At 43.1% G+C, this 431033-nt stretch overlaps 1 protein-coding gene and 1 long non-coding RNA gene across 6 annotated transcripts; one reads left to right on the top strand and one right to left on the bottom strand.

Annotated features, from left to right (window-relative positions):
- Positions 1-63171: 63171 nt before the first annotated feature.
- On the bottom strand, positions 63172-307800 carry cadm1a (cell adhesion molecule 1a). Of its 5 annotated transcripts, XM_028984672.1 has the most exons (12): positions 307680-307800; positions 139987-140004; positions 127322-127468; positions 119959-120111; positions 116794-116931; positions 111637-111795; positions 105353-105449; positions 102286-102458; positions 93155-93229; positions 85082-85114; positions 65533-65661; positions 63172-63326 (listed from the first exon to the last, which is right to left on the bottom strand). In XM_028984672.1, the coding sequence occupies exons 1-12, from the start codon at positions 307750-307752 to the stop codon at positions 63208-63210; spliced, it is 1314 nt and encodes a 437-aa protein (XP_028840505.1). In that variant the 5' UTR covers positions 307753-307800; the 3' UTR covers positions 63172-63207. The 5 variants fall into 5 exon arrangements, with proteins under 5 accessions (XP_028840505.1, XP_028840509.1, XP_028840507.1 ...); XM_028984676.1 differs by lacking the exon at positions 93155-93229; XM_028984674.1 differs by lacking the exon at positions 85082-85114.
- Positions 239945-249931, top strand: LOC114793058 (uncharacterized). The gene is made up of 4 exons (XR_003750189.1): positions 239945-240055; positions 246634-246826; positions 246977-247111; positions 249842-249931. It is a non-coding gene; the product is annotated as an uncharacterized LOC114793058 (long non-coding RNA).
- Positions 307801-431033: the final 123233 nt, after the last annotated feature.

Consider the following 431033-nt stretch of genomic DNA (forward strand, 5'->3'; position numbering starts at 1 on the left):
CCCTTTCAGCTGATTCACTCATTACAATACAAGTATGACTGGGCATATAGTATATACATGTCGCATCCAGCAGAACCAAACTTGAAAGATCATGGGGAGCCCTAAGACTCTGGGCGGTAAAATCTGGGCTATAAAACTGTACGTATCAAAAAGCACAAGTGGTTGCCACTCAGATGTCTGACTCACTGACCGTGGGCACGAAGAGTGGCCAGAAGGTGGACACATCCCTCCCCACTTCGTGACTAATCCCCATCTTTATAAGCCAAGGAGATGGCGTCCACAATGCAGTGTGACAGATGTTGAGGCATTCCCTCTTCTGGCCTTGTGAAACAGACGAACAGCTGCTTGCTTAGAGGAAATCGTCTCACATAGACCCATAACGCCCACAGATAATGCTGCAAATGCTGCAAAAATAAAGGTTTTTTTGGTCAACTGACATAAAATGTGGAGGAGAAAGTGAGTGTAAGTCAAAGGCTAGGATGTCAGGAGGATGCCAGCATGACCTATATGACATATATGCTGGAGGGGTGAAGTATCCTTAACATCACCGGGTGCATACCGCATTCAGAAAGAGCCTGAAGGTTGCCCACTCGCCTGGCCAAGGCCAACTCTAGTAGTTTTCACATTTCACAAGTTTAATTTTCACACACAGATAGAAATGCAACATAACGAAATGCCGTCTAGAAGATCTGTGAGGTGCAGGCCTGCTGACAGATCGTATCATTTGCACACCTCTCAGGAGTGACGTAGTGGGTGAGCCACAGGCGACCGGCGCTGAAATGTTTATTTTGGAAGGACACCGTGTCTCTTGTTGAGGAGTTGTGGGTAAATGCATAGACAAGAGTGTTTGAGTATACGTGTGCCAGAGTGTCCACATAGAAAGGAACATCATAATCTGTTGGAGCGCAAAACAGAGGCCACTGTATGTTTTCTCTTGATGCAGCGAGATCTATATTTTCCCTCCCAGTCTGACACCATCTTGGCCTCTGTTGCCTCACATGGGGATCTTGCCCCCCTGTCCATACAACCTGGAACATGCTCTCAGGTACAGCAGATGACGAGCAGAAATGTCCCAGTGCCCCTCAGTCTCTGGTGATGTTTTTTTCAAAATTGTTTACACCAGCCATAAAACTATTCCACGGCGAGAAAACGGAGAACCACATCATGAGAACAGCAGAGGTTCTTATAAAGAACAATCCATATAGATGTAAATTGTGGCGGTTCACATGCTGGGGACGCTTGCTGGAGTCTCAAAAGACTCCACTTGTTTACACACGAGCACCATAATTCAGACTCAACTGTCTTGCTCATGTGAACATTGTGATTTACACGCTGTTTGCTGTTTTCTTTTGGTGCTTGCTCAGCAACGAAAAGGATTCTGAGCTGTATGCCTCACGCCCCCCTCAGCATCACTAATGACGTAACTGTATTTGGGACTTACATAAGGCGGGAAAATCCAGGACCATGATCATTTATCATTTAGACCCCCTACTTTATCTCCAAATTGTCTCCTCCCTGTCACGAACAAGGGCATGGTATGAATTATGGATGAATTACATTACATGAATTACGGGGGTTTACTGTACAAAAATTTGGACACCTCTAATGTGGACCATACCATTTGAACCACCTGGGTGGTAGGAGCATCATTCATTTTCTTCGAGTGACTTGTTCACTGTGTTCATCTGTCATGGTACTGTTTGCGGTGCATTGGTAAATGTCAGTAACCAGCAGAAGTCTAACCTGTTGAAATTTGTGAAAATTTTACAGTCTTTTAAGTGTTTCACCTACTATTGCAAGCTGACATCTTTAAAGGTTGAATTACTCACCATTGTCTTTCTGAGGTCAGGTGCAGTCAATGTTAGTTACGTTAACACCAGGCTTCTGAAATTAACTCACCACTTTGCTCTGAAACAACAATACTATGAGTGAAACCTATGTGCCTTAACACTGCCTTCGAACTGTTGTAAAGGCAGTACCCCCAATTATGGAGGGGACATTTGCACCCCAGACAAAATAGTAGTAGTAACCTAGTGGGTAACACACTCGTCTATGACCCAGAAGACAAGAAGTCACAGTTTCAAACCCCACTTACTACCACTGTGTCCCTCAGCAAGACACTTGTCTCCAGGGGGGACTGTCCCTGTTGCTGCTGATTGTCACCCTGGAGTCACCCTGGAAATAGGTGCCTGCTATATATTTCCATGTAACTGCAACAGTTATCTATCTGTGTTAATAAATGAGAAAGTATTCATTCCTCTAACTTATACTGTGCCATGTCTTGGTAACATTAGAACACGTGAAAATGCATGGATGATCATTAATTAAGTCAGATTAACAAGGTCAATGCAATCTCTGATGTCCACCCTGTCCACCATTCATTGACAAGTTGGATTCTGTTGTCGAGCTGACAGGCAGGCTTTTTAACACTAGCAATTAATTCAATTTCTGAATGACAACGTCGAACAAAAAAAAAAAACATATATATGTGTTTTTTTTCCATTCTGTGTGATTAATTAGATTAATTTCTAGGCCAGTTCTATCCCATCCTGTCCTTTCCCTCCATCTCTCGCCATCCCTCTTCTACCACACGCATACAGGTTTTGCTTGCCCAGAGTGGACAGAGTTCAAAGAACCGAAACACACTGAGCTTCCCGAAGGCTCTCTTCATCTGCCCAGCTGCACTCTCCCGCTAGAAACGTACTATTTATCCATCCAAATGAGTCCTTCTTTTCACCATGATCAAAATGCTCGCTGGGAAGTAAGTTTGTGAAATTAATCATCTCTGCAATGCACCATTCTACAAATCATGCAAGTCAAGTCCAGTGTGCATGGGCCAGGCGCCTTGCCACAGAATTTGCTTTATATCCTCTGCGCTTTTAATGAACTGGTGTGCTGGAGTTCCTCCATCTGCCTCTGCTTGCCACTGTCTGTTCTCAAGCCCACATGCTCGGCCGGCTCCAGCGCTTCCAGGCACCAACGTCTCTGCAGTGGCAATGGGCATCTTGCTGTGTGCACAGAGAGAAATATTGACAAAGTGTCTGGTGGTGAGGAAACCCATCTTATTATCTACAGGATGGCAGGGGTGGAACAGCACCTGGTGGCTTGAGAGAAGCCGGCATGTCTGTGCTCACAAATATGGGTAGCCTGTTTGAGGAAGATTCGGCAAGCGCCACTATTGTCCATCTCACTTGTTTGGTTGCTTCTGATAGAGGAATTGTGGCCGCCTTGTGTGTGTAGATGGAATCATGGCTGAATTTGCTCCTGTCAGTAAACCAACAGGGTGAAACGTAATGGATTTGGACTTCAATGTGTTTCAATACACTTCTAAACTCAATTATATCCAATGGATTCACTTCCCAGGCTTCGATCTTCAGATACAGATATCTGAGATATCTTGCGATATCACCATAAACATTTCGGTTTTTAGTTGTCCCTTGCAGAGACATTTTTTATCTGTTTATAACCCATCCTAATCATTACTTTAACTGTGACAAAACTAAAGACAAATACATAGTAATTAGGTAAATACCAGATAAACACATCATGTAAGTTTATGTTTCTATACAGTGACGTCCAGAGGCTGAACACTCATAGTCGGCACTCATGCTCCTGATTAGCAGGTCTCAATTGGAGCACCAGCAATCAGGACGTGTTAAAAAAACGAGTCAAGGCTGCAACATTGACGTGTAGACTGGTCTCTTACTGGTGGTTGAGGTCTTTAGATCCTGGCTTTTGGGTTAGTTTTAATTTATTCCTTTTCTGTTCTTCTTGGCCCTCTTGCCAGTTTGTGTTGTGAAATAAATCCCTGTTGTCCCTTCTTGCCACAACCCCAAGACGTGACAACAACCAGTGGGTTAGACATTCACATATGAACGAGAAGACCACAAAGTCACAGGTTCACACCCAACTTACAGCCATTGAATCCCTTTTAAGTCGATTTGGATAAATGTTCAAAATGTAACTTCTTCTGGACTCTTTGCACAAATCAATTTGCACAAAAGCTTTTTTCTCTTTGCATCTCAGCTCTTTTTACTTTTTTTTCTTTTTTTTAATCTTAAACATTGTCTTTCACTCATCTGCACACCTTCACCCTACCTGTTACACATATTTTATGTGAAAGACATAAAAGTATAATATTTGGTTATGTTTGCAATATTTGCATATTGTTCTTCATTGTATACTTGCAACATTTGCAATACTGTGGTCTGTAGCAGTCGCAAAAAGCATTTCACTGCATATCATACCCTGTATGATGTATGTGACAAATAAAATTTGAATTTGAATTTGAAATATCTGTTATTTGTCCCTGATACATTTTTAAGACAAAAGGTTGCTATAATTGGAAACTATGACAAAATCAAGTGTGGGAAAGAGGCTCCGATAGAGAGTGACAGGGAGACAACACCATGCAGACACTCTGACAGTTAATTAATGGGAAATAATTTTATTGTAGATTACTGTGTTTTTCTCAATAGTTCAGCTGCCCAACTAAAGGGATGATTTGCCCAAAAAATACCATGTGAACCCATCACATGGTATTGTGTGCTTTTAAATATTTTCATCTGGTTGTACCTGATTTTCCACTCTGTCAGACCCCAAAACGCATCACTATAAATTGTATTTGTTTATTGTAACACATTAAACTGTTCAAATTAATTCTACAATGCTAATTTTGTATGTTTTAATGGACTGTCCAAAGGATTCTTCTTCTAAGCTGTATTTGGTGGATGTAGATACCAATTTGTGAAGTGAAGTTGACTTTATTGTCATTTCAGCTATATACATGTTAGACAGTACATAGTGAAACGAAATAACGTTTCTCCATACATGCTACATGTAACATATTGAACAATTGAACAAAGTTACACACTGACATAAAGTGCACGTGTGTCACACAGAAAAACTGGGCTACATAAAGTGCAAACAGGGGACACAGGCAGTGCAAGAACAACATTTAACAAAAAAAAACTGACAACAATGAGACAGACAGCGCTAAACAGGTGAAATGAATAATAAATGTGCAAAGTAAAATAGTGCAAATACTGCTGTGCAAAATGGAACGGTGCATTAATAGATAATATTGAAGATAGATAACATTACTCAGTATAACAGGGGTATTGTGTGTGTGTGTGTGTGTGTCAGACAAGAGTGGAAAGTTCCTGAGTGTTCAGTTGTCTGATGGCCTGTGGAAAGAAGCTATTGCACAGTCTGGTAGTGAGGGCTCGAATGCTATTAGTATTTGCTACTATTAGTACCTTTTTCTGGATTGTAGGGGGGTGTAGACTGCATGTGAGGGGTATGTAGAGTCCTTCACAATTCTGGTGGCTTTCCAAATGCAAGGAAATCAAGACATATTGACCTGGTTGAGCAATCACTATATAAATGAATAACTGAATTATTGATTCTTTCTTAAAAATGATTCAACAAGATAAGGTCATGCAAAGTGCTGAATGAAAATGAAGGGATTTTATAACAGGAAAAAAAGTCACCCAAAATGCTTGAATAAATAAAATGTGTGTTAAATGTCTCTCGCGGTTGTACAATGAAACGTGACGAAAAAAACACAAACACTACAGCACAGGGTTCCTGTGTTGGTGTATCAGTGCAAGGGTGGAAGAAACGACAGCGTACGATTAATCATGATGTTCACACAACATACACCCACTTTCCGCTCACCTGAGAAGGCTGGCTGAATGACAAAGCAGGGGAGAAGAAAAGGATTTATTTAGTGATCTGCAGAACAAAGTCATTCCATACTGACAACTTTAAAGAAGATCAAAGTGTGCGGTGTTGGGAGCCGGTGAGAAATATTAAATAACTTTAGCGGTGTAGAGCTTGTACTGCCTAAACATGGAGGCAGAGACAAAGTAAACGGCATGGATTGTTTTACTGCGATTCATTAAAATGTGTGGCGGGTATAAATATTTCGCATCTCGCGTCTCTGTGAAACCGATCCCAGTCACTTGACAACAAAAATCAGATCACAAAGGCGCTTCAAAGATCATCCGACAAAGACGTTTCCGGCTGAAGGCAAATTGCTGCATCCTCACACTCGTCTCGCCATCTGCAGAGGACCGTGTGCGCGTATGTGTGTGTGCGTTTGAAGTCTTGCTGCAATCATGCATGCCGACTTGCAAACAGGAAAAGGGTTTAAGAGGAGCAGTTAACATCGTGGTAGACGTGTGGCGGAGCGCTCCATTAATGTCAAGTGAAGGAGAGGCGCCCATTTGGTCATGCCTGAATTCCAGTAATGACAGCAGGTGCCTCCATATCGCGCCGCACATGAATGTGTGTGTATTTTGCAGCCTGTCACACGAGCCAGGGCAGTGATTACACTTAAATCAACCTCCTATTCCAACACACACACACACACACACACACACACACACACACACACACACACACACACACACACATCCATCTCCTTTCCACTCGACAGGCCACGCGATCAGATAGGAAGAAGCTCTGTCGGAAATTCGCCCAGCATCATTACGCGCTGAGATGTTATGCCTCTCATGCTTTTCAGCCTGACGTTTGCCTCTGGTTTGCATCCAGCAGCGGCCTTCCCATAGTGAATCAATTCATCCAAACCAGGACTCGGCATCATCCCTAAAAAAAAAATCAGTTCGCATTCAGAATTGCTTTAAAACGTTTTTTTTTTTTATTCTTCACATGATTGAAAATGTCCTTAACCTGTGGGAATAACCTCTGTTTTGATCTTCATTCACCGTGCCTCCTGAGTGACTCTTCTTTTCTCTGATTGTTCTGAATGTTTGCCCTGGCTGGTTCAAGAGTTTACTGTCTTAATATGCAAGAATACAATAACAGCACAAATTACGATTTTCAGAGGTCTCCGGAGCTCTTTGGCAAAGCAGATTTCCTTGAACCAAAGCTCAGATTCGTCTGTGCAAGTGTCTGGTGAAATGTGCCGTGCACTGCTTTGCGGCTTGGTGGAGGCCTGTGAAATGTCTGTTGAGTGAAGAAGGCCGTCGGAAGAAGTTGTTCAGAACCCAGCTTTGGCTTTTCTGTGAACATGAAGTCTCGGCAAAAGGCCTTCATTAAAAAGGCAGGTTAAGCCTCCAGGCAGATGAAATGATATCTATGGAAAAATAGTGCAGTATTAACATTGAAAATACATGGCTTCACTAGATGGAAAAATTACTTTGGAGAGAATGAGTGTGTGGATAAAAGCGTCTGCTAAATAAAGTAAAGTAAAGTAAAGAGTGTGTGTGTGTGTGTGTGTGTGTGTGTGTGCTGTCTGAAACTAGTAACAGGTAAAAATGACTTCAAGCTTCAGAAATCAAGCATCAGTTTCCATGTATGTAAAAAATAGTTGAATAGTTAAATATAGTGATAATCCACATTTGCTGATGCAGCATATACTCAGCTGGTGTGAAGAGGTGATCTGAGATCAATACAACTGGGTTTTAGAAAAATCGATGGAACTTTCAAAGTGCCCGACTTGCATTAGTCTTCACACAGCCGTCTAATTAAACTAAGTGTTCATCTCTACATGTATGCAGATATTGTATTATTATCAGTCATTTACAACATGGACAGTCTGGACAGTTTTTGTATTTGATTTTTAGACATAACTGTACAAAGACATTTGTAAATGGCAATACTGTAACAGTAGGAAATATTGAAATCACAGATATTTATTTGCAGATAGAAATACTTTCACTCCACGCACCTTCATATCCAGGTCATCCAGGTCTCTTGTATTCCTCGGGTGAAACCCTATATACTTCTAAAGCCAAATTACACAGCAACAAATCTGTTTGAAGACTAGACCGGCTCCTCTGTACTGCCAAGATCACACAGATGGTTATTGTTTTAAATAGACTGGCCAAACCAGTATTAGTTTTAAGGTGTCTAAGTAAATTTAGACCAGGATAAGGTGCTGATGCTGAAATCAGAAAGCTTGCTGTTGAAATACATGTATGACACATCAAATGACATATTGTGTATTGTGCCATTTTGTTTGCCCTCCGCACACATTTGAATCTCTAACTTCTCTGGCCCATGCCATAAATATCCGTTGTGCACGGATAGATGAATGACAGACAGGTACCGAGTGCGGTTGTAGAATTACGCCTCAGACACAATTTTCTTCCAGGTGCCCAGGTATTACTATTTGTTAATCACAAAATGCCCTATTTGCATAGTTTTGCCACATGATTTTTTTTGACAATATTTGTTGACGACTGCAGATCAGTGTATGTTTTCATAGAAGCTTTAAATTCCTCACACCGGAATCTCTCAGAGACTGAATCCTCTGCAATGATGGCAGCAATTTGCTCTTGAGTGTGTTCTGATTCTCCCGGATCTGCCGTGTGTCATCAGCGCAGCATTATCTCATCTTAACACCAGTGGTTATTGGAAAAGAAGCCGTTCACACCCTCAAACTCCCACCTTAATTGGCTCTCAGAGAGTCTACAATTTAATATGTTGCTGTGCTGTAATCTGGGCCCTGTGACATCTTCGGTGCTTGGCCATCAATGTTGGGTAATTTTGGTGTGTGCAGAGCAAACGCACTGAGATGCGAGGGGTTAAGGCTCCTCTCTCGCTGAAGATACACTACTGTCAGGTCATGAAGATCAAATGGTGTCTCCTTTTATGTGTTCATGAAGAAGCCTGGGCTCCTTTTTAGGAATTTAGAGGTTCAGCTGTAGTGTAGGGTAATGTGGCAACAAATCATCTTTTCCTTGCATCAGGATATCTAAGATGGAGATAAATTTCATGCAAAGTGCTGCCAAATGTATGAATGCATTCATAAAACGGCATTCCAGACTGCACCAAATCAGCTATTTCCTCATCATTTGTGAAACAGCTGGCATTCGTGCCCAAAGCCATCATGGCCAAAGGTCGAGCTGTGCAATGTTTTATATTTTGAATGGGTGTACAGTTGCATGAAAGGATGAGGTAAATTCTGGCCCTGGATTTCACTTGATACCTCATTTTTTCATGACAACACGTTTCCATGTTAATCACTCTGGACTGAAAAGCTTTGCTCAATTCAACAGATTGCAGCACCTTTTTTTTCTAAGTAACTCCACAAAAAGTGTCTTCAAGCTTGTCCTACAGGCAAATGCCATACACCTCTTTAGATATGACTGTTGTCTGTCTGTTAGATCATAAACATTTTCATACTGCACAAAGTTGGACAGGGATCATTACTGCAGAGTGATCCTTATTAATTCAGTTAGAATACATTACCATCAATTGCCAGCAGGGCTCAATGGCATTCAGCACAGGAACAGATTGGCTTAATTGGGCCCACAGACATTTAAGTAGATTGGACAGGGTTACTGTAACATGGTGGCCCAGGGTCATTTTCAAATTGTCCAGAACTGGCAACACCTGTCCCACACCTCTGAGATACCCAACTATGCAGTAAAATGTATTGTTAGAATAACAATACAATAAAAATGTGTAGGGTTGCTAATCCGTACCTCTCCTTCCAACTGTTATCATTGTTTTTTGGCCAAAATACATGCAGTTTTGGAACATTAATGATTCTCTTCATACATTTAACACTGACTGCCCCATTCTAAATTGAGTATATAGTCCACCGCTGGATCTACAGTTCCAGCATGGTAACACCTTATATTTCACAACCAATGAGACCAATTGAAGTGAAGTGATTGTCATTGTGATACACAGCGCAGCACATGGTGACACAACGAAATACATTCTCTGCTTTTAACCCATCAACCTTAGTGACCAGCGGGCAGCCATGACAGGTGCCCAGGGAGCAGTGTGTGGGGACGGTGCTTTGCTCAGTGGCACTTCGGTGGCACCTTGGTGGATCAGAATTCGAACCGGCAACCTTCTGATTACGGGGTCTCTTCCTTAACCGCTAGGCCACCACTTCCCCCTGTCTAATGCACTTTCCATTAAATTCCCAATCCACCGTGCACTGTGGGAGTTGGGGGAGCTGCCAAGACCACCTGATGGTAGGAGCCAAAGCAGTAATTAACAATGGAAAAAAGTCTCATTTGCACTTTGCCAAATTCTGTGGCTTCATCTTGCATTCAGATCATAATCATGATAAGAGAGCTTATTCACCACACTTTTGATCACCTTTCCACTTTATTCTTCATCAAATTATGGAGAATGGACTGTAATCATTAAACACATAGAAATAGCAATGACTCACACAAAACTGTGTGAATTAATTGATTTCTGATTAAATAAGGGTCAAGTCTGATGCCAGCAGTGACTTTTTATTTTATTTGGGTTGAACTGACAGCCCAATAGCTCTCACTTTGAATCCATCTGAGCCACCAGTAACAATCCCTGGAAATTCAATCGCTTGAGAAGAGGTACGTCTACTTTCTGGAGTGTAAGTGGCCAATCCAGGTGATAGTGAACATGAGAGGATGTCAGCTGCAACAAACACAGGGTCTCCTCCAGAGAAGGAGAGAAGCTCTCAGAAAATGACGCTGGATTTCTAAAAGACGAGTTCTTAAACAGACATAAATGGAAAATATCACACACACACACACACACACACATACACACACACACACACACACACACACACACACAGTGAACAGAGATCAGTATTGAGAAATAATAAAGTCTGAATAGTCCATAATACATTTAGAGTTCACACATATCTAGAATATTGATAATTGGACACACAATATTTATACACTGACTAAACATGTCTGACAGGTAGAAGATTAGGGATACAAGCACGCCACCTACAGACATTGCTGCCTAGAAATCCTGGATGTTTTAACATCTGCCAAAGCAAAATATGTGGGGTTGTGTTTCACAAAGATTTCTCACTTCTGACTTAAGTCAAGTCAACTGTACAAGCATAAAAGGACATACAAGTATACATAATAGCTTTAAACCATTAAAAATCAGGGAGTTCAGAAGAAAACAATACATGGAGAGTAAAAAGTCTGAGGAAGCTACATAGAACAGATAAGTTTTAAGCCTGGATTTAAAAGCAGAGGTTGAAGGAGCAAATGTAATGTCAAGTAGTAGCTGGTTCCACGGTCGGGGTGCACAAATTGCGAAGGCTCTGTCACCCAAGGCAAGATCGGGGCGGTGGAAGAGGGCGTTGCCCTTAGATCTCATGGATCTAAGAGTTGACTGAATGTATGTTTGTCTGTTATGTATTTTGGGGCATGTCCATTTATGGCCTTAAAAACCATCGATAAAATTTTGAACTGAATTCTAAAATGGAGCTGCAACCAGTGCAGTGCAGCAAGAAGTGGTGTAATGTCTTGACTCTTTTTAGTACCCGTCACCAGCATTCTGGACCAACTGAAGCCGTGAAAACAGTGACTGTGAGAGACAAAATAGAGAGGATTGCAGTAGTCAAGCTGTGATGTAATAAACATATGTATGGCCTTCTCAAAATCATTGAAACGGAAAAAATTTTACATTATAACTTAACAAAGCAACAGTCATGACTTCTATTTCAAATGAACATAGGCAAATGGGACATCAGGTTTTGTGGAACACCCTGTGATTACACTATTTATTTATTTATTTAGTTGTTTATAGTGCCATGTGTAGTTTTCTGTCCCCCGAAGAGATGGGAAGTAGGAAATAAATAGATGTCTATACTAAAAACCATGGTGCATGAATAGGGGCAATGATCATTGTGATGGCAACTTTCATTCAGACCTTCCATAATCCCAGTATCATTTCCCTGTGCTGATACATCCTCAGTAATGGTTTCCAGCTCAGCAGAGTATGGCAGCGTGCTGAAAAGCATTTATACGAATTCTCATTAAAAACAACATCCTCCACAAACAACTGCATTATTGCCTAGATTCTCTGGATGATCGTGAAATACATTTCCTGCACTCTTAGAAATTACTTACTATGAAAGTATGCAATTTTATAAAGCCGGTAAGCCCATCCCATCATTTAGTGCGGTTAAGCAAAGGGCGTTCTTAATTAAGGGGCAGTGGTGGCCTAGTGGTTAAGGAAGAGGGTCCGTAATCAGAAGGTTGCCGGTTCGAATCCTGATCCGCCAAGGTACCACTGAGGTGCCACTGAGCAAAGCACCATCCCCACACACTGCTCCCCGGGCTGCCCACTGCTCATGGCTGCCCACTGCTCACTCAGGGTGATGGGTTAAATGCAGAGGACAAATTTCACTGTGTGCACAGTGTGCTGTGCTGCTGTGTATCACATGTGACAATCACTTCACTTTAACTTAAACTTAATTAACAGTAAATTCCTATTTTAACATCTGCAAAGTACATCTGCATGATGCAAAACATGCCCTCTGTGGTTGAAATGGAAATAATCAAATAATCAAGCCACAAGTTTGACTATTAATATTAAAGCAAAATGATACAAAAACATTAATATTTATGACTGATAGTGAATATATGTAAAAAAAAAAAAACCTAAATAATTTTTGTGGCATGTCCACGTTCACTTTATCCCACGTCTCAGAATCTAGTCAAACGCTCTTCAGGCTCAATATCTCTGGTTGCTGTTCTCTGCTCCTGCAACACACTCACATCATGAACACTTAATCTGAAGAATCCTTTACTCTGGGTCAACAAATTCACGTTGGGCAAACGAAAACAAGTGTTCCAAAATGAATATTCTATGTCCAATGAGACCATCATAGCAAATAATGGGCACATCGATTCTCGTAATATCGTATTTGAAATAGTAATTCTCCTAGTCTTACTTTCAGTTTTTTCCTGTTTCATTACTGTGCATGAGCTCACCCTGAGACAATAGATTTGGATTAGACGCTCAGAACAGCCAGAGGCACCCATGGCCTGCTCTGCCCCGGCTGTCTCCCTGTCTGTTCCTCCCGCTCGCAGTCACAGCAGGGAAGGTCTGAAGTCAGCAATGTTACCCAGTATTTATATTTAATGACTGTTACAAAAGTCATCAGAACTTTGCCACTTAATTGCTCAGGCGGCACCGGAAAGAATTTAATTGCATGGTTTTACAGGAGCACATTTAAATAAAAGTCACTTTAGTTGCTTTTACATCTTTGAATGCAATCATTTAGGAAGTACTAACATGACTCTTCTTAATCTGAGCAAGCAATGGTAAAAATGTTCTAAAATCTCATTGGTTAAGCCTTGTTCAGATGACCTGTTCAATATAATCAATAACTGTGCACCTAATAAGGCATATCACTTAAATGATTAAACATAAAAATAAAAAATAAAACCATAGCAATTTACACAATTTCTTATTTCTGTTGTATTTACCGTCACCCTGAATGACCAATGTGAGTGTCTTTCCCACACTTACCTTTTCAATGTGCATTACAGCAAATTTCAACAATTCATTAATTGAAAGAATTGCAATTAATGTATTGCAAAATGTGTGAATTTGTATTTGTCGCCATCTCTCCCAGGATTCCCTTTTTTGGGCCAGACCCTGAATGTAAGATAACACCACTTTCAGAACTATTTAGTGACGCTTATATTTGGGTAAGTATGTGTATTAATGCATGTTTAAGAATACTATAACTATAATAATGTGTGGTGACGGTGCTTTGCTCAGTGGCACCTCAGTGGCACCTTGGCAGATCGGGATTTGAACCAGCAACCTTCTGATTACGGGGGTCCTTCCTTAACCGCTAGGCCACCACTGCCTACTGAACAACTTATTGATGTCACTGATTAATCGATGCCACACCTGTGCACCACTAGTCGGTCTCTCTACATAGCGAATACCTGATTGGTGTCTCCAGTCCTTGCCGGTCATCTGTTGTGTTAACCCCCCAGTGAGGAGATGAGTAGTGTTACTGGTTCGTGTGCCATCCTTCTCTTATGATGTGAAAAAAAGAAAGTTTAAGTTGTGCACTTGTCCTTCGGGCCCTTGCGATATTACAATTGAATTGTAGGTTAATTAAGTAACTGATTTGAACAGTAATCCACCACTGTGATGGCTACCAAAGTCCCTAGGCCATGATGAAGTTGTTTTATAACCTTTTAGATCTTTAAATGTGTGTTACACATCTGTACACATCTGTACTAGCCCAACACCTTGTTTCACCTTTCAGAAGAGACGCAGCGGTAGGCCGGTGAAGCAACGGCCCTCAACAGGAGGCGGGAACAGAGGGTCAAACCCGCGCTGCTGCTATTTGTCGAGCCGCCTCTCCTGTCATGTTCTGCCTAAGCAGCATCGATTTCCCCGAGATCAATTTACTGTCTCATGCCTCCGGAGAGGCGGCCCCTTCACTTTTTCATGTCATCAGTAAATGAGACAGACAGTGACTCCTGCCTTCTCTCACTCCACTGAGATGAAACAGTATCCCTTAAATGAAACAACTTGCCTCCTCTACCCCCTCGTCCCCGTCTGCAGTAGATGCTGGACCCTATTAGCGGGTTTGAAGAACTGTCCGGGGCTTTTAACAACCAGCCATTCTGGAGGGTGAGGAGCTGGCAGTGATGCAAGGCTCTCAACCTCTGGTGTAATCACCAGGCTTGCTGGAGGGCCCAGCGCGGCGCTGCTCCTCGCTTTTCCACCTTTTTCATGTTGCTGGAAGAAGCATTATGCGGCGCCCGCCGGATGTCCCACAGCAGAAAAGGCCTCGCATCTGCAGCCCGGGCCGAATCGGCCTCTCTCAGATCTGCAGGTTTAAATTAGAATCACCTTCTCCCCCCGTGTCAAAAGCGCTTCGCGGCGCTCGGGTCGCCGGGTTCTGAAGAGAGGAGGAGGGTTGCGCGGCGGCGATACGCGTGTACCCTGAAGGGGGCAATGGGCTGCAAAAGCGCACATGCATATTCATGGCGGCCACTTCTGGAGCTTTGTCGGACCACTTATCTTCCAGGAGAAGGAGGTTCTGTCAGCCCGCTCCACACCCCTCTACTCATCACCTGTTGTGCACCGCGCTGACTTTTTATTCCCCGGCAGTCTGCGAACGCCGGCAGACGTCGGGCCTGAGCCAAACCCGGGACTGAAGCTCTGCCACTGAAACAGCAAACGGGTTTTGGCAGAGATGAATAGAGGTGAATACCAACCAAAACGCGCTCGAACCGGAGACGCGCGCCTCCGATTCTTGATAAAGGAGCAGGAGTACCTTTTTCAGCCGGGTTTTGTTTGACTATAAGAGCTCCGAGGGCAAACGACGAGTCTCTTCATTTTTTCCCTCCTAGTTGGAGTCCTGCCCGCTGCGGTGTGAAGTACGGTAAAGCAGTCGTTGTCTTTGAATCTAAAAAAGGGTCTGTTTTTTTTTTTTTACCTTTTATCAAGTGGTGTCAGAATCAGCGTGGTTCTGGATGGGTTGGGCTGAGTCACAGTGACGTGCACATGATGCACAAGAACACCAGACACCACAGCATAACCGGAGGACGACACAGCGACGGGAAAGATTGGTTTTCCTTCCGTTTTCTGATGTTGTTTGTGGCGAATCTCTCGGCAGGACCCGCGATGAGTATTGGCCTATTTTACCTTCCCCTCCGTCTTCTCCTCCCTCCTCCCTTCTGTCTGTGTCTGGCAGGCTCCTGGTTTAGGTGACAGGAGCTCCGGAGAACATCTGAGCTCAGGCCCTTGTGACAAAGCTGTGTTCCCAGGCAGGCAGGCATCTCTGCCTCCCATTTCATCAGCCACACGAGTGCCACATGTTCAGGCATCCGGCGTCAGCGCGGAGCCACCTTCTTATTTGTGGCATGGCGATGAAACAGATCTCACTCAGCGTGCCATGTCAGGTTTCAAAGCCGCCCGGTCTCCTTGGTTTTAGCAAACATGTGCTACTTGTAAGAAATGTATTCTTAAAGCACTGAGCAAATTCTTTTTTTGTCTGAAACTCACATTGTTGCCGTCTGTGTGATATCACGTGGTGGAAGGCTTGTCAGGCGGCAAATAAGATGAGCTGTATGCTGGTGGTTCTGAGGATAACAAACCAAGACAGACGGACAGACAGACAGACAGTAAATAACGAAATAAAAGTGACGAGAAAAGAGGGTTTCGCCCTCCGCACCGCAGTAGCTTTATTGTCCGTGTCATTTTAATAACTCACACGGCCCACTTTCCACAAGCCGATCTGCAGGAACCCGAGTGATTTAACACCAGGCTATAAACAGGCAACATTCGTGTTTCCAGGTTCGATCTATCTGGGGTGTCTGCGGGGCAGTTCCTCCCGGCAGAGGGCTGAGGAGGCTTAAGGCCGGAGAGCAGCATGTTAGACTCGACCGTGTCTTGTTAATTATTTCCATTTTGTAATGTGTGTGTGTCGTCGTTGTTCGTTACTCTTTGTGTGCCAGTTGCTCTTGGCCGAGGTGCTATAAATGTTTCCCTTGTCCCCTTCTTGTGGTTTTTGTTTGGATGTGCGTGTGTGCGCTTTAGAGTCAAGTAAACTTTTTTTTCCAAATTGAATTGGGTTTTGTTTAGCTGTTCCAAGTCTCGGACTTTAGGAAATAACCCTTAGATCTATTTTTGTCAACCAAGAACTCCTATGTTCTCTGACTGACTATTTGATCCCCAACAATAAGCAACTGCCGAATCCCGAACTGGGCTGCTGCTTCTGGGATCCCCGGGAGCCGATCCCGGGATATTGGACAGGAAGGAGTGCCAGTCCATCGCAGGGCACACAAACATCGCTCATGCACACACTCACGCCGAACGCCAATTTAGAGTCATCAGTCCACCGCCTTTGGGCTGCAGGAGGAAACCTGAGAACCCAGAGAACACCTGCGCCGACACGGGGAGAGCAAGTAAACTCCGTACAAAGTCGGAATCCAGATTTGAGATGTGGAACACAAGGTCTAGGGACACATAAAAGGACACAGGTGAAATCAATGACAATAAAAATAATACATACTCTGTTCATTTATCTCATAGCGGCCCCGAGTTGCCCAATCCTGCAAGGGCGGTGATGTGACAGCTAGACTGCACACGCGAAGAGGTTGAAACAAGAGGAAAATTACACCAATACAGTTACCAATGTCAATTACCTTGTCAATACTAAATACATAATTTATTTAGTCTCCCTCTCCTCATTCTCACCTTCTCTCTGTGTCTGGCAGGCTCCTGGTTTAGGTGACAGGAGCTCCGGAGAACATCTGAGCTCAGGCCCTTGTGACAAAGCTGTGTTCCCAGGCAGGCAGGCATCTCTGCCTCCCATTTCATCAGCCACACGAGTGCCACATGTTCAGGCATCTGGCGTCAACATGGAGGCACCTTTTTATTTGTGGCATGGCGATGAAACAGATCTCACTCAGCGTGCGATGTCAGGTTTCAAAGCCGCCCGGTCTCCTTGGTTTGAACAAACGTGCTACTTGTTTATTCTTAAAAACATTGCAGTAACAAGATAAAACTAAGAAAAAAACGTCAGTACTAACTGCATTACTAACTAGCAAGCCGCAAATATACCGTTCCAATTAAATATGTTCTACAAGGGCCCATACCACTGATAAAAGCCATTTTTAGGAAATGAAAGTATCATTAAACTTATTATTGATTGTCAGGATATTGTCTGGTTATGAGGTCAAATGTCAAATCTCCCATTGCTGCTATTTAATCACGTTCAACCAGTTAAGGACCCGGAGAGAAATACAAACTTAGCCAAGCACATGGTTAGGAGATACATGTGATCATATCATCAGTTCATACTTTGCCTGCAAACATGATTTATATCATATGCATTATTCATCACTCTCCATACTTCTATCTCTTTTTTTGTGATCCCTATGTGCCTGATTTAAAATGTGACACTGCCAAAGACGTTACGAAACACTGTGGAGTGTCCCGGCATTTGAGGGGTTAAATCATTACATTCAGAAGCCATTTGATCTTATCGTCTAGAATTTCAGGCTGGAATTCGTGGGCACATTTCCCTTATTTCTGATGATTCATTTTGAAGAAAGATGGCTTTCTGAGGAGGCCAGGAAATTGGAACTTTTTCCTAGGTCTCCTCTCACATTAAAAATGGATAGAGGAAGCACATAATGGAGTTGATATTTGAGTGGAAGGTGTATGCGGGTGATAATTGACTATCGAGTACGGTCCCAGTCTAGCGATATCAGATGGTTCCCAGAGCGCTGGCACTCGGTCCAACTACAGTATGTAGAGCAAGCGATATTTTTTACAGCCAACGTCTACAGAAAGACAAAAACATAATACAACACATGCTTTTGTCCTCAATACCATGTCTCCTTATGCAGATATAGTGTTTTCTTTACAAGGAAAGGAGGTGGCAGGGGATGGAGAGAAATACATGCAGCCAATACAATCAGATGGGGAGGACGGATTAGCTGGAAAAGATCGGAAACAGAGAGATCACATGAGACATCTGAAGGAAGAGGGCCAACAATCTATGATTTCTGCCTGTGAGTGCATTTGATGATCTGCCAAAGTCAAAGCAAACTGACTCATCTCCTGCAGATCTCTGGCTTCCAGGCAGCTCTCTCTGAGTCAGAAATCAACAAACCTTGAACCCATGCGGGCCCTTACACGGACGGGAGCTGCATAAAGACACGCTGGTTGAGGCATGACATGGCTTCCAACTACATCGGGACTTGAGGGGCAGCTGACCAAGCTTGGCGAGCAAGGGGAACCAAGGCTGAAGCACTTCACTCCAACCATGGAATGGAAATAAAGGGGAGGCTGGGCTTCAGGGAACAGACTGGTGGAAAGACGGCAACACATCGACTCCCAAAACTGCTCCTTCGATAACGAGGCCAATCCTAACTACACATGCAAGTGTACAACAAAATAAACACATCAAGCTCATTAAAAGATGAACCTGGCAATATTCCCCAACTATTGCAAAGAGTAAATAACTTTCATAATTTACAAATCTTACAAATTAGGGTGCCTACAAAAAAACACTGTTCAAGGTGATGCTAATTAGGAGCAAAGTGTCAGTGCAGATGAGGGTATGGAACACAATTAATTCATACAGGTTGGAGGTTGTGACACATAAATGGCACCTGGCACAATGATGAGCTCCACAAATCGAATGTTTGTGGGAGAAAAATCATTTTTCTAATAATTTGTCATAAATGCTATTTACATAATGTCCAGTTGCAGGTCACCAATGATAAGTCAGAAAAAGCTTTTAAAAAGTCCCCAACTCTATAAAGGGAAGTACAGTTCTGCAGGCGTGTGTGATGTACAGTATATGTGGCATAAAGTGTGTACAGGGTGCAGAGTATGATGATGTGACCACAGATGAGATCAGCAATTGTCGGTACGTTTTTACTAACTGGTGGTATTTCATTGTTATGTAATTCACAAGCATTCAATATTTCAGCTTGTTTGTTATCTTGTGGGATATGTGCACCGAAATGCTATATTAAGGGTAATGGGCTGCAGAATATAGGAGCTGTAATTAGATGTTAATTGTTGTGCATCTCCCCCATGGCATCTGTCTTAAAAAAAAATTATACTTAATAATGTTTTATGCTTAAGAATATAATGACATGAAAGTGTATTTTAATTATTTCTAATGCAATTTTTCTTATAAACAACTGCCCACATCATTGCTGTCCGAATTAGGGTGAATGGTGAGAGCCAAATAAAAAAAACAGGCTTGCCACACTCATGAAAAGATTTCAATAAGACAAACATGAAACATATGGAATAAGATTTTATCTATAAAGCTAGGCTACCACACATGGTGTCCTTCACAAGAGCTCTGAAGAGTGCTGTACGTCCAGAGAGCCTCTCTTGCAGTGACTATGATTTACTACAATGGCGACAGAAGCCAAGGACTTCTACACGCCAACAGGTGGCACACTCTCTTCACCGCCTCTGGGCCTGTCTGTCCAGGCAGCCATGTTTGATTTATGGGCATGTTTTCGCACTCCATCTCGTTTCCTTCTGGAATATGCACCGGGATGTTTCTATCACAGAAAACGTACGGATTTTTCCGCCCTCCCCCCTACCAAAATCCTGTAAGAGATCTCACAAGTATTTGTTTTATTCTGCTTTGTAGGATATAAATTATTCAAATCTTAACAGATCAAAGGGAGGTATAAACATCTTCCCGACCAATTGTTCATGACAACTTGCTGTGTGAGGTTACATAACCATCGTGACAGACTGATATTACAACACCCCCCACCACACCACCATATTCTGTCTACATGATGATGAAATTTCTGAGAGCGCCTCGGAATATTCCACATCCAACATTCCTGTGAAATGCCAGAAGTCGGTTTGCATATATACCACAAGCCTGGCTTTTTGTTATGTCTACCAGGGACGGCTTTCAAGTAGAAATAAGTAAATCTCTTCTGTTGGTTTTTCCATTTGCCTGAAATGTGAGCTGCTGGGCGAATGCTGTGTAACCTGAAATGCCTTTTGTTTTTTTTTTTTGCTGTTTGGCCTGCTGGGTGAGTGTATGTAGTATTCTCCATAGTCTCCTATTTCCATCCTCTGCCATAAGGTTATTATTCTTTCTTCTTCCTCCCATCATTTTTTTCACTGTTTGTTTTGCTCAAACATGACAGTGTTTTAGGACAGTGTATCATAAAGAGCTGCAAGGCTGATAAGCCCATGCCTATCGATGTATGTATCTTATTCTCTTTTCAGACGGTCCATGGAGAGGAGAGCATCACCTCTATATCCAAACATTCAGTGGCGCTGACACTGCAAATAAAAACGTGTTTATGTGGTTTTTTTGCCTTCAGCAAAGAAGGTATGAGCATGGCCTTCAAAATCAGGTTCATGCAATGTTTTAGAGACAGAAAGTGATTGCTTTTGCATTGTGATACAAAGCAAGTACAGCACGTTGTGCACACAACCAAATGTGTCCTCTGCTTTAAATCCATCACCCTTAGTGAGCAGCTCAGGGGACAGTGTGTGGGGACGGATTAGAACCTGCAACCCTTACCCGCTAGGCGACCACTGTCCTCAACTGTCTTCTTCATGATAAACACATTGTGGTCTCTTTGAAAAAGATGAAAAAGATCATTTTCAGCTTTCATCCTCAGCCTTCATTTGCCAATGCACATGCAGGAAACAAGGCAAGCTGCTAACAACCCTCCAGTAACGTGTGGGATGACTGTGATCACGTCCTGTGTTCAGGATACATACAAATATTTGAAATGCAAGATTTAAACAGCTTTGCTATTTCACTATTTGTTTATTCCTGGGTGATGCATTCACCAATTAGTTTTTCTGTCAAAAATCTGTCCATATCCACTGAAAATTGGATATGGCAACAAATAGCGGATGTAGTCTGTCTCATCCCAACCATACATATGCTCTAGGCCAGACGTTTGGGCCCACCCTGGGATTTAAATAATAAACAATATCCTGCTATTTTAAAATTCAAATCATTAGTTATTTTAAACCGTTTCATGAGACATCTGGTCTTAACAGCAGTCCTATCATTTTTCAATTATTCTTGAATAAATATTTATTTCCCATTGGTCCTGGGGGTTTGTTTTGTTCACCCCTTACCGTTCATAATCAAGACACTGAAGAAAAAGATGTAGGCAGTCAGCTACTTAGATTTAAGTTTAGGTAACAACTGGTAAAAACTGGGCAAAGGGAGTGGACATCAGCAAGTCCTGCGAGAAAAAGTCACATTTCGGGGTCCGTCTGAGTTAAAGGTGCTGCTTCACAAGCTAATTACCATCTTTTCCGACCTCAAATGAAACCGCACTTGCTATGCCATGGGATGGATTTACAAGAGGGTGTCTAAGCAATAATGGCGTGGTGTAGAAACACAATAGCCATGGCTGACATGTTCATTATAAAACCCAAGCGCAAATTATTTCACTTGGCATCATAGGAATAATATGAAAACCATCAATTACAGTTTACAGTTACACCTCCCCACCGGATCCTTGAATAGCTCTGTATGTTGTTCATCGGTTACATCGGTGGCCAGAACGATTGTCACAACTGCATGTGGACAAATCTCATAAAAAGCTCCCATATCCAGTAAGGATCGTCTGTTTGTTGTTTTGAAACTTAAAATGCGGCAGGAAGGTTTTTTAACAAATCCATGGACACAAACAGTATTGGGAAATCTCTTGGATGTTAAGGATAGGTCATGGATGGCACGCTGACATTTGGCACAGATAAATGCCCTGACATTTTACAAGATGATCGCTCTTTAAACGCTTTGAATGTATCAAATTAGCCATCTCAACATTATCACCAGGCTCCAGATTCCTGAAGAAAGACGTCTGCTCTCCTCTCGCAGCGGGTTCGTTTTCGAGGTGGACGATCACTGGAAAGCAGGCCAGCCTCTGCGTTGCCTTCATCAGGGATTCTAGCACCATATTTCATCTTTGTTTGATTTCCCAAGCATCCAGTCTCCACGATCACAGGCGAGAGCGTTGTAAACACCTTTGTTCTGTCCTTTCTAATCATTCCATCTCTTGTTTTTTCACCCATTAAAATGGGTGACAGTGGAGGCTGTGATTTAGTTTCCGAACATCCCACACTCTTGTGTGAAATATTACGAAGAAAAACCCCCCCAGCAAAATATCGAAAGTGGCAGAAAACCCACACAGATATTTACCTAATTTTACCTCTGCATGCATGCAACAAATGCGTCCTCTTTGGTAGAACTCTACATAAAATATTAACACTAACCTGCAGCACAGAAGACCCACAATTCTGATGCTCTAACCCAGTCATGCAGCAGAACAATTTGGACTTTCTCAGAGTCTCCTTTCCCATAAGCTTTACGAAACAACTTTGGTCAATGCTTAAAACCATGTTAATGCTGATCACTTTCCCTGCCAGTGGTTTTAATGTCCTGGCTGATCTGTGTATTTCAGTGTACAGATTATAAAAAAATGATATGACGCTAACATCTTCATATTTAAGTGAAAGTGATTATCATTGTGAAACGCTGCAGCACAACACACGGTGACACAACTAAATGTGTTGTCTGCTTTTAACCATCACCCTGAGTGAGCAGTGGGCAGCCATGACAGGTGCCTGGGGAGCAGTGTGTGGGGACGGTGCTTTGCTGAGTGGCACCTCAGTGGCACCTTGGCGGGTCGGGATTCGAACCAGCAACCTTCTCATTATGACCACCTGCTAGGCCACCATTGGCCCACCACATATTCACTACTTAATGTCACCGTTCGTCAAATATGCCCTAAGAATTGATTGACTCTGATATACAGGATTACAGTGGATTAAAATCTTTAAACACACGTCATTGTCACACCACACATCCCTTGGTCACAGTGTGCATTGATGGTAGGGTCCCTCCATGGCAAAGTGGCAAAGACTGACATGCTAAGAGAAGTCACCTATTCTCTGTCGACTGTATGTTAGTGTTGCAGGTAGAAGGCGTTCGGTACGCCATTATCAGAAATGTATACGAAAACATGAACACTTCAATACACTGCAGCGCTGCAGTCGTCCATCTGAGACCAGCAGTGTAGTGACGATGGACTGTTTTACTTCAGGGGGCAGTGGAGGTTGGGAAGGTTAAGGAAGCGGACCCATAATCAGAAGGTTGCCGGTTCGAATCCCGATCCGCCAAGGTGCCTGATGTGACACACTGCCTGCCATGGCTGCCCACTACTTACCAAGGACGATGGTTAAAAGCAGAGGACACATTTCATTGCGTCACCATGTACTGGGCTGCAGCGTTTCACAATGACAATCACTTCACTTTCACTTCACACCATACTGTTTTTGAGTGCTGGTGAAAATGCGTAACACTCAGCATTTTAAATTGGCTTCATGTTCAGAACTGCTACACTTTAAAAAAAAGATGTAGAGGTGTAGACTGATTCTAAACTCCAGGGGGTTCGTTTAATCAGATCATTGTGACACCAGATATAGTGGTAAAGGACGTGGACATTTTGTGAATATTTGCCACGGTGACAGAATTACATTAAGTCACAATATATTTCAGCTTTAAGCGACTGCACATTTTTACCAGCAAATCAGCCCGGACTGCATAATAATGGGTCTCTTTTAACCATCTTTGATAGGTCTTATTTAATTTTGTTAACAGGAATAAATGCCATGCATCTCGGCTAATTTAATAACTCACAGTTGACTAATGGAACAAGAAGCTAATAAGAGTTTGGGCTTTGTTGAAACATGCGGTTGCCATAGAGGAACTCTGCTACCCTCATCACTAATAATGCAGCGCCATTCTCCCTCGTTAAATTAATAGGGCTGGCTATTAAAATGGACAAGATTAATTAAACAGACATAAATTGAAGCATTATGAATCCATCAAATAAAAGCAACGGCGTATAATTAACCCCGGAACTTCGACTGCATCTCATTGCAATGAATTGTGTTGGCAGGGATACAGAGGTTAACATGCTTGTTTGAAATTTAGCACATCTGCAGCAGCCTCTCTCTCTCTCTCTCTTTCTTGCTCTCATTCTCTCTCACTCTCTTCTCTTGCCAACCCTTTTCTCCACCACACTGGGTTCTAAGCTTTCTGCCACAAATCAAACACTGGAGGCTGTCTGGTTCTGATTAATTCAACGTTTTTTTTTTTTTTTTCTTCCCCGTTTTGCATGTTTGCGACTCAGAAGCTGGAAACAAATGAGATGTGTGGCCTCGTCAGAAAACGGAGCAAATAAATCAAGTCATCTGCGTCGCCCATTGCTTTTTATAATAGCAGGATGAGGTTTTACTGGACAGCCGTGAGCACTCGCGCAATACAACGTGAGAAATTTATCCTGAAAAATCACTTTAATTACATCTTATAAAAGCATTTTATCATCTGCAGCTACCTTGACAGCTTTGTTGCATTTGCTAAACACGCCTGGTCAGGGGCGCAGCGTCTTACAGAAGTGAGTCAGACTGCCTCATTTCTGAAGCACTGAAATGTACAGTGTGACTGACAGACGGCCTGTTTGGCTTTGATGGTCTGTGCAGTAATTAAAAATAAAAATTCTTTTAGCCATTCTCTCAGAAGAGCCTTTGCTGAGTACAGATGTGAAGTGGGGCCTGGCTCTTTTTTTTGTATCGCATCAAAAGGGAACACGTTCCTATTTCCAATGATTTGTTCTTTTACATAAAAGAGATAAATTAGCGCTCTGAAGAGGGTTTTCAATGCAGCCCATTTCAAGCTGCATGATCTGCAGCTCTAAAGGCCGATGAAAGATGAGCGCAGAAAGGCACAGATGAAGTTCCCATTTGTTCAGTGACATACATTCATTCTGAATGCTGCACTTTCACAAGAAAGAAAAGGGAAAGTGTGTCAGTGTCTCTCATGTTTTTCACAGCTTTTGTTTCATGCATTCACATGTATGCTGTCTAATTTAGAGACACTGTAGAAACTCTGCTTTTTGCTCTGTCTTCTGCCTGTTCATTCCTGCTTTAGCGGATAGCTGTGCTCTAATGTGTCTGAGTGCACATGATACTTATTGAAGGAGGCGTGGATGAGTTGTGATTTGCACTGTGTTCCAAATAAAAAAACATTTATATAAAAATTTGCCTGTTATTTTATTCAGTTTAGAAAATGGACGGACCATCCATTAGTGAAATCATATTCATATTTTTGCTATTGTTCAAAAACTGTAAGCAACCTAAAACCAATCAAGTGACTCAGTTATAGTTTACGGCAGGACACAAAGCTAAAAACCTTAACAGTAGCGTCAGATGGGAAATTCCAGGCTGTTGTATCTTTGTCAAGCTGCAGCCTTCTCCAAGCAAGCAGGAGGTGTCACCAGACCGCCAAAAGGCCAACAAATAGCCTGAGGTGCCATAACGGGAAAGACTTGTTGGGGGTGGATGACCACTATGATTGGGATTCAAATGCCGGGTATAACAGTCTCTTCTATTCCACCTCCTTCAGGGGATCGGGGCTTCTTCCCCAGCTTCTGGACCTTTGGGCCTTTCACTCCCCCCCTTTTTCTCCAGGTCCAGGCTGCCTCTCTGAAGCTTGGCACCCTGCTTTCTCTCTCTTCCTCTTTTCTTTTCATTTGGCTTTTTCTGTGACATTGGTATTTACATACAGGATTTACACGTAACTGCAATAGTAATCTACCTGAGTTCATATATTAGAAACTGTTCGTTCTTGCAGCTTCTATTGTTCCATGCCTCTGTATATCCAGGGAACATCAGATGAGTTTAAATACATTGTGAATAATTAACGGATCAGATAAACAAGTTCAACACAGTTCTCTGATGTCCTCCCTTCATCCCTGGAATTCCAGTATTCTGATGTGTATTTTACAAATGGAGTCCCCCGGCGTGATATCCTGTATGGCTGTGGATCTGTGACTGTAAGTCTTTTTAATTAGAATTTTAGTGCATATTGAGAAATGGAATCTCCATGCGATATATCCGTAGAAAACCGTAGAAACTGAAGCATTTCTAAATCTAGATTCACTCCGACAAGGTATAAAATGAACATGGACTAAAGACTGTTTCACTTACAATGTGGCATTTACAGTGGGGGCGGAAAGTATTCATTCCCCCTTCAATTTTTCACTCTTTGTTACATTGCAGCTATTTGCTAAAATAGTGTAAGTTTATTTATTTTATTCATTGATGTACACACAGCACCCCATATTGACAGAAAAACACAGAATTGATTAACACAGAAAAGCTGAAAAATCACATTTAAACTCATTTCTCACCATCTTGGATTAGATGAACTCACAGACCAAACTGTAACTGAAAAAAGCAGAACAGCTTACATTACGGTACTACATTGAACACCATAAACCATGTAAACTTATGTTCATGGCTGCTGTAATGATCTTGCTTTGTAATAGGCAGCTACAATAAATAACCGATCAGGAATTGGAAATTGCACGGTTCAAACTATATACCTTCAGTTTATATTTATTATGAGCATATAACATATTTATGATCACAGATGTAAATGGAATGTCTGTTGTCCTCTACAGAGGGTTCAAAGCTTGCAGGTTATTTGTGGGAAGCAGGGAGTATATGGCTGACGGTCAATAAAACATGCATTGGTCAGCGGCAGATGGTTTTAAATGAAGCATCGGATTGGTCCGTGGAAACCTTTTTGGGAGGCAAATGCAGAGTATAAAAGAGTTTCTCTTGAAGGCTGCGGCCTCTTCTTTTCCTCCTCCATCGGGGGCTCGGGGGTTCTCCTCCAGCTTCTGGGCCTTTCTCCCCCCACCCCCCTGTTTCTCCAGGGCCAGGCTGCATCTCTGAAGCTTGGCACTCTGCTTTCTCTCTCTTCCTCTTTACTTTTAATTTGGGTTTTTCTGTAACATTGGTACCATTTTACAAACATTATTTACATGTAACTGCAAGAGTAATCTACCTGTGTTAATAAATTAGGTGGTGGTAGTAGGCTAGTGTGTAACACACTCGCCTATGAACCAGAAGACCCAGGTTCAAATCCCACCTACTACCATTGTGTCCCTGAGCAAGACACTTAACCCTAAGTTGCTCCAGGGGGGGACCGTCCCTGTAAATACTGATGGTAAGTCATTCTGATTGTAAGTCATTGTAAGGGCGTCTGATAAATGCCGTAAATGTAAATGTAGATTAGAAACTGTTAGATATTCTAACTTTTATTATGCCTCTGTATGTCCAGGTAACATCAGATGAGTTTAAATACATTGCTAATAATTAATGGAGACAGATAAACAAGGTTAACGCAATTCTTTGATGTCTTCCTTCCGTTGCTGGATTTCGTTGTTCCAGTGTTGTAGTAATGATAGACAGGTATCCGAACACACTGTTAATGGGGTTACGTACCCAGTATGACAGAAAAGATAAAGTCAAAAGATAGTCAATGGAAGAAGGCGGCGTTGTTTGACAGGGAAACATCTTGGCAGACCACACGTAAACCTGCATTAATTGTAAAGGAACATGGACCGTTACACACTGAAAAAAAGAGTTCAGCAATGGATCACGTAATATGACAAACGAGACAAGGTGTTTACTTGTTCTCCATAGTCTCCAAAAAAACTAAAGGAAAACCATGGGAAGGAGTAAGACAGAAAGGGAACCCATTCCAGGGTCAGAGCAGGGATGGGGTCACAACAGGGTAAATGCAGGAGGTACAAGTGCACAACAAATTAAAGTTAAATGGTGATAAACAGAAAGCAGAACGCTACTTAACATAAACAGTGAGTAAACTTTTAGTGTTATCTACACTGTCTGAACAGCACAAGACAAAGCAGACGAGTGACAATGGTGTGAGAATGGAGTGAGGGAAGGCAAGGCATATATTAGAAACACTAATTACATGAGAATGGAAACACAATTAAGGGAGGCAATACAGTGAAATGTTACTGAATACTGGTATTAAGGTCCTGGACAATGCAGAGTTGGTTTCAGCTAGACCAGTGTCATGGACATACAGTGTATGTCCATTTTGGTGATATTTGTCCCCCTAGATCACCCTAGCTACAGCAGTTATGGTGTTGGTGTTTGGGGAGACCCTCTGGTACCAACTCAAAACTGACTCTGTTATATAAAAAAAAAACTTTGTGCCTCTGTAGAATAACACAATTCTGGCCACACACAGATATCTAATCTCTGTCAGAAAGACGCCAGTTTAACACAATGTTGGGAACCAAAATGTTGTTAAGGATTCTCATACGAAAGAAAAATTATGTATCAACAGCAGTTGTTTTCCTCAATATGTTCTCACTGCGAATGAGGTTGCAGTTAGAAAAATCAGCACCTGATTACAAACTACCTTGATCAAAAAAAAAAAATCCAAAAAAACACTGATTTTTGAATGTTGGTTTTTGAAAATTACACGTCTTTCTTCATTCACTCAAAACCTCTTCTGAGCTGAATGTCTCAGTTTGCCTCAAAAGTTTAATTATGGGCCGGCCTGTGCGTCACATTGCCCTTGCATAATATTGCTCATGCAACGTAGCATTACTGGAAAGATAGATCCACAGTTTAAAAAATACATATTTTAAACAAGGTGATTTTTCCACTTTTGAGTTTGAGAAGAGAAAGTCTTATTAATTAGTCTTATTTGTGCAAGATCTCAGTGATGCCAATGTACAAATCAATAATGTTGCTCATAATAACTATTCATAACAATACTTCTTCATTACTGTCACCGAGTTTTGCACTGAAACAGATTTGAACTAAAAAAGGACAATCTTGGTAAGATGGAAGGTGGTGGTCGGTAGAGTAGAAAGCCTGTTACTCGGGGCCTAATGATGAACAATTTAAGGCGTTTCGGCGGGGGATACATATACATGAAAGTGAACTGTGTCAAATTAAAATAAAATGAGAGATGATACATATATCACACAGCGATCCTGCTGACATAACCGATAAATGGAAAGCTCTGTACCAACGTGTCTGAACCAACCTCGGCAGCATGTAGGCTTCTGATTACGAGTTCGAAGAACACTGCGATGCTGCCATGCTGGGCAGCCTTCAAATCAAAGCACCGCGTCAACGGCCAAGAGAAAAATGTCACTAATTTGACCCTGAGGAACTCGATGCAGTCATATGGAAATGCAACAGTAGGCCGCCTATGACACGGGTAAAGGGGTTGGTTGTCGTTGTGCCAGTTCAAACATTCTCATTGGCGCGTTCATATTATACAAAAAGAAAAAGAAAAATTTTGTCTGTGCAGTTGCCACTTCTTGCATGGTGAAAGTAAATGACTCCTACACTTATGTGTATACTCTTTACAATACTGAAGTTATTAGCCCAAGTCAGAGCCTCTTGCTTTGAATCATTAACTAACAGAAGGGTGTTTGAAGATTCTCAATTTAATGATCCCTGGCAACTTAGGGAGTTCAAAGTAAATTGGCCAGGGATATAAAGTGCATCATCTCTAGGTTTTCACTGATCAAAATAGAGAAATCACTGAGCTATGTTAAATAGAATTTTCATCACTGCTCAACCAGTGCCACAAATAGGTTATCTTGGATAATTACTGTGGGGGTTCATTACCTCCTTATCAAATTAGATTTCTCTTTCTCTTCAAGCTACTTTTGAGGCTGATTACACATTTAACCACAAGCCCCACAAAAGGCACTAAAATGGAAAATTATTTTTAACTAAAGGGAGAAATAGGCCTGTTCCCCCCACTGTTGCACTATATTTGTGGCTTCAAGAGCACAACTAGCAAACATGCAAGTGCCTCATGCCTCCATGTGTTTGAAAACCGGCCTGTAATTTGCTTCCACGTCTAATAACCTTACAAGCCTGTTGTAGGCAGCTATATGCCACTTCCTACAAAGAGGTAATGGGGCCGCTCTGGAAAGTCTCAACTGAAAAGAGTTGGAAATTTGAAATCACTGGAATAACAAGAAGATGAACTGAACACCCACTGAGTCTGTATGCCCAGTCTGATATGTATGTCATGAAAAATGACTAAGTACGGTGGCCCTGAAGTGCATGTATCCTCTGTAAGAATTACTTTAAGTGCATCAACTCAGTATTCCAAGTAGCTACTTTGGTTTTTGTCATGGGACGGAGCTCTTGAAGAGTTAAGATGATACTTTATTAGTCACACAAGTGTTGCACTGAACCAAATTATTCCTTTTGGATATAATTAACAACAATTTTACAACTGACTGAAGCATTGACACCGACTATTTAATGAAGGGTGCAGGATTCAAGAACAGTTATTACCTGCATATTTATTTGACTTATTTCCTGCAAGTCAACATGAGGTTAGGACTATTCAGCTGATCTTGGTCAAAAGTTTTTTACCTTAATAAGTTTTCATTACAAAGCTGTGCAAAACGAATCTTTCAGAAGGCCCATGTTTACAGTTTTCAAGGTCAAAGGTGGAAAAATAAGCTTGGATTTCATTTTGATTATTATAAATCTTCTGATAAGCTTTTTGTACACTTCTGTGTTCAATGCTAATGTTTTCTAGACAATGAGAGCAATGCTAATACCTGTAGTGCATCCAAAAAGTTTTCACAGCACATCATTTTTGACACATTTTGTTATTTTACAGCCTAATTCTACTCATCCCATAATGACAATGTGAAAAAAAGTTTACTTGAGGTTTTGGTAAATTTATTAACAACAAAAAACCTTTGGCATGACTGTCATAACTGAGATGGAACAGATGGACACTGTGGAGTAATAGTTCATTTTTTAACAAAAAAACAATCCAACATACAGTCTTTGATGGTCTTGCAACCTAGACTCATGTCCCATTGCCTTCTTTCCCCTTTCTCCTGGACAACGCCTGGGAGAAGCTCACTCAGATATGTCCACGGAGACTGCCTGACAACTGGCGCTAGGAGGGCTCTGCTGTTCTAGTCACAGTACTGCAGCGTTGAGGACATGTGTTGCAAAGGCATATCAGAGAAGACATCCCCATCCATGCCGATCCCCATCCATTCCGAAGGGACCTAGGAAGGAATGTCCACCTGGAAGTGCGAGATCAGTAACCCCAAGTACACACCAGGAGATTTTAAATGGAGTCCACAACAGTTGTTTGAACATGATTTGGAAAGGCACACACCTGTCTGTATAAGGTCCCACAGTTGACAGTTCATGTCAGAGCACAAAACAAACAAGAAGTCAAAGGAATCGTCTATAGACCTCAGAGACCGGAGCTCCAGAGGTCCTCTGTGGACCTCTGGAGTGGACCGGCCTGTATGGTAGAGTGGCCAGTCAAAACCATTATTTAAAGGCACATGGTTTGCAAAAATGCACCTACAGGACTCTCAGACCATGAGGAACAAAATTCTCTGATCTGATGAGACAAATATTGAACTCTTTGGTGTGAATGGCAGGTGTGATGTTTGGAGGAAACCAGGCACCACCAGGAATGGGCAAAACTGGCCAAGGACAGGTGTGGCAGGCTTGAGGCTGGAATTGAGGCTAAAGGTGCATCAATGAAGTATTAAGCAAAGGCTGTGAATACTTATGTACATGTGATTTTTTTTTATTCACATTTTTTAAAATAATATAAATTAAATATTATATATATTAAGGGGCCTAGCAGAGGTGGCCTAGCAGTTAAGGAAGCGGAAGGTTGCCGGTTTGAGGCCAGGTCTCCACTTTTTGTTAAGTACATAACTCCACATGTGTTCATTCATAGTTTTGATGCCTTCAGTGAGAATCTACCAATGTAAATGGTCATGAAAATAAAGACAACACATTGAATGAGAAGGTGTGTCCAAACTTTTGGCCTGTACTGCATATAAAACAATAATTCTGTAGCACAGACAATGGTAGTAGGTTGATTTATTTTTGTTGTTATAAAAAAACACGCATATCTGTCAATGTTTTTTTTATTTTGGTCCCCTTTGATGGGGTGGGGAAAAATAATCTACGCTGGTCAGATCCCTGCGGCAGACAGTAGTGTTTACATAGTAGTGTTTACCCAGGGTGACCTGATGTACTCTTTTCCCTGGATATGTCCTCTTTTTGCTAACTAAAAATTTTGTCCGGCTGGGTTCTTAGAATTGTCCAGGTTTTTAAGCTTATTAACCATCTGTCACTTAATAGGAATCCAATTCACTTCCACTCGCAGGGGTGGATCGGTTACCCACCCGTTCATGGATGGCTGGGAGGAATTACTGGAAGGGGTTGCTCGCACCACTACATCTTTAGGTGTTCAACCACCTTCTTTCATGGAGCAAATAATTAAAAAGCGACATAGGAAGCAAAAATTACTTTAGGGGGCGTTGACTTGTGCCTCTGACGTTGACATGGCAACAAACCAGCTTTTAAGTTAAGGTCCTAATATAAATGCATCCTTGCCGAGTCTTGTCCTTGTTCTGTCATTTGTCACACTTTGTTTCGTGTGTTCATGTCACATGTTTGTGTGAGGGCCCTTGTTTCCTGATTAATTTATTAAAGTACCCTGTTTGTGAGTCATGACTTTGTGTCCTTCCTAATTTTCCCTACCATGTGTTTTTAATGAATACAAATAATTCATTAATTAATCACATATTTTGTGTTTTCATTTTTAAAACTATGATTGTGTCAGGTGTGGAAAAAGACTCAGACAGGGAGTGAATTCATTAACAGTACAGTTGGAAATCAAAATTTCTGCCTAAGGACTGATTAAAAGTCTGCGATCTGTGATATTCCATACTGTATGTATTATTTTGTGTTATCTTGTTTTGTCCAGAATTTTCTTGCATCTATGTTTGAGTGGCTCAAATTTACATGCGCATATAAAATATGCAACATCTGAATCACCCCCAAAACTCCTTTATTGTCCATCATCATCTTTATGTAGGGATTGAATTTTGTATTGTTGTCATAGGTCAGACCCACACAGGAAGTAAACAAAACAGCTGTGTTACATGCATTATAATATAATTTACATTATTATTAATAAATTAAACACAAGTAAAAGTGATCAGTTGTCACATGTGACACACCACAGCACAGCACCAAGTGCACACAGTGAAATGAGGGTGATGGTTTAAATGCAGAGGGTGTATTTCATTGTATCCACACGTGCTGCGCAGCAGTGATTCACAATCAGGTTACTTTCACTTTCATTATACATCTAAATCAGTTGACACATTCATGCAAGGTTGTTGATTTAATTTAAAGATGAATGCTCTGGCCTGTCTTGATATTTTATGATTATCAAAAAATGTACAATTCATGTTGCAGAGGGTGGAGCTTGCATATTTGCATGCGGGAGGAGATTTAAAATTTTCATGTTTATCTCATGACCCGACCTCTTTCTGTGGAGTTTGCATCGTTTCAAGTGAAGCAATGATCTACTGGAAAGTTTTCCTTTCATGCAAACAAATAATATTAGGAAAGGTTTCAGATTCTCTCAATGAATTCGGCTTATGCCAAATGCTTTACAAAAAAGACTTCATTGCTCATAGCAGTCAGCCTGCAAACACAGAATTTAACAGCTCAACCTAGCCAAGTGCATATATCAGCCCCATCTCTAAAATGGTCTTCTCTTTGGCATCTTCCTGTAATAAGCCAGCTGAATGAGAAGCCAGTCATGCTGCTTTGATCTGTCCTAATCGTTTTGTCTCAGCAATCTCAAAGCCAAGGAGAAAGGCATGTTGTTTAGAGCAGCCGACTAAATGTTGGGTCATCAAAAGTTCAGCGGATGCACCAGCAACTTCACTTAAGTTGATGGAGCTTCCGGCTCTCTGCTGAAATAGCTGAACTGATTGGTCCACAATAGAATATCACCAGCCAATTAAAATAGGCTGTGAGCATCAATTACCTGCAAAGCCGTGATTAACAACCATTGGGCTAACAATAGACACTTCCTCTTCCTCCATTTGATTAATTGGGCGGAAGGTACAGAAGAAGGTACTTTGGGTGTGCAGTTTAAGGTCAGTATTTTTCTAGCAGAGGATTTTTTTTTGTATACACAGTGAAATACTTAGTGTGCAAAGATAAGCCTTCCTGCGTCTTAACCTTGGTTTCATTATAAAGGCTACAGCAATAGTCCTTCAGCTCATCTGTGGAACTCTGGAACTTGGGAACTCTGACTTTGTACAGAGAGCTATTTGTAGTGGCAAGCCCAGCACGGTTGTGATGCAGTATGAAAAGCTACTAGCAGGAATACTGTAAAATGAATATGATTTAATATTTACAATATGAAACATTATTGCTATAGAAATGCAGCTATTCACTGCACTACAATGGCACTGTCACCTTTTATTTCATGTCAGGTCAAGTTATAAGAAATGGCAGCTGAAAGGTGAGGACTCAAGCAACTTGTGTCATTGACTTGCTCTGAAATTCGAATGAAAAAACTACAACAGACAAATTGTTGTTATTCATTGGCATTTTGCATCTCTCCGTAAATCTTGCCGAGCTGATATGTCAGTTGTATGCTGATACTGAGACTCCTTTTATTAACCCTCAAATTGTACAAAGCGAAACCATTATGACTGTAGAACCAACCTAACTAAATGTGTAACTATGGGTTTAAACTGTGTCTGTTTTCTTAGTCTAGTCTATATGAAACGTGACATGGGTGTGGAACGGAGGGGGTTCTGGTACAGACCCATCCAAACACAATGTACAACCAGTGCTTTTATTTACAGTGAGGATAATAAAGATTCCCTGACAAAAAGTCTTGTCGCTTATCTATTTTGTAGTAACACCTGCTATTAACCTGACTTTTAATTGATAAATTGGTGTTAGAAATAGCTCATATGAAAAGGTAAAATCCTTCCAAATGAATGCATTAAATGTTTAATGCATTGAAATGAATTAGTGAAAAAAGTTTTATCATTTAATCAAGACAGGTCAAATTTTGGCAATATTTTTTGCAATATATATTTTTGCTATATATTTGCAATAAAATATAGCAATATATCGCCTATACAGAAATTGAACAAATTTACTGCAAATACAGAAATGTCAGCAAATGAAGTAGTGGTGCTGCGAGATCCAAATTTAATATCTTGTATGACTTCCATGAGCTTGAAGGTTTCGTCTTCCATGTTTCCTCTTTCATACTAACCCACACATGCTCAATGATGTTCATGTCTGGTGACTGGGCTGGCCAATCCTGGAGCATCTTGATCTTCTTCGCCTTGAGCATCTTTGATGTGGAGATGGAAGTATGTGATGGAGCACCATTCTGCTGCAGAATTTGGCCTCTTTTAAGGTTGGGAATATAAAAGGTAGATAAGATTTCTTGGTATTTCAGATTATTGATGTTACCTTCCACCCTGCAGATCTCTCGCACACCCCCACACTGGATGTAACCCCAGACCATGATTTTTCCACCACCAAACTTCACTGTTTTCTGGGTGAATCTCAGACCAATACGGGCTCCAGTAGGTCTCCTGCAATATTTGCTGTGATTGTGGTGTAATTCAACAGAAGATTCATCTAAAAAATCCACCTTCTGCCACTTTTCCAGCGACCATCCTTTTAGCAGGCTGTGGGCCGTTGCAAATGCCAGACAATTTTTCAATTGTTTTTTTGTTTAGTGCTGGCTTCTGGGCACTGATTCGATGATGGAGGCCATTACGAGACAGAATCTGACAAACTGTTCTGGTTGACACAGGGACTTCAGGTGACCAGGTCTCGTGGAGCTCTGCTGCAGTGGAAAATGGGCTGGCCTTGGATTTTTGAGCCAACAAACGGTCCTCTCGAGCAGTTGTCTTGCGGGGTCTGCCTGACCTGGGCTTGTCAGAACCTGGGGTTCTTTTATACACCTGACACCTAATTGATCCATTATTAGTCACAGGTGAAGCTCATATGACAAGGCGACAACACTTAGGTCTTTGCAAAAATGGACTCAATGGGCTTTACAAACTTTGAATATTAGAATAGTTTCATTTTGCACTGAAACATTATTACAAAAGCTGTTGGGAATAAAATGAGCCGTTTCTTGTAAAAAAAAAATCTTGATTAGAAATATATTTTAGCGGCACTTGAGGTCAATTTGTACACAAGCGACAAGACTTTTGTCAGGGACTGTACTTAATAAGGCATCAGAATCATCAGAAATGTTTAGCGCAGCTAAACAGCGTAAGAATACCCTAAAGGAAGGGGAAGTTCAGAGGGGATAACACAAGCGTCTAGGGAACATGCACAAAAGTTAACAAAAGTGCACATAACAAACACACACACCAAAGTTACCATGTTTACACAGTATACAAATTAGGCCCCCAATTGTCACAAAACGTTTTAAAATGCATTTTATCAATTTTTGAATGAGGTTGTAATATAACAACATACAATTTGTTGTTGAAATACAACTCATCTGTTTCCCTTTATATGTTACTATAGTGATTCACCTCATCCATCACAAATGTTCTTTAGTTTCTAATATGATAATATAATTATATGATATATTATGTGATATATTACTTACATAGTATTACTTACATAATTATATTGGAGTTTAACTATATAGCATTGAAACAGTTACAATTCCAGTAACACACCATTTTATAGCAGATTTGCTTATAAGGCATTAGAAAAAAAATTTAAAAAATGCAATAAGGATCAACATAAAGAGCATCACTTTCAGTGCAGTTTGTCACACCAGTTGGTCAGTCTGGATGAATGACAGCTTGTTTGACAGCTTGTAAGAGACTGTAAAATTGAGAGAATAGATGTTTACAGCCTCATTTGCCAATCACAAGGAAGAAAAACGTTAATTCATGTCTTTTTGTTTAGGTAGATTTGTTCTTTTGTATTTTATGTTCAATCCATTTCATGGATAGGTGACATGTATACGTTCTATGTGTAATGAGCCCCGGGACTGCGAGCTTTCAGGTTCAAGGTTGAGCATTTATGTGATTGGTCAGGATATTGTTAATTCTTTCTGCATCTAACAAAAATATATAAGAAAAACCTTCCCTACCAGCATCATTCTTTTTTCACACCTTGATAAAACATCTTTTCTGTCCACTGCTAACAAGAATAAGTATGGTTTACTGATGAGATGCTGAGATGAGATGCGAAACATCAGCGGTTCTTTTTCATGTGCCAAAAGGGCTAAAGAAAAGTCTTTTGAATGCCTCATATAAGAGCCTTTATTACCTCTCAGAAATGTGCATAAAGGGCTAGAATCTAAACTCCACACATACAGGAAGGGAGTTGTGTTTTCATGCAGACTTGAAGAGTGGCATCCTGCTGGGTTCACTTGGAATCAGTCTTGGCCACTGGGGAGAGTTACTCAAGGTGCATTACAGAATCGGAACTTTTAAATACTCTGTAATGAACCTGCCCACGTTTAGTCTGAACCGCTGATTGCAAAGTTCTTTCATTACACTTTTGACTGACGTGCATGCACACACACACACACACACGCACACACACAGTTTTGCTGTATAATTCTCAGGCATCATTTCATTTCTAAATGCTCAGTAGTACAAACTCCAAATGGAATCAGCGTGAACGTCACCTTTCACCAAACCTGACACATTGTGACCTTTGGCAGACCAAGACCAACGCATTTTGTTTGTTTAAAGTCAGAATAAAAAAGTTTTATTATTAATCGTTAAAATTGCTACGAGCGTGATGATTACTGACCGAACAGCGGACGTAATGTTTTTTCTTTCACCGTGCGGCGAGATGCTGCTGGTATTTGGTAAGCAAGTCATCTAATGGGCTTTGACCCAGGAATGAGTGCGGCGTGTCCGACCTTGTCATCGACAACACACTCATCATCGCCTCAGACCAACCATTACGATTCCGAAAAGAGAAACACGATAATTACCAGCTTGTGGGAGGAGAAATATGTCATAACCTGCCTAATCATTGTTTTATAGCCTCACCTTGACAGTAAAAATTTTAACAACAGAGAACAGAGCTTAAAAACACGCTACCATCTAGTGTCAGTTCCCGTGTCAGAGCAGGAAAAACACTGAAATTTAAATCATTGTGTGGGCTAAATACTGTACCCTATAGAGACAGACCAATTACTTCTTTCTCCACACTTTGTTTTATCTGTTCTCTTATACATCAAAGCAATAACGTCTTCAAAAAAGGCCAGCTCAGGCAAGCTCTCTGTAGCCCTGCATTATGGAGCAGCTTTGGGAGACTCTGTCAAGGCACATTATCTTAGTGAATTAATAAGGGAAAAAAATACGCCGCCAGGCGCTGCCGACTGCGGGCATATTTAGGCTCGGAGAGAAAGCCTGACGCACAAAGGGTGGCATTTTCAGCGACGTCACCGTGGTGCGGTAGGCTTTAATAGCGTCTGGGGACAACAGGGTGAGCTTTTAAATGACAAAGCCTCCCACTGAAGGGTCTTTATGTCACTGTGCAGCAGAGAAAAGAAAAAGGTGTCTCGCCCAAGAGCTGCTTTTTACTTTCATTCAAGAAGATCCCAACTGGTCTCTGCTGTACCTGCATTCCCGTTATTTATGATCTAATTAGCACGTGATTCCAGCGCCTGATTAAACCCTGAGAGCTCCATTAACAAAGTGAGGAATGGCAGGACGTCCCCGTCGGAAGTGACAGGGAGAACGTATTTACATTTGAAGAGGGGAACACTGCGTGCAGCAGAATAGACAAACAGCAATTAATAAGAAGGGCGCGGGCGATGCGGAAATTAAAGATGGCGAGGCGACAGTCCTGACAAAGAAGTGACGCTGGTTTCCGGAGATTTCCCGAAAGGAAGCGCCACCGGCGCACCCTCCGTGCACCTCTCGCCCGAGATGCTGTCAGCAGGACCTTGCTGTTTGGGGTGATTGGTGGCTGGGGACTCTGACAGCTTCTCATTTCGCCAAAGCATTTCTGTCAGTGGCCCCTGCTAACAGCCGGCAAAAATAATTCCCCTTGTTTCGCGTTTGAAGGTTTCTCGTGTACGGCCCCTTCTCGCCGTTTTGTTGTGTTTTTAAGGACAAGAGGGCTTGGCGCTCGGACCAACATGCTGTGATTGGCGGTCACGTTTGGAGAGGCCGAACAAACCCGTGATCCGGGTTTCGGCATGCTTGACAAGTGATTTGAGGCCGCGGACCATTAGCGTAATTGCCTGAGCATCTTTTGGTGGACAAGTGTGAGGGTTTTACTGCAGCGTTGTCCTTGACTGCCTCGGCTCCGCTACATAAACACAATGCATCATGGGTATCGCACCGAATCACCCCGAATTATCGTGACACGCGCTCTCCATATCCACAACTAATGCGCTACCCAATTTGGCACATGAATACAGGGGTCACCACAACAGGTGGAACCAGAGTCATTCTTTACTGTTATTGATTGGCTACTGTCTCACCCGCTTGAGTAATGGAGGCGATTAGGCCCCTATTTTCTTGATGACACAGACATTAAGGATACCAGAGGGAAGGGCTATGCGGCAACAGATGTGTACAGACTATGCGCCTCTGCTGATGCAGCTATCATTCTCTCTCTCTCTCTTTCTCCCTCTCACTTTCTTTCTATCCGTTGGTTTGAAAGGCCATTGGTTCCACAACTGGCAAAGCTTTAATCTGACATGGTCTTGGACCAAAGCTTTGAGAAGCTTAAATCCACATGAAACAAAAAGCCTCCACAGTTGCTCTTAAAAAACACATAATGATCTTGGACGTCGTCTGAAGCCATGCCCAGAAATGTGTCAGCTATCGCTATGCAAATTTACAAAATGGGTTTCCTAATTAGCCTAAATATATTCAACAATTAATCTCTCAATTGTCTCGCACTAAAAAATTAGGTGTGGCTATTTGAGTGTTATGCAGACATATACGTCATAACAATAATTTTTTTACTAAATTCCAGCTTATAGAATTGTTTGTCTTGCCTAAGATTTGTTCAGAATTCAAATTATCTGTCTGGCAACATTTTGTGTTTTATTACTGCAGAAAGTCTTGACTGCGGCGTTTCTGCTTGTGGTGGCGGTTAACACTGAAAAAGGACAAGCGCAAAGTGCACTGTGTTCATCTGAGGCCACAATGCTCAAACATACTGGCTTCTGCTGATGCATCTATACCATTAGCACCAGCACAACCCATAGTGGTTCCCCAAGTTCAGCACTTGAACAGTGGTGCTTCGGAACCATTTCCCAAAGTTCTTCAAAAAAAATGAACCAAAAATATCATCAAGGCCACACAACAGATAAAGAGAAACCAAAGAGACAAAAGAGACAAAAATATCAAGCTGTCCAATTTCACAAATCTTTGAAATAAAAAAGGGAAAGGTGAATGGCACTGTTAACTATTGGCCCTTTTCAGATATTCCCGTACTCCCTGCAAAACTGTTCAAACCCAATCACACTCTCCAAGTCACTCTACCAGTTTTCAGTCATAGTAGAGTCAGGACTCTATTTATCTTTCAACCACTTCCCCCTTCCACTGTGAGCTTGGTCATGCTGAAGGGTACACTACCATCTCAATTTCACCATTCTTTTAAAGGGCAGGAGGTGTTCTTCACGAATTGGCCTGTTTTGAGCACCGTCCAACTCGTTCTCTGTTCTCGTGAGGAAGCCTGACACTTCCTTAACAGGACGCTGCTGCCTCATCCAGTTTGGATGGGGTGACCTGATCTTGGGCCTGATCTCAATTCGCTTTTTTCTTCCGGCTCTCTGCCGTGTTTCAGGCCTTTCATATCCTCTGTTGATCTGTGCCAGCCCTCAGTTGCATTCCAAAGGCACTCATGCCTCATGGACATTTAATTCTCTTCTTTGAAAAGCACTAGTAAAGATTGTTCACCACATTTCAGGCTTAATGCTCTTCAGAAATAAATGTATTGCATTTGCCCTGCACAATTCTTCAGGTTGTTAAGACATGGTTTCTGAGAGAAGGTACTTTTAACCTTGGTGGCGATTTACTTCATGATACAGAACAATTTACATAAATAATAATGTTTTATAAAACAAATGGTAAAATAAATGTTTCTAATCCATTCTGGAAACATCTGATGTAGTTCAAATATCCAAAAGAGTAAGATAAAACAGTCAATTTCTTAATGAAAATGTAAGTTACTGTTAACTACATGCATATTTACACAATGGCTCTTCTCCTGTTATTACAGATTTATTCTGCACCTTCCAATAGCCATATTAGAGGAGCTTTATAAGTTATATACTGCGGATTTGGCCTAAGAGTTGACACCAGCCTAAAGAATTCTATTAATTCCCACACTTCCCACACTCACAATTAAACTGTCACATGATTCCATCCACGTGACTGGGAGCAACACAGAGATGAGGTAAAGTGACATCCATAAATTGGAAAGATGGCCACTGCAAGCTACTCAGTCATCGATTGGCTTTTGTCAGTTCAACTCGGCTCTCAATCACCCTGTTCTATGTAAGATCTCTCCTGTTTTGTCTCCTATCGCCTTTGCTTATCACCCTGTCCATTCCCAGATCCTGCCCTAATGCAAACATCAACACCAGCGGGGTGTTGCGCCTCACATCGACACACGTTCACATATTAAACTGGAGGAAAATTACCCGCCTCCTTGCGTCCAATTGCACTGTGGTTCCTTGTTTCTTCCAACACGTTCTGGTCCTGCGCTGGTACCGTGACATAAACATAATTAGACTCCACGTAACGGCATTAATCAATTAATTTGAAAAAATCCCAATAATGTAGAGTAATACATTTCACTGGGAGCATTTAAAAAATATAGGACATACAGTACAGGCCAAAGGTTTGGACACATGTGGAATTATGTACTTAACAGTGGAGACCTGGCATCCACAGGCAAACCAATCGAGATGGTTTGGGGTGAGCTGGACCGCAGAGTGAAGGCAAAGGGGCCAACAAGTGCTAAACACCTCTGGGAACTCCTTCACGACTGTTGGAAATCCATTTCAGGTGACGACCTCTTGAAGCTCATCAAGAGAATGCCAAGAGTGTGCAAAGCAGTAATCAGAGCAAAGAAACTAGAATATAAAACATGTTTTCAGTTATTTCACCTTTTTTTGTTAAGTACATAACTCCACATGTGTTCATTCATAGTTTTGATGCCTTCAGAGAGAATCTACCAACGTAAATGGTCATGAAAATAAAGAAAACACATTGAATGAGAAGGTGTGTTCAAACATTTGGCCTTTACTGTCTTTTACATATGCAGGTCTTTGTTGCTGTTTTATGACCATTTACACAAGCTAACAATTTTTTTGACAAGGTTTTGACACCAGCAATTGATGTAATAAAGAGAATGATCCTTCTATGGAACACGTCTATGGATTTTTTAAAAAACACACACAATGATGAATGCCAGACTGATGTCACCATGGTCCTCAGATTATGACAGATGATGCTTGACAAATCATTGTGTAACATAACAAAAACCTCATCTGTATAAAATTATACTCCTCAGAATTATACTCCCCAGATCAGCAGCAGCAGCAGTAAGGCTGAGGTTTCCTCTCTGGTACCTGCAGTAAACTGAGGCCACAGAAGGTACTTAGACATCCATCAGTTATCCAGGAACTGATTTGAAACTGGGCTAGACATTTGACTTTTTTTTCTGTAGAGAAATACCGGTTGGTCTGAAGACCCAGCCACGTTGTTTTTGTAAATATGCAAATTATTCTGATATAAGAGAAGGCTGGCAGGACGGAGGGATAAGTGGGGATGAGAAGGATTTGTATTCCATTCTAAACCTACAAGATTGATCAAATCAGTCTCGTCTTCACTAGTCTTCAACAGGCATGTAAAAGCATTCGCTTCAGACTTCATCCTGGGCTGATGAGTCACATTCATTTTCATTGGCCCAGTCTAGTTATTGAGATGTACTGCATGGATTAGCCACACATCAAAGAGATCAGGGTTTGATTCTCAACCAGGGTGCGCTCAGAGAGGAGTTTGCATGTTCTCCACGTGTTCCTGTGCATCTCCTCCCACAGTTGGAGAAGCTTAATTAGTGTCTCTGTCTGTTCATCCTGGAATGGCTCCAGGGCTTTTCTACCTTGTGCCTAAAGACACTGTAGCTGGAAGAGGCTCCCTGCAACCCAGACCCCGAACAGCAGGTTTATGGATTGATTGACTATCTTCTACCCCAGGGGCCTGGGGTTATTAGGAAGATCTTGATATATTGCTGACCCTGTACATGTATGGTAGGAGTGTCCATGTGCACATGAACTCTGTCATAATTTATAAAATTCTATTTCATGCAACATTTCTCCAAGCATTAAACTGCATAAACTGCACCAAAAATAAGGTCACAAAATGTTTCAAAATTTTGCCACATTTCCCTCAATACCATGAGCCTTGGGGTAACAGTGACTGACAATTTTATGTCAAAAAAGTTGGTGATGTTAGTAAATCAGACCACCCTTCATGGCTTCATATTAAAAACTTTTCTTTCCTGCTGGCACTGCAGTGACATTAAATCAGCCCCCTAAATTCTGCCTATTAAAAATGTTGATGGAATCTGCATCCGTGATGAGCTATTCATCTTCGCTTTTCAAGGTATCTCTGGAATCCTTGTGCTGCTGCCATGCACGTCAGGGCTTTCAGAGCCATGAAAAACTTTTTCAGAAAGGTTCAGTGTGCTGCCCACTCCCAAGGTTCCTTGAGTGGTCCCTCATGTCACATTTTCCGGCTGTCTTGTGTACAGTAATAGCCCTACCTGTGGCCCAGCAATGGCAGCGTCCTTCATTTAGTAGCCACAGGCAGCGCCACACCACGCTGAACCTTTGAAGCCGATTCTCTCTTTTTAGGTGAGATGATGAAGGTGGTTCAGCATGGAGTCCGGCCGGGTGAGCTCATTAAAGGCAGCCTTCACTCCGGACCCCCCTCGCGCCCGGCTATATAAATAAATAAGGCAACAACAACAAAGCCAGGCAGGGTTGATGATGAATACAAATAACCGGCGAGGCCGAGCAGTGGATTTTGAGAGCAGGGAGAGTCAGAGGGACTTGGATGGGTTTCAAACTCCCACCATTTCATCTTCGTGCCAGACACTTAACCAGATGTCCAGCAACATGCTGCCGAGTGCCCGCCGCCTTTGTGTTGCCTGCCAGTGGCTGTGGGAATAATTGAAAAATAGCCCTGGTCTTTCTGGCTGGGGCAGGCCTTGTCCCTGGTGAGCCTCGCAGCGTCTCGGCCATGAAGAGTCAGAGGGATTCGTGATTCACCGTGTGGCATTGCCTCGCCGTGACACGCACCCTTTACTCACCAGATTCTCCTCTGTGCTCGGACAAGGAGTTGCTCTGCTTGACCTGTGACCATTCCGACTTAAAGATTGTCCCAAACATCGATGCTGAAGAGGAACTTCTGATGAGTGCTGTGTGTCAGGATGCTAATTGTTCGCCCACGGCTGTTTAGGGACGTTAAACAGGAAGCACCTAAATTGGGATGGATGGATCATGCTCCTCTTTATCTAGCAGACTATTATTCTTGTTCTACTGTTGTGGACGATGCAGAGCTCGCCATTAATCAAGACGCAAAAAGAATGTCAGTGGCCTTATAAAAAGCAGAGAAGTGGGTTTGGGGGGGGGGGGGGGGGGGGTTTTACACAGCAACACTATAAGAAAGAAGAAAGAAAGAAGAAATAGTGGCAAAAAGTTCCAAGCTGGGGTGATTAATTGGCTTGATTCTTAATGACATGTTTAATTGCAACGTCCATTAACTTGCATTTAGGCCATTTGCATGGTACATTGTTCTAGGTGTCAATATAACAGCCTCAAACCTCTCACTGTTTATCTGCTTTCTATCGCTTTGCTTTCACTGGAGTAAAGATGGAACACAACGGGATTTTTGAAGTCATTGTGATGTAAATTTGAGAACAAATTGTGACAGACACTCCCAGAAAAGCACAGCACATGCTGACAAACAGACTGATTGATGAATGGGCAAAGGCAAGAAAACGTCAGTGTTGCACCATGAGGATAGACATTACTCCAACATTTTGGATTCTCCTTGAGGTGGAGAGTAACGGGTTGTGAAATCATCAAACAATTACAGCCAACAACCACAGCAACAAAAAGCACTTCAGATGTTCCATTTTGCCCAAAAAGGAAAAACCTTCTACTTTTTCTTTGTGTGTGTGTGTGTTTTTTTTTTGTTTTTTTTTTACACTGTTCAAGGCTGAATGTGAATTATTCTGTGAGGCAGGTTCTGTTTAGCGATGTGGTATTTTGGTCAAGTTTTCAACTGGTCACAACTGCTTCATTAATAGCAACCCTCAGCATTTAAAACAGAATCTCTTGTCTGGGTTGAAATCTTTATGTCTGTACTTACGGATACCGGAAGAAGCATTATTAGGCATGCAGAAATGAAGGCACTTCTGCATGTAATGACGCTGACAAGATCTAAATGAAAGAGCTGGAATAGCCCTGCAAAGTACTGATTCCCCCAGTGCCTTCCTCTGCGTTTCTCCCAGCAGCCATTTACCAAGGCAACTCAACAAGCGCTGTGATAATATGCTCAGTTGCGAGACTTTTAATGAAGAGGCTTGCCAACTGCCTGCGCCTCGGCGCTGCAGCACTGGGTAAGTGAAGGATCGGCTTTCATCACGGAAAAACCTTTCACCATCGCTACGTGCTTCTCGCCCTGCACCACCACAAAAAAAACATCACAGTGGGTCCCACCGAGCATTTCACACGTTCCCAGATAATCCCAGCGATTCCACTAATGAAGGCATTCTTAGGTGTGTTCTGATGGGAATATGGAGCATAATCATGTGATGTGACTCAGCAAGAGGCGTGAGCTGCGGAGTTGTGAAAGAGTTGATCTACAAACCAAATCGAGAACAGAAATGCATTTTGTACTCAAGCAAAGATATTCAACCATACATCTGTGTGGATTTGGAGCTTAGTGCACTATTTTTAGTAAAGCAAGTTAATTGACCAAACTCTAATCCTGCTCTTCTTGGCTACTGTTGCTATGCCTGTCAAGAGCAGACACTCAGAATATGGTTTTACGGCATCTACCTTGACATCAAGGGAGATCTTTTCAACTTTTGGGAATTAAATTTTTCAGAAAACTTTTAGAAAGGAATACAATATGGATTTTTGGGATTCATTTGAAAATGTGATGCATGGTGAATAATTCAGAAACAGCAGACACAGCACCCAAGTCAATGTCTTGCTTTATGTAGGAACAATTCCCAACTGTTATCATTATCCATAATTACCAAGGTGTCATGATGCAAATCCTTGAGGTGCCTCCACCACCACAATACCGTCGGATGTGCACGGTAATTATCATTCTGTCACGCTGACTGTAAGATCCCATGAGATCAGTGAGATCATCGCTTGAAGTGAAATCCTAAATCCGTGTTTCTTTGACAAAACCTGACAGTTGAAGGCTATCATTCTTTAATACTATTTATCCCATCGTGAACAAAGACTAAATGATCTTTTATGAAAATATGCATAAGAAAGGGATGCTCATATCTTCAGTAAAATATATCATATGTTTCAATTTTGAATATAGTCAGACTTGCAGGTACCATATGCATCCCTTTTCACTTTTTTTGAAAGCTTGAGATCTCCCACTCCATCTAACAGTTGTTCTGGACATGTGGACTGATTTTGGGGAGCGACCCCTTATTATCCAACAGTAAAATCTAAACCTACGTGGGCTGGAGGCAGAAGCTCCGGTTAGACGGGAGTGCCTGTATCCCCACTGTCCACTAGGAGTAGCTCCAGTTCTGGTCTGAAATCAGCCTCTCCCAGGCAGAGGTGGATGAGGCTATCAGGGGAATAAAAAAAAAACAACTGAGGGGAAAAAGCCTTCTACCTCTTCAGTGTTTGCACAGTAAAATCTCTCCAAAATGCACCGGAATATGAAGAGAGGGAAAAACCAAGTCCTCGCTGAACCTCGTGCAGCGCGCCAAGTCTGAACAATTAAATAGCGCCAAATGGTGCACAAAATGTCCCCGCCTGCTGAGTCTTACACATATGAGCTCTCATTATTGGACTACATTGGGTGCGCGGTAAAATGCTGCGGTCTGTATCAACCGTTCGTTTTGAAATGCAAATACGCGTCCCTTGCTTTGCCGGAGAGCAAAGAGCCGGTCAACGTGTATCTCCCTTCGCGCCACACCCACACCTACATGTATAGGTGAGTGAATTACTGCACTGCATTTCATATTCTTATGTAGGGTCAAACTGTTGGCCCCGGACCGTCCTGATGGCCCCTGCAGAGGGTGCGGAGTTTATTTTCTGCCGCGGCGAGATAAGTCACGAAACATCCGCCCTCACACTGCGCTGTGTCAGCTCATTACCTTCATGTGAAGGCGAGGAAACTCTCTCGGCCCTCTTTCGGGTCCTCTGGGTGGGTGGGGTTTAGATTTATACAGGACCAGAGGTAAAGGGGGCTGCGGTGGGGGGGTGGTCTTGCCTGATAATGTCTTCGCGCTGCTTTCCAGCCCATCACCGCTGGCTGATTTATCACTCTGATTAAAATGGAGGAGAGCCGGGGGAATCAGCCAGGATGGACCTTTGATGTGCTGCTTGCCAGCTCCACATATTACAGGGCCTGAGGGTCTGCATGGCCCAGGGCGGGACGTGACCCCCCTCCGCTCTGCCCTGGCAGATGTGTAATAGTCCTCTTGCTACCTCCACTTCCAAAACGTGAGAAACGCAAGATGAAAAATATTACTGAAGCATAAGAAAAGAAACAGTCTGAAGCCCCCACACTCAAACAAAAAGCAGTAGAAATTAGTCATTTCTCCTTCTGGCATCTCTGGGCTCACTGCTGCTTCCCCAGAATGCATTTCTGTATGTTCACGGGAGAAGGTTTCCTGGGATCAGCGGACTCCGGAAAAAAAGAAAACCCAGATCAGTGAATTAATATTCAACTATACTTTTAATAACTATTAGGAATGGATGGCATCTGGTAGTCATACTCCAGTCGGCTGGCAATCGGTGAAAATTACCGCTGGGACGAAAAACGATAAAATCGCAGGGAAGCCGCAGGACAGCTCTGCGCAGGAGCTGCTTCACATTCATTACAGATTCTGCTTCTCCTGGACCACAGGAAACTAGATGGCACCTGCTGCGCTTCTCCTTTAGATCATATGGAAATTCTGTGCGGCATGTTTACATATCTGTTGATGTGCAATGATTGACCTTGTTGTGAATACCTTGAACTGACCATCATTGGACAGCTCTATGAATGTCAAATGTCCAAGTCAGATGCAGAGGTGCTCTATAGCCAGTTCTGCACTCTGATATCAGGCTGGAGCACCTTTAGCTTTGATTACAGCACTGACATGCCGCTATTGTGATAAACATGCAATTCATTTTTGTTGTATTCATTTTTCACCACGATTATGTGTTGAAGATGGGCGAGTGAAGTTTGTTTTACAATTTAATTCCAATTAATGAAATCATTGTTCAATTTCCATTGAGACACAAAATAATTTGATGAAAAAACGTCATTCAGCAGGTATTCATGCGGCTGATCCCAGACCTGACCAACTGGAATAAATCCCAGATCAAAAGTAAACTTTATTTCTCACATACACAGTCATACACAGTGTGATATGCAGTGAAATGCTTTTGCGCCTGATATAGACCTCAATATTGCAAATATTGCAAGTATACAAGTAAAACTAATATGCAAATATTGCAAACATAATTTATCAATTAATGACTTTTTTTTTCTGTCAGGGCATGACTGCAAATTGAGGTTTTTACATGCCCTTTAACTGTAATAAAACCGCTGTAATTTATGGCCTTTAGTTGTTTGGGATTTTAATATTTTTATATTATATTCAGTCAGTAACTGAAGCTTAACTTCTAACTTTATTTTCATACTTTTTGCTTAACTTCTAACTTTATTTTCATACTTTTTGAATAATATTATTCAAAAGTATGAAAATAAAGTTAGAAGTTAAGCTTCAGTTACTGACTGAAAGCAGTGAAGCACCGTTTTTTCAGTGTTAACGTTGGAATACCTCACTATAAAGTACACAATTAAAAAATAAAATAAATAAATATTGACACTAATTGCAGTTACTGTGGGGGGCTACACTGTTAAAAGTATTCTACTTTTCATCACCATCATTACTATTATTATTGGGTTGGCTCTGTTTATCCTTGTATTTTCCCCCATTCACCCTTCATGTTCGCAAAAAAAAGGGAAGCAAACAAACAAAAACAGAAAGCCCATCAACATTTCACTCCATTAAGCGGAAAAGTGGTTTCGCCCCAAAACACCACCACTGTGTGGGGCAGAAAAGCTAAAGCTCACAACGAACTAATTGCTCAATGAATTCAGTATGGAAGACTGAACATGTAATTGCATAGGCGTCTAAAGCGACACTAAAATAGTTGCTCTAACTTAAAAAAAAAAAAAAGAAAAACAGCTCATTAAAATTGTGTGAAGCTTTTGCAAACTTTTTTCCTCAGGTTTTGTATTCTACTGTAGATCTGTTTTTGTACTCGTACTCAGACGGTACGCTTTGGAATGGGACTGACAAAGTAAGCCAAATACCAAATTAGATCAATAATTTTTCCTATTGTGATGGACTAGCCAGGTGCTGCCCATTCACATGTGTGCTGGGTTCTAATCACCCACAGGTAATGCCTGTTAGGTGGGGTATTTAGAACCCTTTACGTGCTTTGCTCAGTGGCACCTCTGAGGGGTTCGAACCAGCAACCTTCTGATTACGTGGCCGCTTCCTCAACCGTTAGGCCACCACTGCTCCATAATATCGAGAATTTGCACCTGCTTTTTGCTCCAAGGCATGACAGCTATGGTTGTTGGACATATAAAGACTGATTTAATACTGGCCACACAATGGTGTTGCTGTTATCGTTTGACTTGACAATCCAGGTTGTGGCTTTTGTGTGGAGTTTGCATTCTTCGCACTGCATGAAGGCATGCATGCTGTGTTGGCTGCTGACTCGAAAGTGATTGTGGTTGTGAGTGTGAGTGGTTGAGGGTTGAATGGAGTGCAAGCACTGTGATGGGCTCTCTCCTGCACCAAAAGTCCTGGTATGGACTGTGGCACCCAAAAACCCAGATATGGATGGTTATGAAGTGGTTTTGGATAGCAAGTTTAAGTTTAACTGAGAACAAGCCATGTGACTTGCATTGACGTAATTATAGTTTGATGTCAATATTTTTACGCTGACCCCATATAACATCTTTCCTGGGTGCCATGCCACTTGCCATACAATCTAATCTTCACAGGAGAACAGGAGTAGCCTGAAAGGAGTAGCCTGTCCATGTATCATGCAAATTACAAAAAAATTTAAAACACTCATTATGATGGTTTCAGTGCTCAAATTCATTACCCGATTGCACTGGGTCAGATGGGTTTCTAAAAAATGACTGCCTACCAAGATTTGATTTTGGCCTGTGGTATGTCATAAATATTCTAACATTTTGCACAGTTGAAATTGAGTTTAAACATTTAGTTACTTTAAATTGGACTTAAAGGTTCTTATTTCATGTTGTCCTTTTGTGGAATTTTGCATCGGCATTAATAATCTCTTGAAACTATTCAGTGTCAGATATGAAAAAGATTTTGCTTGAATAGAGTTCTTGTGCATTTTACTCTGGACTGTATTTCTAATAAATAATAATAACTGAGTTCTGGTAAGATCCAGCAAGACTCCACCTGTGTAGTAGAACAGGTGTTGCGAGATGTTCGTATTTTAAAAGTAGTATATGGAAAATAAAACGTTACATGCAGCAAACCCCAATCATTTCTATAAGCAAAACAAAAAAAAAAACGAATTCTTCCTGGAACTGGAGCGCAGCCTGAACTCACAGCACTACACCAGAGAGTAGACGACAACAGACACGCAGACGGAGCTGGGGAGAAGGGGGTTGGGGAATACACTTTAGTAGTTTTGTGAAATCTATACCAAATTGCCCAAAGGGCAGAAGCTATCACACTCCTTCAAACTCACACAAACACACTTGCACTATAATTACAGTTTCTGCAGAGACGGTTAATAGCACTGACATAGCTGAGGTAGATCGTGAACTCTGTATGATAAACAGCATCATGCTACAGATAATTATTGGTCTCAAGTGTCAGTAACGGCTAAAAGACCATCAGTGGATTTAATTTCTGCATTCACCACCACTACTGCTACTTGTAATAATAAAAAATATATATTGTCAGGTGAAAATGCATGTGTTAACAGTCACACTTTGCTAATAAATAATGCATTAAAATAAATTAACACACCGCTGTTTTAATGCAAAATACATTGACAATCCCTACATTAAAATGGACAGTGACTAAGTTGCAGGCCTGATTCAGATGATGCATCTTGTTTGTACAAATTTTATATAAGTATTATAAATTAAAATAGTATTATATTCTAAATATAAAAAATATTTTTTAATGATTTATGTCTGCATTAAGACACTAGATTGTCTCCTCTGAGCTTCTTCTGTTTGAACTCCCTCTTGTCTCTCTAATAGTCTTACATTTGAAAGTGTTAGCCTTAAAAATTAATTAAATGTTTTTAATCAATCAATCGAGTGCTTATAATACTACAGTAACACTACAGTTCCCTTTTCCAACTGATATGGGGGAAATGTGTGTAGTGTACAGTGGAGTATTCAGCAGTCTTTAGTGCAAACATCTGTGGCATTTACTCGTGAGAAAAGGGCAGGTCGCTGTGTCAGAATGTTGCCACGTTGGCATCCATCTTCCGATTTTGCCCTCCCTGTCACTGAGTCACTTTATTACCGTGTACTGTAAACAGTCCTTCAGCAGCAAATGTCACTTCAATTACTGTACATTACACAACAGTCAACTTTCATAAAATGCAAAGAACATATGACAGGTAAGATGTTATATTGTTTTTTTTTTCAGAATCCACCACATAAAAATACATCCTGAATAACTCACAGGACCAGCAGCTCATGGGATGGTCAGTCCAGTCAGAGGAAACCCAGGCACTTTTCCAGCCATACTGAATCCCACCCAGACCTCTGGTCCCTGTGCAATTTCATTCTGAAACTGACTGCCGAGCAATCTGATTGGCCTCCATTGCCATGCTTGGAAAGTGTAAGGGATTGGTGCCTGGTGTCCATCGGAGGAATCTCTCAATTTCTGGACATCTTATGGCTGAACAACATCCTCATTCTGAACCTGTACATTTTACTTCTGCCATGCACAGCGAGCTGGAAAAATTTCAATTTCAAAAGGATCTTAACACTGAGGAGTGATGGTAAGTAGAACATGATGGTGTAGCATTTTGAGTAGGATTTCTATCCTGGGGTCCTGGGGTTTGACTAATCTGTAAAATGTTCCCAGTGATTAGATTATTTTTGAACAAATGTCTCTGAACTAGAACTTTCAGAGCACATAAATGTAATCAGAGGCATTCTAATTACAGAGATGCTGGAGTCTTATATAACTTAACTATTAAATATAACTTAATATTTTTATGGGCCTGTTTTCATGGCTCAATAGCAGTGTTTGTTACTGTCACTGCATTTATGTCTGTAGGATGTAAAAAAAAGTAAACATGAAATGCTTTCTAGGTACTAAGTATCTTGGAGAGGAGGAATTAATATCTCAGCACCACTTTCACTACCAGTACATAAATTCAAGAAATCTGATTTGCAAATGGGATATTTATGAACACTTCCAAATTCAGTATTTCTTATTTACAGCTTTGGTATTCTGAAATATTCTGGAATATAGCAAATGAGAGAACAACCATTAATTATCCTTACTGGCTCAATATATAAGTACTGGCATGCCAAATTGTGACAAACAGCAGAGTTATACAGGAGTCATAAAATATTATTTGTGTTAGCAGGCCATTTTTCAAGAAATTCAACAATGAGATTTTCAAGAGCACTGAACAGATCTGCAACAGAACCTGTCAAAAAGAGCATTCTATTGTACATCATGAATGGCTGCTGAACCCCGGGAAAGGCATGTTGAAAATCAGTGCTCTTCACAGTCCCATCAAGGTGACCCCTTCCACCACTGTGCTTTTATCAGCCATGTTTGTCTTCCCCAGCACAAAGAAGCTCCTAATCTGATCCATCAGTCTCAAAAATGATGTTCCTTTCAGCTGCGGGAGGCGCCCTGGATTCTAAAGATATCGTCTCCTGGTCACTGTTGTGCTGCCTCCCTCCAGAGAAGAAAGAGGGTATGTGCACAAGTTCAATTTTGGCATAGTGGTCGCTGCATCAAGGCAGCACCGAAGTGAATTATCGGGTGTCTCCATGACTGTTTCCTGTGTGGATCATGTGGCAATTTGTCAGAGTTTAAATGTTATGCTTAATAATGTCAGAATGGAGACCAATGAACTGATCAGTTGGCTATAGCACGTCTACATATTCCATGTGGGTGTAGAAGGGTCATAAATTCAGGGCTCCATCTTGAAGGAACTCTCCTTTTGCCACCTCCTCGAAGTGCTTCTGCTGATGACCTGTGTGACACTTTCCTGGGATGGCCCTTTTGATGCTGTTTTAACACGCACATCGGTGGCAATCAGGTGTGTGTGTGTGTGTGTGTGTGCGTGTGTGTGTGTGTGTGCGCTGCACAGCTTTGATGAAGGGAAATGGAAAAAAAAAAAACGAAGCTCCTCACCTTCTTCCCTTCACAGAAGTACATTCATATGCAGGAGCCTTATTGCATCATCCAGCCGGGCCAGTGCTGCCTCCTCCTCAGCTGTCAGTAACCGCTTCTCTTATTATACTTTTTACATGTATTCCACAAATGTTTTGCAGCAGTGACACTGAAATTTTGTCCCCACCCTTTCAGTCACGCATACTTGTCCTTAATCCAGTGACATTTTCTGCCAGAGAACAAGTCTGCCATTCACACTATTGTCACTTGCAGTGAACGTCTGCAGCGCTCCATGCACTGCCACGAACTTGAAGATTCCTCTTATTGACATGGAAGTTGCTTTTGGATTTACACATTTTTACTGATTAGGCCCCGTTATTTGTATATATGGGCAATATTGTGTTAAAATGAACAGCGCCTTTTAAATGAACTGTTTAAATGAAATATTAATCTGTAGGAATGTTCTATGAAAAAAAGCCATCTTTGAGTTAAAAGCCTACCTTCTCCATAACACACAAAAAACAGCCTTTTTTCCTTCAGGAGGAACAAGGCTGAAGTTATTCAGTATTTTGATGAATAACCTGTTTATCTAGTAATTTCGCTGCTGTCATTTCTCTCTCTTGCTCAGGGAGTTGAGTCATTGACCACACTATTTAGACGCCAGCATTTCAGATGTTCATTCAGAGCCAGGTTTTGCTTGGTTAGCTCAAGGAAATTGTTTTGCGGTGCAAATCGCAGTGATTGCTATTGATATTCTTTCTTCTGCTGCTTTGTACCTGAGCGGAGCAGGAGAATTCTGGCGACAGGTAGCAGGTCTTGTTGTTAGTTGCGGATTGTTTTGAGTGACTTGCTTTCATGCGGGTCTTGTTACTGTGCCAACAGGGGTCCCAGCTCAGCCTTTTCTGCTCCATTCCCACTGCGGGAAGTCTATGCAAACCGTAAAGGTCGTTTTCGGAACAAAGACGCAGGAAAGACGCGGCGAGATAATGAAAGATCTGTCGTCAGGACCGCACTGTGGTTTTTTGAAGATGGCTGTGAATAGGTGCCACGTGGCACCACCAACCCGTGACTGGGCATTCACTGTGGCCTCCACCAGAGCTGCTACGGCATTTATAAAAAGAAATAGTTTAACGTTCATAAAACTAGTTCAACTGCTTAGACAAACTGGCTTTAGCAGCGCATATGCTGGACATAAAACTGGTGAGAAAAAGTGAGTAGATCCCATTTACGAAAGAAAAAAAAGTTCATCAACATCACTGGTTTTAAATTGTTCTTCTATTCTATAAGCAACTTTATGTCACTATGCTTTCCAAACTCGTGACTGTATCAAAGTCGTTCACAGCGATAGCAGCATGTTATTTATAGTTTGCAATAACAGTAGCTTAGCGACCAGAAAGTTAAAGTTTTACATGGAACTGTTAGTTAGAGACAAAATTTGTAATTATAGATAATTACTGATTAATTACATTTAGTACAAACAGGATTACTAACAGAGTTTATTTTAAAAGGAAATACAGAATGTACATTAATGCATTCTTTTATACTTCAGGTGAATGTGTCGATTCATGGAGAAAATCCTTCAGAAAATGCATTTGGTGACTGGCTGTCACAGTTGGGAATGTCCTTTCTATGCTGCCCAAAAGGACTCATGGAATTCTTTGTGGTTCATCTTATCCCATGAATCATTGCACAGATTTTTCCAGAACATGACTGCTTTCGAGGAAAGGACAAGGAAAATGATTTTAAATGGCATGTTCCTTCAGAGAAAGGGGATAAAAAATTAAACAGACTACCAGTTATGGGCAACACTTCCTGATACAAAACCATGTTATTTATTAAAATGTGTCCCCTGAAGCAAAAAAATTTTCATATCATGGGCTTCAAAATGTTGTTTTTTTCAGGGTGGAAATTTTCAGCTAATCAGCTTTTTCACCCTCTGACCCCAGTCTTGGACAAGCATGTAGCAGCACCATTATGTCTCTCTGTTGTTGGTCGGAATTATTTCCCCTTTCTCAAGGCTGACCATCAATGGCTCAATTTTGACCCTGAAAGGGTAGCCGTGCCTCTATTTTATGAAAATAATGAAAGTGATGGAGTTTTACCAGGGCTATTCAATGTGATGTGCCACACCTCATCAGACTCTCTTCTGCTCTTCCTCTTGTTTTTCTTCCCAGCTGTAATACTGCTGCTGTGCGGTGAAATCTTCGAGTAAAATATTCACTCTGAAACAACAGAGAGATCCAACCTGAAGTAACAAGGCTAATCCATAGTTTCAAAGACAGAGTTTTAATGGAGCTTGGCTCTGAAAGAAGCCAGAGTCTCGATTCAGCTCTTGAAAACCAAGACCTGAATACCAAAGCAGGAAACGAGGGTCCGCTGTGTGAAGCCCTTCAGCAGAGAAGAAGAAGAAGGGAAAAAAAAGACAAGAAATATAAAACTCGTCAGCTTTCGTGAAAACATGGCATCACCTGCCGGTGCTACAGAACCCTGACGGGGCTCCCGGTGTGATATGTGCCCTTTCCTCCCCGCGCCTCTCTCGGAATCTGTCGCTCCCTGGACAGGAGATGATGCCACATGACATCTGCACGCCGCGATGCCGGCTACCCTGAGATCCGTTCTGCCCTTGGTGCAAGGTGACTTTCAGCTCTGGCAGTGTGACAACCTGATGCACGAGTCTTATACAGGCAACGCACATGCAGACCAAGGTCAAAATCAGCAATGTCTTTCCACAAAGATTGCTACTGAGCAGGAAGGTGAGCATGGAGGGACATAGGCAGGGAGGCCATGGGGGATTTGTGGGCAAATGTTCTGCCCAGGACTCTGTGGTGATTGTCTTGTCTTTAGAATGGGGAGAGTGGTCACAGCACAGGGAATACCAGGCCAAGGCGAGAGCAGATATGCCTCTGCTTGAGACCTTGAACTCATCAGCAGGGCGGAAGTAAATGAATGACAGTGGGAAGCCATTCTGTCACTTTGAAGGAGGCCAATTTGGATTTTATGTCTCCAGTGTGTTTTATGAAAAAAAAAAACTCACACTGCAGCTTTACATCGTCTCAAGGCCTGAGCTCCATTATTGTGCACTGAGGGGTGACATGGAAAATATAAATCAGTCTTCTTTCACTTTAGGATGGACTTGTTTGCACCAATGGAAATGAATTAATTGTTACAGCAGAAAACTGCTCCTCAACCAGCACACACTGTGGCATTCAAGTATTGAATTCACCAGCATTTATAAAATGTCATTCAGAGCTACAGATGGAAGAGGCAAAGGGACTAGCAGTGCTAGATGGCTGAAATGTGACCACAATGATCAGACGATTTCCATCACATTGAAATGAAAATGATGAAAATTACATCACTCAAATACCTGCAATATGTAAATAATGCTCATAATTCTTTCTGATGCTGTAATGGAATTGATATAATGGGTTTGCATGACCACTAGCGCATGACTTCACCATTTAAGGCCTTAAAAAGTCTTTAAATGCAGGGGACAATATTTTGGTGGCACAAAATTCTCTCATGCCACAGTGTGTGCTGGTCTGGATGTAGAAAACTGTAAGTACCAACAAGACCAAGTAGGAATTGACTGAAATATAAATGCTCCACCCACCTAACAAGAGAACACTGAGTTCATGCCACGACCCCTTATAACTATAAAAGGGTTCCTGAACCAGTGTTCTGGGTACCGGTGTTCCGGGTCTGGTATTGAACCGAACCACACGAGCGAATGGAGACCTGTGGTGACCTGTGCCTGCGTCCTCCCCTTCCTGTGTTGTGACAATAAACTTTACAAACTGCTCTCACAGGTTATTGAGGTCCACACCATTCATGAGGGAGAAGAAGACAGCAGAACAGTTTCTTCAAGCATGTATCTCAATTTAAATAAGGTATATTAATCGAATAGACGTTATTTAGCAACTTTTAAATAGCTGATTTTAGTTTTAGCTTGACATTTGGACTTTACAATTCTCCAATTTTCCTTTCAAATGCTTTCCATTTTTAACATAGTGGGCATGGAATAGTTCTTAAATTGAACTGAGAATGGTCTTAAAAAGGCCTTCAAAAGGAACTTGCAGTAACCCTGGTTGATTATCTCACTGCAATAATCCTGCAAAGCCTTAATATTAATATCATAACAACATGATGTCTGTTTTATATCCTGCACTTCCTGGATGAGCTCTTTTACTTGATGCAGACCAATTAACTGTGGTCTGCAGTGTGGGGACAGCTTGAGAAGTGCCGTAGTAAGCAGTGATGGTAAATATCACTGTTCTTTCTTTCCTCATCTTCCCTCAAGGGCTGACATTTTTAAAAATTGATCATCTGAAAGGTTCTGACCAGACTGACCACATTCAAGGGCTTCATCCTTTGCAACTCAACCTCTCCCATCAATCATTGGCTGGCTGGCAGCTGGAGACACCAACAGGAAATTAGCCCCGGGCCAGACCTTCCCGTTTAACAAGGCTCAGGGGCTGCAGCCCTTGAAGGACACAGTCCACAAAGGCCACGTCCTCGTAGATGTGTCCTTCAAAGGCTGCAGCCCCTGTAGTTGGTTTTGATGGTTACTTAAGTGTAAGTTTCACCAACAATAAACTACTCATAAAAAATCATATAGTGTCTGAGCGCCTATGAAGAAAATGTCAAAGCATTAATATTTTTTTCTTTACTTGAAATATGACTTTTGAGGTCAAAGCAGCTGTCAGCGAGCACAAATGAAACAACGTCTATCATCTACAGATGCAACGGCAAGACTTGCGTCAATCTAAGCAAAATGCACAGCGGGAAATGAGTGTCTGACAAGAAGGAACCCAAACTGCACATTCAGTTCAGCACTTCAACGTCCCACCTACACAAGGACCCAATAGCAGTTTGACAGCACCACTCCAGAACTGTCAATCTGACTCAGCGCAAAAACAAGAAAAATCCTGAGCGACCGTGGCAGTAAATCTGACGGAGTTTTAGCTGTATATATTAAAAATAAAAAATGTGACAACACGTCAGATGTGAAATATGCATATTTCACCTAAAGGCCTGAGTAAATGAGCGGAGAAACTCATTTTAGGATCTGAGCCAAAGTGCAGTGAAGTGAAGATAAATGAGCCTAAGGTCGGATTTTTAGGTTATGATCACTCAAGATGAAAGTTCATTCACTACCCGTTCATTAAAAAAATTGCTTTTGATGATGTACATCATTCCATCGCATGTAATCCAGATCTGAAAACGGAGATCCGTGCCTAGAGCACCACTGCGGTGTATGGGACGGTGCATCAGACAAGTGGGGTAACAAGTGTCCCCTAACGTGTTCCCAGCTGAAACTATTTTAAGGAAGCAGAGAAGAGGGAACCGTGGGAACGTTATTGACTAAATGAATGATAAACAGCCGGATCGGCTGCACCCTGTGCCACATGGGGATGTGAAAAATTGCTCAAGCCAGCCACGCGCCACGGCTCCGCTGCCTCGTAGAGTGAAGGCCATTTTACAGGTGACATCATGGGGACAAGATTTAAACGGGGCCGGAATAAAATGAGTACAGTCGGTACATTTTGGTATGAAGGGCAGCACGTGCGATACGGAATGACCCATCCTCCCATCCTGCTGCACGATTCACCTGCTGTGAAGGGTCACAGGCAGAAAATAACAAGAAGCATGGCCAGGAAAAGGTACAAGTTAACAATGTGGGCAGATCACTGGACTGTGGACAGTTTGAGCTCTTTGTCTGGTTTCTGGGGGGCTGTTTAATCCTCAAGGTGGCAATTCTTCGGACATGAGAGATTTTGATGCGTGCAAGTCAGAAAAAAAGGAAAGAAAGACACACAAGTACCACTTTGAACATTAACATCTTTTCTTTTTTATTAAGACAAGAACGCTCCATTTTTTTTGTAAAAATGTCTATTATGAACCAATACAAAATGTGTATGGGAATGTGGATATCTTTTTTCTTCATTAATACACAGTAACATTGCCCAGGTACAGCAGAAAGACAAAAATAGTCAACCTAGAAACAATGAGCAATAAACGACCAAGGAACCCAAAACCATCAGGACGACATTTCCCAATACGAGCTGAGCCTGTATGGATGGGCGCTTGGCTACAGCCAGTTCCGACTTTTTAACCCCCCTTCGAACCGAAAACCGAGCATTCTCTTTCTCTGTAAGCTAAACGAAGCAATACTTCACATATCTCGAACAGTGCACCAAAATATTTTAAAAATACATAAAACATGTACAGCTCAAATGGATCTCTCAATAGTATTAGTTTTTCATGGTCTCAATGAGGGATTTTTTTTGTCTATCTTCTTCTTTTTGCGATGCATTTTCAACATGTGGGGCCTAAGACTTCTGCATTCTACCTGAGATGCATTCATACCATTCCATGCACATGATCCTGAGACAGGGCAAAGAACAAATAAAAATCAAATCAAAATAATATTAATAATAATAATAATAAAATAAATGACATTTGTAATACTGTTACACCACATAATTAGGGAAATTAAAGATCTGGTACTTTAATAATAATAAAAAAAGACACTTGACAGAAAAGCAACTAATTCCATACCTCCTGACAAGCAGATCTTTTTTGTTTCTTATCAATCATTCACTTTTCAACCCATTAACAAATATCTGTTTTCATCAGTGTATACTAAACATGAACTTTTGTGATGGTGAAGTCGGAAAAAAAAAAAACACACACACATATCAGTTCTAGAATGATCTGTACCTAAAACATGCCGTAGCAATGCTTTCCATTCAAAACCACATCAGCACATCAAAAATAGGTCTAACATATCAAGTATATCAACATGTACACTGGCCCGGTCCAAGAACAACAAACGGTGTTTCACTTACGTAAAAAGTGGAGCGTTTCTCCTGACGTCCAGCCTGAAAAGGAAGCCGCCAGTCGTTTTTTTGACCAAAAAGCTAAATGATGTTTACTGTCATAAACTAGCTGCACAATCTTGATACTCAGCTGATACTCCGATGCCTGGAAAATCATTCTACTACATCAGGCGTGGTGAAGTTCAGTCCTCAGTTACTGTCATTGGATGCTTGTAAGGACGTATTTGGACCGAAGGTTGCAGCATCCACATGTTGTTAAGCGTGTGTTAAATGAGGCCGCAACTTTGGCGTCATGAACACATTACGATTTCAATGCAATGAATTATGGGAGTGGTCAGTGAATCACTGGAATTTGTAGGACCCTCAAACAACCTTGTTGGGTTTTCAAATGTGTCCTCTGAATAATGTAATCTAACGAAACCCTCTTTGTGGTTCGTAACAAAGGGGGTGTGGCTTAAGGAGAACTGAACTTGCCCATTCCTGTGCTATATCAAACAGAACATTGTATAGTTCCCCCGCGTGAATGTGCGTGCTCTGTAAAGCGGTACATTCAGTCACCTTTTCTTTAAATAGCCATTAAAAAATGCATTCAAACTTTTCGGCCTCACTCTCTGTGCACCGGGGGTTGACGTCAGCAAGCCACACACCATGGATCTCTCTAAATTCACTTGCACAGTCAATGGAGTCGCAGTGAAGAAAAAAAAAAGCCACATGAGAAAATGCAAAGGAATGAAGCTCAGAAAGTCACAATATAGGCTTTGGGTACATTTCCCCACAACAAGCATTCTGCTTCTCAAAAAAAAAAAAAAACCTTGTGCAATCCATCCTGCACCAATGGAAAGACTATAACTGTGTGGTGAAAAGAATAAATAATAATAAAAAAGGCAACTGTAGACTGTAGGGGGTGGATGTTGGGATGGGCTGGGCAGTTCCACGCCCAGCCTGTCCTTCACATTACAGTATTAGAATTTTCATCCTCCATCATATCACCCCATAGAGTAAAAGAGAGAGAAATGAAAGTGTGAGGAATGGTGAGGGGTGTGTTACGATCACACACAGTTGCCTTAAGTAGTGTGGGAAATCCGTTCATTAACAGGAGACACAGTGTTCATGACCCTGGTGCTGGGATAAGAAGTTCTCGTCGTGCTCAAAAGTAGCCGACTTATCGAAGAAAAAAAAAAAGGTTCCGATCTAAATTCTAGCAAAAACAGTCACACTGTAGGAGAACTAGGAAGTTGTTATTTTTACAGCAAGGAATTATTTTTATTTACTCACAAACCACACATTTGCTGATTCTTTTTATAGCTTTTTTTTTTTTTTTTTACATCGGAGTGACATCCTAAAGTACTGCAGGTAACACACATGATCCGCGATGAACATATACAGTAAAATGTGTTTCGGCCGCCCGAGATGGATCTCAAGGTAGTACTGGTATTCGTGATTCTCCCATCATCCCCCTCTGCAAGTGTCAAGTATTCGATAGATTTAAAAAAAATCAACAGGCTGAACTTTTTTTTCACGGTTTGCAGCTTGAGCTGAGTCCGGTTGAGTTGAGTAGAGTAGAACAGAGTAGTGTATTTCTCAGTCGTTGTGTAGAAATAAAGCCCACTATCATCACTTGGTTGGCTCTGACAATTTTTAGGTAGTTTATTTTTTTGTGTTTTGTCTTTTTTTTGTCTTCTTCTACATGTGCTAGGAGACATCACCACCAGCTCAGTCAGACAGAAAATAAAGAACCGAAGAGGCAAAAAGAATGAAAACATCACCAAGGCAATTGGAAATAAAGACATTTTCTAAAAATATTTCTGAATGGAAGATACTGATGGCGCTTTTGGGATGTTCAATCTTAAACGGGTGAAAGACTGCAGGGCACCTGCACCTCCACCACATCACCCAACTATCACCGGCCCGTCAGAAGAACAAAGTAAGGAGACAGAGGGAAGCACTCTGTGACATCACTGACTTGGCCTGTCGCCGCGGAAACCCAGGTGACTTCACTGCACCACTGCTTTTTATTTACAAGCCAGTCTTTTTTTTGTAGCTTTGCCTGCTTGGGCTTTTCAAAGTGAGCTTCATATAGCCTGAAAAGTTTTACCGTCTGTTCAATTAAAGGAAACGGTAGAACGTGGCTGGGGTTGCTCGTTCCGAATGAGGACGTGGTTTTGGTTTTCAGGAGAAGTTTTGTGTTTTTTTGGCCTTACAAAAAAGGCAACAGCAAACCATTAACAGGTGCATGTGCGTGACTACGGATATGTGTGTGTGGCAGGGCAACAGATCAAAAAGAAATATAGAAATACAAAGACAGAAAGAAGATGATTGCATGGAGGAAAATAATAAACATTTTGAACAAGGCACAGAATTTTTCTGCAAATGGTTAAAACTGAAAGAAAGAAAGAGAATGGAACCAGCAGATTTGAATGATGTGCTGAATGGTGATGCTGTCTACAGTGATTACTGGCAACATTTGGTAGCCCCGCCCCCCTCCCATTTCACCTTAACCACACCTGCTCCAGCTCAGCTGCCCTGATTGGATTACATGGTTCAATCCCCAGGAATAGAAATACAAAAAAAAAACAAAAAACAACAACTGGAAATAAAAAAAAAGAAAGAAAAAAAAGAAATAAAGAAATAAAACCCACCCACACCCTCCCATCTCGACCCCGTACCACTGTCCCACAGACCCCATAGCTCAGTGGACTCAGATATAGTACTCTTTCTTCTCATCCGAGTTGTTGTGGCCGCCCTCAGCGTTGATGATGGCCGTGTCGGCATCCGCGGCGTCGTCCGCGCCTTTAGCTTCGTGTGTAAAGTAGGTGCCTGCAGGAAACACAAGCAGTCCTGTGATTCTCACCCCAAATAAAACAAATACTTGACCTAATGTCAAACAACAATAATAATAACATTTTATATTTTTTTCTATATTTTTTTCTTTTTCTAGTCTATCTTGTCACACTGCTGATCCTAAAATTAATAGACCACCTTTTTAAATTAGACACTCTTGATTTCTCCATGTAAATGACAACAAGTGTTTGTTATTTTGGAAACAAATACTCTATAAATATTTAATTATGATATTTTATTGATACACCGAGTTGAAGCAAGAAAAGGCAAAAATGAGACCTCCAAAATTATTAGCCCCCTGGCCTTTAATAGTCAATAGTGTACATTTGAGCACAGATTCTCAATAGGATTGAGGTCTGGGCTATGTGCAGGACACTCTAGGATCTTGGTTTTAGTTTCCTTGAGGAACTGTTGGAATAATTTTAATGTATGCTTTGGATCATTGCCTTGTTGGAAGACCCAGCAATGACCTCAACCTAGACTTCGAGCAGATTTTTCCATATTCTCCTTCAAAATGTCAACTTTTTTGTCATAATGCATTGCACCTGAATAAGGCTCCCTGTGCCTGAGGCTGCAAAATGGCCCAACAGCATGATGCTCCCACCACCATGTTTAACTGTTGGAATTTTGTTTGCATGTTTGAAGGTCTCTCCCTTTCATATGTCCCATAACCAACATCCATGGGCCCAATCAGTTCAGGTTAGGTGTCATCAGACCAAAGCACAGACTTTCAAATGGGAAAATCTCAGTTGGACTCCTTGCTAACATCGCTGACTATTATCCTCTCCAGAGTCCTGGAAATCTTGCACTTATGGACACGGCCAGGTTTGTTTCTTACAGAATTTGTACTTGGACTTGGCAATAATGCAACATACAGCAGTTCTAGACAAGGAATCGTTTGGAGATGGCAGTGTAGGCTTCCCCCTTAGCATGAGCCTCTACTCTCGTCTTTCTGAGCTCCAGACTGATTTCCTTTGTCTTTGGCATGGTGAGTAACAGACGTCCCTCTCATGTGTTCAAGTGGCCTGTTCCTTGCAGTCTTTTTATGCTGATTGAATGTTGTTAGGAAGCCAATTGACTGCCCAGGAGTGGTTTCAAAGCTGATTGGTTAATTACTGTAGGTGTTGAAAGCAAACATTCACATGGGGCTAATATTGTAATTTCTGACTTGTATTTATAAATGTATTTTATATTATAAAATGTACCAAAAGCTACTAAATAGCACTGGTTAATATTTGACTGTCAATTTTCATCATTGCTGCAAACATTGGGAGAAGTTACAATGCTACTTCATGCCATTTGTATTAAGAGGCTACTCATCAAAAAGGATGGTAGTAGCCTAGTGAGTCAGACACTCAACTACGAACTAGAAGACCGCAAAATCACAGGTTCAAACCCCACTTATTACAATTGTGTCCCAGAGTAACACAGTGTCTCCAGGGGGACTGTCCCTGTAACTACTGATTGTAAGTTGCCCTGGATAAGGGTGTCTGGTAAATGCTGTAAATGTAAAATCTGGACCAAGAGCTATCAGTGTGTCAGAGATGCGCCTGGTACAGGCGTGTATTTGCAACCAATAAGCAGGGAGCACTGGGGAATGCTCCCCCTCACTGGCCATTTCACTAAAACTGTATTTGACAATTAAGTTATGGAAATCAGATCCTTTAATTTCCCCAAATCCGGCCCAACTTAGAGGCTCTCACAGTTCCGATTCAGTTCCACTCACACCTCCGAATTAACCTTGGAGGAGTGTAAGGAGGTGGCGGGAAAAAGCAATCTACTTCAAAGTTCATTTCCGACAGGGATTATTCACCTCCCAACACTCTCCTCTTTGATAATGAAGGCGCCGGTCCAGGCAGAGTGCGGGGAAACATTGCACTCTCTTCGTACGAAAGAAACCACTCCAGCGTCAGGCACTCAAAGGATGCCAAGCTTAATGTGGCCATGACCAACGGGCAAATCTGGGAGGAGGACCACTGAGGCTCACAGTGAAAATTCAGTGGAAATGAGTGGGTGAGTTTCTACATTACCTGCATGCGAGGCTTTCAGCATATTAAAAAAAAAAAGTGCATATTTATCTTCCTCGCTCTGGGAAAGAAGGCCTCCTCGTTTGCCCTTGAGCTTTAGTGTGATTGTAAATGGTGAATTGTGAAAGGGGCAAGGGCAAAAGTAGGAAACTCACCTTTGTGTCTCGCAAAGTACCGACCAAGGACGATGAGCAGGCAGAGCATGGCGAAGACCACTACAGCCACCACACCCCCAATGACCGCGTGGTCCACTGTCCGCGGTGCACCTTCTCCCGCCCGGGAATCTGTGAAATAACACGTAGAGCTCATCAGAGCACCGCTCACACTCACTGTTCGCGTCTGCTTTCTACCACGCTGTTATTAGAACATAGGCCATGTAATAACATTTACAGCCAAAACTCATCAGCCAATGTTATAACAGCATACATGCCATGTTGTAATGCAAAATGAAATTAGTACGTTGCTTATATGTGATGAGGAAAAAGATTTTGACACTTCTATAAAAAGACATTACAACAACGCTACAATAAAAACTTGTTAAAATGTTATAATGCATAAAAGAAAAAGAATAAAATTATGAGATGTCTGAAAAAGTTGTGTCGTCTTACATTCACATACATCAAGATTTTTCATTTGTAGTGAAATGTGCCCTGAATCAGGCCATGACATTAAGGGAAAAAAAAAAAAAAAAAGTATGAATATGTTTTAGAAATATACACATATCAACAAAAAACTGTACAGACTAGAATAAGGAAAGCATTATTCAAATAGAAGAAAATGTGCTGGTTCCGCTCTCTACTAATCCGTAGAATGCGCACTTTTACTCTGTGTCACTCGACAGACTATGACAACTTAATCAAAAGAACACGAAAATGGCACTTTTCCATCAAACAAGGATTCTACACAGAAGCGGCTTACAGACAGCAGGGAGTTCCTAAAGGTGAAGAATCTTGATTTATGAAGTGATAGCCAAAGGTTCTCCACTTCAATCTACGGGAGACGGTCCTGCCATTCGAATAAATCTGCCAACCGCTGCGCTCGCTCTTCGACTCGCGCTTGAGAAACACGTTTTTACCCTCAAGCCTGAAAGTGCGAATCTCAGGCAATTTTTAAAGCAGGATTCATCCTGATTCAGTGGAAGAACAAGCCGCTGCCTCTGAGGGAGCCGGCCGTAATGATATGTGAGCTTTATTGATCAGGTGTAGGGGTCCATGACAACCCAAAGTTAATGGTGGTTCGTGGACTTGATTGGTTCTTCACGGCACAGAAGAAGAGCAAAATTTTTCATCAATATCTCACACTCTGGCCGGAAATTAAAGGGTTTGGAAAGCGAGAAAGATGTAGAGATGAGGTAGGCGGCCGCCGGCGTGCCAGGTGAGCTTTCCTCCACGAGTTGTCTCATTGGCCCACTGGCAACACTGCAGCTGATTACACCTTTTATCACAACAGTGTAAAATAAAAGCCCAATTGTGCACTCCACTACTATTCTATCCACTCTCACCCAACGTTTTACTCAAAGACTTGGACGGTTGATAAAGAAGAAATGTGGACCTCTGGGAAGAACTGGAGATGGTTTTTTTACCAGTCACCCTTCCTGCTCCACTCATATCTCTAGAGCTGAGAGTGGAGAATCTTCAGAGGAAAAATATAAACAGTAGGCTCCAACTAAGCCTAGAGTAGGGTCAATTCCAAATACCACTCACTGGCTCACTATGCACAACCGCCTAATCCACATCCGGTGGGAAAATAAGCAGAGTGTGGTGCCAGCCCACCTGAGTGCCAGCCCACCCACCGTTCACGCATGCAGACTCCACACATGCTTTCAGGGGCAACGCACACGAAGCATTCCGTTCAACGGAGCCATGTGGCTTCCACAATGTGTTTTCACATTGTGGGTGGTAGTAGCCTAGTGGGAAACACACTTGCCTATGGACCAGAAGACCCAGGTTCAAATCCCACTTACTACCATTGTGTCCCTGACACTTAACCCTAAGCATCTCCAGGGAGACTGTCCCTGTAACTACTGATTGTAAGTCGCTCTGGATAAGGGTGTCTGATAAATGCTGTAAATGTAAATGTTTTCAGATAAAAGTACTTTTAAGCCACAGGCACACCCGGTTACGTTTAACAAGGAGCAACCAATCAGCAATCCATGTCAGGCCAGACACTGAACTAAATAACTCTAGCCGCTGGATTATTCTGAAGATTTTACAATTGATTGATCAACACACTTTGATATTTTTTGGGGAGTCTGAAGAGAGATTGTGGAGGATGTACGCCGTTCTCCACTCTACCTGATAATCAACTGAAGGAGCACGAGGAGGAACGTGCCACTGGGTGAGTGTGTGGTTGTGCTATCTGCCAAACTCAGCTAAACATTACTTGATAAACCTAATAGGTTATTTTGGCGTCAAATCCCCCCCCCCAACTCTCCCCTTCCGTGGGAGGCAGATTCAATTAAAGTCTGTGGAAATCCGTCTGACACCTCATTCGCTCTTGTCAACGAGGAGGTAAAGATGTGGTATAACACACTTTCCTATTAAGATGTTAATGCGAAGAGGGTGCTGCGTGCCCTGGGAGAGAAGCGGGGATAAACAGGTGCCGGCGATCTCTTGCCAATGTCATCGTAAGAAGCTCCCGCGCCTCTTTAATGCCGACGCTTCACCGGGACCGAGCTCTGATATTTGACAATAATTCACCTAACGCAAGTAAGGACTGGATAGAAGGAGCGGCCTTATGTTCGCATCTCTTTCCGTCCGGACTGTTGCGGTTTCTTCGTCTTTGGTCTTGCCTTCCCCTGTGCCAACTCACCCGCCTCATTCGTTCTTCACCTGCACATTAATGGGGGGATATAATACCTGTGTGTGTGTGTGTGTGTGTGTGTGTGTGTGTGTGTGTGTGTGTGGGGTGGAGAGCCAGCCACTAGGCAATCGAGGGAGAGAATTTGAGCTCATGATTCTGCAGTATGTGGCAAAGTACAGGTATTCAGACGTGCACTAACTCAATTAAGATCCGTTAATTCAATAAAGCGCCGCAGTGAACTAACAGTTTGGGTAGGTGTAATTCCAGATCCAGATGGTTGGGAAATGAGCAGTTCTCAAACGAGCCAATCTAATCGGGAGCAGCCATTTTGCATCAGGAAGATCCAGCAATTTAGAGAAAGAGCCAAACGTAATGAAACGTCTGAATCTGCTTTCATCTCCGCCGACGAGAATGATTCATTTAATTACGTGCGACACGAGCTCCTCGCAGACCAGCCATTAAGGCAAACTGTGGCCCTGTTTAACATTTACTGCCGCGCAGCGCCAGGACGGAATACCTGATCGCACGTGAGATACTGCGCCAGGGAACTTGACGTGTGGCTGTCTCGCTTTGAAGAAGCAACTTTGCCCGAGGAGCAGAGGAGATGCTGGTTAGCTGACAGCTAGCGCGAGCGCCCGTTAATGCAATGCTGTGCCGTGATTGGCTGCTTTTCTGATAAGCCAGGGAGCCCAAAATTTATGGAGATTGACTGCTGCAGACAGCGGTGTGTCCCTTTTTTTGTTCCACCGGCTGATCTGCAGTGTATTTAAATCCGGACACAATATTCATCGACCGAACTGAGACCAAATGAAAGGAACAGAAAGTGGAAAAAGAAAGCGTGACCTCATCTAAAGAATCATTAAGAACTGTGCCGGAGACCCCTTGTTTGTTCCAGGGTTTTACAATATTGTGGGAAATAATTGTGCATTACTGTGTTAATTGTTTTGTGAAATAAATAATGGTCCAGAAATGTAATTATTTTCTGGGTTGCGGCTTAATAATCAAGGACAAATGAAGGTCTTGAGGCTAGACCAGTTGCTAATCATGTGCGCAAAGGAACAAGAGAACATTTTTGTTCCGCACAATTACTCAAAAACAATGCATTGGGCTTAAACCTGCGAAAGTTTTTTTTTTTTGGTTTTAGAACTAATGAGTAGAAGGCCTGGAGGGAAGGCTGCAAACTCAATCGCGCATCAGCCAATGAATCTCTTCACGAGTTCTTTCCAAGTTTTACACTTTTATCCCCATTGTAATTCTCTAAGTGCAAAACTTGGAGGGAGGGAATAAACATGGATCTTGTTCTTATAATCTCCTGCCAAATCTCCTAATGTGAGAAGAAGGAGAACATCTGTTCAGCGAAAAAAAAACATGTTGCTAAAGCACCTGATTTATCTGGAAAAAAGAAGGATCTTCTAGTTTTTAAATTATGTGTGGGTCAACAAGCACGGCATGGCCTCGTGTTGTGGAGCCTGTGGGGTCAAGCAGAGCCTCGGATAATGAGTGGACGGGGTGCTGGACGATCAGAGGGGAGCCTGTTCTTCTTCTGTGACGTTACGTTTCTTTTCCGCTGAAGCTGCTCAGCCATGGTGCCCAGACTCTGGCAGACCGAGTCGGCTTGCGATGAAAAGGCCGTTCCGTATGCAGAGAACTTGCCCAGAAGTCAATCGGGTGTTTGTGTGCATGTGTTGCTCTCTTCCTCTGGTGGACTGTGGGCCAGAGGTCTTTGTACTTTAATTTATAGCCAAGCACCGGTTCCCTTCCCATGCAGAACAACTTAAAACTTTCAGAGCCAAAAGCAGCTGTGATGAGCATAGTAATGTACTGTTTACTGGGTAAATGTGCACAAACCTACGGTGGGCGTGTTGAATTCACAACCGAATCTAATGCAACTCTTGGAATGATCTTCCTGCATGTAGAAAGTGAAAGTGCTGGTATAAAAAGTCCTCATTTTGATGTGTCAGGATGGAGTAGATTGCTACAAATGCCACCAGGATTCTGTGAGGTGTAGCAGACAGAGCAAACAGGAGCCTGGGCAGTAATCCTCCATCTTGTAAGGACAGGAATAAAAGGCATAAAGACACACTGTGCTGACATTTAATTCCCCGGTTCAAAGTCGAAATGAAGACAGAGGTGAAGCTGGGCGAAAAAGAAAAAGACCAAACAAAGCGCCACAGGAGGCCTGGACCTTGGGGGTGCTGGTGAAATACCAGTGTGAAGTGGAAGAGGAAGAAGAAAGAAGAAATCTACGAGGATGGAGCAAGGAGGTGGGGGCGTGACATGACGGCTACATGGTGAGCCGGCTGTCACACTGGGCGACTGAAGGTACGATTCCCTGATGGAATTCCGTGCCGATGTCCCAAGGAGTCACGGAGCACAATAGGCTCCCGCCGCAAATTGCTGCAGGGTTCCAGAAGGTTGGTGAAGGTCAGTTCCAAAGGGTCGCTGCACCATCCCTGTCGTAGTGTTCCTGACTCACACCACTTCCCCAGATTCACAGCCAAAACAAAGCCTTTAAAATAAGTATTACCACGGTGACAGCCACTGACAATTCTAACAGAAGAGATGCTGCCTTCAGTGAGTGTGTATCTTTATGGGGTGAAGCAAGGGTCCCCCGTTCACATGATTGGATTCCTTCATACCAGAAAAGACCAGAAGAAGTCAATATTTCCTCCCTTTAGTGCTTCTTTTGTTGGACAGGGTGGAAGTCCTTCTCGCTGACCCCCTGGATTGGAGATTTCTGGGCTGAAATTTCGATTGTGATCATTGCATTGTTAGAGTGACACCACAATGGAGCCCAGGTGTGTGTGTGTGTGTGTGTGCGTGTTGCCATCCACTTTCGTCATCAGCAGGCTGGCGGCTACCTCTGATCTTCCTCTCATCCTCAATTTGCCTCAATTCTGGTGGACAGGGTGTGCTGTTGTTTTCACTGCTGTGGGTCTGGGGCTCTCTTGATCCCCGGGTCTAGCGGCCTCCTCAAACGAAGCGTGGGAGCCACTAGGTGCCGTCCTCCGGTGGACAATTACAGCGGTCCGGCCTGTCAGCACTTTTCTACGCCGCGCTGGAGACCCCCAGCCTGATTAACACCAGTAAGAAGCGCCGCGCGCTCTCGCGCAGTTCTACAGACAGGCCTTTTCTTGTCCTCAGGACAAATGTCACGCCGTTGCGTGGCCGACGACTAATGAGGAATTAATAATAATGAAATAAATAAAAATACCCTAGATGTGACAAACATTACAGGCTCGGCACAAGCTTTACATATTAATCGTGAGAAAAAGCTATTGCAATGCATTGCCTAGCGGAGCGATCGCCGTGGCAAAATGGAGGAAGAAGTGGATTTTTATGCATTTTACTCTTTTTTACGGAGCAGACGTGTTCTGAGTGGAAGGTAGGCCAACGTACAGATGAATAAATAATAAAAAAAGAGGTGCAATGTAAAATGTGCAGATGCTGTTACGGTGTGGAGGTACTTGTGATGCTTTGGCTCCACTTGCCTCTAGCTATTAGGCAGCGGTAGTCTAATGTTTATGGAAGAAACCCTGCGTTCGGAGAGTGCCCTTCAGCAAGGTACCATTCCCCAACACTGCTCCCTGAGGCAGTAGAAAGCTGACCACTCTCCCACATCTAGATGTGTTAAGTAAACAGGATACATTGTTCACAATGAACAACAAGGAAACAAATCTTTATCAATAAAGAGTCATTTTTATGGCCATATTATAAAGAAATATTCTGGTCCCATGTTATGTTTCATATGTTGATTTAGTGCATGAATGCATGGTTAGTATAACGTATCAGGAGATTTGAGAAAGAAGTCTTAGGCAGCGTATAAAAGAGAATCCTGGAGGACACCAGCCCTGCACAGCTTAGTTCTTTCTGGGTTCCACCACAGCCAGTTGATTCGACCTGGATGGTGACAAGAATGGAAGTTGAATCAGGTGTGTTTGGTGAGAGAAAAACACAAACATTCAGGACGAGGGTTCACTCATGTGTCCAGTCGATAAACAGAAATTAGAAATAGGACCTCAGACCACGCAATGGAGCTGTGAAGCTCTTGAGTCATATCATAGATGTTCCAGAAATATCCTATGCTATCAGCGCAAAAAGCGAGGGATGAACTGAAATCCATCTGCTACCCTCAACAGATAAAGGCCATGCAATTCAAGATCCGATGATGACATTATGACTGGATCTGGAAAACTCCTCGAACATTAAGACCGCCTACCATTCTCACCAAATAGATCAAGCACAGGTGCCGTCAACTGACACCCCGCTTCACCTCTTGTAACTCAAACCCATGAAATGTCATTTCTTCCCGCCTTTGACCTTTACCGGGTCTTATGAAATATTCTTAAAGATGTTTTGCATGATGTGTAAAAACTTGTTTTTATTCCTGGTGAATATCCTTTCATATGCTCCCCGCGATTGATGTGCCTCATACGAGCGAATCGCACTCTCTGATCACTGAGTGGGGTGCTGCGGAGAGAAAAATCACCCACATCAGTTACTTACTCCGATGGCATCGCTTTGAAAGGCAGTTTCCCCCTGCCAGGCATATCTGTTTTGACTCTCTGTGCGGAGCGAATGTCTGAAGCAATTTTCTTAATTGTTTTCGCCCTGGTTGGCATTTCCATGATGGATGGAATATTTTTTTTCTATTTATTTCTTCTCCCCTCAAACTGAGCCAAGCTGCGCAGGGCCTCTGCGGCATATTACTTTCACCTTTAAGTATGGTTGTTATGGCAGGAGAGGGATGAAATGAAACAATGGTTTGAAAAAGAACAGTGGATTCCACTCGAAGAATGGCTACGAGACTCGAGAGCTGGGAGAACTTCTTAGGCGCCGAACCGAACGAGCCGAGGTGAGATTGCGTGTGTGTGTGTGTGCGGTTTTGTCTGCCCTTTACTCAGTAATAAAGCGCATCTTCAGAACTGACCCCGGGCAAACAGAGCTCATCGCAGCTACTCACGGGTGATCAATCTGACGAAGCGGCGAGAGATGCCAGCACCTCGGGCGACGGCGGTATCTCATTTCGAAGGGACGGTGCTGATCCGGGAGACAGCCGATCTCTTAATTGGATCTTCTAATCTTTGTAATTAAGGAGTGGCGATTATAAGGCCTCAGCCAAGAGGCCAGGCGTCAGGCAGGGAGGAGAGCGCCCCCGCTGCCGGGCCTGGAGGTGGGAGATTGGTGCGTGGATTAACGCATCGTGTTCCTCTTTCATTTGCCCACTGCTGAGACGCCGGTGTTTGCTCAGTCCCGTGTGTTCCGGAGTCAATGCAATTAAAAATCCCCACTGAAGCGATGAGGCAGCGCAGCGCGAGTCTCTCACCTCCTGGAAGAGGCTCCATTGTTCTGCGCTCAACTTCAATGCATTGCTAATTCCAATCCGGAGACATTCTCGGTCCCACATTTGCCGTTTTGATTAGAACGACTTTGCCTAAGTGGTGATTTTTTTTTTTTTTTCAAAGGGCACTTGAAGAAGAAACGGCTCCAGCGCCCGACGCACTATTTATTATTTCCCAGGCATGTTTTGCGCCATAAACGCCAAACAGCGGCATGACCACATGCACCCACCCTTGTAGAGATGGCGGTGGAGGAGGACGGACGTTCTTGGTTTCATTATGGAAACGTGTTTGTTTTCTCTAAACGCTGTTATTAGCTGCTGTTAAAGATAACGCCTCTCATTTCTCTTCACACAAACCGTGATAATAATTAGCAACTACGCTGAAGCGTGGCCCATTGAAGGCGACAAACACTGGTTCTATTCATTTCAATTTCCACTCAATTTCCTCCATGGAGATCTCAGGGGCCATTCTGAAAGGTTTTCAGTTATACATATTAACATTCTAATTACTTCAAAGGAACTCCGACGAGGCTTCGGCACATAGGGAGGCAGGGGAGGAAGCAAAAACAAAAGCAGAAGTCATCTTCATTTCATTTCAAAAATCATGACCATGAATCATGGATATTGCCATTTCAGATGAATTAGATAAATGAAGTAATAAATATGAATTTGTGATCCCATGACAACAACAAAAGGATGGGCGGAGTGTGTAAAATTGACTTGGGAAATTGTTTTTCTCTTCTTTTTTTCCCCATTTGGAGAAACGGGACACTACCTCACTGCGGCGGTGCTGTATGGAGAGGAAGAGAGGGGTACTCGGGGTATTGAGGCATGTTTTAAAGGCTTTCGGCCCTGCACAAACCGAGACCACTGAGAGCTGAAATTATTTTGGCAAATATGTGGAGGGCTCGAAGTGCAACTAAACATCTGGAGAGTTAAGAGCGCTTTCACACACAAGAGATGGCCTGCCGGCACTGATGACACAAGAGCTTTTGCGGAAAAATATTCCAAATATTCCAGTGTGGGGTGTGGATGCGTCATCATGCTTTTAAAATATCTGATGGTGCAATGTTTCTTACGTTTTTGTAACAGACGACAATAAAATACGCTTCCGGAAGCCTCTAAGTGAAGTGATTGTCACTTGTGATACACAGCAGCACAGCACACGGTGCACACAGTGAAATTTGTCCTCTGCATTTAACCCATCACCCTGAGTGAGCAGTGGGCAGCCATGACAGGCGCCCGGGGAGCAGTGTGCGGGGACGGTGCTTTCCTCTTGGCGGTTCGGGATTCGAACCAGCAACCTCCTGATTACAGGGCCGCTTCCTTAACCGCCAGGCCACCACTGCCCCTGCAGTGGTACTCTGGTACTCTCCTCGATTTTGACACAGGGCCCTGAGTCCTGTGGTGGGTGGTGCCGAGACTTTTTGTTTATCGCCCACTCCATACGATCCCTGCCTCTCGCTGTCACTGTGGCTGCAGCCCGCAATAGCAGAGTGCTAGAGTTCACAGCGATGTATATTTACGGAACCGAGGCGGGCGGGAAGATGTGGGCCAAGGGGGTCAGGTTGAAGGCGAGGAGGGGAAGGAAGATCGGCCGGCCTCTCCAAACTGGTCAAAGCAAATGGATTTTCAGTTTGCGCTGAGCAAACCTCGGAATCCCACAACCTGCATACATCGGCGGAAACAAAGAAATGTCCTACGAGAGGTCAAGTGTTAGCGGCGGATCTAAGACGCCACACAGGACGGCCCAATGTCTCCCTTCGGATGAGTGGGCGGGTGAAGAGGGGCCAGCGGCCAGAGTCGGCTCTCCGAGGGAACACGGCATTATGCAAATCTCCCGACAACACGCCGAGTTTGTCACTCTCAGAGGAGCCAGGGGAAGCAAGGTTTTTTTGTCAGCGCTAATCCAGGATAAGGTGTTCCTTCCAGGGAACGCCGCAAAGCCCGGGGCTAGCCAAGCCCTCTCCTCACACGCTTTCCACATGTTCCCCCGAGCCAAGGGATCACAGCTAATTCCCGCCCACCAGCGGACATGTGTGACAACGCCGCCGCCGCCAATCACAGGAGCTCTCATTCCGCCGCAGCAAAGCCCGGGTGGCCCAGTCTTTACAGGGGGACCCGCTCGTGCCCTTAATGAAAGCCTGCATGCTATGACACTGCAAAATGCCAGCGGCAGACAAAGAATTCTTGCCCCCAAGAAAAGACTGAGATGGGTACAAAGCCAAGAAATGGCACCAGACACCTGGAAAATAAGGAGGAGGGCTGCTTTTTATTTCGCGGTCGCTGCTGGGAACGTGGTTAATGGAAAATGTGTTTACACTGGCAGACTGGCCAACGACCGCCCATGGTGGCAAAAACAAACCATCATCTTGCAGCAGTGGGTGTGAAAGTGGCACGCAGGTGCCTTCATGCACCTCACCTGACATTTGTGCAAAAAAAAAAAAAAAAAAAGGTTCCCTCGCGATGATCGCGCCCGGGGTCGTCTCTCTGTTAATGGTGCCATTAAGAGCCATTTAAAGTGTGATGGGTTCCGGTGGCACCTGCCAGGCAACCCCGGCATTACATTAGCAGCTTCATTCGGAAACGGTTCAGAGGCGAAGCGGAGTGGCTGGAACTCCGTGCCAAGGCGTGAGAGATGGGGGGAGGTGTCTGTGGTGCGGCTTAAAACAGCTGCCTTAATCGCTATGCAAACCACTACTTACTACCCAGCATATTTATAACAGTAGCACACTTTGAAGAAAGCCACATCGGACAAAGACTGTTGAAAGGGGGTGGAAAGTGTAGAGAAGGACAGAGACCGAGAGCAAAAGATTAAGATAGCGATGCGCAAACACACAAAAATGATGAAAAAAGAAACCTGCAACTTCTGTTCTGTGCGGTGACCTTGGTTTGGAGCGAAATTCTCAGAAACACCCACATATATACGCAAGCACTTGGCCAATGAAGTGGCATGGTGCAATGCAGGTTGAGTTCAGGTACGGTAAGGTATTCAACAACTAATCAATGCTGGGAAGCAACCACAAAATAAAACTAAGCAACGTCTTCTGCAATAAAACATGCAAACAAGGACACAATGGCCATAAAGGGCCTCTGTGCTTGATTGCATGCATGTTTTATGCAAATGATCTCCTGCCCAACACTCAGTTTGCCAAATCATGATTTTTAAAACTTTATCTAATATCTTTCTTTCATTTAATTTTTAATTTGTTTTATTTGTTTAAATTATGAACCTTTCAAAATTCTAAATGATCAATTGCCCTTAGGTATTAGGGTGGTAGTAGCCTAGTAGGTAAGACACTTGCCTATGAACAAGTAGACCCAGGTTCAAATCCCACTTACTACCTCTGTGTCCCTGAGCAAGACACTTAACCCTAAGTTGCTCCAGGGGGGGACTGTCCCTGTAACTACTGATTGTAAGTCGCTCTGGATAAGGGTGATAAAGGGTAAATGCCCTAAATATTAATGTAAATGTATAAACATTTGTACAAAATAAATTGGGTTTTATTTCCCTTATGCATAAATGATTGAAAAAGTCACTTGCTGCAATGGTTTAAATGGTTTTTGAACCACAAATCCTTGCCTATAGCAACTGTTTACCTATAGCAATAGTCCTCAAACATTCAACCTACTAATAAAAGGCCAGATACGGGCAGAAATCCAGAAAGGTTAATTAAATACACATATATACACAGATGCAAAAAGAGCAGGAGACAAACAAAAAGTCTCAGGACGTTTGCCCACACCACTGTCCCTTTGGGTGTGTGTGTGTGTGTGTGTGTTGTTCTGATGAAAGGACGGCTGTAATGGCATCCAAACGTGGAGGTTGGTGGGGATATTAAAAGGCGAAAACTCTTCCGCTTCACCTGCCGCAGTCCAGCTGAGAGCAAAGTGCTCATTATCCCGCCCGCATTCTGCTGCGGTGCTCCCCGCGGCACAGACTCGCCTCAATTATCTCCTCCTCCAGAGCCGGTCCTGACAGCCGCGTTGGCAGGTGTGTCCTTTCCATTGCCCGCCGTCTGCTCCTCCTCGCTCAGGATTAACCACGACGGCCGCGGATCGACTGATGCCACCGGCCCGGCCGTGTTGCACCACCGGCGCTGCCCTTTTCTCCCAGCGTGAACAAACACCCTGATAAATATGCAGGGTTAAATGAAGAAAGAAAAAACAAAGGAACCTGTAACCCCCCCTGCAACAGTTTGACGGCTTGACTCTGACCCAGGCAGAAGGAAGGCGGATCAAAACGTGGAGAGGGCAGCGCGCTCGAGCATCCCTCTGGCTGGTAACCACGGAGATGTGTGGCCCCCTTCAGCGAGAAACGGGTGCCGGCTGGTGACAGCACTGCCTCGCCCGATTCGGTCCTCCCGCATGCGCCGCTGACACAGTTGATCTCCGTGTGGCACCCTCATCAAAGGAACATGAGCCACGGCAGAAAACAAGTCGACTTAACACCCACTCACAACGTCCTTGTTAATGTCTTTCGGCACGCACATGCCCTTTCTCGCACGCTTGTCGGCTTTTCTCCCCCCACCACCGTCTCCATTTTTAAAGAAAAACCAAAAAAAAAAAATGTGTTCGATAACGGGGGTTTTCTACGCCACATCAGGCAGGGTCATCACCATGGTGACAGCTTGGCTGATTATGGAGGCGAGGCAGCGAAGGCTGGCACACCGAGCATGTGGAGCAGCATGACATCACTGAGCGCAGGGGGCCGGGGGAGGTTTTTGTGAATAAGGCCGGATTAAACCTTTCACCATAATTTCCACGCGATTGTGAAACCACAGGCCCCTCCCTCGTGTTCTGACCCCTCATTAGCCTCGGCTTCCCTTGATGGCGAGAAGTGCCGCCAAAGTTCATCCATCAACTCCCTGTGATGTGGAACGAGCGCTGGCACGAGGCCAGACAGACACAGTAAATACATTAGGCTCAGTGTACTGGTACGAAAACTGTACAGCTTCATCTACTGGAGCGATGTAGTCCATAGTCCAGAGGTGCATTTCCAAAAATCTTAAGCCTAAGCAGACTGAAAAAAAAAAAATTATCTCCCGAATCGTCTTACATTAGATTTTTACATTGTTAATAATAGTTTAAAAATGCGAGATTAATGTGTGCTCCAGATTTGTCATTAATGGCTAAAAGCTTCTTAGCACATTCTTTTTTCCATTCAATACATGGTGTGCAATTATTTTCTTGGTATAGTTGCTTTAAAGGAACAGATATACATTGTATAATAATAATAGTTGTAACAATAATAATAATAATAATTGCATTTGAATAAAGTGACTGAAGGAGCCTATGTTGTTTTTAAACATCAACATGTATGATAGAAAATAGAATGAACCCACTGGTTCAACAGTGCCTTGCATGACTGAACTAAACATTTTTACATCCAATCACTAAGCAACTGCAATGCTTTGCTCGTTTGGAAGACATGACGGTCGGTGGTGATAATGTTTTATGGGAGGGGTGGGAAATGACGACGTAAGGGGCCAAATTCCATATCCGACCGTCTGAATGGCGAAGCAGAAAATTCCAAAGCACTCTTTATACACATCACCATTTCCAGCCACTGCAGGACCATACGCAGACTTGGGGAACTCGTATTAATGTTAAATAGTCTCACAAAGCAAAATTTTCATGACAGGGGATCTTTAAGCTCTGGTTCTGTGTCTCAACATCCTTTGAGACATTTCTCATTACTTTTGTGCAAAATTCTGTTTAGTCATAATATAGACAGCAAAACAAACCATGTCCTAAACTACCTAAAATTCTGTGAAGATTCCTTCTGCTGTTAATAATGTGTAAACCACTCAGATTCTTCATTACATGGAACAAGTTTTTTTCATTGGCTCAGCAGACCATTCTCATCTCAAATCGATGGCTTGTTCTTATCTTGCATTTCAGAGTTGGGACTTAATATCTCCAATGTCCAATCATAGCACCTGTTTTTTCCTCCTTCCATCCATCAGGACTTTTTAACGGGACGGTGGTTTGATGACTGACTGTGGTGTTGTTCAGAATGATAAAGATCAATAATGTACACACCCTGGACTCTGGGTTTACTTGGACTACTGAGCCGGGTCTGTGTTTCCGCCCTGGCTCATCCTCCCCTGATAGCCCAGATCCAGCTGTCCTGTGTATATATCTACCGCCCTGTTTTCTCCCAGCCTCCCTGTGTCCCCTCCCACGCTCACTGTTAGTTCCTTGTTTTTCTGGCTTTATTGCACATAAAATTATTGCAAATAAAATGTCTGAGGGTTCCAACACAGATTCCCATAAGCATCTGTTAAAATGGTGATAGAACAATGCAGAGGTGCTGTCTATGGTGCTGAATTATCAAATTTGGTTAACTGGTTAACATACTCTCGTTGTTAAAAACATTACAAATTGCCGGCTCCATGCATGGCTTTTTATTATGTTTCATCAACATTAGTTTGTTTATACACATATATGATTTAATTCCTATACATTACAGGCCAAAAGTTTGGACACACCTTCTCATTCAGTGTGTTTTCTTTATTTTCATGACCATTTACATTGCTAGATTCTCACTGAAGGCATCAAAACTATGAATGAACACATGTAGAGTTATGTACTTAACAAAAAAAGGTGAAATAACTGAAAACATGTTTTATATTCTAGTTTCTTTGCTCTGATTACTGCTTTACACACTCTTGGCATTCTCTCGATGAGCTTCAAGACGTCGTCACCTGAAATGGTTTTCCAACAGTCTTGAAGGAGTTCCCAGAGGTGTTTAGCACTTGTTGGTCCCTTTGCCTTTACTCTGCGGTCCAGATCACCCCAAACCATCTCGACTGGGTTCAGGTCCGGTGACTGTGGAGACCAGGTCTCCACTTTTTGTTAAGTACATAACTCCACATGTGTGTGAGAAGGTATGTCCAAACTTTTGGCGTGTACTGTACACACAGCTAAACATATTTTAGATATATGCATTCATGAAGAATGCATTCCTTTGGGATGTATTGTATCAAAACAAATGTTTTTGAATAACTGACGGCACGTTGACTTGAAAAATACAAATCCCCCAAAAGCGAGAGTAAACGCCACTCGTGTTCGTGCATAGCAATCATAGTGTGCAAAGCTGGATATGTCTTTTCGGCATGGGCTGGCTAAAGAATACTGGCTGACAGGCACGTGGCGGAGTCCGCTTTGCGTGATGCGATGTGGAGCACCTGGACGTTATTTTACGCGTGGCTTCACACAGACACTAGCGCTGGAGACGCTCACTTAAGCCACATCATCAAGTCCACCTGCTCCCTCCCAACTCCCACAAATTCCAGCCGCATGTTTGCAGAGGCTGCCGCTTACAAGCCCGGGCGCTGAACAAAGGCTTGATGAAATGACAAAAAGAAGTGAAGTGCGCCTGCTCATCCTCTGTGGAAATGAGCAGCCAGTGTGCGGCACGCCTGACTGCGTCCAACCAGCCTGAAGTCTTCAGCCCACCACACCACAGATCGCCAGATACCTTAAATAAATAATAGTAAAAAAAAATGTACAGGGCCCACTTCACTCTAATACAGTCAGACAAAGCGAAAGATCAGGGAAACAAAAAGTATCGGCAACGTTAATAATAAAAAAAAGCGCTATGACGGCTTATTGATTCATCTGTGCGGGACGCCACAGCGAAGGCTTGCGTGGGGTTGGGCAGCAGAACCCACATTAAGGTGGGTGCCGGCGTGTGCTGATAGCTGTTCGCTTTGACAGGGATGTTGACACCCTGATAAGAATTTGATCTGTTTCTTCCCGCCGCTGTGTGATTCATATTGCTTTTGCAACACTCGCGCATTGTGGGGTGTCGTGCGGTTTAATTGCACACATGCATGACAAATGCCGTTCAGGCTAAAACCTTAAAAAATTCTAGGAGCGTCAGATGGCCCCGGCATAGATCCCATACTGCAGTGCTTGCACGTCATGTCCTGTCAGAAATATTGGAATTACGAATTCCAAAAAAACGAGTAGAAGTTTTCTATGATACCTGATATGACAACATAGACACATTGCGTAGGGCAGGAAAGTAATATGTGGCAGTTTTTTACATTGCTTCAATGTTGCATGTCAAGACACATGCCCACAAACAGATACGATTGTTGAACCACTCTTCAAACTTATTTGGTGATGATTTACCATCATTTGCATCAGCATTGTTCACTTGCTTTGCGTGAATTTCTGTTTAAGAAATAATGTCTCCAGAAAGCCATTTCTATTTTTATTAAAACTACAGTGACTAGCTTGAGGTTCATCAATTCTTCAATCAAAGTATGAAAGCGACTTGCTTTTAACATGTACATTTCTCACCCGAGGGACTAATAAAAAACCATCTTGTCTTATCTTAAACAACACAACACAACTTATAATCTACTGACATCTGGTCATGCACCATTTTCTACATTACAATTTGGCAAATTAGCTTTTCATTCAAAAACTGTTTGGAGTGACCAATCTGAACTGGTAATTACGATGTTTCTGATAGCACAAGAAGGCAGCAGAGAGGGTGAAAACAACTGAAAACCAACTCTCTTTCTCATCTGATGGGATAAAAAAAAAGGAGAGGGTGGTGAAAAACACACACACACACACACACACACACGCACCGAAACAGGGGGCTACTTTTCTTGTGGTAATGTACCAGTTACTCTCTGCTGCTTCCTGTTGCACGGTATAATCTCTCTGCCCCTCCACCGCCAAGAAACACTCTGACTCCTCCATCTGCTTGTTGCTAGGCTACACTCAGGAGGACGAAAAAGACTGTTATCAGATCGCAAGAAAAAAAAAATCCAAAACGGAGCAAAGTATCGCGCTCGGGAAAGAAGACAGTAAACACGCAATGTGCTTGAACTACAAAAGAGCGGCGCAATAAAATACACCGCGTAAGAACGGGATGCAAATGAGCGCCGCTGCTATTCACGCGAACCTGAGAAGAGAAGAGCTTTGGAAAGTTCCAGAGCAGTCAGGATTTCTGTCAGAAAAACAACACACACACACAAAAAGAGCAAAAGAGTTTTAAACCAGCTTTGTGAGCAAATTGCGGCGGCGTCTCCCCACATCCGCCCGAGTATGAAATGGGATTTCTGAACACCGCGTGGAAGGGGTGAGATGTGTGTGTGTGTGTGTGTGTGTGTGCAACAGGTCAAGACATGAATTCAACAGCCAGGTAAACAAACAAACGGCATGTTTCACATTCTCTTAATGAGGGGACTATGCGATGGAAAACACACACACACACAATGTGAGACCCCATCTTTTCAATCATTTCAACTGAATACAACGAACCCTCGTTTGACCCCCTGAGCTTCGCTGTAAAGGAGGCACCCCAACGTGGAAATAAACATGTTCGTTGTGTCCTTGAAACATAAATCCACGTGGTGTGTTAAAAGCGGGCCTAACACAGCCCTAGTGACACGGTATTTAGAAGAGCAGTGAATTGTGGGAAGGCTCAGTTGCAGCGGTGCCACGGGTTTGGCGCTGGCCGCGTTCCCTTCTCTGGTAGGCTGATGCCTCTGCATCGCAGGGTCCTGCTAACGTTTGTTTAAAGCCTTAAAAAAAAAATGAAAAGATGAATAAATAAAAACACGAGTGTGAGCATACATCAATGTGGCCTCCTGCTTTGTCCAGGAAGCGACAGCTCCCCACCTCAGGCTAGCGCAGAATTGGATGCTGTCGGTGCCTGATTCAGCAAACCTTTAAAAATGATGGAGGGCCGCAGCTAAAAAAGGCAACGGGATAGGGGTCTAGGTAAACGCTGTAAAATATGAGCCCCTTAATTGAATCTTACGGGGGTTTATGGAGCAGAAAGATGACATGATTACAATGCGGCCTTAGAATGAAGGCTGCTATTACCATTTCATTAAAATTCCTCTACACTTGTAGTGTTACATTCATAACCGTGAGTTGGCTTACTCAACACCCTTCCCCACCCCGACCTTTTCATGTGCATTTGGGAAATATTAGAAACTGACTACTGAAACCATGTGCGAAATGTGAAATGTGAAGCGTCACCTCCTGTTTTTTTTTTTAGGTCGATGAAACCATGAAACACTATTAACATTAACATGAGTGGTTCACAATCGCATGTTATTAGACCTACTATTACATAAGACAGGGTAATATCTAGCCATGTTAGTTAGTGTATTTTTCCCAGGATGACAGAAATTACACTATAGCTCGGTGTCCTGGTTTATTTATGAAGGGATTCATAGTCATTAATACATTTTGCAAAAAAAGTGAGAAAGTATTGGTGTTTCTGTTGAAGAATGTCGGGTAACTCCTTGTCCTCTGGTCCCGAACTGCATTTCAACTCTGGACGTTCAAACATACATCCTGCTTCATTTTTGGGTTCTTAGTGGCGACACAGTCTGTACCGGCATTCAAAATTTAATGCCACCCAGTTCCTACAGCAATGAGACCTTGTCTCTTATTCCAAACAAAAACCAGCCATTTCCATGCCATTTATATTCATGTGGGTGGGGGGAAGGAAAAAAACACTTGATGGCAGATCCGGTATCAAATTTGGGAGCGACAGGGCTCATGTTCATCCATGCATCGAAATGAAGGTCTCACTACACAGTGCTACACAACGCTAAAGCCTTCATACAGGGCACACATCAACAGAGGAAATGACAGCCGCTCTCAGAGCTCAAGCCACCCAGACGAATTTGAATCCAATTCTGAATTTATTACTGAATATGTAAAACTCAGCAAGCCCACACATGTTCAAGCACTCAGTGACAAAAGGTATTTCATTCAATTCTTGTAAATGGCATTTATTTGTTGTTGTATTAATTTGCTTTTTAATTTTGATGCTCATTTAATATCCTATCAACTTCAATGCTGAAATCTGATCTTATGCTGACTGCTCCTTTTCAGAAAAAGCCCCAAAACACACGGAGAACACATTTCAAATTGATGCTAAATGTGGAGGATGATCCACACAGACAAGTGCACCCGTCACATTGGCGCAGATCACTGCAGATATGTATGGCGCATTGTGGGGAGTGTTCATGAGTGTCGGATTCTCTAGTTCGCCACTGCTTGAATTAAAAGCACTCACCATCTGCCTGCGTGTGTGTTTTGGTGGTGGGAGGAGAGAGGTGTGAAAATGTGGACCTGCAGTGTGTTCCTGAGACGTAACGAAGCCGTAGATGAGCAGGTTGATGTGTGTTACGATTCATGGAGCTTTGCAGTGAAACCGATCCGCAACATTCAGGCAGAGATATACACACACAGTCAGCACAACTCAGACCTGGATTAAAGACGGTAAAGAGTTCTCAGAGCATTTGATTGAGCCTGTGCTCACTGCCAAGTGGGCGGGGCTTGTGTTTGTGGAGCAACTCCACTTGTTCCACTTTTGGCAATGTAGCTCAATCAAGCACCGAGAATCACTAGCACACATTAACCCAGGTCTAGATTGAGAGTTAATTGTGCCCCCTGGAGGCCTCGGTCGGCTACATCTGGAGGCGCGGGTGGTGCCAAGCTAAGTGGGCAGAGGCCGTGCAGAGCCTGGCATGCTAAGATAGCAGAAGGAGGACGGATCAGGTACCAACCGTGAGCCGCTGGTTCAGAGCTGGGCGCAGGGTCTGGGGGCACGCGGAGGAGGTGCGGAGCAGTGAAGGAGGAGGTGGAGAACGAGGGAAGTACACAGGAGGAACGGCATGCAAAAAAAGGAGAAATGGGAAGGGGGGAACAAAAACAAATGGAACCGATAAGCAGGCATTCAGAGACAGTTACATCACCAAGACTTCAGACCAAAGCTGGAGGAAAATAAACACATTGAGATCAGACAAGGCACACAATAAAATGAATAAATACAGAAACATTCATTCAAACACACATCATACATTAAACAGAACACAACATTTGATCTGTGGTTGTAGATGTTTGGTGTGTTTGTGTGTGTGTTCGGTAAAAACATGTCCGGTTTCATTAACAAAAGCTAGACCAACGTAGTTGCATTCTTAATCAATACAACACAACTTTAAGGAATCTCAATAAATAAATAAGAACAGCTCCGATGACCTTTCAGAAATGCTGACTGAACAACCCTGCTGTGAATGGCTGAAGTGGTTTAGGTGAGACTCTTTAATAGAACAGGCATAAAATATTTATTTTTACCCTGGCTGGAAAAAAACAACTACATATAATACAAGTGTGTGTGTGTGTGTGTGTGTGTGTATACACACACACAGGGATGTATGTATGTTTGTATATATGTTTGTGTGTGTGGGTGTGTGTGTATATACACACACAGGGATGTATGTATTTTTGATTGCATGTATGTATGTTTGTATATATGTTTGTGTGTGTGGGTGTGTGTGTATATACACACACAGGGATGTATGTATTTTTGTTTGCATGTATGTATGTTTGTATGTATGTGTGTGTGTGTGTATAATATAAACACAGTATTATGTACACAAAACAAGGGCGTCAACCCCTGAATAGGCTGAGCACTTAAATTCATTTTGAATATTAGCGAGATAATAAAAAAACAAGAGCTCAGTACACAATGTACCATATTGGCCTAAATATATATATTTTTAAATATGTCTGAAAAAGTAGTTTCATCTAGACATAAAAACACAATTCCATTCATGGCAGGGGGATTTCACCCCTGCAGAAGAGAGATGGCTTTAGGGCAGGAAAAATCACGTAGACAACATATTTAAGGTGTCAAACTGTGTCTGAGCAGAAGGGCTTTCTTTTTTTGGGGGGGGGAATGGAGGGCTCTGATCATTCTGGAATCTGACCAGGGCCTTTCATCTCTCGGCCTGAGCAAAACATCTGAGACAATGACGCTGCCACTATGTGGGGTTGACTAGATGCTTCTTCTGTAGCTGCTGAGGACAACTCAAAGAAGAAAGGCATCAAATTAACTGTTCTCTTTAGTGGGAAAGGTCGCTGCAAGGCAATACTAGGTTGTCGCGAGTGATAATTTACAATAAAACATCTTTATCCTGATGGGACTGGTGTCTACTAAGGTGACAAGGCCCCTGTTCACAAGCTACAGGCTACGGTTGATTGATTGATTGATATATGTTAGAAATCAGATCCCAAACCAATTCATTTATTCAAGTCACCAACTTGTAGTCCACTTCTCCACTAAAGGAAACGAGACTGGAGATGGTGACGTTTGGCCTGTGGTGACGTGAGGAATGTCAGATGCAGTTGTTTTGTGCCATTAATTCATGAGCACAGCTGCAATATTCCCGACGTGTTATTTCAAATCGCTGGCAGAGATGAATGCCGCCATCTGCATAATGCGCAAATCAACATACACCTTGGGAGCTGAGAGCGGAGCGAGCAATAAAGGAAAAGAAAAAGACGGGAGCTCACCGTGCCCTCGCTTTCTTTTTTCCAGCCTGATCTCAGGTTGCGCGAAGCAGCCTGAGCTGGCGCGAGCTGGCAGACAGCTGGGACCCGGGAAAAGGCGTTTTGCAGGCCTACCCCCCCAGCTTTGCCCTGGATCAGGGAAGTGGTGAGCGATCACCAGAGACACGCTCGGATCAAGACGTCCCGTCAGGGTGGGGCTTCACACTCTAAACAGCCCTCACTTCAACAGACACGTGAGTGGGAAGTTCTTTAGTGCTAATCGCTGAAGGAGCTTGCCGGGACTTCCCCTAGACACCGGCGCGCCCCGCTGAACTCTTTAAAATTGATTTCGGGCCTAAGAAATGAGAATCATGAGAAAAAAAAAAAAAAAAAAAAAAAACCTCATGGGGGGGAACTTTTACTCTGGAGTAAGATCCCGCGCTGGAGTACAGCTTACCCTCCTTAACCATCAGACTGAGATTACCTCACTCCGGCAGGGAGAACGGGAGAGTTATCAAAGACGAGCAGCTAAAGCCTTCAAAAAGAGGAGTGGAGACACTTGACGATTGTGGTTCAAGGGCATGGAGTGTTTAAATGAGCATGAACGACAGAAGTGGAGGAGTGATTTCCCTTCTTCTTCTCACGAAACAGGTACAGCACATCTATGCCAAGCACAGCACGTGCTCCATTAGGACAGATGGCTTTAAATAATGAAATAAAAGAGCATAAAATCCTCTTCTTCTGAGGGAGTGGGAGTGGGTGGAGGCGACACTGAGGGAATCTGCCCTGGTTATTTACTGCCGCAGAGGGATGGGAGAAATATGGAGGCCCGGGACCCAGATAAGTATTACAATCCACCGGCTGTCCCACGGCTCTCCATCATCGGAGGCCCACTGGACACGACTAACCCCATTACCGAGCACCAGTGGCTGTTGCGGGGGCGTTCGTCTCCACACTGATGAGCGATCGGCCTGGTTCTGCAGCCATCCTTTAAGACCCATGGCCCCCGGAAAGATCACCGGAGACGCTGTCCTTGCTGGCATCAGCAACATACCACAATGCGCAAAGGATTCATGGGTAATTGTGGGGGCTGCGCTTACCACAGGAGGCCTTGGCGGGATTTCGGCTTGCAAGCTGGAGAACAAAGAGCGGCTAAAACGGGGGAAGAATTGTCATGATGAATAAGGTTCTCACCGGAGAAGGACCTTACTGCTTTTAGCCACAAGCTTAAACAGTGGTAAAAATGTATGGTTTTCTAAGTGCTTCTACTTACAGGGTATGTAACAGTTCACAAAATTTGGTAGGACACTGTGTCATAGGGTCATGGAGTGCCCCCAAAAATATGCCTCACATTTCAGTTTAAAATGCATAATACATAATGGTGGTTCTAGGAGTGCAGCGGACCTCTCCCGAGAACTAATTTCCCCCGGGGTCATTTTTCTAGAGGCAGTAGGGACTGTGAAGTGACGTAAGCTGGATTACAGTCATTTAGCAACACTAAGAGTAGGAGCTGCCATGTTGTGTCTATTGTGTGGGTTCATAAAACAGAACGAATGGGGATGCAAAATGGTGCATAGCATGTGTTCAGCGCCCAAAAACTACTGTGGTGAAAACATCCCAGAAAAGGGGAATCTTTAGCTATAGGACTGTGAAACAGTTCCTCCTGTGCAAAGAGGCCTCTAGAGAATTTAGAAATTATGAACCTTATAGGTGTGATATGATTGATATGTGTGATATGGTTGCATAATTACTTCTCACCCCCAATAGCATATGGGCTACTTCCAAGATGATGGAGGTGGAAGGATTATTATAGTGTTAATTCATCTGCTTTAATGATATATTAATACTATATATCAGTTGGCAGTGGCAGCCTATCAGGCTAAAAACCAGCCACAAAATAATTTCCCAAAAAGAATGTTAATCTTTTAATGGCCAAGCCTTTGGCATGAATCAGCTACACACTGGAAACGTAGATTGTGCCGGAAGGTGAGGTCGGGTCCGGTTCACTGATTACTCCCGGCGCCCCCACAGCCTTATGGCTTTCATTTTTGCAGCGCCATCACCGAGCAATCAGGACACCAATAACCGTATACCTCTACATAAAAAAGAGCGATTGGGAGCGCCGCAGTGTTTGCATGCTGCTGGGTGGAGTAAATTCGGCGCGGCCGGCTCTCCGGGCCGTGTATCACACAAGCGCAGTTGTTGTTTTCCCTGTGGTAATGCAATTGACCTTTAGTGAATTAGCCCTTGCTTCTCCCGACTCTCATCTCTCTCTTTCTGCTGCTTATTCGGCTGTAGGTATCAGACAGCCAGACGAATGGACTTCTAGCGCGTGCACAAGTGCTTCTGCGGGGGCAATTCATTTGTTCAATTCGGAAATCAGTTTACCAGATGGTGTTTATGCAATTTAAGCCCTGACGAAATGGGATGGTATTTTTTATTTTTTTTGTTGTTGTTGGCGGGATGAAATGAATTGGTTGCCAACTCGGTTTATGTTTTTTTTCATCAATTAAAAAAAGGGCAGCGGTGCCTCAGCCCCTTAATTCAGAAATGTTTTATTAGCGGGAAGGCATTTAATTAATGTTTTTTTATTTTATTTTTTTATTTGGTACTCTTACCCATTGAGAGTATTGAATTTTCAGGAATGCGGTTTCAGAGCGCGCCGCTTGTCAGTCCGGTGGCAGCGGAACATGGAGCCTCCATCCATCAGACCCTGTGGTGAACCGGCGAGGGCCGGGCGGGGCTGTCTCCGTTTGTCAGAGGAGCATAACCTGATTCTGCCCGCCGCAGTGCTACTGAATTAGAAAATATAGGCAGTAATAACCGGCCATGCTCCTACTACAGAAGAAAGGGGACAATGGCAGAAAAAAAGAAAAAGAGGCCATTCTCTGGGCTAGACAAAACTGCCAGAGTGTCGGGAATAAATTCTCTGCCGTCCTCGATGGCCGAGAGGAGAAAGGCGCATAAAGAGCGTAGAGGGGAGCGATAGAGATAAATAGGGAGGTAGATGGGGAGAGACCGAGAGAGCGAGTGCAGAGGATACGATGGAGAGAGGAAAGACACGGTGATGAAAGGCATCGGGGTCTGGCTGTAAGACGGGGAATGGAAGCGAAGATTGAAAGGGGGAGTCAGGGAGCAAGTGAGAGCGAGGAAAAAGGGGGTACGAGAAGAAAAGAGCCAAAGCCAGGTCTTTTCATCAAGTTTGCCTAGGCCTTTGTGGAAAGAGGGGGAAAGGGGTGTCCCTCAAATCTGATAAAGCGCAGCTTATGCTGTATTAAGCCAAGAGAAAATAAACTAAATACAAACAGAAACTGCTGACAGCTGTCCCTACCGAGGATAGCGGTGATAGCCACCTTTCCACTTAGCCACTTTTTTTCTTCTTACTTCTCAGTGTAAATGGCAATTTAGTCATCTCTAAATGTCACCCCCCAAAGCTGCCTGGCACTTTAGGCCCAGCGTCAAGCTTTAATAGATTTCTTAAAAAGTGCAGTGTATCCTATTCCATTTCTCTTATAGCCAGTTTATCAAAAATGTATTAAATTTCTAAGTGGCCTGCCCATGTGTGTGCAGATAAACTCATTTGGCACTTCAGATCTATACGGGCATGTGAACTCAGCCAGGGGAGAACATTATGGCTTCGCGGCAGCCGCGCTTTGCATCGAAATACGTTGCTATAATGGGATGTACTTATGGGTAAAGGCAGGAGAGAGGGCGGTAATGGATTTTACCCAAGCAAGTGTTGGCTAAGGTGGACCTATTTGGACCCACTGGTTGATTCATTTACTTCTAGACAAAGTGTCTGACTGTAACTATAAAAGTTCAAATCACTGATACAGGGGACAAAAACATTGCAAATTGTTTGTCAGTACATATTGAAATGACAATCTGGGACACTAAACTAGACTAAAAACTAAAATCCAGTTAATGAGAAGCCCCAAACAGATCACCCCACAAAGTTCAATAAATTTAGTTGCAGGGGCTTGAGGTGAGGCAGGCCTACTTTTGGTTTTCCTTTTAGACATGTACACACATTCAGCTGAAGAGAAAATGTAACTCATTCTTTGATTTTTGACAAACAGATCCCCGCCTGTTACAGCAGGACTATCCTGGGAAGCCGTTCGGATTAAAGAGTCACCTAAATGATTCTGATGAAAGGATGTCTGTTATTTGCCCTGTAAATACAATATACATAAATAGCTGCTGAGTGTTGATGCAATAGCTCTCTATTTAACAGAAGCAAACAATGAAAGATATAGCCGGGGTAGAAAATGTATATATAGTTTTAAGGTTCTCTTAACAAGCATTGGCCATTTGTCCATATGCCATCCATTGACTAAAGAAGTGACCTTTTCCCCACCTATTCCAATTATTTGTTTAATCTGCATAAGGTCAGAGTAAAGATAAATCAGACCTTTTCGAAGAAAGCTTGACTAGATGCAACTATTTATTTGACATGTTAAAAAGGCGTGTCCAATCAAATGACGTCACTGGCCTGTTTATTTGAACACAATCATATAGGCTAATCAAGGCCAATTCATTTGTCAGCCTTCAGAGGTCTATTCAAATGATGGCCCGATCAGACAGGCGAGGACCTTGATTACGTTTCTGGCTTAGGGCCGCTGTGCTGAGAAGTGCACAATACTCATGCTTTGTGCGCACATCTCAAATTATCTTTGTTAGTCGAAACTGGAGAACAGTTTTTTTTCCCCCCAAATGCACCCTGTAATAATCAAAAGAAATTGAAGTGCTGTTGTGACTGCAGCTTGTTAATTTCAGAAGTGTCTGGCAGACCTCGGGTCAACACGACCCTGATGCAAAGGCACCGAGCTCAAATGATTTTATTCCTCTCCTTCCTTTTTTTATGGAAATGTGCACTGACCCTGTACTTGCACTGGAAAGCAACAGGGAAAAAATGCAGGAAAAGAGGCTGTCAACAGTTTCTAAAGCCTGGCCATGACAAGCTTCACAGTACCGAGGCAGGATGGCGACGAAAAAGGTCAAATCGCGAAGCCTGCATACAAAATCCCCCACTGCATTTTTGCGCTGTTTGTGCTTGACCCATCCGAAACAGCGATTGCTACATCGAGTGATGAATCAGCTAGTTCGCAAACCCAGCTTTCAAACTGCGGCCTGAACCCCGCAAGCCGGAGCCTGCCAGTTCTCAGTGTGGAGTCTTCAGAGCTAATTGTTCTAATCAGCACCACACACGTTAGATCCATACCACTGCTTTCAAGTTCATTTTGAAAGTTTGCCCAGAACCGCGGTGCCAGTTCGTTTTTTTATCATATTTTTGTGCTGATGTGTTTTTTTTTTATACTTTCTATACAATTTATTTGAACTGTACAGGAGTTAGGTAGTTCTGAGAAACACTGACCCTGAATGTGAATGAACATCAACATTGCGATATTAAATAAACCATATTTTCAGGATCGGGCCTGGCAGGGGCCATTCCGGGTCCAGAGTTTCATGTTGGTCCTGATTGTTTTCACCTGTGTCTGACTGCATAAGGCTGCCCAGTTCATGTCTGTTCGCCGTCAGGTTGTTGTTTGGTGATGTTTCCCCTGTCGTGTGATCATGTATTAAACCCTTCTCATGACATCATGCTTATGCGTCCTTCTTCCTTGCCGTGTCTATATAACATAGTGTTTTTTAATATGATGTTTTTAACTTTAGTCCTATTATTCACTATAAGAAAGAAGTTGTTCTCTACATTCAGGGTCATTTCCAATTGAAATAGGTTTGAAATATAGACCTTTTTCTTATAATATACCTCTGTTTTTATGTATTATTATTCACACAGCGCACTATGTGAGAACAATCCACCATCCAAAAGAGCAAAAGGATTTGTGCTTGAAGAGCGAGGCTACACAAGCCTGTAAATATCTGCAGAGATTATCGCAATCAGCGCGCACGTTAACAGCTCTACTTACCGGTCGAAAGCCCCACACACAAGCATGCGCTGACCTTTCAAGAGACATTAAAGTGTGTTTCTACCTGTACTAACACGACTCTAATGAGATGCCACGCTCATCCTGAACACCTAAATATACCCATCAGCATAGTACCTACCTATTCTCTGTGGTATAAATATGTATTTGCTCTCTTGGCTGCTTTCTATCCACAGCTCTCTTTAAAAGTCTGTCCTGAACCTTTTACCTGTTACACTGCCACATATCGGAGAGTCACATACACACATAAATATGTGCGCACACACACATACACACACACATTTCATCATGTCCATTCCCACACGTACACATAGATTGACAGACAGCTATCTTGCAGGCTTGCAGCGGGCTATACCATACCTTGGAAGCTGTCTGGGGCGGAGGTGGCGATGGTGGTTGTGGTAACTGTGGTGGGGGAAGGGGTGGTGGGGGCATCTGGATGAGAAAACAAACAGAAAAAATACCAAACGGAGAAATAAAGAGATGGAACACAAAACAAAAATAAAAATCAACACAATGAAGTGACAGGAGTGATGGCTCCATAATAAATACTGAAAATAACATAACATACAGGCAACAGTGTGTGTGTGTGTGTGTGTAAATTAGCTATTCAAACCCTGTTTATTATTTATACAATAATCTACTGTAAATCAACAGTTGTATTAATGGTGAGAAATAACTTAAGAAGATAAAACAAGATAAAAATTAAGCTTTGTATGGTTGGAGAGAAAAGAGGAGCTGTTCCCAGTTCATTAGTGACTAAATACTGATACCCACCCACCCTCGAAAGTGCCAGGCACAGTGATGCATTTCTAAGACTTCACTTAAACAAAAACAAAACAAAAAATCAAAGCATTAGGCTGTTTCTGGTGAACGTGTGAGATCTGCAATCTTTAATCCCTGGAAGACAGGAGAGAACAAACAGGCGAACGTTAACGAAAACCGATTTGGAGGGACGAGTGTGTCGGGGCCTGGGGAGTGCTGCGCAGTGTTTGCAGTGATAACAGGCGTGGAAAGTGATGCTGGCCGGCCCAGTGTTTGCCCACCACGCCAGGCAGATACCACTGTGTTAACATCTGTGGCTAAGGAAAATTGGCCGACGGTCACCCTCCCTCCTTTGCTGTCCCCCTCTCCATCAGAACATCTCTGTGGGAGTCCACAAACACTTCCCTCAGCTAATGACAAAAACATCCAGCGGGGTCTCTCTAGAGAAGAGAGAGCAAATGAGAGAAAAGGGAATGAAAGAGGGAGAGAGGGAGAGAGTCGTTTGTGGAGCCATAGTCACAAATAGGATTGACAGCTGCCTACTGGAGGAGGCCAGACGCATGCTGGGGACCAGCCAGCTCATTTTACGACAGCCTTGTGGTGAGGCATAGTCACAGAGGGAGGTTGGGGGGACAACAAGTGAAATCTGGAAGTGCAACAGGCCGGCTTGGACAGAGTTTGTTACAAATGCAAATGCAGGAACCTCCACATTTGCATTTTTATTGCACATCTGATTTGCTTGCTAGCGGCTGAGAAAGCCTGGTTAAAACTGTTCTTGGCCCCACTATACACTGTCTGCATTCCCTCAGATAGCTGGGCCTGGGAGCAGAGCTCGGGTGTGATTTGTGCCCGGGCGGGATGGGTGCTTGGGTGTGATTTGTATGTTTGGCATGCCAATAAACAACCTTTATGGATCATGGCATGTCACAGGGAAAGTTGTAACCTGTCCCAAACAAGCGTGATTCACAGTGTGTGCCTTGTCAGGCCAATCTTTTTCAGCCCGCGCTACATTTCTCAGAACTGTCCCTCCAGGTTGATTACTTTTGCCAAAGGGAAGAGGAGTTTGCCCGCTGTTGAGCTGTAGCTGCGAGGCCTATCTCCACTCTGTAGAGCGCTTCTCTGAAGGCTAAAACTGCTGCCTTCATAGGAAAAAGCAAAAACGGCGTATCAATTCCGTATCTTTCTGACACCTACTGTCTGAATGCAGTGGATTAATAATAATAAAAAAAAAAGGACAGCAGAATGAGTGATTTTTGCAGGGCTGCGCTATGTAATGTGCTGTAGCGCTAGGGCTGTCAAGATTACAGCATCATTAAGGCCAAACTGTGCTTCTCTGCTAATTTCCCCAGGGGACGATAAGTGAATGGATAGTTAGACAGACAATGAGTGGATAAATGCATACACAAGTACACATGTGTTCCACTGATGTGGTGCAAATGGGCACAGCAAACGCAGACGAGAACGTCGTTATTAATGAGCTGCTCGGTGTTAGCTGGCCAGCGGACGCTGCACTTGGAGCACTGACAGCTCTTCTTATAACGGCCGCGAGGCACAGACGAACAATTAAAACGGTAGTTTTGCTTACTTTCTGTAATTCTGTTATTTCTGTTATGCAGAAGATATTCGGTTATATATCAGTACACAATCCCCAACAAATCCACCTCTCAGCATCCTCACCAACTGCATTACTGATCTTCAGCACTGGATTCAGCTCAATGCTAATAAAACTGAAGTATTAAGGCATCCAATCTTTACATTAATATTTATGGTACACGTCTCAAACTCACATCTGTTGTCAGGAATCTTCGGGTTCTGTTGCTTATCTTTGACTTACACATCAGATCACGCTCCAAAAATGTTATCATCTCTCCAACGTCGGCCACCTCCATTTTATGTAAATAAAACAATGCTCAATTCATAGTTTCATAATGTCTCGTGTAGATTACTTTATCTCTCTCCTCATTGGCCTCCCTGCAAAATCTACTCAGAAGCTTCAGTACTGCAGCCAGAGTTCTTTCCCAACTTCACTGGTTACCAGTCCAATATAGGATTCATTTTAAGATGATGCTTCTCACCTTCAAATGGCCACATAACCTTAGTTTCATAAACTGAGTCACTAGTCTACTGTCTTAACCCAGCTTTATCATCTTAAGATTTCTGCAGGGATTGCATTTAAATATTCCTACTTATTATGCCTTTTAATGCAATGTCACAATTTTAATTTTTACTGGTGGCCAGAAACATGCAAGAGCAATAAATGCGAATCTGATTCTAATGGCAAGTTGTGTTTGGGTAAGTTCTTGTTAGTATTCAGCAATCATTAATAAACATATATAAATATATTTCTCCACCTCACAGTATTTACAACACATATTGTAACACAAAACACAACACAAAACTTTCCCATAACTAGTTATGTATCATGACTGACATCTTCTGACTCAGCAGATTTTCCATCGCAGTGGTGGCATTACTGCTGGTAGATGCCTGCGATCTCCAGCTCGGTGGTGGTGCAATTTAATTGGCTTTGCCCCATTATGAACTGTGAATGCCTAGCAGATGTTTGAGATCAACAGTGTCAATAGCTCATTAAAATCTTGGCAATGCTAATACGCCATCTATACTTCACAGCTTTCCTGATCACAGCCTTCCACGTTCACATAAAAAGTGCTTTTTTTCTTATGAAAAAAAGGCATTATGGTACACTAAAAAGATGATCTTTTTATTGACTTTCCAATTGCCCAGAGTTCCTGGCGTGTGCTTTTGTACACAAACTGCTGCAAATTATGACTCATGGCTGGGGTCGGAGGCTCGTACAGACGGCTCATTAACGGCGGGCTTGTGAACCCTGCAGAAGCCCAAACCCTGCGCTAAAACTTGACGATGCAGAGATGCTGACAGGATCATGAGGGATCATGGGTCGTTTGGCTTCTTCGGCTCTGGGGAAAGGGCGCAGTCTGTCTCTTAGACTCCAGTGGCTAGTGGAAACATGCACATAGTTTGCTGGAATAAAACAGGTTTTTTTTTTTTTTAAGAGCACTTTAATCAGCATGGAATTCTCAGAAAAAGGAAAAGTGGAGAAAGTCTGAAATGGACAAAATGCTTATCCAGAGGCAACACGGGAGGAAAAGACATCAGAGTAAACAAATAAATCCCAACCCGTCACTAATAAAGTGCTTTAGTGGGGAACGGGTTTGCGTTGGAGTGCCTGGCAGGTTGGTTCAGGCTACTGGCTGATGGTGCCAGGAACCAGGAGGGGTAGATGGGGTATATAATCCAGCTCAATAGGTTGTCATTTCTATTCTCTATAGCCCTAGGAGGGGACACAGAAGGAAAGTTGAAATTGTTCCCATTTAGCTGCTACCTTCATCCAAAAAAAAAAAAAAAAATTAAATCATGAGGTGTTTTCTTTTTTCTTTCTCCCAGAGAGATTTATTTTGGATTTAAGCAGAGTGGCTGGGTGATGGAGGCATATTTGCACTAATTCCATCCATTTGCATACCAAGATAAAAAAAAAAACTGAATGAGAGACATTGCAAAGATAAGTGAAGAAGAGTGTCAAAAAAAACAAAAAGGAAAAGCCATGCGTCTGATGGCCAAAAAAATAAAAACAGCAAAATAAAAGTCACATTGGCACTTCTCTCCGACTCCAATTATTTTCTTGATGAAGAGAACAGCGGTGCCCCCCCATTAAATGCTCCAGTGGGTAGCGGTGCAGGCCTTTTGACCGAGCCGATGTGTGCTTGGCGAGTTCTGGAACCTCCGTCACCCCTACACTCAACGCTGCCAGCTGCACATTACGACAAACAAGTGTTATCAAGACCCCCCCTGCCAATTAAAACCGAGCTAACAGCCGCTTGACAGCTCTGACGATGGCAGCGGGGGGAGGAAAAGGGGACACCTGCACCGACTGGCTGTCCTAAGAAGCCATCGGATTCAGCACATTTGTGATTTGCCAGAATCCCTTTCCGCACTAGATAACATTTATGGTGTATATGCACATAAGCAAATGTTGGGAATTAATATCTGACCCCCTCCTACATCCGTTTCAGTGTTTTCGTGTTTTTCGCTTGACACAACACAGTCGGTTTAATACCCTGACTCCGCTCCAATTAGCATGGTAATCCGGTGCAATGTCCTTTCCGGTGCAACGTGACTAAATGCCATTCACTTCACCCACAGATTTGGGGGAGAAAAATGTGCATAAATTAGGCAGGGCCCCGCATGCGACACATACAAAATCAGCATGTTTGCCTTTACAGTCGGCCGACTCGCTGAAGAAACCCTCGTCGGCCCGCCGGCAAAAAAAAAAAAAAAAAATGTTACCGGCATAATCCGACTGAGATGGAATGTGTCAGGCTCGCCCGGGCAAACGGAGGCAGTAACGAGGCTTCGCAAACAGCCAGACTTTACCGCTTCAGTAGAATGGCGGGATGGACTCGGCTGCCGGGAGGGACTGGCGGCCCTAGTTCCACGGCAGATGCTGCGCTCGGCCCCGTTAGGCCTGGGAGGTCCTGTCCACGATGACATCGCAGCGTGCCGTCGCGTCCTTCTTCTCCACCGAATCGAATGCACGCTCCAGGTCGATGATTAAGACGTCCTGTAAACCCGGTCCAGGTGAACAGCGCCGGCCGCTGCTAACCATCGATTTACGCGAGGGAGAGGCCGTGTGCCGTACAATGCCGGGGGGGAAGCTCTCGTGTTTGTGCGAGTTTATGGAAGTTTGTGTGTGTGTGCGCGCAGGGAGGAAATGTCGGAGGGAGTGTTACGGAGCTGAAATTGGAGCCGGGTTGACGGGTGGAAAAAGAGTGTGCAATAAAAAGCAGCACATCGGCGGCAGAGCCGGCGTTTATCAGGTTAGGTGCGCCCGGTAAACTTGTTAGACCCCTGTGTGCTAGATCTCCAGCTCCTGTAGGGGTCTGCACGGTTCGGAAGGCGGGGGGAGAGATCTTTCTCAGAGAATGGCATTTCCACCATGTAACCTGTTTAGCGCGTGGCACCCGGGTAGCGTTCTCCATCACTCATGGTGTCTGGCCAACACAAATACATTACGGGGAAATCTTTAGTGGCCCACAGAGCACCACGTCCGGAACACATGAGTGGGCTGGAAGGGGTCTTCTTGTCTTAAACTCTTTATTTTACTTTGTGTAGTGGATGCAGAACCAACAACAGTCAGGAGGAGAAGTCATTTTTTTTGTTTTTGCACAATATATTCCAGTTTAAATGTCGTGTGGCAGAGATGAAAAACTCAATGGGCCGTAATTCATTCATTTTTAATAACGGGGCTGCAGCGCAACACTAAACACATTAATCACTTTTTTTGTGTGTTTGTTTCATTATATGGTGAATAAAATCAATAAAGCCCACGAGCCGTATTTTCATGATGTTACGTAAGATGTGGCATATTTGTTAAAGTTCAGTAGTTTGCCAATCGTAAGTTATGAATTAAAGTGCACATAGTCTATCTGCATCTTGGTCCCAAGATTACTTTTACAGAGATCGTGTTGGTGATGTCTGCTGAAGGGCCTGGTCATGAGAGGTATTATGAATAAAGAAAACTGAGGGAAACAGGAAGTAGGGTGCATGACAACTGTCAATCAAACCTTCCAAAAAAAATAAACCAAAAAAACATCATTAAAACATCTTCTGGGTGTCAGAAATAATTGCAGACCTACAAAAAAAAAAAAAAAAAGTCTGGGTCCAAAAAACAGGTAACTATTAAGCAGTCCTTTGATGCATCTGTTCATTTCTATAAATCCTGACGACATTGACGCTGTTACATGCTATTTGTCAGAAGTGCGTCATGTTGGTCTGTTAACATCTTGAAGCCCAGGTGCAGGAAGGAGACTGTGTGTGTGTGTGTGTGTGTATGTGCGTGCATGAGTGTGTGTGTCAGAGTAACACGATGCCAGATTAAACTTCACCAGGCTCCGTCTTTGAATTAGCAATTATAATGTGCTGCACAATTCGCAGCAGAATTGCGGTCAATATTAAACCGCAAGGTACGGCGCATCGCAGGTGCCAGAACGCTACAATTATGCCATTTAATAAGAGGAAGATCCTGCTGCTGTCTCTCCCAGCGTCGACTGGCATATTGTCTCTCTCTTCTGTCTCCGAGCGCTTGCTGTCTTTATCTCGCTTGCTCTCAGTCTTTTTTTTTTTTGTCAACTGAATCTTCCAGAGAAAAGCAACTGCCAGCCTCTCAGGAGGAGAAGGAGACTTGTAAAAAGCCTGTCACGATTACCCCTGGATTTGCACTTCGTGCTCGGGCGAGGTTTTTAAGAAACCAAACTCTCTTTAAAAAGACCCTGAAATCTCAAGGCTGATAAAAACGATGAAGTACAGTGGATTTTCATTATATTTTTACAAATGCGTTGCATGGAATAACAACATGAGTCCCACTCACTGATGTGGTCATATGAAATGTCTTATGAAGAGCATTTCATAATGGCACAGTGCCGTGACCCAGTGAGGTGTCCTTATCTTTTAGTAGTTCTTAAAAAGATGACGCTTGCCAGGCGTCGGCAAATTATATGGAGTCATTGAAGATGTCATGAAAAGCCGGTGACGTGCAGGACTTCTGTGTACATGGATACTTGTTGAACTATGCCAACCTTGGCGGTTTAATGGTATAGCCAATGTTAAACTGTTTAATAAGAAGGTTATACAGGCAATCTTGTACAATTTCCTCTAGTTAGTGTTTAGTTTTTTTCACATTGACCAAAATAATTCAAAACAATAATCAAACAGTTAAACTAGTAGGAAAAAATGTATCATGCTGTGCAGAGGAGGGGGATTATATAGCACCTAATCTACTTTTGGGTTACATTTACAATTACAACATTTATCAGATGCCCTTATCCAGAGCGACTTACAATCAGTAGTTACAGAGACAGTCCCCCCCTGAAGCAACTTAGGGTTAAGTGTCTTGCTCAGGGACACAATGGTAGTAAGTGGGATTTGAACCTGGGTCTTCTGGTTCATAGGCAAGTGTGTTACCCACTAGGCTACTACCACCCTCATGCTACTACACCCTCACCCATATTCAGGGTTAATCAAACATACATGAGTCTGAATGGCATGGGTTGGTTTTCTGGGTAAGTTAAGGTCAGTTTATGTGTTACATTAGGGAGACACTTCTCTCTGTACTCTGTGTTAATTTCATACATATGTGTGCATGTTTTTGGACTGAGTAACATTGGAAAACCTGGGGCAGTATACTCAATAGTTACTGGCTGGTATGTTCAGAAAGCAGAAGAAATGGTGCCAGTTTTGAAATGAATTCTGAGAGGTCTCACGGTCTCCAATTTGCTCCTTCCTGAATAAATGTGTCATCACCACCTCCTCCCAACATTTGGCATGTTTGATATTGAAAAATTGGAAATTTGGGATTCTCCACTGCTTTCTCGTTGGCAAGGCAATACAAATGCCATAAAGACAGACGTTGCTAGTTGAAACTTATTTTGAGCATGTAAAGGGAGTTTAAATGGGCCTTCAACCCATCATTGAGAATTTCATTATGGTACAATTTCATACATGTTATGAAAATTGTTAGTTCTACATGACATTTTTTCTTGAATGTCATGTAAACATAGTGACTGATGGTGTGAATGCCTTGTACAATACTATCTGTAGATATGTAGAAGGAAAGTGAGTCTACAGAACCTTCATCATCTCTGGCAAGACATTTCCTGAGGCCTTCAGACTGTCCAGTGGGTAGTGACTCTGTCTGTTTCTGACCATATTCAGTACAATACAGGAACAAAGCAAGCTTCAGATGCAGCAGCAGAACAATGAGTGGAAATGTACGCATGATGGGATTTATAATATGTAAAAAGCAATTGGTCAGTAGATGTTGGAACAGGTAGTTTTTTTTTTTATTGCTGACTGATGCTGAGGTCTTGCTAGATGATGAACGGTTGGATTCCGTAATTATTGGCTTCTGCTTGTTCATTTACTCTGCAGCAGTGTTCAGTCAAACTCTAAATTACGAGCGGGAGAGTGCAGCGTAATGCCATTCTTCAGCTATATATATTTAAAAAAAAACATCCCCCCTGACTGACATTCGTAGGAAAACTATTTAAATCTCATCTGTGCTGCACTCCTCCCTATTTTTACCCAGTGTCCAGTCCTGTTTTACATGCGTCTTAGTCTGGGTTTATTAGTCCTGTTTCATGGTTTGTTAATTGTATTTTCTCTGCTGTCGCTTGTTAGGAACAGCGTGTAATAAAACCGAGTCGATATCTAACCCATCCTCCACGTTTATGTGTTCGTAATCTACCATCCCATAACCTGGAACAGTGTGTACCATGTGCCAAAGGCCACTAGCTGCTGGATCACACGCTGTGCAGCGTACATCGTGTGATGTATAGCACGGACACACACACAGATTACATATTACAATGGAACATTTAACTAGACACATAAAGAAAACAGACAGACATATGCACAGACCCATACATACAAACGTGCACAAAAAGCACATTGCCCACCCACACAATGAGTCACTTATGTGTATTCTACTGAACGTTATTTGCCTAGATACTCTTCACCCATCACCACAACCCAAATCTCCCCTTTTATGCCCATTTCTTCTCTGTGAAAGTGAAAAAGACCACACACAGCACACTGGAGGAAAGCAGCCAGATTAGATTAGGTCTCTGCGTAACGTTGGGAAAAAGAGATGTTTGTCTGTCTGTCTGGATGGTCGATGCTCTTGAACCTACCGTACACATATAGTATGTAGTCATCGTAGGACTCCCCTACAGCGTTGGATGCCACACATCGATACGTTCCATTGTAAGACTTGTTCAGGTTCTCGATGAACAGATCCGTGCCGGTGATGACGGCGTGTGACGGGACGTCATCGTCCACCTTCACCCAGTTTACTTGATGGGGCCTGGAGGACATGTATATTGTCAAACACTCTGGAAATTCTCTCAGTATGTCAAAATATCTGGAAAGTAATACATCACGAGGCTGTGGGTTACCATTATTTTATACGTGTTTAATTAAACGTATCTTGACATTTGACAGGCAATGAGTTGGTATTATTGCATTACATTTTATTTTATAACAATTATTATTATTGGCTTTTATGGATGTTCTTATTCATTTAATGTCTTATCTCTTTTATTTTTTTACTTTATGTCTCTTTGTGAGCTTGGCTATGTCTTTTATCCATTGTCTTTTTTTGTAGTTTTCTGGTATAGCACTTTGGTTCAGTGTGTTGGATTGGTAGGAAATATGTTAATCATGCCAAGCATTGTAAAAATGCATTGTATTCCTTGATAATTTAAGTTTTGGTTCTTTTCAAGGTTTTTTTTCTTCTAAGGATTGATTGGTAGACTGGCTGTAAAATCCTAGAAAGTTATATTATGTTAAATATTATTGCCATTTTAATACCTATTTATTTTTCTTTAATTTTTTTTATAAAGACTTGCGGATGAGAATTATCCAAGTTATCCAATAGTTAGCTATAAAATTTGAGACCTTGTATTTTCTCAAACTATATCTGAAGAATTTACTTTCTCTTACATTTCCAATCTAGACAAAACACAATACCAACATATGGTATAAAATGCAATATTTCTTGAGGGTCTGTGACCCTCATCTGAACAAGCCACTGTTACTACTACAATTGCTAGCACTATTACTAGTAACTATTACTATACCATTTCATTCCGACAGTAGCTGACCAAGCATGCTGCAACCTTGAAGAAAATAGAAAATCCAAATGTAAAAAGATGTCAATTAAAACACCTCTTAGGAACTAATTGTGGTAAAATAAAATTATTGCTATTAGCATCCTCATCCTTGTCCAGTCCAGTCCTGTTGCGTTTGTCTGGGTATCACTGGGTGTTCTACTGACCCATCGTCTGTTACATAAACATTACAAAAGCTATATGCATTAAACCAGTGACTGAGATCCTTTCAGGCCACTTCTTTGGAAGTTATTACAGATAAACACAAAAGACTTCTGCTGCCTGCATCTTTAAAGGGGTTACCCCCCTCGGCGGGCTGTTATCTCTGAGTGATGAGATAGAGAATCCTAACCATTTCCTTCCAAGTCAGGAGCCTTTCTAACCATCCCGGCTCTGGATGGGGGGGGGAAGCCACAGCCGGGATTCAAGCCTGTGATCCTGCCTGTGGGGCGTACCTGAGCAGACGGTGCTTTACCTGAGAATGCCACTTGGGCGCCCCGCAAAGACACAGTTTGACACCCCGCCGTGTCTAGGCCACACCACGGACTCTCAGAACCCGAAATGGCTCCATCTTCATCACAAAAGCTTTCATCTTGCCAAATCGGCGGGCATTTCGAGCGTTCACTGCGCCGGACGACACAGGGAAGCCTCGGGGTGCTTTTTCCTGTCTCCTCTCATCGCATTTATCCGGAGAGAAGCCCTTTTGTTGTTCTCTCTAAAATACCTAAACAGGAAGTGTCCTCTTTTCAGGTCCCTAGTTTCGGCAAATCCACTGCAGAGGAGGATGGACTTTATAAAGTCCATTCGGCTCCCGCAACTTTTATTGCCACCAAGAGTGTCTGCCTGGAGTGGCTACCCGGGGGTGGGGGGATGTTTGTGTTTAAACTTTATCTATTTCAAAAGACTTAAGGGAGAGAGCGAGAGAAAAAACCCACGAGTAAAGGAAGGAATAAAGGAGTCTGGGCTTTCAAAAACAAAAGAAGTGTTTTGTGTGTGTGTGTGTGTGTGTGTGTGTGTGTGTTGGGCGATGGCGTTTGATGGTGGTCGAGGAGTGGGAAACAGAGGTTAAATACACATTTGTGGAGTGAAGGCGGTAAACTCCACACATGCAGGGAAAGAGAAATGACCCAGAAAAAAACAGGCGGGTTTATTCAGAGGAAGGAATCGAGGGAAAAATATGCGGCATACAGAGAGGAGGGGATAGACAGAATGTGATGGAGGGACAGAGAGAGAGAGAGAGAGAGAGAAAACGGCAGAAACGCTGGCGTGTGAAACTGCATACCAATGTATGTGTGTGTGTGTGTGTGTGTGTGTGTGTGTAAGAGACGTGGTGGTCTGTGCCATGACAGTAATGACTACAGGCTTCTCGCTGCTCTAATGAAAATGACTTCCAATTTTCTGCTCACTGTATTGATTGTATTTTCATCTTTAGTAAATGAATTTGGGTGATGCCGAACTCCCTGCTGAATAGGAGTTGGGCAAACATGATTTTTGTGAGATTCGGGGTTATTTATAAACATGGGAAGAATGAATGGGGTCTCCCATGGCGCTTTTTAAAAAAAATATTCCGGATTTTTATTTTTTTTTTTTTGTGTATTTTTCTGTGCTGGTTACAAACAGCTCGAGTTTTGGAGAGAGGTATGCTGTATAGATCTGTTTTATGGCTGCCATCCCAATGTCTCCAAGACACACTCCCGGTGGGAGTGCCAGCCTTGCCACGCCCTCTTGAGCTGGCACCGCCCCCCCCACCCGCCCCAACTCAGGGGCTTAACTGTGATTGAGTAACTGACTGTGTCAGCCTGAGCTTGCCCTTGTCCGCCTTCAAAGTTCTGACTTCCCTCTCTTTGTGAGGATATTTGCTCCACACTATTATATAAATAGAACCAACGCACACACACTCTTGCACCCTCTCAGGGTCTTCTCACATTTACTGATTAGCATACAATAATTACCCAACTGCTGCCTGTAGCAGACGCCACCAAAACAGCCGGTTGTTAAAATATGAGTGCATAATTGAGTAAGAAAAGATTTGTAACTCCACACTGGTCCGAGGAGAGGGCCTGTACTGTGAGGAGCACAGGTTGCTTACTGGGGTTTGCCTTTTGCCCGACAGGTCAGTTCCAGGTTCTCGCCTTCCCTGGTCAGACCCTCTGGAAACTCCACCACGATCTTCACTTCTGGTTTATCTGTAGAAGGAGACGAGTGGAGAGAATGGGGGGTGAGATACGTAACATGATGAAACAAGAATTCTGGTGCCAGGCCTGGTTGCATTGTGCCTTGACCTTTACACTCTGTCAGCATGACCTTTTGCTCATCCAGTGAAACTCACACAATATCCCTCTGACAGATGCATTGAAAGACCAGGAAATCACTGCAGTTGGTGTTATCTGCAATATATGTTTTTGTTTTAGCCATTTAGGCTATTTTAATTTTTTTTTTCTTGAATATGTGTTTCATTCTATGGCATTCTACAGAGGGGAGTCTCCAGTAAGAATTCCGTCTGTGAGATAAAAGCTTCAAATACAATTCACATTAAAAAGTTGTACAGGCAACTTCTGCTCTGTGGGAACCCTATAGATGCACAGATAATTGAAAAGATTGTGTTTTCTTTCAAAGACATGCAATTCCATTGATTTTAATAGGTAAATATGAATAATTTAGTTCCAAATATAAACAAACGTCCAAAATTATAATGTATTGTGATTCCCAAAATAAATATATATTTCCTCATTCTACTGCAAACACAAGTTATAATGAGGAATCTCTGGCTCCGAGCGCAGTTAAGACTCCATCACAGCTTCTCACATAAACCTGCCACTCCAGGTATCTGGGGTGTCTCAAAACAGATTGCATGGTCATAAATATTTGATAAAGCTGCCGTTTCATTCCGTGCAAGCAGCGAGCCATCATGTCAGCTAAGTGGTTAATCGGGTCTACCTCCCTACCACGCGCTGGAGTCTTTAAATTGGATTGCGTGGGGTTATGAGCAGCTACACTGCTAACACTATAATTGCAACGCTCGGAAATCTGCATATCGCTGAATACATTGTTGCTCAGTCACAAGCCCTGAGTGATAAAGCCTGCTGATAAAAATGCACTGACATGGTGCGCTGCATCCATTCAAATAAAATCCTTCGGAGTGGGGAATAAACAAACACAAGGTGTGCTTACAGATCCGCCACGTCATTAAAACCACCTGCCTAAGATTCAATGGCCCATTGAGGCTTGGATTTAACAAGACTTCACATGATGCTTTCAAATGTCGGAGTTAAGGTCTCGTCCACGTCTGCATCGCGATTCATTTCCTCGCCCCCTAGTCAGCACCAGTGCCCCATAGACAGCAAGTGTGAGGTGACATCAATCCATCATAACCTACAGTTTTGATGGACCAGACAGGCTTGCCTTCACACCCAAAGGACATGAATGAGTCACCAGTAGTCCCTTGGTCCACTTTTGCACCCCAACAACATGCCACAACAACTTAAGATTGTGCATGTGTAGCTTAGGAAAAAAAATCTGACATCCTTTGTCTGTTTGCACACAGGTTGTGGGGCAAGTGTCTCGCAAGTGGGTCATGTACGGTATGAAGTATGGTACTGATGTGTGGTATGACCTGTCATTAGCTGGGTTTTGAAGGACATTAATACAAAGAAGACCCTAATACAAATCCTAAAAGGATTTGTAAAATAAAATATATTCCTCACCAGGGTGAGCATCTCTATAAGCACGTTACCATGGTAACCTTTAGCTAGCACTACCTGTGGTTTTACTGGCCAGTCAGAAATTACTCTTTTGACCACACAGGCTTGCCATATTACATTGTGTTAGATTTGGCCTTATACCAATAGTCCTTCTCCAGCCCTCCCAGTCAGGTGTGGCGTGTGGGCGAGGGTGGTGTGGTGTGCTAGAAAGCAAATGAAGACATCATTAATGAGATCACAGAGTAAGAAAAGAAAATTCCTGAAACCCCTCAGCTCTTTCATTCAGTAAACAGCCCTGGCCACAGTGGCTGCCCGCGCCATGGTGAATAAACAAGGTTGCGCACGTAGGGCAGCGGAGTGGCGATAATGATGAAGATGGCAGACGCTTTAACATTAAAAACGGGGAGGGCGCTCCAGGCGGTGGCTGGGTGGTGCCGGGTGACCGCCATGCACGGTGCGTGTCATCCCAACCTTGGGCTACAGGCAACAGACTGCTAAACGCTACTGACGTGTCCTTCGAGAGGAAAGGGGGGGAAAAAAAAAATAATCTCCATCCCTGCCATCTCCTTGGAGATGTTTATCTACACACAGCCACTGTTTCTAATGGTAGACAGCGCACACACACAAACACAGGCCTGTTTCCAGCCTCACGCCTCCTCAGAGGACTCCAAATCTAATACCCTTCCAGTAATTGAGCTTGAAGTGGCGTGCCGCATATGGCAGTGCTGCAGAGACATCACACACCAGCTTCTCCCGGCAACGTCAGGCCGGAGCCGGCACCGTGTCAGAAGTAGCCTGTGACGGGGCGGGTTAACATGGCGAGGAGGCAGGAGCGATGTGATGTCGGCAGGCGCGTGGCATTTCAGGGGAAGCGGCGCATCTCCGGGAGATGGGCAGTTAGTCACACGAGCGGCGCCCGCATGAGATAATCTGTTTAAACGCTCTGCTGTTCGGAGACAGGAAAACTCTGCACTGGCCCAGAACCCCAGAGGAAGTGGTGTCGTCTTACATTTGGGCGGATGGTATGATTTTTTTTTGTAACAAATGCCTTTAATAAACCTTGAAAAGTGCAGTTGTGCTATACTGTGCCCATACGATAAATACATTTCAAATCAACGTTTGTTAAATAAGAGCAGAGAGTGGGTCGGAGAATTCGCAAGATCTGACAAGATTATTATTACTATAAAAAATCCGCTTTTACAACATCAGCAGGCATCGGCGTGTTTTTGTTCCTTTACTTCTGCCTGTGTGCTTGTGCTCCAGTTCTTCCATCTTGTCATCTTCAAAAAAGGCTGGCATGAAAGGTGCAGAATAAAAGTTTCGTGCTTTTGATGGCTCCCCTTCCGAGGACGCTTCCCGGCCTGGAGGATGGAGAGGCCGGACTCCAGGGAGCGCTCTGCTGCCCCTGGACGCTGCAGTGCGGCTGGGCAGTGATGCAGGGCGCATGGGAAACCATCCACGAACCCGCACAGTTCAAACCCATCCCAGCAACCTTCTTCTAGACTCGCTTGTTGACCCACATTTATTGTGCTGTGGGTGCGATAAATGCTAGTAATGATTGAACTTTTCTGACGGTTGTATTTATTTTATGTACGGACTAAAAGGCACGCCCAGGCGCATCATGGACACGCGTTTCAGTGCCTTGGCAGCCATGTCTCCATTTAAAAATAATGTAAATGTACATCATCTAATGTACATAATGTACATCACTGTCCTTCACCACCTTCATGTAGAGATTGTCTCTGGCCAGGATGAATTTCACATCCATGTCAAAGGTCAGATAACAAATAATAAGCAAAGAAAACACAGCTGTTATTTAATTAAAATAAAAAAAATGTTTATGAATGAATACTAGTGATTTACACATTAATCTTGACATAACACTTTTATTGATTTATTTATTTTTATAAGTGAAAGTGAAATGATTGTCATTGTGAAACACTTTTACACACAACGAAATGTGTCCTCTGCTTTTAACCATCACCCTTGGTAAGCAGTGGGCAGCCATGACAGGCGTCATGGATTGTGTGTGAATTGTTTGGATTAGCAATGATGTATTGGGTGGTAGTAGCCTAGTGGGTAACACACTCGCCTATGAACCAGAAGACCCGGGTTCGAATCCCACTTACTACCATTGTGTCCCTGAGCAAGACACTTAACCCTAAATTGTTCCAGGGAGACTGTACCTGTAACTACTGATTGTAAGTCGCTCTGGATAAGGGCGTCTGATAAATGCTGTAAATGTAAATGTAAAATGTATTAAAACATGTGTATCTCTTGCCGTGACCAGGAAGAGCTTTTTAAGACACACAGCTATCTGTATCTGGGGTTTATTTGATATAAACCCCAAAAATGTTCTAGGCTGTGCCGGAATAAAAAAAGTTGCATGGATCCTGTCGTCCCTCAGTGATTTTTCCGTTTGATTGCTTTGTCTGTCCCAGCAGCGGTGGAGTTTTAGTGGTGGGACGACTGTTGTTCGAACCCTCCCGAGAGTGAGCCGGAAAGCGCTACAAAACCTCCACCACGGCGGCACTCGATCCGCAGCAGAAAGAAACGCTTTATTTTATTTATTTATTTTGCTTTCTCCACCCCCCCACATCATATTTTATCTGCTTTAATCCAAGTCCACCTAAATGTCAAGCGCTTGCAGATGAGACTATCTCTCCTGTCTTTACTGGCAGAAAGGTCACGGTGTAACGTCCAGCAGCCGGCAGGCGAACAGACAGTGCCCGGGTTAACCCTCACTTGGCATGCCGCGCTCGGAAAGGACGAAGACGCCGTGGAAGCAAATAAACAAATAAAACATTTCTTCCCTTTTGAAGTCGCTCCAATTATGCTTACAGCTAAGCTTCTGTGTGAGTGCAGAGGCTTTTTTTCTATGTGTATGTTTATGTGTGTGTGTGAGAGAGAGAGAGAGAGAAGGAAAGCGAGAGAGAGAGAGAGAGAGAGAGAGAGAGGGAGAGCTGGAAGCAGAGGCAAAGGCCAATCCGCCTTCACGGAGAGAAGCAGCTCTGCATGACAAGTCCCGCGCAACGGAATAATTGCAGCCAGCGAATGAATGGCTGTGATATGGGGCTGAGATTTCTCTCTCTCTCCGCCGCCGGCTGGACTGGGGTCATGGAACACGACCCCACTAACATACGTAAACTGCAGATGTCACAATCTCTGCCCTGCTAACACCACAGTCATTGTGCTGTGTCTAAACAAGGTGACTGAGGAGCTCCACACAAGCAACGGTTAAATATAACTTGCAGGGAGTACATATACACTACCAGTTTTTAAAAGTCAAACTGAAGTGATTGTCATTGTGAAACACTGCAGCACAGAACAGGGTGAAACAACGGAATGTTTAACCATCACCCTTAGTGGGCAGCCATGACAGGCACTCAGTGGCACATTTGAGGGTTGGGATTTGAACCGGCAACCTTCTGATTATGGGGCCACTTCCTTAACCGCTTCCTTATCCCGCCCTGCAGCTACTCATTAAAATGTCTTTTCCAGAACATTTTTACATTGAAGGTTCTAAAATATAAACAAACACACATACGGTTATGTGACATGAAAACAAGAAGCATTTAAGCATTTCACAATCTTGATTAACCTCAAACACCTAAAGTTAGACAATGGGGATGGTTTTTTAACAGGCCCAAAAGATTCCCTATGTTGAGGACTTGTTGGATGCTTTTCATTCACTCCTGTTAACAGTCCTCTTGTGAAGCAGCTTATGACAATGACAACAGTGTGAGAAGCAGCAAAGAAAGTGACCAATCTAATTCATCAAACATCCTTTGTAGGACATTCTGAGAGATTCATAGTCTACATGTCCTCCAAGGAGGTCCAAACATTTGCCTAGTACTGTATTATTACCAATACGTGAACTGCCTATCTATCAGAAGATTCTGTTCAGTGTCCCATCAGTGTTCTCTTGGTTTGGTTTCTTCATGGAACTCTTCTCACAAAACTCACATACCTTTGACCTTATGATGCATTGCAGTCCCCACAAGGAGAAGTAACACAATTAAGCAGGATTACAATAACATGCCGGTATCCCAGTCTTTTTGAGGACCTGGTGTCATACTGAGGTGACATACTGAGACACCAATGATCAGAAATAATTTTTGATGTTATTTGAGCCACTCATTACTTACACCCCTCTCACACAAAGGCCTGTATCGTATACATTCCACTCCTCTAATACAGAACACACACACACACACTGATAACCTTGTGAGAATGTGTCCCCACAAGTAGAATAATACATGTGCAGACACAGACAATAGTTCAGCCTATTGTGGGTAGAGTTTTTAATGATTCATCACTGCTGTTAGGGGCTCACAAGAACCAGAGGGCAAAGAAAGGCCACAGTGGCCTCCGACTACACCCCAGCTTCCTCTGTACACGGTACCATGAGCTCTGCTGAACCTCCTCTTTGATTTCTCCTTCACACCGCTGCTCGTATTAATTCTTAATGCCCCCCAGTTTCCTCCGAAAAGACAACAAAAAACAAACATGGGAAATAACAGCCGCCGCAGCTGCAGTACAAAGTCAGCGGCGACACCTGCACAGCGGGGGAAAGACGATTCCAGGCACATTTCCTTTTGTTCCAGTGAGGGCACTATGGGGTGCGGTGTTTCTTTTGTTTTAGAGAGTGGGAGTCTTGAGGAATACTCACATTGTACTTCCAGATACTTCTGGGCCTGGAAGTCTTTGACGGCCGGATGGTCTACGATGCACACCACCGGGACGCCGTCGTCCTCTTTCGTCACGGTGAACCTCAGCCAGCTGGTGACCGTGAACATCTTGTCAAATGTCTGGTCCACTTTGAACTTTCCTGAAGGTGAGAGAGAGAACAAAATGTTGCAGACTCTGGGCTTGCAGGGGCGTCACTAAAGTGTGGCTAGAGTGTAAGGAACAGGAACAGCTTGAGAACCGAGCGAGAAGGCTCTTTATTAGAAAACCCAGTGAGCTGTGATGTAACTAATAGACAACTAAAGCAACGTTCCTAAACAAACAAGACACTTAGCTCGAGCAGAAAAGGGAACGGGCCAAGAATCGAACGTGTAGAAAAAAGGTAGAAGAAAATAAAGAACGAACAAAGAAAGAAAATTCTTTTAAAGTGAAGTGATTGTCACATGTGATACACAGCAGCACAGCACACGGTGCACACAGTGAAATTTGTCCTCTGCATTTAACCCATCACCCTGAGTGAGCTGTGGGCAGCCATGACAGGGGAGCCCGGGGAGCAGTGTGCGGGGACTAGAGGTGTGAACCTTCACTGGTCTCACGATTCGATTCGATTACGATTAGCAGTGCCTCGATATCGATGCATCCCAGACATTTTCTTGGTATGTTTCCAAATACCAGAGTTACGGTCTCGTGTGCCTGTGTGGATGCTCTGATTTGCTCCAGAGCATAAAAACTTGTTACGTCCGCACTCACCTTGTAATAGTTATATATACTGGTAGTTCTCCTTTAAATGCACATGACACTATGTTGTGGGCGGAGTTAATCTTCTGCCCCGGTCCTGATGCAGATCGACATCTCCACCAAGCAGAGGAACCGAGGTCCTTGTATTATTTCATTTTGTATTACATAAAAGCAGTAATATTTGGTACATGTAATGTCCAAATTGGTCACGTGAAAATACGTGCAGCGTAAAACTTCCCAGATCAGGCTGAAATTGAATGCCACGTCATCATGATATTATTGATTATGTTCATCAATGCAAAATCGTCCACGTCTGCATCTCGATGCATCGATTATAAGATTAATTTTAACACCCCTACGATGCAATATCGCCCACGTCTGCATCGCGATGCATCGATTATAAGATTAATTTTAACACCCCTACGATGCAATATCGCCCACGTCTGCATCGCGATGCCTCGATTATACGATTAATTTCAACACCCCTAGCGGGGATGGTGCTTTGCTCAGTGGCACCTCAGTGGCACCTTGGCGGATCGGGATTCGAACCGCTTCCTTAACCGCTAGGCCAACATCCTGTGATTATTCAGATAATCACAGGATGTAAAAAACAAAGAAAAGATATTGGGAGGTTGATGGATTGGGAACATTTATGTTTCCTTGGTGTAAAAAAAATAAGGACGTCCTTCTCAACAGGCACTGCTTACATTTACACAGAGATTATGACCTTCCGACAGGAAGGAACAAGATATATTTCATCTTTCCATACTTCACCCGACTAATACACATAAAATACCTCTACCTGCGCCTGGCCGTGGTGACATCACATTGCTCGGGGTTAGCTAACCTGGTCCACTACCCTTCCAGAACCCCTAATATAGGTGTTTGCATAGATCCTACCATCTCACACAACCTCTCGATGAAAAGTTTCACCATTTCTACTTTGTGACACTCTAAAACTACCGTCTACCCCAGGTTCGTTTTTAAGACTGAGCGTCTCAAGTCAAAACCAAAACAAATGTGAGAGAAAGACACCAAATAAACCAATCAGCTACCGAATTAACTAATGAACATGTTCCATTTTGTTTTCATGATCCGGTCCGGCAGGGGCTAATCGGACCTGAGTTTCATGTTCGTCCTGTGTTAATGTTTCCTGATTGTTTTCACCTGTGTATGATTGCGTCCTTGTTCCTCGCCATGTCCAGCCGACGTGACAATTGTGCTAAAACATGTACAGTATACCTAAATATATGTCGATAACAAAAGATGTACAAATAATTTATGACCAAAAGTGACAAAGAATTCATATCATTTCAATCATTCTGTAATCCTGCTAATAAAAGCTCATGGAACCTCCACCATGCTGACCCAGAGCTGTCATTTACTACTGTCATTAGTAAGGTGATGGAGGACAATGGCTGACGCCGGAGTTTTAATTGCAATAATTCACACAGTCACAGCCTACCATGGGGCTTATGGCATTCGGTGTCCAGCCTTGAGCCTACAACAACTGTAATATTTTACAATAAAGCACAGCCTTGAGTGTGTTCAATAAAGCGCTACAGAATGTTTTTGTTGTTTATATAAGTGTCACGCGACCCCTAAGAAGAAGTTATTTATGAAGACGGCACGTGGCTGCACTCAGGGACCAGAGTTGCATGCGTCCCTAATTCCTACACAAACAAAAGCAAATGCAGTTACTCAAGGCCGACTCGGTGGATGGAAATGAGTAAAGAATATCAACAGAGCGTTGAGCGTGAACGGCGCTGAGTGTGGCGCCGGAGAGTGGAGAGCGCCCCGTGACCTTGAGTGCGAGGAGAAAGCGGCTCCTGAGCAGTCAAGAGAGGCGGAGGTCTCACCCAAATCACAACCTCTCCCCGGTGGGTGATTGAAAGATGCTCACTGGCTCTGAGGGGTTATTTGTGTTTTTTCGGAATTGAGACGTGGTGCTTCGACCAGAAACACACACACACACACACACATACACACACATACATACAATCAGTGAGCATGTGCAAAACAAAGGAGTCTGATGAGTCATGAATTACCCATAAGGCACTTGTGCTCAGGAGCATCACCTCTCTTAATCACTACACTGCTCTTGAGGATGGAGCAAAGAGGAGAAAGAAGGAGAGAGACTATCTTGTTGTTGTGTTGTGTTTGTCACTTTTTAAATAAAAAAAGAGAGTAGGAGTAGGGAGAAAGAGAAATTTTGGTATATAATAATGTTTTTACACACATACTTTGGTATGTGTGGTCTATTTATAGTAATGAACTATATGTCGTAAGCTAAAAATGCACATTTTTAAGAGTGCGGAACAAATGAACACACAGACATAAAAACACAGAGGCACTTCAGTGATTAAATGCTTAAACCTAAGCTATCGGTAATCAAAACCAGATCAGCAGTGGCATCCGACCAAAAACGCCAAAGGTACCCTAAATCCTAATCAGGCTTGTTCTGATCTGCCCCTGCTCTTCCGTACTCTTCATTATCGCCGACTATTAGCTTAGCCGCCCGGTCACGGTGTCATCACCTGGCCATGGCCCTGAATCGATCTCGTGCAAAAACAGCGATAAGTTGTCACATGTGACACACCACAGCACGGCACCCAGTGAAATGTGGTCTTTCAGCCACATCTGAGGAAGCAGAGGGTAGCCATGACGGTTCACCATGGTGGCACCTTGCCGGTTCAGGAGACGAACTTCAGATTATGGGTCTGTTTCTTTACCCGCTAGGCCAACATACCGGTCAGAATGACAGGGGATGCATGACCAGACATGTGTTGTCACATTACACAACATGGGTGCTGCCTGGATAGTGACTTACTAGCTGGGAAACTTTGCATTTGTGGGATTTATTTGAATGACCCTCCAAATTGAGTCAGCCTTACTGGGACACTTATAACACTTCAAGTCATCGTCAACTTCAATGTGTTCTGGGAAAGACTCCGCCCCCACAAATTGAGCCATACCCTTGTGTCAGATTTTGTGGTGGAATCCTATATGATATGGCGTTACACAGTAAGCGTGTTTCCTCATTTCCTCTCTGGTGTGTGGATTCTTGAAGGTGTGTCAACATCTTCCTGCTTTCTGTATTAATTAATCGTGCAAGTTAGAATAAAAATGTATGCCTGAAGAATCTCTGTTCGACTCGACAACGTTCAGGGTGCAGCTCAGCTCTAAATACTACAGGGCTGCAGTCATACACTCTAAAGCTCTAAAGAAAAGACTCAATTTGCTCATGACTAAAATGGGTGGGTGAGATAATTGAAATCATCGTCGGTTTTTGTAATATGATTATTGTAAAGACAGAGGGGCTAATGACGGACCGTGGCCCAGTCCGTCAACTCTTCCCCACGCCCTCCCCCGGCTCCTGTCTCTCATCTCCGAGAAGAAGGAGATTAAATAACGTGAGCTGCTTTAACACCATTGTTCCTTGACTTTCATTTAACTTGTCTGGTAAGAGCTGTGGGATATCAGAGAAAGACAGGGAGAAGGGAAAGTGAAAAATTAAAACATGGGAGAGGAGGGGAAAAAATAAGGAGGGATAAGGGAGGACAGATAATGGAGGGAACAGGGAGGCTTTGCATAGGAGGCCGGCTGGGTTTACATTGCTGGGCTGGATGGGTGTAACCTTTAAATGATATTTAAAAAAGCCTGATTATCCTGGAGGTAATTAGGCCGAATGATGAGGACATTTAATTAAAAATAAATCCACCAGGCTTCCAGGCCAAAAGCAATTTCCAGCCGGCGAGCGTGGCGACGTGGCTGAGGCGTGGCGGAGAGACAGCACTCTCATTCTCTGGCCCTTCTTCTTCTGCATCGCTACCCCGCTGCTCCCTGAACCTTGTCTGGCGTCCTCACCACCCCCCCACCCGCCTTCTATCGTCTCCTCTGCTCTCCACCTCATTCTCTGCTCTATGCACATTCGGCTGCACACACTGTTCTGTTCGGAGCTGAAAGCCTTCTGCCCGACAGTCCCTCTAGCAGGCCAGGGGAGACAAACAGACGAGTCCACAACTTAAAATTAGCTCTGAAAAACAGAAGAAATGCAGAACATGATCTATATTTCAATCTATCTACCTACATGTCAGCTGCATACACATAACCCAGTATAGCACTGCATGAACAAGAGAAATGAATGAATTTTAAAAAAGAAAAGAATGTCTGGGAGACAAATCTGAAGTGTTTGGACCCGCTCTGGGCAAAATGTCTTTTTAAACTAAACCGTATGAATAAAACATGCTGGCAACTGCTCACAATTCAAATTTCACGTCGCATGCAGAGCAGCGTTTTAGCTTGATGTGACTGACACACACACACACAAAAGAAACTCCTCATCGTTTCCACTGTACGCCGAGCGTGGTTTTGGGTGGTGTACTTCTCACTCTGCACCCACCTTTCAGCTCCTGATCTCCCTTCATCCACCGGATGGAGGCAGCCGGTTTGCTGCCCGTGGCCGTGCAGGTCATTTCCGTCTCGTTCCCCTCACTCACCACCTCCTCACGCGACTCGATGATCGGGTTTCCTGGTGGGACTGAAGGGAGGACATGTACACACAGACTGGTTAAGAAGATCTAAAAGCATCGCAGAGGTGTGTGTGTGTGTATAAATGACACTGCTAGACACATTCATATCCAATAATACCTATTCACACCCAAATATGCAGTATTATTAATACAAATCAGTTCTGATTTGTGAACAAATCAGTAGACATAAATACATTAAATAAAGCTGAACATTAATAAAGAACAAATAAAGTAAGCTTGATAAAATGTTTCCATGTTTGTTTTTAATGGTGCTTAATAACATTATATCATCATATTGATGCCATTTAGTGCCTCGGTGCATTTAGTGGCACGAGTTCCCATGAACCATTTCTATTCTGCCTTTAACGTCTGAGTTCTTTTTTTTCTTACGGCTATGTCCTTGTATGCCTACGCAAAACCTGCACAAGTATAATTTTAATTTATTTGCCAGCTGCCTGCCTGCAAATTGCACTTTCAAGGAGGAATAATAACTTCTGAGAGCATTCATTCTGAACCACGAAAAACACTACATATGGAAGAGAGGCATTTAGCCATTTTAGGGCCAAGTCGCCTGTATTTTTCATTACAAAGTGGTGTAAGAAAAAAACAAGAACCTGTAAGGTCATCTACTCCAGCAGGCACGCTGTGGCACATGAAGTGCACACTGTGGTCACAATTTTCCTAATGTTATAATTGATGTGTCATTATTTAGAGTGGTCACTAATGTCACATGAAGATAAGAAATCATGTGTTAGTATGTTATCTGTAGATGACTATCTGTAGACAGGAACAACAATCCACTTGGTCTGTTCACTACGTGTTGTGGCCCCTACGGTTAAGCAAGGGATAGAATTGAAGTACAACCTGTAAGTACAGCAAGCCAGCAAGTGGCTTCTTAATGTCCCCTTGTATTCATGTTGCCGCAGAACTTATTTGCGCCTCTCTTAGCACGTTTAATACAGAGCCCAACAATGAGGCGAGTGTTAAGTAGGCTTCCTTTGGGGCATAAAACGAAGCCCTGCTGCCCGGCGTCTCTGAGAGAGAGCTCTTACTCCAGATTGTAGAGGGGCTGTGGAGAATCGGCAAATTGCACTTTCAACAAGGAATAATCACTCCTGAGTGAGTTTTTTCCCCCCCGTACCGCGAATAACACGTACGGAAGATACGTGTCGGGTTTAACAGGTCGCCCCATCTCAACAGGTTGCAGGTGAAACATGGTGGTGATGCCGCCACCGCAATTCACTGTACAAATGCAGCTTTCTGCCCGGAGCTGAGCTACTTTATTTATTTATTTAGATCGTTTTAACTGCTGTTGGAGGTGCTAGTCACACTCCATCACAAACCATTTCCCTGTCAAAGGATACAATTTTGTGGTTGTATAAGACCAATGCGGGGCTTTTAAGACAAAATTCAAAGCACTCAGTGCCTGCAGCAAAGCAGATGTAGGAAGAAAGCAGCCGTCCGCTGGCGGTGACGTCACCACGCTTCTGGGCGTCCTTTTTAAGACACAAGGCGCACAAGGCTGGACCAAAATATAAAGAAGTGGCTGCAGTCTGTGCCGAAGCCCGGGAGACAGTTCATGTTTTAACGAGCCACTCGTCCCTAAGCAAGGCTCAAGCGATGCAGCAAAAGGTTTCAGAAGAGAAGAGTTGGTAGAAGTTCAGAACATGGTGCCTGCAAGAGTAGCCAGAATTAAGGGGGCACTTTTCAGGTACTGTCAGAAATCTGTTTTAAGTTATGTGTATTCCAACATTCATAGCTGCAGTCTCAACATTCATTTAATTTCTCGGATATATATACATATATAATTTTATTTTACTTGTAATAGCTACCCCGTTGCCTCCCAAATTAAACTGAGATCAATTATTCTCTTGTAGGTCCTCACCCATCAAGCTCAACTCAATTATAAAGGTCTGTAATCCACTTAGACCACCATTTTCCTCCACGAAGCATCAGCTGGTATTGCCGACCCTACGCACAAGGTGAATCCCCCTCTAGGCTGAACTCTGCAGATCCCTGGTGGTGGATGATAACCACAATTAGATCAGCTCCCTCCTTCTCTAGACCTCCTCTACTAACTCATAACACCCCTATAGCATGGACCTACACTACACACTTTGGATCAAAGTAACTGTAAAGTTGAAATAATGGCACAATAAACCAGTACAATACAGTACCAGTACAATACAAGGTACATTCACACATTATCTGGCCTATTAAGTTACTGATGTTTCTCAAGTTTAAAAAAAAGTGTCCCTTTTGGGCATTTCAATTTAATTCATATTTGGTTAAAAAAAATATTTTTGAAAAGTGAAGAAGTACAATAATCACACAAGGTTCAATGTTCAGTCTGCTTCCTCTGTGTTATGTCCTTCAAAGTCACCTTGAAGCAACCACAACACGAGCATCTGTGCTGCATTTGTCTTGATTTTGGATGGAAATTTCAATAAGAGCACAGGGACCTTTTTAAACATCGACGGTTCTCCATCTCTCTACTGCACTTTCTCTTTCACAGGCATCCTTTCTGTTTTGTGCTCCTTGCTCTTTTTTCTTTTCAGTCTCCCCTCTCTCTCTTTTTCTTTTTCCTCTCTGGCCTCATCTTTTTTTCCCTTCTCCATCACTTGGACCCACAGCCCTGTGAAACGTGCTCCTCTTCTCTCCATCTCTTTCTTCTTCGCTCCCTCTGCCCCTCTCACATCCACACAAACCAGATGCTCTTCTATTGTTCTGCTGAAGGCTTCTGTGGAGCCGGAGCTGCTTAATGTGACGCTACACACACCCAGCCTGGCTGCTATGCACACATTCAAGCACTCACAACGTAGACAATGAATACTTGTTACAGAGTTGTCACACGCTGTGTATGTATGTGTATGTGTGAATTTATTATGTGATTTGTTAGTATGGGAGTGTTTGTGGTGTTGTGATACTGCATTAGTGTGTGGTTACGGCTGTGTGACGCTGCTAAGGACTACCTTTTTTGTTTGTGTGTGACTGTGTGTGAGGGTATGTTGGTAGGTGCAGATCGTGTATCATACTCAGCACAGTGATTTCGGCGTAGGCCTCCTGCGGTGGGTCGGTGTAGAGTTGACACACGTATCTCCCCTCGTCAGACAGCGACACGTTGGACAGCGCCACACGCAGCTCGTTGTCAGAGAAGTTGACCAGCTGAAAACGGGCATCTTTCAGGGCTATAAAAAAGCACACACACACACACACACTTAATTCATCAGTCCACAGATCTGGTCTAGAAAATCAGTAGGGGTGTGTTCATTAGCTGGAGCTGTTATTCAAATTACAGCAGCGGGCAACATGTGCTCATTATGTGTGTGTTCTTCTATATTGAGCATCTGTATAAATGTCATCACTTCTGTGTGGAAGTGATGCCATTTATCTGTTTCTTGAAGTTAAGCACCAGGATTTCATGTTTCCGGATTGTGTGCACATGTTGTGATGAGTATAGAGGTATCCTAGTCATGTCCCGTCCTCAGTCGGTCATTCATCTTTTGCCCTGTTTTTGTGCATTTATGTGTGGGTCCCCTATGCTGTTAATATATGATTAAATCCCGGAATTTAAGAGTCGTTTGCATCCTTTTCCTTTCCTCGTGCCCTTGACAATATCACATTCTTTACATAGTTATTACCCTGTAAACATGTTACCACCCAAATGGAACTCATATAAATATGACTACATGTATTATGTTATAATTGTGTGTATGTTTCATTCTATTTAATCTAAAACGTTCCCCTTATTTCAACACTAATTCTCCATATCTCCTCAATGTTCCATATGTCTTAATGGTGATCCACACACCTAATTTGCACACTTGAAAATACACACAGATATAGAAAGGTGTTGATTCCAACTTTCAGGTTTAGTTCAGGGTCTCTCTTTTAATTAAAAGTGTGAAAAAAGTCTTCCATCCTTGCCCCAAAGTATAACGAGGAGTCCATTAAACCCTGCTCTGCTGGTGTGAGACTGTGTCTGTGTGTGTGTGGGTGATGAAAGCTTCTTTCGCTCACTCATCTTCTCTCTCCCTCTCTCTCTTTCACACACACACATACACACACAAACACACACAGATAAATTCCATCCTGATCAGCGCGCCACTTACGCCACAGAGAGCTTTCCTGAGTGTGTTTGTTCTCACCCGCGCTGGCTCAAAAGAATGTATGAGACAGACACAGGGAGGAAGAAAATGGTGAAGGAGAAGAAGAAGAGAGAGAAACAGAGGTACAGAAGGAGGGGCATTAATTAATATGTAATAAATGAATAAACTACAAGACAGTAGGACAAAGGCAGCTACGCAGAGAGAATATAAGAAAGATAGAGAGAAAGGTTTAGTATGTGTGTGTAAGTGTTTGTGTGAGAGAGAAAAAGAAAGGGGGGAGAGAGGCAGAGAGAGAGAGAGAGAGAGAGAGAGAGATGGGGAAAAAGGGCATAAATAAAGAAATAATCTGCATCATTAGAGATTTTGGAGATGTGAGGGGTTGATTGTTCTGGGTTCCAGCTGGTTAACCATGTTCTCCAGCTTTCATGTCAGACATACACAGACAGACAGAGAGAGACAGAGAGGGAGAGAGAGTGAGATGGGCACATGAGTGTCAAAAAGGAAGCGAGGGAAACAGAAAAAAGATGGGCTAGAAGTTTTTTATGTGTTGAAAGGGAATGAGGCCATTGTTGTGGTCTGAAAGGGTCCATCGCAAATTCCACTAAAACCCCTCCATTCGGCCTCACATTAGCACCCCAACACACACACAGACAAACACACAGACAATTATTTTGTATCATTTAAGTAATATGTTATGTAATATTACATAACTATAATGATTAAAATTATATAACGTAATGCATTATAAATGTGCAGCCAATTAGCTGTACAGACTTCTGAGGTGTGCTCAGCCTGGAAAGACACCAGTGCATGTGAAATAAATGCAGTCTAATTGATTGAAGACTTGTAAAATCAGGCCGCACTGTCCCCTTATCGCGATGATGATGGTGGTGGTGGTGGTTTTTGTTGTTGTTGTGTTTCCGTGTGCGTTCCTACTGCACCCCTGCCGTAATGAGGGACTCATTAAAAAGCAGTGGCTTGTGCTGACGGGGCAGCGAAGAGCTAATTATTTAATTTGGCTTATTGATTGGGGGAATATGCAGGTAGTAACTCTAACTGATAATAAGCGCAGCATCATTAAAGTGCTGCGACAGACTGAGAGTCAGGTGGACAGCGGCAGGAGAATAAACATCCTCAGCTGATGATGAAGTGCAGGCACACACTGGGGTGTACAGAGGAAGGTGCAGGGACTGGGGGAAAAGATGAACCCATCACCGGCGGGCTGTGACGGAGATATTTAGGGAGTTTAAGCATATTGAGCAGCGTTGAAGCTGAAAAGTGTGTCAGTGTAGGGACTGAAACTGTGAATGAATATTTCAGCAGGTACTGCAGTAGATGTTGAACATGTAAAGGTAAGAAATATGTAAAAAAAAATACAGCATTGTCAGTCATTTCTTCATTTGTATAAAACACAAATGCTTAGATGACCATGACAAATGCTGATTTTTGAACAGCACCAAGTAAACAACCTTTAAACCTATACAGTAGTTTTACAGGAGCCAAGTAATTTTGATGTTGTGTGAATGAGGGTTGCCAGTACTAGGACCAGTACTTGACCCGAAGGTGAGATTGGGTGTAGGTACCAGAAGTGAGGCTTACAACAACAACAACAACAAAAATGCCGATTGCCACTAAGCTAATTTTTTATTTATTTTTTTGGGTGTGTGATGTAACCGGGCAACTGGTAAAAAGAGTGAAAACACTGTCATAGCAACACTGGGCATACATTGGACTAAATTTGCAGAATTTAGGTGCCGTTATACAGAGCGACTCACAATCAGTAGTTACAGGGACTGTCCTCCAGGGTTAAGTGTCTTGCTCAGGGACACAATGGTAATAAGTGGGGTTTGAACCTGGTTGTGTTACCCACTAGGTTACTACCTCACCACTATAACCACAGCTTGACAGAACATTGCATGGAAATGAAACCTGCCGAAAAAGTGCTGGGAACATCAGTGGTTGACAAAGTCGTTGACATGAATATAAAATCGGCTGAAAATAAAGATGCAATTTTTAATATTTATGTTCCCTCTCAAGTGTCAGACCTGCAGGGCTGCGGCCTGAAAAAGGTCAAATGCAAATCACTGTTTATCTCTCAAAACAAACTAAAAAAAAAAAAAAAAAAAAAAAGCTTCAAAGGCCCGCGACCATCTCATTTACCGTTCTAGTGGATGGCGGAAGCGCTCTCCCTACGTGGGCGAAAGAAAATAGCTGAAAGAGGAGATGTAACCTCAGAGCAGAGGCTATCATTTACAAGGCTATTGGCTCTTCTGAAAAGGCCGGGTCAATGATTTTTGAAGTACAGAGTTGAAAAGAGGGAGCGAGATAGAGATAGAGAGAGAAAGATAGAGAGAGGGAGGGGAAAACAACAGCAGCATAAAAGAAGAGGCGACACTTGCGACCAATAACAGCGCCTCCGACAGTGAACATGCCCTTTTGCTGTTGTTTCTGGACACAGGCTTGTATGCCCGCGAGGGCCCAGGATGCCGTAGGAGGCTGTCCCCCCATGACGGGAAACAACGGTTGCTGCCAGCGACAGCGAGCTCTGTGTGGGAGGGGGAAGAATAAGGCTCAGCGTGTCCCACAATCGATCACGCTGCCCAATGAGCCTTCGCCCAGCGGAACCCTCCCGAGCTTATCACCCCAGACGACAGAACAACAAATACCTCCGGCTTCCTCCTTTCTCTTTCTATACAGTTTTTTTTTTTTATACATATTTATATTTTTTTTGGTCAAGGCTAATTATTGAAATCAGAGCTGACCTTAATGGAGTCATTAATGGAATGGATTTTCAAAATCATCAAAAATCACTAGTGGTGCAACGACAGCAGAAATCCTGTACCAGAATTCAAAATGCAGCTTTTAATTTACTAATTTCTCCATTTTGGAGAGTAAAAGTAAATATGCACATTCCATGTATTCACAATCGGAATACCCATCTGAAGGCAGAATTCCACTAGGCCAAATGACAAGTGACACAAAATCAGTTATTAACATTTAGTATTCTCAATAGATGGCGAAAATACAGTACAACAGGAAAACCACTATTGACTCCTGATTTGTGAAATGTGTGACAGCATGTACAGAAAGAGACAGAGAGAGGGGAAATGAAGGGAAAAGAGGACAAAGAGACAATGTGAGACAGTCCAGTTTCACAGCAGGCACAGCAACGTTCAGACAGAATAATAGATATGGATGGTGAGGGGGAAAAAAAAGCTGGCCAGCCAGGCCTGCAGATGGATGATTTCCTTTGCTGTAACGTCAAAGCTGCAGCACGAGGCATTTCACCACGCCGTGCCACTCTCCTTTGATGCCAAGCAAGGAAGGCGACTCCCCCAGACCACCTTCCCCTCATTTTTTAAAGAAGAAAAATGGCCGACAGAAAGACAGAATCATAATTGGCGTTGAAAAATGACTACGGGGAGGATCCAAGAACAATAACTCAGTGGAAGGAGTTTAAGGAATTCAGACATGATTCAGGATGCGTACTCTTACTACTCGTGACACTGGGTAGGGGGTCCCACTGAAAATCCACGGCCGTCATCTCCTACTGCTCCGACTTCAGATTTCCCCCAGCAGCTCTTTTCTATGCTCGTTTTTCATTTGGCCCTTTAAATGCACATAAATCCTGCTCCAAAATGATATTTCAGCTCCTATTGCTGGTTATGAGTTTTGCAAAACCGCTTCTCGGTTCAACGTGATTCATCGACTGTAAAAAGCCTATTGCTTCTACATTTGAGCTGATAATGGAATTTTCACATCTGATTATTGCAGCATAAAATATCAAATAAAATCTAATTAGATGAGCTCTAGCTTGTATTTTTGGGGCATTCTGTGAAATGTGTCGTTTACAGGCCACAGATTCTAATAAAAGGCTTTCCAGTACAAGGTAATCTGCAACCAGGAACCTGTTGAATTCATCAGATTGATGAAATAGAGGTTGATAATCGAGACAAGCTATATCGAAGGCATCTTGAGAGCTTCCCTATCACTACAAAATTATTTAAACAGAATTACAATAATACCAACAGCCTGGGAGAATTACTAAATAAACGGAGGTCCACACAATTTTCTATGAGAAATTATGAACTGGAAAACAGTTTATATCTGGTTAAAGTGATATTGAATCAAGATCAGTGGCTAAATTAAGACCAGACTCTTTTGCCAAGTGGAAAATCAATACAATAAAGTTTCAAAAGTGGGTTGAATAGCATAATTGCTATTTCACAACCCTTCTCCAGCTTTCACATTTTGGCATTATTAAGTTTATTCAAAAATGGCCTTCAGACATTTTATAAATAAAGAAAATCCCATAAACCCGCGTGTGAATATGAACCAAATATGCATTTCAAAACAGCGATTTATTGCTTAATTTACCAAGGTCAATGCAATGGCATTTGATTTAGCATCATTTCATTTCAAAACACTTGACTAGCCTAAAGACATGTTGAATATACATTGCTTATTTTTATTTTATCAAGCCTAGACAAAGGTCCTTCGCGCACCCATTGAGAGTGGGGGGTGGCCTGCAATCACTGGTGCACTCAGGGGTGAGGTAGGGTTGGCCACCAACCCCCCTGGTGCGGCCACAGTTGAAAAAGCATCACTGAAGTGCCCTCAATTTAAAAAAAAAAAAGCACCCCATAGACCGCCATTCAGATGAAAAAAAAACTGCTGAGTTTCCTCTGAGGTTTCTTAATAAGTGGCCTTTCAGTGAGAAGACGTGATGTGTTGCCAAATAAAGAAGCCCTTACAGAAGTGTAAAACTAATATTCCCTATGGATGCCCATACAATGGAACAGGGTGCTGTTAGGGGGTGCCCTATATGCCACCCTGACATGATTACATGATGAAAATATGAAAAACGGCTGATAATAGAATGCAGTGACATTTTTTGGTAAAAAAGTGTCCAGATATGTGCCCCCCCAGGGAAGACGTGTTCCACCAATGCATCATATATCATGATGTGCTTCATACGAGAAAGTGGGTTGTCCCTCTAGAGTAAGAAATGCAGTGTAACAGCACATAAGGTTAAAAATGTATGTCATTTCCCTGTGTAGTTTATCACAGAAGCGTAGATTATATTTTTAATCCGAACGGCTGATGACGATTGCCTCACTTTACATCATACATGTACCATATATTTCTGTACGATGGTGGAAGGAACTGCTTTTTTTAACTTGTTCACAAAGAGCTTTCAATAATTGATACACATAACTTTGGTTGCTGTCCACAGCTCCCCCTTGATATTAGGCTACCGAAACACAATGGAGAAGATACAAGGTGGAGGAAATAAATGAGAATAACATCAGACATAGGAATGAAAAAAAAGATGCCTTTGTTTGTATGTCCCAGTGATCAGTAACCCTCATGCTCACTCTCATTTCCTTTTGTCTGCTCCCCTTCCGCGTCTCATTTGTATTGTTTTCCGTGGTTTAATCCAGGAGGCTCCGGGGGACATGCGCTTTCTCCTAAATGGCAGCAATCAATTTTGATTATCGGGCAAGGCTACTTCGAGAGCAGCCTATCAAAGTTTTATTAAGGAGACGGGGGATAATTACGGCCCTTACACAGACCCAAAACGCTGTGCCTGGACTCCTCTAATGGTACAGAGTTCAAAGACAAAATGATGAGTTAGGAGAAGCCCCGTAAGAAAAAAAACCTCCGTGATTTAAAAGAGAATGTAGAAAAAAAGACAAATTTGATGAGAATGTGTTACCCTACGCTGCCCTCTACCTGGCCTTCAATAGCTGCCCAATCAGGCTTTGAAAAAGCCAGACTGACGGGAGGTAAGATCCTCTCGCTTCATTATTCGGCTAACTTGGTGGTCATTTGGAAGCCAGAAGCTGAAAGGGCTTTGGGGAGCCTGGGTCAGATCTGTTCTCTGCAGGAGTTACCGAGCCAACCTGAGCCCGGGGCGGCCTAGAACTGGAAAGCCTCCTAATGACAACCGAGAACAAACATTTCTCTACGATCGGACAACAAAATAAGATAAAAAGAAAATACACAAAAAAATGTATGAAATGGAAGGACGGGACAGTTATGTGAACAGGACAGACAAACAAATCAAATGTCAAGGCATTTCCCTCCGGTTTGGATTCTCAGTTTCATTCAGAACTCGAATCTGAGGATTCAACTCGAATTGGTTGGCATGCTGGCAACATGGAGCGAGTTTTCTCAAGAACCTCCGAGTGGCACAGAACATCAAGATGACCCCCCGGCCGCCAGCATGGCCTTTTTTCTGCTGTGCAGGAGTGTGCGTGAGTGTGTGAGATGGAGGGACACTCACGTCTGAACTCTCTGAAGTAGATGGTTTGTCTGTTGGGGTTGAGTAGCTGGATAACTGAATCGTCATTGTTTTTGATTCGACAGCTGATCGTGGCCGTCTCTCCTTCCACCACCGACACGTTGTCCGTCACCAGGTTCTGACTTTGGACTGGATTGGGGAAAGATTGGTAGGTGAGAAAAAGAGGAGAAGAGATGTTAAGTCAAAACCGCACACTGTAGTAAAAACCCTACCATTAGCACCATGGTCAGATCCTCCAAACAATTCATTGCAAATGATTAGATGTCATTTGCCAAACATGGGAGCATTTTGAAATCAAATAGTCTTTTTGTAACAATTTTTATCATTTGTAACAATTTATTGTCACAAATGACTTTCATCATAAACGCAGCAATTGTTCAACAGCAACGCTTATGTGTTATTACATATCAAATGAACAGTATTTCTAACAAAACTCATTGTATCATGAAGGTTTCATTAAATGATCATGATAAGGTGATACAGATACAATCAAGTAAAACCACTGTAAATAAATAAAAATTATATGCAGTAAATTGTATATTTAGCAGAGCATAAGCAATACTCAATTAATGGCAAAATCACACTATTAATAAGAATGTTGTAATAACGTTATTGTCTTGTCCTGTTACAGACCCTGCCTTTGTCCTTGTCTTTAAGGTCTTTTTTCAGGCCTGTGTGTTACTGAGTTTGAATATAAATCCCGCTGTATAGCCAGTCCCAGCATGATATAGGTTTCTGGTCAAGAGTAACCCTCCAGCATCCTCAATCCTCCTGAGGTTTTTTTTTTTTCTTTAGGCCACACAGCGCTCTTCTCTATGCTGATAACAAACACAGCACAGTAGACACCATGTTTGTGTCCTCTTCCCATCTCAATGTCACCTGAGTCTAAACAAGACAGCTTCTTTGTGTTCTCCATTTAAAAAGGGGGATGGGGGGTCCTTTCTATCTTATTTCTTTTCTTGCAGAAAATATTAAATAAATGACAGCATCAATTCACCCTGACACACACACACACACTCCTATATTTACCCCAAGTCCCCCGAGAACTAATGAGAAGATTGTGAATAGGCCAGTAAGATTTTCATATCCAAAAAAAACAAAAAAAAAAAACAGATCAGACTGTCATTTGCATTCCTCAGTTGTCAGCCTCGTCATTTAAGGAGGAAGTGGAGAAAGCAATCAGTTTCTCGTACGCTGACGGTTTGGTGCCGCCACTTTAACAAAACTGATTTAAATCAGCCAACGACTGGAGAGGCACTAGGACAGAGAGCGAGAGAGAGAGAGAGAGAGAGAGAGAGAGAGAGAGAATAAAAGGAACTCGTGAGATAGAGAGAGAGCAGTACTGACAACTCGTCAAAAGGGGCGCCGGTCTCCCTGACCGCTCAAAATAATGCTAATGCAGACCTCCACCCCACCTTTCCTGCGAGGTTACCAAAGGAGGCGGCACATAAACAGCGCCGGTGGTGCAGCGGTTGTCACGGTGACGCGTTCGCGTGTAGCCTCCCTGCAATCTGTGGGTGGGGATCACTCTGACACTAAATAATGGGAGACGTGGCCACAGGCTGAGCGCACTTTTTTTTCTCTTCACGCCGACATATCAGAGGCGGCCATCTCCCAGCCTGCCTTGCTCCCACGTTTGGCATATTTTCCACATGTTTAGTGAGACGCCGGGTCAACTGGTGACCCTGCTGTTTTTCTGCCTTTGTTTGAGGTCTCAGATTTCTTTTTTTATTCTCTTTAAAGCGACACCTCGTTTAATGATGAGGAAACCTCATCAATCACGCGCGGTTAACAGGCCGATGTCAGTCGGCGCTAATTAAACGCAGACATGGTGCAGGTCATCCATCACGCTGTTGTGATTATTACAGCACAGTCATGTGACAGGAGGGCCGGATGTAAATTGATAACTGGGGTAGTCTATTTTTAGCTGTTTACACGGCAGAACATTTACCATTTACCATCGGTGGCGCAGGTTAAAATGATAATGAGAGACGAAATGATCAAACAGTCCAAGACGATGACCTGAACATGGTGGGAATCATATGACCTTCAGAAAAACAAGATCTCACGGCCATGACCTCCTGGAGACCTCCTCAAGATGAAGATGAAGTGGGTATATAATAGAAACCCTGACCCTAAACATAACTGATGCAATCTGTACTAAAACTAGGGATAAATCTGCCAGGTGCCCTTGTATACAGCACAGGTGAGGGCATCCACTTTCAAACTTCTCAATTAGGAGATTTGATCGATCTATGTATAAGACCCTTTCATTTACTCTGTTATTTATTACTATTATTTGAAAAAAAAAAAAAAAATCCTGACTGTCCACAGGTATAAATCCCAAGCTGAGTCCCAGACAGATTTAGAAATGCCATTGCAGTTTTATTAGTGAGCTTATTAGACCCTGCTCTTCTGCCATACTCAGCAGAGCATTTCACCTGCTGGGCAAAGATTCTGACCTCACGTTTACCTCAAATTTTTAGGACATTGTCTGCCTAAATGCCACCTGCCTATGCTGTAATGCCGAATATGGGATAGGCTTTTGACAGCATGCTGATAAGGTTTAACAATGTAACTCTCCCTCCAAAGCCGTCACTGTCTGGGCGCTGACCTATTCAGGAAATGTGCAGTGGAGAAGACACTTTCTGCATCAAGGTAAACTGTCTGAAGCCTGCAGTCACAAACCAAATGGAGCAGGTTGCAGGTTGTTTATGTAACGGTCAGGTGACAAGGTCAGTCTAGAGCCCAGTAACATTATATGTGTTACTACAACGTCACTCAAAAATCATATGAATGTCTATCGAGTATTCGCAGTGCTTGACTTTTTGCATTTTCTTATATCGCAGCCTTGCTCGGAAATGGATTAAACTGGATCAAGTCATTTTTTACCATAAAGTTCAACACACAATGGCCTATAGTTTGTTAAATAAATGGCATGAAAATGTATATAACATGTTTTTACAGAGGGTTTTTCTAAATGCTACATTTAACCCTGCAGGAATGCATGCACTCACAACAGCATGTTAAACGGATACAGCACGGGTCGGAATTAAAACATTCTTCTTTTTTACAGAGCTAGTGTAAGAGAACAGTATTTATTTAAAGCAGACAACTGCGTGCACAGGCTGTTTCATGAAAATTAATGAATGCATGTAGGCATGACGTAAGCCAGTTCTATAGCACTTAAACAATTCCCTAAAGAAAAACCGGCCACAGGAAAAAGAGAGTGAGTTTAACAACATAAACTTAAGTGCACTTTAGTGAGTGATGTTTGTGAACAGCTATTGAGGTCATTTAAAAAATGCATATAATGGTAATATGTGTTCCATTTGTTACATTGTAGACATTTATAGAAAGAACCAGTGCTGTTTCTTGGAAACCACTTGGTCCAACTCTATGGAAAATTGCCATTCAAAATCCCTCTCCAGGCTCACACACACACACACGCGCACACACACAAATAAATATATATATATATATATATATATATATATATATACATACAGACAGCAGTTTTCTGGCTATAGACTGAAGAGTAAAAAATTACATTTCTGTTCTTGTACTTGTGTTGTTTTATTTCAGAAAGTGATTAACTAGATTGCCCATTATAACCAAAAGCCGTCAACTAAACAGTAATATCTTCCCACAGTGACTGTGTGAAAGGGACTTCTGAAGTCCTGTGCAGTTTTTGAAAAGCCACACAGCCTCCATCCAATCGAGATGACGTGCAGGACAGAAGTCATCAAGAGAAACCCATTTGCTGTGAATTAGCTATTCGTTCATGCATCAACAACCAAGCGGTCTAGCACAAGCACCACCGCATTTGTATACACTAATTTGCATAACTTGTACAAACAGATCTGCGACATTATCTTTGGATTTAATTACCGCCATTCAAAAGCACTAACACAGAACATTGATCATTTTAGTCTAGATTAAAGCTGTCAGACAAGGACGCTACAAATTCATACACACTGATAAACACACACACACCCACATACCGCTGTGCACACACAAAACATGGCATGATTGTATAATTTACAAAAATTCACCACTTTTTTCAAATACGGTTTCATTCACTGCCTCGGAGGCCAAGCAGCTGAGCAGCGGAGATGACCAACAAACCAAGTATCTCAAAATACAACATACAGTTGTACCACCCACCTAAAGATTGGTGCCAGACAGATCCCTTCCTGACTTTGTCACACTGACATGGTCGGAATGGTTTCAGGACCAAAAAAAAATATTCAGAGGTATTTGCTCATCCACCAAAATTCCTGTACTGGCCCCAGCTCACAGCTTTCAGAACATACAGGGGCAGTGGCCTTGGGGCAGTGGCAGTGTTGGCCTAAGAGCTAAGGAAGCGGACTGGTAACCGAAAGGTTGCGTGTTGAAATCTGGAACCGTCAAGGTTGAGCAAAGTACCACCTCCGGGGCCCGTTCATGGCTGCCCACTGCCCAATGGTGAAGAGTTGAATGCAGAGGACAATTCTTTGGTGGATGCTAGCTGTGAATCACAATGACAAAATAAACACATTCACTAACCCTGTCCATTTTGTGGACTCCATGCCTTGACTGGTCAAAGTAATTCTTACACAATCTATGGCTGGTAGTTTTAATGTAGCACTGATTGTTGCAAGAAATTCTTCTCTGAGAGATCCATGATTTTAAAGTATCTCTTCTTTTACTTCTTCTGCTTTCGTGACATATGTCACTTCTCAAATCTCTTTCTGTTTCCAGGGACAAACTAGATGCTGCAAATGCGTGTGGGTCATGTGTCTCTGCTGGAATGTTGCCTGTGCATTAGTGGTGTCTTGAGGGTTATGTAAGTTCTGAGGAGCTGCTGCAATGGGCATCAGGTAATGGCTGCGTGACACCCACCTCCGCGATGGCACACACGCCTGCATCACGACTGAGCTGATGCAACTCTGCTGAAAAAAGCCTGTGGGAATGTTTTGCCGCTCCGAGTGGTACATCGCCATTACACTCCAGCTTGAACGTTTCAACTGAACTCTGCATGGCACCAGTGTTTTAAACGGTTGCCTCAATGTTGCAAGGACATTGGCAGATGGCAGTGAAGTCAAATCCTCATTACTTTTCTGTGCAATAATACTCCTGATTATGATACCAGTGAATTCAATTAAGAGACCATGCCTGGACATTGGGTGCAGGGTGGGACTCACCCAAGAAGGGGCGCATGCCCACTGCATGGCGCACACACACCATTCACTCCCACGCCCATTCATAAGGCCGAATGATAGTCAACTAGCATACATCCAAAGATTGTTGCCATCATTACAAATGGTCCTTGAACAGGAAGCTACATAAAGCCACCTGAATATATCGACTTAAGACAAACAAAAATTTTAAATGAGGTCTATTGACTGAATCTGGCCTAGAAAGCAAAGCCATACAAAACAAATTATACATTACACATTAGATAATGTCTTGCCATGCTTTTACTGCCCTTCTTCGGCATCAGAAATGGAAGCAGGCAAATGTCACCACATAGCCTATAAAATAAAATAAAAAAATCCCATAAAAATGGTATATGGCCAATATTCATACATACACATAAACCAACATATAAAATAATAATTGCAAGAATTGGATGTTATGTTATTATAATTAAGTTATGCAAGCACAGTCTTGCAATATAACATAATTTCTGGAATATCTGACGGCTTCACTTAATTTTAGTCTTAATTTTATTTTGTATTGTTCCCAATTATCCTGATCGTTTGCAGCTATTTTGTATGTATAAATGTTTGCCACTTGTATCACGTCCTCATCGATTCATGCATGTCCTGTATTAGTTCGTGTTTATGTTCCATGTGTTCAAAACCCCTGTTTGTGACAAGTTCCCTCCAAAATCCCTCCGCCAAGGTATGGCTTCATGTTCAGCAGGGTCCTGGTGAGCATGAACGTTTACTGTGCAGTTGTGGATGATTGCATCACGGTCCCTTGCTGGCGATGTGCAAGGTGAGGAGATTTTGGGGTTTCCAGATGAGGACGGCAGACGGCAGATGAAAGTTGTGCCCGTGGTGCCAAGGGAATTGGCCAAAAAAACAAAAAAAAAAACAAGGCGATCGATTGGCATGGACCCATCGCCACTCTCCTATGGGCTGCCATGGTGCCTATTACAGAGGTAGGCAGAGAGCCGGAGAGGGGCACTCAGACTGAAGATTTGTATTGTTGTTTTAATTTCATCAGTGAAAATAAAGAGATATTTTAGTGCTTTTTAAAATTTGTAAACCATATTTAGTCTCGTTTTTATGAGTTAACAGTAAAACATGATTAATTTCATTATACATTCATATTCATATATATGATATGTTTCATTATATGGGTTCATTGACAAAGATATTTAATTGACAATAAAATTTCATTGAAGAAAACAACACTATTCTGTGATATTGTTTGGAATATCAATACGCATGGAAACACTATTCTCAGATCTGAAATAATCAAGACAGGCCTCTATGTGCCCCATTTGAACTCTACTGGTGAATGATGTTGGTTCTGTAAAAGTGCAGACCAAGAGGTGATGTCATGATTATCCCGTCTGTTGACATTCTGATGACACCGCATCCAGCATGCTGCAATCACCAGCTCATCTTCAATTAGATATAATCTCATCTGTTATTTCCTGTGATCCTGTCGGTTTCCTCCTCAAGAACACGGCACGCTTAATCTATAACACATCCATCCTCTAAGCCATTTCAAACGCAAGGGCTTCTGTCAAGATTAGGCCCTTCTAAATGCCGGAGAAACGTGCTTTTGAGAAATATGCTTTAATTGGAACCGCTAAACCCGGTCTCGTGGTAATGAAGGATAATCATTCACAAATATTATGCAGTTGTACCCTTCAAGGCTGGATGTATCATGTGAACGTACATGCGGACCAGTGGCCCAGTGTACCATGCCGCTGGTATTTTGTGACAAGGCTGTAATCAAAGTGAGGAACTTCAGACCGTTTTTTCCCTTCCTTGGTGCATTCTCTGAACACAACACAACAAGATTAACGAGGTGGTCACTGCCAACAACGTCTCCGACGCTTGTACAAAAAAAAGAAATCCTCTAATTTACCATCATGCATTGCTAATGCGTCCCAGAGAAGACCAGAGGCGGACGTGGCTGCGAAAGAGCAGAAATGGGGTTTAATTAGGGAAAACGATGTCTTGTTGTACATGCTGGTGAAACTTTGTTAATAAGCTGACCCGCTCTGCAGTTGAGGGTAAAATTCTCTTTCCCTCTGTTCTCCAGCAGGCAGCAGGGGGGGCATTAGCTGGGCCATTCAGAATAAACAGTGAAGTAAATAGTGATGATGCAAGCGCTAATGAAGGGTGAAATGGCCATCGTGTGGGAACCAGATACTGGCCAGGAAAGAGCTGACCCCAGTGGAAACATTGTGTGTGTGTGTGTGTGTGGCATGGGTATGGTACATGTATCAGCACGAGAGGTTGAGTGGTGTGTGTGCACTAACGTGGATGTGTGCTCTTGCATGTGGGTGTGTGCATTTGAGCTGTGTGTGTGTGTTTTGTGGTGGTGGAAGCCGGTGATTAATGCATCAGAGGGGCTGCGGTGTCCGGGCACACTACCAGTGGTCTTGCCTTCACGGCTGCTCATTTCCTGCTCTTTCATGCAGCAAAAGAGGGATAGTCTGTGTGTGTGTGTGTGTGTGTGTGTGTGTGTACGTAATAAGATGAAGCTGAGACCTTGCACAAGGCCAGGTGGGGGGTTAACAAAGAGGGATAATGGAGAAATTGGACAAAAGAAAACGAAGAATAGGAAAGAAGGCTGAGAGATAATGATCACAATCCTTATTCTGTGCTAAACATATTGATCAGAATAATGTTTTTCAAGATCTTTTTTCTTTATAAGAAAACAAGTTATTGTATACCAAATCATATATTTTGTTTTATGGGTGACCCAGCGTTAGCCAGCAGTTTTAAGGCATTCGGATAACTAAGGGGTCTGCTGTCTTGTCCTTCCTTTGTGTTGTGGCACTCAATTGACTCAATGAAATTGAATTAGTGCTATTTAAATTCCATAGATAAAATGAATAATAAACCACTGTGCATTTCATTAAACAATGCAAATTGTTAAATTTCAATCAGTCTGGCAAAAAAAAGGCTCAGTTAAAATCATTTACTGGTATTCACCTTTTTTTCTTTTTTTTTGTGCCAATATGACATATTCTGACAAGGATGGAAACATTACAGAAAAACAACAGAAAAAAAATTAAACAGAAAAAGAGACAGTGATCAGTAAATAGGAGAAGGTCACAGAGCTGAAAGGAAGGAGAAGAAGAGCGAAGAAGGGCCAGAATGAACCAGACATAGCAGCAGATATGGAGAGAGTAACATAATCCAAACAAAAGGGGGCAGGAAAAGAGAGCAAGCAATTCATATCTTGATATTCTTTCTGTGTCTTATGCCTGTGCATCCATTCATCTGCCCGTCCATCCACACAATGTTCCCCAAAGCAGTGCCCCCCTGTGTCTAATGTGCTACATTAAACCAGCCTACTGACCCTGACATTAACATCACCCCTGTGCCGAATAACACATTAGATGTGAGCTGTAAACACGCCGTTATTACACAGTCAGGGTCCATTTCATTTTCGCACGATTCATTTGACTAACGTCAAGAGGCAAATCGTAAAAAAAATATATATATATATATATAATAATAATAAAAAAAAACCCACGACAGCTCCTGCTCTGTTCTTGCAGGAGTGAACTGACCCACAGCCTTGTGGCTTTTCACTGGCGTCAAACCAAACAAATAAGCTAAAAATATCAGCACATTTAGGCCAGTGGTGTACACCCCACAGGATTTACTCCTGCCCGAGATGTCCGGCGGCGTCGGTGCGGCGGCGCGTGTAAGAGTGTGTGTCAGGGACGCGTGTGTATCTGTGTGTGTACTGCCCCTTCTCCCAGTGTGGCTTAAAGATTAGCTGCCCTCCTGCAGCCCCCGTCCTCTCAAGTCTTCCTCCATCGATCCTCCAGGTGAGAAGAAAAAAGCACCAAAAGCAATGCACACACACACACACACACACACACACACACACACCATTAAATGAAATCACAGGAAATGGGAGGGCACATCTTTAGCAGTCAACACGTCCCTCCAACAAACAAAAAAAAGTTCTTTTTCTGTCTATTGTTTCCACAGTGATTTCCTTCCTGTGTGTGGGTTAGGTGTGCTAAGTGCTCTCCGTCAGTCATTTTATGAAAGCAACTGTGAAAACAGCATGGATGCATTTCCACAAACTGTCATCGGGAGCCAGCACTTGGACAGCGGCATGTCGAAAGTTCATGTGTGTTCATACAGAGAGGGTGGGATTGTTTCCAATTGGAGGGGGCATGGGGGCGGAGTTATGAGGTTGGAGGCCGACCAGCATCTGAGCGGAGGTGACGTGGGACGTGAAGAGCTGAGAGCATTAACAAGGGTTGGGGGACTTCCAGTCCTCCTGGACTGTCTTCCCCTGGCTCAGCTTTAATTTAAATCTCTACAAACCGCTTGGCAGCGATTATTAATTGGATGAAAAAAAAGCACCTGCAGTTTCTGCAGCCAAGCCTTGTGTCCATTTCTGGACTGACTGTTGCCCTGTGTGAGTGGTGATTGACTGAGTAGAGGAAGGCATTAATTGCCAGCACCGCAGTGTGGATACGTTGATTGGATGTGTGTTTGCCAGGGGGTGGGGGGGTGTCTTAGTGACACACACATGTTTGTTTTGATAGCTCTGTGAGGACCATAGTAATAATAAAGAAAAATAAGGGCAAGTGAAGTGAATGTCATTGTGAAACCTGCAGCACAACACACGGTGACACAACCAAATTTGTCCTCTGCTTTTAACCATCACCCTTGGTTAGCAGTGGGCAGCCATGACAGGCGCCCGGGGAGCAGTGTGTGGGGACGGTGCTTTGCTCAGTGGCACCTTGGCAGATCGGGATTCGAACCTGCAACCTTCTGATTACGGGACCCCCAATAATATACCACCCCATAACAATCTCTATCAGATAAGACTAATACGAACCCTACCCCAACATTAGGAACAGCATGGTGCTGTTGGCCACAAAAATGCCTTGTTGACTGGTAGAGAAAATAATAGAAGAACAAAGTGAACCGAGATGTTTTTGGTATCTTGCCATCAGGTGCAGATTCTTTCTGTCCTGGAGTTTGTGAGGAAGGGTCTCTGTGGCTAGGATGAATCCCACAGCTGCTGCATCAGATCGACATGTAGAGAATTTGGAGGCCAAGATGAAAGCATAAACTCAAACCGTCCCTGAACTGCACATGATCTCGCTGAAAGAGGGCACTGCCATCAGGAGACAATTTCCATGTACTTGGTCTTCAATAATCTTAGTCGGGTGATACGTGTGATTGCAACACCCACATGAATGATTGAATAAAGGTTTCCAAGCATCACAGTGCATCTGCCTGCTTCCCTTCTTTCCTGCTACCATCCTGCTAACTTCTCTTTCCTTCTGCAAAAAAGTGATCAGGCCACCATGGTCCATAATTGACACAAAAAAAAAAACATGTCCAGCGTCTGTGGAGTCTTGCATGGCCATGACCTTCAGGCTGTTTCGTTGTTTTTTCTTTCTTTAACCACCTTTGTAAAGTGAAGTGAAGTGATTGTCACATGTGATACACGGCAGCACAGCACACATTTGTCCTCTGCATTCATCCCATCACCCTGAGTGAGCAGTGGGCAGCCATGACAGGTGCCCGGGGAGCAGTGTGTGGGAACGGTGCTTTGCTCAGTGGCACCTTGGCGGATCGGGATTCGAACCTGCAACCTTCTGATTAGGTTGCCGCTTCCTCAACCGCTAGGCCACCACTGCCCCGTTTGTTAGTGTCTAATGATGATAGACACTGTACCTGACATTTTCAAGATGTTACAAACCAATTGTCCAGTCATTTGTAAGAAGTGACAGAAGATGGGACTCATTTTATTTGCAATGTTAATTTCTGTTTATGAACTGGCGGTTAATTTCACAGCCCCTGACAAGTGGCATTGGCAAGTAGTTTTAAAATTTCTGCCTAATTGTGGTAAACTACAACGCACACTTTTAGCTGCCAAGCCAACCGAGCCAACACTGCCACTTGAGTGAATAAAGCTCACCTCAAATGACAAAGCAGGCAATGACAGAGGACGGTGAGCACGGTCCTTCCAATGTTTTCTGAGGGTGGTGCCCCGCAATTAATCTGTGAATGCTTTCAACATGGCAGCATTACTGACACTCTGAAAGCACTCAGTTTGCTGTAAAACACATTATTTAGTCATAATGGTCACCTGAATACTAAATTGCACCTCACTGCTAAGGTTTCGTGGGCCTATGGAAACAAGGCTGAAAAACGACTTAAGACAAACTGTAAGATCAATGTTTACACAGCCTTGCATATTATTATTTTGCATTTTTTACCTTGAATGTCCCCCAATTATCTGGCTGGTAAGTGTTATTGCTAATTAAATTGGAGTGTCCACTTTAATTAGCTTTTAAAGGTAACTTTAATGACTCGTAAGGTCAGGCGTTTTCACACATTTTGAATTCCAGACTTGATGAGACCACCAGCAGTCTTCAGTTATCACACTGCTAATTGCATTTAAGCCACTAACATAATGGGGTCTTTCATCAATAGGCCTTCACTTAAGTATGAGCACTTCCAATACTGAAATCTTGTTTTAACATAAAAGACATTTTTCCACCACAGAACCACAGTTTTCATAACTTGCTGCCTTTGTCACATACCCAAGTAAAGAAAGCCTATCTAGAGTTTACTTACCTATATAAAAAATCTGACCATATCAGGAGTACACTCTAGCATGAGTGTGACCTGATGTATAAAATCTGCCAGGCTCCAAAAAAATCTGTCTGTAGAATACTCCACTACTAAATGTTAAAATGTTGCACTGATGAAAGTGACTGACGTGTTGAGAAGAGTCATCTTGATGAGATGTCTGATTTGGAAAAGTACAATATGCAATAACTTTCCATTTCCATTATCTCCTCTCTTCTTTAATTTGAAACTGATTGTGATCGCTCCATAAAAACTCCTGCAAGCCAAACATAACCTTCCATTTCTGAGCCCAGAGCATGTTGTTGCCTGAGAAAATGTCATATTCTTGCAAATGACTAGTACACCTAGCATTTCAACATATTTCTACAGTACAGTAGCAGTAACGCATGTGGTGCTGAACTTCTGGATTGGTACTGAACCTGAACTGATCACCTATAATCAGTATTTACAGATACAGTTCCCCTGGAGACACTCAGGGTAAAGTGTCTGGCACAGGTACACAATGGTGGTAAGTGGGGTTTGAACCTGTGGTCTTCTGGTTCATGGGTGAGTGTCTTATCTAATAAGCTACTACTCTACTCTGGTAGCTGGAGATGACTGTTAATAATGGAATATCAGAAAACATGTAAAAAACCTATTCAGCAACAGTCTAATAAGTCTGATTATTTTAAACGTGGTGTGTGTGTATGGCCTCAGCCTGAGAATGGATGAAGTGAAAGATGTGTGACTACAGTATTCATCTGTATGGGATGTAAGAACATGGTGGTTACAAGACTAAGGATGTACACGACATATCGGAATTATACACACAGAAGGTGAAGGTGGGCATACCTGGGTATTGTGCAGCGCCTGTGAGGGGGAAAAGGAGGAGAAGGAGAAGGGAGAAAAAAAGAGAGGGGTGTCAGCATCACAGCCCATTCACCAAATAATAAAGCATAACAAATCACACAGTGGCAGGGAAAAAAATTACAATTCAAGTGAGAGAAAGAGATAGAGAGAGAGCAACAGGGAGGGCAAAGAACAAGGAGAAAGGAGGGAAGGGGCGTAATTGGGATCGGAGGCAAAGGGAGAGAGAAAGAGAGCGAGAGAGAAAGAGTCATTCAGCCACAAATGATCACAGCAAATGCAGTTATCATTACCATGATCGCATGCATGCTACAATCATTTAATTATCATGCAAATCAAAATAATTACATTTCATAAACAGCGAACGAGTACAACAGAAAAGGAAGAAAGAAAAAAAAAGACCAGATTTGCATCTCAAGGTTGAGCAATCAAGGTCCAAGGAGGTTTGTCTTTCTATGTGTGGCCCTGCGATCCGATTCAGCGGCAAGTTTCTGACCCGTAGCAACAGATGGATCCAAGCAGAAAAGCAGTCCTCCGAAGGCCGAGCGCTAATTTACACATCACGCCCATTCGCTCTCTCCTTCGGTGAGGCTACACCAAATTAACTAATGACAGTTGTGTCAGCCACGCCGAGGACTCAAAGTAATTTGGGTGTGTGAGTGTTTGTGTGTACCCTGCCATCCGGCAACCCCTGTCACCACCTCAAAAAGCCACCCGCGTCCCATAATGCACTGCTCCTGGCACATTTTCGAGACACTTCAATTCAGTGTCGGGATTACTCTTTTGAGTTGGCTTCTGATTAGAAAAGCACTTTCCTGTTTTTTTTTTTCGCACTCGCCAAATTCCAATCACGGCTACATAACTAATTATCACCTCCCCCTGAATATGCAGGAGCCGCGAGTCCACGGGAAGCCATGGCAACGGGAGTGTCGGCGTAAACATCAGTGCTGTCAATTTCCATTTCTGCTACGCAGGCATTCATCTGGAGACAAGCTACCCAGCCCAAACTGCATCGCCCGGGTTTGTCACATGCGCCGTTAGAACAACATTGAAGGTTTAGGCTAGAGTGGTTGGTGGCTCTTTAGTATTTATCATGAAATGACAGCAAAAGGAGGCTCTCAGGGGAAGGACAATGGATACGGCCAACCGCGACGATTCATTCACGTGACCGGCACAAGCGTATTAGCTTAGAAACTGTCATAAGTGTCTAACTGCTTGTAACAGGACATAGCAATGTATCTATACATAGCAGGTATCTCATACCATGTCTGTTCAAACTTTCTATTCGACTGTGCGATGCTGGTCAAGGACCAGTTGGTGTCGTGCCACCTGTCGTTCAATTTCATTACAATTATCAATGCACCGATGATTGATGTATCGCAACCCTTTCCATCAACTTTTCTGCATTACATCACATTACATTTTCCGTGAAAAGAGTGTTAAGGCCCCGTCCACACGGAGTTGTGAACCAGGCGTTTTCTGCCGTTCGTGGCGTCAGGTTAGCGCCAACTGAACGCCGACCGTTTACAAATCAGCACCAGCATTCAGTTGGCTGCACGTTCAGATGATGTCAAATAACTGTTATATATCATTTATACCGAATTCCCAACGAATGTTAAACAGTGACAAGTGAAGCGCTAATCGAACGCAGCTACAGATCATCCACATCTGCATTGCGATGCATCGATTATACCATTTATTTTGACACCCCTACTGCTCATTGCGACAACCAATCCTTGTCATGAAGCCACTTAGAGAGCCGAGTTAATTCACAACATTTTTTTGTCGATGTTCCCCCGGTTTCAGTGAGCAGAATGATTGTGCGGCAAACAGCAGGCACCACACTTTCTCATCTGTGCAATGATGATCAGTGATTGGTTCGTTCAGCACCGTCTGTAATTGCTCAGTGCGATACTTTCCTTGGTTGCAGTTGAGCTACAATGGAAGGAACAAAGCAAAGTTGCTGAAATTATTACAGTTTTCAGACAAAGCCCGACTAAGATTTCGTGATCATGCATAAACCCTTTCTCAAAGACAAAGACATGGTGGCTACGTGTCTCAAGCCAAAGTGCTCCGGGTTTTGTTTTGCCCTGTCAAGTGTCCTTCATGCTGACATCTTGCCCTTGTCTTGAGTTGATGGCATCTATTGCTTGTTCTCTTGCCTATTTCGAGCCCTGTGTCTCCCCCATGGTACCTGGTCAATTCTCATTTCTATGGAAGTCTTGTGTATAGCCCCAAACTTTGGGCCTTCGTGCCACCGTCTCCACAATCTTGTTCCTTTCTGTCTGTCAGCCAATAAGAACTGGCTAAACAGACTAACGCATTGCCATATGCGAGGAGGGAGCCAACCAATGGTGCTTCCTTTCCAAGTGGTCCTGATTTACAGCGGCACTGACCCTGGTTGAACCGTGTCACGCTCTGTGCATGAGGTGCCAGTAGCAGTGAAAAAACACAGAACTTCCGACACAAGTCCAGAGGAAAACTGTTAGTCCCGCCGCATTAGGATTCACATCACGGGCCGAAGCAAAGTGGCTAACGACTCCAGGGCCATTTGGGGGGGTGTAGAGGGCCACACAGGAAATCGTGGTCCCTGAACTCAGGCCAGTGGCACAGGGAACGCCATGTTAAGTAAATGGCACAAGTCAAAGGAGAACTCTGTATCACCATTACAGTCCCCTGGAGCCTGTGGAGGGACCAGAGGAATGAGGGAGTGCCGGGGAAGAGAGGTGGAGAGAGAGCGGGTCTCAGAGAAGGGTCCATGTTGCTAGACTGCTCTCCAACCCTGAAGGTGAGGTTAAATACTCCTACCAGACAAATGCATAAAACATGAGCTCCCTTCACACAAGAGGGACTCCCCTCTCCCGCATGATGGGGGCATTAACTTGGGGTCAGAATGCACGAGCTGCCATAATGAGCAACCGCGGCCCTGTCCGGGTTCACAACAGAGGACACTTCACCCCGGCCTCCACTCTCCTGTCTCGCTTTCTCTCCACTGCTCGTCTCCGCTTGTCCATTTCCTCCCTCGCTCGTTTTTGACTGGCCTCCTTCTTGTTCTCTCGCTATTTTCCCTGTGCCCCCTCCAATCTTCTCCCAGTTCCTTTCACCTCTCCTCTCCTTTGTTCAATCTATGTTACAATCTGAAGAATAATTGAGCAAAGTTCCATGGATAACACATGATTTTCTTGGTTTTCAATGTTTGTGAAAGCTTGTGATATTAAGGATTTTAATTTTTAAAATGTTTTTGTCCAGTTGGGCGTCACGGTCTTACCAGAGGGCGTTATGTGCGGTGAGAGATGTTGGCTTGCATATTCCACTGTCCTTGGAGAACAAGAATATGGAGGCATTCTTTATTTTAGATGTTCAGTAATCTCATTTTTCAATGTTTTGTTTTTAATGTAGTCCATATAATATGTATTTTTATGTGTGGGGAGAAATTGTATAATAATACAACTTTATATTCTCTCTTGTATTTTGCTCCCTGTCTTCTCTGACCCACTCCTGCCAATTCTCTCTCCGTGTCTCCTCTTCCTCAATTCTCTTGCCTGGGTCCATTTAATCTTTCTTGTTCCATTTGCTCTCTCTCTTTCTCCCTCCCTCCTCCTCCATCAGTCTCAAAATCAACCACAAGCCATTTTACTTGCAAACAAAACAACAAACCATATCATCATCACCACCATCATCATCATCAACCACCATTCTGTATTATAATCACTGTTCGCCCATAAAAATGGTTGCGGTGTTTATAGGGCTGATGGGGCCGTAAATATCAGTGGGGGAGCAAAAAAAAAAAAAACTACAATAAAAGTGCATTAAAGGAGGTCATTACTTCCCTCAGCGAGGCTGTTATAAAGAGACCTTTTCTTGTGTCGCTTCCTAAAGAAAGTAAAGAAAGGCAGTAAACACATAAATAAATAACTAAATAAATATAACTAGCCCACACACTCAATCACATTTCTTCAGACAGGAAGCTGGGCAGATAGCAGGTTGCTGCCTTTGCCTGGTAATGACCGAGCCTGATGTAATTAGTTGGTCCACTGAGGGCAGGCCCAAGGCTGCCAAACCGCCTTGAGACTCCTCAGCCGCGGGTAGGGGGAGGGGCGAGACGAGCCCCCGCTCACCCCTCGGACCGCCGCCCGCCCAAACACACATCCTAACAACATTAGCAGCGTGATTAAAAATCGCAAATCTGCTGCCCGTGGGGTGTTAAATTAGACATGAAAAGTGTGTCCCATTAAAAAATAATTATCAATGTAATTGGCTGGAGCTCGCACTATAGGAGGACCGCAAAGCGAAAGGAACTGCATTTTTTATGGGAAAACAGAAATCATAAAGACCCTTGGTGCTGTGGGAGGAACATACCACATTTCTACAGACCAAGCCCCCCCCGCAACCTGAAGGTGGGCGTTGCGGCGTTTAAAACCCTTTTAAAAGACAGCAGTAGAGCCGCCCTGGACACCAACACACCATTCCACCAGCCCCTAACAGAGAGACTTGCAGCCACACTCACACACAGGTAGAGACACACCCACTCATACGCATACACACCATTCCACCATCCCCACACAGAGTGTCCCATTCACACACACACGAAAACAGATTTCACAATTAAATTAACAGAGAAACACACTCACTCACATACACTATCATGTCAATTTTCCCAAACAGGTGATCATACATTCACCATAAGCTGAAGCACTAACAGTTGCCAAGTTACGGCTCCATTTTTTTTAATTTTAGGTCCATACAAAGAAAGAAAGGACACACTACATATTGTCAAGTAAAAAGTATTCACTTTTGGGGCCATGGTACACACAAGTGTTTTTTGAGATAAGTTGTATGCGAAAAAGGTTAATTTGTTATTGGGCATGAGAGGGTGAGTTCTACCACCTTCTATAATTCTACAACCTTTTATAATTCCTTCTATTGAGGAATTATAAAAAATATTCTGTTGCATGAACATTCCATATATTAAGTGACCAGTTTTGTGTCTGACATGGAACAATCTTTACATTTACATTTACAGCATTTATCAGACGCCCTTATCCAGAGCGACTTACAATCAGTAGTTACAGGGACAGTCTCCCTGGAGCAACTTAGGGTTAAGTGTCTTGCTCAGGGACACAATGGTAGTAAGTGGGATTTGAACCCGGGTCTTCTGGTTCATAGGCGAGTGTGTTACCCACTAGGCTACTACCACCCCTTTACTAAATAATTTCCCAGATTACCATCAATATAGAAATACATAAATACATAAAAATACAAGAAGACTCCACTTTTTTGACTAATTTCTGAGATAAAAACAATCTACAAATTGGACAAATTATCAACCGAATGAATGCAATTAATACAAAAAGTGTAAAAAATGCTAATTAATGTTATCTAGCAACACTGATGGCCAAAAAACAATCAGAATAAAATATTAGGATTGTTTCACATCTATTATAATTCACTTTCTGTCCAAAGCCCAAATGCAAGACACTAGATGGAGTAACTTTGTATACAAGAGGACACACACAGGGGTCTAATAATTAAATACATAAATACATGTGTTGTTATTTCAATACATCCCTAGCTATTTCTAATTCACTCCAGCATACATTGTGAAATAATACATTTTATGCATTATCATTGTTCTCTGTACTTGATTGTCTTCATATATGACAACAATCACATTTTTACGTTGCCCACAAAAACATAGAATCACATTAATATACAAAAATACCCACATTTTGATACACACACACACACAGACACACACACACACACACACACAGGCCTTTACCTGGGACATAATAGACGCTGGATTTATGTGCTGTCTGCAGCGCTGTGATTAGACACTGCTGGTGCCACTGTGATAAGCGGCACACAGTTGGGAATATTCACAGCGTCCTAGAGTGACCTCATTCACCAGCGAGAGGTCACCTCACCGCCACCAACCCGCCGCCTCTTAATCACTCCTAACCTTTCTTCCTCAACTTCTAAAAATGATCCAGACCTCTGAGCAGTTCAGGTATCGGGACATAATTTGATCAGCCAATCCTCTCACATAACCAGCCTACTCTGAGTTGCTTAGTCTCCAGCAGGTCCCCCTGCTTGGTCATCATCTCCTCTCACTGACCTTATTTAACATTATAACTCATTAAGGAGTGGTTGGGTAAGGAAGTGGGCCCGTAATCGGAACCCCAAACCGCCAAGGTGCCACTGAGGTGCAACTGAGCAAAGCAGTGTCCCCACACACTGCTCCCCGGGCACATGTCATGGCTGCCCACTGCTCACCAAGGGTGATGGTTAAAAGCAGAGGACACATTTCGTTGTGGCACCGTGTGCTGTGTTGCAGTGTTTCACAATGACAATCACTTCACTTTCACTTAACAAATGCAATTAAATCCATGAATATAATTTGGTTGCATGTTTACAGGTCATGAAATAACAGTAAGCCTTTTTAAGCAAGAGTTGAGTCTCATTTATTTATTTCAGCTTGTTCATTTTTATCTGAACAATGCTGATATTTATCGATAATCAAAATTGCCAGATGGTCAGTGCATGAAAAATACATCAATCCCAAGACAAATGCTCATTCATACACCACTGTTCACCAAAGGTGATGGTTAAAAGTAGAGGACCCATTTTGTTGTGTGCACCGTGTGCTGTGCAGCAGTGTTCCACAATGACAATGACATGATATTGGCGTACAATCATAAATGTGCTCTCAAAAATGTGCACACACATTCAACTTGTACATATAAAGACATTCACATTCATGAACGTGCATTGCTCCATGCATTTCATCTTCATAGCCAGGCCCTTCACATCAGAATGAGAATTTAAGCCAAGAATACCTATATATAGCTGTGTGTGTGTTTAGACTTCTGTGTGTGCAGTATCACGGAAAGCCATTAGGGCAGTGGGGAGCAGGAGATCGGATCTGCAGGCCACGACAGGTCCTGCTCGCCTCTCGGGTCCCAGTGGCAAAAGCTCTATTCATTTTGAATGAGAGGAATGGATTTTCAGTAATTGATATCCAATGGCACCAGACAGGACAGCGACTGATCGAGAAACAGAGAGCATCAGCGTCGTGATTGGCCCTCCTCTCTGAAGACTGATGGATTCCCAGTTCGAGATTCACCTTTCATTTTTTAAATTTAGAAAGGCACATTTTTCCCACCAGTACCGTCAGCGCGCCTTGCTGTGAGACATGGTAAACAAAGTAGTTAGTCACACAGCGACTGAGAAGAATACATTTAGTATGCCTCGGGTGGAAAATGTCTGCAGAAAACACAATGTAATGCGATAAAGTAGGGAAAAAAGTGTTAACAATTACTCTCGTGCCCTAAGAAATAGATTTACCTAACCGAGCGGACTAACCCTAGGTGTTTTTTTGTTTTTTTTTAATAAAATGCAAATGAAAATCCTCTCTACTTGTTGACGCCATAAGGTACTCAACATTAAACCTCAAATGAGAATTTACACAGTAACACAGGAAAAGACAAAAAAAAAAAAAAAAAAAAAATTTTTTAGAATTTATGTCTCGTGGTGTGGAGATAAAGTTGGTGTAAGGAATCAGGAGTCAGATGGAAAAACATGGTGACCTCGCTCCAGTATTTTCCTCCCCCTTCTCCCATCTAATACTCATCTACAAGGGCATCTCAGTATGACCTATTAGGAAAAATTAGCACTTTTGAACAACTTAATCCCCAAAATAACCCTGATCTATTAAAAGTTATATACGATTGAAAATGAAAGAGGTCACAGTCACAGAAACACACCAGTGGAAAGCTTAACATGATCATGGCACAGTGCAGAACATCAAAACTGACAAGGTCAAAAATACACAATGCTCATTTCACAATACCCATGTTAATGTATTATGGGTAATTCCGTGAGAATGTACAGTTTCAAGTATTGTCGAGTTAGGGGCGTGCCTATGACAACGATGCTATGTATTAACCAATGGTGAATTAGTGTCCAGGCCATTATTGCATTTTACATTTATAGTCCCCCTGGAGACACTCAGGGTTGAGTGTCTTGCTCAGAAATGCAATGATAATGATAAGTGGGCTTTGTGATTTAGTGTTCTGGTTACCCACTAGGCTACTACCACCCCTACCACTATTAGTACTACCTCACATGCCGTGAACTGTGAGATTAAAAGCAGGAGACAGCATCAGACATGTCTCTCCGAACAGACAGACAGAAGTCAGCAACACAACACTCATCATCAGAAATCGACTCGTCGGGTCTGGTCTCCGTCCTGCCATCCTGTTCTCTGCTGCCTCTTCTCTACCCCCATTCCTCTCCTGTACCCCTGTGCACATACACATCTATAGTTGTGCAGTGTAACAAACTCTGGGGTCTCTTCTCTTCTCTTTATCCTTCACTATCCACTTCACTGTGGATGGTAAATCCTGCCTGGGGAGTTTCCTGGTCCAGAGTGATCACGTGACATTGCCGACCCCCCATGGACTGTCCTATTTCACTCTCTGCTGACCCCATCTTATATTCACCTGCTGTTAATTCCTTATACACAAGTGGACTGCAATAACCTTCATATGCCATCATGAACAGAGGAGAATGGGTTCACCGTGCTTAGTCTAGGTTCCTCTCAAGGTTTTCTTCCTGTTAGAGGGAGTTTTTAATGCCACTGTTGCCTCTGGCTTACTCACCTGGGGCTTTGAGCACTGTTCTATTTGTGACCATGTGCATTGTAAAAAGTGCCTTATAAATAAATAAATATCGATTGATTGATAATTACAGGCACTGAAGTGATATTAGGTTAATCGTGGGAAAACAGGGTAGAAGAGGGTGGGGGGGAAAACTGTTGACCAGCAGGCCACAGCCTCACATGAATTGTTCTCTGCAAAGAACAGCATTTCAATAATCGCCACTTAATTATGAATCATACGCATCTGTAGACGCCCGTTCCACTCGGCATCGGCCCCAAATTACAGCCAATTTATGTTAATGTATGTGCTGAGCTTACGATTGGAAAACAGAGAACGCAATCACTTCTGAAGGAGAAACAATTAGCTAAATGTTGTCACGTGAAAACGCTGAAATAAGAAAAAATCGATGCGGGGCGTGGGGGGGTAAAGAGGTGAAAACTGGATGTAAAAAATCGCAGACACTCCTTTTTCATTCGGCTTAACTCTGGCACACAGAAACGCAAAGATGCACCATAGTGATTAGCAGACTCTGTGTGAGTGTGTGTGTGTGTGTGTAAATGCCGTAAATGTGTAGTTGTGTGTGTTGTGCCTGTCCTTCAAAAAAAAAAAAAAAAAAAAAAAATGAAGGACAGGCTGCACAGAGATTAATTTTGTCAAACTGTCTGATAAAATCGCAGGCGGAATGACCGTTGCCGTGCTGCCGGGGGACAGAAGGCTGTGCTGCACACGTCTTGATGCTCTTTACTTAATTAAATGAACCAAATGGACCTGCATCTACGGCTGTGCTAACTTAAACCACTGAATCAGCAAACACACACACACTCCTTACACACAGTGGAACAGCAGGTCTCCACATCCACCCACATAACATATACCTATACAACCTACAGTATATATACTGTACAGTTCATTACCATATATCCAACACACACACACAATATAAAAATCCATCCATCCTTCAAGCCAAGTTCATTTCAGTGGTTTTTTTAAATAAAAAGTCAAGTCTACAGTTTATTAGCTGATCCACTGAATAGAATGTGTGTGTGTGTGTGTGTGTGTGTGTGTGTTTACATTTACAGGATTTATCAGGCGCCAGAGCGTTTTACAATCTGTAGTTACATGGACAGTCCCCCCTGGAGACACTCAGGGATAGGACCCCTGGTTCATAGGTGAGTGTCTCACCCACTAGGCTGCAACCCTCTGCTATACTATTAATGCCTTAATGTGCTTTTGGAAAAATTGTAATTACGGGTTTTAAGCCATTTTAAGTTAAACACAACGATACTGAAACTGTCCAGATGTGATTTAAGACATCAGTACACTGACATCAGGTCAGTTTTACAACACTATTTCAGGACTGGGAAGGAGGATCTTACAACAGCATACTGAACCTAGTGGTTCCCCAGGACATTGGTGGTCTAGCTGGTAAGGAAGCAGACCCATAAGAAGAAGATTCGAACCCAGAACGGCCAAGGTGCAACTGAGCAAAGCACCGTCCTCACACAATGCTCCCCGGGCGCCTGTCATGGCTGCCCACTGCTCACCAAGGGTGATGGTTAAAAGCAGAGGACACATTTTGTTGTGTCACCGTGTCCTGTGCTGCAGTGTTTCTCTTCAGTTCCATCTGGTCAGGGTGGGACCTCCACTGGACCCCATTACAGCCCGTGGCCCTAATCTACTCCTCCTTGGAGGAAGCTGGGTCTATGGACATCATCGTGCCGCAGGGAACATTTCTTCCGAATCTGCATGGCCGGGGGGCGAACTCCCTGCCCCCTGACTGGTTCTCCCCCCATCTACCCCCTTCCCCTCGCCACCTCGCGCTCATATTTTTTTAACGTGCGCTCAGAGGAGCGTGTAATTAAATCTGAGGAGGATGCATGAGCGGGAACAAGTGATGCGTTCAGACAGAAGCCGGGGCCATTCCTGTACGCCGGGATAAACAGAGGAGTAATGGAAGCAGGAGGGGGAGAGGAAGTTCGCACTGCATCTGACAAGGCGATAGAGACACCCGCGGGTTCCGGCGCTCCCAGGGGTCGGCTTCCATGGCACACTGACAAACGCCAGGGTACGCGCCTTTCCGGAAATAGCCGCGTGGTCGTTAATGGCCCGACAATCCATCCAGTACCCTTCAGAGGCACCTCGTCCACGTCTCCACTTTGTTCCATTTTTGGAGAGCAAGAGGCTAAAAAGAGAAACGCTCTTCACGGATAACGGCGGCCGGAATATTTGATTTTAGGCGCAATCTTGTTTTTTTTTTTTAAACTGCCGGATAAAGGCAGCGCTTGAAATTCGAAGAATCCATTTCAACGGCGGAGTCGCTGTCACAGATGGGACAACATACCGTCCCCCTCGGGAGCGGCGGCTCTTGGCGTTACATAACTTTCGCAATTCACGACTGTGCGAGGAATCAGCAACGGCCTTATTCCGTACTTTCCACTGACGCAGCACTATTTCGGCTGCGGGGTCATAAATAGTTGATGCGAGACAATTACAGGCAGGAGATCGGAGGGGTTAGCGTCTGTTTTTCTCACTGAAGAGGAGGTATTAAACAGCGTAATGAAACTCCAGCATAGGAATTACATTCCGATGACAGAGAATGAATGAATTTCCTTTATTTCATCCCTTTCACCTAATTGCAGCCATTAGAGGAAGGACATTAAGCCTCTGCGCGAGACTTTCATTGCAGCAACGGCTCGGCCATTTGCAATGCACACCTGTTTCATGTCTGAGATCCCGAGACACCCTCCTCAGTGTGTTTAGCTAGAAACGGGGAATGGTCATGACTCAAAAACAACATTCTTATCAGTTAGAATGATTTTTGCCAGTGATGTGCCAGATGCCACATGGTCAAAAAAGCCGCTGTCACGACCACCGCCACTGTGCATAAATGTTTTCTGTAATTGCCAAATAGTTTTACATTTACTTTACTGCGGAGAACATATTTTTGGGTGCTCTGTAACTGCAAATGGGAGAACTAATTAATAAGAAAGCTTATAGCTGATGAGCAATCTTTACTGGTCCTGTTGTGGACTCATTGTGCTGAAACACTCCTCTGTTATACCCGTTCCTTATTTCAAACACATTTATTTCTGTCTTAAAGCATTACACCATACATGTTTTTCTAATTGGTGTCTATCTTACATAGTGATGGCCTAGCGGTTAAGGAAGCGGCCCCGTAATCAGGAGGTTGTCGGTTCGAATCCCGATCCGCCAAGGTGCCACTGAGGTGCCACAGAGCAAAGCACCGTCCCTACACACTGCTCCCCGGGCGCCTGTCATGGCTGCCCACTGCTCACTCAGGGTGATGGGATAAATGCAGAGGACAAATTTCACTGTGTGCACCGTGTGGCACTGTGTGCAAAACTGGCTTTACTTATTCCACCATACTCTCCCAAAACCACCCTCATGCCCTTCATCATCACACTGCGATCAACCCTCACAAACGGACTCAAAGGAACACATCTACCCCAGAGGGGGCAGCAAGGGGTGGCCAAAACATGGAACGCCGAAGAAGGAAGAAGTGCCCACGGCACAACCCTCGCCTGTCTTCCGTCATGAGAGGAGCAACGAGGCGACGGCGGAAATTAATTGTCAGCTGTTGTTTAAACCACCTCCAGTTTAAATTAATCTACTGACATTCAGCTACAAAGGAGCGATTATGCCGAAAAGGTTACAGCAGCACCACTGCTATCAAACACGGATGCAGGCTTCAGCTGCAATGAACTGAGGAAGCCGTGCAAATTAAAAGTGGCACTGGAATCCTTAAAGGGAGGCAGCAAGAAAAATCTAATAAAAAGACAATAAAAGATAACAAAAAAATATCTTGTGACTTTAATACTACTACTACTCCTCATATTACTACTACTAATAAGAAGAATCATTATTATAATAATATTAATTATTATTATTTTACATTCTTAATGTTACAACTCTAAATTAAAATTTTATGGTCACATCATTATTATTTACTGCCACCACAATTCAAAGTTTAGAGTTTAACTACAGAAACCCAATGTTTGTCCACTAAAATGACATAAAATTGATCAGAAATTCATTGAAATTGACATTGTTCATCTGTGTAAATGTAGACAGGCCCATTTTCAGCAGCAATAAGGGCACGGTTTTTGAGCTGGCACGGCTTGTTCACCAATGTATAACGTTCTCATGAACAAACACAATCTCAAAATGACTTTTTTTTGTGTGGTTTGGGCTCCTCCCATTTTAAGCTCTGTTCATGAAAGCATCATCAACATTGAGTTCTGAGAGCAAGAAATAATTTCTCTTTTTCAAGATACAGACGCTAAGAATCCCATAGCCTTACACTAGCAAACATTCCCCATTTCTGAAAGTATTCTTGAAGCTCTTCCTCGTTGGCCAGATTCAGGATAGTTTTAGTTGTGGACATGCTGGTGTTTGGAAAAATCCCGTCAGCTCGGCTGTGTTGAGAATAGCCCCACAGCGTGATGTAAGGAATATGCTGTGCAGGGCATCAACCATTAAACAATGTCTACGGATGGAAGACATCCCTATTAAAATGTCCTGTAAAATACAGCTGGTTCTTCCTAAAGCATGTTGGAAATGTTTCAAATCTCTGCTGGTCTCGCCGGTAATGATGCTTTGTGCTGCACTTCCTTGCCTTCTCACCACTTGTGCTATGGATGCCTTTGGGTAGCTCTACTGGCGTTTGCTGGTTGCTTCATATAAAATTATATCCTGACTATCAACAGCATTATTATTGCACTGCCAAATAAACCACTGAGGTCCACCTCAGATCAGACATCATCTTGTCCTGCTGCAGAGCTGAAGAATCTTCAGAATAGGAAGAACACAGCCAGGAGTAGGACATTGCAGTCCTCACGAGCTTTCTGTTCCTCAACCAAGAATGAGCAGCAGGTGTCTCCATGCCTCCAAAAGAAGGAACAAAAAAAAAGCAGGGCAGGAAGTGGAGTTATAGCAGGTGTGACAGGAAGGCAACGCTGACAGTCAACCCGGAATAACAGGCAGCTGCAGTCCGATAAAACACGTTCTTTAGCCTGGACCTGTCACGAGGATACCTGCTTGAGAAGAGGAGCTGGATGCTGATTAGAACCGAGCAGGTATGGATTGTGTGCTGTAATGGACTGTAGAGTAAGGCCGAACAATGCAGTGATAAATTATTATTATTGAATATGTGACCCATCTTGTTCTCATTTCTATGTTGAGATATTCCGTATACAGCAGTGGCCTCCATTCGTTTTATTCACCACGGACCGGTTTCATCTAAGACCATTTCCCATCGACTGCCACGGCATAATAAAGTGCACAAAATGCACTTAAGAAACAGAAAATACAACTCATCATAACACAAAATGTGTGGCGGCCCTGAGCCGTCCGAGGGCAAGCTCTGGTTATTATGATTGGCCATCAAAGCCATGGGAAACAGAATCAAGATGATCCTAGTTTTTGAAAAATGCAAATGATTATCAATAAAATAGAAATAATAGAAAAACATTAATACAAAATGAAATCCCCACAAGCTGGTACATGGGGAAAAGTCAAGTTAAGGTAATTCTAGAATAGCACAAATCAATCCAAGGACAATTTCAAACTAAGAAAAGTAATAATTAACAATAATAATAAGCAGTGGAGTCTTTTCAAATCACAATAACATGTTTATTTTAATAGACTTTATTAACATTTAATTATTGTTATGATGATTTTATTCATTGTACACCAATATTTTCAGTTCTCTGTACAGATCTATGTTAAAGTGCTTTATAAATAAAGTTGGTATGGTACGGTAAGAAGGGACGGCTGGTTACAGTTTGGTTCCAATATATCTTTTTTTGCATAATGGCGTCACAGAGCACCGCGGTGGATGAATGGCTCTGCATTTGCCCTTTTCATAATAAACACATTAATATTACCTCCTCCACCGCCGCCGCGCTGTTGTCGGAACAACGCACTCTGAACTGCCCACTAGCGGATGTCTAGTTTCTAATGGACCTCCCTGTTGTTCTATGTGTTATAAATCAGCTATTAGACTGTTTATAAGCCAAATCAAGGTAAATGTCCCAGCTCCACATATATTAGAAGATATGAGGTTAGAAGGGCATCAGTGACGCAGTGATCTCATCCCCCTCTCATTCTTCCGTTCCCCAGGGGGGTAAACCCGATGCCGGTAGGTGCAGGACTGTGTCCAGGAGGGTGGTCTTTGGACAGGGGTGGAGGGCGCGGGGGACGGGGGGTGGTTCTGTGTGTGAAATAGTGTTCTATCAAACACCCAGCTCTTTCATTAGGTGCTGGCAGGCCTGAGTGCCAATCACTGATGAGTCACAATGCCAAGACGGGGGGAGGGGGGGTCCGTGCTTCAATTGGAGGGTCTGTTTACCTGGCGGTGGCCCCCGAGACGGTTTGTCCACGTTGTCAAACAAAACGAGACGAGCAGCGGTCCGCCACCCATTCGGGGGCGCATGAGGCTCATACCGAAAAAACAAAATGTCACATGCAGGCGCGACTCCAGTTAGAGGGGGGTCCAAAAGACCAAATCGGCACCCACAGCTGCGACCAATCAGAGCTGTCTGCGCAGACATGGCTGCACACCTGCCGCGCTGGCGCAATACCCACACGCCCTAATTCCATTTACCTCACAATCCCATTTCCACGGCCTGCCACTCTCCTGCCAGCAACAATAGTGGCATTAAACCATACATACCAACACAATAAGTCATAAAAACACGGAGCAGGAGGAAGGAAATGGGACAACGGTGACATCTCAATCACGGGAAGCGCAGTGCGGGCCGGTATCATTGGGAAATGGATTACAATGCCCAGTCAATATTAAACAAACAGCTTGAGATTTAGGGCTCTTACTTACAAAGGTATTAAGATGGCAGGAAGTGATAGAGCGATGCTGCGATGAGGCGGTGAGGAGGACAGGGATTCAGGGAATGGCGGGAAAAGGCTGGCGGACGGAAGTGTTTACGGGATTTGTGCGAACATTTCGCAGAGCCGTATGGATTTTTGCTGTCTGTGTGGTGAGGCCCGGCAATCCCATTGTATTTGTTGGACCGCTTGGGAAGATTGAGGCTTTAAACGTAAAGGTCTGAGGGCTGATGAGGTGTTGGTGTGGAGCCTACCTCAAAGGTGGGCTGGATTTTCATTTCTCCTTTCTCTCTTTTGGAGGCAAAGTCTCTCTCCTGAACGGCCTTATCTTTATTTATTTAGGGGTGGGTCGTTTTTACACGTGCGCCCTCAGTCCACCACCTTCAGCCATCCATCACACTCGCCAGGAATCAATTCAGATGATCAGTCATTGTGCTGATCGTGATCAATGACAAGCCCCTAATGGACATAGCGTTCACACAGTAGTGCCATCTGCTTCTGCAGTAAAGATAAGAGATAATTAACACGCACTCAGGGACAAGGGCATCTAAGGTGACTTAGGGACTTTTAGAGGGGTCTGTACTGTACGGACCAAAATATTTTTCAAATAAAAGACACTAAAACAGGGAACATACAATGACGTCACAAATATGTGGGTCCTGCAGCAACACTATGCTACGTGTGTTACTTACCGGGCCCAAGTCCGCTTCATACCTCACCTCCAGACTGAATCTTATCGTCTAAATCTAAAATATGCTTCAAATAAAAAAAAGTGAAGTGATTGTCATACACTTCAGCACAGCACACGGTGACACAACAAAATGTGTCCTCTGCTTTTAACCATCACCCTTGGTGAGCAGTGGGCAGCCATGACAGCACGGGGAGCAGTGTGTGGGGATGGTACTTTTGCTCAGTGGCACCTCAGTGGCAACTTGGGATTCGAACCGGCAACCTTCTGATTACGGCGCGGCTTCCTTAACCGCCAGGCTACCACTGTCCCTAATATATTCTCCCCTGTTGTGACATTTGATAATGTTTCAGTAGTCAGAGCATTTTTATGTATTATATTTAATTAATAATGTTGCATGCACATGAAATAAAATGTCCATCAGCCCCATTGAAGTGCTATCAGAAATAATTCTTTTGAAATAGTGCCAATGCTACGTGCTCGCTTATCAGTTGCAATGAATGCTTCAAATTTTTAAATAAAAATGGTAAAATAGAGAATAAGTGAGCAAGTCAGCATCTGCAAAGTTCTCAGCCTTGGTTAACCTCGTTTTCAAGCTTTAAACAAGGTGAAGAGGGTCAGTGGATTTTTCCAGATGGACTGCTTGCAGATCATATTTACATGTTATAATACGTGGTCTTCGTGTGCTATGCACCCTTCTCAGTGCAGCATGCTCGCAGCAATGTTCTATAAGAGCTGAAGAGTCAGTACCATCCATCTGTCCATGACTCTGTAAGACGATACCAATCATAAAACTGGGTTCAGATGGCATCAGCAGCTCATTAGACTCTCAAACCCTAGATCTTGGTGGAGTGAGGCCAATGAATCATAAAATTAGAATACAATAGAGCAGAATAGAAGAGAATAAAATAGAATAGAGCAGAATAGAATTTTGGCCACTTGAAATTCCATGAGGGTCACAGTATTATCCCTACTGATATGAATATTGCTATTTTCGTAATATTTTTTCCATAAGTTCATTGGACTTATCAATTTCATTATTGTTAACAGTCCTTTGACTATTTATTGATCTTGTAATATTTATAAATATCATAATACAGAGAATTTTTATTTTTTTGCCACACTTATGGCAACGATTATGACTGACGTCAGTTTTAGGTTTTATAAAAGTTTCTCCAGCCCCCATCTCACCATGCAGAGCACCTGAGCTAAGTTCCAGCCTCCGTCAGCACCATCAGCGTCCCAGGCCACCGACATCCATCTGCACGGACATCCATCACCACAGACGTACAAAACACTTCCACTCCCGTTTGCCATCTCAACATCCCTCTGCGAGGCACCGTCACACACCTGTCACCAACACCTGCTCCCCACGCTGGGGACCGAGTATAAGCGTGGCAGCGTGCTTACCATCAGCATCACGCCGCTAATAGTCTAAAGCCAAAAAAAAAAAAAATTAAAAAGCTTTCTGAGCTGTGTACTATGTTGTCATTCTCTTTCTTTGCAACAAACACACACACACACACACACACACTCTCTCTCACATACAAATCCCAGCAGCACCCCCCAACTGGCACCGTAGCTATCAATCAGTGACTGCTTCTGGCGAGAGAGCACCGCTGGTAAAGGACGGGCTGCATCTGCTGCAAAGCGGCTCCATTTGTTCAGCAGCTCCAGAAAAAAAAAAAAAATCGACGTGGGGGGGACGTGGGGGGGACGACTCGGCTCTCACGTCGGCCCGTTCGGGGCGATTTGCCTTGAATCATTGATATGACCACCAAATGGCCGCGGCTGAGACGACAAGAGCAGCGGCGAGGGCGGGCGATTCGGACAGATTGCGTTGGACATTATAATCTCCGAACGTCTGTTCGCCGCGCTACGCAACGCGTGCCATTCCGGCCTGTGTAAAGGAGGTGAGAGATTGTGTACGCACTCTAGGCTTCAGGGTGCTAATTGGGGCTCTTGAGAAAGGAGTTTTTTCCCCTATTTTTAGCAGGACACTATACCTAATTTAGCAGAAGAGGGATTTTGGGAGGGATGGGGAGGGGTTGGGGGGGATGTCGCATCAATATTTGATGTGTGCTTCTCTGCCTGCAACTGAGATGTCTACACAAACACACTCATACACAGAAATCTGTGTGCCAGAAAAGGGCCAAATGACAAGCTTTGAAGTCAAGGGCATTTGTGGTGCACCCAATGCAACGAGATGGGCTCCGGAACCCCCAACTGTACTCTCGATCTCTGAAGGTTATGGAAAGTTCACATATAAACAAAAAACTTTGATATTCAACATGAAATCAGGGTTTATCATTGTGCCATCAGTTGACAAAAAAAAGGTATCAATTGCACTAATGAAACTGTCACGGGTGGGCTGGACATGGCATGAAGGAGGACGCATTCGCACAATCACAGGACAGGGGTTTAACACAGACTTCACAAGACAGGGGAACATCTACACGCACAATGGCCCGACGGCGAACAGACACGAACAGGATAGTTTTATACAATTATATAAATATACACCAGGTGAACACGATCAGGGAACATTACACAGGACAAACATGAATCTCCGGTCCGGACCCCGGATCAGGAGTCAACCCCTGCCGGTCCGGATCATGACAGAAACTAATAAAGACAGATCTGTAAGATACAGATTTAGTTTCTTATTTTATGCATTTATGTAAATCTTGAGGATGCCTGACCTTATACTAGTGAACAAAGCCCATATAGCACCATGAAGCCAACAGGCTTTATTTGTTTCCGTCCTGCAGAGCATGTGTGGTACCCGGTGCCCCCTATTCACATGAGAGATGGGTCCCGGTCTTTATTCTCGGCTGGTCAGGGCCCTTCAGAAGAGCCCCAGCAGCACACCTCGGTTGCCCTGCATTAGATAGATGATTGCATGTGTTGTAAGCGATGTGCTGTTTTTGAGTTTCATGTCGTTTTTGGCCAGCGCATCTTTTCCTTTTCGTTTAAACCCTCCTTTTGTGCGCCATGATGTAGAGCGTATGCACCTGTCACGGCATTACAGCATCTGCTAATAGAAAGAAGAGAAGATCTCATCTGAGTTTTTGAGGGAATAGCATTCAGAACAGCAAGTTTAATGTTATAAATAAAGTACTAATTTGCATGGCTTGGGCCGGGTTCAAACAGGGCTCTGTTGCTTCTCTCCATGCAGGCACCCTGGCTTCACTCTGGTTCTACAGATTTTACTGGAGTTCATGCTGGTTCTGCAGATGATTTATTCAGAGTTGGAGGAATGGCAAAAAATATTCTGATAAGGAGTCAGGCAGTCAGTCAACTCCCCCCATCCCCATCCGCATAACCCCTTCTGTGTGTTTAACACAAACCCATCGATGCAGCCAGTGACCCAGCATCACAGTGCTCTTCCCTCTTCGGACGTGGAAGTTTTCACAGTTCACATCCTTCATGACATCTGCATACACGCTACCACATTTTTTACCACATGTGAATTAGCTTTGACTGACCCCCTGTTGTGTGACGGTTCCACAGATAAAAGCAGCACAGTGGACATCAGCAGGACTGCAGCGCCCCTGGATTTGGCAAAAAAAAAGAAAGGGATCCCAGAAGATCTAGAGACGGTACGAGCGCAGCTGAACTTTCTCATTCAAATTTTATGCTGGAGTCCTATTAGTCAGAGAGGATTGTGTAACAACACGACAGAAAAAAAGCAGCAGCTCAGTAGCCTCCCACAGGCCCTGTCGATACAGAGCCTAATGAATGCAAATACATTACGTCCAGCTCGCAAACAACTCCTCATGTGGGCCTTGATCACAGTCGACCCAGGGTGAGTGTTACTGACACAGACTTGCTTTAAACAAACCATCATGAGCTTCCCCCCTCCCCTTCCTTTAAATAAAAAACTTCTCGCGGCACATGTTGAGGATTGTTGCTCGGGGTGTAGGAAAATAAAGGCCACGATTTCTCTTTCAAACGCAAAAAAAAAGTTTCAGAAGTTTTTTCTTCAAAAGAACAAACTTTATACCCAAAAGTATTTTTTAAAAGGAAGCTGACCCTCCACCAGCAGGTGGTAAAGTAAAAGAGCCATGGTGCAGTTGTCAGGCGCAGAGTTCAAATGTGCGGCTGGTATTTTCAAAGCACTCAGTCGGATTCACAACTCGCTTTTTTAGTATGCGGCAAGTCATGCGGTGGCCCAGCGAGGGTACGGTGACAGACTTATTCAGCAACGAATAACGAGTTTCTTCGGGGGTCAAAGCGGAGAGGAAGATGTGGTGATGACAAGCAATTCCGAATTAACATTCAAATGGCCACCAAGTCTCCAGTCGCCGTGGTCACGTGTGGGTTTTGTGAAGGTACAAACACATTTTAAAGATTAAAGTTTTAACAAAGGATATAGAAGAAAAATTGTAGAAATAACTACAATAACCACCGCAGGGCGCACACACGCACACCATTCACTCACACAATTCAGAGTTGCCAATTCACCTAGTGCACACATCCAGGGGGAGACCCACACAGGGAGAACATGCAAAATCTGCACACGCAGGAGTTGTGAAGCCATGTCTCCTACCGAGGTCGTAAAATGTTTCAATGGATTTTAATTGTACGCGTTTAGTTCTACTAAATATTCAGTATCTTGACAAAATTTTCCCATCCTGTAGCAAGTGTTTCACCTGTGTTGCCAGATTGATAAAATAAAACATTTGGCATAAAAGAAATGCTGTTACATAATGTTGCCAGGTTAATCTAAAAGATGGAAAATGAAATAGATTTAATGCTTTTCATCTAAACTTTGTGGTACATTTACTAAGTTCTTGCAGTGTCTCTGTCTGTGAGGTAGTTAGTGCATCAGACAACAGGTTGACTCCCAGACACACGAGTAAAGGAGAAAAATCAATCACCAAAATTACACATTATGAAAAGGAAAACAAATGTGCGCAAATGAACAATAAACACCTAGCGGCGCGCTCACGTGCAGCCGCGACAGCAAGATGGATCGTGGGAGAGTTATGCAAAGAAGAGAGCTGGGTATGCCGGCCTGGAGTTATCAATCAGTGGTGACGGGGAAATGCCAGCGTCAGAGCACACACAGATACTGACAGATGAGAGGTGGGGGGTTGCGCCTGACAGAAAAGGAGTGGGAGAAGAGAGGAGTTATGATACCAGCAGAGAACATGGGCACATGGGTGGCGCGGTGATGATTTGACAGTCTTTTTTTTATTTGTACACACACACACACACACACACACACACACACATCAACACACAACACCTCAGTAGGGCCCTGTCAATCTTACCCGGGTTTGGTTATTAGTTTCTGCATTATTGTTCATGACATATTGCACAGTGGAAGGAAAAATAATGAAACGTAATTCATTATTACGTTACCACCACAACCCCCCCACAGCCAGGCTTGGGAGGAGAGGAGAGGAGAGCCGCCCGCTCCTCTCGTCTTCAAAGCAGTGGTCCTGCTCGACTTTCAGGACAGACGCAAAGGGTGCTTAAATATCACCGGGGCTGAGGCGAAATTAGATTCTGCGAATCCCTCAAATAATAAATATCAGACGGGTGAGGAAATAGAGAAAGGGGGGAGAGAGAAGAGAGGGCAAAGGAGTGAAGATATGAAGGAAACCTCCATCACCTCCAGCCTCCATCCTCCAGCCCCCATCACTCGTCTCTCCATAACACCTATTTCCACCCGGCCTGTGGCTGGCGATGGCAGACGGCGTGCTACAGCGGGACGAGCGCTTCATTCACAACACATAATGCAGCCGATTCGTCACGCCTCTCTCCGGCGTGGGAAACTCACTGTGTTGGGAACTGATAGATAGGAAATAATAATAACAGAAAGAATTCGCCAGATACGAATCCATCAGCAATACTGGTTACACTCCAGACCAGGGGTGGGCAAACCGTGGCCCGCGGGACAAATCCGGCCCGCTGAAGATTGGTACAGAATTGCCGAAATAAAGTCATAATTATGACGGCTCTCGTTTGAACTCTTCCTGTAATGCCTGCGGTTCCACCAGGTGGCGCATCAGGCGTAGCTGGAGCTGAAGATGCCACAGATTTTACACGGACGTGTTTTTATTTTTGGTTTTTACACAGACTTGCGCAGTAAATGAGCAGTTTCATCACACAGACGCAGTGGAGGAACGCTGCTAGCTGGCGGATGCTGTTTCAGATGGCTGCGCATAACGCTAGTACTTAATGCCTGTAGAACTGTGCATGCCGCTAGTACGACCGCGACTTGCAGGTTGGACAGTGTGTAGAGTGCCGTATTTCCCTATATGTGATGCGTGTAGATTCCCCCCCACGCGCCAACGCTACCAACCTTTTTTATGATTGGTTGTATAGCCAATTCCCAGGTAGCAATTTGTGCACACAGAGAAGGAAACACAGGCTATTTGTCGACTTCTCTCAGGACTTGTCGACTTGTGCCTCTGATGTTGACGCATCAACAAATTGAAAGCACGTTGTAAGTCGCTCTGGATAAGGGCGTCTGCCAAATGCCGTAAATGTAAAATGTAAATGTAAACAAATTGGCTTTTCTGTTAGTGCTCTTGATCACACACATCATTAGTCGCATGTTATTAATCTATTGGCGTCTGCTTTGTGGTGGTTGTCATGTCTACACTTTTACAGTCACTGTTCTAAAGTGACTGTGATGTTTCCCAAGGTAAAGGCTACTGGTCTAAAAATGCTACACACGATGATACCCAACAAATACTCAGCCCCATTACTCTGATAATATTAATACATTTTATCTTTAAGTCTAATTTAGCATCGAAGTGTCTTGCTGAGGGACACAAGGTAGTAAGTGGGGTTTGAACCTCTCACTATGTGGTCTTTCATAGGTGGTTGTGTTATACACTAGACGACTACCACCCAAAATATCCAAAAACATTACAATAAGGAAAAAGTTAACATTCCTGGTAGAATTTGAGCTCAGAACTTATTTTGAATCTTAAAAATGATGATTTTGGAGTGACATATTTTAATCAATGGTTTATGGGGGAGCCTCATAACTCCTAGGTTGGGAGTTGGCTTCTCGGCGCTCTCCGGTTTTGTCCTGCGGTTCAAAGGTATGAGGCTTGTGCCCTTTGGCAGGCTGGCACAGTGAAAGTGGGTGAGTGAGAGCGGGTAAGGGCTCGTAACAGTTCTTATAAAACAATTCTTTTTTTGTTCTTTTTCTTTCTTTAACATCATTTAAAAAAAATAAAAAATAAAAAGCCATAATTGGCACCCTGAATGCTCCTCCCACAGAGAGCCCTTAAAAAGACGGATAGCCTGCAGATGTGGAATCTCAAAAGTGTCGAAAGGCTGATGATCATGCTGTGGGCGTAGAAGAGATACATTAGCCTCGAACCGATTTAGATCAATTCTTGTCACAGGTAATTTGCCCCCCTGATGTAAGACAGATCAAATGAAATTAAAACTTAATAAAGCGTGTGCTGTAAGGAGTGCATAGCCTAAGAAACTCCCACCGAATCACATACCCCGGCAGAGAATGCACGCTAATCCATAAATAAATGGCGCACTAAACATACGCCACTCTACACGCCACCTTGACACTACCTAACGGCATAATCTTTCAATCCAATTTCTGTTCAGTTCAGCGTCTGCCGCTGGATGAGCATGAATAAATAATGCCAAGCAGTCCTTTCGACTTCAGTCCTTCCATGAAAAAAGCGTTTTTTTTTTTTTTTTTTAAATCCTGTAACAAGCATGCGGTTCCAGTGTGGCCTGAATATCTATCTATTGCTAAAATTCATTTTATGTGACTTCTCTTCACTAACCAGGACTAACACAGTCCGAGCCTGCCCCACTCAGGGACGTAAGGTGGTTCTACAGAATTTACAGGACCCATTTTGGAAGAATAAAGGTAAATTGTCCAAATTCTCGAATTAAATTCTATTTCCAGGGAAATGTTCTTCAGCTTTTCATTTTCATCTTTGGTTTTTTGTTGAAAGTCCTCCAAGGTCACTGAAGGGTGCACACACCATTCACTCACACCACACACAGAGATTCGTACACAGGACCTTGGAGGTGTGAGGCCGTGTCAATGTGTGCTCTATCAAAATATTACTTAATAATATTTTAGTAAAAAAAAAAAAATCATTATTACTATTGTGTCCTGGTATGACCCTGTTTAACATTTATGGAAAATGAGTGAGTGAGAAAGTGAGCCAGGATCTCCACTGCCAAATTAATGCTTACACTGTTGTTCATTTCTCCCTGTGAATCTTCTGTAGGGTTAGGGATAGTGGTCAAACTGTAGCCACTACGCTATTTTGCCCTGACTCTCTAACGAACGGCAACGGCAAATGCAAAAACCAGCGTGTTGGTGGAACTTGATGGGTCGATGGGTTTTGGTGATCATCATGCCACTGCAAGATATATTTAGCAATTATAAATATTCTAATATTACGTATATACCTGCTTACTTCTCTCTTGACAGGTGTGGTGTAACAGGCACCGATCTACAGGTGAGAGCATCTCATTTTGCACAATCAGCTTCACTCCGAGTTGCCCTTTCCTGCAAGGTGCAATTCAAAGAATACGTCCGCGTCGCCTTTTTCCGCACAGATTGTCAGGCTGCGGCAGCTAATGGACATTGTGTGGGACACTGGGCCATGAATGGGTTTCATTATCTGCTCCCAGCGGCACCTCCTGAAGGGTAAATGGCGGAATGTCCACAGTCAAACCACTGTAATCATCATGATACACATTTTTTGGCATCTATTACTGCCCTACCTGGTACCTGGCACTTTTATCCTTTTTATGCTGCTGTTTTTTTTTTCTCTTTCTATATGAAAAAATGAAAGTGAAAGTTGAAAAAAGATTTTGTTTTTGCGATCAAAAATATCAGATCATAACATTAAGCAGCGTTTTTAGCTCGTCGTTAGTCCACACATTTGTGTTACTTGCCACCAGTCTTCAAATCACAAATCACAATTCAACAGCAGGACAACATGCAGGGAAAACCGCCGCAGATCCAATTCAACATCATCATTATTTAAATTCTCCTCTGGCAGAAGCTGCCAGCCACTCTCCACCCCAAACTGAGCCTCTCCAAACGGCTCAAGCATCTGTCTGTCTCCACCGCCGTCACTGTCACGGTTTTGTTTTACGATGTGAAGCAGCGGAGTCTCCTGTCCTTTGTGTTTGATTAAATACCATTCCTAACTTTGCCTGTTCACAAAAAGAAGCTCTTTTGTTGCTTTTTGTTGAACTAACCCCTGTTCTGACTGTTCTGAGTATGTAACAGCTATACACTGTGTTGCAAACACCTCTTTGTGTACTAAATTACCATCAGTAATAATTGCTACTATATAAATATGATTGTTATACACATGAGCATAGTGAATACCTATGTAACCACACCATTCTTTTCCACAAACCTAAACAAAATACCACGTCATTTAAATAAACCCATACCACCCTTTACCCTAAATACATCGACTGGAGGTCCAATCATGTAATCGCTGCTGGTAATGAGCCACGCTACATTTATGCAGGTATTTCCTGTCCTGCAATACAGTCAAAAACAATGATAAATATCTGGACTTGTGTGGTCATGGCCAAAGTGTGTGTGTGTGTGTGTGTGTATTTTGGGGCATAACTGTTTTATTTACTTAACTAAGTGCTGCCCTGCACCATCTGTCTGCCTGCAGCATTGCCATCTGTATGTGCCATCGCTGCTCCTGAGGGACTAGGACACACAGTCAATGTTTCATTTTTGAAGGTACAGTATACCTTACATACTTGCCTTTTGTGTTTAATGCTATTATTTTTATTATTATTATTATTATTAATGATGTATTAGACTTTACTTATGTGGATCTGTGGTGACTGGCAAAAAACTGAACTGCAAAAAGGTCTGAGCATCATTTTCCTGAAGAGGCAGGAAATGCACCCAGAGAGGTTGTTTCATCGTACGCCTTGTAACGCCTTGCATTTTCAGCAGGCCGTGCAGTGGAAAAGTTGATTCCGTTCCCATGGAGCAGGCCAAATGCAGCGTTTGCAGCATGACATCGATCGGCTGGTGGCATTACCTCCCACCGACTCCTGACTGACAACCTCTCATTATCATATCGCTGGAAAATGAGGACGTAAGTAAATTAAGAAATGCATTAAGAAGCACACAAATAATTAAAACGTATCTGAATCAGAGCTCTGCTTTCATATTTGCATGCATTTATTTACTTATAATCTAATCTTGTCTCTCTGCCTGCGTCTCTTTCTAATCTTTATTTCAAATCAAGACAGATCCAGTCTTCCATGCTGATAAACCCCATTGATTTAATTCAGCAAAACAGCAGACAGAAACAGCCTGAACTTGGCAAAAATGGCCCTTTTGCAAGAAGGTTTTGGTGCTTTTCAATGGCACACACCCCTCCCTGGGGGCAAGCAGAATTATGGGAAAACAGATGGCCCCTGATTTAAGGTCACTGTTTTCTTGCAGAAGAACAACAACAAAAAAAACCCACATTTCCCTCTGAGACATAAATCAGTGGGAACGAATGCATATTCATGTCTGCAACACACACATCTCCACATGCGGGAAACCTAAAAACTGATAACCAATCGACACTGTCCATTTCATACACACACACACACACACACACACACCACTGTGCTGCAGGCATCGGGGACTTCCAGCACAATCCACAGTTAACCGATTCCACCTCCGTCTGCGGCACAGCAGACTGCTGAGGCAGCTGGATAGTGTGAGGATTTGTTCGTGTGCATTTCGGGCAGAAAAAACAAAAAAAAAAAAAAACACAATGGTCAATTGTTTTGTCTACAGAGAGACAAAAGGGGAAAAAAAGAGAAAATGTGTCCACAGCCTCTCCAGTGTCCATCTCTGAGCACTGCGGCCACTGCAGACGTGCCTTTCAACACACGCACGCACAGAACCACTGCATCACTATAGATCATGCAAACCACACCCCTAAGCAGTGTTCTTGTACACAAAACCTGCAACAAACACAGTTTATTTGGTTCATTTTTTTTTTTTATCTTTTCCACCCTTCAATTAAAAAAAATCCATATTCCTAATTGGATGACTTCCTAACACTCAGTCTACACAAGTGCAACTCTGATATAGCATACTGTCTATGAGAGCAGTCGACCATGCTGACACACACACACACACACACACACACAGTTCCCTCTCCTGTTCAGGCCAGAGTTTCCATCAGATGCTCTTGACTGAGTCAGTAATATATTACAACTGTCTATATTTACCGACAGCAGTCGCGTATTTACTTCTGCAAAGTAAAATACAGCCCTGCCGCCTGCATTTATTCATCGTGAAGCGTCCCCCACTGTCGCCAACCCCCTTAATGGAGAGCATATTTCTAACAGAACGCAAATTAATATTTAATATTAGTGCACTGCTTCTGCAGTTGGGGCATAATTAATTATTTGTGTATGCTTTACTGAGACAGCCTGGATCGGCTTTAATAGTTTTGATGAATGACGGAGTGGTTTATATTAAAAGGGTAAGAGACGTTGCATCAATCAAATGGAAGTTTTCATGAGCAAGGCCTTGGTCTCATCCCTCATTCCGGCTCTTTCCGAGTCTGGGAATGAGACCCAGACCTGGCTCTAGTCGTTGTGCCTGGCCAAGCAGAGAAGGGAATCTGATTGTCTGGGGGAGGGAGGAGAGAAAAAGACAAAGAAGAAGCTACAAGACGGCTCTGGGCTTGATTTTCCAAATGTGAAGTGGGGCAGCAATTTGAGATTCAGACACAAAGATGTAACCCCCCAATCCCCTTCCTCCGACACAAATAAACTATCTGCATGTTTGACTTGGTAGTAGACATGGTCCAGAGATGACTACCACACAGAGAACAAGTGTTACTAGAAGCAGGATCTTGCGATGTTGCCAGATTGGATGGTTTTAAATAGATTTTTTGTTTAATACTTTTAACTGCAGTAGGCAGTGTTTTGTATTTTGCGGCATTTTAGAATTAGAGTCTGGCAACTCCCATTACTGTGTCACATGATCACAGGACGAGGTGACAGTTGTAAAGAATGAAAATGTATTCTGCATGAGAGATACCAGTCATCCTGATTGGCTCTTCCCCATTTTAAATGTAAAGTTCATCTTCTGGGTGACAGAACTGATCCCTTAGATCCAGATAGCTGACGAGCATCTGTTTATTTCGGTAGGTTTTGACCGGAACGATGCCAGTGATGCAGATTGCCGTCGTGCCCTGTGCACTGGCGCTGTGAACTGTGAGGAGATCCTGAATGGATGGTGCTCCTGGCCGGTTGTTGTTACATATGAAGGCTGTGACTGAATGGATTGCTGCTGGGATGAAAGACTAGCGCCGGTGTACAGTGCTGTCACAAATGGGGACAGGCAGTCCATGATGATGACAATGCGGTACTGCAGCGCTCGATGATTTATGCTTGGTGCACACACAAACAAACACACACACACACATTGCACCGCTATCGGCAAGCCCATCGATAGCCGCCGCTTTGAGAAAAAGTGTGCATGCGGGAGGGGTGGTGTCATCGCTATCTTGCTCTGGGTGGAAGGCGGAGGTGGTCAAGGTGATTTGTACCTTTGATACGTTCCATTATACATTAGATTTCCTCAAAGGGTTGAGCTGAAGGCAGTGGCACCTCTAGCATGGCTTTGGCCTGATAATGAGGGGAATAGAGCCGTTTGTAGTTCTAGTCATTTGCAAACAAGAAAGACATGCAAAGAACAAGAATAAAAAAAAGAAATAAAAAAATGAACCGAAAAAAGCTACAGAGGACATAAAAATAGAGCTTTAACAGAAACCTTTTGGTTTCTTTGATCACACAAGCAGGCGGGTCCCAAATGGCTTTGAAATAACAAAGTAGCATTTTAGTGCACATTCATGGCCTGACACTGACTCAGCAAAGAAGCATAAGGATTCATTCAGCAGGGTGGATGTGTGTGTGTGTGTGTGTGTGTGTGTGTGTGTATGTTTTAAGGGGTTTGCACTAGTCACATTTCATCCTGAATTTAAATTAAACACTACGTGGCTTGCCAGATGTGTGACCTAATGTGGCTTGCCAGATCTGTGGCCTGGGTATGTGTCATGGCAGCACCAGTCAGCCTGGCCGCCGCTGCCACTGATTAGGTGTCCATAATTAGGGGCAGTGGTGGCCTAGCGGTTAAGGAAGCAGCCTCGTAATCAGAAGGTTGCCGGTTCGAATCCCGATCTGCCGAGGTGCCACTGAGGTGCAACTGAGTAAAGCACCGTCCCCACACACTGCTCCCAGGCCGCCTGTCATGGCTGCCCACTGCTCAGTCAGGGTGATGGGTTAAATGCAGAGGACAAATTTCACTGTGTGCATCTTGTGCTGTGCTGCTGTGTATCACATGTGACAATCACTTCACTTTATTATTATTATTATTATTATAATTCACCTAGTTTGTCATATCTACCAAGAAAACCTCTTCAACCGTATATCAATAAAAAATTAACCAAAATTCCTATGCCCCTCTCACACCGTACTGACAGCATAAAGGTGTTCCTAGATAACGCACCTTCCCCATTTCACCTTAAATTTTCCCTCCATTTTTTGTCGGTCTGATCCCTCTTAAGGCTTATAGCCCAGGGACTGAGGGACTGGGCCCGGCTTTGAGCTCATGAATCAGACCCCCTAGACAATAAATGCACTTGCATTGGTGCTCTTTTAAGTAAATGCCAGAGAAATCGGCCCCTTCATATCGTCCACTCTGCAGCGGCTGATAGGACCGCACCTTTTGTGGGGACAGCTGCGCGGGTCCGGCCTGCCTATTCACGCAGCCGCTTCCCCGAGCGCTTACTTAACATTTTGCGCCAGTCGGCTGTGGGGCTGGTGAGCACCGAGGCCATTGATTAAGTGCCATTTTCTCCATGTGCTCCGCATCGCCGGTGGTTCGCGCTGCCCCACGGGGGGGGGGGGACTTTCCCCTGAAATGCCACATCCCATATAATTAACTGTCTCAAAGCCTTTCCTTCCACCGCGCCCACATTCCCGCCCTCGTATGAAACGAGGGGCTTCTAAGACGCGCTGGAAGAGCTCCATCCGGCCACGAGTAGAGGGGCTGTGGGGTTGGGATTCTGCTAATTGGACGGCCGTGTGATTTTCCTTAAAAGAAGCTAATCCCTCGTAATAACAGGCAACAAAGCCAGAGACACACACACACACACACACACACACACTCCACGTCTCTGTCGCTCCCTCCATCTCCCCCGGTGCCAGACCACTAGAACAAACACAGACTGACAAGTGGAATGGCTTAACCCGTGAGCCGGCTACATCCATCAGCCCTCAGGAGCCGCACACCTACTCCTCCTCGGCAGGAGGTGAGATCCTCCACGCAGACAGGTGTGACGGACTGACAGAGGGGTCACCCTCCTCGCCCGGCCACCTTTAACTGCCACATCGCCGTGCGTGGCGCGCGAAGTGATGGAGAGAGCTGTAGAATATGAAGAGCGTGCCGAGCGGAATTATTCAAAGCGTGGTGGGAGGGGAACGGCAATCATATTTCGACCATTTTCAGCTTTCTTTAAAAAAAAAAAAAAAAAACACACCACTGCTTTTTCACATCAAGCCTCCCAGGTCACACCTTCTCGTACCTTTGCTCAACCTCAACTCGATCGCATACATTTCGCTCTGTCAAAGTCGATTGCAAAATTAATATGACGGGGGGAAGCGCGGCGAGCCGCCTGCGCCGCTGTCAGAGTCAATCACGGCGAGGCCGTGGCTAAACCTACGTGCTTTGTTTTGCACGGGTTGTGAATAGGTGAGCTGGCCGCGGAGTTATAAAACCAACGAGGAGCGGCCACAGGAAAAAAAAAAACAAGGCCGCTTCATTTTACAGATGGAGGAATATACGTACACAAAAAATACAGAAAAGAGTACGTTTCTGAAGGTGATTCTGAAGGTGAATACAGGAAGTGGTGTCATGAACATATTATTAGACAAAAGCGAGGTTTCATGCCGCCCGGGAAAGAAGAACACAGCCAGTGCTGCCTCGCTAAGTAAGACGCGCGGCTGACGCCGTATTTTAATAGCTTCGCTTTTTTTTTTTTTTTTTTTTGCACAGTTTTCAGGCTGCAGCTTTGTTTGAACGGCTTCATATAAGCGCTTCTGGGGATGAGCAAATGATCCCGCACAAACTGAGTTGTTCTGCTGTCAAGTACAAGATGTGTTGCCGTGGAGTCAACCTTGCAAAGAAAAAAAAAAAAAAAAACCACTTGATGCTACACATTCAGTGCTGAATTTTGTCTTTGAATGAAAGCTATATTGGAGGTCAACAGAAGCCGATAAGAAGCTTGAAGGTCATTTCTTCATTAATATTTCAGCGTATTGACCCAAACTGATAGAAAACGTAGATGTATGCACTGAATCTGCTTTAAAAACAACAATAATAATAATTTCGACATCTGTGTTATTTCAAATAGACCTTAGTACCCAAAACCCTATCCGTCACCAACGAGATGCACTCCAATTCCCTTGGAGTCACTGCATAATAAACTTGTCCTGACCACCTACGAAACCTTGAACGGCCTCAGACCCCTACAGTCCGCCTCACACCTTCACATCTTCCAGCAGCAATTTGCTCTCCCTCCCACACGCCAGGCATTCTTCAGAGTGCGGCATGCTCGCCTTACGCTAAAACTCCTGTTCTCAATCCCTCTATCTCTCTATCTAGCTGTATGCCAGTTTATCTGTCTGTCTAGATAAACTTCCGAAATGTGCTGCCTCCTCCTCTTTTTTTACTATTCATTTATCATTGATTGGTTTCACATTTGATCCCACTCCACGGTATAAATTAGCCTCCGAATTGGCCATTGATCATCTGTCAGCACTAAAATGTCCGCCAAGAAGTTAACACCATGGGTTCAAGTCTGAGCTGTTCCAGCAGTCAAAATGCATCTCCAAACTCCAAAATGGACAGACCATTGAAAAACAACGCTTAAACAACATGTTACAGGTGGCATGAGCAGCATCCACAGCCCCTGGCCCAATTCAGAACAATGTATACTTCCACGGGAACTTTAAATGACATTACCCTACGTTACGGTGCAATGGCAGAGCCAGGGCCTACTGTACCTCCATCCACATACCTCCACCACGTCTGCGAGTTGCCTGCGGCGCTCAGAACCCAAAGCTGTGAGACGGGCTGACTTTAATATCTCCTCGTGTTACAGTGGGCTGCTGCGGTTGAGAATTTCTCATTGCTGCGCGCTCAGCGGCGGTCCCCGGTGACCTGACCTCCGATCCCGCTGAAATGTTTGATTAACTCCGGATTTACAGCACAATGTCCGACACGGGAGCTGAAGGCATCCCCTGGGTCCATATTTCATTTGCAGGCTCGGCGCTTCCCATTTTAGCCAACTTCATTAACACAAAGCAAGAGCGTGGTGCCAAGGCCAGGGCCACATGGCTCCCGTCCCAGCCAGAGATCTCTCCTGTCCACAATTAGCCAGAAAGAAGGGGAGGGCCAGGAGACTCTTATAAGAGAAAACTCCAGGGTTAAAGAACCATCTACTACTGAGCATCTCCTACTGTGTATTCATGTGTGGGCAAACAAGACCAAAACTTCTTCAAAGAAGCAGAAAAGATCACTGTATTGGCAAGAGTCCAGAGCAGACTGGAAGGTTTTTGGAACTGGAAAACTTTAAATCCGTGTAAAGGCAAAAACGAAAATAAAAATAAGCCAAAAAAAGTACAAAGGGAGGAAAAAAATGTGTGTGTGTCCTGCTGAGAAACCCATAAGTGGTTGGTGAGTGTATCTGAGTAGTGGTCCAGGCCATGGAGGAAACCATACATCCTGGCAAATGAGGAGATGTGTGTGGGAATGAGGAGACGGCGGTGAGATGGAACACAGAGGCCAGACTCGCCCAATCCGAGGAGCTGTGGGCGCCCGGCAACACAAGAAAAACTCATTAGATGCTGAGCTCTACCCACAATGCACTGGGAGAGGAAAGCGAGACAGGCAGACAGCGTTGAGGGGAAGAAGCGATGGATGGACAGAGGGATAAGGGAGTTGACATCCCTCGTGTTCCACCAGGCTCTTGAGGCTTGGAGCGCCGTTCGCCGGTTGGTTGCGTCGCTCGCACGGCGCCGTTGTGGGATTTGTCAGCCTCGGGGCAGGGAGGGGAGGAGGGTTCCCAGATTCGGGAAACTGGAGCAACGCTGACAGAAGCACTGCCTGTGATCCACTGGCTCATGGCACGAGCCAATTAAAACGTAGGGCAGCGCTAAGGTAGGCGCTCATCTCAGCTGTCAGGGAGGACAGAGGAATGCAGGAAGCAGCCCTTTGATCAAGAGGCACCGCGCCCATCTAGGCCTCTGCTCTCATCGTCCCAACCCCAAACTGAAAAGAAGGTGGGGTGCGTTTCTGGCAAATTCTTTTCATGTCACGACTCATCCTTCCAGCACCACTGTCCAAAGTTGACTGTGGTGGGAGGGGACTGGGAGGCCAGTGGGTGTGGCTGAAGTGGAGATAGAAGGGGGGAGTAAGGGCAGGCACCTCAGTGATCCCAGCCCATGGGAGGCGGTACAGGAGCATCCAGACCCACATCAGCAGATTCGCAAGCCGTCTGACATCACATTGTTGGCTGTGCATCTGTGTCATCGAAAGAAATAAATAATCTCTCATATCTCTTCATTTGTTTTTCTCACCTTCTAAGAAGAGAGCACAAACGTGCGAGAGATGAGTGTGATTGGGATGAAGGGCGCACTAAGGTGCAAAAGACATTTAAAGGTGTGAAAAAATACATTTCTAAGGATGAGCCCTCAGTGGACCCATCAACAAATCTTTTGCATACAGTAGGGGAAACTGCTGTTTGTCCGAATTCTACCACTTCCGAAGAATGGAAGGATCTGTAATTTACACTGTAGGTAAACCTCAACTGTGTTTTTTCACATTGTATGATTTTTTAAAATAATTATTTTGCATAAAATGCTAATTTAATTCAATAGAAAAATGTTACTTGTACAGTTACTTGTACCAGGTTCAGGCCAAAGACTGGCTAGGTCACTCCCTGACCTTGATATACCTTTTATGTAGCTGCTCCTCAGTTGCCCTGGCTGTGTGTTTCAGATCCTCGTCATGCTGAAAGACCCAGCCAGGACCCATCTTCAATGCTCTTACTGAGGGAAGGAGGTTATTGGCCAAAATCTCCTGATACATGGCCCCATCGGTCCTCCCCTTAATAAGGTGCAGGCGTCCTGTCCCCTTGATGGTTCCACCCCCATGCTTCATGGTTGGGATGGTGTTATTGGGATTGTACTTAATGTTCTCCCATCAAAGACAACGGGTTTATACCAAACAATTTAATTTAAATCTCATCTGACCACATAACCTTCTCCCATGCCTCCTCTGGATCATCCAGATGGTCAGATTGGCCTGGACATGTGCTGGCTTGAGTAGGGGGACCTTGTAAGCCAAAATTTTGCTGGTTGGAAGGTGAGATACTTATTTCACGTAATAAAATGAGAAAATGCTGGATGCTGTCTCTCACAGTTGACGTGTAAATGCAAGATACATAACAGATCTCTCAATTCTTTGTAAGAGTAAAAACTGCAAACATACCTGACAACGGACACTTGGTGACAACTGTGACCTGATCCATAAGTAACATTCAGAAAGGATCCGGGTTTAGGCATGGATCTTTCCACACATGACATTTGATGTCAGTGGCAAATACCTCATGCTTCCCCTGTTGTGTTTCCATTTAGGCTGTAACATTATGCAAAACGAGACTGAAATCATGATTCAAATGTCAATGATCTCATGTCGTGACACACCCTATCCGACATGCTATCACCCTTACAGGTTCAATCTGCTCTTGCAACCAAATCTAAATCTACAATTTAATTTAATTTAGGTTGTTAAGGCCAACAGCGCATCATCGCATATTTTGGGGATGTACACGATGTAGCGTGTAGGGAACGTCAGAAATGAAAGCAATGATAAAGTGTCTGCATGTAGTGGGCATGGTCCTGAGATGCCACATAGAGATCGCATTTGTGATATCCTCTGACTTGAGCAGCAGTTCCAGAACCGACCTTATTATAGGCAGTGCAGACAGACTGGATTGGTTTTCATGGTCTGATGGGAACTGGTTTAAAGAGAATTAACACAAGAGAGACATTTGAAGAGTATTATAACAATTCTCTGTGGTCTTTGAGTGCTTTGCTCACTTTTAAATTCAATTGCATTTGGTCCAATACACACAAGTTCTTTCAGCATTTTCACAAAATACGTGGTGACATGTTGGGCAAAATTGCCCAACATGTCACCACGTATTTTGTGAAAATGTGAACTGTGAATTCGGGTGCAACCCAAACCATGTCCAGATTAGCAGCACCATATGTGAGCAAGCAGCTACATGGCCTAGCCTTCACAGAAGACAAAAACACACATAAACTCAGCCAGATAAAGTGGATCCTCGTATATCAATTCTCAAAAGAATTTCAAATGGAGGTTGTGACATTTTCATTCTCTTTGAGGGCCTTAAATTGCACTAAATATTCTAATCCTCAAATGGGATTCTCAGTCAATAAAACATTATAATTTTAGACAGTTTATGCAGTATAACACATCTTTATCTACTGGTGCTGTGTTTAGAAATAAAAACACTTTGTTAATTTCTAGTTCTTTCTGCTGTCCCTCATCACCGTCATCGATTCAGACTGAAGCGAGATACAGGCGATAAGTAGTCATGAAAGGCCTACTTAACATGTAGCCTGTCTTTCAGGTTCTGATCCTGTTAGGCTGATTAAAGGTTCCTCCATCACATCCCATCATTCGTGGAGCACCTGGCCCCGGGAAGAGACGTGAGCAGTGCAGACCGTCGTTTGATCCGGTGTCTCTTTGTCTTTAACACGCACATGCAGAGAAAACATCACACAGCGATGTAAGTGGACCTGGCATGCATCTGCCCTCTCTGCCTCCACCACAACCAGAAACTTCTAATTATACCACATGTCTACAAACAAGGTCACTAAAATTTTGAGAAACGTGGCATTCCCAGAATGCAGCAGCCAGTCATCAGATCCAAGGCACACAGAGACACTCCATGCAACATCATTCATGAACTTCTTTTACGCCCTGGATGTGGAGCCATTAAACAACAAACGACATTGCATCTGGAGAGATAGCGCCCTCTTCGTGCCTGGAGTGGAACTGTTACCCACAACAATCGGCATGTCATGTTAAAAAGATAAATTCTTCCGTGGTCAGAATCACTCCATATCAGAACTTAAACCAAGTTCATCATGAACACCCAGGAATCCAGCAGGCTGTTCAGACGTTCCACCAATTTGTCTCTGAACTAGTGTTGTTTTGGTCAATGATCGTTTATGTCGAAATGTCATCTTGACAAAATGTCCCGCATATATCATGCAATATTGTTGACGAATAAAAATAAATATGGTTTACAATATATATATATATATATATATATATATATATATATATATATATATATATATATACATACATACACACACACACACACACACACACACACACACACACACACACACACACACACACACACACACACACACACACACGCACAAATCTCTATTATTTTCATGGACGGAAATTATAATTAATTTGCGGTTTCCTGCATCTCCTATCCGATTGCACAGATGACATCACTTCCGCAATACACGATTGTGGCATTATTCCTGCATTATTTCATCAAATATTTAATTGACAGAAACAACAGTACTCTGCACGTGTAACTGCAGGGTGAAAATGTGTTTGTCTGTGAATGACAGACTGGCACATATATGGTGTGCATGTATATGAGTGTGTGTCTCGGAGGAGATTCAGCTGAGAGACGGAGCATGGAGGCTCCTGAGCCCACAGGGGAGAGGGGTGAGAGGCAGTAGGCTGGTGTTAGCACTTCAGAAAGCACACACACACACACACTGTGCAAGGGCCACTGAGCATCTGAGGATAGGTCATGTGAAGCAGGTGTGTGAAAGCGGGTGTGTCTATATGTGTGTGTTTGTGTGTCTTTCTTAATGACTCATGCATACCCGCCACTGTCCTTTAGACATTACAAGGAGATGAATAGAAGGGGATGTCATGTCTGCCACATGCCAGTGGACAGGCTCTCGTGTGTGTGTGCGAGTGTAGTGGTTTTGATTAGTGAATATCCTGGGGTTACCTTCCAGGATCTGCTGCTAGCAAAGGCCTATGAGAAGAAAACTATGTGAGGAACAAAGGTTTCCCGTTCCGAATGTTGGAGAGCAGGACTGACGCCGTTGCTCCAGCAGCGGCGAGTGAAAAGCTGCGCTCCGCATTTGATCAATACCACTGCATCCACATAAATAAATTTGTCAGCTGCTTCCTTCTCTAATTAAATACGGTGTTGTACAAGTAATCTCCCCTGACTACCACTAACATCTTTCATTCCTGAAAGAAAGAAAGAAAAAAAAACGAGTGCTCAGTATGTGTCACTGCGTGTGTGTGTGTGTGTGTGTGTGTGTGTGTGCTAAATTAAGTATGACAGAGACAAAAGACTAATCACCTTCACAGGCTCGGCCCCCGGCCGCCTCTCTTCGCTGGCTTATGACCCAAGGAGTTGCTATGGCAACAAACAAAGTCTCATTTATCTAGTCAAATTTGCATGATTTTATGGTGTTGACTCTCCACGCTTTTTGCTCACGCGTTTTGACGTGAGTCAAGGCCGACTACCGTAACTACAATATTGCTACCAAAATGACCGAAAATCTGGTTTCCTCTATATCCTATCCTAATGCAACAAGGCAGCACAACAGAACGAAGCACATTAACCAGCACGACAAGAAAAAAAGACACAACAAAAACCTGCTAATACAGGAACAATATGTCCGCTTCAATGCCCGTTTTAACAGTAGATCTCATCTAATCCTGTCTAATCCGTACCAAATCCATGTGTGCAGTAAGTGTAATGCGCTGTGAGTGCGGTAGCCTCTGCAGATGCCAAAATTAATCGTGCTTGCAAGAGGCGCCACCCCTGGTGTGACCGAGGGGTATAGAATTGTGATGCATCTGTATGAGGGTTTGTGTGTGTGTTTGTGTGTGTGTGTAACAGTGATGGATCTTTGTGGGGGTGCCTCATGTGCACCTTCAAAACTCGCTCATAAATCAGACACCCATAGGCTGCGATGCCCTCGGCCTCCGACAGCCACAGATGGATGGGATGAGAGTAAGCTTATTAACACACACACACACACATACACACACAGACAAAATATGACTGCACGGATGCTCACACAGCATACATTTGGACACACAAAAGCTCAGGAGGAGAGTAATTGGTGTATGCAAATCGCTGCTATCTAATAGCTTACTCTGCAGTCCAGGGCCACTCACGCCTGCTCCCACCTTATCAGATCATTCCGGAAGCACGGCCTGGCTTCCTAAAAAAGCCAATCGAATGCACGCCTGTGGCTGCGGTGTCAAAATCCAAAAAAATATTTTCCCCGTATTTCACCGATAAAATCATCCTGAGAGAAGAGGAGCCGGAACAGCAGTGGTTCAAACCCTGAGCTGGGAGGGTGGCTTAGAAGACTGCTTTCGGCAGACTCCCCCACATCGGCCGAGCCAGGGCCGCCGGGTCGATGGAGCATTATCTAAACTGTCAATAATCTGACTAAGGACATTCCCAGTCCCTCTCTTCCTCCTTCCCAGACTGGAGGATGGTGTTTTCCGAGGGCGTTGTGTTCGTGACGGCGCTCAGTTCATCTGTATTTCTCCTTGCGCTCGCCACTCATCTTTATTAGCAGTGAGATTTATTGGTTTCTCAAAAATGACTGCTAGTCGGTGCTAGAGACCTCCTCCGCACTGCAGAGTTTAGCTATTGATTGCTGACGTTGATTCATGTTACAGATGTGCGCTTCGCATTCATAGCATCCCCAATAAGTGGTCAAAGGACACTAATTTCTCCTGCAATGCTGACATAGTAAAATGATGACGTTATCAATGATGTAATCAATAAAAAAAAAAAAAAGAAGGCAGTACTCTATTTATCACATATATAGTCACTTTGTGATTCCTTTCCACTGGAACTGTAAAACTAGTCTTCTGTTGCATCACTTTCAAAGGCTAAATTCGTATCACTTTTAAAAAGGCTGGCCACCCTGGCAGACATTTCTTGTTGGTATTCTGATTGAATGGTCTTCATTTATCCTGAAATCACTTGACCACATAAGATGAGTTCATCATTTCTACCAAAATCTGTTGTTCTTTCCCCCTTTTTCCTTGTGTCTGAAAAAGCGTTGTCTTACATCCGTGGTCTGGACAGCATATGCAACACCGGTAGATGGCGGCAAAGACAATATTTTTTAATAATTGTCTTAATTAGTCTTGAAAAAGGTTACATGGTATGATCGTTTGTACTAAATCTCTGTGCTGCAAGAACAGAACAGTCAGATGGAGAGCCTAAAAAAAGAGCTGTGAGTCTCACTGGCACCAAGGAATTTTCTCATTAAGTGACATGAACATTCAGCACTCGGCAGAGAAACTCAGCCAGACAGGGGACAACGCTGGGTTTTTTTTTTTTTTTTGGATGAACACAAGACGGCTGATCAAAATATCCCCAGCACAACCAACTGCAACCGTAAACACACTTCTCCAGGGCTTTCCACCAGTCTAATGACGCTACATGAAACCATTTCCCTGCTCTGAACTTCAACAGAGCCATTCTTTTTCAGAGTAGGGACAGAAGGGACATCAATTGCTCTGGGTATGAAAGGCATTTTTCCTTCAGAGGGTGTCCTTAATATTGAAGGGCAATCACATCAAAAGACAAAAGTGCACCCCCTCAAGATATTAAATAAACCATTACTTACCCAGACTGTGGCACAATTAACCCTCACCACACACAGTCTGCTCGTTTCAGCACCATTTGCCATGATGAAAGGCGCCCAACAAGCTCCCATGGTTGGAGACACCCTCTCTCCTTCAGTTCCCCGTTTTCATTCCACTCCAGGCTAGGATGTCTTTACATTACGTTCCATCCAGAGAGCCGTGATTGATTGAGGACGCGCTCGATTCAGAAAATGACAGGGGCCGCCCCCCCACCCCTCCCTAAACAGTGTGCTGAGTTTTTATTTTATTTTATTTTATCTTTGTAGCTACGCCGAAGGATATTCTCCACCTCTTCATCTTAGTCACTGTTGTTTTCTGTCACTTTGAGCCGAGTAATTGTCAGTACTGAGCACCTTTCAGAGCTGTCAGTAAACGCAGCCGCTCTGAATGTCTAATGCTCCCACCACCAAAAAAAAAAAGGCTGCGGCTCTGATATCAAGTAGCACCTGCTCCAATAAATACATGAATAAATAAATAAAAATAAACAAACAGAGAATAAAAGTTGCTCCGAAATCCATCAAAAAATTATAAGCGGCACGTCTGAGACTGAAATCGGAAAATTCCCTGGAGGAATTAGCCGCGCTGGAAATGCGCAGCCACTGAAAATGACTGCAGCTTTCTAACTTCCAGGTGAGTGTTTGTGTATTTGCTCAAAAGACTCGACGTGCCCTCCCGAAACTTTGGTGTCTAACTCCTAACGCAAGGTGAACCCTCCCAAACGCATGGAGATCTTGACTGAATCTCCTTTAAGCACCCGCCAGAGAAGGGTTTTACATTTTAAACAGGCCTTGGGTCTCGTCTGACCTTGTTAACGCCGGATCAAAAGACAAAAACAACCGTTCTGAATGGCTGACTGTGAAAGGTGAGAGTGGCGCCTCCTCATCTGGCCGATTTATATCCAAAATTAATACCAAATTTGCCGCTTAGATTAAGGAAATAATTGGAGCCACAGTGGTGCGTTCATGCTTAAGACCAGCGCGCTCTGATGTGGAGTAATTATGGATTATAATGCCCTCAACCCCGGGATCTGATCGGAGACGCCGTTATTTTGCCCAGGTGGAGAAGCGATCTTAGATACACTTCAGTAACACCGCGCCCGATAAAAAGATTTCTGAAGGTCGACGTCACATCGTGAGGGGATGATTCATCAGCCTAAAAAAAAAAAAAAAGACTGTAACCCCGCAGAGCTTCGGACTAAGCGGAGGAAGCAGGACGGACATGGTCAGTAGGAAATGTTTTATGAAAATAGTTCAAAATCAAAACGCGAGCTTATCAAATTCTGTGTATTCTCGTTTTGTATGTATTTTGTGAGCCCTATTTCCAAAGTGCTACGACAGATGTAGTGCATCATGGGGTGGTAGTAGCCTAGTGGGTAACACACTCACCTATGAACCAGAAGACCCGGGTTCAAGTCCCACTTACTACCATTGTGTCCCTGAGCAAGACACTTAATCCTAAATTGTTCCAGGGGGGGACTGTCCCTGTAACTACTGATTGTAAGTCGCTCTGGATAAGGGCGTCTGATAAATGCCATAAATGTAAATGTAAATGTATCATGGGATGAGGTTTAATTATGTTTTTATAAAATGGGAGGAAGCTATAGCAATGACTGACATGCACAATATTTCCTCATTCTGGACCCTCCCATCAATACCCTGTATGCACAAGAGCAGCACAAGCCAGATACATGACCGCATGTCCCACAATCATCCAAAAATGTGGCATAACTGCACACAAACCCGCCAAAACTCAGATAACCGCACATTTCTCAGTTCTTATTCTCGACAAGCAAATTTTACCCGAAACAGTCTCATTCAAACCTACCCTTTCCGGAATTGTTCCTTCTGTATTCCTCTGTGTTTTATGTGTTTCATGTAGTAAATTTGAACACCATCAGCAGACACCACAAACCTCTGCTACAGATATCTCTGGACCATGTCCCTACTAAACCAGGGGCTTTATTCGAGACTACTGGACAAAAGAGGAGCTGTCCATGGTGCCGATTCCTGCAGCTTTAAGGGGTTAAAACTCAAGGCGTGGAAAACGCTGACACTCTCCTGATACACAGCGGCTGCAGATGACAATTAATGACCGCAAATATGTGACACGGCACAGTCCTCCCAGCTGTAGGTAAGAAAGAGAAGACGGAGCGTTCGACCTTTGGTTCAGTTTAGAATCCAAGTTGGCACGCGACTGCGAGCTGTCGGGTCCGGAGTCGTTCCGAATTTATCACCGGAGCGATGGTGTAAGTTTGGCAACTGACTATGGGGGGAAAGGGGAGCGGAAGAAAAAGAACAGACAGAAAGAAAAGGAAAGTCTCCCGGTACGGTAGCGAGGTCAGCGGCAATCCATAAATTATCCCTGAGACAAAGACTGTGCCACTGTGCATTATTCAGAGGAGGATCGATACACTTTTGTGATTCAAACTCTACAACCTATTCTTCTTGCTTATCAGCAAACTCTTGTTGAGGCACTTTCCCGCGGTCAATTATTAAAATCACTTTTGCATTCGGTGGTGCTCGGCAAACACTCCCGAGGTCCGGAGATTTGTCCGGCCCTCCCGTCCCTTATTTTTCATGTGGCTGGCCTCATGCAGTTTCCTATTAAAGCTCATTACTGCAACTTAAGTCGCCATAATAGATAATTCATCAACATCAATTAGATTAGCCTTTAAGTCTATTATTAAATGGTGTTCTGAAAAAAAAAGGAAGGACCTTTTTTGGAGGGTGATCTGATCGTACCGGGTCACCTGGTGGCACAATGTTGCGTGACGTGTGATAGATGACAAGTATGCATATAAAAAAGCACCACACGATGAAACCTCAAATTAAGAGTTCTGAGTACATGAGCAGAAAGTTGACCATCTCCAGCCAAAGGGCCCGTCTGAAGAGCGCGATGATCATCGAAAGTAATGGCGCTTTGATGCAGACGCCAGCGCTTTTAATCACATGTTTTTAATGTCCGTCTAGAACAGATCAAGGGCTGTGGAAAACGTAAGCATTTCCGAGGGATCTTCCTGCCGGCGCTTTCGCCTCTCGCTTTGATTTTTTTTTTTTTGTGGAAACACCTGACTGCAAGGACTCTTCCACAACCCGCCGGGGAGAATTAATAAAGCTCATTGCCATTCTTCCCCCGGACCTGCAACGCACACCGGCTGACAAAGGCGGGAGTCAGATCCCCGGCGTCTGTCTGCGAGCTCTAATCCACTGGAGTAATCCCACTCCCACGCCGCCGCTGGTGCCACAGCCGCCATCCCAGGAAACGGGGCGAAGGCCTTCCTCTTGGTCCCCAGTTCAAGAGTTGACAGCAGGGGGTTTTCAGGACTTTGACACGAGCGGAACTGAATAAATGGTAAGGTTCCCAGTCTAGACAACACACAAAAGAATGCAACACGTATCTGACCATTTCAAGTTTTTTAAAATCAGACTTGAAAGGTGTCACGTCCGCGAGCTGACGGGGGAAGGAAGCGCAGAGGCGGGACATACTGGGAATGGGATTTTATTAATAATAACACAACAAAGGAAAAAACGGCACGAGGCCTGGAAACAGGGGAAAAGGCGGGAGAACAAAAACGAACCCGCAGGCGTGTGAACGGAAAACAACACTTCTCATACGTTGCACGGTCCACATATAAAATGTCGCAGCCCTGAATGGCTGCTCAGCCGCGCCTTATAACCGCCCTGCTGTCACGCAGATTGGTGCCAGGTGACTCTCCAGCGGCACCTTATCGTCTTCTTTTTCAGTCAAGGTTGTTTTGCATTCAGGACATTTTGGAATGTTAAAACCGAATTAGACCAGTGTTCAGCAAATCTTTTTGCTCTGATTGATGAAGCATAGCATGGTGATTAGGAACTGGCCAATCAGCAGAGAGGAAACACAAATGCTTGCATGAAATCCGGATCCAACTCAAATGGTAGTTACCATCACATCCTAGGATTAAAATGTCTATTAAAATGACTGTTTTCCACTTGAGCACTTGTGTTCTTGCTCTGAACCTGCTGATTGGTCAGTCTTTTCTAGTCCATCTTTCAATCAAGGCAACCAACCATTTACATTTACAGCATTTATCAGACGCCCTTATCCAGAGTGTCTTACAATCAGTAGTTACAGGGACAGTCCCCCCTGGAGCAACTAAGGGTTAAGTGTCTTGCTCAGGGACACAATGGTAGTAGGTGGCATTTGAACCTGGGTCTTCTGGTTCATAGGTTCCCACCAGGCTACTACCACCAGTCACACGACAGGGAGAATATGGTTAGTTAGTCAAGCAGTCCTTCAGCTTCTCAGCAGGCCATAAAAACCTGAAGAAGGTCTGATTGTCCTCCCTCACATGTCCAAACCTAAAATGTCTTCCTTGACATGGACTTGGCCTACTGGTACCAGGATGGAAAACTCATTCTCCAAAATATACTGACGCTGATTGTAAATGAATGCAACTGGACTGACTGAGATTAGTTTGTTATCAGTTATCGCCATTCATTTCGAACACATGCTTGAACCTGCAAAAGTCCTTTGGTGACAGTGGAAGGAAACTGAAACTAAGTCAGATCAAAGGCTGGACGGTGCTATTAATCACACTAATATCTCTAATGAACATAGTCAATAGCCCTCATGTCTTATCTCCTCCATATTAAGATTTGCTGTGCCCCATGGCCCAAACGTTCTCCCAGATCGATATTTAACCCAGACCGGGAAGAGGGGTGCTTGATGCTTCCTCCTGCCGGCTGAGCACAGCGGGGGTCCTCAACCGCCTGTCGTTACTGCACTTCCTGCGCTGACAGCTTCATTTTTCACGAGGGTGACGACACACCACCGCAGTGAGGCAATGGCGGAGTCATTCTCACGCAGACGCCGCCGGGCCACCCCGACAGGGGGGCTTCAATCAGTTGTCTGCCTAGCTCAAAAAGGGGCTCCGTTTAGACAGCTCGGCCCCAGAGGGCTCCTCGCGCTGAGAGCAGATGTCGGCGCTTTTTTGCCAGGTGGGCCCTCACACGCGCGAGAGTGGCCCCCTGTGACATCGCAACTATTATATTTTAATGGTCGGATCAAAAAACCCACCCCCCCTTAGTACCACATTCCGTACGCCGTCCACCCCGGCCCCAGGGGGCGGGACGACAGACATGAAAACACACCCCACTGGGGGGTGTGACTGTGGGACGGAGGTAATTAGTGGGCTCAGTAATGGGGCAAGGGCAAGGAAGGATGACACAGATCTGGCCTAATTGCTGAGATCCATGCCAGGCGCGGGTCACACGCGGTAATGGCCCTGCAACGCGCATGTAGGACGCGTCGTTCGACGCGCCATTTAACCGTCGGCTTCCATTAATATTACGGTGAGGTCCGTCAACTCCTCAAGGGCATGACGGCGTTAGAAGAAGCACACGCTTGGGCATCAGCGCATCGTCTCTCTCCTTCTCAAACACACACACACACACACACACCCGGCCAGGGCATTTCGTCTTCACGAGGCCCGAAAAACTACCGGCAGCAGCCGGCGGCTGATCTGCGGCGTGATTCTCGGCTTGGGGTAATCTCCGGCATCCTGCTAACCGTGCTCTGAGGGGGGGGGGGGGGGGCAGCCTTACAGCCGGAATCATCTTTTAGATTCATCTTTTAGAACTTCGCAATGAAGAACTTCGCGTGAGAAGAGCCCCAGGGAGGGCCGGTGTGGAAACAACGGCGAAAACGGAGCGTCACACCTGTGGCGTGTGTTCGCCTGGGCGTCGGATAAGTCCACGGCGTCGGAGAGGAGGGGGGACTTACCTAAAGGGAGAGAGGAAAAAAGAGAGAGAGGGAGTTACACAAGAGCCAAAGCTGACCTGCCCGCGCACGTTCTCCATAGAACCCGTGAGAGGAAGGACGCGGCGCCGCCCCGGTTCCCCCCAGGCCTGTCTGACTGTCCACGCTATACGGATGGGACGGATCCAACGGGAATCTGACCGCGAGGCACGATTAAGTCGGGGGAACTTCTGAACCGCGTGCGAAATTGCAATAAGGCGCCAAACATCCATTTTGGTATTATCTTCTGCATTGCATTAACACACCGGCTGATTAATAATTTACGTTCTTTTTTTTCCCGACAGGATGGCAGAGTGTTTGAAGGATGACGGAAAGGCTGTGACTGCTTAATAACGCAGACACCCCGGAATCGTAATTAAAGGTTAACATAATAATCTGCAACCGTGTTTTATTAGGTGGATGTGAGGGTAATAACTCCACCGCACATCGTTTCCCCCCAACCAGAGACTGAGCTCAACTCGCAGTAAATCAGTAAAAGGGGACAAGTGCCGACGCGACAATCCCCGTTCTCGCCACACGTGGCGTTTCCCAGGAAGGTTATTTAGACAGGGGTCGGGTTACTGAGCGGCGACTGATCAGCCCACAGATTCCAGCTTTCAGAACATTTTCATTTACTTTTACAGCGTTTACCAGACGCCCTTATCCAGAGTGTCTTACTATCAGTAGATACAGGGACAGTCCCCCCCTGGAGACACTCAGGGTTAAGTGTCTTGCTCAGGGACACAATGGTAGTAAGTGGGATTTGAACCTGGGTCTTCTGGCTCATAGGCCACTACCACCCAGAACAGAGCGAGAACATGCCATTCAGGTGCACAGAGAAGGTTCAAAAAGCATCATTTCGTTATGGAGGTGGACATTTGTCATGGCTTCTTACTTCCAGTAGGCCAAAGGCATGTGGCTCATGGCAAATGATATCTTGAAAAAGACACTGATGGGCTATTAGGTGAAGTGGTTAGTGGATGAAATGAATCACAGCGAGCTTCACTGTCTGCCGTTCAACAAGTGTTGTTTCTGCCGTTCGTGGAATTGCTTTGAAAATGATGTTATAATGATGTTATGGATAATCACTCTATTGTCTGACACCAACCAGACTCCCCCCCCCCCATCATGAAATTCAACAAAACGCGCCCGCTGAGAGGAATACAATGATCCGTCCCGGTCCTCTTGATATGAGAACCGACGAAGGTGCAACACGGCCTATTGTCTTCCGATGAAAGGCCTCAAACGCTTCAAAGGCGGCGTTTTCCACGCTGTCTGCTCTGCTCCCGACCGAGCGCTGGGTACGTAGCCACCAGGCGTGGGATGCCGTGACGGAGGAGGGGAGCCGGGCCCGAGACGGCCTACGACGACGGCTTGAATGATCTCCCCCAGCCTGACAGCTTGTTTGTGACTTGATGTGTTTACCTGCTGAAGGCGCCGCTCTCAGTAGAGTGGCGAGGTAGGAATTACTCCCTCTTGGTTTGAGACTGTGCCATCGCACCTACTTCCGCAGGAAGTAAAGACAGTGGCACTGCGTAACATTTTCACTTGCCAGTGCAAATATGACACACGCGCACATCATGCCCATTATCATTTACATATCCATCACTCCATTCCTCAACTGGATATGTCACAGAATATCATCTCATATGCCGATAGCCATAAATGTGCCGAGATATAACAACAAATATTCAACAAATGGTTTTATAAATAATGAAAACATGAAAAGGAATTTTAAATGTAAAGATTTAAACATTAAGTACGGCTTAAGTAAATAAGGCTCACAAAATGAATACATTGAACAAAGAACCAAGTTTGAATTATAGTATCATATGAAAACAAACGTGAAGAAATGCAAATTGCAAATGGGTGCATCTTTCCCCTTTGAAAGCTAATTCCACATGACTGTGATGGATTAAGACCTCTGGTCCACACCTTATTTCCTTTCAACGCTGATTTTTTTCTTCATATTTAAACTATGACATTTAGCAGACCAAACCAAACTAAGATAAGTGCATTACCAAAGTCACCACTGTGCATCTTATACATGCGGCACGCGCCTGTCCTCTAGATTACTGTAGACAGTGTACTTTACAATGACACAAGATTGTGGCAGCATCTTCATTTCATGATACTGGGAGGTTCAAATGGTTTATTTTCTCCATTTTCTCCTTATAAGTTATAAAATCACGAGGACAACAGAGACAAGTCCAAACCAGCGATTTTTCCTGAAGGCTTTATTTTTGCGGTTCAGCCCTTGATTAAGTGGCTATAGAAATCGTACGGCGGGAAGGGTTGTCATAGAAAAGCACGTTTACATTCACCACAAGTCAAACGTTTCGACACACCTTCTCTCAGCTGGAGAGAATTCAGAAAATTGCTTTTATTAATGACTTTTTTTTTAATGAATCAGTAACCTCCCTTTACCTCCATGACCTCTGTGAGCACTACTGGCACCGGCATAAAAAACAAGTGCTCAACATGGACAATCTTTCTGTAATAATTCCCTAAGGTGGCAGAGAGAAGCCAAGAGTCGTTTTATTTGAAAAGCCTAAACTATATGTTTTTGCTCATTTCATAACATTTCGTATATTTCATAGTCCACGATGTAAAAATAGTCTTAAAAAAATGAAACACCCACAAACGAACGGCTATTACTCAGGCTTATATATGCAACGGCGAGAACAAATGATGTTTGCTCGGACCGGAATTTTGCATAATTACAGTGTACCAAGCAGTAGACTTTGCTTAAACAGATTCCGGTGTCCTGCGGTCTCGGCCTCCACCCCCCCCATCCCCGCCGATCCTGCAGGGTCCGAGGCGGGAGCGAAGCGTGCCGTGTTTACTCCGCCATTAAACCCCGCCGCCCCGTCAGGACGTTTTTTTATCCTCCCTCGCACGTCCACGCTTGGCGGGCGCTCGTGGTGCCACCCCCCCGCGAACCAGGCCGCGTAATTAGCATGCAGCGCCGGGAGGCGCGGACTCCTGATTAACTAACAGCGTCAGCCTCCGCACCACCCTTTAAAAGTCACCAGCGCAACATCTGACGGGTCCCTGCTGATCGGCCACCGTCCACTGGCGAATACTAAACGCTCGCATTAACGAGCCTTCATTGCATCGGATTCAATTATTAATGAGCTGTCAGCCGCGAGAAAATTGAAACGTTACGTGTGGGCTCTTACGTCTTCCCGCCGGTTTTCCCCCCTCCTATAAATAAGGCACCTTTCCGAGAGGTGCAGGTCCCAGTGTGTTCAGGCTTAATTGAAAACGCTTTGACGAGGACTCCCCGCACCCCCGTTGGTGCCTTTAGTGGGACCGTCACGGGGACGAAGGCAGAAGGAACGGCCCGGCCCCTCGGTGCCCGCACTTCTGTGCGCGCCGGCGTCGGGGGAGCGCCGCTGGGGCCGAGGAAAAAGTACAGAGCTGGTGACTTTACTCGGGGGCGAATCAAAGCCGAGTGACACGCAGTATAACCCAGATTTGATTCTGCCGGCTCGCTGCGAGGGCAGAACCATTTGATTAGACATATCATCAATTATGAAATGTGTCTAGCGCCGTAACAAAGAAGCGCGCCGCTGCAGAATCCCAATGAAGCAGGGAGGGGGGGGGGGGGGGGCATTTACATGTCCTAGCGGAGCCCTTGTTCCCTCCACACCCCTCCCTCCCTTTCTCTGCCTTTCTGTCACTTGCACAGTGTGCCCATTAAACTGCTTCCAACTATTTGTCCTTCTTTTCCCAGCTCCGTGCTTCAAAGGGAGCAAAATGAAAGCATTGACTTTTTCTGCCATGGTTTTTTTTTTTTATTATTTTTTTTATTATTATAAGCCACAACACAGCCCTGTTTAACCATGTGCATTTTAAGAGCTGTGCTGAGGTTTGGCCTTCGGGATTCTCCATGCTGTCCTGAGAACGCCGCGCGGTTGCGGCGGCAACGCTGAGATTACCGCTGTGGGCAAGACCACTGGCGGTGTCAGTCAGTCATAAGTAAATAAAAAAATAAATACGTAAATCCATAAATAAATAAAGGCCCCGTGTGTCCATCAAAAGCCCCTCGGGCAGCCCGGAGCGGCTCCCTGGCCGGCCTGTGCGCCGGTGTTTCTGGCGGTTAGCGTCGGGGCGTCTGCGGCCTGTTGCTGCCTGGCCAGGGGAGGTGTCGAGGCGGCGCGTGCTTTTCACCAGATCCTCTTTCGGGGGCCATAAAAAACCCTGCTGTGCACCCACACACACACAAAAAGAGAGAGATTCTTCTATTTTTGACCTTTTTGTCTTCTTCTAATATAGTTGATCAAATTTGTCAAATATTCAGCTTTATCGCCTTATTTACATAATAGCTACAGACATACCGTATAGAGATCACTCTTATAATTAGGCATCCGATGACGTTTGACATTTGAGCAGGTTCCTTTCATCTGGTTTTCCAGCCCATGACATCACATCTCTGAATAATTAAAGTTAAGACACTTTTTTTTTTCATTTTATAAATGAATACTGAACATTTACATTTACATTTACGGCATTTATCAGACGCCCTTATCCAGAGCGACTTACAATCAGTAGTTACAGGGGACAGTCTCCCTGTAGCAATTTATGGTGAAGTGTCTTGCTCAAGCACACAATGGGAGTAAGCTGGATTTGAACCTGGGTCTTCTGGTTCACAGGCGAGTGTGTTACCCACTAGGCTACTACCACCCTATAGGCCACTATAGCTGCTATGTTACACAGCACTGTCTATATTCTGCGACTCTGAATATCTATGTCTAAGAAAAATAAATACATTTGTAAGACTAAGTATCAAGGTGAATTTTTTCGTAATGTAAATTATTTTTGGTCCGACAACTAAAATGATCGATCAGCTCAACTGTAGCCCGGTGGTTATTACAAAAGTAAGTGGTAACGTTAACACAAAGCAGGAAACCTCTGGTCACTGCTCTATTCTATCTCTATTCTATTCTACAAGTTGTTTATGGTAAAACTTGCCTTTGGCTACAGCCACTAACTGAATCAACTCTTCCATCCACCTTTTACCCACAATCCATCCCTCCATCCATCCATCCATCCATGAGGCAACACTTTATGCTGATCACGTGGAGCCACTTGCAGCCCGAGGGCGCAGTGAAGACCTCAGCTGTACATCACACACTGACTAGTGGACGGTTGTGCCAAACACATGCAAACCTCCCTGCCGGCCTTTACCCACGCTGCGTAATCAGAGTGTAATCTCTGCCCCGGAACGCCGACGGCCCGCGTGTCAGACGGCCGACCCACTGACCCCTGCAGGATCTGCGCGCCCCTGTCTAAATTCACCTGTCACACTCGTCCCGGACCTGACACCTCGTCGGCCCCGCGCCAGCCGGCGAGATTGACGCGTGGTCGGGAAGACTTATCTCCGACGGGCAGGGTGCAGCGCCTGAGAGGCGGCCGTCAGCCCCACACACATCACAGTGGCTGGCCGGGCCCAATTCCTGCCCGATTACACTCAGCTGAGAGAGGGAGAGAGGAAAATATCCAGATGGACAGAAAATATTCAGATAAAAAGGAGCCAGAATAACCCTGCCGATAGCGGGGAGGAACAGAAAAAAAAGGAGAAGAAGAAATACTCGAAAGAAAAAAGAAACACCCAGATGGATAGGGAATATTCTGACAGAAAAAGTGAGAATGGCAACGCAGTGAATGAAAGACAGACAAAAAGATAGGAAGAAAGAAAACCAGACAAATTGGACATATCAGAATAGCCATTCAGACAGTTATATGGAACATTAATGATGCAGACATGAGAGATGATGACAGACAGGCATACCGAGAGAGCACTAAGACAGCCCTAGTGTATCATTTATTGATACTAGGAAACTGGTGAGAACAGCCATTTAGATACTGATAGGGACAATTACAGAAACAGACAGACAGACATATAAATCTAGATGTGAGGAGGGAAGGATGTACTCCATGTCCCAGCTTCCGTTCAAACCGGGATTTTGGAGTGCATTTTTTTTTGCTTTGTTTGCATGCATAGCATAGGGTGCATAGGGTGGTGAGGCGGTGGTGATTTCAGTTTTGTAAACCAAGAAAATGGTTAATAACAAAAAACTGTTGTTTTAGACAAATGTTTTGAAAAGACTTACTAAGTCTTTGCTAAAGATGTCTCATCACCATGCCCAATACCAAACCATAGGGTGGTAGTGGCCTAGTGGGTTAGACACTCGCCTGTGAACCAGAAGACCCAGGTTCGAATCCCACTTACTACCATTGTGTCCCTGAGCAAGACACTTAACCCTGAGTGTCTCCAGGGGGGGACTGTCCCTGTAACTACTGATTGTAAGTCGCTCTGGATAAGGGCGTCTGATAAATGCTGTAAATGTAAATGTAAATCAAGCATGCAGAGACAATATTCAATGAATCTAGTGGACTCCAACACACAAAAAAAAACGTGCCAACTAAATAGAATAATGTTTTGCAGCTCCAGATGTGTTATAATATTAACTTTGAAATGAAAGATGAGGTTTGCGACATTTGCAACTCTGATTTTGTTCCCAGCCTGCATGTAGTTACAGGCCTAATAACTAACTGCTAGAGAGACGGACAGCCAGACAGACAGGTTGATTAGGGGATATTGGGTCCCAGCAGTGATGTCTCCCCCTCTGTGCCCAGGACATCTGAGCTGATCATTTTTAAAGGCAGAAGTGAAGAAGCGGCTTTGAGCTGACAAGCTGTCAATCAATCATCTCCCTGACAGCCTCCAGGGTTTACTCCACTCCACAACCATTTAACCTGCTCCCCAACACCACCAACAGCCCCCTTAATTCCTATAGAAACGTCTTATGAAAGGGGAAAAGTGGACCTTTCTACAGCGTTCTGCAGAGGAAGGGTGATCCGTAATACACTCCTAACACACCAACAACACCCTGAGAAATAAACGCTCTGTTTTGACACACAATGGCCAGCACTCATGAGTGCAGCACAGAACTGTGGGTAATTCTGGGTGTAAGGTGCAGGAGTATCGCACAGGTTCTGCTAACAGCATTAACAGACGAACACACACACACACATACTGTTGTGGACAATGCAGGCAATGCAGGCATATTAAGGCATAGCAAGAATGATGGGGAGAGAATCGGTGTGACTGTGTGACAGAGAGAGAGAGAGAGAGAGAGAGAGATTCACATAATTCCATTTCTGACAAACATGTTATCTGCAGAATGTGAGTGTGCATGCCAGGGCCGAGCTCTTTGTTGAATTCACAATAGATCACGCTCTCGTCTACACACACACACACACACACACGCCCCTTTTCCCCAACACACACTGTGCGGATCGCTGTGGATAACCACATCAGCCTCTGGATTTACAGATCGCTGGCCGCAGGTTGCCATGGCGGCCCGTGTTGGCTAACGGACGGCTGTACGTGGGCGATAGCGCGATAGCCGTCGCTCTGTTTACTTTACGTCGCTGTGTTTACAAATAAGGCCACGCCCGCAGGCTCGGCGTGGCACGTGGGGAGGAGGCTCGGATTGCCATTCATCCCTTCGGTTCCTGATTTAGCGCCCGGACCCCCCCAGGGACCGCATGCTCACCGTACCACAGAATAACTGGGTTTTAGAAACGGACAGTAAAACGCGAGCGAGCGAGCGAGGGACCAGTGAATATGGCCTCTGTTTTAGACCCTAAGCCTCGACGGGCTCGCAATTCAAGTTGGATTAAGACAGAACGGGCATTTGTCACGTATTAAAAGCAGTACGCCTTCGACATTACTGGAACTGAACACAAGAGAGCAATATGAGGTTGGCAAATGAGCGCCAGGCTAATTTGAATTGTGGCACTAAAAAAGACAGCCCATGGTGTGTGGCAGATTACAAGCAACCCTTTATAAACCTGTAATAAGACCTGATAAATGTCCATGTTACACGCAGTAATACCTTATAAACTCTTTCTAGCACCGACATTATTAAAATGGTGTACAGTAAGAGAAGAGTTATTCAGATCAAGCTGCGGCCATTTTGGCTCTCCCGTAAATATCACTTTCGCCGCTCTTGTTCTGACACCTGTGATGTTTGACGTGCTGATGGGACGCGTCCAAAATGTCTAACATTGGTTCTTGTAGTGCTTTACTCCTGCCGATGGTATCTGTACCGCTCGAGGCAATTCTTCTTTTCTTCAAGAGGACGGAGTATTTTAAAAAGATCAGCTGTCTCTGCGTTGCTGGCAACGTTCCCAACACCAGACGGCCCATGCTGGTTCGGGTCCTGCTGTTCAGCAGAGCCACGCCACGGAATGGAACAAAGTCATCCACAGTCACAGGCTGAATGACCAAAGAGGCGAGAGGTTTTGACAGCACAGATGATGACACTCATCACACTTGGAGAGGGGTAAAAAAAAAAAAAAACAGAGATCCATATTCATTTCTCAACTTCAAAGGAAGTCGGAAGATGTCAGGCAGCAACTGTGTGGTTTTGCAGATCAAATGACATAACACAGACACAGCCTTCCATCTCATCAAAAATCAGGAAAAAAGAGCACTTCCTTTCTCTTCTTTTAATGTGCGGGGTCTCTGTGTGATTAGTCCAGATCGATTTAAGCCTTCTGAAAGATTTTTTATGGCGACCATGAACAAAATTGAAGGTCGATGACAAAAGCCCAATCTGCACGTGTTAAAAGCATTACAAAAAGAGAGCTTTCTGTTTCAAAAATCCTATTATGTTAGCAGAACAAAGTGTTTTATGCACTAATATAAACTTGTTTTCTGCACTGAGCAGTGCTGGATAATACCGGAGTAGCAGCAGAGCAAAGCACTTAGTGACTTTAAGGACAATTGATATGAATTAATACCAGTTCTTATCATCAGAAACTTAATAAAAGATTCAAAAGTACGCTTCCGTTGATGTATAATTCCCTGTAATTCGAAATGTAATTTCTGTATGATTAGAACTAGTCCTTCGGGTGGTCCTCTCCCACGAAGAGCACCTTGTCTTTACAGTACAGAAAGCGAATTCTTTTCTCTGGCGTCTTCAGAGGGACCGAACCCACGTTACTTTGTCAGGATCGGAGAGGGCGGACGCAGGTTTGCAAACAAACATAGTACTTTTAATGATCTACGGACACCCAGGGTGAAATAATTCACGGATGGGCTTCAACGGGGAGGGAGACAGTAGCATATGAACTGACTTGCAATATTATTATAATTTTTTTTTTTTTTTTAACCCCAGACAAATGACAGATTTGACAGGATGGTGCCGGAGTGAATCCAGAGTACAAAGCAATAACCTGCCGTTGCTCTTTCAGCACCATTAACGGAGACACTGAGGGAGAACCTGCCAATCTGTGTCCGTGCCTAATCTAAAGGCATTCACCAAAAAACAGCGTTTTGAACAATGCTCCCCTTTGACACGTCTATTCAGCCATTCAGACGCCCGTCGCTTCTTTTCCGGAAGGCGTGAAGTGAAAATGGCACACCGTACACGTCGTCTTAAGAAAGCCAGATAGTAAAAGTTTTTTTTTTTTTTTGTACAACTCACTCTTTAATTATTTCTGAACGGACGATAAGAGAGAAGGGGGTAAACAATAATAATGAGATGCAACCCCAGCCGTCTTACGTACAAACGTTAGCCTGATACAAATATAGATTCAAATATGAAAATCCTTTGCTGCAAAAAAGTCAAAAAATCTAATGTATCCTGGAGGGATTAGGCTACTTTGCCAGCGCAGCCCACATTCTTCACCTATTTCAGGAATTTCTTCAGGCGAGGAAAAAACAGACTATCATATCTCTCTTTTACTCAACCTTAAACGGATTAGGCACACACACACACACACACACACACACACCAACCCACCCACAAACTCAACTGTCTTGCTCGCCCTCCCCAAAATAAACATGTGTACCCTGATGGCTGCGGCCTACTGTGATTCTGATGAGACGGACGTCAAGGCAACATTTCAAAGGCTCCTCAGAACAGGTTTCGGCACGGCTCCCCGAATCAGCACCCAGCAACCCTGATCTGTCCGAACCGATAACCAAAGAAGCCTCGCGGCAGGCGGAACCCCCCGCCCTGCCCTCTCCCGAAGACGGTTATGTGGGAAGGTGGCGATTGTGCAGGTAAAGGCCATTATTGCGACGGTGTTAAATGTCACCTGCTGTATTAAACATGACTACATATTTAATCACACGTGAGCGGAGCAAAACTATTACATTCGCTGCTAAATATGTACAAGGCTTAGAGGCAATTTCATCAGTGCGTTCATCAGTTGTTACCCAGATATAATATCACTGCGCCAGGCTGCCGCCTTATTCCCTCGCAATTGCAGCGTCGTCGCAGACGACCCCAGCCCTTTCCAACTAAAATAGACCTTAATAAATTGTCATATGAATAATGAAAAATTAAAGAATGCACGCCGATGCGCTCCATTGGAAATGAATTCGTAGGCAACGTTGTGTTCAGTAATCTGAATTAGACTGTGATGAGACTTATTGCTCGTGGTGCATGGTGGTGGTAGTAGCCTAGCGAGTAACACACTATGAACCAGAAGACCCAGGTTCAAATCCCACTTACTACCATTGTGTCCCTGAGCAAGACACTTAACCCCAAGTGTCTCCAGGGAGACTGTCCCTGTAACTACTGATTGTAAGTCGCTCTGGATACGGGCGTCTGATAAATGCTGTAAATGAATGTGGATTGCATTGATGTGCCAAACTGCATGCTACTACTAAGTTCAATTCGTAAGTGTGAATTCACGAGCATAATTTTTTTTTAACACACGCTCAGGAAACAGGTTGCGAAAGGGAGGCGAACAGGGTTTGGGGGGGTGCGTCTAGAAAGCAGCGGCGAGAGAAACGATGGTGCAAACACACTAATGTGAAACAGCTGCTACAATCTTCACTTCGAAACAGTGGCGGTCTGGGGCTGCTATTCTGAGCGGCGGAATCGAGCGACACTCGCAGACAGCTACCGTGCTGCCGGCCCTGCTGAAACATATTATTTCGAGGTGCTTCATCTTTACACGGCTCAAAGGAGACAGGGAAGAAAAACGTAAAAAAAAAAAAAAAAAAAGTGGTTTCCATTGCACAGAATGCATGTTGGTAACACGGTATCAGCCCAGCTGTGGGAGTCTGACAAACATTTTACAGTTTTGAAAAAAGTTAGACATTGTGGGGGTGTTGTTCCTGTTGTTCCCATGTCCAGCCCAATACTTCCTGAATGATATGTTCGCCCTAAATAAGACTTGGGAAAGGACTGGGGAAAGAACACAAATTAAACTCTCACTCTCTGACTATCAGGGCGGCACCACAGTGTTCACACACATACACACACACACACTCTCACACCTACAGTCAATTTGGAGTCACCAATCCACCTAGAATGCATGCCTTTGGAAGCCTACGGCAACATGGGGAGAGCACCCAAACTTCACACACGGAAGGTTCAGACTCACAACATGGGAGGTGTTAATCCACGTCACTAACCTTCACTCCACCATGTGGCCCACCACAAAATTCAACATCCAATAATAAATTCACACACACATACATACAGGTACATTTAAAAAGCAGTTGAAAACCCACTTATTCAAAAAGTATTTCAGACAAATCTAACACTTACACACGCACACACACTGCACAAAATTAAACAAAAATAAAGAAATAAATTTTTTTCTTCGTCTAGCATGTGACAATTTCCGAGCATGTTATTTTTTCTGACAAGTTCGGCCTTATCAGGGCTCTTAGTTTTGAAAACTCAAAATCTATAGAAATCGAACGAGAATTGCTGGTGTCTTCCTCTTGTAAGTCGCTTTGGATGAAAGCGTCTGCAAAATAAAGTAAAGTCAAGTAAAGTAAAGGTACATATGTACGTACATAAGTGAATGAACACATATGCTTTACAAGTGCATATTTATGATTCGTATCAGTGGTATTAGTAGTGGTATGATAGTACAGTGTAGTAAATGACACTGCTGTTGATTTAACCAATTATTGCACCTTACTCCACCACAATACCAACATCACCTCAACATATTTATCTACTTTTCATTTTCACTGTGATCAGGGCGCATTGATGCGTCCCAAGAAGACAAAGGAGAATTCATCAAGCTCCCCCATCAAGGGAAAAACACCCCTTTTACTGGGTCACGTTGTTTTCTGGCTTCGCCAAACTATTCCTAAGACACACACACAGCTGAATCCTTCTGTCTGGTGGGGTTCATGGAAGCGCCCATCTGGGACAGGTAGACGCTTCTCCATGCACCTCAGATGGGAGCAGTGGTGAACTGAGAAACACCTCAGGAGCCGTCTGCCTGTCAGAGGCGCTTTCGCACTCGACTACACTTAGCCAAAGCAGCGAGGCGCAGCGAGACACGCAGAGGGCCCACGCATGGCTGCGTGCACGCCAGGGGCAGGCCGTCTCCAAGGAGCCCTCCCAGAACGCTACCAAACATGGACCACACCAGAGCTCCACGATGAGTGCACTGATTAAAAGCATTAAAGATGGTGATATGTGTTCATGAAGAAGCACCTACAAAAACGAAGACATGAAAACCACTGACACCTGAGCGATTCGGCCTTCAGCTTCAGAAGCCTCTGCTATCTATGTGATGATTAGCAGTCAGTGTTACTGTTATAGTTCACTATAGCATAGATATTACATCATTTCCATGTAAAAGAGCACTTAGGGCTTAATGTGATATAAGCATTCCTGTTCAATAGACCATTCCTCACTTCCTCTATTTCCAACCAAACTGACCAAAAAAAAGTTGACCCAAGATGGAGGCCACACAGAAATGTTGTGACTGGTTGATAATTCTCAGTCAGCACACATTCCTCTCCAAAATGTCTGGAGAAGTTCAGGAAACCATAAATACATTATATTCCATAATTAGTTCAATCAGACAAATGTTGGCTTAGCGTAGAGTGTAGCTGTTTTCTGCACCGGTTTAAGATTGTAATAACTCAACTGCTTTTGAAACATTTGTGGCACTGTTGGCCTAGCGGTTCAACAATTGCACTCCAGCACTTTAAATTTCAATCACTCTGGACTCTTTGCCCAAACTCTCTCTGCAGTTTTTCTCTTTGCACAATCTCAGCTCTTTTTATTTTATTTTTTTTTTATATTATACATTGTCTTTCACTCAAATGCACACCTTCACCCTACCTGTTACACATATTTTATGTTAAAGAAGAAAAAGTGTAATATTTGGTTATGCTTACAATATTTGCATATTGGTCTTCATTGTATTCTTGCAACATTTGCAATACTGTGGTCTGTAGCAGTCGTAAAATGCATTTCACTGCATATCATTCGGTGTTTGACTATGTATGCCATTTCAATGTGCAGTAATGTACAGTCAACTGAATGAATTTTGCAACACACTGTCCTACAACATACAGGGATCTTTGCCTGAATGCATGTCACAGCAATTTTGCTGATTAATTCAATCATGATTAATTACGCACCATGACAGGCCCATATTAGGTTATCATTGTTTCCGTTTGATGGCTGTTAGCTGTTGATTCTACCACTAGCTGAAAGTCTTGACGTGTCAATATGTCAGCATTGATTACTATTCAGGGCCGCATGGTAGCGTGGCAGTTAGCGACATGGCCTCACACCTCCAAGTACGTGAGATTGAATCCCGGCCCAGACCTTGTGTGTGTGTGAATTTTGCATGTTGGTGCAGGTTTCCTATGTTCTCCAGTTTCCTTGCATCATCCAAAGGTGTGTCACTAGTTGAATCAGCGACTCTGGCTGCTGGAGCCCATCGCGTCACACTGTGTACATTGCGGGGACTCACCAAGGGCACACACCATTCCTGAGTAGGACGAAGGTCTAAGTTATGCAATGTGAGTGAGTGAGAGCGAGTCACTGTTGTTTACAAGGTACATGATAAAACATAAAAGAGTTAATTTCTTATAATTGTATCTTTTGTAAATGACAGTTTTCATAGTGGGGACATTTGGTGCCCATTAAGACAGAAGTACATACTGGGTCCACACCTGTAGCTACACCCCACGGAACAAGAACTGATGGATCGGTGAGTACAGCCATTTATAATAGCGGTCTGCAGAGAGACCCGTTTGGTAATTAATCTCACCAAAATGTATTCTCCCTTTTTTAAATGGGTAAAGGTGACTTTCTGCCTCTCAGGACATCCAGTGGACACAACTCGGAGGCATACGGGGAGCTCTAATGGCGGTACCCAACTTTATCCATCACACACTCTTATCTATAAAGTGAAGACAAGGGCATGTGCAGACAGAGACTCCAGCATGTCTGTAGGATGAAAGCACCACTCTGCACCCTGCCAATGTGTCCCACTCTGGGTAAAGGAAATGCATACATCTGCAAGAAACAGTCTAGGAGAAGTCACTCTAAATTGCTGAGTGATGGGGTAAAAAACAGTGCTGGATATTCTGGATATATTTGGGGTATTTTCCCTGTAACTTTACCAACCCAAATGCTTGAAAATCTGTCTGTGTCACTGGTCTGCTGTGTTGTGTTGTTTGCTGAATGCACAGTGTTAACAGCAAATTAAGGGCGACCTTGTGCTCAGTGTTGGCATATTGGCTTGTTTTGAATTAGACATTTTGATTTTTTTTAAGTGAAAGTGAGGTGATTGTCTTTGTGAAACACAGCACAGCACACTGTGACGCAATGAAATTTGTCCTCTGCTTTTAACCATCACCCTTGTTGAGCAGTGGGCAGCCATGACAGGTGACCGGGGAGCAGTGTGTGGGGACGGTGCTTCGAACCAGCAACCTTCTGGTAACTGGTCCACTTCCTTACCCGCTAGGCCACCAATTTTAAGTGATAAATGAAACAACCATGTGACTGGCACCAACACTTGATGAGAAAGGATTCAAATAATCCAAAATGAGTAAGCGCAAGCTGCCAACCATTGTCATGGGCTCCTACCATTTTAAAACCAGTTTATAAAAAAACTGTTCTGGGTGACAGAGATTATGGGATGGTAGTAAGATTCTCCTCTTCAAGGTACAGATAACTAAAAAGCAGTCTGTTCATTTCTGTAAATTCAATCGTGATGTAGCATTAATTAAGAAAGCCGAGCTCTACTGATTGTAAGTCGCTCTGGATAAGGGCGTAAATGATCTACGTCTGTCACAGCCCTTTGAATATAGGCCTCACTATCTACGAATTTCAGGAACAGGATGTATTTTGATTAGCCAATATGAAATTGGCTAATCATTGAAAGGCATTATGAAATTAAAGGGAGAATTTATCACAGCCATTTAATGCATCAAAGATGGTGTGTGGGCAGTTATTATTACACAAATTAAGCCATCTTCATTAGCATAGTTGTATTGTTTTACGCCTGGCCCACACGTTTGGCTGTAAGTTTTCCTTTAGCCTCGCAACTGATGGCAGTTAGGATGGTAGCAGCCTGTCGAAGTGCTAAAAGAAAGTCCGAAGAATGTGCTAAAGCTAAAGCAATGAGAATACAAAACGATATAAACGCTCTGCTCTACCTCACCTTGCAGACAAATCACACATTCCTCAACTCTGGTCAGACTGAAGTTTGATTTAATCATCAGCCAGCTAACAGCCAGCAAACCCAAAACTATGACCCTGTAAGAGATACCCCTGCTGGTTGTTTGAAGAAAAAAAGTACATTTTTAACAGATATGTTTGCATGAAGACCATGATGTCATAAGGTAAACAGATTACTGTACTTGTTACCCTAAAATTGATATTAGAGAATCCAAAGACCCTAATATGTTGTACAAAGCGATATGGCACAATGGTACAAGAGATAGGAAAGAAGCAGTCCTAGACCAGCTTGCATGTTGTTAGTTAATGTCACACAACATGAGCCTGGGCTTTGTGTGCATTCACTGGCAGAAATCAATGGGGGGGCGGTGCTGGACCCACAGCTTTCACATCACAACATGTTCCTGACGCAGGATGAGATGCAAAGGTAACCACGGGACATTTGGCCATCAAAAAAAAAAAAGGCAAGGGCCCCAGCGGGTTAGAGGGTGTCGATGCCAGTCTTATTTTAAAATAGCCGTCCATTGAAGCCATATGGATTGGGTCACAAGTCGATACTGGCAAAAAAGTGAAAGTGAAGTGATTGTCATGGAGAAACACTGCAGCACAGCACATGGTGACACAACAAAATGTGTCCTCTGCTTTTAACCATCACCCTTGGTGAGCAGTGGGCAGCTCGGAGACTCAGGATTCGATTAGATTTTTTTTCTGTTTTCCGAGTCAGATGGTTCGCCAGCGATGACACCCAGGTAGGGTACATGTCCGTAGTCCAGAGCCCGAAGCTTGAAATTATTCACAGCACGATTTCAGAGAGAAAAATAAAGGAAACTCAGCGATACCAAGTGGGAAAGAGAGAGAAACATGTTTGTTCAGTATACTAATTACTCCGACCAAGCGCGACAGGCTTCATTCAGTCCCCGTTCGCGGTATTATTACTCCACAGAAGCCATGAGATTCGCTGGGACAAGCTTCCAAGAGAAAAGCAGAAGAACAATCAAGGCCCTGGCTCCAGATCCACTACCAACCCGCTCTCAAATCAGAAACACACACACACACACACACACACACACACACACACAGAGAGAGAGGGAGCTCTAATGCTCCACTCCCCTGTGACGCATGACTCTGTGCCATCCACCGCTCCACAGATGCATTATGCTACACGCGCCGATCTTTGATGTTGGCCGGGCTCCCTCTCTCTCCCTCCCCCTGTTTACTTAACCTTTCGGAGGTCCTCATTAGCCGGCTCACTCACGGGAGAGCACTGGATTGTCAGGAGAAGGCTAAATTAACAGGGGAGCATTGATGTGACTAATGCCTCGAGCTGGGATCATGTTGGTCAGTACGCTGTGTGTAATTACTTCATCACCATGAAGTAGTTTTCCTAAGTGATTAATCACTTTTTTTTTTTTTTTTGATCAGGCTGAAAGTTTGTTAGCTGGCTCTGTTAGCAGGATGGTGACGGGTTCGGTCGAGGTGTGTGGTGAGATCTGCCGAGAGGTGCTACTGGAAGTCGGCGTTTCAGGCGTCTTCGGCTCACGAATAAATAAATAGGAGACTTTTAAAGAGCGGCCCGGCTTTGGCCACGTTTTTGGACATGGTCTGAAAACGAGACTGTGTAATTTTGGTAAGTAATTAATTAGGCAGAACAGACAGCAGGCCATGCAGCGGAGAGGAGTGGGGGGGGGACTCCGTCGCCCTCGCCTAATCCCCCCCCCCCACACACACACACACACACACACTGGCACAGACTGCAGCGGGCGTGTAGCTGCAGAGCGGGAGGGGACCGCTGTCCGCACAGAGTCCGGTCATGGCATCTAGGGAGGGCCCGCTGGAGCATGAGCGCGGCAGCGAACGCGCATGGCGAGGAGAGAGGAAGAAAGAAAGAAAGTGAAGTGATTGTCACCTGTGATACACAGCAGCACAGCACACGATGCACACAGTGAAATGTGTCCTCTGCATTTAACCATCTCCCTTGGTGAGCAGTGGGCAGCCATGACAGGCACCCAGGGAGCAGTGTGTGGTGACGGTGCTTTGCTCAGTGTCACCTTGGCGGATCGGGATTCGAACCGGCAACCTTCTGATTATGGGGCCGCTTCCTTAACCGCCAGGCCCCCACCGCCCCTGTAATGAAGCGGGGAGGGTCTTCAGGTACGGGGGCTCTGATCTCTGGTTTTTGCCTGTGATGAAGGGCTCATTAGCAGACAGAGAGATGTGAGGCACGGGTAATGAGTCCTAACACACTGTGCATGTGTGTGTCCCGCTGCTGCAGCGTCGCAGCTGGGGAGGGCTGCTTGGAGAGCGCCAGGTTGCTCGGCGAAAGCAAAGCATGCTGGGAAGCTGTGGCCTCCTGAAGATAACTGACAGCTTGTTGCAACAGGTTGCAGCCTTGCCCCGAATGCCGGGGCTGTTCTGAAGGCCGACTGGCATTTGATAATTGGGTGGCGGGTCCGGACGAGCCGTCCCCCGGACACAGAGGCGCACAGTTGGCTGTCTGTACGGAGGGAGTCTGACAGCTGCCTGCGAGATACAAAGTCCAGCAGCCAACCAGACGCGGTCATCAGTCAACGGCGCTAAAAATAAGCCGCCACCGCCGCAGTCTCGCAGCTGGACCCTCTCGCCCTTTTTCAAACAAAGATGACTGCTCAGGTGGGGGGAGGGGGGGGGAGGAAGGAAGCTTGTGTCAGTACAGGATCCGGCGAGATCAAGCGCTGCTGTAATCAAAGGAGAATTTTCATCGGCCTCTAAGCTCCGGCAGGAGCGTCCGGCAACATTTTAAGCGTCTGTAGGTTTCTTCTCCAGGGTTTAGACATTAAACTGTTCAGGTGCTTCCACCCTACAGGCTGCTTTCCTGTGGCCACATAACCTCTTAATTGTTTTAATAAAGATTGTGTATAACTGCCACTCTCCCTGCAGTCTGACAGGAGGGTAAGAAAAAGTCGATATTTCATTATACTGTTTAGATTTTAGAACTTTATGGATGTTTCATTTATGTTTACCTTTTAGGCATAACATTTGTGCACCGCGCGGGGCAGTGGTGGTCTAGTGGTTAAGGAAGTGGACCCGTAATGAGAAGGTTGCTGTTTCGAATTTCGAACCACCAAGGTGCCACTGAGCAAGGCACCGTACCCACACGCTGCTCCCCGGGCGCCTGTCATGGCTGCCCACTGCTCACCAGGGGTGATGGTTAAATACAGAGGACATGATTTGTTGTGTCACCATGTGCTGTGCTGTTTATCACAATGACAATCACTTCACTTTTACATTGTGGTGTTTTATTTATTATTGAATCATTAACCCTGCCTCGTGTTTTATATTGAATTGTCTGATTCTTTATGCTTTATGTGTGAAAAACTTATACATTTTGAAATTGTAGGGGAATTTTGTCTTCTACAGTTGTTCACAAATCATAATCATAGAGAACTGTCCTGTAATGCTTCAAGTATTACAAAATGAGCAATACTGTAACATTGCTGTTCTCCTTTGCAGGATTCTCTGTAATTCCTTTTTCTATATAACAGTGTCATGGCCTGAACCACCTGTTAATATATGCTTGTGTGTGTGTGTGTGTGTGTGTGTGTGTGTGTTTACAACCCTCTCAAACACACTAAAATGATTCTCCTTACGGCGCCAAAAGTCCCCTACTGTGCTAATCGCCGGCAGGATATTTCTGTTGATTCTCTTTACGCTTCCCACCCCCCACCAAACCTTTCTAATCTTGTCACCGAGCGCTTCATTATGCAGATGGGGAGACTTGATTTGATTCTAGGCAGCCCCTACACCATACATTTACAGCCATTTCTTCTCCATCCTTTAACGAGTGGAACTCCCTCTCGTTTCCACTGCAAATGTAAATCAGAGGGGTTGAGCGATGCATATTTCATCCCACTTATAGTAAGGCCGCCCACTCCACCAACAAGGCCGGTCTTTCATTTTCTCAGTGCTCGGTAGCACAAACATCCCTTCTTTCTCGCTCTCACAGACACACACACACACACACACACACACACACACTCACACACCCTCTAGGAGCACACGTTTGCTGAGCAACGAATGCCCCCAGAGTGATTTAGCATTTTCATCCCTCCTCGCCTCTTTCATAACAGCAGAATATGTGATCTGGCTGCACCCTGCTGCTAATGGATTCCAGAGTTTTCCCCTCCTGTTATTCCGTGGCTCACTGCCAAACGCCAGCCGGGGCCTCGGCTGTGAATCCAACCTCACACTTTCCGCTGGAGCCTCTCCCGTTCAGTTCGTAGAAAGAAATAAACCGTCTCCCTGACTGTCGTGTGTGACGAGCCATTGAAAATCCAGGGTGATGGAGATCAGGAGAAGCGGCGAGTAAGGGGGCAGGCTGCATCAAAACTCCTTCTTATAGGTGGAGCTCGTCAACAACACTCAGGCAGCCAGAGATCGGGAGTCCAGCCGTGGCCGCCGCAGTCTTGGTTTTCCGGGGTACACCTCAGGTTGTCACCCCCAAGCGTAGAGCTTGAGCGGACTCAATGAGCTGACAGCTCTCAGTTTGCCCCGGGAACTCCAGAACACTGATTGAGCTGACGGTTCCCCGGCCCTGATTGGCCCATCAGTTAGTTTCATGGCTCGACCACCTCGCCACCTTTCCCGACCAGCATGCCAGAAGCCACTCCGACGGTCCTGCTATTTGTCAAATGTCAAGGGTACCACAAGCCAGCAAATGGGTGCGGGTTCTGCTGGTATCAGCAACATCTCACAGAAACATCAGCAGGATTCTCACCTACCTGAGAAGATGGTTTACACATCGTCTCTGAAAAATGGTAAACCGAGGCCGTACTTTCAAATCCTAATACCCTGCATGCATTCCTGAATGTATATCTTCATTAAAACATCAGAGCTCCTCCATTTTGATGCGAACACAGCTCTCCTTTCCGATAAAAGTTGAGCCGATTCCGTGCCGCTCGCCGTTGCTCTGTGTGCTCCCTTTGAAGGACATTTCAAAAATGTCCGTCACTGTTCGGCGCAGTTGGCTGAATGTACTAAAGCCTTTTATCCTTGGATGTTCAATCAATGTTTCCACGGGTAACACTGATAGAAAGATATGCCAACATGCTTTGCAGAACCGCTTCTTTCTTCTGCCCCTGTCTGCCGGGCCCAATGAAGCCAGATTAATCTATTTGCATGCATTGATACCAACTCCGGGGTAGCGCTTCTATTCAGCAGCACTGAGGGGAAAAATAGCGACGGCTCTCATCCTCTCTCCCCGCCGTATTAATCATTGTGCGCAGATGAATGTGTGGTCTTGTCCGAGGACTGTCAGGAGAAGGATGGAGACCCTCCTACCGACCGCCCTGAGAACACACTCACTAAATAAAATTGTAAAGCCTCTCTTCATTTTCGCCAGATTTGAGCCCAAATTGGTCAAGAGAAGCGAGACATTTCAACACTGTTTCAATTGTAAAAAGCATTTCCGTTTTTTTTTTTTTTTTTTTTGGGTCATTTCAATTAACCCAAAGCTTCCTGTGAGCACATTCCCTTCCACAGATCAGGAAAGGATGAGAGACTTGACAGTTCAAACAAGGAGGCAATTAGGTGGTTAAGGTCATTTGTGCCATGGCAGCAGGGACTCCTCATTTCAAATGGCACCTAGGGAACCTTTCATGACCTCAGGAAACACCTTTGCACAAGAATGTGCTGGGCCAGAGGGATCCATACGGACAACAGGGATAGTGACCAGGAAGAGGAGCCTCACAGTGAAATAATCATAGCATGTTAGACAGTGACAGGGACCTCCATCTCTCTCTCTGTAGAAGTGACGAACTTTACTGTCCATCATTTGGAATTGATCATGCTTGCCTGTTTTTGTCAGTTGTCCGATATTGAAACTCCTTTGTTGATACATGTATGTCATCTAGTTTGTTACAAGTCAAAATGTCTTTGAAGGTTTGCAGACTGAATTGTCCCCTCAATGATATTTCAGCCAATCAAAATACGTTTGACTTGCTTGAGTTTCTGAACCGATGAAGACAATTCATTTACAGCCTTACAGTCAGTAGTTTCAGGGACAGTCCCCCTGGAGACACTCAGGGTTAAGTGTCTTGCTCAGGAATACAATGCTAGGCTACTACCTTCCAATTCACCCTCACTCTAGGTTTAAAAGAAGTGTTTTCAAGGAATAAAAAGTAGAGCCACTTTAAAACCTTCCAGTACCTTGCCACTCAGCTGGTTTCAGACAATAAAAAGGTTAGAAAAAATGATAAATATTCACACTACAGCTGAGCAACAAAAATAATTTACTTATTCTATTTCTTTCGTCGATTTACTACAGCAGATTACTCACATTAACAGACTGATAAAATGAAGACGAAAAAATCATTTCAGACAGTTGATGCACATTTGTGATAGCTCTAACAGTGTAAAATTACATTTTACATGTGTGTCATGCTACTGCAGAGGAAAATCTGTCCTGGCAGATGTATTTCTACTCAATCTAATGCCCTGATTTGATTAGAGTTTAAATATGTTTTAAATCCCTCACCATTCAAAATACAATTAGGTTTTTAAATGGTGAACTGGTGACCCACTTGGTGGATTGATATCCTCTGCCTTATCCTTCTCGATGTTGCTTTGTAATGGTAAAATGGTACTGTAATTATACGGTAAATTGAAACCATAATTGGAAAAGAGCGCTTCGTTGGAGACACCTAAATCAATCTTGTGAGGACATGAACTGCAGTGAAAGGTGCACTTGCCATGGTGAGAAGACCCTGATGCCCATGCCTGGCCACAGGGGGCAGTTAATGGAACCATCATCTTCTAGAGGGTACCACTAAACCTTGTTACTGAGACTTTACACACACACACACACACACACACACACACAGCGGCCTGTGTATGCCCCTCAGAGAGGTTATTAAACACACACACCACAAACCCACACACACGCTGCTCAAGTATAACACTGGCGCTCTCATAATAAACTCCATCTGCATAGGATATTAAAAATTCAAATTAAAATATACAGCTATTCACTGAGGTTAGGATAGAAGTTACATAACAAACTGTTTGTACAGAATGAATAAACATAACCAAATCACAAATACATGATTTTCTGGGGATTTGTTGTACTTGACCAGATTATTGTGTGCGTGTACTTTTAAAATATATTTATTTAAGTATGACATTATGCTAACGGGATAACCAACACATTTAGATGCTTACTACTTTTAGATTCTTACTTATCTTATTGCTCACAAATGTCTTCTCACATTCACCCACACGCCTTGAGGCAAACCGCAGAAGAGACGTTTTTGAATAACACCTTTCATTTATGCCACATTCTCATACAAGGATATAAGATCTATGGACGACCAAGGCTGTTATCCTCATTTGCGGCCCTGAAAAAACAGTACCTGAGGACAGCCTGCTTTCAGCTCAGGGATAATGCATATCCGAACGTATTATTCATAATCTCCTTAGAAATGTTTGTGATAAGTGTCAGTGTCCAATAAAGCAGCAGGTCTGCATGAAAGCATGAATGCAAATGAGACAATGCGGTTCTGACAGAGGCACATTCTGCAAACATTTCCACAGAGAAGCATTAATAAGACAATCTTGAACAAACAATGCAAACAGGGCTTTTAGCAGTTAGGGTGCATGCTTTGAACTGAGGATGTAATGAATAAATGTTATGAATAAAATATCAGATAAGTGATTTCCATAATTACAGTGGATCTATATGTAGACAACCACATTAAAGCGGTTGTACCCTGACAGTGTTATTTAAACTGAATCAGTCCAATTCAAAAACCAATCGATACTTTTCTGCCGTTTAAACCAACACACCATGACAAGAAGCGGTCCACAGAGAGACCTGTACACCACACCCCCCTTTTCCCATGGCTGAGCTCAGTGCAATTAATGGTCAGTCAGTCAACAAACACATGCAAATAAATTCAAATTGTATGTCTTAAGTGACGTGAATCTTTGAAACCTTTCCAAAGCAATTGACCCACTGCACGCTCGACAATCTTCATCATGCACAACACTGTTGGCAAAATCCAACAGTGGCAAAAGAGACTGACAGAAGTGAGTCAGTAGGAAAATAATGGCATCCAACTGTTCAATGGAAGTTGAGTCTTTCTCTGCATATACTTCATAACACTTGTCAATTGACATTCATTAGAACATCATCAGTCAGAAATGTAGAAGTGCCTTGGAGAAAGCTAACCTATACGTAACACTGGTTCCTGAAAGAAGCAAACTAAGCGAATTACCTGCAGAGTAAAGAAGAATGACCTAAGAGTAGAGCAGAATATTCCCAAGACATTGGCAGAATCCACCAATTTAGCCCCTCTTTCGTCTGTGATGTAGTCAAGCATAGGGACTTTGGAGGTGGGTGCACCCTCAAGGTGACACTCAAATGTAGACAGATCATATCTGACATGACACTGTGCTGCGAGTTGAAAATTAGTTAGTTCAACTGATTTCTTCTTATTACTGTTTTGTCCCACTATTAATTGTTCGTTTTACTCGTCAGAACTGCATCAGTCAATTCACATAAGCCTTGAATTTCCCATGAAGTGGACTCCACATTCTCATGTATAAATGCAAAAAAATAAATATATATATGAATAAAGATATATAGATCCACAAATCTTCAGCTTTATGGACGGCCTGTGACACTCCCCTCAGGAATCGTAAAAAATTAAAAAAAATTGAACAGTAAATGAGATTAAAATGAAGAGAATTTTGCTTATTTAGATTGAGCTAGTGTGTGCTTTGAAAGTGAATCAGTGCACTTGCAGTGGGATAAACATAATAAGTTATTTACAATGGCCGATTTCTCAGACCTATATTCCATAGAGAAGAGAAAGCCATGAATGCATTATTTTAAAGACAACAACAAGGACAAGGAATGTCAAAGAGAAATAGGCTGAAGTAACAAAATATTTGGAAGTAAAAAAAAATTAGTATTTGTACCGTTACTACTAGTAAAATAGTACATAAGAAAGAAAGATGAGCCAGCATAGAGGGCAGTAGAGGGCATCTTGGGGCAGTGGTGGCCTAGTGGTTAAGGAAGCGGCCCCGTAATCAGAAGGTTGCTGGTTCGAATCCCGATCTGCCAAGGTACCACTGAGGTGCCACTGAGCAAAGCACCGTCCCCACACACTGCTCCCCGGGCGCTTGTCATGGCTGCCCACTGCTCACTCAGGGTGATGGGTAAAATGCAGAGGACAAATTTCACTGTGTGCTGTGCTGCTGTGTATCACGCATGACAATCACTTCACTTTCACTTTAGAGAGCGGAGGTACAATGGCTTCCACAGGCCATCAGACACCTGAACCCTCAGAGACTGGACTGTCTCTCTCTCTCACACACACACACACACACAACTTGTTCTATGTTTGCATTGTAATGTTTTTGCACTTTTCCATTTTGCACAGCAGTAGCGTTGCACTGTTTTCCCTTGGCACCTTACCTTTACATTACGTTATTTTCACTGGTTAAATCCATTTGTATTCTTTGTTGTCTACATGTTTTGTTTGCCTTAAATGTTATTCTTGCACTGCCTGTCCCACGTTTGCACACATTCGCTCAAGTGCACATTTGTCAATGTCACACATTGACTCACACGTGCACGTTATGTCAGACCGTAACTTTGCCACAACGTTATATGTAGGTTCTGGAGGAGCTTGTTTCACTATGCACTGTCTAACCTGAATGTAGCTGAAATGACAATAAAGCTGACTTGACTTGACTTGACGGGTCCTAGAAGCCTCAGTATTGCTTAGACTTTTGGCTGCTTCTTGTTTTTTTGTTCTTTGACTGTCATCCACAGTCCCACCCACCTGTCTGAAATGAAAAATTTAGTCCAGCCCTTTTTCTATATTACATATTCCATCTAAATAGTATTTCTGTGTATAGTGTGAGATAACCACAGTTCCCTGTGGCAAGATTTGTAAATTGAATGTTCAAACTGTGTGGTTGCACTCGATAATGAGATGATTGACTATCTTAGTTGGACGTGATCAGCTGCAGCATGAGCATCACAGAGAAAATTCTTTAGAATCTTTTTTGAAATGGCGCTGAGTGCTGTGCGAAGCGTGGGGCTTGTTTGCTAGCGTAAGGTCAAGGCGTCCTCAGGAGTTCTATAAATAGTCTTATCGCAGATGTGCCAAGTCCAAATTCACCAAATTGCGTAATTAGCATATAAAAGACGCCAATCACAGGGACAGTGGTGGCCTAGCGGTTAAGGTTGTGGACTTGTGATCGGGAGGTCGCAGGTTTCGAATCCACCAACCGTCAAGGTGCCACTGAGGTACCGTGTGCTGTGTGTCAAAATTACCTAAAATTCCCTTTAAATTTGAAGGTTCCTGAGCACTGAGATTGTAATAAATGCTTGTGGCTCAAGACACAGGTTATGTTACCTGGGCTTACCTATGCTTTAGGTAACATTGTCCCGGCCCCCTACAGGTCCCTGTGCACTTTGTAGGGGGATTGGGAGCAATGGGGGAGCGGTAATTAATCCCTCGTCTCCTCCATGACCCTTTGGGCTTTTTGCGGGCCGCACACGCAGTCACAGCAAGCAGTGGCACGAGGACTCCTGCTTATTAGCTCCACTGAGTGATTTGTTTGTGTCGACTCAAAGGTTATTGTTCTGCTCAAGTCGTTCATTAAATCCAGCGTCACTTAAGACCACCTTAATCCGCTCGCGAATTTAAATGAATCGGAGAGCGAGTAACTCGTCCCTTGTATCTTTCCCTCTCCCTTCCTCCCTCTCTGACCAAAGGTCCGTGAGGAGTGCGGTCATTAGTGGGGCGTGGAGGCTCAGGCGCAGGCGGGAGCAGAGGTGAGGACACCTCTAATGAGCGGCTCCCACAGAAAATCTGTTCGAGAGGGAGCACTCCAAACGAGAAACGAGATCCTTTCATTTCTGGGGAGAAAATTCGCTGAGTGCTGGTTGAAAAAGTGAATGAAAAAAGAAGGGAAAGGAGACTATTAGTTTTGGTCAGAGTGAGGGACAGTCGCCTCAGCCCCCTGAACAGCATAGTTACTGCTAGACAGGCAGAGAACATCAGATTAGCTGTTTCCGATAGATCCAATACGTTCCCTGTCCCACCTGCTCATTTTTGTGACAGAAATCAAGCAGAGTTTACAGCAACATGTGTTTTAGAGGTTTGAATTTCAATTTTTCACAATGATTTCCACCTTAGAAAAAATTAAAACACAGATGCCTACTTAACTAGTCTACTCAGAATGCAATTTTCCTTCAAATATTGACCAATGAAGATAATAACTATATTGAGGAGACCCTGGTAACCCACAAGAGGGAGCCTGGTTACCACATCTTAAGAACCAAGGTTCATACATGCAGGGTGTCAGGAGAATTAAAGCACTGGTAATTAAACTGGAATTTTAAAAAAGGAACATTTATGGAAACTGGACCTTGTACTAAAATCACAAATGTGACAGATTGACAGGACTGGGCATGAGAGTAGTCAATTTTTAATGTTGTTTATAAAAACATCAATAAAATTCATCTTCTGGCAGACAGAAATAATTACATACCAATAAAAAAGGGATTGGTGGGAAGTTCCCCCTCTTCAAGTTATGGATACCCACAGAAATGTTCTCGTTTTTGAAATTCAAATATTAAAAATAATATATAGTGGATGTGACATTAGTGAATCACAACATTATCTCAGTGCCATATTTTAATGTTATATAGTCTGGCCATTAGCCTATATATCTTGTTAAAAATCATCTCAACCCATTTTTATTGTGAGGAATCCCAGGAAATCATAGAAATGAGGAAACTAATAATGATATTTATAAACAAAGCAGATGATATAAGAGTATCCGACAGTACCTTTACTTTTTTACTCTGGTTTACTGTGTTCAGATTCAGCATTTTCTTGTCTGGCACACGTCCCAAGAGATCCATTCGCTAAGCGATGGCAGGCAGTGTTAGGGTCTTGTTTAGGGTCTTGTTGTGGAACCCAGCAGAATAGTTCCATGTGGCAGCCCAGAAAGGCCATAGACATGGCCAGGACATGCGGAGAAATAATAACTTTGGGACCACGGGTCGATCCATTTATCTGTCAATAAGTCCCGTTACCGGGCGCGTGAATTACAGCAGGACGGCCGCCCTTAATGTGCGCCACCTGTGCCATACACCAAAAAGATGGGAAAAAGAAGTACATGATTTCTTCACTCTACACCTCACGAGGCAAAGCTCAAAAATGTCTTCCTTCCAGCTCCCTGAAATGTTCAAAGCCCCGGGCCCATTGCTTTCACCCCCACACATCAACGGTTCGTGAGAATCAGCACTCGGGTTCCAGTTGTAATCACATCCCGGCGGGTTGCAGGAGTCTGAGCTGAGTTTTTTTTTTTTTTCCCCCTTTCTTCATGATATTTTTCGGTGTGCTGGTAATAAGGCTGCTGAGCTGTGAGCTCTGTGTGTGGTGGAGGTGTGGATTTAGGCAGACAGTTGGGGCTCACGGCGTGCCGGCCCCTGCGGGGCTGAGAGCTCCAGCAACAAAGCTTCCAGAAACACCCGAGGCCACATCAGGCCACAGCAGCAGCCTACAAAGCTCCACTGGTGGATGGGTTCTTCGACTATTCTCCCAATTTTCCCCATAAATATCACTCGATCTGCGATGCCGTGTCTGTGGCAAACCCAGCTCATAATTCCAGCTTTGACCAGTAAACAATATTTAGCAGCATGCTTGAAGTGGGCCAAACATAATAAGTAATTTACAATAGCCATCTAAGCCTTCTCTTGTTGGTGAATGTCATGGTGGCCAGAGAGGATGGCGATAAAGGCCAAACAACGACCCGATGGCGAACAGAAATGGACCCGTGGTGTCCCCTTCCGGACCTGATCCTGACAGTGCCCTCTCTCCTAGGCACGACCCCCGCCTGGCCCAAGCACGGCCCATCCATGGGGGCCCCGTCATCCTGTCCACCGTCCACAGGTGCCCACCGCTCCGGTCAGTCCCCAGCACGCCCCGCTGAATGGCCACTTCTCCTTTCCTTGAACGACTCCATACATGGGACCACGGGCTATGTGTCCTCAACCCACCCGGCTCATTGTGACCCTCCAAAACATGAGGCCAACACTGGCCAGGGACAAGGGTCCTCGTGGCGAACCACGTCTCCTTGGATCTCAGAAAATAGAAATTGGATGGTCATTAGCATTTAGCTGACACTTGAACACACTGCCCCATTTCAATAACTGCACCACAGCAAAACCACATCATGTGCGTGTGTGTGTGTGTGTGCGTCAGTGTGTGTGTTGCCCCTTCAAACACACACTACCACCAGGCTTCAGGTCTATGGTCTATTAAATAGTTTAGAGCAAAAATAAAATCGATAAAATCAGAACGTAAGCAATCCAGTAAAGTATGAAAAATGCCTCTCTGAATCCTTTAATACTTTAATAACAAGCAACAAAAGAATCGACTAACAGAGGACCAAAATCTCAAACCAAAACACCCACTGAGCTGTCAAAAGTGACCTCTGACCTGCCAATAAATAAATAATAATCTTTTTTAAAAAGTGTAAACCGTGTCACATTGTGGCACCACACAATGGTTGAGCTTCAGCAGAGCAGAGCAATTTTTGAAGGCTTTGTTGGGCTCCGCACTCGACAGAAAAGAGAAGCCTCTTTCATGGTCACTTTCCTGAAAAGGTGGAAATTCTGAGGTGGAAGAGGTTGATTGTAACATCTCCAACTCAAGGTGGACGCAGCAGAAGTGGCGATGGTGTGACGGTACTTTTTATATAGGCCTCTATAAACTTCTGAGTTGTCTATGATTGTAAGCATGGAGGGCGATTTCCTGCTACAGTTTACTGACTGCACAGATAACTCAAGCCTAAACACATCGATTCTACAAAATCGTTTAAAAAGACAATGATTAAAAATCGTTTAATCGTTTAAAAACGAATTTAAAAAAAAAATGAATTTTAGAGAGGCGGAGGTAACACAAATTGTTGTTCCCCTCTATTTTGCTAAATACAGATACACGTAAATAAACTGATAAATGCAAATGGAATAAAGTTAATGCTCTGTTGACACTTGTTGATCTCCCAACTTTCCTCATAATTTGCAGACCAGGAGCACAGGAGAGGCGTGCAGGGGGAGGCAATTGCAGTGACTGAGAGACATGGAGGTGAGCGCTGTTCTCAGCCTGATGGCGACCACTCTACCCAGGAGACTGGAGAGTGCATCTGTCTTAAGTGCCATACACCCCACTCAGAACAGGAGGGGGAGGGCGGTCAGTTAAACACTCTCCTCTGCAGCGAAACAGAAAGTGCCGGCAATCTGCTACTGTATACCTGTCGGAGATGCACACCCACCCACGTTTTAAAAGGGGAAAAAGTGCTAAGTGCACACACCCCCACACACGTCTGCACGAAACACTTCAGGTTTCCACAGTGGGATTCTTTATTCCGTTGGTAGACCATTATGAGGGAAAAGATCCATTGATTGATCGGCACCTCTCATGTGGCATTGTGCAAAAAGCCCAGGGTCAGAGGTCAGAGTGAGTACTCCTGAAACATCATACGTGATTTGCCAGGTATGGCAAGCATGTGGAAACAATAAAAGACATTATTACCTAACGTGCAAGAAAACAACACATTGCAGTGTCTTCTAAAAAAAAACTGCTGAAATTGCCTTTTTTTCAGGTGGCTGGTGCCACATCCAGCAGATAGAGCTATCATGTGATAAATGCAGCCTTTAACCTGCAACAGAGCCATTTTGCACCTTCAGCAGCCGCGGTTGATGCGGGAGCCATGGTAATTGAACACCTTCCCTATCTATCGTTCTCCACTCTGATTGTGATCTGAGGGTTAAGACATTATCAACCACAGACAATAGGGGCTCATCACAAGTCTAATTTCCCTCCTCTCAGGCCCTCTCATCTGATTGCTGCTCACATTCAGAAACAAAAAAAAAACTGTGTGAGATGGAGTGGGGTTAGAAAAGCTGCACTATGCCCTTCTAATGCAGCCCCCCAAACTCCTGCTTGACATTGAAGACTTCGGGGTCACTAGAGACCCCCCTCAAACACCCCAACCGCTCCTTTCAACCCCCAACCTCTTCACCCAGGCCAGGGCAAAAGCGCTTCTGCTTCTAACCTAGCGTATGCATTATGAATCAATTATTTGCCTTTATGGATTGAGCCCTCTAATCTTTTCCCAACATCCAATTAAATAATGTGACAGCAATATAGTAGGGATCACACCCCCTTTCATGATATTGTGGTAGAGGGGTTTATTAGCTGGTTGCCTTTATATCCCTGCCATCATTTTGAAGTGGGGAGGAGGTTTTGGCAGCTCAGAGTCAGGGTCATGGTATGGCTGTACTGTATTGAAATCGTATTAATAGTTAGCCTGGTTAAGTAGTAACACACACACACACACACACACACACAATGGAGAGAGAGAGAGAGAGAGAGAGAGAGAGAGAGAGAGAGAGAGAGGGAGAGAGAGAGAGAGAGAGAGAGAGGAGAGAGAGAGAGAGAGAGAGAGAGAGAGAGAGAGAGAGAGAGAGAGGAGAGAGAGAGAGAGAGAGAGAGAGAGAGAGAGAGAGAGAGAGAGAGAGAGATATATATATATATATATATGGTCGTAGTTGAATGATATTTCATGTAACCCTGTCCGGTCGTAATGGATGATGGTTTCAAGGCTTAAAATCACCAGTTTAAAAAAACATACACTATCTCTAAAGAAGAGAACATTCTTAATGAAAAAGAGAAAATTAAAAAAAAATTAAATTCTGATATCCATCCATATAAACGCTGTTTTATATCCATTGTATATATCTCTCTTATTGCATTGTCTGGCACCGTTAATGTGTTGTCACTTCCAATTTGCTCCCAGTATGTGTACTTTGCTCGTGATGAATTCTGCTGTTCTCTTGGCGACAGGAAGATGCGGCATTGCTCAAGTGTGTTGCAAACTGTGTTGAAAGGAAAAAAAAAAATCATTTACACATGAAGCACGCTGCAAAAACAGCAATTTCTTTAGGGAACCAGGAGCGGAAGCATTTTTTTCATTTCATACCTCTAAGTGAAGTTTAAGAATAGGGATGTAACGCAGTGTCTCATCTGTGCCTTGTTAACTGCGCAGGGCTTTGTTCTTAACACAGTGATTTGCGCGGCAAGGCGCCGGGGAGGCACTAACGGCACCTTTGGTTGGGCTCGCGCCTTTGCACTTTCTGAGTGTGAATATTCTGCGCACAACGCCCCTTGAGCCCTTCCATCCCTCTCCTGACAGCATCGCTTAGGCTCACACTCTGATGCTTACGCGCATTCTGCATTGGCACAGATGTCCGTGAGTCTATTTTAGAACCTCGGAATCTAGAGATCCCTTACTCTGCACATTTTGAGCCTGAGCGAACGCAAGGAACTTTCCTCTGCTGGCTCCTTTAATTGATACTAATCTACAGTTTGCCCAAAACGCCCGTCAGACTGAGGAAGAAAAAAAAAAATGGACTCGGCCTTGTCAAACACCGGAACCCATCAGCAGCTTCTAATCGGAGATGGCCGTTCTCAGAAGACACAGTGTTCTCTCTGATAACCCACAAGCCCAGACAAATCAGACAAAGAAGCACACTGCAGCAGCACCTAACTGCTGCCTTTAACACGACAGTCAACATCTCTCTGGCTTGTTATTTCATTTATATGCATCTCATTCAATAATTTTTTTTTTATCAATGATCTAGATTAAAATGCTGCACAATACCTTGGTTCTCAAGCTGTGGTCCGGCTCCCTATAGGAATACAGCAGCAGTAGAATTTTATAAAGATTAAATAATAATTTATTAATATATAGACAATCAGAATTTGAGTTTTTGTCTTTTTTATTATATTATATCCTCAATGTAGTACACAAAATAACCTGCTGCTGGAATGATTTAATGCAGTACAGTTCTTAATATTGCCATTGGATGGGTGTTTCAATCAGTTCCAGTTGTGACTGTGGATGACAGTCAACAATGAATGATATTCAAATAAGAAATAAAACTGCTATCCGGGTAAAATATAAATGTAGTTAAACAGGGCCTATGGCTCAGTATCACAAGGTATGTCGTAACAAATATCTTTTGAAGTAGAACTCAATGTGAAAAGTTTGGGAACTACTTTAGGTGTGAATTTGACCTTCAAAAGTTGAATGGTCCATCTGAGGACCACTAACTTGATCTGAAACAGGCTCTAGGAACAACAGGTCTGCTTACATTTACATTTACATTTACGTCATTTGTCAGACACCCTTATCCAGAGCGACTTACAACGTGCTTTCAAGTTACCATGGATGAAGAGATCAATTCCGGTTCACTAGGACCCCAACTATGAATACATCTATTTTATTCACTCTGTTGTAGATTCTGTACACAAGTTCGACAACAAGAAAATTACAATTTAATCTAAATATTCTTTAAAGAGGAAGGTCTTGAGCTGTCGTTTGAAGGTGCTCAGTGACTGAGCTGTTCTGACCTCGAGGGGAAGTTCATTCCACCACCGAGGGGCCAAGACGGAGAACAGTCTAGATGAATGTTTTCCTTTTACCTTCAGAGATGGAGGGACCAAGCAAGCAGTTCACATTAGCAAAGCTAAAGAAAAGCAGTCTGTGAGATATGATAATCAGCAGCATAGTTTCATGTACTGTACAGTAGTGTAGTTCTGTAGTAACGACACTAAAACAGTTACAGCACAGCTAGTCTAATCTCTCTTTTATAGACTAAGCTGATGTGAGTGTAATAATAATTCATGCAAAAAGAGGGTCATATGACCTGTAGACACCTTAACTGCAATCATGAACCAACCATGATAAAGAAAGGATTATGGAGTTAGAAAGGTTGTACATTATTGGTGTCACAGCTGGAATAGTTTTAGAACCATTTTGCCAAAAGAAAAGAGAAAAATTCCTGATATGGGGCCTGCTAATTAAACCAGTCCATCACTGAGCGAAGCCACTACTTCGGATGGTCTCTGCAATGGAGAGGGATGCCAGCGTGATGCAGTCGGCCGCATTGAAAGAGCTGATTGTTTTTTAATCTGGTATTGATGAGCGAGGTCACCGCGGTGATTACACTCGCTCAGCCCATCGCTGCACCGCCTGGCCCCCGTTGGCATGGTGATGAGATGAGGGAAAGTGGGCGGGCCACAATGAAGTGCTGCGGTAGGGTTTAATCCCTGATTTACTGCCCACGCGGATCACCATGGGAGGCGGCAAGGCTGGCGTCAACACTGATCTATGTGACAGGTTCACTTTCACCAAGCTAGCAAAAGATCCATGGAGGGACCATTATACACACGCGCACACACACACCTGCATACACAAACACACACTTAAGCAGACAGATTAATGCAAACGCATGCATGTAGTCTGCCACACAAAAAAAAAAACGCTAGCATAGACAAACACTGGTGTGCACCTTGCACAAACCCCAGAACGGAACATTCTGGAACATGAAAGCAGACAGGTGTGCCAACACCACAACACAGAGCCATAATTAATCACAGATCCGGGCACACACACAGCAGCCCCCGTGCACATGGGTTATGTAAACACACCTCCCACGTGTCTCTGTTGTGCGCCACTCACTCCACGCTTGTAAAAAAAAAACACTATGCAGTGTGTATATATACCTAGTAGATATATTTCTTGACTCAGAACGTCCCAGAAGCCACGCAGCCTAAAAAAAAATAAACCTGCCGACATCGACATGCGCTCTTCCTACAAAAATCTTTGCAAATGTGGCACGGCAACGGCACCCCTGAGAAAAAGCGACGTCCACAAGGCTTCTTCAGATGAATAATTGCTTGCGCGGAATTTGAAATGAACACCCGTTAGGTAGCCGGGGTTTGTTCTACTTGGGAAACGAGAGCCGCGGGCAGCAGGAGGGCTCTGGATGGAGGATGCTAATTGCACAGGCCAGGATGGAGCTCTTCCCATCTTCAATTACCCCTCTCCCAAAGAAGGTGAGGTGCTGCCAATTGTCTCAAGTCAGAGCGAAAAAGCCAACAGTGGAATTACAAGAAGAATTCCGACATGAAAAGCATTCCAAGTACAGTCTGGATGATGGGATTAAATGAAGGAAGGCTGAAATATATATGAATTTTTCCAATTGGGTATAAAATTTGAATATTATTTTTCCCAGACTCTGACATGGAGGGAAGTCTAATGTGTCAGTAAAGATAATGATGAAACTTTAATGACAAATCCTAATTCCACCGGACTGGAAATTGTCACGCTGCTCCGGTGAGATCCGTCTCTATTTTGTTTGGACAACAAAGCGGATTGCCGGCTTCCTGTTTGCTTGGCGGAAATTGGCACTGCTGTAGAATAATCTATAGCAGCAGTTTTGTCTTTAATGTTAGCAAGTTAAAAGCATAAAGGCCACTCACTCTTGGCAAGTGAAGCATCCACGACTAGGTCGGGAACCACACCTGGACCACGCCCCGTTTCTGAACTCCCTGCCACTGCCACCGAGGAATGGGATAGTACGGTCATCCCCTTCCTGTTTGTTGGATCCTGTCAGCCGCGTTTTTATCGGATTCTCAAATTCATGGGAGGTCCAGCACAGCACGGCTGCGAAGTGACTGGGTTTCCGCTGTCATTTCTCCGATGTCCTGAAATGAGGTGGTCCTCATTTGAGCGTCACGTTTTTTTCAAAATGTTCATATTTCCACTGGCCGTAATTTTGATTTGCACAATCAGAGAATTAATGCACAGATCAGCCAGAGTCTAACACACTCTACTATAACTAATACTATTACTATTACTACAATTACACACTTCTACTGACGGAAAAAGATCTCGTGTGGCCACCTCACAAGAACGTGACATTTAATGTTGAATCCTGTTAAAGTTTCATCTGACAAACATTCCAATAATCTCCCAAGATACTAAACAAGAGGCATGAAGTTGCCCCTCTTATCTTCAGTCTCTCAACTTGGTTAACCAGGCTGACTGGCACAGCCGCAAAGGAAAAATGATGGAGATTCATGTTAAAAGTTCAAAGACAATTTGAAGAGTTGTACAGTCATTTAATTTCAACCCATTTTTGTGATATTCAATACAGAAATATTCTGCCTCATGGATATTATTGTTCATTTAACCTTCTTATATTTCTTGCTGAAAGCCCTTTGTTCCTGAACGAATGAGTTGAGCTCTCAGTCCACTGCACCTGGACGACTGTCTGCAGCCCCATCCATCTGCTGCAATGGTGTTTCCATTCCTTTTGGCCTTCTCTTTGTACTGGGTATTTGTGCATCTGGTAGGGGGGACGGGAATAATCTGAGTGTTGCCTCTTCCAGCATCTGGGAGCTTAGCCTGCAGATGGAGACGCTGCAGATTGGGTTGCACTGTTTATGCTGTCAGGCACCGAGACCAAATGGTGCAACTTCTACAGAAGCTAGCGAGCCCAGAGATGTGACATAGGACATTGCTTATGCATTTATTCCCCAGGACGAGGAAGCTGTACAGAGAGAGAAGCACTTGCGTTCTCGCAGTATTCGATCCGATTTGCTGAGGGCCTCCGGGCCTGAAACTGTGGAGAGAGGCTGTTAATTGTGATTTTAGGACTCCAATGCTTAGAGTTGGGATAATTGGGTCAGGTTTCTTCCAGCTTTTAACTCTGCCAAAGTGGTTCCATTAACAAGAGGGACTGTGCTGAGAGTTGCTGCTTTTAAATGATGATGCTGGGTGTACTCTAACTCCTGAACCATCTGGCCAAAGAGCTTAATGAACTAACATCCATTCATCAGCATCGGAGGGTGGGATGGGGGTGGTGGATCTGTCCAGCTCTGCATTGGTCCAGAAACTTAATCCCATCATCCACAGAGAAGTCAAAGCGAACATTGAACTTACAAAGAACTGGCAATGCAAATGGAAAATAAAACAAGCACAAAATATTTTTTTCTGCAAATTACCAAATACTTGTTTCTTTTAGTTTCCATGGCAACTTATTGCTTTGCCACCACTTTCCTCATTCCGCAATCTTAAACAACCAGTGACACAGATCTGGTAAATACAATTTCTATACAATACTCTATAGTGGCACACACACACACACATATGTATGTATGCGTGTGTGTGTGTGTGTGTGTGTGTATGTGCACAGTACTGACCCAGAGTCAATCATCATTAGACACAATCTATTTGAAAATATGAAAACTGCCATTCTGACAGCAGTCAACTTGTAGCTGTCACTTCACGCAATGATCGATAGCGAGCTTGTTGCTGATCAATAGCCAATCAGCGTCCCAATCCATTGTAGTGGTACAACTGTTACCTGTCAATGTTTACTAATGATTAGAGCTGCACTGCAGATAAAACCTCATGCAGATAGGACCATCGGAGGCTCTGGGTAGGAGAACTACCGGTGGGTTTTTTTTGTTCTATTCTGGACAGGTATGGTCTGGTCTCATCATGTGAGACCCTTTTAGACAGTTAGCTGAGACATCGGGAATCGAGTCCAGGGTGACCACCCGGCCATGCGTTGCATCACCATAATCAGCCGTCCTCAGATTTGTCCACACATGACTCGGGGCAACAGGAGCAGCTCAGACGAACCCCCCCCGCCTTGCATCATAACCACACCGCCGGCCCCAGAAACTGCTTACCTAGAGGAGAAAAAAACAAGAGAGACAGAGAGAGAGAGAAAGAGGATTAGGAAAGCTGCAGCTGCATTAGGTTACAGTCAGCAGTCTCTGCGCTCGCCTCCCCAGATTATCCAATCGCTTGGAAACGCCGCAAAGTGCACGAACGGCTCTTTTTACATAGCGACAGTACGGAGATGGCCGCAACAGCCCCTGTGTCCGTGCGCTCGATGGTGGAAAGAAGTCAACCTCTTCCCGGAGCGCAATCAAAAAAAAAAAACCCAGACACGGCATGCCATCAGAGCGCCCCAATTTTCCCACTGATGTTTGTGTTGCTTAAGGGCCTGTGATGGCGCAATCAGAGCTCGCGTTTAACACCGCGTTCAGTGGGAGCGTGCGGTTACCATCACAAGTCAAAAAAAAAAAAACGAGAAGAAGAAGAAGGCAACAAAAATAAAGCCACATGGCAGCAACACGTAAGAGATCTTTTCCGTTCGGGAAACCATGAGCCAGCATTTTGGGAAGCTAAGTTGGGACTTCGGCGGCGTGTAAATATGCTAAGCCTCCATCGGCCGGTGCAATCAAGACACGACATCTGAAATTGCCTGCGAGGAACAGGTACGAGCGCTGAAGATGGAGCGATTGAATTATTTGGCTTCGCTTCCCCCCGCAGGCTCCAGCCTCCGTCTGAGTCGGGAGACGGATGGCACTTTCATTCATCCGCCTTCAAAGGAGCAGCGCGCCGCTACGATCTCTCAAGGCGCTCGCGAGTCCAAATGGGCCGAATTTCAGTAAAGAAGGTGGTAGTACAAGCGCGCCGACAAAAAAATGACCTCATTAGTCCTGCCATGGCTGGAGCTCGGGGTTTTTTTGGCTTGGTGGCCACCGCGCTTGAGGCAAATAGCAGTTTTTTTTTTTTTTTTTTTCGAACAAGGCCTCACGTCAAAAATGTTATAATATACCTCTGAACTAACAGCCAGACTCCACAAAGGACATGAAAATCCAATAGCGAAGCTTCCACTGTTATTCCTCTGTTCCTGTTCCCCAAAAATCCCCTTTAAGCTACCGGTTCATGCCGTTTAAACGCCGCTGTTTATTTACAATCAATCAATCCCCATTCTGCCCGGGTTCCTAGACACTCGCCTCAGGCATCAGGACTTAAAGACCATGCCAACATTTCTGAATGTCTCTTTGGATAAGTCAGGGCAAAGAGACATGGGAACTGTGTCATCCTCTTCACGTCACACGGTTTTGGCTCGCTAATCCACCAAGGCCTTAAGAAAACAACCAATCACATCCCACGGAGACCTGAGTACACCATTCCAATCGATGCAGGGCTGCCCCAACATCCCCACATAACCGAGACAACCTGTCTGCTCTGCAGTGACACCTTCAAAGCGGACGACAGGCATGAAACAGGGAGAATATGAAGAAGAAAGAAATCACCCCCCCCAGCCCCAGCCCCTACTGTAAGCTGAGACGTAGAGCCGAAATCCCAGACAAAGGGAGACAGCTCTCCAAATGCTAATTTGCTGAACAGGCGGCAGATGATGCGGAACAAAGCTTTCACCTACTCCTGCCATACATAATTCATACTATTGACTCGTGAAGCAACGCCACTTTCATGCACTGGGCAGGCAAAGTGGTGCCACTTTCACACATGGGGTAGAGCCAGCGATGCCACACCAACTGTGCAGACGCACAGAGCAGGAGACAGAGCCCGCTACCGAAGGCGACGGGAAGCATTCGGGCGCTTGCATCGCGGGAGAACCCTGGAGGAAGATAAACAGGGGGAGAGCTGGTGGGATTTTGCACAGTCAGAAATGTGGGCGGGAGCAGGAGTTCATTTCTGCTCCCCCGAGGCACAATCTGAACGGAAGTATCTCCTAATGCCTCGGCGCGCCGCAATGTCCCCATGAGTATCCATTTGAAGGCCAAGAGGGCCGTGCATGCTCCGATATTATCTTTCGATGCCAAAATGTTCTACTGCTGCACCGCTCCGCCATAAGCATTTCGCAAGAAAAAAGGTTCAGGCACCAGTACAAACATGGCACTTACATTTCACAATCCACATATGTGTGTTTATTTAAATGCAGAGCCTGGTGCAAACTTGTGTCTGGTTACATGACTCGCCCACGACTAGTTCAATAAATAATAATACTAGATAGAATTACTAGAATTACATAATACTAGAATTTCAGGAACTGTCCGACCTTTTCTGTTCCCTGCATAGCTCTCCTTCCAGTTTTTTTTTTTTCTCTTTTTTAAAATTGAGCAAAAAACATGCAAGTTAAATGCAACAATTTAGTTACAGTTACTAGTTACAGCATTTGTAACTAGTAAATGTAACCACTGTGTATTACAGCTAGGGGTCACATGGCGCAATGGGATCACAGTGAGTTGTGTGCGTTTTTTGGTGCAAATCACCCTGCCTCTATTGCTAAAACGCAAAACGCTGGGAGAGATATAAGGGAGGAGGAACGCCACAGAGCCAGAAATGAATCTCCTGCTGCAACACCTATCCTATTAAATCCTATCCTATTCAATATAAAAAAAAAAACCTTCAAAGCGCCACATCACTCCTCCACATGAAAAACAAATGAATAGCTGCGTTAAGAGAATCCTGCTTCCTGACTATAGTGGTCCGCCGGGGTCTCCCACTCATGAGAAGTAAGAGGAAGGTGAAGTCTGCTCCCTCATGCACGCAGCAGCCTGGATTTCCACGGAACCCACCAGACTTAATACTTCATCATTAACTGAACATAAAAAGCATATTATCGATTGTTTATTGAATTATTTCAAATGTAATTTATTACATTGGGGCAGTGCTGGCCTAGCGGGTAAGGAAACATACAGTCATTCCCCGGGTGACTGTCATCGAGGCCAACTGTTCACCAAGGTGACGGGTGAAATGCAGAGGACAAGTTTCACAATTACAATCACTCCACTTTCACTTCACTTAACTAAGTTAATTAGTAGTTAACATAATGCACATTGGAACATTACATTGCCACGTTTGACCCTTTGAATGTTGTGTTGGTATTTATTCCAACAACGCTATCAAAAAATCTATTATGTTAATGTTAAATTATGTCATTAATATTAATTAGACAATTTACTAAGACTTTTTAGTTTTAGACATTACTCGTGAAATATCCTTCAAAAATAAATAAAGTAACAATTATTCTGTTTCTTATATCATTATTTGAATCCAGTATTGCACAATGTTCTGTTCTGGTTAATAAGATAACTTCATCAAACGAGACGTATTACACGATGAACTCTTCAAACGACACGTTGGCGTTCCTCCGGCTTTGATATCGGTACCCAGCATACTTGATGAGACGGGTTAACATGGCTGCTCAGTATGGGGTCTTTGTACAAACATCTGCGAAGAGGGGCGTGCAGGCAACACAAAAGAGGGAGAAGCAAAAGGGCAAATTCCAACTCCAGATTCTCCATTTTACATGCAAGCATGAAGATCGGCCCTGACGGACACTGATATTCTTTTCTCACGGCTGAAAGGTCATCTGCCTTTAATATTCCTTCATGTGAGCGGCTAGATCTAAACCGACAGGTCATCTTTTATGCTTTGTTTTCACTTCATCTCAGCGTCAACATCTCATTTCAGGTCACATGACGTGTCTGGGCGGTCGGCTGATGGCACCAACTTTTGTCACCGTGACCATTGGTGTCCGGCGCGGTGGGGAGCAGGCGGGGTGGGCGGGGCAGCGGGGGTTATGAATTCATGCGGCATCCCATCTTTCAGCTCCGCCGTGCAGACAAGGTTAATGGAGATTTCAGCAGCTCGTTCGAAAGCAGCGGCCCTCAGAATGATGGCGCAGCCCAGCCATGGAGCGAGCATGTCCACGCCATAACGCCATAAACCATCTTCTCCAGGGACAACTTGGTAATTGCACAGCTCATTAAAGGGAAAACTACTTTAATTATTAATTGGCCATGTCAGAGTTGTCCTCTCCAAGTAAAATTTAATTTCCTCTCGGAGCAGACCGTGGCATTTGGAGACCGGCTTCAACGTTTCTGCCTCAAGAAAGAATTCCGAATCACAAACACACACACACACCTGACATCTCACGGCCGGTCCGGCCCCTTTATCCCTCGCTCTTACAGAAAATCCTGAGATGGGAAGTTGGGAGTTGTAGGCTCGGGGCATAAAAGCTTTCTACCAAGAATCTCAAAATTAATGGAGCCCGTTTTTTTTTTTTTTTTTTTTTTTTTTCGTGCAGGAGGGGCAAAATAAATCAATCAGCTTTTTTTTTTAAATAATGCAGACTGTACACAAACACCAATCCCAGTTGGGTTCTATAGTCAAATGTGCCTCTGCTCTGCTGTGTGTTTTATTTGAACCCTAAAGAGTGATATAAAGCCTCTGTCTGCAGAAATTAATGTGTTTTATTTTTTTACTGTGGTAGAGGCACAGAATGAATAATCATTTCCACATTATTTAATTTTGTTATTCAAATCCTACTTATCACCCGGCGTCAAAAATGACTAATTTTCTGTGCTGACAAAATGTCCATTCCATCTCACACAATAACAGCGATGCCAGCCAGACACAGCATTAATATTGATAACTGTCTAGCAAAAAAAGGCTGAACAAATACACACACAAACCGACAAAAGTACTTAATCAAAGTGCATCAATTACACTAATGCATGGACCATGATCTGGACAACAGAGGCTGAGAGAGGGACGCCTGGGTGGAATCAACAAAAAAATATTCTTTTGAAACATGGCGAGCGGATACAAACAATTTCATTTTTATCTTGACGGACAGCGGCGGGCATGTTACTGCTATCAACAATTATTTTTTACGGCATTTATGAGATGCCCTTATCCAGAGTCCCCTTGGAGACACTCAGGGTTAAGTGTCTTGTTCAGGGGTCTGAACCTGGTTCTTCTGGTTCGTAGGCGGGTACGACCCCTACATGCTGTGAGGTGGGTCATCCGATTTTCACCAAGCTCCCGTCTCACTCAGGTCAAGCGCGGCGTCCAGAACAGACCACCGAATATTCCATCAAGGATGAACTCAGCGCCCAAGCCACGCTTCCAGCTCGTTTTTTGGGGGGTAGAGTTGGGTTTTATTCTGACCAGTCAACGCCCCACAAAAGGGAGGTGTGATAGGGCAGTCGCTGCCTTTGTCAGGTCCCCGATGGTCTTGGGCGTCCGCTAACAGGAAGAGAAGAGCGTTGGATCGATAACAATAACAGCTAAACTGGAAATATGGATTTATGAAGATTACAGCGGCAGCATTCTCAGCGGGACCCGACCGATAAGATAGGAAATCTTTAACACGGACCGCTTCCCTTGAGGGATGGCAAAAACTGAGGAGAAACAGGGAAGAGGAGACTTAAAAAAATAAAAAAAGGATAAAGCAACACCGCAACAACGGTGGAAGATGCCCAGGGGAGGCAGCGAGCACGTGTCAGTCCCCCGCCATCTTCATGACTCTTTGTTCTTTTAAAATGTGTCTTAAGAGAAAACACAGACTCAATTTCCTCTCTCAAAGCCCTTTGTGGCTATTTCTAGAGCAATATGGACAGATGGATTGGTTCCAAAACGAAGCGAGGGAGCGAGAGAGTTGAGTGGAGTACCCAAATATGTGCCAAGAAAAAAGAGGTCCAGCCTCTAATGTGAACTCTCTGAAAAAGGATGATGAAAAAGAAAAAGATTTCTTTTCCATTTATTTCAATTTTAGTTGGTATTCAGAAATACCCTTTCATCCGGTTTGCAGTGAATGGGGTCCCAACGTAAACAAGAGGAGCAAATGCCCTTCAAACTTTATTATCTCCCAGCAGTGCTGAAGAGGAACAATGACATTAAGATGTGACCGTGGTGGCTCTAAAGAATACTGAAGGAAAGCCGGCTCTCGGTCGGCCATAAATGAAAACCTCCATCCAGGCATCAGGGGGGACTGGGTGGTTTGGGGGAGGGTGGGGTGACTGGTTGGGCGGCGCACCATCTGACTGGCATTTACATTAGAATCAGCAGCGTGGTGCCACCGGGACCTGGGGACGCTGCCTCCGCAGAACTGATCAATTCAACCACAGAGTCAATATGCTCTCAATATGCTGATGGCACTTCCACACACTCATGAGGACCCACACACGCACACACACACATGCATACACTACTGTAAGGATCTTTCTCTGGGCGTAAGCTACGTGCAGAGGGAATTCAAAACATTAATTACATTAGTTTTTCTAATGATTATCATTTTGTGATTTGTACAGAATGCACACATACACACACACAATGACGGGGTGGCAGACCTATAATCAGAAGGTTGCTGGTTTGAAAAATTCCGAAGCTGCCTCTGAGCAAAGTACCCTCCGTACACGGCTGCCCACTGCTGACTGAGGTGATGGATTAAATGCAGAGGACACATTCGTGCTGTGATTGGTGTGCATCATTATGACAATCACTTCACTTTCACTTTCAAAATGAACAAAAACGTGATAAAGACCCCTCCTCATACTGGTCAATGGCCATGCTTAAAGGACCAAAGAAACCCAATTCAGACAAGATGGCTGGAATGCAACCCGTGCTGAGGGGCTGAGGGTGCAGATCAGAACACACATACTACAAATAAATACAAATAATACAAATGTTGTGTTTCAGTTCATGGATCCCTTTCTCAATACTAGATGTCATGAGAGTTGGGGACTGAGGAAAGCAGGAGATGAAGCAGCAGCAGGGGGGTTGGAGGGGGGGGGTACGTGTGCAGAACGTGTAGTGTGTACGTGTGCAGGAAATTCTAAAAAATACAGTTTGTAGAGAGGGCGGTAGTAGCCTAGTGTGTAACACACTCGCCTATGAACCAGAAGACCCAGGTTCAAATCCTGCTTACTACCATCGTGTCCCTGAGCAGGACACTTAACCCTAAGTTGCTCCAGGGAGACTGTCCCTGTAACTACTGATTGTAAGTCGCTCTGGATAAGGGTGTCTGATAAATGCTGTAAATGTAAATGTAAATGTAAATGTAAGCATGGTGGCTATTTTTTGAACATTAAATCGCTGCCACTGTCATACTGTCTTCTTGTTCTACAAGCTCTGCAAACAAACAAGGCGAGAAGCTTTCAGTACCTCTTCATGCACCGGAGCTCTCTCGTCTGATTCTACGCGAAAATGGCGAGCATCGGATTTTTCTTCTGACCCTTTGTGTGCCGATGCATGCCGCAGTCTGTAGCTCCGACTCCGACGCACTCTCACACACAAACATGGCGAGAGGACAAGGACGGCTCCCCAGATACGATCAGCACTTTAGGAGTTATCTGCAGCGCGTGTGGTGGCATATACAATTTCCATTACTTCGCATCCTACGTGTGGCAACGTGCCATCTCTGTCAAGGTGCCTCCAACGCGCTGAGAGAGGAGGCAGCCATCTCCCCGTCTCGCAACGTGTTTACTGTCAGGGGCCGTCATTCTTCTCTTTGGGCTGAGGCCCGCCTGTCTCCCTGACAGACTCTCTCGCACTTAAACAACGCGGCGCTCGAGCGAGGCGCGTGGCCGCTCAATAGTGGGAGAAGGTGAGCAGGACTTCCATCCTGCCTTCACTGGTCCTGCTCTAGCCCACCAGTCACAGAAAAGCAACGTCTCCCTCGATGCCTGCAAAGGTCCAGCTAATTAAGACAGAAGATCCAGAAAATTCCTTCAGGGAAATAAACATAGAACATAGTGTTAAAAATATGTCATGGTTTTAAGCAAAAGTTAAAGGTACAAATGTTCCCTCCACCTAATTGTCCCTGTCACCTTCTCTTTCGTGAACGTTCTGTGAAAATCACCTCGTTCCTGACCATCACTGATTAGTATCTGAGACCATCTGTAATTAGTACACACTGCCATTCCTGACACCGTGCCCTCCTGCCAAATAATTTCCAAATCATGAAGGTTCATTGTGATTAAAGCAGTGAAAAATGACAGTTTCACTAGGTGCTGAAAAGGGCTATAAAATATGACGAAGGAATCTGAGTTTACCTGCATCTGAAATGTACTAATACCAGAATTCAGAGGAAAAGATATTTTCAAAATCTGCTTGTATCCGAATCTAGCCAAACACTGGGCCCTGTTTTGGCGACGTGAGGCATGTGTTTAAAACCCACTTTGCGCTTTTTGCCAGATTTCTGAAAGCGAGTTGCTCATTTTCTCAACATGCACCCGGGTCCACTAAATAACAAATGATTACGCGCATATTTCACACTCGAAGGACTACTGTTGTTTAAATATAGTATGGCTGAGTGCACGGTTGGCACGTTGCCCCTTTAAGGCAGCGTCATGACATTTCACCGACAAACGCTTATGTTCTTTGTCCACCATCGAAATACTAAAATGCCCATGATGCACCTCACGTTTTCCACTGAGCACCAAACGGGCAAGAAAGCGAAACGCTGCAGCACAGCACACGGCGACACAACGAAATGTGTCCTCTGCTTTTAACCCTCACCCTGAGTGAGCAGTGGGCAGCCATGACAGGCGCCCGGGAAGCAGTGTGTGGGGACGGTGCTTTGCTCAGTGGCACCTCAGTGGCCTAAAAAAAGAGCCCATTATGTAAAAGGCATCTCATTAAAAAACTGTTCTTTCCGTATTAGTTCCTTCATAGTGAGCCTGCGTGTTATTTGGAGGGTGATGCCTGTATGGCTGTTGGTGCATGTGGGAGATCAGGAGGTGTGTTGCAAGATGGACAAATCATAAGAGAGTGAGAGTGAAAGCGAGAGAGAGACAGAGAGAGAGAGAGAGAGAGAGAGTGTCCTCTTTGCTCCACTCTCAGGAGCTGAAAGAGTGATCCGGATTACATTAGCCAAATCGAGACGCTCTCTCCTGCTTTTGTGCAGATTGTTTTCATTACTCCTTTCCGCCTGCATGCCTCCGCATCCTTCCATTCATTTCGTTGTCCCCCCAGCCCATCTCTCAGGGACAGATGAATACCGGGGCTTTTGGAGCCTCCCCGACCCACCCGACGGGGCATCTTCAGGAGGAGGCTTCTGCCCGCAGGAGGTCGGACGGGAGAAGAAACTGTGTATGTGTGTGTGTGCCAGTGTGTCTGATGCTCCGGGGCCACATTACTTAACAGAGAAATAAAATAGAAAAAAAAAAAATAAAAAAAACAGAAAAGGCAGAATAAAGAAAGTGAAAGGACCCTTCAATCAGCACTAAAACCCTGACGGGCTCCCGCCGCTTTGTGGAGGGAGTTCACACCCGCAGAGGCAGGCCGGGCAGGGCGGCAGAAGATTACTTCAAGCTAATCCTGCGGAAGGACACTGGCGCCGGGTGAATATGCACTTTTTCACTTGAATGGGATGGCGGGTTGATTTCGATCTAAATTGGCCGGCTTAGCCCCCAACACACCTGTAAGCCCAGTGGGCACGGCTTGTGTTGCGAGCAAGGTCACGGGGAGGCGCGCGTCACCTAATCCCCCTCAGCCACAAACGGGGCTAGAGGCGGCTCCACCACTTTGCACCGGGTATTCAACCGCAGCCCCGGGTCATTCAATTAAAAGCAGCCTGGCTGTGACAGGTCCTGAAGGGTGGTCCAGGCCAAGGAGGACACTTGTTGTACAAATACTCGGCTCAGCTGGTCAAGGCCGCGTTTTTATCTTCAGGCCTGGAGTTTACTGGAGACAGTGAGATGATGAGGAGCGCTGGTGACCCTTTGCCCCCTGAGTGAGAGGTACCGTGTTGTAAGGCCCACCTTTCACCCCTCACTTTGATCAGCTCGATTTGTTTCTCTGAATGATCGATGACTGCAATGAATCAAGCTGAAATGGTGTATACAGTGGAGGGTGACCTCTGACCCCTGGAGCAAACAAGATGCAGCTTCCATGGTCTCCTCGCCTCTCAAGACGGGTCTATTAGAAGAGTTTGTTATAATTACATGCTGCATGATATGAAGACAGGCTGAGATTTAAGGTCACAGGAACCTCAGACACTCTCCTTCAGCTAAAACTTCACTGCTTTTTCAAAAGTTGACTTCAAAACTGCGACAGATGAACATATAAGGCAGCGAGCAAGAGGGAGACCATGAAAGGAACCTGTACTCCCTATTCACAGAGGAGTTACATTAGAAAAACCGCAGTTCATGGAAGCTTTGAACAAGATGGACAAAATGACTTTAAAGACTTCCCCTGTTCCCCATGTTCAAAGTGGAACTTCGATCAAAAGGGCCATGTTCCTTCGAATGATGTATACTAACAATGTACAAAAATAACAAATTAATAGTTAACAGGAACATTCTTCAGTGAGGCTGTGGGGAACAACATTAACTATGCGAGATTTATCAAGACGAGGTTTTCATGAACAGTGCTGAGAATAAATTGCCATCATAGGGCCACAGCAGTTCTGATCAGGATTTGTAATCACTGTTGTGAGTGAATATTTGATTCTAATTGGCCGGTAGGTGTATACTAAAACCCCGTTACACTCATGGTAACGCCTTGAAAAAGAGTCTGGAATATATCAACTGGGTTGTCCACTGGTGTGTACGTTTTTACATTTACGTGTCTAACCCACTAGGCTACTACAACCATGTTTTTTCACTTTCTTTCATGCGTTAGTTGTAAAAGTTGTAAAAAATGTATTAGTGGCATTCAATGATGGTGGACCCCTTAAAATATGTGAAAAAACACATAATAAGATTGTGGCTAATCGTAAATACAGTCTGCAGACAGACTGAAAAGGAAGAAGGTACGGTGGAAACTAACGTATGGTCGTGAGTATTATATGGCGTCGTGGTTGGACATGGTGAGGAACTTCGCTGTTTCCTGATTGTTTGTCCCGGTTCCCGCTTGTATATAGCTGGCAAGCTGAAACTGCCTGTTTCGTTCTATGTGTTGTAAATAAATGCCCCTTTTGTGTAAAGTCGTGTGAATCAGTCACACCTCTCATTCTCTGGTGAAGCCTGAGGCGAGGGGTACCGGCGGACTACCGCGGCCAGACCTCGACGGCCTGTGAGGACTACCGCGCGATCGAGGTAACCCCTGGACGGCCCTGGCGATGCTCGAGATCGGAAAATTGGTGGATTGCCAAGCAGACGGCCCAAGTCCATGACAGGATAGGCGTCCTGCTACGAACCAAAGACGCAGCTAGCAGACCCCCATGCCGAGAGTCAAGCCTCAACGGGAGGGTACTGTCATGATTGGACATTGTGGGGTACTCCAAATCCATGTCTGGAATGGAGTTTGTTGTGAATCATCTTCCCCTATGCGTGTTTCATTCTCTGTTTTCGTAAATAAGTCCCCCTTTTGTGTAAAGATTTGCAACTGTGTCTTTGCCAGCGGCAGAACCATGACAAAAAGGGTTAATTAGAGAATCCGGCTGAGAACACCCTGACCAGCAGTCTGCTGCCAACCTGTTACCATGCGTGGCCGTTATGAAAACACAAAACCTGCAATATTACGGGCCAAAACGCTGACATTACAGTGGCCGTGCTCACACGGGAGGTCTTCACGCTATGCCATCATCGCTCTGCTTCATACCAACCCATAATAACAGCGCACAATAAGACCCAGTCATTACAATCAGAACGCTGCCCTTAAAACGGAGCAGGTGCAGAAGATGAAATATGAAAGAACAAAAAAAAAAAAAAGAAAAAGGATGAAATGGCGGCCAAAGCCGAGAATTAATCACACCGCATACTAGGCAGGAAATGAAATAAGGAGTTGGGAAAATAGGCGCCCTTTTGACCCCCCACCCCGTGATATTGAGAGCCGGCACACTTGGCTGTGGGTTCTCATCAATTTATCATTGGCATAAAAGGTAATGGAGCTTCAGAATGCCACTAACAATTGACAGCAGCCTCCCTGCAACACAGATGGAAGGTGTGGCGCGAAGAGCCGGAATAATAAAAGGTGAGGCTGGGCAGCTAATGAGTAATCAGAGCGGCGCGCTGAGGAACAGGCCGCCCGCCAAAAGGCCAGGAGTAATTTGAGGAGCTCGACACAAAGATGACACTAATTGCGGCCGGCAGAACTCCATTGATTCTCGTTTGAGATAAAGTCGGTGCGCCGTGCCGCGTTGACGGCCAGGTGTTGACAGGTGCTGTCCGCTGCTGCGCCAGCAGCCCACAGACCTGGCCTCACGCAGAAGAACCTCCAAATTGGCTGGTTGTCAGGTCAGGTGCGGCCATTCCAGCCGGCACCGCTCCCGACGCTGCTCTGCATTTGCAATTGTTCACCGCACCGCACAGCATTCAAGCTCCACATGGGAGCCAGCTTGACTTCAAGTCATTTTTATAAAAAAAAAATCTTTAAAATACATAAACCGCAATAAAACTAAAAACCCAATACGCCCTTACGGACCATGGGATCAGTGACTGGACATTAACTCGCGAAGAGAGCTGTTGAACTGTACACGTCAACTGGCAGGAGGCCGAGTTAATATCCAATCACCTCTCACACTGCAGCAACTGTGTGAGGCAGAGACAAACCGTGAAGAAAAACACTCTCACGCAGCTCATGCTGGGATTCCCATCTTACTCTTACTCGCCAGGGGCACTGGTGGCCTAGCGGCCCCATAATCAGGAGGTTGCCGGTTCGACTCCTGAACCGCCAATGTGCCACTGAGGTGCTACTGAGGTGCCATCCCCACACACTGCTAGGCATGTTGTCTGCCTTAGGAATGTGTAAGAGTACCACCACGTGATACTGGTACTGGTTCCTAAAAACATCTGTAGACACATCATTTGAATGCAAAATTTATGAACATAGTCTCATTTCCTGGATTTTCTTCATCTTAGATTACGGACGAACCCTGACACATCAGAATTCTAAGTTGGGGGGTTATATAAGTTAGCACTGCCATCCCCCACAAGCTTTTCTAATCATCAGGGACTACCTTGCCATGCCTCTCTCCCAAAGTGTAGGGGAAAGGCATAAGAAGCAGCTATTGAACAAATTGACTGCATGGGCTTGAGGAAGAAGATGGGCTTAATGTGTGGTGCAGTCATCGAGGGCACTCTGCCAGCGCCAACATTTCCTGGTACAGAGTGGCCTCCAGTCGTCAAGAAAGTCTCAGCATGGCCGATTTGGGTATTTCATCATTCCCAGCAGGCCACCAGACAAAAATTATTTTCACCGGGGGCATCAAATCCCCATAAATATGAAAGAACATGGAGTTCCGCAGTCATGGGTCAACGTCTGAAAGGGCCAGAGTCTGGCAGTTGTATTTTTTTCATTAATAAATTCCTGTGGCTGACATGCTCAGGAATTTTTTTCTTTACGTGAAACTACGGAAAAAAAAATAGTAAAGCCATAGACTTAAATGGGCAACAGAGCTGCTCCCGTAGTCGAGTCACAGAGATTTCCTGTGCTGTTGACCCTAACCAGCATATTTCACACAGATGAGACTAAGCCTTCAGTCTCAGATAAGCTCCACTCTTACTGACACAGCAATTCCAACTGCAAGTTCACTAAAATTGAACCAGTACCAATGCACTGACTTGCATTATAACAAACCATTCATCACCAGAGATGTAATTAAATATTGAGATATAATGATGGCTGATAAGCATAAATTATGGGTTGCATTTGTGTGCATCCATTGGTTTGTGCACTGTAAATATATGTACTTTAGTCTTGGGGACTATTGATCAAGCATATGTGTCCTTGGGGCAGTGGTGGCCTATCAGTTAAGGAAGCGTCCCCGTAATCAGAAGGTTGCCAGTTCGAATCCAGATCCGCCAAGATCTTCCTCAGATCCATCTTTCTAAACTCCTCCCCGGGCATCCTGTCATGGCTGCCCACTGCTCACCAAGGGTAATGGGTTAAAAAGCAGAGGACACATTTCATTGTGTCACCGTGTGCTGTGCTGCAGTGTATCACAATGACAATCACTTCACCCAACCCACCGCATGGTGCACATCATTACCTTACATACTCACACCTACGGATCATTGAAAGTTCCCGATTCACCCTAATGACATCATGCAAACTCACAAGGTCTGAGTAGGGATTCAAACCCACAACCTTGTGGGCCACGTTGCTAACAACAGCGCCACTGTGTAGCCCTTTGTCAAAATGAATGCTGACATATTGATAGCCACTGCTGCACAAAAACCAAAGAGTTTAAGCAAATCTCCACGAACAAAACAGTCAGATCTCTGAATTAAACTGATTCAGAGATGTGATTGGTTGGCAGCCACATTGACTGACAGGCTGAAAGAGCAGTAATGAGTGCTTGACTCTGGCACGGAGAAGAAGGTCCATTTGGCATGATACCCTGCTGGGAGAGCCAGGGTGACAGAAGGCATAAGAATGGACCACCCTGTTGAAATCAATATGAAGGCAATGGCAGTTCACAACCAATTAGAGAGACAGAATGAGGAGTGAGAGCAAAAGAGGAAGAGCACCACAGCACTGCAGTGTCTTTGTGCATGAAAAACAGACCCGCTGTAATTAACATGCACACAATGCATTCTGTCAGGCTCACACTGGATCACATCCTCTGTCCGGATGGAGATTGGGTTTCTTCAATTGTGAGCATAACATTTTGATAATAAATACATAACAAACAATGACGAACCATTTTTTTGTATTTTTGTCTATGTGATACGCCTACATGCAAACAGTAGACTCAACTTTTGGGTTCATTTTGCACCAAGCCTCATCAGTACAGGTAGTAAAAGTACATAAATAGAAGTTTAGACACTTCTGTTAAAAGCTAATAAAAGTATTATAATAAATTATAAATAATAAAAGGTGCATCGTTTGAAGATGAACGGGTCTGTTTTACAACAACATTTATATCTTATATAGTCAAAAAATCATGTCTCAATGGGCTCTGACACCCCCCACACACACACTTGAAACTTTCTAATCTTACTATCTGCTTTTCTATGTGTTTCTAGACCACATCCGATTAAGTTGCACAATTATGTTCAATTGCCTAATAATGAAAAACATAATTCAGATAAACAGATGACCAAAAAATGAGGTATATAGTCCATATTGCGATCAATCAATCGAAAAGATAGATAGATAGATCGATCGATCGATCGATAGATAGATAGATAGATAGATAGATAGATAGATAGATAGATAGATAGATAGATAGATAGATAGATAGATAGATAGATAGATAGATAGATAGATAGATTTTGAAAGATAGGTACAGAGTAAAGGTATTTGTTACGTATCTACTGAAGAGGAGCCCTAACCGAAACACTGTTATACTGAATAGAAAATCACCCAAATGGTCTGAGGAACAAGCAGTCAACAGTTTTACATTCCGTCGCTTCAGCGGAAGGCTCACACCATGACCCGTAAAAAACAAAACATCACTCTCCCCTCAAAAAAGGCGGCAAGTGAAGAGGTTAGGCCGGGATAATGTTTACAATCTGTAATAATAAGATGGCGAGCCGCCAGGCTAATCACCTCTGAACTCGGCTCAGCCCGGCCTTATTGCAGTTATTACAGAGGTAATTTGAGCCACTGCTGAGAATCTTTAGGTCTGGTTAAGACGTTCGGGGAGGATGCTGAGCAGTGACAGTGCTCATCCATCTTTCTAAACAGTCCTAATCTTAACGGAGGATCCGTGCCTCCGATTGTGCCGTTGATGGATAGCTCTCGGTTTTTCTGCTGTCTCCTTTTCTTCGTCTCGTTCCTCTTCCTTCCTGCGCTCTTCTCCACCCTCCCAGCCTCCTCTCCTAGTGTCTGCTGGTTTTCCATTAGCAGAAAGAGGATAGCGCGAGGCCAGAAGGGAGTTGGAGAAGGGGGTAGCATTGTACCTTGGAGTAATGCACCTGTCCTTATTCTCCCACTCTCTTCTCTCTCCGGCGGTGCTCCGGCTGTGTACTTCTCTCCAACACAGTCCCCAGAGCCGCACCTTTCCCTCTTCATTTGTATCACTGGTTTAACCGGAGTTCTCCCAGCAACGGCAGAGCCAGGTTCGTGGAGAGCTTTACGTGGAGCTCATTTATACCTGGAAGCAGCGTACTAGATAAGGCCCTGGGGTCTTCACTGAGCGTTTTTATGGGCAATGAAGGAAGCGCCTCTTAATGCTGCCACATCTTCAATGGGTCCCAGAAGAACTGCAAAAACACACAGCGCTGTAAATCCACGCCAACGCAATGTCTGAGGGAGTTGTCTGAGCGCTCTGAGGCAGGTGATCGTGGCTAGTTTGTTTGCAGCAGATGAAGACAGATGGGCTCCAGGCTTAGGCACACAAACACAAACGTTGTGTGCGTCTCAAACAGGCTGAAGCAGACCCTATATTTATTTGCAGTCCTGGATTAAAACCTTAAAAACAACTCTGATGATGAAGAAGAGGAAGAGATAAGCAGAACTCCAATAAGATGTGGTGATGAAGACATAATTCCATATGCTGCCATAGGTGACCAGGGATTAGATCTCATATAATTTGCATTAGTATGACATTAATCACCTATTCAGGGATACTCATGTCCTCAGGGTGGGACCTTTATCATCCTGGAAGACACCCTCAATAAGCAAACAGGTGATATCTATCTTGTGCATTGCACCGTGCTTTAGTGTCCAATACCTGCAATACGGCACAAGATCTGGAAGCAACCCTCCCTTCTAAAAGGGTGACCAATAAAATGACAATAAAATGTCCCCATATATGCGCTTCTTACTTCAAGTGAAGAGGTTAGGCCGGGATAATGTTTACAATCTGTAGTAATAAGACGGCGAGCCGTCAGGCTAATCACCTCTGAACTCGGCTCAGCCCGGCCTTAGTGCAGTTATTACAGAGGTCATTTGAGCCACTGCTGAGAATCTTTAGGTCTGGTTAATAATGAGCACGTATGCTAGAATGAATGATTTTTGCTCAGCCAACATCAAAATCTCACTTGTTAATTTTTCACCCTGAAGTAACACGATATTAAAAAATGAACTTGCAAAAACCAGGGCATTTGAAAATGCAGATGAGAATTCTAGCACATTCTAGCACGAGCCGTGAGTCACCCGTGGCCTGGAAGCCAATGAGGAGAAGTGAGCGTGCCAAGCTGCCAGAAATCCATCCAGACGACGGATCCAGCGTCAGATTATAAGTCAGACTCCAACCGAAAGCAGTCTCCCTATCTCTGTCTCTTTCAGTCTCCACAGTCAACAGATTGCTACTGAACTGGTTTATTGGAAAACGGAATGTGATATCAGCAATCAGGTAATTAAAACATTATAATGGATATGAAAAATATTCATAAAAAAAGGCATGTTAAATAGTATCAGGTTTTTTATTACTTGGAGGAACTGCATTTTATTAGTTGTCATACATTGTAAATATAACAGTAACTACAATTCTTTAATATCTAAAACTGATATTACACAAGACACTACAAAGTATTATATAATATTGTAATGGCAAAGGATATTGGGGGGGGGTTAAAAAACATAACACCAATATGGTTAGCATATCATCTCATCTTTCAGGGGTCACGCAATTACTGGAACGAAGTCAACCCCCTCGGAAAATCACATGACTACAGACGACGCGCTCCAACTTCACAGATGGTAAGTGTATCTCCCAAAAACAAAATGCACTTCATGTAGACTAAGGATCATTCAAAACAAATCTGGGAAGAGGTTCCATCTGGGAAAACAAATCTGGGAAAAGGACCAACTGGGGAACAACATTAGACAATTTGATACCGACTAACATGCAGGGGAACGAATCACAAAACGAAGAAACACAATACGGCGGTGAATCTGAGCCTTCAGAAAATGAGGTATCAACGTAAGGAGTGCCAGAGTCAGGAAGATGGCCATGGGAGGAGTCAGAAAGATGGCCACGGGAGGGGTTCGCGCATGGGACAATGGCCTGGGTGCTTCACAAATTTGGGCTTGTTGTGAGACTGGCAAAACATCCGAGGGGGAGAAAAAAAATGGAATCAAACGGGTTTCAGTTTTGCCAGGAGGCATTTGGACCACCGTCAGACCAAATGGAGGAAGACTGTGTGTTCGGAGAGGCTTTTTTCCCAAATCCAATTGAGAATTGGCTCCTTTGTCTCGGCACTACACTCACGCCTGCATTCACACAGCGTTCAAAATAACTCTGTTGCATCAGTGAACCATTTTATTTGGTTAAAAGGTTCTTAAGAATTTTGTTGTGACCCAAACTGACCGTTATACTTCTCATAAAAGGAACACAAGGTAATAACCCAGACCATAAATGGTTCCCCATTAGCCTTGCACAACCAAAACATAATGGAGAGCGAATTACTGATAGTCCAACTCATACCACTTAGCCAGGATCTGAGCGCACTTCCTGGTGCAAACCAGGACTCGAGGCTCATTGCAGTCATGAAATTACCAACGTCAAGGCTCATGACTCACCACTCAGATGTTATATCTTATCTCCCGATTCATGACAGAGCCAACAGCGCTTTGAAATAGCACAGTTTAAAACAAAAATTCTTTGATTTCATTTATACTAAATACTTTACAACGCAGCAGGGATTTAAAATGCTTGACTCTGAGCTGTACGATTTAATCTTGTGCCTACCTATACGTCTGTGTGTAATGTAATTTTACAGTAACATCGGTCTGCAGTATTCTGAAAAAAACTAAATCAGATACTGGGTTCTAAGTGTGTGTATTAAATCTGTTATTTATGCTGTAAATCGCTAGAGTAGACCAGAGAATATTATTTTGAACGGTCAGGAAACTAGATCTGACTGTAGACAGGTTCTTTCAAGACTGACTTCATAGACCCATGTGATACCTTGACGGTTTTCATTTCAGATTTGCTGAAAACTGTTATGTGTGGAAAGCGTTGCCAAATTGGGCAGCTTGAATTCCACTTTTCAGGGCAGAAGGATTCAAAAACTTTGCGTCAGTCTCAGAGAGTTCTTCTTGAACAGACTGCGCAGCTCTGCTTCGATAGACGAATCGCGGTTCTTCGGGCCGTATAAGAACCGCAGCTGTAGACGCTGCTGAAAGGGGACACTACGGGTATCTCCGCCCAATCTGTTTAGTTTGTTCCAGCACCTGATGGCAGCTGGAAATAGCTTCATAAAAAAAATAAAAAAATAAAAAATTCCATCTCTCCCTCTTCTCTCACACACAACAAACACACCGCGGTTCATACAACGGCGGAGAAGGAGTAAATAAACTCAGCTCGTCGGGTAACCAGCCAATCGATCCTCCCGGATCTGAAGCGGAGCTGGCAACCGTATACATGCCCTCGACAGCGATAAGGGCGAAATCCACGGACTTATCTTCAAACGTGGAAAACGAAAAGCCATATAATTAAACTATATTGGGTTTTCATCAGGCGTGGGATACGGCAAAATGTTGTGTGGGCCTCAGTGATTATCTGTTAAATCCCGTGATTGACCCTCAAAGTAAAAACGATTCATCTTAATTTAATGGACAATCCCAACGCGGCGTCTTGTTTATCACTCCACCTTTATTACGGACCATAACAAGGTGGTAAAAAAAAGAGAAAAAGGAGAGGGGCTTGTGCTTCTCCAGTTTAAGTAAGAACAAAAAAATAAAACAAAATGTCTCCTCTGTCTCTAATATGCACAGCATTTGGGACCCATTTCCCTTATTATCTTTGGCTTATGGCGTCTGCCGGCGGCACGCGGCTGTGGCCCGGCCTCTCTCTTCTTCTGTCAACAACAAAGCGCAGCGCTTTACTGGCTGTGTGGGGTGCGCTCGCTCATTAAACACACCGGCGGAAAGCCGCGGAGCCCAGGGAATTAATAAACGCTTAAAAAAAGAAATAAATGTGTTAATCCATCAGCCATCATCAGAGGCCTCCTGTCAGCGTTCGCCGCGTGCCACACGTCCCCAGCTGTAATTAACTCATTTTGGGACAACATGACAGGAAATTAAAATAAAAAACGAAAAGGGAAATCAAAGATGCGCGTGAAGTTGCCATGGCGATCACGCCTGTGAATTTATTTATAAAAAAAAAAAAAAACAACTTTAAAAGCATGCATAAATAGCTAATTAAATAGTATGTAATTGTTGTTGTTTTTTTAGGATTTCTGAAGAAACCCGCCCACCTGGGTATATACAGCCCCTGTACTAACAGCACCCACCTTGCAAACACTCTGTCTTAGGTGTCTGCTTCATACTAAATTACCATAGTAAATTGTCATGAATAACGCCCATTATATGCTTCTTAGTGGTTGGCTGGTGGGAATCCAGCCACTGACCCAGGCACTGACGGGCAGTTTAGGTAGATTATGCTGTAAATGCTGTAAATGTCTGTTGGTTAGCACCGTGACCTCACGCCTCCAAGGTGGTCACTTCGAATCCCAGCCCGGACCTCGTGTGTGCGAAGTCTGCATGTTCTCCCCATAACGGCGCAGGTTTCCTCTGGGTTCTCCAGGTTCTCTGCACAATAGATGAGTTGGCATCTCTAAATTTTGTGTGTTAACGAATGGTGTGTGTGTGTGTGTGTGTGTGTGTCTCCTTTGGTGGGCTGGCACCCTGCCCTGAATGAGTCCCCATCCTGCGCCCAATGTCCCGGGAGTGGCTCAGGCAGCCGCGACCCTAAGTAACACACTGAAAAAAAAACTTGTAATCACTGGCTAAACACTTGTAAGACTTATAACCACTGGCTAAATGTAATTAATCTTTAATTAATCTAATACTTTAACACTGTCAATGTAATGTAAATGAACCAAACAAATTGTAGTAGAGTAAAAAAAACACTTCACTCATAAACATAAAGTGGACAGCGTAGTTTAAATGAATCCTATCACTAATAAAACCTAATATTTTAGCATTGCCATAATGAAAAGAAGCCAATCAAACCTGCTGTAACCGGTTTTTGTTCACATTACGTCAATGCTATAATATTACGTGTGACAGATTACATCCATTTTTTTCAGTTCAGCCAGTGTTAACTTTTTTCAGCGCAGGACCGTGACACTGACTGTGGCAACCTGGATGAAATCTAGAATCATACTGATCTATGTAGATGGATTCAAATACTACATTCTGTTTAAAGCGATATGCCAAATGTATGCTGGACTGGATCTGATGGAAAATTCCTTTGAAAAAGTACTTGAAGGATTGCTGCACACACACACACACACACACATATATATATATATATATTCAACTTATTAATTTAAGTCCAAATCAAATCAATTTTTACCACGTATCAGTGTTATTGTTAAAGTGTCAGAGTTTATAGGAGTGCGCTATTAGTCTGATTATTCATTCAATATGAGTGTCCATGTGAAAACACATAATGAAATTACATACATTTACAAAACTTGCTGATTAAGCAGATAAATATTGGCCATTGCTGAATTTCATATCTGGCTGATCCATCAGGTCATCGGTGAAGAGAAGAAAAAGTGGGTCCCGTGGTCAATATTTGGTCTATAGTCTGTATGCTGGATTTAAAGTGCGCGTAACAGGTATGTTCCCCGAATCGTGCGGGTTTCCTGTTTGTGACATGCGTACAGGAAACCTCCTCGCCCCTGACACGAGAACATAATCACCAGATCAGGTCCGCGTCGAGCTGCTGGCAATTAAAAACAAGGCGCTTTCATGTCTCCAGCTCGCAGGCAGTTCAGCAGTCAGGTGTAATGAGTTCCGTTCTGCTCCCACATTATCATCCCGTCTGTATCCACCCCCCCTCCGCCCGCCCGCCTCTCCATCGCTCAATCTCTCCTTCACTCCCTGCCCGGGCCGCGTCGCATGCTTAAGTGTCTGCGCCATCAATCATCTTTATGGTCCGTGAGGGAATTCATTTCACCTGCAGACAGTTGCAGATGAGATTCACCCGCTGCAAATTAATGATCGCGGAGGAGAGGAGAAACACTGGCTGCGGGATATTGTGACACGCCGAACGCCGAACGTACACCACAACACTTAATAATCCATCAGCCATGGCTAATAGTGCCTTACAGAGACAACGCACCTGGAGGGAAGTACGCGCCGCCTGTTGCAGGGTTCTTAAAAAGCTCACGCGCGCATATCAAAAAAACAAAAAAAATCCCACAATGCCTTTCCAGCGTCTCCCGGCCCACGGTGCCAGGCGCGTCCGGGTGTCTGCAATCGTTTGGGTTCCGGGTGAAAAATGAGAAGCGGTAAAGACGGCCCTGGCGGTAGTCTGGACGATGCCGTCCCGGAGCGAGGGGACTACCAGCACTGTCAAGGCGGGGTTCTGTCAGACCACGCAGACTTTGCGGAAGACGATGCATCTAACCCCGTCCTCGGAAAAAGGTCAGAAAGGTCTATATTTTTCTCCAAAATGGCCTACATTTGGCCAATTTATGAATCAGAGTGACCGAATAATTTCTATCAATGAACAGAAAAACCCGTCTGAGGGACTCTCACCTTCATATTCCATTCAACGCGCTTTACTACGTACGCTGTGGACCCTGAGGTAACAACTCTGATGCAGGATGCTGTAACGTCTATAAGAACCTGGAGAGTTCCCACGAGCGAAACCCAACACGTTGTTGCTGTTGCTGTACACTATTGCTGTAATCGCTACGGCGATTTGATTTATTTATTTTTTTTCATTAGCATGCGGCAGCTGATAAGACATGTGCTTATGCGGCGCATTTCCTGGCGCGTCCGTTGACAAGTCTCTCCGCCCTCTGACCCGATCAGTGCTGTGACGAGTAAAAAACTCCACCCGCTTCCGCGGCGTTGCTTACCGCATCATTGTAATGATGGCGGTGCTGCAGCTGACGACCGCTGAGCCGGAGCACAAAAGGCCGTACAGTAGGAGGTGAGCGAGTTGGCAGCGCTGCCGACTGATTCTGCGACGGAACTAAATGTGGAAACCACCATCTGCCCGGATCAGAGGGATTCAAGCTCGGTTGCGCATCTCTCGTTCTCTTTCTCTCTCACACAATTCCTATTTATTCTGCTCATCTACGAGACACAAAGGCAAGCATGTAAACCCAAACGCTCCAAAAATAGCTTAGGACAATCATAATTAGCCCTCAATGGCCAAATTGGCGTGTTAAATGAGAACAAAACTAAAGCAAACAGCCAGATAAACAGAAAAGTCTGATGCTTGGTTAGCTCCTTGGTTCCTTGGAAAGGACAGAACCCAAGATGGTGCATCTGATCTTTTTGATCTTTTTTGGAAAACGAAATTCCTAATTCTAATCTGAAACGATCCAAAACGTCAGGAGTAACCAAGCGCAGGGGCCGGGTGACCCCTGTAGCTGCATCGGGGGGCGGCTGCCCCATTGTGCTCCGGAGCCGGGGTGGGCGGGGCTTCCCAATCAGAGACAGGCTGGAGTCTCTGGGGCAAAACGCCTCCACTAATGGGCCTCGCCTGCAGTCAGGGAATCATAATCCTATCAATAATGGAGCAGGCCGCTGCTTCTACAGAAGCGCGTCCAGCGCTCCCGCCTCGCCTCGCCTCGCCCCGCCCCGCCCCGCCAGCCCCCCAACACTCCGCTCACTCTGTCAGCTATTTCTGAGAAGAGCTTTCTTCAGTCGCCCGGACACCTTTGGCCCTCTGTTCCTCTTCAGCATCTCCCCGCTTACGAAACGCTGGTTTGCAATTACCCAGAGCCGAGCGCCGTGTTTTATTTTCCCGCTCCCGCCTGCCTTCTCTTCTGAGACCGTTTCGGGGTAACATGCGTGTCCTCAAAGGCTGCGTTATTGAAATATTTGTTTGGTTTGCAACACTACAGACAGACAGGTTTTTCATCTCTTCCCAACGTACCCATCAAAGACCCTACCTGCCGCCCCCTATAAAAAAAAAAACATTTTGCCCCTTCTTTTCTCCATCTACCTGCACAAAAGATAGGCAATCACAGTTCGCAAGGAATAAACATCCCTCTCGCTCTGTGTGTCTGGAGTTGAAACACACACAGCCCGGGACCAGTACAATGGGAGCCCAATGCAGAAGCTATCAGCAGGGCCATCGGCGGCCCTGCGTCGGTGAACAGCGGGAGTCATTACAGAGCTGCAGGGAGCCCGGCACAATGACTGACAGGTATGAACTTTCATTGAGCTTTGGGGAAGGGGGGGTGGTACCACCCAAAAAAACAAAAAAAAAAAAAAAAAAAACACTGAATTAAAGTGACTACAAAAGCATCTGCTGGATCTTGAAGCTCTTTTAACCCATGGCCTGGTTCCTCTCCAGACAGCCTTCTGGCGGATCATGGTGCTGTGACTCTGCGCCACAGGGAGGAGTGGTCAAGTACGCGTGCGGGGCCTGTGGGCAGCACTAGTTCCCTCCCAGCTGCGTGCACAACAATTTCCCTCCTCAGAACATGTGGTAGGTCAGTGAAAGTCAGATTTACACTTTCTTTTTATTCAGTTTTTTTTATCCAGAGTGGCAGAAGTGTACTGGGTTACACACTCCCATGCTCAAGTTCAAACCTCCACCTCCTGTCCCAAAACCGGACTTACTACAGGACCTGCTTGTATGTCTGCATTTTGCTCCGCATAAGAGCATCAGCTACAAACCACATAATGTAATGTAATGTGAACGAAATCCTGAATTAACAATGGCACTGATTTACGTCCTTAGAACATTGCTGCAACCAATATTTAATCACGTGGCTCCAAACGCATTCAGCTGTAATCAAATGGGAAGGGCTTCCGGAAACATTCCAATCAGGAACATTTTAACCTCATTGCCATCTACAGAACCAACTGACGCTGGTGCTACACAATATGACAATAACTGTAGAATAACAGGAGGAAGAGATGAACATTTTTGATTAACCTTGAATTTGAAATTTAAATGAATAAATACACATATTAATTATATGCTATAGAAGACAGAGAGTACTCCCACCAACACATGTGCTGAGTCAAAATGGTTTTGTGCGAACACTGAACACGCACAGCAAAAGACCCAAGAAGGGAGCCTGGTTGGACATTTTCCTCTTCCTTTAATAGACCACTGTAACCTTTTCATCTGGCAACTCAGACTGCACTTGTCACTCTCACCTTCTGCTCATTTCAATGTTAAGGGGGGCCGCAACGTGACACCGCCACTTCTGATGCCCGATCTCCCAGTGTGACCAGGTTGCCATATGCGACCGCGCAATTAGTAGGAGAGCTCTCGCCGATGCCCGCCCACGCCAGGCCACCACTGATGCATTAGGGACCTTAGGAGCTCCATCTGTGGGTGATGTGTCGGATGGAAGGGGGCAGCGGGGGGGGGGGGGGCAAGTAGGCAGCCACCCAGGGAAGGCTCTGGTGACACTGCGGGGGGCCGGTCCTGTCTAGATCACCCGTTTCTCTGGTAATTTGCACCGCTAACAGTGTCCCCAGACAACCCTGGGCAAAGCCATCTCATAGGCCAGACGCGAGCGCCGCAAGCTGAGCAAATCTGTGGCTGCCCCATTTACTGTTATAGACTGCCATTAAAATAAGGGTGGCTATTTGCCATCTGGGAGGGGCTCGGGCACCGGTGACAGAAAGAAAGTCAGAAAGACTTTCCTAAACACAATATAAGAGAAATGTCAATGTCAAAAATGTCAATTGTCGCTTTGGATAAAAGCGTCTGCTAAATAAAGTAAAGTAAAGTAAAAATGTACAATGTAGAAATGCCACTTTGCTGTTAACCTCTTAACAAATACAGTACTGTACAACAATGCTATGAACACTATATAACTATGAACACTCACTATGACAGAATAAAGACACCTTAACTAACTCCAAATCACAGTTTCTCACCTTTCCAGGCAAAAATAAATAAATAAACTAGCGGACAGGCCATGCATGTGTAGCTTCATAAAATCCAAACTTCTGCATCCCAGATCTTTCACGATAGCACACATACACACAGTCAGCAAAGCGTGTGCCTTAAGTCCCTGGAGCACAGCTCCGCTCAATGACATTATGGAGGTTTAATAAACATTAGCAGGAAGCAGTGGCATGTCCCTGTGGAGGACAGCTAAGTCCGTGAACCAGGAAGCCCGGCATAGGACCTCATATTAAATTTATAGGCCATTACAGGGGCTAATAACAAACAGCGGAAAGCGAGCAACTCCAGGCTGGAGCTGTGAGCAACAAACAGAACCATATATGAACACAGACAATCTCACAGGAGACGTTTCCAGATGAGAGTCCGGCTCCCTGTCATTTATTCAAAGGGGCGAGGCAAAACAAACCAGTACTCCTGTAAATGCATGTACCGCACCGAGGAAATCATCGTATTGGTGCCACATACACAAACACTATTATTCATCCCCCTGAACATGTTGCTGTGGTACAGAAGGTTCTCTCCCAGATATTTGCGTTTACATTTACAGCATTTACCAGTATTGGCAATCAGTAGTAACAGGGACGCTCAGGGTTAAGTGTCTTGCTCAGGGACACAGTGATAGAAAGTGGGGTTAAAAAAGCTTGACAGTAGGGTAGGTGTCAGGCGCAGTGTAGGTTGACTTAGACCTGCTTAAACCTTAAACTTAGAGAAGCCAGTGAGGACATTCTGGTTCTTCACTGGTTAATTCTTTTCACCTGACACTCGAATCCAGAGTGACATTAAATGCACTAATTTAAAAGTCAGTCCCCATGCAAGCAACATCAGGCTACCTGTGCTGCTCAAGAGAACAATGGTAATAAGTTCGGTTGGAACCTATGATGTTCTGGGTCAGTTGGGTGCATTATTCAATAAGCCATGTGGCTTGCAGTGTTTTTTTTTTTACAGTGTCTTGAAAATCAGCAGAGACGCTACTATCGTGCTTCATGTCCAGAATATACAGCTTAAGCTGACAAAACCATCTTAAGACAGTTTAACTTGTCACACCAGCTTTACAAGCTTTTTGTCTCACATATATTCTCTAGTAGGGTTTGTTTTCTCCTTAATTATCTGAAAACCAAGTCACATTTCGCATGATGATAGCACCCAGTGTCATATCACGGCAGGTTCTGGAGGGAGAAACACTCCCAGAAATACATTATAGGTGCTGACATTAAAATGATTTAAGATAGCTATCAACAGAAATGAACTTTTGCATTTGTGTCATTCACTGACGTGTATCATTCACAGATTTCTGAAGCCACCAGACACCCGTTGTTTTCCTCAAGAGTCACATCGACATTGCAAGAATCTAGAGGACACCAACAGAACATAGAGAACACATTTCACCATTCAGTACCCCTGAAAAAAAAACCTGAGTTTTTGTTGTGGTTATAAGAAAAAAAAAATTGCACATCTCATTTTTAAAGTAGCTCCTGGAGCTCCATATAACATATTGACTTTTTTCCCCTTTGTTTGCTCTGCATGTCCAATAAATGTGAATTTTTGCCAGACAAATGCCCCTTGAGGGGGCCATAAAGAGTCCAGTCGATCCATCAGCGGAGGTTAAATTTTGCACAGGAAGACAGAGATTAAGGGGGCTTGAGGGAAATAAATGGAGACAGGAGAAAAGAGGTCACAGCCGACAGGTCAGAAATAGCCACTCTATGCAAGCCGCTAAAAAGGATATCAAAGCAAGAGGTAACTAGATTAATTTATGAGCTTGCAGGTTAAGTTATAAAAATTAACCCACATTGAGGCCATGCTGGCATGCCAAGAACTGCGTGAGACACAAAACATCCCCACACCGCCTCACAATCTGGGCCACACAATCTAAAGTCTGGAGTTTAAAAGGCGGTCAGAACGAAATTAGATCTGGTCTCTGTCCTTGAGGTGTCCACACCAAGTGCCACAATTCTGAACCAAAAAAGTTTCTGTTCTATGCTCCATGACCCTGTTCTACAGTTGATAACTTGTGGCAATAATATTAGCAACAGAAGGTCAGGTAAACACCAGATAAGAATTAATATTAGCAGATCCATTGTGTGTCTTCATGTACAAAAGTCTAGATTAATGTGATGTTAGCTGACCTGACTAAAAGTTATTCCAAGGACTGTATTAATGTTATTCTATGCCAAAAAGAAAGACAAAACTCCATAACTACATAAAACTCATAGCTGTATATTGCTATTTGTGTGATGATTCTGATAAGATGCATAACAAGAAAATCTATAAAAAAAAAACGTCATGAAACCTTTAGATAAAAAACTGCAGGCTGTTCACAAGGCAACGGCAAGACTAATATTACGTTCAGACCACGCAACCTTTTAGAAATCAAGAAAAGCTTTGGCAATGATTTGTTATTCCTGCATGCCCATGCGCTGTGAGATCGCCACCCCTTTCCATCCTCCTGTGTCCTGCACTCTCATCGGCTATGGCTTGTTGCAACCAGACCTTAGCATGCTGGATATCCGCGTCGGTGACGATTCAGCAAGCGTCTTTCTTCACTGCTGATTGGCTGTCAAGTGCCAGTTGGTGCGAGACCACTAGGAAGAAGAACTAAATGAAATTAAACATTTTTTATTAGCTGATCTTGATGTAGTACTTTAGTCCTGAAATCAGTATTTCAGCAAATTTAGCTAAAACTACAACAAGAGGCTGGCAGCGCAAATAAACATTATAGAAAATGAATAAAAAAATACATGGTTGTCAATGACTTGGCTTTCCTCAGTCAGCTGATGCAGCAGGCAGCCTCTGCAGATCTAAAGCTCATCTTTTACGGCATCAAAGACAATCTAACCACCGAGCAAACCACATGAACACCAGACCTCCACTGTAACCAAGGACACAACAGGAAGTCTGGTGGGTATTAAACGAGGACATTGGTCCTGCAATGAAAAAACCGCGAGAGAAATTAATGTGTATTAGCGTCTGACATCAGACAACCTTCAAACTCAACCATCATTTTTTTTTTCTCCCCATCCGTTTTATACCAACAGCGGAAGCCCTTCCTGGAAGCAACAGTAAAGCTGCTGATGACGTACCTTCCACTCGCTCTCGCCCGCCCTGAGTGGCAGCTGAGTGGGTGTTATATAATGACAGGCTCACGCAGGCCGTGAGTCACGCGGAAAAGTGGCGCGGTGACGCGGCTTCTTGGCGGAGAGGCGCTGGCCTGTCACAGGTGGCCGGCGCCGCGGGGGGACGCCTCGGATCTCCATTACTGACCCCTCCGAGCCGTTGGCTGCAGAAGGGCTGCATGGGCATCCGCAATATGGCTGGTTTATTTTCACCTGGCCACACAGCTTGACCCCTGAGAAGGTGTCAGCCCACAGGACGAGCTTAAAAATAATTAAGAGAATATTATACATATGGGACGCTGTACGCCAAGACTGGTTCACCTTTACATAATTAAAGGACAAAGTAGGAAATGGAGTGAAAGAAATATCAAAATCGCACTATTTCACACTCTCAGAAACACAGAGTAATCCAGCACAATGGTGTGCGAGAGCATTATGCATATGTGTGTGTGTGTGTGTGTGTGTGTGTGTGTGTGTGTGTGTTTACTGCATGGCTGGTCACACTACATCGTGTTATCCCTTTCTCAGATGTTCACCCAGTCCAAGCGTGGCTAATGCCACCACCAGGAGTTCTGATCCTGACTGCCAACCAAGGAGACTTTGTGTGCCTGTAAGTCTGTGTGTGTGTGTGTGTGTGTGTGTGTGTGTGTGTTTGTTAGAGAGAGAAAAGGAGAGAAAGAGAAGCAGGAATGGGGTAATCTACACACACAAACACACACACATACCACCCTCTCCCCTGTAGTGTCCAGGTGGCTGAGATTTCTCCTGCCTCCACAGCGAGATAAGGAGCGCAAAATGTCCCCACACTTAAGCCAGCCGGTGTGCGTGTCCCAGGTTCTGCCGTGCGACCTGCAGTCTGTTCAGCACAGGCCGGTGCTAATAAGCGCGGTGAACGGCGTTACAAAAGCCTCTTATGCCACTTTTACTACTCAAATCTGCCATTTTTCTACACCCCAGTGACGTAACAATTGCATAAAACCATGCTTAATCGATGCTTAACCAGTTTTAAGATGCAATTTGGCCAAATTCTTGTCAAACAAAACTTAATTGAAATGTACTTGTACAAAGGCTGTGTTATAACACTACTATATTACTTAAAATGTACTGTATAAGTACAGTGAATAAGGATGTGCACGGCTATGGTGCATCCTTCAAGCCCCTTTTAGAATTCTGTGTGGAAGACTTCTTCTTTTTATGAAATCTTCACATCTGTGTGTGTGCAAGGTCCAAGTGTGATCGTGAGTGTTTTGGGCTCAAGTGGTTTATTTGCACGCTCCCAGACGGTGAGAAAGCTCGCAGAGGCAAAGTAAAACATTTGCTTTTTCTCTTGTTTTAGAGATGCAAAGCCCACCACAAGCGATTAGTCACGTAAATGTATTTTGTGTGTGTGTGTGTGTGTGTGTGTGTGTGATTTTCTGAAACCACTGTAGACGTTTGGCTCTAAACAATGTGCAATTACTTCTGTAAGAACTGCTTCCTGGCATTTGTAAGAGAAATGTTTCCACATTCTGTACAAAAAGAAATGTAATCATGTAATCATGTCAACCTTCACAAATAACAGTATTTAACTTCACTCTTTACCAGCCCCCAGGCAATACCGGCTATACATGGGAGGCATTTTGAGTTTATTTTCCTAAATTGCTTTCCTCTGGTTGAAAAACACAAAAATGAAAACCACTCGACTCCCTTATTGAAAATGAAATGTCATTTTAATCAACACTTTGATCAGAGTCACAAAGGGACCATTGATTTTTTTCGCTTCTTCACCTTCGTGACGACTGTTGTCTGCAATCAATAAAAGGACAATGACTCAGAGCGCCGGCATTTGATCCACTCGAGGATGTTTTGGAACATTAATGTCTGGGAAAACACACAAGACAATCGCTCGGCGTGTATTGGCAGATACTTTACATGTTGTAATGATATGACACCACAGACGTGAATATTCTTATTTATTCAATGACATTTGAGAATCAAATAAAAAGGATCACATGGTGGATTCCACACCCAGGCCTTGAATGCAGTGGATTTTGATCACTCCAGCCTAGTAATCTATTTCTCCAGTTTCTTCTGATTGGTGGGACAGACGCCATTCCTCAATTTGCCATTTCACTTTGGTCCTAACTTTGCGTTAAAATGCATTTAAGTGACATTTCCTTCAAATGGGGACAAAAGGACCCAAATTACATGGTACACCACAAATATTTTTCATTTAATTCAGTCTATATTTAGTCCCTTTGAGCCCACAAACCTCTAGAATGTTTCCAAAGACTCAATCCATTGCTCATTAGAGGTGGGGATAATAAATTGAGACAGCAATTTATTGGGATTCTTCCTCTAGCGATACATTACTGGTATCCAGTAAAGCTTTCTGAATGCTTAAATTGAGTCTGAATTAATAGGAGAAAAACAAAGGGAGGACCTGAAGGCATAATTTTTTTTAACAAAACACTAGTTATGTTAAAACTATTCCATGATGCACTTTTTTTGCACTGCGATTCATGATAAAAATCTAAAGGCTGTTATAGTTCTACTCGCTCACTACTTCTTCAGGTAATATGGCTGTACCCTAGACACTAGAGGTGAGGATTTCTTTGCATTTCACAGTTACATTTGATTACAATTCAGAGGGGTGCAATGCAACAATAAAAAAATTGATGCATATTTTTTTCCAATTTAAAGATAATAACTTTTTGATTCCCTTTCGACTCACCTGCAACCCTTTAGAAGCCAGTTGGACACATATTCTGGTTGAGCATTTATGTCGAAGACCCATGTGCTAAAGCCATGTAGCTGTGTAACTACAACCGATAGCGCCTAGTCCTGTATATCTATGCACACCACAGCCTGTCCGGGCATTGCATTTTGTGCTAAATCAAAGTTTAGAATTTTTTTTTTACATTTTATACACCAGCCTACCTACATATTTGATTATATCTAATATATAGATAAGCAACATATTGTAATGGCATCTTATAGTCTGTAAAACTGTGATTCCCACCCCTATTGCTTGTGACGTTGTACTTTCGATGGCCGGTATGTACCTCACGATGTGAGATATCAAAGCGGTAAAGAGCGTGGTTCCATTCGCGGCATCCACGGTGAGGGCCCGGAGGTAATGAACTGCTGTTCAGGCCCCGCCGAGATCATTTGCCAGCACTTTTCTGAGACAACGGCCATTAAATTCTCCATCACCTGTTCCGGAAAGTGGCAGATAGTAAATACCCTCCGACATGTGCTCTGCGTCGCGGCAGATATTAGAGGCTGAGGAGTTCAAAAGGAAAACAATCGCGTTGCAGGGCCGTTGCATCAGATGCGGCTGGGAGAGATGAGGACTTGCGTTTGGAATTCATCATCCGTGCAGGCAACACCACTTCAGATGTCAGGAAAAACAATGTTCCCAACGCCATTCATCTCCAACGCTTCTCATCCCACCTCTCTGAGGGTGAAAAATGAATAATAAAAAAATAATAATCACACGAGAAAAAAAAAAAGGTGACTTTCTGACAAAATGTCAGAAACTCTCTTCTGGCATCACTGACTTTGCCAAAACGGTTCAGAAGCCTTCACCGCTCATCTTCGGGAGGGTGGATCATTAAAGGAACTCGGCAGAAGCGTATCTGCAAGTGCGCAGGGAGCTCATGCAAAATTGAACGCAATTGCGCGACGTGCTCCCTCGCATCCACCGCGATGACAGTCACAGGTAAGATCTCAATTTCCAAGCCTCCATTTCGCCCACCGATAGTCACCCGTTTAGCTGCAGGCCTGCGATCCACGATGCTCGAGCCTTCGGAGACAATCGTCGGCCGTGGACGCGTACAAAGTCTGTCCACCGGGCCAAAATCTTAATATTTGATGGACAGGGTTTCTGGGCTGCTAAATGGGACGGCCCGAGCCGCCCTACCCAGACAAAATGAGCCTCTGTAGAGGTTTTGCCCCTATAGACGGGGCCGTCAGTTTATCTTCCCCTCCCATTCCTCCCCTCCGATCTCCCGGACCACTCTGTCAAGCTCATCGATACATTTTTCATGCTTTCAGGCCAGCTGAACATTAAAATAACCGATGTGAGCTCACAGCCTCAGAAAAATAATGACGGAGTGAAGGTGTGTGTTTGTGTTTGAATGAGAGAGAGAGCTGAAAGAGCGTAAACAGCAGGGTTAAGAAAGGAAATGATGAAGAATGACTCTTTGTGTGTGCTGGTGTGTTGAGGTATATGTGACAAAGTGGAGAGGACAGGACAGGACAGGACAGGACAGGACAGGACAGGACAGGAGAGGAGAGGAGAGGAGAGGAGAGGAGAGGAGAGGAGAGGAGAGGAGAGGAGAGGAGAGGAGAGGAGAGGAGAGGAGAGGGTATTTTAACCCCCGCCCCATCTTCTCTATCCCTACCAATGAATCAGTTGGCTGGCTGTTTCTTCGGGGCTGTCTGTGGCACAGAAACAAAGAGCCAAACACCATCACTTACCTAGAGACAAAAAGAGAAGGAGAGAGAGAGAGAAACAACGTTAGACGTGATGTTGTCATGTTCTTCAAATCACATTTTAAAGAGTGCAGTGGCTCTGTCTTTCAGAGGGATGCTCTACATATGGCAGCCATATGCTGGCAGGTATATCGCACATTTCGGCTAATCGCTGGCAATTTCCATTTAAAAGGGAAACACGCTTTCAACAGGTCCATGTCAAATCATGAATATATATATATATTTTTAAAAAAATGGCTGAGCTGTCCCTTGAAGTGGTTCGCAACCTGCACGGGCATCTGGGCTGGAGAGCGTGCACAGCCAGGCCAGATTGCATCATAGCGCCTGCTTGGCGTGGGCTGGTGGGGTCGCATTGGCATTGCACACTCTTATATTTTTGGTACCATCTCACATTTTACCCATTCTTATTTTTTTTAAAGCTTCAATGAACCCTTGAACCACCCTCAGAAGAACAGATGTCATAGAACGTGAAGAAACCTCAAGCCCCTGTGCATAAATCTATGTGTATAAGCGTGCGTGTGTGAGTTTCAGGTCCATCAGAATAATTAGTCGTTTGGTGCAGCGGAAAGAAAGCCCTGGGGGCTTAAGACACACAGCGTCACTGGCGCTTTGCAGCTGAAATGAATTCACTTTTCCGCTGCACAACAGCTGCAATGCATTGCGATGTATGCTGCAATGTATAACCGTCACTTTCAAGCCTAGTAGGCTGAATGCTGCTTTTTTCCCCCCATTACCAAGGCTATTGATACAGATAAATGACACCGGATTGCTGACTCTGCCTCATATTGTGTCGCCGCAACATGCATCAATGCCGAACGCCTGAGCAAGACGTTCTCTGAAAGTGAAACGAGCTTGTGAGCGAAGGGTTCACAATGGCGTGGAAAGAAACTAAGCATGGAAGAACATAATACGAAACCAACCCCCCTATCGGTTCTATTAAACACTCCGCAGTGCTGCCTGTTACTTTATCATTAATGCACATTTGAATAAAAGATGGTAAGGCACATAAAGGCTGCATTAAGTCAGCCGGTGCCCGATCTCTATGAATTCAGAAATTTGACTTAATTCATTAGTGACAGTCGTTCCCAGTCAGACATGTGCTTATTATAAGTAATTTTTTCCTGCGTAATAGTCTGCGCTGTAGGACTGAATGCGCATTACTTAAGATTTTATCAGGACTACTTGTCTGATTAATGTCTGCAAGTCAGTCGTGCAAATTTCCAATAAACAATATGCTGGACAACAAACTCGTTTCTTCTATTGTCGCTTCAAGGGCTGAAAAAAATAAGTAAAAACTTGTAAAAAGTATTGTATGCAATAACAGCATCTTTGCGATAAGGAGGCCACGGCAATTCTTCTTTATTGGTGTGGTGCCTGCTTCAGTGTGCTATTTACCACGCGTTCATTCACTGACCCATATACGATTTATTCCGAGTCACCGCATCCGTAGCTACTCCCTCTTCCCTGCCTTTGGACTGTACTCTATGTAGTATGAGTCGAAGTGGGAGTCGAGCAAATAAAAATGAGTATTAATTGGTTGTAGTAAGTCTTTAGTGAGACAATCTGTTTACACTAATTGTCCCTTCGGCTTAATGTCTATGCTGCCGGGCGAGGGGAAACTAGTCTCCTTCCATTGTTTGCTCAGCGTTCTAACTTTAGATCTAATTGAGTTTTACTCAGAAGTGGAATCTATTTAGGAAATGGCCAATTGGTAGTCCAGACGCTTGCTGGCCTTCGCAGCCGTGTGTCAGGATGAGAGTGGAACAACGGGGCTAAATTCCACACGAAAGGGCCGAGAGGTCAGCAGCTCCCTCAGGTCGGCGCTCCTCAAACACGCAGCAAATGAAGCGGAATCCGGTAATACAAATCATATGTGATTTGCACAGAAACCCCTTCAAGAAGCCACACCTCCTGTACACTAGATAGATGGCACGTGTAATAAGCTTAATGCGGGTGGCGTGGGTTATCCAAAAATGGCAGTCTCCCAAAATAACCTTGGGACCTGCACAACTTTGGCTATTGATTAAAACAATATAATAAAAGAGGATTAGCATTGTATTAACATTGTATTAACGTCGCGGAGCATTTGCCATCTGCTAATCAACTGGCCATATGGCCTTGAAAAGTTCTCTATTGCAAATCTAACCACAGAGAAACAGAAAAACTTGAAGAAAAGCCAGGCTAAGTGCAAGACATTCATATTCCACTCCGCAAATCAATCCTTCGCAAACAAGGACAAGGACAAAGTTCCCCTTCGAATCAAAAGGGCAATTATACTAAAAGCAACAGAGGCAGTGTTGGATTTTCATGCGGAAAAAAAAAAAAATCCAAAATGCTTTACCCTTACAGAGAGCACAATTATCAAATGCACACCAGCTGCTTTTTCAGTGTCCGACCCAATTAATTTACCCATTTATTTTTCAGATACTCGCTACTTGCTTACAGCAACATAGAATTAACTGCTAAAACAGACCTTAGAATAATAATTGCTCAATTAAAGCACGTGGCACACTGCCAAAGCCAAGCTAAGGAAGAGATAGGCCTGCAGTTTGCGCGCGAGGCGCCTTATCGGCACCCTTCTGCAAGTTCAGCAACACAATGCGATAAGAAAGGAAGGTTTTGCGGCGTGGAAAGCGGAAGCGCATTCATTTTTAAAAAGCACATTAAAAAAGGGAGCTGGTGATGTTTTGGACGCGCTGTGAAAGCGGGCCGCCGAACGTCACTGTCACGCTCCCCCTCTCGGCCTAAATGAGGACTCTGAGCCAGCGGAAACGTGTGAACTAAGCATTTTATCCCCGACTAGCGCAGAGAAGTGGGCAAGGGAGCAGATCCGAGCATGTAAGTGAATGAGGCCGCATCCCCGGGCTATCTCTGCGCTTCCATTCAGCTGCCGCATTTAAGCAGAAACCCGAGACATGCAAAAAACGCGCATATATACACACACACACACACACACACACACACACTAACATGTCTGTGATATGTGCCGTTGGCAATATGGAGCGTAGCACCTTGCTCCATTCATCTTTCTGGAATGAACATTTTACTGTAAAATGTGAATGTGTGTATGGGCAGTGGGTGCCTAGCGGTTAAGGAAGCGGCCCCGTAATCAGAAGGTTGCTGGTTCGAATCCCGATCTGCCAAGGTGCCACTGAGGTGCCACTGAGTAAAGCACCGTCCCCACACACTGCTCCCCGGGCGCCTGTCATGGCTGCCCACTGCTCACTCAGGGTGATGGGTAAAATGCAGAGGACAAATTTCACTGTGTGCTGTGCTGCTGTGTATCACGTGTGACAATCACTTCACTTTCACTTTTTCCCACATTTATTAGCTGCGTGAATGATTGAGGTAAATATTGCGGCCATTTTGTTCGCTTTATTTGTTGGTTGGGTGGTTCATGTTGCCAGTTACGTGCCCTATTCAGATGATCTGGAGGGCGATATATCGAATACATTCGACGTATCATGGCTTGTTCCACGTGCGTTGCAGTAAATGACTACATCCTGACCATAAAGTATAAATCCTAAGGGTCACATCTCTGCCTCGTCTCCCGCCGCACGACGTTTTATCTCGCGGTGTCGCACTAACACGGTACGGTTGAATTAAATCACTACAATCAACTTATAATCACTGCTGTAATCAATGTAATTGCATGCGGTTGGTCTTGGTGCCCAGTCGAATCTTATTTAAAACATAATCAGACGCAAAGTTGTTACCTCGAATATGCCAGCACACGGTGAGAAAATTGAGCGACACACCAAACGGAGATTATCTCTGATCCGACTCATTTACCTTAACATTACACCGGCTCTATTTAAATACTCTCATTTGCGAAGCCTGATTACGAGAAATTTGGTCATTTTTTATTAAAAATATTTACAAGAAAATCAATTAAGACGATTAACCTTCACTCACTAATTGCATTTTGACTTGATACTTTCTTACTCTCCACCGGTTCCGATGATTCGGTCTACTTTTCGGTTTCTTCTGAAACATCGCATAGTCTACCTTTCCTTGGCCACGGCGAGTGGCCAATTCGAATTTGCACTTTGGCGCTTTGAGCCGTACGGGACTCTTCCGAAATGAAAGTTTCCGTGTCGAGGCTGATCCTGGATTCCTGGTGATCTCCGGCGGCAGCTGCGCTCCGCAGCGGCGGCGCCCGGGTCCCACGCAATCTGCCCAGGTTTCAGCAGGCATTACGGCGCGAAGCGCTCCTCTCTGAGCCCGGCCGACGTCTCCCACTTATTGTGTTCAATCTGTACACATTAGACGATACGCAGCCCCGCGCTTGAGGAGCTGTCAGCCGGTGACGTCCCCCGGATGCAAATGTGGGGCTCTTAATAAATAATACCGGCGAGGTGAGCGCATAAATAATCGAACACCTGGGGGCAGGCTCTGGAAACAGCTGCTCCCTCCCAGCGGAGCCCCCCCCCCCCCACCAGAAAGGCTGAGACGCATTACCGGATCTTCTCTCAGCTCCTTCCTAGGACCCCGAACTGGGAACAGATGGATGACGGCCCCTTGTTAAGGTCTTTAAGTTGCCCCCCTGAACCCCAGCCGCACCCAGGAGGCGAGTGTCCGTCTGGCGACCTCCGGCAGTGTCTCTTTCGGGAGGGTGAAGGGCGAAGGTGGTCGGTCTCTAATGGACATGGCTAAATAACTGCATCAGACGACAAGCTCGGACAAGCTGCCTCAGCTCTCCGCTTATTCCAGCCTGTCAGCCTCTGAAGTAATTAGGCCCGGCAAAGGGAAATGTCAGGGCCTTACGGGGTGGGGGGGGGGGGGGCCTTGTTTTTCCTACACGGCGGGTCTGTCGGAAATGTTGAGTTATGAGCCTCAGCAAAATGTCCACTTAGGGCTGAAATGTTTCAGGATCTGTCAACTACTGGGGGGGTCAAAGTGAGAGACGCGCCGGTAGGACCGTAACACACGTGACAAACGCACAGTTCATGCCTGCCATGTATTTTATAGACCAACTGTAAAAAATATCGGGGGGGGATTTAGGACATGATCAAGGGAATCACACCGATTGATGGATTTAATAATGACATTTTATCTAAACTGTGCACACAAGATAAATAATTGCCTCATCCCTTTCATCAAACACTCAGCTATGAATGTCACCAACGCCGTGGTCTACAGCAGACGGAGGAAGATTTGATTTTAAACGCCTCTGATGTTTGGTTGAATTTTTTCAACTTTTTTACTTTGCAACAAGTTGGCTGTAACTGGAGGACGATTTGAAAATGACCAAAAAAAAGCAGTTCAACCCTCAAAAAAACCTTTATGATTAATGCTTGCTTTGGCTTGTTTAAGACTTGATAAACAGGATGAAGTGCAAGATCTCTGCATTTCCGAGGTTTTGGATTTTGCTTTGGGAGCGTCCGTGTGTCTTCACGTTCCTTTTGGCATCCACATACAGACACAAAAAAAGAGAGAAAAATCTACTTGTCGTTCTGGTTTTAAAGTCCCGCCGCTGTTCCCTCAATCCTTCTAGAAGGAAAAGAAGGAAGCGGCCCCACTTAGTCCAGTGTTAATTATTCCACCCTTTTTGAATTATCTGATTCTGTCCAACGGCTTAGCTGCTTACCACTGGGACAGCCAGAAATAGAGGGCTCCTGCCGAAGCCAGTGTTATGGAAATAAAAAGCGATAGAAATGAGCTGTCCTCGGTCTCCGTGGACAGGCTACGGGCTATTTTTCATGCACAGGTGCACATTAGAAATTAGAAAGGGTGGATTCGCAGCAGCTGTACTCTGGCCCTGCACCCCGTCTCCACCGGAGGGTGGGGGAGCGACGCAAGAACACACCTGGCGAAGGTGGAACGCGTTCCCCCGGAGATAATCGGAGGGGCGCCGGTCTGCATGGAGATGGTTTAGGCTTGAGTGCTGATGTCCGCCGTTATATTTCATGGACTCTATTATGCCCACTGATCTTGTCTTGTACTTTCATATCCAAATTCAAGATATGGCAGTGGTGGCCCAATTCGAATCCCGAGCCGCCAAGGTGCCACTGAGGTGCCACTGAGCAAAGCACCGTCCCCACACACTGCTCCCCGGGCGCCTGTCATGGCTGCCCGCTGTGATGGTTAAAAGCAAAGGACCTTGCTGTGCGTCAAAATGACAATTCACATTCCCTTAACATCCTTTTTTTTATAGTTTTATAGCTTTATTCAATCGAATAAAAACATTATTTGCACATATCCATATAGCTTGTTTTGGACATGAGTTGCCACGTTTTGCAGACAGCGACCATGTTTATTTTGTGTATAACAGGACTACATGGCACTCATTTAACAGTAAATAGAAGTCATAACCTGGCAGCTCAAGACAGTCCATTAAATTTTAATTTCTATTCCATTAGGGAGTCATGTTTGAAGATCTAAACCTGGACAGCAAAGTTTAGATCTTTCCATATTCAACTCAAGAACTAGGTGGCACGAAAGAGAGAGCTTAAACCGGGTGTCATTAAATGAGAAAAAGTTCAATTCTGCAAGGTCAAAAGAGATGAGCCATCTGCGGAGCAGAAATATTCCAACGATTAGACATGTGAACATGAAACCAGCCACAGATGTTCTGTTTCATAATCTGTTTGATAAATTCCACATAAATACCTAAATACTCTCAGATTATTAATATTAAGATCATTTGGAGTTGTTTCTGGGTTGTTTACCTGGAATTATGCATTAAGAAGGGCAGTTTTATTCATGTGACCACCTCCTTCTGAATCAAAGGGCTCCAGAAGAGAAAACAACAAAGGTTTTGGGAATCCCACAAAAGGCACGAAGCGTGAACATATTCCAGGTATTCCCACCGTTTACAGAGTCATCGGGACAAACATGCTCCGGCGTAGCCAATCAATTCCAGTGAGATTGATTGTATAGACCCCAACCTAAAATAAATATGTCAAGGCTGGTTCATTTTCAGCACTGGTTCCAGAGGCAGAAACGGCTGGTTGGGGGTGGGGGGAGGTAGACAAATAAGAGAGTCAGCATGCGACATATCTGGGTCTGTGAAGGTGAAGGGACAGCATGGAGGCGGGAGGGGGCGAAAACCCCTCAATAAAGCGCCACTGCCATCTGCATGGCTTGAAAGTGCACCTCCAAGGTCAGAGCGGAGCAAGAAGAAAAAGGCATGAAAAGGGAGAAGGTAAACGCGCAAAACTCGGGGTTTTTGAGCAACAGAAGGGGTAAATAAAAAAAATGTAAAAAACAAGGTTAATGTATTCAGCGTTCATTATCCCTGCTGGAAGGGACCACTCGTATCGAGTAAAGAGCAGGAAATCAAGCCAGCGAGAAGGGCGGCAGCCAGCCAGCAGTGGCGGCCAGACAACACACACTTTGTTCCTCGCCGCTCTCTCCATCGCCACACCACCAGCAGGGGAAAACAAGTAAAAAAAAATGACATTTATATCTTAAAAAAAAAAAAAAAACGAAGACGCCGCGTCAGACGGGTGCACCCTCAGCAATCTCGGTGAATTAGGACGTATTGACGTGGAGGCACTCGCTGCCAGCCACGTTAAAAATGGCGGGACTCAAGCGGCGCGTCCTGATGCCAGCTTTAATACCGCTCAGCCCGCGGCGCGTTCATCACGTCAGGCGAGGGAAGGGAAGCCAAACGGCACTGTGGAGCGGGGATGTTTATCCCTGTCGCTGCCTTCTCACAACTTGTGTCCTGCTAAGCTTGTTTGTCACTGCGGAAGTGTAATTCCCTCTATAACATCATCTAAGCCTCTGTCATTTGAGGCACTGTTTCTCTCTATATCTCGGTGACAATTCTAGACTGATGCCATGTTTCCGCTTCTGTTGCAAAGTCAAAAAAGTAAACTAAAGTCAAAATCATTGAGCTAAACTCAGTATGAACTGGCGGTCCATACTTATATGATTTACATGTACGGTATTTTATCAGACGCCCTTATCCAGAGCGACTCACAATCAGTAGTTACAGTCAGTTGGAGTCACTCAGGGTTAAGTGTCTTGCTCAGGGACACGATGGTAGTAAGCGGGGTTTGAACCTGTGACTTTGCGGTCTTCTGGTTCATGGGCGGATGTGTTACAGACTAGGCTGCTACCACCTTACCCTACCCTATCGACCTCAATGAAGCATAAAAAAATATATTATTCGATAAAGAGATCAGCCTAAAGTACACATGATACAAGTATAGTATTACTGTGCTCACTACTTTATATGCCCATGTTTTACAACATATTCCATTTTATAGTACAGTCTGTTGCCATGGGTTTTCAATGTACATAAGGTTATTATATTTGAAAGTGAAGTGATTGTCACATGTGATACACAGCAGCACAGCACACGGTGCACACAGTGAAATTTGTCCTCTGCATTTATCACATCACCCTGAGTGAACAGTGGGCAGCCATGACAGGTGCCCGGGGGAGCAGTGTGTGGGGACGGTGCTTTACTCAGTGGCACCTCAGTGGCACCTTGGCGGATCGGGATTTGAACCGGCAACCTCCTGATTATGAGGCCACTTCCTTAACCGCTAGGCCACCACCACTATATTCAGAGATACATATATTTTGTTGCAGTCCACATGCAGACATGTCATGGACGCGCCGTTGCTCCCATGTTTGAGCATGACAGGCGAGTATCTCTATTTGCAAACAATGGAAATGGGAAAAAATGTGTCAAAAAATGTCTAGAAAATCTTTATGCAGTGATTGTCTCTGGCTAGGACGAAGTTTGCATTTGCATCCTCGGTCAGACATCCTCGGTCAGACAAAGGCAGGTTTGTGAATTGAATCTATTTGTTTTTCAAAATGCTTTAAATATGAACAATTAGCACGTCCATTTTGATGGACAAAACCCTCACCTCTCGCCATCTCAGGGCCCCGGGGGGCAGGAAGTGGGCGGCTGGCACACAACCGGAGGTGAGCGGCTCACCGCCGATATGGCCCGAGTGGCAGAGACCGTCTCGAAATCCTCCTGGGTCGGATCTCCCAGCCAGCTCCACTCCTTCAGCCTGACACATAATCACTGAACACGGAGTGCCGGCTGCCCGAACCACACCGATCAATCACACTAATGGGGCCACCCAACGAACGTCCAGAAGAGAGCCCACGTCCCCCGTGAGTTACAGTGCAGGCTAGGATTACCCGCATTTGCTTTGAAGAGCATGGCGGGCGGGCGGGAGGGGAAATAAATAAATAAATAAATAAGCCCGCTCTACGGAGACAGAAGTGTTTGCTTCTAATTTCTCTAAAACCAACGGAAGGAATAAGGACTGGGAGAGGGTGATCTATTTTACCCAGGAATTACCTCAGGTCCATTTAACACGATCTGCACCAATCAGCTAAAGAGCAAACCCCTTCCCTCCCCGCAAACGCCGCAGAAATGATGCCCATTACGCCGTCTCGCCCAAAAGGCCCCTGGCGGGTAAATGCGTCTCGGAAGGAACGCGGCGTGGTGAGAACGGGCCCTCCGTCCCACGCCGCCATTATCAATGGCAATGCAGGACCAGGCTCCTCCACCCAAACTAATTAACAGGAGCACGCTGCCAAACTGGAGTTTGGCCTTGAAGAATTACAAGAGACACGTCATGACGTCCCGAACCATGCAAATTTGCGAATATGAAGTACGCGAACTGTAACGAAACTGTAAGTAAGCGGATACGGCAGCTTGTATTGCAGTTGCTGGCGAGGAGGTTTGAAAAAAGTGAGCGCCTGTCTGCGTGGACTGTAAGGATCTGTGTCGTCGTCAGGCTGGCAGCGCTTTACGTTTCGGATTTATGTCCTGAGGAGGACGGAAGGAAAACACACTTTCATCGGGGGTTCATAACCGTCTCCTGGCTGATTTATGGAGGGACCGTTGGCGTGAGCGTCGCTGTAACAGAGCGTCCCTTCTGCTGTACGCAGCACATAAATACCGCATTCAGTCTCCGCACAGAAGTTAGATGGGGCTGGGGGGGGGGGGGGGAGTTTTGCAGTTCGATGACAGGGAACACGCTGTTGAAGGCCACTTGGGATACACCTCCTGGATGCAGATCCTTGATTGGCGTCTCCAGTGCCCAATTTTTTTCCACTACACTGGTGCCAGTTCCAAATCTGTTTTTCCGAAGGAGTAAAAATAAAAAAATAAAAAAAAACAACATCATCGGCTCAGGATCAGCCGCTACCGTAAATTCCAGGCTACAGAGCACACACACACACACACACACACACACACACACACACACACACACACACACACACACACACACACACACACACACACACACACACACACACACATATATATATATATATATATATATATATATATATACACACATATATATATATATATATATATATATATATATATATATATATATATATATATATATATATAGAGGCCGCACCTACTGGTTCTGTAAGAGAAAAAAAGATATTGAACATAAATAAACCGCACTCGTCTATAATCCGTGGGTATATCCCCGTGGAAACACGAGATATTAATGGGGCAAGATGATACAGGGAAGATTTTTTAAGCTTTTAATTAAATAAATGCCAGTAATATCCATAGCTACAAACATACCACAGAACAGTGCTTTTAACAGAGCTAAAGTTGTTTTTTTCAGTATCGGAATTGGACAGCCTGAAGGTATTACACACTTTCTCTGCAAAAATACAGGAAAAGCAAAAGTCATTGATCATGATCGCCATTGTCCTCCTGTGCAGTCGGGCTTACATGCAGCAGCTCTGTTTGTGAGTGAGTTTGCCGAAACAGTTTCATTGGTCCACTGTGACCTGTTCGGTAACTTCATTGGTCTGATACGACGAGGTTAAATGTGTTGGCGGCAGGAAGCTAGTAATACTATGAAAATTCAGAAATCATCCCCATCGTTGTAAAAGCTGTAGTTCTCATTGAGTGTGAAAAAAAGAGCGCCTTATATGCCAGAATTTACGGTGGTCTGGAAGCCAGGACGGTCCTGGGCAATAGAAATTCCACCAAATTTCCCTTTAATCGTGTGAATCAAGTGTGGTGGACAGATTACGCCGCCGATTGTCCAAATAATTTGTCAAACTCCCCCGAGGAGGAGCGACACAGATGTGGAGTTTGGATATGGGGGCGGTGTTAATATTTCCTCGGTGGGCCGGCCGCTCGGCTCTTTTGTCATGGAAAACCAGCAATTACACACACTGTACTTAACTCAATCTGTTAAAGAGTCGGGGACGAATATTTCAAGAGCTGGCAGGGCATCCCGCCCAGTGGGGGGGGCCGCGTCAAGCCGGAACGGGCGCTCCACTCGGCCGGGATCGGCCGGATCCGCCGTCGCTCTCGGATCCTTCCGCGAGGGGCGCGCGGCCCTCCACCATGAAGTGGTGTCGCATCCTCGCTGTTGGCCCATATGCCAGCATTGCCGGGAGAATCCCACCGATCTCCTCGGTATTAGCACCGTTCGGAACAGAGCAGCATCTGGCGCATGATCACAGCTCACTGCTTACCCTCTCAAATGATTTAATTACAAGCTTCCAGATGAGTACGTATTTTAGGCCGTCATTACCGAGAAGTGCGCACGTGGTTGGAGGTTTGCAAATGTGACAGGTTTACGCCACATAAAAAGCTTAATGACGCCATGCAACAGACCATTCCAGTCCGCCGAAGGGTATTTATCTACAATTCTTCCTTCTGCTTGTCTGTCTCTTGCAAGAACATCTATTAAAATTGATATAGTTTTTTTAAATGCATACGTACCAATGCTATTGTAGTCGGTAATGAGAGTTTCGAAGACAGACACAGGTTGTTGTGAATATTCAAGGTCATGCATTCCGGAAATTCTCTCATTTACTTGACCAACCTTGTGGAGATCCTGAAATCCCCCCTCCCTTTCACCCGCCTTCAATATTATTTTCATATTTTCCCGACCTCAGAAGTTATTACCAAACCATTATGAGCATCTGACTCTCAGGCAAGACTCACAAAGGAATGAATCGCCTCAAGCTGTGAAATTTTGGTGGAAGGAGGACGCTTCTGCTCTCCATGCATGCATCCCGTGGAGCTCAGATGAACGTGGCAACGTTATTTTTTCACATGCCGGAGCCTGGTCGTATTTCAGCCGAGCTGTATCGCTTACTCTGGCACATATGGAGATAGCTCCTGTCACCAGCGGGATGACTCCACCCGTATCGCAGGAGGCACACGCTGATCCTCGCCCTCTGAGATTCTTTGCAGGAGATCGTTGGCGAGTTGAAGATGGGTAATTTCGCAATTTGGGCGAAAACTGAGGCGAAAGAAAGGTGTGGCATCAGCACCGGGTATGACTATGGCTACAGTATCACGTATTCTTTAGGGTCCTTTATTCCGTGCCTCTGACTCTTCCATCGCGGCTCTCGGGAGACTTTACCGTAGAGCCTTCTCTCCGTGTAGGCCGCTACTTCGCTGATGCACTGACCCAAATACTCTCCCAGGGCCTGGAATGGAGTGCCGCGGTGCCTCCCGGAGCCTGTCCATGCATTAATGACGTTCAACAAAGTTTCACACAGCTTCTCGAAAGTCACTTCTGACACATGGACTTGCCTGAGAGCAGCTTGCAGTCCCAGCAGACGCAGTGATCACCGTCACAGGGCATTGCGGTTTAAAAGTTTAAAATGGCTGAATTAAATCAGATGAATGTCAGATACAGTACTGTCACACAACAAAATGCGTCCTCTGCATTTAACCGTCACATCTTGGTGAGCAGTGGGCAGCCGTGACAGGCGCCCAGCAGTGTGGGGGACCTCAGCGGCACCAACGTTCAAAAGAACGTTGTCCCTAACAGCGGCCCACTAACAACAGTGCCAGCACTTATCTACTCCCAATTCCATCTGTTCGATCGCAAAACTCCTGCCCCAGCGCCCAAACCAGGGAAGTGCCGGACACCTGACGGACAGGTGGAATTTCTTAATTAATAATCCCGAGCCAAGTTTTATGGCATGGGGATTGCTGTCCAGAACAATCGCGCCAGCAGCTGGCACCGTTGTGCTGCTCCGTGCCACAGATTGAGAGACAGTAGTGGCATAGTCAACGAAGGATGGCCCAATGGCATCTGCCCTAATATGTGTCTCAATATTTATCACACACACACATATATATAGACACCATCCTGCAGATGCCATGATGTCAGGTGGTTCAGACCCATAATCAGAAGGTTGCGCGTTCAAATCCCGAGCCGAAAAAGGTGCCACTGAGGTCCCCTTGAACAAAGCAACAAGTCCCCACACACTGCTCCCCGGGCGTCTTTCATGGCTGCCCACTGCTCACCAAGGGTGATGGTTAAATGCAGAGGACACATTTAAATAACTTGCTTTTTAAATGATTTTTAATTATGGCTCGATTGACGTGTCCCCATGGCTTCTCCATGATTAATCCAATAATAAATCAGTATTCATGTCAAGATTATATTTCTAAGTTATCATATAGCCCCATTTTCAGATTCGAGAAGCATTTCTTTCTAGGAAATATTATTCATATGTTCCTAGACAGCTGAAGCAGTGGGAGCTTCGTAAAATAAACACGGGCATCGACTTCTGGAAGATGAGAGTGAAAGGAGAACCCAACAGCGAGATTCAAACACAGATACTCACACGCACACACAAACCCCAAAAGCCTGTGAGAAACAAGTGATGGGTGGGTACTCTGCCACAACGTCCAAATTCTGAAAGCCCCACAGCTTCTTTCCCTAATGAGAAACGTCGTGGATGTTCTCTGTCCTCCTAGGTAGGACGAGACCATCTGCCAGCATCTGTTTGGATCGCAGTGTCGCTACCCTGATCAGCGCCGTGTGGGCCAAAACAAGCTGGGAGGCTGCATTTTAATTATTCCTGCCTGGTGAAACACCGGTGGTTTTAACGAAAAACAAAGTCCTGGCTCAGCGGCAAAGCGAGGAAACAAGCCCTCGAATGACTAGCGTTGTGTTCGAGAACGCTCTCCTTCCAAGTGCAGCGGGCCGAGTTCTGGACGCTCTTGTACGTCCGCGCCCGCTCACGCCCTGGGGTGCAGAGCGATGAATCCATTGGATGGTAATTCGGAGGCGCGTGGCCCAACCGCCCCCTTCCAGCTTCATGAGGGCAGGTGTTGCGCCACGTGCAAATACTCCTGGCACCCCGAATCCGCCCGGCAGCCGCTTCATCCGTCTTATCAAACAGCTCGGTGTGACCTCCGTGACCGCGGCACCGCCGGGCTTTTTTTTTTTTAACGCAGAGCAATATCTTCCAAGCGATAGCCGTAGTCCTCGGGATTTACATAAATAAATAGATCGTTTAAAAGAGGAGGAGCCCGTGGTGATGGAATTACGATCTCTCACACTCCCGGCTTCCTCGTTCGGGATAAGGAAGTCCCATCAATACCCGTGTACGAAGTAGAGCAGGCGGTGTCGCCCGACACATTACGGTTTCAGGTTCCACGATTTGGGTTCCACGGCAGCCATATTCAATAAGGATTTTAATCCTTAATGAAGCTTCGTGACTCCTCCCTCCTGCCCTGTTTACTTACGATGTCTGTCCTCATCATGGGACCACGTCCACTGCCAAACCAAATGTCCTTTTAATGAAGACAAACAAGTCAATCTGCGAATCCTAAAAACATCCACGGGATTCAATATTGTCTTGAAAATATACCCCAGAGTCTGAAAAGGACTAATCGATAACTATAAAACATAGAGTAATCTAACTTTGATTAAAATACATTCTTAGGTTCCGCAATGTTTCCTTGCATTAGATAAACAGCAGTTTTCAGGTTAGAGTGCTCGCAGCCACCCTGAATCTGACGAATCAATGGTACTATGGATACAGGCGAAAAAAATGTCCCCAGAAGTGCCCTTGACATTTTTTGCTCTCTTTCAATGTGGCGCCTGCAATAAACCTCCATTTGCAGATTATGCCCCCCCCCCCCTCTCAAAAATGTCCGACCAGAACAAAGCACTCCTTGCACTTTTTGCATTTTTGTCTGAGCACGTCCTCGTAATCGTCTTCGACGTCTGGCCGTACACCTTAGGGGTCGGATTCCGGTTCAGAAGCAAAAGCTCATTCTCAGCCACAGCTTTTCAATTAACACTCAGGAAAAAAGTTCCAATGCATGATAATACTTCCAGACAAGAGTCATTTATTTCTCCCGTGCCCTTGGGATCCAATTAGAAAATAATATTAATAATAATCCATATTCCAGCTGTACTGATGATTTTGACACAGACTGATACCTTCTTTCGCCAACCAACACGTGACCCCTCAAGGGCCATCAGCTTTTACGTGCCTGCAGGAAATGGGAGATTTGACAAATCTCCGCCAAAAGGTGATTAGTGGGCGGGACGGGGAGCGTTGCTCTGGAGATGCACGAGTATCCGAGGACTAACAGGAGTACCTGTTTCATATTGCTGTTTTGGCAGAGGCAAAACTAATATGATCCATTAGCAATTGCAAATTTAATTTCAAAATCTAACAAATGAAATAAATCAAAAGGCAACGTCTAATAGCTGCGAGGGTTATGGAGTCCCAGTGATGGATTGGAGTCCCATTATTCAAGATTTGTTATTCAATAAATCATTGATGTGTTCCATGAATAACCGGAGTGACAGACCTGCAGCGAGGGACAGAGTGGTCCAGAGCTGCTGACACAGCGAATCATACACACACACACACACACACGTGTTCCAGCCCTCAACACACAGTTTGTTTTAAACAGATCCACTAGGTATGATTTATTGCCGGGCCTGGACTTGTGGTGATACGATACATAACCTTAACAATCCTTTTTTTTCGCCGCCTGACGTCGAAGTGACTGCCTCTTGGCCTCCTGCCACGGCAACGAAGCAAAGCGTTGGAAAAACCAACGTGACCTGTGAACAGGACCACAGCACGCTGGGCAAAAGACACGCACGCTTACAATCTTAAACGGGTTTAGAGGACACGACGGCGGGTTTTTTTTAATCACGATGAACCCTCACGCGGCAACTCATGTTGCAACAGCTTCTGGGAAAGAAAAAAAAAAACCTCCCAGCATGAAAACAGAACAGAAGAGAATCTGACATGTTGCCGGATCAAATGGCTCCTCTTGTTCTGGTGACGCGCAGGCTTCGCGATAAACACCATCATTTGTCTGCTACATGCGTTACGGAGTCGGCGCGCCGGTGCTGACAGCGCCACGTGATGCAGAACCGGGGACGGCAGCCGCGCTGTTGTGTCGCCGTGCCGACTACCGGTTGATCAAGGCCTGTTTACCAGTTCTGCACCGCCCCGCCGCTGGGTACACTGATGCATCGCTGTGGGAGTCGGGTCGTCGCCGTGGCAACGCCGGAGAGACAACAGCCCGTGTCAGGATCCATTCCTGTCACTCTGATTTTTTTTTTTCTTTCTTCCCCTCGTTTTCTGCGGCTCAGCCCACCGCAACCTTCCCGGTCGTGTGAAGTGCGACAATGTGGGCTGGTCCATGACACACCACTTCACGCTCACACACACACACACACACAAACACACTTACATTCTAAAGCACTCCACTGGAAGAGGGGTGGAGAGGTTTGCGGGGAGTGGAGATGAGGGCTGAAAAATAAATATAAACACTAAGTGGAGAGGGGGAGAGAGTGACAGTGACTGAGAAAGAGAGAGAGAGAGAGAGAGAGAGAGAGCGGGAAAGGGAGGAAATAAAAAGATTGAGACAGACTGTGAGGGAGTGAAAAGTGAAGCCACCAAATGAACATGGCTGATTACCTTAGAAAGCAATTCGTCAGGAAGGGTCTGTTGAGTGGATTGCTCCATCTGCTCACCAAGGGCCCGGCAGGGAGCCCTACACCCTGCCCGAAGAGACCAATGACCCGTCTCCCTCCCATCCATCCAGCCCTGCAGCCAGGCTCCCCGCCGCCTTCGCCAAATGACATTCCCCGCAGCCGTGTCCCCGCCAAACCCGTCCAAGTGCGGGGCGAGGCAGACACTCCAGCCGCCGCTTCGATGAACATTGTATTATTCAAATGGCGCAATTACTGCAGCCACTTCCTTAAGACGAATTACGGGAAAAAATGATGGCGCTTTCCTTGTAGCCCCCCAACGCGTCGCCTAATCCTTCCCATCATCGGCCGGCAAAAATCTCAAATAATATGCGGTAAATATGTATTAGAGCGTGATAGGGCCCAAGCGAGAAAAGGTGCGATATTTCCTCTCTCATTAATATAAACCGAAAATGGGAAAGCGCTTTGGAGCGCCGACCTGTCCATCAGTCTCATTTGGAGATGACAGGGTCACTTTATCTAGAGAGATTGGCTTTCCCCGAAGGATGAACACGGGTTAAAAACAGCCCCGCTTTTGGCATAATGCAGCAGATCCTTCATTTCCAGCCGATCAGATGAAGCCCTCGGCCTCTCGCCTGCTCTCTGGAGAGGGGCTCTTTCTTTGGACGGGCCCCGTTCTCCGCCCAACTGCTAGCCTTTCCTCCCCATGGCTCAGAGTCCCAGAGAGATAAATGCAACAGGGACGGGCTGAATGCGGTTTTACAAATGATCTGATTCCCATGCCAGCAAACCAATTACCACGGCTAAGATAACAGCCCCCTTCTCCTTCCAACGCCGTACCCTAGACCTCATATTCATCGCTGGAGGCGCGGGGGCCTGAGCCAGATGACACGGGCCTGGCGTCCCCAGCGGTCATTTTTACCCCCCTACCGATCCATGGGGACACATTCCCTGCTCTTCACACCCAGACTGGGAGCTTTACAAATCACCATACGCTACATTTTCACCTTTCAGTCAGGAAACCATTCTCTCCATTCGTCTCAGCCCAACGTTACAGGGCCGAGCGTCTTACAGCCTGGCAACACAGTCAAGTAAATGTACTAACAACAATTGCACATTTCTCAACGTTTTCGGCATTTTCTTTAAGTCCTTCCCGGTGACGAGCGCCCCTTGTCGCGCCGCCAGGCTGCAGCCGTCTCCTTTCATGGTGTTTGATTTATTCTGTCTGCGTTCAATCCACAAACTTTCCAGATTGATGGTCTGTTTGAGGAGCCCGTCTCCGCCCTTAACTCTCATCGGCACAGAATTTAAGACTTGTTTGCAAGACGGTGAAAATTAGCACACTGCTACTCGCCGGGGACTAAATTAACTTGACAGGGAGGGATTTGTATAACGGCTGAACACGCCGGTCCGGAACGCATCGAGATTACCGGAGAGGACGTCCCGTCATCCCAGCCGTGCCTTCTTATTTATATTTGGCAATGAAGTGCAGATGCAGGCGACTTCGATGGATTCCAAATGGAATAGTCGGCCAACAAATCGCTGGTCAAACGCACCGACTAGCGTCCCTTCTGCTGCGAACTCTCCGACGTGACCGCTCGCTACCGTCTAGCCACCGGGAGCTCGTTTTTTCTTCCATTAGAGTAACACTCAAGGTTCACACTCAAGGTTAAGCTCTGTAAGGACCACGGGCCGCGAGCCAGCGCTCGTAGATAAATAACCTGCGGCAGATACGTAAACTCATTCATCTCGCGTCTGTTTGTCCAGCACCGCCGAGCTGATCTGCCATGAGTGGCACGTGTCCAGAGCGTCCACAGCGTCCACAGCGTCCGAGCAGAAAGTCTGCAGGATAAGGCCCTTCTGTTGGGATGTTGCTCCCTCTTGTTCTGCCACCACCACCACCAACCTTCCTCGATTTCCATAAATGCTTAAACCGCCCGCTTGATCTCTCGGGAGCTTCGTCCTCATTAAGTGCATAATGCTCTGCTCTATAGACACAATAACCTTGTATTTGAAGACGGAAGCTACCCCCATGACCGACGCAGAATGAAAATGAGGGGAGCTCTCCGATGGCTGTTCAAACACTGATGGTAATCTCGGAGGCTGCGGGGGGGGAGGGAGGATGCAACTTCCCCGTACCCCCCCCCTCCTCCCCCCCACTGGCTGGGCCCACGCGCCACGCATCTGAGAATACTGCAGTCGGGCTCAGATGCTGCGAAGGCCAGAGGCTGTGGTTAGCGCAGCGCGAATTAATTTCATGTTTTAATTAATTACGTATCCAGAGGAAGGATCAGTAAGTTGTCTAATAAACACGTCTTCCAGGAAGCAGCAAATGTCCTTGTCATTTTCACTGGAACAGAGATTAGATGTGATCAATAAGACAGCAGATCAAGGTTTTTTTTTTTTTTGGAAAATAATTATAGAGCCCAATTAGAACCAAGGTCACACGCAGAGTTTAAAAAGAGAGCATCTGTGGAGCAGCACCGCCAATGAAGTGCACTGGGTTAAAAATCAAGGCCATCAGTGCTTGCTAACATCTAATGAATCCCAGTGTTCCATGGAGAAACTGAGAATAATGAATAGCAATCCAAAAAATCACTGTTCCATACTTCATGGTAACAGATTGAGCAGCCCTGGGAGTTGACAGAAGCAGGCACTTGCATTTTGTTCGTGCTTCTCAGACCCAGGGAGTAATGCCGTCCGCGCAAATGCAGCAGGGTGCTGGTGGTGGTGGTGGTGGTGGTGGTGGTGGTGGTGGTGGTGGGATCAGATTGACATATGCCTGATGGAACTTGCTCGCGGTGATGAACAAAGATAATGGAAAGGCGACGGCATCAAGAGTCAGCGGGCAAGCGACGGGCGGCGTGTTCTTCTTTAATTGAGACTAGCACGTGCATAATGAGGAGACGAACACTGAGCGGCCGTCATGTAGTGCGGCAACCTCCTTCGAAAAAGCGGAGAAAAGCAATGGAGGAGGAACAGCAAGTGAACTCTGGCATCAGCAATGAATCAAACAAAAGGTCTGGAAAACAACTATATATATATATATATATAGAAATCTCCTGACATTTAAATCTCATGAATGCAACCACTGAACCTTGAGAACCAGGTTCACATCTATGCTACTTTTTAAAGTAAATTCCATTATCCACTACGGGATACCAATGTTTGCCCTGCGATGAACTGACAACCTGTCCAATTGCTGCTCGTGTCTTGTGAAATTTAGATAATGTGCTGGACGGATGGGTGGAATATTTATAAATGAAAGAGGTCTGCCTCAGGGAACGTCTTTGGAAGTCGTCAGAAACCATCTGATTGCTCTTTGTGAAGCATGATGCAAGTGGGGTTTAACCAACCAGTAATCCACTTAGGCTATCTGCGTTCTGCTGGACAACAACAATCCAGCGAATCCAGTTAATTGAAGGCCAGTGAGCAAATTCATGCGCGCCCGCGGGACTAAATACTGATTCTCCACAAACGTCTGAGAATGTTATTAATGTTTCATCTACACAAGCCTAGGGAGAAAAAAAGGGAGAGGGCCCGATGGTATCGCACTTCCAAAACCTTTCGTCTTAATACATTTTCGACTGGAGGCAGAAAATCAATTGGCCTGAAGGTTTCTAATTAGATTAACTTTGTCGGGGGACTAGAACCACACAACAAAAACGAATGGGCGTCATAACGTTGCCATCTCAAAAAAAATAAAAAAAAAATCTTTTTCGGTCAAGCCCAATCAGGGGACATTGTCTTTATTCCAAATATTCCGAGTTGCCAGTCACTTTGTACCAACAGCACGAGAAACTGGTACAGGGAGAGAGGAAGAGGGACAGGGATTGGATTTGACATTCAGCGTCACCTATAATGGAAAGTCGCGTGACGCCCCAGACATTATTGATTGCCACTGGCCCTTGTTACTGTAGCTCAACTGCCCGGACCAACAGATCTGGCCGGGAAGGACAATGCTTAGCTGATTGGGTGACGCACGGTGACGCCCGGTCAGAGCTGCCTGCAGCGCTGGTCAGGATCATTAGAATGATGGGCTTTGTTCGTCTGCTAAATGGCCCGCGCGCACCCTGCGCCCCCAAACGACCCCGGGGCTATATGCATCGGGGTGGCTCCTTTATGGGATGGAAACGACGGCCTCCCACCACACAAGAGGAGCATTCATTCAACAGGTTGAGCGGGGAAACGTCATTGGCATTCCCTCCGGCCGCAAGACGTCAATTACGCTCCGAAAAGGCCGCAGTCAAAGTTCGGCTTTAGCTCTTCAGCACGGAACTAAACCCATTACCGCCATCGAGTCGGGAAGATTTTTTATTGAATTAGCATTTCCTCGGGCTTGATTTATAGTTTGTCAGTTTGGAACACAGCGTCGCAGGCAGAGTGAAGGAGGATCCCGCCTCGGGAAGGATGTGATTGAGCAGCTCGCTCTACCTGCGCGTTTCCTCCGTCCAATCAGGCTTGATGACAGTTAAGCAGCGCCTGAGCCCTCGTTTCCTCGTCTTTTCTAATCGGCCATGTGACACTGACATGCTTCGCGCATCTCACAATTACAGCCAAGCGCAACATCACCGGCATGGTTGCCATGGCGAAATAAAAAACGCGCGCCAATCTGGCGGACCCCTGACACTAGCGGCGGCGAGGAGGACGTTCCAGGAGAGGCCGCCGTGTGATGACACGGGCAAGTTTGAGACCTTGGCGAAGGGAGGTGGAGCTCACGCCCACTGTTTTGACAGCAGCGCTGCTGATGCCGTCGTTTCTGGATCGGTCAGCCGCTTCAGCACTTTGTGCCGAGGCTTCCGGGAGTAACGTGGAGGGTAGACTCCCACATGATCAATTATCCCACTTTTCAGCCGCACGACACGGAGCTACTGCTTCTCCCTGGCTGCCCGCTGACCTTCTCTCGTTCTCCTCCTCCTCCTCGCGCTCCCTTCATCCTCTCTGCAGCACATGCTCGCCGGTAAACAGTGACCTGATGATGCTCTCAGGGCTGCCCACATCCTTCACTAGGGTGTGAGGTATGGCAGAGATAGAGCAAGGTTTTGGATTCTCCGGACATGGAATCTCCGAAGACAACAGCTTCTAACAAAGATTTGTTGTTAATAATGATTATTTCTGCTCCTAAATATGCAGAAATTGGCACGCAAAAGACTTTTGCTGTAGCACATATGTGAAGCAGACAATATTCAATTTGACTGACTTATCTACACAGATTCTGGTTGGATGGTTGGTTAGTTGGTTGGTTGGTTAGATTGATAGTAATGGTGTAACCGTACTAATAATGCATGGTTTGTTTCAAACCTCGATTTTTGGGTTGCACCTTTTTTTTTTTTGTTTGCTTTAAACAACCCCAAAAGCGAGCCAACACATCCAGCAGTAAGAAAAAGTTCCCGAATTTTGTTTGCAAGGTAAGCGCAGCAACGGTTGCAGCATCTTTCACAGCTGCAGATGAATCGCAATTTTGTTAAGGCCCTAATGGATGAATGGCTAGAGGGTCCATAACCCCTGAAGATTAAAGCCTGTTTTTTTTCTCAAATCCACTGAAAGTTAAAGTGAAAGAGAAAAAAAAAATTCTGCAAAGCCACTAGATGTGTGACGTGTGTGACGAACGTGATCTGAAATCTCATCTTTCACATGCTCAGGAAACCTGGCACACTTTCAGAAACAGCTGACTCGTATCAGCTGTGTGGTGGTGAGGGGCTGTAGAAAATGTCCCATATCAAGTCACACGGAACTCAAGAAACCAGGAAAATATTGGAAACATGGCCAACGATTCTTTCTTGGCTGCCACCTCAACACTTATGGGCCTTTTCTCTTAAAATTTGAGGAGACAGTCACTGACTGAAATGAACCCTGGCATTTTTAAAAGGCTGCTCTCCAAGGCTAGAGGCATTCGGCTGATTTTCAGACAGACAGATTTTCCAATTTGACGTTAAAGGGATAAGAGCAGCAGAATTCTGGATGTACATCACCATTATAGAGAATCTGACCCACAACAAAATTGCTATTGATCTGTCCCTGCAGTGGTGTTAACAATAAAACCACACTAACTGTGTGTGAGTGAACAGCATGTGTGTGTGTGTGTGTGTGTGTGTTCATGTGTGTACGTGTGTGTGGTCAACAACAGCAAAAAGTGCCTGGCTGTAACTCTGTGGTTTCCACCGGATCAAGATAATGATCACCACATCATCATCAACATTAAACCTCAATCTTTTTCACACATACACACACACACACTCAAACAGCACACATTTCTATTTCAGTGACGCTTTAAAGTGCAGCCTCATTATCCATACTTCTCTAATAGGAAAAAGGAAAATCAAGTGAATGACGAATGCACTTTCACATGATTAATGATGAATGCAGAAGTCTTAAAGCAGTGCTAATTTTGACAACAAACATTGATTTAGATTTAGGCGTGTGCCCTTCTGACTAAATGTCATTTTGGTTTCATGCACATTTCTATTTATATGCATATCTGTGGACTTTCAGTCCCCTAAAAGACAAAGGCCACTAAGCAGCGCTATGCAGGAATTTTGTGCCTTGTTTGCTGGTATAAGGTCAAAGGCATCCTCAAGATTTATGTAATTAAAAGAATGAAGAACACAATATTTAATCATGTTTTCATAAACAAAGATTAAAATCAGAGAATGATTGACAGCTCTCACACCCGTTACTTCCTCATTCTGGAGTTAAACCTGCGCCTATCAATACATGTGCAAACATTAAAGACTCTTCCTTGTGTTATCTATCCATTTATGTAAATCCTGCAGATTGACCCTACAGGAAACAAGCTGCACGCTTAATGTGTAGCACTCCACACACCAGCAGTTTGAAAATAGTCTCCATAGATTTAATTAGCAGGGTAACAAAGATTTGCCATTTACACACTTTAGACAGTAAAGAAAAAACATATGGGTTGACTGAAATTCATATGCATGTTTACAATAATTTTTTAAAACATACCATATCCATTTTCATAACTCTCCGCTTTTTAATGGGCTCAGACACAGTGTTTCTCGAGCCACTGTAACTTGCCATTTCAGGTCTTGACACAAGGACAATTAGCGCCTCTTGTTAAGGTGATTGTTCACCTCTCATTAACGCTTTCTAAAGACTACAAAAAAAATGCACTAGTGGATTCAGGTGACTTGCCTCCACAGTGCAGCTACCCTGTCCAAAACCATTACTGCGCCAGAGACGTCCCTATTACAAACGCCGATCAATAGGCTACCAGTTTGGGGCGAAGTGAAATTATTGCTTAGGTTGCACTTCCTTGACTCGCCTGAAGATGATAAATTTGGGGCCACAGTGGCAGGGTAATTAAGATGGTTAAACTAAACTGGGCTGACAACTGCCATGGTAACCACCTGAGACAAACAACCCCCAAAGACCCCTATTAATGTTGGCCGCGCTGGCCTGCGGAAACGCTCAAAAAGCCCTGAGAGCGTCTTAAATGCTAAACAGGCAGCTCATTCTCCAGGTTTGCGGCCTTTTATTATCCCTCGTCCTCTGGTACAGCGCTTGGCGGGATGGATTGAAACCTCTCCATCAGGGGCAGACGAGAATTGTGTTCATATTAATAGCCTACACGGGTACGAGAGGCCGGACGCAGCTCGGTCACTTCTCCGATAATGAGTATTGTGACCTTTCGACCCCCCTCGTAAATGGAGGCAGGGAGACGGCACCATCTCCCGCTCCTCCGCATCAGCCGAGAGCGGCATATGCTGGCCGGATTTTCCAGAACACACAAATAAAGACGCTCTCATAAAGCCGGCCGCTGGGGAGCGCCGCGATGGCGCACTGACGGCACCGGCGGTGAGCACTTCGTGAGGAATATGATGTGCGATTGGGAGCCGTAGCTTTGGGGGGGGAGGGGACGTGGGCGAAAGCAGGTGACATGAGCAATGACAGGCCACATTACCGTACCCACCACCTCCCCCAATCTCCCCGAAACGGACATGCCGCTCATGGGAGCAGTCCTTTTTTTTTGGCTAAGCGGTAATGTATTTTTCTGTAAAGGGGGGAAAAAATGTAAATAACACAACCTGCCCCTTCGGCTCAGAGGAGCGGAAGCTGCTGGATGGAGTTCAAACGCAGAGCTGACTGGATGCCGAGGTGTGAAGGAGAGCTTTTTTTGGTGCAAAATCGCTAATAATGGCACATCTTGCTAGGAGCCATGGGGCTCGTACCACCAAATTTGGGGTCCCGGAGGGAAGATTCCACAGAAACGTGACATCGCTCGCTTCAAATATTCTCAGGATCCTCAAATACGTAGCCTCCAGTTTTAATGGGGTCGGGTTAGGGAGGCTTTAAATACTATCAGCAGGTCCCAAGAGGAAACACTCCTATTTGCTCTAGCAAGAACTCCCAATACGCCTCCGATGGATGCCCATGAAATATTAATGCCGCAGCTAAGAACTCCAGAGCGCATTGTCCAGAGTCCGTAGACCTTCATTTTACATATCCTTACAAGGCAGCGGATCCCCGCTGTGCCTGTTCAATGTGGGAATTACAAAAAAAAAAAAAAAAAAAAAGGCCAGAGGGACCTTTCCGAAAATATGAAGACGGTTTTTTAAAAGCAACCCCACGCTGGGATTCCCACGCAGGCCGGAAGAGTCCAAACATGATTCAACACGCAACAAATACCTCCCTCTTTAGCCCAAATATTTTCCAGAGGCAAAAGGCTGCACGCAGCGATGAAAGGCGGGACACTCCGCTGGCCGGCCGGACGCTCCGCTCTCGCGCACCACGGAACCTGGGGTGCAAGCACTTTTCTTGCCTCGGGATAATGGTGACAACTGTCTGGTGTCAAACAGAACCAGCGAGCTGACGAACGTCTCCTCGGGCCTTTCGCCGTGATCAGGGCCCTTGATCTGAAAAGTCCCGACCGATTACGTCACCGCTGGCGGTTTGTTGTGACCTCTGGGGAGCTGGCCATTCATTTATTCGCTGTGTGGTAATGCGTTACGGTGACCTCACCAGCCACCGTTCCGAGAAATTTCAAGCGTGATTTAAATGATACGTTGGTTTTTCGACTGGCCACTTCAGTTTTTATTGATGATTAGAATTTTGGCTTCCAATAGTTACAATCAAGATAACCAATTATTTTGCAGTTCCGTTTAACGATGCGGCTGTTTGTCATGTGTTTTAGTTTTATTCACTTTTAGATCTGAAATGATATTTAAAAAAAAAAACACTAGATGTTTCAAAGGCTAATGTGTAATTGTGATTTATCTTTTGGCCAACAATTGTGATTATTGTTTTTGGCCAAAATCGAGCAATCCTAGGCCCTACATTTAGGTTTAAAACCTAAAAAAAAGTTTTACATGACAACTAAGGCAGCTCTGACCAATGTTGCTTTTTTCTTATTATACCACCAATGACATGAATAGTTTTTTCTAAATGACACGTAACCCAGCTTTTCAAATTTCGACGTACAATTTGACGATCAGAGAAGAAAGCGTTGTTAGACATCTCCATATATGGAATCATCAATGTTCTTACTCAGACTAAGGACAGGTTTAATGTTTTGCTCCTATTTTAAATTCCCTTACAATTCCCCGAGGCATTCATTCTCCTTACCTGTCAGGAAACGTACGAGACGCCCCCACTGCCACACAACTATTGGAAATGTAGTGAATAATTATGATATTCTACTGAGTGTGAAAGTTATAGGGATTTAATGAGATCTGTACAAGTCAGTGATAAGACATAAAACCAATCATGCACGATTATCTGAAATACGGTTTAACATAGTTCCCGTTGCTAACGGGATTGAACAGTGGCTGTTTTGCACCAGTTCTCTTCTTCTCGCTGCAGGCTCAAAACCACGATTAGTGGTGTAACTGGTTAAACATGCATTAAGGTGCATAAGATTTTGACATTTTTCCATTTTTATACATTTCGTTTGCCAGGAAGAAACCAACTGCAACAACAATTTTGGATTGGATATTTTTGCAAGCCCAAGAAAGGCACATGAAGCAAAGAAAAAATTAGATGTCTTAACAGAGCGCTGTTCTCCGCCACGCAGCTTAACAGGCCCCCAGGACCGGAGTTCCGCCTGGATAAGGGCCATCTCGTTGCCCTGTTTGGCATGCGGCGCGGGCTGACACAAGCTAAAGAAAAATGTTCACCTTGCATCGAGCCGGGTCACCTGCAGGCGCAAGTGCTCTCCATTTTTCGGCAGGCTCTCGGCCAAGAAAGCCTTTTTGCACCATCCTCGAGCACAGGCGGCCACAACACATTGACTTAACAACATTTACAGCTATTACTACAGCGGGCGAAAAAGCGCTCCAACACACAAATGTGTCAGTTCCATTTTCGCTATATTCCCCTCTTACTCCTTACTGTTCGCCGTTATTGATTTATTAGGTGGGCAGGTGGGGGGGGTACACACTATTCACAGAGAGTCGTTTTGCTTGATGTAGGGCCCACTCTGTAGCCCAGTAATATCCTTCAAAACTCATGACCGCCAGAATTATAACTGAACCAAATGTGCCGGAAAATGGTCCAGTCAGCCCCCCGTTTAAAGTGGCACAGTCCAAGTCGGCGCACTCACCCAAAACGTGTCGTTTCTGCCAGGAACAGCACAGAGGGAGAGTGCTGAGTAAACACACACACACACACACACATCTCAAAACCCTCTCATTACATTATGGAGGGAACAAGGCAGAACTAGGAAAGAATAAAGAGATGGTGGCATTTACGTTCAGCTCAGGCGAAACAGCACCGTCGGAAAAAGGCTGCTCAGCGTGCATACGTAATGCAACGGGCCTACTGACACTTTTATTATAGCATAATGTGGGTCAGAGATGTTTTAATAATTTTTTTAAGCATCTCACAACCCCTCCCTTCACCAAAAACAAAAAAAAAACAGACAAACTAAAGCATCTACTGCATTCTTTTTCACAGGCGGGCATCACGGCATCAGGGCTCAATTATTTCTCCTCCCAACATCGGCGACTGCCATCGCTAGGCGAGCTCCTTCAGACGCCACCATGTGCTCTATTATTCAAAATACACAGCATGCAAAATTCAGAGCCCAGATATTTTTAAGGCTTTCCAGGCAAGATCGGCTTTTGCAAATTATCCTCGACTTGGCAACGCACTTCCGTACTTCCCGTGGCAGGTTCATTTATAATCCGTAAAGGAAAGAGTAACAGGAAGAAAATGTGTTGCGGGAAACAGCAAAACATCACTGACAGCAACAAATCAGGTTACAGATGGGGAGAGCGGAGAAATAAAAACTACACAAAAAAACCGCGGCGGCGGGCGTGAGAATGTGGGCCAGTTTTCATCATTGCTGCAGAACTCTCATATCCGTGCTTACGGCGCAAAGCGTGCCGTCATTTATTCTCCCCCGGCCAGAAGGGTAAAATATGCAGTCATCTGCTAATTACAAAACTCGCTCTCATTCTCACGGACGAGAGGGCACCACCAACCCGGTTTTTCACCCAGAGGGTCAATGGGGCGCTCGGACCGTTTCCCACCCTCTGCTGACCCACCCGTAGAGCATGACATCACCCACACACAATACACCCAGGAAAGTGGGGCGACCAGCGGAACAATGTCATATTCACAGACATGTTCTTCTGGGCTCTCATGAATGGCGCTTTATCCACATTTTGTTTTGAACACGTTTAATACCTCGACCCCCAACCCACTCATAATTATTTTGAATTCATAAGAATTAATAAGAATTTTTAAATGTAATATTAAATTTGATGCCAGTATAATTTTGCAATACCTCATGTATTGCTCATCAGTCCTGAGATGAAACTGGAATGAAGCATCACTCTCTTTTTTGAAAGAAAACTCTGTGTCCTAATTGTAAAAAAAAAAAAAAAAAAAAAAAAGCAGGGTCCTGCAACATCTTGTTACGCAACGTGTTTAAAGCCCAGAGAAAGGGACTCTGTTATTCTCTGAGCATCAATACAATGTTGTTCTCCATCTGTAGATTTTTGCTCGTAGGAGCTCATTCATAAGTTTACAGAAGAAGCATAGTCCATGCAGCACTAGATCTCTAGACAGCGACAGATTTGTCCAAAAATCCAATACAAGGATTGCCACCATTAGTTGTAGTTATAAAAAAACAGGCCAAGCTGCTTAATAGATATAATATTTCTTGTGAAAAGTACTGCAATACCACACCGTGGTATTTTTTACATGCTTTTACAGCTTGATTTCCTGCAGGTGCTCTGCTCCCACCCATGGTCCAGGTTCATGCAGCTTCAGTGACATGGCAGTGTGTTGGAGAGTGAGCGGGTGAGTGTGTGTGTGTGTGTGTGTGTGTGTGACTCCAGCTTCCCCACGACCCTGACCTGGATAAGCAGGTCTAGTAAACAGATGGATGGTATATAGTACCGGCCACGAAACTGTGCGGGAAAACAAGGTTTCCGCCACATCCTGCTCCTGCTCACGCATTCTTCACCTTGTTAGCATGCCACATGGAAGGTAAATAAATTAATAAGTAATAAGGGCCCTCGACACGGCGATACCACTGGCGCTCGGAGCGAACCAGAAAAGGTGTGCAGAGAAGAAACACCACCCACACTACGCCGGCCTAGACTGTCCTCCATTCACCAGCCCAGGCGGGACAGCCATAAGAACCCTTATTCTTGCTTTTTCAGCACTTCTCGTTTTTTTTTTTTCTTCTACTTCGTATAATGAGAATTGGAAATCTTTTGCCGCGCTCTCCAACCATTTCTCGTCCGCTACGGCAAGCCATTAAGAGCAGCCAGTGATGTCACTGGCAGTGGTCCTAATTGGCCTGGTAGGATCTCTGCTGGCCCCGGTGCATTTCGTTCAGTGCACCAGCGGCCTTCCAAGGAAAACATCCTGAAGTGGCTTCCAGGACTCGGGGAGCACAGAGCAGAGCTACTGCCGCGGGATCAATGCCTGTGGGCTGCACCCGCCGCATCCGGGGGATGGGGGAGGAAAAGGGAGGAGGAAGAGGCAACTTCCACTCGAATTAGCAGCCGTCCACGCTCTCCCCTGAGAGCTCCAGAGTCACGGATATGCTGCAGGGATGGGATTGCGGCCAGCGAAGTCAAAGCCAGTCCCTGACAATATGCCTGTGAGGAAACACTGAGGCAATGCTTACGCTCACTCAGAACGAGGGAGGTTACGCAACAAGCCGAGAAAAGACTCCCAATTGGATGCCCTTCACAAAGGTGACGTCATAAGGGCACACAGGTAACAACTTCTTAATAAGTAATTATTAAATCTTGATTTTATAGTAATTACATGTTCTTTCAAACTGAGATCGCAATTTTCTTTTCCGATTTTACTTGTTGTGGAATATATAAAATACAACAGTTAGCTAACACAGACACAATGTGTGTGTATGTATGTATGTGTGTGTGTGTGTGTGATAGGTTAGTGTCAGTTGACCTATTACATAATTGAACAAAACAACAGAACAAAACAGGTACCACAGTGAATAGTGAACCGAATGGCTTTACAGCTCATTTTGTAGGAGCTGCACACTTGACTTGTTTACTTGTATTGCAATTGCGGCGCATGCACAGAGGGTCCAGATCAGTTTTATTTAGTCCAACTGCATGTTAGTCCAGTAATGATAAGTTTGATTTAGACTTCAGATAGACTAATATGACATTCTTATGCATTTTAATAAGATGTATTGTAAGTCTAACTAGCACAAAAACATCCCATACTAAAGCCAGAAAAACATCCCATACTAAAGCCAGAAAACATCCCATACTAAAGAGTATTTGTACACAGTTGCATTGTTAACGTTTGGGCTGACTTACTTGTGTCCGTACTCTGTGTCGTAATTTGTAGTGTATACTCCTTACCACCAGGAGTCAGTGTCAAGGCCAGAAAACCAAATAAATGAATGAATGCCTGTATCTTAAAATCACCATCTGTTGAGTGCAGATCTTGCAACAATGCCACTATAAAATTTCTATATATCCATATCTGTACCGTTCATTTTTGAGTATGTGCACAAAAACCAACGCAAAGATTTCAGCATATGGACCACGGCTGTACGTACATACATAAATACAGTGTTTTCTGTTAACAAACTATTATCAGCTTTATTTAGCTCCGCAAAATGGAAGGTTACATTTAACCACATTGAACATTGAACATGTTATTTTGTTCTAATAGGTAGTCTTCTCCCTGTTCAGTTTGCATGGGAGGAGCCAACAGGGATGACTGACAGCATCAGCATCCTATCCCTTTCTCCTCCAGGTCTCTCTGTTCAATATGCCCATAATCCACACGATCTTCACAGTGGGCATTGGTCACATTGGGGCTATGGTCCCTGCAGAGCTAAACATGCATATTAACGCTGCTTTACCTGAAGCCTTCTGATGGGTGACTACTAAAAACGTGAATTAACTTGAACATGCCATAACTATTTATTGCTCAAAGGATCTGCAAAAAAGTGATTCAGACATGTTGAACTGACATTTTGAAACAAAAAGTGTGTAATAATTTATAATCAATCACCATGGTCCCATTCGTTCAATAGGAATCTTTCGGGCTGCATTTTATTTACAATTTTTTTTTTGCCTTTACAGCATTTCTGCCCCCTTTTTCATAAGAAGAAACTAGAAGAAAGCTCATACAAGCACGTTAATGCAACACTCCATCTCCCAAATAGCACCTCTTTTCCGCGTTGGCATCATACAAGCGCAAGGAGGGGGATGACGGATTTCCTCCAAATGAGAAGGCGTTGGCAGCCAGAGCACTGGAGAGGCTGCTGACAAAACAGAGACCCTGGAAGCCAACGCTTGGTACTTTGCAGATTAGAATATCAGTCTTCCTGCTGCAAGCCCTCTGGAATGAAGTGAGGAAACCCTTTTTTTTTTTTTTGGTTGTCGTAGAAGCCATTTCTGTACCGTCCTACTCCCAGAGCTATGGCTTTCTGCTCGCCTCTCTGAGAGATTCCAAAAAACAGGCTTTGCTGCTGTAATGCAGACTAAAACTCCCATTGCATTTTTGGTCACTCCACCCCCCCAAAAAAAACCTCACAATTATACTACTTTTATTATGCAAATTAATGAGCTAATTTCAAAGCATTAATTACCCTTGTCCCAAGTTTGATTAGTAAATTAGAGTTTTTCGTGTAGCAGGGATTTTTGTTGCCTGGCTGTCACCAGAGCACTGGATGACAGCATATAATAAAGAAACTGATGAAGAAACGCATTAAAACATATGACAAATGTAGCATTTCCCTGTTCGGGGCTGCAGAGAACCTCCCACACATGCCAGAGAACAGGCAACGTTGCTCCATTTCCCTTTTTATTTGCTAACCTCTGCATCTCGCTCCAGAGCAAATGTGCACTCTGCTTTTTTTTTATGCTTCTACTGTTAACATTAAAATGCTGTCCTTGCATTGCTACAGTACAAATTCAACCTTGTTACAAATAGTATGCATTTAAACCCTTAAACCCAACACTGGAGGCCGTATTGGGTACTATTTTTGAGCTAGCGCTAACCGCTAACAGTAGGGCTTGTTCACTAGCATAACGCAACATATCCTCAGAAGTTACATTAATTGAAAAAAATTGTGTCTCGCAGAACATTTCTGTGTGTGTGTAATTGGCCTGTCACCCAGAACGCAATCTTTAACAATGTCATCATTAACTTCATAGGATTGTTGTAATTTTTTTATATACCCATATACAGTATAGGTCGAAAGTTTGGACACACCTTCTCATTCAATGTGTTTTCTTTATTTTCATGACCATTTACATCAAAACTATGAATGAACACATGTGGAGATATGTACTTAACAAAAAGTGGAGACGTGGCCTCCACAGTCACCGGACCTGAACCCAATCGAGATAGTTTGGGGTGAGCTGGACCGCAGAGTGAAGGCCAAGGGGCCAACAAGTGCTAAACACCTCTGGGAACTCTGAAGCTCATCGAGAGAATGCCAAGAGTGTGCAAAGCAGTAATCAGAGCAAAGGGTGTCTATTTTGAAGAAATATAAAAACATATAAAACATATTTCACCTTTTTTTGTTCATAAGTACAAGTACATAACTCCACTTGCGTTCATTCGTAGTTTTAATGCCTTCCGTGAGAATCTACCAATGTAAATGGTCATGAAAATTAAGAAAACACATTGAATGAGAAGATTTGTCCAAATTTTTGGCCTGTACTGTATAAATCCAGAGGAGGTCTTTGACCTTCCACTAGCTAATAAGCCAAATTCTTAGCTATTAGCACCAGTTCCCTCTATACCAGTGTACATTTGTACACTGGTCGTGGGAAAGGCTTGTCCAAAACTGTGGTGACAAATGGTAAAGTTTATAGAATATGAAAATATGTTTGGCTGTTATGTAATGTTGTTATTACATCAATAAGAGCCCATGAACATCTGATCCGTCTGTGTGTCTATCACACAACAATTGTGATGAGCATCTGTACACATTTAAACCTTTGCTGAGCTTGACGCCCGCCCTAAATGTCAGAAATTTTATTTCCAGCAGTCGTACTACAGCAGGCATGGAGGGGATAAAAGATTCAGTGAAGAAGCTCCACGCAGCACAGCTTCCCACTGACCCGCCACAGCGGCAGGTGAAAATGGCCTCTGTGGTTTAGGCCTCAGAGCGAAGCCGGCCATGCTGCGGCGGGCTTGCACTGATGGAGCCCGAGACAAAGGCAGCGCAAATGAGATGCAGGAGACCAAAAAAAAAAAAAAAAAGGCACAATGCGCCACGAGAACGCGCCGCAATAAACTCGGCAGAACAAAAGCAGCGAAAAGGAATGTGCTGAAAGACTCCCAGGATTAGTAGCCGGCGGACGTGGCGCGATTCTGTCGGCTGAATGGGAGCTCTTGACCATATCAAACTCAATCAAACCCAACTCTTGACTTGTAGCTATGCTTACCTCCCAGTAGAAAAAGCCACCATTTAGCGCCGCTCATTATAACCAGAGTGTAGAATTGATGTATAGAACCGCATGCAGCCTCACGGGTGACCATTGAGCCCGCATCAATGCTCCAGAGTGACACCACAATCGCCCACACAGCCGCCGCCCGCGGGACGCAATTACGGGCAGCTTTATTCTAACCCTGATAGATGGACAGTTGTGTGCTAAAGAACATTCATCCCACGCATGTAGGTGTGTGTGAGTTTTGGGGGGTTGCTACCGATTGCTATCATGCCATTAGTTTTATTTCGCCATATCCCTTCCGCCATTGTTATGTGTAATTAATGGCCTGCAACGCTATTCAGAAAATTCCTACTTGAAAGAGGACTAATTTCCGCAGCCATGATCTAAACACTTTCTTCCAGTGAGAGATAAAGGCGGTGTAAGGAAAGCAATTAATGTTGCCTACACTTAAGACCAGGCTTGTGAAAGTGCAAAGAGACAAGAATGACTGTTCCAGTATAATGAGGACATGACTAAGCATATATTTTAGATTTAACTATCAATTTGTGCCGGTTTCAATGGAAACATGTTCATAAATTAGCATGAATGTAATAGGGAAGTGCTTGAGTGTGACAATTTTGCACGAGTCTGGAATACAATCGTACACACAAACACACGCACACCCTGCATCTTCTCTCTCGTCCCTCTACAGTGCGAGAACGAGGCTTCCTGGGAAAATCACCACACACTGAAAGCCTGTATTGCATTCGAAAGCACAGAACCGCACATTATCGGAAAGATTATACATCGGCTTTAATATGCAGGCTGAAAGGAAGAAAAGAAGAATGGGTGTGGGAGCGAGAGGGAAAAAGGATGGAAATCTTTGTGGAGTAACAATGCAGTGAAAATCTTCACAGTGCAAAGTCAGTCCTGGTGAGAATTGTTTCACGAGGTTGTTTAAAGTAAAGAAAGGCAGTCTACTCCCACAATCAGCACTATAGGGCAACGCTCTGGGACCACCGGTTGTTCTCGCCCAGTTCTCAAGTCTCCCTGCACGTCCAGATTTAGGTTTTGGCAAGAGCATTTCTGTGCAACAACGCATGTCAGCATTTTAAAATGAATAGTTACACATAAATACATGAGCTGTTTGGTTTTCAGTGTTGTATAATGATGTGCCAATTGTCTGGGCATCTAGGAACCCAAAGTCCATAACATTATTACAAATTCAACAGGATGAACTGAAAAGCTCCACACATTAGGAGGCTGATGCAAACACTGGCTAAACTGAACACGCCATTGCCTAATAAGCCAAGAGATACAATTCAGATTGATCAAATATTGATACTAATTTATTAATTTGCACTACATTCTATATAATCATCCAGGACTGTACTGTACTTCTCAGTATGTACTGAAAGTTATTGGCAAACGTCTCAATTAATTTGCATAAAAATATAAAAGCCAAGTGCAAAAAAAGCAGATTATAATACTCATGAAGACAACAGGAATGAAATCTTACCTGGCCTTACCGGGCCCTGTTACTGGGACCATAAATCTGAACTTGCGTATACGTATTCCCTACATATTCTGTTAATTCTTCTTCATTAGTGCATTGTAGGTGCTGGGTAAGTGTGTGTGTGTGTGTGTGTGTGTGTGTGTATGCAGGTCTAGGCTCTAGGGAGACATTCTCGGTCTATTTTAGCCGCAGTGCGTGCCTCGTTAAATGTTGAGCGCCTGGGAGACGTAATTGCAGTAATGAGAGAGAATGCCAAACGTCATCAACCAACACAGGCTAAGCACTCTACCCCTCTGTGCCACACAACACACACACACACACACACACACTCACACACGCAAACCGGCTCGCTCGACCACACTCATCACGGCAGCCCGGTTGACAACACAATATTACAATTAGCATGCTGATTAGCACCTCGGCGAATATCAGCCCTCCGCCACTCCACAGCGGCCTCTGCTAAATGGCCGTCCTGGACGCGGGGATCGTACTTGATCCGAACGGGCCCGCGGAAAACAGGCGGTCAATCAAGCGTTGCTTACAGGCACCGGAGGATTTATGGGCTGAGCGGCGAGAAACAACGGTGGCCCCCCGCCCCCACGATGGAAATGCTAAAGCCTGGAGCCGGAAATGTGGAGACCTGACCGCCTGGTGTTGAGGAGGGGCAAAGCGGGCCGGGTGGTGAAGCAATCTGCACCGCGTCTGGACGTCCTAAAGAGGGCTGGCACGTTGCGCGCCGAGTTCTCACTCTCTACTTTTCACTGCGTGCCGCACTGTGACCCCAGACAGCACAGTAAGGCTCCAGGGGTCCATCGTGCAAAAACTGCAGAGGAGAACGTGCAGAATTATTTGTGGATGGGTGATGTTTTTAATAAAAAGATCAGGTACAGAGGGTAAAGCATCGGTTCATCGCTGCACTTCCTGTTTCCAGCAATCAATACAAGGTCAATCTCTTCGAGAGGAAATGTATCGATTGGTTCTAAGGGTCGTGCCTCATGAAAGGTTTGCAGAGCCCCGCCGCACTTCAGACGCGACAGAGGGCGAAGATACAACACCAACGTACGGAAAATCCATTGGACGTCTCTTCCCCTGCAGGCATGTATGGGATGCCTGGGGGCTACTGGTCTTCCCCTGCGGACATGGGGAGAGACGTTCCTTTCCTTCGCCCACCGTGAGTACAGGTCTCCGCAGATTCATAAGCGTCCCGTGTTCGTCAAACTAAATCACCACCGAAGACATGCAAATTTGTTATCCGGCATGCCTGCGTCTCTTCTCTCTCCAAAATTCTGCTTTCCCACGGCTCTGGGTGCCTCGGCGGATCTCTCTGGACTCCCGAGTTGAATAATCCGGGTTGGATTATTTTGAACTTGCTGTTTGACTGCTAAGAGGAAGGCCATTATTTCAGTGCAAGGGAAAGATATAAAGATTTTGTCGGTTAATAGGCTCTTTAGCAGTGTTTTGGACAGGGACATTGAAAGAGCGCAAGGCCATAATGAACATACACTTCCCTCGGTTTGGAAGGAGATGAGAAAAGTAAATTGGGCGCCACTTAACAGCTATTCTTGGCTCGATTGAGTGGTGCTAGAAAAATAGTATCTGAAAAATCTTACTTTGTATTGGCACCAGTCTGATAATACAATACAGGGGTTATGATGACATATTTCATCATATGTTGTGATACTGTAAATAAGACCACATACGTATTATGATAAATCAAATGTAGTACAAATATAGTACATAGAAAACCCCGCTATGTGATTTTAAACAACATACGACCAACTCTAGACTTTCCACTTGTTGCGCTAGTGCACATGACTCTTTATGCAACCGTGCATGTACTAAAAAGATCAAAGTTGTGCTTCATTATTACACAGCTCCAGCGATAAAGGGCGCAAAATAAGATCCCGAGGATCAGGAGTCATGGGACATAAATTTGAAACTGTCAATACAGACGTCACATATATCTTGGAATCCAGCTATAAGGTTCTTACTGAGCCAGTAGATGATTCATTAAAAATCAATAGTGTTTTTGAATTTTGACACCACATCTGATATGTAGTTGTTTTGGTCAAATAAATCATATACTAATCAATCAAATCAATTACAAAAAGGATAAACTAATGAAGGCCCGACAGTCCAAGAATAATCGAACTTCCCTAAGGCAATCCCCGAAAGCCTTAAATAAAGAACATAGGCGCTTTAATTTTATTACGCATACAAGCAAACTAGCTTAACCCAAAGGCGAGGTTAAGGCTCCGAGGGTGTACGCTGTAAACTTACATTTACTGCCCGTTTGGACTCGAGGGGGAGCGTGCCACAAGCGGCCTGCTCTTAATTTGCTCATTATCCAGGTCCCTGCAAATCTATAAAACTCCAATGGATCTACAGAGGTTAATATCCTCCCATCCGTTTCCCCCACTGTTCCATTACCATCTGCCTCGACCACATTAAATAACTGCATTATTTAGCGATTAGAGAAAACCATACTAAGTGGCCAGTGACTTTAATGATCTATAAATCTATTTTTTTACCCCCTTTGGTAGAGTGCACTTGAGAGGAGGCAGAAGCTTTTGGAAAGTAATACTAGGAATAGGGTGTCATAAATGAAACAGTAGTGAGATCTGAAAGGTCAGCAAACAGTAAATCTTGCTCTGTTGTGCCCGTGTAGCCCAAGATGGAGATGAAGTAACGAACTAGTAAGAGAGATGTAATCCTTGTTCTTTCTGGTTCTGTTTTAGAACAAACTGCATAGCATTAAACAGCCTCTTATTATCACTAAACTGTAACGGATTTTTATTTTTCTTTCATATTCTTCCCAGTGTGGTGCACAGGATCGGACCAATCGTCAAAATCAGGAACATATTAAACATGCCAATGGGGCCTGCTGGCCGCAATCAATACACCTTTTATTGGCTGTCATTAGCATCTCTGCTGAGCGCTCTTAGCACCTTGCCTTGTTGCTCCGCTTAACTAATGCTCTGAAATTACAAAGGAAGTCATTATGTTTAATTAGATCAGTCGGATTTGATTTGATGCTGTGTGACCCGGACCAGATAAAAGCTCATCACGGCAACACTTCCAAGCTTTATGTGAAATTTAATGTCATTAGAGGGTGACAATGATAAACTAAGAAGTGTGTGTGTGTGTGTGTGTGTGTGTGTGTGTGTGTGTGTGTGTGTGTGTGTGTGTGTGTGTGTGTGTGTGTATGGCTTCATTGGGAGCCATTGGTCGACCAGCCCTTAACGGACCCCCAGACTTCACACTGCTGCCACCCTCCCCGCATGAGCCTGGCGATTACTCTCGAAAGCCGGACCATGCCGCACCATAAGCCGCTTGTTTCTGAGGGGGGCCGTGATTGTTCCACGGCTCAGGAACCCCGATAACACGAAACTCCAAACGGGCCCGGTGAGCGTTCGCATTGGCGCAAGATTAGGAGCGGAGGGTTGGAATTACAGACCCAGCCGAAAGAGACCCAACTGATGCCTTTTCTGGCATGGGGAACTGACAGGCTGCAGGGTAACGCCGCTTGTGCCAGCTTAAAGCATAACACCTAATAAGCTTTTGCCTCTTAGGCCAATCCATCAATCCATATCTCTCCTTACAAACAGCTTTAATTTGCAGCTTGGTTAAGACATTGTGTCCCTGCAGATTGGGGATTAACTAACATTAGAGCAAATGGGAATGCCTTTATTCAGTAATGAGAAAAATTATTCAAGTGGGGCAAAAAACAAAAAGAAAAAAAAAAACGCCGGGGCTGTTACAAGTGAGGAAGCATGAGACGCAGTGCTGGTGCGATAAATCAATTTTAACAGTGATAAAATCAGATGTGTAAAATTTATATTTTGTGATTCAAGTCAATTTATGGACTAGCTAATGACCTACATCATTGATACACATTTTTAAAACTTCCTGGTGTGCCAAAGTGGCTGCAGAACACTTTGTCTTGAGATTTGGCACATGTGCGCAGATCAAAGTTGACATAGTACCAGCAACATTATGCACCAAACTACTTTTTCAATATCTAGGTTACATATACGAATTGAAAATCTGTATAGTTATTTCTTATAAAAAAGTCAAGTGGTTATAAGATATATAAAAACCCTCCCCTACAAACATGATTGTATAAAATATTTGCTGTGACTGTGCTCAGCAGAAGTACTCAGTACTTGTCAGTGAGCTCTTACCCATTTTAAAATACCCGGTACTGGTGCATCTCTTGGAAAAATGACCTCCGGTTGCCAGATGCTGAGCCAATCTAAACTGACTTCTGAAATCTCAGAGACAAAATGTCGAGAAATGGAAACTGAAGGATAGTGGTGTACCCTGAACGTGGCTGCTGGGGCCACAAGTCTGTCCTGAAAAGGGCTTCGGCCCCAGAATAAGCTGACAGCAAATACGTGGCCTGCAATGACAATGTGCCGGGGATAGGGCCACGAGACGAGCCGCATTCACTTAAGGATGAGAGAGTGGCCTCAGTTCTTTTCAGCTGCCAAGCCATCCTCAAAGCCCCGCTGCCCCGAAAGCCGAGCTACTCAAAGACCCACAATGAGATGTGCTTTCCAGATAATGATGTTTTCCTTCCCCTTAATACGGCGCATGCTGCATTTCATGCCGTCGCTTGAGATAGGAATCACAATGAGTCGACCAGACAAATGGCGTTCTCAAAAAGAAAAAGCAAGAGAGAGGTCTCCTTGGCGCCTCAGCCGCGGTAAGTAAAACTCTTTAGTGCTGATGCTTGCTCTGGGGGAAAAAAAACGCGGAATTAAACCCAACACGCCGACTACCAGCACTGGTGCCGTGGGTGGTACCACCAACACCGACAACACGGGATAACCAGTTGAGGACCTCCAAACCCTGGCCCCACCTCCGAATCCGAAAAAAAAAACAGGGCCCTCTTCATTCAGACATTTGTGTAGTAATTACATCTTCTCAGGGTGAATTGCCGATACGCTCGTCCGTGGATTAGTCATCAGTGATGCAGCGATTAAATTTTTTTTGATCATTTTTTATTTTTTCAGAGAACTATTTTGTCTGAAGAGCCGAGCGCTATTATGAATCAACGATGCTTCACATTTGCATCAGTGGCAGAAGAGGTCTCTCTCTCTCTCTCTCTCTCTTTTTCCACATGATCTCTCTAAATCTATCTCTCCTGTTTATTAACCTCGATGTACTTTAAATTAGAAAAAGGATGCGAAGAATGCATAGGGCAAGCTGTTGGCATCCATAAAATTCCATAGTGGTCCTTCTGCCGGAGCCCCGGACTGTAATCCTCCGGAAGCTTCGCCAGTTTTCTCTTTACTTGACCCAGAAAGCAGAGCCATCCTATCGCCGCCTTCTGTCTTGTTTCCCTGGTTGGCTAACTCCCTCTGACCAGGAAATAAAAAGATATAAACGCTAATCCAGATGGCCTCTGCTCCCCAGGATCACGTCTCAAGTCCAAATATGTCTGGTGTCTGCCCGGCAGGGGGGCAAAGAGGGACCACGACGATAAAGGGATGAGAAAAATTGCGATCGGGGAAGATTTCCTTCAGCGGGTCCACTGATCTGGGCACAGTGGGAGTCCCTAATTGAGAACTGCTGGGCTCCATTTAAAGATCTTATAAAGCTTCTAATTGACTTATTTGGATGCACTTAGCAACAAATCGTATGGTAAGTACCTTGAGACGTCTTTAAGACGGTCTGTTTAACAAAAAAAAAGTTTCTATAGAGAACAGGCTTATTAAAAAAAGAAAAGAAACACTTAAGAGAAATAAGTTTCCTGGTGGCTGAGCTCAGCTCAGCTCGCTGCTTCTGTTTATTCAGTTCTTCTGTTCATTCAGCAAAAAATAAACTTTCTTAAAGTCAGAAAGCTTCCCTCGCTTGTAATGCACATCCTTTCATTATGGCTGTCATTACACTCCTCTCTGAGCATGACGCCAAGAAAAAATAAAAAGAAACGGCAGTCAGGGTAAAAAACTTGTTCGGGCAAAAAAAGAAAGGAGCCAGTGTGACATCACATGCTGGTGAAGCATGAAGGGTTAGGCCCGCTGCATATAACGCAAAGCCCATTTCCATTCTGGGCCCGTGCAGAAATGGAGTGCAAAGCAGACAGCCTGTAAAGCGTAGCGCGCCGAGGAAAAAAAAAAAAAATGTCTGCCAGCCCTTCAGCCCCTTACAAATGTTTATTGGAGCTGACGACTGGAGCCACGCGATATGAGGACTGGGAGAGCGAGCAGGGCAGCTCTGTGGGCCGATTTCAACCGGAATCAGCTTCACCACAAAAGAAAAAAACCCTCACTGCGAGCAGACATGATCAGCACCCAAAGCTCAATTCAGACCGTATGACTTTCAGGGTGCTTGGACGTAAGGGGTTCATACAGCATGGCTAATTGTCATAGTCAGTTCGAGATTAATTTTCTGTGATTGAATCAGTTGTCATTCTGCAGCAACTGAACACGGCACCATGTTAGAAGAATCGTTGCAGTTTAATATTTCTCTACAGCAAATCAACTATTTGGTACATAACCTATTACATAGAAGTGCATCACTGGTTAAAGAAACACGCCAACATGCCAACCCATTATCAAAACTGTGGTGACCAGAAAAATGTCCCATAATACTCATTGTTATTAATCATGGCATCATTACAGAATGAAATTGCAATTAATGCAAGTCATTTCCGCTTAGTGCTAATGTTCGACATGGCAATCCAATGTTCAACATGGTTAATTGAAATTAATCGGCCAGCCCTAAACCATAATGCCATGCCCCACCCCAATGGCCAGGGTGCATCTGTGATGTAAAGTAATGCATACACTTGCAGAGCTGCAGGTCATGGCCAATTTATACAGTGTGCATGTTGCACATTCAATATTCGACACAGTCTTGTATCATTTGTGTCACGTCTTGTAATGAGCTAAATGGATCAATGTAAAACACCCATCCAGGGGACAGGCCATTTAACTGGGCCACATTCTAATTTAAACTGACACACACAAGCTAGAATACAAGCTACTCTTCTAAAGTTTAGGGTCATTTGGGAATGTTCTCGTTTTTAATAGAAAAAAGTATTTTCATTTAAATAAAAAAAGTACTGTCCAGATATTGAGTCCATTGTCAGCATTGTTAGTCTTAAGTTCTAACAGATGTGTTAAAGGGTTAACTGATTATTTGAAATCCTTGTTCAAAACCATTTTAAATCAGCAAATTTAAATCAGCAAATTTTTTACTTATTTAATACCTTATCACATAATTCCTTCTATTCAACCTTGTTGGAAATCTGTGGTTTTGTACATATAGGGTGGTAGTAGCCTAGTGGGTAACACACTCACCTATGAACCCAGGTTCAAATCCCACTTACTGCCATTGTGTCCCTGAGCAGGACACTTAACCCTAAATTGCTCCAGGAGGGGACTGTCCCTGTAACTACTGATTGTAAGTCGCTCTGGATAAGATGCTGTAAATGTTAAATGTAAATGTACAAATACACATAAGTTGGAGTTAAACCCTCGTCCTAAAAGAAAACCACATCCCCGCCCGCCACTGCCTAACCGCCACCTTCCCTGCCGCTTCCAAAAATGCCTCTAACCCATTAAAGGAGACTGCGCTTGGTAGAAAAGGCCGTGGCGCTGTGACACGGTCTAGACAGAAAAGTACCCTGCGCCGCTGCACTGCATGCCGCGGTTATGGCTGCGCTCCGTCCCCAGAGGGAACAGGCCCCTGCGAACGCCGGGCTCATTCTGGCGACAAAGAGTCCGTGCTCCCAGATAAATCTAACACGACTTCCGCGCCAGCTGATGACACAATCGGTTTAAAGCCGCTTACTCCCTTGAACTGTCGCGGGTCCATTAACGCGGCCCGAACGACCAGTTTACTGAGCGCCAGTCAGCCGAGGGCAGCCGCACAAACGCAGGCCGCGATTATGAGGCGTTTAACAGAGAGCCCCGTCGGCCAAAACAACCAAAAAAGACGGAAAAGAGACTAATCCGGTGCTTTCAAGGCACTTTCTGTAGAACAAGAACAAGTTTGCACATTGGCATGTTTATGTCAAAAAGCCTAGTAGAGCTGTTTAAAAGCCCCTTTAAACCTCAAGGATTCATTTTTTTTCCCACCTTCAGTGTGGATTTTTATTGTTGGAGTTCGTAGGAAACATCTCCTGACAGCGCCTTAAAATTAAGCCGGTCTTCACTGGACAGCGGAGCACATTTTAGACCCTGGGGACAATCTACGCGGCAGGTTCCAATTTGTGGTCCAGACGCCGGCGACTCAGTCTTCCTAACTACAACGTAGCTTCGCCAGCGGCGAGAGGGCTTCTTTTTTTTTAGCGCATTTTTAATTTCACCACTAACCTGAAGCATGGCATTTGGAGAGCAGTGAACTCGAGCACAAAAAAAAAAACCTTGCTGAGATAAACTGCAGATACTGACAGCGGGGGCTTTACCCCCGCCGAATTCAGAGCATTGACAGACAGATTATTACATGACCTATTTTTGCATGGGGAAAAAATATCGCTTGCCAGGAGAACGTTAGAAATCCTCGAACAGAGAGCCCTGCATTCACCCTCGAAAAAAAGGATATTTCTTGTAACATTGAGGTGAAACCTGGCATCCTAAATTAAACAAATTGCAATGCACGACGACCACAACTAAATGACAAAGAAAGAAAGGAAACACAAAGACGGCTCATGAGAATTTCTGCTAAATGAACGGGTTGGGAAGTGCTAAAGATTGCGTGCACATTTATCTTTTTGTCTGCATGGGTGATCTGGCTTTCAGCGTTGAACAATGAGAGCTGTGAACAGTGCGAACTATCAAAGGAGGGATTGTTACCAAAAGAAAAGGCCTACAACTTCCGAGCCATTTAACGTCTTAAACATGCTGAATCCCCTTCAAAAAAAAAAAAAGATAAAAGAAGACATGTTGTTCATTTCATTCTCAATGATCAACCGTGTGCTCATTGACTTATATTCTAAAGCCCAATGGATATGATGTTGAGACAAACCAAATACCATTAGATACAGTACAGGCAAAAGTTTGGACACACCTTCTCATTCAATGTGTTTTCTTTAATTTTATGTCCATTTACATTGGTAGATTCTCACTGAAGGTATCAAAACTCTGAATGAACACATGTGGCATTTATCAGACGCCCTTATCCAGAAAGACTTACAATCAGTAGTTACAGAGACAGTCCCCCCTGGAACAACTCAGGGTTAGGTGTCTTGCTCAGGGACACAATGGTAGTAAGTGGGATTTGAACCTGGGTCTTCTGGGTGTTACCCGCTAGGCTACTACAACCCATGAAGGTGTGCACAAACTTTTGGCCTGTACTGTATGTGCCACAATGAAGAGTAAATACGGCTGACCTGGATGTAGCTAATGCTACAATGAAAATGTATTTTTTGTTTCATATTTTGGGAGTTGGCATATGTTATGTACAAAGTAATTATACCCTTCGTAATATGAGGTGTACATTTTGTAATAAAAAAATGTAAATGTACACCGTTTTAACGTCAATTAGTTACTAAATGCCATAGGATCTCAATGCAGTCTGGATTGTGTCAAAAGACTGGATGCTAGGGCTGTGTGATATGGCATAAAATTCATATTGTGATATAAATTTAATGATAGACGGTATATATTTGATACGTTTGAAAGGGTAACGTGTCCATAGCAATGGCATATAATATACTGTATAATAAATTGTATAATAAATTGTATAATAAACTTTTTAACATATAGCATAACCGTATACCAGATAAAACAATATGTGGGCAATTCTACTGAAAGTGGACTTTCTGTTACACCCCATAACGCCATTGAAATAACTGGTATTTGCATGATGCAAGACCTTTAAACTCTACATTTAATTACTAGTCATTTTTATGATATTTAAGGCCTTAAACTCGAATTTAGGACTGTAAAGTGCTGCAAGTAGATGTGCAACTTTGTCATTCTTGCGATGAGTGACTATTTCTGAATTAGACCGGTGTAATCTCTCTTGTTGGCCAAATTTATATTGCATACCACTTACATGGTCTATACCACGCAGCGGTATATTCACTAAAACATCCATAGAATTATGAAAATTCATCCAAAAATGACAGTGGTGCTCACCTCATTTATTTAATCTGATGGATCAAATTTGGTTTAATTATATGGAACCAGTGACAGGTATAATGATAAACTATTACATTATTACACTTGACTTCAATTCATGGAAATGGGGTCAGAGCATAATAATTTCACACACTGGTAGGCAGTATCAGTATTTTGAAGTTTATATTCTATGTATAAAATATCCTTTGAATCTATCTATTCAAACAACCTATCATGATCATAGCGAATTATTAAACAGGCTGTATTGTGATAACACTGTTGCCATGGACAACATATCAATTTTTTCCTCGATTCCCATGCTTATTCATTAATGCAAGGAAATAAGCAGTTAGTGTAAATCAATTGACAGTTTCAAACTGGCACTGTCTATATTTCCCAGACCCGTGCTTAGACTGTACAACCAAAGGCTCCAAAAATTGAAGTCAAATAATGAGTGAAGATGTTTGCCATCATTGATTTAGTCATACAGTGAAGTAATTTTGCTTCGCTTTGAATTCAAAGTCATCAGACAAGTAAAACACTAAAACACTGGGATCAGAAAGAAATTACATTTACAAGATTTATTCTCAAAGCACACACACTCCATGAGATCTCCTTTCTGTACAAGCAAACAATGCATTATGAAAACTCCACAAAGCTGCACATAGTGTGGAAGATGACAGAATCTCCAGTTCCAAAGACATATTAATATTGCACATGCCAGTATCAAATCAATGTTCTCTGCGGGGAGAAAACAGAGTTTACAAAGCAGCAGTTAATCCATGCGTGCACGTTCAATAGATAAGTAGTTATGTACCCAATGGGACACTGAAGATGGCAGGGATGGGAAAACGTGTGGATACATTTACTTTCTCCCGATAAAGACACACTTCAACGTGATAAAAGGAGTGAAAACATCTCGCTGATTGACCTTGCAAGCGCAGCATCCAAGTGAACAGTTCCTGAAGGTGACGCTAATAGGCTCTCGTGATCTGCGCTTAATGGGAGATTCGTTTTGTCTGTACAAGGCGAGCTTAGCGTTCTGCGGTCCAGATCATGCGTACGAAGCTGGTGTGTAAGAGGGGGGGGGTGGGGCTGGAGGGGAGCTGCATCTCAGAATTCAATTCCTCAGTTCATTAACTACCTGCAGAACAGATTCAAACCATCCGTTAATAAGACGGTTTCAATTTCCAACCCAATGTCAAGGTACATTGTGGGTAATGACTGATCATGTTTACTCGTAAATAGGTGAAGTGTAAATGAATTTCATTTAAACTCCGGGCTAATTGAAAGCAATTCCACGTGTTGAGCTCATCCGCAACTGGGCAGGCTGGTGAATATCAGGTCCTATGCAAATGAACTGGGATTGTTCGTCAAGGGCAATCCTTTTCTTTACACTGCAGAATCATAAACAACTTAGGCTATTAACCTTATTAGAAACCAGCAGAGAGTCAAATAAAACCCTCTTTCATGGGATGAATGACACGACAGCCAATATTCTAATGACAATCTTGTAGGCTGTCAAGAACTCCGTATGAATGGCCCGTCGAATAAAAGCATCACTGTTTGGCTCTTTTAACTCAAACAAAAGATGATTTCGAGTGAATTGCAATAAACAATTCAATCGCTAGTCAGCATGAATGTTGCCACAGGGTCCGGGACGCTGAAAAAGCTCAGAGGTCTCTGAAGAATTTTAATCAAGACGTTAAAGACTTTCCGTCCACGATCATTCATCACGCTGGGCTAACAATACACATCCATGTGAATGCGGACAGCGTTTTCATCCACCGGGGGGGTTAATGTCATTTTCCCTCCACTTCGGTATTTACTGCATGCCTTTCCAAAGCAGCACCTTTCAGACAAAAGAAGCTTTGAATTAATGCGAGCTAAAAGATTCCCAGGATTTAGTTCAAAATCAATTTTTACCACTCGTATCGAGCTACTCTGCATGTTACAGTTACAGGAACAATAAAGTTAAGTGATCGTGAAACACTGCAGCACAGCATACGGTGACACAACGAAATGTGTCCTCTGTATTTAACCATCACCCTGAGTGAGCAGTGGGCAGCCATGACAGGCGCCCGGGGAGCAGTGTGTGGGGACGGTGCTTTGCTCAGTGGCACCTCAGTGGCACCTTGGCAGATCGGGATTCGAACCGGCAACCTTCTGGTTACGAGGCAGCTTCCTTAACCGCTAGGCCACCACTGCCCCCTTATCTTTGCGCAGCACGCAATTTTGCGTGTGCTGCAATCAAAGGGAAAAACTGAGGGCGTGGGTTCGAATCTCACCGCTGCCAGTAAACCTTTGGGGTCCCCACACACTGCTCCCGAGGGTGATGGTTAAAAGCAGAGGACACATTTCATTGTGTCACCGTGTGCTGTGCTGCAGTGTTTCACAATCACTTCACTAAATGCGTCCTATTACTGTCAAAAATGTGTGAGTGAAGTTCCAGCAGTTTCATTCCGCAACAACCATCAGGCACTGTGGTATTTCCCCCCCCACCATTCTGCGCAACGTCATCATTTATTCATTTCACATTAACATCCGTTCGGCTCCGAGAAGCCCATTTTGGAAATGAGATGCCGGCGCGTACAAACGCCGCCTCTCGCGTCGGGGCCCGACTCACAAACTCGGCTGAAAGGCAGCGCTAACGTTGCGCAAAAATGACATCTAGAAAGTCTGCATGGCTGCGATCCCGCCTCCCTCTCCTTCCCTGTCACTTCCCACCAATCAACCGCTGGCGAATCCGGCCTTAATCCTCCAAAATATTCTTATGTGGATTAGCCATTCGCCGGGCCGTTTTTTTTTTTTTTTTTTTTAGCCTGACAGCCAAGTGGAGCTAAACAAATACTACTCACTTCAAAAGTGAGGAAACGCCTAATAGCGGCATCCTTGTCTTTACTGTTGGTTTCACTTCTGGCGGAGAGATGCAGCCTGGAGCTCTGGCAGCTACGTGTGTTGAGGCTCGAACAAACTGTCCAAACAAATGAAAGGAACGGGAGGACGATTCCCAGGAAACGTCAACCTGCAGGGATTCACGGGCAAAGTCAGTCTGGAGACGGATGGCCCGGCGGGTAAGGATGACGGACCCGTTTTCAGAAGGTTGGCGGTTCGAATCCAGAACTGAGCCACTGAGCAAAGTGTCGACCCCTGAAGTAGTTCCAGGGCTGCCTGACTTGAAAATGTGCCTGGTGTTGACCCAGGGCAGAAGGCCTACAAAGGGACACGAGCGTTTACAGAGAAAAGGGGTATTTGGGTCGGTGGCCCTGGGCCAATTCATGGAAACATGACCCAGACGGCAGGGAGGTGCACCTCTGTTAAGATCCGCAGCCTCTCATTTTCCTCATTAATGGAGTGCCACCATCATATTGTTCACTGAGCTGAATGCAGGTAGAAGTAACACGATCCTCATGACTCGGTCCTAATATACAGTACAGACCAAAAGTTTGGACACACCTTCTCATTCAATGTGTTTTCTTTATTCTCATGACCATTTACGTTGGTAGATTCTCACTGAAGGCATCAAAACTATGAATGAACACATGTGGAGTTATGTAATTAACAAAAAAGGTGAAATACCTGAAAACATGTTTTATATTCTAGTTTCTTTGCTCTGATTACTGCTTTGCACACTCTTGGCATTCTCTCGATGAGCTTCAAGAGGTCGTCACCTGAAATGGTTTTCCAACAGTCTTGAAGGAGTTCCCAGAGGTGTTTAGCACTTGTTGGCCCCTTTTACCTTCACTCTGCGGTCCAGCTCACCCCAAACCATCTGGATTGGGTTCAGGTCCGGTGACTGTGGAGGCCAGGTCTCCACTTTTTGTTAAGTACATAACTCCACATGTGTTCATTCATAGTTTTGATGCCTTCAGTGAGAATCTACCAACGTAAATGGTCATGAAAATAAAGAAAACACATTGAATGAGAAGATGTGTCCAAAAAAAACTTTTGACCTGTACTGTACATGAACCGGGCTGAAACGTACAAATGTATTAGAAAATGTGGCATTGTTCTCCTACAGAACCATAAAAAAACAGGCTTTTAGAAAGAAAAATACAGAGATCCCCGCGTGGATTTGAAGTTTATGTCAGGGTTTTACTGGGGCTTCGTTTCAGAGCTTCTGTTTGTTTTGGTTTTCTCTCAAATGTCAACCGTTTTGACATTTCTCCCTCACGACAAGTGGGACACGGGGTCTTAACTACTTAGACAACATTCAACTCTGTGCACTGAGCTTTCCTAATTACTGCAAAATGGCGCAGACAAAAGGCCCAATTCAACAGGCTACTTTGCCACGGAACCTTGCAGGCGTGGAAGTCGTCTGGCCGATGAGGATCGGGTGTCCGCGGGTGTCGTTCCAACGAAAATTTTGAAAAAAAAAATAAAATAAAATGCCGAAGAGCCCACTTGCAATCTCGCCGCCACTTAACAAAAAATCTTTATAATCCTACCCACGTCGCCGAAACACTGTCACCCGGAGCTATCCGAACTTAGGGAGTTCAGCGCAATGCCGACGTGGCCCTGTACAGCGAGCCGTAATTACCATGATGAAAGGCCGCCATGGGAAGCGTCCGACGGGTCTCCACGTACTGCCAGCCTTCATTCCCAGCACAACAGCGTGCACGTCGGGAAAGGTGCGCACCGCAACAAACAGCTGCGCCGCCGACACTCTTTTGATAAATGGAGGCTCGTTGTGCACAAGAGGTGAGAAATGATGCGTCACGCAGGAATTATTTCATCGCCTCGGACAACTTTTATATTAAATGCATCATAGTGGTGCTCTATATATCCACCCTGCACTACATTGTGACCATCCCCGTGACCTGTATTGATCCAGCCACATCCACGCTGATGTTTTATAGCTCCATCCTTCATCTTTTATTGCGCCTGCCCGTTATTTGCAGCGGTCCGGGAATGTGAAAATCAACCCAACCCAAGTTTGCAATTTTGTCCGATCCACCACCGCCACAGTTCGACTAATGAGCTTCATCTCCCCAAAACCAGGAGATTTCTCACTCCATAAAAAAACACCACGTTTTATAGGTGTTACTGCGTCCATACGCGGAGGGGCACAGTCCGCCACACCTCGACGTGCAAATCACGAACGGAAGTCCTGCTTCATTCTCGCTGCTCCTTTGTAACAAACATGGGAATGTTTTTTTTTTACGAAGTAGCCCTGGATGGAAAAAACCGACTGTAATATACCTGTATTATACCACCTTCCAAATGTATGCGCACATTGCGCGTTATTACGAGCGTGAATAGGCGCACCAGTGCGGGCGTTATTACATGCGTGAATAGGCGCAGTAGTACGGGCGTTATTACATGCGTGAATAGGCGCAGTAGTACGGGCGTTATTACGTGCGTGAATAGGCGCAGTAGTACGTGCGTTATTACGTGCGTGAATACGCGCATCAGTGCGGGCTTCAGCCGCGGGGACCGGGCTGCGCGGTTCCGGTGGAAGAGGAGCGGCGCGCCAGGCGCACGGCGTGTACTGTTCACGGAACCTGTTGATCCCCGCAGTAAAACACGGACACGCGATTCCACTGCGGAGGCTTCGTGGGAGGGGTGGGGGGGTTACACAAAGGCAGGGGGGGGGGGATCACACCACGACCCTCCCTCCCTCCCTCCCTCCGCGGCTCCGTCGGAACGGCGGATCGAAGGCGAACTTGTGGTTGGAGCGGCGCGTGTGAATATGCCCGCGTGGAGTATGAATGTGTGAATATACACGTTTCCCCACGTCGCGGGCACACGCCGTGAAAGAAGACGTGAAGTGAGCCCGAGACGCGCGGCGGTCCTTCTGAACATCGTCTTCAGACACGCAGGGAAGAGATCCACGGATATAAGTTCGTGGGCTGACCGGAGGTCGGACCCGCGACACTGCCGTTTCCCGTAATAAGAACCGGTACTGCCGCAAAGCCGGAGAGAGAGAGAGAGGGAGAGAGACGGAGAGAGAGAGAGAGAGAGAGAGAGAGAGAGAGAGAGAGAGGGAGAGAGAGAGAGAGAGAGGGGGGGGGGGTCCACAACAACCCAAATACGAATTAAGGCGGCAAAAACGACGATAAAATCCGTTCGTCGCTGCCAACAGTCCCGCTGATCCCGCGCTGGAAGTGACGGGCGGAACTTTGCGGGTCGGACGGAAGCCAGATCCCGCGTGAGCCCCGGGGAAGTGGGGGTACCGGGCGCCCTCCAGCCCGCTCCGTCCGTCCGTCCGTCCGGATGGGGTTGCGGAGTAAAAAAAAAAAAAAAAAAACGCCAAACCGCTCCGGCTGGAAAGCGCACTTTTTCTCCCGGCCGAAGTGAGTTCGTCTGCGCGCGTTTCTCCTCTTTCGCCCGGTTAACTTTCGCGGCCGCCCGGCGCCGTCCAGAGCGCTCGCACCCGGAGCCGCGGTCCTACCTTGGAGGAACGCTGCCGAGGCGGCGAGGAGCAGGAGGGGAGCTGAGAGAGATCCGCAGCCCGTGATCGCCATGTTGGACACCTGCTTCAGTCTGACCGCGGCAGCGCTGCTTCACCCGACGCGGAGCGCGGAGAGGGAGGGATGGAGGGAGGGAGGGATGGAGGGAGGGCGGACGGGAGGGATGGAGGGAGGGAGGAGATGGCGCCTTCACCGCCGATCCCAGATCAGCGCCGCGCACCCGTCTCCGGCCAGCTCCATTCAGAGAGGGGCGACGGCGCTGAGCCGAGTTCATCTACGGAAATGGGACGACAAACGCCGTGCGACCGTCTTTTTTATTACTTTTGGGATTTATTTCTCGTGGTGAAACCCGTCGCGTTTTTAACAGGCAGACTTCATTACGTGACCAGGCCTGGCGAACATTTAAACGTCTTCGTAAACGACGGAGAAGAGTGAGCCGCAGCCCCATTAAAATAAACCGGAGCGGCTGTTTCTCGCCCGTGAAAATCACGGCTCCGTGACAGATTCTGGTTTGGAGGGGGCAGCCGCGCCCCCAGCGGCCAACGACGCGCACTGCAGGGCCTCTCCAAGAACGGGCACCTTGCAGAGAGCAACACGTTGTTCTTTTGTTTTAATGGAATCAACCGCGCAGCTTTCTGTTCCTCGCACACTCATAAAAGTAAATTGCATCGAATCTTCTCTGTCCATACCTCTCAGCCTATTAAGCACCAAACATTTTAATTACACAGTTTACATTTACCATGCCCTAATCCAAATTTCAATCAGTAGTGACAGGGTTAAATGTCTTGTTCAGGGACACAATGGTGGCAGGTGGGGATTGAACCTGGCGAGTGTCTTACCTACACAGTTCCGCTTCATACCCTCACCCCCAGACTGAATCTTATCGTCTAAATCTAAAATATGCTTCATATAAAGTGAAAGTGAAGTGATTGTCATACACTGCAGCACAGCACACAGAGACACAATGAAATGTGTCCTCTGCTTTTAACCCTTGGTGAGCAGTGGGCAGCCATGAGAGGCACCCGGGGAGCAGTGTGTGGGGACGTTGCTTTGCTTGGTGACACCTCAGTGCACCGTTGCGGATCGGGATTCGAACCAGCAACCTTCTGATTACGGGGCCGCTTCCTTAACCGCCAGGCCACCACTGACCCCATGTCATGTCGGAATCACACCACCACCCCCATAACCTGCGAATGTAGATGTTCAAATGGAGGTATAGAAAGTTCTAGTCCCCTACCTCAAAGGCAGAATGTTGTAATTACAGACACTTACAAAAATAATTTACATCCCCAAATTCCAGTTGTGAAAAATATCAACAACAACATGAAGTGTGGCAAACATTACTCACACATCGTTTTAAAAAAGCTATTTCAAGTCAGCCTCCCAAAAATTGCTGAACCATAGTATGCAGTGCCGTGTGTATCAGATTTCGGAATTACCTGGCTGGGCTCCCATCCCCTGGTGACTTTTCAAGTAATAAATGTCCAAATTCATTTCTGAACATGGCAAGGGAAGCCGTATTGGATTTTAATGTGGAATATAACATAAGAAAGACATGAATTCCACAAGGACGTAGCACCCGGTCAGTGCAATCTCCTCCTATTATTGTTCTTTAAAATGCCATTTTTAGAAGACAGTGTTCAGGTTCTTACACTGTACTGGATGATATAGTAAAATTGCATTGAATATTTTTTTTTAAAGAAGTGATGTTTGTGGCATTTAAACTGGTATATGCGTTATTTGAAAAGTTTAATTTTCCAGCCGGAAATCAATGTGGATGAACAATGTGACTGTCCAGCCATGGCATTTGACACAGAGACAGAAGAAGAATATGAATGAGTACTTTGCATGTCCAATTATACTCATTTAATAGCACAATCAAAGCCCTGTGCAATCAGTTCTGGGAGTGCGTCATTTCTTCATAATTCAGTTCTACATCCCAGTCGTCCATTTAAACCTTTTTCTCGCTTCCTCTCCTCAGCAGAATGATAAATGTCTCAGGTCAGATTCTTGCAGGCTTTGTTTTTCGTAAACGGGGAAGGCATGGGGCTGTGATGCTTTACAGAGGCAAATTCTGTGCCATTTCACACTCTAGGAACAGCCACAATTCTCTCTATATGAAAGGTACAATATTCATAGTCGTGTGATGCACATAAAGCCAGGTACACCCAGGTACAACACGACAACTTAAGCCTCTGCATTTGAAGGCCTTTGCAAAGGTTCCTTCAAGCATCAGGTTTTTGACATTATTCTGAAGGCATGATACGGAATCAGAACAGTGGCATTAATCACACATGTTTGAATTGAAAGAGGCTCAGAAATACATCTCATTGTCATAAGTAATCACCAATCAGAGCTATTTCCACATCCAATTACAGTATAGCCATGGAGAAGCATCTCATTTGCCCATCAATCTTGTATTAAGGATTATTTAATTAATATGATCATAACAATATTATCACAGTCATTATTATATTAGCTCTTATTATGTTATTATTTGGTTGATGTAATCAACCATTGATATAATCATCATTGTTGCTGATATTACTTTTGGTTATTGTTTGTAATGGCTGGACAGTATTGAATGACTAGAACATAGAACATAAGAGTCAAAGAATGACTGGAAATAGCTGCTATGATGAGTGCTTTTCTGTGGTGTTAGTTTAAGGTTAACTAAATGAGAACCTGTTTTAACTTGACTGGGGAATGATTGGAATGTGTCACCCTCGGTAATTAATGCAGACCCAATCTGCAGTCGTAACCTTAACCTTCTACAACAGTACACTGGATCAATGCCTGACAGAAAACTAGTGAGAAGACAGGCTGCCTCCTTCAGGGATGGGACTGGGTCACTAGTCAGGCCTGTCAAAGACTGACATGTGGCGGCACTAAGTGGCGGGCAGGTAACTATGTACATGCCGTCCCCGTGGGCCCTCTCTGCATTTTGAGTGCCCAGCACAGAAAGTGGGTTGAGAAAAAATGGCACACATTATACCGTACTATAAACAACATCTGATAGAATCCCGAGTACACAAATTCCCCTGATGTCTTGGGCAAGAATGAGAGCCAAGGAGAATTCATATTGGTTCCGCTTCATACTATCACTGCACATTTCTCAGTGCAATTTCAAAATATTGTGTATAGCGTTAGTGATTTATGAAAGACATTTTTGAATGTGCGCTGATATTTAATGATGGCCACTTTGGTAATTCTTCCTTGTTTGTTCAAAGACGCTCCACACAAGCCATTGTGTTAGTAAAAAGTACATAATCAATGTACAACTCAGGAATGATTGTGCATTCAGTACTTCAACAACGTTAATCTATTTATTGTGATTCCAAACTACGATTTCTGTCCAGTTCAGCACTTAAAAATCATGACAGCTTCTGCTGGAGATTTGGAGATTTTACTGAACTCAGCAGTAATTTTGCTTCACGTTTGCCTTGGGTATGGCCCCATAATAGTTTAATTTTCCCCATGTTTTAATTGTTGATGAATCCCTTTAAACCTCATAATAGTGCACATATCTTCTTTATTATACAGTAACTACAATTTCAGTGTTCATTTAATAGAAAGATTTACCATTGATTATAATTATGATGATGATTATTATTACTCCCCTTTTCCCAGGCGATGTATGATACAACATTGTGCTGCTGTGATTAACTCTTTTTGTAGTATTAAAATACTGTACTTGGACAGCGTGTGTTATTGAAAATTTTATTGAAAAAAAGCACAGTATTTACCATGAAGAATACAGCAGCTTGTTAATGGAGCAATACCCTTTTTGGAATTAAATGTGTACACATACACACACTCACACATATTAAAAGGCGAAAGTGAAGTGATTGTCATTGCGAAACAATGCAGCACAGCACACAGTGACACAACAAAGTGTTTCATCTGCTTTTAAACATCATCCTTGGTGAGCTGTGGGCAGCCATGACAGGTATCCGGGGTGCAGTGTGTGGGGACAATGCTTTTGCTCAGTGGCACCTTGCGGTTCGGGATTGAAACAACAACCTTCTGATTACGGGTCCTCTTCCTTGCCCGCTAGGCCACCACTGCCAAGATATAATTAATTTTTTGGGATATTTTTTACGATATCCATACATGGTCATTCTAGACAGTCTCATGGAGTTTGGAAATTTGGAAATATAATTTTGGCCAATCGAATAAGACGGCATGACAGGGCCACAGGCCATTTTCTACTAAATGAATGGAGATCAGAATTTATGTACAAATGACAATGTCTGATGAATATATTTGAAATACTAGCAGCCACCACTAATAAGTACAGGTTACATAATTAGCAGAATATGGATGCAGTCGTGTAGATTGTATTCCAAATTCCCCCGGTGCACTGGCCTGTACTGTTTTATTACAGTATTATAACTCAGTTTTGTGATATTATGGCATAGCTACTAAAGACCTATTCTTCTCCATTCTTGTTCATTTAAGCAACAGACTGGAAGCAGATGTCTTTTCTTGTATGTAATATGACCTGAGATATAAATAATCCCTGATGATAATCTAGGATCGCTCTGCATTTGTGGGCAATTTGCTTTAGTCCAAAGGAAATAAAATGGGGGACCTCTCATCAACATAATTATGTTGACTTTCTAATGTAAATTAATTGGGTGATTTCTCAAATTGACTCACAGTTGGAGCCACGGTTGCAAATTGATGAGGTAATCCAGGTAGCTCTGCCCTTGGTGGCTCATTATGCAAATGCACAGCGATGGCTCACAGGCTAAGTGCTTTGATTTTCTGGAGATGAAGAGGAATTAAAGAGATGTTTATACAAGCCTCTCATTCCAATATCACCAATGCAGGAAGAGTCGGGATTGAGTAAGGTATGATTTTCAAAGTACGCCCATGTGCTGCCAGAAGTGACTGCAGCGTACTTCGGTAAAAGGATCAGGCAGGATTATTCTACGGTATTTCTCAAGACATAAGGGTTTCACCAGCTGTTGACACAAACTACATCCAATGAGCTTCTCTTCATCTAAGCACCTTATGTGCAACGAGCTCTTCTTCATGTTTCTTTTGGCTTTTCCACTTTGCATGCAGCATTCTGCTAAAATGTTGTGACATGATATGCAAAGCATGTAACCGTATTTATAGAATATCAAGTGAACGCCACCCGTCTAAAGGGGTGTGGCCTTTCACAAGCTCAGATCTGGTCACCCTAATATCATCAGATTTTAAACAAGGTTGACAACCGATATGTTTTATTGATTGAAAATAAGTTTGTGTGAGTCTAATGTTATCATCATATTTTATGCTCAACAAGCCCTATTGCCGAGTGACCCCGGTCACATGATAGGCAAAAACAGTTGACGGAGGTTAATGACAGAGAGGTTTGTCACTAAATCAGCGCTGATTAGGTGCTCGGTGCTGCGCTCACTGTGTAGACCGGTGGTGTTCAGCTTCGGCTGATATACGGTCATAGAATGAAGATACGGTCATAGAATGCTCTTTGCTCTTCTCACAATTTGGGTTTCCTGCATATCGATGCTCACTCTGCTCCACGACCCTGGCGTGACACCTATCTGTTTTAATGAGTTTGGAGAGGACACTGGTGCAAATTATGTTTTTGAATTCTAGCTAAACATTCATAATAGTAATGGCTTATTGAAGGTACAACCTATTCATTTAAAGAAATGTTCTGAATTCACAGAAAATACTTATTTTGAAATGTTTTTACTTTGGACCAACCAGTCTGGCTGTCCACACAATTGGCATGGCAAAAGTTTTGGCATACGCAAACCTCCCAATTTACCTGGACTTGAATTTAACTCAAAAGGGGGTTTTAATAAGGAAACTCAGAAATGGCTCAATGGCCTGAGAAGAACATACTCAAATGTAAAACAAACAGCGTAACATCTAGAAAGCAGAATAAAGCTCGACAGGGGAGTGCTCTAAAGGGCCCTAATCACCCTGCTTCCAACCCTGAAGCTGCTGAGAGTGATTAGGACCCAATTAAGACTAATTCTCTTCACCTCAGCGTCACACCGGCACAAAGAAATACACTGTCACGGGTATCCCCAGTGGCCGGGTATAAAAAAAAAATAAAAAAACAAGCATGTAAAAAAGAAGTGTTATTCTCACTAGCAATTTTATACAAATACAAAAGTAGACAGAGCCTCCGTCTCATGGATGTCACCGAGAACATGACTGATGCCCCAAACTCCAAATGGTCTTTAGAGCATGGAGACATGCTAGTTACGGCCTGGTGGACTTTGACATGATTGATCCAAGCCTTGTGGCTGCTTTAGTTATTGCTACCAGAAGGGCAGAGAGCACATCTTAACAGCGAGTACACAGAACACAGTGTTTGGCCAGCATTAGTGTCCTGGGATATATCTGCAAGATCACAGAGGTTCTGAGATATGTCCACGGGTTGCAACATGATAAAGGTAGTGCGGTGGGAGACATGTTATCTTTTGAACTTCAGCAAGGCTACCTAAGAGCAAACTCAACACTCAACCATTTTCCAACTCTGACAGATGATGATTATCATACCTTTCATTTTATTTGTGTCCATTTTATAATGGACACTCTCTGTGCTGTTTGTTCTATTTTGGTCTCTCTCTGTCTATATATAATTTTTCTTTTCTTAATGTAATGTGAAACCAGAAAGCATAATATATTTTCATTTACGTCCCAGAGCACATTAGGAGGGCTCTTGTCATGCCGCCTGATTCTTTTGAGGACAGATGCTCCTCCATTTCATATCGCATTATCATTAGTGTGCCTTGGCCAATTATTTCTCATTTTTAGGACTGCAATTTTCAACCAAAGCACATACAGTCACCCTCTATTACAGAGAGTAAAAAAGAAGGTGTTATGTCAGAATGATATTCAGACAAGTCCTTGGAAACTGGATCCTTTTCTAATTCAAAAATACCCCAAAAATATTTTATATATTTAATATTTAAATATTTAAAAAGGAGAAAAATAATCTCAGTATTGCTTTAATGCTTAATAAAGCATTGTATTTCTTATTACGTAGAATAGCTTTGAAAGGTAGAAGTTCAAGCCTCTTTATTTTTTTCTGTTTACTTTTAACTTCACTATTGTTAAAATGATGTCCTTCACACAGATGAGTGTTCTGAGGGGGGGGGTTTAAATGAAACATTTTAATGTCCTTTTCACGTACAGACACTAATTTATTTAACCTAGAGGTTACTCTGCAGTTCTCCAATGGCATGTGAAGCACAGTAATTCCGATGTTTAAGTACAATCCTTCATATGCACAAAATGCAGAAAACTCATAACAGCTCCTGTTTGACTCAACAGGGCTCTCAAGGTTGAGTGTTAAGAGTAAAATATCTTACCAATAATATCTGCAGTGTTTGATTTCAGATATACTCTCTAGCCTCCTGAAGTCTATATGTGTCAAAGAAGATACACCAAAAAATGCACCAGAGTGTGTTTGATTAGCATTTTTCTGTTTGCACTAATCTGCAATAAGTATTTGTTCCTTTAAAGCGACACACGCCCCGAAATCCTCCTGAAAAAGGTCAGTCATCAGCATCTGTTTTCCTGCTGTCGGATTAATGCACACGATGCACATTCCACGTTCCGTAAAACGTACAACTTGGTTGGACTCCATGTAACCTCAGAGGGGATGCAAAGTGAATACGAGCGTCTGATGGTCATCTCGTGGCCTAAACGTAAAAAAAAAAAATTACTCTAAAAACGAAGGCGCATTATATTTAGTGTAAATGAGCTTGACTACATTACAATCAACCGAAAGAAACTCCTGACATATGTGTCACTTGATACCACACAACCTTTCACCTGATGGCAAACGTTTCTTAGTTCCTGTGTGATAGAGATTGGGCCCTTGATAGCTTGTTGGATCACCACATTCCTCCTGGTACGTCACAGTAAGTGCTCTTCAGTTAATGAAATCTCCGTCTTATTTATTGATTTGCTGCAAGGTCTTTGTTATCCTGTGCAAACAGAGGAGATTTGATTTGGCATAAACATTACGGAGCATGTTTGGTCCGGCGACGCCGACTCGGAGCAGCCTCCCCCTCCCCACCTCCCACGATGGCTGGCTGGAAGAGCCGTTCTGCCAAGAACTATGCTGATAATGGTCGAAATGAAAATGAGATTGGTTTGCAAGTTAAGCCTGTCTATCAGAAATCCCCTGTGTTTGCTCCCTGGCCCATCTCTGATTGGGTCCATTAACCTGCTAACCAACCCACGTCAGAATCGGGGAGGGGGGCGGAGCTTGTGGTGCGCATTAGAACAACAACGGAGAGAGGAAGGCAAAAAAAAACAAAGGACTTCACTGATGGGCAGAGGCAGCAATACGGCCCCACGTCTCAGATTTCCTCATGAACACAGCCCTGAGCTATGCCTGCATCTCCGAGCTGACAAAATATTTGTAGAGTTAATTGTCTGTGAATTGTGACAATTTCTTTGTCCTTGCGTTCCATTAGAATGAGCAGCCATATGTTTGGATATTCTCTGCTTTTTCATTAATTAGCTATGCATGTGTGTCTTCATTCATTTATAATAAGCTTTTTTGACATCTAATCCTCAGATGAGAACTTGCTTAAAGGCATTTTTTTTTTTTACAACTGTTATATCAAAATCAAGCTGTCATGTGTTAATCAAAAAGAAATCTCATCAGATCTGAAAATAAACTTTGTTTTAGTCACATAAACAAACACAACCTTTGAGATGGGAGCATCGACGTTATCTCCCCCCCCCCCCACCCCCCGGTAACATCAGGAAGCAAAATAAGAGGCGAAAGTTGGGGCTGTCTATTTTTGGGGAGTCTATCCTTATAAATCTCCCGGCAGGTTCTATCCCTCGAGAATGGAAATTCGCGCCGGAAATTCGTGTTTGATGTTGTTATCCATGATAGCACATCCACCCTCTCTTCCGACTCCCTCAAAGAGCCAGAATAAATGTGACACACCGACGTGGGGCTGTCAGCTGACAGCTGTCACCGAGAGGGGTTGAACCCTGACTGAGTGGGATTGTCTTGGATTTCTCACTCACTGTTCAGACGTCACATCAAGAGGGCACGGGTGACGTCCAAAGTAAATGAGGTGGGCTGGAATAAGAGAAAGGTTAAAAAAAACATGGCTGATTATGCTGACTTAAAAAAAAAAGAACACTGCCAGCTATAGTAACATTTGCCATCATGGCCCGATGTGTGACAAATTTTAGTATCATTAAAGCATGACTTCAAATAATCTTTAACAGTAAGGATACAAGATACGCAGAAGTCTCTGCAGAAGAGGAGAGAATAAAAAAAATGCAAAATTTGTCACCTTTCCATTTAACAATCCAGCAATGAAAATAGGCCCAAATTTAAAACTATATATTTGAAAAAAAGACATGATATCTGCACAAAACTCATTTCCTTGATGTATGTACCATCAGGCAGGAACAGTGCGACTGAAACGGGATTCAGGTAAGCGTGTCTGGAGCCTCTGTGCCGAATTTGTGTGTAATGTCCCTTTAAGGACTGAAGCAGTGGCTTCCAGGTCATTCATTCCTGCGGCTCTGACTGTTGCATCAGTCTGCATTGGTCCGTCACGGCTCACATGCTGCCGCGCCACACCTGCTGTAGGGGCTTCAGCTTAACTGCCTCCCAAGACTCGTGGTGGCTCTCAGCACCCTGCGCAGCAACAGTGCGTAAACAGTCCGCCTGTATTTTAAACCATGCGAAAAATAAATAGATCAATGAGAATATAATAAAATTCCTATAACATAATAGTTATTAAATAAACATAATGTTAGCCTATTTCTTACATAATTTCATAGGTATATATTTACATATATACGTTTCTTAAAATATATAATATGAAACAAATTAGACTAATATCTTAATGGTCATAATATATTATTATGGAACCTCTAGTGTTTCCAACAGAACAAGACAGATAGATAGATGTGTGCGCAGGAGAGAAAGAGTGACAGAGGGGTTTGTTATGAAATTGTTTGTCTAACCTGCATCTTACCTGCGTTGCTGACAGTGGTCCCTGGGGTAAGCCAGACAGAGGGCTCTCTCTCCCGCTGGCACATTCCCATTGTGTCTGCAGGCTAGTTATCTAGGCGGCATGTGACTCTGTCCGTATTGCCCCCGATCGGCTCACTTTCGCTGTTCCTCCCCATTCTTAACCCTATTAGCGAATGCAGACGTCTCCTCGCTGTCTGCTTTTATTCATGCCTCCAGTACTTGCATTAATCAGCTCGATTTGCCCCATGCTTTTGTATGGGATGTTTTTTAAAACTGTTGCTGTTTGTCTCCTTGGAATCACGGCTCATTAGTTTAATTGTTCAACAAAGCGCAATTTCCACTCATAAACCGGTGCGATTTAAATGCTTTAAATAATTTTAGTAATTCCCAGATCAGTTCACTGGAGGATTGCTAAAAGCCATTGCTGCCACCCACAACAATTACCGCTGCTCCTCAGGCAATGAACCTTCAATCTGCCACCTATGGGCCTCAGGATAACTGGCCTTTCAGGAACAGCAATCACTCCCCACGAGTCTCCATTTTCTGGCCTGTTGTCTCCTTCATGCATAAAACCAAAAAACGAGCAGTCTCACTACACGGCTCTTTCGGCATGGCCGTGCATCTAACATGCCTCTCATTTGGCTTTCAGCTAGCTCGGCATGGAGCCTTTGTGTTTTTTGGTGGGTGTTTTTGTGCAAGAGACGCATGCCCTCAAGGCAGTTCATCTTACCTTCATCGGCTAAGTGAATATGTAAATGGAGTAATCACAGCTGATGATTTTTTTTTCCTGGTCAGACCTGGAAGCTTATGGAAGGCGTGATAAGATTTTGGAACTGGGAGCTGGGAAGTTTCCATTACCGCGCCGTTGAAGAAACGCAGGGGCTGATCAGGCCATGAGGTGACACATCTCGCTTTTAAAGGGAGGATATTGCATTACTACGTCTTATAGACGCTGCTCGCGGGGAGGGTTCAGTCATAATCTACTCCGCTGAAGACGTGTAGGTTCTAGATGGAGAACAATGCCGATGCTGTTCAATGAGTGCAGGATAAAGAGCTCCTACTGAGGCGAAGCGCTATTGTGACGATTTCTGTGCCGCGGTCGGTACTTATTGTCATGGTTTGAGAAATTAGCTGCAGTCATTTTATCTATTCTCCAAAACAGCTTGCGGCCACATTTTGTATTTTCTGTCTGAAATATTTCATATGGAATTTATTGGATCATTTCATATTTACTCAGTCAAATCTGGAGGTTTATTCCTGCGTGATTAGTAGCTATAAACGGATCATTTAAGCCTTTCGTCTCCGGGAGCTCCATTGTTAGATCTCTGAACAACAGGTGAAGTCAGCTACAGTTTCTATGGAAAAGTGCGCATGGGGAGTATCTGAGCAGCATGGGAGGTTCTGGCCATGGGTATACACAGGGGGGGGGGCTTTGAGGAGAGAGTGTTCAAAGCAATTGATGTGGTTGCCTCAACATCATGCATGTGAGTCATTTAGCCTGAGAGAGCTCATGACTCACAGCAGTCCTCTCAAGAGATGAACCGTGTCTATAAGCAATGGCAGAATAAAGCAGCATGCCCTGGTCCCTGGAGACCTAACTCGGACCAAGCACCTCCCGCTCCGGTGACAAAGGACAAAACAACACGCCTACCACATCAGACCACTGAGGAGATTCAGGCTTTCTACCATGGCCCTCTGTATTTTTTGGGTTTTGTGGCGAGAGGGGTGCTGAGTGCTCATCTCCATTTCCTCCCATCCCTCCCACACCAGGCGATGCTGTCCCGCAGCCATCAAAATTATCAAAGACTCCACCCATCACTGTAACTGCTTTCTGCAGCCTGATGGAGCAAAACTGAGTGGCTCAGAAGGGGCTTCTTCCCCCCGGCCTCCAGACTGCTCGATAAACATGTGCCCACTACACTAGTCATGATAAAAACTGAGGGCTCAGGACTACGGTTGTGGCTTTCATTTTTCATTTCACCTAAATATAGGTATATTTTGCTTAAAACTGTGCTACATGTTACAGTTGTAGATCTTGAGCCTTGTGCTCTGCTAAAGGTGGATGAGACATCTGGATTCAGCTAATGCTAAATCATTCTTTGCTCAGGGCTGCACATATCATCGTAAACAAGAACTGGCCAATAATATGGTATTACTATTTTATAAAAATAGTTTTAACATTAGCTTTGTGCCACTCACGGATTTACAAAATAAATCAATTTTAACAACCGTCCCAACAAAGATCAGCACAAATCAAATAAACCTAGATGGGAAGCTTGGATACAGTTTAATGAGAACTGTATTGGTTATAGATTACATCCTCAGCAAAATCCCACACGTTCAATCTATTATCACGTCCAAACCACGTTTTTTAATACATTTACTTTACTTTACTTTACTTTATTTAGCAGACGCTTTTATTAAAAGCGACTTACAAGAGGAAAACTCCAGCAATTCTCGTTCGATTTCTACAGAATATTGAGTTTACAAACTAAGAGCCCTGATAAGGCTCAAACTTGTCAGTGAAGAGCATGCTCAGAGATTGTTAGGTGCTAGACGAAGAAAAATTATAATGTATTTATACATTTTTGTATTGTTTGTGCAATGTGTACGCATGTGCGTGTGTAAGTGTTAGATTTGTCTGTAATATAGAATACAGACTAGGATGGGACATACAATAGTACAATAGTCTGATCCATTTGGGATTGTGCTTTAATATGCTCTTTTTTTGCCTCAGTGGTGTTAAATTACAAGAGATATTAATAGGGATCTTAATATTAAACAAGCAGTGCTGCCACAGGCCTTAAATGCTTAACTTACACAAATGTGTTCAAAACTGATCAGATGCAGAGGCCCTGAACTGCTTTAACATTCAAAGTTATATGCCAGTAGTGATAGTGTAATGCCACACATGAGGGAGGAGGCAAAACCACACAACTTGGGAAACATGGTAAAAAAAGCACTCTTAAAAACTTTTTTTTAAAAAAAAGGTACGTCATTAAAGTTAATGTTTGTGTAGTGGCATATGCCCCAATACCTTTGGCAAAATAGCAAAGTTTAATTCTAGTCAGTGTGATCAGAAACTTTTTGGTCACCAGCAAAGATTGACACATCTACATGTCCGTGCCATTGTGCTGGCATCTGAATCATGATAGGCCTGTTGTGTGCATGGTGTGTTTTAAAGATCATTACCAGTCGGTGCATGACACATCAAAGCAATTCTGAACCCGTTTCATGGGGGTTTTATATACTATACATATACACAAGGCAGGGGGAAATGCTAGTTTTTTATTTAAATCTTTTTCAGGTTCTCTAGAGGGCAAAATTATTTAAGCGTGCATGGAGCCTCTTGAGTCTGTATTCCTTTGGCAGTGTCTGCCGTCCTTGCATGACACATTAAATTATTTGGATCATTGATCATGAAAGAACATTGCTGGAATTGCGTCATGGTTGCTAGACCCTACTTCCCTTACCCATAAAAACATCACATGCAAGCGCTTTATGCAACAGGGTCCCGGCAGCCTGAGCTTATGAGTGTTTGCCATTTGTTGTCCTTTCTTTTCACAGCTGGGACCCCGGGATGCGGTCACCTCAGGGTCCACCTATTTCCTCCCAAAGCACGCGTCTGCGTGGCTGTCCTTTCTCCTTGAGAAACGCCTAAGGCCATTCCTGTGAAATGTTTAGCACGTAAAAAAGGGATTTCAGAAGATTAAATGTGCTAATTGCGCATGTTATGCCAAAACACCTTAATCCCATAGCATCAAATTGTGATGCAAATTGCTTGCTTGTTGTGAATGATTCTATTTTATGGGCTGCTTGACTTACATGCAAGTCTTATTTAAATCCTGAAATATTTTCTTTTGCTTCAGTGTGACTCACTTGACCTTCCTCACATCCTAATTCCCTGTTAACACTATGGGCAAGATGTGTTTCATTAAGCGCGAGCCTATTTAGAGACACAGTGAATGCTTGAAAGTTTATTCTTGAAATTATTCTAATTTTGTCTTGGTGGGACATGGGAGGGAAGATTGAGGTTCATATAAATGTGACATAGAAGTGCATATTTAAATTAAATCACACAGCATAAATCTGTCATTTTTTTCTTGTAGTGTTTATCACGTTCCATCTACATACCTGTAGCTACAATGTTCATAGCGCTACTTATTACAATGACAATAATTTTATCTGTCATGTTTAGAGAACACAACAAATGAAATTACTAAGTCCCAGACCAGTTCATTTGTACCAATAAGGTAGGTGGTTCTAAAAAGAAAAATATTAATATAACACATAATTTGAACAAACTGCTGTCATTATACCTTTTTGAGGCTTTAATTATTTCTTGATGTGTCTTGATTCTAACCTGTTATATACTCGATTTTATTATCTGACAAATAAACATAAATATTTCAAGTGGGTAGTTATGGCCACTTGTGTTTAGGCAGCCCTGTCTGTAACACACGCATCTATTAACCAGATGAGCACAACGTTTTGGGTTCAAAGCCCACTTTTGGGTTCACAGCCATTATGTCCCTGAGCAAGACACAACCCCAATTACTGTACCTGCTGATCTTAAGTCACTCTGAATAAGAGCTCCTGCCAAATGTAGTGAATGTAATGCCGATTAAAGGGCTGGGTTTACATTAGTACAGTACATGTGGAGGACTAAACATTGCAGTGTGTCAGACTAAAACTGGGGTGGTAGTAGTCTAGTGGGTAACACACTCGCCTGTGAACCAGAAGACCCGGGTTCAAATCCCACTTACTACCATTGTGTCCCTGAGCAAGACACTTAACCCTAAGTTGCTCCAGGGAGACTGTCCCTGTAACTACGGATAAGGGCGTCTGATAAATGCTGTAAATGTAAATGTAAAACTGTCCTTATTTCACTCTTCATCCTGCTATATTTGATGTTGTTCCAGGATGAACAGAAACACCTATAATGACACCTCAGCTTGTCATATTAAAGAAGGGTGAATGTTTATTGTGGGCTTCTTTCTGAAATTGGTCTGAAACTGATCTACTTTGACATAGATAACAAGAACCCATGCCCGAGATGTGCATTTACAGTGTGTATTATAGAAAACCTGTGGTGTTTTTCTACAGTGCTCTAGTTTGAGCAACACAACAGCAAGCACCGAACACCTGGGGGATGAATCAGCGGATGCACGGGAGGTGACCTCAGGTGCTGACCCAGTGCTTGGTTCATGGCACCTTCTTGTAATCTACAGTATCAAGGTCACCACTGCGTTCCACTTTGCTTACTGTCGACTGTTTTGCAGCATAGGGTCATTGTCATGGTGACAGCAAGCGCCACATTCAAGCTGAAGGCAGGCACACACACACACACACACACACACACAGTTTTTGTATTTCATAGAGTCCACTCTAGAGGAAGTTCCAGTGAGTGAAAGAGGAGGGGCTTATTTTTAAAAGACATTCACCTAAAGGGACAGGCTGAAGGGCTGCAGGATTAACCTGCTGACAAACTCACTTATCATTGTTCATCCGTTTGGCAAAAAAAAGTAATGTACAGCGGCACATATCCGTTCTATTATGTTAGACATGCTCATCCCCAGGCACGTGAAGAAGAAAAGACTTGCGCCTACAGAGTGCCCCTCTTATTGATTGGCCTAAAATAATCCGGGCTTGAAAATGTAGGAAGTGTTGGCGAACACTGTTATGTGCCATCAATAAACCAGCAGTGTAATATTGAACGGAGCCAGCCTAGCATGACTCCGCCGCTGCTAAAGCGGCCGCATCTGTCTTCTGCTGTTGTGTAGTCATGAGGGCTAATTCTTAAACAATTTCCTCTCAGGGCCTGCGATATTTTACCCTAATGCAGATAATGGATTGGTGGCGAGAGCCAGGTCCATTTGCCTTCTGCCGCAGGTACTGCAGATGTTGCGTGTGTACTCCCCTATGGTACGGTCTGATGATGTGCCCTCTGAGCTGACTGCCACATCAGCAGACTGAAGCACTCTGGGTAATCCCCATTTAAGGGCGCGGCGGGCTCTGCAGCACCCCTTCTTTTGTCCTCCATGTTTCTGTGTGCTCTGACCGCAGGCACCAGGAAGAATCAGGGATGGGCAAAACACTTGGAAAAAGTAGTAATGACTGTATTGTATGGTATTGCTTAGATGTATTCAGTAAAGGCATTCTTTTCGAGTGTAAAAAGTGGTACATTTCTTTTTTTTTTTTTGCATATCAGCATCAACATGAATTGACTGCGTCCACATTTCCCCCAGACCATTTATATTACAGCAGATTCTGAATTTCACTGCCTTACTTTTAGCATAAATTTAGCATAAACTGAATACTGATGCTTGTTCCATTCCATTACATCCTTAGTTCACATCAACTGTCTCTTTTGTAGGGTGGTGGAGCTTTTTATGATCTCACATTTCCAAACCAATTTAGTCACGTTCCTATTATTCTTTTTCAGTCTGTAGAAATGGCAACAATGTCCCGGCCACATATACAGTGTGGCAAAACAGTATGTGCAAGTTGTCCCACTAAAAAGATGAGAGAGGTATGTACTAAGTGTACCTATGATAAAAACGACAGACCTCTCTCATCTCATGGGACAGCTTGCACAATCGATGACTTTTTCCCCACTGCAGTTACTACTGTAGTTAGATAACTTGGCTGCTAATTAATACCTTACAGAATTCACACTTTAATTTATCTTTTTTTGAGAACGTCTTTCATGAAGACAAGAGAGGATTGACATGTGTCTGCCATTTAGGAAAAATCGATTATTACACCTTGGCTACCACTGTCAACACATTCCGCTCACTGTCTATTTGTTGAGGGATTTGCCAGCCACCCTGTTCGAACTGAGGGCTGTGTTGCAGTCCTACAGCCCTCAGGAAGTGATTGCTCCATCAGTGGCACACTGCAGCAGTGGCTGATGGGAGGAGAGGTGAGTCGTGCTGAAGAGTGAGACATGTGTCCCTACCTCCTCTCTCCATCTGACGACCCCTTTGGGACATCACACTGTCACTTACGGGGATAATTTGACAGCATAGCATAAGTAGATGAGTAAACAAAGCCTGCCTTTCTCTCTCTCTCTCTCTCTCTCTCTCTCGCTCTCTCTCTTTCTCACACACACACGCACACAGATAAACCTCAACCACAGTGAACACTGCATCACTAAATATGTAATTGATGATATTATTTGCGAAATTCCATATGAAGGATTCCCTCAGATCGGTCCAGGCACATCACGGAGGGGTTATGATGTCTGTGCTGACAGTGATATCAATAGCAAAAGTGAAAATTGTGAAATGATTGGATCACCGGAGTGATTATTTTTGAGTAATGATTTAATAACCCACAGGCAGAGCAATAATATAAGTCATGTCACCAGTCCGCTGAGCTCCTCCGCACTTCGGAATCACGGCCCTGATCCCAAATCCTGCCAGATATTTATGCAGCGATGGTAATTAGCTCCTAAATGAAACTAATTTGGGAGGCCTTAATAGAGTATCAGTTTGCACTGTAGATGAGACAGTTGCCATTGCTAAGCGTCTTCTATTTAAATTATTCTGAATTGAAGTGATAATAAACTCCAGGTAATGTGCTGGTAAAAAAAAAATTGCATAAATGCATTTGTGGTGGAAGTACAACACAACTGATAATGAGAGTAAAAGGCTTCCTCTGTGTTTACATGAAGAAATTAAAGGGCAAATTAGGGAGAAGAAAGTGACATCCTGAGTTGCAGATCTGATAAAGACACACATCTCCCAATACATCATTGTGATGACTGCTGCAGTAGCATGCTCATTTACTTGACAAATGTTTGCAATTGATCTCTTTTGTGCATATGCTGTGAGCACTGTGTCACGACGTGTGCATGAATATTTTTTTTCTCCTGCAGGCATCATTTTACAGTTCTGGAAAAAAAAGAGCACTTTCCATTTCTGTGGTCATTTTGTGTCTATTATATACCGCATTTCAACACCAACACACCTTCAGTTAAAAGTGTTATCATTAAATGATAAAATTAATTTTTTTAGTATTATTAAACCATTATTGTATGTGAAAGTATGCGATTGTCATTGTGAAATACTGCAGCAAAGCACACCGTGACACAACAAAATGTGTCCTCTGCCTTTAACCATCACCCTTGGTGAGCAGTGGGCAGCTATGGCAAGGTACCACTGAGGTGCCACTGTGCAAAGCACTATCCCCACACACTGCTCCCCGAGTGGCTTTCATGGCTGCTCACTGTTTACTAAAGGTGATTGGTTAAAAGCAGAGGACATTTTGTTGTGTCACCGTATGTTGTGTTTTACAATGACTTTCACTTGTGAGATGAATATGCACTATTCAATTCTTTTTATGTAAGTATTACTCTTAAATAAGTTATTGAACTATTAATCTTATATTTATCTTATTTGATCTGTGCTCCAAAAAATGGAAGAAAATATTAATAGAAATACATCACATATCACTCCAGCTGATTTCCAGGTCATTCACAGCCGTATTGTTTACAGAAACAGAAAAGATCAAGAGAGATAGAATATGGTAATACACATATTCATACGCATATGTATGAATTATACCATGTGTCTTTTAGCACCATTTATTTTTTACCATATGGCTGTCTTCTCTGCTTACTCACCCATGTGACTGTTTCAGACATTCATGCCAGTTGTATCACGGTACATGTTGTCTCATTAGTGTCCATATTTAAATATTTATTTATTCGGTTTTTAGTGCCACTGACACAAATTTATGTAGAACATACATTCATCTCAGTCACATTACTGTTGAGATCATTTGTTTGCAATGACAGATTATGAAAGCTGACTGCAAAATGAATGAATGGCACGGCAATATGCAGTTCAGCAATATTATAATTGGTACATTGCTAATAAAATATTATGCTTAACAACTAAAAATGTATACAGTTACATTCTTCTGGACATTAATAATTTCAGAGATGCATGCTCTTTAAATCAAACTGCTTTTGCTGTCTGAACTAAAGAAATCAAAAGAAAACAAGCAGTATTTGCACAATACAAGCTGCGTAATGTCAGTGAAAGATTCATTAAAGTCACAAAAAAAAAGAAAAAATTGATTATGGAACATTACACTTCTATAGAGCCTGGGGTATTTTTGGAAACTTCTTATTTACAGAACTGTTCAACTTGAGCTGAACTGCTTGAGGGCCACAGGTGGAATGCATCAATCATTCCACAAACTTTCAACAGGGTCTAAGTCTGTGACTGACTAGGTCATGCAATGACATTCAGTCTTTCTCCTTCAGCCACTGTATGGTCAGCTCTTCAGATGGTGAAATATATTGACGTTCTGCCAGATGTACCATTTGCCATTGAGGTCAAGGAGTTGCATCTTCAAGATTGCAATCTTCAAGATTCTTTTGGCATAATACAAGCAACAGACTCTCACTAAACACAATCCTTGCCATAAAATATATTTTTTTTATTGGCCTCTAGGTAGCTCGTCTGACCAGGTTCCTTCTTTATTTGGAGGAGGAACCTGGGCAGGTTCAGGGTTCCTTCTCGATTTGGAACCTGGGCAGGATCAGACTGTATTTTAAGATCTTATAATAAAATGATGGAGAACATAATAGAGTTCAGAATGAAAGTGAACTATGAGAAAGGTGGTTGTAATTTTAGTGACCTACCTATGTCTTACCTCACTAATAACCAATGCTGCATGGTTAATATAGGTGCAGCATCAATTACATAATTTTATTTCTTGCAAAATAGAATGGTGCTCAGATATATAATCAAGGAGAGCAGTGTGAATTTCTTTTTGTTTTTCCAAAAAAAACCATCTTGACGTTAAGGAGAATTGATATTTGATCATGAAACTCACTTTCATAATAGGATATGTACTTACAAAATTTAATGAATTAGATATCCATCAAACCCACCTTGGTCCTCCATACAATTTTACCCCTGCTGCCACCTGATACATTACAGGTCAAAAGTTTGGACACTCCTTCTCATTCAATGTGTTTTCTTTATTTTCATGACCATTTACATTGGTAGATTCTCACTGAAGGCATCAAAACTATGAGTGAACACATGTGGAGTTATGTACTTAACTAAAAGTGGAGACCTGGCCTCCACAGTCACCGGACCTGAACCCAATCGAGATGGTTTGGGGTGAGCTGGACCACAGAGTGAAGCGGCCAACAAGTGCTAAACACCTCTGGGAACTCCTTCAAGACTGTTGGAAAACCATTTCAGGTGACGACCCATTGAAGCTCATCGAGAGAATGCCAAGAGTGTGCAAAGCAGTAATCAAAGCAAAGGGCGGCTATTTTGAAGAAACTAGAATAAAAAACATGTTTTCAGTTATTTCACCTTTTTTGTCAAGGTTTTGATGCCTTCAGTCAGAATCTACCAATGTAAATGGTCATGAAAATAAAAAATACATTTTATGCACACAGTCAGCTTAACTAAGAGCTTCTGCAAAACAATAAGTGTCAAATTAAAACAGTTTACTTTAGGAATAGGTCCATTCTTATGTCGAAATCAAATATGATGGACACTCAAAAAAAGGCTGCAACTACAAAATGGGAGCCATCAATAGAATCAATTACAATAATCCAATTTACAAATTGATTGGGCATTTATTGTTTTTTTTTATAGATTCAGCTCATTGCTTTCACCATGCCTGAAAGTCAAGACATTCATTAGCAAGTCATGTATTAGGGAGTCAAATAAGGTTAAATGGCCCCATTTTTTTTTTTAATTATGGACAGCATACTATCAATACCCTTAATTTTACATACATGTTCATTATCTTCTCTTTGACTCTGCTATTGCACCTGACTTTATATCCAGAGCTGTTCTGGATTACATTATAATATATTACTCTCAAATAATTGCTATTACTGATGATTTTCCATTTTAGGATGCATGTAAAACATTATATTATAAACTAAAAGATGACACATTTTTAGAATTTCTCAAGGAAAAATGCTCTACATTGGTATCACTGTTACCTGCCCACTGGCTGTAATAGATCATCTATGCATCCTCTACTGGTAGTGTGAGTCCGGTATGGTGTAGATCCTGCATACTTACAAGCAATTTCAGATGGAGTAAGAACTGAATTGGTAAAGTAGGGAATGATGCAAACAGACGCTTAAGGAAGGTGCTGCTGTGCCCAACACAGATAGAAACATTGCTCTCAGTGGAAAAGCACATGGAAATCCAAATCTGCCCAAAAACAACATCTACATCTGGTGCAAAGTGTAACCATGCTACACACCTTAATATTCTGCATTAGATCTAACTGATTGCATTGGTAACAGGGTCACCAAGATCACTATTTAAGAGACTTGTGAAGATGTCAGTGGAAGTAAAAGTTATCTTGTGTGGTACTAAGTTCCAAACATGAGAGATGCTGCTAAACCTAATTTAGAATTTTATGAATTTTGATACATTGACGTCTCAAAAAAATAATTGAAAAAGCAGTGTGTTATATACTTCTCAGTTAATTGTCTCAGTCACATCGTTCAACTCATAAGAACAGTTAACAGATTAACAATAGTTTATCGAAACTGATAGATTAAATCATATTCCTGTTGAAATTCCTTCAATAGTGCCACATGACAGTGAGAATCGCAGTCTCTGCTGCTGGTTGAACCAGGAGCTGTAAATGATGACCACTCCAGCAAAAACTCTCAGGCTGAGGAAAGTGTTTTCAGTGATGCTTCCAATAAACCTGTCTTCACAGAGCTCAGCTTTACAAGCAATTCAAGGGGTGCTGCAGAAGCAGAACTCTGAGTTTACCACTCACGTAAAAAAATTTGATTTTTGAAGTGTGTAATGTTTTAATACTTGTTTTAAATGTTTTAAGTGAAGTGCACCCACAGATGTAACAGGCATTTTCATTAGCATGCAGTCCTGCCACCATTCATTTCCCATCAGAATACAATGTCAGGTTTCATTTATCAGGAATACATGATTGTTGATCTTGTAGACATGCTCAATGTTTTCATCACGATGAGGGCAGCTGGAAACTCTCTGTATTTTCATGTTTTGACACAAAGCACTTAGTAACTGAAGGGTTTTAATCGGGAAGAAATAATGACGCGAACTGAGATAAACCAGGCGATTTCGTCATCTTGTTAAGATGGTGGTAGTAGCCTAGTGGGCTAGACACTTGCCTATGAAACAGAAGTTAACTCTCAGCATTTCAGGATCTACTATAAAAACTGACAAATAAACAGAGCATTTGAGTTATCGCAGGATTTTCTTCTGTTACTGCATCATATGAGCATGTTACATAAGAGTTCCTGAGTAAATCAGTGTTGTGTTTAAAACCGGTCATTTTCCCAAGGGAAAAATTTACATGCAAATGAGCTTTGTGGGGGAGGTCCATGTAAATTAGTTCGCTCTGCTGGGAGGGACATTTAAATAAAGTTGGTCCAAGGCGTTATTCAACTTTTTCCTGTCCATAAGATGGTGTGAGGGTGTTAGTTATGGCATACTTCTTTTGTATGCATAGCAGCTATCCAGCACTTCCAGTCGTGGTGCTGGGCTTGATCACACCTCTTTGCGTCAGATCTCGTATGATTTCATACTCCCATATGCACTCACATCCTCTTCTTTGAACTCCGCTACATTGGACTCACCTGCCTTTCAGCTAATCATGTACTCTCCAGTAACTTTGTGCCTTAAGATGTGAAAAAGGTCAAATTTAAGGCTGATGGCATGATGGTTATTTACTGTATTTTCTCCATAGACTAAAAACAAATTTCTTTAATAAAACTGATACCATCTGTATTGATTTTGGTACAAAATGTAAATGAAGATAACACAAATACACACATAATTTTGGAGATGTTGGAAAAAAATAGTCATATATTTGGTGTAAATTTCAAATTTCTGAAGATTAGCTGCACAACGGTCTGGACATAACTTGCTTGCAAACTAAAGTAAAATTATAATTATAGGGACTTCTACTAATATCTGGGTGCCTATTGAGTGTTCATGGGTGTGCCGAGGTTCTCCATACCTTTGGATTAATACACAAAATAATTTAATCAATGGGATCGATAAGGACCCATCAGTCTACTGGTTCAATAATGAACTGAGCTCATATCCATACAGAAATGTCTCTAGCATACACGCTCGCATACACTCCTGCTAAGCATTGGCTAGCTATGTGAAATGAAAAAGTTATGCCATGGAATGGATTCGCAAATCCGTCTGCTTTTGTAGAGGTTCTGATCTAGTGACTGCTGCAGAAATGTGAATTCAAAGTGAGCTTCACAATGGAGCTTGTGTATAAATCACTCCCATTGTGTGCAGTAATCGTCCGCCCTTCTGCCATGTCACCGTGGAGCTCTGTGACAGAAGGGAGAAAAAAAAAATGCAGATAGAAGAGATATGATAGAAGAGATATGAACTGAAGAGTGTCAATATGGCCTTCTGCTTGTTTCGTAATGAAGAGCTTGTAAGAGAGTACTCTCTCGTCTAAGTAAATTGCAGTCAATAAAAAATACACACAAATAATCCAGAGTCAATGTAATAAGTGAAATCCTTCAGCAGTCCCCTGTGTTACTTCCAAATAAACGACAGCATCCTATGAGTTTCATGCAAGCAAAACAGTTTAAAAACAAATGCAGTGCAACATTTAATGTTATACGTAAATGACATTTTGCTGTTTCCATTGAGTTTCACTCCTCTGTGACTGCGGCGGGAACAATAAAGAAAGTAATCTGGCCAGCCCAGTCCTTACAGCTGGGGTGCTACATAGAATCAATGGCAAAAGGCACTGAAAAACGATCCGTAGAGGGCTACAGGGACTCGCTTTGCTGCTGTTTGACTGAATAGGTCCTGCAGAAAGCCTTGGGGAAGGACATGCTCCTGCTAATCAATAATGCCACGTCTGCCTCCACACAGCAAGAAAATCACACTTGTCACCGGGTGCTACAGGCAAAACAGCAACATGCTAATGCGGATGTTGGTTAACACTGTCACAGGTATGTATGAGCACAGATACATTCAACATGATTCGGGGGTGCAAACAGAGCCTTGACAAATTAAAAGTGCATTCAATGTCTATATCAGTCAAGCCATGGGAAAATTCAATTTTAATTCTCATTTGTCTACACATAAGAGGAGATTACAAATGGCCTGCATAATTGGGACTTCTGTGAATAAACATTAGAGTCTCAATGATTGGTGGTTGAATTCTTTGCAAAGATTAAGCAGCATTTCCAGCAAACAGTTTGACATCCAAAAACTATATTACGCTGAATTTGGGAACACAGTTGTCTAATTGAACAGAGCCCTGTGAGACTGAAGTCTTATCTTCGAACACAATTCGAACATAAGTCTTATCTTCGATGCACAATTGACCCACCCAAATTTCTTTGTTTCACATTTAGATTTTTATGGTACACTTGCATGTCTAAGCTTGAATGACATGTGTGAAAATAAACCTTAAAGATTCGCTGACATTTTTTTTTGCTTTTAGTGGTCCCCTAATACTGTATGTAAAGCCTCTTTCCAAAATTCAGCCATGGTGCAGAACTTTGATTCAATCCCACAATGAGATTTCCACAGTTTTGGTGTCTGTAACTTTAAGTGCTAATGAGGAGGAGAGAGGCGGGGCAAAGAGGAGAACGGCCTATAGAAGTTGAGCGGGCATTCATTGAATTGACATCATCAACACCATTCACCAATGACATTGTTTGGCTCAGGCAGGAAGTCGTGTCAGCATTTTTCCAGAAAAAAATGAAATTAACCCATTGTTTCTTCAGAGTCTCACATGACAAAACTAAAAATATACATTTGTGCTCATTTTTACTTCCAATCACTGATCAACTGGAGGGTGGGAAATTATCTGGGTGGAAAAAGCATGAGAAACAGGAGGTAAACTTTCCCCTATGATGACATAAGGGGACAAATACCAGATCTGACTGTCTGAGCAGCTGCTCTCTGAACAGCGAAGCAGAATGGCCAAAGCACTCTTTAAACCTATCGCCATTTCTAGCCCATAGAGAGGCTAGGGGAACTCATATTAATGTTCAATAATCTTACAAAGTGAAATTTTCATGATAGGGGACCTTTAAGCTGGTCAAACCTAGTGATTCCATCAGCTTAAACAGCTCTACCATCTTAAGATGGACGCGCTTTTTGTTTTCTGCAGGGAAACGGTCAAACATATTGCCAGGTCTGCTGTGTCTTACTCTACATTAAAAAGCAATCGAATGTCTTGTTGCATTGAAGGTGTGTGCTCATCAAACAGCGCACAGAAAGCGCAGTGGGTTTTTTGGAAAATGTGTTTTGGTCAGATCACATGGACTCTTGAACAAATGTGAATTGTCAACTGGCTTTTCAATATTTCAATACCATTCAATGTTGAGTGCTAATAGTAACAAATATTACATTATTTGATTTGCAGCCAGTAACATTTATTTAATATTTATGTAAATTAATTTTTAATTATATTACTATATTATGCTTGCTAATTATGTGTTAAATTCGTAATCGTATACTAATTCAGAATGACTTTTGAAAATAAGGTTGTATAAGGGCTGTATTTTCCCAGAGCCATGTAAGACATAGTGCATGGGGAATGCTTGTCAATGTCACATCAAGTGTGTCCTCTGATTTTACAGAAAATGTACAGCGGAAACTAGAAATGTACAATACTTTTAATTCAAGAATTCTGATTATTGAATGCCACACAATCTAACACTCCCAATGTCTTATGTAGTGCAAGGTAAACACTGTACCTGAAATCGCTCTTCAATGTTAGAGGAGTCTGCCACTTCTGATAGAGGTTATCTGGACAAAGTTCATCGAGCTCACTTCAGTCTGTAGCACCTCTGCCACAATGTCCTCAGTTTTACTCACTCGCCATAAGAACCTTAATGAGAACTCAAGCCATGCTGAAGTTGGCATTGAAAGGAAATACTGCGGTTGGTGGCACACCAGGACAGGACTGTGAAGCACTGCCCTGCGCAGCATCACTTCTGCACACTCGATTGAGCCCATGAAGGGATTGATAATTAGCTGATGAGTCGGATCGGGTCTACTGGAGCGAGGAAAAAATAATACAAAGTGAGCAGGGCAGAGGGGCTTTGCAACCGAGCTGGATACCACTGATTAAGAGTAAACATAGTCAAGCTCTGGGCTCCGTACTGGGAGATAAGAGGGACGTATTGTGTGGTTAGTCTCACAATCAGTAACTACAGTGGGTAACACACTCTCCTATAAACCAGACGGCCACAGAGTCACAGGTTGAAACCCCACTTATTACAATTGTGTCCCTGAGCATGACACTTAACCCTGAGTGTCTCCAGGGTGACTGTCCCTGTAACTACTGCTCTTAACTAAGTTGCTCTTAATAAAGGTGTAATAAATGCAAATGTAAATAGCAGCAATTTGGAAACCCTAATCCAATCACCATCCTTTTTATAATTATAGTGATAAAATAAATTTGCTGAACAGTGACAAACGTATACTTGTTGTCAGTTCCTACATTTTGGTCACTGTTTACCGTCTTTGAAGTTGCAACACAACCCACGGGCGACGGGAAGGAGTAGGTCATCTCTCTCCTTCTCGTTTTCTACCTCATTCCTAATAGCTGATGCCAGCATTGGCATCTGTCAGTGTGTCGGATGGTACACAAATGTTTACCGGACACAAGTTTGTGGTCTGCCTCCCTCCTGCAAATCCCTGCAAAGTTTTTTTTTTTTTTTGCAGAACATTCATTTGTCCTGGTTGTTGCTTCCTCTGAAATGCCGTGTTTCTTGGTTTTGTCCATGATGGCTGAGTGCTTTCTGGAAGGTGACAGATTGAGGTCATTAGGACTGTCAAACATATCGACAAGGACATTCAGAGGCCTCTGTCTGGTGGTGGAACATGAATTGTACATTTTGTCCAATGTTGACTTTCTTTTTTCTCCCCTGGTGTAAAAATTATGCTGATTTCCCAGCAGTGGACCAGCTCTCTGAATCAGCCCCACAAAAACCACAATTTCCAGTGCGGCATGGAATACATAACCGCAGTCTGCTTTTAGTGTGACAATATTACAAAAAATATCAGTGTTCAGCACTTTTAATAGAAAATTTGTACTTTTGGAGCATCTTCCAAGAAGATAATCGACTCTTCGCTACATCCACCCAGATCAACTTTGCTAATTTCCCTCCCTCCCTTCATCTCTCCAGGGTTATATATAGTGCATGGCGAAGAAGGTGAGGGATCTTTTTTTTCTCGCCTTGCCATCAAACACCCTCTGTGATTGCCTCTGCATTGCGTTGTCACGTGGTCCGAGCAGCACATGCCTCGTCTGTGTCAAAGAGCTTCATTAATTCTGTTAGAAAGGCAAAAAAAAAAAAGAAAGAAAAGAAAAACAGGCGGGATTATGACACATAGCAGGGGCATAATTGAGGTAAACTATCAATACCTGGATGGGAGATTGCGTATCGATGGATCTTTTTCTCTTGAGCATGCGTCCACCGATGGGGAGGATCACAACCTTCTGTGTCAATGTTTCAATTTGCCACGTGAAAACCTGCCATTTCAGCCTAATCTCGCATTTAAAGAGAAAAAAAGTGCTTTTCACTGCTTTACCTGCAGTGAAGACCCATCATGCTGAGTGAAGAGATAAACCTTTAATGGCTTTGGTGGAGTGAAAGAATGATTTGCATGAATCTATCAGCTCCATGGCTGATGATGTTTATTTCCCTGCATAAAACACGGCTGCCCACATTAGTTATTCCCTGCCTGATCTCAGGTGCCATTCTGTAGGCGCTGAGGCTTTGAAGGAGTGTAATGCTCTCGCTCAGATGAAGATGTTGCGAGTGATCACGGAGCACGTAATGACCCAGTCCAAATTTCAATCACTAGCCGCATGATAAGGACAGAATGTAGCTGTATTACAGCTCATTGCTGCGTTGCTAATATGCAAGTGTTCATTATTGCTCAATTACAACACAAGAATAATAAAAAAACGTTTTAGGGGGTCCACTGCAGTGCTTCATCTGGGACAGTGCTCTAATTCCATCACAGCACTGAGCCAGTGGACGCATGTGTAGCGTCAGTCTGTGGCCACCGAGGGACGTACAAATATGGGGGAAGACTCGAGTGGCGAAACAATGCTCCATCTGTTACACACAGCATCCGCTCAAATTATACAAAGCATGCAACAAACAGATAGATAGATGTAAAATAGCCCACACACTTTGAAGGTCAACAGCCTTTAAACAGGTCATTCGGTAGAAACCAGACTGTTTGTCCATAATTATTAGAAGGTGCTTTTGTAAAGACTCTTTGTAGACAATGGTGGTAAACAACAAATTAACAACAATTTTGCCTGCACAATGTTATCTGTAAATAGGATTAGATAATACCCAGGGGGGGGAAATCTGTGTTTTAAGATATCCCCTATCATGGTACATGTTCTATTTGTAAAGCGTCAGTTATGATGGGAAGAAAACAATGCAGAACAAGGGTTTTGTAAAGGAATGAAATGATAAGCATTTTTTTTGCTCATACACAATTGTTCAAATGTTTAGGGTGTTATTCTTTTTGCTTTATAGATTAAAATAACATCAGATTGAAAAGAAAACCCCATCCAGAAATTGTTTTAAATATGAATTTCCCTTTAAAATGTTAACTGAAAAGCATTAGAAAATCATTTTAAATGATCTTAGTACAACTGAAAACACTTGCACTGATTAAAGAAGCAAATCTCACACTGGCTGAGTATCTGGTGCAACAGCAAATAAAAAAAAAATATCACCATAATTTCTCATTTCTCATTCCTTTTGCAATGTATATTCATACACATTTCATAGTACTTTTCATGGAAAACCCTAAACTGTTCAGTGGCAATGTACACATAACATAAATGCTGCTATGATCTGATGCAATTAAACATGACTATGCAAATTGGGACAGTACTTCACTGATTGGGCATTTTAGATTGTTCACTGACTCGACTGCTCTCGCTCTTCCTCTCACCTCCATTCCCCCACTTGCCAACCCAGTCCTTTGTCTGAGATCATGTAATCCATTTTCACTTGTCACATAGTGCACAGTGAGAGTGATTTCAACTTGCCAGTCTCCGCAAGAATCTGTTTTTTCTTTTCTTTTTCTGAGGAAGCTCCTGCAGCACTTAGTAGCCAGTCTTTAAAAGCATGGTGGCTGGCAGAGGCCTCCCTTCTTTATCTGTCATTAAAATGGGGGCTATAAATGCCACTCAGCCGCAACAAATTAGAGCAGAGACATTTACTAACAGCAAACATGCTCAGGCTTTGGTCATATTTTGATTTAAGCTGAATGTTAAATACATTTACGTATCCATCAAAAGACGTATCCATCAAAAGAAAAGTATTTAAAAGCTTTCTGCAGTTTCTACTTTCATTCTCATTTTTGTATGTTTATATGTTTCCTCCCCTTCACAAGCCTTCACCTTAGGTGTGAATTTGAGCCTGACGGGTTGCTCTTTTCTATTTTAGTTCAGCTTCCGTTCTCTTTGGCTTTTTTCTCCCTGATTAACCACCAGATTTTGTCACGACATTAAAATAATTTACATTTACCGTATGGCCTTATCCAGAGCGACTTGCAGACTTATCCAGAGCGATCTGTTACAGCGTCCCCTGGTGCAGTGTTAAGTGTCTTTAATTTCAACCTGTGACTGTGTTCCTCTGGCTACTTGGCAAGCGTGTTACTTGCTAGAGTACTACTACCCTTAAAATCACCTAGCTAATGTGATGTTGGTGTCCCTCGTGGTTGCAATGAAGTTCTGACCCATGGTAGATGATAAGTGTCAAAGTAGCATCCAAATGAATGCCAGGATCTAGACAATTATGCTGATTTATCATATTGCATTTGTGTTGCCAATGATCCGACCTTCTGACATCTTGCAGCAGGAACTGGTCATGTCAAGAAAAAGAAAATTGATTTTGTGCATTATCCATCCACCATTATAAACCTCATCTTTCTGTGGTTTTAATGCTGTGGCTAGTACATTAAGTGTCTGTTTATTTTTTGAGTACATTGAATACATTCTGTAAAAAGCCCCGTAATCAGAAGGTTATCGGTTCAAATCCTGAGTCGTGAAAGTGAAAGCATGTATCAGACGGCGTGTTTACAGCATGTATTAGATGCCTTTATCCAGAGCGACTTACAATCAGTAGTTACAGGGACAGTCTCCCTGGAGACACTCAGGGTTAAGTGTCTTGCTCAGGGACACAATGGTAGTAAGTGGGATTTGAACCCGGGTCTTCTGGTTCATAGGCGAGTGTGTTACCCACTAGGCTACTACACCCTAAAGGTGTTCTCAGGAGTTACATAAATCAATAAAACAAAAAAAGAGTATTATGACCCCTACCTGTCTCTTGAAGAAGATAAACTAACTCTCATTTTAGTTGGTGTGTCACTTTTTGTTTTTATCAGTCCCCTCAGGGTGATTTTTGCCATCAAAATGACATGTTATCTTAAAAAACATTTCCCCTCGGTAAACCCCATCCAAGGTTTACGTAGGCCTAGTAAGACACTAAATGAGTGAGAGAAGAACAAAATTGACAGACAGATGTATCATGTGAAAAGAGGACGTCTGGTCACCATAAATTGGACTCGTCTCGCTTCTTTGTGCTGGCCATTATTGATTAAAGTGGTGCAAAGGTGACCGCAGTCTTGTCATGCAAAGGACATACTGCCACCAGTAGGTTTTGTAGAACAGCTGTGACTTAATGTAAAGGACGTTTTGGTAATTTTTGTGAAAATTATGCAGTGGGTTTGAAAATATGCGGTTTTGCAAAACCGCATATTTCACGGAAAACTGGAAGGGTCTATTTGAAACAAAGTTTGAAATAGGACATCTCTTATATATAAGATTTTAGTCTATTTTAAAGATCACATTTATTTCATTTTATCCATTTTTAAAATCTATTTAGGCGATAAATGGAGGCAATAAGGACCTGTTAAGATCAGAGAGCAGCCACAGCACGCGGACGCTGTTACCTTCTTTTCGGTTCCTGACAAATTGTCACACGCCTTAGGGCTCGTTTCTGTTCCTTTCTGTCCTTTTTGGCCCTCAAGTCAACTTATAATAAATGCCTATGTTCATGATGTCCAGCTTCTGCACCTCCTTTCCTGTTGAGCCCAGAGTCATGACAGCCTCATGCTTGGTTCCTGCTTGGTTCCTGCTTGAAAATAATGACCAAAAATAAATACTGTCATCAAATTGTCATCAAGTTTTATTGACTGAAATTGATCAACAATTTCAGTCATGTTACAATAATACTAAACAACAACCCAAACAAGCTGTTATAGAAATATATAATATAATATAATATTAATATTATATAATAAACATTAAGGTTCTCAAACCTTTCCTTGTTTAATGCATTTTGGAGCTGATTGTGTTATTTGCAATTCACATGAAGGTGTATTGATGTTGAAATTCAACACAGAATTGATGCCATAGAAATAAAAAGGCAGTTATTTTAAGTGCTCTCTTACGTCTTTTCCATAGCTGTACAATTAACATTTTATGCCTGGTGACAGGTAGTGAAATTATCAGAGAAATATTTAGCACCAAACCCATACTTAGCTGGAGGAGCCAACCTAAGCCAAAACCTGGCAAGTAATATTTTATTTAAAAACTGCAGTATGAACCCAAAGCACACCTCTAAGTTTCTTTTCATTACATTGTCTCTGAGCCTGTGGTGAGGGAATTTTTAGGCTGCCTTTAGGCAGTTGTTCTCTTTCATTTTCACACAGACTCTATTGACATTAATAATTTAAAGCCAATGTGCGGATAAAAAAGCTGGAAAATATTCTTCGAAAGGCAGTGTTTTCTGAGCTTTAAATTATGATAGCGACTAAGGCGTATTCTAAATTCAGTGGAAGTCTGTTATGAGGTGCTGCGGTTTGGGGAATTGAGAGGGGGGACCGCCATGCAGGGAACTAAAAAGGATGAAATATTTCAATTCAGCTGTCGATACACCAGTGTTGATGGGGGTTCACTGTAGATTTCCATTCAGCCCAGAGTATTTTCAAGTGTAGCAAGATCTATCTATCTCTCTCTCTATATATATATATATTGTGTGAACTCTTACATGCATGTTGTACTTCTCTTGCCCAAGGCTGTCCTCAGTTGGATTCATGGACTCAGGATTCACAAAACACGAGAAAATTCCATAACTACAAAATAGACAGGCCTTGAGATTTCTTTGCCATTTTATGAGGTTTCTGTTGACTCTTGAAGGGAGCAAATGACTTTCATCCCTCTTTTGTGTTTATGGAGGACATCAGCAGGACACGAAGGCCACAGATGTGACACGTTCCTGTTGGCCCAATCGCCGAAAAATATCCTGTGAATCAAGCTTGAAGCACTGCGTTTATGTGCATGACTTGACTCATAGTCAAAATGATCAAAAATTTTCAGCAGCACGGCTGCACAGCTATGTACATTGTCTGGTCAGGTGGTGATGTAACCTGTGCAGTGTGTGGGAAAGTGCCTTGAAAAGCTTTTAGGGGATGCGCCACACTGAAAACCTGTTTCTTTTTTGTCGCCTAATTTTCCGTCTTTCTCCTGCGAGGTTCTTGCAAACTGCCATGTGGCAGCGAGTTACGGTACGAGCGCAGTAACAGCAGGGTGCCTGGGACAGCTGTTTAATTAGCAACTATCAGGCGGCGGAACTGGGGGCGCACTTGCGGGGGCTGAAGAGACAGGTGGGAGTCCGTGGGCCACGGGGCTGGAGAAGCAGACATGCTTGGAACGCGGGAGGTGGCCAGCCGTGGACGTCCAGACGTCTTCTCCACAGTAGGAGATAATCATAGTTTGGATAGAGGATAAGAGAGTTCTAGCGTGAAGTAGCAGGCATCGGTGGTGGGGGGGGGGGGGGGGGGGGGTAGTCAAACAGAACTGGTCAGTACCAGGAAGGCTTGGATCATCAGAAGAGAAGGTTGATGAAACATCTCGGATGAAGTGGAGTTCAAAGGCCATCGGGTTTAAAGAAGAGTAGGATTATCCTGAAATCAGATGTGGCATATAAACCAGTGAGACATTATTCCAAATCCACCATTCCTCTCAAAAATGCATGCAGAAAATAAGGAAGCCAGCTCACGCTCTCCAGTTTCACAATTTCTATTCTCCTACACAGACTGTCCACTTGTATTTTTTCAAAGGAGTTTCTTTAAAAAGATAGGCAATTTTTGAAGACTATCAATCAGTCAATCAATCAATTGATAGTCTTCACAATATTCGCTTTTAACAGTGTACAGAACATTGCTCAATGCCTCAGGTGAACAAACCAGCAGCAACAGTGGCAAGAAAAAAACTCCCTCTAACAGGGAGAAAACCTTGAGAGACGGAAGCCCATAGGATGAATCGGACCAATCAGCAAGGCATCACTCTTGTGCGTGTTGATCATGAGGAAATTGTGGGTCATCCATTCTCTGATGTCCTTCAGACAATATTCTAGTTAAGGGAGGTGGTGAACATCTGGAGAGGTACACCCGCCTGCATAGAAATAAGAATGTACCCTGTCTCTGTGGATCAACTGACCGAGTGGCAGCATGTACAAATCAACGTCCAGGCCAACGCTTCTCCAGAATGACACATTTTGCTTTGTTTCAGTTTACAATAGTTTCAGATTCAGTTCATACAAATGAAAGTAAAATACACTTGCAGTCAAAAGTTTGGACACACCGACTGTCACGTCCCTGTCTGGGGGTCAGGAGACGCGACAAAAAACAAGGGGAATGTGTGCAGTGGGAAGACACAGATACCAAACGCAAGTGAAATATTGTGCTTTTATTTACAGTGAGTAGTGAACAACCAACCAAACCTAAAGTGTTATATACAACAACTACACAACAATTCACAGGAGGACAACACACCACGAAAGGAGAGACAAAACAACTACATAAAGCCACAACTAACCACACTAATCACTAACACAATCCAACACTCCAACTCCAAAACTCTCCTCTCGCTTCCTCCTCCTCCAGCTCCACAACAATGAGCCTTGAATGGTGGCTGGAATGGTCCTTATGTAGTTCTCTGTCCTGTGTGTTGATTGGCTGCCAGTTGATGAGGGAATTGGTGGGTGGAACCGTAATCCAAATCTCCTCCCCCAGCAGACAGCCTAAAAGAGAACACACACAAAACAGAGCACCCCAAGCCATTCTACGGCCTAAAGGACGTAACACTGACTCATTTATGAATCTTAAATGACTTTTTACATTATAGAACAAAACTGAAGGCACAGGACTATGAAAAAACACACAACAGGTTATGTAATAAACACAAGAAAAAATAGTCTTTCCAAAGCAGGGAGCTTTTGCTCTGATGGCAGCATTTCTAACATTTGGCTTCTCCCCACCACCTTAAATTTGAGAATGAGGATGCAAACAGCCCTGAAGGTTTATGCTTAACAATTTCTTATCATTCACTCAAATTAATGTCCATCTCATGAAGTGGCTTTTGATGATAGTGAACAAAGCAGTCATAAAGATAAAAAGATCAGAATTCATCAAACATAAATCCTTCCTTCTGGTACTAACAAGACTAAATAAATATCTTGTGTTGGATTCATCAAAATGGCTCCATCTTACGCTCTTGATCAAAGTGTGGCATTTAAAAAATGAAGCAGTTCACATTCACTTGTTAATAATAATAATAATAATGCTGGATGTTGGTGCACATTCCTCATAAGTTGCCCAAAATTGGTGCATGCATTCTCTTTCTACCTCAATGTCTGGAACTGAGCAGACAGATCAGCAGAGACAAGCTACTGTCTATGGAGGCATGATGATGTGGCAAGCCATAAAACATGAGTGACACATACTTTTGGCGAGAATACCACTAAATGTTAACATTCATCATCTGTAAAATGATTTGTTCAGTTATGCTTTTCACCAAAAAATGAAAATGTTCTATAAATGGTTTCTTATTCCCACACCTTCCCAAACGATGGGGAATATATATTCGAACTAATATCTGCACTCTCTAAGAACCAATCAATGATGTTTCTAGTGCCTAAGAGTAGCAATCTATAATCCTGATTTGTATAACAGAAGGCTGCATGAAAAATGCCTGCTTAACCTCACATTTAAAGAACTAAAAATGCATAATCAGCACAATACATTTAGCAGTTATACGTTGGACATTAGATAGTAACAAGATCTCCTGTCAGGGACACAGAAGCTTTTCCACAGTTTAGAGCCACATTTGAGCTGCTTTGGTCTGTCCTCTCTTGTTTGACTTCTCCTGCGGGCTGCTCCAGGCATGACAGAGGGGGAATGGTGTGGCTTTAGGTCTCGGAAGGCACCCCCCCACCCCCAATGTTTCTTTCATGCGCGGTCAGAATATAAAAAATAGTTGGTGTGATTTTAATGGTGTGCAGTGGCTCGCTGGGCAGCCTGCTGTCTTTTTGTCCTTTCCTTTCACTAGGACCAATTGAGCACGATTCTTCCATTCAATAAGCACGCAATAAGCACGCACGCATTCCAGGAAATAACACTGATTCACAGCAGCTCACAGCACAAACTGGACCACAAACCCAGTACCACCAACTGGGATCGAACAGACTGCTGATAAAACATAACAGTTTCTGCATCACGATGTGAGGTCTTGATTTTTCAGTGCACAATTATGCACATCAAATAGGAACATATGCTGTAAAGGAATTTCATTTGGAAATAAACAAATGCATTAAATGTTCCTTTCAATTCAAATATCAGTCATCAGATATATTGATTATTTACAGGAGAAATAGGACTAAAAATTGCCATTAGATCCTAAATTTGTTATAGCAATTTTATCCAGTAACATATCATTTCACTTTCTCAATGCAGAACAGATGTTTTTGCTTAAAATCTTTGTCATGTTAAAAGTGGTGTTTTATGCATATTTGTGTGTTAAGTTATATTTATTATTCTAACACTAAATATTTTGTGGTTATATGGCTGTCAGTGCCATTCTTCATCACTGTTACGGCTCTCTAGTGCTGCATTCTCCTAACCTGACCTTTGTGTATTTCATCTGGAGCAGGTTATCCCCCAAGGGCATTACCGCTGACCATGCCCCACAATCTGACATGGGAAGGGGGTCTGTTACGTCCCTGGATGTATGTTTCAATGTGTTCTGTGTGACTGGCTGTGTTTTTGTGTCTTGTCTCTTTTAGGTTGACTTTGCGGGAGGAGTTGAAGCCTGCCAGCTCCACCTACCATCTGCCTATTGGTCACCACCACCTATATAAAGAGATTACGATTGTGTTTGGGTGGTCCCCAGGGTCTGCTTACATTTACATTTACAGCATTTATCAGACGCCCTTATCCAGAGCGACTTACAATCAGTATTACAGGGACAGTCTCCCTGGAGCAATTTAGGGTTAAATGTCTTGCTCAGGGACACAATGGTAGTAAGTGGGATTCGAACCCGGGTCTTCTGGTTCATAGGCGAGTGTGTTACCCACTAGGCTACTACCACCCTGCTTGGGGGGTTTCTGCAAGGAGCTCTTTCTGCAAGGAGCTCCGTTGGGGATCTCATTTGTGTGTCTTGTTGCTTTGTGTAATAGACCCTTTGTTGTTAGCCTGGGTTAGCCTGTTAGCTTTATGTGGCCTTTTTGTTAACTTTTGTGCATGTTTGAGTTATCCCCGCTGGACCACCTCTTTCTTCAGGCTGTACTGATGTTGGTTAGCTGTGTCCGCTGTTTTATTGTACCTGTTAGCTCACTGTAAATAAAAGCCTTGTTTGTATCCTTTGTTTGGTTGTGTGTGTAACAGTGGACGTCCTCCTCTCCACACCCTTGTCGCGTTCCTAGAGCCTGGACCTGAGCAGACATGCTGCACAACTCCTGGTACAGAGTCGTGGAGACCCTGTGACAGAAACCGTCGGTCCTTCTGCCCTGTAATCCTGGTCTCCCTGGTTGTTGTTGCCATGACTCAAAATGAGGGCTTCTGCGCTGATACTGTCTCATCATTGAAACAAATGAACCACATTGAACATTTCTTCATTACAACGTCAGAAGGGTGTATATATTGTATTTGAGGCTGAAATGAATGGCTCTTGTTAACTTTGACTCAGACCATATTGTGATACTAGATGAATAGCATCTTACACTGCAGGGTGACTGGTGAACCAGTGACAATGTCATGGATGCTCAAGGTTCACTGAAGTGTAAATGAAAGCCCATCTGGTGTAATCCTACAGAAGAGCCACTGTAGCATGACTTGCTAAAATGCTTAATGTTGTCCATGACAGAAGAGTGTCAAAACACACGGAGCTTTGAGGCTGCTTTCCATGGAACATGGAGCTAGAAGGTGACCTGGTTTTACGAATTGTTAATGACAAAATGATGTACTATATATGAGAATAAGGCAAGAATAAGGTGTTATTAATTTAAATAATCGGTTGCCATTGTCTTAAATCCTGATATCTTCAGAGGCCTTTGAAAGTCAGAGCTGTTTTGATGTCAGCATTTTGGCAGGTGGTTTTAATGTTGTGGCTGAAAGGTATGCATGTCTCATTTTCCATTAAGCCCAGAGTTCTACCACCATCCAACTGTGCTTTGCTTTTAATTTGTCAATAAATCAAAAAGTTAAGACAAGTATCTATACGTACGTGTCACAAAACAGAAAGGGAGGAGGACTCCACACACACTATCTGAAATACAAAACTAAACCTTAACCCCTGAGTTTCCAACTGAGACCATGGCTTATATTCCGTAACTATGACCAAACATTTAAAGTAATACAACGGAGCCTCTCATCGCTCTTTTCATTCTCGGTGTAATTCCGGAACACTAGGATAAACCACTTATATAGCAAGGGCTACAGGTTCAGGGAATCAGGGGGGTGTGGCTTGCACTCAGTGTTCCATTTGTCCTTGTCAGGTCCCCACGGGATCTGCCATGACAGTAAGTGACATCCACTATGCTTATAGCCTGTTTGGGAGTACTTGGGATATCTGATATTAGATACGGCATTTAATTAGAATCATAACGGAAGATGATCTCATCAAAAGCACACACCTGTGACACCTTGTCTGAGTGGATGCTCTTCATTCTAAATTGGTTTCACAGAAGATGCTTGAGACTCTATAGAAGGCCAAGATATTTCCTTAAAGCTCCATTTTCAAAATGTACTCAGCGATGCGCTTGTCTAGTATTTTAGTACTTTATCTCAAGTAGACCTAACAAGCAAAATGGCTGCATAGCAATTTCCACACATGCACAGTAGTCAAATCAATATGTTTCACAGGCAGCAATTATTTTCTTAAGGGTTAACATGTGTCACAGGCACAATTGATCTTTTGCTATATTAAAGGATGGAAGCCATTCAAGTCAATTTGTCCAGCGCAGATGATCTTAAGTCTAACAGACAGCTCTAGCACTGACACTGTCAACAAACTATGGACTACAGTAAAAACGTGTACAACCCCCGTGTACAGTAAAAACGTGTACAACCCCCCCTGCAGTACATTCCTCTCCTAATGCAGTGGAAAGAGACGGGATTATAAGGATCAGTCTTCATAAACATTTCAAGTGAAAGTATGAAACATTAACCCTTAACTCGCTGTAATCCAGACCATGGTTCTCAACATGGGGAAATGTGGGCTGATGCACATTTATGTGGGTGTTTTAGTCGAGCAGCAAACAACTTTCCTAAACCTACCTGACAAGAAGGGGGTTGAATGAATATCGCAACTGAGTCTTTTTATATAACAAGTCCCCCTCCACATCCATCTTTAAAGAACAAAAGAACATATATACATTCCCATGGTAACTAAGGAAATGGAAATGCCTTTCAAGTAAGAGAAACTCAATCAGCATACTTTCATAAACCAGGTTCACAAACTTTAAATTAATATAAGGTCTAGATACAATTATGTCACCGCAGATCAGTTGTTGATCAGCTAGTCAACCATCTTAACCATCTTGTTGTTCATAATGAACAAAGCCCAGTTTGGGTGTACGTAAGGCAACTGAAACCTTTTTATTTTTACTTTCTGGCAATCTGGCAATCTTCTGGGAAAATCCTCAATTGGACAGAACACAACAGCAACCATTAAAATGACCACAAATAACATCACTTCCCCAGACATCTGATGATATATTGGATTAAAAGACAAGAGTCTTTAGACTAAAGGAAATGTGTTAGCATGTTCCATCAAAGACCTTCATGGCTGCTCTGCTGTTGTCATCATCGTAACCAGCTTCATGAGATGGACATTATCCTGAGTGAACGTTCTCAAAAAGGTTCTCTTTCAGGTTTTCTTTCCCTGCTTAATTTTAAGTTTTCAGTTTTGTTCAATCACAGCAGAAATGGGAGAAATGGGTGTTTTGAAACTGAGCTCTCAGACGCTCAACACTGCATTGTATGTATTGTCACTTGCTGTCACCTGCTACTACACTTACTAAACTGCAATAGTGTTGCATACATAGGGCCATGTATTTTACATTGTCCCACATCACTCTTCGACATCATGTTGTACTGTGTAGGTATTCCTCTTTTGTCATGCCGCTGTCCTTGAGCTTGTGATCCATGTCCCCAGGCTATTGAGCTGATTTTCTATTATGATTCTGGATTGTGTTTGCCTGATTGTATCGATTGTCCTCACTTGTTCTGTCCTGTATTATACATCTGGTTGTACATTACTGTGTCCTGTTCATTTTGGTATTGATAGTGATTCACCGCTGCCCTGTTTAAAAGCTAATTGTACACCGTCTTAATTCATGGCACACTTTGTATGAACATTAAACTTTACTCCATATACAAGTGTTTGCTAACATCACATTCTCTAAATCTGAATTCTTCAATGTATTGATGCTGAATGATCAGTTTAGTTGTTTGGTTTGATGGAGACTGTGGCCTGAATATGTGTGAAGAACAGAGTGTAAAGAACAAAGGGGAACAGAGCATGAAGGGAAGATCGTTGTTGTACCAACATTGTTAACATTTACATTTTCTGACTCTTCAGTGTGTCAGCAATTATTACACCCACACAGGAAAGGCTGGGGTGGTAGCAGCCTAGTGGTAACACACTTGCCTAAGAACCAGAAGACCCAGGTTCAAATCCCACTTACTACCATTGTGTCCCTGAGCAAGACACTTAACCATAAGTTGCTCCAGGGGGACTGTCCCTGTAACTACTGATTGTAAGTCGCTCTGGATAAGGGCGTCTGATAAATGCTCTAAATGTAAATGTAAATGGGTGGGGGGTAAAATAAATAAATAAATAAATAAATAATTAAATAAATAAAAACTTCATTAAGAGCTACTTGTTATAGCATACCTAGCATGAATTGTGGTCACAGAACATTATATTAGAGCACAATATAGGACATTATTAGATGAACTCTGGTTAATAATTAATTAGCACATGTAAACAGAATGTTCATCTCTAAATGACTAATTATATTTAAAAAGGCATGGAAACAGATAGATCTTGGCTTTAATTGTCATTCATTTTATCAGTAATGAATGATTTTCCAGGATTCAGCGTGATCAAGGCCTTCATGAAAATCTCATCATAGTCTCTGTGTGTCCTTAACATCAAAACATTTACATCATGTTAAAGATAGAGGTTAAACTGTTAAGACTGATCCTTGGTATGTAAGTGAAAGTGAAGTGTCACTGTGAAACCCTGCAGGACAGCACACGGTGCACAAAATGTGTCCTCTGCTTTAAGCATATCCCTTAGTGAGCAGTAGGTGGCCATGAAAGCAGTGTGTGGGGATGGTACTTTGCTCAGTGACACCTCTGTGGCACTTGGCCGGTCAGGATTCAAACCTTCTGATCACGGGTGCACTTCCTTACCTGCTAGGCCACCACCGCTCAAAAGATTATGAGTCTCAAGACAAAACAACTGCAGCACTGAACAAATCTCAGAAACTCTTAAATACTGCAGTGCAATGATCTCCCACAAACTGGGGTTCAATAAAGCTGCTTTAAGTGTAGTCAATTCTGATTGGCAGGTGGGTGTATGTTTAAAGTGCAAAATGTGCAAGTAGTTCCACTCAATTTGTGTCATCATTCTGTATTAATGCACTAAGCCCTTAGGTACCAAAGCAGTCTATGCAGCCCTACTAACATATGGGTCTAAACTAGCCAATAATATTTTATTAAGGTTAATAATTAATGAATTTGAACAGAAGAGACATAGCTTCATTTACAATTTGGTCCTTGTTGTAGATAATCCTACATATGCAATAGTATTACCAATATTTTCATAGAAACATTGTGCAAATACATTATGCCATTTTTTGCAACAGAGCAGTGCATTTGTCACTTTAATATTGTGAGAATAAATGTGTTTATTCAGTGAAACTTTTCTTAGAGGCCCGCAATCATGCTGATATTAGATAGCGTAACAGGACACTACAAATTGACCCTGTCACCCATCGTCCACTGTGATGATACCACCGATAATTGTCAAGGATTTTAAGCGCCTGTTTTGGGAATGTTTGCTAAGCAGATCAAATTAACCCCTACTGACAGCAGCAGACGTGTTTATGCACACAGGACAGTGGAGCTGTCTCAGGAGTCACCTCCCAAGTAGCCATCTGGCACAACCGTGAAATAATGCCCAGCACCACTTGACACGCATTTTGACTCAGTGGAAGCAGCCAAGGGATGGTGGGCTTGGGGCACTGGCATTCAATTTCAGTCACAAATGTAGAGTATTTAATGGACAAAAGCACAAAAAGTGACAACCTGTTTCAGATGTGTGACAGATTACTTCATTTTTTTAAAAATGAGTTTAAAATCCCATGGATGGTTTCTCCTCCCACATTGCAATGGCATGCATATGAATTTAAATAGCTAAAATGACTAAAATGACTGAAGGTGTGTTCATCCTGTAATGTGCTATTGTGTTATTCCTTCAAAAACTGGCACCACATCTCCTATTAAAATGGATATCTGTAAAATACATATCACATTTCTAATCCTCCATTAGTTTTTGATATTTTTCTGCCACCAGTTATGAAATTCTTCACCTACATGATGACACAATGATCCTTGTTTTTTATTTTATTTTTATTTTAATCAGTTAGATCATTTACAGTTTCCTGTACCTGTTACTATTAAGCAACATGCATGTGAGAAAGAACATGTTAGAATAGCACTGCAAAATGTTACACATGTACTAATACTGCTATAATGGTGAAGATGACAGTAATTGGTTTGCTTTTACAGTTTATATAATAACAAGTAACCATAGCAACAGTGTAATGGAGGGTCCTGTTCATGAATGAGCAATGTTTAATTATGAATGTACTCATTTACCCAGAGAGCCACTGCTCTCAAAATGCAGCCCTTTAAATTATGCAAATTTATAAAAAGCAATTCTGTCATGTTTTACTTTTCCTGCATCATGTGGCTCTTTGATTATTAATATGTATGCTCTGCAAAATAAAAATAGCCAGAATGGTTATAATTTACACTAACTGGTCATCTACAACATTAAAAGCCCTAAATGGAGGTGAAGTGAATAACATTGATTATCTTGTTGCTATGGCACCTGTGGAAAAGTGGACTTATTAGGGAGCATGTGAAGAATGTGTTTGTGAAGTTGATATGTTAGAAGGAAAAAATGGCAAGTGGAATTATCAGATTATTAGTTTGTCATGTTCCTAGTTATGCATGTACAAGATGATGTACAATGTGATTTGAAGTGGTCCATGAAACTGTGCAAAATGACCAGCAGAAGGACAATAAGCTCAGCCACACTGCTAAAATGGGAATGATTTGTTGACATGACCTCTACATGACCTCTAACAGAGGTCCTGAAAACCAAGCCTGATTAAGACAATTACAATAATTGAAACAAAAGACTGAAGCATAGGTAAATATATAGAAAAGTAATAGAAAAAAAGTAGATTTAAACTGTATAGTGCTAAAACAAATGTTGCCCAACAAATGTGCACCAATTTGCTTCAATTTCTGTTTAATCAGGTTATTTGTGTGCTATGTACCTATGGAAGAAATGGCAGCAGCATGCACCACGGGAAGATGGCTGGCAGAGTACTAACGGAAAATTTGGGTCCTGCATTCATGCTGATGTTCTTTTGACATGTACCACTTACCAATAGCCCTGCTAAACGTTGTTGCTGACCACTCACATTGGTTACCTCTATCAGAAGGACAATTAGCTCAGCCACACTGTTAAAACGGGAATGGTTTGTTGACATGGCCTCTACATGCACAGAGGCGCTGAAAACCAAGCCCGATTGATGGAGTCTCCAGGTGTAAATAATCTTTAGAGGTATTATGGAGTTTTTTGGGGGCATCATTGATTTGATACATCTATTTTATCAAATTTGATCTACTATGATTTTTAAATATACTTAAAACTCCATTTATACAATTTATTTTCGCTGTTCACAGTTTCTTTACTGTTTTTCTTTTTTCTAAATAATTAATACCTGACTTTAATACCTGCTGAAAGCCAGCATCTTAAATAAACAATGCAAAAGTAAAGGTAATTCAAGGAATGCAAAATACCTGGGTTTCTTTTCCGCTCGAGAAATTAATGACATTATGCATGGCACTGCCACTTCAGATGTGACACTCAGCCTTTGGTTCCGACATCTATAACAACCTTAAGATTCAGAGGCTGAGCTAATAATCACATCCTCATTAAAATGTGAGGCAGATGCCATGACAACATATCTTTTTATACCTCATGCTTTCTTTTACTCAGCCCATTCTGGAACACATCTTTCCATGTGTGTCGTTTAGAAAAAAAAAGAGAGCTCTTTGAGGTTGATAGTGAAATAAGAGACAAAACATCTGCTTTGAAATTCAATGCTGGTAAACAGTTGTGAAGAGGGGAACAAATCAGACAGAAAGCGGCAACATTTTCAGCAGGTCGGACACGAGATCTTGCTGAAGCAACCCATGGTGTGCTTGCTCAAAAAGGGGTCTTTGTAGATCAAGAACAGGATATTGCAAAACATCTGCATTTTGCCATTAATCTTCCTTTCAATTAAATGTGGATTTTGGTGGTCATGAGAGGCTTAGAGAGATTAGCACAACTTATTCTTTCATATCATCTGGTACCTTTGTAAACATGTAAAGGGAATTTGGTTTTGCCTTTGGTTTTAATAAGTTTTTTTTTTTTAATTATCGGTAATAATAAAAGTTCAGTCAACGCAACGCAACGGAAGTTCAGTCAACGCATCAGTGTATGTGAAACTGAAAGGAGTCAAGGTAAGGAATCCAAAGACATTGACTTATGGTGCTTTGCTTTGGGGTCTTGTTTTTGGAGAACACAATCCAAGCATCAAGCCACAGAGAAGCAAACTTGGAGAGATTACGCATAAATCCTGTTGGCAGCCCATGTTTAATCAAGAAGAACAGTTCCCGTGAAGAAATTGGCAACGTTGGACTGGATAACTGAGTTCCTTAGTCAGATGGTGCTCTGCACATGGATGGCCAAAAATATGTCATTTATATATTTATTTACTGTAAATAACATACTTAATATCAAATTTAAAATGCATCCCTCCAAAAAAAACGAAAAGGCATGAACTAGTTTTTGGTCAGTTCTAAAGAAATTAGAAATCAGAATGACATGGATGTGTTCTAACTGCAATCAAAGAAGAAAGAGAACCCAAGCCAACTGAACAAACCGAGAGGATTTAGAGAATGAACACAAATTCAAAGTATAGATAAACATTTGTGCTTGTGTTCAGATGTGGGGTACTCTGTGTGTGGCTACGGAAAGCTTGTGATTAAGTCAATGTTTGGTTTTGTGTGAGCAATGTGTAGGTGGCTGTATAACATAGATGTTATACAGAGCTTGGGAGCAGAGTCTCAGAGAAAGCATTTTACATTATTCACATTATTACATTTCTGGAATGCCATTGAAATGCACATTGCACATTTTGTATTTGAAAGACATATTAGAAATACATGTAAAATAAATATTGCCTATCCCTGGCTACTGCAGGTCCCACACAGCCTTGCACCCAATCATTGTCCCTTGAATACTGAACATTTAATAGTCACCAGACACACCCACATTAGATGCAGTACCTGTACAACCCATAATCTCTACTATTAAGCACAATATGAAGCCGGTGCACCTGTCAGTGGTTGTCTGATCTTTCCTTTTTAAGCTCATGTTGAAACAGGTATTAAACTGAACCTGCGCCAAACTGGGTACAATGGTTATAGGCCTCGTACCAGGTCCTTTTTTGCCTTGTTTCTTCTTTGTGTTGTGAATAAAACTGACTGTTTGCTGCACCTGGTTCCACCAAACATAAAAAAAGAACAAACTGAGAAAGAATCTAAGGAATCTTCCCGAGGGGTTAATTAAGTCCTACCTGCCTTTTTTAAGATAAAGATAGATATTCCACTCCCCAACAACAGCACCTCCAAGCTTTGGCAGATGTCGGCAGCCCTGGCTTCTGTGTGTATGGAAAACCAGGCAACCCAACACACAGTCAGCCAGCTGCAACACAACCTAGCTGAAACCATAATTGTTATGCACCAGCTGGGAGAAGAGATCCAGCGGCTGTCAATGACCCCAGCTCCAGAGGTGCTCACAGACTCCATTATGTCTCCAATGTCCAACCTCCAGCATCTTACAACGGAGCCCCTGTGGGCTTCAGCATCTTCCTCCTCCAGTATAGGCTGTTTTTCACCTACCACCCCAATCGGATGATTGCAGCGGTAACAAACTGGCTGGTGGATGGAGCCCTGCTGTGGATGATCTACCTGTGGCAGCCCGAATTGTATGGCACTCATCTTTTGGGACCTGGACAAAGACAATGCATTAAGAGACATGGTGTGCTGAAGGGAAGACCTTTGTCCCAGCTTTGCTGTGGAGCTGTTTGATCACATGGGCTCAATGGAAATACAACTGCTTGTGAGTAACCTACAGCTTTTGCCGGTCCCACACCAGCCCAGACATACCCAACTTATATGGCCCCAACACAGTCATGGTGGTGGTCGATCGATTCTCAGATTCTTGCCATTTCTTTCCCCAACAGCTCTGGCTTTGTGGGACCGTACCGGATCATTGGGCAGGTGAACCCGATAGCATAAAGACTTGAGCTCCCTGCACATTCGCTACAAACTCCCACTTTCCATGTGGCCCTCCTCAGGACTGTGACCTCTTGTCCAATGTTGTTTGACATCCCACTTTAAGGTCAGCTGCTGAGCCAGGAGATCGAGGGGGAACCAGTGTATTTAGTCTGATGCCTTCTAGACTCTCGTCGCTGACAGAACTGCCTCCAGTAGCTCCTTGACTAGGAGGGTCGTGGACCGGAGTAGATGGGTCTGGGCCGTAACATCTATGACATAATCACATAATCATTCTCCATGTATACTGATGACCTAATAAAATGTATAATAATTGAAATGTTAGTAGCGGTACTAGGATATAGTGTTAGTAAGTGATATATCTATTTGGAACAAGCAACATAGGTAAGAAGCTAATAATCTGACTAACTAAGAAGACCAGTAGACCTAAACCAAGAACATTAGATGATTCCTCTGTTAAATCTTAATTTGTGACAGGTACTTCTATAATGAGGGTTCATTGACAGCATGAATTTCTTTCCATATTATGTTTTGCCAGCAGAGAATTACAACCAATGAATATGGATCGTGGTATGGAAATGGAAAAAGGTCATGTGGTCTGATGATTCCAGATTTACCTTGTTCCAGTGAGATCGATCCTTTGGCCCATGGCACATTTGTCCACCAATTTTCATGTAAATCAGGCAGGCAGTTTGGCTGCACACACACAAAGAAAGAACGAGAGAGAGAGAGAGAGATACAGTCTGAAAAACTGCATCAAAATACCTTGTCATATTTAAGAAAACAAAAGAAATTAGGAATGAAAGTGGTGCCTAAATCCTTCTCCGTGATGGTACACTAATGGTGCCCGGCTCACAGTGTGTTGGATATGAGACGGATGGTTATTAAACTGCAGGGATGAAGGCTGTGGTTACCAGAACACACTGTGATGCCATATCTAATTAGGCTCTCAAACATTGGCTGCTAAAAGATAACCATAAACACCTGAGCCACATCATGAACCCTTGAGCCGGTGCGCTAAATGAAGTCATTGTTGTCCTCATGAGGGCTCAATGTCACCGGCCTATCAATAATAATTCCAGTAATTTTACTGTGGATTATCACAAATCTGTGTTGTCCCATCTCACGTAATATTCACTTTGAGGTGACTGTCATCACACCAGGCTAAAATGTTGCACACCTACAATACTCATTATGATTTGAGGAGTTAATTACAGTCCCTGACAAAAGTCTTGTCGCTTAACTATTTTGTAGAAACACCTGCTATTAACCTGACTTTAAATGAATCAATTGGTGTTAGAAATAGCTCATATAAAAAGCCCTACCAAATTATGTTTAAAATGCATTGAAATGAATTAGTTTCAATGAAAAAAGATTTATAATTTAATCAAGACAGAAAGGTCTTTGGCAAGACAAATGTTTTGAACAAATTTACTGCAAATATAAAAATATGTCGGCAACAGTGGTGCTGTGAGATCCAAATTTAATTTTTTGAATGACTTCCGTGACCTTGAAGGACTGCATCCATGGGGTTTGGCAAGGATTCATACAATTTATTGATGTCATCAGGAATAGCAAAGAAAGCAGTCTTGCATGCCTTCCAGAGTTCATCAATATTCTTTGGATTTGTCTTCCCTGCTTCTTCTTTAATCCTACCCCACACATGCTCAATGATGTTCATGTCTGGTGACTGGACTGGCCAATCCTTGAGCATCTTGGTCTTTTTCGCCTTGAGCAACTTTGATGTGGAGATGGAAGTATGTGATGGAGCACCATCCTGCTGCAGAATTTGGCCTCTTTATGGTTGGGAATATAAAAGGTAGATAAGATTTCTTGGTATTTCAAACTATTGATGTTACCTTCCACCCTGCAGATCTGTCGCACACCCCCACACTGGATGTAACCCCAGACCATGATTTTTCCGCCACTAAACTTCACTGTTTTCTGGGTGAATCCATACGCGTACTTCAACAGAAGATTCATCTGAAAAATCCACCTTCTGCCACTTTTCCAGCATCCATCCTTTTAGCGGGATGTGTGTACGGTTTTTCAATTGTCTTTTGTTTAGTGCTGGCTTCTGGGCACTGATTTGGAGGCCATTTCGAGACAGAATCTGACAAACTGTTCCGGTTGACACAGGACTTCAGGTGACCAGGTCTCGTGGAGCTCTGCTGCAGTGGAAAATGGGCTGGTCTTGGATTTTTGAGCCAACAAACAGACCTCTTGAGCAGTTGTCTTGCGGGGTCTGCCTGACCTGGGCTTGTCAAACACCTCTTTTTTTTATCCTCTGTACTTGATGCTGAGACACATTGAAGGCCACATCAGCAGTTGATCTGGTCTTCAGCTTCTTGATAATTAACACTTTAGTCTCAGGGTGAATCTTAGGCATGTTTGCAGAGGTCTAGTTGCAGTTGATGTGAAGGTCTAGTGAACTGGGGTTCTTTTATACACACCTGAGACCTTATTGGACTCAATGGGCTTTACCAAGCTTTGAATATTAGAATACTTTGGACAGTTTCATTTTGCACTGAAACATTATTACAAAAGCTGTTAATAAATAAAATGAGCCATTTCTTGTAAAAAAAATATTGATTAAAAATATATTTCAGTGGCACTTGAGTTCAAATCGTACATAAGCGACAAGAGTTTTGTCAGGAACTGTATATTGTTATTAGGGTTCATTTCAGCTTTAAAGGCTTAGTCATAAAAATCAGATCATCTATTCCTTTATTACACCTGTAAGCAAACATAAACCCTAAACGCTTCAGCATTTTGCTCTATAAATGCCTCCTCTTCATTATTTGGTCAATACATTTTATCAGCACATTTACTATACACACACATGCAATTGATGTCTGGACAGTGGGTCCTAGAGCTCATAAAAGCATCTATTGAACAGCTGGCTGAAGGTTGACAGGGTTTTTCTTCAAAGATTTTATTGTCATTTTTAGAAACAGGAATAACGATTGTGCTGTTCCAGTTTGTAAATCTTTACCAAGCCACTGTACTGTTTGGTTTCATAGAACACAGGGATGACAAACTGCTCTGGAATAACGACTGAAAAACCCATCATGATGCATGATATGTTGGAGACATATAAGTCATCAGTTGCCTGTGTGCACTGTGTACTCATATTATTTATATATATAAACAGGGACAAGAATTTGTAGATGTGATAAACATAAGCTTTTAGCAGGAATAGAATATTCACATGCTGTTGAGAGACACAATCAGGTCAGTTTATACGTCATAACTGGTATCTAAATACAGATTGCACAGTTCATTTTGCATTAAAAGTAAAACACCTCTTCCCCCTTTTTTGTCTCAAAAAACCAGGCAACCCAATTTAGCTAAATTTCAAACATAAAAAAAAAATGTGTGATATACCTGTCGGAGCACATTAGCTGATTGTTTTGTTTACCCCACTGTATGGTTTGCCAAAATTAATCTTGGCAAGCCAGAGACATACATATATATGTTTGTGTGTGTTGGGTGCAAAAGAGAAAACACAGAGGATGTCAGGATGCTCCTTAATAAATGCCAAATAATGAGTCCAAAGCTATTAAACTCTATTGCTCTTCTGAGTTAACTTTCAGAGAAACTGTGCCCTTTAACTAAGCTCTGTTCAATTTAATTATATCCTGGGCAATTATTTAAAAGTTTCAAAGTCTCAACCAGTCAATTAAGTAACTGCTTGACAAACAGTTTTGTACTTTCAGAGATTCCACAAGAAGCCACTGGCAGTTCTCCTGGGTGACGTATGTCCAGGGTCGTGTCTTCAGAGAACAAGTTTCCCCAAAACAGATAATTGGCCACAGAGGATTTATCTGGTCAGACGTAAATACTATAAAAGTCAAAGGAAAAGTCATTCAAGCTTAATAAAGAGGTATTTCTGTAGGAAGAACTTTGGGCACAGGCCAGATGAAAAGGGAAAAATTTTGTGGAAGAGCTAGCATAACTCTGAGATCTATTAGTAACCACACCATCTATTAGTAACAGAACTGCTGAAAGAGTTAAGTCTGGGATGGCTTATGTGTTGAAAGTGAGAGTGAAGTTATTGTCATTGTGAAACACTGCAACACAGCACATGGTGCTTTTAACAATGACTTTAACAATGACCATGGTGCTTTGCTCAGTGGCACCTTGGCGGATCAGTATTCAAACCAGCAACCTTCTGATTACGGGGCCTCTTCCTTAATCGCTAGGCCATCACTGTAGGACAAATGGACAGGTTTAGGTATCTGAGAGACCTTCTGCGACTCCCTGGGCTTTGGAGATGGCAACCACCAGGGGCTGCGCCAACTCGGGACAGAAAACAATTAATGCAGCAAGTGGGTCAACGTCATACAATGATTTCATGGCATGGCTGGTCGGTACCGTCTTCTGTACCTTACTAAAGATAGTAGAGGGGAGGAAGCTGTATGGGCACTGTGACCCAGCCCTGAGGCCCGGTCAAAGTGGCAGCCAATGGTTTAGAAGGCAGTGGACCAGATTTATCTCAGCATGGAGAAGGGAGGAGGATGGGACTACACCCTGAAGGCAGAGGAGGGAGGATCCAATGGCCCCAGGAAGCAAGGTAGCCTCTGCCTTCCTGGGTTCCACCATTCTGCACACGGGCAATGGAGGAAGGGGAGGAGGGCTCCAAAGACACCCTGGCCGGCCTCACAAATGTTGGTGGACGAGGAATGCTTTGTGCCTAAACTTCAGCTGGCACTTCTTTCACCACCTTATGAGTGCCGGAAACCTTGGTGGTCACAGGTCACTGTGTGGTGCGGTGTGTTTGCATTGAATTGTCTCCTCTGTTTCTTGTTACCTTCTCCTTCATCCATCCCAATCCAGTGCTTTGCATCATCCATTGTGTGAGAGTTACATATACAAACCACACACAGTAGTGTATTAAGAATCATAAATATACATATATACACGCGCACACACACACATACACACACATACATATATAATGAGCCGTCACAGAACTATAAAAGCAACACACAGGAAATGAATGCAAAAAAGACACTATGCATTGATTGTTGAATGAAAACAATCCCTGATTGTTTTCATTTATTGTTAAATAATTTTTTTCACTACCTTCTCTGTGCAGTGTGATACCTTGTGTGTTGCACTTTGGAAAACCCTTTGAACGTTTTGTCAAACCGCGTTTTACAGACCATTCCAACACCACATGTAATGATACAGGTCGTCAGCATCCCGCGTTCATTCTGATTCTCCTGCATGCAACAAGCAGGCAGAGAGACCGGAGTAACAAAAGCAAATCATTAATGATAAGATCATCAGAAGATATTGGGAAGACGTCTATTTTAATCAGTTCCAGGAGAAAGGCTTCTGTTGGAGGGATTTGTGGACCATGCCAATGTAAACAAATCTCCTATTTTTCTCCTATTATTATCTTTTAAATATTTAAAAGATAAATAGTGAGAGAGGAGAACTGAAGAAAATTTATGTTTCTTTACAGTCAAAAGAAATCTGGAGATGCACCCTTGACTGGACCCGTTTTATACAGTACGGCTCATTAGGAGCTGCTGACGGCGCAGGGCGCTAGATGAACATTAGCTTCACAGCTCATAACACGGAACTGCAGTCTTCAGGCAATTTGAATGTTCATCTTTATACTCCAGGGAGCTTTTAAAACCTGTTTTTTTTCCCGTGCCCACACTGCCAATCCTGCCAAACTGTCAGGACGGGAGGACACATGGCCGGAGTTCACTCACAGCGGATCAATTCACTTCAATTCTGGCTTAATTAAAGACAGAAATAAGTCAGTCGCGCATTGTGATTGCAATAAAGCTCTTCATATTAATGTATGCATCAGAAGCTGAGGCTTCTGCAAAAAGAAAAATCAAGACTGAAATGGGACTTTTTATATCCCTATCGCAGACGTATCCTGTCCTTCAAAGCAGTCTCAATGCTCAAAATTCATCCAGTGCCTGATGTCCAGATCCCCTTTTCAGGTCAAAGGTTTCAGTGTTGGTCATTTGGCCTTCAAGACCTATATTCAAAACCCTTTAACAGATTTAGAATATGGAGCTTGTTTGCTGGAAAAAGGATTTTTATATAAAGAATTACTTGCTAATCTGTGTCTTGATGAAGAAAAGCCGCCTACTGGACTTTTCTTGTTGGTGTGCATTTATTTGTGTCACTATTTGTGTTTTTAAAAATCAACATTTTAATGGGAAGAGCCCATGGCGATGATTGACAACTCTCATTATGTTTCAAAGAAAATCTTTGGTGGGATTTGTCACATTATCACATTATCCTGTCAGGTTCTGTACCTGACACCATAGAGTCTAGCCAGTCTTGCCTGAACTGAAGCAATCCAATGCACAATGTCTGTGGCGCCCAGAGGCCATTGGGTGCACACAGCTGCCGAGGTACCAGATTAAGGAGTTCTGAGTAATCCACAGCTGAGGACTCCTTTAAAAGCAGGGCAACAGCACCCAGTGGGTGCTGCTGCATTAACGTGGACTGTGACGGTACCTTTGAGTTTCAGTTCCTGGCCTTACGACACACGCTGCTGCATTGATGTGAAGAGACTGCCTTACCTTCTGTAAGATGGGAAGTCCCAGGTCCATGACATTCTGCAGATTGTAAAAGGGAAGTGACCGCAGCAGGACAACGCTGCTGCATTGATGTGAAGAGACTGCCTTACCTTCTGTTTGTGTTGTTCCCTGTTTTTGGCCCTCGTGCATTTTATGTATTCTCCTTAGTAAATCCTCATTTAGTTCCCAAATGCGTTTCCAGTGCTTCCTTTCCTCACTGACCCCCAGTCATGACAATGTCTTCACCAAGAAAATATATCTTCTCTAGGATCATATCCATGTGTTTTCTTTTTGCTCAATGTTTGTACACATAATATATCTGTTTCTTTGAATGTTGTGAAGCATCTGACAGCCGTTCCTTTATCCAAGATGAAAACAGCATGAATGTACCTGGAGAGAGTGCTGTGCAGTCCCTAGAATCTGTTCTGAGGATTTTTTTTTATTATATTGTGCCATTCATTTGCCATTTTATTTATTTATCCATTTACTTTTTTTTTTTTATAGATTTGCATATGGCTGAAGAGGGTTTTCAAAACTACACTCTCATTAATGCAAAAATCATTTAAAATAACACAGTAGAGGATCACATTGTACACACGGACAAGCAAATAAGAAAAGAGGAATGTTTTCTTTCTTTATTTTTCTTTAACGCCCTCCATTCACTGAATGATCATGGGTTTCTATTGCAAATGTTTTGTACTTACATTATACACAAAAATCCTGTTCAATCTGATGATGCTCAATCCTTTTATTCTTCCTCTCTTTCCCTCTCTCCCTCTATTTGAAGAGCAGGAAAAAAATACACACATTGTGAAGCGATAAGTCGGATTTCAACAAATACTATAAAAGAACTGTAACAGAATGGGTTTAATCAAAACCAACTGCCAACTTTTCTAGAAGCACGATCAACATGCACCCCTGCTGTTAGACTCACAGGAGACACATTTTGTAGGTGGAGTGTAATTCTTTCCAGAATAAGCCACGCGATACAGTCATGGCAACTTTGATAATGTCACACAGTGCCTGAACAATATGCATATGCTGTGCCAGATATATTTTTTGCTCTTGAAAAAAAAAAAAAAAACACATCTCTCCTCACTCTGACTCATTCCCTTGAACTGTTCTTTGCAGAGTGTATTTCCATTTCCATTGCGCCAGTGGTATACCACTGTATGTTTGGGGTTTAGGTTTTACAGCTAATATACACAGTAGATGTGGTGTAAATATTTATGAAATCTGTAGTCCATCATATCTTTTTATTCTTTCTTAAAAAAATATGTTATTTTTACACACACACACACATATATAATGAACTTAAGGGGAACCTCATTATTGAATTGGTTATTTTAACAAGCTGTATTCCTGTGGTCTGTCAAATTAATTTTTCCGAAAACATGGGGGAGTTGTGAGACTCTCCATGCACAAAAAGTTAACACACACTTAAAGAACATTAGATCAGGTTTTAGTTTTGTTTGCTGCTGGTTTGCTCTTAATGAACTGTCCAAAACTACACAAAACTCACAGGCAAACAACATTTAATTGGACCAATTAAAAGCCCTTGCCATCTGACTGCAGTCTCATCTCATTAAAGATGCGTCCTCATGTTAATAGTTAGGGTAGTTCTTGCACGAAGATATATCGCATGCGTTTAATTGAACTCCTACTGTATCTGGAATGAACATGTTGTCCGTTCTGCCACTGGTGTACAGATAAAGAGAACAGGTCCAGTGTAAATTATAAAGGTGGCCTTGGGACAGTGAGGGGGAGGCCAGGTCAGCTCCCTTTTGCTGGGTTTCAATGTTTTAAAGACAAGTAGGGGACACATGATTTCTGTTGCTGTTGCAGGTGTCAATCATGGGATAAATGTGTGCTTATTGGTGGCTGATGATGACAACCACTGCAGCAAAGTTCCAAGCTTGGATCAGAACATAGATTTAGCTCATTTTTCATGCTAAGGATCCACGTGCCTATTATTTAGTTGAATGCCTTGATTAAGTCACATAAGGAGAACAATATCAACTACATCTAGGTAATCTACTCATTTCATTGCTTTTCTTCGACACTTCTTGAAGAAACATGCATTAACCACACACAACTCATGTATAATTTGTTGGATGCAATTCCACTGTGTCGGAATGAAATATTTCCTGCTGGTCATACAGGAATCCTTCTACATGATTTGTATAAAACACTTTCATATTGCTTTCTTCACTTGCTGGAGTGTGAACTGTGAAGCCCTGGCCATCTGTTTCCAGCTCTCCATGTTGTGGTAGATGTGTAGAGCGATGCTCGAGGTGATAGACTACCTCCTGCATTGTTTCGTGTCACATAATGCAATATATGACACCTACAGTAAGCGTGTGATGCATGTTCTCGTTTGCCGTTGTGGCAGCATCTCCAACCATTTTGTCTTATGAGGTCATCCTGATCCCCGACAGAACATTATGCACATGTCAGATGAGATATTAATTCCCAGCATCTTCGGTATAAATGCCACTACACAGTACATGTGGCCCCTTACTTTGTCTACCTCATAAGTCAGTGTTTTTGTCACTTACACTATTTCACCCGGCACAATAGTAATATGTTGTTGTACTGCATAACTGTTGTTGTGTTTGTGTTATATATACAGTATATATAGGTGTGACTGTGTTATAAAAGAGCTCCCTTGGCCATCCCACATCCTCAAGGCACTGTGAAGCAAAGGAACAGAGGAGCAGCAGAATGCATGTCTCCCTGTGGTGTGTTTAATGTGCAACAATTTACACCTCCCGAAGCACTTAGGCTTCTTTGCCGTGACAAAACTATTTTCTATCATTGCCAAGATATTGCTGAGCGGCAACTAATTAAAGTTCCACCTTCGAGGCCATGTGAAGGTGCAACGGCTCAAAATATAATTCTGATGCAGGAAGGAAGCCAGCTCATTGAAAGAAAAGAAAAACAACTTTTTATTATGATTCAAAGGAAATATCTGCGTGGGATTTGAGTGATAGAGTCACATTATCCTGTCAGGTTCCATATCTGACACCATCGAGTCTAGCCAGAATCTCATTAAATTGGAATTCTGACCAATATTTGCAGAAACGAAAATAAATTACAATCTGATTCAGAACCCCGATGCTGTAATACATGAGAATGCTTGGTACTACACTTCAAGTCTTTGGATGGGGGGTGATAAACATGTTCCAGTGTTGCATGATATTCAAAGGTGAATTAGAGCCATTGCTCTTGGTAGATTGCTTGCCTGAATGCAGCTTGTTGTAAGGCAATCCCTCTTATGCATATTTTTCTTAACCCACTTATGCATGTCAAGGTCACTTGGGAAGTTGGAACCCATCCCAGCAATGGGATGACAAGGGGGCAGTCCATCACACACTTAGACACACAGCAACACACACACACACACACACACACACACACACAAACCATTCAGCTAACATGCATGTATTTGGACAGTGGGGGCAATCTGGCACTACCCAAATGTCAATTCATGAGAACTTTTATGTACATGAGGATTTTGCAGAGTCATGCTGTGTAGCATTTGTTCCAGTTTTTAATTATGTATTTGTTTAACTGTCTGTGTGTGTGTGTGTGTTGCTTGCGCATCTGTAAATAAATTTCATAAAGGACATCATTAAATAAACATTGTGCTGCAAGACTTTTTTGTCCGCCATCTAGGAGATGATTGCGATCATCATGCATAACTGCAGACGAGAAGTCTTTTCCCCCAGTATCTTAAGCAGTTGGCATCAGTGGCCCATTAGAGCGGCTCCTGCACAGTGTGAGCGCCAGATAATTTTGACTGATGAAAGAATGAAATGGCCTCCAACACACAGGCCCATGAGACGGGGTAATTAGGCCGTACTGCCATCCTGAGGGCAGTTAATTTTGATAACGGGAGTGCTTATTGACAAAATGTTAATCTCTGCATTATTCTCGGAATGGACCATCTAAGCTGCTCGAGCTTTACTGTGGGTTACCTTGTTACAAGTGGAAATGTTGTAAGCAGAATGACTGTTTTTGCAAAGGCCAGATAGCATATTTGCTAAAAATATAAATGTTTGCCGTTTGTCGTTCCTTATTCTGACTATGTAGTTTAATTCTAATTTCTAAGTTTCTCTTTTGTTCTTTATGTTATGATTACCAAGCAACATGTCAGCAAAATTAACAACATTTCTCTTGGCTCATAATGATGCTTTTTTTAAAATTAGAATGCCTTTTGTCTAAAGTTCATGGATTTCATGGATTGTATACCGACTGCACTGATATCCAGCTATGGCTTGTTATTTGTGCCAGTATGATTTTAAATGAATTAAAACATTTTTCAAACTGAATCAAAATTCCAATGAAAATGAACCAGCTTTTTTACGTCCCTAAAAAATCTAACGTGAATTTGCTTCTCCAAATTCAGTTTCAGTACGCGCAATTTAATCTCAGTTTATTGCGAAGCACAATCCAGGTCCTTGAGAAAAAGTAATGGAGCGCAGATTCCCAACAGAGACAGTTGGGAATTTTATGACAGTTCTGAAGGTTGCAGTAAAGTGGACTATGGGAGAAGCGTGTGGCAGCCGGTGTTACACAGCAACTGGTGAACTGGATAAATGGCAAATATGATAAAAAAAAAAGCAGCTGATCGTGTCCTTTGTGTATTAATGCTATTTGTGAAACAGTTCTTAACTGGGACTTCTTAGCTGCAGTTATGTTGGTGGAAATGTTGGTGTCTACTTGGGATTAGAGGCAGAATCTAAAATTCAGATTCAAATATACTCAATTTGAATGCTTATAACCGGCATTCTATAATGACAGGGAAAAACTGAGAACTGTTTTTACAACTCAGACAAACCGCTGAATTAATTAATAAGAATGAATCTGCATATTAATATTGCTGCATTTTCATTTTGACATTTGACATTTTATGGAAATATCGGGATTTTTGTCAGTGTTTTCTATAGCTATGTAATGTAAATTTTCAAAAGCTAAAACTTGGCCTGACCTGACACCCAGGACGTTAAAGGTCAGCTCAGGTCAACCAAGAAGCAGAAACAGAGTGGACACGTGTAACAATCAGTGAAACTACTTCTTAGAAATTGTAAATATTCATCATTCTGAGATATACAGCCCTTGACAGCTGTTTGATAAATTCTCAAGGTCAGGCGGCTTTAGGGAAGGAGGCTGCTTCAACTGCTGGCTCACGAAAATAAACAAGGCATCATTTTAATCAGCTTCTGACATACAAATGCTACCCATATAGCAGTGGGCTAATATATCTCAGGATACATGACACCACTGTAAAATTACAATCACCTTGACTTCTTCTGAAGATTAATTGGTCAGATATTTTTTTCTCAGAGGGATAGAGGAAATCTGGACAATGAGCCCAAGGACACAGAAGAGAGACTTTGTTATTGGGAAAAAAAAGTGGTAGACTACTTTGCTGTGGGTCATATAAGCAGGACCTCTTCACAATTGAATGCTGAGAGGAAGAAATCGTGTTTCACTGATGTGTTCTTGCAAGAATGGTATACAGTATTTTCAAACAAGTTAAACTCTATAGCAATTTAAATGACTGCTGAAGCCAAACAAGCCCCCTTGTTCTGCAGCTGGGACAATATAACGTGTCCACAGGTGAAGAAAAGTTCTCACAGTCACAGTAGGCCATGAACTGGTTTGTCTATGTGTGTCACTGCTACACAGTGGGTTTAGGTAAATTAAACACTGTTTTAGAGAAATAGAACATTGTTGTTATTATTAGCAAAAAGCTTTGACAGATGCTAAGCCACCTGATGACATGACAGTTTGTGTCTCTGGGTAATTTTTGGCTAATTGTGCTCTAATTAGCAGGTATGTTGGGAGAAGTGGTTTGACAGGGCTATTTAGGTTACTGCTGCGCGGTCCGTGGTCGGCAGTATTTGTGCCATGACCAATTATATTGGTTTCAGCCTCTAATTTCTCATGCTGAGGACATTGTCATAGCAATGAGAGCAAAGAACAACCCACTTACATGGATAAAGAAAATCATAATTAACTTCAGCATGATTGGCTGCATTTAGTTGGTCGTTAAAGTAATGAAAACACATACTAACATACTGGGGGCCCTATTTTCATGCCGCTGTTTTACGACATAGTACGTGGCTGCTAATATCACGTTTAGTCAGAATTAATTTTTTTCTAATATTGCTGTTTATGCAAATAAGAAAGTATGGCTTGCTTGTTATCTGTATCTTGGAAGAGAGGAACTAGCTACCCACCCATCCTCTTATTTATAGACAACATGGGATCATGGCCATTACCACACCAAACATTCAGATAGATTATAAGAGCATTAATTCAAGCATGGTGCATGCAACATTAACATGTCTTATGTAGTACTGTGAAAAATATCCCCCAGTCTCAAAATTCATTTGTTGTTCAACTGGCACATATACCAACCATATGGAAAAACCAATTTTATTCAAACTCAGAACGGTTTCTCAAATGGGCAATACTTTTCAGTATAGTTCCAAAACCAGAAATGTGTTAGGAAGTGTGATGGACCCTTGTGCAGGGACTCTCCCTGCTCTGCGCCAAAGGGCTTGAGACGAAGGCCAGACACAACAAATATATAAAAGAGAGAGAAAGAGCAGTGAATTTGTTTACCAAAATGATAGCGGCAGATAGGAAGGGAAGCTGATAACATATGACAATGAGATCTCTGTCTCAAAAAAAATCCATAGACTTTCAGAGACCGATCGACTTTCAAATGTTTCTTGCATGACTTGCATGCCAGTTAGAGTGTATGATGTTCTTTGTGAGGTATACCTAATACAAAAAAAAATTCTAAAAAGGCAAACTTATTTTCAGAAATGTCAGCTTTAAGCAGGTGACCACACCCTGATTATTTTGTTCCAAAGAGAAGGGGAGGGGTACTACTTTTGAACCAGCTCTATGCACAGTGCTATGTGTTAAGGATGGCGGTTCAATGCTAGTGTAAATTAAAAGGAAAACCATTCAATTGCTTTCTTGGCTCTTTGGTTATTCCAAACTCCTACACAGTTTTATCTCATTAATGCCAGACAATATTATGCCAAACAACATTATGACAAGGATTTTACAAATAAAAATTATGTTTTATGGTATAAATGTTATTAATGTGGCCACCAGAAAGCCAGAAAAAAAGCATTTTCACATGATTCTGACACATCAACCAGTTTTATGCCTTCCAGTCCTATAAAGTGCTCACGTCGCATTTGATTTCTCAAAAAATGAAGAGAAACTAAGTTTCAACATACAAATCAGCTCAGATCAGGTTATGATCAAACCACTGTTTTATGTCGTGATTAATGAACACAGTAACGTCTGCTGCCTACCTCAGCTCAAATGAGCCTGCAAGTTGCTGTGAGCTAAATTCACCAAGTGACATGTCATTATATCATCAGGCATCATTACCGTGATGGCCGCAACCAACAAACTGTCAGTGTCGGATCATTTGTCAACAACTAAAACACCGGCATCTATATTATTTCTGCCATCTATTGTCTTTTCCAGTAAGGGCACGCCATTATTGGGGGGGTGGCTTTAATTTAAAGCCCTTTCACACAATGGTGGAAGAGCAAAAGAGTGGTAAATACAGCGTATATTTATTTAGCATTCTACCAGACAGGTCTCAAAAGCATTATGTTTGCACTCTTTGTTCAGGGCTGTTGGGGGAAGCAGCAAACAGTGGCGGATATTGATTCTTAATCTCTCGCCATAACAATGCATGTGATGTTTTATTGTGTGTCAAAATAGTAACAAATAGTCTTTCATCACTGTCATATTTAAACAAAGCCCAGCTATTTTTGATGTGAAAAGCACAAACAGGTGCCTGCCTAGTGAGAACAAGCCATTTGTTCCCGGCCCGTTGGTGCCAGAGAAAAGAGGTTACCACAGTCCCAATCTCAATCAATTCCTCACACCGAAGAGGCATTGCGTTTCAGAGGAGAGAAATGAATGCAAAAGAAAAGAAGAAGAATTTAGAAAAGGGGTGGAGGGGGGGGGGTGACGGCACAAGAAAGAGGAAGAACGCGCTCATCTTCTGAGCGTAGTGAAGTGTGTTCGCACTTGTTCCACCTCTTTCCTCAGTTTGCTGGCAGCTGAATTGAACAACGCCATCTGGTGGCCTGTCACAGCTGCCTTTTGAAACATGGATAGTCACTCGCAACGTTCTTTCTGTGTGAGAACATTCAGCACCAGCCAGCATGAGTGGAATCATCAGTCCGAAGCCAGAAAAGAAGTTTAGTTACTTGTTAAAATTGAATCCATGGTCAGGATCATCATCCTTCCCACTTCAAACCTGCCTCAAAATGTGGAGGAGCAGAAAGTATGACCAGCCCTGGTCACTGTGTTCTTGTATGAAGCTTTAAAGGCAAATTTGATTAGATTGTGCCATAAATGGCATGTGCTCACACTTCTTCTGCCCTCGACAATCCCCCCAACCCCAAGTCTGTCATGGTTTCATGACCAAAGGGTTGTATACATAACCTGTAAAAATCCTGACATAAATGTTCCTATATTATGAACAGGATAAAGCACAGAGTTGAAGGAATCAACACTGTGGCCATGAAAAGCAGCCCCCATCACATGAAAACATGTTTGAAGTTAGGATTAAGGTAAGGATTTGGCGCTATGTGGTTACTGCAACCTGCTGTGCTATACCCTAGTTCATGGAGATCAAGGTGGCTAGTGCATGGTGTAAATAATTTATGTTATGTAAGCTATATGTGGATTTCCAATTCCTATAAATATATTTCATGATGGAGAGCCATCCTCAAATGCTTCATTCTGTGACTGTAATAACTGTCCATGTCAAAGAATGATTACACCACCTTTATGTCACCTTTGTATTGTGCCATGTCTTATCATAGTGGGGTCCTTGAAACATGGGTCATTTTAGAAACTAGTATTGCAAACGCACCTCGCACATTTCACCAATCAGGGTCACACGTCAATTGAATATTGCTGACTTTTTTTTTTTTTTCGTGGCTGGAAAAAAAATCATTACACTACTAGATGTATTAAAATATACAGTAAAACTAATAAAGAGACTAAGATACATTTAAGTGACCTTTTAGAATTGCAGCTACAGTAATAGAATGGAAATTCACAGCTGTCTTTAAAAATGCATGTAAACCAAATAGATATGAAATGTATTCTGGTTGATATCTGAAGAATACAGTGACCATAATCTAACTACATCCAGAGCGACTTACAATCAGTAGTTACAGTGATAGTCCCCCTGGAGACACTCAGGGTTAAGTGTCTTGCTCAGGGACGCAGTGATAGTAAGTGGGGATTGAGGCTCTTCTGGTGCATATGCTACTACGAACCTGCATAACATGACATAAAGTATGTTCACAGAGCTAAATGAAAAGGCTTCTATCTATCTGTTTTTGAAGGTCACATTTTTGTTGCAGACTTATTTCCTCAGTGTGATAAGTGCTTTGAAGTAGGAGGGCGCTGATCCATTGTTGGCTTTGTTGGTCATGACGTGTGCATGTGCAGGAAGCAACTTGGAAAGGTTCAGAGCATGTGCAGTAACTGTCTTGGTCCAATGGATATAAATAAGGCTTTAGTCTTAAGGGACTGAACAAGTGCATGAGTGTAGTGAGAGATGGATCAAAAGCATAAAAGATTATCGATATGGGGGGGATAAAGAAATGTGTCCACAGAATCACAGAAGGACAAATCAGAGAGATGTCCAGGGAGATCACAAGATCCTGAACTGGGGATGGATCAGCTGCCATTCACAGCAGTTTGGTCCTGCTAGGGTTGAGTTTCAGCTGTAGTCCAGGGTGAGATGTCTGCCAAACAGGCAGTGATCTGGGAGGAAATGTGAGCCAGAAGGAAGATAAGTTGAGTGTCATCAACACAGCAGCGATATGAGAAGAAATGTGACCATATGACCTCACCAGATGTAGTCCAGCTCAGCTAAATCTCCATTATCTAATCTTCGGCAGAGGAGCAGTTCTTACAAAACCATTACTACCTTCATGAATGCTTTTAAATTACAATTACATGTCATCCAACCATTTCACAGGTTTCTGGAATGCAATTAAAAATGTTTGTCTAAATGAATGCAGCACCACTTAATGTTTTTAATATACATATTGCAGAGCACAATCAATAGTCAAACCTCACATGCTGATTGTACCACTAAAGGTCTGTTTCGTTTAATCCTGATGCTCACATTATTTCTAGCAAGCAATCAAAGTTTAATGTTGCCTGCGGTATGCCCTGAAATCCTATTGATTAAAATCCACCTTTGGAGGTTTCATTATTGATAAAATGCAGAGGTGGAGCTGGAAAATTAAAAGTTTAACATGACTCGATCGCTCCTCAACCTTCAGCATGAGAGATCCACGAAAGGCAGCACTTCCTCTTTCCTGCGTCCTCCAGCTCAGGCTGGAAAGGATTTATTTACACTAATCAGGAGTGAGTCCAGTCCCCGGAAGACACAATCACAGAAAAAACAATATTGGTTCAAACAGAGGAAGGAGAGAAAAAATGGTTTCTTTGATTCTACACTCATGGTAGGTCCAGGACCTGGGTGTATGTTGCTCAGGCTCGATCTCAGGCCTCATGAGAGATTGTTTAATGTGACAGAAATATAACCTGCCTCGGTGTATTTGACACCCAGGACAGCATGCAGTCAGTCAGCTTAATTACCCAACAAGCCCTCGGTCCATTGCATTGAGAAAGGAACGGACATCTCGTGAGGTTTAAGAAGGCAAAATGAACCTCTGGGGAGGGTGCTGGGGGAGATATGCATGCAGTTTCTGATCTTGGCAGCTCTTTGCCCACCTGTTTGGAGCAAAGCGCATAATGTGGAAATGTGAGGACAAGCAGAAATCAATGGCTAACGAGCGCTGAACAGGAAAAATGCCATGCAAACTCAGAACGACTCTATTAATTGACACTGGCATTTAAGCTGATTCATGCAGTTAGCACTGCTTAATTGAAAATATTGACCAGCCATGGATGGTTCAGTGTCAGATGGAACAATCATAGATAAACAATTCAATGCACCCCCCCACCCCACCAAATAAATAAATAAATAAATAAATAAGATCATGTTTAGCACATGCAGCACTGCAGCATGAGGTGCAAGTGTGCATGTGTAAAGGATGTTTTACTGGCAACTAAAATGCTGGCATGGTGGAGAACAAAAAGACAACTCAAGATCAGGGTTATAGTAGCTAGTGGGAAAGACACTCGCCTATGAACCAGAAGACTCAGGTTCAAATCCCACCATTGTGTCCCTGAGCAAGACACTTTGTTCCAGGGGGGGCTGTCCATGTAACTACTGATTGTAAGTCGCTCTGGATAAGGGCATCTGATAAATGCAGTAAATGTAAATGTAACTCAAACAAAACCAACAGTGGCATAACCACAAAACTGCACTTTTGGAAAAAGCATATACAAGAAGCAAGTTATAGGCTTTCGCCACCTCAAAGACTGCACACAAATATCAACACTGTCACCCAGGGACTGGGTTAGTGTATCTGTAAGTATGTGAACATGTACATATATGAATTTAGGCAGTTTTTTTTTGTGATTTGGTGATTTAGAGCCTACCCTGGAATAGGAGCTAAATTTCCCTAAAGAGGTTTTTCTGTGACTACAATAATCGTTAGTTGCTGCTGTACAAGTGTGACAAAATTTGGCCACTGGTAGTTTTGAACACCTAGGACCTTGGTTATGTGGGACGTAATCAGCTATATTTGTAAAAATCCCACTGAAGGCCTTTTGGGATGCATATAAATGTGTGCATAAGCCTGCTTGCAAGTATATACATTTTGAAAGTTTTATGGTTGCCTGACACATACAAATTAAAACACGCTGGATGTTTGAAATATGGGCAAAAATAATGGCAAAATGAATTCTCCAGCAAGCATTAAAATGTTTCAGAGAATGAAAACAAAAACGGGAACAAATGAAAATTTAGCTTGAAGTATAATTGATTTAATCACCATCTCCATGAAGCTGGCCTGTGTTACCTGAAAACAATGAGTCACATATCGTTTTTGAAACATGCACGTAAGGACATGCTTTATGCCCATGTCCGTATACACATTTTATATGTTGAATTGTAGTTAGTACTCCATAAATTTAAGAAACACAGCATGGTACGTTTACATCCGCACCCTCATCCATACTATCAGTTTAGGATAATGTTGATTTAGTACCAATAAATAGGATTTCAGTTTTATCTTTGTTTAACTTAAGGAAATTTGAGTTACAGAATGAGTTACACTTAAATGATTAATAATTTTAGTTTTACTTGTTTGTAAATCATGATGGTATGCTAATTAACTGGTCCATTAAAAGGAATGTATAATTCACACAACTACTACTCTGGTTTAATCTTCTCAAACGAAGGTAATACACAGTCACTATTCTCCTTGTATAAGATTCTCTACCATCCTATCTGTACTCATCTGCATTCCGGAATGCAGATTTCTTCAAATTAAACAGTGATTAAAATGAAATCCTACTTATTGGTACTCATGACTACTATAGGGTGAGAGAAATAAATTATTTGGAAGAACACACATGTAGAAATGTTATGCCTTGTAGTAGACATCTGAAACATGTACAGGGAAGTGGACAAGGCATCAATGTAGAGGTAATGATTTTTTTAATAATTTCCTTAACCAGCACTTCCAAATGGTATTAATTATATAAGAGAACACTGGAAAAACATGTTAAACATTACATTTCAGTTATGAATGAAACTAAATTGGCACAGTGGAGCCTTTGTGAAGACCAGGCACACCTGACAATGGTTCCTGGAGCTCTGACTGCCAGCCATGCCCCGCCTTAGTATTTATGCTTGCCCGCATCATTGCTCTGGGTCCTGGTGATTGAAGGGAGATGGTGTGTGGTCTAAGACCCTCATTTATTTAAAAATATTTTCATATTCTTGGTTTTGGATTTTGGTCATGGTTTTGGGTAGACTCCCATGTTGTGTCTGTATGGGAATTGCACGTTATAGTCTTGTGTTTGTTTTTCAGCTGTTGGTGTGTTGAGGGTCCCCAAGAGAGTGTCAACCTTCTGTTTCCTGTTTCCACTACCCCTTTCTCAAAGTAGAGCTCTTTGTGTTTATCCAGTACAAAAGAGATGGGGCAGTGGTGGCGTAGCGGGTAAGGAAACGGACCCCTGATCAGAAGGTTGCTGCTGAGCAAAGCACCGTCCCCGCACATTGCTCCCCGGGCGCCTGTCATGGCTGCCCACTGCTCACCAAGGGTGATGGTTAAAAGCAGAGGACACATTTCTTTATCTGCACCATTATGCTGTGTATCACAATGACAATCACTTCACTTCAAATGAACAAATAAAAGGTGACGCTAATTCACGCCTGGGTCCACCTCTTTTGGTGTAATTACAAAAATGAAAAACAGTTTTTGTCTCCTGGAAAAACACATGAATATGTTGCACAGTATGACAGTCCACAGGAGAGGATGAGTCTGAGCTTCTAACTTCTGGCCAATAGAGCCAGAAATCAAATAGAGCTACATTTTGAATGCAGCCCAGAAATACAGCATTCTTTTTCCACCCATTGAATCCTTTGTATCCCAGGAAAAGACGACCCACCATTCCAAAATTCGTTGCACACAAATAGGAAATTATTTGTGGGATTGCAGCTTTGAAAGGATGCAATCTATGAAGGCTGCAACCCCTGAAATGGGACACAGCTAATGACGGCAGTCAGGGGAGGATAATACAGGGCAATGGCCAGAGCACAATCAAGAGTGCATGAGCTGGGAGGGCTGGCCAGAGGACAGGGGCGTGACAGTTATATAACACCCATCTAAGATGCATCAGCATTATTGCAAAATAGATGCAGTCCAGACTCCAGCTGAAGCAAATGCTGATTAATGTAAATTCTGGCTCAGTTTGTTAGAGTGTCCCAGCGGCTACTCAGTGAATATCAATTGTACTAATTACCACTGGGGCCTATATTTTCTTTTAAAAATACAAATGGGGTATTCCAGCACCACTCCACTTATGAGGCCCCCCTCAGTGGATTTAATTCAGACGGCAATGAGAAATACTCATTTACGGAGTGCGCAGACACAGAACAGTCTTTGCTAAACAATACATTTAAAGCTCAATGTGTTACACACTGAAGGATCATATGACACATTCACTGGTAAAATATTTTCATCAACAAGCATGAATTGCATATGATTCATCATAATTATTCATATTCTAACAATAACTATTGATATTATTATCGCACAACCTGAACTTACAATTTTATTTTTTAATCACCATAATAACAGGCCAAATGGTTTGACAAAGGGTTTGGGGGAATAATCCCCAAACAAACCGCGAAGAGTCATACAAAACTGAATTCAATTTGTATTTTCCTTCAGAAAGCCGCATAATGCGTTCAAATAAACGTTTCCTAATCACTGTAATTACTGAAGTGCAGCATATGAAGGTAACGCTATTCACTGCATCACCACACTGAGCATGAAAAATAGCTGAAGGGTTTTTTTCTCATCTTTCTTTTTCAAAGCCGCAGACACACACTCACCCACACACATGTTCAACAACTGCACCCACACACAGTAAATACCTGAATAATTTAGAGCTAATAATGAACAACAGCAGCACTCTCCTTGAGGAGGGATCAGTTGTTACAATGCAAGTTTTTTTAAAAAATGCAGCTGTAATGGCATTCTTACAGAGAAATATGATTCCACAGCAGGAATTTTGTATGTTACGTCCCTGACACTCCCCATCATTATGCAGGCAAAGAGTGGGAATGCGATGGCTTGTAAATTCAGCTAGGAAAAAAGAAGGGAAGAGGAAAAAAAAAAAAAAAACCCGATGATGAAACCAGGTGAAAGTGGTCTCTCCGGCTGGAATGTGGTGTGTATGAGGTATTCCAGATAAGGTGGCTTTTTCCGCTCAATGGGCAGGCCTGTTAGCCTTGGGCATCTGTCACGGAGCCCTTCACTTCAGCTGGCACCAGTGGCTGTCCACACAGCGTAGCCCGGCACAAGCTATTACCGGCTCCCAAAATTATTTCTTCTTTTTTTGGTCTGCTTCCCAGAATCACTCAGAATTACATATTACTTCAATGCTCAGGTCCATTCGCGTAACATCCATGGAGGAGGACGTCCAGTGTTCCAGAACTAAATTGTGGCTTTTGTGAAAATGGAGTCTGTGTGCTGCTGCTATAAAATATTTAATAAGGCTAATCCAACTGTAATTACCTCCACATCTCGTCCGTACATTTAGGACAGCATAGGCATTAGTGAAAAGGGTAAGTCTCTCTCAGGTAGCTTACAATTTCCAACGTATTGCCTTTCCTGGGGACTTTAGCACAAGCTGTATTTTCGACACAGCAAATATTTGTTTTTCATTTCTGGTGTGTGTGTGTGTGTGTGTGTGTGTGTGTTTTTTTTCTTATCTCTAGATAAAATGATAGTATTAAGTCGTGAAAGTTTAGACCACCAGCCCTGATGCTGAAACGTGATTTAGCTTCTCCTAAGAGGTTTCAGTCGCCGCTGTCTCAATGCACAATTGGCCATCCTGCCTTGTTAATGACTTAATTAGTGAGTTGGCTTGTCACTAACCTTACCTTCTCATTAATGTTTTTATAATGAATCTAAAAAGGAGGGGGAGAGAGCATTTGCATTTCAGCATACTGTTGCATTTAATTTGCCCATTTCAGTCCTGTGCTGTAACACTGGATGCAACACAATTTATTTGTCATGATGTAATTTATTTATTCACTTATTTATTTCTTTTTTTACTTTTATTCATTTATTTTGAGGCAAACGAATGTGCTATTCATTACCCAGAATAAATTAACTACATATGGCTGGGCGTAATTGAACAGAAACCCCAGCCAAGCATCAGAATCAGGGTTTGAAACAACAGAGGGAATCAAAATGAAACGATGCCAGTCTCATGAAAGGTTGAACATAGCCAGGCGCCAGGATCTTCCCCCAGAAAGAAGAAAGCTGCAGCTGTGATCCTCCCTGACCTTATGGCCAGTGCTATCACCGCGCCCCCCCCACTCTACAGCTGCACTCCACACACCACTCCAACACGCGCTCTCGAAGGACTCACGCCAGCTCAAAGGTAATGCGGCATGCTGGAAATGCTTGCAGTGATAATGAAGTAACTCTTCTCTTCCTCTGTCCATTTTACATAATAATAATGATAATAATAATAATAATTCCAAACTACCAAAAACCTTACCTAGGGTCATACAACTTGTGGCAAAATGTAAAAATATGACAATATGTTATTCATGGGCCATGCGTTGGCACTGCAGTTAGTGTCCTGGCCTCACACCTCCAAGGTTGTGAGTTTGAATCCCGGTTCAGACCTAGTGTGACCTAGAGTACCCCTGTACCATTTCTGTAATTTTTTGTAATATAATAGACTATATTGTTTATTTTTGTTGTTTTATACATTGACCGGAATCAAATTCTTTGCATTTTTCTCTCACATACATCGCCAATAGTGAAGGTGAAGTGATTGTTACAACACTGCTCCACAGCACACACAACAAAATATGGCCTCTGCATTTAACCCATCACCTAGGTGATTAGTGGGCAAACATGAAAGGCATGGTATGTAGGGGATGGTACTTTCCGATTACGAGTCCGCTTCCTTACCCCCTAGGCCAACCACTTCCTGTGATTCTGATTATGAGTGTACATGCTCTTCCCATGTCGACTTGGGTTTCCCGCAGGGGCTTCCGTTTCATCCCACTGTCCAAAGGCATGAGCACTAGGTGGATTGGTGACTCTGAATTGTCCATAGGTGTGAGTGTGTATTGTGTTTGTGTATTGACAGCCTGCAATGGGGTGATGTATTGATGGGCTTGGGCTGGTGTACTATGATGGACATATGATGTAAATAAATCCTTATTGGAATATTGTGATTTAAAAAGAGCCAGAATATTCTGGGTTTATAGGCAACAGTGAAGTAAAGGTTGTCTGGGAGTCTTGGCTATAATTAATCAATAATGAAGACAAAAGCAATCCTTTACATCTGTTATTTTTCAGCCTGTCACATGCCTATCAGGACCCTGTAATTCACTTTTAACTGTGGTTCCTGCATCTGCAAAGTGTCTTCTTTCTATTCTCCAGACCTTAAAGTAGAGCGCTCTATTTTAAATACTGATTACTCGTTTTAATTGGTGTAACCAAGCATGAAATGCTGACCGCTTCTTTACAGAATACTGAAATACCTTATTTCCCAGTCATGACCTGTAACAAAATTTAAATTCAATTATGTCACCACTAGAAAAAATAATTCTTAATCAAATCGCAAATATAAATTTGTGATATTTTGAATGCAAACTTACAGTTGCCAAAAGAAAAAATTGTAACATCACATTTCAAAGCATTCAAAATTCATTTAATTTTTTGAATTATTTGAAGTCTTCCAAACTGCTGAGAGTTGGAGCTCATTAATCTTTAAGTGTCCCCATATTTTTTTCTGATCCCATGGAAACATCAATGTAATTTCTGCTCTCATTTTTAAATAACAGAGGAACAGAAAACAGGAGCAATGTGACACATATAATCACTGGCATCTTGATGGTTAGAATATCTTTGAATATCCAAAATATATATACGTACATACACACACACACACACACACACACACACACACACACACACACACACACACACACACACACACACACACACACACACACACACAGTTGAAACCAAAAGTTTACATACACTGTATAAAAAGACATATAACTTTTTTTTCTTACTGTCTGATATTAAATCATACAATCATTCAGTTTTAGGCCTGTTCGGATTCCCAAAATTATTTTCTATGGAATTTTCTATGGAATTGAAATCAGGTCTTTGTGATGGCCACTCCAAAGCATTGACTTTGTTGTCCTTAAACCACTTTGTAACCAATTTTGTAGTATGCTTAGGGTCGCTGTCCATTAGGAAGACCTGGCTGATCTCTTGAGATGCTGCTTCAATATTTCAACATACTGTTCTTCCTTCAAGATTCTATATATTTTGTGAAGTGCACCAGTACCTCCTGCAACAAAACACCCCCACAACAGGATGCTGCCACCTCCGTACTTCACAGTTGGGATGGTGTTCTCAGGCTTGAAGGCTTCTCCCTTTTCCCTCCAAATATGCCAATGGTCATCATGATCAAACGCTTCAATTTTTGTTTTGTTAGACCACAGGACATGTCTCCAGAAATTAGGGTCTTTGTCCCTGTATGGTTTTACAAAGTGTAATCTGGCTTTTTTATGTCGCTTTTGGAGTAATGGCTTTTTCTTCACTGAGTAGCCTTTCAACGCATGTCGGTACAGGACTCATTTCACTGTGGATAGTGATACACTCTTACCAGCTTCAGCCAGCATCTTCACAAGGTCTTTTGCTTTTGTTCTGGGATTGATACTCACGTTCCGCAGCAGAACACGTCCATCTCTTGGACTCAGGAGCCGTCTCCTTCCTGAGCGGTATGATGGACATTCCAACCTGGACATTCCCATGTTGTTTATACTTACGTATAATTGGTTGAACAGATGAAAGTGGCACCTTCAGACATCTAGAAATTGCTCCCGAGGTTGAACCTTGTGGAGGTCCACAATTCTCTTCCTGATGTCTTGGCTGATTTCTTTAGACTTTAGATTTAGACCCTTGGTGTCACAAAAGCAAGCAGTGTGCTGAGGTGTGCCTTTAAATACATCCACAGATGTGCCTCCAATCAACTCAAGTGGTGTCAGTTAACCTATCAGACGCGTCCAAAGCCATGACATCATCATCTGGGCTTTCTAAAATAGTTTAAAGGCATAGTGACCTTAGTGTATGTAATCTTTTGACTTTGAAGAAAGTAATAAAAAAATCTTCTCTCACATTATTTTGACATTTAACTAATATAAATTATGAGCGGGCATCTGAACAGGCCTGAAACTGAAAGGGTTTTGTATAATTTAATATCAGACAGTAAGAAAAAAAAGTTATATGTCTTATTATACAGTTTCAACTGTATATATATACCAACTATACCAAGGTCATGGGTTAAATGCAGAGGACAGATTTCACTGTGTGCACCATTTGATGTGCTGTATTTTACAATGACAATCACTTCACTTTCACTTTCATGTTTTGCATATGGCTATTGTCAAAGCACTACAATAATATCACATCAATACAGTAATATCAGTAATATCACATCAAATTTGTGTTCGGAATTTACAGAAATTAACACATGCTAACAAATTAAGCTGTTCTTGCTAGTTATATTACAGAGGAGGAACTTTCCACCCAGTCATTTTAGCTTGAGTTTCATTATTTCTGTAACCCAGGAGATTAAACTTTAAAGTTTGGCGATCCCATAGCAATGACTAACAAACCTTACTGATATGCCAAAAGAGAATTATTGTATTATTGGGTTCCTCAATATCATCTTGCAGTTAGTGCAATGTCCGCAGTGCCATCTGTGGACATCACATTAGCGTTGTTGTCGTAATTTCATCGTCATAAACACACAACGATTCAATGCTTTATTAAATAATTTTTATTAGTGATCAAGTGAATCTTGCATTAAAAAATGTCTGCAACATGTCATATCCTGTATAGCGCCTATATTGATGATGTGCAGAATCCTCTTTGTAGGCTGTCAGTACTGAGCTAGCATCATGTGTATTAGCAGGGTGGCTGTCACATGTCCTAGATCTATTTGCACCATTGGTGGTGTGAATCATCCACACAAATCTTGGGCCACACAGCAATTAAAAAAATAAAATAAAAATACAGAGATTTTGGTGTCACCCAGCTATGGATTGCTGTCCTCTGGTGGCTCAGAGCAATGTCACAATCATGTGGCATAGAAAGAACATGCACTGCAACTATGACAAATAATAATAATAATGATAATAATAAAACCTGCTAACAGAAGATTAAAGCAGCAAATTCCCAAACATTAATGTGTCACTGAACAAGCATTGTAAATAATGTAATCTGTAGAAGATTCTTTCAGGAAAACCGACTTAAAACATTAATGATATGCAACCTAAAACTTGTCTGCTTATATAATAAGAACATTGTATAATTTATAATTGAATTTATATTTAAATATATGTTAAATTACAGCCCAAGACTCTGGTATGAATTCAAGCTATAATGAAAAGTTGTTTGCAGTGTTTGAGAACAAAATTGAAAAACACACAAAACAAACCTGTTGCATTATGATTGCATCAACTTCATATAAAAAATCATGTTAAGACTTGCCCTTTTACACCGCTAGCCATGTCCTTTATTCCCACATTTGAATTCAATTCTTTTGTTCCACTGTGTGCAATAGTATTACCATTATTTGTCAAAGCAACACATGCAGTCACACAGCACGTATAAATATTTAAAAAGTAACACCATTTTTTTTTATGAATCGCAAAGTCACCCTCTTTTCTGCTTTCCCTTTGTCGCCTGTGCACCAGACGAGACACCTTTGTCAACTGTTTGTTTGTGTCACAGTGCAGTTCTGAGGCAATGCTGTTTTAGTCTCTGGACATCTTGTCGGTTTTGATGTCTGTATGTTTTTTTTTTTTTTTGCTCGAACTCAGAGCTTCAGTGGAATCAAAGTCTGTTGAAAGTTGCTGCCATGTTGGATTCCCTTCAGCCGGTGAACTGTAATTCCCCCTGTGTTTTTCTTCATCAGAGCGTGACAGGAGGTGGCACCATTTGCTCGCCGTGGAATTGATGAGCGCATTGTCTGTGTGTGAATGATTAAAAGCTCCCTTCACACAGAAAAAAAAAATTAGCCCCCCCCCAAGTCCCCTGGACCCCACATTACTAAGCAATGACCAAAGCAAAGCCACAGTGAAATATGAAATTCTCTGCTCGCAACAGTCATAAAACATGTTGTCAGTTCGAGTGAAGGTGATTCTCTGTTGAGTGGCCAGATGTTTTTGGAGGACTTGTCCTTCATAGGCCATGTCCTTGGAAGGCTGCAACCTCACAAGTTGTCGCAGTGAATCTAAGGAGACATCTGTCTTTGAAGGATTCTATGGGTGGATACACAACTGAAAAAGGAGGACACTGTTCTGTGGCATTTGAAGGAGACTTTTTGTGACTTGCTAAGCCACTGTGAAGCACTCGTCTTCAAAAGTCCCGCAAGCAGTTCTGCCACACACGAAACTATTTGAAAATTCTTAACATACAGCACCGTTCCGAAGTTAAGGTAATGTCTGTTAAAGATAGAATAGCTGCATACATTGGAGGAACTTTGCTGTGGTTGCTTATGGTTTCAGAATCAGAAAGTCCATCAGCAGAAATTGGTTTAACTACATCTTCATGGTCCGGCTTCGGGCCGGACGTGGGTTACCATAGTGTATTGGTAGGTGAAGATGGTGGGCTTTCGAATGGTTTTGGCTCCGGGGCCATACACATCGCCTGGAGTGTCAGATGCGCAGGCTTGAGAGTTGTTGGGGGGCGGAGAAATGAGTCGGCAACAATTCAGGTTGTTTAACCAAATGAGAAGAAATCTCAAGAAGAGTCAAGGTTCAGAAAATGGTCGTAACAGGATCAGTAATTCGGAAGACCCCATGTCCTTCTGGGTCCCCTCAGGCGTCTCTCGCGCCACCTGGGGTCCTGCTGGCGAATCGGCAGCTCTAACAGATCATTTATTTGTGTCAGGATCAGAGGCAGAAGGAGCAGATGCAGTCATGACTACAGTTGTGGAGACGGCTCCTGAATTGTGAGAGCGGGCAGAGACGCAGTCGCGGCGTCTCGCTTCGTGGCGTGGGCAGGCGGGGATATTTCCCTCCCAGTTGTGGCTGAATGGAATATAAATGTGGCTGATCTCAGCGACCGGGGCTTCCCGTGTGTCGGGTAGGGGTTCAAGAGTGGGGGTCAGCAGGAGAAGGCAGCGATAGACACTGTACCATAGACACTGGGAGCGTTCAGGCAGCGGTTGGTAATGGGAAATGTAACGGCATGGGCAAAGGCAAAGGGCAGTCCAAAAGGGCAGTCCAATGGCAAAGGCAAAGGCATGGGCAGTCCAAAAGTCGGACGTCAAGGGTATCAGATGATGTTCAGATTTCAGTCTAGGATGAGACACTTGTCTTTGTTCAGGCTTGCAGCAGCACCGGTTTAAACCAGGAACATTGAGCGGGCGAGGTTCCAAGATGGCGGCCGTGGGATAATTTGCTCATGGGCTGCTCGAGTCCATGACAATTCCTTATTTTGTAATGGTCATTCAATTCTTTTAAGGAAAAACAAGGACATTTTTAAATGAACCTAAACTTTTAAAGGGTAGTGTATTGAGGTTTTGGTTCCCAAAACATAAAAGCATCCCCCCCCCCAAAAAAAAAAACATAAAATGATTACCACTTGCTAGATTAAACCATTCCCAAGCATTTGTCATCTACTGGGTAATACTGGGTAATACTGGGTTTTCGCCAGCTGCTGTCCTGACTGGTGGTAAAGCGCCCTGCTTGCCGAATCTGTACTGATGAACTATGCGGCAGCCTGGCTGCAGTTTCACTTCATCGCCATTCAGTATCAATCCATGTTGTTGTAAAACTCACCCTCCCGAATCCCCCATTCTCCCCCCAAACCCAAGTCATCAACAGGGGATAAAGCAAGCAAGTCGTGTTGCTTGTGCAACCAGGGACCAAATGTTTTGACCCCGCTAGTATGAAATGCTTTTGTTATCCGGCTGTGGTGTAGGTAATGCCAGTTTTCTTTCCTGGCACAATGCTCTTTAAATGGCTTTCATGACAGCATTGCAGAGTGAAGAATCCATTTTGGAAGGAAATCTGAGGTAAGACCACCGATCAGGAGAGAGACAAACTGATGGGTTTTTTAACACCAAATGCCAAGTGACTCTGCTAGACAAGTAATATGCTGTATTTTCAGTTGAATTAATACATTTGTAGCATAATTTAAGGGTAGGTCCCTCTAGCTTCATAATTGTGATAGTAATAGTTAATAGTAGATGGTTGCTAGATGGTTGTTGTTATTTTCAGATTGATCCTGTAATGTTTTATAAATGTGACAATGAGGGTTGGGCATCCATTGGAATTTGGAAATTAATTTGGAGTTAATTGCCAAAATCTGTACACTCTTCACTTCGCTGGTGGCGCGACAGTAGCTCGCAGTGGCCTCTCCAGTTCCACAATGGTGTTTTTTGTAGTCTTGTTTTTCAGAACGCCAAAAAAGACACATTAGCAAAAGACAAAAGAAGCTGTGGATGACTGCAGAGGTGCGTGAACTGCTCAAAGCTCGAGACTCCTTCTTCAGAAAGGGTGACAAGATGTCAAAATATTACAGCAGGAAAGCATGCACAGAAAAGACGTGAGGAAAACTCTTCGCAGTGTTAACTCACGAAGGGCTGCTGGACCAGATAACATCCCTAGAAGATGCTCAGAGAATGTGCAGACCAGCTGGCAGATGTTTTCACAGACTTTTTCAACGTCTCACTGAGCACCGCCATTGTTCCAATTTGTCTCGAGGAGGAGTCTTGAGACAAAATGACACGACACTGAGTCTTCAGTGTTGCACTTACATCCATCATGATGAAGTGCTTTGAGAGGCTGGTCATGAAACGTAAGACCCTGCTGCCCTCCGCACTGGACCCAGTGCAAATCGCCTATTGTCCGAACTGCTCCACGGACAATGCCATCGCCACCCCCCTGTATCTGACCTCATCTGACCACCCTGCATCATTCCTCAGCACCTGGTCGAGAAGCTGAGCCTGCTGGGCCTGCAACTGGATCTTGGACTTCCTGACTGAGAGACCTTAGTCTGTTTGGATTGGGAGCAGCATCTCCAGCACCAGAGAGACCTTAGTCTCTCAATCCAATGCTGTTCACCCTGCTGACCCAAGACCCCAGTGATGCACAGCTCCAACCACATCATGAAGTTTGCCAATGACACAACCATGGTGGGTCACAAAGTTCCTCATTGTTAATCTAGAGAAGAACCTCTCCTAGAATCTAAACACCAGCACTACAGCCAAGAAAGCCAGGAAAGCCCATTTCCCACCACCCATCCTCACCACCTTCTATATAGGGACCATTGAGAGCATTTGGAGCAGTGGCATCACTGTCTGGTTTGGGATCTGCATCATATAGGACCACAGGAACCTACAGTGGATAGAGAGGACAGCTGCATCAGAAAGCCACCAGAATTGTGAAGGAATCTACACACCCCCACATGCACTCTTCACCCCCCTACCATCCGGAAAAAGGTACCGCAATAATGTATATGCAATGGCCATTAGACACCTGAACACTCCAGAACTTTCCCCTCTGGTTGACACACACACACAACTTCTGTTATATTGAATAACCTTATTATTATTATTATTATTATTATTATTATTATTTTGATACTTTTTTAATCCCAAAGGAAATTGCTTCTCTGCCTTTAACCATCACCCTTGGTGAGCAGTGAGCAGCCATGACATCTGCCCGGGGAGCAGTGCTTTGCTCAGTGGCACCTCAGTGGCACCTTGGTGGACCAGGATTTGAACCCACAACCTTCTTATTAAGGGGCCGCTTCTTTAACCGCTAGGCCACCACTGAGCCCTATCTGTCTGTAAGATCATCTATTAATTCACCATTCCATTTTGCACAGCAATATTTTCACCACTTTGTGTTGGTATTTCATGCACTACTTTATGCACTGTTTTATTGTGCTGTCAGTCTCATTGTTGTCAGGTTTTCTGTTAAATGTTAATCTTGCACTTGCCTGTGTCACATGTTTGCACTTTCTGTAGCCCAGTTTGTCTGTGTCGCACACGCACTTTTGTGACAGTATGTAACTTTGTTTAATTGTTACATGTAGCACTAGGTTACGATGCAACCAGGTTATCATTTTACTATGTGCTCTCTAACATGTATATAGCTGAAATGACAATAACGTCCTGCCCCAGCCTCTAACCCCCTCTAGCCTACTGCAGTGCAGCCCTTTGGGTTTGACAAGGACTTCATCCTCAGTAATGAGTGCTGGCTTGTTCATGACAGCTGCAGCTGGCATTCGTTTTCATAGTTACAAGAAAAAAAGGCTCTTCACTTTAGTGGCCTATCCATTCTCGAATGCAACTAATGCAGCTAATGAGCAGAAATAGCAAAACTCTTTAAGCTTTATAATCATAAACAACTACTCTGTATTATTCAGAAACTACATTTTAATAATCCAGTAATTACATGGAATAAATACGTGGGATACATGCTGATAGGTCTTAATGTTAAGGGGTTAAACCTAAGAACTATTTTACATTTTGCATCAATAACCATTTTGCTGCATAGAAAGCAAAATCATTTTATATTGGATGTGCTTAAATAACATGCAGAAATCTAATTTACATACATTCATATGTATCCCTACCTAGGGGCATGACAAGGAGGAGGGAAGGGCATCAGTGATGTCTTTTACAAGACCTTAATTATTCAATGACCATGTTAAGCGTGAGGTAAAGACATAGAATTGAACTCAGGATAAGTTTTCCAAATTAAGATGCAGATTTATTGAAATGAAGGCCTTATGGAATTTTATTATGTTCTTGCCCATTCGTGACAATTGGTCATGACATTTTCTTCTTTAAACAGCAACAAACAAACAGTGTTGCTCATTGCTTGAGTCTAACATCACAAGAATCAGACATTTCAAAATGTCAGAATAAGTAAAAAAACATGTTTTCCATTAGTAAATTGAGCAGCTGCCTTATTACACATTTATATGTTTTACCGATTTCTAGAGGGCCGCCCATGTTTTGGCGGCAGCTCAGTCCTTGCATTACCTTGCATCACAGATCTTCTCTGCAGCCTTGGAGTGGTGAATGTTTAAATCCATTTTTAACACCCGTGTGGTGTTATTAAAAACACGGAAAAGGTCACAAGAGCACATTAGCCCCAGCCTGTCATTTGGGGAGCTTAAGGGCACACTGACCTGTGAAACATTTGAGCACTCGACCTCACCTAACACTTTCCTCTATTTAACCCCAACAAGGTGGAGGTGGTCAGGGTCTACTGCAGTCCCATCTTCACACACATTAAAGTTATGCTTTACATAAAATATTTCCATCTAGACATGTTCAGTGGCATTACGCAATTTATTATTTGTACTTATTATTATACAGTGATTGGATAAAAAAACAACGAATAATACATGCATTCATTGGTATTTCATCTATAATACACTATATGAATTCTGCATTCTACCAGAGGAATGTGGCCTACTGCAGGAATGAAAGTATATGCATAATAAAAGATTTACTGCAGCTTTACTTAAAGATGCAGAAAGCCTTAGAGAGCAGCATGCTATCTAATTGAGAGTGCATACATTAATGATACGATAACCCTCCTCAGATTGCTCCGATGTGTATGTCCGCTGCAGGAGTCTTACAGAACATCTGGGCTTTTTATAGATTTCTCAGGGCCTTATAAAACAGTCAGTGAGCCTCAGTGAAGGAATAAACATGACATTTTTTGGTACTAGCCTGCTGACTGTGAGAAATAGAACATCAGTTTGTCAAACATCACCCAATGCTTTCCAATAAAGAACAAAATCAATATTTTATGGCAACTTCACTACACTCAAAGGGAAATGGATAGATGGTTTTTGTTGTCTCCCTTCGGCTACTCCCATCAGGGGTCACCACAGTGGGTCAACATCTCTGGTTGTCCACACAAAGATGCCCCTCATGAACTCAGCCCTCCTCACCTACCCGGGCTTGGATTTTGGTGAAATTTACCTGCATCTGGGTACTCTTCACTTTCTGTGTCAAGACAAAAACATTTAAAAATAAGCAAAATTTCTACAAAAGTCAACAAATGTAAAAATTTACAGATTAAATGTATATAAATGTAAATGACAGAATTACACAATGTTCTGAAACCATGTGAACACATTTTAACATTGTTCTTTGCTTATAATAAAAGTATTTTTAAATAATGCAGCAATAGGGCTTATATACCTGTATTATATACAGTAAGTTCTAGGTCTTTTTGCAGACTGTAGTGTGCATTGCTACTTGTAAAGGTTAACGTCATTGACTCAGATCCACATTTAACCGTTTTAATGGAGCTGTTTTCTCAAGTGGAGCCGCACTCCGCTCAGCTGAATAAACCTCCCGAGTGAGAGACTGCTTGTTGAATCCCGTTTGATTTGCTTTGCTGAATGGATGGTTTCTGCACAGCCAGATCTCACCTGGGTTCCGAGTGGCCTGAAAAAATGGGTTTCCCCTTTTTTTCTTAGGAGAAAGAGCAGAAGGCTCCATACATTTGCCAAAACTTGATGGTAATTGAATGAAGGTGAAGTGGAAGGCTGGGAGCCGAAGACCTTTGCCAAAACCAACCCCCCTGCTGCCACTTTCAGTACAATTTAAAACATCTGATTTTTAATTACTGAAATTATGCAAATTAGTTACAATAAACACCATCTGTTGGATTGAAAGTTAGCAAAGCCATGGCACATTCAAGAGGCAGGCGATTAAATGCATTCCACTATGATTCAAATTGAGTATGTAGAGCAGGATTGCATGGGACTGATGTCATCTTATGTTTTTAAACACCAATTTCTTTTCTGAGGCATTTCATGGGCTTTTTTTGTTGTTGTTGTTCATCCACCAGCTGGGTAGCTTTAATCATCTGCATGCACAGAAGCTAATATATTTTCAATCTTTTCAGAAATACCCTGTGGCAATTTAAAGGACCTTTAAAGCACTAGCCATGTCATTTGATGGGCACATTTTTATATTGCAAGCAAACATCCTTAGATTTGCTAATGTTTTTCTTTGACAATGCAATAAAACACCAATCATAACGTTTAAAAAAGTATCAAAATGGTTAAACAGCCTCAAGGTTAGAAACAAATTTCCATGCAATAGAACTAAACTGGTATATGAAAAAAAGAATGTTAATATGATGCCAACATTGCAACCCAGAGTACAATGAAAAAACTATTTTGCAGTTGCTTTGATGCAATTGAGGTGAACAGTAACGGCACAAATATTACGAAAGCGTGCATCTGCTCAGGGAGGAAGCTCTCACCTCTGTATCTACAGCACTTTCCCATTTGTCACTGTCAGGTTCGGCCCGATATTTATTTAACACCCAATTTCATTCCAATTTAACTAATCTCAGCATGGTGCATCAAACAGAGTAAGTAAGACATCAATCTACTTGGGGTTTTTGTAGCCCTGGATGCTAATATATGGGCTCACCTAAAAGCCAGGGAAAGATTGTCCCTGCTGAGACTTCATCCGGTAAGAGCATGCTCAGTCCCGCTCGTGGGCATTCATGCATTCCTGCAATCGGGCATTAGTGACCTTGAACAAAATAAAAACATTTTATGAAGCGTTGGTATTGTGACATAACGCTTGATTCATACCACTTACGCCCTGCAACCTAACCAAGACAAATTGCGGCATATCAGAATGGACCAGGAAAAAAATAAATGAAAATTTATATGGCCATTTCTGGCCATTAAATATTGTTCAGGGAGAAAGTCTGAGCAGGACTATGACCTCCTACTACCATCAAGTTGCATTAAGAGAATAGACTGGTGTCCTCTGTGCCATCATCATTGATGCTAAAGCTGCCGTTCACAAAGAGATTTGTCTCCTGCCATCAAGTCGTAGGCAGACTTTCCCCAAGACAGACAAACAGACAGACAGACAAGCAGATAGAGAGGTATATTGATGCCAAAAGATATAGTGTAGCTTTCATTGGCTTTCATCTGTCACATGCTCGCACATTTTGCAAAGTATGACTATTACCCCACATATTTTCCCACTACAAAGTCAAACTTTTTTTTATGCATGCCAATGTGCAAACTAGTGAAAGCACAAAGCACAAGTAAAATATGGGTTGCTGTGCTTTAGATCTCATCTAAATGCCAATTGAAGTTTTGATGCATTTATGTCGTTTATATTGGCGCTATTATTTAATTATATGTCATGCTTCTATATGGTGTGTTGGGCACCTAGGTTAAAGACATCTCAGTTCAAGCAGACCATATATTACCTGATCCAATCATAAGCTGTTTTCCTGGGCAAAGATTGAATATTGTAGCCTGTGCAGGTGAGATGGAGATGCAGTCATGATCACTTGTTTACAGCATGTCAAATTCCCATGTCTGATGTACGTGGAGTGCCCAATGCAGCATATTTTGAGGTTCTGCTGTGTGTCAGAAGTGCACAAGATCAAACCTCTTGGAGGGGCTTGAAAGATCAAAGCAGGGTGTGTAAATAAGATTTTCCTGTGTACTGCTTTTGGTACCACCTTTGAACACCCCAAAAAGATGAAACCCAAATAACTTTTCAGTGAGTAAGGTCAAACTTTTTTAATACAAATGCAGAATGCAAGACCAAAAGCCATGATTAACAGATGAATAACTAATGAGGAACAAGACAGTCCCCTTACCATTTGTCCAATTTGTGTTGCCCTTCTTAATTGGGATTTTTTTTTTATTATTTCTTTAAAAGATGCTCATTCTTTTAACCATTAAGCATTAGAGTACTGACTGGGTTTGAAGTCAAAATACTGAACACCTTTGACACATGTATGGCCTTATAAAGCACAAATGAAAGCACTTTAGGGACCATGGATTGAACCTTGCCTTAAGTAGTGTGGGAAAGATGTTGCTGATTCAAAAGCCCAATAGAGAAAAAAAAATCATGGAAAACTGTTGCACATGCTGTAGCTGTGTTCTAAATGCAGAAATAAAAATGCATAAATAATATATGAAAAGAGTATGCATTAATAATGAATAAATAAAATGCACATATATTATTCAAAAATAATTTTTGTTACATCAGGAACTAAACAACTTAGTCTCATAAAATGTAAAATAAATAAATGAATATAACTGAAAAGGATAATGGGATATTTTAAACAAATCCAGCACACACATTTTCAATGACACAACTTATAACTTTGATGTCTTGTTTTAAAATCTTATAGATTTTTTTTTTGTAAAATGCTAATATGTACCCAGTCACACTAAAAAGACCAGACAAGAAACAGTAATGGATGCTGCAATCAATACAACTAAATGCAGCCTCTAATAAGCAATCAGCCAAACACATTTCTTATAGTTATGCTCCAGGATATTATGTACCACCGTAGTGAGGCTGAGTCTGTCACAAGAAGCTTCTGGAGTTGTTTGTTCTTTCTGCCTCATTTCTCTTGGCGCACCGGGGAAGCTGGAAGTGGATGACATGCTTGGGTAAAGCGGGCGAGGTCAGCCGAGACGTGATTGGAGCGATCCATACTCATTTGTTCCACGATAAAGAAAATGCTTCATGACTTATTAATGAGTGCCTGACTCAAACAAACATGTTATTAAGGGGATACTGATACTCTGGATGTGCATTTTAAGGTTCAGGAGTTTTTACGACAAAAATTTAGTTAAAGAGGTTGTTCGTATTGTGAGTAGTGAGGTTTAGTGGAAATTTAATAAAAAAAGTAATCAAAAATCCTGCACAGTAAACACAGTCATTAGGATGACAAAAAGGCTGACATAACGAAGATTATTAGTGTGTACAGCAGGGCTCCACATCCCATAGCACATTTAATATGTTTCAATAAACAGGACCATCCAAGGTTGACTGATACCACAGTGATGGCTAATAACTCAAATGTACAATGTCCACTGAAGAAAAGCAAAAGAAATGAAAACATTACTCAATAAATAATCATTTCTGCCATCTCCTTTACAAGAAAACTGCATCAAGTCCTAAGAAAGGAATATGATGGTACAAGAGGTGTTTTTAGTCCAATCAGATCATTGCTAAAGGTCTGTGTGTGACATGTGACCTGGAGTAAAACCCACAACTGGGGGCGTGGGGTTCATAGCTACGTCATTAATCCTTCACTCGTGAAACCCATGCAGGTCGCTCTTCAACCATTCCTTTGAAAGTTCATCACAGGGATAGGGGGCCATGACCTTTGAATCGTAATAAACATTAAAGAACTTCTTTTTAAGAGCAGATCAGAGAAAAGAAGTGGAATTACATTGACGTTTGTGTCTGTATGAATACTATGGGGAATATGATGCAAAGTACCTGTGATGAGAAATGAAGAGGAAAGAAGCTTTTCAAAGCGTGCAGTGATGCAACAGAGATGCTTTTGACACTTGCTGACTTCAAGATCAAAAGGAGAGCACAAACAAATTCACCCGAACAATGTGACTCTTCGCTGCACCTCAGACATGGGTAGCAATTGCCTCTGAAAAGCATGGAATTCAGCACAGATGGATGCAAAACAACCAATTATAAATGGATGTTAAGTTGCCAAAGAGTGGAAGCATAACAGAAGCTCCGGCCTGCTCTCAGCAAAGACGCATGCACGCGTGGCCGTTTTTCCACTGACCCCTTAAAAAGTTTATCACGGTAAATTTACTGTGTGATTTTTGACTTGATGTTGTTTTCCCCAGACATGGGAGGCAATTACCCGTCTTAATGGCAATTTGGATCCTGACCTTTTGTTTACAGACCAAAATGAGGGAGGATGACTTCACAGCTACGTGGAGACTGACAGTGGGATGGAGGGACAGGACAAAAATTAAATGCAGGTCTTGGATTACGGGACTCTGAGGCTAAATAAACGTTATTGAGGGGAGACCAAAAGAATGCTGACATTTTCACATGGATTTTATTAATACTGCTCCGTTCACCCTAATGTCTGCTTCAAGGTGGTCAAGCCAAAACCAGAGCCAGAACATGACTGCGGCCCTAAAGGTAACTTCTGCAACTACGCATGCACACATGCCTCTATACAGACGTGATGCCATGCTAATGGCAGGGAGTTGTATGTTATTTTTCACTAGCAATTACCAGTCAAGTTCTTATTTTTCTACTTCTTTTTCTTCTTGTTTATTCTTTTTTCGTGTCTTCTTGTTTTACAAGAAAGGAAAAAAAATAGATTAAAGTTACTGAAGCAACATAATCCATGGAAATCTTTCATCAGAACATTACGCCAAAACAACAGCAAATTAGTTCACCTTTAGGCTGGTCTTGCTAAAAATGACTGCCAAGATGGCCACAATGTGGCAATATAAATGCCTGTAATGACTGTTCATGGGCACTTACAACACTTCTTACTGATATTTCCTCTTTGTTTTATGTCAGCAGATCTGTTGTGAAGCAGTATGGCAAATACCAGAATCTCTTCGTTTGCTCCAGCAATATTTTGACTAGATTCCACTGTACAACACAGAAATAGACACACAATGATAACACCGACAAAATGACGGATCCTTTCAGAAATTATGAAGATTTTTTTTCCCAGTCTAAACAGGTTTAGCTCACGAATTCAGTAATGACTGGCCCTCTCTGGTACAGAGAGGATTTATTAACTTTCCTTTATTGCTTGTTTAATTCTCAATCCGATGCGACTTTTTTCCCCCCACAAATCTTGGATTAATTTCATGTTTTTACAAACCCTCTTTTTGTGTTCAAAATTTTATTCAAACCCAAATCCTCTTTCCTTCAGGTAAGAACACAAGGAGCCACTGCAGAGCAGTGTTTTTGTGTTTTATCAGAGGGTGCCATGAAGAGGAGTCAGTCTTCTGTGACAGGTCTAACCCCTAAAACACGTGGAGTCCGTTTTATTAAAACATGTTAATCTGTAAACCCTCAGCCTGCTCATTATAATCCCATATTAATTCCTGACCTTCAACTTGGCTTCATTTTTCAATGGGCTACAGGTCAATATTAATATCCGTACATTTGGCAAGGATGATCTGCTTCCATTATTTAGATCTTGCTTATTAAGGAACCTTTTTCTTCTCGCCTTATTGCCTCATAAACGTGTAATTTCCACATTAATAACGCCTTGTTGGCCCTCTCCATTCTGTCTCGAGAAGATGGGAAAAGTAGTGTTTTTTGTGACTCACTGTTTCTCTGGCTTCTGTTTGTGTGTGCATGCATGTTTGATGGACGTGTCAGCCACAATCTGTGTGTATGTTTGAGAGATGCATGCACAGGACACCAGCGTCGGTGTACAGTCATTGCAGGTTCGATAAAGACAGACCCAAGTCGGCGAGCAGCCCCGTTGCTGTCACCCAGGCACCTTGCACTTCACAGCCTGCAGCAGTGGACACAGATTAGCAGGGAGTCTGAGGAGCTGGCGCCTGGCACGCCTGCACATTTCCATTTCAACAGCGCAGTGATGGACACGCCATAGGACGGGTTGACAGCACAGATGCTGAGTCGTGTCACGGGGCACTCACCTCCCTGCACTTTAGTGCACGCTGACACAGAGACAGAATGTGCTCGGCCTAGGTGGAGGGGTGGGGTCTACCGCTGCCTCACTTCGTGATGGCGGAACACAAAGTGGAATTAAAATGCAGCATCTGTAACTGCAATTTTGTGTTGTGCGGAGTAAAGATGTGTGATTGTGGAACAGCTCTGTTGAATCGTTACACCCCTTCGATTGTTAGGTGCAGGGAGCACTAAGAGTTTGGAACTATTTTAATGATTAACTTTCTTGAAAACCACATAAAAATCCATAGGCAAAAATTGTCTGATTTAATTGAACCCAAAGAAATGTTTCCCCTCCTTCTACTTTGGCATTGAACTAAAATAATTAACAATGTGGATGGAGCACAGATCTGCCTTGTGCCTGCCCAATTAAACCCAAATAATACTAAGAATCATGAGAGTAGCGAGTTCAGATTGCTTTCAGTCCGAAGGCGATGTTAAAACATTTATTGTTCTGTCTTGGACTTCTTCTTTATTAAATTGATTTACTTATTTTATAGTATAAAATAAAATAATGAAATTGATTGATTTGATTTACAGGACAGGCCAAAAGTTTGACACACCTTCTCATTCAATGTGTTTTCTTTATTTTCATGACCATTTACATTGGTAGATTCTCACTGAAGGCATCAAAACTATGAATGAACACATGTGGAGTTATGTACTTAACAAAAAAAGGTGAAATAACTGAAAACATGTTTTCTATTCTAGTTTTATATTCTTGCTAGGATTATGCTTTGCACACTTGGCATTCTCTCGGTGAGCTTCAAGAGGTCTTCACCTGAAATGGTTTTCCCAGAGGTGTTTAGCACTTGTTGGCCCCTTTTACCTTCACTCTGTGGTCCAGCTCACCCCAAACCATCTCGATTGGGTTCAGGTCTGGTGACTGTGGAGGCCAGGTCTCCATTTTTTGTTAAGTACATAACTCCATATTTGTTCATTCAGAGCTTCGATGCCTTAAGTGAAACTGAAGGCCCGTACTGTATACAATTTGGCCCGTACTGTATACAGTTCATACAAATCCACATAATCACATTTATTTAAATCCTAAACAACCTACCTGTGGGCTGGGGTTAGACTCCAACTCCATTTATTCCAAATGGTATTAATGATATAAGGAAATATTTTATTGTGCTGAATCACAGTTAATATATATAGATGTTTGCAAATGTCAGATTGGCTAATTCACCAATATGAATGCTTGAATTAAGTGCATGTTTGGTTTTGTAAGAGGAAGTGGTCCCGATATTACATTTGTATTGTCCACTTGTGGCACTGCGAACAAGTAGTATAATAAGGTTGTTGTTGCCATATCGCCATATTTTGAAAAATATATTGTATGTATTGAGGAACCCAGTTCTTATGTCGGTAGTTAAGTAGTCATAGTTAAATGCTTATCAACACATATTGTCAGTATTGTGTGTGTTTTGTGCCATTGTGGCCTGACAGTTGCTTATCTTATCTGACAACTCTGAGCTCTTCTTATTATACATTTTACTTACATAAAGAACACTCAACACTCAAACAAGATCCAAACCCTGTCCTAAGATAAAAACATTACCTAAGATGCTGTTTTATTTTATTTTATTTATAACAATATGGTTATTGTTCTAAATCTACACACACACACACACACACACACACACACACACACACACACATATATATATATATTTATATATTTTGATAATTTTCTTTGTAAATGACAAAAATTGTTCTGCTCAGGTCTTTTTCAAATTTTTGTCCCCATTAACATATGAGTACTAAACATTAATAAACACCTAAACTCTTATTGTAATGCCATGTGGGGTTGAGGTGAGAGAAATGCTCAACATTTTAGATAAGTGTGTGTTTAATAAATGAAAAAGAAACAATGACAAGGAGGCAAAAAAAAAAAAAAAAAAACAGAATACCATGCAGCTAAAGCAGAGATCAAAATAATTCCACTGGCCATGCATGATAGGGATCTGGTGACACAGGTTCACTTATAAAATGTTTGCATTTATTTAGCAGAGCAACTTAAATCAGTAGTGACAGGGACAGTACCCCCTGGAGACACTTTGGGTTAAGTGGTAGTAAATGAGATTCGAACCTGGGACGTTGTGGTCTCCTGGCTCTCCTGCTAGGCAACTACCACCCTATTACCTTTCAAGGGGCTTGATTTGGATCCCAATTAGCTTTTTCACTAATGGTTGGCTAATTAGTTAGTAGTTTGCACAGCTCTTTAAATCACTGAAGTTACGTAATGTCAGCAATTGGATTGTGTCCACATAGATTCCAGAATGATCATGTTTGTAAGGGAGATGCGTTTCTTGTCACCGTCACGACTGTGAACTGATAAATATGCAGCTGGGTGCTCCTCACGCCATTCTGGAGAAACGCTGTACTGTCTACCATGTATGTAATAAAGCTCGGTTGATCATGGATGTTGAACACCTTCATGGCACATTTATGTTTCCTTCTGCATTTTTCTTACAAAATGGTCATATGGAATAAGATTTATCACCCAGTTTTACACACACACAGGTTCATAATCTGCCAATCCATTTTCATTTAGTGTTACTTGTTTCATGCACCCGATCACATTATGTACAATAAAAAGATTTCACGATTATCCTATGTCGGGGTGCCCCGGTACGAATTAAAATGACTTGTACACCAGACTCTGCATGAACAATTTAAGGCAGGGGGTATTACATGTTCATTCACCTGGTAAGTGATTAATTAACATGAGAATGATCGGCTGAACTCTGCCGAAGATCGTCATCCATATTAATTAACACGACCGGTTGTAAGGGTCCCCGCCTTCTTGAAATATACAAATCCTTTCAGCAGCAGTGGGCCGGCCAGAGTCATAATGAAAGCCCTGAAGCTGAGCATTTCATGCTCCTCAGGCCAACGTGAACGCCCCTCACACGCCTTCCCCGGGTGCCTGAATATATAAATGTCAGCCTCCCTGAATTGCAGAGTACCTACTGAACTTGAAGCCGCCTTCAGCCCAGCACTGTGTGTCCAGTTCAGGCAGAAAATAAAGAAATCTATTAGTTCTGAACGTGGGCCACAGTCATTCATGTTGCAGCATGCAGTGCGGCAATCGCCGATGCAGGGCAAGGAGAAGCGGGAGGCGTGAAGAGGGGTGTTTACCCTCGCCAGATCTGCAACGTCCACTCCAATCAATAGATGACTGACACAATTTAATAAAGAGCTAATTAAAAGGAAGCCCATAGAGCCCTGGCCCCTCACCGTTCTGCTAGACTCCGCACGTTTGTCTGTGACCAGGAGGAAACATCTCAGGACTTATTTAAACATTCATCACAAGCTGAAAAGTTGTCAGCAGTTCTATTCCAGGCTGCACACTGAAGGAGCCCCCAGCATGAATTATGGTGGCCTAAAAGTACATATTATGATAAAGTGGAATAATGGCATGCCAAACATTCACATGATATATTCCTGCCCTGCGCTTCGGCCTGCGTTGGAGCAATCAATCAATGCTGGGAGTGAAAGATTATTGTGCGAAAAGCAGCAGGAAAAGCACAGGAAGTCTTATTTATATTTTTTCACCGCACTTGTGATGGCCGTGTGAGCCACGTCTCTTAGAAACGCGTAAAGGGTTTTTGCATCCATTCATCTCGCGGTGGCTTCAGCACCTGGTTACCGGGGCCACTTAAGCTGAGCCAGGCTCACCGCAGTGGCATTTGCCACTGAGTGCATTATGGAGACCTAATTAATTTTACAACACCTCGCATTACTCAAACATGCGGTCCAGACGGAGCGCTGGTGAACCCTTGTCGAGGTTTCGGGAAATGTTGCTTTTTTCTTCTAAAGCAGCAAATAGCCCAGGGTTTTATAAAAAGCCATGTAATGTCCATGCTGTTTTTTTCAATGTTTATTCATAATTCAGTAAAGAAAAAGGTAAATAGAGCATTTCAAGTAAACCGCAAGGTTTATTATCTCAGTTTGTATTGTACAAAAAAAAATAGTTTCATGAATATAAAAAAAAAGTGTTCTCCACAACAACAGACTCTTATGAGGTATTAAAAAGCTTTCTTAATATATTACCGTTAAACTATAATCCATCATTGTGCTGCCCATGATAATCGAAAACACACAAAATATATTTTGAATGCTATAAATGCTCTTATTGCTTCATGGCACTAAAATAATTATCAAATAATTAGTTTTGTCACATTTGCGATGGCTTTGGTGCATCTTTGGATGAAAGCAATAGGGAATCTGGAAACACTGAATGCAGTAAACTTGTGTACATCGTCAGTTGTCATTATTGGCTCATCCCATTTAAAAGTTCATATAATTATTATGTATATTATGATAAGGTGATTTATTATGATTGTTATAATATTATAATAAGAAGTGGTGGGCGGGTGGTTCCTCCAGACCAAGATACAGATAAGTGACGGAGCATTCTTGTTTCTGTTTCTTGTATCTGTTTATTTCATTGGTTGATGTTGCATTAGCCAACACATGCAACATGCTATATTTATTATATAAACATAAATATGGCTCTTTATCATGCTATAGAAAATGACATTAGACAGGTATTAAGGGTTCCATATTAATAGATGGTTACAAAACCACTGAGAATATGGCCAAATTCAGAATATGGCCAAATTCAAATACACAATCCAAACAACAAACTGACGCTCGAAAATCACGGCACAACAAACCCAACAGGAACCAGGAGAATGAAACTGAAGTATAACAACTCAAGCTCAGAGCAAGCATTTATTTAGCCAACATAATAAAGAGGAACAATGGCCACTGGAACAAATTAGCATGGACAAAGCGATCAAAACGACAAATTCTACTCCAAAAGACAAAGAGTGGCCAGAAAATATAAGTGTGACAACCCCACATAGGCCACTGCAGGCCATTGAGACCTGTGACAGAATAGTCCAACTTGTTGACATGCTGTTGAGAATCTGTTATTAGTCTTGCCTCATGACAGTTAGCTGAAAGTTTTTGACAGATTCCTGAAAAGAAAAAAAAAGTTTTACAAGCCATTGTGAAATTTCTGCCCACTGACAGTGGAGGGTGGACGTCCTTCACAGATGTACAGTAGGCCATTTGGATGACCTTTAGACCAATGTTCTTTTTTTATTTTCGTCTGTAGCAGACATTTTTGAAAAAACAGTATGTAAATCAAGAGGTTAAGAATATAATCCCGGTCTTCCAGAAAACAAAATGTATAATTATACTGTAACCATATTTTATATGGACAGCGTAGCTGCAGAGAACACTGGGAACGTTTAAAATATGCTGAAATATCCATATGCTATTGACAGCAGTTTTGTATCACAAGGTCTCAGACTCTCTGAAGTGTTTAGGCAAGGTCTGAAATGGGGATTTCGCTCAAAGCACCCCACACATCTGCAGCATCCGAGGCAGATTGGTAAGCAAATGTGCAGCTGTGGTGCAGACTAGTAACTGCAAGAAACATTTGGTTGCTGTCAGAGCTGCTAAAGAATGTGCCAAAGCTAAAAGTACTGAATTTCTTGCAAAAGAGGAAATAAATAAGTAAAATGATTTAATGTAAAACCACAGAAACCACATGAAATACAGTTAATATACACACTGGTGCATGCACATAATTCAAATACACAGTATAACAGGAGATATAAAAAGGACAGTCCCACTGAATTTACATATTTAGTGTACAGTATTACAGCAAATTATTAATTAATCACGTAAAAAAAAACTGCTATGGGCATAATCGTCCCATTTAAGTACTATTTTATCATTTATAGTCACATAGAGCTAATAATAAGTTTTAAACACTGTAAATATATATATTTTAATGTTTTTTTTTTAAAAGGGAATTACACACACACACATATACACACATACATGCACTATACACAAAATATATATAAAGTTTTTTGTGTAACTGTTCAATATTGAAGCATGCATCTCTGCGACTTTTCTTACTTGCACAAACAGCCCTGATTTGAAGCTGACCTCTACAATCCAGCTTCCTCCTTCCTCCTCATGAAGCAAGCTGCTCTTTACCCCGGAGGGTGGAGTCCTTGCCACCACACTGGCAGTGTCCTCTCACTCCCAGACTTTAATCTCTGCAGCCAGTCTGTTGCCAAATTGGATTCCACCTACACAGACCCTCCACCTGTCCAGCCCGCGCCCTGGCGATGCTCTTCAACACCTGCTGACCCCGACCCGCCCAGCCTCTCAGCTGCTCTTATTGGTATTTTCATCTTGGAAAAGAAGCTTCATTCTGCCACCTCTCAACACCGTGGTGCTCATGGTTTCCGTTCGACTTGATGTTGGTTACAGAATTTCTTCTCGGTCGTTACTATTCTGAGTGATTGTCATTGCCTAATTACTTGAGGTACCTGATGAATATCCTGAGATCTTGGACTTGCACCCAGAAATGAACATGAATATGCAAAGAGGAAAAACAAAGACTTGCGAGACCAGACAAAGATGGTAATTACTGCAAATATTTTGATGCAGCTGTTGACTGGGCAGCAGCAGAGTAAACTGCACTTCTGATTACTGGATGATGAACGACGGGCCACAAGGAATAAATTACGGTGTAAATAAAATTACTATACAAATACGTTTGTAGGGGCTGTGATTGCATGATTACACTTTTTGTTTTGTAAAAACAGTGGTAGAAATCAGCCCTTGTGCACTATGGGTAATTTTGAAATTCATCAGGTTTCTAATGTGTAGATTTCAGAACTTGTCGACACCAATCAAAGATGATCAGAATGAGCTGTTGGCAGGGTTACAGGACAGAAAGAAAATGGTGGTAAGCATCAGTCAGAGGACGCAGGTGTGAGAAGACAAATGTCAACATCAACAACATTGACTTCTCGTGTAGGCCAAACCGTATGGGAAAGTATTTTCCTGATTATTTTCAAAGTGCTGTAATAGACGCAGGGCTTGTTGGCTTGTTCACTAGTGCAGAGTCAAAGGTGTCCTCGGTATTTACTGAATATATAGATAATTCATTTCTCAAATCTTTCTTGTTTTATACGCATTTTGAAAAATATAATCTGCCCTTTTCATTGGTGCAATTATTTCTGTCACATTATTACTGTAATATTGTGGAGACAACTTAATTTTTATAAACCTGTTAATAGCAGGTTTAAAAGTCATGTGTAAAAAGGCAAGTGAATTCATGTCCTTTAGGCAAATTACTTTAAAAAATGTGGCAGTGTGAGGCACAATTTCAGTACATTAGAAGAGACATCACTCAACCCAGCCACTGCGGATGCACATGACAATGTATTTCTTGCATCAGGACAGATCGGCTGACCTGGCGTGGCGATCTCTAATGGACCAGCCGAAGGGAAACGACAAATTTGTAACAGTTATACTGTATTAAACGTGAAACAATGTGATGCTCTTGGTCCATCAGGCAGTTCTGTTTCCATGTCTTGTCATCCCTTTTGGACCATATGCATATACCTATACATATCACTGTAGGGAACAGAGGACCCAAGTGGAAGTGTTAAAATTATCACAAGTTTTATTAAACATAACAGAAAAGGGGACAAGAGCCTAAAAACACGAAGCATAATGAACCAAACAAAATGTGAAACTGACGGATCTTGATCACCGAAAACAAACACTGATTTTACAGATCACAGATTTCACAGATTTTTAGCAACCACTAGAGAAAAGGCTGAAGAATCTGAGCCAAACTCCATTTAGTCCATTTATATGATCGGTTTGCACAGCCGTGCATGATGAGCTGTAGATCACCAACGTTTGGAAAACCCAAGACCTTGCCTAGACCTTGCTGGATCTGTTTGTTTGGCCCCTGTGCAGCTTTCTTTAAACTTTTTTTAGAGGTGGGCATAGATTAATTTTCTTACTCTACAATAATCTCACTGTAATCTTGAAATGAATCTAGATTAATCTATATTAAAATGGCTCATTTGAATTCTGCCGAAGGCATTCAGAATATGTGTGCTACCCAAATAATGACTAAATGTAAGTCTTTGAGAACGGGTTTCTCAAGCCAGGTGGCGCATTAGACCAGGGGCTCATCTCCTGTTTCCAAAATGCATCACAAACTGCTTGAGAAAGCTGTTCCACTATGATAATTAATGTTATGTAATGATAAATTATGTTCAATAAGATGTACTTGTGTTTACCAACTGTTTATTCAGTTAAATAGCTGCATCCATGTTACCACGTCACGTTTGATGTGGTAAATTCACAGTTCGAAGACTCGTTCTCGCCCCCTACAGTGCAATTCGGCTAGGTATACATCCGCGCTAAAATATCAAGGTGCAAGTAATCATAGTGTAGCGGTTCTTCTTCTGCGTTGTGTAACTTTTTGATTTCGTTTCTTGAACCACAAATGATGGGGTGGTAGTAGCCTAGTGGGTAACACACCCGCCTGTGAACCAGAAGACCCGGGTTCAAATCCCGCTTACTACCATTGTGTCTCTGAGCAAGACACTTAACCCTAAATTGCTCCAGGGAGACTGTCCCTGTAAATAAAAAAAAAAAAAAAAAAAAAGTCCCTGATTGTAAGTCGCTCTGGATAAGGGCGTCTGATAAATGCTGTAAATGTAAATGTAAATGTAAATGATGAGATTTCCTGTGCAAAGTGTATTCTGTACAAAAAGCAAGGTCGCGTCAGAACATCGCGTCTTTCTGCACCTCTCTCTCTCACAACTCACGGCATGTGTTCAAGAGAACTGAACATTAACATAAAGCATTCACAATTTACAATACTGCATTACTGCACAAAAGCAAGGACACGTCAGAACATCGCGTCAGAACATCGCGTCTTTCTGCACCTCTCTCTACAATATACAGTATTAAAAGAATATAAAAATTTTTTTTCACAAAATAACACACATGCAAAATATTCCTAATATGTACATAAACTGAAATGAAAGAAATAACTTTTTGCACACAAACCCCTCTCACAACTCACGCCATGTGTCCAAGAGACCTGAACCGGGTCTCAAAAACCAAATAAAAGTCTTTAGAAAATAAGAAAATAAAAGACACAAGAAAGAAGAAATATACTTATAAATCTAGTGTAACCATTTAACTCCAGCACAATATCTTGAGTAGTATAGACCCAGCTCCCAACCCAACTTTGTGAATAGATTAACGGCAATATTTTTTTTATCGCCCGATAAGAGTCTCACGTTAGCGCAGCACGTTAGCGCAGCACATTAGCGCAGCACGTTAACGCCGATAACGGCCCACCACTACTTTTTTTACATAAAACTCACAATGTCATGCAACTGTGCCTCGTGTTCTCTACTCTGCCTGACAAGTCAAGGAGCAGTGGGTGCCTAGCGGTTAAGGAAGCAGCCCCACAATCAGAAGGTTGCTGGTTCGAATCCCAATCTGCCAAGGTGTCACTGAGCAAAGCACCGTCCCCACACACTGCTCACCGGGCGCCTGTCATGGCTGCCCACTGCTCACTAAGGGTGATGGTTAAATGCCGAGGACACATTTTGTTCTGTCACCGTGTGCTGTGCTGCAGTGTACCACAATGACAATCACTTCACTTTCACTTTCCTTCACAAAGTGTAATGATGTTAAATAACCTTCTGGGTTCTTTTTTTTCTCCCTCCATTGGAGCTCTCTCTCTCAACTGCTGGGGTTCTTCTCTTCTAGCAATCTAGTCTTCTTCAGTAAGCTGTTGGCCTGATGCCCCACTGTGCTTCATATGAATCTTGCACGTGGCACTTATTTGAACTAATATTTTGGATTTCTTTGCAGCAAGGAGCAATAATTAGACACACTGTAGCAATAGCCCAACCAAATTGGATTAATATTACTTTTCAGAAAGGAAAAAACTGCATTATAAGATATAATACCATGTATTCAAAAAGCAGTTCTGGCAGTAAATTATTCAGTCTAGACCTCATTATTAACTTTCCACCCTTCCCAATAAGACACTATCATAAAATCCCCACAATAACCTAAAAAGCCACATTTGAAAAAGGCTAGGAAATGTAATAGGCTAGACCCATATTATGTTCTTTTGTTCTTATAATTTGATCAAAAAGATGCACAACAATGGCAGAGTGTTTCCTTTTGTCTACCAGAGATAAAGAGTAAAACCACACTGAAAGTCTCATTCATGCAACACTGAGTACTTGACAAGCAAAAGTAATCATAATTGTTGTTTTAAAGCTGCGACTTTCATGTTTTAATATATATATATATATATATATACACCAAATTGTGTCTTTCAGCAAACCTGCTGCACTCCGTGTTACTTAATTAAAAGTAAATGCTCTCAGCTTCCTTGTGAAAATATAGAAGCTACACACTGTGCTTAGTGTTGTGTCTTAAGCCCATATGTACTCATATGTTCATTTTCTCCAAATTCAATGGGTAGGCTACACAGACAAATGTTTCAAACTGCAAAATCTGTCATGACTTTATGACAGCAATATCTGTCATAAACATTGATCAGAATTAGAAACCATAGGATAAATGAAATGGCAAGTGTGCTGATACCGAATAATGTTCCTTAGTTAAATCGGGATAAACTGAGTTGTTTATCTGTGTTCTTTTAAATCTGTTCTTTAAATATCTGATGGTGTCTTATGTCACATTTACGCAGAAATGAAGTCAATTCTACAGATGCAGCCACAAGAGGGCACCACAACTTTGTCTTTTTTTCTTTGTGACCGACCTCATCTGTTCCTTGTTTTCTTTCCTGCTTTGTTCTGAGAGTCTTTAGTATCATCATTTGTATGGTTTCAACTAACCTGCACTGAGATTGTTAGCCTGGGAGTGTTTTTTAAAGTTGTTTCCGTGTTAAGCTGTCTGTCATGTTTTGTTGCCTCTGGCCTGTTTCCCTATTTGAACATTTCCATGGCGTTCAGTTAACTCTGAGTATATAACTGGCCCTTCCGGGTCTAGTCCTGGTTGCTTGTCTGTACTGTGCCATGTTGTGTAGTGGTATTCTTCACTAGAGTCTGCTGAAACCTGCCTGAGAGGTATTTATGTCTTGTTTTGGCCCATGAGCACCAGTTCATGTTTCTATTATGTTTATAAAGACTTATAAAGAAATGCTGTGTTTTGGAACAGAAACAGAGTTGTCCCTGATTTTCCAGTTAAAATCCATATGTTGACTCACACACTAATTCAACGTCTTAATTTATTTAATGTATTTATATAACGTATTTAGTGAATTATGTAAAAAGGAGCTGTCTATGGTAATGATAACAAGTAGGTAATGCAATCTTGATTAAATATGAAGGACACATTTTATTACCATAATTACCATGGTCTGATGCAACAGGCTATATGACAGATCAGATATTCCTTGTGTCCTATACTCTGAGACGTCTAACCAACAGCCAAGTGTTGTGCTGCCAGCAGCTACAGCAGTGACAGATATACACATGTCTGTACAACCTGCAGCAAAAACAGCATTTTTGAATGCAGGAAACATGCCTTCCCGTGGTGGTGGCACGATGCGAAGATGGAGTGCTGAGGGATGTGACACCTGCTATGAGATGTGGATGGAAGTGGATGTTGAAGGCAGCAAGGGAAAGAGTTTGAAGACAGCATCAACCTCCAACACGACTTCGGTAAGAAGCCACCAGGCTCTTGTTTGTGTCACCTGCAGTGGTCACACTAAACCTGGGCCAGATGGTTACCTTTCCAACATAATTGAGTTCTTTAATGTTCTAATTATCTCTAAAGAGCAACCAGTTCTCTGCAGTGTGAGCTAATTTGAAATTATAGCACACTCTTATTTAAGGTGAGTATGAGAATTAATGTGACAACTGAGAGCTGAAAATACTAGATAGTATGCTTTCAGCATTCAAGGTTGCCTATGTGATTATGTGCACCAAATTGTGAATGAAAAAAGAACTACTGAAGGAGAACCACACAATCAACCCAGTTGAAGTCAGCTCTTTACCTTTCATTCCCACCATTAGGGGAGTATTTTGAACTTCTGAACTTCATACCAATGGCAGCCCGAGATTAGGGAAAGCAACCAGATCAGTTTGATTCAGAAATACATGAGAGGAGGTTCTGTCAGATATCATTACCAGTAGAGGAAGAAAACTCATAGAATAGCATGACTTTACATTTCAAATTGTGATTACATACTTTAATAAATTAAAAACATAAGAAACATGCTTTGGCAACAAAATACATTTATTTAAGATCTCTCACAACACATAAACAATGCACTATGAAGAAAGACATTGCCATTCTTACCAAAATGGTCGTAAGCAGAAGGAAATTATAAATCAACTATCACTTTTTATATGAGACAAAAGACAACAACCTATTTAAAAATTCTACATATTTTAATGAATACAAAATCATATTAAGGGCAAATACTTCTATAAAGTACTGTACCCTTAAATGTGTGTAGTTAATTGGCTTCCCAAGTACATGCATCTTCATGATTCACAGAGAAAATATGAAATCAGATTTGTCATTTGACAGCTAGTTTAGCTAGTCAAGATGTGTAATTTGAACATTTGCTCTGCTCAAGCAAAAGCAATTTAAAGCTGAAGATGCCAAGGTTGATAGGCTGGAGTTCTGTAAATTTGTGCTAACATGTAATGTTGGTTGGCCATTTTATGGATACCAGCTCATTGATGCATGTGCTATTCTAAAATTAATGATTTACATATGCTGAGATTATTGATTATAGATACAATGGCAGGAAAAAAAAACAAGGCAGAAAAATATCTGAACAGACAACATGATTCCAACTTTGTAGTTTGCAACAAAATTTCACATTCCACGTTCCACAGAAAATAAAATACTACACAAGCAAACCCAATTGCAGTCTCTCACAGTCTGTCTGTGTACTATTTTTTTTCCGAACAGAAGGAGGCATGTTCCTAGCTTGTTAAATATGCTAATTCTACCCTGCTTTAACAGTAGGCTGCTGCAGGTCTTGCAGGTGGTGTGCTGTGTTGCATACAGAATGCACACACTCACAAAGACACACTTATCATGAATCCAATGTGAACTCAGGCACTTGTGTTGATCTTAAAATGGATTAGTTAAATGCAGCCATATTTCCATGGTGTTCGGCCATGAAGTTCAGCCATTCATTTTCCCAGCCGGTGCTTTCATTCACATAAACATGCATCTCAATTAGATGACAAACACAAAAGAGTGTTCAATAAAGACATTATGATTCTAAAAAAAAAAAAAAGAAATATATACTTACTTGACCAGATAATTATTTGAAAGAACCAATATGAATACAAAATCTTAAAAAAAAACCCTAGGCAATTTAAAAAAAGATTTTAATTACAGAGCATGTGCAGTTTATTGATGCAATCTTATCATACACGATTACACCCAGTTAAATACTCTCTGGGGCTTCAACTGGAGGTCTTCATGCTTAACTGGCACCATGATTTCTATGCATGGTTTCCCTCTCAAGCATTCAATTAAGTATCACCCTACCCCCCCACTCAAAAAAAAAAAAAAAAACACAGATTAACTTGAGATAATTAGTTCACTATGCTAATAAGCTTCAATAGGCTTATTAGTAGCGAACAAAAAAAACCCTCATTCTTTCACCACTCATATTTTGAATCGCAGGATCACGTGGTCAGGAACACAGACATTTTTTCATTCTGGATCCAGGATTGTACACTTGGTTGGGATAGCTTACCCAGGCTCCTCACCATGGTAACACCTGAGGATTTCTTCCCACACTCTTAGAGGTTAATGTAGAGGCTTGTTCAATACTGCCATCTTTTGGTTTGCCAGGTTCATTGTATTCATAATTTAATAAAGGTGTCCTGCTGGATTGATCTTTACTCTTCTCATTTGCAAGACATAGTTTCCATACCAGTATATTTACATTGTTTGTACAGACACTTAAAGTTGTACACTAAATTTGTTTTTGACGTTGGTGGGCACAAAGAATTCTCATCACTCTCACCATGAGAGACAATATGATAAAAACTAACAAAACTATTCTGCATACAACAATGAATTAATCAATTCTGTAATGTGAGTTGCAACTAATGACAATGACAAACAATAAAGACTTCTTCACTTTACTTCAGCCACAGAACTATAATCATGTTTCATATTTCAAGTGGATCATTGAAAGCGATATCCTGATGCGCAGGGTGGGGACTCAACCAAGGTGGGAAGCTAACCCACCGAAGGGTGCGCACACATACACACACACACACATACCTTTGACTTACACACTCACATGTATGGATAATTCAGAGTCACCAATTCACCTAGTGTACATGTCAGTGGAGGAAACCCACACCAACAGAAGGAGCGCATGTAAACTCCACAGTGTAGGAGACACGCAGGCAGGTTGAATGTGTTCTGAGCCTATGTACAGCCTGTACATGCATAATGCATTCTTTGCTCATAAAAACTTGCATTTGGCACAACTCCCCCGCTCTCAATTTAAATTTATGGCATTTATCAGATGCCCTTATCCAGAGCGACGCACAAGCAGTAGTTACAGGGACAGTCCCCCTGGAGATACTCAGGGTTAAGTGTCTTGCTCAGGGACACAGTGGTAGTAAGTGGGATTTGAACCTGAGTTTTCTGGTTCATAGGCAAGCGTGTTACCCACTAGGCTACAAGTCTAGTTGATATTGCAACGAGATATTGTCAGACAATGAGATATTGTCAGACAAGCCAGCATTCCTCTGTGCATCCCCTCACAAGGGATTCACACAAAAAGTATTTTGATTTTATTCCGAAACCTCACCTTTCCTCATGTCTCTTATCCTTTTTTTATTGATGTATCAGTATAAAATGTGTTTTATGCTTTATCCAAAACAATATATAGGCCATGTTTGATATCATTCAGTCTGATATTAAATGCTGAGTATGTTTTTCAGAATGTGTTTGTGTGAAAGAGAACAGTATTTGAACCAAATGGTTGAAACAGGATAACATGGGATATGCTCAGGAATGTTTAGTATTCAGCATGTCACGCTGGTTTGACATGGCGGGGAAGGAGATTTGGAACGATTGCTGGACATGGCGCGGAAGAAGGACGCATACACACGATGTCACAAAACAGGGGTTTAATACGTGACAGGGGAGGGGCAGACATCCAGTAATAATGACCCGATGGTGAACAGACACAAACAGGGCAGCTTTATACAATCATACACAGGTGAACACAATCAGGAAACATAATACAACAGGAAGAACATGAAACTCTGGATCTGGATCAGTCCCTTTCGGACCAGATCCTGACACAGTGTAATAAAAGAGAGGGGAATCTACTTCCCCCAGAAACTGGTCCATCCCAAACAGGATTCAAACTGCCAAAACCTCTCACCATTGGTCCACACCAATGTCTGAACATAAAAGTGCTGACACCTCCTTCGTTCTTTGTTCTTTTGTCATTTGTTCTCTCCAGTGATGTCACTTTCCTTGGACACTGCTAATAACTGCTTTCTGATTCGTTGCACCTCCTCCATCAGCCTTAGGTCAGAGTTTGCATCAGGACTCGCAAAAGTTTCCTGTTACAACAACCTGCTCGTGTAAAGTTTGAGCCTGATATTTAGATTAAGGTAAAAACCATACCATTAAATTACGTATCATGATTAAGTGTGAGTGGGTGAATAAATATATATGTATTGTTATGAATATACATGTTTTTTCTGTCTTCCCTGTTTATGGTGTTGTAGTAATTAGTGAACATGTTCAATAGAGCTCCAAAAGGCATTTCTTATGAGTGTGCAGAGTTTTCCAGCCTTTAAATTAGGTCACTGCACTTGCAAAGATCTCGTCTGCTCTTAATTAAGATCTTTTAATAGTAATTGAGAATATACCCGAGGATGCGCTTGGTATTTGCATATTACTTTAATTATTAAGTTTTACCACAAGACAAATAATCAGCTGCTGGTAATTCTTGATATTTTAGTGTAAGTTCGCATTTGAGGCTCGGCTTAGCCAACCGATTTATTCGACACGGCCGTCTGAGCTGGATTCCACACGCATTTCTGCGAACGCTGGTTTATTATCCCCACCACAGGTCCAAGCTGGGATTCAAACTCACAACCCTGGAGGTGCGAGGCCACGTCACAAGTCACTGTGAGGCTGGCATAAATAAAGTGGTGGCACAATTTTCCATGACAACATCCAGCAGACCAACCAGTGAGATCTAAGAACAGCAAACACATTTCGCATTTACTTCTGGAACCTTGGCAGAGCTTTATTTTTACCCTGAAGGCATCATAACAAACCCGAGACAGAATTAAGCTCAACTGCAGGGGTCTCCATGCGCGGCTGGATCTCTCTCCATCGTGTCGCTGCCAAATCTCTGCACATTTACCATGGTTCAGGAGAAATCCTTCACCCCGCTTTGGCCCGCTACAAACATATTTTACTGTTGACCACACTTGCTGACTCGAGTGATCCCCAACCCAGACGTTGTGCAAATGTGGCATGTAAAACTGCGGAAGGGCCGAGTCTCTTCCAGACCAGACGATTTAACCCCTTGAAGGGCACAGAAATCATCAGGGATACCATTTATGTACCATTTCCCTATGCACAAATAAGTACTGTAAAGGGTCCTGCCCCGGGTGCGAGACACTGTATTATCTTTCTATTATCTGAAGGCATCAAACAGATGTTACGGGCCTCAGCCAGCTTCAGGCTATCGTGTCTTAAATGACGTTTACATCATACAGAGTTTCTTATCACACAGAAAATGTCGGTCACTGTTTCTGCAGAGTCAGAGTGACATGCAGCACGTCTGTCTTCACCAACAAGGCGAACACTTCTGGTTGCCATGGATTCCTGGGGGAAGATGTGAGAGCAAGTGCCTTCGTTTCGGAAAAATTAAATAAAAATTTGGAAAGCTCGCTCTGGCAATGAAACTAAAATGTGTCAATCATTCGCTCTCAGAGTCAAGAAACCAGATGGGAGGATAATATCATTTTAATTAGAGACGTCTCAACAGCAAACCTCGACTGCTGCCAGTAATTTGTGCGGAAAGCCGACAACAGGTAGAGACGCAACAATCGACCACAGAGTCAGCAAATAACAAAGCGTAGCTTTCAGGCATTTAATCAATGGCGGCCTTTTACATACGCAGTGGCTGCGCTCTTCCCATTTCCATTCCTCTTAGTGCCCACAGAAAGTGATCTTCCCCTCCTCGGCTGACTCCAGAGTTTGTCCAGGCTGGGGGCTCAGGAGGCTCAGACGCCATTGTGCATTTCATCTAGCAGTTTGCAGTCAGCGACTTCGATTTGCATTTCTTGCCTCGCTTTTAGACCTGGACCCCCGGACTCCGGGCAAAAAACGAGAGGGCGGAGAAGGAGGGATCTCCTCCCTGACAGCTGCCCTACTTTGCATTAATCTGCCAGAGACGCATCTCGTTGCAATGAGACGTAAACATTGCTTTTGGCTCCCCTGAGACGGGCTACATCTGACATTCAGCACCAGTGGAAGAAATAAAATAAAATAACAGAGCAAAGAACTGACAGCAGCGGGGCTGAAATGCATGACAGTCATGCAAATGTCAGAGTGTTGAAAGGCCAAGCAGTGGCCAGCAAAGGTGTAGCCGTCATTCATACTCTTCGTCAACCTGAGATATACACGCCGCATGCTTTTTTTCCTTCAAAAGCAATCATGTAGAGTCCATTCTGAAGGCTGCATGCCGAACAATAAATACATTTTTATTCCCTTATTTGCATATCGAATTTTTTGCAGTCTGTTTTTTTTACACCAGCATTTGCCTTTTTAGTCAGACTGTGGTGGTGGGAAAAACAAAAGTAAAAAAAAAAAGAGAAAGAGAGAGAGATGCACTGAACAGCACGACTCTGTGCATCTCGGCCTTTGATTTCATTTTAAGGTGCAATATCTCGGTAATATGATCTGTCTGAGTTGAAAGCGGGTTGTAAAGCCCACCCTTCCTGACGCGGCTCTGCCCCCAGGGATCGGCGCTAAAAGGATTAAGTTTCCGTCTGACTTCAGAGTTTGGGATGCAGTGAATAATTTGGAGCTCATTACATTTTGTGGCGTATACATGGCGAGCTGCGTGATGCGGTCTTTGTTGTGCGATGCGTTCCTGACAACGCTGGGGAAGAGTACAAAGAAAAGAAATAATCAGTCCCAGTGGGGATCCTTGTTTAAAGTGTGATATTTTTAAATAGTGTGACATTTCACACACCGCAGAAAGAGTTACTACTACCGTAATAAAATTGGTGATAAAAGCTTTTTTTCCCTCGCAGTTTTGCATTCCAAAGTGATAATACGGAATGACCTTGTTTTCCCTCAATTTTCATTATTGTTTGAAAAACTTCCTCCGCTTCAAGAATGCACAACACGACTTCTACGAGTAAAGTCGGTGAACCCTGACTTCCCGGTTGAGGTCTGGTGAGCTTGTGGTTCAGCGTCCGTGTCCACTGACTGAGCAGATGAGAAAGCTGGAAAGATAAACTTCATGTCTGAGATCATTGTTCCCTTTATAGCAGCAACTTAACCGTTTTGGCATCTTCCAGTTAGTTCTTTAGAGGATTTTAACACCATTAGCCTTTTCTTTTCTGTGGTGCAGCTTGCCGGTGTGCTTTTCAGTGAACGTCATGATAGGTTTGTGACCAATTTAAGCCCTGTTGTTGAACCCTAAAAGGTCAGATCTTGTCACTATTTTTCCTTTTGCCTTTTTGCCTCAGATTCCCTGTAATGCTGAACAGGCATTCAATTCTCAAATTCACAGTTTGCTTAATTGCACACTGGGGGATGCTCGAAGTCTTTAATATTCACTAATGTTCTCACTGAGAAGGGAATGTTTATCATTTTTTTTCCTTTATTGAAAGTGAACTGCTCATCTGGGATGAGTTCTATTCTCTAGAATAAAATGCCATCATTTAACCTTGTAGTGAACAAGAAAGGTGTTTTTTTTCAGTGCACTCGTAAATACTTGGCCCACCAGAATCCTCCTATTGGCCATCCCCTTAATGGCCGGTGTTGGCCTAGCTGGTAAGGAGGCGAACCCGTAATCAGAAGGATGCAGGTTCAAATACCGTATCGCCAAGGTGAGGTGCCACAGAGCAAAGGACGGACCCCACACACTGCTCCCTGGGTGCCTGTCATGGCTGCCCACTGCTCACTGCCCAGGTGTTGGGTTAAATGCAGAGGACCGTGTGCTGTGGTACAGTGATTTTAGAATCACTTTACTTTCACACATACACAGAGAAAAACAAAGAAAAATATTTCACAGCGAGAAATATTACACATGACAGAGGACCAGCTTTTATGATGCTCTAGTCCAAAGCCATGCACACTGAGAAGTAGTAATAATAATGCTTGGCTCTTAAGGGAGCTGGAAGCACAGGTAGGTGGTGCTCTATTATCATATAGAACACGTACAAATTAGAATTTCACAAATTCAAAAAAGTAATGAAACAGCACACTGTGTACAGCTTTGGGCAAAAACGTCTAAAACCAGCACAGGCGGTCTAACCTGAGAAGGACTAACAGCTGACAAATGGATTGAAAAAAACAGAAGACGTTCAAGCTAAATTTTACTTCATTGTGTCGGCTGAAGTTAAAAGGATTGAGGATTGTGCTGAGAGAATAGACTCTCATGCTCTTGCCAGCCAATTGTAATACAATTGCCTTTCAGGGATTTGAAATAAACGTCTGTTTCTGGAGAGCAATTTAGGGCGTCTTGGCAGACAAAAAAGACAAAATCACAAAAATGATGAATTCAAACAGCAGCTGGTGTATTTAATAAGATTACTTTATGGAGTGCTTCAGCTCTGCTTGGCAGCCTAAAAAGGAATCTTCAAATCAAATTGTCAGAGGTCTGTCTAAGGCAAATTGATGTGTCCTTTGCTTTATATTCAAGGATTTGGATATTCTAGACCTGCATGTGTTAAAAACGACAGGTTTGCTCTTTCGCATATGTGCTTAACTGGATTAAATGGTCATGTCCTGCCACCTGCACACTGGTCATTTTCACAGAAGAGTTGTAGCTTCTCAGTGTGATTGCTTTCGTTCTCATTTTTACCTGTTGGGTTCTGTTTGCCTGATCTCATCCATGTAGAATTTTAATATTCGGCTGGACCAACTTCAACTGTAATTACAGCATGCATTCTCTGTGGCATTAGTTATATACACTTACACAGATTAACAACATTTATTTGTCCAGGGTTGTATTCATTTTTCACTCAGGTTCTGTGGTGAGGACAAGAAACTCTTCTCCAACACACCCCAAAGATTCTTAATGGAGTTCAGATCAGAACCCAGTGGTGGCCAATCCATGTGTGAAAATGATGTCTCCTGCTCCCTGAACCACTGTTTCACAATCGGAGGCCCATGAATCCTTAAAGCATGTCAGTGCCATATGGAAATTAATTACTACAATAATAAACCACTCAAACATTCCCATCTGCTTGCTGGTTTAAATCATGTAGAAACTGTTTTATTTGACAGAGTGTGTTCTCACTCAAACAGCATGAGCACATCTACCTACACATGTAGTGAGAATTTTTTGCCACTTCTTGTCTCCTGGGGCCACCAGAGGGCGCCAACCACCTGTCTGTTCTTGATTGGCCTTGTTTCCTGTATGTGTATAAATTCGTGCCAATATCCATGCAGATGTCATGCACCCGTGCCTCATGCCCTCGACATGTGACAATAGTGAAAAGAAAATGAGCTCTTTTATGAAAGTGGGATATTTGCTCCATTAGCAAAGGTTCAGGGTCGTGCTGCCAGAGCTCATCCCAAGACACTTTGGAATTGAAATTGTGATTAAGATTGATTTCCAACCAACACTGATTCCTCACTGAGTGGGGTATTTTGAGGGTGGCACTTAAGACACATAAGTCTGCCAGTTAGACTACGTATAATCCATTTTGTTTTGGAAGTTGACAGGATAATTTCTGCTGAGGGACGAAGAACATGGTATATTATGACAACTGAGGAGGAAGGGCGGAGATAGGAACTTGTGTGAGCTGTGACAAGAGCTATCAATAATCACGATGAAGTTTGTCCATTTTTAAACTTGGTTTGTAAAAAAAGTTAATAGAGTTCACCGTCTGTATGTCAGAAAGGTAGTTAACTCCTCCACGATATTCATAACTATCAAGTACTCATTTCTTTTTTTTTTATTCATTTTTGTGAATTTTGAAGACAATGCTCAATGACAAGTGTCACTCTCCATATGAAAATAACTATTGTAGCCACACAGACCTCAGGCCCAGATGCAGTAGCCTAGCAACTGTCATTGTTTCAGGATGAATGAGGCTGTGGGAACATTACCAACAAACTCATTTGCTGCCAAGCATGCAAAATGCACAGAGGTACAGAGGGCAAAGAAAAAAACAATGATGATCCGGTACATAATTACACACACACACACACACACACACACACACACAAATACACATATATATATTTCCTTAACCGCTTGGTCCTAATCTGGGTCATGGCTGCAAGAGACCATCCAGGTACAGGACAGGGACTCAGGGGGCTGCAGGGAGGTGACACACACACATACACATGACTCACTTACATTCAGGATTGCCAATTCATCCAGCATGCATGTATTTGGAAGGCGTAAGAACACCATCGTTACTGTAGCTCCTAGCTGATTGTGGACAGGGGCAGTGGTGGCCTAGCGGTTAAGGAAGCGGTCCCGTAATCAGAAGGTTGCCAGTTCGAATCCCGATCCGCCAAGGTGCCACTGAGCAAAGCACCGTCCCCACATGCTGCTCCCCGGGCGCCTGTCATGGCTGCCCACTGCTCACCAAGGGTGATGGGTTAAATGAAGAGGACACATTTCACTGTGTGCACTGTGTGCTGTGCTGCTGTGTATCACACTCACTTATTTATCACTTTATCTTATATATTAATAATACTACTGTTGTCATGTCTTACAAAACCAACTAATGCTGACAGTGATGATACCCTTGGATCCCAAAGTGAGTCAGTGGAGAGAGGTGAGAAGAGGCGTGACTTGGGTATTTTGGCTGATTGAAGATGAGGCGGGCTGACACATTTTGGACCATGTGGAGAGGTTTTATGGTGACTGCAGAAGCTCCAGCCAGGAGAGAGTTACAATAGTCGAGTTTAGAGATGACCATTGCCTGGATGAGGAGCTGCGTAGCCTGTTGTGCAGTGGGCTCACTTGACAATCACCTCCTGCATGACACATTAATCAAACTCCTCCTCCCACACAAACCACAGCACCACCCACAGGACAAAACACAACATCACATGGACACACACACCAGTCAATCACAAATAATAAATGACCCACATTAAAGAAAAATGTAAATAAATACAATAATACTATTAAAAAATGTCAAAACCATAAAAGGACAATTGTGGTGCTTTACAATGATTAATTCACAAATCAAAATTTAATTCCACACATTTTTCATGTCTTACCCACATCTGTGTGTATGATGGAAAGTCAAGCAACATAACCTGATAGTGTTATAAATCTGCTGAGGAATCATAATCTTATTTAAATTATTGATTGTCTGTGCTGGAAAAAAACATTATTTCTCTTTTAATCTCATTTGAGAGGAGAGGAGATCTCTAAGATTAAAAAACAAACAAATAAATCAATGGCTTGATGCCACTGAGGGGCGGAATAAAAAAAGGATTAACACTCAAACAAATACAATAAAAAGGATTACAATATATATAAATCAAAGAATGAATACAACCAAATTTTTTTCTGGACAGATGGTACAGTGTGACTTTGCCACCACTTTGATTACAGAGGCTGGAGGAACATATTAATAATACTTATTATTATTTAATTTTTCTAAACTTTTAACTGTTTAACTGTCTGGTTAAAATACGAAGCTTGTCTCCATCTCATCATCCACACTTCCTCCTTTGCCCAGGTAACCTAGCCAGGCTTCATCAGATAATAAAATCTTAAAATCATGTTGGTGTACATTCAGATACTTCAAAGATTTTTTTTTTTTTATTAATTTTGAATGTGTTTGCAGAAATAAAGAGGTGCTGTCCATGGTACTGTTACTGTATTGACTTCTTTAGACCAGCAGATGTCAGCAAAGACATCACAGCCTGCTTTGTCCCTTCATCAAAACATCGGTCTCCCCGGTGCCCTCTCTCACCTGGTTTCCAGTACCAGGGCAGGGAGTACAGGTCACACCCACTCTTCATACACCTGTTTCCTGTCCTACAAGAGGACTGCACCAGTGTTACAGATGTGGGCTTGTTATGTGGCAGTAGTGGCCTGCCCACTGCATGGTTAAAAGCAGAGGACACATTTTGTTGTGTCACCGTGTGCTGTGCTGCAGGGTTTCACAATGACTTAATGGTGATCTCGATCTGCCGTGTGTGTCACTGTGTGGTTGTACAGTAGAGCCAGCGTTGGTGTGACTCTTCTTTGTGTTCCTTTTCAGAGTGTTCATCAGTGCTCCTTGTCTGCGTCGGTGTAACTCAGGTGTCTGTCTGTGTTTAATGGTCTTTGAGTCAGTGTGGCTCACATGTCTGTCTGTGTTTACAGTTGTCTGTCTCTCACTTTCAGGCTTGTGTTACCCTGTGGTTGTGTGTCTGCCTAACCCACTCCCTGTTCCCAAAGTAGGGGCAGTGGTGGCCTAGAGGTTAAGGAAGCGCCTCCGAAATCAGAAGGTTGCCGGTTCAAATCCCGAGCCGCCAAGGTGCCACTGAGGTAGCACTGAGCAAAGCACCGTCCCAGCACACTGCTCCCCGGGCGCCTGTCATGGCTGCCCACTGCTCACTAAGGGTGATGGGTTAAATGCAGAGGACAAATTTCACTGTGTGCACCATGTGCTGTGCTGCTGTATATCACATGTGACAATCACTTAACTTTATAAGTACTGAGCCTGCTTACTGTGTATCTGATTTCAGTAAATGTTTTATCCCCATTCCCCTGTTCATTACTATTTATACAATGAATAAACATCTGCGCCTGGATCCTAACCATCTTGTCATATGTCTTGGTCCTTCTGAAATCAGTGTTGTGACAAGCCCAGGACTGGCAGAAAGCAGTGGGACCTAGACGCACCCATCTACTGTCCAGCACTGAGTGGCAGCCAAAACGGCCATACTTCCAACATGGAAACCAGGCCAGAGACTCAACTATGCATGAAAACATAGGAACTGGGGTGCAGAAAATATCTAGCTATGGCAGAAGTCTTGTAGAGATGTACAACAGTGAAGCCTGGTGTAGGATCCATGCAAGTTTTGGGTTGCCTAGTTACAATGGAGATTTGGTCCTCAGTACTGAGAGGTAGAAACAGATCCATCATGCATTACATTCAAGTAGGCGTATGATTGGCCAGAAAATCTGCAGCAGGACAACAACATAAAAAAGTGTAAAGTTTTCAGTTTTCAGTGTAAAGATCAAGGAGTTCTCAAAGAGAGGGAATAGCCCCCCAGAGCCCTGATCTCAACATCACTGAGTTTGGCATTACACAAAGAGACAGAAAGATCTGAGCAAGCCTACAGGCACAGAAGATCTGTGGTTAGTTCTCCAAGATTTTTTAGAAGAACCCACCAGAAGAGTTGTGTGCAAGTGTACCTAGAAGAAGTGATGTTGTTTTGAAAGTAAAGGTTGGACACACTAAATATTGATTTGGTTTAGATTTCTCTTAGTAGTATTTACCACCTGCCCACAACTTTGCACTTATATGCATGGGATTGTAAAAACAACATATACTGCAAGCATAACAAAGGAATATTATTGCAGATGACCAAAATCTGAACTCATGGTCCGTATCTTCATCATTCAGTCAAAGTTTAGTTACAATTTTTACAAAGTAAGATCAGACAAACAGTAGGGACAAAGTACTTCAAATTCAGGCTTTGTATTTATTGGGACTATATATTTCATAAAACTAAGAAAAAGAAAAAATGTGGAGGTTCTCTGGTCTGATGAAAACAAATTAGTTTTTTTTTCTTCCCAGAATCGTAAGCAGTGTCATTGGTGCCAGCATAACATCATGCATCATCTTGATTACAATATCCATGAAGCATGCCAGTGGCGGGCTAATGTTGTGGAGATGTTTCTCCACTTCGGAAGTTACAAAGCTCATAAAATAGATATATAATGTTGATGAAACATCAAGCCCCCACATGGCTTTCTACATCATAGATATGATTTAGTTTCCAGTGTGGTAATGCTCAAAAACATAGTCACACTTGTTATGAGCCGGACTAGGGGCTCCGGCCCATAACAAAAGAAAGGACAAAAACGTAAACCTACTAAGACGAAAACTGAGAATTTTAACCAATATTTTATTAACAAATAAATATATAAATAAAGAAGAAATACATACGAAACAAATTACAATGAATAATGACCAACAAAACGGGAAAACAGAGAAATACAAACACCGAAGCAGGCCGACACAACAAGTTGCTTCGCGTCCTAGGGGAAGCGCAGGGGAAACCGGAAGTGATGTCAAAGGGCAATGGTAGGGAGTCGTGCGGGGTGGCTAGCGCAGCCCCGAAAAAGGTGACTGAGGCTCCTTTTATTCTGTCGGTCCAGAGCAGAAACAGGTGGGCTGAATTTGGTACTCACCATGTGTGTAGTTGATTTACATTTACATTTACAGCATTTATCAGACGCCCTTATCCAGAGCAACTTACAATCAGTAGTTACAGGGACAGTCCCCCCCCCGGAGCAACTTAGGGTTAAGTGTCTTGCTCAGGGACACAATGGTAGTAAGTGGGACTTGAACCTGGGTCTTCTGGTTCATAGGTGAGTGTGTTACCCACTAGGCTACAACTGCCACAGTTGATAAACCTCTTAATAGAGGAAGAAATGTATTTACACACACAAGTTGGTCACTCAATTTTTAATCCTAATCAGGAACATGGCAAAACAATGGCTTTTTACAGGTTTTGTTGAGGAGAAAAAAAATCCACAACTTCATATATTTTCAACATGTATTATATTTCCTATACCTTATGAAAAGAAAGACCACATCAAGCATGTACTTGTTTGTTAGATCTTGGTTTGGTGGTTTTGATTAATGAACATTTTTTTAGAAAAGGCGGTATTTCTATGAGCAATTATATTACTATTTGAAGGAGATACGGATAACTAATGCAACTCAGTAACAGTAGATGGCAGCATGTGTACAGGAATGGCCCAGCTGTCTCCAGGAATTAAGTGATTTAACATCTTCAAACATGTGATTGGCAGGTTCTTGGTTTAGGCAGATGTTCTGAGCAATATAAATATGTTTTCATGAGCATTCAGAATTTTTTTCTAACAACAATAATAATCCACTGTTTCCAAACAGTTACTTTGGCTCACATCCTATTGTCAAATAACTCAACATAATAAAATGAAGGGAAAAGTGAGTCAAATGCATCTGTGCTGCTCTGCTTTACTAGTGTTGGGCTGCTGTTCTCCTACAGCTGTGTGCCAGGCTGCTTGCCATGGCTGCCTGTCCCACAGTACACTGTTGTTGGTGAGATGGCAAAGCAGCAGCTTGCCTTTCATGGAACACCTGTTATTTCACAAAAATGCCTAAAAACCTGCATGAATCAAGCGCTTGAGCATCTTTAACCCAGATGGATTGGCTATGTCCTCGCACAGGTTGGAACAGCAGCAGTACACTGGATGCTTGAAGGCCTCATCTGCTTTTACTTCTTTTGTGCTATTTTTAAAACTCTTCTATGGGCATCTCTAGTTTCATCATGGATGTTCAGAGAGGTGAAATTGCCCCTGACAGAATTCCAGAGGATTAAGCTCCACTATACATTGTGACACCACCCCCTTCAGGCTATTTTTTATCATTTATGCTAAAATGCCAGCTGTCAAGCATACCATCGGAGTATTACGAGTATATATATAGGAATCCTTTCCACCACGTCTCAAATATTCTAATACTTCCACGGCTGACTTGCAGCCTGTTTCAAGGGATCCTTCCTGTCACATGCATCATTGTTATCCTTCTGTAAAATACGCCAGCTATTTATATTCATTTTGAGGACATGAAATATTCATTAAAGTAGCTCATCGTGTCATCTTCAGTGTCCCAGCACGTCCGCAGCAGCTAATGCATTCAGAATGTAAAGGTTACACTATTGGATTGGGATACAGCCAGAAACAAAACCAAGGATGGCAAGAGTGTGGCCGGCTGTGTATGTTTGTGCGTGTGTGTGTGAGATGTTTAAAGGGCATGTTAAACTGATTATAGGAGCTGGTGGTAATGATAACCTCTGTAATGGATATATCTGTCTCTCCTGGTACTTGTATAGAATGCCGTCTGGCTGAACAGGCTGAAAATTATCCCATGCAGTAATGTAAAAAGTTTGCATGGTCATAAAAACAAAACTTCTTCTTTTAGAGAGTGCAACTTCTGATTTCCTGCCCACTATTACTGGCACCAGGTGTACCTCCATCTTTAAAGAAGAGAAAAGATCATGCATACACCGAATGTAACTGAAGCACGTTTCCTATTTAAACAGGACACTATTGTTAAGTCGATGACTTCCTGTTTAATTGGGATATACTGGGATTTAACTGGAAATCACAAAACAAAATCATCCTGGCAATGAAAAGAGAAACACTCAGTCCACAAAAAGGGGAAAGAAGAGTGTTGCCCTATTGAAAATGCCCATTTGTATAAAAACTTTGTAGATATTCCCTGAAGTTTATCCCTTTTTTTATTTTAAATTGAGAAAACACCTCCATTTAGCACAGTTGGGCATTTGCAAAAAAAAAAATTCCTGTCGTTACCAAGTCACCATTATCAACAGAATCCCTGAAGTTTGTAAAATGTTGAATGGTATGTGTTCTGATGTCTGATGTAATTTAAATGAAACTTTATGGCAATAAACACTCAAGCTTGAGTTTGGTGAATGGTTATAATGCTCATAATGAATCTTATCCCAACTTATTAACCCTTTTTAATCAGAGGGCACGTTTGTCTTGTCACTCTGCATAAGAGCATCTTCCAAATGCTGTAAATGTCTTGGTACCTGCTTAGAAGACAATATGTATGGCTGTATGGGCTGAAACTATCATATATATGTATACTGTATATGTGAATATATTTGCTTTTTTTTCTTCTCAGTATGAAGGTCTACAAGCGCTTTTCTCATATCTGTGATTTACCTTCATTGCGTCAGACACATAAAAGAAATGGAGATTTATCACAGTGCAATGCTTTAATACCATAATCGATCAGCACACAACAACACCAACACAGAAAGGATCTCGCCTGTCAGCTTGACCCCAAGCTAGCTGAGGTATAAACACGTCTGTGACAAATTAAACTCTCAGAGCGTGAGAAAAAAAAAAGAAGAGGGCCATAGCCAGAAGAAAGGAAAGGGAAAAACTCATTCAAGTGAAATAGCGCAGTGGTTTCTCCAAGAACAGATTCATCACCACCCACCCAAAATCGAGGCCAGTCTGGTCATGGGGGATGCTGCCTGTCTGCATTCTGAGAGGGCTGCGGGGGATGCAGTCTCACTGCAAATCTGTTGTTTGCCAGTGTTTCTGCCACAGTGCTGGTCTTATCTGTGGAGAACATGGGTTCAGCGCAGACAGAACTGTCCCAAACAATGTTCAAGCAAATTGTTCATAATCTTTGATGTCACTTTAGATAATTCCAAGACCTCCCAGATATCTACACCAGCTTGGTTATGGATGTTAAAAGAATTCTATCTGAAGGTATATGTGATGTGCAAATATGCTGAAAATATGGCTTTGATGAGTGTGCTGACAGCCAGTGAGTTATCAGTGTTGTCAGTCCATACATCAACTATGTATGAAGATTTAGTCTTTCAGATGACTTACTCCTTTACCTTAACAAACCATGTAAACAGCACAGTTTTTTTTTTATTATTATTTTGCTCTGTCCTGCCACCAAGAAGAGAACCAGAATCAGAATGGTTAGAATGTTTTCAAAAAGGCCTTCCAGTGTCCATGATGACTTATTACAAAGACGTACTAGCTCTGGAAAGTCATCAGTTTTTCCAATGCAGAGAGTCTGGTTACCCGATGTCAGTTAACCACTCTGGATTTAACTAAACTCACATATGTAGGAGTAAACATCAAACTTTGAGCTATGAGTTCATATCAGCCATAACGCAAGGTCCAGCGGCAGGCTGCAGACAGGTCAGCTTCTAAAAACGTAAATAATGAGACTGAAATGACCAACTTGTGAGTAATGTAGCCATAGACCACCAATTCTAAAGACCATACACCTTCATATATTACTCTCCTGTGTGATGTTCTGCCTAGTTTAAGTTAAATTTACTTTCTGGTCTCTCTATCAGAGACTGTCAGTATGAGTAAGTGTGAATATTACGCATACTGCATTTTATAAGTTTTATTCAAATTTATTTGAAATACAGACCTTAAAAAATTCACATTGAACGTGTTAATAAACGTGTTGACAGTAGTAGCCATTATTATTATGTATTCATGATTTTTTTTTACAACTCCCTTTTCCATTAGACATTTTGCAACGTCTGCAGCCCATTGCTTTGCAGGGGTTGTAAAGGGGGTTAAGAGTCCTAAAGCTAAACAGATCTGTCACTGAGACGCAAACCTGGGACACCCGATAAGTCATGTGAGGATAATGTGCAGTTTGAAGGTCAGAGTTGTGCCGCTTCCAAATGGGAAATGTCAGATATTTTCATGTGCTCAGCAATTCTTGCTCAGTAAAAAACGTGGAAAAGGCAGGGCCAACATAATGCTGTGTACATTAGCAGCATTTCCAGAATAAGTCTCCTGTTCTGTATATTTTTGTAACTCTATTTAATTTTTTCTGCTGCTAATATATGAGCAAGAAACATATTTCGTTTTTTTGTAGCAGGAGAAAGTGAAGTATGACTGAAGTATGACTTTTTAATCTTCATGACTGCTTTGTTCAAAAGCCTCTTAATGAAAAACTCATTAATATGAGTGAATGAGTGCTCGGCATAAACCTTCAGGTCTGTTGGAAAACCGTTCCCGTTGTCTAGGTGGTGGAGAGTCAAGAGTTTGAAATGCTGCAATCACAACAAAAGCTGCCTGCTTTGTAGAGATGCCAATATTAAACTTTTTGCCTTGTCTGCTATTTATTTTTTGTTTATTACATAACCTCATGCAACCTCATAGTCCTGTGTCTTCAGTTTTGTTCTATAATGCAAAAAATGCAAACCGCACCATTAAGTATGTGTGCCGAAACTGGTAGCCTGTGCCTGTGTCTCCCTCTCTCTCTCTTTCTCTCTCTCCCCCTGGTGTGTGTGTGTGTATAGTCATCAGGGAGAGATTCACAGAACTTTGAACCATTCCAAAAACTCTATCACTCTTTATCCAGGGAGTCTTAGACACTCTAATGTATGACCAGCACATTATGTGTGTAATGATCAGTAGCTTTGGCTCTGGAACACATCCATCAATCTCATTACTGACGCATAAAGTAGAGCGGGCCGAGACACTAGAAATGTATTTCAAATTATCACAAAATCTATTCTAAGGGGATCTGGTAGCCAGTAGATTGCTTTAGGGGCCAGTGTCATGTGATCTCTCATTCTGGAGCATGGTAGGATGGCATGAAATTTCAAAACCAACCTGAACTCCATCTAATTTTATTAGTGCTCTTATATACTCCAGACGAAAGCAAATTACAGTAATTCTGTCTAATCGACACACAACCAAGTCCAATCAAATGTCCTGGACCTATATGAACAAAATCTGCTTCTGGAGTTGCTGCAGTGCTAAAATATAAAACTCACATGGTTGCTCTAAGATCTAGGTGTTTGATAGAGAAAACTCAAACGCATACTATGATCAATGTAATCTAAATGCTAATGCTACACTACCTGCTGGGAACTGTGTCCATCTCTTTCATTTTATGTAGACCTACAGAAAGCCAGAACGGTATCAAAAAGACATTTTTGAGTCCAGTGCTCTTTGAAGATCATCCGGGCAGATTTTGGTCACTGTGTGATGGATAACAAGCTGGAATACATTTCTAGTATATGTCACACACAAGAAAAGTGGAACATTGAGTCTTATTTCAACTGATTAAAGTTAACAGTAACACATTATTAAACATGTTGGAAAACGGGCTGTAAGCCATTAGGTTTTGTTCAGATTTACATGGTAAAGATTTGACATAGTACTCTGCTCAGTTCACCAGATTTTTTTTCAGTGCTCAATACACTCAATACAAGATGTAGGAAGAAGACATTCAGAAGGTCTTACAGCTGTCAGACTCAACCATGTTAACATACATACAAATTTAGTTTACAGGTACAAGTTTACATACTATATATTTTAATATGCTCATCTTTATATTTTCAGATATTGTACTTTTCTTTTTTACTGTACAGCACTGTTGTAGTATTCTATTTATTGTTTACTTAATTTTTCCCTTTTCTGTCATGACAATACGAACTTCCCACTTGTGGGACTAACAAGGATCATCTTATCTAATACAAGTCTATTGACAGCATTCATACGTATGTGTCCTTCTTGTCTACGTGGGTGAGGGTCAGATGCAGGGTGGTGGCAATGGCATTGTCCACGCAACATGCAAGCCTCTCGAATAGCAACGGGATGGTAGTCAGTGAGACAAGACACTGAAGACTTCTTAGGCACGGGCACAATGGTGGTGGCCTTGAAACACATTGGAACGACGGCAGTGTCGGGGATGGCCCTGGATGTCCTGCCACATGCCCAGTGTGTCTCCACTGTCCTGGAAGTGGCTGTAGATTTTCTGCCTGTGTGCAGGTTTTGCTGTTCTACTGACTCAAGTGTTGGTTGGTTGCAGCCTCCCTGTACATGTCCCAGTCAGTGAGTTCAAAACAGACTTGAAGAGCAGAAATGGCTCCTGCTGCCCAGGTTCTCACCTGCTTCAGAACCGGTTTTGTGTGCCTGACGAGTGGTGCCTGGAGCCTGCTCTCCAAAGCAGTCAGAGCGCACGCAGTTGTTTTTGTAAGTCATCTTTCAGGTTAGTAGGGTGACGAAGCTGGAGGAGGTTCTTTTTTGGACAGGTGCGCTGAAAGACAGAAAAGCACAAAAAAAGAGCATTGTGGATCTGTAGAGGCCGACGCGAGCTACTGTCACACCGCCGTCTTGTTGATGTTGCAAAGACATGGCTATAATCCTGAAACATCGGCAAAAGGGCAAAAGGCTTTGTACCTGGGAACCTGATGGGAGGATCGGGGTGTGAAAAAAGATGTAAAGTTTATAACTTCTCGTTATATTTTATGTATGATTGATATAAACCTTTGCATGTTTACCTAGCATCTGTGACTTCTCTGGTGAACAGGATGTTTCCATCCAGCCAAACATCATAACACATGAAGTATTCCAGACACTAACTTCATGCCATGAAAATATGTTTAAACTGAATGATTCTTTCATTTCCTGCTATATATCAGTTCTTCCTGATAAATATAAAGACCATCAGACGTTTTCATTTTTCAACGATTCATTTTTGCCTTTTTTTCTCTCTAATATTAATTTCAAGCTCATACATTGACATAACAGGACTGATTCTGAGGGAAACAAATAGATGTTTAATTACCTCAGAAGTCAACATTAATAGCAGCTGTGCAATGGCATCGTGACCCATTCCTGGCCATCACTTTTGTGTACATGAGGTGCACAAGCACAAAACCAATAAATATTCATTAGAAATACTTAGAAAACACAATGAAACATCCACATTGTCTATTAATTAGGGAACCCAAAAATGCAACATGTGCAACATGTCCGTCTCCCGTTAATGACCATCTGTATGAAATGTCACCATTTCATGGACAATATCCCTGAAAGTGCATCAGCACAAAAATAACTATTTGTGGATATTTTTGCCACTACAAGTGCTGTGAAAACATCTGCTGCCTTGAAACAACTGCCCATCAATTATTAAATCTATCTTGAATTCAGTGTAAAATAAATAAATAAAACATGTGGCTCTTCACAGACAAAGCAAAGCCCCCAAGGGACCCCTGTTTTCACAGTACGGCTGAATGTCTGTGAGGAAATGTTTAAAAAACCAGCCCCCCCCAGCGATCCCCCACCATCTGTCTCTCTGAGCCACACTTCTTAAAACTCGTAAGCATGATTTAAAAGGAGGCGGAAGACACGTTGAGGAGGGTTCAGGTGTGTTCTGACTGACAGCCCGTTGCAGGCTCTGCTTGATCAATGGCTGCTCTTGCTGACAGGCAATGAAATGTTGTAATCACCTTCACATCAAAGAGGCATCAATGACATGTCCTGTACAAGCGAGGCACAGCTAGTGGGTGACAGTGCCACTGTCAGGACCTGTTTGCCACTGGCAGGACCTGTTTGCCACAAGGGAGATGGCTGTCAGGTTCCCCATCCTGCTAAAATCTATAGATGGCACCAATTACACCAGAAAGAGAAAAATTATAATGATTCTGGAGTTTTGACAGCATTTAACCACGTCATTTTATACATAAAAACTTAACTCTCCTCAAATCTGGCTGGCTCTTAAATTGCACTCTACCAAGATTCATTTAAATGAATCTCATTTAAAATGAAATGAAATCTACGTATTGCATGCGCTTATTGAATAACATGAAAACAGCCTGTGACAGACTGGTGCCCTTTACAAAGGTTGTTTCTGCCTTAAGCCTGAAGATTACTGTGATAAACTGAAGCCGCAGCTTTCCTGCGACCCTGACCTGGATAAGCAGGTTTAAAGAAAAAAAATGGAGAGGTTGGTGTCTGGGGCATAGCAAAGACCTTCCACAAAATACATGAACATTAGTCATTAAAATAGCACAAGTGACCCTCTGGGAAAGGTGCCCTGTCCATTCATCAATACAGCCACGTTTTGTCTGTAAAGATATACAGTCGGACAGGAGCAAGTACATTCAGTAATGAAATAGTCATTACTGTCAAAGTACCGACGTTTCTTGTATTCACTCTCATTTTACACACTAAACAAAGTACACTGGTGAAGGGACATTAATCCCTGTATCTAGCACTGAGGAGGATGCGGGTGCCTGGCGTTGTTGCTGACGATGGCAAAAACACCTAGTAAACAAATGCAAATTTGTACCCATATAGACAGTATGATAAACAAGATTTTTTCTTAAACAAGTTTTTTTAAGTTCAGGCGAGATATGAGAAACTGAGGCTTGTAGGTTGGAAAATAATTTCACGCCTATGAGGCTCATATGTTACAGGGGACACTTGGGTACAGACACTGATGGTAAAGGTAATCACTTCTGCTACCAGACACCCCCACCACAATCTCTCTCTAGATTCTGATTGTGCTGTGTGGGTTTGGTTCACCCCGGTTGACATGGTGTGTGAACAAGTCTTTTTTTTCTTCTTCAATTTCTTCAGGAAAAAGACTTTTTTTTGGCACCAGAGCTAGAAAGGGCTAGAACTGCAACAAAAACAAAAACATTAAAGCAGAACCTGCTCATATGCCTCTGGTCAACCCCAGTGTTTAGTAGAGTAGAGAACATTTTCTCAAGCCTGTTATTGCAACATCCTTATCCAGTATATTTTCACTGCTACCCTGCACCTCCAACCTGCCACACACATGGCTAGTCGATTAATAAGTGCCTGAAGCTGATTAAGCTGGGTTGGAATAAAAACATTCCGTCTGGAGGGAATCCAGGAGCAGAGAGCGGAGCAACAGCAGGGTTGAGCAGCAGGGTTAGAGCTGTAGGTCCTTCAAAATTATTTTAAAGAACTTTGGGATTTGAAACTGTCTCAGTAATTTAATAAATGAACTAATGTTAAAATATAATAAAAAACAAGTATGAATTTTTTTGAATAGTACCAGACTCACTTGTTAGCTATCTGGTGATAAATACCTTTTAAAATAGGGCCCTATTTTGACATTTTACGGTAGCATGTTTATTGCTACATGTCACAGCCAATACACCTCCAGCCCACCAGAGAGCACCAGACCAGACAGAGAGACGGCGACCCGGAAGCAGAAACTCTTTGAGTTGAATTTATTCCCAGAGGCGCTAGCCTTATTTTCCTACGCCCAGCTGACTAGAATCCACGACCACGACCTTTGCCTGTCCCTGACCACGAACCTTGCCTGCCCCCTTTGTTACGACGATCTCCTGACGGATTCTACCTCGACACCACGACCTTAGCCTGCCATTGACACTGAGTTTGCCTGACCCTTGTGACAAGACCATCTCCCCGCTACCCCCCACGAAGCCCTAGTTCCCTCCACGCCGTGCTGCGGCACGTCCACGACTACACTCCCGTCCCAACTCACCTCCGGCCTCCCTCTCTCCAACCAAACGCCTCCGGTCCTCCTCCCCAGCGCGTCCCATGTCTGCTCCCCGTGCGACGACTTGTCCCCTTGCTCCCAGCATGCTTGCAAATGCGTCCCCGAACTCCAGCAGTGACACTACATCTTGTTACCATACACCAATTTCTCAAATTACACTACTGGTGATGCTTCTTTTAAAGAGGCACTGTTGTGGTGCTTTATTAAACAATAGCTAAAAATGTGCTGGTTTAAGGAATCTTTTAAACCTCAGGTCAGTCTGTGGATTTGTTGTTGTTTAATTTATTATTTTGTTGTTTAAATTACAACATAGATTCTGCACAGAATTGCATAACATCTCCCTAATTAACATTAGATTCTGTATCAGTCCTGTTATAGTTAGGTAGAAAATGGCATCATAATAGAAATCCATTGCAAATCTTGCACGGCATTCTGACTGGTTTATCAAATAAAAAACTTCTGAATAGTTAAGAGAATTAGAACAGCCCTTTTTCTTTTTGTGTTGACTTATGTGTTAACTTTTTTGTGCTTAATGCTTTGTCTGTGTGTCAGAATGGTAAAACAGGGTCCTATGTGGTCTAATAAGGACATCGTAATCTCACTATAGGATTATAATAAGACTATTCGTGTGCCTTTCAGCATAAGCACAAAGTTGTGCAAACAGACTGGGTCAACCAGTTATAGTGCATAACTGAACATGACATTTGAGTTAACCTGTCACTATTCACCCCTGGTTACCATTACAAAGTAGAACTGATCCTTGAATGGGTGTGGGCTTGCAATATGTCCTTTTTTGCATTCAGCTATATGCATCTACAGACATACTTTACAGCATGTACCTACACCACAAGCTGTAGCCCATCTGCTGCTGTGTGCAATTTATCAGCATCCCACTACTCCATTCATCAATAATACGTTTTTGACCGCGGGGGCATTGCTGACCAGATTTTATATACAGTGGTGACACTGACACGATGTACTGTTGGAAAGATCTTATCAGACGTTACAGCACTGATGGGATTTTTTTGATTCCACCAAATATGTCAAGCCAGTTGCTGTCTTGCCTGTACACTGATGATGGAATAAAAATGCATAGTGCATGGGACAAATTGTTCAACAACTGAGCTATATTCTCCATTTAAACCTACACACTCAAGGTGTATACATATCTATTACTTATCTGAAATTGCAGGTGAGTGCATTTACGACAGCTAGACTCCAGCTGCTGGGTAGCCTTACCCTGCTAAAGTAAAAAAAAAAAAAAAACTACACCTTCAGCTTCTCCAGACTTTTTTTTTCGCTATCTCCACCAGCCGAATTTGTGTACTGAAGCATAGGCTCTCGAGAAAATTAAAATGGAGGCCTGCTCCTCTCTCTATCAAGCATCACTCTTGTCCAGTGAGGGGTTGGAGCTCGACGCTGCTGCAGATGAACCGGGGGGTGAATCCAGTCTGCAGAGGCCAATGACACGTAGAGCCAATTATCCATGCCTCTCTGCTTATCCTTCGTCTATGGGCCAGAGGGGAATGTTGCCACGGTTCCGTCTGTGCACTCAGACCACTTGGGGGAAAAGCCCACCTTTATCAATACATCGAAGTCAACAGTGCTGCTGCTGAAAATCCCAATTATTCGCAGAATGACACTCAGGAGACACATTTTCTCAGCGAGCATTTTAACAGAGTGCAGATGGATTAATTACTCTGAGTGAGAATAATGGAAGAGGTAAAGATAGCACATTGCTCTCTCGAAAACGAGCAAAAATAAAACCAGACAACATGCCTGGCAGGCTTACCTAAGGCAGATGTCATGTGCCCTGTGGCAAAATAATGAATTTATATTCAATTCAGGGATTCACAGCAGATTACAAGGAAATAGAAAACCAGAGACTTTTGGAAAATTATATAAACAGCTGCCATAATTATCTTTACTATTTGCATATATATGGAAAATCAATCAAGCACCAAAAAGAGACATTTAAGAAAGTACTGCATTTAACATACCATTTATTTGTCATTGTATTTTTTAACATCAGTATTCATTGTTTCTCATCTGCTCACCAAACGGAAACAAGGTTGGAAGAAGTGATGTATGCATTGTCTGAAATAATACATTTTACGTAAAAAAAAAAAACACTGATTCACAAAACAGTCTATACATAATTATTACAGTTCTCCCCTGTTTAAGATGGGGAGTTTTTACTTTTCCTTAAGAGAATTCTCCATCAATTTTTTTGTTGTATGACTGCTAAACAAGGACATACCATGAAACAAACCAGAGGGTCACCACAGCCACCACCACCGTTACTACAGCTTCAGGGATCTTCAAGTGGACCAGTAGCATC

The sequence above is a fragment of the Denticeps clupeoides genome, chromosome 6 (genome assembly GCF_900700375.1).
Source record: "Denticeps clupeoides chromosome 6, fDenClu1.1, whole genome shotgun sequence".
Taxonomy (NCBI): domain Eukaryota; kingdom Metazoa; phylum Chordata; class Actinopteri; order Clupeiformes; family Denticipitidae; genus Denticeps; species Denticeps clupeoides.

What these genes read in the sequence shown, in the direction of transcription:
- cadm1a (XM_028984672.1), bottom strand. Translation starts at nt 307,752, where the DNA reads ATGGCGATCACGGGCTGCGGATCTCTCTCAGCTCCCCTCCTGCTCCTC. An exon ending in CTCTGAACCAGCGGCTCACG is followed by an intron (nt 65,662 to 85,081) that starts GTTGGTACCTGA and finishes GTTATTTCACAG; the next exon opens with ATTCCCGGGCGGGAGAAGGT. An exon ending in GTACTTTGCGAGACACAAAG is followed by an intron (nt 63,327 to 65,532) that starts GTGAGTTTCCTA and finishes TGTTTCCTGCAG; the next exon opens with GCACCTACTTTACACACGAA.